The sequence below is a fragment of the Arvicola amphibius genome, chromosome 6 (genome assembly GCF_903992535.2).
Source record: "Arvicola amphibius chromosome 6, mArvAmp1.2, whole genome shotgun sequence".
Taxonomy (NCBI): Eukaryota; Metazoa; Chordata; class Mammalia; order Rodentia; family Cricetidae; genus Arvicola; species Arvicola amphibius.
In genome coordinates, this window is record NC_052052.2 from 95,385,483 (window position 1) to 95,873,069 (window position 487,587).

The window sequence follows — 487,587 nt, forward strand, 5'->3', positions numbered from 1 at the left end:
TTTTTCTGTTGTGTTTTATATGGTAGATGTTTATTACTACCATGTAAAAGAATTTTAGAGCAAAACCATGAGGTGTCCTGTTCATGTCCTGTTGTCTTGGCTTTTGGTTAGCCTGGGCTCACACTGGAGTGGGGTGTTTATGAGCTGACCTCTCCCTTCTGCCCCATCTCTCAGATGTTTGAACTTTCCAACAGAAGATGGTAAGGTTTAGACAATCTTAGGTATCTTATTTTAACTGTTTCAATGAGCCTTCAGAGTCCTTCAGCAATTCTTTGGGACATTTATATCCCCAACATTGGCAAAGCCTGCTGACATTTGAGACATCCAGTCATGGCTTGATTACTCCTTGGTGGGCCTTTTTTCTTAGTATTAACTTATTAACTGCTACTTCAGTCCCAGATCCAATATAAATATTTATGAGCTAGATTTGATTCTAGCCCATCAAGATCCAAGATCAGCCAAGCCACAGCCTAAAGCAATGCTATCCTGAAACCCATTCTGAATGAACAGCACTGCAGTGCCCTGTAGTCCTGTAGACGTTTTACACACCCAGGAGTGAGAGGGAACTTTTCTACTCCATCACTTGGTTTTGAGCATGTGCTAGTCACTTTACTTTCACTGTACCAAGTATTTGAAATGATCACCTTATAAAGGAAAAGGTTTATGTAGGCATACTGTTTTACAGGTTCTGGTATGCTGTGGAACCTGTGACAAGATGGTACGTCTTGTCAGAGAAAACATGGCAGAGTAAATCCACTTACTGCATAAGCAGGGAGAAAAGAAATAAAAGAAAGAAAAGACGAGGAGAGACTGGAACTGGCACTGGGTTCCACAATCTCTGTTGAGGGTCTGATTCTATGTTCTCACAATGATGAAGACTTCTCACAACCTACCTCTTACAGTTTCCAGTATCTCCTATCAGAGCTGGGGTCAGATCTTTAACGCAAATCCACTAGGGGCATTGCAGGTTCAAGTTATAACAGAGGGTGACTCCTCAGAGTTATTGCTAGTCAACACTGAAGCCGTCTCCTGTTGCTCTGTGACTTCCTTCTGAGCAGGTCAGAAGAGAGGGCATTCAATTAACAAGTACTTTGCTTCAAACAAGCTAAAAAAATGCTGTAGTTACGTCATTGAGGAACACTTCTATCACCCTGATGGTTGTACTTAAACTAAAAAGAGATTCATTACAGGCATCAAAGGCTTTGTTCTTCATAAAATATAGACTCAAGATTTTTTTTCAAAGAAATTATTGGATGGAGTAACTAAAACCATACTGAGGATCAGATGCAAACCTAACTTGTGATCAGATTTGTCAGATTTTTGCCCCATTAGAAGAATTTGACCCATTGTCTTGGCAGGTTTTTTCATCTGGATTATTACATTCTGACAACAGTCTGTTCAGATCAGTGCTCTCCACTGTCAGGTGGTAGACGACATAGAGCTTTCCCTGCCATACAAAGGCATCTCGCTATTGAAATGAAAAACGCAGACAATAAGCTGTGAATTAAAAAGAAGAAAGGAATCTCTGGATCGCAATCCACCCCCAACAATTTTCTATATCTGCTGCTTTGGATCAGGCACTCAGTCATGTTCGTGTTCTTGTGATCTCTCAAGGGCGCCGTCTGCTCCATCTGCATTGCAGTGCTGGCATGAGGCTTCTGTGAACAAATGGCATGAAGCAGCAGAGAGCCATACATATGTGACAGTGGAACAGATGTTAGGAGGCAATGCATCATACTGTCCATGACTGTCAACTTGAAGCTATGTGGATCTGGTACTGACTGCGGCTCTGCCATTGCCTTTAACATGCCATCTTGCTACCACTCGGTTTTCCTGAAAAATATAGGTACCAGTTTCTACCTCAGGGGCTTGAGAACTAAAATGAGATAAAGAAAAAATAATTGTGCTTGTGAGGTGGGGAGGTGCACTGGAAGACATGGCTCGTGGATAAAAGACTTCTGGCAATAGTGAGGACTTGAGTTCAGATCCATGTAAAAGCCAGACCTATTAGATAGATCTGTAAACTCTGTGTCAAGGTGCCAAAAGGTGGGAGATAGAGATTGAAGAAAACCCAGTGGTAACAAAAGGAGATGTAGAAAGCTGAGGACCAACATCTAACAAAGCGATCCTCACCAGCACATGTGTGCTAGAGTACATACACACACAGCACACACCACAACACCATACACACACACACACACACAATGCATGCACATACACAAAACACACACACATTTGAGTGAAAAAAATGAAAATAAATGTTTAATTTGGGGGCAGTGTCTAACAAAGTATAAGGGCTCAAAAGCATGTTAGATGGTTTTATCCCCATGCTTTAGTTTTCAGCACTCGCTGATGTAATGGAAATGGTTACAGGCATGGACTCTCATCCTGCTATCTATCCACTGTTCCAAGGAGAGATCACTTACATCTACTGATCTCCCTGACCTTTGCCTGCAGTTAGTGAAAACTGACCTCAGCCTCATTCTCTCTCTTTTGCTATTGTTGATGGATGGTGGCTTCTAAACTAGAGTTTTGACTAGCCACCCTTCTCCTTTGACTGCTCCACCCACTAGCTTCTCCACTATCTCCTTCTCTATGATAGCATCTGGAGTACATGGACTTTAGGACGATCAGTTCTCCACTATCTCCTTCTCTATGATAGCATCTGGAGTACATGGACTTTAGGAAGATCATCACACCTATTTGTCCCACAGTGGGTGTGGGAAAACAGAAAATGCTTCATAAATGTGGGTACTCTATGGGTCACAGTTTTCTTTGTTCTCTATCAATTGAAACACTTAAATCAAGGCTTACGAGATTAAAAAATCAATTAAAAATTCTAGCTGTGTTATGTTTTAGATGTGAAGTTCTCTGTTGTCAAAGATCACACATTATACACTTGGTCACCAGATTGGGGGGGGGGTTAGTCATTGAGAGGTGATTGTATATTGAGATATTTAAATTAAGAAATGGATTGATCCACAAATACAGTTGCAATTTGGAAACTTTTCAGAATTAGAGCCTAATTAGAAATGGCAGATCATTACAGATGAGTCATAGGGAGCTATGTCTTACCCTGAGCCCATCTTTGCCTCTCTCCCTGCTTCTGGACTCCCATGCAGTAAGCACCTAATCCACATGCCCACATCATCATGACATTCCATTTCACCTCAGGCTTAGGACAATGGTTGAGCTAATAAGCTCTGAGACCTCTAGATCCAAATCAGTCTTTTCGCATTTGAAATCCCTCCTCTTGAGTTTGCCACAGTGGCAAATTGGTGTGGGAAGTCCTTCTGTATATGTGCTGGCTTTTATTGGTTAGTGAATAAAGAATCTGCTTTGGCCTATAATAGGGTAGAATACAGCTAGGTGGAGAAAGCTAAACTGAATGCTGGGAAAGAGTAGGCGGAGTCAGGAGACGCCATGGTAGCTGCCGGAGGGGAAAGACGCCAACTATCAGCTGGTAAACCTTGCTGTAGGCCAGGAGCCTCATGGTAAAATATAAAATACTGGAAATGGGTTAATTCTAGATGTAAGAGCTAGCTTGTAATACGCTTAAGTGATTGGCCAAGCAGTGATTCAAATAATAGAGTTTATGAGTGATTATTTCAGGGCTGAGCAGCCGGGAACAAAGAAGCAGCCTCTTACAACAACAAACAACTCCTACCAACAGAAGTCACCTAATAGCAATGTTTGGCTTATAAGTGAGCTGTGTCTTGATTTATGGTAGATTCTGTAGAATTTTATTACAATGACTACAACATTGAAGGTATTTAGTTTCAGGGTTAGAGAGATGGTTAGAAGAGCACTGGTTGTTCTTCCAGAGGACTCAGATTCAATTCCAGCACCCATATGGCAGCCCACAACCATCTGTAACTCCAGTTCCAGGGGAATTCAGTGCCCTCTTCTGACCTCCCACAGCACCAAGCACACATGTGGTACATACATACAAGCATGAAGGCAAAACACTCACATGTAAAATAAATAAATCTAATAAAAATTAAATATTTAGTTTCAGCTCAGTTCAACATCACTAAATGCCCATTTCAGAAATGCCAGGAAAAATGTGCATTGCAAGAACAATCAAATATCAAACATAAGTCTCCTATGGATGGATATGTCCCTTTTCATTCGGATCTATTTCACTCAAAGCATGTATGTTTTTCTTACTGGAGGAAACTTGGTGTATATTCATGGTGGACAGAACAGTGATGTATGTTCAGCTTTCAAAATATCCAACTCAAATTAATGGCTTCACATATTTTTTGTGATGAGAACACTGAAAATCTACTCTCTTAGTAATTTTAAAATATTCAGTCTGCTATTATTAACTTCGATTTCACCATGCTGTGAATTAAATCTCTTAAACTTTATTTGTCTAACTGAAATGAATCTTTTGCCCAATGTTCTTCCAACTTTCCAACTCCATCTAACCTTTGGTAGTCACTATCCTTCAGAGTTAACTTTTTAAATTTCACAAATAATGTCAGATCACTTAACATATGTCTTCCTATGCTTGCTTTGTTTCACTTAACATAATGCCTCAGGTTTGTTCACTTTGCCACAAATAATTAAGGTTGTTCTTTAAGGTAGGATATTATTCCTTTGCATATATGCACCAGACTTCCATTATCTGTTCATTTATAGACACTTAATCTGACTTCCTATCTCGGCTATTATGACTAATACTGCAGTAAACAAGAGAGGTGGGGTGGATATCTTTACCAGCTACTGATTTTATTTTGGGTTTATGCTCCAAACAGGGACTGTTGGATCATAAAGCAGTTTTATCTTATTTTAGCTTTTTATGAAGGACCTCTATAGTATTTTCTACAATAAGGTATAGGGATTTCTAGATGTTTGGGGTGGTAAACAATCTTAACTGGATTTTTTTTCCAAGTGACTAATTTTCTGCTTTTCTCATAGAAGACTGGTTTTCAGGAAAGATATGTGAGTATCACAAGTTGAGGCCACTTTCAACATTTGACAGAACACTGGAACCTTTGGCTTTGGTGTTTTCCAAGCCCACAGTAACTGGGCTGTCCTTCTAAGGCACTGAGAAGGCATGCTTAAAGTACAACACTGACAAACACTCGCTGTCTTAAAAAACAAGTGTCCAAACCTCAGCTATTTAGCTCAAGCTTGAGACAAGTCTCAACAAATTGAATTTGCAGTTATTCTCAGTGCCACCAAGAAGAGAACACACTGCTCATGACAGTAGCCAAAACACCTTATTTGGGTCTGTTTTTCAGAGTGTCTTCCATTTGAGATTTACAAAGTTCACAAGAGCTCTAAAAATGCTACAAATTCCTGCCTATGGCACCCCAAATGGAAAAAGCACCACAGAGAAAGGCATTGACCTAGCTGACAAACTCATATATATTAATCCCATCGCTGTGGTCAAGAGATGGAAAATCATTATTGAATAGACTGTTTCGTCATCCCAATATTTTCTTATGCTTCAAGGTTCAGACTGGTCTTCCTTCTGCTTACACACATCTGCTTCCTCTTTGAACCCTGACATTAATCTGAAGGGTTGAATGCAGCTGCAGAGTTTTAAGTAATTAGCTCTTTCCATTATATATTGCAACTGATAGAGAAGAGTTGAAAAACACACTCAGAACGGGGATTTTGCATAAACTCTGGGCAGTCAAGAGACTTTTCCAAACTTCAGATCAATCCTCTGGAAATGCTTGCACAGTTTCCAGCCCCTTCCTGGAATCCCTCCATTTCATGTCTCGTAGGGAATTTTCCCTTTAGTCTGTTTCCCTGCATTTTTATACTTAATTGCTGGCAGCTTTTTATGATCCTCTGTGGGACATTTCAAAGATGATCAACTGGAAGGAGGTGACCCTCAGCCCTGATGAGCATGCTAGCAAAGCCGTAGCCAGGTTTTCTATATCCGACAATGGGAGTTTTGACTGTATTTCTGTCAGAACCTTAGGTGTTTGAGGATACTCCCACAACCATGTTTTAGACCTTATCTCCAAAAAAAAAAAAAGAGAGATAAAATCCACCACCTTATTTATTTACCCACCAGTCATCCACCCATCATGGCTGGTGGCACTTTGAGTCAGGAATAAAGATTTCCTAACCCAGGAAAACAATCATACCTACAGAGTTCCACAGATCCCAGAAGAAAAGGTCTCCAGGTATTTTTATTTAAGTTCAATGTTTTGTGCCCACTGAGGGATGAAGAGGCCAAGAAAGAGGTGAGGTGAAATCCTCACGGCCAGAGGAAAAAGGAGTTAGGAGTCTAGGACGGGAGAATGTTGTAAGCGAACTGCAGCATTTGTCTCCAGGCAATGCATGCCAGCTAGAATTTGCCCAGAACTACTACCCAGGTGGCCCTCATTTCCCAAGCCCAGCTTCAAGTACACAGTTTGAAAAGGAAGCTTCTATTTGTCAACAGCTTTCCTATTTAATTATTTGTAGGGGTGAAAGATCTTGCATGGTTTGGTTGCTCATTTTTGCTGAAGACTGTCCTTTTAAAAGGTGAATGAAGGAAGAAACCAATAGCAACACATCAGCTGTGGTGCGTGGGATTTTTCAGGTGTACTTCGTGGGGGAGGGTGGCACTGGGCCCCTTCCCTGTCTCCTGCACTCTGTCCTTATTGGGAATAGATTTGGCTCTGTTGATAGCTGCCACGGCTTGGCGATTTTGGTTATATAGCTGTGTATAAATCCACTGTATCTAAACATTTCCTCATTTTACAAAACCAAATTTCACAGGCGTCTAAAAACCCTGCCAGGAATCTTAATTGAGTAGGAAAATATGTTGTTTTTTTATTGTTCTGCTCCGTGCTCCTTGTGGGTGAGCTGGCGGGAGGCCTGAGAGGAAGGGTATGCACGCCATTTGACCAGTGTTGTTTTCTTTGCTTCTCCTCTTTGACTTTCAGTACTCTGCCCAGCTTGCCCGGCACCTCCTGGACCTTGGGTAGCACTGCTGCACTCTTGGACTCCAGAACTGGAAAGTTTCAGGCACTGCTCTTGCGTCTGATTTTATCCCCTGCCTCTTTTCCTGCCACCGTGTGTGTGTGTGTGTGTGTGTGTGTGTGTGTGTGTGTGTGTGTGCGTGTGCATGTGCGTGTCATCCTTTGGAAAGCTTCCACCTTCTTTGTGACAAGGTCTCTTCAATGGCCTGAAATTCACTAATTAGTACAAACTGGCTACCAGCAAGTTCCAAGGATCCTCTTGTGCTCCCCCTCTCAGAGCTGAATTACAGGGAGTCAGGAGCACCAATGTCAAAGCTTTTACTTAAATATTTAAATTCTTGGATCCAGCTCAGGTCCTCACGCCACTTGGTGAATATTTTACAGATTGAGTTATCTTCCCCTCCCCGTGTTCCATGTATTCCACGGGTAGCAGTATTCATTCTCATGGATTCCAGATTCACACTTCAAGATTAGATCTCTATCTTGGATTCAGTATCACATCCAAATGGCATTTTTCATGTTGTATGGGATTGGTTCAAACACAGACCCTGCCACACAGATGCTCCACTGTTGAGTTATAGTCTAGGTGCAGTGGAATTCATAACCTTTCTGTCTTAATTCAGTTTGTTGCCTTGAAGTCTGACTTTCACACCTGCTCCTCTTTCATGCTTCTGCACTACAGTAGATTAAATTACTTGGCTCAGCCTCCGCCTTTCTCCTTGAGTCTGAGCAGGCTTAATCAGGGTGGTACTGTGTAGTTTCTTGCTCTTGCCTTTAAAAGGTTGGCAACTCCCATGTCTCTTTCTTGGATACCTGAAATATGTCTGGAACGGAGTTTTCTGTGGAATTGGAATGATGCCACAACCAAGTGATCAGCTGTAGCATCAGCTTTGGGGTGGGTCAGTTGGGAGCTGACAGGCCTAGGGAAACAGCTGTTGAGACAAGGCAAGGGAGATGCTGAGGAAATGATCACTCGCATTATATGGAAGTTAAAAACTACAGCAAAACTGTTACTTTCAGAAGATAGAAAATAGATAATGATGTTGATGAACCTCTAGCTCTCACCAAGGATACTTCCAGGTAAGTTTCTGATAGACAGCAATTTCCTTTTTAGGTAAACAAGATAAAAGAAGAGCCACACTTAGCTTACAAACATATTCAAACAGCTCATTTTCAACATAAACGTAGAGAACATATAAAGGAATATAGAACTTCCTAACCTCAGAATAAACATTTTGCACTCAGAAAATAAAAAGTTTAGTTAGAAATAGCTTTGAAGCAGAGACCAAATCTGGGGCTCTCCTAGGACAACATGGTGTCAGGTCTCAGCACTGCTTTAAGATTCTTTGTAATGGCTTCAGAGTTTTCCAGGTGTGACTACGTAGGACTCATGAGAATCTAAAGGCCTAGGCTTAAGAACCATAGATCCTTTAAGTAAAAGGAATTTTAGGACTTAAGAGCAGTATTTCTCAGCAAACTTCCCAGATTCCCAAGACACATAAGGGTCCTTCTTGGAAAGAAAAGAGTCTGATTTCTTTTTTAGGAGATCAACTATGTATTGTTGAATGAGAAACCCACAAATTACTCTAAGTAACTATATATTCTAGGTAAGAGAATGAGAGAGAGAGAGAAAGAGAGAGAGGGGAAAGAGAGGGAAAGAGAGAGAGAATGGAGAATAGAGAATAGAAAGAGGTCCTTGGATCCTCTAAATGTGCATAGGAAAGAAAAAAAAAACATAGAAAATTTAAGGGGAAATGGCTTAGAAGACACAATTAAGAACCCATCGAAGAGAGCCAGTGTCCTTGCAGGGTGTTTCTCATAATTTCCTCATTGGCTGGCATAACCAGCTCCATATCTTCCATCTGGAACTTAAGATGCTATCACTTCAGTACCGTAAATCTAGGGTAATTCCACATTCCTAGTTATGAAAGGGACTGAAATATGATTCCACCTTAGATATGGTCCACTCCATTTGGGTAATGACCCTTTAAGCCTCAAATAAGGAAATTTCTCCAGCCAAGTTTTACCAATCACCTACCTGCCCTGATAAGGCAAAAGGTCTTAGAGTTACAGGATACAGCTGTTACTGACCATATATGACTAAAGCTAGTCCTACTGCCAACCCTCTCCAATTTAATATGTGCCTCATACAATGCCCCCCAACTTCCCAATAGAAATCCCCAAACCCCCTTTAAAAGAGCTTGTGTGCTTTTGTTCCGGTTTGTCAGAGCCATTTTGTGTGGCTGATTGACCCTAGCAAGCTTGATATTTCTGCAGAGTAAATAAACTTTGTGCTTGCAGACTATTTGAGTCTGGAGTCTTCCTTCAGCCATCCCCGAATCCTTACAGTTCTGTTTTCTGCTATAATTATGACCTCTCTCTTGGGCTGGCTCCACTGAGTACCACAAATTCTATCAGTGGCTAGCTCTCCTTAGTGACATTCCTAATATCTTGAGGTCTCCATAAAAACCCAGACCTCGCCTTCATTGCGTACCACAGTCTATCAGGAGTTCCATGCAAGGTATATAACTTTTATACACTGCCTAACTTCATGGGGTTTCTGGAACCTTAGTGCAAGCCTCCATTACATTCTCAAGTCCTGAAAGTTGTAGGTCTGTTAATCCTGCACCATGTGCATGATGCATGACAGCAAGCTATGCAAGCAGCTTGCTTTCTTGAACCACAGTCCTAGAGGCCCTTTTGCATCTTCAGAGCTGAAGCTGGGGAAATACTTTCTCAGATGGCTGTTTTCTAGTAGGGTGTACAGAAAGCTCTACTGTTTTGGGCGCTTTCTTTTCACACAAATTCATGCTATACTCCTACAGAGGGCTAGTGATCACTATATGATTCTGCTCTGCCACTTTGAATGAGGTGCTCTGGGTATCGTATGCTTGTTCAACTCTACTGTATGGGCTTCCTGCTGTCATTCCAGGGCAAGCTAAGGATTTGTCTTTAAAATTTTTAATCTAGCTAGTGATTATAGATGCACCCACCTTGTCCACAACTTTAAACTCGTTAGGTCTCCTTTCCTTACTAAACTGAACATTTTTTGTCTTCTACTGACTTTCTCACTGCAAATCTGAGTAGGGATAATTGAAATTTCTTTCACCAAATAATCCAGACTACTTTTGTTTTTGGTTTTTCGAGACAGGGTTTCCCTGTAGTTTCTATAGTCTGTCCTGGAACTAGCTCTTGTAGACCAGGCTGGCCTCGAACTCAGAGATCCACCTGCCTCTGCCTCCCCGAGTGCTGGGATTAAAGGTGTGCGCCACCACCACCGCCCGGCCTCCAGACTACTTTTGAATCAAGCCACACTCAAATATATAGGACCCAGGTTCTTCACCAGAATATAATATACATAGCCTCTAGTCCATTTCCAGTAAGCCATTGTTCACTTTTGAAGTTTCATGACACAGACTTTTCTGTATGTTTTCCTATCTGTATCCTGGTTTCATATCTGTATCCATTCAGCCAGAATGGCAACATTATGGTCTTACACTCCTCTAGGGTTGCAAACTCCTTCAGATTTTTTTCCATAAACTAGTTCCAAAATCTTAGCTAGCTCTTGATCACATTTATCACTGAAGCAAACTTCTGGGGTCAGTTTTTAATATATGTTACTTTCCCCATCACTGTGACTTGACAAAAGCAACCTAAGGGAAGGAAGCTTATTACAACTCACATATTTCTGCTAGCCCCATAATGGCTCCCTCAATCAAGATATCTCTTTCCTTGCTCTCATCTCTGTCCTTCCTCCATCTCAACTATCCTTTAATTCTACCCTCCTCTTCCCCTTTTGCTCTCCCTTCTCTCCCCCCACCCACATGCTCCCAATTTTGTCAGGTAATCTTGTTTATGTATCTTCTCTGGGCAGATCTATATATGTTTTTCTTAGGGTTCACCTTTTTATTTAGCTTCTCTAGAGTCATGGACTATAGGCTCATTATCCTCTGATTTGTAGCTGGTATCCACTTATGAGTGACTGCATACCATGTTCATATTTCTGGATCTGGGTTATCTTACTCAGGATGCTTTTTCTAGTTCCATCCATTTGCATGCAAATTTCAAGATGTCATTTTTTTTTAACACTGAGTAGTAATCCATTGTGCAAATATACCACATTTTCCTTAACCACTCTTCGATGGAGGGGCATCTAGATTTTTTCAAGATTCTGGCTATTACAAATAATGCTGCTATGAACATAATTGAACAAATTTCCTTGTAGTATGATTAAGCATCCTTTGGGTATATGCCCAAGAGTGATATTGCTGTGTTCTGAGATAGGTTGATTCCCAATATTCTGAGAAACCACCATACTGATTTCCAGAGTGGTTGTACAAGTTTGCATTCCCATCAGCAATGGAGAAATGTTCCCCTTACTCCACATCCTCTCCAACATAAATTATCATCGATGTTTTTGATCTTAGTCATTTTGATATCTCAGATTCAGTTTGATTTTCATTTCCATGATGGCTAAGGATGTTGAACAATTCCTTAAGTGTCTTTTGGCCATTTGAAATTCTTCTGTTGAGAAATATCTGTTTAGGTTTGTACCCCATTTTTAATTGGATTATTTGATATTTTTATATCTAATTTAAATGACATCTTGAAATTTGCTTTTGTTTTTGTTTTTTAGAGACCGAGTTTCTCTGTAGCTTTGGAGCCTGTCTTGGACCTAGCTCATGTAGACCAGGAAGGCCCCAAACTCACAGAGATTCACTTGCCTCTGTCTCCCAAGTGCAGGGATTAAGGGTGTGTGCCACCACCCAGCTACATCTTGAAATATCTTGAAATTTGCATGCAAATGTATGGAACTAGAAAAAAACGTCCTGAGTGAGGTAACCAAGACCCAGAAAAATGAACATGGTATGTAATCACATATAAGTGGATACTAGCTGCAAATCAGAAGATAATGAGCCTATAGTTCATGACCCTAGAGAAGCTAAGTAACAAAGTGAACCCTAAGAAAAACATATATAGATCCACTTGGAAAGGGAAAATAGTCAAGATCACCTGACAAAATTGTGAGCATAGGGGTTGGGGGGGGAGTGAAGGCAGATGGGGAAGAAGAGGGGAGAAGGGGAGGGGGAGGGAAACTTGAGGCAACAGGATAGTTGAGATGGAGGAAGGACCGAGATGAGAGCAAGGAAAGATATATTGATTGAGAGAACCATTATGGGGCTAGCAAGAAACCTAGCACTAAAAAATTCCCAGGAATCCACAAGCATGACCCCAGTTAAAACCCTAAGCAATAGAGGAGAGGGGGCCCAAATTGGCCTTGTCCTGTAGTCAGACTGATGAATATCTTAAATGTCACCATAGAGACTTTATCCAGCAACTGATGGAAACAGAGGCAGAGACCCACAACAGAACACTAAGCTAAGCTTCAGCATTCAGTAGAAAGTGGAAGGAGTGAGAATATGAGCAAAGAGGTCAAGACCATAATGGGTACACCCACTGAAACAGTTTATCTGAGCGATTGGAAGCTCACCAATTCCAGCCGGACAGGGAAGGAACCAGCATAGGACCAAACTAGTCTCTCTGAATTTGGGTGACAGTTGTATGGCTAGGGAAGACTACAGTGTCACTGGCAGTGGCACCAGGATTTATCCCTCCTGCTTGCATTTGCTTCTTGGGAACCTATTCTCTTGGGACAAATACCTTGCTCAGCCTAGATATAGTAGGGAGGGCCTTAAACCTTCCCCAAAGCAATGTGCCTCACCCTCTCCAAGTAATGGATGGGGGCTGGAGGGGAAAGGTGAAGGAATGGGAGAAAGGGAGAGAGAGGGAATTGGGATTGGTATGTAAAATGAAAAATATATTTTGTTTTCTTTTTTAAAAAAATACACACAAACACAATAACTCACATATGGAAGGTATCATCTGGCATTATGAAAAGGCATGGTAGATGCTTTGGCTGTGTTTGGTAGAAGCCTGCGGCTCACTAATCACAGAAAGAACATCAGCAAGTGAGGGTGGGCTATTAACAACAAGGCCTACACCACAGTGATAGATCTCCTCCAGCTAATATCCAGTTAACATAATTTAATCAATCCAGTATCTAGACATCCCTTTACCTGAACAAACTTTTAAAAGTTACCACAACTAAAAATGTTTTGATATATTATAGGAACAATTGCTTTTTTTAGTAAATTTTATTTTTAATGAAAATATAGTTGTTTTCATGCAATATGGTCTGATTCCATTTTCACTCCCTTCTCTTCCCTTAGATTCTCCCCACCTCCACACCATTCCAACTCAGCACTTTCTTACTTTCTCTTTTTTCTCTGAAATAGTCATGAAAATAAAAAAATCACAAATAAGAATAAAATTAAACGAACAGACAAACAAACAGAAGAAAGAATACAATAAACACACATAAAAAACAACTCCCCCCCCCAACAAAAACATACAAGCTCAAAATTGGAAACCATAATATACAAGCAAAATATCAATTAAGGGAGGAAAAAGCCCAAACAAAATATATGAATAAAAATTTAGAAATTCTTTTGAGTTCTTGTTGGGTTGGCCATCTACTGCTGGGTGTGGGACCTACCATTCAATGTGGTTTGTATACCCAATAATACTCCCTTAGAGACACCAATTTTTCTTTTGCAAGTGGTTGTTAATTGCAGATAGCTTCTTGACTGGGGATTGGAACTTGCATCTGTTTCCCCATCTCAGTTCTGGAACTCTCTGATTGGACCTGTTTAGGTTCATGCATGTTTCCATAGTCTCTGTGTTTATCAGTTCTCTGTGTCTAGATAACACTATTTCTTTGGTATCATCCATCCTTTTTGGTACTTACAATTTTTCTGACTCCTGTTCTGTTGTATGAGAGGGCCTGCTTTTGGTTCTGCCCGGCTAGCTTACACCCAAAACAACCACACAGAAACTGCCTGGCCCATTATCTCTAGCCTTTTATAGGCTAACTCTCACATATTAGCGTAACCCATATCCATTAATGTGTATCACCACTTGACTGTGGCTTACCAGCATGAGTCAAGCCAGCATCCATATCGGGCAGGAGAACCATGGTGTCTGCCACTCTGCCCTTCTTCCTCCCAGCATTCTGTTCTGTCTACTCCACCTACCTAAGTACTGCCCCATCAAAAGGCCAAGGCAGTTTCTGTATTCAACAAATTAAAGCAACACATAGACAGAAGAATGACCTACACCATTTCCCTTTTTTCTGTTCAAACAAAATGGAAGGCTTTAGCTTTAACATAATAAAATTACATATAACAAAACAGTTATCAAGCAAGAATTACAGTTAGAATATTTATATCTACTTTATCTTTTATATAACTAAGGAAAACTATAACTATAAATTCTTCAACTCCATCAAAGACTCCAGAAGGAGTAAGTAAACGAGAAGTAAGCAACTTTTAAAACTCTAGAAATGACAGAGCCATCTCCGTGCCTGGACAGTCACCCAAAGTTATTCTGTAATTTTAAGTGGTTGAAGAGCACCTATCTATCTAAAATATATCTCTGTATGACTTTGAAAACATCTCTAACATGACTATAAATTTGGTGGTTATATATGATATTAATCTGTATTTGTTATCCTAAGTAGCATTTTAAAGACTAAAATATTATAAAACCTTTTAAAATGAACTACACAGTTACAATGCCTTAAACATATACAGTATAACAAAAATAACCTTAAATTTGTGTCAATATGAAATAATTCATACCAATGTAAAATCTTTGTGACGAGTCATTGTTTAAAAGTAGACTGAGCAATCCACCCTCTTATAACATCACTTCTATACTATACCTCCCATTTCTCTTTTCCCTGACCACAACCAATAAGAACTTGTAACCACTCCTCTAAACAATGACAAACATCTATAACCCACTGAATGATCAAAAGTTATCCACCCCACCTCTTGGGAATGTGAAGTCTTGAAGCTGTTCTGGAGGAAGAATTCTGAAGAAACTCGAACAGAGGAATTCTGAGTGACTGGATCACCCGGGCCATCAATTTTCATTGGTATCTGGTCCTCTTCCTTGCTCTAAAAAACACATAAACCTTCAAAGGTTCACTAACACAAGTATGGAATGTGCAGTGTACACAAGTCAGTTAACGATGATATCTTTCCTATGTTTGAGCAGGTAAAAGGCATCTATCTACTTTATAAGTCCATTTGGACTCTGTTAGCAAACTGGAATATAAAACTCTATCCATGCCATATAAAGGAATAATATATAATAGTAAGTCATGAGGACTCTGCAGTCAATAAGATATATCCTGTCTCACCTCATCTCAGACTTCTTCCCATGTCAAGCATCAGCTTACATTTCTCTTGTCCCATAATCTTTTTTGGCTTTCTCTCCTGTGTCTGTAGTCAAGATACTCATGAGGTTTCCCCCAGGCAAATCTGATCTCTATCAATCTGAAAGAAATCCACAGCCTTTTGTTTCCCATGAAAACAAAAGCAAAACCTCATCCCTAATATAACACATTGTCTGACATTCATTTTAAAATTAAGACATTTCTGAGTTCGAGGCCAGCCTGGTCTACAAGAGCTAGTTCCAGGAAAGGCTCTAGAAACTACAGGGAAACCCTGTCTCGAAAAAAAAAAAAACAAAAAAAAAAATTAAGACATTTTAAAGAATATATCCTCTGGCTTAATGTAGCAGTTTCTATAATCCAAAGTCTTTCAGCAGCTATTGTTTTTTGTTAATTAGCATTAAAAAATCAAAGTTAATAAGACACCATATAGGATCCAGACTCCCTGTGTATTTTCCATCCTCATGTGGATTATTTTTATTGATTTACTCTCTATTTAAAGACTTTATTTATTATTTTTAAACTGTTTATTTTTTCTATGAAGTAGCATGTAAAGTTTTTTGGGCACATGCCCAAGATTGGCATAGCTAGATCTTGAGGTGGTCCTATTCCCAGATTTCCACAGTGGTTGTTCATGTTTCACTCCCACCAGCAATGGATGAGTGTTCTGCTTACTCCATATCCTCACCAGTATGAACTGTCATTTGTTTTATAAATCTTAGCCATTCTGAGTGGTGTAAGGTAAAATCTCAAACTGGCTTTGGTTTATATTTCTCTACTGGCCAAGTATTTATTGGTGAAGAACAAAGGTGTTTCCAATTTGTGGCTATTATGAATAATTCTTTAAGTGTTTCTAAAAGATTTGAATTTCATCTTTTGAAAACTTTCTGTTTAGTTCTGTGCCCTATTTTTTGGTGGTGAGATAAAAGTCCCTGCCTTCATCTTTACCTCAGGCTACCCCCTAATTACAGCCTAACATATACAATTACTGATAATGCAGTCTTGTTCTACATCATCAGTGACCCCAAGCAAATTCATTTCTTTAGACCCTCTTCTACTTTTGTCTTTAATAACTGATATTACTTTCCAGAGAGAAATGAAAAGCAAAAAGGAAATCAGAAAGGTACCAGAAGCATATTATACCTGTGTTGCTTCTGCACAACAGTATCATGAGGGGTTTTCCTGACACTGACTATTTTTATACTTCCTCGCTACTGCATGATAAGCCATTTTTTCCATTATTATCATTCATTGTAACAAACAAACAATACCCTTGCTGATATTCCTGATAAGTATACAGCGTATGTGTGCTTCAAATAAGCTCACAACTTGTATATAATAATATTTTGATGACAATGATCAAGTATTATGGATGTAGTTTAGGCCAGAAACATAAAGCATTTCTACTGCTAAGAATGGTAAGAATTAGAAAGCACTGCAGTGTAAATCCTGTGCCCATGTATCAGAAAACCAGTAGTTATATAAGTTTAAAAATAAAACTATGGAAATATGTCAATATAAATACCAAAGATTCCTGTCTGGTTTTGGTTTTGGCAGTCTTCCCAGATCTTGTCTTGTCATGATTGCTAGATATTGTCAACAAATAACTTTGTTACTGTCCCTTCCATCATTTTCTTCATGACCATCAGCCTCCTAGCACCTGATGGGAAGGTGGACTCTCAGCACCCAGTTGGCACACCTTCAGGTATATGCTTGTGCTATCTACCTTTTCTGGAGGCAGTGCAATAAGAAATAGATTCAGCCAACATCTCTGCTGAGAAACAAAATAAGTTGAGGCAGACAATTGTTATGGGATAATGTTTTTGTACACTGTAAAGATTTATCACTCATATTGGTTTAATAAAATACTGATTGGCCAGTAGCCAGGCAAAAAGTATATGGGCAGGAAAAACAGACTAAGAGAATTCTGAAAAGAAAAAAGGCAGAAATGTAGTCCTTAGTCAGATGCAGAGGAAGCAAGATGAGAATGCCTCACTGATAAAAGGTACCAAGCCATGTGGCTAAACATAGACAAGAATTGTGGGTTAATTTAAATTGTAAGAGCTGGTTAATAATAAGCCTGAGGTAATAGGCCAAACAGTTTATAATTAATATAAACCTCTGTGTGTTTTTGGGGGGGACTGAATGACTGAGGGACTGGGCAGGACAGAAACTTCATCTACAGCCAATATCACATACAACAATGAAGAATGACAATTGGGATAAATTTTCTCTCTCTCTTATGACCTTTTCAACAATCTTTCATTTTCACTGTATTTCTGCTCTTGCTGTTCTTAAGACTGACTACAATCATGACCACATTCACCTTCCAGACTCCTACTAGTTGTGAGCCTTTTATTTAGTATGTACAACTATAAACAACAAACCAGGAAACTATGAGGCTATTTTTTATATTAAAAAGAACCATATAATAGAGGAGGTATGTAGATTGGGTAAAAAAAAAATTCTGTATATTTGGTTTCTTCTCTGTAAATACTATCATCCTTGAAGCAATGTGGATAACTATTATCTGAGCAAATGCTTGCTTAGGGCTAAACAAAGGGGGATAATAAGCATTTGAGATACAGTAGCTAAAACAGAAAGCAGAGTCCAAGCAAATATGAGAAAACCTGCCTAATGCACTACTTTTTCTTTGGAGACCAGAAATATACCTCATCATTCAAGATAGGAACAGAGGAAAGGTTTAATCTTAGCCAAGTTGGGGAATTAATTAATTATTTAATTAAGGTTTTACTTATAGAATAATGGCTGACTCAACATAAGCTGTGTTACCCAAAGTCTTACTCCAGCATTGGTGGTCACTCGTGAAAGGAGTACCACTGAAGCTTTCACCCTCAGTCAAACCCTCACCTTTTAAGAGATCTAACACACCCCAAGACTGTATGTAACTTTGGGGCCAATAGGGTGTAAACACTGGAGTCTTGGTGGTTGTCTTCAGAAGGTCTGATGACCGTCTCTTATCCTTCTATGGAAAAATGTTAACAGCTTTATTGTCTTCTCCAGAAAGACACAGTGTCATACTGCAGGTTGGCATGTTCTGGAAGCCATCCCAGAAATTAAACTTCACGATGGTAAAGGCTATGTCACTCCCAGACACATTGCTCCAAGCCACTTCCTGTATGAGTAGCTATGATTTTACATCTGAAGCCTTTGTTCTTGTCTTAGTCCTGAGTTTGTCTTCAAGATGCCTGAATTCTTTTATCACATGCTATACCCCATCTACCTGGTTATCTTGGTTTCAGCTTCTTGGTTTGCCTGGTATATCTTTTATCTCTGAGTCAAATTAGCTGTTATTTGAGCAATCTCCTGAGCATCTTTCTCCATCTTCTTTCCATGTTCTAACTAAATATATAGTTCAGTTCTTCCAGAATCTGCTCACCACCCTGTATTTAACCATGTGATATCTAGTATGAAGTCAGATCTCATTAATAACCTTGAGGCAAAGACTGAACTTATACTTACAGAGTCTAAAATAAGGACTGTCTATTAAAGAGCTTTTAAAAAGTTGAAAATTTTCTCCATGATGAGTCTTTTAGCTACTTCAAATGGTTCAACAAAGTTTAAGATATTTTAGTAATAACTTCCGAGAAAAATCATAGCATTTCCTAATAGATCTGATGCCAGATGACTCCAAAGATCTGAAAATCAATAAACAAAGTGAAGTGACATTCATCTTAATAAATGAAGCCATGTGTTTGCTATGATGGTAGACATAATTTCACTATGATAATCTTAACAGGAAGCAAACACACTTACCCAAGCCAACACGGTCTCTTCCTTCCTTCTATTTTTTTTCTTCCCTTTTCAGCTAACCTCCATACATTATTTTCACTGTGGCAGCTCCCACCCCTTCTCAATCACCTTTCAATCAGACTCATGTTCACAGTTTTATCAGGACTTCTCCTGTCAAGGTCTCTGGTGGTCTCTGAGTTGTCAGCTCCAAAAGCTAATTCCTCCTGGTCCTCATCATATTTACTCTTTCACAAAAACATCTGTGTCCCTTGACCTCTCATGGCCAGATTCTGTTGGCTCTCCTCTGCCTTTGTTGGCTATAAGCCTGGAACATCCTTTCCTGGTTCTTCTCCACTCCTCACATACTCTATATCAAAGTTCTAGGGCCTGTGCATTAATCCTTTTTTACTTTATTTTCAAATTTCTTCCACTGATACCATGTAGCCTTATATATTTATGTCATACCAACTTTCTAGCAATAATAAAAATCTAAGTTTCCAAAATAATACACATTTCTGTACCAAACACTGAATTGCCTGCTGCTTAATCAACAAAGAAACTGAACACTGATACATCTACCTCTCAGACATCCCTATCTCTAGCTTTTAAGTATGTTTTCCCTCATCTTCCTTATCTCAGTAGATGACAGTTTCATACTCTGGACAATAACCTTGGACAAGTAGTGATGGCTTCTTTTTTATTTTCTCATTTCAGCTCTAGTCTGTTGGAAAATTCTATTTGATGTGCCCTCAAAAAATGGGATCAGAACATGTTTCACTACTGGAAGTACCACCATGGTCTAAGCTATCAACATATCTGTCCATTGTCTATTAGAGCAATATAACATAGAATACAAAAGTAGAATAAGTTAATCACTTGACAAATAATCTTCAAATGACTTCTATGCCCTTAAATCAACACCAAATAGCCATGGCCAAGGATACCCTTGCTTTCTCTATGGCTCCATTCATCTCTCCTCTCTCTTTCCTTCTCATATTAAACCTCTTGGAGCTACTCAAGCAAATTGAGCCCAGAGCTGTTTCCCTTTCCATCTTTCTGAATGTCCCTTTCCCATGAGCTTAAGCTGTTTCCTTCCTTCAGTGAACCATGTTTCTACTTAAATATTATTTTTATTATATTCACTATATGAAATTAAGTAGCAAGTTGACCATGTGGAGTGCTCAAACTTCCTTTCTCTGCTTTATTTTGCTTTATAACACATTTCAGGTAGACTGTGAACTTGCTATTCCTCTCTTTGTGGTATAGAATAATATTTTTCTATGAGAACAGGGGCTTCAATTTGATTTGATGCTGCAGTCTTGGTCTTATATCTGGAATCAGATAACCTACAAAACTTTTTTTAAATGATGGGAGGAAGCAGCGGATGAACATAGACTGAGTGGTGACTTGGGAAGGTTGATTTGATTATGTTATAATGTCCTACTCAAGAACATTCTTTTTATTTCAGAGGATTGTTTCCTTATCTAAAAAAAAAAATGCCCAGAGATGAAACCAAAAGAACCATGTTAAAGGAAATTACACCTGAAGAATAAGAAGCAGGAATGGCCAATCTATTCCTTCCTGAAGGAAGGCACGTGGGTGGGAACGTGGCTGCCAGATGTTCACATCCCAATGATGTAACTGACCGCAAGAGAGGTGACAATAAAATTGGAAAATTTTGCTAGTTATAGTATTCGATCACTATCATCAGTAACAAATTACTTCCTCTATTTTCTGTGTCGATTCAGAAAATGGAAAAATTAATTAAACATGGCCTCTGCTTTCAAAGACACAGTCAGGATTTGATAGAAAAAATGTTTCTAGTGTGTTTTAGGATAATACAATAAAGTACTACTTAGTGTGTAATCTTTAAAGAATAGATTGCTTTCCCACAGATCTGGAGGCTGAAAGCCCAATATGAGAATGGAGGCTACAGGAAGGACAAGTCTTCTGCATTCAGCATGCTCCTCTGGTAGCCAGGTGGTGATGGCACACATCTTTAATCCCAGCACTTGGGAGGCAAAGATGCTACAGCAGGAGGAGTATGTGTCCTCACATGCCAGAAAGTTGCAGGTCAAAAGAGATGCATTGTTCTCCTTTAAGACCCCTTGCCTTTCCACCCAACTCATGACCTTTCTCAGTTGACAAATGCATTCATGTTGAAGGAGTCCATGGCTCATTCAAAAAAATGCTTGCTTTGCAAGCACAAGAACTTGAGGCTGGTCCCCAGAAGTCACATAAAAATGTCTGGTGCTGTGGAGAATGTGTCCTAACCCAGGGGATGCAGAGACAGGAGGATTCCTATAGCTCATCGGCCACAGTCTTTCCTAATTGGTAAATTCCAGTCCAGGGAAAGTTCAAAATAATAACAGTCCATATTCTGCATAAGTTTCCTCTTAGGAGTTCGCCTAGTAGGAGCAAGATAAACACAGCGGTATTATATATAGCTCCTTTAGCTAAAATGCTATGACTCTTCCTTCCCCTGAGCCTGAAGAGCCCTGATGGCTAACTCACAGCAAGATTAAAAGTTGCCATCAGAGCCTTAATTTCGTATCCTTCTCCGCAATTATCTTAAAGCTTTGGGTTGTTTCATCTCCTCCATGTACACAGGCATGTTAGTCATTTAAGGAATGTTCATTTACTGCTGTGAATCCTCACCCTCCAAGACTGAAGGGAAAAAAAGTTGAGTGTAACTTAAAACTCTGAGGTGTTTTAAACAAAATGTCAAATGCCAGTTTTCTCAACATTCTATCATAGACCCCAAGAGCTACAAATCAGCCTTCAGCCCTAGCCTTAAACCGTAAGGAACAAAGGAGACTTTCAGGCAGATGGTCCCTTGATGAGGCTGTCATTTTCAGGGAACCAAATAGTTTACCTCCCCAGGGTCACAGGTCAGATAGTTAAGCATCCGGTGAAATAATGGAGAGTGTTATCTCCCCAGTGTCTATTTCCTTGGTAGAAGTCTGTGTGAGCAGAACTGAGCTAATATGAACCAGACCACCGATGAACCAACAGTCCTTGACGGTGTTCCTTAGTAACTATGTTTCTTTATATAATCTCGGGGGGTCACAACGGTATCGCTGAAGTCAGGGTTGGGGTACATTGATTATGTGCCTGTCATCCAACTCAGTATTATTTCTGTTTGTATTATTTCTTTGGGATTGAGTCCTCCAGACTTGAGCCTCAGGCTTAGGACTCCTTCACGTTAAGAAGCATTGTCCTGCTCTTTGTTGTTGTTGTTGTTGTCAGCGTGACACAACTTAGTGTCGCATGGGAAGAGGGAACTTCAATTGAAGAATCGTCTTGATCAGACTGGTCCATGGCCATGATTGGAAGGGATTGTATTAATTGATGTGTAAATGTGTAATGGCCCAACTTACTGTGGGTTACAACTTACATCTCTAGTCAGGTGGGTCTGGGAAGTGTAGTCTGAGCAAGAGCTAGGCACCAACCTAGCAAGCAGCATTCCTTCATGATTTCTGTTTCACTTCTTGTTTGAGTTCTTACCCTGACTTCCCTAATGATGGGCTGTGAACCAGAAGAATAAACTAAATAAACAATTTCTTCCCCTGAATTTCTTTCAGAAGTGGTTTTTATCCCAGCAACAGAAAGACAATATGACTGGCAAAGCAGAGGAAGAGACAGTGCTATTCATTTGATGAATTAAGTGATAGTGTCTCTTTACACTATTAAATTAGTAAGAGTAAAGTTTTTCATGAGTTATTCTAAGTATCTTTGAAGTGAATATACCTAAAGGAAAAGACTTCAAAATACATTATCTTCAGAGGGAGCAATTGGGACCTGAATAGTTTCTGTCATTTGCAAGTTAATTACTAGCCTTAGGTATGCCCCTTCCCCTGCTCCACACACAGTACATGAGTACAGTCTGAAGAACACCTATATTTTATATGGGATTCTTGAGGCTTCAGGCATATACAAAAGACATATGAGGATATAGTCGATAATGTAGATTTAGTAAATGCCATTCAATATTTAAAAAGAGAAAGATTAAAAATTAAAGCCAAAATCCTTTTCAATACAAACTATATCCACAGGGCCTTGACTTCTATATCTTCCCCAGCATCCTTTGCTGGCCTGTACTGCCATCAGGTTCCCTCACACTGTATGCTCTTACCCCATCTCCCTGGCCCACATTGTGGTGATCCTAACCCATCTCCCTGCCCTACACTGTAATGATCTTACCTTATCAACCTGTCCCACACTGTAATGATCTTAACCCATCTCCCTGGCCCACACTGTAATTATCTTACTCCATCTCCCTGGTTTACATTGTGATGATATTAAGTCATTTCCCTAGTTCCAGTATTCCACATTCTGATCTGTTGTGTGTGACTTCTTTAGACTTATATTTCTAAAGCACAACCTTGGTAAATAATTCAAATAAGTTCTGATTGCTAGTTTTTCTTTCTTGACACTAAAGATACAACAATGAAAAAACATTCTATATTTAAAGATCTCCCTGTATGCAGATAAAAGTGCCAACAATTACAAAAATATGTTATTTAGAGGTAATAATTGATATTATGAAATGTTTGAGTCTACATTGAATGGATAAAGCTTATTTTTATTTAATTTTTCAAAAAATTGAAGTAAATGTCATCACCAGAATAAAATAAAGCATGCTAATAACAAATATTTTAGTATATAGATTAGCAAACTGAATATTAAAGGACTTTTCCATTTACATAACAAACACGTTGAGAACTTGGGATATGATTCTGTCTCATTATAATAGACCCATAAACTGCAGGTCAATTAGTAGCTATTGACTAGTTTAGGGAAGGTAACATACACATCCACACACACTCATACATACTAGAATAGCTGAGGTATTGTTTCCATTGCTGATTTTGAAATTCTGGAGCACTTTTCAGACATTCTAGGCACAGGGAGGATGGGATCCATCTTCCATCTTCTGTACCATTGTTTGGTGCTCAAGCATTTGAGGAGAAAAGCTTCTTAGGACAATGCAGTCTTGAGTAACTATCTCTGAAATCCCCCAAAAATTTAGGCCTCCAGAATCCAAGCCATTCTTCAAGTTAAATTGATTTTGAGTTTATGATAAAATCTGAGAGAAAGCACCTTAAGTGTGGGTTGAGATTTTTCAATGGTCTAGCTTTCACGAATGCTCTGTGTTGTGGTGGAATATGCCCCCGAGTCACTTCTGTTTCTATAAGAAACATTCAGTTATGTTTCTGTAAGCAACACCAATAAGGCTTCTCATCACTGAGGAAGACTTAGTTAATATTGTTCCTATAATCTTCTATTGATGCCCCATAATTATCTACTTTCTTTCCTCTTCTTAGGAAAAGACATACAAGACAATTAATTGGCAACTGAAACAGACAATAGGATCAAGAATCAAATATAATTCTGAAAGGAGTAGTTGGATGTTAATATGGGTAAGTGAAACTGGTTCATTGAGCATAGATGATCCACCAAGGTGAATCTCACTATGGTATGGAACTGTGTGTCTCCCTACTATCATGGGAGTTGTGTGAGCTATGCTATATGTAATCAGACATGTAACAGACTAAATTATTTGAGGGTGGAGAAGAAGAAGAAGGAGAAACACTTTAGTATGATCTTCAATATAATGGAAATGAAAACTCATAGTTCAGAGTGTAGACAGACGCCTACACCCCAGAACAGAAAAACAAAGATAACTAGACTCTGTCTCTAAACTGCTTGATTGTTAATGATTTTAAAACAATAAATGAAAGAGCCCTTCACAGTCTGGCTGATGAGTTTCACGAAGTCATGGGTATGAATCACATCTGCACAAATGCCTTGGAAGGTGAGTGTAACATAAAATACCCACCTCTCCTTGAAATGAAGATTTTATAATCTGAGTCAATATGAGAGAAATCAGCTTCCAGTAGACTGGTTGTTTGAGCCACTGTGAATATTTAGCTCATAAAACAAAGACACCATGAATATCATAAAGAAAGAAAGGGCAGGTATTGCTGAGGAAATTGGGCATGCCAGAGGTGATATTTGATGCCAAGTTCACTGGGCCTTAGAAGATCATGCTTGCAGAGGAGCTAATGAAGAAGTTAATTCAGCAAGGAGCATTAAACTGGCAAGGGATTTGTGTGATGTTAGCGAAGCCCCTTGGTAAAATGTGATCCTTCTGAGGTAGGAGAGGCTCTAGTGTGTCTGAATAGTGTTAGACTGGAATGTATGCCAAGCTTATTGTGTAGTAACACGCTTAGGAAGGAATGAATAAGAGAAAAGCAGATGGTGGGGGTCTGTCTGAGTCACATGAATCTAATGTGGCAAAATTTGCGTGTGTTGAGCTTGAGCCTGTGTTCTTATGAAAAACAACTACAAACATGTATGCTGTACTAGTGAGCCTCTGAAAGTCTTTAACACCTGAGCAACAATTCACCAAGGAGACAAAAGAAGGTATAAATACCAGAGCAGTGAAGATGAAATTATTAAACTTGTGTTAAGAGTGGGCAATCCAATCGTGCATTCTCTGCTTCAAGGAAGAGATTTTTCACCCAGATTGGGGCCCTTTCAGTAGTCACATGTGGGTGATAGAAAGTCACACTTGCAGACTGCCCACAGCTTGTGAGACCCATCACAAACCCATCCAGTTTGATCAGGGATGACCCATGGGACAATGTAGTTTTGCTGTCCCTGGTTCTGGGTTAGGCTAAGTGGTGTAAGCCAATCCCACTGAGACTATTGGGAATAGGATAATATTCAGCAGTCCCACAATAATAACAGCTCCTCAAAATGAAAAAGGCAGATGGAAAATTACTGTGGATTATGGAGGGCTCCATATGTTTGCAATCCACTTCACACTGCTCTTGTAAAGAAATAATTTGTGCAAATGATGGGTGCTTTCCATGTTGTTTTGAACCTTTCTGGTTACTTCAGTATCTTAATCACTGAGAATCTCAGGATCAGTCAGTACTGGCTTGAGAGAAATGGCAGGAGGCCTTCTGAGGTCTTTTCCACCCTCTGTAAAATGACTTCATTGCTGAATGGCAAGCAAGCTTAATTTGGAAAATCATCTGGAAGAATAGTAAAAATAACAATTAAAAAAATTTTCAAAAAATCATTATGCAGCTGGAATAAGGCACTCATTGAATAAAAATCACAGTGTCAAAACAGGGCACCTCCTTTCCCATACCATGTCCTGGTAAGTCAGTACACTGAGGTCTCATAAACTTAAACTTTTTGTTTGTTTGTTGGCTTTGTCTAGATAAAGCATTGGGATTTTGTTGTTCTCTTTCAGGTTCTCTTTTGTTGAGACTTCCTCAAGCTACAATAATACTTTTTCTTCCATGTAAATCTAAAACATAATTAGCAGAACTTAAAAAATCTGCTGAGATTAGTAGCTATAACTGTTTGGTAGAGTTAGATTTGGTTTGGGTATTTTTTTCAGACAGAGTCTTGCTGTGTATGTCAGACTGGCATGAAAAAAAATAATTCTTTAATCTCCTGATGGCTTTAAGATTAACACCTGAAATTCATTGCCTTTCTAGATATATGTCACTGAACCATTGGTTAAAATTTGACTTAAGAGGTTTTATCTATAATCACAGGATAGACTGGCTTATGACTTTCCTTTTTCATATCATATGGAGTTGTTTACTTTGGGGCTAAAGATAATATGGGTATTGTAAAAATAAAGGTGGGATCACTAATTACACTATAAAGGGAACAATTAGTCAAATTAATGCCAAAAAGTTGAAATATCTACACACCAGAAGACACTCTCAGATAATTTTAGAAGCAGAGGTAACATTTTTGGTATAAATAAGCAAATGTGACATAATCATGAGCTGATGCTCAAAGGTCAGGTTGTCACTCAAAGAGTAAGTATGAAGCTAGGACTGGAATGTAATTGACCTGCCAGGCACTAAGTCTCTGGTGCTTCAGCAAGTATGGGGTCATGTGACTAGTTTATGCCAACAGAATGCAGATGAGGTGAAGTGTGAACCTCCAGTGTTGAAATACTTTTGAAAAGGCAATGTTTTTTTCATTATTCACTTCCCCAATTGAAAACGGATGATCCTTCCCCCAACCCACTGGGATACTTGAGCTTCTTCTATTTCAGCTACTAGTGTTACCTAACACAAAGGTTGACAATTATTATCATCTTAGATTCTTTTTTTTAAATAAGAAAAACAACCCAACAGGAAATATGCATAACCTATAAACTGACAAGTGAAAGGAGAAAAATGTTAAAGAAGTAGCAAATATGATTGGTCCCACTGTAACTGGTAATTGAGAACTTATGCAAGAAACCAAAATTTTTCTTCTGTTAGGCATAATTTAAAAATCCATAATGCCAAATGAAAATCATACTGTGGGGAACTGGGGATTCCTACACAGTGGTGAAGAGGATGTTAACATCATTAAATTCGTGTCAGATCAAATTAGGAAATCTGAGCAGAACTGAAATGGACTATGACCCTGGGACCCAGCCGTATACTACAGAGAGACCTTCCTTCATGGCCCAGCAGATCCCTACAAAAGAGAAAATTTAGAACTTAGCTAAGATGTGAAAATGGATGAATGCATGACAGTCTATTGCATAATGAAATATTGCTCAGCAGCTAAACAGATAGATCAAATTTATTCATGTTAATATAGCTAAATCTTAATATTAAGTCAGAACAAACAAAGCTGGAATATAATTTTATATTAAGTGCATTAAGTTGACATTTACTAACATGAATTATTTATTTTTATTGAGATGTATATTTTTTCCACTTCCCTTTCTCCCCCTCCCCTTCTACGCTTTCCCATAATCCCCATGCTCTCAACTTACTTAGGAGATCCTGTCTTTTTCTACTTCAAGAGAAGATTCTTCCATTGCTAGTGGGAGTGCAAACTGATACATCCGCCTTGGAAATCAGTATGGTGATTTCTCAGAATATTAGGAAACAACCTTCCTCATGACCCAGCAATACCACTTTTGGATATAAATCTAAAAAACATTCAATCATATGTCAAGGATGTAAGAGGAGAATGCTCTTTCATTTCCCAGATGCCCAGACCCAAATAATCACATAGGAACTATATTAATTACAACAGTGTTTGGTCTATTAGCTCAGGTTTTTTATTAACTAACACTTACATCTTAAATTAACCCATTTCTATTCATCTGTGTATTACCACAAGGCTGTGGCCTTCTGGTATGGTTCAGATGTCTGTCTCTTTTGGCAGCTACATGGGGTCTTCTCCTAATATCTCTCTCTCTCTCTTTCTCTCTCTCTCTCTCTCTCTCTCTCTCTCTCTCTCTCTCTCTCTCTCTCTTTCTCTCTCTCTTTGGATTTCCCCTGGTTTTACTCTGCTAAGCCATTGGCCAAAACAGCTTTATTATTAACCAATAAAAACAATACATATTCATAAGGACATCCCACATCACAATGACATGTGCTCAACTATGTTCATAGCAGCATTATTTGTAATAGCCAGAACCTGGAAACAACCTAAATGCCCCTTGACTGAAGAATGGATAAAGAAATGTGGTACATTTATGCAATAGAGTACTACACAGCAAAAAAATAATGATATATTGAAAATTGCAGGCAAATAGATGGATCTAGAAAACAGTATACTGAGTTAGGTAACCCAGGAGAACATGAATTATTAAAATTATAAAAGTACTTACTGATTATTTAGAAATCCAAATTAGTAATTACTTCTTAGGAAAGGGTGAATAATGGAATTTAAAGAAATAAATAAACAAGGGGTTTTAAAATACTTGGCCATATATGAGGGCTTAGCCCATTGAAGATAAATGTGTAAAATATCAAGGATGTGTATAATAAGCTCTGATGGGTAAGAGCCTTCATTAAATTAGCCTCTATGTCACTTGCTTATGTGCTTAAAATGTTTTGTGCTTAAAATATTTTAAAAACATTTGAAGTTACTGAATAAATTAACTGTGGTTTTATTTTATTATTTATCTACACAAAAAATTTGAGATACCAAATTATGCTGTCAATAACCATGCAGAAACAAAGTGAAGGTAGCTGGCTCATGTGATTTCTCTTTAAGTGGGTGAGAGGTCTTGGTGTCTTAGTCCCAGTGTGATACTCCAGGTCTGTGATTAGCATTGGATGACCACTTCTAAAAGAATTAGGGGAACATCTGAGTTAAGCTTCTTAATGTCTTTAAACTGATTTGGATTATGTGTTGATAAGGTGGATAATTACTCCTTATTACTCCTGACAGTACCCTGGCACCTTGAATTCTATTTAAGATGCAAAAGTTATGTTCCTCAAACAATTCAACATCTACTTTTGATGATGGCCTTATATGGAATGAAAAGGGTCATGATATTAATTTTTTTAAGTGATTGATCAGAGAAGTCAAAATTTGAAAAACTTTGTTTGTTCTTTTTTTTTTTCTCTTTTACTTTTTTTTTCTCTTTTTTTTCTTTTTTTTTCTCATGGTTTATTTTTTTTTATATTTAAAAATTTCCATCTCCTTCCCTCCTCCTCCCCCCTCCTTCCCCTCCCTCCCCTCCTTCTCCCCCTTCCCTCCCCTCCCCTCCACCCATACCTCCCCTCCCTCCCTCTCAAGGCCAAGGAGCCATCAGGGTTCCCCACTCTATGCTAAGACCAAGGTCCTCCCAACTCCCCCCAGGTCCAGGAAGGTGATCGACCAAGCTGAGAAGGCTCCCACAGAGCCCGTCCATGAAGAACAATCAGAGCCCAGAGCCATTGTCCTTTGCTTCTCAGTCAGCCCCCGCTGTTGGCCACACTCAGAGAGACGGGTTTGGTCGCATGATCCATCAGTCCCATTCCAACTGGAGTTGGTGATCTCCCATTAGTTCTGTCCCACCATCTCCATGAGTGAACGCACCCCTCTCGTTCCTGACTTTCTCCCTCATGTTCTCGCTCCTTCTGCTCCTCATCAGGACCTTGGGAGCTCAGTCCAGTGCTCCAATGTGGGGCTCAGTCACCTTCCCCATCTGTCGCCAGCTGGAGGTTCCCTCACGGTCCTGACTTTCTTTCTCATGTTCTCTCTCCTTCTGCTCCTCATCAGGACCTTGGGAGCTCAGTCCGGTGCTCCAATGTGGGGCTCTGTCATTTTCTTCATCTATCGTCAGGTGGAGGTTCTATGGTGATATGCAAGAAATTCATCAGTATGGCTATAGGAACTGTTCTTATATACCGTCACACTGTAGTGGAAATTCCAGTGATTTATATAACATTCTTTTCACTGATGTAAGGAAAGCTATCTTTATTTTCTAAAAAAACAAGAAGAATCTTTACATTTCTATGCAATGGAAGGCGGGTCTCTCTGTTGAATTTACTTCACCTTCCTACTTTCTAGCTGACTTTTTCATTATCTTTCTGACTCTAACATGCTGATAGCCCATGCACTATGCCGTCTTGTTGGTTATAACCTTAAGCTGCCATTTGTTCAAATAACATCCAGCACTAAATTAGATGTGTTCCCTACAAAAGTATCACTATAATAAATATTACACATCTACTTCAGTTAGTGGGAATACTTTTCTTCCATCTTTTCTTTATCAGTAAAGACATCTCAAGAAATTGGTCTTCACTTTTTCTAGGATAAAATGTATTTATTGTTACTGTTATGGTAGACAAGTTTTTGAAGACCTAATTTTTGAACGCCTGCCACAGGTTAATCACAGAAAACTGTCTCCTTTGTTTACCAAATTACCTGCCAAAACAACTACAGTCAATATTTACTGAATACCTCCGTACTTCAGACATTATATTAATTATTACTTTATACATGCCTTTTAAGTAAATTGCTACATGGGAATTATTGTTTTAATTTGCCAGGTGAGCAAACTGGGATTTGAAAAGTTTAAGCCTTCAACTCTGTCCCACCACTGCCCAGTGTTGGTGATGTATGATATAATCAGTAGTCTTCCTTGTTTGGTAGGGATCCATTATGTGGATGAGTTGCTAAACAGTATTAGTTCACAAAATGGAAATTCATAAACAGGAATTTCATGGCACAACCTGATGTAGGTGTATCTTCTATCTATCTGATGATTTCATTGGTTAATTAATAAAGAAACTGCTTGGCCTGATAGGTTAGAACATAGGTGGGTGAAGTAGACAGAACAGGATGCTAGAAGTGAGGCAGATGCCTCGGGCAATCGCCCATGCCTCTCCTCTCTGGGTCAGATGTGATGGAGCCAGCTGCCAGGTCAGACATGCTGAATCTTCCCCAGTAAGACACCACTCGTGGTGTTACACAGATTATTAGAAATGGGTTAACCAAGATGTAAGAGGCTAGAGCTAATAGACCAAACAGTATTTAAATGAATACAATTAATGTGTTGTTATTTCGGGGCATAAGCTAGCTAGGCAGCCGGGAGCCAGGCAGGAAGCAGCCCACAGCTCCTCACTACAGAATGGTGCTCACGTGGATAACTGAATCCACAGAAAGCTTGAGAAAGCTTGGGAAAGAATAGAGTAAAGCATGGATTCTTGGTGGCAGCAATTTCTCGGGTCTGCTCTGCTTGCTAGAGGCAAGCAAACACTCTCATTTAAGAGAGGCTTTCTGACTCAGCTTTAGCTGAAAAACCCTGCAGCTCTTTTAAGAGGTCCTGCCATGAAACACTCACATAGTGTTGATGAAAAGCCGACTGCATGCTTTTCAGTTTTCAGCTGTAGCAGGAAAAAAGTTGCGTTGTTTTAAAATGCCAGCTTTCTGGGCCATCCTGCCAGGGCAAACTCTTTCAGGCAGACAGTCCAACTGAGTGTGGTTTGTGAGCAGAATGCTGCAGCTTGCTTGCTGGCAAGGACCTTGAAACATTGTAGAGTTGTGGTGATAAACATGGCTACAGCCGGTACCCCCTCCATGAGACAAGAATTGCAGAAAGCTAAGAAATGGGCTGTATCCAGCTGCCAAAGCCACGGCTTTAGTCCTACCAATATTACTTGGTAAATTAAAGACTCATGTGGTCAGAAAAAGAGAGATACAGTAAAAAGAGATTCAAAAACAAAACAAAAAAACCTCTAAATGGTTTACAGTGTGTTAAAAATATATGCAGGCTAACGGTTGAAGTTCTTTTTATTTTTATATTATTAAAAATTTCTGCCTCCTCCCCGCCTCCCATTTACCTCCCCCTTCCCCTTCCACTCCCCCTCCCTCTCATGCCCGAAGAGCAGTAAGGGTTCCCTGCCCTATGGGAAGTCCAATTTCCTCCCCCCTCCATCCAGGTCTAGGAAGGTGAGCATCCAAACAGGCTAGCCCCCCCCCCCAAAGCCAGTATGTGTAGTAGGATCAAAATCTGGTGCCATTGTCCTTGGCTTCTCAGCAGCCCTCATTGTCCACCATGTTCAGGGAGTCCGGTTTTATCCTGTGCTTTTTCAGTCCCAGTCCAGCTGGCCTTGGTGAGCTCCGGTTAGATCAGCTCCACCATCTCGGTGGGTGGGTGCACCCCTCTGGATCCTGACTTCCTTGCTCATGTTCTTAAAAGTAAAAAAGAAAAAAACGGCAGTAGTTGGGTGTGGTGGTACACACCTTAAATCCCAACACTTGGGAGGCAGAAGTAAATTGACCTCTGTTACTTCAAGGTGTGGCAGGACACACCTTTAATCCCAATGCCTGAGAGGCAGATACAGACAGATATCTGTGAGCTCAAGGTGTTGTAACACACACCTTTAATCCCTGCACTGGGGAGGCAGAGGCAGAGGGATCTCTGTGAGTTCAAGGACAGCCTGGTCTACAGAGTTATTCCAGGGCAAAAATATATAGAGAACCAGTCTCAAAAAATAAAAGTAAAAAATAAATGAAATAGAGGTTAAAATAAAGCCACACAAAGATGGAAAATACACAGAGAATCTTGATACTGTATGCTGTTATATTCTCTTTGAATTGTTTGAATGCTGAGGAAGAAGCAACAGCTACTGAAAGATATTTGTTTATAAATGCTGCTGAACTAATCTAACATAGATATTTTGAAAATACCTCGACTTCAGAATTTGGATCTAAGGATATGATACTTTGGAAAAGAGAGTCTTCTTTTGTTTTTACAGAAAATGAGACCCTGTGGATTGCTTCTATCCCAATATGGTATGATAGACTACACCCTCCTTTCAGGTTGCTGTGAAAACCTTCAGAAAATTACTTCACCCAACTGCTGACTGAGATGAACCTGGCACACAGGTTACACCATGAAAGATCTATATAACAGTGCCCCCATTCAGCAGGAAGCAGTTTGGAGAGAAATAACTGTGACAATATTCCCAAATATTGTTTATAATTGTTCTTTTACATTTGAAGGGGGAAATGATATAGATATAAATAATTTACATTGTTATAAATTTTACTCTCTTGATATGAATTTAAGATCAATTTTGTTATATGTATATGTATTTCTGATACTGATTAAGGTATAGTGATCATGCAGTTCATTTAAAAATGTAATGTATATAGGTTGTTAATGGATAGTCATCAATAATAGTCAAACTTGTAGTCATGTTAGTTAGATTTTCTAGATGTGCATAGATATATTTTCGATAGACATTCTTCATATCTTTCAAAGACTACAGAATATGACATTTAATGTTTTAATAACTTAGGGCTTTTCATGACAATGAGACACGTCTGCTCCTAGCAGCACCAGCTACTTCAAGAGGAAGATGGGCATCGAAGAGGCTTCTTATGGAGTTTGATAGCCCAAATGGGCAAGAAACTGCTCTTGCCTGGACTGTTGGCATAAACTGGACACAAAGAACCCGCAGAAAGAGGACTGCTTAACTTGCCTAAAGGTGAGATGGTCTTTTGGGGTTCCTGATTCATGAAAGAGTCTGCAAAACATTCTGCAGGACACAGCAGATAGTGACTGAACTGTCTTTGGAATTCCCGGCTTCATGGAAATGTCTGCTGGAAACTATGGGCCTGTAGGCCAAAGATGGATGCCCCAATGGTACAGAGGAACTTTGAGTGACTGTCCAGGCAGCGCGATGTCTCTGTCATTTCTAGAGTTTGGAAGTTGCTTATTTATTGTTTACTTAGGTAATATTATATCCTTCTGGAGCCTTTGATGGAGTTGAAGAATAGATAGATAGTTATGGTTTTCCTTAGATATGATAAAAGATAAAATAGATATAAATATTGTAACTGTAATTCTTGCTTGATAACTGTTTTGTTATTTGAAATTTTACTATGTTAAAGTTAAATCCTTTCTTTTTTGTTTAAACAGAAAAAGGGGAAATGATGTAGGTGTGTCTTCTATCTATCTGATGATTGATTTCATTGGTTAATTAATAAAGAAACTGCTTGGCCTGATAGGTTAGAACATAGGTGGGTGGAGTAGACAGAACAGGATGCTAGAAGTGAGACAGATGCCTCAGGCAATCGCCATGCCTCTCCTCTCTGGGTCAGACATGATGGAGCCAGCCTCCATGTCAGACATGCTGAATCTTTCCCAGTAAGACACCACTCGTGGTATCATACAGATTATTAGAAATAGGTTAACCAAGATGTAAGAGGCTAGAGCTAATGGGCCAAATAGTATTTAAATGAATACAATTTGTGTGTTGTTATTTCGGGGCATAAGCTAGCCAAGTGGCTTGGAGCCAGACAGGAAGCAGCCAGCAGCTACTCACAACAACAACCCCCTAAGAGTGATAGAAAGCAAGTTAGACAGAGGTGAAGTGGGAACTGTGCTGCCTTTGTGAAGGGGGCTTTGGTCACAGGAGGTGAGAATGTGGAATACTTTCCAGCTATTCTCAGAGCAGACAAGCAACAGGGTTCGTTGGAAAGAATGAGGATACTTCCTAGACAGGGACTCAACTGAGAAATGTCAGTATCTAACATCCACAGCAGCTGGGGATGATTGCTGGGGTCCCGAAGAAGGCCAGACGTAGGTGGCTACCACTCCCCTGACACACAGCATATACATTTCTTTAATAAGTCATTGGATGACAGCAGATGGTTCTCTAGTTGGCATTGCTGTCAACCATGCTCAATGTCTTAGGGGAACTGAAATGAACTTCTGAGCGCACTGAGGAGTGAGCTTGCCTTTCCACCTATAGGGTCACACTGAAGGAAACACTTTTCATTTTCATTATTTCATTTGACACTCAGAATGATGCTTAGAGGCTTTTCAATTACCAGAGAAGACACTAATCCTCAATGACTAAAGAGCTTAAATCATACACAGAAAGATCCTCACATTGTCCAAACAGACAGACACCTGTCTGTTTGGACCATGATACTTTGTATATTTTGGCGTAATGTCTAAAGCCCAAAATGACACATTTCAGTAATGAAATCTCAACTTGGCTTCATCTCTCTTCCCCTTTAAGAGTGATCCCAATACATCTAAAGATTTTAAATGTTGAAAAGTCACAGAAACTGCATCACAGTAGAAATGTCTGCTTTGTTAGTCATTCTTATTAAGGGAGACTGTTAAATTCTCATCTGAGCATAAAATAAACCTATTGGTCATTAAAGGTCCTGCTTCCTACCCACATTAAATGGCAAACAGATGAAATGCCATGTGGACAAATCATGAGAAAGTGTTTGTGTTCCTCATCTGAAAATAAATGTGTAGCAGGTGACTTTAACAACTGTAAAACGCCCAAGGCAAAGGGTATTAAAATATCCTAAAATACATTGGCTATATTTATTGTCCCTCACCCATTCACGTTTTTCCTAAAGTCTGAAGAATGTGCAGTGCTAACCCAGAGAATATTCAGAAAATGATGTTGGGGAACTGCAAACAATCACAGTGTTTAGGAAATTTGTATATTGATTCAATACACCCAGGGTTGTCATTCCAGAGAGAAAAGAAATATGCTGAATTCTTTGCAGACCTGTGGTCATTTCTTTACATAGCAAAAATATTAGTCAAATGATTTTATATTAGGAAGAAATACTGTTTAATACAGCTGTTTTCTGAACTCCATCACGGGGTACAGCTAGCATGTATGGGTACTTGGTCAAAGTACTCAAGGACAATTTGCTTCTCACAGCTGAGCATGGAAAATCTTCAGTTTGTAGGGTTGTTTTTTGTTTTATTTATTTATTCATTAAAATTTTCCACCTTCTCCCATCCTCCCATTTTCCTTCCCCTTCCCCCTCCCCCTCCCCCTTGCTCTCCAGTCGTAAGAGAAGTCAGGGTGCCTTGCCCTGTGGCAAGTCCAAGGTCCTCCTTCCATCCAGGTCCAGGAAGGTGTGCATCCAAACAGACTAGGCTCCCAAAAAGCCAGTACATGACATAGAATCAAAATCCCATGTCATTATCATTGGCTTCTCAGTCCGCCCTCATTGTCACATTCAGAGAGTCCGGTTTGATCATATGCTCGTTCAGTCCTAGTCCAGCTGGCCTTGGTGAGCTCCCATTAGATCAGTCACACCGTCTCTGTGGGTGGACGCACCCCTCATGATCCTGACTTCCTAGCTCATGTTCTCCCTCCTTCTGCTCTTCATCTGGGCCTTGGGAGCTCAGCCCAGTGCTCCAATGTGGGTCTCTGTCTCTATCTTCATCCATCACCAGATGAAGGTTCTATGGTGATACGCAAGATATTCATCAGTGTGGCTATAGGACAAGGGCAGTTCAGGCACCCTTTCCTCAGCTGCCCATGGACCTAGCTGGGGAAATCCCCTTGGACACCTGGGAACAAGAATTGCATATGAAGCTATCTTATCAGAAGATGCCACTTGATTCTGGATGCCACGAAGAAACTTTCTACAACACGATCTTACACAATGAATAAAATCTGGAGGAATTCCAGTTACTGACATCTTCAGTGTTCATTGTACCTTTACATTCACAGGGGGGTGGCGAGGGGGAAACTGAGCATCAGCTGACACTCAAAATTATTTTCAGGTCTCCCTCCCTCCATTCCTTCTTCCTCCTCCCTCCTTTCTTCCCTTCCTTCTTTCCTTCCTTCATTCCTTCCTCCCTCCCCCTCTCTTTCCTCCCTCCTTTCCCTCCTTTCCATTCTTCCTTCATTCCTTTCTTCCTGTCTCCCTCTCTCTTTTCTCCCTGCCTCCCTCTCTCCCTCCCTTCCTTCCTTCCTCATATAAGCTAGGAATGTTCTCTACCACTGACATAAATCCCTGCTTTATGTCAGAATATTCTGATTAAAGGGCTTTACAAATTTTTCTCAGCAGAAATAGTTCTAAACAATGGTTTCCAGTGTGATCTTAAAATAATATAGTTGCTTCATATAGAACTATATGAACTTATAATAGCTCAAGTAAAATAAAATTATAGAGTTGAATAAAGATGTTAGATATCTAGAACTCCCTGCCATTGTAAAGAATTACACAAATTCTTATTATTTCATGGGTAAGTTGGCATTGTTACTGACTATATGCTTTGTAGACATGAAGATATAATTATATTGGGGCACCTTTTAAAAATTTCAGACATACCAATATCAATTTTAAGAGATATGACTTTCCACAACTTTATTATAGAGACTACCACTAACCAAGAAGCTATCTGCAATTGATACCTGCTGGGAAAGAAAAAACTCTGTGTCCCCAGTAGAGTGTCACTGCACATATTAACCACACTTCACTTCCGGGCAGGACCAGCCCAGACTAACACAAAGCAAACTCACTGGTATTTTTGTAGATTTTTTGGGGGGAGGGTGTCTCATTTTGCTTGGTTTGGGAGTATTTTCTCTTGTCTTTTGTTGTTTACTTTGATTTCCATTTTTGTGTTTTGTCATTTTCTGCATGTGTTTGTTTTTCTTTAATTTTTGTTTTTGTTTGTTTTAGAGAGAGAGAGGAGAGCAAGTCACTATGAAATTAGTTGTGCAGGGAACTGGGAGGAGGGATCCTGGAGGAACTGAGGAAGAAAAGAATCATGATCAAAATATATTGTACAAAATTCTTTTCAATTAAAAAATTGGTATGGGGGAAAAGGAAAATGCTGTTTGGAGGATTTTTCAGGGCATAAAGTCTTCATACAGCCAACTAAAGATTGATATTAATTCTATTTTAACTTTATAAGTAGAGAAAATGAAATTTCAAATAGTTAATACTTGAGTGTATGGAACTGGAAGTGACAAACTAAACTCAAAGTCTGACTATAAAGTCTGCACTTCTTCCCATTTCATCCAAGTATTGAGTATGGTTCTGTAAATGGAGCGTATGTGGGTGCATGTGTGTATGCATGTGGAAGGGTTTGTTTGTGTCTGTGTATTCTTCCACCAGGTGTTGATTCAGGTAACAGATATTTTGCAGACAGAAACTCAAAGTTGGGTAAGGTCCAACCCTCAGCTTATGTTTCTACATCATGTTTTAAGAAATAACAGTATTTGGATTATATATTGATACTTTTCATGGTTAATGTCAATTAGAGATGATTTTATTTTCTAGAATATATAATTAATAGCAATACATGAATAGATTTTTCCCATTTTAACTTTTTGGATGATTTTTACACTTGTTATAATTTGAAGGACCAACTTTTAGTGCTGAAATATTTCCCTTGCTTAGGTTCAGAAAATGTTTCCATATATGTGCTTGTGACTTTAAATATGATAATAGATGAAATATAGAAAAAACTGAAGATGAAAGCATAAAACTTTGCACTGGGGGAATCTTGACTTCCGTGTTGCATGGCTTCTCTCCTTGAGGAATTATGACAGTGTCCCTCAGTGTTGGTTTTATTATTCAAAATTATAGCAACTATCCTTTGTCCATTGCTCTTTTTAGTTATATTTTTCACATATGCATGTTTATGTCCATGTTGGAGTGAGCATATGTGTGTATGTGTATGTCAATAATGTCACATGTCTTTCTCAACTACTATCCAGTTTTTCCTTTTGTGATAGGGTCTGTCACTGAACCCTGGGTTTACTGATTTGGCTATCTTAGGTGGCTGATAACCTCCAATAATCTGTTAGTCTACACCTATTCATATCTGGGATTTCTGCTATGTACTTATAAGGGTTCTGAGACCCACTCTCAGGTCCCTGTGCTTAGATAGTGCAGTACCTGCTGAGCCATTCTTCAGTCACCTGTTGATTTTCTGTAGACATTTTAGAGGTAGATTTTAAAGCCTGAGAGAAACTTTGAGACCTTGGTTGGGTTAGTATAAATTTTGTAGTGTAATTTGAGAAAAAAAGTAATGCCTTTTGCATATTTTCTCCAAACAATAAAACCCAGGTTTTATTCTTTATATTTATTTATTTATTTTGGGTTTTTTTTTTTTTGAGACAGGGTTTCTCTGCAGCTTTAGAGCCTGTCCTGGAGCTAGCTCTTGTAGACCAGGCTGGTCTTGAACTCACAGAGATCCGCCTGCCTCTGCTTCCCGAGTGCTGGGATTAAAGGCATGCGCCACCACCGCCCGGCTCTTTATATTTATTTTTATGGTTATTTGTTTTGTTAATTTCCTTCATTTTTATACAATAATTCTGGTTGCTTAATTTTCAGGAAACTTATTGCTTAGGCATTATAAATATTGTCACTTTCTTATTGAAATTGTACTACATTGCTATCTCATAGAATGTTATTCATTTATTACATAAGTATTACGCTTGACATCATTGCTGAATTTTCTTTGAATATTCGGTAGATTTTCTTAGTTGCCTATGTGCTATGTCTGCAACCCTCAAAATATTGTTCCCGAGTCAGAAGCATCAATGTTACCTGACAATAATGAAACAAACAAACAAAAACAATGTTAGTATAGACCTGAGATTGACTTGAGACTGAGCTGGCAAGCAGATTCCTCTCTTCCTCTAAGAGTTAGGCTTTATCTCTTTGGATTCACAAGATGCCAGGACATTCGTTTTCCATTATACTTTATTGATTCTTTGGGAGTTTCACATCATACACTCCAATTTGTTCATTTCCCCAGCCCTCATGATTCTGCCCTTCACCTTTGCAACACACCCCCTCCACCATACCAAAAAAAAAGAGAGAATTTTAAAAGATTAAAACCAACCAACCAACCAGCCAAACAAACAAACAAAAATCACTTTACTTCTCTGTCTTTCCCAGCACTTCAACTCCTCTTCAGTCATCCTGGTGGTACTGGGAACTGCGGGTGTCACACAGTCTACCCTTTTGTCCTTTCAGCTTTACTTGAAAATGTTCATTGCAATGAGTCAGTGGTCTGGTTCAAGGCCTCTGGCTTCTGTTAATCCATCATCACTGAACCCTCCCTGAAACTCCTATGCCACCAGCGCCAGATCATCCACACCCATGTTGAGAGATGGGGCCATTTTTCCGTAGGCCAGTTCTCCTATGAAGAAAGAGCAGGGCCAAATTTCTTGCTGCAATGTCCAGCGAGGGGAACGGCAAGCTTTTCCATGGCCAGAGAAGGGCATGGTCAGCTTTTATGATGCATGGTTCTTAGGCTCCTTATGATAACACGGGCAACAGATATAGACACAGACATCAACTGCTGCAGGACCATGGACCAAGACATGGGTTCAGCTGCAGCTCAGTCCAGACATCACCATGGCCCCGGGGGCATCAGTTCACTCAGAATAGTATGGCCCTAGTGGCAGCATGGTTCTTAGGCACCAACGTGGTCTCAGCTGGATGTCTAGACCCCAGGCATTCGCATGGCCCTTGTTAACAGGGGTCATGGGAATCAACTCAGACCCTGGCTGCTGTGTGGATAAGGACCCAAGCAGGGCCCTAGGCAACAGCTCATGCCTGAATGACACCATGGCCCCAGGTGGCAGCCCAGACTCCTGGCATTGGCATGGCCTTTGATGGTAACAGAAGCTAGGGACATCAACACAGACTCTGGCTGTTACAAAGGGACAGACCCAGACATGACCCTCAGCTGCAGCTCTGGCCCAGAAGTCACCATAGTACTGAGTAGCAGTGTAAACCACTCAGATCTGTATGGCCCTGACTATAGCATGAATTTAAAATTTTAAAATATAGTTTTAGCAATCCCAAAAATATAGCAACACATCACTGTGCTTTTATTTTATTTTAAAGCAGCTAATGATGTTAACCCGCTTTTATGCTTTTACTTTCTGCTTGCATATCTCATTTGATTTAGGTGTCTGTTCAATTTGCCTATTTTTAATTGCATTATTTATCATATTATATTAGAAACAGTTCTCCACATATTCTGGATACTAGCTAATTAGAAGATGTGTTTTGAAAACATCTTAATTTTTTAGTTACTAATGAATGCTGTGTTTTGATAGCTGCTTTTTCCCTTTTTAGCAATTTAAAAAATCACCTTGAAATCCTAGAGTTTTAGTTGACTGTACAATTCTAACCCTTTATGACCTTACCAACACACATGATCCCCTAAGTCTTAACAATGGCACAGATAATGTTCAGTCATAATTATCTTTCCTCATTTGTATGGGTGCATTCTTAATATCAGAACTAGTTCATTCAGATAAGATAAATTAAATGCATTCTCGTTGTAATGATTTTCTCTAATAACTTGCATAAGCGTTGCTACCTCACATACAAACATATCTGAACATATGTTCATTTCTTTCATTATTGTTACTATCATTAATTTTATAACTCTAACAGAACCAAGGTACCTACAAATTTACCTTTTTTGTATTAGATACTCTAGTTAATCTTTATTTCTCTCTCTCTCTCTTCCTTTCTCTTTTACCCCTTTTTCTTTTTCTCTCTCCTTTTCAACCATAATCCCAAAGTCTAAAATAGAATACTTAAAAAATACTGTTTTGTTGCTAATTATTTTTTCTGTTTTTGGAGTTTACATGTCTGAGAAGTCTGCTTGATACTTATATTTGATTTATGACTTGACAGGAAGTAGAATTCTAAGTCATAAACCATTCTATATTCGTTTTGAATTTCATTTTCCATTACATTTTGCTGTTTTGCCTAAATAGTTAAATCATTAAAAAAAGTGTTTCTATTCCAGTCTCTTTGGTATATGAACAAATTCCTGTCTTTTATCACCTCTTCTTATCCCATCCAAATCCCAGAAATACCACAGTGATACTCTTAATATCTCAGTCAGTTCGTTAGACAAAATGTATGTTCTCATTACTTCTTCAAGCCATGGGGAATGCTTACTAGACTCCTTTTACATTCCAAGCAAGAGAACCTGCAAGCACACTAATGTCTTCACCAAGTGGAGAAATCCACACAGTTAAATTAGATTCATTTGTCAAGTAGATGACACCATGCTTCTACTTACTTCATTTATCAAATGAGACAGCTCTTGCTTATGTGTGATTTCACTTCTTATAATCATTGACTTCATGCCAAAGAGACAAGTGGATGGTTTGGGGTAAATGTCAGAAGAAAAATACTTACAGCTAGTATCTGCTGTACTATTCCAAAATACGAGTTTACAGAATAAAAACGAATGATGAAATATTAGAAACTGATGTGGATAACAACAATGATACCGTAAAGGAGTACACATCCCATAAATGGAAATGAAATCTGAAATTTAGAAAATTGTATTGATGTGAAAAGTCATACTCACTTGACTAATTAGTATTAAGTAGGATAAATGCATCAACACAAGAATAAAATTGGTTGAATTAAGATTTTAAGCAGAGCTAACTACATAATGCCCAAGTAAGCTAGAACTGGAAATCCTGCAACCTCTCCAAAATCACCTATGGTTGTTGCTCCGCCCTCACCTCATCTCTGTCCTGTGTATTTTCCAGCCTGGATTCCACTTTCAAGAAGGAATCCCTATGTGGATGTTGACTTTACATACTCTTCAGGTTCTGATTGGTGTGTCTGACAAGGTGCACTGACAAAAAGGGCCAGGGAGTAGAGATGAGTTAGGTTTATTATGTCTCACCCCTCCTCATCTTACTGAGGCTTGCAGCTGGTAATGGTGACAATCCTCCACAATACTGTCCCTGGCTACTATCACAGAGCTATGGGCTCTTTTTAGATTTGTGTATACCTGTCTTCTTCTACCTAGAAGTTTTAATACCTTTTTGCTCTTCATAGACCTTCTTTGATCACTGTATCTTTTTATTGTGTGTTTAATTTTAATATTGATATAAGATGAACAAAAGCAAATATAACTATTAATAAAAATATATATGCCTGTTTATTTTTTTAAAAAAATTAAATCTTAGCTGAATATTTGATATTACAGGACATAGAGCATCTTCAATGTTTTTAAGATTTTGATTAACTTTTTGATTTTGTAATCATCAATGATGACAACTCTATTTCATGTAAGTCCACAGTTCAAAGTGACAGAGAAAACTTTAGGGACATTCCAGAGAGTACTGTAAATTCAGTCCTAATCCTGAGCCAAAATTTATTCAGAGATTGTTATTATGAAACTCAAACTGGCAACTCAATCAGGGATTTTAAAAATAAAACATCCTATGTTTAGTTCAAGGTCCTCCCAGCTCCCCCTAAGTCCAGGAAGGTGAGCAACCAAACTGACAAGGCTCTCAGTGAGCCCGTCCATGCTGTAGAGTTCATGTTCATTGCCATTGTCCTTGGTTTCTCAGTCCTCCTCCACCGTCAGCCACATTCAGAGAAGGGAACCCTGATGGTTCTTTGTCTTTGGAGAGGGGTGGAGTGGGGGTATGGGTGGAAGGGAGTGGAGGGAAGGGGGAGGAGAAGGGGAGGAGATGGAAATCTTGAATAAAAAAATGAGAAAAAAAATAAATAAAACATCCTAACACAATCTAAAGATACACATTGGATACTTACATGCTGATGGATGACAGTGACAAAATATTGTTTTCCACAACAAACCATTAATTATGTTTCTATAAGACCAGGAAACACTGTGTCTATAGCCAAAACACTCCCATTGATGCTATTCTCGAAGAGGACCTGGGTTCAGTTCCCGGTAAAGGATGACAGCTCACATTTTTTTTTTAAACTGGGGGGCTTTCATTTCCACAGTGGAGGCTCCAGATTTAGCGCCCATCTCTCAAGCTGATTGTTAGGTATATGGAATTTTTCTTGGAAGCCTGGGGGTAGAGGTGAGGTGGGGGGAAGGGGAGAGGAGGAGAGAGAAGGCAGAAGGGGACGGTTGGGGAGAGCTTGGGGGAGTGGGATGGTTGAGATGGAGAAAGGGCGGATATGGAAGCAGGGAAGAAGATATCTTAATTAAGGGAGCCATTTTGGGGTTGGCAAGAGGCTTGGCTCTAGAGGGGTTCCCAGGTGTCCACGGGGATGTCTCCAGCTAGGACCCTGGGCAGTGGAGGAGAGGGTGCCTGAATTGGCCTCATCCGGTAGTCAGACTGATGACTATCTTGAATATCACCATAGAAGCTTTTTCCGGCGACAGATGGAGACACAGACAGAGACACATCGGAGCACTGGACTGAGCTCCTTAGGTCCAGTTAAAGAGCAGAAGGAGGGGTCTTATGAGCAAGGAAGTGAGGACCACGAGGGGATGGTCCACTCACTGAGACGGTGTGCCTGAGCTAATAGGAGCTCACCAAGGCCTGCTGGACTGGGACTGAACGAGCATGGGATCAAACTGGACCCTCTGAATGTGGCTGACAATTGGGGCACACTGAGCAGCCAATGATAATGGCACTGGGATTTGTCTCTACTGCATGTACTGGCTTTTTGTGATCCTAGTCTATTTGGATGCATACCTTCCTAAGCCTGGATGGAGGGGGGAGGGCCTTGGACTTCCTACAGGGCAGGGTACCCTGTACTCTCTTAGGGCTGAAGGGGGAGGAGGAAGGGGGAGTGGGGCAGTGGGGGAGTGGGAGGGAAGTGGGAGGAGGGGAGGAAGTGGAAATTTTGAATGGTATTATTTATAAAGCAATAAAAATAAATTTTAAAAGATCACTGTATATATTTTACAATTATTTAGTTCTCTTGTATAATTCCATCCACTTGGGACTTTTTCAGTAGCTACTCTTCCTTCTGGGTCTGGCTCATGCTCTGGTCCAATCTCCCATCTCATCTGATTCACACGTTTAACATGAACAGATACCTAAGCACATTCCAAGGCTTTCAAGCCTTAAAATGAATTTCTCTTAATTTTTCTTTGCATCTTATAGTTGTCAGTTCAAACTTTCTTGATTTTTCCTTTCCTTGGACACACTTACTCTATGGCTAAATGGACCTTTATTGTCTAAAATCTATACATAGTTCCCCAAATCTCTTATTATATCTCACAATTATCTAGCAACTTTAAAATTTGCTTTTGTTGATCCTCTCCTAAATTATATTGACGACTTCTTGAGAACAGATATTATGTTTTGTTTATAGTTTTTCCTACTAAGGGAAGCAGACAAATGAAAGCAGGAAGCTCTAAGCACTGAAGCAAACTCGGTTGTTGGACTATGAATTGAACAGCTTGAATGCAGAAAGAAAATAAGATTTTGGTGAATATAAATCAAGAAGAAAAGGATGACGGCATATTCACAAGACTAGTTTAGTAGAGTGAATGCCACTGCCTTACATAAGATGTGTGAAGAGGATAATGGATGAGAACAAAAAAGAAGTTAAAAGCATCTTCCAGTTGTGTGGATGGAACCCTGAAATGGGTTGAGGATGGAGAAAGGGAACATGGAAACCAATGTGGATCTTGGCTGGTTTTCAGGGGATGAACTCAGTCGATGGGCTGAGCTTCTAAAGGAAAATACTGTGCTGTGAGTTTTTTGAGAGCAAAGATCAGGAAACCAATGAAACAGAAACACCGAGAAGACTCACAAGATGAGTCACAGTCTTGTGTATGATCGGTTGCATAGATGGAATGGTGAATTTTTTCACCACCAAGCTTCTAAATCTCAATTGCATGCTGATAAATAGGTATACTTAGCTGTGTTTCCTCCTGGAATACAAGTCAAAGTGACTTACTAAGACAAACCCTGGAGATGTCTGACTTAAGGGCAAATTTGTGTAAGTTCACTATTCTAGAAGCTCCCTTTCATGATCAGTTGGCTTTTCAGCTTTGAGGCCCGTGTTTAGCAGCACATCTTTGTAGGAATGTGTGGCACAACGAAACATCTCACACCACAGTGAGGACCTAAGAAAGGGAGAAAATGACTGAACTCCCACAATCTTTTTTAAGGACAAGTCCCTAGTAAAACAAACACTGCCCACCTGGCCTGTCTCTTAAAGGTTCCACGAATTTTCAGTAATGTCTCCTGGGACTCCAACACATGGGGAGAAACTAGATCCATACTGCAGCAAATCCTGCTTGCCTAGTCTGACACTGTCCATTGCCCACCCATGGATGGACACCACTGGCTTTTCTCAGCCTGTGGGTATTATTCTGGTCATCCCTTTGTGGAAGTGTTCTGGATGTGTGTGACTTGTGTTTGTGTAGTCTACATGAAGGTAGATGTGTGACAGTTGAACGCCATCAAAAACAAACCCGAAACTTGTATTTATGTCAAGATAACATAGACAAATACAAACTTTCCATTTTAGTACATGGGAAATAAAAAAACCTGATTATATATTTAAGCCTGTAAGCATTACAAATTTTCTTGAAAAGGTACATTTTTTAAAAGTCTAAGTATCTGAGAACATATTTTTTTCTTTGGTCTCTTCTTTTAAAAATCTACCCATCTGTTGTATTCATTGTACAAAAAGAAAAATGTTTCTGGGGTGTTTGAATTTTGGTACTTTGAAGTCATTATACTGAATTGGTTTTCAACAATAACAGCTACAAAATCTGCTTTGTTTCTCACTTGAAGGCCCATTTTGAACCCCTCTTGACTATTGTGGTTCCCAGATGGCATAAAAGTGAAGTGAGACACAAAGTCCTTGGAGCTGGGTCTCCTCACATCTCTCTGCATGCTGGCATGTGTTCAGTTGGCATGACCAGACAGAGACAAAATAGGCACCCATTGCCAGTGTTTGAATGTCTGCATCACATTTCAGCCGTGGGAGACAAACAGAGCAAACCAGCCAGTGGGATTTGTTAAATGTCAGCATTTGGAAAGAGCAACCAACAGATTCCAATGAGTCTTCTGAAGTTTTCCATGTAGCGGTAGATGCACCAGAAAAAAAGCTTTATGTCTTTATTAAATGCTATTTGTTTGTTTGTTCATTCATTTTGTTGGGAGAATGAAAGCAGAATTTTGTACTCAAAACACCAAAATGCTCTTATTTAAAAGGGAGAACACTGAGTTTCAGGTCCCACTCTATTTAGCAGGTGTGTGTGTGTGTGTATGTTTGTGTATGTGTGTGTGTGTGTGTGTGTGTGTGTGTGTGTGTGTGTGTGTGTACATCTGTAAACTCTGCGTCTTAAGTGAGGACACAGTGTGAAGGTGACAACTCGGGGCCCTGAATTTATGAATGGAATCTGTGCCCTTCAGAACAGGATTGAGAAAGTTTGTCCCTTTGCCTCTTTTGTCATTCCTGCATGTGAAGAAAGAACATCTCCTTCTCTCTGGAGGACACAACAAGGCACCATTGCACCAAAGCAGAAAGCAGACTCTAAACCCAACAGTGATTTTCTCTTGGCTTTTGGCCTTTATACCCTTGAGAAGTGAAGCTATATTATTTATAAGTTATCTAGTCTGGGAGATGGTGTGACAGTATGGGGACAAGTTAAAACAATGTGACAAAATGCCTAACTTGGAAGGAAAGAGCAACAAATAAAATTATATTCTTGTTAACTGCCCATTACCTGAGAGTTTTATCTTTAACTGTAAATGGCAATAGCTACTCTTTAACCTTATCCCTATGATGTAAATAAAAGCTATAGAAAGTAACTTACAAAAACTGATCCTAGCTAGATTTGGTGGCATACACCTACAATTTTAGTATACAGGAGATATCAGTTGGTGGATCATGGATTAAAGACCCACCTAGGCCATATAAGACACTGTCTTAAAAACTAGTAAAAAAAATAATTGATGTCAATACTAAACTTCAGGTGAGGATCTGTGAGTTCATCATGTAGAAGAAATATGGGGTATGGGGAAACAAATTTGAATATTGAAGAAGGAAAAGTCAGAAGGGTTGTGGTTTGGTGTATATTCCCAGATCCCCATTTCTAACTGGATGACCTCACTATGTATGAAACGTGGATGAGCCATATTATTTACATCTTGGAACCGTTGTTATCATTCAGAATGGGCTGCATGCAGTCTAGACGTGTATGTAGCAGACATCAGCATTATTGCTAATTATTATTGTGAGGTTCCTCAATGAAATGCAACATGTAAGCCAACAATAATGCAGCACTAGAATTTTTCTATCTCTCCATGTTCTAGAACATTATATTTTGATTAATGAAGTTGTAAGGAATATGATCTAAATATACACATGTCACATAACCACTTTCAACTGCCTATCTTAGCATGGCACCTTGAACCTTGGGTGAATTTTGCAATGCATAGGAAGTATAGAAGTATAGCTCTCTTAGTTGGGGTTTCTATTGCTGTGAAGAGATACCACAACCACAGAAAGTCTTGTAAAGGAAAAGATTTAATTGAAGTAGTGTTTACAGTTTTAGAGGTTCAGTCCGTATCATCATGATGGGGAGCATGACTGCATGCAAGCAGATGTGGTGCTGTAGGTTAGCTGAGAGAAGATGTAACTCTTGCAGAGAACAAGAAATTGACTGAGACATTGGGCAGTATCCTGAACATAGGAAATCTCAAAACCCACCCCCACAATGACAGTCTTCCTCCAAAAATATCACATCCTCTCCAATAAAGCCACATTTCCTAATAGTGCCACTTTCTATGTGATTATGGGGGGTCAATTACATTTAAACTACCATAAGAGCTATACCAGGGTGCTTAGTGTAAGGGAGGAGGAGAGGTTGGTGGGCAAAGAAAGTTTGTCAGACTTTGGGTTAAACATTTTAAAGACTTTCTCAACACAAATGTATTTGATTTTGCTTGTTTGCTTTTGTTTTGTTTTGTTTTTAAGACAGGGGTTCTCTGTGTAGCTCTCTGTGTAGCTAACCTGGAACTCACTCTGTAAACCAGGCTGACTTTGACCTCACAGAAATCCATTTGTGTCTGCCTTCCAAGTTCTCAGATTAAAAACGTGTCACTACTTACAGACTATATATTTGATATTTATGATAGGTTAGCATGCTGTCTACATTTATAAATGTTAAAAATACGATACAGTTAACTACAAGGTGTTATTCTCCATATTTTGCCAAGAGCTATTATGGGATAATTGTACACTGTGTGAAGATACATTGCTGTCATAGGTTTAATAAAGAGCTGAGGTTGGAGGTATAGGCAGGATTTGCAGGTAGAGAGAAGAAGTAGGATGAGATAATCAAGATGTGCAAGAGACACCAATGGAACAAATTGAACATACAGGACAGAAGAAAGGTAACTGTGCCACGTGATAGAACATAAATTAATACAAAGGTTAATTAAGTTATAAGAGCTATTTATTAAAAAAGTCTAAGCTGAAACCAAGCTTTTATAGTCAATAATAACTCTCTGGGTTATTATTTATGAGCTGGCATCCCAAAGAAAACTCTGATTACATATGGTGTCCAATGTAGAGTTTTCAAACATAAGGCCTGAGAAAGCAGAGAAAAGTTCTGGACAATATGCTGGATATGGATTCCTAGTCCTGTAGTCTCTCAGGCAGGCTGGTGCTCAGTGGCATACAGAGACACTGCTCATGCCCATTGCCTGCTGGCTGGAGCCAGATGCCAGCATATGCACCAAAGCCATTTGTGAAATCAGAGACACGCTGCAGCTGACAAGGCTGTTTAAGTCTTGTGTTGTGGTCAGAGAACCCTGCAGACATGCAGAAAGTCAGATGCAGACTGAGAAAACTTCTGAAAAGGTACAGTATGTTTTAAAAAGTGCTTAGATGCTAAAGAAAGTAAAGAAAATGTTTATATACAGTCATAGAAAAGTAGTTTAAAATAATAAAGTAAAACCTTTAAAGAAAGACTAAAGTAATATAAAAAGAGTAAGTCAAGTAAAGATGGAAAATACACAGGGTGTCTGGACCCTGTATGATGCTTTCTTGACTTTGAATGTTTTAAATGCTAATATAAAAAAAGATAGCTGCCGAGAGATCTTGGATTGTGGAAAATAAGTGCAAAATTAAATGAGTATATATACTCTAGAGATGTTTTGGCTTCAAAATGGAAGTTGGAAAATATGTTGTGTGGGGGGAAAGGTTTTGCATTTGTTTCCACAGGATATGAAAACTTATGAATTCCTTCAAAATTAGTAGAGATCAGATTTCACCAGGGGAGACTTCTTGAGGATCTTGGCTACAGACATAAGGGAGGATGTCATGAAAGACTTCAGGATAGGTGACATGTTTGTTGATCTCTAACATGGGTACAGCTCTGAGACTGGATGAGACAAGATAAATTTTGTTGGATACAGAGTTCTCATGACTTATTCTTATATGCCATCCTTTCATATGGCATTGATAGAGTTTTGGTTATACAGTGCAAACAAACTAAATAGATGCCTTTTACCGGATCAAACATAAAACAAAAAAAATCATCTTTAACTGAATTGAGCGCAGTGTACATTCTATACCTGTGGTAATACATATAAGCATGTTACCTTTAAGAGTTTATGTTTTCAGTCTCCTAAAATTCTGCATCCAGAACAATTTGAAAGCTACTAGATGAGATGATCCAGGCCCACAGACTATTTCAACTTTCCTATTACACAGAGACTAAACAAAAATAGTACAGAAGATCTCCAAGCATTGACCATTATTTTAGTTTTCTCAACATCCCCTAAAGATGCTGTCACCTCCATACAACAGAAAGCAGTCTAGAGAACATGATATCACCTTCCCAAGAGATGGGGTGGGTAGTTATTGTTAAGGTTAAGGATATTTCTCATCATTTAGGGTGGTTTGTTACAAGTTGTTATTGATAATGGTCATGGGAAAAGCTAAACAAAAGAGATTAGATTGAAAGATCTCTTTCTGAAAGGAAAAAAAGGGGGGTTATAGTTATATATATATATATACAGTTATATAGTTATATAGGCTAAAAGGGTAGATTGCTGAATCTATTTTTGAACAACCACTAGTCTCAAATATTTTACACTGGTATAGGTTTTGAGCATTGATACAAATTTAAGGTTATTTCTGCTATGCTGTACATGTTTCTACTATTGTTTAAGGTATTGTACCTATGCAGCTAATTTAAAATATAATGCAAACTTTTAGTCCTTGAAAGCTATTAAGAATAATAAAAAAACAGATAAGTAGTTAATCATATATAACAATCAAGCTTATAGTCATGTTAGGTATGTTTTCTAGGTCAGAGATATATTATGATGGTCTTTAAAGAACACTTAAAAGACCTACAGAATATGGAATTTAAAATATTTTAGTAACATAAGGCTTTTCATGATAATTAGGCACATCTGCTCCTGGCAGCACCAATTTATTTCAAAAAGTGATGATGGGCATTGAAAAACATTCATATGGAATTTTCTTTCAATGTGGCAAAACTAGCCATTTGGGCAAGAAACTTCCCTTGCTTTGACAGATGAAAGTATGCTATACATATTGAACAAGTAAAACACACAAAAAAGGTGACTGCCAAACTCTGCCAAAAGAAGGTTAGGACAGCCCTTCAAAATTCCTGCTTCACAGAAAAGTCTTTCAGATATTCTAGGCCTGTAGGCCAAAGATGGATGCCCTAGAATTGTAGGAAACACTTGGGTAACTGCTGAGGTAGCCAGATTTTCTGTCATTAGTTTCAGAAGTTGTTTGCTATGCACTTCCTGTTTACTCAGGTGATATTATATCCTTCTTAGATCTCTGATGGAGTTGAAGATGAGATATTTATAGTTACAGTTTTCTTTGTTACCAAATTCAGAAAGAGACTTGTAAAAGAAATGTAAAGTTTATAAGGTTGAGAGACATAAAAGCTTAATTTTATTATCTAAGAAGATGTTTTAAGGCCTAAAAAGATATTTTATAATGGTAATGCAAGTTATGATAACAAGTATTTAGGTATAATACTTTGAACTTTTTAAGATAGTTGAGATAATGAAGTATTTTCACTGAATTTGCCAAATACAAATGGACTGGATATTGTAAATGCAATTCTACTTGATAATTGTTCTAATTGTATATAGTTTTATTTTATTAGAGTTAAAAACCCTTCCCTTTTATTTAGACAAAGGGGGAAAATGTGTGAAGGTATATTGCTGTTATTGGTGAAATAAAAAGCTGAACAGACAATAGCTAGGCAATATCGGTGGGATTTCTGGGGAGAGAAAGAAAGACAAGAGGTATTTAGGCAGGCAGGACACACCAATGAGGCATGTATGGAGTCATACATACAGAATGAAAGAGAGGTAAAAAGCCACATGGAGAATTGTAGGTTTGTATAAATGGGTTAATTTAAGTTATAAGAGCTAGTTAGGAACAAGTCTAAGCTATAGGCTGAGATTTCATAATAATATGTCTTTGTGTCATTATTTGGGAGCTGACTGGCAGGACAGAACACGACTTGTTATGAAGGAGAAAACAGAGAGCTTAGATGTGCAGCAACAGGTCACACCACTAAGATGAGGAGAGCTGGGGATGATCTGGCTCCCACCCTCTGCTTTAGCCCTCCTAAAGCTTGGAGCACACAGGCCCTCTGACTCAGCAATTCCTTCCACTTACTTAACTACAGAATCTACTTTTTAAAAGAATTAATTTGTTGGGAGAGAACATATGCACATGAGGTCAGAAGAGAACTTTCTGGCTTCATTTCTCTTCAACCACATGAGTCCTGGGAATGGGACTCAGGAGCTTGGGTTTGATGGCAAGTGCCTTTACATTCTGGGCTATCTCACTAGACCCAACATATTTGCACTGTGTCCAAAGAACAAGTTTTCTCCATAATGAACTAATGTAATGGCCTCAATGGTGAAGAAATTTGACTCTTATGTTCCAGGTGTGGTGTAGGATTGGTAGGAAGTGAGTGCACAAACAAAGCATTAAACTACAAATGATTGATTATGAATTTGATGAATTAAACCTGTGATACACTATGGCAGTGTAGCTAATCCCCACCGCTGGATTTTCCTGTCTATGGGACAGTTATTTATGTTATCTGCCAGGATGAAATAAACTGGGTGCTGGGATCATAAACAACAATCTCAAATTAGATCACAAATCACTTCTCAAAGAGCCAGGCCACCCAAGAGCTGAAGGTGTTTGTATGAATATCCATCCAGTCTGGAGGATATTGACCCTGGGGACATTACACCACTCATGATCAGGCCTCATCAAGACACCTCAGCCTCTTTCCCACTCAGTTCTCCTGATACAGTGGTTCTAAAGGCTGTATGTGTCATCAAAGAGATTGTTACTTGAGAATGACAACCCCAAACACAACAGAGTACCTTAAAGGATGTAAGTAAACACATTTCAGTCACTTAATTTTTAGAAAGTTAAAGAACAAGTCACATCCTGTAGAAGTGGAATGAAATAGTCCCTGCTATTCTGGCAGTGATAAAAGCATTTTGTTAACAGTGTGCTTGATTTAAGATAAGTGAGTCTGAACTCAGAAAAACAAAAACAACAACAACAAAAAAAAACAGATAGGTCAGTATCTTTAGACTTCTTATTCCCTAAGCCTAAGTGACAACAAAACTATCTTCCTCCTGGAAGAAAGTAAATTCATTTTTACAACTAGTGTATATTTTGGGTCTTCTGCTTCATTCAAATATGATTGCCAATGACAATTAGTATTTCTAAGTGCACTGAGTAAACATGGTCTTGATGAACTACTTAATTCTTTAAAACTGAAAACTCGAAGAATTTTATGACTTCTTACTTTTGTTCCTTTTGAATTACATTTTCCTTTCTTTATTTTGTGTGCAGTGAAGTGGTATGCTACAGAGTGTGTGTAGAGCTCAGGAGACAACCTGTGGGAGTCAGTTCTTCCACCGTGTGGACTCTGGGGATTAAACTCAGGACAACAGGATGAGAGAAGGGCTGTTACTTTCTGAGCCATCTTTCTGGCTTTGAATTGAGTTTTTATTTCACTTATTTACTTTATTTTAGTAGAGAATATTTTTAATGCGGTTAGATTGGACTAGAATTTTTATTCCATAATAATTGTGGTTATTTGATCAGCTTTTATAAGATTCCTATGAGACAGTATGAACAACAGGGTTGGGTGTGCGGCTCAGTAGAAAAGCACTTGTTTGGCACATATGAAACCTTTGGTTTGAACCACAACACCCTAAAAACAAAAGAAGCATACAAACAATACCAATGACAAAACAATAGAAGCAATAACAAAAAATACCAGAATCAAAATAAAAACCTAGCAAGAAAAAGCATCCATAAACCTTGACAATCCAAGGAAATAAAACAAGTATGGAAAGTATCCCAAATTATATACTTTATTTTAAAATGGTCTTTCTTTTAAATATGCCAAAATGCTAGTAAATTTTCCAAAGATAAGAAGAGGAAGATTTCAAGAATTCTAAGTAACTATAAGAAAATGTTTTGTGGGCCTAGCAGTAGTGGTTCAAGCCTTTAATCCCAGCACTTGAGAATCAGAGTCAGGTGGATATTTGTGAGTTTGAGACAGCCTGGTCTATAAAGTAAGTTCCAGGAGAGCCAGGGCTGTTACACAGAAAAAAAAAACCTTGTCTCGAGAGAGAGGGGGGAGAAATATATAGAGAGAAATAGAGAGAAATAGAGAGAGAGAAATATATAGAGAGAATTAGAGAGAAATAGAGAGAGAGAAATAGAGAGAGAAATAGAGAGAGAGAAATAGAGAGAGAGAAATAGAGAGAGAGAAATAGAGAAATATATATATATATATATATATATATATATATATATATATAGAGAGAGAGAGAGAGAGAGAGAGAGAGAGAGTTGTTATGAAATTTCAATGTTTGGTATCACCTTTTGTGTTTAAACCTTGGAAATCCGGGGGCGAAGGAGTTTTTCCAGCAATAACTCTTAAGGAGAAGGTGACACCTGACCAAGTTAGTCAAGTGTATATTTCCTTCCCAACACTCTGCCTCTTTTTCCTGGAGACACAGAATCTGATCTTTGATCTTCTGTTCTTGCCATGGACATGAAGATAAAAATAAGTTTAAAAAATAACATTTTTGCTTTTCCAATTTCTAGCTTCCAGAATCAGAAGTGTTTTGGGGACATTTAGATGGTTTTTGCAGACAGATAAAAAAGACAGAATTTCTGACTATAGACAGCCAAAGAATCTTTGACCCAAACACTATGAAAGATTTTCACTAATCTATAAAGAGATTTTTTTTTTTGGCTGGGTAGATAGCATGACTATTGAGGATTCAGAGTTTGCCAGAGCCTAGCTGTTCTAAATAAATGACTGTGGGTTACATAGGGGAAAAGGCTGGTCATCTCCAAATGAGCCAGTCTTGGCCACAGACAGTCTAAAGAAACCCAACTTTACTCAGATGTCAAGGAAAAAATACCACCAGAAGGGACCCAGCTGGTTTATTGTAGCTTATACATAGTTGCTTTATGTCTCATGCTTCTATATCAGCTTTTAAGATGACTGCTGCCCAATTATTGTATTGATATCTTCCTCAGAGAACCACTGAATTATCTCAGCTATAATCTTACATATTGTCCAGGGTAGACAAGTAGTTCATCTATCTGTCCATCTGTAAATCCAGTCATACAACCATTCATCCATCCTTCTTTTTTTTTTAATTCAACAAGTGTCAATTGAATATCAACTATTGCTGAACACACTTGCAGAACCTAGGACAGATTAAAATGCTTCTGTTACGTATTGATTATGCAGGTGTGTAAATCATCTGCCTCTATGGGAATGTTTGCTCAAATCTCGTTATATAAAGCACCGTTTACCAGGTAGAGATAAACAATTTAGTGGTATTGGGGTGAAAGTGAATTACAATTGTGGACTTATGGCTAGAAAGGTGCTCATAAACTAAAGTGCAAATATGGAGGTGTTTTGGGCCACTGTATTTATGTACACTGGCAACAAATACTCAGAAAATCATTAATAACTATTTAATATTAAAATGCAGACAACTAGGCAAGTCTGTTTTTGAAGTCTTTAAAACTAGATTGAGGAATTATGATAATTAACATTGCCAGTCAGCCTGACTGGATATTATTTAAAATGGGAAGACTCAAGTTGGCTAATTCATCTACCACGTAAATACCTTTACTGTATTCCTTTGCTGATATTACACTAGAGTTTAAATGTTCCAAGATAGACTGAAAACCAGACACTAAAGGAATCCTACAGTCCTTCAGCACTAGATCTGTACTACTGAGATATCCAGTCCCGTGGAGTGAACACCTATAGTGTTCTAGGCCTCTATGGTGTAAGACAACTATTGTTGGACTACCCATCTGCATTATAAAAGTCAATTTTATGAGTCCTCTGTTCTTTTAGTATACCCTCATCTTATTAGCTAAGTTCTCTAGAAAACCCATACTAACACAGAGTCCTCCTTGTAGATCATGTTAACTAGCTTTCCAGAAAGTTTAAACAAGTTATATTTCTAATTATGAGGTGACTTTTTACACCCCTTCTATTGTGTCTTTGACAACATGATTCAATATTTTGTAAGAATTGCATTGTCATTTTTAAGATGCACATTGATTGCTATTGATTTTGAACACTTCTTTAGCTTTGAAACACTTGGGTTACTAAATTCCTGAGTTGCTTTGCTTGCTGATTTTTCCCACTGTCATCAGCTCAACTTTTTCATGTCCAATTCTCTAAGTTTTCAGTCCTTCATTCATATGTTTTCTCCATCTATGTCTTCTTGGATGATCTCACTGGGTCCAAAGGCTTTAAACTATATTTATGTCAAAAACTCCCAAATTTATTTATCTAGTTCAGACATCTCTTCTAACTTCATAGCTGTAAATTAATGTTTTTATTAAAAAAATTCATTTTGTTGTCTATTTTTTTTTCTTTTTTAAAATGCAGACTTTCACTAGAAAACCCACAACACCATCCTGGAATAACAGTAAATTTTCTTGGCTATCTCCTGTTTTTTTTTTTTTTTTTTTTTTTTTTTTCCTCATGGTTTATTTTTTTTATATTTAAAAATTTCCATCTCCTTCCCTCCTCCTCCCCCCTCCCTCCCCTCCTCCTCCGCCTTCCCTCCCCTCCTTCTCCCCCTTCCCTCCCCTCCTCTCCACCCATACCTCCCCTCCCTCCCTCTCAAGGCCAAGGAGCCATCAGGGTTCCCCACTCTATGCTAAGACCAAGGTCCTCCCAACTCCCCCCAGGTCCAGGAAGGTGATCGACCAAGCTGAGAAGGCTCCCACAGAGCCCGTCCATGCAGAAGAATCAGAGCCCAGAGCCATTGTCCTTTGCTTCTCAGTCAGCCCCCGCTGTTGGCCACATTCAGAGAGACGGGTTTGGTCGCATGATCCATCAGTCCCATTCCAACTGGAGTTGGTGATCTCCCATTAGTTCTGTCCCACCATCTCCATGAGTGAACGCACCCCTCTCGTTCCTGACTTTCTCCCTCATGTTCTCGCTCCTTCTGCTCCTCATCAGGACCTTGGGAGCTCAGTCCAGTGCTCCAATGTGGGGCTCAGTCACCTTCCCCATCTGTCACCAGATGGTTGTTCCCTCACGGTCCTGACTTTCTTTCTCATGTTCTCTCTCCTTCTGCTCCTCATCAGGACCTTGGGAGCTCAGTCCGGTGCTCCAATGTGGGGCTCTGTCATTTTCTTCATCTATCGTCAGGTGGAGGTTCTATGGTGATATGCAAGAAATTCATCAGTATGGCTATAGGAACTGGCCTTTTCAGGCTCCCTCTCCTCAGCTGCCCAAGGAACTAACTGGGGGCGTCTCCCTGGAAACCTGGGAACCCCTCTAGGGTCAAGTCTCTTGACAACCCTCAGGTAGCTCCTTAAATTAAGATATATGCTTCCCTGCTCCCATATCCACCCTTCCTATATCCCAAGCACCCCATTCCTCCGAGCTCCCCCCGTCTATTTTTTTAAATACATCTCTCACACAAAATATCATAAGCAGAGCTTTGGGTGTTTCCTTTGCTACATGGTTTTGTCCATCTTATTAATGGCAACTGCCTTGCTTTAATCCTGGGCTCTCTTGGCCTCCTGCAGACTAGTCTGTAGTAAACTGGGCTGGGTCTTCTTTCAAACACAGCCACAGCCTGCAACTTGAGCAGTTCTCACCTTTGTCACCCCTTCACTTTCACATTGACTGGTTTTTGTTTATTTTTTTGTTTTGTCCAAAATGCTAAGTAGGTCCTGTCCTGAGGCCCTCGATGAAGCTGGCTAGGTACTCTTAATTCTTAAATAGCTGATTCACTTCACTCGCTTCCTTTATTGGGGCCACACTTGATTCTACTATATACTCACTTTAATTACCGTGAAGTCAAATCGTCGGAATACAGATAGCTACCACATTCTAGAGTCCCCCAAAATGCAAACTTTCCAAGTCAGCTAGTCAGATAAATTATTCCCACTCTATTTGCTTTATATAAACTACCCCCTAAAGTGTAGCCTGATGGGTCACCATGGGCTACACTTCTACTCAGTTCTGCTTGACATTCTTCTCCAATTTAGAGATGTAAGTATTGTGATTAGAAAAAGTTGGGACTTTCGTTTGTCACACAACCCCCAGGGAGAAGAGAAACTGATTTAATGACCAGTGACCAGGGATTTAATCAACCATGCCTCAGATTTGATTCCCCTGTACAAATTACCCCATGATGCTTTAGAAAACTTCCAGCATGTGCAGAGTACACAGGAGCTCTTCTTCTCCCATCCATTACTGTATGTAGCTCTTCCATCTGAATGTTCCTGAGTTGTGTAACAACAAACAGTCTTTTTCCTCCTCAGATCTATGAGGTGTTTTAGCAAGTTATTGACTCTGAGGAGGAAGTGTTGGGGTAAATCTTCAGGTTATAGGTGATTTGTTGGAAATAGAGAAAGCCTAAGACTTCCCACTGGTATGTGATATGAGACAATGTTGATTTTTGGCACAAAATGCTGTCTTAGTGCTAGGGAGATAGATCATTTGGTAAAGTGCTCTTTAGGCATGAGGACGTGAGTTAAAAAGTTGGGCATGTGGGAAGACACTTGATCTGGGAAGGCAAAGGTAACCAGATATATGCAGCTTGCTGGGTAGTTACCTAACCTATTGGGCAGGTTTCAGATGAATGGGGGACCCTACCTCAAAACTAAAGATGGACGGTGAATGGAATGAGGGCTTGATCATCCCAAGAATGGTTGAGGGGGAGGTTTTTTTATTGTAGATATGAGGGAGAGTGCAACCAAAGGCATCTGGAAGAGTCCAAAGTAGGGAGAGAAAGTGATACACTGAACAACGCCTGTAGAATGAACCAGGCCATGGGAGATTGGGGGGACAAAAGAAGAGGACCAAGAGAAAGGGATAAGGAGAGAGAGAGAGAGAGAGAGAGAGAGAGAGAGAGAGAGAGAGAGAGAGGGAGAGAGGGAGAGAGAGAGAGAGAGAGAGAGAGAGAGAGAGGGAGAGAGAGAGGGGGAGAGAGAGAGAGGGAGAGAGAGGGGGGGAGAGAGAGGGAGAGAGAGAGAGGGAGAGACAGAGACAGAGAGAGGGGGGAGAGAGAGGGAGAGAGAGACAGACAGAGACAGAGAGAGAGATTGGAGAGATTGGAGAGATTGAGAACTAAAGAGAACCAAAAGACCACATAGCCATGGTCAAAATGGCAGGGTTACATAGGATTAAGAACCTGGAGAAGGGGATCCCATGAGATGGAGATGTTTGGTATAGGGTCACGGTGAAAAGAGATGAGAGAAGTCAGCAGTAAGGAGTAAACTTGGAGGCTAGTAGACACTTTGCTATGCTAATATGAATCACAATTAGATATTTGTCCCTAGTTTCTTTTGGGCCTAACAGATGGAACTCTGTTAGAGGAGGGGCCATTTGTTGGTTTCTGGCTGTTTAGCCCCTAAATAATCACATAGAAACTGTATTCATTAAATCACTGTTTGGTCCATTAGCTCTAGCTTCTTATAGGCTAACTCTTATATATTAATTTAATCCATTTCTATTAATCTGTGTATGGCCACATGGCTGTGACTTACTGGCTAAAGTTGCCAATGTCTGTCTCCAGCAGATCCATGGCTTCTCCTTGATTCTGCCCTCCTTTCTCCCAGAATTCAGCCTAGCTTTCTCTGCCTACCTAAGTTCTGTCTTGCTATAGCTCCAAAACAGTTTCTTTATTAATCAATGGTACAGAGGGAAATCCCACATCACCTCCCCTTTTCTGTTTAAATAAAAAGGCAGGTTTTAATATAACATAGTAAAATTATATATAACAAAACAGGTATCAAGCATTAATTATAGTTCTATTTATATCTCCTTTTCTTTTATCATAACAAAAAAAGTATAACTATAAATTCTTTAACTCCATCAAAGACTACAGAAGGATATAATATTACCTAAGTAAACAGGAAGTACACTGTAAGCAACTTCCCAAGCTCTGGAATTGACAGAGACATCTTGTGACCTGAACAGTCACCCAAAGTTTTTCTGTACCATTGGAGTATCCATCTTCAGCCCACAGGTCCATAGTATCTAGCAGACTCTTTAATGAAGCAGGAATGCTGAAGGATTATCTACCTTTAGGTAAGTTCAGCAGTCATTTCTCTGTGGGACCTACATGTCCCGTTGAGCAGTCCAGGCAAGGGCAATTTCTTACCCAAATGGCTAGTAAACTCCACAAGGAGCATCTTTGATGCCCATCTTCCTCTTCAAGTAGATTGGTGCTGCCAGGAGCAGATGTGTCTCATTGTCATGAAAAGTCCTAAGTTCTTAACCATTTTAAATGCCATATCCTGAAGATCTCTGAAAGATTTAAAGAATATCAATCTAACTGAAATATCTCTCTATATATCTAAAAAACCTAATATGACTACAAGCTTGACTATTATAGATGTTTATCTATTTACCTATATTTCATAATTATACATTATATTTTTAAATAAACTTCACAATCACAATACCTTAATCAAGAGCAGAAATATATATATATATATATATATATATATATATATATATATATATATACAGTATAACAAAATTGACCTTAAATCTGTATCAGTAAAGCAAGATCCATACCAATGCAAAGTATAAATCTCTATAGCATACCTCCCTTTGAATGTAAAGAAACATTTACAAACAATATATGGGAAAATGGGTATAGTTTTTCTCCAAACTGCTTCCTGTTGTTTATTGGGCTAAGTAATTTTTTGAGTGGTGTTCAAGGTGACATATCAGGGGGTCTTGTTCCATCAAACCACACCAGTCTGTAAGGATTCCACAATTTATTACACTCTATGGAAACAAAAGAAGAACCTCTTTTCCATAGCAACATATTCTTAGACCCATAGTTTTAATTTAAGATACATTTAAAGTATATATGCTGGCTTAGCTTAGCAGTCCCCAGAATCAAATATCTCCCTGTAGTTCAAAAATTAAAAGAAAGCACAATAGTATACATGATCCAGACTATCTGTGTATACTCCATCTTCACATGGCTTGTTTAGCTTTCACTCTATTATTTTTACTCCTTTAATCTATGACTCTCTTTACTCTGTCTCCTTAAAGACTTTGTTTTTTTAAAAAAATATTTCTTTTTATAACTCTCTATATTCTTTTTCTTCTCTCTTCAAAGCCTACATACATTTATCCAACACTGTGACCCACTTAGAGGTCTTTTATATCTGAATCTGTCCTATTGTGTAACTGTAATTCTTTACTGTCTTGTAGAGCTTTTAAAATGGTAAGCAGCTTGGTTGCAGCAGCTCTGGATGCTGGCTCTGTCTCTCTCCACTTTCAAAATGGTGAAGGTATCATTACTGCCAGCTTTGGAACTGCCAGTTAGAAGCCACACTCAGCACTTTAACTCTTAGAATAAATGTATAGCACATAAACCCTTTTTATCTGAGTAATAGCTAGATATGTCATGCATGGCCTGGAAATATCTCTGTATATGGCAGCAGAAATCCACTGTGCTCTCCTGCCTGTGCACTCCTAGGAGTCCTGATCCCACCCCCTGCCCAGGTTGGGGGTGCTGAGCTGTGGGCATGGTTTCAGCTACTTTCCCAAGTGGGAAATACAAGCACTGGGGACCACAAACCCCATTCAAGTGCTCTATAGTTGGACCTCCAGAAAGAGTCAGAGTTTACACTGGTAGCATATCCCAGAAAGCTGGCATTTCAAAACTAGTGCTTTTTCCCCGGATACTGCTAAATTAGGAAAACCTCTATTAAAGGAGTCATGCCTCTCCTTGCTTCTAGCAAACAGAGCCCAACCAAGAAAATGCCATTACCAAACCATGCTTAACTCTGTTCTTTTGTGTCTAGGATTCCTTTTTAAGCTATCTCAGGTTTTAAATGGATTTAGTCTACCACATTGGCACACCAAAGTACATGGTATCCAGAAATAGATAAGCAGGATACAAGGAAAAAGACTATCAAATCTTGCCAAAACAGGATTGTAGTGAGGAGCTGCGGGCTGCGTTCCTGCCGCTCTGCTCACGGCCACCGGCTAGCTTATGCCCCAAAATAACAACACACAAACTGTATTCTTTTAAACACTGCCTGGCACATTAGTTTCAGCCTCTTACTCACATCTTGACTAACCCATATCTAATAATCTATGTAACACCACGAGTGGTGTCTTACTGGGAAAGATTGAGCATGTCTGACCTGGTGGCTGGCTTCATGGCATCTGGCTCTCTGAGAAGAGTCATGGTGACTGTCCCAGAGAGGAGAGGCGGGACAATTGTCTGAGCCATCTACCTTACTTCCTTTTGCCTGTTCTGTCTACTCGACCTATCTAAATCTTGTCTTATCAAAAAGCCAAGGCAGTTTGTTTATTAGCCAATGAGAATCCTCCATCACAGGATAAGATGGTTCTGAAAAATTTTCTGCCTCTGAAAAAGGTCTGTCAGTTATGTTAGGCCTTAGGCAAAGTTGGTTGCTGCAACACTGCAAATGAGACTTTGGGTGATTGCTCAGGTAGATAATTGTCTTTGTCATATATTGCTCACTTTGGAAGCTGTTTGATTACACTTCCTGGCAACTCAAGTAATATTATCTCCCTTCTCAGGCCTTTGATGGGTTTGAAGATTAGATAGTCATAGTTACCACCCTATTATGATCGAGCCAAGCCATTTCCAATACAAGACTTAGACTCCTAAGGATAGAATGTTTATTAAAACATTTAGCATATGTTCATGCTTAATATTGTTTAAGCTCATTTTAATTCTAATCATATACTTGATATCTGTTCCTAGTGTATATAGTTTTGTATTGGGTTTGGAACTCTCTTATTTAAACAAAATGGGGAGGTGCTGTGGGAACACATTCTGCTCCTTCAGCCAATAGCATTTAAGAAACCAGTCCACTTGGGTGTGTTCTCTTATATATAAATGCAGATGTAAAGCATGTGTTCTCTCTCTCTCTCTTGCTTCCAGCTCTTGCTTCTGGCTGCTAGACTCTGTTCCTGTTCCCTATTTGTGCAGAGGATTGTAATCTAGGACAGTGTAGACTTACTTAGTCTGTAAGTCTCCCCTAAATAAATAACTTTTTATTATTCATAATTCTGAACTAGTGTGGAACTAGTTGTGACTTCTGCCATCAGAACTCGTGGAATGACATCTGAGGTTGTCCTCTGTCCCCAATATGCATGTGTACACACACATGGATTTTGTTCTTAAGTTCAATTTTAAAAGAGTGATAAATAAATAGATTGTATAATAAGCAGCTAGTTTGTAAGTCCCTCACATTTTTTTCTTATTCTTACAAATATTAATTTTATTCATCCTTTAGGTTATGGTCACCTTATCTGTTTTCTAAGCTACAGAAGAGCAAAATAGAGGGAACTTAAACCTTAAAAGATGAAAAACTAAACAACAAAATGAAGGCTAAATATTTTCATCTTTTGTTTGCCATACTAATACTTGGATATAAGTCTCATTTTTATCCTCATTTCAGAGATAAACAAGCTGGGCTCTGAGAGGTCATCCAGGTGATATCATAGAGCTTGTTCCCTTAATTGTCAAGCAGGTATGCATCAGATGCTGTGATTACTATTGGCAGAGAGAGAAAATTTGTCTCAGGATACTGACCTGTAAACACGAGAACAGCTGCTCCTCCATCAGCTCTTTATGACTCAGGGTCCCTAGATGAGCATTTAGAAGAAGGGCAAAAGCAGCCACCACTGAACTTCCTTCTGGTTTTATTGGGCACTGCATGATTTCGTGCCCCTGAGCAGTGACTGCTAGCCTAGTTATTTGCTGTGATTTTATGCTAAGGAAATCAGATGACTGCAACAATCTGTCTGAAGTAAATGAATGCTCATCTCAGTGCCTCAGTGAAGCTACACACCAAACATAAAATCGAAACAACAGAAAATCCACAAGGAGCCCTTCCCCTCTTTCACACATACACAATCGGAGTTCACCATGGTATCCTTACCTGAGGGGTCTCCTGGGATATCACAGCCCTGGTCGAAACTTTCCTCTCCCATCCCTTGTTTTGCACTGTTGCTGTTTAACCTGCTGGGAACTAGTTATGTTCAAACAGCATAGATCTCCTCAAGATGACATCTAATTAAATTTCAAATGACACCATTTGATGACAGCAAACAGGCTTGCTCACTTTATTTATTTACTTATTTTGAGAGTCACAGTTTTTCTTTCTAGAAGAGAAATTCATTCCTTTCGTATTCCACTTCAAGGCATCCAGACACAGATTTAAAACATTCTAGAAATAAACAGAATTCAAGGTCCTGTAACATATAGAATAATTCGTGCAGCCTGTCCTCTAGGCTTATAGCCAAATGTCAGCAGGAGAACTTTGCTTCACATTTTCCCACATCTTTTATTTACATACCATAGTGAGTCCTCCTGAAAAAACAATATCTAAATTGTAATCACACAGAGAAGTTCGGGAGGAAAGAATAGCCATTTCCACACCCCTAAAATGTTTGTAAAGTTCTCCATAAAGATGTCAGCTTACTGTGCGGTAGAAGTTCAAAGGCTGCCAGTAAAGTTTATTAACGGCTATTAGAGTGGTGTGCATTAGAAAGGGGTCATTTAGCATTTATCCACAGATGCTGGCATTCCAAAACCGTATTTATTCTGTGAGGCCAAGTGTGTCTGCTTGTCTTCAAAATGATGGCAACTCACAGAAAATAATAGGCTTGTAAATAGGTGGAACACGGGGCTTCTAAAATCTCGAAAGTTGAATAGCTTACAGGGGTCTCATTGCGTTATTTTCTTTCTTCCACACATTCTTAAAATTTCCAAAACTACTGTTCCATGTTTATACTTGGCAAAGGAGTTATGTAAATGCATCCCCCACTGGCTGGATCAGGTTTATTAGCATGAATTAAGACAGCATATTTTTATCTGCAGAAGAAGAGATCTGTTCTCTTTCTGTACCCACATCTTCCTCATCTTCCTTTCTTACAGTCATGCCATACCCTGGCAAAGTTGAGTACAGACCTTTTCAATCTGATACCTGTAAGTGGGCTTCCAAAGGGTCCAACCACCTGTTTAGTTTCTGTTCTAAGGGACCTCTGCATCTCCATGGCACAGGCCACTTTGCCTGCCTTTCACTATGGGCAGGTGAATCACAAAACTGTGATCTTTAAGTATTTAAGCAGGGTCATGGGAGCCAGGCCCTATCAATACTGACATCGTTTCCCTGATGACTAAATCAGGTGTTCATCTGAGTTCCTGGAGAGCTCTCAAGAACTTCCACATGCTCTCAAATTATCCAGAAGTATTAGAATCTACCCTTTGAAATCATCTTGCTGTCTGGAATCTTGGAGACTTTGTCTTTGGTTTCTGTTAGTCTTAATGTTTAGATTCCCCCCCCCCCCACCATGTGATGTATTTCTACCCTTCGCAGACCTGCTGAGTTTTGTGATAATGACAGAGACACCTGATAGGGTACTATTTTAGGAGTCTCTGTCACTTAAATACGAATTGTGTCTTTCAAATGTTCTCCCTTACCCCTCCAATACTGTAAGAATATTGGCAGTGGTGGTTAGATGCTGCTTCTGTGATTTCATCATCGTGGCTGAAAGTTACCTTCTTCTTCAGGCAGTGTTTGTTGAGGAGGTCACCTTGGTTTTTCAGGTTTTATAAAATGGAGTTTTTGATACATTTAGACATTAATAAACCTGGGCAGGTCTGCTCAAAATTACTGGAAACTATGTCAACCTGAGTTGTATTGTGAGTGCGGGGCCAAAGAAATACATCATTTGCTAGGGGGGTTATGAGGAAGACAGCCACCAGACTTGAAGAATCACACCAAGAACAGCCAGGGACCTCCCATAAGAGTTTGCATCACTGAGCCTCCTGGCAGGTCATTCTGGGAGAGTTTGGTGATAGTACTCTTCTGCTACAAAGTTTCAGAGTGTGCACATCACCTTGTAAACATCATGAGGTGACTCACTCATTGGCCAGACTCTAGCTCCCATTTATTGATTGTTAAGTCATTGGCGGGAATGACTTCTTCAAAGCCTCGTACGATTTTTTGTTGAAGACCTACTCATTTGTTTAAATACAACCAGTTTAATAAATGTACCTGTCTTTTTCCTTACAGAATTAACTTTTTTCACCTGTGAAATAGTTTTATTCTGTCCTACAATGCCACATTTACCATAACTTTTTGTTATTGATTTATTGAACTATACCTTTTTCTCTGCTCCCCTCCCTATTTCTCCCCTCCCCTTCAATCCTTTCCCATGGTCCCCATGCTCCAAATTTACTCAAGAGTTCTTGTCTTTTTCTACTTCCCATGTAGATTAGATAGATCCATGTTTCTCTCTCTTAAAGTCCTTACTGTTGTCTGGGTTCTCTGGGATTGTGATTTGTAGTCTGGTTTTCTTTGTGTTATGTCTAAAAACCACTTATGTGTGAGTACTAATGATATTTGTCATTCTGGGTCTGGATTACCTCACTCAAAATGACGTTTTCTAGATCTATCCACTTGCCTGCAAATTTCAAGAAGTCATTATTTTTTTTTCTGCTGTGTAGTACTCCATTGTGTAAATGTATCACATTTTCCTGATCCATTCTTCAGTCGAGGGGGCATTTAGGTTGTTTTCAGGTTCTGGCTATGACAAACAATGCTGATGTGAACATAGTTGAGCACATGTCCTTGTGGAATGACTGAGTATCCTTTGGGTATATACCCAAAAGCGGCATTGCTGAGTCATGAAGTTGTTTCCTAATTTTTCAAGGAAACACCTAGCTGACATTCAACGGGGCTGTGCCAGCTTGCATTTCCACCAGAAATGCAGAAGTATGCCCTTTACCCCACAACCTCTCTAGCATAAGTTGTCATCAGTGTTTTTGATCTTGGCAGTTCTTACAGTGTAAGATGGAATCTCAGAGTTGTTTTGATTTGCATTTCTCTGATGGTTAAGGATGTTGAGCATTTCCTTAAGTGTCTTTCAGCCATTTTAGATTCCTCTGTTGAGAGTTATGTTTAGGTCTGTACTCCATTTTTTCTATTGGATTATTTGTTCTTTTGATGACTAATTTCTTGACTTCTTTGTATATTTTGGAGATCACATTCTGTCTGATCTGGGGTTGTGAAGAACTTTTCCCATTCTGTAGGCTGCCGTTTTATCTTGTTGACTTTGCTTTACAGAAGTTTTTCAGTTTCGGGAGGTCCCATTTATTAATTGTTTCTCTCAGCGTCTGTGCTACTGAGGTTATATTTAGGACGTGGTCTCCTATGCCAATGTGTTCAAGTGTACTTTCCACTTTCTCTTTTCAGCATCTAATGAGATAATAATGTGGTTTTTATTTTTCAGTTTGTTTATATGGTGGATTATGTTGACAGATTCTCATATGTTGAACCATCCCTGCATCTCTGAGATGAAGTGGACTTCATCATGGTAGATGATGTTTCTGATGTGTTCTTAGATTCAATTTGCCAATATTTTGTTGAGTATGTTTGCATCAATGTTTATGAGTGAGATTGGTAAGTAATTTTCTTTCTAAGTAATATCTTTAAGTGGTTTGGGTATCAGGGTAATTGTAGCCTCATAAAAAGAGTTTGGCAATGTTCCTTCTGTTTCTATTATGTGGAAAATTTGAGGAGTATTGGTACTAGATCTTCTTTGAAAATCTTCTAGAATTCTGAGCTGAAACCATCTGGTCCTGGGCTTTTTGTTGTTGTTTGAGAGACATTTAATGACTTTCTATTTCTTTAGCAGTTATTGGTCTATTTAATTTGCTTATCTGGTCTTAATTTAATTTGGATAAGAGATATCTATCCAGAAAGTTGTTCATTCCTTTAAGTTTTCCAATTTTGTGGATTATAGGTTTTCGAAATATGACCTGATGATTCTCTGGATTTCCTCTGTGTCTCTTGTTATGTCCCCCCTTTCGTTTCTGATTTTGTTAATTTGGATATTCTCTCTGCCTTTTGATTAGTTTGGATAAAAGTTTGTCTATTTTGTTAATTTTCTTGAAGAACCAATACTTTGTCTCATTGATTCTTTGTATTTTTTTTTGTTTCTATTTTGTTGATTTCAGCTCTCAATTTGCTTATTTTTTTTGCCATCTAGTCCTTCTGGGTGAGTGTGCTTCTTTTTGTTCTAAAGTTTTCAAATGTTCTGTTAATTCATTAATTTTAGATTTTTTTCAGTTTCTTTATGTAGGCATTTTGGGTCATCAACTTTCCTCTTACCACTGTTTCATTGTGTCCCATAAATTTGGGTATGTTGTGTGGTCATTTTCATTGAATTTTAGGAAGTCTTTAATTTTCCCTTTATTTATTCCTTGACCAATTGATGCTTCAGGTGAGCATTGTTTAATTTCCATGTGTTTGTGTTTGTGGGCTTTCTGGAATTAGTGTTGTTATTGAATTCTAATTTTAAGCCATGTTGATACATGGGGTTATTCTAATATTTTTGTATCTGTTGAGGTTTTATTTGGATTCCTAGTATGTGGCTAATTTTTGAGAAGGTTCCATGACGTGCTGAAAAGAAAGTATATTGTGTTATGTTTGGATAAAATGTTCTATAGATGTCTGTTAAGTCCTTTTGAGTTATAATATCTGTTAGGTCCCTTATTTTTCTGTTAATTTTTTGCCTGACTGACCTGTCCAATAGTGAGAGTGGAGTGTTGAAATGTCCCACTATTAGTGTGTGGGGTTTAATGTATGATTTAATCTTTAGAAGTATTTCTTTTACATATGAGGATGCCCTTCTATTCGGGGCATAGATGTTCCGTATTGAGATTACCTCTTGATGAATTTTTCTTGTGAGTAATATGAAATCTCCTTCTTTGTCTCTTTTGATTGGTTTTAGCTTCAAGTCTATTTTGTTAGATATTAGGATAGCTACACCAGCTTGTTCCTTAGGACCATTTGATTGGAAAAATTTTTCCCAACCCTTTACTCTAAGACGATGTCTGTCTTTGAGGTTGAGGTGTGTTTCTTATATGGAACAGAAGAATGGATTCTTTTTTTTTGATCCAATCTGTTAGCCTGTTTCTTAATGTCTGCATAATGCTTGACTAAGACTTTCTGGATTTCATTGTTTCCATTGAGATGTCAGATGTAATTCTGATAGGTCTGTCTTTATATGTTACTTGGCCTTTTTCTTTTGAAGCTCTTAATATTCTTTCTTTACTGTGCATGTTTAGTGTTTTGATTATTATGAGGCGAGGGGACTTTTTTGATCCAGTCTATTTGGTGTTCTGTAAGCTTCTTGTATCTTCATAGGCATATCTCTCTTAAGGTTGCAAAAGTTTTCTTCTAAGATTTTGTTAAATATATTTTCTGTGCTTTTGAGGTGATCTTCTTCTCCTTCTTCTATACCTATTATTCTTACGTTTGGTCTTTTAATGGTGTCCTATATTTCCTGGATATTTTGTGTTAAGCTTCTGCTAGGTTTGATGTTTCCTTTGACTGATGTGTCTACTTCCTCTGTTGTATCTTCAGCGCTTGAGATTCTTCCATCTCTTGTATTCCTCTGTTTATGCTTGAACTTGTGGTTCCTGATCGTTTTCTTATGATTTCTGTTTCTACAGTTCCCTAGGCTTGTGTTTTCTTTAGTGTCTCCGTTTCAGTTTTCAAGTCTTGAATAATTTGTTTTTTCTGTTTGATTGCTTTTTTGTTGGTTTTATTTAAGGGATTTGTTATTTTCCAATTTTTTGTCTGTCTTTACCTCCATTTCTTAGATGAAATTTTTCATTTCCTCTTCAAGGACCTCAAACATTCTCCTAAAGTTATTTTTAGGTCATTTTCTTCTGCTTCACCTGTATTTGGTTGTTCAAGTCTTGCTGTTCTAGGGTCACTCGTTTTTTACTGATGTCGTGTTGCTCTTTGAGGTGTGGCATGTATTCTTACCTTGTTTACCCATCTCTTTCTCTGAACGGTGTCGTTGAGGAAGTCTGTGACTTTGGTGATCAATCTTCCAAGGCTCAGAGAGTTGCTTCTCGTCGTGCAGTCAGGGCCATAGTTCCAGTCATCTCTTTGGTCCCTCGGTATTCCTGGGAGTTACTCGGTGTTCCCGGGGTTTTCTCTGTGATATCAAGTGTTGTTCAGGCCTGCACCCACAGAGACTCCTTGCTTGGGGCTCTGCCGAGGTTGTTGCCTAGGGCCTGCTCTGGTAGAGGTCCTGGCTCAGGCCTACCCCCTCAGAAGTTCCAGATTTGTGCCCCAGACCTGCAGAGGTCTCTGTTCTCTGCCTACTCCCTTGTACTTGTTCCTGTGGATTTCACTGTCTCAGGCCTGCTCTGGCCTAGGTTGCTGGCTTAGTCCTGTCTCCATAAATATCCCTGGTCTGGGTCTACTCTTGCAGAGGTCCCTGGCTTGGATTTGTTCCTGCAAACGCCCGGTCTAATCCCTCGGAGGTCTCAGACTCGGGTGTGCCCAGACCCGCAGAGATCCTTGCTCAGGCCTACTCTTTTGGAGGTACCAGACTCATGCCCTTACCATAATTTTTGTGTGGGGTGTGTGCGTGATCCACATAGATGTGCATATAAAGCTGTGGTTCTCAGCATGTGTGTTATAACTCCTTTGAGGATAGCATATCAGATAACCTGCATATCAGATTTTTATATTATGATTCATAACAGTACAGAATAAGTTATGAAGTAACAATATAAATAATTTTATGGTTGGGGGTCATCATAACATGAGAATAAAGGGTCATAGCATTAGGAAGGTTGAGAACTGGTAACAATTTTCTTCCTGTTATCTGTCTCTAGCTTATTCTTTGAGACATGGCCTTTTACTAAATCTGGATTGGGAAAGACTAATGTTCCTGGGATCCCCCTGTCTTCAGCTCCCTAGTGTTTGAATTGCAGGTGCAGGACATGCTTCCACACTGGACTTTTTATGTGTATTTAAGCACAAGTCTTCATGCTTTCATGTCAGACACTTTACTGATGGATCCACATCCTTTGCCTCAAATTGACCATATTTTCATCAAATGTCTGTATCCTCTGGGATTACTGTAAGCAAAAACCATGTCTTGGGTCCTGCAACACTGTAGAGGCTTCAAAGGAATGAAAATAGGACAGGCACAGAGACACACATACAGTGAAGTTAGAGTCGGGTGAGGTTCTTTAACATCTACCTACCACTGTACCTCCAAATCCTAGGATGTTAGGTACAACAGGGGTAGGTTTGGGGCTTGTCTTAGTAGAAGGTCTTTGTGGGTGAGCTGTCATTCATGCAAGGGTACACTTTTGAGTAATGCAACTGCCTTTGAGTCACCCACCTTCCTGTAAATATCTCCGTCTTACCTAGCATTAACTGTCAACTCAATACAGCCTAGAGTCACCTGGGTCAAAAAAGAGTTTCTATTTAGCTGTCTTTATCAGATAGATCTATGGGCATGCCTCTACTACTGTTCACTGGTAAAGGAGAGTCAAAACCACTGTGGGTGGCACCAGTCCTAGGGCAGGTTATACTGAGCTGTAGAAGAAAGCAAGTTAACCATGAGGGATTGAGGGAGCAAGACAGCAACCAGTGTGGCTCCATGGTTTCTGTTACCAAATGCCTTGAGTTTCTGCTCTAGCTGCTCTCAAAAATGGATTCATTACCTGGAAGAATCAGTGAAATAAATCCTTCCCTCCCCAAGTTGCTTTTAGTTAGTGTTTTATAACAACATCAGTGATTGATATATGGTGTTACTTTTCTATAGTCCTCTATACGTCTTAATGTAATAAACTTATTGGGTTGCCAAGATAGACCAGTTTGTTGAGGATTGTTCAGATTTCCTAGAAAAAGTCATACAATGCTAAGATTTAAAACATCTTGCTTCATTCAACTGTTCATAGCAGCATTATTTGTAATAGCCAGAACCTGCAAACAACTTAGACACCCCTCAACCCGAAGAATGAATAAAGAAAATGTGGCACATCTACACATTAAGTACTACTCAGTGAAAAGAAAAAAAAAGATATCCTGAAATTTTCACGCAAATGAATGGAACTAGAAAAAAAAAACTATACTGAGTGAGGTAACCAAGACCCAGAAAGATGAACATAATATGTACTCAGTCATAAGTGGATACTAGCTGTAAAGCAAAGGATAATGAGCCTATATAGTTCATGATCCTTGAGGAGCTAAGTAACAAAGTGAACCCTAAGAAAAACATACATAGATCCAGCTAGAAAGCAGAAATAGACAAGATGGCCTGACAAAATTTGGAGCATGGGTGTGGGGGAAGAAGGAATAGTGGAAGGGGAATAAGAGGGGGAAAGGGAGGAGAACTTGAGAAAATGGGATGGTTGAGATGGAGGTAGGACAGAGATGAGAGTAAGGAAAGAGATATTTTGATTGAGGGAGCCATTATAGGGCTAGCAAGAAACCTGACACTGGAGAAAGTTTCAGGAATCCACAAGGATGACCCCAGATAAGACTCTAAGCAATAGAGGAGAGGGTGCCCAAACTGGATTTGCACTGTTGTCAGAGTAATGATTATCTTAAATATCACCAAAGAACCTTCATCCAGCAACTGATTGAAACAGAGGCAGAGACCCACATCAGAGCACTGGGCTGAGCTCTCAAAGTCCAGTTGAAGAGTGGGAGGAATGAGAGTATGAGCAAAGAGGTCAAGACCATGATGGATACACCCACTGGAATAGTTTACCTGGACTAATGGGAGCTCACCAACACCAGACAGACTGGGAAGAAACCAGCATAGGACCAAACTAGTACCGCTGAATGTGGGTGACAGCTGTATGGCTGGGGATGTCTGCAGGACTACTGGCTACTGCTTATACTGGCTTTTTGGGAACCTATTCTCTTTGGATGGATACTTTGCTCAGCCTAGATATAGTAGGGAGGCCTTGGACCTTCCCCAAAGAAATGTGCCTTACCCTCTGAGGAGTGGATGGGGGGGGGTGGGATGAGGAGGTAATAGGTGGAGGGAATGAGAGTGAGTGGGAATAGGGATTGTTCTCTTTAAAAAATAAATTAAAAAAGTAAAACATCTTGCTGCATATAAATTTCATGAGGCACACAGCTTACATCTCCTAAAGAAGAGGGAGAAGTTTTCTAGTTTAGAAAGAACAAGTTAAAACAGTAGAGAGAACTCACTTGGAAAATCAGCTACATTTAAAAACAAGACACCGGGGTATGTAAGATCTGCTGTTAGGTGTCTGGATATATTCCTGCTTTAGGATTTAAAGTGGCTACTAAAGTCACACCTGTGTGAGTCAGGATTATGCAATAAGCACTCAGACACAGTGACTGAGAAGGAGTGAGGTTCTTCCCCAGTTGTAAGTTATGACATAATGTATCTTACACACACACACACACACACACACACACACACACACACACACACACACCACACAATTCAGCATTTAAAAAGTTTTTAGTTATTTTTTGTGTGTGTCATATCAGTGAGCAAATGCCACTGCATGCTTGTGTAGGTCCGAGAAAATCTTAGGAACTGGTTCTCTTCTTCCACCATATGACTTTGGAAATTGAACTTTGGTCTTCAGGTTTAGGGGCAAGTAGACTTACCTGCACAGCCATCTCACCTGGGCCGTGCACCCCGTGTTTCCTACAGCTACTTTATCTGGTGTCCAGTTCCTAAGGCAGGAAACGATTAAGAACAAACGAATTGTCTGGCATGACATGACCCGGTTGATCTGTACTCTGTCTGCAAACTGCTCCTTTTACAAAACAGGCAAAAGAGAGGAGAAAGAGATGTGTTGAATGACAGGACAGGGTGAAAGTATTGAAGAAATTAAAACAATGCTCATTTATTGTTTTTAATATGCAGCCAAACATGACAGCAGCGTCACACAGATAACTCCCTTCTTCCCATCTAAAGTTCAAAATTTCTTAACTCCAACCTAAAAGTAGAAGAACACAGTTTAATTCTCAAATTAGCAGCCAATAGCAGGAGTGTAGGTAACATTTGGTCACTGTCAGCTTCCGGTCCTTCGATGTTAGAATGTACACGTGCCAGTCCGTATGCTGGATTGATCACGGAATTACTAGTTACAAAAGGAATTCCTTCCACTGTGTATGCAGAACCAGATGGAAGAAAAACTTGGTATAAGAAACTGTGTAGAAAAACTAAAGAATTATTCCAATCATATGGATTCGCAGGTAGAAGATAGAAAATTAATGGAGTGTAAGAAAATACATTAATAATTAATTTGTCTTCCAGTAAAAATGTTCTGGAAGCTTGTGGTGTTATGCGTCATCTGAATTGTGGAATTTGAACAAGGGCTCGAATAGTGCTCACCCACATTTTGCTCTCATACCATCTGTACAAAATCAGAAGCAATTGTATTTATATTTGTGGGTTCAGGTATGTCCAATGTGACCTCACTGAGAAGCATAGACAAACTTGTAGCACGACAGATGCAGCCTCAAAATGGTTCATGGACCGGGCAGAAGAAACAGCAGTGATGCCTGGAAGACAGGGAGAAAGTTGGAATGCTGCTTTTCAAACCCTGTAATAATGAAAGTTTGGAAAATCCTCTGTAAAATTAGCCATTACCTGAAAGACACACATTAGTTAGCCACAGAAAGCGCTCAGAAAGGTAAGACCCATACTGACGATGGGACGTGCTTGCCCACAAGTTTTCCTTTGTTTGGGCGGACTGCGTTTCTGGGATCAGATGTTTCCTTAGTGTGCTCTTCTCAGCAGCAGATGGGGGAAGCTTTGTGATTTTGACTCAGTCCAGTTATATCCACTTTGAGCCACATCACAGGTATTCTCTGCACAGTGCAACTGGCGGAAAAATGTGGATAGCACCCCCTTTATGCCAGTCGAGTTTTTCTCTTTTTACCCTTCAACATTTCAAATGACCACAAGCAGCAAGACCAGAAACAGTAATACATTCCTGGCATTTGAAGTTCCCATGATCCCAGTTGGCATGCAAGAAAGCTGTCTCTACTTTTTCCTTTAAAAATAATGTACTTGCCAGGTCCCTACCCAGATGCGTAAACTCAGGCAAATGTGAGATTTGTTTTGAGCACTCAATGAAGTCTTCTGTCAGTACTTAGAAAGGGCTCCTAACACTTGTGTTATCCCCATACACAGGACGTTTGTGTCTTAAAATGCTTTGGTTTCTTGAAAACAATTTTTAAGATTCCATTACAAGGAAAGCTCTGATTTCTTTTAATATTATTTTCAGAGGAGCCTATTGGTAATGATTGCAGTTTATTTCCCTGCCATGCTATGCCAATCTGAACATAGCTTTGTTCAATTCACCATTAGACGTTTATAGAATTGTCTTTACAACATCTAAGCAGTGGCGCTGGGGTTCAGGTCCTGAGATGAACAAATTTCTCATAGGTAAATCTTGGAGATCATAGATGAAACTATTCTCACTGAATTCTCAGGAAAATATCTTTTATGATATTTGTTGCTTTTGTGTGTTTGACAGGCATAAAGAAATTGAACATTAAGTTTGTTTATTTTAAATCTAAGGAGATAAATGGAAAGTCAGCTGCTTGATTATTAGTAATTCAAGTTCAGAGCCTCAGTGGTGCCGGGATTGGTACCATCAAAGAAATATGTGTGAGCGATGGCTGAGGGTTAGACTAATTGGGCATGGCCTATATTTTGATTTTATCATACAGTTCCTGGTGTCACTTCCAGAGTCTCTGCTTCTGAGTCTGAGTGACCTAAATTTCAGCTTCTCCTCGTTGAATATTTATTTGAATGTTGCTCTGAAGAGTTGAACCCTCTGCCTGATAGTACACATGGATCTTTAATAGATTATTATTTACTTCACTGGGATTGATGTTTACACAGTACAATTATGTACTAACTTCATCTAGTGTGTCAAACTTCTAAAACTGTTTCCTGCTATGTCTGAGGAGCCCCAAAGGCTTACAACAGCATGATAAATGATTCATGCCTTAATTAAGACAGACACATTTTTTAATGCTAAGGAGAAGCAAGGCTACTGTTAAAAGTCTAAACTCCCTTGAAAGAGATAGAATCATTGAGATTTTTTTGGCTGAGATATAAAATGAGTACATATATCAGTATCTGCCTGCCCAATTTTTTCATTTAATCCCATTAGAACATTTTGAATGATTATCAAATATTAATAAATATTAGAAATTAGATAGGTGAATACCAGCTTGTGATTTGCATTTCTTAGCCTTTTATCATGGATATAAAACAACAGGACCTTTTAGTGTTGACAATGTGTTATAATAAGCCTTGAGCATGCATTCTTTGGGTATTTGCTACTTCAGAATAAACAATATTGAGAAGCCAATGTGTTGTGTTCTGTAAAATTCTTAAAGGAATTCTTTTTAAAGTATCAGGTTTCTTTGCAATTATAATTCTAATGGCACTGGGCACTGACTGTTGTCATAGTTATGCCGTGTAGACTGAAAGGACATTGAGAGTATAAAACTCTACACACCTATGTGGATCCCTGTGATCAGAGATTTCTGATTTTATTCCTCTCCAGTGAGAATGTTTCCAAGTAGTCTTTGTCAATATTCAAAGTCTACAAACTTTTCTCCTTGAATTCTCCATCACTTACATTAATTAATATGTGATAATTCTGAACACTACCATGTCACATTAGTCTTCAACAAAAAGTAAAGGGAAACCAGATACTTCAACGTTTGCTCGCTATATTTCTAAAATATTCATAAAGGACTGTCTTCATGCAACTTTACCAAGTTTTCCAACTGGTACAAAATAAAGACAAGTATAAACTGACTGCATAAACACTTAGACACTGGAGGCTTCTGGTCTTTAGGGAAACTGACATTAGACACATTGAAGGAGTACACACTGGTGTGACATATTTAAGCTTTTCAAGTCCGAGGTTTCCAATTTTAAATTTCTCAGGGCATTTTTAGATTCAGAGAATAATACGATACCCCCAGTATCAACCCTATTGCTTTAAGCACATAGTTGAGTAGGTGGCAGGAGAGAATATTCTGATGATCCTGACAGGAAAACTTGCAGGAATTAAAAATAGGAAGGCCATCCAATTATTCCTAAAATTATATGCAAGGAGCTTCAACTTCCATGTGAAGCTCCAATTTGTAGATGAAGGAAATGACCCAAGTCTCTGAGATACTCAAACTGTGTGATTTCAGGTTTATGGCCCTATGCTGAATACAGAGTGCTGCCTTGGGGATATGGCTATAAGGTGTCATTGCTTGATAACCTGGTGGCTGATGATTCAACAGCCAAATGTCAAGTTTCTTAAGCTAGATAGTCTATCTTCGCATCTGCTCTTAGGAATTGTTAGATGAAGAGATGGAGAACTAGATGAAGGTGATGTTGGGTTGCGATTGAACTGCTAGTTTTATATTTTGAGGTGTGTGATTCCAAGCTTTGTCATGAATGAAAATCCACATATGATAAAGATTAAATAAGCACAAGGAGAATTTGTTTTAAATCTCTCTCTCTCTCTCTTATCTCTCTCTCTCTCCCCCCTTCACCACAGACTTGCTATTCACCCGTCTCACTGTCCCATGGACTTGAACTATAGGTGTCTACTACTGTACCAGTACAGTACCTGAATCCTGACAGAATTTACTTACAAGGAAATACAGCGATTCTACGAGGGGATGCTTTGACCAGCCTCTCCCTTTTCTCCACCCTGGGAACACTAATCATGTCTACAAATATCTTTTGTTTGAAAGGATGTATATGCTGCCGAACAATCAACAAAATTCATGAAGGTAGTCAAATGCCCTATTTGTAGAAAGTAGAATTCACTTTCTGAACCTTCAACGGAGTCTTAGAGATCTCAAATGTCAAAAGAGCAGAGTTAAGGAAAACCATTTGAAAACCAGCAGCAGAAGTATCCATGTAAGAGAAGACTTCCCCTCTGGGTCTGCTCATTCATTATTCAAGTGGATGGGAAACTTTTCTTGGACCAGACACCTTTGTGACTTTTCCTTCATATTTGTAAAATTATCAGCTAATTTGAAAAAGAACAATAAGTCTTTGAATTAAATGTTTATAGAGTAATGCTTTTCCTATTTGCAAAGATGTGTTTGAAGATTTGATTGTATTATAATGCCATATTTATTTCCCTAAACTATTTATTTATAATTGTTAATGTTTATATTGTGTGTGTGTGTGTGTGTGTGAGAGAGAGAGAGAGAGAGAGAGAGAGAGAGAGAGAGAGAGAGAGAGAGAGAGAGAGAGAGAGAGAGAAAAAATGCTCATAGAAAACAGAAAAGGATTCTCACTCGTCTTAGACCTTGAGTATCAGATAGCTGTGAACACCACTCTGGGTACTGTGGACCAAACAACTCTGGTCTTCTGAAAGAGCAGCAAGTATTTTTAACCACTGAGCCATCTTCCATCCACATCAACTGCCCTCTCTCTCTCTCTCTCTCTCTCTCTCTCTCTCTCTCTCTCTCTCTCTCTCTCTCTCTCTCTCTCTCTCTCTCTCACACACACACACACACACACACACTTTGTTTTTCCATACCACAAGATCTGCAGAGTAGCTTCCAGTAGGTATTTAACGAAAAATTAATTGTATGGTTCAGTGTATGAACAAGTAAAAGGATGAATCAAAGTACTCTGTAAAATGTAAAGTGCTTTATAAAAACACGATGATACGAGTATATTGTAGGTAACACCTCTGATGTCAAATCTTCCCATAAGACCATTTTAGGACGCAGTTTCTGAATAGTTTTCATGAACAAGTAAAAACTGATTATCTATGAGGTGTAAATTCGTCAATAAACAGTATTAGTTTTCAAATACAATTGAGTAGGAATGAAACAAAGTCATAAGAACACTTAAATGACAAAGATAAATAGCATTGCTAACCTGAGGACCACAGCAAAGAAGGTGGAGAGAGGACACATAAGGACCCTATGAGAGATGGAACTTAAAACAGAATAACAATATTCTTAAGATAGTAACAGGATACACGAAGGTTGTTTCATGTTTCATACTATTATATAAGATATAGAGATCATCCATACAGGAGATAAAGTTGATTTTGTCATGGATTATGCCTTTAAGCTGTTTGTTTCTCTTAATTGCTTACAAAGAAATGAAAGCAGTAACAATTGAAACCAAAGAGAACAATTGAGAATTTTAAGTTCAAAACCCACTTTTGACAACAGAAAGACTTATTATATTTATTTAAGCCTTGGTTTTCTTATCAATAAAATGTATGAGATACCTTCCCACACCATATATTATCTGGGCGTGATCATACTTTAAAGTGTTTTATTCCTTTTTAAAGTCTTTATTTGCAGAATTTACATTAAAAAACAAGTCTCCAACATATTTATGTTTTCACTTCATAGCTCCTTACATTTGTAATAGAAATGAAATAAATATGAGATAACTAATGTTTGCATTATCATTTGTTTGTTTCCAAACGAGCCTCTGCTAAGATCCTGGAATTCCATTTATTATGAAGAGAAAAATGTAAAAGCAGAAAAACAAAGACACCAAGTGACTCCACATAAGAAAGAGCCCAGGCAAGTGGAAGAGACACAACAAGTGGGCAAATAAGAAAAAGAGTCAGGAAAGAAAAAAAACATAGACAAAAAGAAAAAACAGACAAAAAGAAATTCAAACAGTTTTGTTATGTGCTTTGGCATTTCCTCAAGAATGTATTGCCTCGATTGTCTTTAGTTGCTTTTTGGAATAATGAACTATTCTTCCTTTGTTTGCAATTCAGTCTTCGCCCTACAGATGTGCTTCACAGATTACATTGATGTCAGGTTTTGAAAGTCTTTACAATCTGTATATTTAGTCAGTCTGCAAAACAATCTTGCAAAAAAGATGGGACAACATATTTAAATTTTTTTTCAACTAGAAAATTGAGACTCATGGAAGCTGAAGTGATTTTTTTTTCCAAGAAAACGCTATAAAGACACAAAGCCATGTCAACTGGTCTTCTCTTTATTTCTCTTTGTGGCTTCTCTTAGATTATAAGAAAAAAATGTTTGGGTGTGTTTAAGAGCTATCATATATTCCTTCCTTCCTTCCTTCCTTCCTTCCTTCCTTCCTTCCTTCCTTCCTCCTTCTTTCCTTTCTTCTTTCCTTCATCCTACTATCTTCTTCAATAGCAAATAGTTCAATTGAAATATTAGAGTGCTTTATAGTAAACTTTTCTGCATTGCTAGAATGTTGTGTGTCGCCTACAATGGTAGTCATGAGCCATGTGTGGCTATGGGCCACTTGAAATGTGACCAGAAGATTGAATATAAATTGTATTTAATTTAAAAATCATTAGCCATAATTGGCTAGTAGATTCAATAGTGGACAGCAACTCTCTACCTCATTCATTTGAGAGTCTACCAAATATCCTAGAAACCCTACAGAAAAACATTTGTGCTCAATTGCCATTGATCATTAACCTTTATCTTTCTATTTGTTAGTGCTCTTTAAGGTCCCAATCATTCACAAACAAGCCTGTACCATCTGGTTGGGTAATTTGCAGCTCTGATCACTGATCATTACTCTTGCAGTTAAGGTAAAATAGCTAAGTTCCTTTGCAGGACCACTTCCCTGGCTTCTTCTTATGGTTGTATGCATCCCATTGTTATTCTTCTCAGAAGAACACCACTGACATCCTTTCTTAATACTCACAGAATATTGACTAAGGTACTTGTGCCTATCCTTTGTAATACATAATTCATATATAGTCCACAATACTGGACTCCTTTTTGAAAGTTCTAGAACCTCTATGTGCCCTTCCTCTGAAGTAAACAGAATTCAAGAACAGACCAGAAGTACAAACAGAATTAAAGTTTCATAGAACAAAGAGATTCTACCAGAATTTTTGTGGATTCATACACTGCAGTACTCCTTATTCTCTCTCTCAGCTATCTTAGAAAGTTTCCACATAACTTAGAAACCTTCTTGCTTCCAATTTCTCTATTACTTGGTTCTTTGATACACTGAGTAAGTCAGAGGGTCTTATGTATAATTTAAAAGAATTATCAGTGGTTTTAATTAAAAATGGAAGATGAGCTTTTAAGGGTACAAAGATAACATTACTACTTGTAGGAACTACGTTGAGTGAGATGCAGATGTAAAAGATTTATGTGGCTGCCAGTCCATTGCTGTTGGAAGCCAGGCTTATTGTCAAAGCTTGTGAAAGCATCATCTTATCCTAAAAGGAAAGTCGTCTATGTATACCTTATGTGTCTGTAAAATACCAGTTGCACCAGTTACATTGGCAAGTCATTTGGATACTGCTTTCTCACCAAACTTATACCAACAAGAATAAGCTGAGATATTTCTTATTGCTTGAGCATACCTGGGGCACAGATTGTCATCACATCCTACAAACATGTTGCTCGTCTACCCTTGTTTTCTGATGGTTTTATCTGAGGTTAGGGAAAAGATACTTCAAGGTGTAAAGCAAAATAGATGTGACAGAAAAGAGCCCTCACTTATGCCAGACACTGGGGGATAATAATGTGACACTCTGTTAGGGGGTGGATGCTGTCCAGTGTAGACATCGTACATAGATTGCAAACTATCAGTGATGTGCTACTACTGGGGACTTTTGTTTTGTGTAACTTGAATCTGCAAACATCTGCAAACGTTGAATGAGGTACCTTGTAAGAACTAGGATTTTTTTTTTGTACAGAGTGCCAAAGGTTTACAGGTAGAGTGGTTGGTAGAATTCTACACCACAGAACCTCGGGTTTAGAGATATTGTTTACATTCACAACTTTCCTTTTTGACTGGTACATTTTCTTTCTTCACTTTTGGGAATTTTTCAAAGTTTGGATTGCAATAAGAGAATCAATGAGAACTCCACTCAAGGACCTTTACAACTGCTTCTTTGAATCAAGGAGAGAGGGGGGTGGAATGAATGGAAGAGTGGATCCCATAGGTGGCAAAACGATGCATGCTGTGAGTAAATGAAGCATTTCTGGAAGTGACATAAAAATATGCTAATATTAAGGATTATCTTACAGTGTTGTGGGAGGAATGCCATAATTCATCTTGCATTTGTTTTGTCTTGATGACAAAATACACTCTTTAGAGCCACAAGAGCCTGCCTTGTGTTAGTTATAAACAAAAATATATTTATATATATCTTTATGTGACTACTATGTGCTTTAAAGAAAATTACTGTGTGATTCAGCAGGGTTATTTCATTCTCTTTTTTCCCTTATCACCAGAAATACATTGACTTGAATGATTTCTTAGACAGGAATTGACAATGAAACGGGTTTGTCATACAGACATGGTGAACTTTCAAAATAACAGTGTTCAAATCCCTTAAGATATTTGTCTCAAAAAATGACCACCTAATTCTCCCTGTTATTTCTGTCTGTCTCCATTAGCCAAGATTAAATGAAGCTTCTCAGGAGTCCAGGTGGGAGAGGAGGCAGCACCCCTGACAATAAAACTCATTTTATTCTGAAGTGAGAGAATGGAAACCCTCACTGGCTATGCCCCCCTCTCTAGTCCTCAGCTTAGCATTGGGAAATTGTGTCACAGGCAACAGAAAGGGTGCTCATTACCCAGAAAGAGGCAGGCATAGTGAACTTCCAAACAGATGAAAGGTTCATCCTGAGAAGCAATGAACCTGGTGGAGCATCTGGATTTAGAGCAAAAACTAAAATTCTTTTGCCGAAAGTCTGTTTGGAAAAGATAGAGAAACCTCTGTTTCTGTTTGGTTTTGCTCTCGTGTGAGCCATTGTTTCCAGCAATCTTGAAGCATTCATCATCACTCTTTCCAGTGAAAACATTCAGACTCTAAAACATGGTTATCGTTGAGACATCAGAGAACATTGAACCAAAGGTGTAAATCCCTTGTGAACTAAAGCTTTATTTATCATTATTTTTCCTTGATCCCTTTGCAACCCTGCACCTAAACCAAAACCATTGTCATCTTGTCACACTTCTGGCAAGTCCACAGGAGATGTTCTTCGTGAACCATGGATGTCATTCCAGTAGAGAATGTTATAATAACCAGTGTACATGGTGTCTTGTACAAGTCTGAGTTTTCCTTTCAATGTTCCTGGGCTGGGCTTGTCCAGAAATCTTGTCTCCCTTCTGGCTACAGCAGTTTAGGGCTCCTTTGTGTGTGGCTGTGGTGTGTGTCTGTTTTAAACGTATAAGCAAAGTTTAGTCGTTACACCTGTAAGCCAGTACTGGTGCTGCTCTGTCCTAAAATTTTAGCACTGCTCTGACACAATAAAACCTTCTTTCTCTCCAACGGGCTCAACTTCTGCATAGGCAGGGTGTCCCGATCCTCTTCGAAACTTCATTGCTGGCCATCTGCTTGGGCGTCTCTAAAACAGGAAAATGCAAAAAAAAAAAAAAAAATGAGCATCACAATGAGCTATTATCCTCACAAAATATATATTTACCAGGCTATGGATGCTGCTTAGTTTGTAGAGTGCTTGCCATGTTAGACATCCTAGTTTCAATTCCCAGCATCACGCACATCAAACATAGGTGGCACATTCCTGTAATCCAAGCTCTAGGGAGGTGAAAACAGAAGGATGGGAAGTTCAAGGCCAGCCTGTGATACATGAGCATCTGTCTTTCTCAAAAAGATATTTTCCATCTGTTCTAGGTTATCTTCTCAGGGCATCACATTAAGTGATCTTTTATAACAACCAACACTGGAATTAATATATCCCCTCTGTAAGGTCCCAAAGCCCCGAACTTGAGTCTCCATTCTGACTCTACCAATGTGCAGCTTGTGGCAGGCTACTGGCCACACCTACTCCCAAGTTTCTCAAAAACAAAGTTTAATGCTTGCCTTATAATCATTTGTCTGAAAATTACCACATGCAACAAGATAAACACTAATTTAATATTTATTTATTCACTTAGATTTCTTTTTTGTTATATGACCATTTATTTTATTCATAGAAAAATCTATACATAAGTTATAAGACTTGAACATATTTTCTATTTAAAATAATCTTTGCTTACCTGTATCTGTGTGGTACACATAAGCTCATGGGCACATACATACATTAAGAAATCTAAGTAATAGTAATAAAACATTACCACACAGATGCAGGTGCCCACAGAGGCCAGAAGAGTGCAGCTGATCTCCTGGAAATGGAGTTATAGTTAGTTTTATGAGTCACCTGATGTGGGTACTGGGAATCAAACCTGATTTCCCTGAAAAAAAGAGTGAGTTCTCTTAATAGATAAGTCATCTCTCCACCCCTTAAGATTCATTTTTAAAAAACTTCCACAGTGTTTTTGTGAGACAGAATTTTCCTATGTAGCTCAGGCTAGCCTGGAAGTTATGAAATGGCTACTTCTTTCTTCCCAGTGCTGGGATTAAAGGTGTGAAGATCCACATATAACTCTGATGTATGATTTTTTTTCTAGAAGTCAATACCAATATCACTTTTTTGTCATCAATTTGCTAAAAAAAAAAAAGAAATAAAACGAGGCCATAAAATTCTCTAACCATTCCTTTGAGTATGGTTTCAATTAGCTGTTAGATTTCCTAGCAAATAAGATAGAGGAAATACCATTCAGTCTTAAGAAATTGTTTATCAAACTAAGCACATCTATTTATGACTTTTATGGTCAAACATTAAAGATGTCAAATCTTAAAGATGGGACCCATCATCAAAGGTTGTAAAGAAACCTAAGCCTATGAAGTTAATATTGCAGATAAACACTAATTCTAAAACACGAGCTATCCGTACTGACAAGAGGAGCCTTTCTCACCAGTGTTCTATCAAGTAAACCCACTGTGATTTCTAAATAGATGTGCTGAAATGAATTATTAAGTTACAGTCACAGAAGACACTAAAATGCATTTCATAGCCACAGTGACACTAGAAATGATTACTCCATTTATCAAAGTGCCTGTGATTTTGGCATAAATAAGGCAATAAATATTGAGGGAATTTTATTTCTATGTAAAGACTTTTAATGTGAAAAAGGTTAAATATCAGTGTACATAGAGTGGCACTTGGTATCTTGCTAGATTTGCTAATGACATGCCACCATATATGATTAACGGCTGAGGATGAAGTATTTCACATCAAGCAGAAATGAATATTAGCTTTATGTTCTGGAAAAGCACTGACTGAGGTAATTACATTCTGCTTATTAAAAATACTATGTGGATGACGGTGGAGGAGGACTGAGAAACCAAGAACAATGACGATGAGAATGAACTCTACAGCATGGATGGGCTCACTGTGAGCCTTGTCAGTTGGGTTGCTCACCTTCCTGGACTTAGGAGGAGCTGGGAGGACCTTGGACTTAACATAGTGAAGGGAACCCTGATGGCTCTTTGGCTTGGCGAGGGGCGGAGTGGGGGTATGGGTGGAAGGGAGAGGAGGGAAGGGGGAGGAGGAAGGGAGGAGATGGAAATTTTTAATTAAAAAAATGAGAAAAAAAATATTATGCACTGCCACCATAGCACCATGTGGTCAGGAAGCCTGATGCTTATTAGGTGATTAAATCTCATGAGGTGGTGATTCTGAATGATCCTTGCTACCCAGAAGAAGACATTAACACTACTATGGCGAGTAGCACAAAGCAGAACAACGTGCCGTAGTGGTCTGGAGATCATCTTTGATGGACACATGTGAGTCTCTTTGGAGGTGGGTACTGTGACCAACTCATGGTTCCTACATATTTTAGGGAAAATACTACTACATGCCTTGGGGCCTGTATCTGGTTTTCATGACTTCAGAACTGGACTTCTCTAAAGCCATGGCTTCCCCAAACAAGCAGCATTACTAATTCTGGCTTCATATCTATTTTCTACAACAGACAGAAACATCATGCCCTCTGGGTCTAGCTGGCAAGGGCAGTTCCACACACTAATTCCCATACCTTGCACTTACAGGTGTTATGCTCAGGGACTCTACATTAAAAAGATGTAAAGGTGACAAGCATCTGGATGGTGGCACTCATAATAGTAAACTCTACTAACTATTTTTGATGACTTACACTAGGTGATCATTTGCATTGTCTACAAACTGCAAAACTAGAAAATAGCAGCTGAGATTAACACGAAATCTATCTACTTAAAAGTTAATTTTGTCCACTGTTGAAATTATATCTTAAAATTCAATAGTTTACATTTACCTCAGCCAACAGTTGTGGGCATGATTTTACTTATATATAAATCTTAAAGTACAATATCATTAACACACCAGTATTCTTCATAGGTTGCAAATTTTTAGTTAACTTTTTTATGAAAAGACTAGGATTGTTGGTGGTGCTCATTGTATTAAAAGTTAATCATAGAATCTTAAAATAGGACAAGAATAGGGTAAACACAACACAAACTTATTTTCAGAAGCTTTTTTTATTTTTATTTTCTAGTCCTAGGTAATGGACCCAGGGCCTTGCACATGCTGAGCCAGTGCTCCATCTCAGAGATCCATCCCAGCTTATTTCCAGAAATTTCTACATATTCTTAAAGAGTACTTTCCTTGATTTCTTATCACTCATTTTAGAAACAAAACCAGAAATACCTAAGCAAGACTTGAAATCACATGAGGTCCCATCTCACATGTGATTTATCTAGTTGTGTTCATTTCCCACTTATATTTCATTAGTAAAGATGAACAAAATGAATCCAATACAACTAAAAATTGTTCAAGATGTTTTTCATTTGTACAAAACTAAAATGTTATACTAACTTCTTTTTGTTTAATTAAAAGATATGGCATTTCTCATAATAATATGTTAAAATACAGGTTAAACTTCCTAAAGATAACCCCAGTAGCACAGACACTGAGAGAAACAATTAATAAATGGGACCTCCTGAAACTGAAAAGCTTCTGTAAAGAAAAGGACATGGTCAAAAAAACAAAAACGGCAGCCTACAGAATGGGAAAAGATCTTCATCAACCCCACATCGGACCGAGGTCTGATCTCGAAAATATACAAAGAACTCAAGAAATTGGTCATCAAAAGAACACTTTTAAAAAGAAATGGAGTACAGACCTAAACAGAGAACTCTCAACAGAGGATTCTAAAATGGCTGAAAGACACTTAAGGAAATGTTCAGCATCTTTAGTCATCAGAGAAATGCAAATCAAGACAACTCTGAGATTCCATCTTACACTTGAAAGAATGGCCAGGGTCAAAAACACTGATTCCAACTTATGCTGGAGAGGTTTCGGGGTAAAGGGAACACTCCTGCATTGCTGGTGTGAGTGCAGGCTGGCACAGCCCCTTTGGATGTCAGTATGGTGATTTCTCAGAAAATTAGGAAACAACTTTCCTCAAGATCCAGTAATACCACTTTGGGGTATATTTCAAAAAGTTGCTCAATCATGCCAAAAGGGCATGTGTTCAACTATGTTCATAGCAGCATTGTTTGTCATAGGCAGAACCTGGAAACAACCTAAATGCTCCTCAACAGAGGAATGGAAAAGGAAAATGGAGTACTACACAGCAGAAAAAAATAATGACATCTTGAATTTTGCAGGCAAATGGATGAAGCTAGAGAACATCACATTGAGTGAGGTGACCCAGACACAGAAAGACAATTGTCACATGTATTCACTCGTGGTTTTTAAATGTAAAGCAAAGAAAGTCAGCCTGCAAATCATAATCCCAGAGGACCTAGAAAACAATAAGGACCCCAAGAGAGACATACATAGATCTAATCTACGTGGGAAGTAGAAAAAGACAAGATTTCCTGAGTAAATTGAGAGCATGGGAACCTTGGGAGAAGGTGGAAGGCGAGGGGAGAGGTAGGGAGAAGAGCAGAGAAAAATGTAGAGCACAATAAAAATCAACAAAATTAAAAAATACAGGTTAAATTCTTATAAACTTGAAACCTGAGTATTTGAAGTATTTTTATAGCACTGATGCAATACAAAAGGAAAACTTCACACCATAAAAATCTGCTTCATGAATAAAATGACAAAAATTATGATATTATTTCCAGTATGCTTAAGATATATATGAACCAAGTCAACCTATGTTCGGAATGTAAGTAATTTCTTCTTTTGTATCTTTTCATTCTTGCACAGTTACTTGGTGCCACCATCTGATGAATAAAACTGATAAAGCAGAGCGAAAACTTTGCCAAAATCCTGCTGTTCTTTTAGACACAAAAACATAGACAATGCCATTTCATTCCACAAAGTAACCCCTCTATGGTGAGTAAGTCATGTGATATCTCTGGACCTTTGTTTTGCCATCTTTAAAGTGCTATCTAACGTCTCTGTCAAGAACCTACCAGCTTTATTCATGCTTCCTAATTCACCTTAAAGTCTGAGAAAAAATAATAACAGCAGCAATAACAATAACTCTGTGCTGAGATTATTTAGCTTTCATTCCTCCTGCCATACTTTGTCATAAAAATCCTAAATGTATGAGTGATTTATATTTGTTCTTCTCTATTGAAGGGATTTTTCAGTGGCTCTCTGAAGCTGCTCTTCTGTTTGGAGGCAAGTAATAGTTAACTGTGATGTTAACTGGATGAGAAAACATTCAGATTCCATAGAAAAGTCCTTAGTGTTGCTGCTGTTGCATGAAACATATCCCAAGTGGGCTGGGAAGGCATGGACAGGGGAGTCTGGAATCTGGGCATTATCTCAGTCCTGCTGTGAACTCACAAGTCTCACTAGTAAGAATCAGCAATTTAAAGAAGGCATTTTTGGTGCTTTTTCCTTGAGAATCAGACATTGCCAAATCTACTGTCTTTTAGGAATGGCCAATTCAAAGTGCGAGGGGAACTAGCAGAGACCACAGGGTCACTTGTTAACAAAACAGAGTGTAAGTTGAAACCCCCAAATTCAAACCAGAATGTAGTAAGAATCCAATACAGACACCTAGGGTATGGTACCCACAGACACTATGGCGTGAAATGCGTGGGCGAACTTTAATTTCATTTGTGAGAATTTATGGGATTAATCATACTTAGAAGAAAATGTTCACATTGATATGTGGGCACTGGGGTATGTCAGGCAAGCAGGGATTCTCCTTAATTATTCCTTCAGGAGCATTAATTGAACAGTCATCCAAATTGTCTCAATGGCAAGAAAATTAGTGGAATTATCCACAAAGAAACCTGTAGGGTACACTAAAAGTTAGCAGTGTGCACAAAACTTCTGCTGAAGACATGTCCTCAGGTTCACAGAGAAGATGACAAGGCTTTCTGTATGCTTAAGTAGCACCAGAAAGGAAGCAATCAGCACTTATGTTAAAGTAAAGGTGAATGTAAAGTCATGGGCTAGATAGAAGACACATGTACACAGAACAGTCCTTGATAGCAGCCAGTTGGGATCTCGCCATTTCATATTGCTTTCCTCACTGCACAGGAACTGGACAGTGGTTGGAGTCACCTCCAAACATAAGGCTTGGGCAAAGCCAGGTGGGTCATTTGTTATGTTTCCTCATAGGGAAAATGAAAGAAACTGAAGTGCAGAGATGTTGGTTTCTGCTTACACCCCTCTTAAAAAGTTTTTAAAGCCCTAGTCTCTTTTCATTAATACAACCTCACCTAGTTCTCCCTGGTCCCTGAGGAGCCTATGACTGCTTCCTCCCTCCCTCCCTTCCTTCGTTCTTTGCTTCTCAATTAAAAATATTTTATGATTTCTTTCTTTAAGCATGTTTGGAAGCTTTGTATTTAAATATGCATATCTCAATATGAGTCTAGCAACCTCAAGGGAGCCTGTTTGCAGGTCTGGGAGGCCTAGGAGCCTACATTTCTAACAAGCTCCAAGTGCTGTGACCGCTGCACCATCAGGTACCCCTGAAGAGGAAAGGCCATGATTCTGGAAGGTACCCTCAAAAAGGAACAGCCTCCAAATGCATGGAAGAGTAAAAACTTTAACTTTGTGCATTAGCACACAGATCTACCAGGAATTAACCACACATTTTTCTCAGTCCTATTGCTTTTCTGCATTTAGCTTTGGAACACTTTGGCTGGGGAGAGGAGGGTATACTTTAGTTTTTCATACCTTGAAACCTAGTCATTTGCAATTTCCCTCATTCTGTGCTGAGTGTTTCTTGGCTCAGCAAGTCATAAGGTTGAAGTTTTAAGACTTAACAAATGATTATAAAAGACATCAGTTAAATTTGAATTTCAGATAAACAAGTCACTTTTCAAACTATGTTTAATTTCACAAACTTAAACAAAAAATGACTCATTTTTGTTTGAAATTCAAATATGCTTAAGTGTCCTGTATTTTATTTGGCAAACGAGCTGTATAAAAATACAGGCCTTGAAATCCAGCCAAGGAAACTTGCCATCTAATTAAAATAAAAGACTTCTGTTTGAGGCTATGTTTCTGCCTCATGGATTGTAGGACTTCTTTGCTTGAAAAAGAGCTTACATTAATTTTCTAGAAATGCCCATGAATTGCCAGTAATATCTCAATACCTTTGTGACTTGATTCCTGAACATCTTATGTATTTCCTTTGGTTCTTACTTTAGTTTTCCATCATTGGGAAATTGTCTTCTAGAACTTATCTCTTAGATGACCCAGAAATATTAGCAGTAAGGATCACAGACACAGGTAAAAATAACAGTATTCAAAAATATGTATTAACAACAATAAAATCAAATGATCTCTGTGACTTTTTTCTCCAAAGAAAATAAATATATTGAAAATATGAAGCAAATAAGTTTCTACTGGCTGTTAAATTAAATATAGGCTCATATATATATATGACTCTTTTATATGTATGTATGTATGTATGTATGTACATCTATCTATCATCTATCTATCTATCTATCTATCTATCTATCTATCTATCTATCTATCTATCTATCATCTATCTGCCTATCTATCTATGTATATTTCTCTTCCCACCACCTTCTCATGTATGTGTGGTCTCTTCAGAGGCCAAAAGAGTGTTGTATCCCCTGGAGCTGGAGTTCTAGGGGGTGTGATTTGTCTGACATGTGTGCTAGGGGTGCTGAGAAACCAACTTTGGCCTCTGCAACAGTGCCAAGTACTCTACATGGCTGAGTCAGCTTTCCAGGCCAGAGTTCAGATTCTTCAATGTGAGAAGTAATGTTTTTAACATCTTTATCTCAAACACTCATGCCTTATTTTCTTCCACTGTGAAGTGGTTTTCAAAGCTGAAAATAACATCACTCTGGGAGGTGAAAGTAAGAACATAACTGATGTTGAGAGACCCTAATGAATTCACTTCCATGCTCCCAAGCAGGGCCCAGGCAAGCACATTTGATAAATGTTCCCCAGTGAGTCAGTGGCAAGTGACACTTCCCACTTTCTTCTCCCTCATCCATATCCATCATTTCCTCCTCTGAAACTGTGCGGGCTGATCCTGCAATCAGGAATGCCACTTAATTTATCATCTTTGCTTTCACAAATCATCCATTTCTGTTTATTTCCAGGTCCAGATGCCCCTGTGCAGATTAGAAGTCACTTCTCACCCTGCTGTGCTGTTTTGGATATTTTCTAGTCCTCTCTTGCTGCACTTTGGAAACACAGTGGTAACTTCTGTGGTTGTATTCTTGGAGTGTCTGTCCATCTGTCCTGTTCTCTCTAGATATCCTAAAGGCTAAGGGACACAGCTGTTCAATCCTAAAATGTCTGCAGTAATGGAGTACTAAAGACAGTTGACACCTGGAGTAGATCCTTTTTTGAAACCCTCGTGAACTTACATTCTTTTCGCGAATAATCACAAAAGGATGTGGGCTAAATATGAAAACTGAACACTAAAATAAAAATTTCTGTTTTGGCTTTCTGTTGCTGTAGTGAAAGACTTTATTTAAAGTCAGCTTAAGGGAGGGAAAGTCCATCACTAAAGGAGGGCAGGTTGGAGCAGGAACTCAAGGTAGGAGCTAGAAACAGAAACCACGAAAGGATGCTGCTTTCTCCTTATGCTTAGTTAGCTTTCTTGTGAGGTCCAGGACCACCTTCCTATGGATGATGTCATCTCCAATGGGCTGGTCTCTCCTCTATCAATTAGTAATTAAGAGAGACACATCCAGGTGTCAGTCTGAGCTAGACAATTCCCCAGTCTAGGCTTTCCTCTCAGATAACTCTAGACTGTGTGTGTCACATTGACAATGAAATCAAACTAGAAAAATTATAATATGAAATAAGAAGGCAGAACTGTATGTGTACCCTCTGGCTAAAAAGAGAAAGGGACGTGAAGGAGGTTTGCCAAGTAAGGGAGCTCAGAGGATGCTGTGTCCTATAATAACTAAATCCAAAGCAGTAAGTCCTGTATTCTCATCCATACAACTGTGATGCCAATGAGTTTCTCTGAGTCTACTTTCCAATACGAGTGTACAAAACAGCATCAAGTGCCCTGGAGACAACTCCATGTTTGAAACAAGTGTGCAAGAGTCTAAATGCTCCAAAGCCACTGTCTACACGAATGCTTGTCACAGAGTCTGGGTCAAATGTACAACAGGGTGCTCTAGCATCAGCATCTGTGTAGTAGTCCGTTTTCTGTGGACAAAAATTGAAACTATGCTAAGCTGACATTCATGTCAATGTGTTAGGGAAACCCAACAATAGCAGAATCTACTCTTCACCAATTAGCTTGGAAAACATTTTTTTTTCCAGTAAGAAATATTTCCTTCCTTCAGTTTAGAACTTCTGGTATATAATACTATTTAAAAGTTAACCTAATTTTAATTTTTATCCAGTGATGGAGCTTGTAAACAAACAATTCGGCCTCTTCCCACTTGTATGAGTAGTAGGCAAAACCCTAGGCTAAAATAAAAGCAAAATGGTATAGACAAGGAGACTCACAGTGAGTGTTAGTGTTAATTTGTAGAAAGGTTACTCTGTTGTACAGTGTCTGTATTCTTGAGTGATATGCTATGTTCATGACTCCCTCAATCATTATTAGTCTCTTTGCTGCCCTAAGTAGGCATGATTATAATGACCAAGAAAGAAGGCATTCAGTCAGTCTATTAGAAACACATCTATTAGAAACACACTGTGAAACTTAAGGCATATATATTGTGCTTAGAGAAAATCATTCATTTGCATCTAAATACTTAAAGAAAAGTTAATCAGTGAGTATTACTGCAAACCACACATGTAAGATTTGAAACTGTAGAAGATCAAGTACCCTCTGAAAACATTCATATTATGCTATGCCTTTCAAGGAAATGCCTTTTCCTGCTACTGGAGGGACATATTCCTGGTCTTTAGAAGCGGTCAGTACCTGGTTTTGTGTGATGTGTTTGTCTCTTTCAGGAACTGTAGTACCCTCTTCTAGCTCAATGCTCCTGTTATATCACTTTGAATATATTCAGTCCCACATCTTCTAGCCTGCTTGTTTGACCTCAAAGCCTCATCTCAGAGCATTCACTTCAGAATCTTAGTGTCAAACAGACCTGTACTGCTCCTGTGTTCTTTGACGCGACATGGACTTTCAGTGGCCTGTGCCATGTGCTCAGTCCCCGCCTCACACACCCTGCCAGCCTCAGAGGCTTTTCATTCACTTCCCAAGTTGCTTTCTCATCAACCTGACAAGCAATTCTAGATAAACCTTTATCACCTTAATCAAAAATTATTATCTATTATGTTTCCTGGTTCCATATTCTAAGCCTCTACAGCTAGTGCAGAATAGGCCACATTTCCAGCTTTGCCCAACACAGGAATGCTACTCTAACTTCTGTGAGGAAGACGGTGCTCAGAATATTGCTAGCTTGTGGCATTCTTACAACACGCCCATGACCTACTTCTTCAATTCCCAGAATTTACCCCTGCTATTCTGCAGTTCTGTACAATTCAACCTATTTTTAAGAATTTATTCTTTCTTCTTATCCCGAATTCCCATCTCTATTGCATACTTTTTTCCTGCCCAATATCCTTGTCTCAGTTAGGAAGTGATTTCATTCCTTTCTCATTTGCAAACTCTTTCATTCTCCCCTTCCCTTTTTTCCCTCCTTTTCTTCCCCCTTCCCTTTCTGCAATTTTAACTGAGGCCACACTGATTTCAAATTTGAGACCCTCTGGTCATGCCCTGCTTCCTCTCTTCTCCTGTAACATCCCTAAAACACTCTATACTACTTATGAACTCTTCATATTTCACCTTCCTTTTGCAGACTGATGACATATTCTCCCATTTCTTACATGTTCTTTTCATTTAAGCTAGTCCACCTTACTGATTTGTAAACAATGAATCTTAGTGTTCTCTGTGTCATATTTGAACACACCAATCTTTTCTCTCAGATTTCTCCTTCCACTATTATAATTTTCATATTTCTTTTCTGACTTTTACTTTCATCTCTTCTTTTCCTTTGACTGCTCCTGTGAAGAGGCTCGGCTGTGATTTGGTCATAAAATCAGATCTAGCCTGCCTCTAACCCCACACTTTCCTTCCTAAAATCTTGCCTTCTGTTATTCCCAATTCATGTACTAAAAAAGTTTCATGGATTGCACCTTTGTAGTTATCCCTGGGTCCTTTCTTTCTCATTTCACACATATAAAGCAATGTCAAGTGGTTCCTTCTTTATCACTAAAGAACTGTAGGGGTTTTAGAGATTACAAAACTTCTTGGAAAGTCAGGCCCTCTATCTGTAAGTTACTGGTCTCACTTCCAGAAACAGTGAGCATTCAAAAGAACTGATTGCAAAGACTTCCAGACAGGCGTATGGGAACTTTTACTCTATCTTTAGACTTAGCCCTATTCCACCTCCTCTGTAAAGACCCAAATTCAGCTCAGCAACCGCTGAATCTACAACCTACAGAATCTGTAGCTGTCTTCTGAGGGGTTTCAATTGAAACAGTGGTTTGTTATCAGACAGGCGATTTACTCTAAAGAAAAGTAATTTGCAGTGGGTGTGGAAACAAGCCGGCTCACTACTACCCCATCAGTGGGCCAAGCGACGGGTCATAAACATTCTAGTAAAATCAAATGGGAGTTAGTGCTGCTTACTTCAACAGGAAGAGGGGCCAAGTTCCTCAAGGAACTGATCTCATAAAGTTATTTGTGTTGGGAGCACTGATGTGTTTCTAAGTCAAGAGAAAGAGAGCTGGCAGGTTTGGCTCGCATCAGCGTTGTCTGCAGGGATGGTAAAAGGAGAGCTAGTCTCTACCCTGAGGTAGCTGTGCACATTAATCCTCATTTTAGTCACACAACTGGGCAGCAACCTTATAGGCTAGTTTAGACTACCAAATCTAAGAGAGGACTCTGTTTGAAAATGTAGTGTGATGTCTACCAGCTAGACTAGGCTAAAAATAGACCTTTGTAAATAATCAGTATATTTTGATATTTTTAATTTGTGAAACTTTGAATGAAATTAACATTCTAGTACATGTTTTATCTACTTGAGATTGAATGGTAATTGCACTAATCACATGCAAAAATAAGAAGAAGATTATATGATGCATTGTGCATTCTGTTTGACTACAGTAATCATTTTTTTCTATGTATACATACTCAGTATTATTTTGTTGTTGTTCTTAAGAAAGTACTGGAAGTTGGGAGGGAAAAATGGTGTGGCAGATAGGGGAAGAACTTGAAGCGAGAGAATGGGGGTAGATTTGGTAAAAACACATTACATACATGTTTAATCCTTAATTACATACATGCTTAATCCATAATACATTATGAGTATTGCCTTATGATACTTTATAAATTCATTTGGGTACAAATACTACATATGATAGTTTTATATAATAATAATATAACAATATATAATAATGAAATAATAATATTTTATTATTATACTTACCTTTCACTTCTTTAAAACTATTTTATGGTCTACTGAGATGAGAGACTAAAGGAGTATGTGAACACACACACACACACACACACATACACACACACACATATATTTCTAGGAGTTCAACAAAAGATACTGTATTTCTCTAAGTATCAGGGAGGACAACTAAATAGTTGTAACTTTCTTTAATTTCTTCTTGATCAAATTGATGTAGTTGGATGCAAGTCATCTACATCAGCACATGGAGTTTTTAGTTGAGTGAAGAATGAGTGATCTGTGCTTGTCAAGGGACTGGATGTGAGTGCTTTATGTGATAAGGATAACTGATGCCCACTAAGACCAGGGTGGGGAAAATTATCAGTATTAACTCCTGAAAAAAAATTGTGGTGCAGATATTTAAAAATTCCCATTCCCAGAGACAGCTTGGCAGAGAGTATGAGAGGGAAGGAAGCAGAGGTGGAGGTGAAATTGGAATGACAAGAGTTTACAAGGTGAGGTGACCACAGAGTGGCCAATCCCAAAGCAGCCTAATCTCTAAAGAGACTATTTAAGGAAAACTGAAGAAAAAGCAAGAATTGTAAAGGAAAACACAGTGTGGCTGGTTTGTCAGTATAAAAGGCTTCTCCTTCCTCTTTAAAGAAATCAAAGCTTTTGACTCTTCATTCAGTGTCTGGGTAAAATTTAACAGATGTGTTTGTTTAGAGGATTGTAAGAAACACCAAGGAACAACGTTCTGTGTCACTGGTTCTGTTGCTTTCTCCAGTTTCAAGTAACTCTAGAGGGAATATTTGTTTAAGCACCTCTGAGTAGTTATTATTTTAATAAGTCCCTTGATGGATATGCAGACTTTTCACTAAAGGCAAATCTGAACCTTGCTTGTCTCACTCTGACATGAAGATGAACTCTAAGGTATTACCAGCGCTACAAACGATGATAAAGATGGAAAAAAATATTTCTACAGGAACAGTCCTCTTCTATGCACGGAACTAAAACATTGCTTAGGTATGTATGTTTTATTTTTTCATTTTTGGTGACCTAAAAAATAATATGCCTTCATATATTGCAATTATGCATTTTTGTATTTTTTCTGACGCATATAATTCTTGGAAGAGAGGAGAGCAAAAACATCCTAAATTTAAAAGAAAATATTCCCATTAGACTATTTACATAATATGTTTCCTTCTTTCCCCTTCCCTTTGCTTCTTTTCCCTTCCTTTTCCTTCCCTTCCCTTCTCTTCCTTTCCCGTCCGTTCCCTTCCCTCCCTGCCTCTTCTCTCCCCTTCTGTTATTTCTCTCTTTTAACAGGTTCTCACTTGCTATTTCCACCTTTCCACTGATGACATTACAGGCATGGGCCACCATGGCTAGATTCATATATATGCAGTTATAGAAGTTGAAGATAGGGCTTTGTCTGTTAGGCAAATGCTCTACCAACTAAGCTCTACCCCCAAGAAGCTTGACAAGAGTCTCCATCAAATCTTGAGTTCCTCTGCAGAAACATATCTTATCATTCATGAAGTCCATTACATCTCTGGGTTTTTAGGATTAGTAACTTTTCAAAATGGGCCCAAATTTACACCTTCACAGTTTCTCCTCCCAGATCCTGTGCCTATAACAGCGACCTGTCCTGAATGATTAGCTCCCTAGCTCATGTGACATCCCTTTACAACTAGTGGGAGAGTCACCATGCTCTTCTTTTGTTCATCTCTAGAGTTTCCCCTTCGTCTCATTGATTTGCGGTGTGAATTTAAGTCTTAACCCCCCTCTGTTGAGGCTATGTTCCTATACAATCAGACAGAGAGTGGATTTGACTCCTTTTGTTGAGCACTATCCTGCTCATCAAACTGGACTGCAAGATGAAGAATCATATAATATGATTCTTTTCTCTAACCATTACATACTGGCAATGCTGGGGATTGAACCCAGGCCCTTGCACACGCTGGGTTACAAAGGAACTGCACTTCAGACCTACATGATGTATTTTCAAATGCCAGGCGCATGCCATGAATAATACATACTGTGATTACTTCTGACTAAATTTCAATATTCTTTACATAGGCTCTGGCAACATCAAATTCTCTCCATATTAAGCTTATGGATAGTCAAGATTCTTGTCTAGTTGTAAGCTACTGAACCAGAGTGACATGATCCACGGTCAACACCAAATGAGAAAACTAAGAGAACATAAGATGGGACATGAGCTCAGACACAAAATCAAGAAACATTAGAAATATTAACAAGAAGGAATTATTCTTTACAAATTCCCTGGGACTTCATTTCACCCAGTGATAATGCAGAATTATAACAAGTTTATTTCTTCTGTCAAAGAAAAGATTGAATCATTTTAGCAAAGAACACATCACTTTTACTTCTAATCCTGTGCCAAATATAACCTTGTCACAGAATCAATATTCAAAAATGAATTTTAATACATGATTAGCTTTTATGTCTATTTAAAATTTATTTGAATCACAATGTTGATTAAATTATAAATATATGAATTAGCTGAAATTTGAAACTGTGAACATAGAACTATTGACTGAAAATTCATTTGCCAAAGTTGCTTTGTTTTAAATTATAAATTACTTTGTTTATACTTCAGTTTTATTGCCTAAACATCACAAGAAAAAGTAAACTAACCCACTCATAAGTGTAAGATAACCTATTTGTAAATGTAAAATGCCTTTGATTAATTGCCTCTCATGTGGTAACAAAACCCGCCATTAATATCATTATTGTTAATAAATTCCTTCATAGTTATTAGTCCCTGAATTCTTAATTTTTTTAAATCTCTGAAATTAAAATTTAAAATTCTAGTTTTTGTACACTGAAAGTAATGTAACTGAAGTGTGAATATGTTGAAAATCCACATATTTAAGGAAGCAGTTTTGTGTCTATGCTTAAAATGTTTCACATGTGGACTTGATGAAAAATTAATTTAATAAAGAAATACACTGTCTAGGATATGGAACCATAATTCTTTTTGAAATCAACATTTCTATGTTGTATTTGTATAACTAGGTTTATGTATTTATTTAGTAAAGAAGGATTGCTAAAGCTACAGAAATTACTCAAAAGTTGGTATGCTAAAGACAGTACCTTTTTTCTCCTGACATCCAGAAGAAAGAACTGGAATATCAAAGACAAACCACATACTGTAAAATGCCACTGTTCAGGTGTGCAAAGGCTCAAGGAAACTGGAGTTTTTCATTGATTTATTTATGGCAATCTTATTCGTGAAGACTGTCACTGTAGATCTACTACCTTGTGTGTGTATGTGTGTATGGAGGGTCTGCATGAACATGTGGGCACATGAGCATGCGCATCTGTATGCCTGTGTTATATATATGTATTGAGTTTCACGGTCCTACCTACTATTAAAAAACAGTTAGGAAATAGTGATTAAGAAGGAATTTAGGAGGCTGGAGAGATGGCTCAGTGGTTAAGAGCACTAGTTATTTTTCCAGAGGACTCTGATTCGATTGCCAGCACCTACTTGGCAGGCTACAACTGTCTGTAGCTCCAGTTCCAGGGCATCTGACACCCTCACACAGACATTCATACGGGCAAAACACCAATACTCATAAAATAAATCTTTTACAAAAAAGGAGTTTAGTAGGAAACTCAAGGAAATATAAGATATTTTATTCATTATTTTTAATAATTCTTCCCAATGAAGTGAAAATAAATATTTTATTAATTTATAAACCCTGTTTTAGTTTCAGGAATTTAAACAAAAAATATACCAGCCATCAAAGTAAATGAACGATGACAGCTATTAAATGAATCTCACTTCGATGACTACATATAATAAGCAATCACTATGAACTCTACGTGTTGTCGCAAAATACCTAGTGATGTACATGACAAAATTCTAGCTTGATAGAACAAGAAGTTAAGACAGAAAAAAACAAAGAATCCAAATAGTGTACTCTTTTCTGTTTTATTTTACAGTGTGTGGGAGTAGGGGTTGAGAGGACAGCTGTGGGGACCAAGTTCTCTCCTTCTGTTGTTTGAGATTCTGGAAGAGAACTCAGGTTCTAAAGCTTGGTAGAAAGGACCTTTACCCACTGAGCCATTTTGCTGGCGCTCTCTTTTTGAAGGAGAGCTTTGTAATCTACTTTGCTTTTGTGTTGTTATAGCTCTATAAACTGTCACCCAGTGGTGCAGCTTCTTTAACAAGGGCGTAAGCATTTCTACCGTTTTGCTGTTCTACCCCACTTGCAGGCGCTCCTGACAGCTGAATATCATCTTTTACCGCCCTCTAAGAATAGAAACAAGAAGTAATTTTTCAGTGCATCATGTTTTCCCCTTGTTTTCTTGCAATTGAACTATGAAGTACTTTAAGGGCAAAATGAGTTTGTAAGGAATGTGCCGCATCATAAAGAAAGATTCGTGTTCCTCTGGAATGGTTTCTCTATTGACTATACGGGTTTGCTAATTGTGTCTTCCCAACTCCCCGGTGTTATTCACACAGCGGCTGGAGAGTGAGGTGCAAACTCCCTTAAACAGGCTTTCTTCCCAGGCAGCAGCAGCTGGGCCCTTGCCTGTCTGTCTCTGGCTTCTTTCCCGGTGGCATCGTAGACTGCCAGGAAAAGTTGAGGGCCACAGCTGCCTGTTTTCCTTCAAGTTCTCCATGAGTCCTTGTTATTCACAAATATTTCTTGGGGTAGGGAACCCACAGAGTATCCAGTCGCCCACAGGACTCTTGTGTTGCCCAGACTGCACAGCCCACTGAGGAGTCCTGAGCCGGAGTGATGGCTTTGCAACCAGCTGTCACAGGGCCTGAGCAGGAGGCTTTACCATCTTGTCGCTATTTCTCCACGGGATTGGACTCCGGAATTGAGCCGGAAACACACTGCCCATGCAGCTTTTAGGCACTGAGGCTTCTGTCTGTTAGAATTTATCTGTGTTTGATAGTAACTACATGACAGAATCTGAGCACAGATGAATATCCAGTTAAAAGAAAAAGGAATCGTTCTCTGTGCACGTAACGTTGGTATTCTACAACCCCATTAATGCCGATACTTCAGAGTAAAATGCAAAGTCCTTATAGGTTTTAATCTACAGCTCAGGTGAACACTGGGGAAATCCCCGTGCTTTAGGTGGGGTGCATGCTGAGGTTTCTTTTTGCTTCTCCATTCTGTGATTTTGTTCACCGAAAACACTGGGTACTTTCAGGAAAGGCAGATATTTTTGTTCTCCAGAAATGAAAAGACTTTCACAGCACATGGTAAATGTTTTGATTTTGTATTTTAAGTTCTTTTGTGAAATTATTTTGTATCTTCTAAATCAAGGCAGGGTGCACAGTTTAAGAACGGTGGAGCAGCTTCTCTTGCTAGGGAAGTTTGCTGTGTAGGCCAGCTATATGCTTTCATTTATATATCCTACTTGCTGTTGCTTTATTTTATCAATATATGCCAATAGTTTCATAAAAAGTCTTAAGATAATTGTAATCATACTTACTGAAAGCACTAAACTTAGATACATCTAAAACGAACTCTTCAATGTGAAATCTCTAATTCAAACCGTGCACTATTTCTTCACCCGCTGCCCTATGGGCCGCATGTGGTGGGCAGCTCTTGTTCACTGTTTAGGGTTGGCACACAGCAGGATCTCAACAAGTAATAAATGCATGGACTAGTAAATGATCAGCATATCAGTTGCTTCTTAAGCTTCTTATAATTTATTTTTTCTCCTTTATCAAAACTGGTTGTTTCCTAAAATGAGATATGTAGAAAGAGAACCAACATTTCTTTGCCAATCTTCCTTCCCCTTCCAAGATTACTTTCAAAAACCAATATTTTCCAATAGAAATGAAGGCGAGCTATAGAGATCAATGAAATCTGTCTGGTGGACACAATCAAAAAGAAAAATCAGAGAAAACAATTGAGAGAGCGAGGTCGTGTTCTGCAGCCCAGGCTGGTCTTAAACACACAATCCTGCCTTAGCCTCATTCGTGCTGGAGTGCAGTAAAACGCCTTTTGATAATTTGTAGTTATTTAAGTTGTCAATGAGATACTTTAAATTCATTTTTGTGTGTGCATGTATGCGTCTGTATGTGTGTGTGTGTGTGTGTGTGTGTGTGTGTATGTGAGCACACGCTCACAAATGTGCAGTCATTTTAAAAAGAATAGAAGCTAGTCACACTTCAAGTGATTCAAGTAGTACTTTTGGGACTACTTCATACCCAGAAAGTTCTTCAGTCTTCAGAGGATGCATTGGTATGCTTACCTATAGGCAAAGCCAGGACCAATGCAACATGTGAACTAAAAGTGGCACTGCTTCTATAATCTTTGCCATTACCATTTTTATTTTTTTATATTTACCTTATCCCTTTGTTAGACTCCTTTCTCTCTGGGAATATCTGCAGCATCTTCAGCAGGCTAAGATACTTGTAGGTTGCATTTTCTCATTAAAAACAAAACTCCAGTATTTGGAAGTAGAGAGATGGCTCAATAGTTAAGAGGGCTTGATACTCTTGCAGGAGAACTGATTTCAGTTCCCAGCACCCTACATTAAGCAGCTCACAACTGGCTGTGATTCTAGCTAAGGAGATGTAACCCCCCTTCTAGAATATATACACCTACACACACACACACACACACACACATGTACACACACACTCTCACATACACACACAAGACGAATGCACGTAGGCACTCATACTCATAAAATTCCAATATTTTAATCATATAATCTATTTCTTAGAGTTGTGCTACATATCTTGAGTTTCCATAAATTTCTTTTTAAAGCAAACCTACACAGTGGTGTATTGCTTAAATATGCCAAGAAAATTCAACAGAGTGGCCAGTATGATTTTTTTGAAGATTACTAATTACATTATTTCACTTCAGATATTAATAGATTATTTTTCTCATGTTGGGGGCAAGATTGAGGATGCATCACAGTGGTAGAATCTTTGCCTGGCATATGTAAGGGCCCAGATATAATCCCTCCCAATACAAGAAATCTCTATTTTGTATAATTTTTGTTATATAATGATGTTTTCTTTGTCCAACCTTGGATTTAATTTTATGTATTATTCTTGTCAACTTTGAATTTTCTATTCTTTATTTTTAGTGAAAAATTATCAAAAATCCAAAATTTATGCCTGGAAATATTCAACAATAATTAAATTTAAGGAGGAATCTCGGACAGCTGGCTCATTCCAAAAAGGTATCAGTTTTATCAAAATTTTTGAAAAATTTTAAGGTGCATTTTTATGTATTTGTCTCTGTCGGTTTGTTTGAAAACGATACACTGCATTTAAAATGATGTTAAAGCACATGTAGATATGACAGATTTTGTTCAAAATCGAGATGTTTTAGAAAATAACAAGCCAGACAGACAGATACTCAAAGTATAAGCTAACCAGTATAAAACTCAAAGAAAATGTTCAGTCTTAAATCTGCAGAAGGTGACAGATGATGGTAGGTGAGGTGCTAATGAGAAAGAGGCTATGCTCCAGTCTGAACAGAAGGATGGGGCTCCTTTGTGTGAAGACATAGATGTAAACTCATGGATTTGCTTGTCTGACCACAGTTTATGGAGTGACAGCTTGCTTTATCACCTCATTTCCTTCCTACAAACAAGAAGTTTAAAAACTAATTCCAAGTAAACATCATGTAATGATGTATGTCTGTGCCCACAGATTGTATAAAGGCTGGTACATATTTTCTGCAGAAATAAAACACATAGATAACAGGCTAAGTAAGCCCTTGTTATCATTACTCAAATTGGAAAAATAACAAAAACAAAAACTACATAAATAGACACACATTTGGGCAATGGTTTTGGCATGATTAATTAATTCTTTAAACTGTTTAATTCTTTTTGATTACTTTGAGGAATCTCTTGTATGGACATAGTGTATGTCTTAACATACGCATCACACTACAGTTTTACTTACAGCCAATGAAGAAAAACTGTTAGCAGAGAGGGGCAGTAAGCAGCACCGCCCAGTGGTTAAGGGTTTGACTTCTGAAGTTGGAGCATCTGCACTCAAATTCTTGCTCACAGAGTGAATGAGGGATGTTAAGTAAATTATTTAAGGTTCATGCCTTAGTTTCCTAATGAATATAATCCTAGACCATATTCCTTCATTAGGACTAATAGAGGGAATGGGGGGGGGAAATCTATTCCCTCATCATGTATGTTCATGAAAGGGCTAATTACAAAAGAATGAATGAAAAGAGTGGATTTGGGGAGGGGTATTCTAAAGATTAGTTGGGTGAACTTTGGCTCATGCACCCAGTCAATACATTTAGTCTGTGATACAGGAAGTAAACTATTTACTGAAGTTGAGGTTTTCCTATACAATATACAGCAATATACATTTGGCAATACTTTGGATATCATTGAACTTTGAATAAATTACTAAAAATAAATCTATTTTATTCTAATCACTGACAACAATGTGTCACAGTTTAATTGATAATGTGAAACTTATTTAATGAAATCTCTGGTTGACAGACTAATGGTCCCTAAAGACCATTGGTCCAGTTCCACGTTGTGAACTGGAAATCCCATCAGAGTTACCTTCTATGTATGGCCCAAGGCACACTGGACATCATGGGATGGAGAGGTTGTTCTAGTCAAGTGGGTCAAATGGAATCACCAAGGCTTTAAAGGAGGCAGCAAGGTCAGAGTTAGCTGTGATGGTTGAAACAGACCATGGGATGATAGAAAGAGAGGCCAGGAGCCAAGGAAAACAGACAGGCTCTAGAAGTTAAAAGTAGCTGGGAGAAGATTTTCACTGGAGAATTAGGATGACCTAACCCTGACAATTCCTTGATGTGGTGAGGCTAACTTTGTAGTTCTGACCTTCTGCTCTGTGAGATAATCTCTATACTGCTTTAGGCAACTAGGTTTATGGTCATGAGTTTCAGTGTCTACAGTAGCTACATGTTAGTACATGACATCTTAAATCGTGAAGTGATGCTTTTTTATTTTTTTATTTCTAGGTCTGTATTAGCTTCTTCTGCTTTCTGTGTCTTTTTGGTGCATAACTCAGTCCATATATAGATAGCTACTGAGTGGCTTTAAAAAGGAATAGTTGATAGCTCTCCAAAGAGGGTAATAATAAAATAGAAAGATGGCATTAAACCTGAGAATCAATTTACATTGCAGTAAAGTTACAATGTCATTAAGTGGTTAAATATTAAGTTATATAATGAAGACTTCCAAAAAGATTGATTAAAATAAAAAAAAATATTAATAACATTATTTCTGTATCCTGCTATTATAAATGGTTTTCTTTTTTGTCTTCCCACTGTCCTAACTTTCTGCAAGTAGTATCACTTTCATGATGGCAAAGCGCACCAACACTTTTTTCCATAAAGAGACAGCATTTTACAATGAAACATGAAATATAATATAAGCAGCATCACTATATTCAATCACAGGTGCAAAAATACCAATCTAATGCATAATTAAACATTTTCAGAATCACAGGTCTGTATGTTCCATGTTGTGTGGTCATCATGGGTGGCTTGTTTTAAAAAGCACTGGTTAGCTTTAATAACAATACTGCTACCAACATCCACTGTGAACTGCATGACCAGAACAGCAGGTGATTTGGAGAAAATGGTTTTAGCAGATTCTGGCAATCCGTTCAACAAAAAAGCCTGCAGACTGATTTGTCTTCCATTTTACATGGAAAAATGAGTTATTCCTGAAACTATGGCTGTTTGTTCTTGGAAAAGTCATTCCAGCTTCTTAAGCCTCATTCTTTCTCTGTTAGATATGAGGGTATAGGATTAAATTGACCATAATATTCCCCATTACCCTAATAGTCTATAAATGTGTGACTATAGAACACTGCATACACAATCAGGATTGTAGCCTATGGATATTAACCAAGGAGACTAATTCAAATAGACAAATTAAAAAAAAAAAAAAACTTCTTTTGGGTTTTACTGTCACATTTTGCCATGATACAGGTGTGGACATGAGTGAGCTTCAAACACATCCATCACAGCGACACCATGAAACATGCTGCTAACGCCCTCAGCATCAGTTGCTTCATGGCATCTGCTTTTTCACAACGTCGAAAACTAAACTGCATTGTACTAAAGGATCCAAACACATGTTGGCTTCAGGCTGTGGTAGCCTGATGCCGGGCTGGTCAGCTGAGACTTGCAGTTTGTCACTTGTCAGCTCTTTAAGGAATGTATTCATAACCTCGGGTAAGAGGCCCACATTCTTCTAGGAAAATCAGACATATTAGAGCAACTTAACAGCTTTCCAACTAAACAAAAGACCTGATGCATGCCCAATAACTATGGGGTGAAATGAGGATACCATGTCTGGAGTCTGCCTTAAATGAAATTTCACTCTAACTTTGAAATGCCCATAGATATTTAATATGCATTTTTAAAATTGTTATTTTAGGAAATATTGATAACATGCCTGCTCTTTGCAAAAGACTTCAGTTGCTTAATTTAGATTTTAAGGAATTTATGAGTCTTGTAGGGTACAATAATCACACACAGATTGAGCGCTAATACAAACCAGAAAGATAAATGTCAAAGAAAGACGGGAGTGAGAGAAGAATCAAGTCCACATGTTCTGTCATGGAGATGCATGAAGAAAGATTACATGGTGCATGTCACTGAAGGCTGCTGGACACCCAAAGATAAGAACTAAGGTGGAAGGAGACATATTTGTTGATGGAAGAAACAGAATGAATGCTTTTTTGCAGGGATAGGGTTTGGGACATTCAGGGTGTATCTGGAGAAGATAAGAATAAAATATGGTAATTCCCACTCCAGGCTGGAGAGCCATGGCAGAAAGATGGACACCATGAATAAAATCTGGATCTCAAATGCTTTGAATAGCCACATAAAAAGACCAGACTTTATTCTATAGATAAAAGAGAGCCATTTGGGACTTTGACACAATTATCTAATTGATCTACACTCAGCCATCCCTATTATAGGCACCAATGGTAATTCTCATCCTGTTATTGTAAAAGCATTATAATTTCTCACTTGACAAGAGAATGAGATTCCAGACTGTTTTCCCACATATTGTGCAGTGAATTCAAATTCAGCTCACACATGTCTGAAAATGTGCACAAAGGTTCTCCGTTTCCTTCTAGCACTTCAGTATTGTCCACTGTGGGAAGAGGAACACTCCTGGAAGATCCTACCACGGAAGGTGCAACTACGAGGGACTAATTGTATTTAGTGTTTTTGAGGCTTCCCTGGTCCAGCCTTCTAGACCACCATGTTTGGCCATGGCCCCTGTACATACTCCATGTTTCTTATGGCATTGGAGTTAAGCCTAAATTCTGTATGGGACAGAATAGCATCCAATCAATCTTACTGTGGATATATGGGTGCGCATTTATGCAGAAATGAATAAATACATGTTATACGCAATGGTAGTATCACATTGTAGCTCATTTTTATATCTATCATTTTGCCGTGGAAGTTGTATTTTCTCTGTATTTTACAAGCATTTTGAGAACAGACCTACTTTATTGTGTTGTATACACAGCCAATTTTCAATGAATATTTATTTATCAATTTATTTGAGTCCTCCTGTTTCCAGGATAGGCTGGATTTCCCCCAGGGCAGGAGAACAGCTGGTTAACATATTTGGTATAAGAGGACTGGAAAGTATGGTTTTTATTTTCCCTTAGGTCTCTAAAGGGAAGATGGCTTGTTTGTTTAAGAGCTTCAGAGATAAGAGGTCTGACCTCATCATCTGAAAGTAATCTATCAGTGCAGACGTGAGTGGGTGCAATGCATGTGACATCAGCCAGCCTGACACTGACAAATCATGTGCCAAACATTAAAGCCAGGTGGTGTTTGCTAGTTCACACAAGCCATCCACCAGCACGGCTTTCATGGCCAAATCCGGTACTCACCTCAATGAAGAAGATGCTGGCTGCTGATGTTGGGTGGTGATACATATATACTGTCACCAGAATAGCTGCTGCTATAATGAGGATCAGGATCAGGATTCCAACAATGAGGCCGGCGTGCAGGCTTCCTCCTTTCTTCTCAGCTGCGCTGTCATCTGTAGAGGCTGAAAGAAGAGTCCAGTTGTCAGGTCCGTCGTATGTGTGCCCTTAAACTCAATTTTCTTTTGTGGAAAATTTGTGTATGCAAGCAAGTAACACTGAATATTTATCATGTTAGTTCAGGCTTGTGTGTGTGTCCAAACAACTATGTCTGAAGTTATTTAAGCAACAAAACCCTTAATATTAATGGCTAAAATAAACTTAATGTTTTCAGTGGTGCTGGTAATTGAACCCATAAACTTGTGCGTGTTAGGCAAGTACTCTATTGTTTAGCTACATCAGTAGCCCTTATAGTAGAATATCAATTTCTAGTTTAATAAACACAACTAGTAGCCTTTTAGGTATGCACGTATATGCTTATGTGTGTGCATGTATGTATGTAGCTATATGTAATCTTGTATTCTTATAGATGTGGGGAGGCAGGTAACTTCTTTAATTGCTCTCAGCACAGCTTTCAAGAAAACTTTAACTGAAGCAGGCTAGCTAACTAGACTGTCTGGGTATGTCAGGACTATAAGCACAGGCTTATCTTTACATGTGTGATGGGGATCTGAATATCCTGACTAAACCTTCTCATGAAGCCCTATTTGATTAGTCACTTATACCCACTCAAACTGTGAGAAAAATCTCAGATTCTGTTTAACTTACAGCAATTTAACCCTGGCTCTCTGTCTCTCCAGACTGACACTGCCTGCCTTTCAGAATCTCTCTCATACTCTATGGAATTTTACATGGATGAGCATTACTTTTTTCCAGTTGGCAACTCAGACATTTTCACAAAGTCTATGCGTGTACCTCAAAGCACAATTCTCAAAATCTGTTTTAAATGGAAAAGCTTTTTAGAAGCATAACAGGTGGAGGCAAAATGACACTTGAAGAGTTTTATTACTTCCTAAAGGGAAAACTACAGCACATGAAAAGATTCCAGTATGCCACTGCCTGCTATCATTTTCTGTAAACTCTAATAAGGTATGTGGCTCTGTAATACCAGCTTTCCGAGTTCATGAATAGTGGAATTTAATTTCCAATGTAATGATAATGCAACCAAAAGTCAATCAACCACATAAAATCATCTAGAAAGGGTTTAAGATTCTGCAGTTTTGCTGGCGGCTCAGGCATTTGGAGACCATCCTCCATTACGTGTTGCAGGTAAGTGCATGCTAGTGTATAATGTGATTGGTAGTTTTGAGTCATTAGCTAATTCTCAAGATGGACAGATATTCTAAAACCCTGGCTCATAACCTTTATATTAGCAGTCCTTCTCTGTGTTATTACTACCCCTTGCTGTTATGTTTTAAGTGTCTTCCTATTAAATGACTTAATTGAGGTTTTTAGTTTGCTTGTTTTAACTTTAAGAATTTATTAGTAAAATACAGATATGGTTTTCTATCAGGATAAGTGGGAGATATGAACTTACAGAATTTTAAAATAAAATTCTCATAAAATCCTTCACACTCTCTCTTTAGTTTCCTTCCTTCCTCCACAATTCCTTCGCTCCTCCTGTTATTCCTTCTTCATCCATCTCTCCTTTCCTTATTCTCCTTTTCTCTCTAGCCTTCTCTCTTTCCTTCCTTCTCTTCCTCCCTCCTCCCTCCCTCTTCAGTGGTAGGTCCTAAAATCAGAACTTGACCTTAGCTCTCCCTTTATTTTCCCATCGTCATCATTTGCTCTTTGCTTGACTCTTGGTATCAGTGATCCTCCTCTAAATCCTAATATTGAAAATCTTAGAGGTATTTTTTCCTACAGTTACATAAATTAACTAGAAAAGAATATGAAATTTAAAGAGTAATTCATTATATAAAGTTTCTTTGCAATATACATACATACTTTATATATGTTGTGTTGTATATATCCATTCTTCAACTCTAAGATGTAAGCATTATTATTACCACCTTTTAATGGCTGAGGTGACTGAGACACCAGGAAATTAAGAAATGTGTTAAGGTTGCAAAGAGCTGCACTCAAACAGGGCAGGCTGCTTGTGAACCCCAGCTCTGACCGTCATCCTCAGCTAACACTGAGTTCTTGCCACTTCTTTTCCTTCTTATTTGGCATCATGAGTCTGGCACAAAATTCTGGAAAAAATCTGGTAATTTTAAGTAAAGGAAAAATAATTTAAAAGACAGTTCAAGAAATAGTTTTGTGCCAATAACAAATGTGGTGGTTGTGCCTCTCCGGTGACCTCTCCTAAGCTTAGCCAGTATCTCTCCTGTGACTTCTCCTGGGTCTCAGGCCAGTGTTGCCATCAGAAGCATGTTCTCACGTTTAGGGAAAGAGCAAGTTGAGAGTGACTAAGGAAGAAAAATAAACGCATAATAAAGGCCACTGAAAACAGGTGACAGCCAGTGGAAAGACATTTGCATGAAAGCAGAATGTGACTTTAGTAAGTGAGCTCATCTCCCTTGCCCTCAGTTGCCCAGTCTGCACTATGACATCAATGACAGTATTACTCCACAAAGTTCCTGGAAGAACTCACATCTACATACATAGGTCTTAAGGGGATCATCTGGCACATAGTAAGCACTTATCTAATGCTAAGCTGTAATATTATTACTTTATTTGTTAGATGAGGCAGATTGAGGGAAATTATAGCAACAGATCCCTAGCACCATAAAACTATATCTTTAGCTCCTTTTACTAAGCATGCATTTATGACTGCATCTTATGAGCCAGACACATATTTTTCCAGGATTATGACATGTTACTTTCATAATAAAACAGGATTGATTTAAAATGTTACTTTGAGGCAAAATATAGTAAAATTGGATACTTGAGTCATATAAAAAGTCTTTAATGTTTCTATGAACCCATGTGTAATCCAACTTTTTGTTCCCACCATCACTTGCAGCAGCCCTTCCTTGTTCTTCTCTTGTTCTTGACTCCTCTGTCTCTGCACCCTCCCATTTCTCTCTCCATTCCTCTACTAATGCTTTATCTCTCCCTTTTCTATTGAGCCACCAGCCAGTAAGCACATGTCCCGTTGAATTTCTGTGGGGTTCACATTCTCTTATACACAGCACCAAGCTGAAGCCTTATATGTCTGATGTGTGAAAGGAATCAAAGGGGATATGAAGCACTGAGTGGACCTCAGGGCTATGGCTTCCCGAGGGAACCAGAGGATGGATGGACCTGCTGCAGAGGTAAAGGGCTTCCCTTCAAGGAGGGAGCGAGCAGAGGATATGTTCTATTTAGTAAGATCCTAGTCAGAACTAAAACAATTACTAAATTGCAGGACCTAAATTTCCAATCTTTGGAATATAAAATAAGACCAAATTTGCATATTCAGGATAATAAACCTTATTTAGTCCCCTTCTTAAGGCAAAAGGTCAACTCTCACCATCATTTCTCAGCCGTGTTAGACATAGAGATTGAAGTTATGTTATCACCCTCTGAAGTATATATATATATATATATATATATGTATATATATACATATATATACTTATATATATATTTACATGTTTCTTTAAATGTTAGATTCTTAGTGATGGATAATATTCTTTGTGTAGACCCTGATTTGTTGCTATGTAAATGATAATTTCACAATTTCTCAGATGATGATGATGTTAATAAAATAAGCGGTTTCTATAGTTTCTCAAACACTGGTAACCATAGACAAATATTTACTGACCTATGAATGTCAAGTGACCCTGATGTGTTAAATAGTGTGTTGTCCTAAGAACAAACAATTTAAGGGTATATATAACACTTAATTCTAAAATATTACAAAATATGTTAATGTCAATTCAGAATGATTCCCAGTGATCATCTGTGATGAGAGAACAAAGGCTCTCATCATTTTTTTATAATGTATTTTTCTCCTCCCACATTGTAGGAAGTTAAGACCTACCAGGCCAAAAGAAGCCAAACTGGAGTCTGCCTGGTGCTGTCAGAGGTCTTTACTGTGCCTGTCATATAAGGAGCAACCAAGCAGTGTTACCTGAGTGCCTAGCTACAGACTCTGTCAGGAGTCCTGATCATCCGTAGCCATAGCCAATGAGAGATGAGCATGAAATGTCAACTGTCAATGGATCAGAATGTCTGGGTACTGGAAGGGTATATATATTTTTCCTGTTCTTAAATAAATGAGTCACCTGGTGTCTATGTTCATTGACATCGTGCCTTTTCATCCCCTTCCCTGAGGAAGATATTAGGGTTCAGCAATACCCTGTAATTTATCCAATCTTATTTCTTCTCACATGATCCTACAAATACTGTGAAAAGATCCTTTATTCCAGATGTTTTCAAAGGACTTTACAGATAAGAAAGAAAAATGTTATTGGGATGTTAAAGGTTGCTGAACTGAAACATCTGCATTGATACGAGTGATGTGTTGGATTCTAAATTCTCTATTTCATTTCCAATTTATCATCATTTCTCAAACACTACAATACGATATGTGTGTGGTTATCTCTTTATCTCTGGACCACATACAGGGGTCATGTCTTTCCAAAATTATGAGCATCTCATTTTTAGATTTCTGAATGGAAATGTAAAAAGAAAGAAAGAAAGAAAGAAAGAAAGGAGGGAAGGAAGGAAGAAAGAAAGAAAGAAAGAAAGAAAGAAAGAAAGAAAGAAAGAAAGAAAGAAAGGAAGGAAGGAAGAAAGAAAGAACATTCTGGGCATTACCTGTCATTGGGAATTAATTCATGCACCTTAAAGGAAGACCCTCAAATGAATTGATATCAATACTCCCTCAGAAAAGACAATAAACTAACATATCAACTTTGGAAAACAGTCAGTACTGATCTTTTAAATTGGCAGAGAGAAGCGTGCCAAAGACAACACCTGCAAATGCATTGCTCTACACAGCCTCAGATGTAGACTTCTTAAGCTGCTTCTTAGAGTCTATACAGTGGGATATTCAAACACAGTCACAGGAGTCTGGTCATGAGACAAGAATCTGTATGGTTTTCTTTGAAACATCATAGGCTTTTTTATTCATGTCCCAAACGAAAGAAAACCCAACAACTATCAATTCAATATTATACACCAGATAACTGAAATCTCCATTCGTGTCTTTAGCTTTCATTTGAGTACCAAACTAAAGGGATTGATGATGAAAAGCAGTAAGACATCATAGAAAGAGATCAGACCAAAGTGAGTATTAGAAATAAACACCGAAAAGTCCACACAGGAAAAGTATTTTTGTAATGTGCTTAAGACATGATTTAAAACGTAAGTGGAGCAAAGAAAATCAATGCTGTCAAAGATGACCCACTCTCATCTGGTGCTCTGTGTGACCCCGGAAGGGTTTGTGGCTTTTTAGGGGTTCTTAGAATCCTAGAATGGTAATCAGCACTCAGATGAAGACAGGACTAACAACTGTCACATCTGGCAAAACGATGAGTTCTTGCTGGCTGAGCTTTTATCAGCACAGCAGCGAACACAACAGATTTCCAAATGTAGAAAATTTCCAAGACCTTAATTGAGTTGATTCCTTTGCTCTATTTCATGGAACATTTATGACTAAGTGAGCTGATAGGAGAAAAAGCAGAAGAAATAAAGAGACAGGAAAGAGACAGAAGAGTGAAAGGACAAAATTTTTAAAGTTTCTGCAAAGTAGAGTGGTGGATTTTAAAACTCTGTGTCTCCTAATGCTTTATGATTTCTCTCAGAGTTTATGTGTGCGTGGCGTTGATATTATGCATTTTGAGTTAGGCATCTGTAATATGTTAAAATATTCTAAAACATTGCTAAAGAGACTTGTGTCTTTTCACTAGTCTTAAAGTGTGAGAATAAAGGAAAAGTAAAAATTCTTGGCTGAAATTATATCCTCTTTAGAACTAACTCTTCTGGCCTAAAAGTGAGATACTTCAGCCTATAAATTCCATACCATTGTAATATCTTCTGGGGATTTAAGGCCTGATGGATTGGACAAACTCTTGTACAGATTTCCTCAATAAATCTTACATGAACATTGCTAAAACATTCTTTCTTAATGCTTTGGAATGAAGTTGAACTAAAAATGCCTTAAATATCAGTGTTCCATGTTTTGATTAAAAACACACAGGCTCATGGCTTTCCTTGTGGAATATCCTCTAACCCATTTATATGCTAAAGCAAGTACTGGAAAATCATGTGATGAATTTTTTAAACAAAATTGATTCTCCTTTGGAAGTTTTCTTTGTAACTTCTCTGATTTTGTAGCTTGTTTTTAGTTTACTGATATTTCAAAATGTTTATGGTGTGTGTTCACAAATGTGCTTTCATAGGTGCATGCACTGTGTGTGTGTGTGTGTGTGTGTGTGTGTGTGTGTGTGTGTGTGTGTGATGTTGTACTTGCCAGTCAGAGTCCATCATTATAGATTTGGGTCTCTCTTTTTACCTCTAAGTGGTGGGATCTAGAGATTAAATTCAGGGTATAAGGCTTGTAATGAAGGATCTTTTACTTATTGAGCCATATTGCTAGCCCAAAAGGTTTTCAAGGATGAGGGTGATCTGAATTAGTTTATAACATATATTCAATTTCCACACTCTAATGATGCATATTGTAACATTGTCATTTATGGGGTTTGGTAAGTTCTCTAAAAAGAAATGAAGAGAGGTATACACAGCAAATACATAAAATGTATAGCATACAGTAAAACAGCACTGGCAAAGGCAGCAGGTGAGCCTCACTTTTTCCAACCTTTCCTACAAGGTGGCTTTGAAATTTTATTAGTAGCTGCATTTGAAATGTTTTGAAATGAGTGAGCCTAGAGTATGAAAATCCTATTTTAAGATCAATAATATGTCACTTGTTATCTTTGAAACTGAAGGTAAGTAAAATAACTTGAAAGTATAATATAAGAAATAATTGAATTAATCAAACTGAAGGATTGGGACACACATCTATATAATGAGTTTGTGTGGAGACATACTGAGTTACTAGCACTTTTACTAATAACTAGCAAGTAGAGTGTGTGGAATCTTCTCAGAGGGCATTGATGACATTTATACGTACTACAGGGCACCAAATGCAACTTTGTGGTTATCCAGTTTGGTTTTTCCCTTCTTACGTTTACATGTGCTGCACCATCATTGACAAGCCCTCAAATATTTAATTTTATCATGACCTTTATCTTTAAGTCTTTAATTTTTTCCTGTTAGCTTTTTATATCAAATTATTTTCATTATTTAAGATGTATTTACACATTTCTTATTCTTTTTTTCCTTTTAAAATATTCTTTGGCAATTTCAAACATGGATCTACTAGTCATAGGCATGGTCACACCCCACTCCCTCCTCTCATACTATTCTCTCCCTTTCTTCTTCCTCTAAGTCCCATCTTGCTTTAATGAACTTTCTTTTGACCCACTGAGTTTAATTATGATTATCTGAATGTGCTAGAGTGGCAGCTTTCTTAACTGGAACACAAGCACCTTATTATATGTGATGATACCACTAAATCCCTCTTCCCCAGCATTCATAAATTTGGGGTTGGGAAATCCACATTAGAAAAAAAAAATCTTACAGCTTAAGTTTTCATCTAAGTATAAAATTAAAGGATTTTGTGGAATTTTTCCTCATAGAAATCCCTGCTAAAGATTTGCCTGGTTAAGATATTGGGATTTTTAATTATAGCAAAAGTTAGCAATAATTTGCTAAAGAATGTGCTCATTATGAAACACCAAAAGTGTACTGAACAAAGTAATATCAAGGTTCAGTAAATCAGGAAAATGCAGTTCTTTTCAAACCCATCTTACTGTACTAAAGTCATTAATATTAAAATAGCATTTGTACAATAATCTTTTTATGAAAAATATTTACTGTGCTATTAAATGAATCACCTATTGTGAACACAGACAAGAACTCTCTTCAGTTCTAGGCATATATCTCAGTAGTACAGTGTTCATTAAGAATGTGGAAGGCCCTGCCCTACATCCCCAATGCCAGAAAAAAATCTGATAGGAAAATAGATACATTTCTAAAGCACTAAGCTGATACACAACCTTCAGGCTGTCAAGAATAGAAGGAGCTCACAGTGTCTAACCAAAAGAAGTGTGTCTCTTTCATCCTATGTCATCATCAAATAGTGCTGCCTGTCACATGATGGCTGAGGAGACACTGAATGAGGCTTATAAAGTGGTTGGCATTGGTCTTCACATATGGTGAGCATTTAGGGAAATGTCAGCGGCTTCTACTGCTCAGAATAATTGCCATCCTATACTTTATAATACTCAATCACGTTAATATTACTGTTAAGATTGTTACTGAAATAAGTACACTGTAGAGTTTTACCAGACCTTTAAAGAACTAAACTGAAGTATCTCAAACTGTTCTATACAATAGAAAATGAAAAAATACTTTCAAATTTATGAAACCAGAATTATACAGATAACTCAAGCTAACATTAATAAAGACACAATGAAAAAATTATAGACCCATCTTCTTGTTGAACATAGATGAAAAATTCTCAGCAAAATACACACAAATGTGTGGGATTCCCCTATGTATGCTGTGAATACCATTGGTTAATAAAGAAACTGTCTGGGCCTGTGATAGGGCAAACGAATAGAGCTAGGTGGGGAAAACTATACTGAATGCTGGGAGAAGGAAGGTGGAGTTTAGAAAGGTCATGTAGCCGCTGCCACGGACAGACAGGTAAAAACTTTGCTGGTAAGCCACTGCCATGTGGCAATATACAGATTAATAGAAAGAAGGGTGGAGTCAGAGAAAAGCCATGGGCTGCTGCTAGAGACAGACATGCAGAGCCTCATGGTAAAATATAAAATAATAGAAATGGGTTAAGTTAATATGTAAGAGCTAGCCAATAAGAAGCTGGAGCTAATAGGCCAAGCAGTGATTTAATTAATATAGATTCTGTGTGATTATTTCAGGAGTCTGGACTAGAGGTTAAAAAGCTGTAAACATTTCTATTAACATCAGGAATGGGACAAAGATGATCAATGTCCATCTTTCTTTTCAATATAACACTTGAGCTCTTAGCTAAAGCAATACAACAACCAAAAGGGAAGAAGAGACACAAATATGAAAGGAAGAAGTAAAAATATTCCCTTTTAAATTACTTCCTTAAATTTTTCCTTAATTATTCCCCTTCCTTTCCTCTTTGTTTTCCGTTCCCAGCATCCTTTCTAGGTAACTCTAACTGCCTACAACCCCAGCTCCAGATGAATCCCAAAGCCTCTGGCTTCAGCCTTCAGTGACAGCTGGAGTCATCCACACACACCTCAACACAGACACATAATTAACACATTGTAACAATTAAATGTACTGAATAATTTGGATTCCTCAAAGATTTTCCTTGTCTTTCAGTTTTCATCATTCTTAACCTGCAGGCAAGGGCTAAACTGATATTTATTATATAAATTACCTCTGCTCTTACATGAATTTCATATAAATGAATCATATTTCAAACACTCTGAAGTGTCTGGTTTGGCTGGTCTCTTCACCTCACTGCAAGATATCATTATTTTACTTTATTTCATTATCACTTCTTTGAGTATTATTAAGATTTTGTTATAGTTTCTTCTTTTTATCAGGCATTACTCAGTATCATCAACTTGCTACATATTTGGGATAATACAAATATTATGTTTTCTCCATAACTCCCCTTTAAAAGTTATTTTATTGTTATGCAGGGTTATATAAGGGCACACCTCACACCTCTTCTTACTATTAGTTCCCTTTCTTTCCCAATTTCTCTCCTTTCATGTCATTGCTGCTTATATAATTTTTATGAGACTATAAAGTCTAAGAAACACAAATGAGAGAAAATGTTTTGTCTTTCTCAGACCAGACTAGCCTAATTGTTATCAAAGAGCCTTTATCCAATAACTGATGGAAACAGATGCAGAGGGACAGCCAAGCACTGGGTACCAAGCTCGCTTGGGTACCCTGTTAAGGAAAGGGAAGAAGGATGGTATAGCTAGGGAGGTGAAGGTCATCACAAGTGAACCCACAGAAACAAATACACTGGGTTCATAGGAGCTCACAGAGTCTAGAACAACAGCTAGGGAGCCTGCATGAGACTGATCTTGGCCCTCAACATATGTGACATTTGTGTAGCGTTGTTTATTGTGGGATTCCTACCAGGGGGATCAGGGTCTGTCTCTAACACTTGAGCTGGTTTTTACAAACCTATTCCCAATACTGGGATGTCTCAATATGAAGGAAAAAGCTTAGTTCTATTTCAGCTTGATATGCCATGCTTTGCTGACATACATGTGAGGCCTGTCCCTTTCTGAACAGAAATAGAGGAGAGGTGGATGGTGGGGCAGAGGGGAGGTATGGGATGAGGGAACAGGAAGAAAGGAGGGAGGGGGACTGAGGTCAGGATGTAAAATAAATAAAAAAAATTGATTAATACAAAGTAATTCACATAATGAGACTAATATGTATATATTTGTGCTGATGTTTTATTTCTCATACTAACAGATTTTAACCTATACATGCATAACTTCTTACTGAGAGAATTTAAAATCTTCTGTGTTTGTTAACAGAGTCTCTTTACTGATCCTCATTTGACTTATTTTTACAATTTACATAATTAATTTGTGTGAATATGCCTACATGAGTGTGTGTGTGTGTGTGTGTTTGTGTGTGTGTATGTGTTCAGGTGAACATTCATGTCCAAGCCCTGAGGCCAGAAGTGGGCATAGGATTCCTCAGAGCTGAAGTTATGGCTATTTGCTGGAATGCCTGACTTGTAATATGGGTACTTGAATCCAAACCCCAGTCCTCATGATTGCACAGTGTGTACTCTTACCTAGCAAGTTAAATCTACTCATAGTTGATCAGATCCAAGACGGTTGATAGTTGGGTTCAAATTACAGCATTCTTTTACCCTCTATTTTTTAAACTAATTTCTAAAAATTGAAAATTGTAATGTTTTTCTGATGAACTGCTTCTCTTTCATTCTTATAATTTCTTGCTTACCTCCGTGTATTTAAGTTTAGTTTGACACATCCAGGTTTTACAAGTTGTGCTAATGGTGTACATATTTTCCATGACTTCAGCTTGGAGCTCCTTGTATTCATAAACTTTTGTTTTCCTGGCGCATTAATTACACACTGCACGTAGCTGGTCTTGATTTGTGCTTTCTGTGGTGCCACACATTGAACCCAGGGCCTCACGTGTGCTGGGGAAACACTCTTGTCACTTAGCCTTGCCTCTGATTATGCATCTTGCTGTTGAAAATGTCAATCTGGTAAGCAATGCCTGATTATTATTTTCCGTCAGACAACTATTATTGCTGGCACTCATATGCCCTTTTACTGTTTTGGTTTGTCTGTCTGGTGGGATTTGCCTGCTCTGTGCTTCACCTCTCTTGCTTTCCTGCTTCCTTTAGGCCCAACAAATACATTTTACCCTTCTATTTAGCTGTCTTCAAGATTTTCAGCTTTGTATATTAAATGATTTTTCCTGCATTTTAAATGACTAATGGGTGCAGAACATTAATACTATCATGCAGTAAAAATACTTCTGCCTAAACTTTATGCGGCAAGTTGATAATTAATTGTTGCAGCTGAAATCCTAACATTTGGCCAGAGTTAGCTTACAATACCTAAGAATTAGTGTTAAGTAATTAGCCCTTGTCTTTACTGGCCAAGACACATTTAAATTTTTGCATGGTGTTATTTAAGTACCAAAGAAGAAAACTAAAGTATAAATTAGTATTAATGGAACATCAAGCTATTATAAAAGATTAGTGGTTTTGAAGCATTGTGATTTTTTTAAACGTTAATCACTGTATTATAGGATAACCAAGCACTGTGTGTTCACACAAAAAAGAACAGAATTTGCTGCTTAACTCTACAGCATGGAGGATAGTTTCCTCTCTGTGTGTCCTCTTTCCTTCTCCTTTTCCCTCCTCCTTCCTCCCCACCCAATCCCTATCCCCTCCCCCACCCACACACAGTGTTTTGAGACAGGGTCTCATGTAGCTCAAGCTGATCTTGAACCTACTAAAGTAGCTCAAGATAACCTCCAACTCCTGATCCTCCTACTTTCACCTCCCAGTTGCTGGGATTACAGATGTACCACACCTGCTGTTTCTTACTTTTCCATTGCTGTGAGAGACATCATGCCTAAGACAAATTATAGAAGAAACAGTTAATTGGGGGACTGGCAGTCTCAGAGTGTTAGTGTCCATTACTACCATGGTTGGAAGCATGGAAACTGGCAGCAGGAATGGCACTGGATAGGAGTTGAGAGCTTGCAATCAGATGCACAAGTTGGACACAGAGTAATACCAGAGAATGGTATGTGTTTCTGAAACCTCAAAGCCCATCCCCAGTGACACATCTCCTCCAGCAAGGTCACACCTCCTAATCCTTCCCAAACAGTTCAACCATCCAGAGAGGAAGCATTTAAATGTAGGAGCCCATGGGTTGTGGGGGTGGGATTCTCATTCAAACCAGCCCACCTGGTTATTTTCTAGTCTGAGAATAAGGGAGATAGATACAAAACTGGACACAGAAAAAAAGTAGTTATTAATCAGATGGACATGGTAGGACATTTCAAGCAACTAAAGGGAAATATATTTGCAGTACCTTGAAGGGTGCGTGTACATTTTCCCAGAGACTCTGTAACAGTAATTTGTTTTATGTTCTACTAGCAACAAAAATTCTGATTACAAATCCTATCTACACATTATCATAGATGATAAAGGGATATCACAATATGAGGGTTCTTTTTTCCCTGTGCTGGATAACAATTTTTCAAGCTATTAGGTGAAATAATGAAATTAAAACTTTTAAGGTAAAAATTATTGTAAAACAGCAATTTCATTTCGTTCAGTAAAGCAGAAAGCATAACCATGTTTGCTAAGACAAATAACCTTGCCAATGTCTAAACTGGACTAATTCTTATGCACTATGTTCAGGGGGTTACGAGAGCAGCAGAAATGATGCTTTCAGGTCACCTGCACCTGTGATCATGTGGAAATGGAGTCATTTTCTCATTGCCAACAGTGACAGTGCTTCGGGATAGCCATAGTGTAGAGACCAATGAGTGGATTCAGAGATACGTGAACCACTCTTATTCTAAGGATTGGGCGTGGAGAAATCAAACACTCTCAGCTCTTGATAATCAAGTGTATTCTGAGAAGGGGTGACAATGCCATTAGTCCAGAGTTAGTTAGAAATACAGTGGAATCATTAGGGCATCTGAAGTAGAGTATCTGAATTTGATTGGTTATTTGTAGTAACTTGAACTAAGGTCTTATATTTTCCCAGCAAGCATTATGTCTCTGATCTATAACCTCAGTTTTCTTTCTACTTTTTATGTCCATGCAGGTCATCACTAGTTGGTCCAGGCTATCCTTGAACCCACTCTGTAACCCAGGCAGGTCCTGGTATGGGAGTTATTCTATCTCCCTCTCCTGGTTAGCTGAGGCTCAGTTCTGTTCTTCCAAAGCCTAGCTAAAACACATATATTTAACCAAGATTCCCTAGCCTAATGCTTCTCATGTTCTATAACATTGATGAAGTTTAGATCAAACTACTTTTTACTGATAGGATTATTGACCTAAGCCCAAAGGTTAAAATTGAGTTGGTTTAGGACAGTCACAAGTTAGAATACATTTGTAAGCCAGAATAATAAAATTAGCAAACAACTACACAAGTTCATTATAAAGAAAGGGATGAGAACCACAAACTCTTTAAAATAGTTGAGAAGAGAAATCCTTAATCACAGGGCAGTCCTAAAACATTCCAAGCATAAGAAGACTTCACTGTTATACTAGATATGTGCTGAGAATCCAGTTAGCACTAGCATGAAAAGTAGCCAAAGCCAGAGATAAAACAAAATGCCAAGATATTTTACAGTGTTTCAAACAGAAGGTGATAGATATTCAATAGCCTGTCAAAAGCAAATAACAGCCTCCGTTTGCTCTGAGACTGTGATCTACACAAAGGAAGTAGATGAAAAAACACAACAAGGCTGCACAAACACAGTGGAAGACATGCTGCTTTGATGATTTATGTATGAGAGACAAAAAATAATTTGACTGAAGGATAAATGTAACAGTAGACGCTTGATCTGCCACAACAGACTAAACAAAAAACAGCACCTCAGAAGCAGTTTTGTGAAAGTCAGGATCCTGCTCTAACATTTATTTCCAGACAAAATGTCTTAGGATTAAGTTAGACATAAGAAACTGAACACAGCAGAACCTGAGCTTGAGCCACAGAAACCTCAGAGTTATCTGTGTTGAATGTTCACAATCATCCACTCTCCCGACGCTCACTCGTGAGTTAACCTAACGTGCTGCGATGCAGCAAGTGCAGCATCTCTTAGGGCAGACCCACCCTCTGACTTAGAAAAGCCCGGCCTCTGTGCTCCAGGTTTAGCAGATTTCTATCAATAAGAAGGAACGGCAGTTTTGGCCTTGTATTCTATACCAGGATTGTGTGCAAGGCTGACTTTAAATATTAACAATTAAAAATGTATGCTCAAACATTTAAAAAAGAAACAAATCAATCAAGATGAAAAACCTTTAAGGCAATCAGTAAAGAATACAATTTGGGTACTTTCAGAGATCTGATAATAAATTCAAAATAATGAAATCTGTTCAAGGTTATGGAGCTTGAAATGATTTTCACAATTGCAGAGTAGCTGAAGAGCACAGCTAGGTTAGCTAAATTGAGTTGAATTCTAGTTGAAAATTTTGTTTCATTAAAATGCTTGCTCTTGATTCAGCTAGCAGACCTCTCCTGTGTCCGGGATAACTGTCTTCCGTTTGCATCCTGAAGACACTTACTTTTCTAATTAGGTGGTGAATGACATTTGAAGTTAACCTATTCAAATGTCAGAAAGGCTGTTAGTAGTCATGCCTGCTAATATATACAGTTCAGACATTCTTAAAAGTTATAATTCAGTTCAAGGCCAACCTGGTCTACAAAGTGAGTTCCAGGACAGCCAGGGGTATTATAGAGAGAAAGCCTGTCTCAAAAGAACCAAAAACCAATCCCCATACCCCCCAAAAAGGTTATAATTCTTCTAATAAATCATCCCTGGGACCTGAAAATCCACAAGAGACTTTGTTTCAAGTGCATATAGCAATTATCCACATATTTATGAGTTCCAAGAACACAATCTAGGTTCCCTTTCCAGGTGAGTTAAAGAAGAATTTCTAGAAAAGCCAAGAACTTTAAATTAAATTAGGCTGAAAAAACTTGAAATTAAATTTTGAATGCAAGCTACAGGATATGCCTGGGTTTTGGAAACTGAAGGCCACTGGTTATGACGCAATTGGATTACACAGGAGCATTAAAGCATGCTGCTTTCAGTAGAACAGATGAAATGGAAACCAATGTGTGATTCTATAAAAAATGAAATATTATTAAGTATAATAAATAATTATAGAAATATTTTTATTCTCTAATAAATAATTATAGAAATAAAATGCTGTGGGTATAAGTAAACAGCTTAAGCAGATCCCCTGGAGCTGGCTTTAAAAACAGTTTTGATTCTGCTGAGGTGAGTTCTAGGAACTAAACTTTGATCTTCCTAAGTGCTTTTTGTTGATTTGTTGTGCTAGGGCTCAAACCCAAGGCTTTTAGGAAGTCTATCAAGCTCTGTCTGCAGCCAAGCATTCTTAGAAGTGACACACTTGATTAGGCTTGGATTCATCTATGGTAACTGTACTTGAAACAATCAGAGGCATGGGAAATGTTCATACTTTTGTGATATTTTGGATTCTGATGGCTCCCTGTTTATCAGTTATCTATATACAATCTGAAACTGCAGCAACTCATTGTCAAGTATACTTCAATTTTTTTTAATTATGTGGTTTATTTAAATCCACCCCACCAACATAATCTATTTCTTAATGCATAGCTTAAGAATGTATTTTGGCCGGGCGATGGTGGCACATGCCTTTAATCTCAGCACTCGGGAGGCAGAGGCAGGCGGATCTCTGTGAGTTCGAGACCAGCCTGGTCTACAGAGCTAGTTCCAGGACAGGCTCCAAAGCCACAAAGAAACCCTGTCTCGTAAAACAAAACAAAACAAAACAAAACAAAACAAAAAAAAGATTGTATTTTGTTTTGTCATTCTTCAATGCTTTAAACAAAAACTAAGATGTTGGTAATATATTAGAGATCTCCTTTCAATGTGCACTGTACAAAATATTAATTATGTGAAAGACTATTTGTAAGATAATTTTGTTTTCGAATACTGGAGAAATGCCAGACGAATATATTCCCTCATTTTGAAGATCCCTTTGGAGGGCATATTCACTGTAGTAAAGAAGTTGCTTAACAATCGCCCACTATTGTCAGCTGCAGGCCTGCAGCAAGACTTCACATAGCCATAGCGAGCAGCCAGAAGAAGACTGAATGGATGAGTGAGTGAACCAAGGTTGTAAACAATTCTTCACTGAAGAAACTTTAATAATCGTCCACTCAGAGAATCTTATACTAATTAATGAAAGAGCACAGTAATCCTTTTTTCCTATTAACACTATAGAATCTTCTAAACAAACAAGCAAACAAGCAGAAAAATGAAGGAAGAAAAATAAAATAAACATGAAACTTCTACTTATGTTAAGAATTTTGTTTTCACAAATATAAGAGAAAACCCCAGAAGTTTCTTGGGAATGCCTCCCTCTTTTTATTAAAAATTCTTTTATTTATTTATTCCTTTTTAGAATTCTTTTAATACAATCTTTTCTCATTTTACATAGCATATCCCCATTTCCACTCCCTCCTCTCCTCCTGTTCCTCCCTTCCTTTCTGGTAAACCACCATCCACAGAAAGGGTAAGACATCCTTACTCCTCAGAAAGGATAAGACATCCTTTGGGGAGTTAACAAAGTCTGACTCTTCACTTGGAGGCCAGGCCAAAGCCCTCCCCCGAGCCCAAGAGAGGGAGGAATGATAATATGAGAAAAGGGGTCAAGACTACAATGGTGATACCCACAGAAACAGCTGACCAGAGCTAGTGAGAGCTCACTGACTCTGGACTGATAGAGGGGGAACCTGCATAAAACCAAACTAGACCCACTGAATGTGGGGGACAGTTGTAAGATTTGGGCAGTCTGTGAGGTCACTGGCAGTGGAACCAAAATTTATCCAAAGTGCTTGAACTAGAATCTTGGAATTCCTTCTTTACATAGAGTAGATTTCACTGTGAATGAACACCCTCCTTCATAGAATACAATGTCTCCTCATTGTCAACATTAGGACTTAGGATCAAAAGATACTTATCAGCAACCCTCTCTGGGAAACCTTGTATTAGAGAATTGCTAATATCTTTTGAAACCTATGATTTTAGTTTTTACAACTGTAATTCACAATGGTCATTTGTAAATGTTTCCATTTACTGATTTAGTGCAATAACGTATAAGAAATTATTGTATCAAAACACTAGGCAAATATGAAAGAGTGGACAGCTGGTATAAAGACACTTACAGAAAAATTAACCTAATTTTCTTTTACATGGACTGGTGTAAACTCCAGAGATGTGCACATTAATCTGAGAATGCACAGACTGTTGATTATTTAATGCTGATTGAGTAACAATTATTTTCTACAATTACAAGTGAAAGAGCCTCAAATATATCACCTATCTATCAACTATTTTCCTCCCCACCCCATCACTTTTTGCTGTTGTTATTTTGAGACAAGCTCTTCTTACTTATCAGAGACTGATCTTTAACTCATGATCATACTACTTCAGTCTCATGAGTGAGTCTCAGCTAGTAAACCATATGAAAATACAGAAGTAACCCATGCATTGACCATGACATTGTCAAAGATTTTTCATGTCCTAGACACTACTAGCAAGTAGTAATCCTTTCTTGAACGAAACAAAGAAATTCTCACTAATTTTTTATTAATACCCAGCACAAACATGAGCAAATATAATTTAATAAAATATATTTTAAAACATAATTAATATTTTTCATTGTATTACCTAAAAACACTTTTCTTTAAAATTCCAAGTACCAGTATAGAAAACTTTGTTACTGTTAAGATGTTCTTTTGAATATTTAAATCTTGTCTTTTGCATCATAGAACAGATGAAAAGATCTAGCATAATATAGTTGCATGCTTACTGACCTACTTTTTAATTGTATATGAAAAGCAACCAATCATAAAATTCAGTGAAAAAAAAAAAACCTTGCACAGATAACTACACACACTTCCCTAAGGGCAAGGGCAAGAAAACGCAGCAATACCTGTGGCTGACTGTCTGACCTCATAGAGTGGTGAGGCCATGCACACAGATAGACAAACACAAGGATTAGGATTTCCTTTTATTTGTTTACCCAACCCAATGAATTCTTCACGTGTTAAACAGCAATCAGAATGAAATCTAATCCTCTTCTGTCTTTGGAATCCCACATGCCCTTTATTAAAGTGAATCCAGTGAATGAGGTCTATGAGTATTTACAGAAGAAAGGCGCGCACTCCTACCTCCATTATCTTTAAGATGCAGTGCTATCTTCGTGTCATCTGAAAGAGAAGGCGACCGCTATTACAACAGAGAAAGATCCCAAGGATGCGCAAATCCTTACTTGGCAACTGTCTTAACTCAAACACTTAGATTTTATACTTTAGAGACTAATTTCTAGCTCAGTGGGAAAACAGGATCCAACTTTACATGATATAGCAATAAAATTTATCTCAGAGATGGTTTAGGCTAAAATATTAGTAACATATCTGAGCCTTGATTCTGTGAGAATTGATAAAAAATGTAGTTATAGCATGAAATAGATTTTTAACTTTCTAAAACAACTTATAATAGGACTTCATTTGAAATCAAGACCAAGACTATTACAAAGTAAGAGGAATAATTAGGATTTATCAATAGTTAAAGATTCATCTTAATTTGTATCAGTAATGAATAAATTTATATCTGAATGGCTAAACATGGGGCATAATGTTCCATTTCAAAAGTTATATTTTACTATGGAAGTTAGAGTTTCAATTAAAGCACGTTTTTCACAGTCTTTAGAATAATGACCCCAAATAATTTGAATTTAAGTATATGTTGCTTTTAAGAAAAACACAATGCAGTTGGCATTTGCCCTCCACCTCTCTTTGTTCCACTTACTTTATAATACCAAATTAAATTTCAATCAAGAACTAAGGCTTAAAATTTTACTTATTATTCCAAAGAAGGCAACACTTACGACAATAAGACATGAAACTATGTTCTCCCCTAAAGAAATATTCTGTCCCCTATTCCTTATTATACCATATAGAATAGTAAGTTATCAAATAATGACTATTATATTTTCTCCACACATGAATTTTACCTAGGCATTAGCACTTTAGTAGTTCCTTCTTCTCCATAAAAGGAGGTACCCTTCAAGAACAACTTTGTATTGAGTGTCTCTGTGATTGACTGCATTCAGGAAACACCACTGCATAACTGTATGTGAGTAAAATGATCAGAATTTCATAGAAATAGTCATTTATGTGCAGATTTCTTTTGATTAATGTATCAGGATTGTAGTTTGATGACGACTAAATTTAGCCACATGAAAAGAAATGATTTTTTCCTTTTCTAAGGGGAAAAAAGAAGCCAGATTATGGATACTAGCTAAGGCTTAACAAGAGGAACAGTATATATAAAGAATACCAGCATGTTTTCTGCCCGTGGTAACTCTGAATCTGAAAAATTCTTTGAGAAGTTAATTAGCCAAACAATATTCGTTTTCTCCACTAAGCAGTTGTTACCCAGCAATCTTTTCTTTCCTATAAAAACAAGCAAACAATCTTGTGGGCACCTTCCGTGGGCAGGCTGGTGGGCAGCTGGGATGTCACGGCTCTCCTGGTGGTGGTCAGGACCCTGAATTGCATGGTGGTTGTGTGCAGGGTTGTGGTGGTTTGAGAACTCTCCGCAGGCTCTGTGCTCTCACACATCCTCTCCTTTGACTGGTAGGAGACACAGAAGTGAAAATCAGCAGACTGAACACATTTTGTCTTTAAACTTACATCAAAGAAATCAGACTTACACCACAAAAAACATCTCAAATTCATGGCAAGAGTAAATTATTTTTGTGTCAGACTCTTCCTAGAATTTGCTAATTTACAAAATATATAAGAAGGATGCAACAAATTACAACAAATTACACACGTCTTCAGATATTTGGAGTCACCTTTTTCAGGTGACTAACATTATTATTTCAGGTGTTTAACATTATATATAATTCTTTATCTTGCCTTTTTTATTTGATAGATATATCTATGAAATATGTGATATCAAAAGTTAATAGAATTTAAAGTTAGAAGAAAAGCATGTGCTTGTAGAAAAAATTTCCCACCTCTTTGGATCTATGGAGTGACCTGTTATATCTTAAACATTCCCTCATAGCTCCAGGCATTTTACAACCTCAAAGTTAATCTTTTCCAGATTGAACAGAAATTTTAAATTTTGTTTTCTCTCACGAAATATCAAAAACAACATAGATAAAATTTTTATTTAATCAGTCTAGCAGGGATATACAGAAGATACTAAGGAGAAACACATTTTTTTAAAAAAATTATAACCTACAAAATAAATCCCAGTTTTCACTAGAAGGGACTCTTATTGTAAAGTTATAAGTTGATGTTGTGAACAACCTCTTTGTGCTCCAAAGATTCCTTTGCTCTGATAAAAGGTGGCTGCCCTAACTATGGGCAGTACTCATGACATATTTAAAATTATTGGTAAGTAACTGTCTTGTCATGAATGGAGAATGAAGAATCTTTTCACCAGTGAATGAAGAGTTCTTGTAAAGCTGCTTTATCATTAGTCAGAAATACTTAGGTTTAGGTTTATTCTCTGCTTAGATTACTGCATCTTCTCAGCTTCAAAGATTCCTTTAGCTTTGACTCCTCCCCAGCTATAATTCACAATTTCTGATATTCAGATAGAAATCTCTAGAACTGTTCTCAACTGTTCTCATGTATCTTACTTCTTTCCATATGTACTTTGCATTGAGATTCTTCTCACTTGAACACACAATAATCGTTCTGCTTTAATCTCCTTTCTTCTACCACCTCCGCCTAACTTTTCAATACCTTCAGGTATCTCATATTTTAAGCACTTTCTTGGAAGATGCCTAATTCTGATCAAAGTGGAAGGTCTTCTTTAGCTTTGCCCACTCCAAAGGCAGGCAGGACGGAACAGTCATCCCCAAACTCCACAAACTAATCAGCATTCTCACTCAGAAAATCAACAGTGCCTGGAAATTGTTTCGCATATGGATAATCATATGTTCAAAGGCCGTGGTACCAGTTCACTCTACTTAACAACCACAATCCCAGAGTAATTCTCCCTGCTCTGCCCTGGGTTCACCTTTCATTTCCTTGATGAAAGAGGCCATCAGTAGGATTTCTTTACAAATGAAATGTGTTTCTGCCTGAGAATATCCCCCTTCCTTCTCTTCCAGAAGACAGCTATCATGCCTCATATTTTTTCCAGCTGCATTCAATTCAGTTCACTCCCTTGGGTTTTGTGAACTTGGTATTTGGATATTTTTTTTTCTTTTCAACATCAGTCATGTGTAATTCTCTGATGACTTGTTACTGCTAACAATCTAACATAAGGTAAGTATGTCTAATCTTACACTCTATCTAGACCCCCCCCCCCACTACTCCACAATACATCCTGGCACTGAATTATTCTACTTTTCCAACCAGTCATATTCAGACTTCCTAGGAGTTTGGTTTATCTTGATCATCTGAGACTCTCAGTTTCCCCACTAATTACAATCTTACTATTCCATGTCTAAGTCAAACTTTTTCCTATCATGTTTCCATGTATCTCCATATTTACTAAATCTCCCAAAGGAAACCTATGGCTAATCCACATTAGCGAACACAGATGCCCACTCTCGGTTTCTTTGATGCTCATCTTCTGACTTCTCTCTTACAGCTCCCTTGCTTCCTTCTTATTCTACCTCCCTTTAGCTTTGCAATTTTTATGTATATTTCTTGACCTTCCCTTTCACTCTGTGTTTTCTTATGCACTTCCATCTCTATACCCAGGATTTCATTTAACATCTTGATATTGAATGTTTACAAATCTGCATCTCAAGTTGACCTTCTCTTGAAAGCCAAACTCAAACATTCATCTGTTGAAAAGACATATGCAGGTGGATGTCCCAGACATCTTAAAATAAAGAAGTCTAGGATTGAATTTGCTGTCTATTGCTCTCACTGAGTTAATAAACAATCCTATGTTTAAGGTAAAATCTTGGATTTGGTTTGCTTTTGCATTTACAAAAGAAGAAGGCTGTGTATATAATGTAAATTTCAAAAGAGTATTAGAAATTTCACAAAATAAAGAAAATCTCTAAACATGTTTCTTTTTTACCTTTCCATCATTCCTCCCCAAATAAAACCCTATCTGCTCAAAGGGAACAAAATACATTAAGTAACACTGAAAACTCAAATATAAAAGCAGAGTTGGCTCAGAGAAACAAATGCCAACACCAATGTTGCTTAAAGGAGACCAACCTTGCATCAGCAGTAGACAGGATGAGCTGAATTTGGTGAACTTGTGTACTTACCTATGAGGAAAGGACTGCTTACCACACAAAGCTAGTGGTGTGGATAATTTAATTGTAGAAAAGAGGAACCATGGATTATTACAGAATGCATCGGATTCTGACCTTTAGTATCATCACAGTCTAGAGAGCATGGTAAATTATCCACCACTGTACCCAGGAGACTTTCCTCTGCCTTGTAAGGTTTATAGGGAGAATATTCTGGCGCAAGAGAGCTAAAATATCTGGGTCATATTCTGAACTTTTACACAATTATGAACATTCATTTCAAGTATCTTTTTGAGAAAACTGTGGTTACATGAATGTGTCTTATACCAGCTTGGCACACAAGCTAGAGTTATCAGAAAGAAGGGAACCTCAGTTGAGAAAATGCCTTTATAAGATCTGCTGTAGGGTATTTTCTTATTTATGATTGGTGATAGGTGGGAGAGGGTCCGGACTGTTGTAGGTGATGCCATCCCCGAACTGGGAATCTTGGGTTCTATAAGAAAGTAGGTTGAGCATGCCATAGGGTGAAAGCCAGTAAGCAGCACCCTTCCACAGCCTGTGTATCAGCTCCTGCCTTCAGGTTCCTGCCCTGTTTCTACTATGGAAATGTAAGTCAAATAAAGCCTTTCCTCCCTTCTCAGCTTGCTTTTTGGTCATTGTGTATCACTACAGCACCAAAAACCCTAACAAAGACAATGAGCACAACAAGGATCTGAAAACACAACTGGATTTGTCAGTGTGTTCTATGGAACTGTGTCAGATAACTGAGATAGATGATAGTTCATGTAAAATGCTCTAATTCCCCAAGTGAATAACAAAAACCAGGTAAAGCTTCCATAGTAATTTAAAAGCTCAACAATGTAAGATTTTACACGGGGTTTCACCATGTTTCTTAGGTTAGCCTCAAATTCATATCCTGTGCTTCCTAGATTACATGTATATCCCATGTTGACTTTCAAGAGTGTTACTTTTGTTTATTTATCTTAAATTTTATTTTATAATATTGGGATCTGACTGAGGGCTTCACACACTGAGGTGCATTTTGGGTCCCAGAATGTTCTCAAAGGAGCATTTCTCAAGACCTCTATGAGATATGCAAACTCAAGTGTATTTTCACAAAGCTCCTAGTAACCCACGATATTCCTAGTGGTTCCTGTGTTATCACTGGGGCTTGACTAGAGTCACTAGATGAGAAAACTTGTGTGTCATTGTTAATTGCCATTAAAATTTATATTTTAAAATTCGATGAAAGAGGGATCTGGAGAGATGGCTCAGTGGTGAAGAATGCACACTGTTCTTAAATAAAATTGAAGCTTCAATCCCATCACCCACAGCAGGTTCACTACTTCTTGCAGCTTTCTCCTGATGGAGAGACCTGCTGCCCTCTTCTGGCCACTGTGAGAGTAACATGCATGTAGTGCACATATATTCATACAGATACTCACATTTAATAAGCGACAAGAAATACTTAATGCACATATAAAACTTAGGGAACTTTGAAATGACTGATAGTAAGATTCAGGAAAACTTTAGTCAAGTTAAAATTGCTTTTTCATGTAAAAAAAACTAAAAATCACATTACCCACATCTCGCTTATTACAGCATAGCAAGTTCACTACAATCAATCTTTCCCTCAAACCATTACTTTGCTGTGATATTAAAAGAGGAGTAATGACTACTTAAAAGATAAAAAATAGGAAATATTTAGGAAATCTGCTTTTTGTGCATATATGTTCAATCCTGGATCTCCAGATCCCTATATAGGTACCTAATACTGGGAGCTCTCATGAACACTCCAATCCCCTATTCCTCCACCCTTCTTTTCTTCATGACAATAACAGTATCTCTTGAGAGGAGGGTAAGAATAGATTGTGGTGATACATGCAAGCCATTATCCCTGATGACTGGCATGTATTAAGAATTCACTTTCAATGTTTTGAGTTTTATTAAAGAACTCCATTAGGTACCACTTTAAGTGGCAGTGTCACATGCTATTTAAAACTGATGCCAGTGATTTATGGCAGAGCACACCTGTACTTCTTCCGGACATCCACTGTCCACCCAGTCCTGCCGGTGGCGGTCGAATCCACTGGAGCATCTTCAAAGACCCCATTGTAGTTGGAGAGAGGAAGCATAGCATGTAGGGAGGGGAACAGAAAGAAAAAGACTGGTAAACAGACTGTTCTCAGATTTCCAGCTGAGTATAGCCCCAATGTACCATTCACTGAGTGACTTCACTCACTCAGTCCTTGCTCCACTGCCAGCATCACACAGAGCAAGCCATCACCCCCAAGGCCTGCCACACTACACAACGCTGATGTAACCCTAAGCAAAATTAACAGATCACTATTACATAATGTTGGATTTCTTTCCCTCATTTTCCCAGTTATTCACTAAAATAAATGTATAGAAATAATTTGTAGTCATCGTTTTAAAAATATTTCTTATTCATTTGTTTATGGGAATACTTTTTTGTCTGTTTTATCTGGCCTTTATGGCACATTTGTTATTTTCAGCCCAGAGCATGACCCAAAGAAGCTTTGTAAAGTGCTGTGACCAACTGCTTTACTCTTCTTCTTTCCTCCCTCATAAAACAGTTCATTTACCTTTACCTTTCTAAATAATAATTTGAGTGTGTCTCTGTGGGGTGTGTGTTTGTGTGTGGTATATATGTGTAGTATGTGTCTATGCGTGCTTGTAGGTGTGCAGGCCTGGGGCACACAGGGGCTAGAGGAGGATGACAGGTGTCCTGTCATTCAGTGCTTTATCTCCTTCAAACAAACTTTCTCACTGAACCTGTAATGAGGCTGGTGGCCATCAACCCCAGAAATCTGTAACGGTAGCTCCAACCTCCCAAAGCACTAAGGTTACGGGTGCAGAAGTGACTCCACTCAGTTTTTGTCAAGAATTTGGGGGATTTGAACTTAGAGCCTTAAAAACTGTATAACAGCGTTCTTACCACTGATTCATCAACCCAGTTCCCAGTTACTCATGACTTAATGGCTAAATTTGATTGAGATCACTTCAAATTGAAGTCAGAATATCATACTGATTATATCTAATATATCTGACTCTTAAAATCTTTTTGTATAGAAATTTAATTTAGTTTGTCAGTCTATTGGTATTAAGGATATTTTTACTTCCCTTAATTTTAATAATTGAATATATTTTATAGTTAAGAATGTGGTGATATATTTTAATCTAAACGGAATTTATTTACTTAGCAAAGTAAATGTCATCCAATTCTTACTTAATATTTATTATGGTTTTAATTTGCAACTGTTCTTTTGGTCTTTGTTTTGAAATGAGTTCACATTATGGCTTTTTCTAAGAATCCTCACCAGAGACAATGTTCTGCCTGAGAGAGCATAATTCAATTCAATGGAATGTGAAAACAACCTTCCTGTCAGCAAGACAGACCGTATTTATCATTCTCTCCAGATTGACCCATTGAAAGATCAACCCATTGGGTTCTGTGTTACACCAAACACCTGCATTGAACAAGCTCAAGGGTGGCGTAAATGTCCATGTGAGCTTTGGCATCCTGATGCTGGGGATTTTTATGTAGCTGTAGCTCGTTTTTCCTTTTTTTTTTTTTTTTTTTTTTTTTTTGAGCTCTACCTTTTCCTCTGCTCACCTTCCTACCTTTCCCTTCCTCTTCAACCCTCTCCTAAGGTCCCCATGCTCCTAATTTACTCAGGAGATCTTGTCTTTTTCTACTTCCCATGTAGACTAGATCTATGTATGTCTCTCTTAGGGTCCTCATTGTTGTCTAGGTTCTCTGGGATTGTGATTTGTGGGCTGGTTTCCTTTGCTCTATGTTGCTGTTGCTCAGTGACTCTGTGGGATGTGGTGTTTATTTATTTCTGGGCTAGTGAGATGGCTGCTGTACCTTCTTTTTATCTGTCACCTGTTTAAATATTAAAGAATGTGCTGATACTTACTTTTGGAAGCTGTGAATATAGCAATTTTTTTGAAAAAAGAAAAAGTCCTTAGGAGTTACTTAATCACTAGTAATTAAATGGAACAGATAATTTTAAAATGTAGTTTGTTTTAATATACTCTTACTTAAATGTTTCACTTGGATATACTTATAATAAACTTGTATCAAATAACAATTGTGACACAGGCTAACCTCTTAACTTAGAAAAATTAGTCACTTAATTTGTTAAATTTACCAGGGAAAAATCAGAACACACAGTTTCCTTGATTTATTAAACAATCCTCAAGTCATACTGTGTGAAATTAAGTTCTGTGTGAAGTCAATTAAGTAACTCACTTGTTTATTTATTCACAGTTCATTTCCTAATAATTTTTCTGTAGTTTATGAAAATTGGGAAGGACTGAGGATTTGCTTAGGAAATGGCCAAAACTAGAACCAGGGAGGTTGCTCAATGAGGTAAGGGCTTTCCAATCAAGTGTGAAGATCTGAGTTAAGGTACCCAGCACTTAGGAAATAGTGGGTAAGGTAGGATGGGTCCCTAGTCACAGTGCCAGGAAAGTAGAGATTGGGTTAGACTGGCCCATGGACAGCTGGAAAAAACATGATGAAAATGAAGGATATGAGCTAGAATTCGTCTTAGCAACATTTTTATTGTTTTTTAAATGCTCGATTATTTTATGATAAATTGGAATTCAATTTCCTTCAGTCGTCTGTATTGCTGGGTGTCCACTCAAAAGCGATTACTTCAGTACTAAAAACATTTCCCTTAGGCTTGATGGCTGGCTTGTCTAGCTGAATCTCTTAGGCTATGATTCAGACAGTAAAAGAGTGATTAAGAAAGACATTCAACACTGACCTCTGGTATCTACATTCATGTGTGCAATCAGGTGCAATGTTCCTCTTATGTACAGCATCTATCAAATCAAGTGATCAAGTATAAACCTCATCATACTTCTTGTTTATTTTGCAAAAAAATTAGTTTCAGAAATAGGATTACTTTTGCAAGGGGAGTCCTATTTCCATTGTTGGTGGAAATCAACTATTAATGCACACATTAGGGAAGCTATAGGAGTTTAGATAACTCAAATCACAGCAATTTTGTTTCTAAAAACTCTCACAGACACACGATAAACAGAATGATTTGGTTCATAACTAATAGGAAATATTATTTTTGGAAATCTTAGAGGGGTTAAGCAAAGAAAGTTGATCATAAAGTTTAAAATGTCAATCTTTATCATTAGTACTTTTATTTTTTTTATTTTTTTTGTTTTTCGAGACATGGTTTCCCTGTAGTTTCTAGAGCCTGTCCTGGAACTAGCTCTTGTAGACCAGGCTGGCCTCGAACTCAGAGATCCGCCTGCCTCTGCCTCCCGAGTGCTGGGATTAAAGGCGTGTGCCACCACTGCCCGGCTTCATTAGTACTTTTAATTTAGAAAAATGAATGATATGCCATTTTTACTATTGGGTATTTCTGTTTTCTTAGTTGGCTTAAGTGTGATATTAAAATTTTATCCCCAAAATATCTTAATTCAACAAACATGATGTTTAAAGTTTTCATGGCACACAACTCCTGGAGAGACAGGATTACAGAGGAATCTATCAGGAAGTTAGTTGGCGGGCAATATTGCAAGACAAATTGTGAAATTTTACCTTGATACATAAGAATGTGCAGTATAAGAATGTGACTTATTCTTTAAATGCATTGTTAACTGTATAGAACCAGGTTTGTTACATTCTCATACATGTACTGTGACCATATTCAGCTTCCCTATTGCTCTTTCTTATCCCTTTTTCCATTCTCTTCTCCTCTTCCCTCTCGAAAGCCTTATATATTTTCTTTGAATTAAGTTCTTGATGTTAACTAAAGCTCACAGTCATAATTTAATGTAAATAAGTATAGTTCCCTGCAGAATTCAGGAAAGTTTCTGTAAGTGAGAATTTTAATGGAAAATAGGGATGAAATCACCTGATATTGGATATCAGGTGCCATTCATATATGGAGCACACACACACACACACACACACACACAGAGAGAGAGAGAGAGAGAGAGAGAGAGACATAGACAGAGACAGACAGAGAGAGACAGAGAGAGAGAAAGAGAGAGAGAAAAAGAGAGAGAGAGAGAAAGAGAGAGAGAGGGAGAGAGAGAGAGAGAGAGAGAGAGAGAGAGAGAGAGAGAGAGAGAGAGAGAGAGAGAGAGAGAGAGAGAGAATACATCATATGGTAAAGGCTCAATCTTTTCCAGGTCTTGAATATACAGTAACTGTAACATACATTTGTCAAACATAGCAACATGGGGTGTTCACCCTTCCTATTCTGTTATGTCAGAAATCCACACTATTCGTGTCCACCAAAGAATTGTTAAAGAAACTGCCTCTTGTTAATTTACCATTCACTGTTATGTCTTTTTCCACAAGGAAAGAAAAAAATTTTTCACAGCTGACTTTTCATGCTGGAGTTCTTCTCGCCATGTCTCCTGCTGAGGCATAGACTCCTCTGAGCTTCACAGCAGGCAAGAAGCAACTACCAGGAGTGACCAACACTCAGGCTTATCGGTATTAGCTTAACCCTTTCAGAAACCCTTCTGGTTAAAGGCCACTGCTCATGTTGGCAAAATGATCTCCATTTCAAGTTTTCAGAGCCTTGAGAGAATGATGACCACAGAGAGCTGATTGACATGTGCTTCAAATCGCGACGCAGGGAAACAAAGTCAGTTTTACACACAGCAGTTCACTTAGCCCAGATGAGGGCAATGGACTCAGGAAAGATACGCAGATGCTAACCTCTAGTATGTTTACATCAAAGTAATTGGGACTATTTGATTTAGGATATTTATTAAATTAAATTATTTGATATATGTCATCATTAAAAATGTTTAAGTACTGCTCAGGAAATACACAAGAATAAAATATTTCTTCACTAGGAAATAGTAAAAATCTATTTGAAGAAAATAACCAAAAAAAAAAAGAAAGAAAAGAAAATAACCCGAGAAAAAGACTGCAATTTTTTTTGTTGTTGATGATTTTAATATGCACCTCTGTTCTCCACTGAACTGGGAAGAACTGCTTCTCCCAGTGAAACAGCTGCTTAGTGGGTAAATGACACAAGTTTGACTTTGACTGTGTAATGAGTGCAAGGATCCTTCATGACCAAGCATCCTGTCTTCAATAATTTTATAAGTCCAAGCCTCTTTTTATTTTTCCTTTATTTTTAAACAAGTAGAGAGAGAAATCCAGTGGATTTCAGGCAGGTAGTCAATTGCATAAAGATCTATTACAAATGCAAAGCAAGGACTTTGAGAAATTTTCATTCCTGTCAAAATGGATTACTCCAAGGAGGTTGGGGACAGAGACAGACAGATCTCCTAAGCTCATTGCTCAGTCAGTCTAGCTGAGCGAATTCCAGGCCACTCTAACTGAGACGTGAACTCCAATCTAGTCTAGCTAAGCAGTGAACTCTAGGTTCAGAGAAAATCCTTGTTTCTAAACAGAAGGTGGAAAACCATTGACAAAGATGTCTGATATTAACCTGTGCTATGTACACATAGACTGCCCAACACAGAAGACTCTCAAATGCTTTTTAAAATATTATTAGAGAAATATGCTAAATGCTCTAAATCGTCCTGTTAGTCGCAAAGAATTAGAAACTGTTATCAGAAACCTCCCTACCAAAAAGAGCCCAGGACCAGATGGTTTCAATGCGGAATTCTACCAGAACTTCCAAGAAGACCTAATACCTATACTCCTTAAGGTATTTCATAATATAGAAACACAAGAGTCACTGCCAAATTCCTTCTATGAAGCTACAGTTACCCTGATACCTTAACCACACAAAGACTCAACCAAGAAAGAGAATTACAGGCCAATCTCACTCATGAACATTGACGCAAAAATTCTCAATAAAATACTGGCAAACCGAATCCAAGAACACATTAGAAAAATTATCCATTACGATCAAGTAGGCTTCATCCCAGAGATGCAGGGCTGGTTCAACATACGAAAATCTATCAATGTAATCCATCATATAAACAAACTGAAGGAAAAAAACCATATGGTCATCTCATTAGATGCTGAAAAAGCATTTGACAAAATTCAGCACCCTTTTATGATAAAGGTCTTGGAGAGATTAGGGATACAAGGGTCATTCCTAAATATAATAAAAGCTATTTACAGCAAGCCGACAGCTAACATCAAATTAAACGGAGAGAAACTCAAGGCTATCCCACTAAATTCAGGAACACGACAAGGCTGTCCACTCTCTCCTTATCTCTTCAATATAGTGCTTGAAGTTCTAGCAATAGCAATAAGACAACATAAGGGAATCAAGGGGATTCAATTTGGAAAGGAAGAAGTTAAACTTTCATTATTTGCAGATGATATGATAGTATACATAAGCGACCCCAAAACCTCCACCAAAGAACTTCTACAGCTGATAAACTCCTTCAGTAACATGGCAGGTTACAAGATCAACTCCAAAAAATCAGTCGCCCTCCTATACACGAAGGATAAGGAAGCAGAGAGGGAAATCAGAGAAGTATCACCTTTCACAATAGCCACAAATAGCATAAGATATCTGGGAGTATCTCTAACCAAGGAAGTGAAGGATTTATTTGACAAGAACTTTAAGTCTTTGAAGAAAGAAATTGAAGAGGATACCAGAAAATGGAAGGATCTCTCCTGCTCGTGGATTGGGAGGATCAACATAGTAAAAATGGCAATTCTACCAAAAGCAATCTATAGATTCAATGCAATCCCAATCAAGGTCCCATTAAAATTCTTCACAGAGATTGAGAGGACAATAATCAACTTTATATGGAAAAACAAGAAACCCAGGATAGCCAAAAAAATCTTATACAATAAAGGTACTTCTGGAGGCATTACCATCCCTGACTTCAAACTCTATTACAAAGCTACAGTATTGAAAACGGCTTGGTATTGGCATAAAAACAGAGAGGTTGACCAATGGAATCGTATAGAAGACCCGGATCTTAAAGCACAAACCTATGAACACCTGATTTTTGATAAAGGAGCCAAAAGTACACAATGGAAGAAAGAGGGCATCTTCAACAAATGGTGCTGGCATAACTGGATGTCAACCTGTAGAAGAATGAAAGTAGATCCATATCTATCACCATGCACAAAACTCAAGTCCAAATGGATTAAAGACCTCAATATTAATTTGAACACATTGAGCTTGATAGAGGAGAAAGTGGGAAGTACTCTACAACAAATGGGCACAGGGAACCGTTTCCTACGCATAACCCCAGCTGCACAGACTTTAAGGGCAACATTGAATAAATGGGACCTCCTGAAGTTGAGCAGCTTCTGTAAAGCAAAGGACATTGTCACTAAGACACAAAGGCAGCCTACTGACTGGGAAAAGATCTTCACCAACCCTGCAACTGACAAAGGTCTGATCTCTAAAATATATAAGGAACTCAAGAGACTAGACGGTAAAATGCCAATTAACCCAATTAAAAAATGGGGCGCTGAACTGAACAGAGAATTCTCAACAGAAGAAGTTCGAATGGCCAAAAGACACTTAAGGTCATGCTCAACCTCCCTAGCTATCAGGGAAATGCAAATCAAAACAACTTTGAGATATCATCTTACACCTGTCAGATTGGCTAAAATCCAAAACACCAATAATAACCTTTGCTGGAGAGGTTGTGGGGTAAGGGGTACACTCATCCATTGCTGGTGGGAATGCAAACTTGTGCAACCACTTTGGAAAGCAGTGTGGCGGTTTGTCAGGAAATTCGGGATCAACCTACCCCAGGACCCAGCAATTCCACTACTGGGAATCTAACCAAGAGATGCCCAATCATACAACAAAAGCATATGCTCATCTATGTTCATAGCAGCATTATTTGTAATAGCCAGATCCTGGAAACAACCTAGATGCCCCTCAGTGGAAGAATGGATGAAGAAACTGTGGAATATATACATGCTAGAATACTACTCAGCGGTAAAAAACAATGACATCTTGAATTTTGCAGGCAAATGGATGGAAATAGAAAACACTATTCTGAGTGAGGTAACCCAGACCCATAAAGATGAACATGGGATGTACTCACTCATATTCGTTTTCTAGCCATAATTAAAGGGCATCGAGCCTATAAATTTGGGATCCTTGAGAAGATAATAAGAAGGTGAACTCCCAAAAAAAGATATAGTAATCCTCCTGGATATTGGAAGTAGACACGATCGCCAGGCAAAATTGGGAACTTGAGGGTTGGGCAAGACTGGGCCAAGGGAAGATGGGGAGAGAAAAGTGTGAAGGGGAGAACGGGGGGAGCTCGGAGGAATGGGGTGCTTGGGATATAGGAAGGGTGGATATGGGAGCAGGGAAGCATATATCTTAATTTAAGGAGCTACCTGAGGGTTGTCAAGAGACTTGACCCTAGAGGGGTTCCCAGGTTTCCAGGGAGATGTCCCCAGTTAGTTCCTTGGGCAGCTGAGGAGAGGGAGCCTGAAAAGGCCAGTTCCTATAGCCATACTGATGAATTTCTTGCATATCACCATAGAACCTCCACCTGACGATAGATGAAGAAAATGACAGAGCCCCACATTGGAGCACCGGACTGAGCTCCCAAGGTCCTGATGAGGAGCAGAAGGAGAGAGAACTTGAGCGAGAAAGTCAGGAACATGAGGGGTGCGTTCACTCATGGAGACGGTGGGACAGAACTAATGGGAGATCACCAACTCCAGTTGGAATGGGACTGATGGATCATGCGACCAAACCCGTCTCTCTGAATGTGGCCAACAGCGGGGGCTGACTGAGAAGCAAAGGACAATGGCTCTGGGCTCTGATCTTCTGCATGGACGGGCTCTGTGGGAGCCTTCTCAGCTTGATCCATCACCTTCCTGGACCTGGGGGGAGTTGGGAGGACATTGGTCTTAGCATAGAGTGGGGAACCCTGATGGCTCCTTGGCCTTGAGAAGGAGGGAGGGGAGGTATGGGTGGAGGGGAGGGGAAGGAAGGGGGAGGAGGGGAGGGAAGGGGGAGGAGGAGGGGAGGGAGGGGGAGGAGGAGGGAAGGAGATGGAAATTTTTAAATATAAAAAAAAATAAACCATGAAAAAAAAATTTAAAACTTTTGATAAAAGTAACAAGACTAAAAAAAAAAAAAAAAGAAAATTAAATTTCCTCCGGAAAAAAAAAAAAAAAAAGAGATGAAGATCAAAGTATGTGATATATATGCATTATGATGTCTTAATGAAATTCATTGTTATATTCTGATACAAATTCGGTAACATTATTATGTTAACAAAATTCTGTTTTAACCCAATAAAAGTAAAAAACCTCAAAGACAAAAAAAAAGAAATATGCTTAAAATAATTTTCTGTGTATATTCTGAAACTAAGCTTTTTGTGATCTTTCTGTTTTATTTTATTTGCAAAGATCCACATGAAATATAAACGCGCTTTCTGTTCCATTTTTTTTTTTTCTTTTTAACGTTCTGGTTGCAATCTACTGCATAGTTGACATCATGTTCTCTACCCCCTGATTAAGACTCTCAGCTTTAAAACACTGTCCAATAAGTACTTTAAAATATAAATGAATTTATTTCTTCATAATCATTCCATGAATTCTTTTTGACTAGCCATTTTATTAGAAATTTACAGAAAATGGGGGTTTGTGTGATGATGCATGCCTTTAATCCCAGCACTGTGGAAGCAGAGGCAGAAGGGTCCTTCTGAATTCTATGCTAACCTTATCTATATAGAAAGTTACAGGACAGCCAGAGGTACACAAATTGAGACTCTGTCAATAAACAAACAAACAAAAACAAAATAAACAACATAAATTTGCAGACAACACTGAGCATGTCTGAGTGCTAATGTAGCTATTTTTGTACTCAGTCTTTAAAGAATATTTATTATATCTATGTAGTAATCAAACTGTTATCTCTTTTCTAAATGTAACAATTTAGGCATTGTTTTCATATCTATAATGATCCCTTAAGAAAAAATAGTTAATAACAGGTAAATGTCATTCTATGACTTCATAAAATTATTCCAAGTATATATGAAAATATCTATGTCATTGTTTTTATTTTTGATTTGTTTCCTGTTTGTTTTAACAGTTTTGCAAACTGAGCTAGGTACATGCAAGCTTAACTTAGTACTTAACTGAGTAATATTCCAATCTCTATGGAATTCTGACATTATAAATACATACTGTATTCTTTTTCATTTAGGTTAAATGCTATATGTCATGTGATTGCATACTCATCTACTATTTTCCCCATTTTATTAATCATTTTTGTTTCAATATAAACATGACTTTCAAACTGTTATGTATTTCACCTGTCCATAATTTGCTATTTAATACAAAATACGAATTCCATAGAGCAATATAAAATTTTCTATACTAAATATCTCATTTTTTTAATTCTTTGGCATAGTTTATGTCTCTATACCACTTTTGAGTTTACTTTTGTATGTAACAGGAAATAAGACCTGCATTTTAAAAGTATGTATTTCTTTAAAGAAGATAAGACAGATGCCCAGGGCTACACACAGCGCATGCTTAGTGCTTACATTTCGAATACTGATCTTATTTTCTTGAACAGTCTCATTTCTTCTTCTCTTTGATTTTTATAATCACACTTTGGTGTTCCAAATAATAGACTTTTTGTGCATATGACAGGATTGATGTGGAAATAATTGAAATCTTAATACGTTCCAGCTTTCCAGACATTAGAGTGTTTTCAAGGTCTGGTCTAAGCACCTCATCAAAGTTTCAGCGTTTCCCTTATGTAGATACTATACATTATAAATTAGACAGATTATTTTATCTACTTTTGCTGATATTTAGGCTTTAGTGTTGCATTGTCTCAATGGTTATTTCTAATACAAGGAGCTATTGATTTGTGTAATTGCTTTGTAAATGGGTCCTTTATTTACAAATTACAGTTTGTCCTCTTTCTAATAATCATAGCTCTTGTTTACATGCTTTTTGCCATACATTACTTACAAATGTCATATAATATTGGAACTCACAGTCTTGGTTCATTCTCTGTTTTAATGGCAATGCCACTGGGGCTCCAACAGTGTATTTTATAATGAGCAATAATATTTGTTGGCACATTTAATTAGTATTTTATTTCAGTGGGTAATATTTTTTTAATTTATCATGAAACAAGCTGATTTTTTCCCCAAAACTTCCCCCTGATTTCAAGATATCAAATTATCTTCATTATTAGCACTATGTATTTAATAAAATATTTCCTCTCTTTTCCTCTTTAGAGACAGAGTTTTGCTGCTTCTGTATCCCAAGCTGACCTTCAACTTGTAACCATCCACCATAGCCTTCCTAAGTGCTGCGATTGCAGGCATGAGCCATTGTTCCGATCACATTTATTGATTTGTTATGGTCATGTAGTCATGTGGTAAATATACTGTTTTACTGTGTTTAATTTTAACTTTTAGTTGGATTTGAGTTTTAACCATTGAGGTATGAAAGTTCAATACTAATAGATAAATTAGTGATCTTTGTGCAGCCAGTTGCTAATGCCATATATTATGAGGAAAGCTGAATTTGATGGTCAAAAACAAGTCCAAACAGCAGCTCACTGCTGTCAATCTGTGTAGAATGGCACTGATTTGTAAAGGTAAGTAGAAAACAGAACCCGAGAAAGTCAATATTTTAGAACACTCAAGTCATTGATTGCTTCATGCCCTGTGGTCTTCTTTTATAAGAGTACAAAGTAAAACACATCAACTCTCAGCTTGCTGGTTAAAAACAAACACAAAACACATTGAAATTGCTCTCTACCTTCCATTTGGATATGCACACACAGGCAGCAGCACCCACCACACAGACACAAAGCCCAAGGTCAGGAACAAACTTAAGCAGCCATGAAGGTTAAATGTGCAGAAGTAGGTGGTATACTTTTGAGTAGGATATGAAGTATATGCTATTATGCTGAAAATAAAAGTTGCATGTATTCATAGTCTCAAAACCCAAGAGCTAGTATCTATTACTAAATGAGAGCAAACATTTAAAGGATAACACATTTGTCAATGTAGTTATCTCCAAAAGTAACAAGGTTCAGGGTTTCTAGGAAAGTATTTGTTGGAATTAGATGAGACTTGAAACTTTAAAACACCCTTCACTACAATAAAGAGCATTTGCATGGACCTCTTCCACTGTCTCTTGTAAACTCCCTTCCAAGCAGTTTCCTGTAGGATCTAGACCATTTTGGTTTTTCACCTTCTGCTCTGAGGTACCACCACAGATGACTTTCACCTTCTAGGAGAGCTTACAAGTTGCTCTCCCAGGAAGAAAGTTCCTGGATCATAGAGCACCCTTCACTGCTCTCCAGTTTCTATTTGAGGTCACAGCACACAGCTGGAGGACAGGAAATTAATTATCTAATGAGAGTTTTTAAATTAGAAATAAGAACATAAAGTTTACTAGGATTGATCAACATTTAGAATCAATTGGTTATACCAGTGTTATAAAAAGAAGATTTCTTTGACAATTGATCTAAAATATGGCATTTCAAGTATCAGGGTCAGGCTGGAAATGTGTTTTAACAATTTGAATCTTTATTTATGAATTATTTTAATTTAGGGAAACTACTCTAGCTTTTCATGGGTAAATGATAATCAGAATCTGAAATATGTTTATTGAGAAATATTCTTATGTTATTTAAAAGTTTTATTTCTTTTCTTCAGTTATATATACATAAATAAATTGTTACCTAATATTTGCAAGTGTATGTGAATCCAGATGTGCACACATGTCTATTCATGAGAGTGGAGGGCAGAGGACAACATTTGATATTGTTCCTCTGGAGCTGTCTACTTTGTTTTTTGAGAAAAAGACTCTCACTAGCCTGATGCTTGTCAAGTAGAGTAGGCTGGCTAATTCAGCAAGTCTCAGAGATCAACCTGTGTCTTCCATCCAAGTGCTAGGATTAGAAGTGTACACTACCTTGCGTGGACTTTTATGTGGTTTGGAGGAATGAAACTCAGGTCCTTATGCCTGCGAAAGAGCACTCTATTGACTGAATTATTTCCTCATCACAAATAATACATATTTTACTTTAGAAAAGAATCTATTGATCATTATATCATACTTAAAAGTAAAGCTATCACTTTTGTAGCTCTCAGGACAAATGATTACACAAATTATGATTACAAAATATAAAAATACATAAAATATTTCTTTAAAGAATACTTCTATTTTTCTACTTAACTAAATGTACAGCTTATCAAATCCTGCCTAATAGTGGTATGTTAGGATACCCTGAAGAAGTATAGTGGAAAGTATTCCATCAGAAAAGGTATTCTACCAACTAATCTGGGTTCATAGGGGCTCACAGAGATTGAGCTGACAACCAGAGAGGCAGCATGGCACTGACCTAAGCACTCTGCATGCGTGTTGCAGTTGTGTAGCTTGGTCCTCCTGTGGGACTTCTAGCAGTGGGAATAGGGTCTGTCTCTGACTCTGACTGGCTATTGGGAACCTTCTCCTCATACTGGGTCACCTTGCTCAGTCTTAACACGGGAGGTGCTTTGTCTTTCTGCAGCTTTATATGCCATGTTCTGTTGATGCTCATGGGAAAACTGCACTTTCCTAAACAGAAATGGAGGAGTGGATTGGGATGTGGGAATGGAGAGGAGTGTGGGAGCGAATGGGGGAAGAGGTGGTCAAGATGCAAAATAAATAAAAAATAAATAAATTTATTTATTTGAAAAAGAAAGAGCACCAATATAAAATATCAAAATAAAAATCTTTGATTAACATAGAGTATCAATACAGAAAAATATTCCATATTGCTTAGTTTATTCTTCTTCCAAGATTAAGCAGCCAAAATCTTTGAGTCAATGAGCCATGAGTTAATAATTAGCGATTTGATTAACAGTCTTAACATAATTCCAGGGGAAAAATACTGTCTCATTCCCTGTGACTTTCACAGGGTGAAGAAATGGAAAAGTGGAGGTCTCTGACACCTGTTTGAATGTGTGTTAGAATCCTGGCTTGAACTTTAATCAATGATTGTCCATTGTAGAATTCTCCCCATCAATAGTCTTTACAGTTGGTCTTATTTGACTATTGCAAAAACTCAAGACTACACCACTTAATGGAAAGAGTTGGAGTTTTAAAACTGCATACACGAGGGATTAAATGAATGACTCCATGTTTAAGAGCACTTACTATTTGAGAGATGTCCTGGGTTTGGTTCCTGGAACCCTTGTGGTAGCCAATAACCTTCTGTTACTCAAGTTCTGAGGGATCAAATCCCCTTCTCTGGCAAACACAGCAGCTACTGTACGCTCATGGTCTACAGTCACACATGCAAGACACTCATACACATAAAGTAATAAATTTTAAAATTGCCCTCACAAGTTTGGGATCAGGTTTTGGCTCTGCTAGCTATGGTGATCTCTGAACATTAACATAGTCAACACAGAGATATAGTTTTGTGAAAATGGAGACTCTAAAATCTGTCTTGGCTGGGCTCTTACGAGGAATAAATGAGATGATGTTGGTAAAAAAAACTGGCTTAGCACATCGCATAGTAGGTTTACAATAAATATGCTATTCAATATCTCTACCTTCCTTCAAAAGTGCCTGTTAAATGAGGAAACACAATCCATAAAGAAAACTCCACACAGTGTTACACAAGACCTGACTAAAACTCCAGCTCCCTTCCTCAGTAAAGCCAGAGTGATGGAAGTAAGAGAAGAAATCCTCGCTTTTTGGTGACCAAGTGTTTGTTCTGGAATCAAGCATTTCTTTGCTAGAATCTAACTCTGCTATTTTGGTGTTACACAAAGAAAAACTGAGTTTTAAGAAAGGAAATAGTTCTGAACCCCTTGGCTGAGGGCCACAGAGCCAGACACTGAAGAACAGTCTACTTCTGGAGGTTTCAGGATTCTATTTCTGACATTCCTTCTTAAAAATTCCTGACTTTAATCCAAATGTCCCACAGTTAGTTTTGCATCTCCTTGCATGAGAATGACAGAAAAGAACTCGGGTGGCATTTGCCTTGTCAATAGTTCTGAAAAGGGAATGTAAAATATTGGAAGTGTAAGTTTGCTGTGCCTAATAAAACACTCGCCTCATTTATAAAGTTTGACTCAGCAGCGCTTAGCTTCTCTTGGGCAATCTGTATTCCTCAGAAGCAGCAACAGTGTGTGAGTCAACTCACCATCAGCCTGTCAAGAACAAAGCTGGATGCAAGCAATGTCTGCAAGATTCCTCCTCAAAGAAAAAATAGCTCATCCTATTTTATTATTTTACTATAAGCAAAGTCTCAAAATTTCCCTTGGGAGGTGAAATTGGCAGGAAATGGGTACAGGCTGTATGTCCAGATTCTCGGAACTCTAGCCTGAATTGGAATCCCATTTTTAGCCAACGGGGGAGAGGTCTATTTGGGGATAATAGAAAGTTCCAGATGTCATTGCCTTCTCCCCACTCTCCCATTACTAGTAGAGACAAAGCACTAGGAATCCTGAGTGTCTCAGATCCTCAGAGATCAGAAAGGACTGTGTAGCTTTGGTAAGTGTTTTTACTAGGAAAGCTTGAATTTATCACCAACTTTCTACCACTATCGGAGTTGAGGATTGAATTTATCACCAACTTTTTACCACTATCGGAGTTGAGGATATATTTTCTCAAGGACTTCAGTAGTTGGGAGCTAAAGCAAAAAGGCTTGGCTAATGAGCCCCCATTAGGCTGTACTCAAGAAGGTGTAGTTTTGTCTGCTATGTGTCTGGAATTCCACTTTCAAAGTGTTTCTCCTACTTAAGAAGAGCAAGTTTGAAAACCATGTTAGGGATTCTCTTGCACACTTCACTCATTAATACAGGCTCCTTATCATTATATTTTATAGTGTCATTAAATCTTTCAGACAAGCAATATGAGCTCATCTGATATATGGTAACAATGAGGGAATAAGAAAAAGCAGTGGGTTTTTACTGCTGCTGTATGTAATGCTAGATAATCATAGCTATGCAAATCATAATTGTTAGAAAATACAAACTATGGTGCCTGCATAACCAAATGCACTTGTTTTAAAGTCTGATGATGCACCTAGATTCAATCTCTGAAACCCAGGGTGTAAGGAGAGACTAGACAACCAAACGTTATCCTGTGATGTTTACTCATATCACACACACACACACACACACACACACACACACACACACACACTCTTGTGTGGTGTGTATGAGTGTATGCATGTTTTCATGTATGTTAACTCATATAAGTGTAAGTGCCTATAGAGGTCTGAAGTTCTGAAGTTGATGTTGGGTACTCTGCTCGGTCACCCTCCACTTTATTTTCTGAGAGAGGATCTCTTGCTCACTCCATAGCTCAATTTGACAACTCAGCTAGGGAACTCGCTCCAGACAATCCCTGCTTGTGCCTCCAGGTCCTAGGTCTGCAGGCGTGTTGCCACCCTCGCCAGGTTCTACACAGGTCTGGGATCTGCACTTGGTTCCTCATGCAGCAACAACACACTTAATCCCCCTCTTTCCCAGGACCCTTGATATGTGATTTTAGAACATAGAAAAGTTGGTTTTTCTTTGGAGTCTTTGTTCTGATCTCTTCATTATCAGTCTGTGAACCCATCTAGAACGTTTTGAAGGTTTCTAACAATTCACAAGACTGATTCTTAGCAGATAGATGACCCACAATGCACTGCACATTCCTTCTATATTAAGGAATAATTTTGGTGATAGAGCAGTGTGTTCTTCCATATTTCCTAACTTTATTCTACATCAGTCTGGTTGGGCATATAGAGCATCAAATTATTAAATGCTAATTCTATTTGAGTTTCATGCAACTCATGTTTTCCAATATTCTATGTTTTATTAGAGACAGTAAAAAGAAGAAGATTTTTTTAAGAATTTGAGTGTGAAGCAATTTTCCACTTCATAAAATAGCCAATGTCACCTTGTGTTCACATAAATATTCGTAGCTGGGCAGTTATTCTTCAGCTTTGTTTTTAATACTGTTTTAAGTTAGCATACTAACATACACTGTAATGGCTTTCTTTATGGCTTCACATAATTTTTATTTATTTTTGCTTATTCTCCTCTTTACAGAACTCTTCTCGACCCCTTCTTTCCGCTAAATCATCGCTGTTCTCATTTGTCGCATGTGTTGTATTCTGTTCCTTTGTCTTCCCTGCCCCTCCCACATCCCCTGAAGACCTCATCTTCCCCAATGGCCTGCCTTATCTACCTGACATCTTCATATACTTCAGCAAGCTTATCAAAAGCATATTCAATTTTTCTTTCCAAATTTGGTGTGAACAGACTTTATATGTATCAACCAACATGTTGTATAATATTCTTTATTTATTTTTAAAATTTCTTTCATAAAAAGTCAGAAAGCGATCTGTTTAGCTGTGTAATCTTTCCCACAAGGAAGGTAAATGTGTTGAAACATTTAGTGCTGCCTAAATTCTGAGTGCACCAAACATAGCAAACTCAGACAACAGCAAAGAGTGGAGAAGCCAGCCAGAATGGCGTTTGGTAGGATGACCATACAATTTATTCTAGGCAAATATTCCAAGTCTGGGAAAGAAAGGAGAAAATGGGTGAACAGCAAGAGGGACAAGCTCAGCCTGGCTTGCTCTGGAGAACCCAGCATGTCTCTTTGGAGAGACAGATGGGTGTGATTCTCTCCCTTTATACAGTGCACTTTCCTCTTGCCCGCTGAGGCTGTTTTGTTCTCAATTTCAACAAGCCTAGTCAGCCAAATTTTCTGTAAGAAAACCATCTCTGAATTTACATACATTCTTGGGATCCTTATGACTCTGGGTAGCTCAGCTCACAATTACACAGTAAACTCTGAAGTCTTCGCCATAGGATTTTGTTCCCCCAAAACTGTCACTGTGCACAGACTGCATGCTTCAGTTTGTGAGCAGAGGCTGTGGCAAACTGATGCTCCACATCCTGATAAACGTGAAGAAAATGAAGCATAGTAAAGTGTAATAGGCATAACTCTCCCCACAAAATGAAGTTTCCATACACTGTTTTTGCAGCATAGGGTTTAAATTGATTATTTCCAAGTCCTGTTTTCCCCCATGAGAATAATATGTGCTTGCTATTTTTACTACTTAGCTTCATCTATGATATTTGTTTTTCACTAATACTCCTTTTCCTGTAAATCCTACATTTTTCCCAACTATAGTTGAAACAACTCTGTGCATTTTCAAAATGCTTTACAATGAGCACACATCCCAATATGTTTTGGATGGTGGCTAGTGTCAGTAGGGTAACAACACCTTCTCCTGAGGCCAGGAGGGCACTTAGTCCCTCTGTTTGGGATTTCATGTAGAACCTATGCACATACTTGGGGATGTTGTAGGTGCAAAAATTTTAACCCTTATGTTTATTTGCTTTTCATCTCCCCAAATGTGCACCCTATATTTATTTTTTAAAATCCCTGCTCTATCAAATACTATTTTTGTGACCTAGGTTTCAACTCCTTAATTCTCATTTTCTTAATTTATCAATCAAGGATTCTGAGACCTTTTTGTATAATTGTGAAGACTGAATGGAATGATTAAACTGATAGACATCAGCGACAGGAAGGGTTTCAGAAGGTATGTGATTAAGAATACACATAAAGAAAAAGGAAGTTATTATAATTATTTTAAAATTTTTCTATGTATATGGAATCCCTACTCTTCAACCTCCCTGTCCTCTCTGTAGTTTAGCAGGAATAGCAGCAGCAGAAGAAAATCTGAACAATATACAAATAAACCCATGTGCTACTAGAGTGCAGAAGAGGGCTAGATAAATTCTGATTGGGGCACTGGACAGTACTGAGGTCTTTGCTGCAGCATCACAGGGCACTACATTAGGAATATAAACCTGTGTGCTTCTAAGAGAAGCAATCTTCAGAAACTGTTACAGTCGAGGATATGATTTATGGAGAGAATAAAAAGTTCTCTCTTGGCCATGAATTGTCACAGAAAAGAGAAATCAAGAGCTAGGGCCATAAAAGGAAAAGTAGCTTTCTAGGAAAGAGAGAGAAAAAATGAGCCTCATGAATCTCCAGAGTCTCCCAGTCATTTCTGTAAAACTCTAGAGAGGGTACAGAAGAATGCTAATATTTAGTCAACTATTAAACTTCATGTTTTCCCTAAACTGGATCATAGATTGCTGTGAAATTTCATGAAGATATATACCTTTAAACTAATATCTAGAAGTTTCTAGAAATACCTGAACTACACCCCTCCTCCCCCAAAACAGAAAACAGTGGAATTTTACATGCACTGATGAATTGCTAAATTTCATGAAAGTGGGAAGTACTACTCTCTGGCTTGGATTCTCAAATGAAAGAAAACAAATGCTCCTCACATATGCATTTGTTTGTCTCCGCTCTTCACTACCAAAGTGACATGACCAACTGTCTCAGGTCCCCTGCTTCTGAGCCTTCTGGCGATGGTCCAAAACTGCAACAGTAAGATGAAATAAGCCTACACTCCCCTGTGTTTTTGCCATTACAACAACAAAAATAAAATAAGGGTTTTGTTACTTTCAAGGATTATAAAATTATCATATTTTAGTTTTGCTAGAGGATACATTTTAATGAAATGTAAAAAATAAGAAAATATTATAATTCTTAAATTTTTATATAAATATTGAAATACCATCATGTTCTGTTGTAAATGTCCTTCTACAATGCAACATGAGATTTCTAGAAAAACAAGCACACTGTCAGCAATTCTGGCTACTGTTTCGTTAAGCAACATGGCACCCTTTTCAAGAGAACATTGTCAACCTAAGATTCCTTAGTATTCAATGCTCATGTCTGCTGGTTTAACAGTTGACAACTATGAACTTTTCTTCAAAACAATGTTTGTCTTCCTGTTCTTTAAGGATTACATTCTTATTCTCATAATTGTTTGGCACCTACTGTTTTATAAAAATGGACACACATAATTTCATTCTTAGACAATTAACTTTGAATTATTCCAGGGGAACTTATTATTTTATTAATGCCAACAAGCTAACAGACTAGAATTAAATTTAACACTAAAATGTTCTATTTTATGAAATTCTTTAACTGTTAATTAGGTTGAATTTATTGAAGTATAGCCATCTCAATCATAAACCCATGGAATATAGCTGCCACGGTTGGTTAACATAAGCAAAACTTTCAAATCCTTGGACAGTCTTGAAAAAAAGCTGCTACAAACACACATGATGCTAAATAGCAATACAGAGTAGAGATTTTCTCTGTGGTTAGCCAAATGGTGCTCAGATGCAGAACAAACACAGTGTTTGTCGATTGGAAAATCAAAAACAATTTAAGAGAGTGCCTTGGTATTTTCGGGTGGTACTTGAACATCATCAGATGTCACTCAAGTATCTATTTATTTAAGACCCAGAAAAAAGGAAAATGGTTTTTCTTCTGTATTCAGACCTTTCCTTGCTTCTGACAGAGACGCAGTGATCAGAGGAGACAGAAACCAAAATCTACAATGTATGCTGGGCATAGACAAGCACACATTTTTCAACGTTACTTTTTTTTTTTTTTATTTTAAGGAAGAGAAAACAATCACATACACTATACATCTGAAAGGCTGGCAAATCTAACAGACTCTTTCCAGAAGAAAAAGATGTAGATGTATAGTCAGAATTAACCTTTTACTTAAGAAGTTTAGACCTTTGGAAATAACATCCTAATACATTTGCGTATGCTGTTTTCTCTCAACCTTGGAAAGATTTGCTGTGTTTTCTTTATGGATTCATATGTTACATATACAGTAAAGACTGAAAGTTTGAAAAGAGAAATATTGTGGAATAAATGGTGGTATTTGATGTACTACCACAACCTCTTTCCACAGAGAGAAGTCCTATTACTAGAATGTTAGATATTTTTCTTTTATTTTTCTCTGTTCTCGATGATACTTCAAAATGTTTTCATGGAAAATGCCATCCCCACTGCACTGCTACATCAGCTGATGGTACAGATACCCTCTGGTGAGAGCCTGGTTTAGAAGATATGGAAGACCAGATGAGGCTGTGACTTTCTTGCTTAAAACACAATTCTGTTTAAGACCAATTCACGTCAGAATTTACCTGCTGCTCCCCTTCCTTTGCACACACTGATTAACACACTCCTGAGCCATTGTCCCAATGACAATGATCTCTCACCTGGGAAGTGAGTTTACACACCCTCTTCTCCAGTCCTTTGCCTGCCTTCTGCCCAGAAATCAGAGATTATGGTTGTAGTCTTGAACCAGGAGCCTCGCTTCATCCTTAGATATACAAAAAGTATAAAAAGAGAGGCCATTCTGCCAACTGAGCTTTCATTCCTCTCTTCTGGTAACCCTGTACCCCACCACTCTTGTCTGTTCTTAGTGTTGGAGCCTGGACTCTCCTTGTAGCTCTCACCAAAATGTTGCCTCTCCATCTCTGCCTATAAAATGCATTAATAACCTTAAAATAAACTCCTTACTTCCTAGTAATCCATCTCAGTGTCCCTCTTGAATGCAACGCCCATTGAAACCTTTACTGAGATTCTTTAAAAACAATTTTTATAAAGGTATCTAGGCTAAAATAAAGTAAAAATTCAATTTAGTACCTATAGGTATTGTCACATTTTATTATGGTTGTAATACATTTCTACAAGTACAATGATTCCCTTTTTTAAATAAAATGGATGGCCACTTTAGCAGTAATAATTCCATCACACTTCAGAACTAAATATGTTCCAATGATTTTAAGTGATTTATTTATTATATGCAAGGTTTGTCCAGAAGAGCTTCTTCCTCTGTTTTGAAATCAAGCTCTTCTTCAAGAACTGCTAATATATATGTTAAAAGTATTTGGCTGTTGCGTGATGGTTTTTTGGTGGAGTCCGTGTCCCATTATGGAGCTCAACCTCACCCTCACCCTCCAGCTCTTCTTGTCTGTCTCTCAACAACTGGGAATATTAGTAATTGCTACAGTATTTGTTGTTTTCTTATAAAACATCCTGACAAAAGACAACTTAGGGGTAAAAGGTTATTTTTTGTTCATGATTATAGGTCTGCCCCTGTGAGGAATTTTGAGGTGGCTGTTCCTTGAAGCCACTAGCTGCATCCACAGTCGAGAATATGAATGAGTGAACACAGGCATGCCTCCAGGGTTTAGTTTACCTTTCCTGCTCTTACATAGCTCAGTACCCCAAACCTAGGGAATGGTGTCTCTGGCATGTTCTGGGCTTTCCCATATCAGTCAACACAGTCAAGACAATCCCACACAGACCTGATCTAGAAAATCCATCATGGAGACTTTCTCCCCCGTTGATTATGGATTGTGTCTAGTTGACACCTGGCTAGCAGCAAATAGTCTTGTTTAATTATTTGTTTCTGTAATAGGGTCTCACTTTCAAATCAGGAATCACTGTTTTACACAACTTTGGTAAAGCCATCAAGGTAGAGAGAAACATAATTATATGCCCTGAGAAGATTACTCAGGCCTGTATTAAGAAAACTAGTCAATGGACTAGAACAGCCTACCCATCTCTTCCTAAACTGTATAAACTTTCACTCATGCTAATAGGTTTGATCCCATAAGGTTTTTTTTTTCCTGCAGAGAGCATAAATGACTTCTGATCACAATATCTCACTACATCTTAAGCTATTCCAGTTTTTGTAAAGTAACATAGGTGTATAGGGTTATTATAATATCTCCTTGCTTTATTCTGTTCTTTTGTTTTTCTAGGTTGGTGTCTGCTCTTTTAGTTGTGGCAACAGTAAAAAAACTATGGGGTACTCTGTGAATGACTGAACAATTGATTTGTTTTAAGAAGGATATCTTGGGTAAAAGACATTTGTCTAAGGAAACATCTCAACCATTTCTGGCACTATTAATTAATAAGAGAATGAGAATGATTGTGAAGTACAGCTGAGAAATTGAACTGAACAGATTTGTGACCTTCAACTAGTTGTGCCAGTATTCACTTCTCCTCCTCCAAGTACTCATTGTCTTTTAGGCTAAATGTAGTGAGCTTATCAAAAGGAACTGATGATCAACATCAGCAAATGTTTATTCTCTTGATATCAAAAAGTCCAACTTTCTCAAGGAGAGAAGAAAGAAAAGCTGGACAAACACTATGTTGGGGGAGGCTGCTAGTTCATTTCCCTGCTGCCCAGACTTAGGAAATAATCACACCAGAAATCTGTACTAATTGCAATACTGTTTATCCAATAGCTTAAGCATATTTTTAGCTAGCTCTTAATATCCTAAAATAACCCATCTCCATTAATCTGTGTATTGCCACATGGCTGTTATTATTACTATAGTTTTGTATTATAACTTGAGACCAGGAATGATGATACTTCCCAAGTTCTTAAAATTTCAGGATGCTTTTAGCTGCCTTGGTTGTTTCTTGTGTTTTAATGTGAAGTTCAGAAGAAACTGCCCTTCCGCAATCTGTGAAGAATTGCATTGGAATTTTAATGGGGATTGCACTGAGTATGTAGATTGCTTCCTGCAAAATGGCCATTATTTCAATGTCAATCTTACCAATCAATGAACATGGGAGATTTCTCATCTTCTGATATCTTCATCAATTTCTTTCTTCAAATACTTGAAGTTTTTGTTGTAAAAGTCTTTCACTTGCTTGGTTAGAGTTACCCCAAGATATTTTATATTGTGTGTGTGGGGGGGATATGTAAAAGGTGTTGTTTCACTGATTTCCCTCTTGATTTGTTTCTCATTTGTGTATAGGAGGGTTACTGATTTTTGTGTGTTTAGTTTTTACCCAGCTACATTGCCAATAGTGTTTGTCAGCTGTAGGAGCTCTTCACAGTGAACTTTTAGCATTATCTATGTACTTTTATATCATATGCAAATAAAAATGTTTTCACTTCTTCTTTCATAAAAAAAAAATAAAATAAAATTTGAAAAAACTTACAAGATTCTTAGTGCAAATATATGAAACAAGCATTTCTAACATGGTTTTCTTATACCTCAGAACACCTAAAGATGTTGATTACAAAGCAGAATCCTTGGGTGTGGACACCCAAAAATGTGAGCCTATTTCCACCTTGTCTGAAGGTCAGAGAGTTTGAGGTTGCTCCAAATTGTTGACAACTACCAGGGCTACACATCCTGACCCAGGATGTGGTTACTTGGTTCTTTTGACATTAAGAGGACACTTATAGGTAGATCTCAGGAAGTGCAAGCATACTTTTGCTCCTTCTTTTGTTTCAGGAGGTTTGACTTTGGAACTAACTGCCTTCAGAATATTTGATCTAAGGTAGCTTCACTCCCAAAACAACAGACTGCTAATGACTTGATGTCTCAAAGTGTTGAAGCAGGAACTATTCTAGTTGTCCTTTGTGTCATGTTAAAGAACTCTTTTTACTTTTTATTAATCAGTATCTATTCCATACTTTGCATAAAACAAGTCTCTAGAAATCCCCCCACCCAGTTTTTTTCTTTTTCTTTCTTTCTTTTTTTTAAGAAAACAATCATTTTTTTTCATTCTACCTACCAATTCCAATTCCCACCCCCCCCCCAACCTCCTCATCCACTCCGCAGAGCCCATAAGGCACATTGCTTTGGGGAAGGTCCATGTTGCCTTCTTCCCCTTTTGTACTGGGGTTTAATAGTCTATGGAAAATTAAACATGGGCAATTTCAGTATTCACTGGAACACCCTCCTGATACTATCCTACATTTCTGTTTTGTTACTTTTACTTGCATCTTAGTATTCTTTACTAACATTTCTAATTCCCATGCTCCTACTCCAGTAAGTGCTATTTTTGTCAAAGCTGGTCTCTGACACTTAGTCTGCAGCCTGGATCACTGAATGTGAACCCCTTATTGGGCTGCACATGGGCCTGCATTTTAACAGCTTCCTGTAGCTATGCCTATCTAACACTCAGTTGATAAAGGCTGAAAATTGGGGTCATTTGGATTTAATGCATACTAGTATCAAACATAATCTTGGTGCTACATTAATTTTACCTTTTTGACTGGAGACTAAAAAGCTTTACTTCTTTGTCCAGCATTAATTGTTAATTGTCTGTGTCACTATTCACCCATCCTGACAATCTAACTTCTTAAAGGCCACACTACATGGCCCCATTCCAGCAGAGAGACAGGCATTTTCCACTCTTTCAGAGAACTCTGAAATGCTCCCTTAATTCTGGGCTGCTCCTGAAATTTGCCTGTATTGACAGGTACCTCCTAGTGTACTATAAAGGCCAGTGCACTTCACAGAGAACACACTACAGTTTCTGTCTGTACTGTGTCTCCTGCGGTCTCTAATCGTAGTCGTATGAGGAACTTACACATTATTGTCTACATGTCATTTAAGCTTCATGTGTCTTTGATGCCTTCAATTAAAAAAAAGACATCAGTTCTCTCCTTTCTGTTCATGTTGACCAAGCAAAGCTTACAAAGGACACTGTGACTAGTGTTTCTTTAAATGCTTTGTTGTATGTGATACTCCAGTGAATACATAGCTAAATCGTCTTCATAATTCAGTTTACCCATATGCATGGGCGTCTGCATCAGCCTTGAGTGTGTGCGGCACTGTGGGAGACCCTGCAACAAGTAGGTCGTGCTCCGCAAAGAGGCTCACATTAGCTGAGTTATTCTTTACTGTTTCCTCTTGCCCTCAATTACAAATAACAAGAGTTCAACTCATGAATCCAAATAAAAACATCCATACACGGTAATGGCTCCCCTCTACACAAGAGCCTCTTCAGTGACAGATATTGTTCCTAGACATCGTCTCAGAAGGTTTGCAAGCTCTCTGCCTCTTTCTTTTCAGTGTAACTCACTCTACAAACAACTGAGAAAATATTTTTTGAGCTTCCAGAGGTATATTTATAAACCATAATAAAATCACTCCTCTCCTCTTCCTTAACTTTTAAAACCCAAAGGCTTTTTGTTAGCCTGAGATATAACCACCTTTATACCAAGCCCTCTCTGATATTCTGTGACCACTTTCTCTCCATACCCAGCTCATAATGTTGCCCCTCATTGGGCTTCATTTCCTCAACAATCAGGTTTGAACCCAGTGTAGACCCTTGCAAGGGCTTTCTCTTTGAGGTACACTTGGCCTTGGTGCCACAGCTGACTCCAGTCAAAGTACAAGTACATTACCCATGGGAAGCCTGCACCATTCTGAACAGAAACAGAGGAGAATTGGAATTGGGTAGGGGAGGGAATGGCAGGAAAGGAGGGGAAACTGCAGTCAGAATGTTAAAAAAAAGTAAAAAAAATGGATTAATTCAAGTTCTGTCAATTCACAGAGAGGAAATAAGCAGGAGCTTACCTAGAAAACCATGGACCATGGACTAAATATTTTCATTACATCTTTTCAATAATGGAACTTCTTATGTATACTTGTAATACAAATACTCTCAGACCCTAGGCCATGGTACACATTTTGTCTTCGTTCTTGCTCTTTCAAAATGGGAATTAATGAAAATAAACATTTCAATTAAAATTATCTCTTTTTTAGCAAACTCAATTTGAGAGTTGAGTAATTACTAGTAGCTGTTTAGAGTCTAGGCTAAATGAGCACATGCAAGAAGGAATGGTGGGTTTAAAAAATCAGGGCGATATTTGTGTTACTTAATCTAACATGTCTCTTATTTCGTGATTTTTGTTCATTAAAACACTAATGTCTGGGAAAATAATGCTGGGTAATAAAGCAATGTTTGAAACTTTACAGGTCTAAGGAGAAAATAGGAAAATGTAGTGGGGAGATTAACTCAAATAAAAGTACAATGAACCATAGTTAAACCAATTTATGAAACAAATTTTGTTATGGATTGCCCAAAATTGAAACCGAATCTGATATTTTAAATCTGTGCTCCATAACCAACAGAGCAAAAGATAATAACATGCAAAAACACATGCTTGCCAGCGAAAAATACCCTGAATCACATTTCACATTTACAATGCTGTCATCAATATGTAGGAGTCTTTGGGATATTGTGACTCTCCTCAATGCTTCGGTATACCATTTTGAAAAATCATCTATTTTTCTTGCAGCATCAACTATGCACCTGTTTAAAATTATCTTGTTTAACACACCCACCTGTGATGTACAAAGCAGAGTTGACATATTAGCCAGACCCAAAGATAGAAGTCACACAGATTCAAATTCAGGTTCCAAACTTATCAAAAGGCTAGAAACCCTGAGGAAGTATTTAACTCAAGGACTCTGGCTTCTCTGCTGCAAATATACTCTAAATATAATTTATAAGCTCTTCAGCATACATCCTACCTGGCCGAGAAATCTCTCAATTTATAAACACTAAGAGTAGAAGCACATTTCAACATGTGGGTATGGTTTGACTGAAATATTACTTTTTTTCAAAGTCAGAGCATGCATTTCTGCATTTTTAAAAAGTGGTTAACATTAGGTATGCTTCTAGATGAGTCTTCAAAACCTTCATTTACTTGGACATTGTTTGAGGCAGAAATTCTAATTATCCAGAAATGGTCCGTGCCTGTCATCCTAGTATCTAGAAAGCTGAGGCAGAAGGATGGAGTATTCTAGTCTACCATGGATTACAGAGTGAGACCCTATTTCAAATACCAAATGAAAAAAAAAACCCTATCATACACTGATAAGAGCCATCAACTTGTGCTGGTTTCCATCAGATCTTCTGGCTTCAGCACTTGACAGTCTCTTATCCCGGAACACTCTTTAATCCCAGAAAAGCCTATGCGTGACTTAGTCACCCAGAAACTAATCATAATTTATCAATTAGATGATATAATATCAAGGTATTCCTAGGCAATGAAGGTAAAAGAAAATATTATACATGGTCTTTGCCTTTAACACCCCTGCAAAGAATATGAAAACAATGAAAAAAAAAGCCTTACCCTAATAGTAATGGCTCAGAATGATATTCATCAAACTTGATCTTGTGCTCTGAAGGTGGCTGATCAGTATCTATCACTAAACTGCTTTGAGCACTTTTCATTTTAGAGTTCAGTATCTAAACAGATTTTAATGACTTCTGATATGCATGTGGTTGTTACAAAATCTTATCAAAATATACATATAACCACCATTCCTTGATTTACAGTGGTTCTCCCCACTCTGAATAAGGAACTCACTTAAAATATGCTTTGAAAAATGCTAATAGCCTGCTTGCTTTTTCATTGTTTGAAATTCAATTCCCAAAGGAAGTGGCTGGCACAGCATGTTCAGTTGAGAACAAAACTCTGGTTCTCATAAACAATCTAGTTCCAGCTGCAGTACCGCAGTGGTTACTCCAAAGTTAGCCAGTTCGAAATGTTTCCTAAGATTGTCATGAAAAATTTTGCCTTCTATCTTTACACCTTCAACAACATTGAAGAAGTCCCTTAGCATGCCCTTAGCAAGGCAGAAGTGCTGCAGCAGGGAGACAGGGAGCCGGCATCTGTCCTCTATGGTAAAAAGCCACTGAGGAACACCGCCTGGAGGGAAAAGATGTCTTTCCATAGACATGCTTGAGGCTGTAACTCCACCTGGGTCCAAGAATTCTGCTCATGTTCTTCACTGCAGGGCTGCAGGCACCTTAGGTATACATGATGCGCACAGGGGTTCAGCAAACGACAGTCACTGGCAGAGTGACTTCTTAAGAGTGTTCAACCTTTTACAGCTATGCTCCCTGGGATAGGCACTCTTGATTGCCAGTTTCATTGGATGTAAAACCAACAAACAGACATGCCTCTGGGCTGGTGAGAAAAGAGAGGGGTGATGACTCTTCTCTAGAGTGTGCAGCACAGGGTGATGTTAAAAGCACATTCTGCTTGCCTGCTTGCCTTTGAATTTGTGGTGAGGTATAGATTCCAGTGTTATTTCTGCTGTCACCACCTAATCCAAGCTTCTTTGGCCTTCCATCATAAATAAAGGACAGCTGCTTTCCAGAAACTTTCCAGACCTTCAAAATCACACTGGGATTACTGGGCATTCTGTTTTGGGGTCATGACAGCAACTGGCCTCAGATCTTTCAGCATTTAGACAGCCATAGCTCAGCTACCTAGAGCTATACTGTGTAAGCCAATCTGATTTATTCTTTTTTTATGATATCAAACAATTCAATTCATCCTGTTCTTCTAGAGAAACCTAGCTAATGCATTCTGCTTTTTCCAGAACCAGGAGGTATTCATTGAACTGATTCTTCCTTGAGTCAGCTCAGTGTCAGTAATTCATACAAGGGTTTGATGGAAGTTTGTCCATCCATCACTTCAAGGAACAGCAATCTGCTCGCCAGCATCATGTATCTCTCACCCTGTTCAGTTTCTGTAAAAGTCCTGTGACTGAACAATCTCCTTTACCAGTGGAAAAAACCAGTAAATATTTTTGACACCAGTAAACTTAAGTTTTTAAGTCAATTAGAGCACAAGGGTACCGCCACATACAGGTTCTAATCATAGGAAGGTCAGGTAATGTCAAGTTTAGCCTCCTTCCTTGAGAAAGGACTTTTCAGCTACTGGATAGGAATTATTTCAATAATGTGCATGAGGTTACTGAAATACGTTCCTGCTGTGGAAAACATAGCTCATGCCATGCTTCTGTAAATAAAGGGCTGAAATTATCCATTCATGGCTTCAGCACCTACATTGTGATGTATTTAAGACCCTATAGAGAATTATAAATCTATGTTAGATTTTGCCATTATAGACTATGGAGGTTCTTAGTCATTTCAAGCATTTGACAAAAGAATATATTGAATTTTTTTTCTAAACACAATTGGATTTGCACTTTGGTCTGTCCAACTATGTATATATGTTATACGTTCATATACAACATATACAAACATACATGTACACACATATATTTTCATACCTATACACTCAATACATATATGATCTATACACATGATAAAATTTGTAGCTCGGTGGGTATAGGCAACAAGTCTTTTTAAAAAAATAAAAATCATGTTTATAAATTATTCTTTTACCTTTGAAGTTTACTACACCAACTGCAGTTGAAGCCAATCTGAGAGGATACACAAGGACCACAACCATTGAACTGCAGACATGCTAAGAAACAGGAGAGAATAGACTCATCAAGACTAATTGACACTGTGGAGGGAGAGAGACTACTTATCCAAAAGTAACACCACCCATCTCTGTACACACTCAAGGTCAGGATACTTATGCTTGACAAGCACAATTAGAATTACATACTGAACACAGTAATTACAAGCCAACTTACTGTCAAACTTGATGTTTTCCCACTTCACTATCTTAAAGAACTTACTGGGGAGTGGGGTCATCTCCACAGCTGAAATGTTGGTAATTTTTGACATTTGGAGTTCTACTCGGTGATATTCATAAATTGTTCTTCTTCGAACATCTACAAAAATAACAAGTGAAAGAAAATGAGCTCTGACTACTTCCCCACTTTTCAACAAGAGTATTTTAACAAAACACATAGAAGTGCTACCCATTCCTGAAAGAGTCACTTCAGTTTTAATGTGGGAGAAACTGTCATCTTACCATTGGGATTTCATGTATCAAATCCTTCAAAATATGGAAATCGATCATGAAACCTCTAAGGTTGTGTGTGTGTGTTGCAGTTAGCTGGAGGCTTGCTAACCTCAGGGAAGTATTTTAAATCTCAGCCTACACTTTCCACATCAATGATAACAACATTTCTGGTTCTTTATGTACTTGATATAGGGGTTTAGTTTTGCAATTATCAGTCTCTTCATTGGATGGGCTTTAACTGGAAGCTGTCTTAGGTAGGGAAGCATATAATTTTCTGTTCATTCTGTCATTCACTGGAAAGCTCTTCATGTTAATGAGACTGGAAAATAATCACTAATCAGATTAATTTCTTTTTTATATAATTGAAGGAAGCATGGATATTCTCCTTATCTAGTAACAACTGAGGGAGGCAAGCTTCATCCATTAATAGAAAAACATGATTTCTTGATATGTTTCCTTGATATAAGGCGTCATAGAATCTTCTTTAGTCTTTAAGTTTTGAGAAAAAAAAGATAATGACTGCTCATTATTTTCGTCCACCTAAATTGAATAAGTCCCTAATGTATTTTTTTCCCATGCATTTTGCACAATTTAGTTCATAGAAGTAAAAAGAATAAAGGTTTAAAATACAATTATTAGGATGGAGGTTCTCAGGTTTTTACACCAAAGATTGGGAAGGATCCATCATATCAGCTGATTTCTACCATATCGGTCTATTGTTCACGTCACATTTGAGATTGAAAACCTCAGGTAGTGGAGATGAGTGGGAAGCCCTGGGAGTTAGTTATTGATAGACTGTACGGACTAAAGGGAAGGAGAAACTATTTTCTATCCCGGTTCCCTTGATTGCCTAGTGCCCCAACTACTGAGAGGAGATAAATTTAACAAGACTAAAATGAATGGGAATCATTTTGTTTGGTGACCCGCTGGTCGATGACAACTTCCAAATGGTTGCTTCTGTCATAATTCAGAGACAACTCTCTTAAACACAAGCCATTAGGAATTTATTCACTGGTTGACCCTGCCAAACCTAGAAGCTTTCATATGGTTTCAGACATGTATTTAGCTCATATGTCTTCAAGAAAATAAGCCAAATAATGTTAAAATAAACACTTATCACTTCAATTACTTTCTTATATCTTTTGAAAAACTTAAGATTGACAATAAAACTCATCAGTGAAAGACTGTTATAAATTAGAAAATAAAATCAAATAAACCTTCAGACAGTAGCACCTGGAGAAAAAAGGAGTCTCATGATTAAGATGTCCTGGTGATACAATGTAAAGTGTAAATGTTGAACTGAGGTTCAAGGAAGTCTGATCTCCATCAGGGTGGGTGAAGGGGCTCTGGCCAGCAAGAGCATGATGGCCATGGCTCTGGCAGGCCTTGTCCTTCTCTCCCATTCTCTCTGCGTTGCTAGAAACCATTAGATTATATTCCTAAAGCCAGACGCCAAAGTCTATTCCCTTATTTGACCACTTCCTCCTCCTGAGGCTGACTACCAAGATCGAGCTTTTGAAGTATTGAAGTCAGCAATCAAAAGCCTCAGTTGGCTCACCTAATTAACATGCTCAACTAAAATGAATGACACTCATCCTAACATAGGGTTTCCCCTTTTTCCTTTATAAACTACCATTTTCCTATGGCACAGCTGTCTTCCCTCGATCCAGTGGCAGTCCTTTGTTTTTCTCTGGAAACAAATATCCCTTACCCCTCTCTTTTGTTCCCTTTTCTTCTCCCTAGTCCTCTATCTTCTGCCAATGTCTCTTAGTCTCTGCCTTCCATCCCTCTTGTGCAAATAAATCTTCTTTGTGCCAGGAACTTGGTCTTAGTGTGCCTGAGCCAATACAGGTTCATTTAGTAGGGCCAGTGTGGTCATACAGACCTCTAAGAGTCCTATCCCTCTCCACATCCTCCCTCAGCTGGATACGCTGGATTCTGCTTCTTTGATAGCCAGTCTTAAAAGCAAATATTCATAAAAGAATATAATGGTAATTGCCTTCATTGCCCTATCCCTTGCATTTAATAATATCTTAGTCCACTGAACGGTCAAACATATGCTTTGCTGTCATTTTCTTATTTCTGTTGTCCATGCTTAATGATGGGTTCCAAATGATTATATCTTATTTGTTTTCTAATCCAAATTGGTCCCAGCCCTCAGCACAGGCTACCCAGTACTCTTCAAAGTAAACAGTAGGCCATGCACATCATAAGATTCATTCATTCTCAGCATGAAGATTCAGGGAAAGTAAACAAAAAGTTAAGGCAAAGACCGGATACTATTACAGCAGTAACAAGCTTCCCACTCAAGGATGTAGTAACAGACTTAGCTTGTGTGAGTAGCAAAAAAAGCATAGAGAAGACCATTTTAATGTCTTAGCTACAAACTCTTTCTCTAATTCTATTGTAATTCTATGAAACATCAGTCAAATGTTAGCTAAAACAGCAGAAATCTGGATGACCATGAAGTGTGTTTACTTTATCTTATGTTCTTCTTTCTAGTTCCATCTCTACTTAGCACAAGTTTCAGGACATTGCTCAAGCCTAAGGGTGAGCATAAGGGTCACATTTCAGCCGTTACTTTCCCACATGTGAAGAAAATCAGACCTATGGCTGGTGGGACAGGGGGATATAACACTTTCCCCCTCTTCTTTCTCATCCAGCTTCCTGGTCTCAACTTGCTTCATTTCCTCACACCCTTTAGGAATCATCTGCCCAGAGATTTAGAAGCAAGTGTGTAAAAGGAGTGGAGTCTTCATAGACCTCGGACTAACATGGCTCTCCAGGCCCTAGGGAAGCACATCGCCCTGATTCCAAGACTGTGCAATGCACACTTGATATGCCATTAAATCGAACGTCATGTTATTAACTTTTAAGCAATTAATTATATTTTTTTCTTTTAGAGAAAAGAAAGCAAAGAAAAAGGAAACAAAAGAAAAGAGAAATAATGGCTTCATTAAATGGAAATTGATGGAATGGAGTATTAATTTTTTTCCACCTTTAGAATCAAATGTTGAACAAAACAAGCACAGACAAAAGAGTCGATAGTATTTAGGGATCAGTCATTTAGATATGTGGCTTACACCACAGTGGTGCAAACTATACTGAAAAGGAAGTTTTCAATATCAAAATTCAGTTGGGAGAATTAACATTCTGGCACTATATAAAAACCAGAAAAAATTACAATGCCCCCATAGTAGTAGGTAAGTGTAACAAAAATAAATATTTGTTATGTAGTAGATGAGTTAAGCAAATATTAAATGAAAGTATATATTTGAGGCAAATAAAAAACAGAAAAGCATAAACAATATAGTATCAGGTCTTGATAGCTAAAATAAGTATTAAAAATAATTTAAAAACATAAATTAAAATCAACTCAATTCTAACTGGTTAACAAACTTGTGCCCATGTTTATGGAGTAAGGCAGTAACAGAGAAGGGTCTGCAAAGAGGAGCACATTCATTCACTGACTGGGTGATATAAAAGCATTTTGTGCTGACTCTCACTTGCTTAGATCAATTAATCCCATCCCAGTGGGCATGCTAGCAAGTGTGCATTGACCAAATGAATGCTCAAATGCCATGCATGTTAACCTTGTGTTAAAGTCCTGTCTGTGACTGTTTGAATAAGTAAAATCTTGTATTTTTTGCATATGTGGACTCAGATTAAAAGCCAATGAAATGTGCAAAAAATAAATGAAATAACTTAACCATAGTTTCTGGAGGAGAACTTTCTTATTCATAGAACCCCTACAAAAGTTCTCAAATGTGTTAAAGTTTGTGAATCAGTGGTTGCTAATATCCAAAAAAATCCTTAGTTCTTCTCTCTCCCTTTTTCCTTCTTTCCTTCCTTCCTTCCTTCCTTCCTTCCTTCCTTCCTTCCTTCCTTCCTTCCTTCTTCCTTCTTCCTGTCTCTTTCTTTTTTCCAGTTTGCCTCAGCAGGATATGAGATGGGTTAGTGCATGAGCACTTGCTCGATTCACAAAAGATGAGTTTGAGTCCCCACCACTCAGCAAAAGACTTGGCATTGCTCCTAGGTAGGCTTGGGAGTGCGAGGGGGAGGAAGTGGTACGTGCAGACAGGCAAATCCTCTGAGTTCCGAGTCAACCAGACATTAGAAAATGCAAAGCTTCCAGTTCAGTGTAGACTCTCTCTCAAGGAATTAAATCAGAGAATGACAGAAGACCCTCAAAGTCTTGCACTGTTCTGGTCTCTGTATGTGCACAGAGGGATGTGCCACCAGGACACTCTTTTTTACTACAGACACAGAAACTCACACATATACAACACATATACACAAACATACACACACAGGGACATGCACACACTCACAAGCACAGATACACATTTTCTTACAAACACATACACACAGAAAGACAGATAGAAATGTGCAGACATACACACTCTTATTCATGCACACATATACACATACATAATACTCTCTTGCACACACACACTCACACACCACTATCTACACACATTTCAAAAAATCCAGTCAGGAACAACCAAATAAAGTATGTTAATAATGTATGAATTAAAACTAAATATCATTTTGCACAATGCTCTTTAATAAGTTGGTATTTTACAAAGGAGCAAATGGTTATTTATCCTTTCACTGAGCCATTGGTGAGCTAGTTCAGGCTTGAAAATCAAAGCAGCAGGTAAAATAGTGCCATAAAGGGGAGCAATTTTACATTCTACAGAATGAATAATTTTGAAGGGCTTTGCAGTTAGAGAGAATGGAGATCTGTGTATACCATTCACTGGAGATTTATAGACTGATTTGGCCTAAATGAACGACAGGGCTGATGACTCCGAAATAATAAACTAGGCTCATCTGGAAGCACTTGAAATGAGTTCTATGAAATAATTTTTTAAAAATTTACATGATTATTTGTGTTTTACTCTCACATTAAAAGTTGTAATTGCTAAATTAGAATGTTTATACCCTACCACCAAATAAAAATTTTAAATTGCTATTATTATAGTGGTTATATTTCAAAATTTACTGTTGAACAAGTACACTTATGCTTGAAATTTATTATTAATCATATTTAATTCTAACATTATTTTAAAAGTACTTGACATTCAACATTTTATTTAAATATATATGTATAGTGTCTACTGTTGCCTTGTCTAGTATGGCAGCCAATGGTTGCATGCTGTTCTTGAACTTAAAATTAATTAAATGTAGTTTAAAATTTAAAGTCTAAGGTTAAATTGCCACAATAGAAGTAAATCTCTGCCACACTTGTCTAGCAAACTCATGTTTAAGTGCTGACCTGATGAACAAGACAGGAATGATCTTAGGTTAGTGTGCTGTTCTGTTATAACTTCTTTGAGAATTGAAGTTACAGCTAATTTTAACATTAAAAGAATTTAAGTCCCTTGTGAAAATATATTAAGAAGTCTCACTATTGTGAGTATTTCCTGTGTGGAATATGAATCCTTTGCTTTGGTTACTGCTTTTCTCTCTGAGTGTATTTTGAGAATAAATAATTATTAGACCAAGTAATGGGTAATTTCTTTCCTTTCATAGTTATGTGAATTTTCCCTTTAGTGATTGGTCGTAGATGTTACTTCTCATATTAACATTTGGAATGACATTTGTTTGTTCTCTCTCCTGCAACTACGTAACATAGCTCTGCTATGTTTACCAAGGTTGTTTTAGTCTCACTCTAAGTAATCTCAACTGACTTCTGGGAAAAGTTCTCATGTCTGCAAACTTGTGAAAACATTGCACATGTGGCAAAATATGTCCAAATGGCTTCCAGAGTCAAATAGGAGCTAGAAACTTCTAAAGTAGTTTGCTATACAAATTAATTGAAATTCTTTTTCTGAACATGACAGAGTGTCTCTATTGAGCTGTGACATGTCATAGCTGACAAAGCAAAGGGCAATAAGTGTGACATGAGTTACCATTGAGCAAGGGTTTGACATTATGAAAGTGCCAGATAACATCGCTGGTGAGAAGCACAGATTGAAATATCCTAAGGGATTTGTAAGCTGTCTCTCTCATGACTTGTTCTAGAATACTGCTAGTCAGGTCTGCAGCTATTCTGGCAAGTTCATCTTGCTAGAAATGTTATATGTATGTGCTAAAATAAATGTCTCATTACTAAGTGACACAGTTTTAAGTTCACTTGTTTTTGTTTGGCTTTCCAAAGACCCATAAAGCATTATGATTTTTCTACTTTTATTTGAGGAAATGCCTTCCTTATAAAGTTCAGAAGGCAGAGAAACAGTGAGGCTGAATGAAGAGAGTGGGCAGTCAGAAATTACAATTAAATTTCAAAATACTAAATTGGAGGAGAGAGAAACAAACAAATGTCATTACAAATGTTAATATGAGAAGTAACATCTACGACCAATCACGAAAGGGAAAATTCACATAACTATGAAAGGAAAGAAGTTACCCATTACTTGGTCTAATAATTATTTATTCCCAAAATACAGTCAGAGAGAAATGCAGTAACCGAAGCAAAGGATTCATATTCCACACAGGGATTACTCCCAATAGTGAGACTTCTTCATATAATTTTGCAAGGGACTTAAATATTTACCTACAAACCTAGCACAAGTAACAGTAAATAATGAGTCTCTAGGGAGCGTCTCATTTCCTGGAGTTAGGGAGTTGAGGGAGGAATCATACTTTGTATTACACAAACCTTAGGTTATTCTATTTTCTGTCATTAAAAAGTATGTATTTTTTTTCCTTTTTAGCTGGTTATTAAATGGAGCTATGCTTTCTTACATCGGAACTGATGTGATACACTGGTGCACTCTGTACATCAGAACAAATTCTTAGAGAGATTAACATTTTCCTCTTCCCAGAGTGATTTTAAAGTAGAACTTATCTTTTCCAACTGTCTTCCTTCAGCACGGTCTCACGTAGCACCAGGAGGGAAGCATTAGAGATTGCATTTCTTCTTGGCTGCCTGCAGCTGCATGAGAGCTGGTCGGCTCTAAATTCTGAGCCTGGCTCAGTTCTGTGAAGCGAATACTGAGTCCAAAGAGCATATATAATCTGCTCTCAAGATTCATGTGCATTTATTTATTTATGACCAATTTATTGAATATCATTTATATTTTGGAGAATTCTTTTTCCTAAAGTTATCCCTCCACAGCATGGCTATACTTCCTGAATCTCATTTTAGGACCTTTCTAAGCATAACTGCACAATCAGGGAAAAACCTAACATAATATTGCATATGAAAAGACTTTTATAGAATATGAGAATTATTTTGTATTTTTGTGGGTTTGTTCTCTAGAGTGCCTTCTTAGCAAGCGGCACATAAACCATCTTCCATGGATGGAAAGGAACAACAAATAAACCAAAGGCAGTGTTCCTTTTCTCTCGTTGAATAACTGACTCCAGTCATGCCCGATTTAACTCCCCTGAAAGGAAGAATGTGGGAACACTACTCCTCAAACGGAGGCCAACCGTGACTCTCCCAGGCTCTGACTCTTATTTAAGGGTTCTGTCAGGAAGCCTTTAAATTTCCTAACACACACTAATGTATCTTTGCTTTGTTCTCAGTACAATTAAGTTTCTGAAAAATCTGCCTCGATTTAAAAATTCCCTCGAATGCTACCTATTATAGTCTCCGAGATAACAAGGAGAAACCCAATGGAGGCTACACACGTTCTTCACTGAGTAGAATCGTCACTTGTAACAAATGCCATCCTATGCCAAGAGAATCCTTGAATGTTAGCAGCCACATTGTTTCTTTGGAGAGTCTAGTTTCCACTTCATTTACTTCTTGCAATTGAGAGGTGACATAATTAAACAGAATCATCTCAAGTCTGTCCCAAGCAGTGCATGTACGTGATAAATTAAGTTCACCCCTAATGAAATAAAGGAAGAACTTGAAAACGGGAAAGCACATGACCTACTCTCTAAATGTATTGTATTATTACTCCTTGCTTCAAGTAAATATATTTAAAGGAGCTAACAAGCACTCTCAGGATCAGTGCCCTGAAGGATTCACCAGGATTATTTTGCCAGTAGAAGAGGTTTAAAAGTCAGAATGCTCAGAAGGTGCTCAGAATAACATGAACCACAACCAGCACTTTAACTTTCTCCTTTCTCTTCCTTGCTTAGATGCTGTGATAAATGCAGGGTCTCTGCACATGCGAAGCACATGAACTAGGTCTAAGTACGTCCCCAGCAGCACTGGAATCTGCAAAACTAATTAACAGCTGTGCAAATAATGAATGTTCTCGCACTCTACAAAATATAAACAATACCAACAAAAATAATATAAACGAAAAAGAAGAGACGTGTCTTCTTTGGTAGGTGCAGCTTCACTTTTTTTTTTTCCTGGTTTGATCAAATGTTTCAAATACAAAATGCACAAACTTTATTTCCTCATAAAATTATTTAAAATAAATAAACAAACGTGAAAATTTGTAGGGCTGTCAACTAAATAATTCATCAATGTTTTACATCCATTTTGCTGCTCTTGTTATTGAACTCTCTCTGTAAAACGGAGCAACTATGCCAAAGATGCCCAAAACAGCAACAGTCAAATGTCCTTGGCCTTTTCTCTTCCCCTACGTTTATTAATTCAGGAGTAATGGGGATAAACAAACCCAACAGGAGTTATTAATATAGACAAGTAGTAGAATTAACAAGCAACAGTTAGGCTAGTCTCTCTGTAGTTCCCCTGATTGAAATCACTGTCCTTAGACTTGACCCCAATCAAAGATCAACTTTCAGTTACCCTTCTTCTACCTACTGGGGATTTGCTGGATCCTGTGGACAACGACAAACGCATCAGACAGCCCGACTTTCACTGGATGGTTGGTGGAACTTATCTGTGTGACCAAGACAGGTATCTAGAAAAAGAAAAAGGAGATTTCTGTGTGTTAGACATGAATGGCACTCAGGCATGGGGTGGAGTTATCATGTTTAATGAATAAAATCAGAAAATGGAGATGAGAGAATAGAGAAAAAAATGGAACATCACAGAAAATAAGTAGACGATGCCTTGGAATCACATCAGGTTAGTGTTATATATAAAATAAAGTCACAAGAGCTTCTGGTCATGCATTTGGCAACCCAATACTGACAGACAGAGGGTCTCGCAAATATAGTTGATATTAGGAGCTATGAAATTATCGGACACACAAGTCCACCATGACTAGTGGGAGCTATGATTTCCGTAACAAAAATTCTTTTCTATTATTTGTTTTCATACATGAATTTATTCTGTATTTAATTTTTTGGATTTTTAAAAAACTGCTGTTTATAAACAGTCCTATATACATAAAGACCTATAAAAGGATGCATGTTGCATAACATACATTTAATCACATCATAACCGGTTATTATATCAGTCGCATGATACAAGGCTGGTTAATAATAGAGGTAAGCAATCAGGTGCAATGCTCATTGTTCTATGTGGTTGTTCTAATGGAAGCACCTGGGAAACTTATGAGGCGATATGAGATGTCTCAGGGTATCATGCCACAATAACCTAACAACTTGCCATTAAGTTTTATTCTTCTCAAAATCCTATTACTTCCCAAAATAACCATCCTGGTGACCAGTCTATGACACATAGTATCCCTTTTGGGGGACATGTAGCATCCAAATTCCCATGAAATGCCCATAAAAAATGATCTATTGATGAATACTGAACACTGGTTTTTAAGTTACCAAAAACAATCTATCACCTAATATTGATTCTGAACAGGACATACTCTTATAAAATATGCAACACTGGACCATTATTTAAAGGATAGAAGAATATGACTGAAACAAAGTAAACAGGAGTAATGTTACTTCTGACCATGATTTCAATATGATTTCCCCAAGTTCTAAAACAAGATTATCTCTCAAGTTCAACAAAATAGCCTTTTACAGTTTCTGGTGTCACAAGAAACCAGCTCCCTTTCTTCATATTGCTATTCTGTTTCCTATGGTAAATACAGTAACATAGATAAAATGTATCCTTAAAAAACTAACTTTAGCATGAGTGACTGAGTGTGTATGTGTGAGTGTGTACATGTGCATCACAGCAGAAATGTAAAAGTCAGTTGGCAGATTTTAAAGATACTGTTCTTTCCTTCCATCTTCTTTTGAGGCAAGATCTCTGTTGTTCCCATTAAATTTTGCCATCTTGCTATGGGAGTACTGGGGTTGCAGATATATGTCAGTGTAATCCAGTACGGAGGAGATGGAGGCAGGAGGGTAGGAAGTTAAGGGTCATAAAGGAGTATACTTTGAGTTTGAGGGCATCTTTAACTACATAAAACTATCTTGAAAATATAATTTCTAAAACAGGTAATCAAAATAACCCAGTTTTCCTTGTAGGTTACTTATGTTTGTCATTTTGTTACAGTGACAGAAAGTTAACTAACATACTTATATTATATTCATTATATTATATTATATCATACTAATACATTATACTAACTGTATTACATATAATTTATTGTGTGAGATAATACATAATTTAACATGTTGTATAATATATAATGTAGTATATTTTGTTAGTATACTATAAAAATAATATAATAGAACAATTTTATTATATTAGTACCAAAATTTTATCCTAGGTTGTGAAGTGCTAACATAATGTAAAGAGTATTTTATATGGACTCCCAAGTTAAAGAAGACAAAAAATGGGAAAACATGTAAAAAAAAAACTTGTTGCCAATTACATTTTTATCATTTTTAGAATAAAAATTAAAGTTTCATTACTAACATTGGTCACCTGTTTCCAATATCTAACACTATGAGTTATAGGATTCTCTTCTTCCTCTCCCATTTTCAGGATGAAACTTACATAAACACCAACTGAAAGACCCTGTTATGCCATAAGACATACGTTGTATACACAGCAGACCATGATTTTCAGGTCATGTATCTTAGCTCCTGCATCCTTCTGGCAATTTAATTTCCAGACTATACACCTCAACTTTTCTAACTCTTTCTCATCTTGATCTATTCCCAAGACTCTTTTGTTTTAATTTTGCTTTCTCCATCTCTTTCCTTTCTTCCTTTATAGTTTATCTCTATGCCTACCCCTTTCCTTCAGTGTTTATGTCTGTGGTAGATTAATTATACTCATGGGCTCAATTTAAGTTTTCTCTAGTCTGTATTGATTTCTGACTTTGTAGCAACATCATACTGTGGGGCTGGCAAGATGACAAAAGAAAACACGAAGAAAAAAGTACTAGTGGACTCTTCATTTCCTTTCTTGATCCTTGTCACTGTCTGGAAAATGTATATTGTTCATTTATGATGTAATCAATATGCAAAAACATTTTGTTGTTCTTGTTGTTTGTTTTTCCCCAGAAGAGTTCATTTTTGACTAGTCAACTGCTGGTAAATCTCCCAGATAATAGATGATACACAGGAATTGTGTGTAATGACACATTTGAAAGTAGCATAGCCCAACCCTGATCAGCAGAACCACCAACTAAATCAGTTATCACATGAGTAGTAAGAACGGGATTGATTTTAGCTTTAAATAGGGTAATCTGTTACATAGCCAACCAGACCAATATATTCTCTATTAGATTAAATAGTTGAGACAAAATTTTATGCTTGTGTCCACATAAGATAAAGTTTCTCTGAAATTCTACTAAAAACATTAGAATCTTCTAATAAATCATTAAGGACATTTTCAATCCTCAAATTGTTTTATGGTGTGTTTGTGTGTGTGTGTGTGTGTGTGTGTGTTATGCACACCTGTAGGCATATGCATATGTGAAGAACAGAGTAGTGTTTGAGTGTCCTGTTCTGTCACCTTCCACCTTACTTCTTGGAGACAAGGTCTCTCACGGAACATGGAGCTGGACTGGTGCAAAGCAAGCCTCCACAATCCTCCTGTCTCCTGCTCCCACAGTTCCGTGGCTTCAGGTGTATGAAAAGTCACCCAGAGATTAAGTGAGCATTAGGATTTAAACTAAAGTCTTGTGTTGTTCAGCAACTACTTTTACTATGGAATCATCTCTTCCACAGATGCTTTGACTTTTTCAAGTTTCAATAAGTAAAGTAAGTGTTAACAGTGATTCAAACAAAATTATAAACTAAACAGTCTTCATTTCTGTACAAAGGAAAGTAAAAAAAATCCTCCTTTTCAATCAAAAGACTTATTTTAGCTTGCCACCAGTCTTGAAATATACATATTCTTGAAGCCTTGATTTCAGGACATTCAGTGTGAAAACCCCAACCTCTCTTTTCTGTGCATTATCCCATTATGAGTCTTAATGCAATATGGGAACATAGAGAAGAAAATAAATTTTTAAAAAATCTCCTACCCAAAAAATTGTTTACTTGAAAAATTGTAATGTTCTTGCTATTTGATAAGGTAAGCCTGAATACATTCATTCATTCATCAGATATAAATTAATGTATAGTGTGTAGCAATAGATTAACCAGAATTACTCAAAGAACAAAGCAACGACCTTGTTCTCATGGAGTTTTCAATTCACAAGATATAGACTGATACCAAAGCAGGCTAAAGAGACAACATTACCATAATGAGCTGGGCCTCGGGGAGGTGATAAAATAAGGTAAATAAAAAGAGAGTGGGGGGGGGAATGCTGTGAAATATTTGTTTAACCAGGCAAATATGTGTTACATTTGTTTAGGCTGTATTTGTTTGATAATGAAAAGATGTGTTGCGTTTTTTTTTAGCTTGTCTGCTTAAGGCACCTGATTGGCCTAAGAAAAAACTGAATGACCAGTAGCTAGACAGGAGAGGGATAGGTGGCACTGTGGGGCAGAGAATATAAATAGGAGAAGAAATATAGGCTTGAAAAGAAAAAGGAGAAAAAAATGAGAGGAGGAGAGAAAAAGAGACATGCCTGGAGTAAGAAGCCAGGTAGCCATCAGCCAGCCAGACACAGAGAAAGCAAGAAAGTAGGAAAACGCAAAATACTTTAAGGCAAAAAGGTTGATAAAGAGAAGCAGATTAGTTTAAGTTAAAAGGGCTAGCTAGAAACGTGCCTAAGCTACGCTAAGCATTTAAAACTAATACTAAGTCTCTGAGTCATGATTTTGGAGCTGCTTGGTGGCTTAAAAGAAAAATCCTGGTGCATGAGGAGGAGGTGTCTCTGTAAGAAGGAGAGTTGGGGAAGGAGTTTCTCATATGAGTTTGCATCAGAAATGAAAATAATAGAAAGAGCCTGCCATGTGGAACAATCTTGGTAGAACTCATCGGATGTAAATGGCTTGAGGGAGTTGTTTTCGGTGTTTTTAGGAAGTAAAGTATTACTTTTCCTGCTGTAGCAGAAAAAGGAAGCAAGGGGTGGGAGGCTGAGAGAGGCAAATCACAATAGGATATTTATCCCTTGGAAGTTATGGCTATGGCACTAGGTTATATTTCAAAAAGTTTGGAAAGAGTAGCCTGGACATGGTAATGCCCACCTGTAAATCCTTCAGTTGAGCGGTAAAATCAGTAGAACTGAAAGTTCCAGACTAGCTTGGGTTTCATAAAATGACCTCCAAATAAAGCAAAACAAAAAGCAACAGCAATAAAAGCAACCAAACAAAATCCACCCCCACAAACTAGTCCACGTTTAAAAACAAAAGTACTTAAGAGAAGATTTGGAAGAGAGCTGTATGAAGAAGAAGGGGATTCCTTTACATTCGTACAATGGGAGAGAAGCACAGTGGCTGCCATGAAATCAAGACTGGGCAGGGCAAAGGGAGGAAAAGCTCATCAGGAGGGTATTACAGCTGTCGGGGGGGGCATGATACCTGGTCTTCAGGATGCTAGGGACACCAAAGGATGGATCCTTGATGGACTGGATCCATACCACTGTCAAGAAGGATTTGACAAGGGAGCTGAGAGAAGTGATTGAGATTGAGTTGGCACCATGAGTTTGGTGTCAATGGCAAGAAAATCAGTTCTGTGTGTCGTAAGAGATATTAGGTCGTTCAGCTTCAGGGACGTGGTCATCATGTTTAAGAAGGGTGTCCCCTGGCCATGCAGAGAACACTGAAAACCCTGAAGAACTGGAGGGGTAGGTATGGAGGTTGAGGAGTCAAAGAGGAATGGGAGAGGGACAGTCAGTTTACGACATTGCAACTGACTTCCTATGATCTCCTTTAAGATGTCGTGGGCTCCAAGAGTAAGTTGCTTGCGTTCTGATACTTTGTTCTGATTAAATATTAAAATGAAAAAGTACAAGGAGTTTTCAATTTCTGACATTTTCCTAGAAGTCACCGAAGCCTTTTGATAAAATAATTACTACCCAGGTTTTGAAATGCTGCTTTTGCCAATTGAATTAAATATCTAATATCCTCAGAGATTAATGAAGAAAAGATGAAACTAAGCAGTCTTTCTCAGGTGTTTCATATTGAAATAAATCTGTATCACTGCTTGGTATTCACATAGCCTTTCTTCTCTGCCTTTTTGGGGTGTGGTTTTTTTTACCTATAGATACCAAAGTCTATGATTTTAACTATGGTCAACGAATATGGCTGAGCTCATTGAGGGCAAAAAAGAATAGTGTGTAGTTTCCTTGCTACCTTGGTGAAGGTTAATATCCATCAGAGGGAGGGATTGTTAAAAGCTCCATATAAAATAAACTGCCCTTCCTTAACAACAGTGAAGCGATATCTCTCTCCTTCCCCTTCTCTCTCATGTGTGTATAACCAAATCCCCAAACCTGGGCTTTTATCAAGGTCTCAGTATCGAGGAGGTAACACAGGACTCTAGAATTGGAGGTCATGGATTTTTTTCTCCCTGTTCTTTGTTCTGAAACATTCATTTGTTTTCATTATGGATGCTGCTATCTGTCTAATGGGCTGCGTAGGTCTCAGCCAGAGCTTGACTGAAGAGTGTGTTCGGAAGGGTGACTATCAGAACCGGAAAAGATTACTGGAAACTTCATTTTGCCCATTTGCTAATCAGTAATAAGGCATCTGGTCATTTAGTATTAGAGACAACAAAAAAATGTCCACAAGAAACCAAAGCTTTCCATTTTAATATTTTATGTGTATGAATCTTTTACTTTTTATCTCATTTCCCTGGGATGATACATCAAATTTCTCTGTTATTCAGTAGGAAATCTAATAAACAAGCACGCACACACACACATATGTTCAAACTCTCTTTACTATTAACAGGATAATATGTGAAGTAAAAATATTGATGCCAATTTGCCTATAACTGTATTTGAATAAAAGAGATTTTATTTAAGTTTAACATTAAAATCCTTCTCATTTCCTGAATATTGTTAATGATCCACACAAATATTTTCATTCTTTTTGCCTTACAGTTATTGACATCATCAATAAACTTGACCACATGAAAGCAAAGTGAATTATAATTTAAAGATGAATTTATAGCGTAGTATAGGGTTACATGCTTACATTCAGCACACAGGAGGCTGGGGCAAGAAGGTCATGAATGTGAGCTTGGTCTACATTACATTTATCAAGCCACCAAACAGAGATGAAACAGCCAATCAACAATAATGTAAGAAGCCATAGCCAAATTCTGTTTAAAAATCTGAAAACAAATAGGCAATTAATGCTGATAAATAAAAATTAACCTCTTTAATGAAAGTGCGCTAAAGACTTTATTTCTACTCAAGTTAATGTGGACCTAGGATAAGAAAGAAGAAATTATAAAGGGAAAATGTGATGTGCACATTTTCCTCTATTTTACAATACTTATTTTAACTTGAAATGTTCTAATATTTAAATGTTGGCAACACAGCTCACAAACTGTTGTAAACTCTGATTTAAAGGTTGCTTACTATCAAATTCATTAATCAGAGATTAAACTTCTTGCAAAAGATGCCAATGACGTAAATGCCTTTATGTCAAAGCCTGACCCAGGACACTCACTCCTGAGGTAGGGATTCCATTTGAGAAGAAAGCAAGATAAAGGATCTTACTGAAGCATGCCATGAAAATAAATAGGATAGGAGAGATGAATGAAACTCAATGCCCATCACTTGGAAGAGTGAATTTAAATGACTCAGAGCTTTAACCACAAGGACCCAAGAACTCTTTGATTATGGAACACCAGAGCAAGGAGAAAAGATATGGACTGATAATTGGTAAGAAAAAGTACCCTAGGTAACACCCCCCTTCCCACCATAAAACATTAAAAGGAAGGCAGAAATAAAACAAGCACACACAGGCATGCATACCCACACACACATACAAACACAGGTGTACACACACATACAGTGCACACATAAGCACATGAATGCACACATGCACACATGTGTGACATACAGGTTCTCATAAATGACCTGAGAACAACATATGCAACTAGATGCAGGACCAACACTACAGATTTCTTGGTTCTAAACGATTTTCCCCACAGCATTGATTTTTTTTCCTAAGTTGCTATTTTATTTCATTATTTATTTTACCCACATCATTTGTTATCACAAGACAATTAAAAGTCATTCAGTCTAGAACTTTTTTACATTTGGAGAGGAAATAGAAAGTTAAAACATCAGAGGCTTTTCTATATGGATAATTAAACAAATATATAAATGATGGGATTCTAACAAAGCAAAGGAAATACAATTTGCATACATTAAAATTCAGAGAATCATCTGGGTCAACATCTTCCTTATAAGTATTTCTTAAAGTTTACATCAGCGTTTTTTCCTTCCTAGTTTTCCAAGCATTGATCTATATCTCCTCCATACACAAACAGACCATATATATGTATATGTTTATGTATGTATAGTATATATGCATCTTACAAGAAATATATGCATATATCACTTTTCTACTTACTGATTTCTACTTTCTGGTTATATATATATATATACATATATATATATATATACATATATACATATACATATGTATATAATATGTATTATATTTGCACAGGTCAAACATTCTTATTCATATAGCAACAAACATAGAAGACATTTACTCTATACATAAATGATGATAGTCTCATCATTGAGCTTTTTTGGGGAACTCCTATCTTGTCCTCATAAATTCTATAATTCAACAACTGTTCATCCTTAAAATTTCCAGGCTATAACCATGTAGGAAGCATCAATATAGCTTAACTGAAAGGAATAGTCCTCAAAGAAAAGAATTAACTGAAACCCACGACTGGAGGGTTTTGGCAATTTATTAGCTACGCTCTCCACCAAAGAAGTATTTAACACCATACTGAGGAATATCACTTTTAAATACTTCAGTAGTAGGATAGATCAAAAATGATTTCACTTGACAAATTGCCACATTTCTCTACAGTGACCCTCCTCTAAGATTTGCTGTTGAAGGAAATAAGCTGTGTATCTGTTATCTATGATGCTCCTGTACATGTCTGTGGCTTTTTAATTTCATCACAATAATCCAATGGTCATAATTGTCTCTTAAATGAATTTATCAAACAGAAATAATCAAATCTATAATTCATAACAAAGAGTGACTTCTTTTTCCAATGGATGCCTAGAGTATTCGCAGAACAACTACCTGTTCAAGTATGGAAAGAAGAAGCAGGTGTGAGAAAGTGTACCCCCTAAGCTAAAGTGGTGTACTCGGGGAGGCAGCATCACAGGCTGCGATACCAGACTTTCAAGATACACTTTTGAGATAATCCACCTTTAAGAGGTGTATCCCTTGTTAGATTACCAATAGACTCCAAATTGCAGTCCATTGCAGTTGTAATAAGGTTATTCTCCCCTCTAAGTAGCTATTGAAAATAATATAAAATTTTGGTGATTTGGGATCATAGCTAGTTATTAGCAGAAAAAGAATTAGATATTTGATTTTTCAGCTTTCTGCCACCTATGTATTTTTTTTTTTACATAGAGGTTCTTCTTATTGAAAAATAGAAGTGAATAATAGGAGAAATGCTGTGGAAAGGCAAGCTTCCTTTACCTATTTCTCAATGTGAGTGATAATGCGAAAACAAACAACCAGAAAAGACAGTTGAGAATAATAAGTGAGCCAATAATACTGAAACAAAAGGAAATAAAATTTTTAAAAAAACCCTGCAATTTAAAATAGGATTTCAAACCTTTGGTTGAATAATGCAACCTACCACCTCAGAAGAAGAAACTATCTGAAGGAATCTATGCTGCTACTTCAACTCTCATGAGACAGCTGCAGAGAACAGCGGGGCACTGCTGAAGAAAGTGAGTGCAATCAGCAAATCCATACCCATCCACAGTTTAGGGAGCAGCAGCGATTCCCTAAGTCAGTCCTATCAGAAGCAAGATTATTATGGGAGGTGAAAATGGATTTTCCAATTTATCGATCATTCCTTATCTACTCAGCACTCTGAAAAATTAATGCTGTTGAAGAATATTCTGGAAGCTTGCAGACATGGAGGTCATGTGAGTGGGTGGCATGCATGGCACAATGGTCACTAAAAGAATCATATAATAATGAGAGCAATGGAATTCAATTTTGAATGAAATGCATTATTAGATTTAACTTGCAATGGAACTAAGTTCCATTCAATACTTGTGAATTTATTCAAGGAGGATTTTTTTTCTTCTCCCTTACTCCAAACACAGCACAATCAAGCAAAGCTGTCCTCAGCATGTAAAAAGCAAGTAAGGACAGAGGGAACTGTGCTTACTTTTCTCTTTACAATTTCAGTTCTTGATCCAGGGTACATAGAATTTGATTATTTATAATGCATCTTGTTTCAATCACGGCTTTACAGACTAACAGGAAGAGCTCTATTGATTATGCTTATGTTTGTTGGATGTGGGGGAGAACAAGAGAAAGGATTATTAACAGAAACCATCGATGAGAATTTATTGAAAACACAAATAAGTTGGTTTATGAGATGTTATTCATAGTCTCTTAGTGGGGAGATCAAGAGGCTGGGAGCACCAAATAAAGAGATCTAATGCTAGACTCTATCTAATTGTGTGTCTTAAGCACATTATTTAATTCTTTTTGATTCAGCTTTGTTTGTTATAAATAATGATTTATGACACAGTTTCATAATCAATCCACAAGCATTCATTACATATCTTCTCTGTGTTGATGCTTTGGTGAAACAACAAAGTTATATAGTATTTAGGGATCATTGAACAGCAAGATACTACATGCGTAGATGAACAGCCAGATGCTACATGTGTAGTTGAATAGCCTGATGCTACATGTGTAATTAGTTGAACAGCTGTATAGTGCATAAGCACTTTGTAAAGGGTGATAAGCTTTGCAAAGCACTATTTTTTTTTTTTTGGTGTCATACAATCATGAACATTTTCCTTGAAGTGCAGGGCACATCTAGTTGCTACCCGAAAGGCAGTTTATGTGCATAGGTACACATGTGTGAATGAGTGTGTGAAAGTCAGAGGTCTTCCGCATATGTAATTTTTAGGGGACAACTCACCTCATTTTTCTAAAGAGGGTCTCTCAGTGGCCTGGAGCTTGCCAAATAGACTCGGCTGGTTGGCCAGTGAGACCTAGGACTTTACCTGTTTCCCCTTCCCCAGTCTAGATTCATAAATTTATATCACCACACCTTTTTTTTTTTTGTTTTGTTTTTTTTTTTTGTTTTTGTTTTAACACAGATTCTGGGGAATCAAACTTAGGGCCTCATGTTTGCATGGTAAGAACTTTATCAGCTGAACCATCTCCCTAGCTCTGCAAAGGAACTCTTATTTTGGAAAATTTTACAAAATAAGATTCAGAAACATTTTTTCTTCTGTTTTTGAGGATGGGTCCTAGGACTTTGTTCACGTTAGACAAACATTCCAGCACTAAGCTACATCCCTTTTAACAATACATTTTTACATAGAGAAATGTATGACAATTACCAGAAATAAAAGGAAAGAAACTGTTCTCTGAAAAAAGGGCAAAAGGGCAAATAACAGCCAGCAAAGCACCTCTGTGAACTCAGGACAGAGCAGAGATGTGTTGCCCCAGTCCAGTCCAGAAAGTCAGGCAATATCAAACTGCCTGTCAGTATAAAGTACCCGTAGCAAAGCACGAAAACCACAAAAGAAAGTTTTCTTTGAATAAAATGGACAAAAATGGAAAACATTCTAACATGCCAACTGAGAACAGAGAGGGAACAGAAGAATTAGCTTGAACTCTGCAAAGAGAGACAGACCTCAAGAAGCATGTGAATAAGATGGCAACTTAGATCATGACCACAGAAGACAAGGCCAGGATAAGAACACGAGCGTCTGTCTGACACTGTTGACAGTGGGTAGGATGGAAGGCATCAGACTAACTGACCATGCTCTCTCCAGAAACAGTTTAAACCAACAGTGATAATTAAAACAATTGAAAACTACCATTCCTGGGTGTTACACTGACATACCAGCAAACCCCTTAGGGTACAATAAACCCTGGTATGTATGCGTCCTCTAAGAACTCTTCTCAGAGAACTATTCCTGTCTTCCAGGGAAGGTGACATAAGACTGCAGCGGGCAATGACATCTAGATCAAGCACTGGACAAAGCAATTTAGATGAGGATATATCTCATATCATTCTCCATCTGCAGAGTGCCCCAAGGAAATAAAGCTCAGTGTGGAAAATCTTTTCCAGAGAATGAAAATAGCCAACGTAGTCAGTAACTTTTAACTTTTAAAACTTTTAACTTTTAAAAAATTGTTTTATTTAGTTTGTTTTATAATGCTCACTTTCTGGCATAGATAGATTTCAGAAAAGATGACCACAGTGAATCCTGTCTTTATTATCTATATCCTTTTGACAACGAGGGTTTCTTTTATCGAATGATAAGACAGTTCTCAAATTGAAAGGAAGATATGGATCTGTATTACAACTACCCATTAACTATGGTTTAACCACATCCACTAATAATTTACATTGTCAGAATTACTCTTAGAACCACCAACTGCCTTAAATTTACATCCTCTGCCCTTGTTACTTTATTTGTATATCCCTCATGTAGGAGACCTCCATTAAACTGTCTGGAGGGTTTGGAAGTAAGTGCTTTATTATTGTAGTCTAAACATTCTACGAAGCTTATGGCTACAATTTAGTAAATTCCATTTGTCAGTTTGTTAATATGAAATAAGATACAATTTAACTTCTCTTGTTCCGTTGGTCAGTAAGGTCCTAATAATTTTAAATCTACTCAAATCTAAATCTATCAGATTTTAATGAACATTAGCCAGAAAAATTATAGGGGTTACTTTCCTGGCACTCCTAACGCTAAATCATAATTTTCATGTCAACTAATATTTGGAGATCAGAGTAAAATAAGAAATCAACAGGCCAACCCCAACAAACCTAAAAATATGAATAATTATAGAGAATCAAAAATCCTTAAAAAGTCAGTTTCTTTTCTTAGCTCTTCCTTATAATGCTATAAATATTCAATAATTTCATAAATTTTCGGGCCATAATACCAATAATATCAGAAAATAAAATGAAACAAACCCCCAAATTTCAACCTGTAGCCCTAGGTAAAAAACAATGTTAAAAAAGATATCTTTATTGAGCAAAAGAAACCAAGCAAATTATTTGAAGTTCCTGATGACAATATCTTGACATTTCAAGGATTGGTCATGGTCAACAGAAAGAAACATCTTAAACTTGTCACCTACTTCTTTGTATCCAAAGATGATGCGTCCATCCATGAGGAGTGTTGCCTGGAATGTGAAGCTTCCCAGGTTATAATTATCCTGCAGGTGGACGTGGTCCCACTGGACAACAAGCGCTGTACCTGAAACCCAAAAGAAGAATGAAGTAACTCCAGGAGAAAAATACATGAGCCAATTCTGGAACAACATCCATAGGCACATTTATCTACAGGTCAAATTAGGTCATTATGGCATTTCAATTTTATATGGGCAATTGGGATTCTGTTACACACACACACACACACACACACACACACACACACACACACATATATATATATATATATATATGCTATTTTTTATGTGTATGTGGCTCCTGCCAAGTATGGTAGAAGATAACTTCACTGATGTTAATGGATGCTATCTGCTTAGATTTCCATGAGGAACTTTCTAACAGCATGGTGAATTGAATGAATTTCAAATACTTTCAACAAAATCTAAGAAAGAACACTTTAGAAAAAGCTAAGAACACATATAAAAACATAACAATGCCTTTTGAAACTCACAAGTTTACTCTTCTACTGAAGAGGTCACTTTTACAGATAATGGGATTTCTCTTTTATATGGACTAGGTCTGTGTTTCCTTCCATCTTTGTTGCTTTGCTTCAAGGAGCCTAGAGAGCAACTTACAGGGTCCTAGGCTGATTCCTGAAGCCCCCTTGAAGGACATGGGCTGATATTGCTCTGGTGTACACCTTACTCTCAGGCATTAATCTTCCTGTCTTTATATAAAATTATTGAGGCAAAATGTGAATTTAAGAGTGTCACCAATGAGAATTCATGCTTTGGTTTCATTGACATTTAACATTCTTTAAGAAAACAATGAACAGCTATGACCTTCACTTAGCTCTAAATGTTGGTTTTTAATCTTTGGTTAAACATGTTACATATAATACGTTTATAACACACACACACACACACACACACACACATTCCCACCCAGCATCCCAAGCATGCATGGCATTATAGAAACCCTTTATTTAAACACTGTCAGAGTGATGCTTGACCTACCCATATCAGCACCAATTCGGGCTTAATTTGAAATACAGATAGTTTTTTAAAAATAACATAATCATTTATTGATTCTTTGGGAATTCCCATCTTGCACCCCAATTCAACTCACCTCCCAATCCCTCCATATGTGCCCCTCACAACTGCAACATCCCCCAGTCCCAGGTTAATTAAAAACAAAAAGCCACATCACTCCTCCATCTTTCCAACACCTGTTCATTTATCTTATTGGCATTGGGAGTTATGGTGTATCACACAGTATACACTTTTGTCCAGTTAACCCCACCCACAAAATGTCCTTTGCAATGAGTTATTGGTCTGGTTCAAGCACCCTGTCACCCAACATTACTGGACCCTCACCAAAACTTTTCTTGGATATCATGCTGTTGTCCCAGATGCTATTGTTCTTCAAGACCAGTACTTTCACATTCTCCAACAGGTCATAGATGGGGTAGATGTTAGGGTTGACCAACCCAAGGACCAGGATGTGGGTCTGGGTGGTAGCTAAGCTGGTAGGTTCTAGGCACTGAGACTGCCCCCTTCAGGATGGGTAGAACCAGCTCTCCTAGGCCTGTGCCATCAGGATCAAAGTCAGTCTCCCATGCCTGTGGTGAGAAGTGGGGCCATCTTGCAATGGGATGGGCAGCTCTCCCATTAGGGGAAGAACCAGCTCTCTTGGTGCAGTGTCCAGAAAGAGCCAGGGCCAACTATCCCAGGGCCAGTGAGGGGTAGGGTTGGCTCAGCACAGCCCTCGGATTTCAACACACATGGTTCCTGTGACCCTCTGTGGTACCATGTGCCATGGACATCAACACAGATCTCGGTTGCAGCAGGACCATGGACCCAGACATGGCCCTCAGCAGTGCTTGGGACCAGACCTCACCATGCCCCACTTCTGTAGCTACCCAGATTAAAATGGCTTCCATGACAGCATGGCCCTAGGATACCAAAATGGTCTCAAGTTGCTGACCAGGCCCTGGGCATCTGCACAGCCTCTAGTGGCAACAGGCACCACAGACATCAATTCAGACTGTGGCGGCTGTAGTACCATGGACCCAGACGTGGCTCTGGGCAGCAGCTCTGACCTGAATGACACCATAGTCCCATGTGACAGTACAAGGCACTCAGATCAGCAGGACCCTGTTATCCAGTCTACAGAGTCCTCTGAAGTGAGAAGTTGAAACTGTATCTTTTTTCCAAAATCACCCTAGAGATTCTGAGGCATATGAAAGTTTTGAGTTCTAGGCAAATCCTCATGGGAGGATGGAAACCCATAGAACTGGTTTCATGAGTCTCAGAACACTTGGCCATTCAACTCCAGAGCAGTGTTCTAAATCCACAAGTCTGGTTCTACAGCAGCCCCTGTGCTTTCAATTGCACTGGCCAGCTTCCCACTTAGAGCCAGGTCGTTATCTCTCTGTCAGTGATTCTAAACAATTTGTATGTTTTCTTGCTGTTTTTAAAGTTTGCTGTGCATTGGAATCACCTGGAGATGTTCCTGGACTGGGACCGGCTGGGACATTTGTCTATGGTTTCTGATTCATGGTTTGGACTGGGTCTGACAGTTTGTTTGGGTCATTTGTTTTGCAATACTGGGGATTAAGCTTAGGCCATTGCACAAGTTATGCAACCACTCCACTGAGCTAGGTCACTATTACTTCTTATTTGTGGATAAGGTTTCATTATTTTATTTATGATAGCCTTGATCTCACTCTGTATCCCGGGTAGGTTACTATCTCAGTCTCCCCAATAAGCAGGATTTCAGGCTTGGGTTGCTTGGAAAGTAACTGTACATCTAGCACATCCCCAGAGGATGCTGAAGCCTTTAAGGACTCAGGACCATAACTCTGTGTCTCTGCTACTATCTCAGCCTCCTCTGTCAAACAATCTTATTACTCTGAGTGTCCTGCTAAGCCTCCAACTGTCTACTCAGCAGGCTTCTAGGGCTTTAACTGCCTGGACAATGCTTCTCTCATTTCTCCCACCTAATCCCACAGCCTTGTAGTTCACACAGCCCCTAATATGTCTAGCAAAGCCTACAGGCATGGATGCAAGGGCAGAGATGTGGTAAAGACAGTCATATAGTCAGTCAGCAGACTTAGAATTGATAAGGAAGGCTGCCTAGATACACTGGAGTAGAATAATGAGCAGGAATGGGAACAAGGTGGCAAAGGGACACACAATAAAGGCCACACAAACAATACTTGTCTCTGGGAATGAGGGAAGAAGTGATACTTGAATTAGAGTCTATTTTTAGAGAAATTAATTACAAGAAAATAAGTCCCCAAACAAAATTATATGTCATAGAAACCACAAGCTCAGAGATCTTTAGAACAACTGTCTGGGAACAGAGGGGGGGTGACAAAATAAAGAATGGGCAACAGTATGAGAATAGGAATCACCTAGTATTGTCATTAGCTTTGGGTCCATTTCCCTTCAAACCACCACATTCCACCCACAAAGTCTTATAGCTATATCATACTGCAAAACACAATGCATTCAGGCAACTTCAGAAATCCTAACAGTCTCATATACCAGTCTCAAACTTATTTAAAAGTCTTAAATTCAAAGCCTCTTCTAAGAGTCATGCAATCTCTAAGCTGTAACCCCTACAAAATCAAAATTAAAAGGCAGATTATGATTACATACTTCCAACAAAAAATGGCACAGGATATGCATTACCATTCCAAAACATAGGGAAGGAAGCTTACTGAGGAATACTGAAGCAAGACCAGAAACCAACTGGGCAAACTCCGAACTCTGTATCACCATGTCTGATGTGGAAACACTCTTCAGATCTCCATCTCCTTCCATCTTGTTGACTGCAACATACTTCTTACTATTGTACTGGTTCCTCTCCTTGTGACCAGCTTTCCTCTGCAGGGATCCCATGGTTCTGGCATCTCCAATATCTTGGAGCCTCCAAGACAATCCAGGTTTCAACTCCACAGCTTCACACAATGCCATTTCTAGGCATCCATTCAGGGACAGTCTGACACATGCCTGGCCTCAACATCTTTCCTTAATAGCAGAGGCAAATTGCAGAGTCCCTGTCTTCTATTCTTAATTCTAAAGCCAGAATCTCATGGCCAGAGCTGCCAAGTTCTACTGCTTTCTGAGACTGAAACATGTACCCCTTGTTCAATTACACCCTCACCTACCTTTTGGTTTTGAAGGTAACTTTCACTGCCTAAGCTTGGCTGACCTTCTACTTGCTTTTAGACCAGGATGGCCTCAAACTCAGAGATCCTCTAACCTCTTTTTTCACAGCACTGGGATTAAAGGCACACATCAGCATACCCTGCCGTAGATTTTTCTTTAATTCCTTTTTACAAGTTGGAAATTTATCTGGGTGAGATCTTGCCCTGAATTAACCACTCTCTTTGTTCCATTTCTTACTCTGTTTATCTCCTTGAACACAGTGCTTAGTTCTATTTCACTTTCTGATGCTCCTTTTTTCCCTTGGATTTTACATTTTGTAATTTTCCTTGTTCAGTTTGCTTCTTTTCATTATACATGTTCATTAGAATTACCACTATTAACCACATGACAGAGTTTATACTAAACTGTTTTAAAATTTCTTCTGCCAATGGAATGAATTCAAAACTCTTCACTTCAGTCTCAGAAAGATAAGGGCAAAAAGCAGCCACATTCCTCAAAATACCACAAGACCAATCTTTGGCCACATATTAATACTCTTCTCCTCTGAAACCTCTTGAGCCATCACCCACAATTTAAACCACACTCAGCACCACAGTCTTCCATGCTCCCACTAGTATGGCCCATTAAACACCATGCATTTAAAGAGTTTAACTGCTTTTCTAAGCCATAGTCCTATGGCCCATATTCCTTCAAACAAAAGCATGGTCAGGCCTATCATAGTAATACCCTCTAGGCCTTGGTACCAACTTCTTCTTAGGGTTGCTATTGCTATAAAGAGACACCATGACCAACCCTTATAAAGGAAGAACATTTAACTGGGGTGGCTTATATTTTCAGAGGTTTAGTCTGTTACCATCATGGTGTGACATGGTGACATGCAGGCAGACTTGGTACAGGAGAGACACATGAGTGTCCTACACATTGACTTACAGGCAATTGTCTCACTGGGCATGGATTGAATATATATGAGGCCTCAAAGTCCATTCCACAGTGACACACTTCCTCCAACAAGGCAAAACTTGCTCCAACAAGGCTATACCTCCTAACAGTGCCACTGCATTTGGGGACCATTTTCTTTCAAACCATTACACCTTGCTACCTTTCATTGCCTTGAGGGGCTTCTGCCCTGTTAGTCTAGAAGTTGGATGCCCACTGAAGGGCTGGCCTTTGCTCTGAAGACAAAAAAAAAAAAAGCCAATTTTATACAAAATTCTGGAGCCAAAAGAAGTTGGGTCAAAATGATACAGAACTAAATGAGTAAAATATGCATATTGACAAAATTTATTTGTTATATGATCTTTAAAAATTATTATCATGTGGTAGAATTAATACTCAGTAACTGCTTTGAGTATTAGTAATGATTACAGAGCTACCTGGAATTTTTAAATGGTCTTGTTACTTTAAATATTTTGATTAACTAATTACAAACTTTCTTTTTTATTGATTTCTATTGAGCTCTACATTTTTCTTTGTTCCCCTCCCTGTCTCTCTCTTCCCCTTCAACCTTCTCCCAAGGTCCGCATGCTCCCAATTTACTCAGGAGATCTCAAAAAATGTTAAAATATATTTCTATTGAGATAAAATAGAAATAACACCAAAATATTGTTGAAGTTAAGCCTGGAACTTTTAGCCATAGGAAATGGGTAGAGATGAAGCCTCTTTTGTACAGACATCGCTGTGTCTGTGTTACCATGTCATAAAACTGGAAAAATGGAAACACACTGCTAGTTAAAAATTATTTTTTGTAATTTTATATGTACAAGAGTCTTTTGATCCTGCCCCTATGTCTACCTCACAAGGGTTTTTAATGTGTATCTCCTGCCATCATCTGTGGTACAGGTAAAGATGTATCGTTAACCGTCTCCAAGTCTAACAGAGACAACTCACCTGCGTATAGCTGTTTCTGTTCCTGTAGTGTGGGCAGGATACTTATTTCTTTCAAGGGATTTCTTCATTTGATACCAGAAAATACAATAACTTCCCATTCTTTGTGTAAATGAGAGGTTAACATAAGTTGATAATTGAGTGCAAATTTTGGTGAAGATATTTTTTAAAAAACTGTTATCAATGGGTGAAAACTAGCACTGCATGCCAAAAACTTTACTTTTTGGGGTGACATAGTGGTCCCACATTAGCTATTTCGTGTTTCTCTATAATACAAATGGAACTACTTTTTAGTATATGCTTTCATTGTGTTTCAAATTTTTTTAAATATTTCTATTATTTTGCTTGCTGGAGAACCAAGGTTTTAACGTTCAGATTTTGTTGTATGCGGAGGCTGTACACTAAATGGTTGGCAGGTGAGTGTGGGTGCCTTTCAGAGTGATTTGTCTTCTGCGCGCTGCACTGAACAATGGTGGTACTGGAGTAAAGCAAACTCACCAGGTAAAAAAACACAGTCTATAGTTCAGAGAGCAGAGAGGTCTACCTCCTGTCCTGACCTACCTGACCTGACTCTCTGAAGATAGTTAAGCATGCACAACCATCCATAGGAGTTGCTGTAGCAGCCTAGATAGTATTAGAATTCAGCTTCCTGAAATATACTTAATTACCTGGTCATTAATGGAAGCTTTTGATATTCAAAATATATGCATAACTAGAATAAAATAATGCTACCGACCAATGGGCACTGTCAATTCCTGATTCTATGCTTGATCAGATTTCTGATCACTGTTAAGAATTGTACTATCTGATTTGCTATTTATGAACCATCAAATTATTTTTCTAATAGATGATACTATTTTTATAGATCCCTTTTGCACATTACTATCATGCCTCACATAGCAGTTATCTGGCTAGCTGTAACATTTAGAGGCATCAGCTTGCTTTTAAAATAGTTGCTTTAATTCTAACAATTTAACTTAAGAAGAATCTTTGTGGCCTGCAACTGTCTCCACAGGGGGGCTTATCCCATTCTGCAGTGGATGTCAGTGATCAATTTTGAAGCTACTTCAGCAAGTTTCTATGACATAAAAAGCTGTACAGCATTTCAAGTTGCTTCATTTGCTAATAAATTACATAACAGTAGCAGCTTTCACTATATCTTGGGAATTATATAGCCCCTTGGCCATCATACAGAAGCTACATTACTGAGAGAAAATACTTTATTCTTGAGTGTTAATGATTCTAAAACTCTTAGGAATAAAAATTCATCTTAATTACTTATGTTTTTAATTTATTTAGTCGTTGAATATTTATTGTGACACATCATGTCCTATGTTCCTATGCTAGGTACTGAAGATAGATTTCTTAGTACATAGTTATCATCTTTGTCAAAAATTTAGAGGCCACTTGGAGCAGTTTATATTAATTTTTTAACAATAGTTGTAAGAAAGGGATAGACAACATGAGAGCATATGGGAGGATAGAGTACTCAATATACTCTATGACTTTTTTATGTTGGTAAAATAAAAACCTGGTTCTTAACATCCTCTGTTCCTCCAATTCCATTGGCAGAGGTGCGGGTAAGTCAGTCCCAAAGTTGTGAGTATAGGAGAGCTGTCCCCATTACTTACCTGTCATGTGGTGGCATGGGAGGGAGAGATGACCCTGCCCATAAATCCCTGAGGCAGGTAGGGGAGCAGACTCTGAGGTCATAAGGGAAAAGAGCTACTCCTACCAACTACTAGGTGCAACACTTTGGAGAGCAGGCCCTGCACCTTGAGAGGGCAGCACAATAGAGCCAATCTCAAGGGCAGAGGTGTGGGAGAACCAGACCCGAAATTGTAAGTATGGGGGCTGTCCCTGTTACTGAACTCTCATGTGGTGGCACGGGCTGGGAGAGCTGCCTCTGAGATCATAAGGGTGGGAGAGCTGCTCTTGTCTCCCCTGCCCCTCGCGCTAGCTGAAACACTTGGGAGAGCAGGTCCTGTACCTTGAGTGGGTAGCACAATAGAGCCAACCCCATGGGTGGAGGTGTGGATGACCATGGCCCAGAGTTGTGAGCATGGAAGAGTTGTCCTTATTGTCCATCTATCACGTGGATGCTTAGATGGGGTAGAAATGCTCCACCCGCACCTATCAACACCTTAGGCAGGTGAGAGCTGGCCATGAAGTCATAAGATGGAGAGCTGAGCTAGCCCTGTTGCTCATCAGCTGCATCACTTGCAAGAATGTCCCCTAAACCATGCATTGACAGCACAGTAGAGCTGGCCCTGAAGGTGTAGGTGTGAGAGATCTGATCCTGATAACATGAAAGCAGGAGAACTGGCCCTATCCCTTGCTCCTCACCATAAGGGGTAAACTATGCAGGGAACACACCCTGGTGGTTAGGACAAGGAAGAGTTAGCAGGCTGACTTACTCTTCAGGCCCAGAACCAGGGTTATGTGTTGACCCACTGCAACATCCAACTCCTCTATGATCTGCTGCAGCATGTGAAAGGACTGATCCTGCAGACCCAAAGTTGCATGACCTCCACAATGCAGGGTAGCAGCAGGATAACCAAGAGAAGTTGCAGTGAGGGCCCAACATCAATACTGTAGCAGAAACCAGAGGCCTCGCACCAGACCAAGGACTCGACAATGAAGGGTTTACTGCCTCACTCACTGTCACATTCCAGCTTCCAAGGCAAGACTGATATTTTCCTTATCTTTTTTCTCTCTTAAATTTTATTTTATTTTATTTTGGAGGAGGTGTTGCAGGGGCAGAGGGAGGATATAAAGGAACAGGGAAATGAATGGGATGGAGCCACATGACATAAAAGACACAAAGAATAAATAAAAAGAAGGAAGAAAAACAAAACAAAACAAAAAACATCCTGTGCTCCTGGATCATTAAACTTAACATAATGCACAGGACCTGCATGGTTCTACACCAGAAGGGGTCCTAGAGCTGAACAAAATGGATACACGTCCCTATACCTAACCCAGAAGCTATCTCTATCTCCAATTGACAACTACTTGCAAATGAAATTTTAGGTTTTTTTCTAATGGAGTTTCACTGGGGAAATAAACTACTCTGAACGGTAGGTTTCAGGCTCAGCAATAAATAGCCAAGAGTAGACAAACTGTTGTGTCAGAGCTGTTCTTTTACTTTTTAAAATTCTATCACCTATCTATCTATCTATCTATCTATCTATCTATCTATCTATCTATCTATCTATCTGGGCGTTGGTGGCGCACGCCTTTAAATCCAGCACTCGGGAGGCAGAGGCAGGCGGATCTCTGTGCGTTTGAAACCAGGCTGGTCTACAAGAGCTAGTTCCAGGACAGGCTCCAAAGCTGCAGAGAAACCCTGTCTCGAAAAAAAAAAAAACCAAAAAAAAATTAAAAAAAATAAAATTCAATGTATATATTAAAATTGTAGAGACACATGTTATGGTTTCCAGATTTGTGTTTTAAGGGTATCCTGAGTGTGCAAACAAATAGATCTCTGTATCTATATCTGTTTCTTCTGCTTTTCTATCTAATTTCATTCTGTTTGTATGATTTTTAATATTTTTATGTGTTAGCTTTGTATTATCTTTATATTATATCATATATATGTATATATAATATTGTTATCCCTAAGAATACTGTTTCTTTCCTAATTAGACAGAGAAAAGGAGTGGATCTGGATCAGAAGCAAAGTGGGGAGGAATATGGAGGGTAGAGGGAGAGAAAACTATGATTAGGATACATTACATGAGAAGGCAATTTACTTCACAAAAAGGAAAACCTTGTTATTTGAGAAAACAAATGGTATTTTGTATCTTAAATAGTTCACAAAATCCTATTTTAAATGTATTTCTTCTGATATAAACTATTTTTTGCCTATATGTTTATGTCCTTATTCATAGTTACACTTTTTAATAAGCTATCAAAGTAAATATTCATTTATCGTTCTAAGACCTAGAGTCTTTTATTTGATTTTTAATAATATTTAATGATATATTATATTATTTCCCTTATTACTTTATGTGGTAGCTTGAATAAGGATGAGCCCCATAGGCTCATATATTTGAATGCTTAGTCACCAAGAAATGCTACTATTTGAAAGGATTGGAAGGATTAGAGGCATGACCTTATTAAAGAAATTGTGTCATTGAGAGTAAGCTTTGAGGTTTCAAATGCCTTTATCATTTACATGTCTTTCTCTATGACTACAGATCAGGATATAGTTATCAACTACTTCTCCACCACCATGCCTGCCCTAATGCTCCCACCAAAATGATAATGGACTAAGTCACTGAAACTCTAAGTCCCCAGTTAAATGCTTCATCTTTTAAGAGTTGCTGTGGTCATGGTGTCTCTTCTCAATAGAACAGTGACCAAGGTAGCAGTTGGTACCAGGGAGCAGAATATTGCTGTGATAGACCTAACTGTGCTGTTTGTTGGAGAAATATGGAAGAATTTGGGATTTCTGACAAGAATAGTGGTTAGACACTTAAAGTGGGCTTTAATGGGACATCCTTTTAGGAGCATGGAAGACAGTACTGTGCATGGTTTGTACTGTAAAAGCCATCTCAAGAGGATTCAGAGGGGAAGACTACTTGTAAGTGGCCTAGAGACCAGCTGTTCTTCTGTCATTCTGGCAAAGAATGTGGATACCTTTAGTCCTTGTATCAAAAATTGCCTGAGGCTAAACTGCAGAGTTTTAGACGAATGGCATTGGCAGAGGAGATTCCAAGACAGCCTAGGACTGACTGTGTCATGTGGTTATTCGCAATCATTCTTAGGTTGGTCTATAAGAAAAGCAAGTAAGGTGGATCAAGAGAAATATAAAATGTACAGTTTGAGGTGAAAAGGAGCACTGGGAAGTGTAATGGAGGTATTTGTAGTGCTCAGGGAGACAAAAATTTTAAAGGAAAGCCAAAGGTTATATCCAATAAGGGGACCTCAGGCCAAGACCTCACCCAGCTAGTTTCCAACTTGTAAAAAGGAATTAAAGAAAAGCTTAGTAAGTAATGGAAATCAACAACAAAAAGCTGGTGCTAATGTGATTGAACAAGCTGGTAAGGTTCCAGCCCCATCAAGAAGCAGAACTTAGCATCTTTGGCTATGTGCTTCTCGCTTTTTAGCTAAGTATATAAGAAGGTGGCTAAGAAAAGCCCCTGACACTGAGCCATGTGTCAAAGTTATCACTACAGGGAGGTGTGAAGATGCTATTGAGTAGAACTGTGAAGGTGAAGCCTGCACTGTGTGGGAAATTCCAAAGTGTTGGAGAAACCAGAGTCATGGGATGTTTTCTAAGGAAATATTCAAACTGGGTTTGGGGAGAGAGAGAGAGACAGACAGACAGAGAGAGAGAGAGAGAGAGAATGTTGAAGGCAACAGAGCTGAAAGGAGATGGTGATCTGAAGATCTCATTGTCACAGGACATGGGGATGCAGAATTTGGAGTCTGACCTATCGGGTTTGGGACTTGCTTTAGCACAGTGTTTTTCACTATGCTCCCTCTTCTCTCTTATAGAATAGTGACATACTCTCTGCTATTGTACTCTGGAGTTCTGTGATCTACTTTTGGATCTTGAGTTTACAGGGGTTACATTGAGGCTCAGAAGAGACTTTGGACTTTGAACTTTTAAGCAGTCCTGTGACTATGAAAAGATTATGGGGACTTCTAAAGTCAGACTGAATGCATTTTTGTAATATGATATGGCTATAAATCTATGGGAGCCAGAAAGTGGAATGTAGTGGTTTGAATAAGACTGTCTCCCTAAAACTATCATATATTTGAAAACTTACTCACCATTGAGTGACACTATTTGAAAAGCTTAGAAGGATTAGGAGGTGTGACACTGTTGAAGGAACTGTGTCACTGGGGATTGACTTTGAGATTTCAAAAGCCCATGCCTAGCCCAGTGTCTTTCTCACTGCCCACAGATCAGGATGTAGCTCTCAATTACTTCTCTAGTACCATGGCTGCCATGGCTGCCACCATGCTCCATGCCATGATGATAATGGACTAAGCATCTGAAATTGTAAGCAAGGCCCCATTTAAATGTTTTCTCTTATAAGAGCTCCTGTGGTCTTGGTGTCTCCTCATAAAAACAGAACAGTAACTGAGACATTTTATATGTTCTCAAAAGAAATACAGGCTTTAGGCTGCTGTCAGTATGCCTGGTCACCTTAAAATGGCCTACTCCATACTTCAATGTGAAGAACATTTTATCTTCTTAAATAAATTTTAAATGCCTCTGACATAGTTTATGTGTTCAGCATATTGACGCACAAGTTGCAGAAATTACATTGTAGAAACTGAATTTCAAAAAACAGATTATGCCACTTGCATCTATTTGAGGTTCATCGGTATTACACTTACACATCTTTAGATATTTTAATACAAAGGATTTATTAAAAGTGGCATCAAATACATGTTTGTTTTATGGGAACGTCTGTCTATAGTCACTCATGGATTCTACTGTGCGACAGATGCAAATGAACATTTTCGGAATGATCAAGTGAGCGCGTTAGAGAGTGAGTGAACAGCTCTCTTGTCATGCATTTACTTTGTTTCACTGCTAACCGTTTATCAGGTACCAGAGCAAGGCAGCACCAGGCAAAGGCGGTGTGCTTACAACTCAGGTGTACTAGAAAATGCCAGATACATACAAGCATCAGATTCTTATCACCATTATTTTGTGTACACAATATGTATGGATATATACATATCCATACATATATACATATATACACATATACACACAAACATATAAAATTCGACACAAATCGGGCAGTCAGTACATACCATTATCAAAGTATCTGACGGTTGAATTTCTGGATACACTAGGATCAAAATTTGCCATTAAAGGTGCTATATACTGTGTGGCTGTTAGCATTCGGTGTACAACTTCTCCAGTGTATATGAAACCTATAACAAGAAAAATAGGAAATTTTTAAAGAAAGATTGCCAGATAAAATTATAACCAAAACAGCTGTGATTCTAATGTAGTCATATTTGTAGGAACATTAAAACAGGAAAAAAAACTTAACGTCTTAATGTCTGATTAACAATATGTTTTGTTCTGGATAGAGTAAAAATGCTCATATAATTTGATAGCATCCAGGAGAACTGCTTCTCAGTAATTCCTAATAGGTACACTTTTAATAGTGCAGAGTGACTCTTACCTCAGAGTGAATTTTAGGCTAACGAAGTTCAACACAGTACTACAGAAAGCCAAACCTTCAACTTTTATCTTCTATATTCTTAACACTAGCCTAAACCACTAGAGCTTTTACAGGTAAGTTTCTATTCCTTACATTTATTTGTGGATTTTGTTTTGGGGGCTGTTGGCAGTGATGCGGACCAAACCCAGGACTTCACACATGAGCTTAAGCAAACACTTTAGCACACAGCTACATCCTCAGTCTTGAGTTTTCCTAAAATGCTCTGCCTGCATAAACAACATCAACAACAAAACCCATATTCTAAGTGATAGTGAATATTTTTATCTTTTTGTGTTTGTTTTCTTCAAACAAGTTGAAAGGGAGCTAAGTAACTCCAGGTGTGCCAAGGCCTCAGTCATATCATGAAGATGCAGTCTACATATTTGTAGATAAGATGGTGAAATTCCGAGAACCTACAAGTGCCCCTTCTTTGTGAGTTCTTGGCATTGACTTATCTCAGCAGGTGCTTACTAAGAGGTATTTACTGTGGGGGCCTTGAGCTTTGAACTGACTTTCAGTAGTTTTGTTTTACACCCCTAAGGTGTTTACAGTTTATTCACACTGAGATTATCCACACAGGTCTTATCTATTTTATGAAAGATCCATGACAAATTGCCAATCTCACACTAGCTTTCGGTCTCCTACTGACTCCACCTGAGGGAAGAGTCAGTCCAGGAAATACTTGACAATTTTAAAATTATCTAAAAAAATCAATATAGACAAAAACAAACCTACACACAATATTATAAGATAAAATTCAAAGCAAATGATGCAATTGGAATGTTCACATAATTATGACGTCACTAGAGAACTGACATTACTGTGGACCATTTGTTTTACAAGATTAAAGACGCAAGAGTCTTTGGAAAAAAACTGTAATGTATAAGCCTCAAATGTCAAATATTTTACCTCAATTATGACCCGAATAAAGATTTCCTTAGGATATTGTGGATTACATGGTTTCAAATTGCAAACTGTGATTTCTCTGTAAGTCATTTCTAAATTAAATTAAATCTCTAGTTATTAGTCTATTCAGTAAGATTTTACTGTTAAAATGATAAACGGTTGCTTTCTATTAGAAGAAAGTGTACTGATAGCATCTCTTCTTTTTATCATATTTCTCTCTAGATTTCCACCATTCCCTCAGATGCGCTTACTCATAATTATAAACACAAAGCGCAGCCATTTTTCAGACCTTGTAATTAATTTTTTCTTGCTTTCACCATGATTCATTTATAATTTGATCTTTAGAATAGACACAAAAAAGTCTACAGATGAGACCTTGAAAGCAAATGTTTTAATTAGACCATGAAGGAGTCCTTTCAGAAAGCATGAGCCCTAGGGGTTTGCTTCCATATTTTGACTCCATATTCTCTGTGTGGGGATGAATGGACTGCTTAACTGAGAGGAGTGAAGGGAGAGGATCCTAGATCACTACAGAAGCCATTTTCCAGATGCACTCTGTGCCAGAGCAGGAGCAATTCCTAGAAACACAGTTAGAGATCAATGACACCCGTGATTTCAGATACTTCATTCACTTTTACATCACTGTTGTTTTGACTGACAGGTAGCGTTGGTAGGAAGTGCACAGTAATGCTTCTCATGCATGAATTTATAGTAATCAATGAAAAGGCACTGTGTTATTCATTCCCTTCAACTTTTGCTTTTTGTTTGTAGCACACTGACTACTCTTAATATGTATGTACTTAGCCGGGCGGTGGTGGCGCACGCCTTTAATCCCAGCACTCGGGAGGCAGAGGCAGGCGGATCTCTGTGAGTTCGAGGCCAGCCTGGTCTACAAGAGCTAGTTCCAGGACAGGCTCTAGAAACTACAGGGAAACCCTGTCTCGAAAAACAAAAAAAAAAAAAAAAAAAAAAAAAATATGTATGTACTTCATTATTGTTGGCGACCACTCTGCTGCTGCAGGCCTCGAGGGTTTGTTTCTACATAACTGTGACATCGAGACTCTCCTCTCTTTACTCTCTCCATATCTGTCTCTAGTAACTGCTGTTGGGCTCTCATCATCTTCCAGATCAACCCTTTTAGTCTCTACATATGTAACTATGTTTATTCATATTTGAAACAGGGACAATGTAAGCACATGTCCCTACATATTTCCGCAGAAATTTGGCAAGAACTTATTTTCTTTTTATAGCTATACTTTCTCTGGTCAATATTTTTCCTAGACTTTACAAGTTCACATATTTTAAAGAAGTTTCAAATAATTCCGAAAGAATGAAGCAAACACTCAAAAGAATTTGTTTATTGTAAGAAGCAGAGTTGCAATTTCCTCTTCTACAATTATTGCAACATTGAAACAAATCAGAAGGGCAGGCAAGATGACTCAGTGAGCAAAGGTGCTTATCGTCAAGACACCGAGCCTGAATTCTAACACTCGGAACCAAAAAATGACTCCAGACAGTTGACAGTTGTCCCCTACCAATGACATGACATGTACACATGCTTGCTCACACACACACACACATTCACACACACACACACAAATGAGTAAATAAATCCATTAATTAAATAACAGTTATGAAGTTAATAATAATTTCAGTTTTGGGTGGCACTTGGCTGTTGTTCCCCCAATGAATGGGCCACTGTCACTACTACAATCACCCATAAGATCAGCTCTGCAGCACAAGGGAGGGAACACAATACTCTGGGAGACTGATTGCTTCCTGATCCAGGGAATAATTTTGAACTTTCCTTGACTGTACTAGAAACTCATTTCTGTTAGTAATTCAAGTTGTTTTAAATGATCAAAATGCTCATTTTCAGTAAAAAATATCTACTACTTAGTTCCTTAGCTTATAGATTTTAAAAGTAATATTTTAGCTGTTATATGGAATGGAGAAAACAAACTTCCTGAATGCAGGGTACAGTAACTCGGTGCTGGGTAGGGACTCGCTATGAAAGAAAACACAGCTAGTCCTTTGCAAATACCCATAGCTATGTAGACCACAGTTTTAGGCCTTTGCCTCTCTAACATAATGCCAAAGAAACCAAATACAGCCATATTGTTAATTTTACACATTTTATGCTTTACTTTTCTTTTTTTTGAGACAGATTTTCTTTATAACTTTGGAGCCTTCCTGGAACTTGCTCTGTAGAACAAGCTGGTCTCAAACTCGCAGAGCTCTGCCTGTCTCTGCCTCACAAGTGCTGGGATTAAAGTATTTGCTTTCTTCAAAATCCTTGGTTCAATCTGGGAGGCTTGTATTATATTCTTTTATCTATTATAAGATTTGAGCATAAATAGCAATTATTTATGTGCTTGTAAGATTTATATAAGAATTACTATCCAGGTGACTTAGGACTCAGAAAAATACCTTCATTAAAAGAGGCAGATCTCTGTGAGTTCGAGACCAGCCTGGTCTACAAGAGCTAGTTCCAGGACAGGCTCCAAAGCCACAGAGAAACCCTGTCTCGAAAAACAAAAAAAAAAAAAAAAAAAAAAAAAAAAAAAAAAAAGAAAAGCAAACATGGTTTTTTCTTTGAATTGCAAAGAAGAGCTACTGCATTGTCCTTCCCTTTGGCCTTAACCATTACTATGCCAAGTTCTCAGCTTGAATTCTGCTCTCCTCCTACATGTTAAACTAGAGGCACAGGCTTCTAGCTATGTGAATGATCTGATTTCAAATTAAAAAAATAATCATCTGATTAGGTGAATAATATCAGTCACATTAAGTCTTTTATGAACAAATACTATTCAATTATTATGTATTTTTTAACTTTTAAAAAACATGTGTTGCCCGCACTATGTCTATGTACCATTTGTATGTAATACCTACAAAGGCCAGAAGAGGGTGTCAGATCCACTTGCACTAAGGTTACAAGATTGTAAGCCTACATGTGGGTGCTCAGAATTGAACTTGGATCCTCTGGAAGATCAACCAGCCAATGCTCTTAATTACTGGGTAATCACGCTAGTCCCTTATTTTTTTATTGACGAACAACTTTTATAAAATGTATCATAACCATACTTATTAGCCATAATTACTTTGCACAAATCAATCGATCAATCAATATCTACACAGGCTTTTGATAATTACACTATGTTAAGTATTCAGTTTATCTCTGCAATACCTAGGGAGGAAATGGTGAAGATATTATTTTCATTTATTAAATTCAATAATTAATAAAGCTAGGTTGTTTACCAAAACCCTCATGATCATTACAGGTTTTATGATTCCAAATTCCATGGACTCTAGAACTACTTAGAAATAATGTAAATCTAGGCTTACATCATATCCTGAAGAGGTCAGGGAGTTAAATGACATTCATATTTACTTCTCCTGAGGTCATTTTGAAAACACTACTCTGCAGAAATAGTGGCAGTTCTTATAGGCAAGTTTAAAATGCTACTAAATGGGAGTTGACAGACTACATACTCGCCTTCAGAGGATTTTATGCCAAAAGAAGCAGTTAGAGGAGGAAAGACCTGCGAATGCCAGCATCTGTAGCTTAGAGCAGAAGTGGAGCCACCTCAGCCTCCGCTGTTTTGATTCAGCTCCAGATCTTCTGCATTTTAACTGGATAGTTTCACAAACAAGTGTGATTCTTTTATAGCACTTCATCAAATAAGACTTAATTTAGTGACAGGAGGCATTGCACTCAATTAGAGAAGCTGTTTCATGGCAAACTCAAACTATTGCTTTGTGGTGTGACTAAATGATTTACCCCGCTCTCTGTTCTTTGTTTCCTTATATCTGTTAAATGGGAGAGGGCTGGTGTCAGAACGTGACTGCTGCATGCAGACAATCGAAGCCAGAAGGCAGTTCAGTGACAAAGAATCAACCTAGCGTGGGCAAGGCTTGGCTCAATTGCCTGTAAAACAGGTATGAGCAACAGCCCCCTCCAATACACAGAAACACACATAGAAGGATAGACACAGAGTCAAAGAGACACACATGGGGAGGAGGGAGAAGAGGAGGGAGGGGAGGGACAGAAGAAGAGAGAGACAGAGACAGAGGGAAGCAGACAGACAGACAGACACAAAGACACAGAGGCATACACCATGAGGGGCTATGAGAAAAGGGAAAGGCAGAAGCAGTGCAATGCTGAAAGCCAACCAGTTACTTAAAATTTTCTCTAATATGTTTAAGTTTGTTGCAAAGTTATACTGAGATGTTTATGTGACCTTACAATTGTGACTCAGGACTAAATGTACAACACGTGTTTATAGGCATTAATTCTTTTTGAGATGAGGCGAAACACTGAATTTAACCACAGGGCAAGAGAAAATAAAGCTTAAAGTTCATAGTTCATGCACTCTTTCCTTCCATTCTGATGGAATGAGCTCCTTGTAAAAATCAATCTCCCGTTGGGCAGCAAATGGTGTTGTCTTTAACTGGAGGTGTCGTAGTGATAAAGGAAGCATGAGGGAACTATTACCAATGAAATGTTCTATAAGCCTTTGATGTGCAAAGGCTACAAAAATATTCTAGTTTATCATCTCTTGGTTATTCTCTTTGACTTCTTAGGCAAGATTGGAGTCACCCCATGTGCCTGTAAGGCATCAAACATTTGTGGTTCAATACTGCCTTTAGAGTACAAAAGACAATGGCATAATATAGATGCCTCTGTCATCTTTAGTAAAGCCCACGTATCTGTGATCTTTACTGGTTAATCAAAGAGAACTGAAATTTATGGATAAGAATTAGGACAATGAATTTCTCGTTTAGATTTCTCACTAACTATTCTGGTCATGAGAACCGAAGATGGCTACGTAGGTGTTTGCTGTTCTTTAGACAGTCAGGCACTGCTCATGGTGGACAAGTAGCTTGAAATAAAGCAATAAAGGTTGAGTATATTGTACCTACAGTTTTTCTCCTTCATTTTAAAACTCAATAGATTTCCACATGACATAAACTATTCCCTTTCAGACAAATGCTTGTTTGTACTCACGCAGGCCTCCAATACAGCCACGTATGGCAGCAATTGCTAAATTGGAACATATAAGCTGTGATTAACTATCTGGAAATGTGACTGTCTGCTAAGGGGCACTGCACATGAAGTGTTTCATGTAACAGGCATCCAGCAGGCAGACACTGGTGCACAAGAAGAACATAGATTTTTACATGCAACCTAGACAGGTAATAAACATATTCTGAAATTCAGATGGGATTACTAACCACAGGATTCTCAGAAGGAACCTACAATAATGTAAATCATTAAGCATTTTCCCTTTACAGTTCCAATCAGTTTTCAAGTTAAGGCATAATAATAATATATTATTAATTAAAATACATCCCTGTGCTTCTCCCCAGAAACCTATAATATTGTCAATCACCAAATATTTCACTTTAAATTTCCAATAGCTGTCAAAGCAAAATATATCAAATACATTTCATAAATTTAAAAAGTATATCTTTTAAAACTCGTAGAGTCCATCACTGGATTGACTTAAGACATCTTTGGTATAATAAAGTGCTAAAAATTCATTTCCTTGGTGGGAGAGAGACACGGCTGACAACTTAGTTATGTGTCCTTAACTATATTTATGAAATTGCCATAATCAGGATTATGCTGAAAATATAAAGCAGATCATAGGCACATCAGAAGGATGATCCGAGATGGAGTGAACAGAGGCAGAGTTGAAGACAGACAAAAATCACAATACCTTCATCTGTTTTCATTCTGGACTAATAAGAAAAGGTGACTTCAGTTTTCCTTTGTGCATCTTGTTTCCCAAATAAATAAACGTACTTTGCTTAAAGTGAACACATGCTAACTTCTCACAGTAACTATCAACAGCTTGCTCTCTCCCACCTTCTCCAATATGTCTGGATATCTCGGACTTTTGCACATGTCTTCACTCAGCAAGCAAACTGTGAATGAAGTGCCCTAAACCAGTGCAGTATACAAAGCACACGCTCTTGATAGAGGTGATGAACTGATTTTTGTTGTTGTTTTAGGTATTTTTTAAAATTTTTCTTTAAAAATAAAGCTTGTCTATTTTCTTCAGGAATATGCAGGTAATAAGACAAACACCAAAACCTTAGTCACATAATAGGAACATGATAGCTGCAAAAGCAGTAGGGGCTTCTGGTACTCAGCCATATGGAAAAGCCTTCATAAGAGCAATCAAATCCAGGAGAGACATTACAGTCCATGAGCAAAATGCAGGGGGAAAAAAAGAATAAATAAGCAAGCAAAAACAGGAAAACAACAGGAAGGAAAGAATCATACTATTTGGCCTCTCCTACCTCAGATCCAAGCAACCCTGAATGGACAGATGTACCCTATATGCTGGGGAATGAGAGGAAAGTGAGCACTCTTTCTCGATGGAGACCCAACCATCAGACTCAGCCTATGATAAGCACTCAGCCTGGAGAGGGTCACTGCCAGCAGCATTAAACCGTGATGACCATTCAGCTTTGATACAGACCCTACTATTATTCTTACCCTGTGAATCACCATCAGGGCTGGTCCTGCCAAACCAGATTCTAGGCTGAGTCCTAAGTGTCAGACTCCACTCTATCCCACGTAGTTCCAAGGACTCTTACTTAAGCACCAGTTTAGCTGCTATGGTCTCAGGTTCCAGGATGTTTTTCCCCATGCAAGCATGCTTTAGATCAACTCCAATGAAACTAGTACCCAGTTTCCACTTAGTAAACATTAGAACCAGGCCAAACTGACAAACTCCAGATCCAGCCATTGATTCATATAATGAGATTCCAGGCCTGTGATGATAGAGAGATGTATAATGTGTCCATACTGAGCAGGATTTAGTACTCTGCCCAAGATCTCAAGTACCAGGTCAGCCTATGTATCTAGAATTTGTGGTTTTGCTGAACTAAGAATATTCCAATTTTGTTTTTTGTTTTTTGTTTTAATTCTGTCAACATTGAAAAAAATTACCCATGCCTTCAAGTGCACTGACAATAGAAAAGGTAACAAAGATATTAAAAAAGCAAGTAAGGGTGACAATGACAGAGTAACCACACAAATACCCAGAGTAGATCCAGAAAAGCTAGAGACGACCAAATGTCTAACAAACGCATAAGAAAAATCACCGTAATATAGATACAACAGAACAGGCACATGGCTCACTTAGATGAGAAAAACAATTCCTGAACAAAATGGTGTTTCATACAGAGATAAAATACATTTAAGTAGCCAAATAGAAATTCTATAATTAAAGCTCACCAGTGCTCTAAACAGAAAATTCCATTGTAAGATTCAAGAGCAGACTCAATCAATGTGTTAGAGTCAGCAACTTTAAGACACAGGTCATTTAAATTCAACATCAGAAAATAAAAAGAAAAGAATGAAGGAAAGAAAAGCTAAGGGTTGGTAGGGGTCATCAAGCAAATAAATACCCACATACAGGAGTCTGAAAGGAGCAGAGAAGGGAGGGAATGAAAATGCGATAAAAGATAGGAAAAATAAATAATAGATACCCAAATTTGAAGAGTGAACATTGATACTCAAAAATCCTAAAGTAATGTCAAATATATTGAACATAAGGAAACCATCACCAAGACTCATGAAAAGATTCTCAAAGTGCAAAGGCAAAAAGTTGAAAGCAGTGAGAGAAAAAGCTGGCAGAAAGACGTGTTTATCCAGGATACTATACTCGGGAAATGATCTTCAGAGAAGAATTGGATGTGAATTCTCCAGAGGAAAATACAGCTAGGAAATCTGCTTTATAATGACTTTATAAGAAAAAAGGGAATTCTTAGAGCTGGTGGAGTGCTGATGAGGACACGCATGAAAGGACAAAATAATAAAATAATAAAAATAAGTAATAAAACTCACACAACCTCAGGAATGTTGGTGCACTGACGACTTCTAACCTTAGAATAGTGTGATAGTGTGTGTGTGTGTGTGTGTGTGTGTGTGTGTGTGTGTGTGTGTGTGTGTGTGAGAGAAAGAGAGAGAGAGAGAGAGAGAGAGACAGACAGACAGACAGACAGACAGACAGACAGAGACAGAGAGAGACAGAAGGACTAGGAGGAGGAAAGGGAAGGGTAAACTGATGTAATTATATGTTAATTTCAAAAAAGTAAAGATTAAAAGAATCAAAAATAAATACAACTATAATAATTAAATAATTTTCAGTGATGGACAATTTCAGAAGATGAAGATCCTGACATCAATCACATATAATTTGGAGCACTGGAAGTGCAAGTGCCCAGTCTTTGTTTGCAACTGAATTTATCAGCTCAAAATAGACTGCGGTGACTTCAAGATGTTTGACACAAGCCTCTTGCTGACCATAAATCTACAGTAAATACACAAGTGATAGGCAAAAAATGAGCAAGGCACTGCTACAAACGTCCCAAATTGCACTGGAGAAAGAGCAAAGAAGGAAGGATGCTGTGCCCACAGAGCAGCTAGTGAATATGGAGGAAACAGCGGCTAGTCCTTCCTACTGGTCATCACTTTAAAGGTGCAGATCAAGTTCTCCATTCAGAGGAATCTATAGTAGCTGAATTAATAAAAAGTCCAAACCACCCTCATGCTGCCTACAAAAGATCCAGATTACTTTTAGGGTCAAATGGACACTGAGAATGAAAGTCGGGGCACAGATGCCCCACACAAATGATAACCAAAGAGGAGGGAGCAGAATAATGGACTAAGGAAAGTAAGTATATAATAACAAGGGGTAAGCTAATCAGAAAGCCACAATAAAGCGCCTTGGCACTGGGCACATAAACATGTAAAGAATTAAGTCATTGTGAAAACCAGCACGGATGTTGCCCTAAAAATAAGACCGTAATGCAACCCAGAAAACCGCTTTGGAATATCTGTCCAAAGGAACTGAATTCAAGATGCTGACAGGATCACTACTGTATTCTCTGTAGTACTCTCCACAGTAGCGAATATGGGAATAATAAAATATCTGCAAGTATATGTAAAACATGATTTGTATAAATACTGGAAAACCAGTCAGTCTTAAAAAAAGCAAATCTGTCATCATTTGTGACAACAGAGATGAAGCTGGAAGAAATTATGCTAAGTAAAATTTGTCAGGCTAAGAAAAACAATGACAAATGCTGAAAGATCTCACTCATGTGAATTTTAGAAAAGTCACAAACTCTTATATGAAGAGTGGACTGGTGATTGCCAGGAGCTGGAGAGGGAAGGATGGAGAAGATGTTGTTCAAAGTCTGTAGTGTGATTTTGCAAGGTGAATGGATGCCAGATATTGAATGTACATAGCAAAGGACATTCACTAATTATGCCTCATTTGACACTTGAAAAACTAAAGCCAGTAGATTTAGACAAGACAAACCAAAAAGAAAAATACGGGAACTATGTGAAGTAATACATATAGCCATTAGATCCATAATAATCAGTTCAGAAATCACTATAATATATTATATATATGAGACACCTAGATTATTTGTTAAATAAATCATAGTAAATCTGGAGAAAATGTATCATTCATAGAAAAAAGGAAGCCCCATTCAGTCTTACACGAAAGACAAGGAAATAGGCTTCTTTTAGGCATTCACACTCCCCAACACTGGCTACACACCTGTGTTATCATGTGCTAGACTCCTATAGTTGTAGCTGAATTCCACGTGGGAGTTCACCTTCAGTACCTGGTGTCTGCTTGGTTTTCTCCTGTCCACTATCCACGTTTGCAAAGCCCCTACCATGAATTCACTGCCACTGACTCGGCTTTGACTCGAAAGGCTTTTGCTAGCACTACTTCAAAGATTTCTGTTTTGTGAGCGTTAGTCTCCATAGAGATTCTGTTCATGTTGCATGGGACCTGCATTTTGTTGGGACAGCCTTGAGTTATCAGATATGCTTGAATGTAGGGCCTGTTTTACTTTTGAGAGGGGAACCCACATGTTGCTCTTCCCTTGGTTCATCCTTAGTTCTCTACAGCAGCCACGAAGAGTGAACTATCTCTTTTTTATTTTCATTCTTTATTATTATTATTATTATTATTATTATTATTAACAATTTTCGCCTCCTCCCCGCCTCGCATTTCCTTTCCCCTTCCCCCACTCCCCTCTCCCTCCCTCTCCTGTCTGAAAAGCAGTAAGGGTTCCCTGCCCTGTGGGAAGTCTAAGGTCCTCCCTCCTCCATCCAGGTCTAGGAAGGTGAGCATCCAAACAGGCTAGGCCCCCCCCCCCCAAAGCCAGTACATGCAGTAGGATCAAAATCCAGTGCCATTGTCCTTGGCTTCTCAGCAGCCCTCATTGTCACCATGTTCAGGGAGTCCGGTTTTATCCCATGCTTTTTCAGTCCCAGTGCAGCTGGCCTTGGTGAGCTCCCATTAGATCAGCCCCACCATCTCATTAGGTGGGTGCACCCCTCTGGGTCCTGACTTCCTAGCTCATGTTCTACTGACTGGGAGAAGATCTTCACCAACCCCACAACAGACAAAGGTCTGATCTCCAAAATATATAAAGAACTCAAGAAACTAGACTTTAAAATGCTAATTAACCCAATTAAAAAAATGGGGCACTGAACTGAACAAAGAATTCTCAACAGAAGTTCAAATGGCCAAAAGACACGTAAGGTCATGCTCAACCTCCTTAGCAATCAGGGAAATGCAAATCAAAACAACTTTGAGATACCATCTTACACCTGTCAGAATGGCTAAAATCAAAAACACCAATGATAGCCTTTGCTGGAGAGGTTGTGGAGTAAGGGGTACACTCATCCATGGCTGGTGGGAATGCACACTTGTGCAACCACTTTGGAAAGCAGTATGGCAGTTTCTCAGGAAATTTGGGATCAACCTACCCCAGGACCCAGCAACACCACTCTTGGGAATATACCCAAGAGATGCCCTATCATATTACAAAAGCATTTGTTCAACTATGTTCATAGCAGCATTATTTTCATTCTTTAAGGGCAAGTAAGTGAAGCTTACTGAACTTAAGCAACAGCTCTTGGTAGGCAGAAGGGAACTCAAACAACTGGTTGCTTTCTTTCTCTTTTTAAGTCTTTTATCTTACGAAATCTATACCCAGGAGTAGCCTTTATATAGAATACTCAGAATAATTGATCTTTCTTTGTACATCAGTAAATATTGCTGTGTGTACTTACTGAATATGCTTTGGACTTCATGTTTAAATCAGGTAGTTAAAAAGAAAATGCATCAGAAGAATTATTTATGTCTTTAGATTCTTCCTGGCTTACCCAAAAAAATTGTTGTATGTAATGAATGATGAGAGTGGGAGAAAAGGTCTTCCCCAGGGAAAAGCACACTAATTAGCTACTCTATATCAAGTGGTGAGCCCTAAAAACAGGTATGCAAGTAACAATATATAGGCTGAGCAGGATTGTGTATGCAATCCGGAATATATATATATATATATATATATATATATATATATATATATATGAATGTAACAAGTAATGAAAAAGAGATCATGAATTTTAGTGGGATAAAGGAAAAGTATATAAAAGTATATGGGTAGGTTTGAAGGGGGAAATGAAATAATCTCAAAAAAACTTTAAAAATATAACTGTAGTTCCCCAATTTTATTCTTCATTAAAATTTTTGTTTTCCTTTATTTTTCAGCTATTACATGGAGAAGTTGCAGTCTCATCCATAATATTATCTGAATCCATTCAAGTCAGATCAGGCGTGACCTGTCTAAACAGAGATGATCTACTCTTCATTGTCCTTCTTGGGCTAAAGGGACCATAGATCCAGACAAGATGGGTACTTATAAGAAGGCATGCTCCGCTCTCTTCAGCAGTCTTCTGCATTGTACAGCTAGCTCTGAATCAAACATAGGATCCTTACTTTTTCTCCAAAGTATATGAAACATCTCAAGTATTTCTTCAGATGCTGTCAGTTTTTATTACAATTGCCATTTCAATTCTTTCATATAACCTATTGAACATATATCTGTGCATGTATGTTGATAGTTAAACACATATGGTATCTGGGAAGTAGGAAAGCTTCATTGTACATATAATGAGTATATGCTATATGTGCATTTAAAATATCTGATGAATATATACATAAATATGTCCATATTAATAAATTATCTTTCTATGAGGGGGCAATATATAGTTACAAGGCAAATATTTGAATTGCATTTTTTCTATAAAATTAGAATGAAATTAGTCCCTTTTAACCAGCACTGTTGTTTGCAATAATCAGTATAAAAAGCCAGTAATTCAAATTCAGCTACAATTTCACCATTGAACACAGATTGAACATCTGCACCTTTCTCTGACATCCTTTCAAAAGCACAACTCCAGAGAGGTGCTATCTGTGGCCCCATTGATTGTCTTCATGTTTCCCTGATCTTTACCATCCTAAGGTCAATCCCAAACTTGTGTGATATTTGCAATCACCCCGAGCCACATGCCCTTTACAATCTCAAAGTTATTACCCTGTCTACATTTCCTCAGATATCTTAATTGTCTGATTCTAAGAGATAATGGCATAAGATCTTTGTATTCTGACCTTTATCCAAGACTACACACACGCTGGCATTATCTTCAGATTTCTATTGCTTGTATATCACCAAGCAGTTGTGATTGTGTAGCTAGGACCAGGCCCAAATAAATACTTTCAGTCTTTCCTAGCATAGTGTTGCGTCTTTCATAGTGCTGTTCAGGACAGCTAGAACTGTTACACAAAGAAACCCTGTCTCAAAAAAAAAAAAAATTAAAAAAGAATTATCTTATATTGATTAAGAAATCTAACAAAACTTCATTTCTGGTAGAGGCTAGTTTTCTCACCAAACATAGTTCCTTTTCCCCTTCTGCTTTCTGCTTATTTTATAAATATTCTCTTAAGTTTCTCATCATCTTAGGTATGAGCTGACCATGACCCAGTTTCTCTAAGAGTTTCCCGTGGCTGAAATTAGAAAATGCTACACTGTGGATATAGCAAACTGAGTCATTTCTGACAAACACAGATCATATCTATAGTTTGGGGATATCTTATTATTGGTTCTGTTAAGTGTGTCACATTTATAATTAAGTCTGGTCCTTGAAATGATAACAGAAACCTGAGACTGATTTTTTTATATTTAATATTCATGACAATTTGCCTATATCCATGAATGCATACTATCTGCTTGTTTGGTATTATGGCCGAAGAGAGCAATAGATCCCCTGGAACTGGAGTAACAGATGGTAATGAGCCACTTTATACATGGGTGCTGAGAACTCAGCCTGGGTCATCTGCAAAAAAAGCACGTGTTCTAAATATTGAGCTATCTTGACAGCCCTTGCAACATGATAAAAATAATTATGGGAATATGAAGTAACAGTAATAGGATGGTGGGTGTTCTGATTGCTGTAACAAGATGGAGAAGTAATCCAACATTATAGGGTGAGATTGTTCAAGTGCCTGCTCAGAGACCAGCCTCTACGGCTTACACTTTAGAAGGTCTTACACATGAACAGAAGGGCACATGTTAAAAATTATGGATATCACTGTTTTCAATACAAAATCAAAACCAGAAACAACATGAGTGTCATCAAGTCTAATAGATGAATGAGTAGCCTTGCATCCATCTAATGGAGCGTCATAAGACAGTAAAATTAGATGAAGCATGGCCTCCTGCCAGACAGAGACATATGAATCAATCAAAATGAGCAAAATTGAATCTTTCTAAAGAATGATTACTGAACAAGTTAATTATTTTAAAGTCTTGGCTAATCCTGCTTGGAGATGTGAACATGTGGTATAAAACTGTAAAGTCAGAAAAGAAAACATTTAATTGTTGTCAATTTAATATTTGTGAAGTTATAGCCTCTGTTTGAACAACAATAAAATCAGTACCCCAAAATTAATTCAGTTCTCTAAGGTGACTTTTAAAATTTTTACTTGTTTTGCTATTAATTTTTAGATCTTGTTTATTATGTTTTTCCAAAAAAGTAATAAACCTTGATACACTTCTTTTATCACATATATTTCTTTGCTCCATGGAGTCCCCGGACTCTGGTGGTGCACTAACATTTCCTCTATTCTGATCTGACATTCCTCTCAACTGTCTTCTTAAAATTCTGTAAATTTCTTGACACATTTATATTTTTCTTCCATCTAACATATGTTTGTAAATTGTAATATATGAAACAACTTTATAGTCTTTCCATGTGGATGGCAACTGGTTCAAAATTAGATATTTTTTGGAAATGAAACCCTAGTCTCACTAACCTGTGATAATACACAAATTTATTCATCATAAATATATAATCTTATTTGACTATTGAGCTAATTCTAATAATTTGTCCATTTAGGTCTTTAGCGTGTTAGCCATTATATAATTTACTTAATATCTACACAAAAACATTGACATTTATAAGACATGAGATAAAACAATACAGATCTATTATAACAAGAGCACCTACCACAGTGCTCTTAACACAACTAAATAGTTATCTGTAAAACAGAAGGCATGGCATTGTTCATGGGTAATAACTCCCATGTCTTCTTTCTGTTCCTTATTTTCAGGAATCCAAACAGACTGAAGAGAAATAAACTGTTCAAGGCCCTGGTCTGAAGGTCCCCCAAACCTTACTTCACTAGAGATGCTATTTTCTTCCACTTTTTAAATTTCAACTAAACCATAATCTATGATTATCTAACTGAAGTGAAGGCATAGGAAATAGTCGTCACAAAGTGATTCATTTCCTTTTCAATTTCCCATATCTGTGGCCAGAATAACATTTACGAAGAATGGATAAAGTAGGCATGTGGCAAAATAAGGCAGTTTAGTAGAGGGTAGATGGATGGAAAAGCCACATCTCCTGATCAGCTAACACAGTCAGAGCAGAGAGGCCTGCCCAACCCAGCCACTATCTTTCAATGCAGGGAAAATTAATCAGTTCTTAGATGTGTATTTTTCAGCACCTTTATATTGACATCTACAAAAGATGGTTAAGGGAAACCCTGTCATCTTCAACAAATGAAAGAAAACACTTCTCAAAAGGGACTGTGGGAAGGCATAGGGACTTCTTTGAATTGATAATCTGGTTCCCAAAAGCATTGATTATCTAAAGAATAACATGGGCCTAGGGCCCAGGCCTCTTTTTTTTTCAAACACTTCAGACTAATCAGAATTCCAAGTACGATTTTTTTTTCTCATTTTACTTTTAATATTATCATACTGAGACTATGATAAGCAGAGAATTTAAAGCTCTCCATGCTGTGAGTAATTCTTTCCATAGGCATTCTTCTGTGGCTCCCACTGAATGTGTGAGCAGAGGAATAGGAACTGCTATCAGAATTTGGCTAGGAAAACTCAGTTCTGCACACACACATGAAAACGGGGAAAGGAAATCAATACATTTACAAAACTTCCAATTCACCAGATTCTAGTCACTCAGTGCATGCCTTTATTTGAAGAAAAAGTGGTGAGAACTTTTATCTCATCTTGAAGATGAAAATTGTTAAATCTTCAAATAGGATGACTTGAAGTACAAAGTTCACCCTTGTCTGGTCACCTTCCACTTCATCTCCCACCTCTTCCCCACATACTCTGAGCTCTGACAATTCGAAGAAGAAGAAGAAGAAGAAGAAGAAGAAGAAGAAGAAGAAGAAGAAGAAGAAGAAGAAGAAGAAGAAGAAGAAGAAGAAGAAGACAAAGAAGTAACAGCAGATTTTGTAAATTTTCAGACTTCTTCCTTGAAATATATTAACTTGCTTTTGTGACCTGAATGTTCCTAGTTCCTATTTGGTTTTCAAGTTTCTGTTAACACATCCCCTCTCTTTGATGTCTTTTATTCTTAAGTCTAGATCTGATTATATACTTGCAGCATTTCAACCCTACCTACACCCCATTCAGACCTGCCTTATCATGCCAGATGTAGATTGTTTCTCCTCATGTCTATTCCCTGATATATTACTTTCTCTTATCAACGCTTAATACTCTATAAGAAGGAACCATACAATGTTACCTTTCTCAGTGCTAGACAGATGGCTCCGTGGTTAGGAGTGCCTGCTGCTCTTAGCATACAGGTCAGGTGGCTCACAACTGCCTGTAACTTCAGCTCTAGGGGACCTGCTGCCCTCTTCTGTCCTCTATTATATATACACATAAACACACATGTGCATGCACATGCATAAACATCTAAATAAAAATAAAGCCATGAAAATGTTATGTGTCTCACTCAGCAGTGTTTGACACTGTCACATGTACCCATGCAATCTAGAAACAATTACTGCATGTTTGCTATGAAGTGTGACAACAGGAAGAAAGATATTCTCCATGCTTTCCAGAGAATAATATGCAAATAGACTGAAAGCAATAGCCAGAGGCCAGCTATGATTAAGGTTAAAGACTGTTTCTCAAAATCAAAGATAGATGCCTGAAGAGTTTCAGAACAGGAATAACATGGCTAGATTTCATTTACTGAAGAACACCCTAAGAATTATCACTTTCAGGAGTTTTTACTTTCCTAAAGGAATAGAAAATAAATGGAGGAAGGTATTTAGCTGTGGTGTAAGGGCTCAGCTGTATCTATGGTTTTACTTCTTTTCTTTGAACCATGGTGATATACTCATAGTGACTTCTATACCATGTGTATATGTTCCTACAGTTTAGAAACAAACAGCAGTGCCACTCAGGAGGGATAGGCAGGTGCTAAGTAAGGAGAAATCATAACTGAATGAGAAGGGTGCACTGTTCCAATAATTGACAGATGGACTGAGGTGTAGAGTAGAAAGAATAGAAGGTGAGAGGTTTCTCTGAACATAGAATCAGTGTCCTGATGGCTGATTCAATACAGAGTTTGGAGCTGAGTAGGAGTCAAACAGAAGACGCTGGCATCATTTACTAAGAGGGGTAGTGGTACAGACGAAGCTACCTCTAAGCATGGTGGTTAGTTTTAGAGTTTTTAGAGTAGAAACAAGAAAACAAGGCTAGCTAACTCAGTTTCTGCAGTGCATAGCCAGTCTTGGATTTAATTACAGTAAAATAGGTCACATGGTGATCTTTTGTCATTGACAGTTTGATTGTTAATGAAGCCCTGCAAACTGAAGTACAAACTGTATGCATGTGGGAAAAATCACCATGTAAAGGCCTCCAGAGGGGACAAATTACCAGGTAGGCTAAACACCAAACTGTATTGCACCCTTGCCCTAAGCTAAGTGTGGCTCAAAGGACACTTGCGGATAAATACTATAAGGATCTGAAAAAAAAAAAAATTAGCTCAAATGCCACTTGGTCTAGTTCAACCTATATTCTATGGGTTAAGGAATTCCTTAAACATCAAACCTAATATATTTGATAAGCACATTTAACCACATTTCCTGTTGGTAATGTGATCATCTGTGGTACCACTATTTATAAATACCCTACAAGATGATATAGCCAGTATATCACATAGTTCGGTTTTCCTTTACAACTTTTTCAGGCTTCTCTGTAAAGGTATAAATACTCTCAGAGTAAAGTGTGATTCTGAGGGATGCAGCCAATACAATGAGTAGATATGAAAGCCTAACACAGTCAAAGTGTCCCCACAGATCTGCACTGGACATGACTCAAGAAAGAGCAGGGCACAGCATCAGAAATCTGGGGCAGTATACCTGCTGGGTTTTAGTGTCAGGTTGACACAAACTGGAGCGATGTGATAACAGAGAACCTCATTTGAGGAACTGCCTCTATTAGATTCATGTGTGCATGTCTTTGGGGCATTTTCTTGATTGCTAATTGACATAGCTTTGGATAGTACATCCCTAGGTAGTTGGGCCCTATCCAACTGTATAGAGAGCTAGCTTAGCACGGAGAATAAGCCAGTAAGCAGCATAACTCCATGGTCTTTGCTTCAGTTCTTGCCTCCAGGGCCCTTATTTCCCTCTGTGATCAAACATTAAATGGAAGCATAAGTTGTAATAAACCCTTCACTTTCTGGTTGCTTTTTGGTCAGAATGCTTCATCACAGCCACAGAAAACTAACTAGAAAAGGAAGGTTTCATTTGGGAGAAAAGCTTGGTTAAGACTTAGTGATGTGGACAAGATAACATTTGATACGTGCCTAAAATCATGTGCACATACCCACAGGAACATGTATACACATACACACACACACACACACACACACACAGAGAGAGAAAGAAAGAGAGACAGAGACAGAGACAGAGAGAATGAGTGTGTGTGTGTGGGTCCACACTGAGGCTCCTACAGGTTTTCTAAGAGGGATTTTAAAAGCAAAATCCTTGCACTGTCCTAAGTGAAAGATTTAAGTTCCTATTTTCATATTTTCTATTTACCGAAAAATTTAAATTGACAACTGTCAATACAATTTAAATGTTCTTTTAGCTCCAACCGACATAACTAGACACTGTAGACTATAACACAGATGTATTGTCCTGAGTTCTTAGGAGGCCAACAACCAGATGGCTTCCTTCCTTGATCGCTTCCTTCCTTGCCCATGGCTGCCATCTCCCTACAACTCATGAGACCTCTTGCAAATGCAGTGGCAAGTTCCCTGGTGTCCCTACTTTAAAAAATCCTAGCTTTATCTTGAGTATCCTCCTTTATAACCTCATCCAATTTTAATAACTCCCAAGCACAAATCTAGGAATAGCATCACATAGAGGTTTATGTCTTAAATATACAGATTTTTCTTTGGGGGGGGAGGGAAAAAGCTGTAATAAGTTAGAATCAAAATGTTGCAAACAAATTTTAGAAAATACTTGAAAATCTGCATGAGGCCTGTGAAATTTCGAGATCACAAATACTACTAATGCTTCTAGGGATACTTGTTTGTTAGAGAATTGACTTCCCTTTTTTTTTTTTAAAAAATATCAATTTAGAATAATATTTCACCAAAGACATAGTCCCACCAGGCAGACTTCCATTTCAATAATGTATTTGTCATTTAAACTTTTTTTTCCTATTCTAGTCTCTCAGGTCTTGAGAATGCAATGAAGCAAATGTAGTCATAACAAGCACAAGTCCCATACTCCCAGTTCTATTTAATCCTTAAATACCCATTCTTAGGGCTGCCTCAGAAGGGCTCTGTGGACAACTGGAGACAGTCAGCTTTCAAATGACAAAGAGAAATTGATATCCTGGGATCTCATGCAACATTAACTAAAAAAATTTGTTCATTTTAACTGGGTTTTAAAGATCACAGTGTTTCCCTTTACAGTATTTATTGACAAAGCAAGCATTTCACTTGACATTTTTGTCTTAGTGTTTGAACTAAAGCAAACCAAATGTTAGTTTGCACTTGTGTATATTTTACTAAGGGAAAACCTATCGTCCAAAGGAAGTAAATTTTCAGTTTCAAACCAATTGTTTTTACAAGCCTTAAACTGAGTAATAAGATACTGTTATATTAGAAATTTTAAGGAATCACAACATTCATTGTTAATGTAGGTGAGTTAAGTATTTATTTTTAAATTTCTTCATGAATTCTGCCCTGTGGGAGATACAACTCAGGCACCATGCATAATAGACAGACACTCTAGTAACAACGTACAAACCAGCCCTAAGTTGTTTATTCTTAAATAAATAAGGACATGAATTTGTTTCAAAAATTACTTGAAGAATTTATCACCAAGTTTAAAACTAATGGGCTTCTGTGAAAACTAGAAAATAATATAAATACTTTAAGGTACTTGAGAGAGAATTTGTTCTGTCTTAAATGTTTTGGTTTCAAAGCCCAGTCACATCAAAATGAAAATCCACTCAGAGCATGACATGAATCAGTCATTGTAAGGCCACCTAGCAAGTGTTCTGTGTGGCAATTAAACTTCCCCATAAATCTTTGCTCATTCTTTTTGTGTAAGGATGCCAGGGGGAACCAGGAGACATTGTTCCAGCTTAATTTGATAAATTATAACGACATGGTTGTTCTTATGAGTGGCTAAGCATGGGCAAAGGGTGCTGTGGAAGCTGGAGGAAGTGGGGATCTGCCAAGTGTGAAGGACAGGGAAGCGAATGCTGCAGAAGGAGTGGAAAGGAAGACATGGAGAGGAGAAAAAAATGAAAAGAAGAGAAAAATCCGGTGAAGTTGGCTGAATAGAAAACAAATAAAGCAAAAACTAGCTGTGAACCTTGCAGAACTCAGCACAAAATAGGAAGCAAGGTTTAGGACAGGAGAAGACGATTCTGGATGTGCAAGCTCTCCAGTTCAGCGACCCCAAGTAGTAAGTAGAGGCTCAGTAAGAGGTTGGAAGCACTGTTTTCAGTATGTACAAGCCAGAAGTGAGCAAGGAAGCAGAGGGCAACTTTGGGGATGCATGGGAGGGCACTCAGGAAAAACGTATGCAAACTTTGCAGCAAGAAAAAACAGCCCAAGGGAGAAAGAAAAGCTGAGTTTCAAAACAGAAGGACCTACAGCACTGACATAGCTATGAAGCAAATGAATGAATAAAATGAAATTTCTGTTCAGGACAGCCTCTATTATTGCTTATGAAAAACAAAGCAAAAAAAAAAAAAAACTCACAGCAACTAATGAGAAAAGTTCTAAGAAGGATGCCTGGCATTCTCCACCTCCCTTGGCCAGGGTGAGTTAATTTATTCCTATCTGTCCAGAGGTAGGTGAAGACCAGGCTGCTGCCCTTCCTGGCATCCCTTTGGCTTTCTCCAAGATCTCCCCTCCAACTCTGTCTCCTGCAGAACCTTCATTTGAATAACTGTGCCTGCAAATATCTGCACCTGGTTTCAGTTTAGTATTCCTGTGTGAGTGCTCCCCATTCCTGCCAGGCAGATGTGAGTGCTCCCTGTCAGGCAGATGTCTTACATTCTTTCCAACCTTCACATCAACTTCCAGCTTCCTTCTGGCACTTAGGATATATTTATATTCACACAATGAGCCTGTCTGCTTTCTTTTATTCTCTTGCTAGACATATTCATTCCAAGAGGAAAAAAATGATTTGGTCTTGATTTCCTCCCTCTGAAAGCTTAGGAGAGAGACCCTTTCCTTATAATTTCATCTAGCAATCACGGGTGAATGATCGTGTTGTGTTGGGCTCTGCATCCAGCAATGAAAAGGCAGACATGGCCCTTCTGTTCCATAATGGGGCAAGCATCCAGATTAGAAACAGTATTGACTAATTAAGAAACTTTCCTACTCGGGATTTAATGCTGCAGCAATCGCTTCCTAGTGACAGATTTAAGGACCCTCCAACCAGATGACCTCATAGTTGCTGTCTACCTGGAAGAAGAGATCAGAAACACAACTTCTAAGTAGAAAATTATTAGTTCTAATCATGATTTCAAAAAGAAACACACACACACACACACACACACACACACACAAACACACACAATAATATCTTCTCAAACAAAATAATCCAGTGTTAGTTATCTGGAGCCAAATTTAAAAACATGAAGGCAGGACGTCCTGAAGAAGAAAGCACTGCTCTAGGGAGTGTTAAAAGTTGCAGGGTATTCCTGGAAGTGTCATTTAATATATCAGCATATGAGGGATAGGACTTTTCACTCCTGCAACTGTGGGGACAAGAAAAGCCACAGAATATCCCCACTTTTCCTACAATGTCTCATCCAGGCACACTTCAAGCTGAAAGACTGAAAGTTAGAAAAAAAGCAGCCTATGTACCTGAGGGCCATAGCTGTTGTTTTAGAGACAAAGCTTGAATACATATCTACTCCAAACTGGCTCTGCATCCTGGGATGCCCTTCAACTCACAGCATCTTTGCTGCCGAGATTTCAGGAATGTAGGGCCACACTTGGCTCCTCAACAAATTCCACAGAAAAATTCCTGCACTAAAGCAGGAGCAGTGAATTTTCGGGGACACCAGTCAGTCCTTAATGAGGGGTTTTCCTGAGGGGACTCCTTCCAAGCCTTCCATGCTTTTTATAAGAGAGACAGAAACCCCAGCAAAGTCCAGACCAACTGTGGGTTCTACCTAAGGCAAAGGCCTCATGCCCTGTCATTTGATAAGGTCTTACTCTGTTTTCTATCCCTGCTATGAACAAAGGGAAAACAAAACAAATAACACAAGAGAGTAGCCTGTGGGTGGCAGCAATGACACGTTACACCTGGATACCTCCTGTTTTCTCCTTATTCAACTTATGAATCAGAGTCCTTATGTCTAGGTGTACATAATTCAACTCTTCAATTGAACATTGAATTTTATGAAAAATAAAACTGGAGAATATCTCAATCCCTGTGGGAGTGAATGTGGTCAACAGAGCCGCCATTGGTCATTCGCCTTTCTAGTGTCTATGATTCTGTGAAGGCAGGAACCCTGTTTCCCTCACCTCTAGACCTGATGTCAATATACAATCAAGTATAAGTCAGGCACTTAAAAACAGTCATGGAATTAATAAATATGGGAAAACACTTTTTTCCTTTCATTAAATCAGGTCCTGATTATGTATCAAAGGCTAGTCTAGAAGAAGCTATATAACCCAGATTGGCCTCTGAAGGTCATGCACTACCATGCCTGGATTCTAACACGTGCGGTTAAATAAGCATTGGTTCAGAACTGACCATGTCATGCATTATGTAATTTTATCTCTTAATTTGAAATGACTGCAGTGTGCTACCAGATCACGGCCCCAAAGATCTGCATCATGTCTCATGAATGCCATGATTTCGCAGGACATCAGGTCCCTCGTGTCAGCAGCCAGAGCCCAGTCATGGACGACGCCAAGCCATCTGAACAGAAAAAAAGGTTAAGTCCTCCCGAGACAGTTGTTTGACTTTACCAGTAACTGCACATTACTCCACATTGCTCGAGGTTATTGGAAAGAGAAGGGGAGGACTGGCAAGAGACTGCAGTGTTGGCTTTGTTTGTAGTGATCCCATTCATAAATGATCAACAGATGGACTCCCCCTAGCCACTCAACAAGTCTGCTGTGTGGTTAGAGAACACACGAATTGCATGATGCATTCTTCAGCTAAATGGGAACAAATGCCTGATTATAAATGAGCATATGATTGCTTCTAGCAAATAACATGGATAATCATGTTTATCCAATAGACATTTGACATTGAATGCTATTTATAATTTGCTTGACTCAGAATCCATTTGCTATAAAAAGGACATTATACATTGTGGTTATGTCTGCGGGCCAGTTCAAAAATAGGGTATTGATTTACGTGGCACAAACACTTACTGCTCATGTGGCATGTATGGAACAAAATATAGTATAACAACAGTACTAAAATTAATACTGTGTCACCAAAGCTCACTGGAAAGCAGGTGGTGACCCTCGACAGAGGTGATGGCGGTCTCATTCTCTGATGCCATTCAGTTAGGACATCAGTACGGCCAGCAACAATGAGAAGGTGAAAAGGATTATAGAAATTTAAAGGCATGGCTACTGGGGCTGGTTCATATTCTCCTCATTTCTTCAGGTTCCACTTCTCCAACTCTTACGATCACCTCTGTAACACCGATTCAGTTATTTCCGCAGCCCCAGAATCTTCCTGTGTTTGTTGGAGAGAGAACCACACCACAGGTTCACAGTGATTAAGAAGCCATGAAGTCCCAGAGGCAATGAATGTTCTTTAGCAGGCACTTGAATGGAGACCCCTACTGCTCCCACCATCGTGACCACTGTCACTGACACCATGCTGCCACTATGGAGGCCACTGTTATGAAGCACAGCGAACGAATCACAGAGGCTGTAGCGTTTCCCACCACAGCCTCTAGACACTGCATCTTTCTGCTACTATTCGTCATGACTTCTCGGGAACATTCTTGTCCCAAAAATATAAGAAGTAAGCAGTCATTTTTTTTTTTTTTTTGTTTTTTTGAGACAGGGTTTCTTCTGTAGCTTTTGTAGACTGTCCCGGAACTAGCTCTTGTAGACCAGGTTTGCCTCGAACTCACAGAGATCTGCCTGTCTCTGCCTCCCGAGTGCTGGGATTAAAGGCGTGCGCCACCGCCGCCCGGCTAGTCATTTTATATATTAGCATAAGGACAAGAAATGAACAGTTTGCCTTAAGACTAATCCCTGTCCCTATAACATGAGATTGGACCCCGGGCTAAAGGACTCGCTGTCTTTGTGGTCTCTTTTACCTTAATGCACTGATCTGTTGACAAGAAAGATTAGTTCTGTCGCTGGTCCTTCGCCATGCATTGCTAAAACACTTTACGGGGCACTGTGAGAGAAAAGAGGGTGGTGAGAGCGAGAAGCTGAGACTGGTAAACATATGCTTCTAACCTCTTCCTCACTCTGCCTCTTCAAGTCATGCTCTCCTAGTGCAGAGTCCATGGTATCAACAGAAAGTGTCAGGCATATGGAAGGGAGTGCAGAGAACTTGTTTTTAAAAGAATGAGTATGTGGGATAGCACACAGTCTCAAGAAAGAAAGGAAGCTCCCCCATAGAAAAATGACATGGCAAAAAACTCATTTGCCAGTGAAGACTCATATGCACAACATATGTCCAAACTGATGTATTAAACCCAACAAACATCCTCGAAGAAATAGTTGCTGTTAGGAAGGAGTTGGTCATTTCATTACAAACACAATAGAGCAAAACAAAAGCCAGCTGAAATAACCTATAAAGTATATATGACAGACTACAAGTTGGCCAGGAAAAGAAAATCTGATATGAAAAAGAAAACAGCACCGACATTAGAGACAGGAAATATATTTTTATTTAATAGCTTTTTCATATGAAAAGGTATATCAATATAAAAATTTTAAAACAAAACATTATTTAAAATATAAAAATCTCATTTGAGCTTACTGCCTAGAGATAACTTGCCGCTGTTAACATTTTCAATTTCCCTACACTCTCTCTCCCTCGGAAACCTCATTGCATTGTATTAGATAATCCAATCTCTCAATAGAAAAGTGACTGTGTTGTATTTCATCCCCTTCTTCAAATCTCCCATCTGCCGCAAACTTCCTCACTCTCAGCTGATGATTTAACTTTCAATTTCATTTCCAGAGGAAAAACTATTAAGAGCTTGCCCCTTAAATGCTTCTGAGGGACTCTGATCCTTCAATTTTATCTTTTGAAAGATGTGTTCCCAGTATCCCCAAAGACACAAACATCTCTCCACACCCACAGGATTGCTTTGACTCTACATCACACGAAACAAAACAAAAACTTCCTTTGGTGTAACATCCTTTCTAGCTGTGATTCTCATTCTCTGTAGCCTTTCATAGAATTATTTTCAAGGTTTACTAAAAAATCCTAACTCTGTCTTCACATTCTGTTTCCTCTCTAACCATTTATTAGTTTTCTATAGCCAGGGCTCCTTCAAAGCTCTTCTTATCTATTGAAGAGTGACATTCTTGTTGCTTCTCTGATGCTCAGCAGGGATACAGTGAATTCTGTGTGTACCACTAGACAGCATTTAGGATTGCATGACATTATTCTTATAAAGACAAATATAATCCAGGCAGATTGCTATGTAATAAAGAAGGTTTTTTATTTTAAATTGTTTAAAATTGAAAAATATTTCAAGAGTTCCGACAGGCATCATGGGCATAAACACTGTACTCCTGGACCTTCACGGACGAGCCTTCTCTGAGTTTCAGGACTCCCTACTGAATGAAAATGAGGACAGGACTGTTCCTCCATGTAATCGAGGAGAAGGATTTATCATAGATGTGAGAGAAAGTACAACCAGGGGCATCTGGAAGGGTCTAGGCTGAACTGGGCCACGAGAGGAGAGATGAAGGGGGCAAAGAGAGGAGGTGAGAGAAGAGAGGGGAAGCCAAGAGGACCAAGGGCAAGAAGAGAAAACATAGGAACCAACTAAGAGAACCAGGAGTAGAGCCAAGCAAGTTCTTAGGCAAAAAACATCTGCATTATATAGGAATAAGAAGCTGGGGGAAGGGAAACTAGGCCCAGATTCTGGGTTTGAGTGGTTTTGGATTGGAGACAGCATGAGAAATCCTGGGAAGAACCACAGGTACTGAGTAGTGTTGGGAGTGCTGGGAGGAATCACAGGTACTGAGTGATGCTAGGTGAGCTGGGAGGAGCCCCTGGCACTGAGTGATGCTGGGAGAGCTGGGAGAAGCCCCTGGCACTGAGTGAGGCTTGAGGAGCTGGCCAGTGTCTGCTTTGATATGTTCATAGGCAACTCAGTCATTTGTCACTGGTCTCTTCACCAATCACCTACATTCCAGTCACAGCAGTTGTGACTCCACAGATGTGATTATCTCCTTCTTGACGTCTCTCAAGACTCTTTAATGATACTCTGCCATTGGCTCTCTTTCCTATAAGCACACGGTGCTATTTTTCAGTTCATTTGGAAGGAGGTGCTTTCCCTACTTACCTTATAAATCCTGGAGTACTCTAAGTCTAGGTCCAGGACACTTTCAGTTCTTCCACCAGCCACAAGTTCTTCTCAATCTATGTTATCATGCTTTTAAGAATTTAGACATGTTACATTTATACTAATGCTATCTCCTAATTTTCTTGTTAACTTTAGGTTCATAAAACTTAACTGCACATATACTATCTCAATGACTTGAGAGGATCTCCAGTTTAGAATGTTTAAAATAAAACCCCAACCTGTCCTCCATTCTTGCTTCTCCTTGGAATTCTATATTAAAATGTCACTGCAATTCACTCAGTTTTAACAGGTGAATTCTTAAACCATCCTGACTGGTGTCTTTTTTCTTATGACCGCTTATCTAAATCATAACAAATATCTTCATCAAATGCTTCAAAATATAGGCAGAATCCTCCCCCTGGTGGGATAGATCTGAAAAGCTGTTTAGGCCATAGAGTGAAAAGAAGATGGCGATCTGACAAAAGGATAGCGAGAGTGAGAAAAACAAGGGAGGAAGACTCCTCACTAATCCTCAGACAGGTGGTGAGAATTACCTACAGGCATTGCTTTCAGAAGTTTAGCTATACAAATAAGACTGGTTTAGAAAGTAGATGTAAGATAACAAATAACCAGATAACCAGTTGTGACGTAGATTGGAGAGTTTAGTTTGACATGTGGAAGACAGCGATATGAAATAAAGAAGATAAAAGATAAGATGAGAGTGATGTCGATGTCAGAGGGCATGGTTATATGCCTACAGTGATGAACAGTAGTTAAAGTGCGACAAGGATTCCATAAAGCGTTCAGAACAAAGTCCCAGGCACCACTGGAATCCAAGGGATGAGAGTGGTTCATGAGTAGGTGATTAGCAGAAGTTTCCCTGTTCTGACATGCTAAGGTCAGAGTTAACAAGCCTGGCACTTCAACACTGGCCTTACAAACTTAAAAGGAGAGTTAAAGACATGAAGGCTATTTCAATGGAAGGCGTCCTTCAGAGACATCTGTAGAAGGAGAGAAGTACCCTAGCTGCTCAAGGGGAAATTGAGTGCTTGTAAAATGCAAAGTTGATGAAGTACAAAGTGCAGAAAAGCTGGCAGGAGCGAAACGAGACCCATGAAGAAAACGCAGAGAGATGATGCAAAGAGTGAATTGCCGGGATCTTAATGTGAGGAAATGGTCACTGATGGAGGCTGGTAGGTTTTGTTTTACTTCAACTTAGAATTCAATTCTCCCTTTCTTCACCTGAAATTGATGCACACTCTCTGGCATGCCTTTTTAGCACAGATACCAGGCATTTATGTGCCTTGGAAGAAAGTGGGTATATCAACATTATTCCATTCTCTTTAAACATGTTGTGTGCCCCTTTACAGCACATTTTCAGGAGTCACTGTGTCCCCAAATCAGACACCAACAATACTTTATAGCTTGTGACTTGTGGTCAATCATTTTGTAGCACATAATATTGGGGAAAAGTTATAAATCATTGCTGTTGGCAACAAATGAGCTGAACTCTCAGTTCAAATTGGATTACTAAACTGAACAATGTGGAAAATGCAAAGTTCCAAGTAACTCACAATAGAACTCACATTTTTGCCTCTTAGCATGGGAGGATACAATTTAGGATGCTAAAATATGGTATGTAATTTATATTTTGGTTTATAGGAGTACCAAGTAAAGCTGTGTCCTGGTGATGAATATTTTTTTGAGACCACTCTATTGAACATTGCATCAGAGTGCAAAGGGAACCAAATTATTGGTAAAATTATTTAATTAACATAAAGATTCCCCCTTTCTTTTCTGTTAACTGTGTTGCTAGGCTGTTATCAATTACTCTGCAGGCCAAGGCAATTTCAACTTAAATTGCACACAGAGGCGAGAAGAAGAAGAGTCATGGGAATGACATGGCCCGAGCAACTGAGTTGCAGCCAACAATGAATTAAATTAAGTGTCTACTGAGTTACGCAAGATGTCTGCAGTTGCCTGATAACTACACAGTGTTTATTGTATTCCATCCTATACCTTGGAGGAAAAAAATATTTATTTATATCACATCACTTCCGTGCTATGGGGTTTTCTTTATGTTGCTATGGAAACCTGCCATTTCTTTTCACTACATCATACACACTCACACAAGAGCAAAAATGGAATACACATGAATAAACACCTCATTCCGAAGCCTACATACAAAATAAGCATTTGGTATCTCAGTCCAGTGAGGAAGAACTATATTAGATTCTGTCTGTGTAAATCATTGGTTTTTCCAGAAATTATCCACTTTTCCCTTCCCCCAGAGGCTCGTGGTCCTAGAGGATGGGGATATTTCCCCAGACACTCAGCATTAGTTACAGTTAGATGCTCTTCCTCATTCTTCCCTTTTTGTCCTACTTGTTTTCAGTGGCAAGAGAGAAACACTTTTTTGTGTTTGTTTTCTTGAAGCCACTGGCCCAGATCTCTACTACAAATTTTGTGACAGACAATTAATTATTAGACTCATGTTTTCAATTAGTTCATTTTCAAAACAGGTGATATGTGAAATGTTTTCTTTCTACAGCATTAATATAACATATTGGTATGTGTCAGAAGACACCTTATATAACAACTAGCCAGGGTTATTATTGAGAGAGAAGCCTTAGTTTGATTAAAAGACACATTCCACTCTGAGCTGAAATATTAAAATACACTAAAAATTAAAAGAGAGTTATCAAAGATAATTATGCAATCCCTCTAGCTTATTTATCTCTTAGCTAATCCTAGTTTTAATACTTCTGGAATCTTCCATTTAGTTTTTTCTTGTTGCCCTGACTTATTTCTCAATATTTTGGTCCTTCAAATATAAAAAGACTATGTATGTTATGTGTATCATGACACTCTGCTGAAAGTGTTCTTCAGCTGTGGGGCTTTCTTGGTGAGGTCTTTGGCTTCCTTTATGCATGTATTCTTACCATCTCTAAATAAGGGTACAAGGACTTCATTCATGTCTATTTGTATTCATTTTCTCCCCTTTTTTGTCTTATTGTACTAGCTATTATTTTTTCTTTTTTTAATTGATTTTTATCAATTTACATTTTTCTCTTCTCCCTTACCCCATTCAACCCTCCCCCAAGGTCCCCATGCTCCCAATTTACTCAGGAGATCTTGTCTTTTTCTACTTTCTACTTCCCATGTAGATTAGATCTATGTAAGTCTCTCTTAGCTATAATTTTTTGAATAGGAAATAGTGAGTAGAATCTTTGTCTTCTTCCTGATTTTAGTGAAATGCTTCAGGTCTTTTAATGTTAGTAGGATGTATGCTGAAGAATTCTAAATTGTCTTCATTGTGTTGAAATGTTTCTTGTATCCTTAGTTTATGTAGGACTTTTATCTTGAAAAAATATTTAATTTTGTCAAAGATCTTTTCTGCATATAATGAGATGAACATGTAGTATGTTTTTATTATTTGGTAGATGACACTTACTGGTTTTTTGAACACTGCACCATCCAATGATGAAGAGTTAGAAAATGCTGACTTTATCAGAGTAGATGATCTGTTTTGATGTACTCTTTAATTAAATTAGCAAGTTTTTAATTAATAATTTGTGTCTATGTTCCCCTGGGAGATTGGTTTATAGTATTCTTTCCCCCCTATATCTTTAGCTGGCTGACATTTCAGTGTTTGTATGAGGTACCCCTAACCCAGAAAGACAAATCCTCCATTTTAGATTTGAATTTCAAATTGGATCCAGGAGACTAGACATGGTGCCATTGGGGGATAGTAGCACAGTATGAACAGGAAGGGAAATGGAATGAGAAAACTTCAAGTCATGAGGGGAATGGGATGACAGGGCAAAGGAAAATGGACATAACTAACACAAACAATGTTCAAAAAAGACACATGGAAATACATTATTTAGAATTTTCCATATATAGATATACAGGTAGAGATGTATGTGAAGTGTGTATATCTGAGTATAAACAGAAGTATACTATATTACAGGATTGTGCCTCTTTCAGATGTCATAGGTTATCAAACAAAAACCACAGCACGAGTATGGCGTCCCTTCCTTCCAGTTCTTCCTCAGTCATTCATCTACTGTTGGTCTGAGACAATGTCTCACTGGCCCTGCAATTCATGTATCAGTTGGCTGGCTATCTAGTGAGCTTCGGGGTTCTGTCTTTCTCTGCCTTATCAATGCTGAGATTAAAAGTTTGCAACAGACCCCTAAATCATAGTTGGCTTCCAGACACTGCAACAGAAGTACCACACAGGCCTTAGGACCCAACATGCAGGTAGCAACACCTGCCAAAATGAGAACAAATATCTAATCCTTCAAAGTCTATCGTTCTTGAAAAGTTCCGACATGTGCTAACCTTGCTTTTGGGCTTCTTTCGTTCTACAGTTCAGGATAACTGTACTCAGTAACTGAAAAATGTCAACCCAGAATGGGGTTTCTGTGTTTAAAAGCCTACCTTAAGAAAGGCTTGGGACTGCTCTCAATTACCAAAATATCCAGCATCATCAACAACCAGCAAATAAAGACTTCCTATTGGTTTGATCCCCATGTCTGAGTGGTCTTCACTGGTGGATATTTACAACAGAATTGAACCAACACGCCTGGCCTTTAAAGTGGGTTCCAGGGATCACAACTCTAGACCTCAAGCTTACATGATAGTCACTGTTCTCAGTGTTACCATTCTTATGTGCTCCATCTCTTTCTCTAAGGTTCTAGCCTCACTAAGAGATTCATGCCTGACTTTAAGGTGGAAAACATGGGCAAAGGGGATGTTACTCCAATCTTCTGTGTTTATCAAAGTCCCATTCTGAGCATTAACTCTCACGATGATGCTTTCCTCTCCCTTATTTGTCAGAATTGGGTAGTGGAGACATTAATAGCTATATGGACTCTAGAATGCATAGACTCTCACAATTGGTCATTGCTTTTATATTGCAGGAATAATGTTATCTTAAACAAAATCATTATTCCATAACAGGAATGCAAATGACCGTGTTTATCAAATAATGTATTGTGTGTAATGTCTCATCATTGTTTCCACCAACCAGATCCATGTTGTTACCTATAAAAACTATAAGCATTCTTTATGTGGACACGAAAAGAAATGTGTGAAAATGTGATTAGTCTTTAAACTTTGAGATGAAAAGAAAATCCTGGATTATTTAGGGGGGACCTAAAAATCCATGTAATAAGGACTACTCTTTCCCTCCTCCCCTCTCTTTTTCTCTCCCCCACCTCTCTCTGTGTTGTTCTATTTCTGTCTCTAAAACACACACACACACACACACACACACACACACACACACACACCAAGAAAATAAAACATAGCGAAAAGAAGTCAGATGACAGTGGCCTCAAAGATCAGATGACAATAAACCAAGGAACTTCCAGCTAGAAGAGATAAGAAATTGCTTTCAACATTCTACCCAAGGAGTGGATATCCCTTCCAACAAAGACTTCAGCCTATTCATAATAATACTTTATAAGGTTTATAGATTACTAAATCCAGAATTATAAAACTAATTTCTGTTGTTTTAAAACAGTGGTTTTTGAAAAAATTATAGCAGTCAAATAACATACTACTGAGAGACAATTGTTTTATTTTATCCACATGCCCTTTCTCTTTTTTAAAGGCTACTAGTGTGTAAATATATGTGCATGTATGTCTATGAGAAGTTTTAATATCATGAGTTCTAGAATATTGCTGTAGTCATTTTGCTAAGCAAAAAAAATCTATTTTATTTCACTAAATATTATATTAAGAGGGTACTCTCACAAATTTGGGAAGATCTTCATATAATCCACAGACAAATATCTACTCAGTAGAAATTGCCTGTGGGTTTTTAAAGTAAAGTTGGCTATGTTGAATACGTTGCTGGTACTTTTTGGTAACTTTTGATTTAACACCTTTTAAAAAAACATTCAATTATGGCATTAAAATTAAGAAATGGAATTTGAAGTAAAATTGAAATATAGTCATGCTAAGTCCAGAATGTATAACTGGGCAAATATTTAAAGAATCAATTAAGGAAATGAGAAAAGGATCCTGATTTCCCATTTTTTTCTGCAGAAGACAAGTTAAAATAGTTACAGTATGTCTAATCTGCCATAGAAAATAAATGAGGGATGCTAGAATATTAGTTGTCACTTTAAAATTAATGATTTCTTTATTGCAAGACATGGCATGACCCAGACTGTTTTGAAGCTATGATCTCTCTTTCAACAAAAAAGTTGACAGGGGGGAACACCTATAGCCTGTCCCCATCTTTAGCCCACTCTTGGTGACTCCTGGCAAAATAACACTTCTAAAGGAAATGAGACACTATTAAGTTAGACTGTCTGGAAAATTCTCTCATCCTTAAATTACTCATTCACAAGAGATGAAAGCTCCAAGATCAATTCCAAACACTGCTCTGTCTTTGAGGCCTGAAGTCTATTCCCGAGGTACTACAAGAAAACAATCTTGAGACTGCCAAACAGAAATGACTAGAAAGAACTGGAAATCAGCCAAATCGAATGCTTCAGTATTATTTACCCGAAGTTCTCATTCAGATGCTCCCAGGAAGACAAATGGTTGTGGCTGAATTCATGTCTAAAACAGGCATTCAGACGTAGCCTTTACACCAGTGGCCTCTATTCTCTGTGCTTTGCGATGCTTTTGTATCCATTATCCCCACCTTAACATTGTTTTCCTTTCTCCCAACACATAAACCCAGAAATTTTCTTTTACCTTCAAATTCCAGACTTTCTGTATCTGCCAGTGTTTGAATGTGAAATGTCCCCCAGACGCTTGTGTATTTGAACATTTGGTCCACAATTGGTGGTACCACCATTCCCTCGTATATAGGAGCATAAATTCAAGCATGACAAGAACCCAGAAGCAGGAACTGGAGCAGAAGCTGTGGAAAATGCTGCCTACTGGCTTGCTCATCATGATTTGTTCAACTTTATATTATATAGAGCTCAGAACCACCTGCCCAGGGATGGTACCACCAACAATGGGCTGGGCTTTCTCACACTAGTCATTAATTTAATAAATAAATTCACCAGCCTTATCTACAGGTCAGTCAGTTGGGAACAGTTTTTTTAATCTAGGTTTCTCTTCCCAAATGACTGTGTGCCAAGGTGAAATAAAATTAACAAGCATATATGCAGACTAAACCACTATTAGAATTAGTTAATAAAAACATTGCTCAAAACTCATAATCCCTCTGCCTAAAATCACTAGTGACATTAGAATGTAGGCCCAAATCCTTCATATTCTTCATTTTATCGCTTATCAGTTAACATCTCTACAGCTTTTATGAATGCATCTTCTTTGTCCCACTGTTCTCCCATGCACATAGAGTTTTGTACCACAACAATATTTCAAAATATCTGTGAAGTTAATCATCTTTTTATTACTGTAATCATTTAACTGAGACACAGATTTAAAAGGAGGAAATAGATTTTTGTTTGTTTTGTTTTTGCTTTTCTGACTTATGTCTTCAGAAATCTTAGTGCATAAGTCTTCTCTCCATTATCTATGCGGCTACGGTCAGACAAACATACCATGGTGAGGAGCGGGTGGTGGAGAAAGCTGCTCAGCTCATGGTATCCAGAAGGCTCAGAGAAAGAGAAGGACTGGGTGTAGGCGGAGACTGCTTGTTCATTTTCCAGATGCCCAGATCCAAAATAATCACAAGGAAACTATGTTAATCACAACGTGGTTTGGTCCACAACTTATACATATTTCTAGCTAACTCTTACATTAAATTAACCCATAATTCCTTCTGTGGTAGTCACGTACCTTGGTACCTTTCATCAGTGAGGCATTTTCATTCTGTTTCCTCTGCCTCTAGGTGACAAGTGCAAACTGAACCTTTCTCTTCCCAGAATTCTCCCATTCTAGTTGCTCTGTCTATACTTCCTGCCTGCCTACTAGTCAATCAGTGTTTTATTAAGCCAATACAAGTGACAAATCTTTACAGGGTCCCACAGTAACTGGGAGTACAAATGTTACCATGTTACTTTCAAGAGTACATCCTCAATGATTTCATTCCTCTTATTAGGTCTTACTGCCTAAAAGACCTATTTCAATACTAGTGATATCACAAGTTGGACATGAAGCCTTTACTACACGGAGGTATCCAAAATATAAGAAATAATTTCTACTTGTAATTTACCTTTCCCTCTCTATGAGTGGTTTGCTTTTATATTGCTTTTCTTCTTTCTTTCTTTTTCTTTGATGGCATATATTCATAAAAATACTTTTGACTACCTTCCCTTATATCAAATTGAATTAATTACCCCTTGTGTTATATCTTCATATAATCTTATAAATAACTCTACAAATGCTCACTCAAAAATTGTGAGTCTGTAGACCTATTTTATCTAACATTGTAAGAAAAGCTTAAATTCTTTGAATATGAGAATAACATATACACTCATCTTGAAGACTGGGGAAAATGTTTTTAAGTGTATGTTCAAATGCCAATATATTAGATGTATTTACTTAAACATAATAAATACTTTTTATGATTTATTTAATTATTCTTAACTTGTATATGTGTCCGCATGTGGGTGTAAGCAGACCATGTGCCACCAAAGGTCAGAGGTGTCAAGATTTCCTCTGATTTCCCTGTTGGAGTTACAGGCAGTTTTCAGTTGGCTGGTGTAGTTACTGGGAATTGAACTTAGGTCCTCTGGAAGAACAGCAAACACTCTTAACTGTTATTCCATCTCTCCAGGCTCCATCATGCAGTTTTTTTGCACAGTTCTAGAAAGAGGAAAATTTCACACCTAGTCCTTGGGCTGATACTCAGGTCTAGGCAAGACTATGCTGTTTTCTGCAAGCTCCGGACTGATGATTTGTCTTCAGCTCCTCCATCTTCAGCATCTGTGACCTGCTGCTCTTCTCTGACATCTACTGCAGTCTTACTGTTTAAACATCTTCTTCATAGAAGCACTTTCTTCTTTCTTCTGGTAGGATTCCTGTGATGCATTTTGGCCTTACCTGATAATCTGCTGTAATTCTCCCATCAGACTCTTCAAGTGAATCACACATGGGAAATCCCTTTTTTCTTACCATAAAGGAACATTTGCAAGTTTCTGAGAGTCTGAATTTTGCTAGTAACTCTAAGACTGATGTTAGTTTTGTGTTTTACTTCATTTTCTGAGAAGTAGTAGCTGTCAGTTTTCTTGGGTGCAAATTACATCTGAGCTTTAAGAAGCAACATGGCATTCCAGGCTATATACGTACATGCTTTCGGTCCATTATTTAATTCTACTTCTGTCTTCCCAAACATGGCACAGGATTGGAATCTGAATGGTTATTGAATGTCTGTGGGCACAGTGTACCCAGTACTTAGGAAAACTGGTTTACCAAGTGTGGAAGTTTTGTGGTGAGCCAACTTCCCTGACATTCCATGTGCCCCTGGCAGTCTTTAACCCAGTCCCAAGGTTTAGTCCTAGACAGGGAAACCATAAACAGTAAATAATCTTTAAAATACATGTCAAACCCAAACCCCCACTTTATATTCCCAGGTTAGGACAGATTACATGTTAAAATAAAGTTAGGGTCCCAGCAACTACATGAGAGTGCTATTCAGTATGTGTTTCTTCTATCAGCTGAGACTTTATTTTATCTCAGTTTAGCTTCACGCAGTAAAAATGTGTCAGTTATCTCCTCCTCCAGTCTCCTTCTCTTTAGCTTTCATCTGGGCCTGATTCCGGAGCGACTCTAACTAGGGTCATGATGTCAGAACTCCGCTTCCCATCTATTTCCTCAATGTGAATAAAGGAACACCCACAACAGTTTTCTCCAGTGTTGTTAATGACTCAGCTAGAGTCCCCAGCTTAACATTAGGAATACAGAAGGCTCTTGAATAAGGACCTTGACTTGCTGCTTGACTCAGTCACTCTCAGTCACTCTCCCTATGATCTGTGGACCAGTGATGGGAATCCACGCCATTCTCCCAGTTGCTGTATACTGTCTACCTGTGCTCATTTAGCCTTGGATTCCCTTTGCCAGTGCTTCGACCTACAAACATCATACGTGTGATTCAAGTTTCAAGTCAAGCACTCTTTATTATTCTTTATTTCTAAAAGTAATTCTTGTTTCTGTTTTTAAATTGATTTTATTCGGCACCATCATTATTACTATGTTTATGTATATGTATAACATGACTACATGTGAATGTGGGCACATGTGTGGCAAGGCAATCATATATGGATGTCAGAGGACTTCTTCTGAGATCTTATTTTCTCCTTCAAGTATAGATTTCAGGATTGTGGGACAAATACCTTACCCACTGAGCTATCTTGCTCTGGCTTCCAAAACTCATATTTGACTCCTCTAATATATCCAATCTTTATGACTGAGTCTATATTACTTTTCTGCTCCGCATCCCTTTCCTCCTCTATCTTGACCTGTCTTTTTTTTAACATGTACAGAGAACCAACATATTTTAACTTAATAGGAAACAGTTTGGCCCTCCCTACTTGGACTAACTGAGTGCTTGTGAAGCTTCAGGATATGCATTGTCTACATTTCCTCAAGCACTGACAGGGTCATGCACCACAGAAAGATCACACTAGACTAGGTTTTGCAACTAATTGTGAGCCCTTTTGTTGCCTCGAAGTCCTAGAAGCTCTGTGCTCCACACAAGATTAAGGGCATTGAGGGTGATGAGGGCTGTTCTATGCTAGAATGGTATCTCAATAAGGCAGAGCTGCTATCCTCCTTAGCCAGTGTAAAAGCTGGCTACAGAAATTTTAATGATTTAGCATTTACCAGGGACTGCTTTGTTAGTTTCTTAGATATTATTTAATCTTCATAATATTTTATAAAGTAAGCACTCAGACACACTCAGCTTACAGAGAAGAAGATGTAAGCAAAGGAAGCACACAGCTGGTGCAAGCCGAGGAAGATTTGAACCATGCCTCTATTCTTCATAGCTCACATCTTTAGCCAGTAGGTTTGTGACTTGCCAGACAAGAAGCATCAGTACTTATGAGACATGCTGTTTACAACTAAATTCCACTTTTCTTGGAGATGGAGATCACACATTTTGGTTTGTTTAATCCACAGTGTTCAGTATTGTCCTTGGAAATAGAAGATTCTGGTACTGACAGAGTCAATATTTGCTCTCTAAAATGCTAGCACTTGATGCTTCTTTTCTACCTAGAAAAAAAAAATCTATTCTTCACTCAACAGTCTGCCTCCATTTAGATGTAAGGCTACACATTTTCATCTGCCTTGGGAATCTCAACTGAAAATAATTTAATACATATTGAAAATGTTTATCCCGTCCACCACAGCTATGTCAAACAAGCATTGGCAGAGAAATTGCAGCATTCAGAGCAATCCTGGGACCACACGTCAGGGACCTCTCGTCATGTCGGGCACCTCTCGTCAGAAGCAACTTCAAGCAGATTTGAAACACCTCCAGGCCCCTGAGGACATCATCTAGGAAGTATTTGAATCTTTGCCCTCTGACTCATCTCTATTTAAATAATTTTGACTTAGAAGAAACAAAGAATGATTTACAAAGCCCATTCTCTTGAATTTAATGTCCACATTTCTCCAGTTCTGTGCCGGCCCAAATGAACTTAATTAGTTTTGAAGCTGAGGCAGCAGGTGTAAGTGCCAAGTGCCCTGGTCAAAGTGCTTTGACAGAAACACGGGGAAGGTTCAAGGTTATATCAGAAGTAGTAGAGAAACCATTACTGGAAAGCTTCTAATGAAATTAACCTGGGACATGGAAACCGCAATCCAATCACAGAAATGCCAACTTATTTTTCCTTTAAAACCAACTGCAAATATATTGCCCCTGCTTTTAAATTATCTACTTCATTAGGTTAAGAAATTACTTTTTCATTGCTAGCAAGTGGCTCTTTGTCAGGGGTAGTGCATCCAAATGCCAAAATGCCAAGGCCTAAATATTTAAACTGCATCTATTGAAGGAAGAAAAATCACTGGATGTTAGAAGCTGGTGGTAACTCTAGGTTAACACAGGATTTGACACGTGATTTAACAACATGGATATTTACAGGCTTGAAGTGATTTTCTGTCCAAAAAAAGGACTGAAAATGATAAATAATACTTTGCTTCATAGAAATGGATAACTTGTTATTTAAAAAATATTGTTGAACCAGCCAAATATTTTTTGGTTCATTCCCTGAGTTACCTGCAATTCCTCAGCAATTTGGACTAAAGATTATGATAAATTTGCAAAATTAATATGTGAAACCTGGATAAAATTTTAGGTATGGTTGGACTTGCTTAGTTCTGCCACTAAAAAGAGCAGAATGACTTCCCATCAGTAAGATGCTCTATGATCATTATATGTAACAACTAAAACAAATATCAAAATTAAGGCTTTTCTAATGATATCTGCAGTATCTTTTTGTTCTTATTTTTGCCTGTTTGTAGTCAGATCCTGATCATTCATTTCCCTGCAGCCCATACCCAAAATAATCACACAGAAACTATTTTAATTGCAATACTGTGGGCCAATAGCTTAAACATCTTTCTAGCTAGCTCTTACATCTTAAATTAACCCATTTCCATTATTTTACCACAAGGCTTGTGGTTTACCGGGCCTGACAGGCAACAGGCAGGCATCTTCTCGTTGACTCTGCCTACTCTCCCCTCCTCTACTTGCTTGGAATTCCCACCTTGCCCTATTCAGCATTGCAATAGGCCCAAAGCAGATTCTTTATTAACCTACGGTATTCAGAGCATACAGAAGGGAATCCTACAGTACCTGTATAATATTAAAGGATCACAGGAGCTCTTTTTTGGTTACTAATTTAGACTTTATCTTTTAATTTTTAGAGGAAATTTCTGATATGTTCTCTTTGCCTTACTTTGTGATTCATGAGGCTCAACATAGAGTGTTTTACCTTAACATAAGACATTTGAATGTCATGGTCAAGTTCTTTAGATCAATGTGCACAGTACTTCCCTGGAATACTGGAAGCACCATGCTTGGAGAAACTCCTTCAAATGATTATGGAAGAACAGGAGACCCAAACAATACAGTTTGGAGCATGCTGTATTAAAAGGGTAGGTTATGGCTGCTAGGGGAGAGGTATTTTCTTTATGGAGCAAGAAATGGTAAGTTGACTGTTCTCCAGGGAATAGCCCCCTACTCAAGCTCATGCAAGAACCATAAGTAACTAACTCAGCGGTGAGCCACACACTGAAGATGTGAAAGTGGGGAAGGTACTATGGGAAGAAACAGGTCAACAGGAGTGGGAGGTACTGAGGGAGTAGGCGGGGATGTACATGATCATTATACACTGCATTCACATGCGGACTTGTCAAAGATAAACATTTCAGAAGGAGAAATTTTTGTTTTGCCCCATTCTTATCATATACAAATAGCATATAACTATAATGTTACAATAAAGAAGCCACCAAAACATTTCTTTGTACTGTGTGTAATGTTCCCACCTTTAAAGTGGGTTTATTAAAAAAAAAAACCCAGCATGACAGAGAGAGACAGAAACAGAGACACAGACAGAGAGAAAGAGAAGCATTTATAAACATCTTAGAATTGGGAGTTCAGATAAGGGTCAAGTCCATGAAAGACACACCAGGCACTAGCTATCTTAAAATACTTTCAGAATGTAAAACCATGAAACAAGTATATATCCCCAGTGGAAAACTCTGGGAAGAATGACACAAAACAGAGGTAACCTTCAACTTTGTAAGAACAGTTTCGTGCTCTGTGGTCTAAATGTTGATCTCCCAGAAAACAGTAAGAAGAGTCATCTGGTTCTCCATGGAGGATGGGTAGCAACTGTTTCCATTGCTAATTTATAAACAGCTTGGCTGAATTGATGTAGAAAACTAATTGCTTTCTGTAAGGTGTTAGCGAGAATATTATTCTAAGTGTTCTTTCACAACACAGTCCTCACTGACCAGATGCCACATAAAAGCTCTCTGCTTCTGAGAGTGTGTTTTGTCCCCCAAGGCATGCACAGTAAAGAAGAGCCTCTTGCAGGGGGTGTTGCAACTACATTATGGGGTCCTTCTGCCAGAATCTAATTGAGGAGGAGTGACAGAATCGGGAGGTAGCTCAGAGGGGACATTTAACCCTTCCCCGTTCTTCACAGCAGCTTTCTTTTCAAATAAAGTTCCAAACATTAATTAAAATTGTAAATCTTACACATTTTGTGACGGGAAACAGCAGAAACATGGCTCTTTTGTTGAAACAAAGCAGTGTCTCCACAGCCACGGTGGACATGCTAGAGAAACACTTGTCTGCACAAATATTTTCTGGGTTCATCCCTCTGTACCCCAACCTTCTAACCGGATGACTGACCCCTTGGCCCTCCTCCATGGAAACTTGCCAGCAGCTGCTAGTAGCAGGGCCCAGACAGGCACATCTTAAAATTGCAGCCCTAGCAAAATTCAGGCAGGTCTGTTCTTCACGCAAACATCTCATCTATTCTGTGCCAGCCACTTCCTTAGCTGGAAATGCTGAAAAGCAGGCTTGCTGTTTAGTCTACAAAAATAAGATGGAAAGAAATGAGTCTGAACTGAATAGTAGCTGCTCCCTTTAGAGCAACAGAAGAGAGTCTGGGAGTAACACGGCAGAGTCCACCTCTGCACAAACAACCCATGATCTCTGCAGAGTCAGAAATGCTTGCTGTGAACTTGACCTTGAGTAGATGGTCCTGCAATACCTCATCCTATGCATCCTTGAGAATATGGAAAGCAGAGGTAGTTGTGGCCAGCTTGTCAAGCCAGCTTTCCCGCTGTACAATAGTTATTTACTGAGGACAGTTAAAAGGTACCTATAGCTGTCCCATCTGAAGAATCTGTTGTTCTGAATTTTATTCTTCCTTTGCTGCATTATCACCTGGCTCTGTGCCTTTATTGGGAAGTGGCCTATCCACCTTCTGTAGGAAGCCTCGGTTACTCAAAATACCTCTGCAAGGTGGGTGATATTTTTCTGTCACAGCCTTGGGACCAGGCTAACTCTGGATTGGTGCCATACTTCTGCTTCTTAGAGTTTGATTCCTGCTTGACAAAAGCCCATGCCGAAGATCAAATACTCAGGACCAAGGCACTGCCATAGATGAAGGATCACTTTGATCCAGGACATCTTTCTGTCTAGAGTTTAATCCTTGTCCTAAGCTTCTTGTACATCCTAACTGGAGCCTCTCCAAATCACAGGGAAAGAAGCTCCTCGAGTTTGTACTCATCATTTATGATTCACTTAATTCCCCTCTGAAGTCCATTTGTGAAGCTCCCAAAATTTGGTGCTTGTTCTGGAAAATGTGTGGCTACACATACAAACCTGTTCAGACATGTTCAAGCACAGACATGTTCCCATGTCTCTTAGGATAATTCTCAGAAATACAGATTAAGTTTATAATGGTTATCTTTATAACTGCATAGTGACTGATAGCATCAGATTGTGCATTAATTAATTATCATCTACTGGTGATAGGACTGATGTGTAAAGCATGAATTGAAAGCATAATTTTTCTACTTTTTATTAACACTTTTAGCAATTTGATAAGATTCCACTTAGCATCAGATTACTTACATTCATTAAATACAGTTGTAAGTTCTATGCTGTAACATGGCATTGCGATTCCATGCTTTCTTACTGTATTGCTGATCTCCTGTGGCACTGTTTTAGTGGATTGTGGAGAAGGTATATATAGATGGGATCACTGCTGCAGGAAGTATGTCACTGGGATATGACTTGGGAGTTAAGAAATGATCTACAATAACATTCTTGCTCTCTGCTTCGTGACGGCTGTGGGAGGAGCAATCTCCTCTACCACAGACTCCTGCTCAGATATGTGGCTCAAATTCATGGGGCTCAGCAAGCACTAACTGGACCTTCTTAAAACATGGTCCAAAATAGGGATTTCTTCTCTTAAACTCAGCCAAATATTTGGTCACAGAAAACAAGAAAACAAATTAACAGAATAGCTTCATAAATCTCTCACATATATGGATATCTAAGTAACATTGTCTGCATTATCCTAAATACAGACAAAGTGCTTTCATTTCATTTAATAACTACATGGTATTCCATTCTAGGGCTGTACTATAATGCATTTAACCTAAATAGCCTTACTGACAGGCATGCTGGCACTTTTCAGAATTTTGCACTGTTCATCCTTATTTGTATCATTCTAACATATGCTGTGTAAAACAGCCACTGGATATATTTTATAAGCAGAAATTACATTTTCTATATGTGTTTATAATTTGTGCACATTTCCCTGTTTATTATGTAATTTATTTTTCTTTTCTAGGGCCTCATGTGGCCTATTACCCTGCTCTTTATTCTCTTGCATCTCTGGTGTGTTTTGTGCTCTTGGATGGAGTGTGTTTTTTTCTTTTTAACTCCACTTCTTACTTGAGGGACTTGACAGTTTTCAGGAATCCTTATTGTACATTTTATTTACTTATTTATTTATTTATTTATTTATTGCTGGAGCATTAGGTCTTCCTCTGGTTTATTTTATGGCCTCTCTCCTTGCCTCACTTATAAGTTAATGTACCAAAGCCTGGGAGCTGGTATTCATTTCTTGACAGAGTTCACTAAGGTTTTAGTTTGGTGTCTATAATGTTGGAAGTTCTTTATTATTCTATTTCTCACTATTTTCATGTTTGGTTCTTTTTTTCTTCACTTTAGTTACTCTATTTATGAGTATATTTTTTATTATTGTATTCTTACAGTTCTTAGATATTATGTGTGTCTTGCCTCATTTGGTTCATTATTTTTCTCCTTTATATTTTTAATATTTCTTTTATTTTGAGATTATAAGATAAAGAAATTATTTCCCCATGTCCACTCCTCCTTCCAAATGCTCCAATGGCCCCGCCCTCTTGTTTCATTGTTGTTTCACGGATCTTCCTATTTTAATGCGTCTGAATCTGTAGTGGACCCATGTCTTTAGTGGACCTGTGTCTTGATATTGTGACCCACTTGGATGTTCTTCACTGAAATACATCCCCAAGCTGGACAGCGTCTCCCCAGTTCCCTGGATATAACATTCTTAAGTTCTTTCCTAAAGTCTCGACTCCTGTTGTATTATTATTCTTAGCAAATGTGAGCAAAAAATTACAAGGTGGTATTTTCACAGCATAAACATCTCTGATAGATGGAGGATGTAGCAAATGTCTTTAATCTGGCAGTCATCCTTTACTTTAGAGAAGGCTGTGGCTATACTTCACATTGAGTATAATCCCCTACTCTTGAACAGCACAGAGGAGTACTTCCTGAGACCAAAAGTGGGAGAATCTGGTGGGTTCCAGGATGTCATGTCCCCAGGACTAAACTTCCCCTCTAAGCCTCAAGAATGTACCACTCTTTGCCTCAAGCACAATCAAACTCTCCCTTCATTGAAGTAATCCTTTAAGAGTCCTTAAAATTGTGGGTTCCAATGGCTTCTGTTCCAGGTAAACAGATCTCCCAAATCCCTTTGATACATATGTTACCTGAAATTTATTGAAGGTGTTTTTCTCTAAAAATCTAGCTTTTAGGTTGGATTTTTTTTTTAAAATGAGTTTTAGTTTGGAGAGCTATGTCCTGTTTATGGAAGAGAAATGGAAGCTTCCATACTCTTTCTAATGAAGACCTCAAATCAGACACTCTTCTAGTTATTTATAATAAATCATCTTTGTCATCTACCCATTGTTTAGCTGCCACATTTATCTAGAAACTACTTTGTTGATAAAAGTCTGTAATGGTCACCCAGGCTGTTAGAAAAATGGCCCAAATGGATTTGATTAGGGCTAGGCTATAAATAAAACTTTTGTCTGTAAAACCTGTAAGTTTCAAAAAGTATGTGGACATTAAGTCCAATGTTTTAAGAAGACATGTCTACATCAGCTTGGGTAGGGAAATTTTACAGTCTCCACTTGATGAAGAGCTAGAGGGAGTAATAGCTGTTAAGAGATAGAATATTTTTCTCCAGGGATGAGAGCCCTCCATCCCCTTAATAGGCTATCAATCCCAAACGAGCAACCCTAATACATAAACATAGGAGCAAGACTGAAGGTGCTCATGAGTCTGTATTTATGTATTTATATGCATATGTACACACATATAAATGCATATATATGTAAGAATAATAAACAATAAGAGGCCAAGAATTGACAAAGAGTGGGAAAGACATATTGAGGTTAGAACGAGGACAAAAAGGTGATTACTGACATACATACAGTACTCATGTAAAATTTTCCAAATAAATATTAAAGCTACTTAGTAGCAACAAAAATATGTAAGAAAAGAAGATATTTTTAAATGTAATTTTCATTTTTCAAATAATTTTTGATCCTTAAGTCACTCAGAAAAATCTTCCCTGGTTCATAATTATGAAACATTTCTTTGATAATGTTCTGATTAAATAATTTTAAATCTGTGTTTCTAAAAAAACTGTTAATTTAAATAATATCTTTAAAATCTATTAGGAAATTAGAAGATGTTAAAATTTAACTAGCATTTTATGTTGGTTGGAGGAAGGAAAATGCTTATTCTTGTAAGTAGCTATGGACACTGATAATAAAACAGCTATTGGAGCTGGGCTGTTCCCTCCCCTAAGTTACTCCATATGTGAAACTGTGGTTCTTTATGCTGTGCTGTGTCCAGACACACTTGATTTCACAAGGAAACGCAATGCCAGTTTGATGCTGGAGGGTGACTGTGTGTTGAGCGGACATATAAATAGTGTTATCTCTTTGGCACCCTCCCCAAGCATGCTAATAAATAACTTATTCCTTTTAATAGAAGGAATGTGACCCCATAAATTTTCAGTGTGAGGAAATGGTGATATTAAAATCATGTCAGCAAAAGAGGGCAGAAGAAGAAAACAAATATTTGTTTGGACATAGCAAGCAAATATGCGGTTGTAACATTCTCACCTCTACCATATAAGCTTGTGTGCTAGTACTGCAGTACTAATGGCTCAAGTTTGTCATTTGATTGTCTGGCATGCGCATAAAGAGACTGGAGGGCAGAGATAATGCTCACTCACTCAGGCTTTAGTCTCATCCTACTGAGTACCCAGTGGAATTGGCCAAACATTACTTTGCCCATTATTTGTCTGGATCTGGTCCTGCCCTTTAACTTCTGGAGCTGGCTTGATCCCGGCTCTATAGTCATCTAAGTCTAACAGCTACAGCAGCTTCCCTGGCTTCCTTCGGTCTGTTATCTCCCTCCTATAGATTTTATCTGCATTTCTGTGAGCTTCTCTGAAGGTCAGGCCTTATTCTGTAACCTACTGTTACACACACACACACACACACACACACACAAACACCACACATTCTCACACTCACATGAACAGTCAGTAATGTTAGGGGAAGGGTCGCTTGTTTGTCCCGGCTGCCCATCCATGAAATAACCGCTCGGAAAACTATATTATTTGCAGTACTGTTTGGCCAATAGCTTAAGCGTTTAATAGTTTAAGTTTCTGGCTAAACTCATATCCTAAACTAACCCATCTCTATTATTCTGTATATCGCTATGTGGCTGTGGCTTACCAGCTAAAATACCCAGTGTCTGTTTCAGACGGCAGATCCATGGCTTTTCTCTGACTCCACCCTTCTTCCTCCCAGCATTCAGCTTAGTTTTTCCTGCCTAGTTCTGTTCTGCCCTTGCCATAGGTCCAAAGCAGTTTCTACAAAGAGGGGACTCCCACACAGTCATGTATGTATATATATATACATTATGTATGTATATATAATCAAAAACAGCCATACACAATCACACATGCACAATCTTACACATGCTGTACATAAACAGTTACATACATACAATCATACATACATATATATATATATATATATATATATATATATATATATATATATACTGTCTCTCACACACAAAATCATATACACAGAGAGATGCAGGGAAAGGTAGGATATGTATTTATTATAAACATGTAGTGTATGATCTTAAAGAGTTAGTGTCAATAATTAAGGTTTATGTTTATAATTAAAATAACCCATGTTTGCCTCAGCCAGGGCTAATAAGTAAAGTGAAACCTAACAAATTCTGCCAGTGAAACCAGCACACCGGGTAAATTTATCGTTATTCAATAAATTCTGACACTGTGGAAAGACACAAATGTGTTTGTTTAGGTTTCTGACATGGTGCTCCCAGGACACCAATTATAAGACATTTCTTCCATTATTTTTTGCCTTCAGTAGAAGCTTACACTTCAACACTTCCTCTAGTTTAACTGAAAGTTTCTCTGTAGCCCTCAGGCAAGGCACAGCAGCAATGTAATGAGAGGCTACCACAATGATTCTACTAGTGTAGAAAACACAGTTATTAGACCTATTATTTTTAGATGTCTGAGTTCTTGGACTATAGAAGTTGATATAAGAGCTGAATTTTAAATACCATCTAAGTTGTATCTACTAGTCAGAAAAGGTATTAAAAGTAAAGATAGCATTGGAATAATGGATATATACAGAAATCTAACTCCTAGCCCAAAGCCAAAGCCTCACATGCAAAGTATTTCAAAGTTTTGTACTGAGGGTTCAGTCTTCCATACATCTTTGAGTCATATTGTGAAGAAGAAAATGAATCTCAAGTATAATAAAGGTATTTCACATGTGACCAAGGTAGAACCAATCCCATGTCTTTACAAATGCTTGCTGTGACTGGCGACTTGTCTGTAAAGTCTACGTTCTCTTATTAAAAAAGTTTGGAGGGGTAGGAGGAGGGAAGGAGATGGAAATTTTTAAATAAAAAAAATAAAAAATAAAAGATCACATAAACAAAAAAAAGTTTGGTTAAACTTGGATTATTACAGAAGCAAAATGTTTCTGATGAAAGAAAACGGAAGGAAATACTTTATAATTTGTTTATTATCAATTTCCATAGAAAGCAAGGATTTGTAGTCAAATAGAAAATTTAGAGCAAATGCATAATATTTACCTCAAAAATAAAAATTGTTGTATCCCAAATACCATGTTTCGGTATGGTATCAAGTTCATAAAATTGACAGGTACAAAACAAATGAAGTTATAAATCAAGAGAATTTTCAAATGTATTGATAGAAATGTCAAGTAAGTGATTATAGCAAATCTGAGAAACCTCTGCTATAGGCATGAGTTGGTATGTGATAGTATCCTCACCTTTGGGATCTAAGGTTTGCTCATATACTTTAAAATGATTTGCCTAATTACTACAAGATTTTAGGTCACACACAAGGGTGGAAAATTGATGGCTATTTAGAGCCAAAGTTGGCCTCAGATAAATTGAATACCCAACATTGTCAATTAACCCCATAGAATCTTTAACACCAGTATTCTTTTTCTCCCCTGGGAAATGTGGGTCACAGAACAAAGAATAGCATAAGAAGTAGAATGATGTGTGTGACTACCTGCTATACTAATTCCTATCACACACTGGTGACCTAGGACACAAGAGTTAAAAATGTCAAGATTTTACTGCAGGGACTACTACAACACTGCTACAATTTTGTGTTTTCTAGACATAATCCTAGTGTTGCAGAATGTCTTCACAGGTAGTTGTTAGAAGTAATTTTTGATCTGCACACAAAAATAGCACAAATAATTGTGATAATGGATATCCTAATTTAGCCACATAACCATATGCTTTTCTGTCACGAAAGCCCTTATAAATCAGCCTTTTAAAAAGTTCAACATTTCCATAAGTTAAATTCCTGACTTCTTGAGTTCCCTTGTGTGCACTGTGGAGGGAAAGCCAATAAACAATGGTACTGTAGAAAACAGTAGTAAACCTTGCAGAAAAAATATAAAAAAGGAAAATTTGCAAGTAAAATGTATTAATTGTACTATTTGCTTTGTGTTTTCTATGAAACATTAAGTTTTTACAAAAATAGTTACTAGCAGATGGCTCCATTGTGTTCTTTTACATACAAGGAGACTAAACTAAGAGAGCAGGGAATTGACTGAGAACCATACAGACACAGCTGCTTTGCCTATGACCCTAACCACCCTGGAGCAAAGGACTATCTTAGCCAAGATGCCAGACTGGCTTCTTCAAGAAAAGGAGTTCATTTTCTGGCTTGGATAGGGAGTGAATGAATTCTTTCTTATTCACTGGACGTGGGCAGGATCGGTCAGCCTTATTCTATTAAAAAATCCTTTATTTTCTAGCATTAGACAGGGTTACTTATGCCTAGCACCTTGTCACTTTACTGATTAAATGCAGTTATTTGACTCCCTTTGCAACTGGGTGAAGCATGTATGAATTTGTGTGATAGCATTATTTAACTGGCTTGTGGCTGCCTTGGCAAAGAAGGAATGCATGAGAATATTGCTGCCAGTATTTCTCATAAATCCCAGATCACAGGACATAGAGATACTTTCCAGAGATGAAAGTACCCAAATGCACTTAAACTCTGAAGACAGGCAGAGGTTGTTGGGGTAATGGTTGACAATGTGTATCCTGTTTTTTATCTTAGGGGATCACCCCCACCCCTGCCTGCCTTCCATTCATGACTTGTCCACCAGATGCTCATAATTCCTCTCTGTGGTGGTTGTTATTACTAATTTTCATTCCACCCATATCTCTGTCTTTATTTTGTTTTCTTGCTTACTGTCCTACTGATTTAGCTCGAGCTCCTGCGGGAATCAACTTCCTAGACCTTTCACTGCTCTAAATACCTTACTTTCCCTACCTCAAGAATCCAGAGCTAATGAAACACATGTGTTCAGAGCAGAAACAAAGGTGCTTGAGAATATGTGATCCAAACCGCCACAGGGAAAAGAAGTGTGGTAACGTTGCTGAATCTGCTGCTGCAGATACTGCTGCTGACACTAGATGGTTTAGCGGAAGAGTAAATTACCCAAGAGGGCTGATAAAATGAGTTGCTGGATGTTTGTGGGTATATCTTGAAGAATCACTCAGATTCAACTCTTTGGCCTGGTCTTATCTGTCTGTCTGTCTGAACAACCATGAGACTTAAGCTTCTTACTTTAAATTGTCAATCCAGAAAGGAAGGATTTGTTTCTGCTAAAATTCTGTGATGGACAGTCTTCCACCAATGCACAGATGACTGGGTGCCTGTGACCTTTTCTCTTTGTTAATAATTATTCTGTTAATAATTACATAATAACTCTGTTCTACTTCACTAGTTTGGGGTGGTTTATGGATGCATCACATTCTGGTTTTTGAGGCTTTACCTTCGAAACAAGAAGGCGTAGTGTTTATAAGTCATCTGGAGTCAAAAATAATCCTCTATCTTCCCTAAAAGTCTTTTTTATGCCTGTTACTAACCTAGTGTATTGAAAAACCATGAAATATTATTTGGAACTAAATTTAAAATACTACCATTTGAAAGCCAGAAAGGAAAACTATGGAAAAGTTAGTAATATACTCATGAAAATCCAATGAGAAAAATGGATATTACATAAGTCTAAAATATTTCTTATGGAGGCCCTCAAATATGCAAAAATGATTATTGGCCTGACATAGAAGAAAACTAATCTGAATTTAATACTCTGTAACTTAAAGACTAAGAGTTGTAGCTTGATTGACAGGGGCATACATAGTCTATGAAGTAAGGGTAGAAGGGAGATTTGAATTTCACATTTTTTTGCCTGGTTAACATTCACATATACGCTTTTCATATATAAAAATCCATTATATAACTGTAATTTTATATTTAATAGTTATCATATGGCAACTGAAGAAAAGATAAGCAAAATTTTTAAGTCGCTTTCAAAATGCAATGGCAATCAGAAATTGATATAGAAACAGAACAGGGCAAATACTTCATGCATTCAAAGCAGTTTAGTTTCTTGACTTCATTTTTGATCACTAATTGCATATGTAAATGCTCACAGATACATGCACATTGTCACCTGCCCACATAGTTAAATTTTGTTTCTGAATCATGCCAGTCTCTTCTTTACTCCCTCACTCACGTTGCCATCCTCAACTTTTCATAGTTACATGTACCCATGTGACATTCTGGTTAAAATGTCCTTGCTATTGATTACTGCAAAAAGTAACTATGAAAGCTTCAGACAGCACTGTACTTTGAAGCATGTAAAATATCAGATTAGCGTCCCTGTAGGAAGTGTAGGTATTTGTATGAAATAAAGTAAGTGATGAGATGCAAGCAACAGGACTAACTAGAACTATTAACGGACATGTTTGATGCTGAACTGCACAAAGGACTAACTTTGAGATATGTGAGATATTTGCATACTAAAGTATGGTATAAATAGAAAGATAAATAAATGCTTTTGGCTTGTGCTGTCAGTGAACCAGAAAATAAGATGGTATTTTAAATTCATTTTCTGCATTATTTGTATGAATGATTGAGCTTTTGAATATTAAAGTGTTCAATAGCTAAAGACTATTTTATAGTTATAAATGAAAGCCAGGTATTTAGTTTAATTTTAAAATTTAAAGTAGAAATGAAGTTTATTCGTGACACATAAATATATACAAATACATAACAAAGATTTGCCACAGTAAATGATGTATTTGTCTGTGTTTAAATTAATTTCTGAGTTGAAATTGCATTGATCTTAACAGCGATATGGGGTATTATCATGGAATTAATTTTAGCTCTCAATCTTAAATTTTGTGCGTGTGTGTCTGTGTGTGTGTGTGTGTGTGTGTGTGTGTAGAAGGTGGTTAAGAAAGCAAGGGAAAAACAAATACTGAGGTAATGAGATAGGAAGTATGTTCATAGCATTTGCTTTGTTTGTTTACACAGCTTGTATTTACCATGAAAACATTCTACGTTGTTTTTTCCTATATTGTTATAGAAACGGGATCCAGCAGAACTCAGAGACACAATCAAGGATAATTGACAGTCAATAGAATAGAAGCTGATGTCCCTACCTCAAAATCACTGGCCCTCACCTAAGTAACGTCCTGAAATCAACATTTTAAGTCTGACTTGCAGTTTTTATTCTCTTTTGAGCTCTCTACGGTGTATAGCCTGCTTAAGATGTGCGATGACACAGGATGTTTGTCAAATTGCCTTGTAGTTTGTAATACCTCGTCATCGACAAAGGTCTACAAGAGTTCAAATCTCAAAACTCTTACCTTTTTTTTCTAAAATGCGTTTTCATGGAGTCTTTTGACTGGAAGCTTTTTGAACTATAATCATTAAACAATTTAAATGATAAATGTTGCATTTGCCTCTTCTGCTTTCCACTTCACCTAGCTCAGGAATTATACCTTCAAAAAGAATTGAAACTGCCATCCTGGGCTAACCAGATGGCTCAGGGAGTAAATGTGCTTGGTGCTGTGCTTGATGCCAGAGCTTTGTCCTGGAGCCTCACAGAGCAGAAGGACAATCTACCCCTTCAGATTTTCTTGGAGACCCCTACACACTCTGAGGTACATATAAATCCATACACGCATGTGTACATATATACACTCCCACATATTTAATTTAAGACTAATACCAAGACTATTACAATTATTATATTATAATATAATAATAATATAATTATTTTTTTTTTTTGGTTTTTTCGAGACAGGGTTTCTCTGCAGCTTTTTTAGAGCCTGGCCTGGAACTAGCTCTTGTAGACCAGGCTGGCCTCGAACTCACAGAGATCCACCTGCCTCTGCGTCCCGAGTGCTGGGATTAAAGGCGTGCGCCACCACCGCCCGGCCTAATAATATAATTATTACAATTATATTATTATTTATAAATCACGTTATACAACATATATATATGTTATATAACATTGTGCTGTTATACCGTCTATTATATAATACTCTATTATACTATATATATTATACATATTATACATATTATATTATATGGTTTTATAATATGTAATAAAATAAAATAAAATTTTAAAGATATAAAGCTATCCTCTCTAGTTTCTCTACCATCACTCATCCTCCCCTTTCCCCCACTCTCAAGTCAGACTAGATCTACCCTGAACAACCTTAGGCTGGCAAGATCTCATTCAGGCTCCTACTCCTAGCATTTGAAGTACCCACATCACTTTTTTAAACACACCCAACATAGGCCTCAGACTGACTTCACTCAGCACTCCATTTTCTGGACTATCTTTTCTCTCTTCACTATTTTACCCATTGCTTCTTCGCTTTATAAAATCCAACCCTCTTAGAGGCTGGCTCCAAAGGTCGGTTCTTTCATAACATGCCTTGCATTGCTCCACAGAAATCATTCCTTTTTGAGTAACTTCCCTCTTCTTTCACATTTCTGATTATCCTCTTATTGTTTATCCATATCATTTCCCCTTCTTTGCCTTATATGAGATGATAACCTCATCCAAGAACCATAGTCGATCCTTCCTGGTACAGCTTGGAGTTTCTTCTCCAGAGCCTATTATGGGGTTTGGTTCAGAGCTGCTTGGGTAAACAAGCAATGGAAGAGCCTTCAAGTCAGGTGTTTATGAAGCATCACTAATGAAAGCTCAGATAGAGAAACTGGGGTTCAACCTGAAGGTCAGAAAAGTAAACAGCCAGCAACTGGCTCTTATTTCAACCTCAGTTCAAAACAACAATCCTGCCTTCAGAAATCTCAGAATGCGACTGTTTTTGAGAGCTGTTTCCTCATATTTTACCACCACCTCTAGGGTTGGGATTAAAGGCATGCACCGCCCCGTTTCTCTGGCAAACTAGTGTGGCAACGGGGATTAAACGTGTGTGTTACTATTACCTGGTCTGAGAGGCTGACCAGTGGGACTGTTTACTCTAAGATCTTCAGGCAGGTGTTATTTATTAGAATACAATTGAAATGCCTCTATATCTTTATTTGAAACCTTTTAATGAGAATCTGTTTTCATTGTGAAGCTATGAATCAACATCTGAATTATCTTGGTGAGACCTCTGATTTACGTTTGATTACTGTGACCCTCCAGGAGATATTCTTTCTTTAAAACCACAAGGATTTTGACACTCTCCAAGAAATATCTTAAATAATTTCATCATACCAATGCTGTCTATAGGTGACATTTCACTTGTGTTTATCTTTACAGTTCTATTGGTTTTTTTCTTTGTTTTTATTCATTCTCCACCCTTTCTCCACCATCTGTGGCTTACAGAGGTGGTCTCAGGTATGGACTCTTTCAGCAGCACATCACGGTGAACACATTTCTAGCCTTTGGGACATACAGTGAAATGTGGCTCATTTCTTCCTCAGAAAGTACTAGTCTCAAACAGTAGAATTTGCTTTTATAAAGGAAAGCAGTACTTTGAAAAGTCAAACTGGATGTCAGTGTTTAAGATTCTCAAGCTTTTCTGTTAATACAGATGACATTAATTGACAAGATAAAATAATCCAAGGGAAAGTACAGGTTGTTGTATTGTGTATACCCATGCATAGTAACTAAATAGAGTAAAAGAAAATTTAAGAGTTGCCAACAACTCTATTTCAGACCTTTTTATGCTACCTCTATTCTATTTTTTCCATATCAAAAATATGTAGTCTTGCTATATTACCAAGAGGTGAATTAACACAGAGAAAAGTCCAGAGGTGATTCTAACCTGAAAATTATAATTATACTTTATTATTTCTGCTGAAAACTTTTCCCAATAGCTCAACTCTTTATTAAGTTTATTTCATCTCATGTATTTTTGTCATAAGACAATCATTTTCTTAATAAATTTCATCTATCTTGTAAGATGAGATATTTGAAAAATAAAAACTGTAGGTGTGATTTTAGGTAAATGCATTGAAAAAAACTTACCCCCAGTAGCCACAGTGATTTCACGTAGAAAATGACCATAAAATGGAAAATCGAAGGACAGATTCACTCTCTGCAAGGAACAACATCACAAAAAGAAATAAATCAATACTGTGCAGAATGGTAAATGTAAAATAGAGAGCATTTCCATTAAAGCTAAATGATGTTTCTCCTTTACTCAGTTGGTACTGTAGTTGACCTTAAAAATGAAGTGTTAGATGGTAATAAAGAAAATTTTTTTTGCAATTAAGCATCTGAAAAAAATAGAGTTAGATTTTTGTGGCCTATTGACATCTTTCTGTTTTTACAAAGATTAACTGGAAATTTAAATTCCAAGTCATGCTATATTCTGTCCGCCCTTACCCCGTTGCTTCATTATTTTTAAGGATCTCTCTGCCATTTGATGAGTAAGTTATCTGGGGTAGTTTGACATTTTACCAGTTGATTAAAAAACAGTAGAATAAAAACCAAAGATAGTGCTTTTCGCACTATTTTAGCTTTGCATTTTGTTTTTCTATATATCCTATAATAAAAAATGATTGATGGAAGATGATGTCATGAATCTGAGGATGCAGACCTGAAGACATCCTCATGTTTGTTTATTGTAGTAAACTATCCAGACATAGCATATTGTGTCCGTTTTAAAAGCACATAGCTGCATTCTGACCAGTAGCTACTGGAGAACTATTTCGATTAGGTATAGGAAAAATTGGATAGATGTAGTTAGAAAATTTAAAAGCCTTGTTCTTTTACCATCCTAAAGGAGCCTAGAGTATCAATTCTTATTATATAAAAGATTTGCTTTTGTATATTTAGTTTAATGCTAATGTACACAAAAATAGTAAAATACAAATGAATAGCTTTTTGTATGCATGCCTAAAGCATTATGAGGCAAGACATAAGAACATGCTATACATAACAACGACTAGGACCTGAAAATAATAGATTTATCTTTCTACCTGTCTGCTGTCTATCTATCTATCATCTATCTATCTATCTATCTATCTATCTATCTATCTATCTATCATCTATCCATCCATCTATCTATATATCTTTATCTATCTATCATCTACCTATGTACACATACATATATGTAAATATGTGTATTCAAAGGTAATTAATTAGCCTGGTTAAACCTCAACAGCATTACAGACTTCCTATAGTAAGGGCTCTTATTCTAACATTCCCACCATTTTGACATTCATTTCTCAGAATCTACAAATTAAAATGTAGAAGAGTATGTCTATTGGAATTTACTTCTCTCCAATTTTGCAAATGATTGCCTTTTCATATCCTTCAGAGATTTCTAATGACTTATTTGGCACAGAGTTAATCATTCAGAATCTACAGTGACTTTCAATTAGTTTTTCTTTCTTTTTTCTTGAAACCCACATCTTCCTAAAAAGTTTTTCATCACATTTATTTTATGCTAACAGTAAAATAAAAAACGTTTGTGCTGTGCCACTTGAAATGAGAAGTCACTGATAATACTAAAATGAAAGCCACAATATTAACTGATGTGTCTGAAAGATGTCAAAAATAATTTGAAAACAGCAATTACCATTGTGGACAGAATTTTACCATTCTAAACTCTTCCTCTGCTTATTTGTAAAGTTCTCACTAATATGTTGTTTTAAATATTTGTCAGTAACAAACTCAGTTTTCACCAAGGATGAATGAGAATCACATGGTAAATGTTTTCTCAGATACTGTAGATATTTAAATATGTCTTGAGTTAGACTACAGTGCACAAAGAACACACAAGGTAAAGAGAATGAAATAAGCATTGAAATAAAAGCTAAGAGTCCATCACCCACAAGAATTACACCTGTGATTGAACTTCTTTCCCATGAAAATGACCAATTTATCTATCTCTCACAATGACATTCTCTTCCCGTACAATAGCACTTAGCAGGTCCTGCCATCCAAAAGGCTGCTAAATGCATACATACCTCTTGAGTCACTGATAATAGCTCCCCACAACACACACACACACACACACACACACACACAAATTTCTTCACAGACTCTTGGCTCCAGTACCCCTTGAAGATACTGTCTAGCATTACTTTATTGCCTTGTTTCCAAATCCTTTAGTCCATTGTTTTTTTTCCCCTGGAAATAAAAGGACTACACTAAAACTCATGTTTAAGACTAAGCCATAACTAGAACTATTAGCAGACAACTCTGTATCTTGTGGTCCTTCACATGTCAGCCAAAGACTGCAGCTTCTGGTTTTTAAAAACCAATACTCTTAAATTTTGGTACCTGTTCTCCATGACACATGAGCCTTCATTAATCATGGTTTCTATACTTTTTCAAGTATTGCTCTGATTTAAGTTGGTTCCTCAACTAAGATCTAATGACTGAGGAAAATTCTTAACAACAACAACAACAACAAAAAAAAAACTTTGTGTGCAGAAGAGTGTATATACGTGCCCATATGTATATGTGGTATGTGTGACAGAGTATGGGGCACTCATGTGTGATCCTTGGGCATGTCCATGTGAGAAGGCTGGAATACACAGGAAGGTCAGAGAGGTGTGTGCAGAAGGTTCTCATTTTCTACTTTGTTCTCTTGTTGCTCAGTTTCATACATGACAGACTAGATGGCCCACAAGTTTTCAGGAATTCTCCAGACGCTGACTTTTATTTTGTAATAGGATTGAAGATTACAGTGACTTCGTGTGGCCTTGGGGATTTGAATTCACATTCTCATGCCACTGCAGCAAGAACTACATGCACTATGCTATTTCCCCAGCCTAGACAGAATCTTTCTTTGGAGGCTGATCGTGGAAGACACATGCTAAGATATGCATAAATATTGTGGAAAAAATAGTATAAGACAGAAGGCCTGTGATGTGTCACTGGACCAAGTGCCTGCTGCAAAGGCATTAAGAACTGAGTTTGGATGATGAGTATCCCATAGCAGTCTGGGCACGGTGGACATAATGGCCACAGTCCCAGAGCTAGGGGCTGGAAGTGAATATTCTGGAAGACTTATGAGCCAGACAGTCTGCTCCCAAACAGTGAGTTCCAGGATCAGTGAGAAATCTTGTCTCAGAAGATAAAGTAGAGAAGCAATCGAGGGAAACAGACTGATGTTAGCACCTGGCATTTATACGCACCTGCACAGGTGAATACACCTATACATATACATATGCCCACGTGCATGTGCAATTATATGTAACAAACACTATATACACATACACACCGGAAAGACAAAAAAACAAGAATGAATGGGTACCACACTGAATATTCTACCACAGTCCAAAAGTACAAAGAACAGGTAACCCAATTCCTAAGGTTCAGGCTATCTGAACAGTTCCTGTCAGGAAGCTCTTTGAAACACTGGGGAAGGTGACTGATTATCATGGGAGGGCAGGAAGCGGGGCATTTGTCCAGCTAGCTACTCATTCTCTGTATTGACTCAGGTTACTCAACTGCTCAACTCTCCTCCAACTTGAGCCATGCCTCAGGCAGGAAGAAGAGATATGACTTGAGCTGGGAAGTTACTCATATGTCAGAAACACCTTCCTATCGGTGACCAGTGAAGAATCAACAGGGGCCAATAAGGGGGGGTCTTCAGAGTTCAGTCATCGCTTCTTAACTCAGGTTTGTCTTCCCAGAATGACTCACTCATCTGTCTCAATATCTACGTGTACAAACTGAATGGCTTTATAGTCTTATTTTACAATCCTTGAGTGTGAAAACTACTCAGAGTCAGAGTGTTTAGTGTGGCTCAAGGAGAAACCTAGGATTTGAACCTAGGTTTGATTACAAAGGCAGTGATCTCAAATACTGAAATAGTAAACACAAAGTACTAGACAAAATTAGGGAAATCATAAGTTTCCCACCTAAACGTGTGTTATAATAAAATATCAATATAAACAAGCTCTAGAATTTTATTAAGTGCCTTCGAGTCAAATGATTATATATTCAATGTAATGACCCATAACTAATTAGATTATTATTTTTCCCCAGATGATACATGCAAGAGAGGTGTCAGTCAAGGATAAGGGGAAGTTTTATTTTTTCACGTTTTCATTCTTCATTCATCACTGTGTGTGAAACAGAGAGGTAGACAATGAATAAGATTCACAGTCTCCTTAGTGATGGGGAGAACATGACTGAAGGATACATAATAGAGCCATGTGGAGACAGAGTAGTATGAAGAAGTGGCATTTGAGTTCAAGTTCAGGTATTCCAAATTGATTGTTTAAACAGGAAGCACTGTAAGCTCTTCACAAAGACCTTAAAGTGAGACCAACAACTTTGCAACTGCAAGAGGAAGACATGAGAAACCTTTGAAGAAAGGCAATAACTTTCTGAATAGAACTTTCACTGGCCCAAATCTAATAACAAGAACCAACTAACAGGATTGCACCATACTAAAACTCTCGGTACAGCAAAGAAACCAAAGACCACAGTGAAGAAGAGGTGGCCTACAGAGTAGACAAGAAAATCAACAATGATTCTTCCTTCAGATATTTACTATCTGGAATGTATAAAGACCTCAAAACACTAAAAATCTAAAGAACAAGTAATCCATTTAATAAATGGGAAACTGAACTGAAAAGATACTTTTCATATAAAGAATATATATGGTTAATAAATGCATAAAACACATGCAACATTTTAAATAAATGCAACTAAAACCCACTGATTTTCCATTTCACCCCAGTCAAAATGGCTCTCATTGAGAAACATAAGTAATAAAAAAAACCAAATGTTAGTGAGGATGTGATAGAAAAAGAAATATATGGTCTAGCTAAACTCCTGGGTGTACACCCAAAAGGAATCTAATATATCACAGAGTTCTTCATATTTTTCTGTTTATCACTGTATCATTCTGATAAGCCAAATTCCAGAATCAGCCTAGGTAGCTGTCAGTAAATAAATGGACAAAGAAAATGTTGCATCCATACACAACTTAGGGTTATTGATCTGTTAAAAGAATTCAATCATATTATTTTTAGGAAAATGGGTAGAACTAGAGATCATTATGAAAGTAAAAAGCTAGACTAATAAAGGCAGATACCATGTTTTCCTTCATATGTGGAATCAAAGAAAATAAGAATAAGGGAAAATAAGAGAAAACAAACAAATAAACAAAAACAGCAGGACCCAAGGGGGAGTAGTATTAATTGTTAGTAATAAGGGGAATAAATGCAGTCTGAAACACTTTAAATACATCCAGTTTTGGGAGTGTGAGAGATGGCTTAGTAGTTAAGATCACTTGTTGTCCTTCCAGAAGACTTGGGTTGATTTGCAGCACACATACGGCAACTGATAAGCACCTGTAACTCTAATCTGAGAGGCTCCAACATTTTCTGGACCAGGTGCATGACAAGCATGCAAATGGTGCACAGATATACATGCTGACAAAGCAGCCATACACAGAAAATAAATAAGAGTTTTAGTAACAGGCATTGCACAGTTAATATATTCTAACTGACAAGAGTCTCCGTGCATGGAATACAGGACACAGACTGCAGCATATGCAGTTAAACAGAAGGACTCTCACTAGGGATCATGAAAACTGGAGATACAGAATAGGTGACAGTGCAGATTTCCAGCTGGGAGAATGCTAAGCCTTGGGGACACCAACTAAGCTGATCAAAGTAGGAAGAAAGGTCACTTTTGTTAGCTGTAAGAGCATCTGCTGTCACTAATTAGTTATGCATCCTTTAACTATGCAACAGACATTAATTAAAAGTGGCCCCAAACTGTCTAGGAACTATTCTGTATCTCAAAGGTTAAGGGAACCCTGAGCCTCACTAAAAATTGTAAACCGTAGCAACAACAACTAAAAAAATATATCACACAGAAACTGGCACAGTAAATCTTACCTTAGACATCATACTTTCCCAGGAAATATTTACTGTTAAAGGGATAAAGTGATTAATGAAAATGACTATATGATATGAAGGCTCAATTAATGGATTAGTAGTCTGAGGAAAACACAAATAATCATATCAAAATATAGCATATAGTCCTCAGTTTGACCTGCAGCATTGACCAGAAACTTTAAAACTCAGAACTAAAAAAATTAAGTAACATAAAAGTAACATAAGAAAAGCAATTACATGTGGAAACTGTCTTAGTTTTGTGAAAAGGTGGGGCAGGAAGAATGTTCTAGACAAGCAAATGAATCATTGGTCTCGTGGAAGAAGACAAATCAGGAAGCATGCCCAGAAGAGCCAGTAGAACTATGAGGCCAGATAATTTGATGTGAATTGAAGGCAGCTATAGCGATCTGTGATTATGGCTTTTAAAATCACAAAGCATCTTCTCAACACATGCTCTCTCAATGTGTCCTTTTTAAACTGTTATTTTAAATGTTATCATTTTTAGTTATATGTACATGTGTGGGTCTCAGAATGGGTATATGCACATGAGTGCTACTGCCTGCCCATGACAGAGGAATATGATCTGCTGGAAATTGGAGTTACTGATATTTGTGAGCCACTTCATGGGGTTGATGGTAACAAAACTCTGTGAATGAAACACCTCTCCAACGTCATCTTTTGAAGTTCCTGGTAGCAGTTGAGTCAGACATGTTCAGAACCATGAATCCAGACTGACGCCTGACATTTCACATATAGTTTCTTGATTCTTTTGCACATTTTAGACTATTTATTATGATCTGCTGTAGTTCTTGTAGTGATGTAACATTACAACTAGTTACAAACAGTTATAACTAAAACATTTCTCCTCCTCATTTATCTTGTCTATTTCTCAGTATTATCGTGACAGAAAGTTCAGTAGTCAATGCTGTGTATGCAAAATCTTGCAGACAGAAGCCTGTGCATTAGTGTGTGGGCACATCACAGGCACAGATTTTATGACCTTTTTATGGTGAAACTTTCCTTTTAAACCTTGTATCATTCTTTTCTAACTTTTGAGCACAGTAAGTTGGGAATCTCACTGTGGGTACCATTTATCATTCCCAGAACCATGTTTTACAGAAACAGCATCAACACAAGCTACTGTTTGTTTTAGGATAGCTCCTCCTTTTGGTGATAAATCTATGCATGTCTAGTCCCCTGAGTCTTTTTATTTTCCATTTACTGGGTACAAAACTGCTGAAAGTAGCTTAAAGGAGGAAAATTAGTAATAACTAAAGTATTAATAATTGCTGATCACATAAGACCATAACAAGGTGTCTGAAAAGAATATGCTCAAGAATGAACTGAATTTTCATCAAGTTTTATATATACATTTTCAAATTCTATCTTTAATCATTCAAATAACTTTTATTTAAGGGAGACATTAATCTACTGAACATGTCAGCAGGAGGAATATCATTAATATGATTATTTGTATGGGAGAATTTATCTTAATTTCACGTTATCAAATAAAATATTGATCATACTGTTTCAGGTGAGTGGTAAATACTTAAGTGTGAACCTTGTATAATAACCAAATTTAGTACGTTGTTTTATCTACTCAGCTGTTCCTAGCAAAAGTTGCCTATTTTTAGTAAATGTTTTTCTAGTAAGTAAACATAATTTAATAAGCATTGGATAAACATGATTGATTTGATTTGGTGTGGTCTGTCGCGGCAAGATGCACTTAGCAAGGGAACAGTTTTGTTGATATTCAACAAGGGACATAAAGTGCTTTTCCTGGTAGATGACAGTAGCATTGATCCCCGACGAATCAGAAGGCATGCCTTTTACAGTCTTTATTCAGTGAGCTTCATGTTCGAACTTTGTATCATTTTTTTCTAGTTATTGAACATTCTAGCAGGATTTTGTTAAGGTTGACACCTGGAGTGACGTGCCATCTAGTTAGTGGCTGTCTTAGATAGGGTTTCTAAGGCTGTAATGAAACAACAGTACCAAGAGCAAGTTGGTGAGGAAAGGGTTTATTTGGCTTTATTTGACATGCCATCATCTTGGTTTGGTGGCTGTGTTAGGATGATTGTTGCTGCAATGAAATAACTTCACCAAGAGCAAGTTGAGAAGGAAAGGGTGTGTTTGGCTTATATTTCCACATTACATTCTACCATTAAAGGAAGTCAAGAGAGAAACTCAAACAGTGCAGGAACCTGGAGGCAGGAGCTGATGCACAGGCTATGGAGGGGTGTTATTGGCTTGTTCAGCCTGCTTCCTTATAGAACCTAGGACCTCCAGCCCAGAGATGCACTACTCACAATGGGCTGGATCTTTCCACATCAATCACTAGTAAGAAAATTCCATACAGTCAGATCCTCTGGAGAAATTTTTTTAAGTTGAAGTTCCCTCTTTTCACGTATTCCAACTTGTGTCAAATAGACATAAAACTAGCCAGCACAGTGGCTTTATGACTTCATGAACATTTAGCCGCAATGTTAAGACTATCCTGGAAAAGTTGATTTATAGGATCAAATGACTAAAGGTTGTCTAAATCTCTTTAAGTACTATGTCAATAATGGTTAACAATGAATTATGTTCATGAATGTGTCTAGCCCATCAATAGTTCCTTAAGATTAGTTTCCTAAATAAAAATTGTACTCATTTAGTTCTTGATAAACTGCAGAAAATTATTAAATTGTGTATTCCCTCAATATTTGAACATGCTATCAGGTGCTTTCATAAAAAAAGAATTAAGTGAATTAAGGGAAGTCGTTTTTTAGTAGAGTTGATATCAGAACTACAGGTAATATTTCTGAGCAATATCACAATGTTCACATTAAGATGCTTGAAATAATCATAGTACCATGTTTACAAGGGTTAGGGGAATGGAATTATCATTTAATGTGCCAGACATTGCTAAGTATTTTATCTATACTTAAAAAGGATGAATATGAAACTTCATAATTAAAAGTATGATGATCAACAAAATAATTATTACATATAAAAAGCTAATAGTAATTATTGCAATGAAGAAAGATAAATAAATTATCAGGAGCCTCCTTCAGCAGACATTGTTGTTACATCCAATGAAACACACTGTGTTCATGCATGGCATTATCTGTTTTGTTCCACAGAAACAGAATGCATGAGTCTATGTAATTACAAATAGCAGAACTTTATCTCTTATAGAACTAGAATCTGGGCAGTCTCAGGTCGAGCTTAGGTGTGGTAGGCAGCTTCTTGATGAAGCAAGTCATGGATAAGGCACATGAATGAAGGAACATATAAGAGAAGCAGCAAGGGTTGGGGCAAACTTAGTTTCAGAGCAAACTTTTTCTCACAACTAAGTGTGAGATGATAACATTGGCCAGTCCCTGAGGACCTGATTGGCTCTTGCTGGGCTCCCTCTTCAGTTTTCTTGCTTTAGGGGGTTAAGATTCGAGCCTACTAAATTGAGCCATGTCAACATCTACCAATATGATGAACACAGAAAAGCAAGGTTATAATCTTATTGTTCTAGCTAAAGGAAGGCATCTTCACCTAAACAAGAGGAAAATTCAAGCTCATAAAAGAAAAATTTAAAAAGTTACAAGAAGAAAAGATATGGGAAATAAATATAATGTAAATCCTATATGGGGCCTGTATGGGAACAAGGATAATAGCTAGATAATGATGTACAAAGAGTAAAATTAGGATAAGGCATATAAATAAACTAGGAGTATTGAACAAACACAATTAACTATCATGCTATTATTTTAAAGGCAGTTTTATAGGATGAGAAGACAGCTATGTGGAAACTCTCAGAAGTATTTGCAGGTTTTTAAAAGACTGAAATTATCTCTGCACAGAACTCCGCAAAGAAGTCCTGAGTTGAAAGCATTACACTGTAGCAGGACTCATTTCAAAGCAAAATGTTTAACTCAAAACTGTCTTGAGAATTACATTTTTATCTATATTAGTGATTGCATCCTTCAAAAACTAGTTATAATCATGAAGTCTAAACATAGTCAGACCTTCATGTCTTTTCAGGTATAAAAATTTCATTTTGTCTAATGGGACTTGCTATCTGTGGGTCTGCCAGAGACCAGGGTAGACATTTCTAGATGTTTGCTAAACAAGAGAATAGAAACTGAGTATAGAGTTCAGGATTCTCTGGGGCCAAGTGACATGTCCAAATTAATACTATCTATTTTTTCCTATTTTGTTCAAAATGTAGGAATAAATATGATTAGAGAAAATACATATTCACAACACCAAGACAAAGCAAAGCAAATTTGAAACTCTGAATGTGACAGAGACCGCTCTTCTCAGGACAAAATTATTTGCCTACTGAAGTACCATGTGCAGAAGGCAATGGCAAGATGAGTGGGAAAGCAGTGAACTTCTGTCTTCATACTAAATGTCTTTCCTGGCCTGCTTAGTTATTCCTTTCTCCCCACCCTTTACTGAGAAATACCATGCTGCTATTTCTTGTCATTCCAGATATATCCAGAGATTGTGTCTCCAAACTTTCGTTCAATTTTTATAATTTCTTTATATTATCTTCCTTTCACATGAGAAGTTACAGAAATACATTTATCTACCAAATAGACATTAAAGAAAATGAAATGTTATAGATTTAAGCATGTCCTTATGTTGTGCAAGCATGGTCCAGCCATCTACAGCCACAGACAAAACAGTGGTCCCCTACTTAACTCATCTATACACTCAATTCAACTTTCTCCACAGTCTTCACACAGTAACTGATTGACCCAAGGACACATTTCTAAGAATGTGTTCCCTTTACTCAGTGATTCATGACTGCACAGCTGCATGAGTAGGATAAGATCAAATGATGGGTTTGTACAACAGGGAAATATTAAAGAGACAATAGAATATGGAGAGGAATGTATGAATAGATACCAGCAATGCAAATGTCTTTTGATTTAATGCAGATTCTGTTTCCTGGCAACAAACGATCCTCACAAAATCCCAAATGAAATAATATAACAGGAAGAATAGTTAGTAAGACATTTCCTATGTAGGATTTGTGAAAATGGGATCTTATAACCAATTCTCACATTATGGGACAGGTCAACAGGACATGGATTGTGAATCCAGTAACCGAGATCATTAGAACGTAAAAATGTAAGGGAGCTTGTCAATATTCAGACACAGAGACCTGGGAACTGGCTAGTCTTTTGAGAAGTACACTCTATCAATCCAATTGATTTTCGGAGTTAGACATTCTAACCTCTCCAGAATTTTTGTTCATAGCAAATTAATGTTTAATTAACTCTGCATATGGAGTGACACTCATCAAGGGAGTATTCATAAACTTGAAAATGCAATGTAAACACGAGCAAATGTACTGGCTCCTCAGAATTGGAGATTAAGGAAACTATCACCACATCTTCTTCTCCCTAATTCAACAAATACTCTTTGGTTTGTCCAAAAGGCACTAAGTTGGGGAGGGGTTTTCAAGCAAGTCTCTACAAGTATTATACTTTATTTAGATGGATACATTTTGGTCTCCACAGAATATGTTCTCCGAACTTCAATTTAATACCATGTCTCCATCTCTAAACAACAACAAACATGAGAAATCCAGTTTCTCACAAGCCGTAAGAAGTTCCTGAAATCCACAAGCTACCCAGGGTTACCCAAGCATTAAACAACTGCTGGGGTGGTGTGGCCTCGGCAGAAGAAACTCATCAAATTGGACTTTCATCAAATTCTTAAAGAAACATCACATTCAAGGTCATAGTAGTTCCTGGCAGAGTGATTAGGCAGATCCTAAGTCCCTAAATCATCATTTTAACAAGCTGTTTCTTGGTTCATATGTGAAGGTTTGTAATGCTGTAGTTGAAGCTCATCAGAAGGTTTAAAGATTTCAAAACTTGATTCTGTGTTGAAGTTTAGGCTAAGTGGAAATTTAATTCGTAATGTTCTCTGCTGTAGAATAACTTTATTTCTATCTATAAACAGTGGTAAATTAAATTTACAAAATAATACAATGAAAGTCTCTCTGATTTCCTGAAGATTTTTAAATTTAAAATTTTATACTCATACTACATTTGCTAATTTATTGACTTTTCAGAAGCTAAGGTATTTGATTCCTGTCAACAGTGTAAAGAGCATCCTCAACCTGAGGCGTCAAGAAGGCTCTATGAGTAAAGGTACTTGATATCAGCCTGACGACCCGAATTAGATCTTAGGGACCAACATGATAAAAGGAAAAGATAAACTTATGCAACATATCTTCTTATCTCTGTATGCATGCCCTGGCATGTGCACGTATGCGTGCGCACTCATGCGCGCGCGCGCACACACAGACACACACACACACACACACACACACACACACACTTAAAGAGATACAATAAAAAAGAATGACCCCCCTCCTGAAAACAATACCCAACACATACCTAAAGTTCAGCCCATGATGAAGAAAAACTTATATACGTTTTTTCTGGTATTTACTCCTAATGAACATTATATTCCATTTATATTTTGCTAAACTTTTCCCTATAACATATGTTTTTTTTTCTGCATGATACATATAAAATCGTTGTCATCTAATAACCCCAGGAAGAGTAGGAAGAGTATATACTTTATACTCTACTATCTAAAATTAAACCATGAATGTCTGCAAAGGCTCATGAAAACATCTCAGAAAAGATGACCAAAAGTATGTAGAGGAAGATGATCTCTGATGAAAGATAAGAGAGGTGTGAGATGTATTGATCAAGCCTGAGACGTGATTGAGGGGTATCCCCTTTAGCAGCACTCATGAATGTGAACGATCAGTGGGACTGAATAAAAATGTAGAGTGATTATCTCATTCAGGACTTTCAAAAGGTGAATATGTTTGTATCTAGAATTAGTTACTTTATACCCAGCATAGCTACCCCAGGATATATTAGACTGTCTTCAATGATTACCTTTTGTTTTATAAATAGTGTCCCTCCCTGCTCAAAAACCTCAATGTAGAAAACTTATTTAACTGAATTGAAATGTAAACTCAAGCACTAATTTAAAAAAAAAATTTCTATGTTTATGCCTGAGCATAGATGTGTAAACCTCTTATGTGTAGATGCCCATGGAAGCCAGAAGGCCTCTGAGGCCCTGGAAACAAGAGTTATAGTTGGTTATGAGCTATGGGGTGTAGGGGCTGAGAACAGCACTTAGACTCTGTGAAAGAAAGAGCAGCAAGGGTTCGTAAGTGCTGAACTATCTCATCAGGTCACCAAGCACATTTTTAAAGACAAACTCTTACATTTTATTTTTAAATCTATAAAACTGGTCATAGTGGATTTCACTGGGATCCTATCTTACGCCTTTCTATCTATGGTTGCTTGTAGTCTAGTTTGATTCCTATAGTCAGAAAAAGCAACATGAGTAACTGAATGACTACCAATATACATTTCCTTACTTATTGCCAAAGTTTACTAACTTCAGGGACTATGGTGGGCCAGCACTACTCTAATTATATTACCTTTGTGGAAAGGAAGGATTCCAGGTCATTCTTTTCTATTAAATATCATCGAGTTGTCACAGAAATCATGGAGGAAATTTTTAAAAAAAAAAATTGAAACAATCATCAGATAAAAGCCCATCTAGATTCCTTCCAAACCTTACCACATTGAAATCGAGGGAAATGAACAAAGAACAGTGCTCCAAGCGGTTCATTCTGCTGTCTTGCTCATTCAAAGAATCAAGGCAGTGTGTGTGTTTATCTGTGACAAGCGTACATTACAATTGCCCAGTAGAAGGAAGCACAGGGAGATAATGGTGGAGATGGGAGGCAATTTCTTTAGCAAATATAGCTATCCATTTTTCGACCTGAGCTTTTTCACTCCCTCCCATCTACCCATTCATCCACTATTAAATCTGTCAGTCTGCTGACCTGTCTATCTTTGCATCTGGTCCCCTGAAAAAGGGACTTGGATACCTCTAAGCTGCCGTTTGATTTAAGTCATAACCCTGGACTTTTATGTCTTTGCACCACACAATTGTATCCAAAGACCCTGAACGATTGTAGTATAAGTTACCTCGTGGATTCTGATGTCCCCTGCTCCAATTCCTTGAACAGATCTAGCCTTTAGTTATGCTTTTGAATATTTTGCTAGACCCACTTAGGCACTTCCACAGCCACTTTAACAAAAATAAGAAAGTTTGTGGTATTAGTTCAAGCTGAACCCGTCCTCAATATCTTAGCAGGTTGCTTATCTCCTATCAGATCCCCATGTCGTCTGCTCATCCTATCCTGCATCCTGCCATATCCCTGTGAGTTCTGCTCACCCTCCTTTGCCTTCTATCATATCCCCTTGACTTCTGTTCACCCTGTCCCACCTCCTATCAGATCACTGTGTGTTGTTAGAGGAAGCTTGTTGGTTCCAGGCTGCTCGGCAGCTCAGACCCAAAATAATCACACAGAAACTATATTATTTAAATCACTGCTTGACCCATTAGCTCTGGGTTCTCATTGGCTAACTCTTACTTCTTCATTTAATCCATCTGCATTAATCTGTGCATCACCACAAGGTCGTGGCCTACCAGCAAAGTTTCAGCACATCTGTCTCCGGCGGCAGTTCCCTGGCTTCTCCCTCAACTCTGCCTCCTTTCTCCTAGCATTCAGTTTAGTTTTCTCTGCCTACCTAAGTTCTGCCCTATCAACAGGCCAAGGCAGTTTCTTTATTAACCAATGGTATTCACAGCATACAGAGGGGAATCCCACATCACCTGTGACTTCTGAGCACCCTGTCCTGACTCCTATCTTGTCCCCGTGTCTTCTGCTCAGCCTGCCCCACTGCCTATCATATCTACATGACTTCCAGTCACCCTGTTCTACCTCCTGAAAGAGTGGCATTTAGTAAATTTAACTAGAAACCCTCTCGGTCCCAAGGTATCATTTTGATAAGAAACAGGATTGAATTAAAGTCCTCAACGATGTTTTTTTCACCCCTTTGCACTCTGCATCTTGGCCATAAGCTCCTTTTTCTAACTGTACCCAGAACTGAGACCAGTCCTTTCATATACCTTCTTGCATATTCCAATAGTCAATAACTTATTTTCATGATTCAACTGTTGTGGTCCTCCTTTTTATGAAAAATATTTATTTTGCTTTCAATTATGTATGTGTGTATTCATGTATGTTGTGAATGTCTGTGTGCGAGTATGCTCATGCGTACATATAAGTGTCTGAAAAGACCAGAAGAAGGCATCAGATTTCCTGACATTGGGGTTATAAATGGTTATGAACCACCTGATGTGGGAGCTAGGAAATGAACTCAGCAAGCTCCACACATGCTCCTAATTGTGGGGTCATTTTTCCAGCCCCCTTTAGTTTAGTTTTTTATTTTAACATTTTTTTAATTTTATTTTTGACATACCATCTGGTGTGGCCCGGACTGCCCTTAGAATCATTACATCACAGGTGATGACCTTCACTTTTTGAGCCTCTTGTTTCTACCTCCCTGTTTTAGGATGCAGCCATATTCACCTTTCCAGTTGTTGCAGTGCGGGGGCACAAGTCTAGTGCTTTCTGTAAGCTAGATAAGCACACTATAATGAGCTTCATTCCCAGGCAGATTATTATTATTATTATAATAAAGAATTGAAATATTCAAAAAACAAAATTCTGCAATCCCATTAATCTTTTAAGGTCCTTAGCATCCATCACTTCGTGATGATTTCTGTTTTAATTGCACAGTAACTCTGGATAAGTAGGCGGGCATTTTTATCTCTTTCTTTCAAGTTATAAAATTGAGGTACGGAGAGGTCAGAATCCAAGAAAATGAGGAAAATGAGAGGGAAAGCCAAGGTCTCCTAATTTCCAACCCCAGGGCCTTGCATAAAGATGAGGGCAATTCTCTGAGAGTTTCGAATGAGAATGTTATTGATGGCTTCAGGATAGAAGGGTTCTGATATATTTGGCTATTGAATTGAACAGTGCATCCAGCACCATGCTAAGTAATGTGAATTCAAGAATATAGAAGAAAGCCGCAGAGTTTCGAGTATGAAACGTTAACACAGAAGAGAAGAAACAAGCTCAGGCTGGCTTCATATTTGCAATCAGAAATGGCTAGAACAGCCACCTCGTCACTGTGTGACTTTGAATAAAAGACAAAAATATCCAAATAACTGTAAGATTTTTTTTTGTGTAGAATGTTAATCTCATTGCTTGCTATGTGATATGGGTTTGTATAAAAATTTTAGCATTTAAGAAGGCAGGCTCCTTGCTTTAATCTGTCTACTGCAAAGTTAATCTTTAGCATCTGCCTTATACAGATCTTAAACGATGATTGAAGAAAATGTAGCATAAACAGATGTATAATGGAAACATTGAAGACACACAAAATTAGATTCTATCATAAATACGTGTTACATAAATGTGTAGACTATGACTTTAAAAAAAGAGCAGGAAGAAAGGAAATGGAGCATTTTTTTTTTTTCAGAGTGGAAAGGGAACTTTATTTGATGTGAATCAATTTTGACTTGTCAAATACAAACAAAATATTTCTAAGTTTTACTTTGTTCTGAAATATTGTAAGAGAACAGGAAAACATCTACTTTATGTCTCTCTTTCTTTTCTCTCTAGAACAAACACCCAAGATTCCAAACTATTATGGACATTGTAGGTAATGGTGCTAGAAGGGCAATTTTTCATTCAGTTGCATTCCCAGGTAAGACATTGCCATGTCCCTCCTTTCATTCACTCTGGGGGATCCGGAAGAGGAAGACGGTAGGCAGTGCTTCTTCAGGGGAGCTCAGGCATCTGGCTTTCTCTTTCTATCTCCTGTTTATGCAGTATTAGTTAGTTACCCCTGGGTCTTTCCCCAGCAAAATCATTCTTTGCTTTTTCTCTGGTCTAATTTGTTGACAGAATGTGAACCCATGATTGCAAATTGTATAAATTGGTGATAAGATTGGAGAAATCCGCAGGTCTCCCCTTAGGGCTTAAAATTAAATTCTGCTTCTACGCATATTACTAGAGAATTTTCCACCCAAAACTGTCCATGAGATATGGGGAAATCTTGCCTTAAGTGCAGCCCTGCTATCCATTTCCTGTTTCCTCCTGTAAGTTAGTAAAGCTTTGGGTACCACCTAAAGGAAGAGAGCAATGTGTGTGCCTACATCAGTGTCTGTATGTGCCTGTGTGTGTTCATGTGTGCTTTATGTGTACGCCTGTGGTGTATGTTCATGTATGCCTTTTGTTCCTCTTTGTGTGTGTGTGTGTGTGTGTGTGTGCCAGTAGGTGTCCATGTGGGCCTGTGTGTGCACTCCTGTGTGCGTGCCCATGCCTGTGTGTGTATATGTGTGTTCTTGTGTGTCTTTGTGTAGCTGTGTGTGTGTTCATGTATGCTTTTGTGTGTACGTTTGTGTCTATTCAGTCGTGTGTGCTCATGTGCTTGAGTTTGTGTGTCTGTATGTACATGTGTTTTTTTATGTGTTCACATGCCTGTGTGTTCATGTATACCTTTGTACGTTTGTGTGTGTATATATATAAAAGTGTGCATTATGTGTGTGTGTGTTTATGCTTAGAGGTGAAAACTGTGGGGCCTTACTGATGCACCCTGGCCAACGGAACTTTGACATTACAGTTCTTACAATGTCTGATACAATTTGTGTTTCTTTCCTTTTCCTTTTTTTTCCTTCATCCTTCTCCATCTTCTGCTTTTCTTCTTTGAGGGAAGACACCACTCCCATGCTACCTGACAGGTGCCAAAACAGTGCCTCAGAATAAATCGTTTGCTCACTGAGAGGCTACTGGTAAACAATGAGCCCAGACTTATATACACACTGGGTTCCTTCTCTATTATTTCTCTCCTTTATACGCAGTTTCTTCTCCCAAGCCTCTAACTTGGCCAGCACTATTGTCCTAGTAACAAAAGTACTTTGTTAATTTTCCTGACATGAGAAACAATAAGCGCAAGTATGAGATTTGTTTCAAGATCAAGCAAGTTTTAAAGAGCTACATAAACTGAAAATAATCCAATATGAATTATGTCTTGGAAGAAAATATGTAACCCATCAGAAACACTATGGCAAATAGATGAGTTTATCCAAACAGTTCTCTCTTTTTAAACTATGTTATATGTAGTTGTGCATGACTGTCACAGAACCGAGTTTTTGGAAAACAACCACGTATTAATTAGACACTTTTCTCACGTTGAAGAGAAGAAACATTGCATATCAAAGCACTTACCGCTGCCTGCCGATGAGTGTTGGACAGTATCCCATGAATCTTCACTTTGTCTTTCTCCATTTGGTCTATGTTCACCCACAGATCTCGGCTGGCAGAGTCTGTTGGGCCATATATCCGAGATATGTAGTAATTGTGATCTGTGTCCTCCTGCATTGGTGGAGAATGACGAACATTAAGAACTGTTTCTGTTAATTTTATTTTTAAGAGCTCTTCTGTAATTAAAGGTTTCAGTGATCCCTAATCTAACAAATGGTTTAAGTAGAGTCATAGAGAAGTGAATTGAAATGAAAATTAAATACGTAAAATAAGTTATTTTCTTTTGAAGAAACAGTTAAATACAAAAAACTTACAATCAAATTTATATTCTGTGCACTATGTAAATCTTTTTTGTGATAGTAATAGTAGACACTTAACTGCTGACAAGACAAAACCATCTGACTTAGAAATAGTGAAGATCTGAGCTATCATTACATTGAGCAACAACAAAATTAATTTATTCTTTAAAAACATTATATTTGGGGCTGAATTTAGTTAATAATACTAGTTATTCAGATAACTGCTTAATTTGCGTTATTAAAACCTACTTTTATTTGAATTCTCATTATGGGTCTCATTACAGTGCATTGTACAGGGATTTTATTTCTCATGCTTCCACCTCAGTGGGGAAAGTGAGTGTTTTAAAAGCATATGACACTTGGATAATACAAAGCATATACATGTGTTAGCCACAAAATGCAACGATGTCTATGAGGGGCTTGAGGACGGCTCCTTTATGGATAAGTAAGCATTTGCCAGGAAGCATGGCACTCTCTGCTTGGGTCTCAATTACCCAATAAAAGCCAGACATGTCACATGCATCATTTTAAGAGATATCTAATTTCATGTTTAATTATATGCTTTTATATTCATTTTTTACATGTATTTTGTCTGACATTTTGGTAACTATGTGCAAAGTGAATAGAGAAGATTTTTTTTTGATTTGGGCAATAATGTTTTGGAAGTGAATTCTGTCTATTACATTTATTATCAAAGTGTTTGTAGAATAAAACTGAGGTACCAAGCCATTCAGTCAAAACCAGAATATCAAGTATGTCTTCACAGATCACTAGGTCAATGTATACAGAAACTAATTATAGAAAGTATAAGAAGGCTCACATCTAACCAATATTCAAAGGGATTTTGCATCATTCCTAAAAGATACAATACAATTCAACACAAAAATATTGAAGGGAATGGATGTAAATCAGAAATTGAGTTTTTATTTAATAAAATTTGTAAGAAAAATTTTATTTAAGTTTTGGATGCAAGAAATCTCTGCAGAGATAGAAGAATAGAAGAGACTACATGACATGGGAATGAGATGTTCTAAAGCTGGGATGATGCGCAGCTTTGTGAATTTCCAGGTCCTTCTTTTACAGCATCATGACAAAATGTATGAGGACTAAAACATTGTGATGTGTCTCCTAGTGTCTGCTGCTCTCCAGCTGAGACCTCTTCATTAGAAGGAGAATGAGCCATGCTATTTTATCAGCCACAAAAATTAACGGACATGTGTGAGCATCAGTGAAAGATGGGCCACTGGCAAGGCGTTTAGGAGCTCAGAGTATGTAAGGTCCCTTATTCTGCTTATAGGATAGCTATATGAGATTTGATACAGTTGCCATTTTGGCATCATGGGGAGACTGCTGAAAATGAAAGTAACATCCAGATAGGCCAAAATGGTAAACACTAACAGAGAAGCTATCTCTCTGGTTATGTTTATCTGCAGGTGATTATCTGAATGCACTTGTTCAACTGCTTTTTTCGTACCTGACTTTAATAGAGGAATACTGATATAAAAAGCATGGCTCTTATTCATAATAAAACTTAAACAAGACAGAAAAAAAGATTTTAAAGACCTTTTAGGTCTTGGTAACAAACACATACTCAATTCTTGCATTCTACGGAGTCACCAAGCAAAAATGGAGCCTTACGCAACTTGTCAAAAGGCATCAGGTCTGAACAGCAAATAATGCTAACTTATTTAGTTTTAGTGAATATTAGAAAAAATGACTTTGGAGAAAATGCTCAATGAATGATAATTTGTTATGAGTTTTTTTATAAACTGTAATAAGCTGAGTAAAAGTAACGTGTACAATACAATAGGCATACTGTGTAACTGATTATATGATGTTTTAAAATTCATATGAAATTAGTAATTCATAAAGTTTCACCAATTAACAATAGAGTTCAGTATAAAGATAGAAGTCAATGTTTAAAAGAATTGGTTTTCTCCTTATATCTGTAATTATTTAAACAAATACTTTTTTGTTATCACGATTAATAACAGTGTAACAAGATAATGAATTATCTGAAAAATTATACACAACTTTGGCTGCAATATATATTGCTGATGGGGCTATGTGAGACCATTCTTTAATTTTTCAGCTAAGTTGGAATTTTTCAAAACAATATCAGGTCTTGAAAACACTGAAGTTAAGCTAAAGACTTGGTACTGACTTCTATAGCTCAATTTTGCCAAGTTGTCATGGCAACTTTTATTCAAAGATAAAAGCAATTTATTGTTTACCTAGGAAAGTAGACACACAAATTGTTAAACCCCAGAGAAGCATTTGTCTCAGGCACTCAGGAAAGCTATAAAATAGATGTCTCAAAAATGTGAGATTTTAGCATCAATAAATTATTCAAACTACTTTCTGTCATTTTTAGGCATAATGACTCTTTGAGAGTTATTGAAAGTCACTTTGGGCACAAAGATTTTTATTTTCTCCTCCAAAGCAAAACTATTTCTAATACCAGAGACAATAAAGCAAAGCACTACTGTGCTGTGACTACTTGCCAATTCATTTAGGAAACCAACTGTTACTGAAAGTAGATGGCTCAGTGGGTGACTCCAAATGCTATAAACTCAGGTTGTCAACAACTGCCTGCAAATCTGCAGCTGTAGGGCAACATAGGGCATCCTCCAAAACATGCAGAGGATGGCTCGCCATAGCAACAGGCATCCTACAAGAATCAGTCTACACCAACCAACCCCAGTGTTCTCTTCTGCCATGGCTGTTAAGCAATATCACTACACACAGTATTTATGGATTATGCATATTTCTAGATGCAGCAATGACATCTGGATACCGGGTATATTTCGTTAAGAACTGCAGGAAATTGAGAACTTATTGTATAGCCATCCATGTGCTAAGAACCTCTTCTCATCCCTCAATCTTTTCTCTTCCCCTTTCCCTCATTCTCTCTCTTTCCTTGGGAAAAGTCCTCAGAATTTGCAACAAAGCTGTATACTGTGAATTTTCCTGTGATAATTCCTCCCCTCTTCTCTTTTTTGGCACACATTTGCTGGAATCCACTAAATAGCTTAAGATAGCCTAGACCTCATGGCAATGTCCTAAGTGCTAGCTCTATCATTATAGGTGTGAATCACGGCATTTGGCTCAAAGAGCAATTGTATAGGTATTCAAAACAGACAAAGCAGATTATAAAACAGTAAGAAAACATTGGATAATCTAACACTATCATAACATTCCATGGAAACAGCATCTGTAAAAGATTGGAAAATGAACTTGTGACTCAATTTTTTTCTTCTACCAAGTTATATTTTAAATACAAGGTAGTATCTTTCTAATAGATGTAGATATAGAGAAAATATATCACCAATGTGAAATTCTGGAACATATAATACCTACTTTCATATCAAATGGGTAATTAAACTGCCCATCCCAGCGATTCCAGTGAGTAATTAGCTGTGTGTAGGCATGCAGAAGCTATGGCCAAAGGTCTGACTGACTCTGTGACAAGAAGACTTCAAAAAAAGTCACATGAGGTCACTACAATTATAAGCAGGCATATAATTTCTTTCCAACATGAATATATAATAATAATATTCAAATTGTTATGTACTGACTGTTAAATGCCCCTCACAGGCTCATGTCTAGAATGCGTGTTCTCCAGCTGATTGCACTATTTGGTAAGCTTGTGGAGCCTTTAGGAGATGAAGCTTAGATGAAGGAGGTAAGTCGCTATGAGCAGCCCTGTGTCCTGCCTTGTCTGCTGCTTCCTGAGCCACTAAGATGGAACGGTCTCTTCCACATGACCCTGCCCCATGAAGTGAGATACCCTACCATTCCTTCACTGTTAAAATGAATTCATGTCCTAAAAAACAATGACCCAAATAAGCCTTTCCATGGGTTGTTTCTGTTTCTGTTAGGTATTGTGATCAAACAATAATTAATATACTGGCATGATTAGCCTGTGATTCATAGCTGTTAATTAATAGATGAACCTGAAATCATAGAAACACTTGGAAAAAAATTTAATTTTTGTAAGGTCACCATTGGAGGCGGAAATCTGAAACTGAATATTTATTGTTGCATGCATGTCACCAAAGGCCAGTAGAAAAATATTAAACTCATTACTTTCCTCACTATAATGCTTATGGACAGCTACATTTTATAAAATAACATTTACTTAAGTGCGAATGTGTATTTTTAGTTACTTCCTTCTTGATCCTGTCTGATTATACACGTTCATTTATGTATGTATATAGATACATCTATAATTAATATATGTTATGTCTGTAGAATATATTAAACATATATTAACTGGGTTATTTTTGAGTAATGGAATCTAGAGGAAATAGCCTTTTCAAAAATTATTAGCTGAAATTTTCATCCTTAACACATTACATAAAATTGGAAATTTTTCTTTGTATTTACACAAAACACTAGAAAATTCTAGATTTCCCATAAAAAAATCTCAGTCTTTGAAAATTTACATGCATTTTGATCAATGAATGTAATTTTAAAAGTAAATTTTTGAATTAAAATGTGAACATATAAATAGTAACAAGGCTGTTTACTGTGAACAGCAACTATATCTACTGAATTTTTTTAATGTTTCCTGTTTTAAATTGATTTTTTATTGAGCTCTACATTTTTCTCTGCTTCCCTCCTTGCCTCTCCTCTCCTCTTCAACCCTCTCCCAAGTTCTCCATGCTCCCAATTTACTCAGGATATCATGCCTTTCTACTTCCCCTGTAGATTAGATCTATGTATGTTTCTCTTAGGGTTCTCATTGTTGTCTAGGTTCTCTGGGATTGTGATTTGTGGGCTGGTTTTCTTTGCTTTATGTTTAAAAACCACTTATGAGTGAGTACATGTGATAATTGTCTTTCTGGGTATGGGTTACCTCACTCAAAATGATGTTCTCTAGCTCCATTCATTTGCCTGCAAAATTCAAAATATATATATATATATATATATATATATATATATATATATATATATATTAGATGCTTTGAAAACTTCCTAAAGAAAAATTCTTAACACACTAAGGTACTCAACAACAGAATTGCAAGGTCAATAACATGAATTATTTTAGGGTAAAGTTGTTTTATAGATTTGAATTAAATATTTTCTTTAAGATATTAGCTTCTTTGATTATATAAAATTCAATATTTTGTACTATGAATAGAAAATTAAATTTAACATTAAGAGAAATGTAAGAAAATATCTATTTTATCAAATATTAAAAGGCTGCCTTTTGAACTTTCATAATCACTAATGTCACCACCATTTATATGTTTCTTGTTTTCTACTTATTTATCTAGAAATTGCTTCATGTTACTAAGGTAGGTCACACTGTTAAATGAGACATGTTGAAAGCAAGTGTGGAAGTGAATTGTTGGGAGCTGTGAACCTCCAGATCCTGAATTTCTTGTAAACAACTTGTTTTCCTCTGCTCTGAGACAGCTTGTAGCTGCTCTGCGCATGAGACCCTCGGGAGTTCCTGATGGCAGGAGAGTGATGTCTGGTGGGTTTCGCTGGGGCGTGGCTATCCCTATATAAGCTTCTCCTGGAAACAACAAAGGGGGCATTCTTGGGGCATTCTGGCATCAAGGATGACCTGTGTCTCTGTCTGTGAGTCTTTGTGTGTTTTAGTCTCCAGTCCCTTGCTCGGTTCATGAACTGTATGGTGGCGCATAGAGCGCAGATGGGCGTGGTGTTACGCAGTGAATATATAAGAATTACTAAAGGGCAGTCAGATCTTATAATTTTTGTTTTTTTACAATTTTACAATTCAACAAGTGTTATACTTTAAGAAAGTATTCATGATTCTATAAGTAATCATGTAGTATACCCTGCTTCTTTATTTCCAAGATATGTTTCAAGGTTTTCAGAGAGGGTCTGGTCTACCGGCTGAAAAATGTCAGCTACATTCTGACATCCACGGGCAGGGGTTTGGTGGGTAGCTAAAAACTTGAAGAAAACAAAGCATGAGGGGTGCCCAAAGGCATCAAACTAGCAGGCTGCCATCAAAACTCTATTTCTCCTGGGTTTAATCCTTAATGAACACCAACAGAGTACTATGGTCACTTATCCATTCCGTTCACATTAATGTTACCTTTCTTGTACACTGAGTTTACCACACAGCCACATCCTTCAGGTAGGGTCAAACATAGGATGAAAAGAGTTAGAGCCTACAGTAGCTGTCACTACATGGTATATGACAGCGTTGACCGCACAGAAAGAGATGCAGATAAAGACCACACCACACTCCTTTTCCAATCTCGTCATAAGAAAAGGATATGTAAGAACAGGTTTGAGAAGATGAATTTGTCTCTAAGTATCATTACAACTTCTAGAGTCAAATTAGAGTGCTCTTCAGCAAAGTTCCTAAAATTGTTTGGCCATGAGAAATACAGGAAGTGAGAGGTAGATGTAGGGTAGAACACTCAGTCTGATTTACGTCATTCTTTTGGAAAGAAAGGAAAGTGTGAGTTTGCATGACCAGGGAATTAGCCAGCTATAATTAGTACCACCTCCATTTCAGCAGCTGAATAATCATCCTTCTTAATAAGCTGTAATTGGCCTCAGAACTGGCACAAACTCACGGAATTCTTGTACTGAATCTTATGGTATGTTATTCATCATTTGTGAGAACTCAATACATTATGGGTCCCAACGTATGAATGCACAACCATTTTCAAATGTGCTGCGTAATTGTCATTAGTAAAATGGGTATTCATTTCAGAGTACATTGTATTTCTCTGTAATTCATGGTACAGTGTATTTTTTTCAGGAAAATTACAAATAAACAATAAGTACATAAAGGGATTCAAAATGTTACAATAAAAATATCATATTTTTTTTTTAAAAAGGATTGTGGGCTAGGTTTAGGGTTTGTACTGTCTTTATCCTGCTTTAGCTAGGGATACCATAATAAAATACCATAGAATAGAAAATTCTCAACTTAATGTGAATGTGATGTAAATACATCACCAAAGAAATAATAACACAAAGTCCATGTTTCTTCCCATGTAATATCCTCTCCCCTGCCCTGCCTACACCTTCCCTTCCCTGCCCCTGCACCCATGTAGTCTCCTTTCTCCTTCCTGTCTGCCACCCTCCTCACTCCGCTTCTTAAAACATTTTGTCCCTTCTCACAGACCCCTTTCCAGCTTCCTGGCTTCTACCCATACCTGTCCTATGTGGATAAGCATATTTAACGTTTAGAAGCCAAGATCTGCGCAGGAGAGAAAAGATGTTGTTTGTCTTTGTTAAGTTTCCTCAGTTAATATGATATTTCCTGATCCTATCCATTACCCTGTGAATTGGATTTTATTTTGTTTTGTGGCTAAAGCCTCCATGCTGATTGCCATAGCAACAACACAGTTTACACCACAAACAGGAATGAAATCTTCCTGTCACCTCATCAGCATTTGTTGCAAGATGTTCTCGAGAATAAACATTCTGAGAATCAAAGTAGTTTCTAGTTTGCATTTTTCCCCTGATATCTAAGGGTGTCGAACACCTTTGAGATTCTGTGATTTGCTCAGGACCATGGGAGGCCTGCCTCTTTGTGAAGGGAGATGGAGGAGGAGTGGATGGGGAGGGGGGTAGATGAGAGTCAGGGGCAGGGAACAGGAGGAGAGGAGGGAGGGGAAACTGTGGCTGTATGTAAAATAAATAAAACCAATGTTAATTAAATAAAATAATTTTTAAAAAAATTGTTAGCCATTTGTGCTTTTATGCGATGTGCCCATTCAATTCATTGGCCCATTAATTGATAGGCAGTGGGGTGTGTGTGTGTGTGTGTGTGTGTGTGTTTAGTTTTGCAGTTCTTTATCCTTGAAGTCTCCCATTTTGGGAACCTCTTTTTACTCTGTTGATAGTCTCTTTTGTAGAACAGAAACTTCAGAATTCCATATAGTCAAATTTGTCCATTCTTTGAACAATTCTAGTACTATTAGATTCTATTGAGATATTCCCCGCCTATCTGCGCAGCTTGAAGTATTCTACCATTGTGCTCCCTTAGCAGTTTTGGCATTTTGGGTAATAAGTTGAGGTTTTTGAAATAATTTTGATTGAGTTACTTTGTTCTGTTTTGTTTTGAATAATGAGAGACATGGAACAATTCTTATCTTTGTGCAGGCAGACACACAGTTTTGCCGCCACCACTTACTGAACAGTTGCCCTTTCCTTCTAGTATATGCTTTTTATCACCTTTGTCTACAGTTATGTGTTCATAGCTCCGGGAGGTCATCTCCTAGTGCCCTGTTATGTTTCATTTTCTACCTACGCACTTTGGGACAACTACTATTCTTTCTTGCCACTGTGGTTCGGTGCTATAATTTTAGGTGGCATGATACTTCTAGCTGTGTCCACTCTTAGAAATACACTGATTGTCTGAGTACTTTTGTGTTACGGTGCTAATGTTAGGGTTACTTTTTGTAGTTCTGATTTCTCATATCTCTTCAGGCTTAGAAATCCAAAGAAATCTGACTAGCTTGGTGTCTCCCACGGCCTTCTTCCTGGGTGGTAAAGCATCATTCTCTCCCTCACAAAATGAAGGAAAAGTTGGGCGTGTCCTCCTTCTCCCTTGTGAAAAGAATATAGAAATAGGATCAACCACCTCTATAACCCCATTGAACCATAATTATTCCTTAAATGCTTTAGGTCCAAATATAGTCACATAGAATGTGAGGACTATAATATATGAGCTTGAAACATGATTCAATCTGTAAAATATCTATATGGTTCCATTATTAAATTTGGATTTATAAAAAAGCTTCAGATGTATCACCTTTAAAAGAAATCATGTTATTTTCTACATCTAATGAAAATTATCACTTAAGCCTTCTGATTCAGGAGGGACTTTAGAAAGACCACAGTTGCCTGTCTTGATATAATTATTTCATGAAGGAGGGAGGGAGAAAGGGAGATTGAAATGAGTATCATTTGTAATTTTAAAAGAATGATGGAGAAAATGTACTGAAAGCCACTACCAAAATTATAACCCAGTTAAGACCTTCACATGAGCATTACCCATGGAAAAGCTGTATTCTTTCTTCCAGCTGCTCAGAACTCAACTAACATTCTGATTCTAAGGTAACTATTACAGTTCCCAGACTTTCCAGTTTGGAATTTCAGATGGCAGATGTATTAATATACTTTTAAGTGGTCAGATTTCCCGTGTGCTATTCTGTACTTACTGACAGAAATACTTCTTTTCCCTCCATTTCTTACTGTCTCTGTACCTTCAAAAGCTTAGCCTGGTATGTTCATGCAGTGGCTAAGCAAGTGTAGATCAATAGTGAATATGGCTGTAGGAGGAAGCTTGACACCCCTCTCCAATTTTAGAGTCAGAGCCGACCCTTTCTTTATGTTTCATTCCATGTCATTTTGCAAATAGCTTTCTGAGCCTCAATTTTCAGTCCCATAAAATGGAAAATAGTTTAAAAGTAGTCAAAGATGCAGTGCTAGCTTGAGACTACTTAGCATAAACATGAGAATGCATGCTGGAAATCAAGCACTGTTATATAGTGCCACTGTTCAACTAAGCAGTCTCATATGCTCCCATTGTCAAATAGCCCAAGGCAATGGAAAACTGTGGCACCTACATCATTATTCAGGAACATTTACTGAAGCACACAGTCTCAACTATCAAGTTACAGTTCACACTAAACAAGGAAGCAGGTACTCATCTCTGTCATCCACCACTGTGGGCTCTTGCTGATTGATTCAGTCCTGATGCTTTGTTGAAAAACTAAGAATGCAGGTAAATCACAATTTATGACACCTGATCAGTAAGAGCAGCTAACGCCTATGGGTCCCTGATATTCAAAGCCTCTGGTTTGACATATAATAAACATTACATATTTAGTAGTTGTTATAATTCTGTGAATTACAGCCGCTTTTTACAAAAGAAGAATTTGAAGCTAAGACACATGAGCTAGCTCACATGGTGTCCCATCAAGGTAGGGGCGGGAGCACTCCTGTGGGGACCTGAAGCTCATGTTCTTTCCATTTCCATCATACCTTTCAGATATCAAGCATTTGTCACTACTTCGAAAATTAATTGCCCTTGTTTCAGTGGCCTCTGTGAGCCTATTCGTCAGCTCTGTTTGCCTGTTTTTCTGTTGATTAATTCCACTCTAGCCTCTGCAGGTAAGCTACTGCCTTATCAAAGGAAACCCTTAGAAGAGAACTTTAATCCCACCACTCCTCTTTTCTAATGAGAGTTTCTTTCCCACCACTCCTCTGGTCTAATGAGCATTTCCCATCACTCTTAGAATAGAACCCAAGTCCTTCTCACAAATGAGACTGGAAGAACATCATCCTTCTTACCCTTGCCTCCTAGTCACATTTTTCCCTGCCCAAACCCTCCTATCTGTTCATGAAAATTGGGTATTTTCCAACATCACACAGATGCTACTGTTCAATTGACTGGATGCAATAGGAATGATAATCCCCCATTTTTTGCTCTTTCTTTCTTTCTTTCTTTCTTTCTTTCTTTCCTTTTCTTTTTACTGTGTTTCTTTTCTTTCCTTTGTTTTTTCTTTGAGAGAGCGTCTCCACTTCTGTCTCCCAAATGCTGGGAATAAGGGCATGTGGCACCTTTAGTTTTCATTACTTAATCTTCATTAATTCTCTTATATTTTGCTTTAAAGCACATTATTAAAACACTTATTTTTAAACCTATATATCATTTACTCTCAAATCTTAAAATCTTTCTTAATCAGCTTCAAGTCATTTGCCTTGTTTTAGTGATCAAACATTATAAGGATAATGATGAATACATTTTATCAACCATTCAGTTTGATATACTTGAAGTGTCCAAGTTTTAAATCTCCTGGGCCATCTGTGCATGCCTGAGCAAGGGCAACAAATATACCTTATATTTGCTGACTTAAGAAGGTGCCTCATTAATTCAGGACTCTGATACTGTGGAATAGGCTCAGCCCAACAGGCCACTGGGCTGGGTTCAGCAGGACCTCATTTGTGCTCACAATGAACACACCATTTCTCTGCAGCCAGCCAGAACAGGGGCTGAGGCTAGTGGGTTTCAAATGGCTTTGGTCACTTGTCTAGTGTACCTTTGTCTCCATTTGTACCCTCATTCTTAAATAGAATAGGCTGGTTTACTCTAAGGTTACCAAAAAAAATACAAGAGACTAGATAAGTAATCCTTAAGCCTCTTGAAGCATTGCTTAAAGATATACATTATTTTGTTTCACTTAATTTATATCACATTGCCTGCTTAGAGCTGACTGCTTCCACAGATGGGACCATAACTTGACATAGAAAGAGCTTCAAAAATTTATGGTTATTTTGACACATTATTCATTTTCCTGGTCCTGAGCAGTTTGGTAATTGTACATATTAAACCACTCTGCCCCCTAGGTGGAGGCTGTATTCTCACTTGGAGAGGAGACCATTCTGTTAATATGCAGGGTAAAATCAATAGATTTTAGATAATCTCTTAAAGTGCTTCCCTTTGCCACAGAGGCACTTTTAGCAATGCAAATCATCACACTGATTTCTAAATAAAAGTTTCAAAGCCAAGGTCAAGTGATCATTTGGTGTGGAATCCCATCTCAGAGGAACAAAACCTTGGCAACTTAGTTAAATTCAGGTAGCTAATGCAGAGGTTAAATAAGGGCAGAGCCTGAGGAGAGGATTTGGTCACTGCGAGTCATTAAAAGTTAGAAATCAAAGAAAGCAATAAGCAAAGCCACAATCTTTGGTCATTTTATTTATAAATTACCAGTGCTAGATTCAAATGAGCGTTTTGTAAGATGGTCTTGCTGACTTTGCAGAACTACTCGCAAGTCTATAAACTGACATTTACATCTTGCAACAAAATTACCAGATAGCTAGACAAGCTCTTTCGTTTCAGTGAAGCCCAAGAAGCCAGCTTTACTTTTTGGTTCTGTCTTGCAAAATTGCATGAAGGAAAGACCACTGTCCTTGGCTCTCTCTCTCCTAGCTACTAGTGAGAAGACCTCCCTGCCAAATGTATGCAAGAAAATATTCAAATTAAGATGGTCTGGTTGAGGAGAATTTGTCAAGAGACCCATTTACTTACAAGCATTTCTTTGAGGTGTCATTTCAATGAACAAGTGTTCTGGATGTGATGAATATGTATGTGCGAGGTATTCAGTTAAGGAGCATAAAAAACAGATACTTATGATATATAGGCACTACTTTCCTGAACCCAAGAGTATACAATAGCATATGCTCTCAAATATTTCTCTTCCTAATAACTATACACAATGTACCAATGACAAACTAAGTATGTAACCCAAGGAGAAGAAATTCTTATTTTATTTTAGTGATTAGATAAACAAGAATCAAGCTAACTATGGAATTTATTCTTAAAGACTGAATTGGAATTTAAAGTAGTCATCCTGGACACAGAGACTGGTCTGAACATAGGAGAATATACAGAGGAAAATAGGCATGATCTCAGAACTAAATAGAACAATATTGTATCGAGGGTAGTAGTGTGACAAGAGTACATTTGCAGAAATTACTCCGAATAATGCCTTGAGTGTCATTTCAGAAAGTCTGCACTTAACCCTATGGGGTAGGGAAAAAAAGGAAAAAATGGAGGAAGGAAGGAAGAAAAGAAGGAAGGAAGGAAGGAAAGAAGGGAGGGAGGGATGAAGGGAGAGAGGGAGGGAGGAAAAAAGGGAGAAAGCCTTTAGGGGTAAAAGATAAAGTCAATATTCCAAGGAACAATCTAGAAAATAGGATGGAACTGCAAAGGGTAGGGGGTGGAGGGAGATCAGACATTGGTCTGGAAGCTATTTCAATAGGTCAAGAATAAAGCCAAAATAGCTCAAACTAGGTCGCTTTATAAGAAAGGGAAAGAGGCCATTGTGGGAAAGACTGTGGAAAATTCAAAAGGTTTTGCAGTCATGAAAGAAGAGTAGCACTCAAAACTGACCTTGAAAAGGTTTATTTAGTCAGTATAAACTGGGGCAATCCAGAAAGTTCTGAGTAACTGATACCAGTGAACATATTAAAGGAGAAATTGCTATATCTATATATAATATTAAATGCTATAAAAATCCAAGAATATATGAACCATTGTCTCTCCAGCTCAGTACATACATAAATCACAGATAAAAGAGCTTAGTCTCTACCAGACTTGTTGAAGAAGCTACTCCCGTCCCTCTCCAAATAACACCTGCACTGCTATTTTCCTCTCCCTGCACACTTGAACAGATGTTCCAGGTGGGACAATGCCAAGAGCCGACAAATGCCTTTGAACTACAGCCACGGTTTGCAAATTTGTACACACAGAGAATCACCTAGAGACCTTTTAAAAATTCCAAAATGCATGCCATTTCACCAGATGGATTAAATAATCATCTGGGATAGGGCACACTGCTGTGATCTAACATGCAGACAAGTCTTGGAATCTCTGAGCAAGAACACGAACAAATACCACCAGTTAGCTGAAATTTCCAAGCTGGGACTCAGAATGCTTTGTATGAAGCTGATCATTCCTATACCTACAGTTTTAGCAATCTTGATACAACTTCAGCTTGTTTTTATAGAATAATCAAAACTGTAGATTTTTCACTAGTGCCAGTATCAAGCAAGTGCTGTGGTCTTTTATCCTTTCACTTATATTATTTTTAATAAAAAACTGATTTGCCAGTTGCCAGGCAGGAAGTATAGGTAGGACAACCATGTAGGAAGTAGAGATGGGGCAACGAGAATTCTGGGAAGAGGAAAGTATCAGTCTGCAGTTGTGACCCAGCTGCAGAGGAAGCAAGATGTGACTGCCTCACCAAAAAAAGGTACCAAGCAACATGGCTAACACAGACAAGAATTATGGGCTAATATAAGTTATGAGTTAATAAGAAGTCTGAAGTACTAGCCCAACCAGTTTATAATTAATGTAGACCTCTGTATGTTTCTTTGGGACTGAATGACTGCAGGACCAGGTGTGACAGAAACCTCTGTCAACAGAATGGTGCTCTGTCAACAAGCCCAGGCTTTTTCATACTACAGGCAACACATTCCCTCCACTGCCCCCAGAATTCCACAGAAATCACAAAATATCCTAAAAAATGATTATCCTCCTTTATTGAAAACAACCTTATTAAAGGAGGCTGTGAACAGATTTTCTTCTAGAATATTTGCTAAATATTTCATACATTTTATCTATATGTTTCCGAAGTGGTATAAACATAGAATGATCCTATAAATTCTACTACATATATCAGACATAGTATCCAAATTATATCTGTGTTTTACCACTTTAATGATGTGTTGCATTGTTTTGAGCTAGTTAAACACATATAAGATCCCATCCATGTACAAATGTCTTAGACCATTTCTGCTAGAATAACAGAACAGCACAAATTTGGTGCTTTATACGCTTAAGAAATTTATTTTCTCATAATTCTGTAGTCTGGGAGACTGAAGGTCAAGATGTGAGAGTCTTCCTTCTGTGTTTTCATGTAGCGCCAGGCAGATAGTCAAGAGATCTTCTCCTACCACCATTCATTCATCTTGGAAAATAGTTTCCAAGAATTGTATACCTATTCAGGGAAAAATCTCAGTGGCTAAATGACTATTATTGCCCTCCCCAACAAGCCACACTATTAATAAATGACATCCAGTGAAACTAATATCAGACCATGTAGGCACCTCATTAGCCTACATTAGTATTAGGTTATATCAATACCTTTGCTGATTTGGAAATGTTAGCTGTTGATGACTTCTGCTCTTGTTCAATAGCAACTAAACTTGTCTCTGTGTTAGCATTAGCATCCATTTGAAATTTTGTTTTCACTGAACCATTACGACTCAAGTTTTGGAATTTTTAAATAATTTCTCAGTGATAATGCCATACTTTGTCAATTACAAAACTTAAAATGGAACCATTTTTATGAAAGGATGCCATTTCCTTTGCAGATAAAATGTGTAACCAAACTGAACCATTCAGTCTTATTTCAGGATTTGATGGCCTCTGGCAGGCATATGCAGAAGAACAGGATTGTTCCTGGATGTTTGGGACTCAATTACCAACTAAACAAAATGCATTTTTCTTGTTCTAACAGAAAATATTCATTCAAGAAAATTTTATTTGAAAATTATATTGTAAATAGGCAGGGGCATGGTGAAATGTATCTGCAATGTAAGCATTTGGGAAGAGGAAGAGTAAAAGGCCAGTATCTACTACATAGGGAATTTAATGTCCACCTGTGCTACATGTTACCTGACTCAAAAAAAGGAAAGAAAAGAAAAATAATACACACACACACGCACACACACACACACACACACACACACACACACACACACTCAGCCCCACTACAGCCACTAGAGTTTTGCATGAATGTTGCTTCTGTCTTTGTCAAAAAAGTATAGAATAAATTATGTACTTTATAACCACTCAAGATCACTGGAGTTGCTTGTGGATATCAAATAATAGGTCAAAAACAAAAATAAATTTAAAAAGTGGGAACTATTAATTGAATGTTCTAGTACTGTAATTTGTGATATATTTAAAAGCCTGTGAAGTCATGGAATTTAGAGGTAAATCTACTATCGCTGCTTTTCTAAGCAGGCAATTTGCTAAGAGAAGGAGAATTAGTCTTTCCCAGAGAGGAGCCTTTAATTTGTTATTCAATACCAAGTGGTCAGACCTAAAAATCATATACAAAAAAAGCATCATTAAACAAACTTAGTAGGTTTTACTTTATTTATTCAAGTGTGTGTGTGTGTGTGTGTGTGTGTAAATGCATGTATGTGTGCAAAATAACAATTTATGAAAAATAACCCACAAGTTTGGAAGAAAACAGGGAGACATGAGAGGGTTAAAGGTAGACAGGAAATGGAAAGACTAATGTGATTGTGCTTTTAAAAATAAGATAAATTTAAATAAGCTTTCTGTAAAATCTGTCGGTCCCCATTTGTTCAGGGATTTCTTTCTCAGTGTTAGTTTCTTCTCATTAATTTACAGTGTAAATAAAAGTTGCTTAGAATTGTCCAATTAATGAACTTCATCAATTGGTAGCTAAAGTTCGAAATATTGTTTAATAGTGAAACATCAATAACAACCTAGAGAAAAAAATGTGAAAATAGTTGTATCAAAATTATGAGGGGATTTTTTTCAGAGAATGAGAATGAGGAGAATGTGGATATGAATTAGAAGAAAAATACAAATGCTCAATTAAAGGACCAACAATGGAATAAACCTTGTTCATAGCCAGAAAAAAGAGGACAGACATGGACAAACATCACACATGTGTTCTGGTATAACTGTATAAAATGCAAAGATGAATCCAGCTCTTTGCACTGGCCATTTTGACTTGTGGGTTTTTAAGTAATTAGTCCAATATGTTGGACATAGTTTCTTCTTAAATGTAGTCCACATTTGGACATGTTGTGTTGCCGAGATTTTATAAAACTGGAAATGGCGTAAAACTTTTACTGCAAGAATAATGCCAAAAAAAGTGTAGAAATAACAAGAATGAATTCTGCAGCCAAGAATGGAGAAAAAAATTACAGATTGTTTTGCAAGCTATAGGTAGAAATTATCTCTAGAATATTTTATTATTAAGAGTTACTAGCAATTACTTGTAGGTAAACATTTAAAGATATTCTTTTGGTAATTGCCTACCTATAATAAACTTTATATCTTCAGGAAGGTTTGTCCTTCTCTAGCATCATATCACAGACTAACTGATTTATATTGAGTAAATCTCTCTTGGTTCATATTTCTGTAGGTTGTTGAGTACAAAAGTGAGGGGCAGCATTTGGCTATGGCCTTCTTGGCAGAAGAGTAGTAGAAAGCAAGAGTGCAAAGGACAGAAAGAGATGGGGCCAAGTTCATCCTTTTGTAAGCAACTTACACCTGTGAACATGGTTGTGTGAGCATCATGTTCACAAAATCCCATATGTTCCCCAGTCCCAGGCTCCCAACACTGTTCCATTTGGGGCTTGTCTCCATCAAAGTTTAGCCCATAGTTTGCCATGTATATTATTTGAATGTTAAATGCCCTCATCTTCATTTCATCTCATGTTTCAATAATAAAACTTCCTTGCAAAAGCAATATCAGAGAGAGCTTGTTTGGAATCATAGTTCAAGGCACAGTCCATCACAGTGGGGAAACCAAGGCAGTGGGAGCTTGAAACAGGAAGTTTTAGCACTTCCTCAGTAATAAAATACAATAAATACTCAAATTCCCTTAATACTGTTTACTAATGTTTTCATTAAAAGGGGTTTGTTATAAATGGTTAATGGTCATAGTCAATCTCTTTCTAAAGATAAAAAGGAGATATAACATAAAAATGATAAAAAAATGGTTGTTTACTGAATCTATTTTAATCTATAAAAACCAACTGTTAATCTCAAAATACTTTACATTGGTATGGATTTTGGTTTACTGATACAAATTTAAGGTCAATTTTGTTTTACTATATGTATATTTCTACTCTTATTTAAGGTATTATATTTCTACAGCTCATTTTAAAATGTAATATGTCACTAAAATTATAAATTAATAGTCATCTATAATAGTCAAAATTAGTTAGGTTTTTTAAATATACACAGATATATTTCAGATGGCCAGGTAATCTTCAAACACTTCAAAGACCTACAGAATATGGCATTTAAAATAATAACAAACTTTTCTTGACATGAGACATGATTGCTGCCGGCAGTACCAATTACTTCAAGAGGATGATGAGCACTGAAGAAAGTTCTTATGGACTTTGCTTTCAATGTGGCAAGGCTAGGTATTTGGGCAAGAAATTGATCTTGCCTGGACTGCTAACTGTATGCTAAATAAATTTTAAATGTAAGACCCATAGGAAAATGACTGCTAAACTTTGTCAAAACAAGGTGATGTGGTTCTTCAGGGCTCTTACTTCACAGAAAAAAATGGCCAGACATTCTGCAGGACACAGAGGAAAATGTCCAACAAACTACCAGTATAAGTGGGACAGGCTTTGAAACTTCTTGCTTCATTGAAAATTCTGCCAGATACTATGAGCCTGTAGGCTGAAGATGGATGCCCCAATGGTTACAGAAGAACTTTGGGTGACTGTCCAGGCAGCCAGGAGTCTCCACCATTTCTAGTTGGAAGTTGCTTGCAATGCACTTCTTGTTTACTCAGAAGTAAACTCAGATATGAAACTTTAGACTCACAAAGATAAGATAGATGATAGAGTATTTCCTTTAATTTTGCCAAATGTGAATAGACTAAATATTGTAGGTATAATTTTTACTTCATAACCATTTTACAACATTAAATATAAACTTTTCTTTTTAATTAGACAGAAAAGGGTAGATGATGTCAAATACCTCTCTGTATGCTGTGAATATGTTTTATTACTATTGGCTAATAAAGAAGCTACTTTGGCCTATGGCAGGGCAGAATATAGCTAGGCAAGAAATCCAAGCCGAGAGAGAGAGAGAGAGAGAGAGAGAGAGAGAGAGAGGGGGGGGGGGGGGAGTCAGAGAGCTGTTATTAGACACCAGAGAAGAAAGATGTGAGAAAACAAGCCACAAGCCTCATGGTAAAATATAAACTAAAAGAAATGGGTTGATTTAAATGTAAGAGCTAGCCAGAAATAAGCCTAACAATTATAATTACTATTAAGCCTCTGAGTATTTATTTGAGAACTGGTAGGCAGGAAAGAAATGTCTGGTTATACCTTGTCACAATGAACTCTATCACCTGTCCCTGAAAACATAAGTTTCACCATGCTGTCACTATGATGGGCTAAACTTTCTCTGAAACTCTTACCCTGATAAACCTTTTCTCATTTAATAAATTACTTTAGATTGATTGATCATGGTAATGAGAAAGGTTAACTGTCTTAGTTAGTCACCATGACTTAGGTCATGGTGAAGATACACCATGACCATAGCAACTCTTATAAAGTAAAAACATTGAATTGGTATGGCTTACATTTCAGAAGTGTAGTCCATTATCATCATGGTGCAACAGAGTGGTGTTTAGGTAGACATGTTGCTAGAGAAGGAGCTGAAGTTTCTACATCTTTATTTACAGGCAACAAGAGTTAGACTGAGATACTGGGCGTGGCTTGAGCAAAGGCAACCTCAAAGGCTGCCTCTACAATGACACACTTTCTCCAACAAGGTCATACCTACTTCAAAAAAGGCATAGTTTCCAATAGTGCCACTTTGGGTGACATTTTCTTTCAAACCGCCACGTTAATTAATGCAGGAGGCATTACTGAATTAGTAACAGAGCCTAGCTCCACAGTAAATAATTCATAAATCTGTATTTCCAAAAGATTAAAGGGGGAAAGACATGTATGGATACCTTGATGAGTATTTTATAAGATTCATGTGGTTACTTCCAAATTGTGCTTAATTTTTTAATAGTTTTTCAAAAACAATTAGTATGTAACACATAGTTTTTACTTTAATAACAGATGCTATTACCTTCGAAATGAAATATTAAAAGTCTAGGTTTGTTGATAATGGTATCTAAGCCCTAGAGACCATTGCCATGATGATAGACTAGAAGGTGTTTAAATAATTAAAATCACTGACATAAATATACTAAATAAGATAGAAAACTTCTCATGCTCTACAATTATTAGATTTCAAGATTTACATCTTCAAGGTTCAAACTTCTCAGCTCTGTTTATATTAACAATGAGTCTACTTAATTGTCTCCATGTTGTTGTAGTACCACTGTGTGTCACCTTATCACACGCCATCAAGATCAGATCATCCAGGGTCACCCTCATCTCCAAACTGTGAGCCAATAGAAACATTTCCTCCCTATAAGTTAACTGTCACAGTCACTTTGTTAGTGTGTCAGAAAGGTGAATGACATATATGTAATTCAGATTTCTTCTTTTAGGTCTAGTAATCTAAAGCACTAATACCATTTTGATTACGCAGCTGACTGACAAGTTATAGTACAGGTAGAAAGATTCACAAAGAAGTGGTCAAAGTATGTGTCTGGGAAAAATGGTTAGAAATGCTCATATAGCCTACTGCAATCTCTACTCTAGTAAGTGTCTTTGAAGATTCTCTGAGGATTTAATTATTTACAAGAAAAATGAGGGCCAGAGATTTTCTAATATGCAAATCCCTACATATGACTTTCAGTGAACTCTGAACTCAGGCTTCAGCATTTAGAAGGGTCTTCTAACACATGCTTTAGCTCCAACCTCTGTGAAGGTATCACGTTCTTTTGTATTTATAATTATATATTAATTTGTATTTTATTCTTATATTCCACTATATCATAAGCTCCAAAGAGACATGGTTTACATACCCCTTTTATACTTTAATGTCCTTAATTCAGTATTGATTAAATAAAAAAATGCAAAATGGATGAATGAAATCTAAGGTACTACTGTGTTATCTTTAAAAATATACCATGATCTCTGTTACCAAAAGATTAATTTTGATTTTTAATTTTATGTATATGTGGGGGGATATTATGGGCATAAGATGAATGTAGGTGCCCATAATGTCAAGAAGACAGCATTGGATCCCCAGGAGATAGAGTTACAGGTGCTTGTGGGACAGCTGCCATCACCACCCATCCCTATCTCTCCATTCTCACTCTGACTTCATAAAGTTCAGTTAATAAATAGGCTTATGCAAGATATCACAAGAATGAGCAAAGGAATAGTTGATAAGCCATTGCTAGGTGCATAAGAAGTCCAAAGTGATTAGGCCGGGCGGTGGTGGGGCACGCCTTTAATCCCAGCACTCCGGAGGCAGGGGCAGGTGGATCTTTGTGAGTTCGAGGCCAGCCTGGTCTACAAGAGCTAGTTCCAGGACAGACTCCAAAGCTACAGAGGAAACCCTGTCTTGAAAAAAACAAAAAAAAGAAGTCCAAAGTGAGTTTTGCTGAATACAATTTTTACTAGATGTTCACAGTAACCTGTGACCCAAAGAAAGGTTCAAAATGATATCTGTGGGTTAAACCACATGATCAATAAAATGGGGGTAAAGATACTAGGTAAATGTGCAGAGGTAGGATGGCAAATAAGGACAAATGTTTTGGGAATGTAAGTTTCTTTAAAAATGATAAAATATCTTATGAATATTGAAAACAGTGTTTTCTTTCCTAAGAAGAAAAACCTCACATTAGAATTATACTAAAAGTTTTTGAGCAAAGACTATTGGGTACATTGTAAATGTTTACTATCTGAAGATAAAAATGGATTTGATAATATCTGTTATTATTTTGACTATTATTAATATACTCAAGCCATATTCAGTTTAGTTGTGTTTAAAAATACTTTCCAAGTTAATTTGTGACTGCTATTCAATAAACAAACAAACAAAGTCGAGAGAAATAAAGTCTGATTTTTTTCCAAGAGCCCTAAAGGATGGCCTCACCTTTCTAGGTTCATGTCTGGCTCACTCTCATCCATTTGGGTTGGATACTGTTAACTGTCCAATAACTCATTCTAAATGCAGGTTATTGGGGTACAAAAGAAAGCATGGCCAAGAGTACCAGTTTCTCACTGTACCTTAACATGTACTGCAGCAAGCCTTTATATCGCCATGAGTGGTTCTGCTCACGCATGTAAACTGTGGTAAAGACATGAATGACCCAGTCCCCTAATTCAGTTTCCATTGCACTATAGCCTAGAAATTTCAAAGCAATAAAGGATGCATGGCTTATAAGTTCTAGACCATGAACTTCTACAAAGTTAAATGTATGCTAACACTTGAAGACTCTCCCCAGCATAGTAACAGCAGTGATTTTACATTAGAAGAGAAGGATATTAGTCTAGCATGTTAAGTGATATATTTCTTTCAGAGATAACTGTTGTGAACTCCCTGGTAAGTCAGCCATGAGTAAACAGGTATGAAGGCTAAAGGAACTGTCTTTCACTTTACAGAGTCATGTAGGTAATCATGAGGTCATGTGATTAAAAAGTAGTACTCTTTAATAAAGAATGACATCATCCCAGTCATGTGGGATATTCTTCTGTATATGTGTTGCTTTTATCGGTTGATAAATAAAGCTGTTTTGGCCAAAGGTTTAGCAGAGCAAAGCCAGGCGCAAAATCTGAGCAGAAATATATAGAGAGTAGGCAGAGTCAGAGAAATGTCTTGTAGCTGCCGAAGGAGAAGGGCACGCTGGAACCTCAGGAACCTTCCCTAAAGACCACAGTCTCATGGCAATATACATAAAAGTGTTAATTTTAAGATGTAGGAGCTTGCTAGGAATATGCTAGAGTTATCAGCCAAACAGTGTTGTAATTAATACAGTTTCTAGGTGATTTTTCGGAATGGGCGATCGGGAAATAAACAGGCGGACTCCTTATACTTCTCAGAAATTAGGAGTCTGAGGCAGGAAGATCATGAGTTCAGTCTCACTCTGAGTTCCATAGTAGGTTTGAGGTCATCTTGCATACTTCAGAAGTCAAATTTAAATTAGCAGATATGTATTCAAGGTTAGAATATACTAAGGCCATTTTGGAAAAAATATAATATGGGTGCAAAGTATCTGAATCTGTTTGAACTCTCATAATAAAATCCGTTCACCAGATGGCTATGGACCAGAAATATAGTTCTCTAAGTTGCAGTAGCTGAGTAGAAGTAAGCTTACTATCTAGAATTGTTAGCTTCTGATAAGGCCCTTCCTCTTCTTGGTTTGCAGGTATCAATCTTCTAGTCATGCCTTCATGTGGTCTTTTTCAATGTGTGTTCATGAAATAAGGACACAGACAGAAAAATCTCCCCCTTCTACATGACCACAAACCCGATTTCAGCTACCTTAATTACTTCCTAAAACTTTTATTTCACAAATAGTCAAATTAGGGTTAGGGATTCAACATATAGACATAGGGAAATTCAGTTCAACATTTAGATCATACTAAGTTGTCAGGATCCAATGAAGAGTACTATATGTGGCTGAGCAGTAAAAGGCTGGCTGGAAGCAGGAGCCAGAAATACAAGGCTTAGGAACCAATAATAAATGTGCCAGTGTAACATCAACCCCCAGTGACTTAATTATAATCAAATTAGTAGCTTTATCCCAGGCCTACATGGGGTATGCCCACCATCTTGGCACCTTGAAGACTAGAGGAAGTAATGACCAACATTAGATAGAAAGTGAGACCCTATTTCAAAAATCCAAAGGGTCTCCAAGTAAGTTACCACTTAAAGTGGCATACAAATTGAAAGGAAATGGAATTTGTTTAACAAGTTTACTCCAACCTCGCTAATTATGTGGTTGATCCCTGTTCATTTTTTCCTTCAGATCTGTATATATGCTAGAAATCCTGGTAACTACATTTATTCTAGTAACAACTTTATATGTAATTTTATCATTTTACACATGGCGCCCACATAATTTAATGCATTTATTTGTTTTAGTTAGCAAATGGATGCATTGGTCTTGATTTTCAATTTGACGGGATGCAGAAAGGTCTGTAATTGGGAAAGCATACCGCGTGTCTCTGGGGGCATTTTCAGAGATTAAGGACACCAGTAGATGGAGATGCACACACTGAGTGTGAGTGATGCCTTTCAGTTTACCGAGGACCTAGTGAATTAAAGTTCTGTGGATGACTCCATGCAAACCCTTTTCTGCCTGCATGTGTTTATCACTAGTGTCGTTTTCTACTGACAGCAGACCCTGACACAGTGAACTAATTGTCAGTCATCTCTGGGAGCCTCCAAGCCTTCAATAATGGATAGATATTACTGTGTTGTTGCGGGGAGACAGCCTGTTAGTTCGTGGATGCTCAGTCAGAAATAATCACTCAAAACTATATTATTTAAAACACTGCTTGGCCCATTAGCTCTAGCTTCTTATTGACTAATTCATACATATTAATTTAACCCATTTCTCTTAATCTGTGTATCACTACGTGGCTGTGGCTTACCAGCTGAGGTTCTGGCATCTGTCTCTGGTAGGGCTACATGGCTTCTCTCTCTCCCTGTCTCCTTTCTCCCAGCATTCACTTTAGTTTTCCCTAGCTAGTTCTGTTCCCCTATAGCTCTGGAATAGGCCCACAGTAGTTACTTTATATTTACAGCATACAAAGGGGAATCCCACATCACCTCTCCTTTTATATTTAAATAAAAAAGGTTATTAACTTTAACTTAGTAAAATTACATATATAAAATAGGTTATCATAACTAAGAAAAACTATAACTATAAATTGTTTAACTCCATCAAAGACTCCAGAAGGACATAATATTACCTAAGTAAACATTAATTTTTACTTCATTAATTCATTGTCTTAAATGAATAATTAATTCATTGTCTTAAAACACTTTAAAAGCCATATTCTGTAGTCTTTGAAAGGTTTAAAGAATGCCTATCCACGTGAAATATATCTCTGTACATGTAGAAAATCTAACTAACATGAGTAGAAGCTTGATTATTATAGGTGACTATTAAACTATATTTCTTAATTATATATTACATTTGTAAATGAGCTACACAAACACAATACTATCTCATAGACCCCATTTAAATGCTTAGTCTCCTAAAAGCCAGGAGGTCATGTAGTAATTAGCTGTGGGCTGGCTTCCCGCTGCCCTATGCCCCAAAATAATTACACGGAAGCTGTATTCTTTTAAACACTGCCTGGCCTGTTAATCACATCTTGACTAACCCATATCTAATAATCTGCGTAGCACCACAAAGTGGTGCCTTACCAGGTAGATTCTAGTGTGCGTCCATCTTGGGCTGGAGCTTCATCGCATCTGTCTCCTTGAGCAGGGGCACAGCAGTCTGGCTAACTTAGGAGAGGTGTGGCATCTTACTGATCCTTCTACCTCACTTCCTCTTCCTGTTCTGTCTACTCCACCCACCTAAGGGGAGGTCTATCAAATGGGCCAGGCAGTTTCTTTATTAGCCAATGAAATCAACTCAAACAGAAGACTCTCCCACATCAAGGTCACATTGGAAGCACCCCAGAAAACTTGCATTTCAAAACGGCATGGCATTTTTCCTGCTACTGCTAAATCAGGAAAACCTCTCTTAAAGAAGGCATGTCTCTGCTTTCTTCTAGCAAACAGAGCCCACCCAAAAAAATACTGCTACCAAACCATGCTTCACTCTGTTCTTTTGTGTCTAGGATTCCAGTTTAAGCTTTCTCAGGTTTTACATGGATTTAGTCCACCATGTTGGTGCCAATTTGTTGCAAGGAAGGCTGATTTCCCAGCATTCAGTATATTTTTCTTTGCCTAGCTCTGTTCCCCTATAGTTCTGTTACAGGCCTAAAGCAGTTCCTTTATTAACCAATAATATTATCAGCATACAGAGGGGAATACCACATCACTGTATGTCATGCTTTCTGGATTGAGTAACTAATTTGTTCCCTGACTTTTAAATATGGCAACAATCATTGTCAGATTGTCCAGTTCTTTCATGTAAGTCAGTTTCATAAATTATCCCCACCTGTTCCTCTAGTGAAATCAGACTAGTTTAGTAAAAATATCCATAGACTTGGTTTTGCTTTATTAAAAGTTTGACTGTTTTGTCAATGTTCAAATATATATAATACACATATACATGTATATATATATATGTATGCACAGACACACAGAGACACCACACACACATGTACACAACTGAATAGCTCAGAAGAGAAAGAATTGCAGTCAAAATAAGCACATCTGGAATACGTCAATCATTTTAGACTAGCAGGTCTTATATAGTGTGTGGAATTCTGTTGCTAAGAAATCTGTGTGACAAGAAAAAGAATAATCAATCCAAAACTGATTATACATATCTATTTTTAACATAATAATTTTATTTATTTTCTGAGAATTTTATAGAATATATTTTGACCATGTTAACCCCAACTTATCTCAGTCCCAGTTTCACCTCTAGCTTCCTTTCCACTCCCTCCTCCTCCCACACTCCCTGTGTATCTCCTAAAGCTGTGATGGCTCTGCTCATCACAGTTGGAGAGTGGTCCAACTACCAGAGGTCACATTTTTAAAGAAAACTAGAGAGATGACTCAGCCTTTGATTAGGACTCAGAACCCAAACACAGTTACTTTAAAAATGATAAAAGAAAGAAAGACTATGAGGTTGGGTGAATACAGAGGGACTGGGAGTGGGGAAAGAATATAATTAAAATGTATTGTATGAAGTTCTCAAAAATATATTATATAAAACTAGAACCTGGCTGACTCTGCCTCCTGCTATTTTCACTATCCTTCCCTATTCTCTATCCCATGCTTCTCCTGCCTCTTTCACAGATAGCCCTGGCCATGTCCAATCTAATGGCCAGGTTGGGTTAACTTCTTTCTCTGCTTTGGAATCTTTCAGAAGCAGCTGGTTGTTTTCTCTCTCTCATACCTTCAATAAAAATCTTCACTTAACTATTAAAAAAGAACTTGATATTTTTCAATTTCAGAATTATGTAAGTACATACTCCATTAAAAAAATGGAAAAAGAAATTCCAGATTGATCTCTCTGCAAGGATTTAGTAGGCAGGTATTTCTTGGCTCCCTAAAAGGAGAGTAAGAAATCCTTCACTCTCTTCAGGAAGTCTGGGAGGCATGGCTGAGTCTCTAATTAAGTGGCTATACAGTCCTAGCAGGACCCAGCCTTTTCAGGAGACTTGCACTTTCCCTTCTCTTAGGATCTTCAAGCATCCTCCTGCCCATCAACAAGCACTGGGATGCTAACTGGTAACCAGGGAAGCTCAGTTAGCACCCAGGTCAGGTAGCTTAAGAGTCACTGTGGTGGCGCCTAGTTTCCAGTCCCCACTGACATGGAGATTCAGTGAAGTGCTCCTCTGCTTTCTCCCAGTCTTCCATTACTGTGCTCACGTCCTCTTTCTTTGAGCATTGTACTATTTCAGTCTGTGGTTTCCCAAGAGTCAAACAGTTACAAAGCAATATGGAAGTAAAAGCAGTCACTTACAGACAAAAGGAGTAAAGCAGAGAGGATGCCAAGGCTTCTGCTAAAGACAGGAGATGATGTATTTTCAGGGTTTTTATAAAAATAGTTTTGTGTACAAAATGTACCATATATTTTTTTGTAAAGCAAATAAAAATATATGTTAATTTTTTCTAAATTTTTGCATGCCGCTTTCCTGTCTCCTGCTCCCCCCACTGTCTTTCCCTTTCTCTCTCTCTCTCTCTCCCTCTCTCTCCCTCTCTGTCTCTCTCTCTGTCTCTGTCTCTCTCTCTCTCTCTCTCTCTCTCTCTCTCTCTCTCTCTGAAATAGAGATTGTACACAAAGCCTTGCACATGTAAGGTACAGACCATGCACTAAGAACTTTTAAAAGTGACAACTGATGAGCAACAAAGAGGAACAGCACCTACCCAGCACATGGTAAACTGGCTCCTGTAATTCCAATGCCACTAAATGAGGCAAAATGTTTTGTAAATGAGGCAAAATGTTTTGTCCGTTGTAGCCAACTAATTTTAATCTCTAGTTAAATTCTCAGAGAGTCTTGAGCAAACAATTAGTGCTCTGTGAAGCTTTCCAACACAAATTTCTTTGAAGGCAACTGTCAGGGACAGCGGGGCAGCTTTTCAATGCAGAGTTCTTTTGCCTTAGGCTTGTGATGGAAACTAGCACATTTCAAAGAGCTTTAAGAGCCAGTGACTGTACAAGGACCTGTTGGAAAGGCTTTCTTACTTTTAGGAGGTTTCTATCTAATCCTTCTCACTTATTTTGCACTGATTTTGACCTGATATATTTTTAAAATTTATTCTGTAAGTTGGTTCTAAATGTTTACTCGTAGTTTTCTGATTCATATGTGATCTGCTGCTAATATTGATAAAAAATAAATAAATTCAGTCTAAAAATAAAAGGGCATCTGATTAGCTGTCAGACACAGAATGATGACAAATCTTTCTTTATTAAAATGACATTTAAGAAGAAGAGAAATAATTCTGGGTCTGTCTTTTAACCAGGATCATTATTTTCAAGAGACAAATGAATTGTTTTCATCTCTCGGGAGGGCTTGCAAATGTTCTTTATAAATATTTTCACCAGATAAAGCTTTAAATCATCTACATCTATGCTATTTTTAAATAACAAAAGCAAATATTTAAACTTAAATATTAAATGTTCTATGAAACACTTTAGTCTAAGAATAAAGAGATTATAACTTAAATTTATACAATAAAAATATGAGAACATAGTCATTAAAGTAATCTCTTAAATTTATAAAATTTTCTATATTGTAACTCATTAAAATCCAAAAGTGAGATCCATCATTTTTAAGTGAAAAATCATTGTGTAAGATATAGTCATCTTAAATTTGAAAGTACCTTTTGTTTTCTGCAAAGATATAATCAAGTGAAATTTTAAAACTTAAATTTAAAAAATAACTTATTGTAAGGTTTTCATGTTCTTTTGACTGCATAAAAATCTTTATTGTGAATCCAAAATAATAAAGATGGGTGATAGGTTGTATGCAAAGTGGAGAAAAATCATCTAAAAGATGAATATTGGTAGTTTCTGGCACTTGGCTCCTTAAGTTTGTGATTCCATGAAGACAGATTGCAGAAGGGTTAGGAAGAACTTCTCAAAAGCTAAATCCCTTCAGCCATGTTTAATCCATTCATTCAGTTCAGGACAATGGATTTCAAATTATTTCTTCAATTTAGCAGCTCAGGCGTGAAATACCATATGGAATAAAAATAATCTAAGGTCCCCAAAAGGAGGGAGGTTTAATTATTCTAGTGTTCGGATAGGTTCAGATCCCATGCATCCTTAGGGCATGGGTAGCAAAGTTTTCTTTAAGGGAAATATAAAAAGAGAACTAGTAGAACATTTTCCTTCTCAATGTTACCGACCCATCATGGACTTTGGGACATGCGATCCCTTTCTTACCTAGCACAAAGTGACACATGAACAAGTTATTGCATGAAATATTCAAAACAATGACTATTACTAGATATATTCCTATTGCTTTTGTAGAAACCAGACCGTAGGCAGTCATCTGTACATTGGAAAGAACAGATGATGAAGACCCCACTGAATACTTAGAAAAATATATTCTATATCATTTCTTAACAGGTAGAAATCAAAAATTCATTAATATAAATTTATAATTAGAGATCTTTAATTACACATATATGATAAATGTATGTCTTCCTATATTATGTATTTACTTATTTACTTTTAAGGCACTATCACCATGTAGCTCTAGTTGGCCCGGAATACAAAAGATCTGCCTGACTAAGTCTCCTGAATGCTTGGATTAAAGCTACGTGGCATCACTCTTAGTGCCCCTATGTATGTGAGTGAGTGTGTAAATTATTTATGTGTATTAATGTTTGCCTGTATGTATATGTGTGTACCATGTGTGCAATGTACATGGAGCCCAGAAGAAGGCACTAGGTCTCCTAGAAATGGAGTTAAAGATGGTTTGTTTGCTGTCATACGTGGTGCGGGAGAATTGTCTGTAATCTGTCAATCATGTTATAAACAAACACTGATTGGCTAGACAGAAAATGTAGGTGGGAAAACCAGACAGGAAGTAAAAATGATATAATGAAAACAGGAGAATTCTGGGAAGGAGGAAGTTGATTCCTCCCACTCCTGTCCAGGCCACCAAAGCAGCAGGATGTGATCTGCCCCACTGAAAAAAGGTACTGAGTCACATGGCTAACATAGATCGGAAAAATGGGTTAATCAAGTTGTGAGAGTTAGCCAATGAGAGACTAGAACTAATGGCCAATCAGCTTTATAACTTAAAGAGATCTCTGTGTTATTTCTTTGGGGCTTGCTGGCTGTGGGGTACCGGGCGGTACAGAAACCCCAACAAACAAGCAGACCTGGCCCCCTCATATTACAATGTGGATTCTGGGAGCCAAATCTCAATCCTGTGGAAGAGCAGCAAGTGCTCATAACAACTAAGCTATCTCCCCTGCTCCCTCCTCCTATGTTTTTAATGACCCATATGTGGGCAGACTCAATAGAGCAGCAGTTCTTAGCCTGTGTGTCACAACCTCTTTGGGGGCAAACAACCCTTTCACAGGGGTTACCAAAGACCATCAGAAACCACAGATACTTATATTTTATATTTTGTGTTCGCAATAGAAACAAATTACAGTTAGAAAGCAGCAATGAAAATAATTTTATATTTGGGAGTCACTATAACATGAGGAGCTGTATTAAAGGGTTGCAGCATTAATAAGTTGGGAACCACTGTAATTGAGCTTACAATTCATTTACAGTGTTTGGTAGACACCAGGTTATTGGTATAGCACCCCACTCTTCACCAGACATTGGTATCATACCTTTTATTTTTCAATGAGTTGTTAAAAAATCATTCAGTGCCAATAAAGGCTATCAATGGCCATAAGAGTTTCAAAACCAGATTTTCAGTCATATATTTACATGAATCTGCTGCAGTGAAAACTTTGTCCAACCTTCTGTGCCTGACTTGACATTGAAGGTTAACCTTTAGACTTGTCATTCTTTCCTGGGTTAGTTGCTTGTTCCAGGTTGAATTTTGCTTGTCTATTGTGGGGTGGAAATTAGTCTCATTTCTTCTATTGCATATTTCCAGAGATCATACATTAAGGGACAATAAGATTTGATTCAGTTTCTGCTGCATTGGTGATGGGAAGAAACATGTAAACTTCTGATTGGATTCTATTCATTTTCTTTTTAGAGAATATTGATAACAGCTTTTACTTTGCAAAGAATAAATATACTGAAAATAGTAAATCAGTCAGAGATGATATCTTCAATTATTGCTCATCCTCTAAAAGGATAATGAGGATTAAAATAGGATATCATATATCTTGCTCAATTATGGATTATTCTTAGTTTGACATGTCAGCTCCTTATTGCAACAAAAATGGAAAAATATCCATAAATGTCCTTCAAAGTGTTTAATGGAATATAAATTAATTATCCACATGGTGCTTCACTGCTAATAATACCATATTTGCTTCTTGTAATACCATAGAAGTAGTCTTTGGAGCAATACTATAAGTTGTAAAGTTATTATGAATGTTATTCCTATCATTTATTTTTAAAACCAGAATTAGATTTCAGTGTAGAGAAGATTCTTGCATTCTACAAGAACAGAGAAAAATATATTTAATCTCAGCTTCTCCATTCTGAGATTGGTCATAATAATATTGCACTGAGTGTTCCCATGCCAATCTCTTACCATTCATGAAGATTCTACCAAGTTCTTTTACCATCCTAAGTGATGATACCAATTGGGAATTTCTAGTACAGGTTACTATCAGATCACTATTAACAAGTAAACTCTAATCTCAGGTTTTTGATTTTGGTCCTATGTTTTAAAATGTCTTCATGTATCAGTCCCTTTGAAATGCTACAGTAAACATAATCTTCACCAACCTTTTCCTCTCAAAAAAATCTAGAGCAGAAACATTTGATATCAACTGATTCTTCTCTTTATAAAAGTATAAATAACCACATATCTATTATTGAATATAAATATTGTCCTGTTTGATTTCTATAAGCATTAAAATGGCTGGAAGTTTGAAGTAGTTAAGATCGTAAACATTCTGATGCTCTATTTTATCATTTCTTCAGAGAAACTATGCATCGTAGGCTTGCCATTGATTTCACAACCCCCCTGACAGACTCCCAGTTGCTGGGCTTGCAGATGCGTGCCCTCAGACCCAGCACCTTTCATAATGTTGCTGTCGAGTAGGATTACATGTCCAAAAACTACCTCATATTTGCATTCATTATTCTTATAATCAGGCTACTAAAATAAAGAAAGTGTATTTAGACTTAAAAGGTAGAGGAAGAGTAGGGTTTTTGATTAGCTTAGTGTAAGTTGATACATGCTTCATATTACAAATGTCATGCCGATTTTTACTAGATCAAAATGGTACACAATGGAATTAAGGGTTAAAGTAGGACATTTTCAAAATCTGGATTGATCTAGAAATTATTACAGGAGATAATGCAGACTTATAAAGATAAACAAATGTGTATAGGCATCACTATATTGCAGGTATAGGTTATGGACCCACAAAGAAAAACATGAGAGACAAAATAGAGGTTTGAAGGAAGGTGAAAAAGGAAATAGAACAATGTAACATGAAAGTTAGAGGACAGGAAGGTCTGAGCTAGAATGACAGGAGTAGGGAGAGAAGAGTTTTGATGTGGGATTCTCCTCTGAATGCTATGAATATGTTTTATTACCATTGGTTAATAAAGAAGCTGCTGTGGCCTATAGCAGGGCAGAATATAAACAGGCTGAAAGAGATATAGAGGGAAAGTAGGCAGATTAAGGGAGATGCCATATAGTTGCCAAAGGAGCAAGATGCCAGTCAGGACCATACCTGTAGGCCACAGCCTTGTGGTATTCACAGATTAATAGGAATGTGTTAATTCAAAATGTAAATGCTAGCTAGAAATATGCCTGAGTTGAGGCTGGAGAGACGGCTCAAAGGTTGAGAGTACTGGATAGTCTTCCAGAGGTCCTGGGTTCAGTTCCCAGCAACCACATGGTGGCTTACAACAATCTATAATGGGATCTTCTGCACCCTTCTGCCCTGCAGGCATATGTGCAGGTAGAACACTGTATACATAATAAATGAATGAATAAATAAATAAATAAGATATTTTTAAAAATACTCTAAGAACTGTCCCACCGTCTCAATGGGTGAACGCACCCTTCAGGGTCCTGACTTCCTTGCTCATGATCTCCCTCCTTTTGCTCCTCATCAGGACCTTGGGAGCTCAGTCTGGTGCTCCTATGTGGGGCTCTGTCATTTCTCACCAAGTCCAGTTGGAATGGGACTGATAGAACAGGGGACCAAACTGGACTCTCTGAATGTGGCTGACGGTGGAGAAGAACTGAGAAACCAAGGACAATGGCGATGGGCTTGGACTCTACAGCATGGACGGGCTCACTGTTACCCTTGTCAGTTTGGTTGCTCACCTTCCTGTACTTAGGGGAAGTGGGAAGGACCTTGGACTTAACATAGTAAAGGGAACCCTGATGGCTCTTTGGCTTGGAGAGTGGCGGAGTGGGGGTATGGGTGGAAGGGAGGGGAGGGAAGGGGGAGGAGGAGGGGAGGAGATGGAAATTTTTAATAAAAAAAGAAAAAAAAATGCCTGAGTCATCGGTCAAATAGAGTTATAATTAATATAGTTTCTGTGTGATTATTTGGGTCTGAGGGACTGGGAAATGAACAAGCAGTCTTTGTTTACAGAGTTTTTAAACACTATGTGTAAAAATACTGAACCAAAATTTATTACTTTGTATGCCAAAATAAAAGATAAAAATTTTAAATGACAAAAGTAGCCCTTTTTCCCATAAAAATCATTATCAAAGAAATCATCTCAATTTTCAGCTTAAGCTTTTGCAAGTAACTCCTTTTATATCAAAGAAATTATTTAGCTGTAGAAAGTAAAATATATAACAGTCCGAACAATAACCATGTACATAAATTACTAATAAGTAACCATGCTCGTTAATCTTTGGTTAATTTGACAGAAGGTAGAATCATTTGGGAATAAGAACCCTCTACTGAGAAAATGCTACCACCAGATTTACCTGTACACAAGTCTTTAGGGAATTTTCTTGATTAATGATTGATGTGGGAGGGCCCAACAGTGTCAACCTTGAGCAAGTGATTAATTGGCACTAGGTTGTACAGGAGAACAGGTTGAACAGGCCCTAGGAAATAAGCCTGGTCAGTAGGCTGTAGTTCCTACTTGCAGGTTCCTTCCCTCCGTGCCTCTCTGCACTGACTTCCCTTAGATTTTTATCTAGAAATGCAAGATAAAATTAACCATTTCTCCCTCAATTTATTCTGTGTCCTGGTGCTTTATCATAGGAGCAGAAACCTTAGCTAAGAAAGTAATATTTACATAACGACAGAGACAGTTTGTGATAGGATTACGACACACCTGGGAATGTGCTATGGCAGAAGACCTCTTGATTTCCACCCCTACATGAACATATCACAGACTTACTGACCACCAGGCACCGTGCTTTGCTCAGTCATGGAGTCTGAGCTCACATGCGTGGTATAACTGCTGCCGCTGCCTCTGCCACTGTTACCATTATCCCACGATTTTACCGTTATCCCGAGAGGAACTCCTTGTTGGTAAGCAATGGAACACAGCACAGTCCAGAGCTCTTCTATCTTTAACACTAACATCTAGCTTTATTTTGCAACTCAAAGGCCTGTATCCTGGCCTTAGCTGAACCACTTATGGACTTGTTTGAAATGCAGATGATTAGGTCCAACCTACTACAGAGAAATCAGAATGGGCATTGAACCCGATACCAAAGTGATCTCTCCATATGTTGAAATTTCAAACACTGGCCTACCTCACAATTGATTTCTCAGTCACCTTAGGTCCTGAAACTGCACCTATCCGATTCTGAGGCCTTATTAGCTTTATTTATTGCTGTGTGGATATACTACTGCCTGGCATTAGAAGGTCTATAAGGGCAGCCAGGGGAAAACATACCTGCTTTGGCCACAGAGAAGCCATTTGGCCATGTTTGAGCCTCTCACATATATATCTCTGAAAGTCTGTATTTTAAAGAACTTCCCTGACTTTTCGGCAACAAAAGATTCCTCAGTCTACTTGCTGAATTGTGTAGCATCTGCTTCATGAAACCGAGTTATCTCCTAAGTAATGAGTATACTAGGAATAGCAAAGGACACTGCTCAGTTCGAAATTATAACCCTAACATCGTGGAGAAAATAGCACCTAAAATATAAAATTGAGATAGGATATGCAAACAGACAATGGCTGGACCACATATGCTAGCCAAAGTCTCATACAAAATCTTAGAAAAATCAGTCCAAAAAGGAAAAACCTTGCCTTGACCCCAGCCAAACTAGCATGCATGGTCAGAAACAGAAATAGAACTAAGAGTTTCTCTACCTTTTTGCCCCTGCCTTCAATAAAGCACCAACCATGGAAATGCAAATTATTCAACTATTCATTTAAGATGCTCTTTGTAATTAATCCAATGATCTCTCAGCCATCAGCCTCCACTCTCTGAGTACTCATCTCAGTTTTTCCAAAAATGTACCATTATTAGCAATGAAAGTCCTATAACCCATGAAACTCTCTAGTCATAGGCAAAGCTGAAGAGTTAACCCCTCAAGAATCTACTTTGCTATGCAATTCCAACACCCTGTATATGTGAATCCTTCTAGCAGAAATACTTGTCTCACTTCTCACTGACAGCTTATAAATCAAGTGACTTCCTAATTTACCAAAACCTTGTCCAAAGAGCCATTCCTGGGCAAAGCTGCTTTGTTAGCTTTCTGGTCTGTTATCCCAGAAGAATTCAGCACACCCTACTGCAAACCCCACTGAAATGTTCTTTTTCATAGATGTCACTTAGTATAGACATGATCTGGTCACGGTGGTTTGACCCTCCAGACAGTGGATTCCCTGAGAGACAGTTCTGTGTTCTTCTATTGCTGTAACTAGTGCTCCCAGCCCATGTTTGTCTATCTCTTGAATAAACAGACTGATGACTTAGCCAGTATATTTATCAGCCAATTAAACTTTTCTTTTAAATTTCTTTAAAATCTTTTTAGGAAAAAGGTATACAGTAAGAAGATGAGACAGGATATGTACAGTAGATTTTAGGCATCTTTTTGTGTGTGTTTGTTTGTTTTGAGACAGGGTTTCTCTGTGTTGCATTGGAGCCTGTCCTGGAACTATTTCCTGTAGACCAGGATGGCCTCGAACTCACAGAGGTCTGCCTACCTCTGCCTCCTGAGTGCTGGGCTTAAAGGCGGGAGCCACCCCCGCCCAGCTGAGTTTAGCCATCTTACAACGAAATAATGCACAATTAATTAAAATTGATTATCCAGAATATTTACTTACCTCGATCTGGGTGTTGTTGTCCTGGTCATCCAGTAGCAGGTCAGTGAAGCCCCTGGGCTCTGGCGAGTCTTGGCCCATGCTGGCTCTGTTTGTGTCTACTGCCTTAAAAGGGTCAGAGTTTCTTTTCCATCTGTGGCTGTATGCTTGTGAGTCCACATCCACCCCATCGTCTCTTTGAGGAAAGGCTTTTGAAACATCATACTTCCAATCTGAAAGAGAAACAGGCATGTTACCTCTAGGTGTGACTTAAATACATAATACCTATTAGAGTAGAAAATATTCTTCTGTTGGTCATTAGAATCAGAAATGATTATCATAATGAAACCAAAGTACTTGCCAGATTAGGCTCAGTGTGGAAATCTGAGTGTTACAGTTTAAACATGAAATGTGCCCCCAGATTCATATATAGGATGCTTGGTCCACAGACAGTTGGTACTAGAGAAGAGTCTTACTAGAGGAAGGAGGGGACTTAGGGTGTGTCTTTGAAGGTTGCACTTTATCCTCAGTTCCCTTCTTCCTTTCTGCTTCCTGACTATTATGGGATGAACAGCCTCTTAGCACACATTCCCCCATCACCATGATGTTATATTCAAAGCCATGGGGAACCTCTGAACTAGGACTCAAATAAGCTACTCTTCCTTTTTTGTTATTTTTTATCGTTTTTATTGTTTTGTTTTCCCAGTTATTTGATTTCAAGTAACGTAAGCATAACTGATATGCTGGGTACTGTGCAACTTCAGTGTATATTATAAAATGAACCAATGACTTCTGTGGTGATCTCTAAGGGGCTCTCAAACATACTCCTCTACACAATTGCATATATCTTTCCTCTACATGTACACACATAAACACACACACACACACACACACACACAGAGAGAGAGAGAGAGAGAGAGAGAGAGAGAGAGAGAGAGAGAGAGAGAGCTTTAGCTTATTTGAAAATAAATAGCATGATGAATGTGTGAGCTGATTTTACACAAGCTATACCAGGCTGCAAAGGCGCAAAGATGTGCTTGAATGGGTCAAACATACTGGAGTTTTCTTCTTGTAAATGTGCTAACCTATCTTGTAGTTTAGAAGCCAGACTTGCTTCATTGCTTGACTCATTTGATATGCAACCCTCTCAGAGGCATCACAAACATGCTCGTTCATTTGCACTGTCCTCACCTTGGGAACTTGTCAGGGTGGTAAAGGAAGACATTGACAGGCACTTACAGAAATGGATGGGACAGCAAGGAGATCAAATCACAAAGGTATTTTAAAGCCATCTGCAAGGACTGGTCTTCCTGACCCAGCTCCTCCTGTTACTACATGAGGGAAAATTAGATTTAATCATGGCTCCTACTCTTTCATTTCAGTAGGTCAGTAGGGGATAGAATAAAGCAAGGGTTGAAAATTCAGTTTCCAAGCAAGAGACAGCCTTCTGCGCAAGCATTACCAAAAGATAGGAATTGGCACCCTTTATAACTGGTCTGATATGGGTTCACAAAGGGCCAAGAGAACACTGATTTAATCATGGATGTGATGTTCCTCTCAGTACAAGAACGTTTTGTGGAAGGCTATTTTTTTTTTTTTTTTTTTTTTTTTTTTTTTTTGGTTTTTCGAGACAGGGTTTCTCTGTGGCTTTGGAGCCTGTCCTGGAACTAGCTTAGCTCTGTAGACCAGGCTGGTCTCGAACTCACAGAGATCTGCCTGCCTCTGCCTCCTGAGTGCTGGGATTAAAGGCGTGCGCCACCACCGCCCGGCATGGAAGGCTATTCTTGAGCTTAATACAGAATCAGCAACTCATAACTTCAGAACCTATGGGCCACCATCACCACCATTTTTCAGCAACCACAATGGCTAGACATACCTTGGTTTCAACTCAGAAAGTTTCTGATAATCCTTCCAAACAAGACAGGGTAGTTTAGTTTCACTAAGATCTAAAAGATATTTTAAAGTCTGATGTGTTGGGGGCTGGAGAGATAGCTCAGAGGTTAAGAGCACTGATTGCTCTACCAAAGGTCCTGAGTTCAATTCCCAGCAACCATATGGTGGCTCAAAACCGTCTGTAATAAGACCTGGTGCCTACTTCTGGCCTGCAGGCAGAATATAGGCATAATACTGCATACATAATAAATAATAAATCTTTAAAAAAGACAACTTAAAAAAATATATAAATAAAGTCTGATGTGTTGATGGATGGAGTCTTAAGAGAAACCCTGCCTTGCAATAATAACATGTCCATTGAGCCCTATGAAGAATCATGGGTACCAAATTCACCAAATTTCTACCAGGAGAAATCTTGGAGCCAGAAAGTCCTTTGACTGTGCTCTTATCAGTGAACTGCACACCAAAAGGGAGCCGTATGCTTTGTAAATGGCTGCACAGCATTCCCCAGTGACTCTGCATGTACTGAGTGTTCAAGAAGAACAACTAATTAGTGCTGTCAATTACACTGTGGAAAATAACTGTTTGTAACACTCTGCCTCTGCCTAACATTTGACAATATTTCAGTGCTCACTGACTGAGGGAGTGAAGGAACATACTACAGACATTCTCTTTGGCATAGGAGTTATAGGCTCAGGCAGAAATAAGTAAGATACCAGGGCTGAAATGTTTTCTTATTTGTTTGTGGTTATGGGTTCATGGCAATTTATAAAATTCTCAAGGATTTTGTTACCCTTTATTTTAAGTCACATTGGACATAGCTTATCTGGAAAGGCAAACATCTTTTCTTAAGGATGTATCTAGCTCTAAGAACTTTGGTACTAGGCAAAATTACACGAAGCAATTTGTTTGCCCCAACTGTATATCCAGCCTCATTATTGAAGATATATGAGGCAGCTTACAACAAAGTTAAGCAATAAAATTTCCTAACAACCACAGACCTTCTGGCACAAAGCTTAGGTTAACCCCAGAGACGTCAATCTGTCTCCCAGGTAGGGTGGTGGGTCTCGGTGAGTTATGACAGTGGCAAGCTGTGCCAAGTCTGTCCTGGCCCTGCCCTCCTTTCTCTTTCCTTCCCTTCTCCTTCCCTTCACCTCTTTTCTTCTTCTCCTTCTTTCTTTTCATATCTTTTCACTTTTATTTTTGGTGATAAAGGTTTGTCAGGATGTACGGTCTGATCTGGGGTCTGCCACCCTACTGCCTCAGCTTTCCTGGTGTCTGGGAATACAGTTGCATGCCATTAAGCTCAGCTTCTTAGTTAAACAGGTTGAGTTCACTTCTCTGACATTAAGGTTACCAGTTCTCTTCTGGTATATCAGCATAAAATAACTTTCCCATCTGAGGACCACTAGCCTTGTTCTGAGAGCCAGAATCCAGGCATGGAGAAGCAGGCAGAATGACTATCAGTCTGAAGGCTCTTTTATTGATTCTATTTCTCAACCCCTCTCAAACCCCCTTAATTATTCCCTTCAGTCATTTTACTCTAAAAATCAATTCAAAGGAGCTTCAGAACCTAGGAAAGATAATATCTATATTTCTCATTTAATCTGAAAACTTAATATGTTAAGCATTTGTTTAGTACTCAAATTCACTCCTTTTCAGGATTTGAGGGCAGTAAAAAGATCAGACAGGTTCTTTGGAAAAACATTCTTATACGACCACATGACTTCCGATGTCAGGGCTCTTCACAGTCTTGGCTTCATTTTTTGTCATTATTTGGTAATATTTTCTGATTAAAAATAATCTGATATTCATACTTTAAAATAGTTAATTTATTCATTGTGTGTGTTAGTTAGGTTCAATGTGATATGTCATCCTTTGCTTCAGGATGCAGAGGCTCCATCATACAAACACAGTGATTGATCTATAGCCACACAGCACTGTGCTGGTAAACGCTTGCTCCTAATAGAATCCATTTCTGCAAACTGGTCAATTCTTTGCTCACTCTAATTGTACTTAGAAGAAGTAAACAGACCCTCAGGAAGGCCTGAGAAGTTTCCTAATGGGAAATTTGTGAGTTTGGGGTCTGGGCTTGCAAAAACCTGTTGGGTTGCCATTTTATACTGAATTCTATTTTCTCTGACAATATTATAAATAAGCAGACATACTCAACAATGCATATAGAATGTATCACTCTAGGCCCATAATTCAGCTAGTAGATGACTCAAGATGGAAGTGTGACATGGGCTTAGATGCTGATCCTGTTTCAGAATGTATTTTAGAGCAAATAACATAAATCAAAATTGATGTTTTATAGAAATGAAGGAAGGAAAATTGGAAAAGTTACAGTTGGGTTATCTATATTATAATTACTTATCTGAATTTCATGGGCTTTCAAAATGCATACAAATATCTTAAATTATTCTTTAAATTGACAACCAAACAAGTCATTGGGAGACAAAGCAGAGAGAACTATGGGACACAATGTTTTCTTGCCCAGCTTCGTTGAAAGCATGCACAATGGGACAGACCTCTCAACACTATGTTCAGCAGTCTGTCTGTGTCCTGGCTACTACATGCTACTTAAATCCTCTTTTAAGGAAAACCTTAAAAGAGAATTCTCCAACATTCCTCGCTACTGTAATTACTCAGTTCATGGAAACATTAATTCTGTTTAAAAACTTCCATTTGGATGTAAGGGGAGAAATGTTTACAAACACATTTTTCTAAGCTGTTACATCCAATAAGCAAACTGATATTAGTACATCATTAGATAGTTGGATAGATTGAAGTAGTAGATATAGTGTTATTATTTGCTAAGGTATTTCATTATATTTTCAATAAGTCAACATCAAAACACCTCACAATGACTAGTTAACCTGAAAAGACCAAAATAATCCTAAAGCATCCTCATAGTGTTCTATATAATCTCTATAGTTCTTTCTATGCCCTTGGGATGGCTCATCTTTATTGCCAAATTGATGGCACTTGCAATCACTTAGGAAACAAATCTTTTAGCATGATTCTAAGGGATTATCTAGACTTAATTGATAAGTCTGGAAGACTTCATTAATGTAGGTAGGACCACCCTATGGGCTGGAATCTCAGACTGATTAAAAAGGGGAAAGCAAGCTGAACACCAGGATTCATCACCCTCAGTTTCACCACAGTGGGCACAATGTGACCAACCATCCCCTGCTCCTGCCACCATAAGTTCCCCCATCATGATAGACTGTATCCCTGGAAACACAAAGGAAGATACACTTTTCTTTCTTCCTTAAGTTGCATCTGTTGTGTACCTTTTTTCCAATAAGACAAGTATTCAATGAAACTGTCTTATACCAGGAAGTAAATAAAGCAAAAGTGAAAAATGTGGTACTGGAATGGATATATCTATTTTATGTCACATCCTAATTAATTCATTTCAGTGTCTTACAAGTAAATGACAATGGTGTATTGAAAGCATCTTAATCCCTTCCTTGACTACTTTACATAAATAATACTCATAAAACATAAAAGCCAAACCAACAGAAAGTAATTGTATGCAAGGACATGAATTGCACAAAATTAGAATTCATCACAACTGCATCTATTAACATGTTCTCTAGTCTGCATTTTATGTGTTTAAATGTATACACATGCTTGTGTGTATGTATGATGGTGGGAAGTTGTGTGTGCTTTTGTGGGGTGTGTGAGTAGAGGTCAGAGGCTGAAGTTATCTTCATCAATTACTCTTTGACTTATTTTCAAGGAAGATTCATTTGGCTGCACTGATTGGCCAGCAAGCCCTAGAGATCCTCCTGGCCACAACTTCATGATACTGGGATTACAGATGTGAGCCACTGCATGCACGCTTCTTACGCAGGTGCTGGGGACTGAAATCAGGTGTCATACTCATTACTGACTGACTTGGCTATCTCTGCAATTCAGTTCTGTACTTTACAAGTGGACCAAGCCATCACTGTGAATTCTCTGAAGAAACACTCAGACTTTTTTCCAGGAAGAATATTTACTGGCTGGAATCACCTGAGAAAGAATAAAAATATTTGGCTATGGCAGACTGTCATGTTACTTTGATTCTCAGAAGTGAATAGGAAAACTGTATTAAAATAATTATATCCTTGGTTATGTCAATAATGAACTCATTGCTGCAGCTAATTTTGAGGTTTTGCATTATTCATCAAGGTAACTACAGAAGATATTGTTCACAGCATGTTTTATCTAGGTGGATTAAGAGTTTTGAATAGGATCTAGCAGTCATATTTTATTTGAAGTCCTCAGGAGAGATGTTCTGCCTCTGGATGTGCTGATGGCTCCTTACTATCTACCCAAGTGTAAAATACAAGCCTCTTGTCCCAGGTATTCCTCGTTCAATTCTTTCAATAACAATGTGTTCTGTTCACACTATTGAGAAGTTCTCAATGGCCTCTTTGCCAAAATACATACCTTCCATTAATGACAGCTAAATCCAACCCCAAATCTTCAGAAAACCTTGTATGTCTCCCCCAAATTTTAGCTCAAAAATGGCTCTTATAAATGGAATGAATTTTATTCTGTAATATCGTCACTCTTCAAAGGTGAGTCCTTAAATACTCCTATTATACCTCTACCTAAGAATGGCATTGTATAGGAAGGGGTTAGTACAGCCAGCCTGACACTCTACAGAAAAGATCTTGATCATTCTAAGCACTTGGCTGTCCTCTGAAAACTTCCAGTCCCTGAAAGAGTATATTGATGTGCCTAAATAACTTAGGTAAAATATTTATACTCAACACCTGCCTTCCTGTTGGACATACCAGATTTGGGTATATGCTAGACAAATAGTAGTTACAAGAGCCATTTTTAAAGAATCTTAAGAATTTTTATTGTCATAATTTGTCTATACAACATTTCCAGATGCTATTGTATTAAAGACTTAGTCAAAAATGTCAGCAATGTTCAGGGGTGACAACTTCAGCAGATGCTGACCTCAGTGGTGAATTAGACTATCAATGGAGTCATAGTTGAATTGAGTTTTAAGAAGTGGTAGAAATAATAGGGGATATAATCTAAATGGATGAAATAAGTCACTATGAGTGTACCCTGGAGGACATAACTTGCCTATGAATGTTTGTGGTGCCCCTCTTCATCCCCCCTCTCATGTTGCTCTTGTACTCTCACTCTCCTTCCCTCCCTTCCTCATTCTTCCCTTCCTTTCTCAAATATTTTTCTTCCTCCTTTCTCCTCTTTCTGATTCTAGGCAGCATGAGGTGAACAGCTTTGCTCTGCTATACTTTCTTCTTCTTTTGAATCCCTGAAGGGTCAGAAACATTGGAGCCATACAGCAATAGACTATGCAACTTTTAAGGCCATGAATCAACATAAATGCTTCTCCCTTTATTATGTCTTTCTCTGTGTTTTTGTCATTCAGGTGGAAAAGAGACTAACTCAGGGGAACTATGAGTGGCCTCTCTTGGTAGAGAACATTTTTTTTAAGAGGAAATGAATTTTATTTGCATGTTAGTGATACAAATGTACAAACTCATTGGGAAAATGTAACATTTTACCACATTTTGAGATAGAAAGGACAGTAGAAAGGATATCCTTGTTCATGTTCTTTCCCATTATTTAAGTGATAATTTTGGTTAAGGGTAGGAGAATGTAACTACAATCTTTTGAGAAATTTATGCATATATACAGTCAATTAATTAAGAATAAACTGATCACTTTATAATTCTATTCAGATTAATGGTTGATAATATAATTTAATGCAGAATCATCATTTTACAGGAAATAAGTTGCAAGAGTTTTTTATTAGAAACTTTGAAGTAATCTTTATAAATTAAAAAAATTAAAAATATGTTCAACTTAACATCTTAGCTTTCCTTTGAGACATATAGGAGTTACTTTGCTCCAAAACCACTAAGGGGTTCTCGAAAGTTGCTTTTCAGTTTAGCAAATTTTCACTGTTTCTTTTATTTTGATGTAACTCAGTTTAATAGATTGATAATGATTTCAATAAATCAGAATACTTGTGAATACATTAAGTAAGCTATGACAGCCATGTTAATTTTTAATATTCTAAAGCTTTAGATAGTATGCATAACCTAGTATATATTAAATGCTTTCACAGTGTGTTAGTAGAGAAAAGAAGCAGCACTTGCTAACCCTGGTTTTCCCAGACGTTAACCTATGTCCTTTTCCTTTGGCTGATTTTGCTTTGTATCTTTCAATTGTAAGAAGAAATGAACTGAGTATGGATAAATATTTTATTTCAATTCCCAAACCTGGCAGGGTCTCAGGAACACATGACACAGATGGTGTCAGAATAGTGACTCCAATTTATACATGGTGTGTTTTGGGTGTGTGCAAGCGTACACATGCGTATGTGTATGTTTTGTGACTGTATTGTAAGGACAAGCATGAACACTGGCATATACTAACCATTTATGCTTATAAACAACAAATCCATGAATACATTTTTGTTCAGGTTATTTATCACCTGGGAGAGTGTTCTTAAAATTCATGTGTTTCACCTTTGACAAAATTCTTTAGACTTTTATCTATGTTTGTGCAGCATAAAGGAAAGGGCAGAAGAAGAATAAATGATGGCAAAAATAATCTGTAAAAGCTTCCCTTCTAAATGATATGAACTTGAGACAAAGCCTGCTTATTTTGAAGTTATGGAAGTTTCACAACTCAATGTGTACAGATCAAACGTCTTTGGTCAAGAGACATGGTAAACACAAGGAAGGTGCACAGGACTTCTTGAGATTAAGAAACAACGAAGCACAGAAAAAGAGATCAGGTTTAAGGTAGAGGTAGAACGTAAATAGAGGAATGAGCCAGGTACTGAGTTCAGTCTGAGGGAAGAGTGAATGGGGGCCCTAAAATCCTGGGGCCAGGAGCCCAGTCTCTATGTTCTACCTCCTCCTTTCTCTTACTGAAGCCCATTGTTGGATACCTTTTGAATGAAGAAACTTGGTAACTTAAGACCACTTTAAAAAAGTCAATTGGAGTGGAACAATGTAATTAGCATGAAACTCATCCAAAATATACCCTGAATAATTTGGATATTTTATTTTCCTGGGAAATAAAATGATTAATAGACATGATAATTTCATAGATACAGAAAATAAATTATGCTATGGGCAATAAACCTTCTATAGTAAAATTGAAATCAACTTTATGTTTGGGTGAGGTGGTCCACAGTGTAATCCCAACCCTTGGGAGGATAAGGTAAGAGGATTGCGAGTTTGTAGGTGACTTGAAACACACGGTGAATTTCAAGCTAGCCTAGGCTACAAGAACTTTTCAAACAAACAAACCAACAAACAAAAAACCCTCACAACTTTAGAATACTTTATTGATGTGTAAAAGATAAATAGAGTAAGTCTACACTCGTGGTTATAAACTAAGAAATTTTGCCACTGCTCCCCAAAACTTACAATTAGTAATATAATGGATAAGAAAAATGTGGTACATTTACCCAATGGAGTACTACACAGCAGAAAAAAATAATGGCATCTTGAATTTTGCAAAGAAAAAAATGGATGGAGCTAGAAAACATCATTTTGAGTGAAATAACCCAGACACAGAAAGATAATTATCATGTGTATGAACTCATAAGTAGCTTTTAAACATAAAGCAAAGAAAAGCAGCCTACAAATCACAATCCCAGAGAACCTAGACAACAATGAGGACCCCAAGAGAGACATACATAGATCTAATCTACATGAGAAGTAGAAAAAGACAAGATCTCCCGAGTAAATTAGGAGCATGGGGACCACTGGGGAGGGTTGGAGGGGAGGGACGAGAAGGGAGAGGAGCAGAGAAAAAGGTAGAGATCAATAGAAAGCAATAAAAAATAATAGTAATGTACTGACATTCCATTTTGCATATGAACACACAGATGATTTGTTGTACTGGAGAAATCACCGGAGATGGGTCTAGAGTCTCTGTTTAGTTAATATCTAATCTGCCTTTAAGTAATCTTTCTTAAGGTCAAGATATCATTCTTTATCACAGCTTAGTTATAGAACACCATAAAATAATCTAAAAGGAAAACACAATATAGGAAACAAACGCTATTGAAATCAACTAAACAAGGCAAACAACCCTTCATATGTAGATGGGGAAGAGAGTCTTCTATCTTGCCTGTTATGTTAATACAGGAAGATGAGTCACTGCTAGTTCAAATGCAAGGCAGAAATAGTGTATGCAATCGTTAGTAGGCATAATAGATGTTTAATGTACAGGAAGAACTTGAAAGATAATCTTCTCCTTGAGGATTTCTTAGTAACTAACTAATAATGTTGACTCCTCATTCAGATTAATAAATTTCAGCATTGACTTTACAGTGAAGACAGTTTTTCATCATATAGCCAAAATATACTTATTCACTCAGAGCATTTGCTAGTCTTTCAAATGCATTAATAGGACTAGGAAAATAGGCTCAGTTCAACGTTGGATACATTCTATACATAATCTATAGGCAGGTAAAGATTATCTAATTAAATAAGAGATGCCATGTTTCCACAAGACCCTCATGTTTTTCCAGGACACATTAATCATAATCCTCAGGATAAGAAAGCCGTTTTTGGTCTGTAACCTCAGTCATCAGTGGTAAGAGAAGGTGTGCTCTTACAGCCTTCTTCACTCCTCCCACTACAAAAGCCGATCACACTACTATTACCTAAATATCTTGCTAACATGTTTTATTAAATTTGGAGCCCTCTAATTTTTAAGGGCCATATATTTGTTTTTATGCTTTCAATTTTATTTATGAAAAGTATGTATGTTTGTACATATGCATGCATATCACGTTCAGTGGCTTCATAGCACATTAAAAAATGAAAACCATGTGTTACAGTACCTTTCTGTCGATCATTAGGCATAAACCCACGTGTTTCCCGTGCTATGACTGACTGATCAAATTAAGGCCAGGCACTAGAACCAAATCCAGGCATGAAAGGAATGACTGCCAGTGAGGGAAACAAAAGATTCTGTAAACAAGGATCAGTCACGGGCAAGAACACCTCCTGGGAAAATGTTAACTTCTGAACCAGTATAAGCCAGGTGGAATCTATTGATACAATAGTACCCAGGCTCAGAGATGATGTCTAAATGTCCTGGGCCCAAGACATAGAGGGACTTCTAATAAATTTGGTCTGCCAGATGTCTGATCAACTCAATCTCATCCCAAATTGTTATCATATCATACTCCGTGGGTCAAGTTAGAATCCATAATGACCCAGAGTGGAGCTCAGGGTTGCTCAGTCATTGACTATAGATGTTATCAAACACATGCCTTTCACTACATCTGATTAAATCAGGTAAATTATACAAGTATCACCCCAAATCTCTACAGGCTAAATATGCTGACAGATTAGAGTGGATTTGAACATTGGTCAATAAAACTTAGTTTTATCACCACAAAGTTGATCTTTGGCATTGACTTTTAAAATACTGTACCTCGAAGTTTAAAACTACATGGTTTTAGGAAAGTTTGTCTACTTGAATTATGATTTAAAAATAGTTTAAGGAGGCAGAACATAACATATGTTCTTAGACTCAAATTTGATGCTATTTTTCTGAAATTTGATTACATGAATCTGCATCAAACCTGAACAACTTTACTCATCTCTTTCTAAAAGGAAAACAATATTTTATGCTATTGGAGAACTAAATTATGGGGTACTCGCTGCATGACCATGGAGAATACACATTAAGATCTCAAAGAATTACGTGAATTCATCAACATTACAGAACTTAAGATCAACTGCCTTTTCTGTCTTTAACACTGTTTATCAAACACCATAACCCTAAATTTTGAAATTCTTAGATTCAATATTAGCTATATTGAATCTTTCCTTATAATGTCTAGAACTTTTCAGCTTCTCTTAGATGTATCTAACCTGTCAACATCATTATTCTTGTAGTCTGGTACCATTACAAAATTTAATAAGGGCTTACTCTGTTAAGCTGAACTAATCACAGGAGCTAATCAGTGATTAATGGAGAAGTAATGAATACTGCATAGATATCCTGAACAATAACAAAAAGTTGATTTCTATTTTGGCCATGACGGAAGTGGTTGGTGTGAGACTTTATAATACAGAACAAAACAGGAAACAATTTGAAATACAACTAACTTGATTTTGGAATTTTCCATTTAATGGTTTAAAGATACAGATGATAATTTAAAAAAGAAAGCAAAACAAAACCCATTATAATGTTTCACAGCAAAGTTATCAGAGCTAAGGCCGTGCTTCTGCCCAGCTTTCTTGTCAGATGATGTTACAGTTGAGGTGACCTATGCTAGTATCCCCTAGAGCACCATCACCTTGTTATTTAGACAATTTTATAGCTTTACTTTAAATTCTTAGCCTTGACTACTTGGATAAGTTAAATCATTTCTCAAGAAAATTAGAAACTGCCCTGCAAATTTTGTGCAATTTCCTATACTTTTCTCACCTCTTTTTTTTTTTATAGATGAGTTCCATTAACTAAACGATCAGAATTATAGTGGTATAATTTTAAAGTCCTTTGAAAGGTTCAGAGAGATTAGTGCAGCAAGAGAAAGCAATTTTCCCCAAGTTATTCTACTTCTCACATTTGATTCATATATTTAATGAAATAAATCTTCACACAGCCTTAGAACCATAAAGCAATGGACAAAGGCACTTAACTTTGATTTTTTTCCCCAAATAACTTTACAAAGAAGCTTTATGAAAAAAGAAATCAAAGGAAAAATGTGTGATTCTGCATGACAAAGACAACTGAGAAATGAAGGACCCAGAATGATTTAGTAGTTACAGTAAACAGCATGTAATTATGTAAGTTATACTCATACACTGATTTTACATATAAATGGAAATATTTTACATAAAACTGCATTCAATTCATGAAGCAGTTTTTAAATATTTAAGATAACTTGAATCAAAGTAATCCAATTACTTGATAACATTTATTAGCTGAGGATAATATATAGATGAAATATTTAATATGAAAAGAACGTTTCTTTATATAAACTGTGATTTTTATTTAAAAGCAAATCATCTTTCAATTTGTCCCATTCCTAAGACTTGTGAAAGGCCCATAAAAAAATTAAGGGCATGTTGAGGAGCAGAAGCTTGAAGATCTGCGGAGATGTAGTTAAGAATTTTTGGAGTTAACAAGTTCTACCATACACTTAATATTTCAGTTTATGTTACTGGGTTTCTTGAGTTCCCCACTGTTTGTGAAAAGTAAAATACTTACATTTTCATTTCAACTAACAGTCACCCAAGAGGCAGTTTTAAAATAAAGTTTTTAGAATGCCTAAAATGCTAAGCATGCCTAGATTTTGCCATTGCTCTCCAGAATAAGAACTCCTAATTAAATGGCACGAGTGCCTATGTTTAGAATGATTACATGATTTTAGTAACAGTGTAAATAAGCCACAATCAACAAAATCACATTAAGGAAATAAAAAAGAATCAAGACAGTAGAACCTCTAATAAAATTAAATTTAGATTTTGTGATCTATTTTAGAAATATGCTAATGCCTGCCAGAGTACAAAATATTAGAGATAACATCGTATATTACATTTTCTGTTTATCATATTGATATGGTTGGGAATGCATTAATTCTAATATCTTTGAGTTTAACTTTTTTTCTGATACTCCAGACATCATCCTACATATTTACCTTGAGCCAATATTCACGAATAGTAAGCAGCAGTAGGTTATTGTTTGATTTTGAGAGCAAATTTTATAACATAGAAATGGACAAAAAGAATTAATGCTAGTGAAAAATACAGTAGGAAACTATTGGTAAATCTTAGAGAGAACTCAAATTCTTATACAATATTGGAATTTATGCATGTTTCCAGGAAGATAAATATAGCAGGTAGTTTTGCATTCAGTACTTTTTCGATATCAGTAAGCCCAATGAACCCCCTAAAATTCTAAGAAATAATACTCAGTTCCCATGGTAGACAAACACAAGGATTACAGTTATGAAAACAGTGAATATGGCTTAAAAGCAAGCATAAGAGCACTAAATTCATTGACCACAGGCGACATAAAGAGCATGTACAAGTATCTCATAAAAGAATCTAAATTTTTAAGACAGAAAGTGGAAAAATAGGATAGAAAATGAATTGAAGATTCAACTCTTCTATCTATGTTCTCTTAGCAGTAATATAAAATAAATGGAAATAAATAACCAGACAAAATGCAGACAACCAGTCTGATGACGAATGTCAATATTTAAATTTTACCTTAGTTATCATCTACAGATGGGTGCATAGCACTCCAGACTAAAGCCAGAATACTAAGTTAATGCCTGGTCTACCAGAGCTAGCTTGGAGACAGGCTCCATACACAGCTCCAGAGAAACCCTGTCTCCAAAAACCAAAAAATAAAAAAATAAAATAAAATAAAAACAAAGAAAGCAGTGTTTTGTGTATGTTTACAGTGGTCACAAATGTGCATAAAATAATTTGGGGAATTATTTAAGCTAGTGACAAGAATTTTTGAGACAGTCGGTAACCTGAAATGTACTCAGTCTATGAAAGCCCAATAACCTGTAGGCACTTAGATATTTCTCTCTCTCTCTCTCTCTCTCTCTCTCTCTCTCTCTCTCTCTCTCTCTCTCTCTCTCTCTCTCTCTCTCTCTCCATTCTTGCCATGTGAAAATAAGTCCTTCCATTTAACACTGTATCCTGGTTGATGGTTTCAGTTATATTAATCTGAGATGAAAAATTATTATCATCTCGAAAGAAAGCTGAAAAATAATCATGCACATGCATACACACACACACACACACACTCAACTTCCCACTTCGGCTACCATGATAGCTAACTATGAATAGTCCCAACAATCAATATACAGAAATTTCTATTTATCCTGAAAGCCAGTTCCACTTCAAAGGGACACTCCTGCCTCTCTGCTAGAATAAATGAGTACAAATTAAAGTATTTTATTTTGAGAAATAATTTTCTTTCACATTACCCCCGAGGAAAGGAAAAATGCATGGAGACAAACTTTGAAGTGCCTTGCTTATAGAGGATGGCATGTGAATAAAGAGTAGAAAGCAGAGCACTATGTTCTTGAAATTATTTACATAACATCTCACATCTAAAACACACAGCTCGGGTGAAGTGTTTTGACGTGCCTTTTGTTGGGAATTACTTGGCTAGGTATTACTGGTCTGACTAACAGGCAGGTGGATTATATAATTTTTTAGGTCATCAACATCTTTCAATGTTATTTGGAATGCTTAGACAATTCTTTCTTTTTTTTCTTACTTATGGGTCAAATATTTCATGAAGTTTAATTAAAATTAAATCAAATTTTTTTCTTTCAGTTTGTATAAACCTTAAATATGTTAACCTAAACTGAGTTAGTTTTCTATTTATTTGTAAATTTCAGCTTCCAACTTTGGATTCAAGTCTACTCTGAGAATGTTAAGCCTCACTCCATCACATTCAAATTTATGGTATATGTATCATGAAAGACCTCTCACCAGTGCCAGGTTCCTGTGCCAATATCAAAGGCTTGAAACACTTCAAAGTACTCTGCAAAATGTGTATCAAATTTCCCACTGAACTGCAGCATGGTTCTCCCTTCAGTCCACTGGAAAATCATTCATTCACCAACTTATGAACCAAGGTACTTTACTTGCCTGCTTCACAGACCCTAAGAATATATATAATGCCACAGATGCTGCCATCTTACTGCATAGGCAAGAGTGACCAACCTACTAGAGCCTGAGATGGGAGAAGGGACAGGAGTCAAGAAGGACCATTATAAGCAAGGAAAGCAAGCTGAAACTGCATCACCAGGGTGTGGTATAACACACACACACTGAGCAGGGTGTTTTTCTCTCTGAGGGAGTTTGAAAGCCATCAAGAAGATTTAGGGAGGAAAAGGCTTGATCCATGTGGTTACCGCTTTAAAAAGATTGCCTCATTAATCACTTCAGAATGGACTGTAAGAATATATGTTTCTAGAACCTTAGGCTTGGCTGATAAAAATGAAAATGCAAAACGGTTTCTCTTCTGTACATGCTCAGCAATCGCACTAAAGTACCAACAAGTTTACTCAATGAGGTGACCGATTCCCATATGAAAAAAACCATGTCCACAATCATCCATCATGACAGCAGAAGATACAACTCATAGCAAAATGTGGAAGAGAGGGGCAAAGGACTTTAATGTATTCCAGACTAATTATTCTGCTTTGTAGTTCAAGAGGAATATTACAATAATTATGAGGGGAAGCAAAATAATTCTTCATTAAAACTGAAGACAATAGCTAAAATATTTAGAAAGGCATGATGGTTAAATGATCATTAATGAAGACCATGTCTAAGGTTGACTTCTCTACCAGAAGTTTGACCTAATATTCTACTTATCGATGGATACATTTCTCTATGTTTATCAAAGACAAGAGTAAATGAAGGGTATTTCCTGGTCAATAACAAGACTTCACAGTTGTAATAGATGTTAAAGAAATTTCTATTGAGTGAATAAGGAAACACCATCATTTCAGAAAAAAAGCAGATATATGATTGACTTTCATAAGCATGGAAGATAAAGATTACAAAGCCGAAAAACCAAATATCTACAAATTGAAATTTATTTATTTTTAATTTTTTCTTCACATAAACAATAAAAGTATACTTAGATTAGTGACTCCAATTTTGGGATGCATTAAAATCAAAGCATTCCTAAATATTCTTCAAACTCAGCCCTTCTTAGATTCAGAGGACACTTAGGCAGATCTGTTAGCAATACTTGAGAAACATTAAAGTTCATAAAACACAGAATATATTTCCTGGCCCTGTAGACAAAGAGGACTCTTTCCAAAAACACGTGGGATACAAGAAAACAGAAAATGGCATGTGGATATTGAATTTGATCCTGTTCTCAAAATGCAAAGCACTAATGTAGTCTTTGGAAACATATTAACTCCTTGCTTGCATATAGCCCTTTGAAAAAGGTTTTATCATGTGCTACTGAACTTGTTTATCACAATATCCCTTGAGTTATTTAGGGCAGTCTTATTGTTCCAATTTTCCAATAACAGAGACCCAACTGCAAGTGGATAAAGTCCTTCTGTGACCCCACCTGGCCCGCCCCAGCCATGGGTAGGTTGATCCTTGAAACAAGAGCTTCTAAAGTCAGGTTCCCTTTCAGTGCCCACAGGAAGGCTGAGATGTTATTCAGTTTCATTATCCTTGTATTATAAAATTGATATTTTTTAATACCTCTGTTCTAATCCATGATCATCCTCTGTGGCTTGCAATGTTCACTTGGAGATAGATCCATAGTGGAGATTAGGAATAATTAGAAACTGTAATCTCTTTGTAATGTGAATCTAACCAACATCGGGGGTACACATGGGAAGCTCAAGGAAGGCTTTCCTTGCCTGATTAAAATTGACAACCCATGGGAATACATTGGTTTTTGGTAAATTGCTAGTCCCTGTTACAACAGCAAACTTATTACCTGATAGTTGAGTCTTGGCTTTTATATTTTAAATGTTGGTGTTAATTGGAATGATGGTCTAGGTAGGTAAAGACCTCAAGAAATCTAGGGTACATTTCTCAAACAGGCATCAAATTCACCCATTGGAAGGAACTTGGTTGTTAAAATACAGATCTGACTCAGCATGTCCAAGACTGACTTAAAATTTGGCATCTGGCAAACCTTTGGGGAATGCTTCTGGCAATCGAATCAACAGGTCACATTTTGAGCATCTAGACTAGAGATAGATTAAACCCAAGACTGTTGAAAATAATGAGAATCAAAGGATAATTCTGAAAGGAGTCAGAGGTAGTAGCAACTAGAATTGCATTAATCTTCTCCTCTCCACATGACATTAGGTTTCTTGTATTACCTAAACTAACTGGAGAAAGATAACTATCACAACGCCTAAAATCTTACCCTCTCAGAGTACACTGGTCTAGTCCAGTGGCTAGTTTGCCTACTTGACCCTTACTCTCAAATATCAAATGGCCTATTAGTCTAAATACCAATACAAATAATAGATGGTAGAAAACTGTGCCTATTCCTTTAGGCATACTCAGTAGAATGAAGAACACTACTTTCTTCCAGTTTGTTTTACACAAGATAAATAGTATGCCCTTTTCTTGCCTTGGCTAGGTTAATCAGAAAAATGAATTCGATTTCAGCCTGTTCCCGAGCTGATTGCTATCATATATACTATGGTTCCTTATTAATATCAAGTGATTCACTCAATTCAGGATAATGATTTAGAACTTTCCCTTTTTGATTAAACGTGGATATAAGGATATAAGCTACCTAGGAGAGATTTTTATTATTGTTATCACATTAAAATATTCCTAAGTACAAGCCAATAGCACAAGACTATGCTAATATTGGAAAATCAATGGTTCCTTAGAGACTTTCTAAAAGTACTGAAGTGGACTTCTTATGCTAATATATATTTATAAATTTTAGCAGATTTGCTAATTATATAGATAAGTTTCTTGGCAGATCTGGTATTCTTTGTTGAATAAAAAGGCAACTTTGTAACAGTTAAATATTTTCCAGCCATATGAATGATCACATGTATTGAATGTAGGCTACAAGATTTATTTCCTTATAATATTGTGTCTTGTATTTACCAAATGTATAAAAATGTTGTCTTTTATAGCAGATAGTGTTATTCTTTTATAATGTGAAAATCTGCCTTCTAGATTTTAATAATAGGTAACCACGATGGTTTGAAATAATATGGTCCTCATAGAATGTGGCTTTGTTAGAGTAGGTGTGGCCTTGTTGGAGGAAGTGCTTTACTATGGGGGTAGACTTTGAGGTCTCCTATGTTCAATCTATGCCCAGTGTGGTATAGAATTCATGTTATGTTGCCTGAGAATAAAAATGTAGAACTCTCAGCTCCTTCTCCAGCACTGTGTCTGTTTGCATGCCACGCACCATGACAATAATGGACTAAATCTATGAAACTGTAAGCCAGTCTCAATTAAATGTTTTCCTTTATAAGAAAGAGTTGCTATGTTCATGCCTCTTCACAGCAACAGAAAACCTAAAACAGCAACAAACAAATAAACAAAACACTCCAACCTGTTATTGAGCATCAAAACATTAGCTGGTGAGCATGATTTCTATTTCTTAATGACTCAACAAACATATTACCAATCCTTCTTAAAACTGTAAGAATTACTGTCACTCTAAGCATGTTACTCTACCCAGCAACTGTACTGCTGGTATGATTTTGATTCAGTGTTAATTTGAAATAATCATTTATTTTATTGATTATATTATTTTAAATATTTGTTGTTAGATTGGTAGGTAGCATTATTATTTGGGTTATAAACTAACAAAAAGACCCATGTTTAATTAACTACCACTGAGAAATACAGTGAAAATCCAGTAGTTTTGGCTGTCATTCAACAAAACCCACTTCAACCTGCCATGCTCTACAGACATTCTGTCTAGGATGGGAGAAACGTTTAATGGGAGGATAGAGGTAAGAAGTGATTAAAATTCCAAGAGAGTTCTTTGGATTTCAGTTCTCGGTTATCAAGAGCTTGAGTAAACTCAATCACAAAATCATGTCCAACTAAATGAAGTTCAAGAGTGTAATTCAAACTTTGTAAATTTATACAAGAATAAAACAAATTGCAGATGAAGGTATCAATGTTTATTTATTGCTCTCTGAGCCTCCGTTTCTTCATTTGTAAAAAATGTATGTGAACTGTATTATCTTAAATGTCTAAGATATCAAGTAGGAATTGAGAGCAGAAACTCCAATATTGTTCAAAGAGCATTGCCCCTTCAATAAACCAAAATGAATTTTAATATAACTTAAAACAGAAAACATATAGCACCACTGAAAAATGCACAACTCAAACACAGCTAAGAAACAAAGAGCACAGCCTCTGTTCTTAACACTTTCTAATACTTTCTCCAAAATACTCATCACATACCATCATCCCTATGAAATCAGTAAGACTGGTTTATATTTTTAGACATTTAGTCTTAATGAACTAATTAAAATCCAGTCAAGTCAAAATGATAGATGTAACAAATTTTATAAAGCCAAATCAATGAGTTGAATGTTTGGTTGTATTTGGAAATAGAAAATCTAAGGAAATGATTAATGTAAAACAAAAAAAGCCATAAGGTTGAGACCAATCCCATTGGATTATTGGTATTCTTATAAAAAAAGAATCATCAGAAAGTTACCCTTCTATACATCTCTGTCTCTTTTTCTCCTCATCTAAATATACGTCAAAGAAAGGCCATATAAAGGTAGAAGAACATCAGGAAACAAACTGGCTACATCCAAAAAATATATCCCTGCAATTAAGTTTATTTGCTGACATACTGTCTGTGGACTTGTAGCCTCAGAATTATGGGTAACTAAATGTCTACTTTGTGAGGCACTGAATTCTATATGTATTGTTAGCACAAAACAAGCATACTAACACACTAGACAACACTAAAGTAACTGATCCTTTGCTATGTATTTAACGTTTGATTAATTTTAATGAATAGTATTCAAGAGTTTAATACTTCCTCTTAGAGACAGCTTCCTACAATCTGTCTGTATGCCAGAGTCTTCAACTAGAATAAACATACTATAAAGACCAATTGATTTAGTGTGAAAGAGATGAAAATAAAATTATCTTGCTATTAAAAATAAGAAGCCATGTCAACAAATTGGTATTTATGTTCTTCTTTTGTATGTCCCATGTGTCCACAATTTAACAACATATAATTGAAATAAGTGGCTTGAGGCACTATTAGCATCATCAAAGAAAATTTGAATGGCTCTTAAGATACTTTGATATTACTTCAAATGACACTCAGGATATGATACTTTACAAGAAATAGAAACATGTTTTCTGAAGGAGAGAATTTTTTTCATGATAAACATTCAATTGGAGAATAAAACAACCAAGCGTCAGGATCCCAAATAAGTATGCATTATCAAGGTTTAGAAATTTTTTTGTGATGAACATTCTGAGTACATTTATTTTAGGAAGTGGGGACCGGGTGAACACATTGCCACAAAGCAAAGAACTTAACAATCGCCTGTTTAAAAACTGGTTATATGGTATCTTCAGATTATACAAGTAGGGATAATAAATCATGTTTTACCTCAAGGCAAGCTTCGATAACAAAGCATCTAAGACTTAGAAACTTATAAATAATAGAAATTTATTTTTCACACTTCTGGACTACACAGGCCTAACTGCTAAGAGATTCTATGTCTTCAAACAGCTCATTTCTTTTTTCATAAATAGAGGGTCTCACTGCATCCTCAGGTGACAGAGTGACAGAGTTACTCCCTCAATATCTTATTCCATCTTTACTCTCATGAGATGTCCACCATGGCTTACTTCTCTTAATATCTTATGTGTAAATTTCTGCATAGGCATCGAAGAGTGGTGTCCCAACATTCAAACCATAGCAAGCTCTAAGCAATTCAGCCAATAATTGAAAGAACTTTTGAAAATGCATTGTTGAAGGAAGAAGCCCTAGCCATGTACACCAGGTTAGACTCTTCTAAAATGATTTATGGAGTCCACGCCTGATGAGCGGGGTCCTTCTGTCTATGTGTTGCTTTTATTGGTTAATGAATAAAGAAGCTTCTTTTGGCCATTGTCTTAGCAGAGTATATCCAGGTATAACTGTATGTATGTATGTATATACATACATACATACAGTGAGAGAGAGAGAGAGAGAGAGAGAGAGAGAGAGAGAGAGAGAGAGAGAGAGAGAAGGCTGAGTTGAGGAGCCTCCAGAGGGGAAAGACATGAGACATGAGCTGCCAACTCGATCGAACCTTGCTGGTAGGCCACGAGCCTCATGGTAAAATATAAAATAATGGAAATGGGTTAACCAAAGATATACGAGCTAGCTAGAAATGCGCTTAAATAATTGGCTGAGCAGTGATTCAAATAATATAGTTTCTGTGTGATTATTTTGGGTCTGTGTGGCCGGGAATAAACAGTTTCTCCCAACACATGCCAAGGACAGAACTAAGCTTAAGAGAGAGCAAATTGCCATCACACATGGGTACCACATAGGCTTTTGTGTACACCTTTTTAGTTTCCAAGTAAGCATTTTGAAAATGTTAAGGAATAAAGAGTGTTCCCATAGCGAACAAAGTTCAAGAAAAGTTTTTTGTTTGTTTGTTCTTCTAACATGAATGTATTTTATATGGAGAAACTGTGTTCTCTGAAAATCCACAGCCTAGAGAGTAGTGCTGGTGTTACTTTCTACCCACAAGCATACAAACATTTATGATGTATACATACATGTAAACAAACAAATGAAGGGAAAGGCAGTCAGTGTTGCTATGTACATCCCCCTCATTTGCACAAAGGGAAGAGGTAAAACAATTATCCTGTGAATTTATCCACAACTTAACAATTTCCACAATCAGTGGTCAATAATGTGCCAACACAATTTCTCTACTCTCTCCCTATTCTATCCACAGATTCCTTCACTATTTACCAAATACCAGATCCAATTACAATGTTTTAAAATTCTTCTGCTGTGCTTTATGTGGAATTGTTATTGTCCACTACTTTTAAGATCTTACGGAAAGTCCCCTCGTCACATCCCCTTCAGTTCCTGGCTTCCACTTCTTGTGGAGGTTTTCCTCACCACATACAGATTTGCTATGCCATTACTTCCTGAGACAGTGAGCATCTTTTTCCTTTGACTCAGAGTCAGGGAAGGTGCAGCCATGGACTTGTGAAACACGGCCTTTCTGTGACTTCATATTTCCGAGCTGATACTACTTTCTGCCAACATTTGAGCCCACAGACTGGCTGACAGCCCTGACCTAGCCACACAAACCACGAGCTGGTTGAGGAACTAACAATTTACATCTCGTGGTGCAACGAGAAGCTTGTACTCAGTTGATTTTGTTGGGGGTTGTGGAGCTCCATGTAACATCAGCCATTTACCTACTTCTCCTTGGAAATGGGACGTGCCTTCTACTTAAAAGAGCACTCCGACAGTGTAGGTAATTTGCCTTCTTTTCTGACTTTCAAAAAAATCAGCTCTTGATATTCCCCATCCTTTTTACTTTCCTGGGCTTAAAGTTTTCAAAAGTCTGATATTAAAACTTTGGGCACTTAAAATATAAAATATCCGGACTTTTACATTTAGCAAGTTCATCAAAGTTAACCAATGGTTCTAGTTTTACACGGAGAGTTTTTTGAGAAAAAAAATGTTCTAATTTTAGTTCTCTTTTGCTTTTTATAGACTGTCTCTGCCAGCTTGTGCGTTTCATTCATTCATTCTCTTGCTGGCTCTTCTGAGTGACGATGGAGACCGTGTGGGGCTCTCCCAGGGAGCTCAAGCCTCATAATGACAGGGTTTCCACTAGATGGTACTTATTAATGGTTATTCTCCTTCTCTATGGCTGAAGGACTACCATTCCTGAACCACTTCCTCTCTGACTGGTAATTCTTCAGCATAGGGAAATTCCACTATTCTACTTTTTGTTTTTGCTTTCCTGGTCCGACAGCTATTTTCCTAAAGGCAAATGTGAGCCCTTTGCCTCTGACTCCACGGGATAACCCAAAGGGATTTTGTCAAGTGCTTTTGCTTACTAACTGCAGGTGGTAACAGCAATTAGAAATTTCTATTTAGAAATGAAGAGGCTATGAACTTGAAAACAGGGTCTTCTTTTTCTACCAAAAACTACCACGGCAAAGAGAACAATAGCATAATTCTGGTGCTGGCAGTAAGTACAGGAGCAATGACATCGATTCGCTCTGAAGATGTAAATTCTCAGTTCTTAGAGGATGTCAAACAACAGAACATCTCCATCAACTGCATATATGATATACACAATGACACCTTAGCATGACTGGTGGAAAAAAATTAAAACTAATATTAAGACCTATTAACTATTTATGGTAATAACTAGAATTCTAAATTTTAAATTATGGACTGAAAGAATCCATGCATTGCTCATCACATAAAGGTAATAAACCTTTGGCATATTAATAATACCACTTCATACAATTTTAATATTTTTTCTTAGTTTTGGTAAGTCTCTTTATGTAGACAGTGTTTTAAAATCTAATGCTTCATGGATGGTAGAAAAAAACACCTGGAGGACATTAATTAACTCAGGTTCTTTAATAGATCAGTTAAATGCTACTTCCTTTCTCTTTCTTGCAACATTATATAATAGTCAGGCCTGGGTGATGTCTCTGTTCCAGTGTAAGAGTTTAATCTGCCCTTGAATCTCTTCTTTCCTTACTAACTTCATTTCTGTTCACGTTGCTAGACACACCTTGGTAATGCTCAGGGGCCTGACCAGAGTCTTCCAGAGAATAACTGCTGAGACTGAATCTGATAATCAAGGCCATAATAATTTGTCTCAGTGCAGCATTCAAACCTTGTAGCTAGAAAGAACTGCTTCCCAATACTCCATGCAATTATTGAAGAGTCTTTCCTCAATGCCTCCTTCACATCACTCCCTATACCTAGTGTGTCTCCCCAATGGTTCTGCTTCTTAGGCCTCAGCTCAGGATGCCTGGTTTGATTATACATTCACAAGAAGTTTTCACTCCATACCTTGGCAATTAACATGCTGACTTACACCAACGTAATCAGATCTTCCCTGACTTTTTGGATGGGTTGAGTCAATTAGTTATGATCTCAGTATAAGACACGTTACTCCATAAAATTTGGATAATGTTTGTCAGGACACGCATAAGTGGGAAAGACATGTGAGAAGCAAAGTTCCAGGACAGCATAGCGTTTCCTAACAAACCCAAGACTGTGGACACTCCCAATGCATCCCCTTTACATAGGTACTCATTTTTTTCTTTATCCTAAACGTTCTACATTGTGAGACTTGACCTCCAGGCCCTATAAAAGCTGCCTAGAAATATTCACCTGCTCGTTTCTGCCTAGGAGACTATAGAACTCTCATTCCGGACCTGCACTTTACTTTAAAACTTCATTATGTTTAGTTATTTTTCTATTTAATTGGGTAGTTGTGTGTTTCAAGGCATGTGACTATGAAGGTCAGAAGACAACTTTCAGGATTTGGTTCTTTCCTTTCATCTCAGTAAGACTTTATCCAGATGGGAGGAAAGAATCAGAGGGTCTTCCTGCTGGAGGACAAGACCCCTTACCTGCTAAACTATTTACTGGCCTTTTTATTCACTTATTATGTCTCTGAGTGCATAACGACTTGCTGGCCAAAGATGAAACGTTGACTGACCCAGGGTTGTTACAACTTATCCCTAATCACAGGTACCTGAGATCAGTGACTAGAACCTCATGTATACTTAATTGTGAAGCTTAGATTTAGCTAATGATTTTCATCTCTTGGAAATTCACTCCTCATTAATGATTAGTATATAAAAACATAGCTCATGATTCCTCACACTCTACCACAGTTTAATGAAAAACAGCTAATAGGTGAGTAGTGCAATGTATGAAAGAATGATGGATTGTTATAATTCAACATTTTTTTCATTTAAATAAAATAATCACAACTTATTATATTACACATAAACCACACACTTTAAAATATAATGTAAATTTAATGGGGAAATTTCACTACTCTCTTCGAGAAAGAATAAGTCAAAGTAATTTCTTAATTGGCAGAAGGGGGAGGGTATTTACTACAGGTGCTCCACAGTTAGTGATGGCTAAGAAGTCTACCAGATTAGGAGGGAGACAAAGAGTCCCTTACAAACAAAAGGCTCAAATTCACTTCAAGAAGCTAAAGTTTCCAAGCATGAGAACCTGACTTCAATTCCCAGAAACTACATAAAAAAATCCTGTCATTGTGGTCTGCACTTGCAATGCCATCATGAAAAGATAGAGACAACAGAAGTCACAGGCACAGTAGCCAAAAGGGCCTAGCCTAATCAGTGAACTGCCAAGGCAGTGAGCCACTCTTTGAGGATGGGTGGCTGGGAAGGGAGGTCAGCGATAAGAGTGCTGGCTGTGTACCGTGAAGACTACTGTTCAGAACCCACACACAAGCCAGGATGGCACAAGGCACTTCTAACCCCAGCAGTGGAGTTAACAGAGGCAGGAGGATTGCTGGGGCTTGATGGAGCTCACTGGCTATCCAATTTAGTAAAAACACAAAATAAAACAAAACAAAAACTGACAAGTTATCCAGATCAGCAAGAGACCCTGTCTCAAGTAAGATCTGGCGTCCTCTTCTGGCTCCTACACACAAGTCCATGAACATGCACACAGTTTTGCACATACACTCATGCAAACACATGCATATAGCTATGCACACATGTATACACAGACATGCACACATACATATGTGTATACACACACACAAACACACACACACACACACACACACACACACACACCAGCACAGATGGCACCTAAGTAATAAAACCTAAGGTTTTCTTCTGACCTTTACACACATGTGGACACATATGCATCTGAACATACACACAATCACATATACACTCAAAAACCCAAAATAATGTTGATACTACAGCTAAAAATCACACAAAGGTATCCATTGGCTATTGCTTGCTTTTCTTTATCTTAAGTTAACTGACCTGTAAATGTTACTGTCATCTGTCAACATACTCACTGTTCCTAAACTTTAAGTAGAACCTGGCTTATGATTATTTTGATTAGACAGCTGATGCATAAAATTTATGCGGACTATCATGACCAGAAAGCCACTCTCAACATTAGCCATTTCTTACCCGAGAAAGCTAACGGACACAAACCAAAGGCTTGACAAACCTGGAGTGAAAATGCTTTTGGCATTTTAGATGACAGATTAATACCTAGTAGTAAATGGTGGAGCATGAGTAGATAAAGTTTACCCTGGACTGGAGGCGATGGTGGGAGGCAGAGGCCGTCTAATGTACAACAATGGGAACAAAATATAAATGCTACCAACTCCACTTACTGCTTCTTTGTTTAGATGACAGCTTTAGCCTCTTTCTTCAGCAAACTCGCACTTCCTGTATGAGCTGCCATAGTCACCAATGGTGTACAAGAATCCCCAACAATTTCTCCAGGGTGTGCTGGAAGACTCTAACCTATTCATTTTTTCCCTAGAAAATAGTAGTACAGATATCTCACTAAATTCTCACCCTCTGGCATATGTTCTAAGAAAGCTTTAAAACAAAAGACTTGAGGTTTGGAAGGTATTACTTTTGAACAATGTCAGCAATACATATCTATCCATCAGCTCTCTAATGAATCACCAAAGTTGACTTCCATATCCATTAGGGAGAAAGAGGACAGTGCTGCACCAAGATGTCAGGAAGGCTAGTAACATACTTTGAAAATGAACATTTTCAATTCAAACCACAGTTTGGTTTTTGTGGGATTCAAATTCCGATGAGCAGAAACCAAAACATAAGTATTTGATTTCTTCTTAAGGGTTGGTTATGGATGAATGGAAAAATCAGAGGAAACACTGGCACAAATATTGACAAATAAATATTTTTTTCAATCATGTTCAAACGCTTTTGTTGTCTTACAGAAATACAGGTATGTCACTGCCTCTTAGATTAACAAAACAGAAGAGAACCAAAAGGTTGTCAAAGATGACCAGCTATGTGTACATTGAATACTGTGATCTTAATTGAATAAAGCTGCGAGGTTCTTGGGCTATTAAAAATGTCATCGGCAATAAGGCTAATTTGTGTCTGACCAGGACTTTTACAGTAACTGATTACTTACAGATGTCAAGGCCTCCAGGGAAGTTTTGCCAGCTGTTGCCAATTTGTAGATTGGCAGTCTCATCCTGAGTATGCTCGCTTGATTGGGTCTGGATTCTCCTGTCCATTGCATTAATGCAAGTATTTAATCAATAGGTTTCTAGGACACCATGTCTATCACTGAAAGATGTTGTCTTGTAGTCTTTTCTACATATAATGCCAAAATACAAAATACAGGAAAGAAAATGACTCACACAAAGGACTAGCATCCTGTAAATGCTGACAGTCCTTTGTAGTTTATTGAGTAAGACCTAAGTGATAGCTGCTCTACCCAGAAAGACACTTAACTTTAAAAACAATAGATCTATGATGTCACCATCTTTAATCATTTGTTTAAGGATTCCTTCCATCATGAATTGGCTTTACCTTCCATTAGAACAAGAATGATCACAATGAAGTTGATTTCTTCTTTAATCTCTAGCAATGTAACAAATACCTGCCTAAGATTTCTAGAGTCCTGTTAAAAGCTCTCTTCAACTTGCTAGTTCTTCTATCCATTACAGTTGCAAAAACAAAGCCTAAAGTACCATCTATTTGGCAGCTTATCAAATATCCACTATGACTGCATTCCTCCTTTTTGGGCTAAGTATTTTGGGCAAAATATTTCAAGTTCTTTAAGTATGTAATAGTTTTCCCCTTTTTGCATCATTTTAATTGTTATAAACAATTGATTCTAGGGTAGACTGTATCTTCTGAAAACACATTGACAGATAATAGCTGCAACTGGAATAGAATCTTGGACTTTTCCAGAAGTTTAACCACCAACATAACATGATACTTTAAGGTAGGCATGATGGCATATGCACATGGGAGACAGAGGCACAAATCATTGCAAGTTCTAGGTGAGTCTAAATTATATAGTGAGTTACAGGCTATCCACTGAACTTAGTGAAATCATATATTAAATTGAAAGTTTACCCTGTTGACTTGCAATGCAATATGATGCATTTTTCCAAATGCTGAAATTTTTATTGAAGAAAACAGATTTAATATACAGAGAGAGAGAGAGAGAGAGAGAGAGAGAGAGAGAGAGAGGAATCAAAAGGACATTTTTGAATGCTTAAATTTTTTCTTTTAAAAAGGTCTCAGTTATACTACTAGTATGTTACTTGCAATATCCTTTTTTGGCTTTTTTTTAACTTCATTCATTGGTGGTATACTTGAGCTAATCTTAATTGGACAGTTATTACTTTAATGTATATCATGCTTTCTTAGTATGCTTACAGCAATTATCAATACTTATGCTGTTCTCTCTTAATATGCTTATTTTTCCTATTTTGAAAATTGTCTTGCCTAAAAATAAGGAATGAAGTAATAAATTTGAGGACTTTTATGTGTTTGAGATTAAATAATTGAATAAAATATGTTATTCATTTATTAAGTGTTTCAACCATTCATATTTTGGAACCCACTAGAAATGATTTATTCACATCTTTCCCCTCCCACTTATACCTTCCAATCTTCTGAGCATAGCCTTTGAAAATCTTTTCTCACCTGATAGTCTCAGTTAACTCATTCTAATCACTATGATTTTGTGACCTAATAAATATGCAGAATGAAGGCACTAATACACTGTAGAAAAATGTGTATTAAAAAATAAAGAACAGCAAAAAGCAGACAGAAAGTATGACAGTATTTTTTTAATGGTCGCATTTTCCAGAAGGGCAGCTGCTCCAGTTGACTGTAAAAGCTAGGCCATAAAACAAGTCTTTCCACGAGGTAGCCATCTGTCAGTACAGATGAAGACAAGCTGGGATTGATGCTGGGATGGAGCTCTCTGACCTCCGGAGTTTGGCTGGGCATGGACTAGCTGCCAGCATCCCACTGCTGGGGCCTTAGAACCACATTCCCAGTGTCTTCCTTTTCTTCTGCATTGTTGGCTGGGTCATGTAAGGGATGCTCAGATGATCTTGGGGAAAATGCCAATACAGACCATTTCCTTCTCAGGGATGTCCTTTAATCCACTGAGGCTTAACCTGGCTTGAAGTCAAATCCAGCATGTCTGACTTCCGTGCCATGATTTCTTGACAATGCTTTTATTAAAACCATAACTATTTTATATGACATATATCTATCTCCATATATGTATATATACATACATATCTATAGATATACAGATAAATTGAGAGAAATTACCTTGCTTAGTGGCATTTAGTGCCAGCATTCTATAACCTTTGATGTGTAATTGTGATGACCACAATGTGACTATAATCCTACTTTTGCCTTATTCAAGAATATTATTATATGCTCAATCATGCCACAAGGACATATGCTCAACTATGTTCATAGCAACATTGTTTGTCATAGCCAGAACCTAGAAACAATATAAATGCCCCTCAACCAAAGAATCGATAAGGTAAATGTGGAGTACTACACAGCAGACAAATAATGGCATCTTGAATTTTGAAGGAAAATGGATGGAGCTAGAAAACTATTTTGAGTGAGGTAACCCAGACCCAGAAAGACAATTATCACATGTACTCACTCATAGGTGGTTTTTAAACACAAAGCAAAGAAAACCAGCCTACAAGTAACAATCCTAGAGAACTTAAACAATGAGGACTCTAAGAGAGACCTACATAGATCTAATCTACATGGGAAGTAGAAAAAGAAAAGATCTCTTGAGTAAATTGAGAGTCTGGGGATCTTGGGGGAGGGTTGAAATGTGGAGGGAAGAGGCAAGGAGGGGAAAAGAAAAAAAAATGTAGAGTTCAATAAAAATCAATAAAGAAAAAAGAATATTATTGAAGTTCTTCTTGTCCCATTTTACTAAGAGCTATAAGAAACATCCTTCAGAATAGATAGCAGGATCATATTAATAAGAAGGGCATAGTATATCCATCTGAGGGCTACTGGGATATAATTAAATTAGGAAATTCATTCAAAAACTAGGGCAAGTAAGCACAGAGTTAATGATGGTTGTTCTAGGGCATGATTTTTACCATCCTGATTTAGGAGAGTCACAAGTTTGGATGCAGTTACTTAATCATGTAGCGAAAGGGGAAAAAACCAGTGCGTGTTAAGGAAATGTGTTGCACTGTCCAGCAACTGCGCAGTCTCAGCACATCTAGCCCTCAGCCTCCTGTCTCACCTAAGCCAGTGTGTTTGCTGGTCTCACAGCTATGATTTTGTTATTTCTGATGTAGGCGTTATATTGGAATTGTCTGTTCTGAGGATGCTCTTACGACACACTGAAGATTCCAGCCAGCAATTTCAATCCAAAAGTGTAATAGCAAAGCATTTTGGTGGATGTCTGGGAAAAACAAAAAAAAATGCACCTCTACTTGTCTCTAGAAAGTCTGCACAGGTCCTCTGTGGATATTTTATGACTGTTAGCTTGGTGTTTCTGTGGAACTCCTAACAATGATAGAGCAGGTGTATCTAACTCTTTTGCCTGCTCTTGGGACACTATTACTCCTATTGGGCTACCTTATCCAGCCTCAGTTTGATGGCATTTGCTTTGTCTTGCTTCTTTCTATTTGGCTGTTGTCTCTTAGAAGGCTGCTCTTTTCTGAAAAGGAAATGGAGAGGGAATGGATATGAGGGAGAGGGCAGGTGTGGGTAGCTGGGAGGATTGGATGGAGTGGAAATTGTGATTGGGGTATAATATATGAGAGAAGAATATTTTCAATAATAAAGAAAGATAAGTAAAATTAAAACCATCCAATAATCTCTCCAATTATTCAGGTCAGTCTGGAAGATGGCCTGGCATCTGTGATGTACAGTTCCTTCTCAAAAGCACTTGCACTCTGGCTTGTCTTGGAGTTCTGCAATTTGAATCACAGCCAGGTCAGGAGTTTGGCTGTAGAGTGGTAAAAAGATTGTGAATAAGTCCAGCAATCTCAGGGCTTATCTAGTTAAAAAGTGCCTTCAACAAAAGGCCATTGGATGATGCAACGTTTATTGTTCTGAACAATTCAAATTAGTTAATGTTGTTCTGCAACTTTTTAAAACCCATACATTAAACATTGTCTCAAAAAGGGAGAATTGTAAGCAGGATGTCTGTTGTTCTCTGCTTTCAGACATGACTTCTGTGAAGAAATGAGGGGAGCAGAGGGCACAGTTAACTGAAGAGCAGGAACTATGACGTCCAGGTTTCATTACAGAGAGCGTGTGGGAGCTAGGAGGTCCCTTCCTTAGATGTCCCCCAGGAAGGCAAAGAATTCACCAAAGATGCCAGCTGTTAACCAGTTTGCAAAGTCTTAGAGATAAAGAAAAATATGGATTGCATTCAAAACGGACAGAGTCTAGTGGACCGTGGTGGCACGCAACAAATTATGAAGCAGTGGGGTTACGGGTGTTTATGATAATGGTGTATAGCGCCATGCCAGAAGAACTGCAATCAGAAGATCAGAGACCACAGTGAGGACAGCACTCAGTTGTTGTGCACTCATTGCTTTCCCGGTAGCAATTGGCTTTTAGCTCCTTTTAGTGGGCTGCTCCTTTGGAGTAGGAGTTAGTTCTACAGTGATGAAGGATGGGAAGCTGTTTAAAGAACTATGTGGGAGTTGGGAAAAAATCCAGGCCTGCAGTTTTGTTTGTGCTCATATAAAGTATGAATAGTAAAAACCTGGGCATCCTTTCTTCCCCTGTATTCCTGTGCTTATCCACCTGGAAACCAAGCAATTGACATCAACAGAATTGCAGCCCATGGATCGCTGGTTCTGATCCCAGGAGTCCACTGTTTGCGCCTCTGTTGTCAACACTATTCCCAGAGAGGACTAGGTGGTAGCTTGACATCAGACATTGTGGGAGTGGCCAGGAAAATTTGAACACCTTCAAATTTTGGCCTTTTCATTCTCTTGGGGAGCCAATAATTAAATGTTTTCTCTACACCATTTTTTTTTCTTTTTTTTTTTTTTTTTTTTTTTGGTTTTTTGAGACAGGGTTTCCCTGTAGTTTCTAGAGCCTGTCCTGGAGCTAGCTCTTGTAGACCAGGCTGGCCTCGAACTCAGAGATCCGCCTGCCTCTGCCTCCCGAGTGCTGGGATTAAAGGCGTGCGCCACCACCGCCAGGCCTCTACACCATTTTTTTAAAACAATTGATGATATTATTTTAGCAGGAAAAAGCTTTTATTGTCCTATTTTTTTTCATCCAATAATGACTCGACTGTTTTGGCATGTATACATTTTAGCATATATATGTAGGCAAAGATACAACACATCTGCCTTCCCAATAGGCAATAATCCATTTCACTTTCTGACATTAGCATGACTTACTTAACTTCAACAAATTAAAACTCTGCTCTCACCTAAATTATCCCTAGGTCTCTTCAGATATTTTGGAAAATATCCTCCCAGAATCTGTTTTAGATGGTCATATATCTCAAATGCCAGGGAATGGCTATAACAAAGCATTCTGGAACTTTTGATGTCTGACAGAGTGATCTATGTCTCATTTCAATATAAATTACACACACTTTCTGTCATGTCTGCCTCTGAAATACTGTCAAATTTAATGCATAAAGTTAGCTACCCACACAGCAGGCCAAGAAGAAGGCATCCCTCAACTTGGGGGAGGCACACTGAGCCATAGACTACCATACTTCAGGAGTAGGAGTGAAGGAAATTAAAGAATACAAATAGGAAAGAGGAAGTTAAATTATCCTGGCTTGCAGTCAATATAATATTATGCATAAGATGTCCCAGAAACCCTATAGAACCCTTCCAGAAATAATCAAAATTTCAGCAAAATAGCAGGATGCAAAATCAACTTACAAAAACAAACACTATGGTTGCCTAAAGAAACAGCCCTGCATGATAACACCAGTTAACTGGCCTGGGTGGAGTCATAAGATCTCACAAGGCCCAACCTATAGATGAAGGCAGATAGGGAATGAGTGGAACTAAAGAAACACATATACATTTAAGCAGCACAGAGGGAACAAATCAGGACATGCACACTTCAATAATAATTAAGAGGCCATGAATTTGAGAGAAAGTTGATTCACTGGAAGAGGGAGAGGTAGAAGTAATGTAAATACAGTATGGAATTATTAAAATTAACAAATAACAAACACATAGAAGGTTCAGAAGTGACAAATATTTTCAGATGGATTCCATTCCAAGTCAGAATACATGAAGTGCTGTTGAATGTCTTTTTAACAGCCCTCTTTGGGGTAGGTGGCTCCCAGGGTTCTGAGTCATAGAGAAGTGCCTCTCACCCTAAAGTACTGTTGGGAGCTGGTGAAGATTCTAGAAGGTGGAGGTAGTTGGAGTGAGTGTCCCTTAACAAGATATGGGGATCCTGCTCTCTCTGTCTCTCTGTGTCTCTCTCTGTGTCTGTCTCTGTCTCTGTCTCTGTCTCTCTCTCTCTCTCTGTGTGTGTGTGTGTGTGTGTGTGTGTGTGTTTCTGTCCCTCCCTCCAAAACCCACACAACCTCTGTTTCACATTTCCCTGGATTTCTTAAGTTCAGCAAGTCTACCACACTCCTAATACGATATATTGTCTTACTATAAGACCAAAACTAAAGGCACCAATTGTCCACAACTGCAACCTTAAAACTATGAAACAAATAAACTTTTCCTCTTTTGCGGATAATGGTCTAAAGTGCTTTGCTAGAGTAATGGTAGCCTAACATAACAATCACTAGCAAACATAACTTAGATGCCGTAGCTCTAAATATTTTAATCTGGGAGTCTTCCTCCATGGCTTTCATTCCTTTAGTTCATACACATACACAAAGAGATGTTTGAATGCCTAACTTAAAAAAAAATCCATCAGTATAGTGATTTTCCCACAACAGCATTTTCTCAGTGATTCAAGCGAATTGGTTGGATTCCTTGGATGCTCATTATCATTCCTGTTTAAGGGCAGAAACAGTGAAATCACTACCATTAGGACACCTGAGAAAAATGCTAGTTCTTGCCCTACTGAGTCAGAGCTCCTAGTGAGTGGTCCAGGGAGCTAAAGTTTAACAAGGAACCAACATGAATCTTATCCCTAACAGAACATGAGAACCATTAGATTCGTTGTGAAAATTCAACTTGGGTAAAATTGAATTCACAAGAAAATGTGCTGATACTTCATCTCTAACATGGCTTAATTAACATGGAATATATGTTAGCTAGATAGACACATAGAATATGGAAGTTCATGGGTTATATTCTTCCACCTACACTTGGGCTAGCAAGATGGTAAACAATTTCTACACCAAAGTCAGGGTGAGTTAACATTCCCTGGCTGTAAAGCCTTTCTGAAGAGCTTCAAGTGATTATGTAAAAAAAAAAAGGCTTAAGTTTTGTTACCTCAAAGACAGCTTAGTTTTAGCCCTGTCTCAATATGCATTTTGACCATGTCTTAACATACACCTATTAGAGACTGAATTCTGGCTTCAGTTGTCTCCTTCACTGCTAAGTTTCTTGGGAATAATAAGACATCCAAGCACTATAAATGCAAAATTTCACAGATAGCCTTCATTTCCACTTTTCATTAATTTTTTAATCATTTTACAAGTTTGCGTATTTTGCCTGCATATAGGTATTGTACCATATGTGTGCCTGCTACTTATAGATATGCTGAATCCCCTACAACTGAAGTTACAGGTGAATATGAGCTTCCATGTGTTTGTTTGGAATGAAACCCTGGTCCACTAGAAGAGTAGCCAATGCTCTTAATAACTGAGCCATTTTGCAACCTCATCCTTTGATTATGAGCAAAGTATTTATAATACAAAAATGCAAAAATATTTCCTAAATGTCATCTTTCTAGCAAGACCCAAAACAAGCAAATAAAAACCTGATTTATATCTTTCTGAAGCAAATAAATAAATAATTTTGATTTAATTAATATTTCATTTTCTTTAGCTAATAAAGTTAACTTAATTTTATTTAATTTTTCTTTATTTAATTAATAATAAGTCATACAAAGGACTATTTATAGCAGAATAAAACCATGCTTTCTGTATCAATTGCTTTGAGAAAAGGTACAGGAGATGTAGCAATTACAGATGATTCCGTTCAAATATACAATCTTTATAATAAGAAAGGGAGCCCTCAAACTGCTTCTCTAAAAGTTCATAATCCAAGAAAACATGTGCCATCATTTGAGGAGATTCCCAGTGTGGTGAAGACATTCTGTATACAATGTCATCAAGCTTCTACTATGAAGTCAGGAAATATTGGGAAAGACTTATCAAATCACTCTGTCCCTGGGTCACTACAACGTTCCTAAAGCAAACCTTCCTTCAAAATCACCGTGTTTCATGTGTCACCCAAACATCAAATGTAGAATACAAGTAGCTGCACCATTTGACTTGTTAAGAGGAACGCAAATGTCATTGATGAAATTGCCTCTGATATTTACCATTACTGTTGGATGTTAACCTGATTCATCTCACTAATTCTAGAACTGACCACGTCATGTTAAAAAAAAAAAAAAAAACCCTGTAATTCCTAATAATTTGTCTTTGGTGCTTCAGTTCCCAATGCAATTTTCCTCAGTTTGGCTGTATAAGATTTTACTAATGCTTTTTCTCTTATAATAGAGTCATCAAAAATGTAAGAGAATGGTGACAACATGCAATGTTCAAGCAACATACTGCCATATATGCAAACAGCTCTACAACAGCCCAGCTGTGGTCAACACTGAATCATCATGAGGCCGGTTAATGCATGCATACAAAAACTACTGGTTGTATTTAAATTTGCTCAACAACCCAGCAATAAAATTTAAGACAATATGCCACAGCTCCAAAACAATGACTTTCAACTTTACAAGGGGTTAAAATAACTTGTGCACCTAAATCATCATTAATATTCGTTCCCCTGTCTATAGAGACAGAAAGCTGTGCTCATGAAACATTTGTAAATCAACTGATTGTGGAAAATATGACAGTTGAGAATGAAGCTATCACGAGGTTTAGCATGACACTTTCATTAAAAGGAAGGACAAAGGAGCTATAAATGGAAAACAAACAACAAAACAAAACAACAACAACAAAAACCGCTACCACTTTCATTTAATTGCTTGGTCAAGGTTTGGAAAGAAACTGCCTTTACTTGGAAAATTTTGCTGCCTCAGTAGATGTGAGACAATATTAATTGAATGTCATTAGACTTGAGACTATCAGGAGGAAAGTGTTGAAACTTCACAAGGAATAGAATACAAGCAGGAAAATGGAGGGGACTGAAGGGAAGGCAGAGAGAGAGAGAGGAGCCACCATCATGATGAGACTCCCTGTCCTAAGGCTATCGAGTAGAAACCCATAAGAGAAAGCAAATCCTCCTCCCACTTCTCTCCAGAATTCCCCTTCCTTAGTAATGCTCATGAGGCTCTAGGCTGCTGGGCACTTTTGAGTAGCCTTAGGGGAGACTTAAGAGTCTCAGGCCTCTGCCATCTTACAGCACAGAGAGAATATGCAGGAACTTTCATTTTAAAAAGCAGAAAGAGCAAATAACAGGAGTATTTTCATAAATTCTTTTTTGACAATGATTCTATAAATCTATGGGTCACAAAAGGACAACGGCAATGAATGTGAACTCTACAGCATGGACGGGCTCACTGTGAGCCTTAACCTTCACCTGGCGATGGATGGAGATAGAGACAGAGCCCCACATTGGAGCACCGGACTGAGCACCCAAAGTTCTGATGAGGAGCAGAAGGAGAGAGATCATGAGAAAGAAAGTCAGAACCATGAGGGTTGCGTTCACCCACTGAGACGGCAGGACAGAACTAATGGGAGACCACCAAGTCCACTTGGAATGGGACTGATGGAACATGCGACCAATTCGGACTCTCTGAAAGTGGCTGATGGTGGAGGCTGACCGAGGAGCCAAGGACAATGGCGATGGGCTTGGTCTCTACGACATGGACGGGCTCTGTGAGAGCCTTGTCGGTTTGGTTGCTCACCTTCCTGGACCTGGAGGGAGTTGGGAGGACCTTGGACTCAACATAGTGTAGAGAACCCTGATGGCTCTTTGGCCTGGAGAGGGAGGGAGTGGGGGTATGGGTGGAGGGGAGGGGAGGGAAGGGGGAGGAGGAGGGGAGGAGATGGCAATTTTTAATAAAAAATAAATAAACTGGAAACAAAAAAAAAGAAAAAAATTTGAGATGAAATACAGACTACATTCTAATTTCCAGATTCTATTCTTGTTTCTTGGTGTTTCTGTATTCTGGTGTCCCACCCCACAGAGAACTCAATAACTGATACGTAGACCTTACATTTCAAATGAATGACTTGAATAAATTCTTTTGCTCTTTACTCTACACTGAGATAGATTTCAGATATTTATTTTTCTAAATTTAATTTAAGTAAGTACCAAGGAGACAGAACATTTCAAAACTCTTAAATTAAATATGAATCCTTAAGTCACTTCAACCACAAATTTAATGAAAACCTGGGCAATGCATTTTTGCTAAGAATATTAACAAATAAACTCATTGCTATATCATTATTCTATTGCTGTTTTCCTTTCCATGATGAATTATTTTTCAGTAATTTTTTATCAAACAAAAAAGTAGACTTTTGCTTTGATTCAATTTGTTCCAGTAGCAAGGTATTTGATTTTTGCCATCTGGTTTTAATTATGGAAAAATCCACGTGTTGCCATTGAAAGAAGATATTTATATCATAATATTGAGTCAAAATTTGCATAATTGATGGAGTTTTGAAAAATTGCATACATATAATCTAATTTCAACTACAATAGATACATTAGTTCAAATACTGTGAAATAAAATACTCCATGAGGCTTCCCCTGGGTTTTGAAATCTTAGATATTTTTCCTTTAAAGATTTAACATCCCTGATTCACAAAAGTTTAAATCCAAATGTTTCAAAATTGTCAAGATGCTGCAATGAATTCAACATTCCATATCTGATCTTTTTGTGATAAGCTACAGTTAAAATTTTGGTACTCTCAAATTGTTATTTAAAAGTCAATGTATACAAAGTCATGCATATAGTATAAATTAAAAAAAAAACAGAAGAATTCTGAGTTTAGATTGAGGTCTTAGCCTTGAGGTATCTTGTTATAATTAAATGAATATTCCAGAGTCTGAGAGAAATCCACAATTCAAAACACTTTAGTCCTAAGCATTTCACACAGGCTTCGCTAATACTGTATTTAAAATGTGAAACCTGTTGCCCACACGGTAGGATGATGACAGGAATGAGGTGAGCCTGGGCAGCACAGCAAGTTGAAAGCTAGTCTGTGGCAAGAGCCTGTCTCAAAAAACAAAACGGTCTGAGTATTTTTCAGGTCTTTACAATACAGCGGCAACAAATACTTTCTAGTCACAAAAGAAAACCCTATAAGGAACCCAGTGTCCTTCTAAAGTGTGACGTGAATCCGTTGTATACGTCCTCCGATCAGAACATTCATTACGATGCACTTGTACGTTAGTGACTGAGAGTGGAAATGTAGCTTGGTCATAGTTTCCCTGCAGACTTCCAAGTTCTCCATACTTAAATAAATTATACAAACCTTTCTCGTGCTGCTGAATTTTCAGATTGATTAATTTAACCAGTAGAGTTGTCATCTTTGAAGACCAAGACATAAATGCTGACACTTCACCCATCACTCAAATGACCAGAGGATCATTTTCAAAAGTTGCTCTTTTAATTAAAAAGAGTTGTTCTTAGTTGCGCTTCATCACTAACTAATATTTTCACTTTCTGAACTGAAACGGATAATTACATAATCCTAGGGCAATGACATGGTTAATAGTAAGTCTACACATCAGTCTAGTTACACTCAAAAAATTCTTCATGATTCAAAAGTTTCCAGATCCTACAAAACAAGGCCACATGTAACCCGAGCACACCTTAAGGCTGTTTCCGTTCACCATCTGATTATAATTATTTTTACCATGTTCGTAACTATATATCCCTGGACCCTAAGAACTTTCCGACTGCTCTTTTCCCTAGTGTTTAACAGGTGTCATGCCTTGAAGTCTTTATAGAATAAAATCTAGGCATAGCAGGAAACCCAAAAGATATCCATACTCCATTTCTTTTGAAAGTGCAGTGGAAAGAAAGAGATAACTTTTTACCATGTACAGCCGTGTGGCTTGACTTCCTTAGGGGCTAGACATTTTTACAGCAGCAGGGAGTTCATTACTGATGACTGAAAATAAGAATGCCAAAAGGAAAAGTCTGAAGTCATCTCAGCACAAAGCTAAGCAAGCCTAATAACGTATGAGGCAAAGAAGAGGTAGGGACTTGGCGGAGTAAAATTTGTACTACTCCCGAGAAGACAGGAGTTACATAGCACCAGGTCTTTTCAAAAAGAAGGGACACAGAATTTGCTGATCAGTCAACTTAAGTGATTTCAGAAATCCCTCAGTTTAACACATCTTGACAAGAACAAATGGCCATCATCAATCCTATTAAGAAGAGCCAGATAGTCATTTGGTATTGATACAGAGCATGATGCAAGTCTTTGCCCTTTTTCTTATTCTGAGCCCAGGTCTTGCTTGGTCGTCCACACCTCAATCACACACTGTTACAGTGAATCGAGATTTAATATGGTTATTGTTCAAAAGGTCACAAACTAGTAGCATTCTAGAGACATCTGAATTAAAATTATTTTTGTGTGTCTAGAAAAATACTCTAACCTTCTCTTTTAAAAGACTTTGGAGGGTTAAGGCATATCATTTTCATTCTCTCATACTTTAACACACAGAACATCGAGTATCTTCTGCCTCATTAAAACTCAAAGGTTTTTAACAATCATAATGTTGAAAGCAGTAGTCCTACTTTGGTCATTTCAGTATGATAAGCATTTGTCAGTGACTAAATCATACCAAAATTTAATACACTTTTTGAATGCTTATGACACAGAAAATAGCTAAAAAGTAGGTTTCCAAGACTCAAAACATATATGGGGCTGGCAAGATTGTTCAGTGAGTGATATAAACTGCCGCCAAGCCTAAGAACTCAAGTCTGACCCCGGGAACACGCGTGATGGGACATAAAGAGAACAAAATCTTCTGCAGGTAGTCCTCCGACTCGCACTTGTGCTCCGCGGTATGCACACACTCACACAGACAAAAAGGTAACAATGACAGGAAAGATGGCTGCAAGATCAAAAAGACCAGGGAAAGCAGAAGATCTAAAGTGAATGCTTCTAATGAAAGAAGAAGCTAATTATCAGGCTGATTGCTAAGTCATAATGGAAAGCAAATATTTCTCTGGAATTAAATCCAAGTAAAAATAAACTTTAGAAATTAGAGAGAGAAGCTCAATCATACTTCAAAAGCATTTGTTCAACTATGTTCATAGCAGCACTATTTGTAATAGCTATAACTTGGAAACAACCTCGGTGCCTCTCAGCGGAAGAATGGATAAAGAAAGTATGGCACATCTACATGTTAGAGTACTACTCAGCGGTAAAAAACAATGACATCTTGAATTTTGCATGCAAATGGATGAAATTAGAAAACACTGTCCTGAGTGAGGTACCCAGAGTGAGGTAAAATGAATAAGGTATGTACTCACTCATAAGTGGATTCTAGGCATAAACAAAAAAAGGCAGAGATACAGATAGGATTTCAAAAGCAGAATCAACTGTGTGATGCTCATGGGGCTCACCTTAGAAGTAAAATTTGGATAGGTTAAAAGACAGAGAAGGAGGAAAACTATAGAGCATAGCGCTAATGCGGTACCACTGGTTAGCATTAGAACTCAACACATAGTTGGGGATAAATACAGCCATTGCATTACGGATAAATAGGCGTTTCATTTAAAAGGTAAAATATGATCAAATGTCTATATCTCTGTAAGGAAACAAAGTAAAAATTAGAAGGGGAAGTTCTTGAACCATACGGGGATATACTGGTATTTGTTTTCAACTAGTAAAACTAGCAATGCTGTTAAACAAGTTAATTTAGTTAGTACTTCAAGAATTTTACAATCACTCTCTACAGAATATATACATCCTTTTCAAGTGTATGTGAGGCTGTTCAGTAGAACATACTATATGCTGGTTATGAACTATGTCAAGTATTTGGTAAGTACATCATGAGGCCTATTTTTTGAACATATGGAAATACTTTAGAAACAAAAATTCATGAGGGTCTATGAAGAAATAAGAAAAAATGGAAATGTTAGACATAAAAATGTAGTTAATGTAGTCTTCAGATGGAAATTTATTACTTTAAATACTTATTTATATAAAAAAGAAACACTGAAAGTTAGCAATGTATGTTTCCAAGGATAGTGGAAAAGAGAAGCCAAATTAAAAATAATAATAATAATAACACATAAAGGGACTAAAAGAACTCTTTTCTTGGAAAAGCACCCTATTTCAACAGTGACACTTGATACAACCATTTTATGGTACAAATTTTGTAAACACAAACAGTAAGCAGGCCTCTTCGTGCACCTACTTACACTCTGGGCCTACTTTAATAAGTGGGCATAAATCTAAATTACTTACAAGCAAATTCTATTAGAAAAAATCCTTGCATGGTCTTTGGCTGCCTTGGAAATACAGCAAAACATACAATGAATGCTCTGATTCAGGGTTTATTTGAATGAAGGACTATTACAGAGAAAACAGTGGTGGGTTAGTGGAATACCTGAGACCCACTGAAGTGAGGCCAGGGAGTTTTAGTTTATGCAACTACATCAGTGTCTAATTCAGTATCACACAGATATTCTTCTAAAAGAATGAAAATTAACTAGAATTTGTGAGAGTAAAACCATTCATAAGACAAGATAAAACATGAATAACTGTCCCTTTAAGTAACTGTTTCAAATACAAGTCTAAGGCATACCAGGAAAAGCTGAGTTGAGAGAAAAATCTTTGACATACACTAATTGGATAGTTTTTTTTTTTTCAAATATATGAAAGAGAAATAAATAAGATGCAGGTGTAAGGCATGATGTCAATAACAGATCTTATGGAACGGAGGTAGTTTAAGATACAAAAATGCACCACTAAAATGTTTAGAAAATACTCTAGTGGAGGCTGTATTATCTTACAGTTTCATGCATAACATTTTACTTTGATGGTGCTCTGTCCTTCATCCTTTCCTCTCCCCACCCCATCAACCCTCTTTTTCTTCCCAACAGAGCCCCCTCCTACTTTCATATCTTGTTTTCCTCTTCATTTAATTAGGGTTGCCCATATAGCACAGATAGAGCCTTATTTATCCAGTGGCTACACCACTGAGGAACAGGACTGCCTCCATAGCAGCCTTTAAGTTTCTGGAAACCACACAAGGAGGGCTAGGGTCTTAGAGCTCCTTCCAAGGATAGAATCTAGGGTTTTCACATGCTGAGCAAGCACTCTTCATCTGAGTCACAATAACAGAGAAACTGCAAGATGGTGGGAACCAAAAAGTCTGCCACAAGCACAGTTGTGTGCTTATTGGTCGTTTGTAGTCTATCATTTTTGTCTCTCACTCTGTACAACTGTCAGTCATGTAGCTAGTCATGCAGACTAACTAATGTCTATTATTAATCAGAAAAGATCAAATCCCCAATTAGGACATTTGAGAGCTAGTATCTTATGAATGGTGCTAACACTAAAATTCCTAAACACTAATGTTCACTCAAGGCAAAATGAGAGTCAGACATGGAACTGTTATTTTTATAACAGATATTTTCAGAGATAAAAAGAAATGGCAAGTTATTTTCATTATTTGAGCTTTCACCCTTACTGACTAGTGTTCATGGTTTTAGAAGATACTCTGCGTGCTACAAGAGAAGAAGGGTAAACATCAACCAAATTATAAGCCCTGTAAGCCACAATGGTGCCCTGCCAATAACCTGAGATTAAATAGGTCAGAGACATCGGGAAAAAACAAATTCTATTGTTCTGCTAAAGGAACATAGCAATATGTCTTCTACTTCTGATGTGTGTTTGTATCTACATATCTAGATCTAGATATAGATCTAGATATGTATAGATGTATAGATGTATAAATGGATAGATGAACTCAATGATAGTTTTTGAGATTTTTGTTTGTTTGTTTTTTATTTTATCTTCTATTGCTTTGGGCTTTGTTTTAAACTTTTGCTTGTATATTATGGTTTCTAATTTTGTGTTTATATAGATTTTGCTAGTGTATGGTTATATGTGGTTTGTGCAGATATGTGTGTGTTTCTCTTGCTTTTCTATTCTGTTTTTTGTTTGTTTTCTTTTTTCTTTTTTGCCTCTTTGTTTTCTAAAGAGAAAGAGAAAGAAAGAAGGCTTGTAATTGAATAGGTAAGGAGGTGGGGAAGACCTAGGAGAAGAAGAAGCAGAGGAAACCGATCAGAATATAGCATATAAAAATTTTTAGTAAATAAAAAAAATAGTGTAATTTAACATGTAATCAATATAGAAATTGTATGATTAGTGAAGTATTTTTATATTTTTTAAGAAAACTATCTATCTACTCCAATGATGAGAAGACCTGTGCAGAGATTGTCAACCATGTACTGCCCTTCCCAGTTAAAAGGCCTTGTCATTAAGAAGCCATTGTTGGTTTTTATTTTTGTTTTGTGTTTGAGATTTTGTACTATGAAACTGAAAACATAAGTAAAATATTTAGTTTCAAAGAATTTGTAGTTTAATATAGGGTGGCAAAACATAGAGAATTTTTATTAGCAAACCAAGAAAACATATCTTTATTCATTAACATAATACAGGAACACCTAGTGATTAGCAGACCTGGTGTACATGTATTATACATAGTGTCACATTTACCATCCAAGTAATCTTATCAGTACCGTGTTGCCTTTATCAATGAGTAAACAAAAGATTAAAATGCTGATGTTTTACTCCAGCTGAAGGCTGCCTGTAAACTGGGTTTGTTTACAAACCTGCTTTGCCTCTTTTGCTAGATACCACCAGCAACAGAAGAATGGCATTTAGTGAGAGATGGGCATGGAAGGACAATACAGAGTGAAGTGCCAGGTCTGCTGGCACAGACATGTAATCTCAGCTCTCAGGAGGCTAGGGCAAGAAGATTGCAAAACCAATACAGGAAATTTAGTAAGATCTATTGCTTCTGGAAATCAAAAATGAGTTATGATATATCTCAGTAGTATGATGCTTGCTTAGAATGTTTGAAGTCGTGTATTTGATCATCAGTAGAATGCTGGATAGATAGACGATATATATAGATAGATAGATAGATAGATAGATAGATAGATAGATAGATAGATAGATAGATAGATAGATGGATGGATGGATGGACAGAAAGATAGATAGATAGATAGATAGATAGATAGATAGATAGATAGATAGATAGATAGATAGATAGATAGATAGATCAAAGAGAGGAGACAGAGAGGGAGAGAGACAGACCAGTGATGCCAACTTTTATCTTCAGGAAATAAAGTGGAATGGGATGATAGAGAAAAAAACTATTTTGCAATACAGTATGTTTTATTAATTACTTTCAAAGCAATTGCTTTAAAAGATAAGACTACATATTTACTCCAAATGAATCAAGTGCTCTGTCTTAATTGTTCTCTTAATTTCTGCCTGTTCCTACGTCTCCCCATCCATTCTATCAGACTTGGTTGGCTTTATTTCACTTGCTATAATCTGACAAATTCCCAAGTTTCAAGTCACTTTTTGCAATGATTTAAAAGCAACTCTATCCCCTGCCACTCTGCTAAAAGCTCTCAGCTGTCATTTTCCTTTCTGAACCCCTTGAAATTAAAAGACAATAACAAAGACAGGGGAGAGCACCATTTTATCAACCAAACAGTACGTTCACTGTCGTACCAGTTTTTTTCAATATGGAGGAAAATGAGAGCCAAGAGCTTTAAACTGATCCAAAGACCACCTAAAGCACGATAATCATGAATCCCTTTATGAAAAATAATTTCAGTGTTCAAAAAGGAAAAAGATTGACAGCTTTGACATTGAAAAGTTAAATAATTTTTTCTTTTCTAATCATTCCAGGTTAAGCAAAATGCAGAAAATCTATTTGAATACTAATATTCACAGAATGACTTCAAGCTGGAACTTTTCATCAGACTGTAAACAAAATTGGTATTTTGACATACCTATTCTTTTGCCTTACTGTTAGAAAACCAACAGAATTTAGCATTGATTTTTCCTCCTGTCTCATCTTCAATTGCTCTACACACTCTCCCTTAACCAGCAAGGGCATACACAATCACATATACACACTTACACTAACATACTCTTGAAAGCATCTCATATCTGGATATGATCTGCTGGTTCTGCCCCCAGTGTTAGCCACGAAGGCACCAACTTCTCGCCTGTCCATCCCACCATTCCAGTTAGGTCACCACCATCCCAGTCTAAGTCTCCACATAGTCCCAAAGCTGTGCCATTTTGTTTGTTCTCTCCTCCAGCTATTTCCTAGGCAGCAGTCTCAACTCTAGGTCACATAAATATCTGAAAATGATTACTATAATACCTAGAAGTGTTTATCAGAAAAATATAGAGAAATTACAGAACTCTGAATTGCATATATACATGTTATAAAGTCAAGTATAAAAATACAAAATTTATATATAAATTTTCTTTTACTGACTCCCATTCATCTCCTACAGGAACAAGCTAAACTGTTTGGTATTTACTCTGTATGATTCAGTCTTGTTTCTCCCTTGGAAAATATGATACGGGTAGCAACTGGTGAATTCTACAGATTTCACTTACAGCTAAATACATCTCCAATACCCAGTTTTAATAAGTGCACATTGCAGCAGTTCTTTCACCAAAGCAAGCAGATCAGATGTTTATGCATTCAGCATGCCTTTGTTTATTCTCTGAACAAAACATGCAGGCAGTGCTCTGATTGAGCGTGGTTTCCTCTGGGGTCGAGTGCTAAATGCAATTTCCTGCATTTCGCCTCCGATTAGTTTTATGCAGCCAATGGTTGTTTAGTTTTAGCTGTTTTGGTTTGGTTTTACGATCTTGTGGGAGGAATGCCATATACTATTTATTCAGTTACAGCTGAATGAATTTAGGCAGTTGACGATCATCACTTCTGTGGGGTTCTTAGGAAACCAGCATTTCCCAGAAAGGTCAACCTAATGAATAACTCGCCCCACCGCCTACACAGTAGCAGCTCATAAGAACCCACACAGACCAGGGGACATTTCTTGGCCACTCAATATTTTGACATATCTGTTTGTAACTATGAAATAACTATGTAACTATCTTCTGTCTGGATCAGAGTCTGGTGTTGATGAGAACATCACATAAAATCAGGTTCCTGCCTGGTAGAGACATGACTATGAGCCACAGGGAAAACATAGTTAATAACTTTCATCAAAGGCAGAAACGACGATTTAAATACTCATATTTGAGTACTCATACAGTAACATCACGTGCATATGACTGACATATGACCCTATCATCCTTTACTGTGTGTGTGTGTGTGTGTGTGTGTGTGTGTGTATGCGTGTGTGTGTGATTTTCACTAATAGTAAAATTCTCTGTATTTGAGAATGTCAAGAGAGACTTCATTCTGCTTTCCAGGTTCATACTAAAAATGCCAAAGTAATATTTCATCCACTATTCTAATTTGGAATTTTCAAAATCAGTAAAACTTGAAAACACCAAAATAATTTTTGTAAGTTCATACCAAGATTTCTAATGCGGGTAGTGGACTTTAAGTGTCCCCTCAAGACACATCGGTAGAATCCTAGATCACAGCATGGTGTTGGTAGAAGGACCTGAGGCAGGTAAAGGCTCATGAAAAAGGAGTGTCTGTGAGTGGTACTGGGGCTTCTGTTAAAATTTCCCAGAGAGCTCTGTGTCTACTTCTACCATGTAAGGATACAACAGAATTCCACTGTCTCCACACAGGTAGATGGTCCTCCAAAGCCCTGGACTTTGCTGGCAATCACAGGTCAGACTTGGAAATATGCTGTGCTCTCTATGATCTTTAGTCCAACGTGGTGTCCCTTGGTTATCTACAGGCATATACTTGACGCCACTACAGTAAATCTCCTACCAGGTTTCCACAATTTTGATTTTGCACCTTTCTAGGTACAGCACCTAAATATACTGCCAAGAGATTCCTGTGAAGAATTGTGATGTCGTTCTTCCACTCAGAGGCCACTCAGGTTCTGGACTCATTCAAACTCCTTACCATAAAGCCCTCACTCTGAACTCTCGGTGATCTAGGACCATCCTGCCTAGGTTCTTTATGTCCCCTCTCTGCCTGGCTACTCTGAATTCCTGCTATTTTGTGACAAGGTTGAGCCCACCTCACATACTGAGCTTTTAGGTTTATTTCCTTTTCCTACAATTCTCAGAGCCGGAGAATCTGAGCTACCTTCACATTTTCTTTAAAATTGCTTTCCCTGAGCCGGGCGGTGGTGGCGCACGCCTTTAATCCCAGCACTCGGGAGGCAGAGGCAGGCGGATCTCTGTGAGTTCGAGGCCAGCCTGGTCTACAAGAGCTAGTTCCAGGACAGGCTCTAAAAAAACTGCAGAGAAACCCTGTCTCGAAAAACCAGAAAAAGAAAAAAGAAAAAAAAAATTGCTTTCCCTGGGCAATTATGCTAGGCAGCTGTCAGTGTGATAAGACGCACAAGACTACCAACTTCATAAATAAAAAGGGTTTGTCTTAGACACCCAGAGGTTTCTGACAATGATACTCAACTTTCTTGTTCTGGGTGTAGTAGGTTAACCTTATACTTTGGTCTACAGAATTTGAAAGTAACAGTGTATCTTTTGTGACTCAGGGTACCCCATCGTATGTATGTCCATGTGTGTGCACATGTGTGGGTGTGTGTGGATACCAGGGTCAAGCTCTTCCTCTATCTCTTGCCATATTAATTGATGATGCAAAGTCACTCAAAGAACCCAGAAATAAGTAATTTGGCTAGACTGGCTGTCCAGCAAGCCTTAACAAGTTGCCTAATTTTGAACCTGCTCCAATACTGGAATTAGTGACACACCCCAAGCTTTTCTGTGAGTGATAAGTCATTCAAACTCAGCTTTCAGAGAGCACTTTACCCTCAGAGACATCTCCTCAGCCTACTAATTAGTGTACTTTAAAATATACCATTAGATACTGAAAACAGCGTGCTTTCCTTCTATATTTTTCATGAAGAAAGTAAAATTTCTCTGTTAACACATCTCGAAGTGCATACACATACTTAAAGGAACCTATTCACTATCAAATTGAATTGCCATTTTCATTCACACAGTGTTTCCACATATATTGGGCAATGAATATTCTTATGTCCTAACACACGCATCATCCTTGACATTTTATCCCCTAACATTACTCTGAACTTTTAATCTCATTTACCACATTTCAATTGAGGTGAAGGGTGCCTCTCTGATTTACCTCCTACTGTGGGCATTAATTGTTTTAGGTTTTCCATATGGTAACCCCTTTTAGCTCTAGAAGATATGCAGATCCCTCTGCTCTGACAAGTCCTGGAACTGCTCATGTCAGACCAGATGTTAATTCTTTCATCTCTGAATATCAGGATTTTTTCCTCACGAGACAATGAAAGGTCAAGTTTTCCACTAGCCTAGCCCTCAAACACTCAAAGATCACTGTTTTGACAAGGAGAGGGCTGGAGTAAAAAGCCAGAGTCTTCAACAATCTTATAGAACACATATATGCTGCAGGTATATTGTGAACGATTAAACAAGAATGGGATGCTTTGTAATATTTAAATATAAATTATCTAAGAACCAGAGCTTTTGAGATAATGGCTCCACGATTACAACTAAATCTGTGTTAAAAGGGAGAGCTGGGGTGTTAGCACGGCTCCAAAACACAGAGAATTCCAAAAGTACAGCTTCTCCCATCGGAGCAGAGAGGTTAAAATAACTACTCACACAGGAGAGCATTTTCTTCTAGTCTTAACTATAGCTTTACAGCAAAACCATCCAGAAATATATGTGGAGAGAAATCTGGTCCTAAAAAGAAATGTGAGGTTAGCAAGTATTGACCCTTCGAATGTGAAATAAAACAGGGTAGAGAAGTCACTGTTGGACTTTAGGTTGGGCTCAGGAATAGGTGATCCTAAGACAGAAAAACATCCCGCAAATCATTGCTTTATATGCTCACTTAAAAAAACTTATTTCTCCATCTTTTTCTTCTTTGATATGTGATAAATAGTATCAGATGAGAGCTTGGGTATTAGAAAAGAACACATGTCACTTAATTTTGGGCATAATCTCAGGGTCTCATCATGATATGCTGAGTATCTGGACTCCTTACTACAGTGCAAATACTCAAAGATACCTTGGAGTATTGATTTAATAAAGAATTATTACATTAAAAACAGTTATTTTAAAGTTCATGTCTGATGAAGACTAGGTTTATTTTGCCATTTCATCCCTCAACACTTTGTAAGTACCTACTGGGTACATAGTCTTGTCTCCTTTAGTCATTAAACTGAACAGCATTCTCTTTGACATGAAATACCATCATGTCAAGAGCTAAGTTCCATTCTACAGACAATGAGGGACTTCTATAATGTGCCTGTGGGATTTTCAGTCCTTGAGTGGTGCAGCACTAAAATATGAATAAAATTTATCCATTTTGTCAGTGAATTTTAAAATCAACAGTGATATTAAGCTAAATAAAACTGTATTCAAAGTTATAACTACATAAAAAGCAAAAAAAATAGTTATAACAAGAAGCATGCATGTGTGGGAGTGGAGACACACAGAGAGAGAAAGAGAGAGACAGAGACAGAGACAAAGAGAGAGACAGAGAGAGAGACAGAGAGAGAGAGAGAGAGAGAGAGAGAGAGAGAGAGAGAGAAAGGTAGATACACAGACTAATCCTGAGGGGGACAAAGAAAGATTCTACAAAAGAGGCATTATTAATGTTGGATTCAATAATACATGTGTTTCTCCCAAGAATTATGGTTATATCATAAATCACAAGTGTTTTTTAATGTAAGAAATGTTGAGCTATCTTAATTATCAATGAGTAGAGGAAGCAGGTTGCCTCACAGAAAACACTAAATGACTTGTCTAAGGACAGAGAGTGTGGGTCAAGTTAGTCTGGGCTCTCAGCCTGTTTACAGAACTAGTGCACCATATAATAGCTAACTAGTTTCCCATTGCTACTCTAACTAATGACTGAGATCTAGCAGAATGTCAAAAAAAAAATCCCTGCTTTACTAGCAATTAGCTGTAGAGGAGAGAAGAGAAATCTGTGTCTCACTGACTTAAAACCAAGGTTTCCTTAGGGCTGTTTTCCTTTCCCTTTCCAGCTCCTAGGATATCTGCATTCCTCACTGTAACCCCTTCCTCTGTCTCTAAAGCCAGAAATCTAGTCTTTTCAAATGCTTTTGATTCTTGCTTTCTTCCCTCTTTTAATTGTAAAGGTCCTTCAGATTATTCTGGGCCCAACAGATTAGTCAGGGCTAATCCTTGCATCTCAAAAATTCTGATTAACAAACCAAATATCTTCTGCAAACGCACATATCACAACACAGGCAAGGATCTGAATGGGGCCTTAAGGTGAGAAAGGGGCAGTAGCATTATTCTCCCCACAGGAATGTAAATGTCTATGTGTCAAAAGATTACATACTAGTTAGTACATACAAATCTTTACACTTTAAACAACAAGAAACTTCCCTTCACCCATCGTCATTCAAAAGACATTTTAGGGCATTCCGAAAGCAGCAATTAATTGGGGTGCAAGGTTGAGGCAGGGGATTCAGCTAGACATAAGCGGATTCAACTGAACTGCCAGGAAAAAATTCTCTAATATGCCACAACCAATTCATGATGATGCTGACAGTCTTTGCAAAATGGAAAGCATTTTGTCTCGTCCATTCTTATCGTTAATGGGCAGGGAGAATTGGAGAAGGGCACAGTATCAGATCCAATTTGAATGCATGTTTTCTCGCATGGTCTTGTCCCAAATTATAACAAGGGATTTGGAAGCTGGTGTGAAAATACATTTTCAGTCCTCTGGAAACATTTTCCAGCACAAAAGAGAACAGCATAATATAAATCCCTTCTATCTGATTGGAGTGAATTGGAGGCCTGGTCTCACATTGCCTGAATGAAGTTTGTTGAAACTAGAAACAGGCATTTTTTTTTTCATTCCCCGCGGCTCTGTTAATTCATGATTATCAAGAGGCAACTGATATACTCTAAGCACATGAACGTCCTTGTGAAGCACAGACAAGATGACAGGGACATATGGTGATGTCTACAGCAGGTCCGGTGACCTGAAGGCAATATTGACCACATCTCAAACTGCTTACAGTCACAGCCTTTACCAGTACAGCTGGACTAAAGTCATCCTGCATGCCATTTAGATCACAGGGGTGAAAATTAAAAAACCAAGACAGAAAACTGAATGCAGACTTCATTTGTGACCTCATCAAGGTTGGCCACTGAAGAGGGAGGACAACCTGGTTCCCACTTCCGGATGAGTGACAGTTGTCCAAATGGGGCGTCTTTCTCACCAGAACCGCTACATGACTTCAGGATGTTACGAACATGTCAGGAATTTTAACTAGTTCATCAGACTTCCTTATTCACTACAAGGGATATTGACAGAAGGAAAGGCTGCCATGAAATGAACTCTACAATGCAGATTCGAAGGTATCAACAGAATCCAAACAAGAAAATGAGCATAGTGTCCATGGGACGAGGATGGATAGCTTTACTAAAAACGCCATGACAGCATAAAGCAATCTCATGGTCGTTGTCATTTTTATTTACTTATTTTTATTGAAAATAGATTATTTTCATAAAACATACTCTGATTTTTTGTTTCCTTTCACCCAGCTCCCCCCAGATCCTCCCTTTTCCCAACCCACCCATATCCACACCCATCCTTTCTCTCATTAGGATACAAACAGGCATATTTCAAAATAGAATAATAAAATACAACTAGATAAACAAGCAGGGTACAAGAAAAAAAAGACTGAAAACCTTGCCAAGACAAGGTAAGACCATCATCATAAAATATACACAAAATATCTGTAAGGCTAAAAAAGAAAAAGAAAGAAAGGTAAAAATACCTCAAAAATCAGTATGAGACAAAGAACATCCTTATATTTGGGCAATCTACTGCTGGCCATTGTCATTTTTAAATGAAAAGTTAACTGATTGCAGGAGTTAAGAGACACTGAAATACATATCTAAAACATATAATACCTGGCATTTCCATGTGAATTATTTCATATTCTGAGGTTTTTCTACTTCAACATGGAGGAAAAGCAGACTCTTTCACTTGGATGTGATCTCCATCTCTCTAAATTATGGACACCAATGGCAAGTGATGGTTTTTTGGGCTCAGACCAGGGATCTCTCTGTTCTCCATCATAATAAAATCTCTGCAGAAAAATTCTGCATCCACTGGAAAATGTATCAACCCCATGCAGATTTATGAAAACACTCCAGGACAGTATTCATCTTGTGTTTTTACATCCCTGTGAAATTTACTGTGCAGTAATCTCTGCATGGATGCTATGAGACACTAATGCACAGACACAGACTACACTTCTCAGAGGAGGGTGGTAAGAATCCACAACTAACCCTTTTCATTGCACAAAAAAGGGTCATTTTAATAATTTTTGGAAGATGAGGCTTCTGATACTAGGCATAAAGGATCTCCTCCAAACAGAGCTAGAGACTTTGGAGCTCTGTCTGGTCTAACAAATTACAAAGCACAGTGGTTTGTGGTTGATAGGATCTGACCAGCAAACTAAAGCTACATCCATGGTATGTGGCAATGCTGTGGTCTAAGGCACAGCATGAAGTGAAACTAGCTTGGGGGCTACTTCCTAATACAACTTTTCGTTCTGATAAAGACATTGCCTCATTTCCAAGAGAAAAAAAAAATGACAAAGACAAAGAATTCTAAATTAGAAGTTGAGGCTAATCCCCTAGGATCTGATGAGGTTGCAGTGAATGTCAGAGCAAAGCTCCAATTTGGCAGCTGTAGGTGTGAAGCTGCCTGCTTATAGTGAAAAGAGCCTAATGTTACACGGCTTCTGTAAATACGGAAAATGCTCCGTTAATAAAACAAGCAGCAAAGAAAGACTAGGAGTTGCATATTCCACATCAAAAATATCAACGTGATTTAATAAAAGGGAAAAGAAGTTAAACTCAAAATCACTATAACCTATATAAACAATTGAGTGGGAAACAGGCTTTTGCAAAGTAGAGATAAAGTGGCCAAAAAAATGACTATTTAACCAGAGGTGTGATTATTCACAATAGCTATCGATTATTATTATAACTATCTTTTACATGTCCCTATATAAAATTAAAAGTGTTTTAGTGTTTTAAGACTTACTCCTTTAATTCTATGTGTATAAAGGTTTGCCTACATGTATGCATGTTCTCCATGGACATGCCTGGTTCCTGTGGAGGTCATAAGAGAGCATCCTATCCCCTGGCATTGGAGTTACAGGTAGCTATCAGCCACCATGTAGGCACTGGGAACTAAAATAGGTCCTATGTAAGAGCACAAATGCCCTCAACTGCTGAGCCTTCTAAAGAGGCCCCCTTTCTCTAAATTTTTAAATTAACACCTAGTCAACCAAAGGTAAAACTTATGATGTACATTGAATTAGAAGAGAAAGAACTGGTTCCAGCAATTTTTGGTAATACTTTTGGAAAGCCTAATTAGGTTTAATGAAAAGAGTTTTGAGTTATTAAAAACAGTGAAGTGAAATTATAGAATTTGCCATTCATGCAGAGAAATTTTGTAATTGCATAAAAGGATGACACAACAGCATTCGGGGAATTATTAGGGAAAAACAAACACAAATAGAGGCAGGTGAACACCTTGCTTTTTAAGGAATGGTTCACATGATGCTTCCAGGCACAACATGGTTTTCAACAGGGTTTACAAGCTGGGCATTCTTTATAATGTATATCTTTTCAGAGGCGTCTTCTAACATTTCAGTTTGAATCCATTCCTTCTTTTTGTCTGGGCTCTGGAAAATGGCTGTAAAATTACTACTATCCTTACAAAATGGTAACTGTGTATAGTTATTAAATCTTCCGCAGAGTTCAAGATGAATAGCACCAGGCCCCTGCCTTTGTGCCAAACTCTTTCCTTACTTAGGAAGTTGTAAACCAAAAGCCAAAGATGCTTTGTTTGTCAATTTGTTTGTCTGTCTTTTTCTTCTATATATTTCACAGGGATGCAGAATAAAGCACAAAAGCTTGCATATAAAATCAGTGAACATAATTTAATAAATGCAAAAATATCAATTCTTGGTGAGAATGACTGTGGGCAGAGCTTTTGCAGGAGTGTAACAGATGAAGAAAAAGGTAAGAGAAGGAGGAATGAATTCTGGCTTGCTTGGTGCACTTCTTTGATTAAAATGTTCAGTGTTTGTGAGGTTAATGGTCACAAAAGGAGGCCATCTTTCTTTTCTAAAGATGCTATACAAGTAAATATGGGCATATTAGTTCACTTTAAGTTGTTATATTAAAATATCTATGACTGACTTCCTCATTACAATTCTTTGGCTTCTAATTCTGGAGACTGAAGGCTTCTAAAGCAGGGCTGAGGTGAAGGCAACCTGCAGACATGAGAGCGTGGAAGAGTAACAGAAAGACGACTTGCTACACACCGAAGAGGAAATGAGTGATGCTGGCTCTGTCAACAACGTGCTCTCTCTAGAACTGACTTGGTCCTCCGAGAAATGCACAAATACTATTGAAGGGCAGAGCACCCTGAACTAATTAGCATCTACCACACTGCACTTCTTTGCACCTCTTTAAATAAGACTCTACCACTTGGATCTCATGACACTGGAGACCTCGATTCCACAGCATGAACCTTTGAAGAACACGCAAGCCACAGCCAAACATCAAACTGAGTGCGCTATTTTTTCATTTCACAGGCTAGACTCCAAGGGAGTACAAGAGAAATTTCTAATACTACTTGATGGATTGTTCTACACCAATCCAGCTAGCTCGCTGGAATGCTGGGCCCAGTACATGCATGAAAGCTAACAAATATCCAGAAAGTTCCTGTGGTCTTTATTAACTTGGAGTTCAGAGATTTACCTCTCTGGATTCAAGAGCTACATATCGTTGGGCATGATGAGATATCCCTGTAACCCAACACTTAGAGTGTAAAGGTTTGGGGGTCAAGGCAAGAGAGTTAGAGGATCCTGGAGAGCAGGAGCACAGCAACGCTTAATCCAATGGAGCTTGTTTCTTCAAGTTCTTCAGGTAGTGATTATCAGAGCAAAGTTGGAAAAAAAAAAAGTTAAAGAGGAAAAAGCATGTTCTTCTAGACAAACCTGTGAAGAAAGAGAAGTCTGGTGGGCTTGGGCTTCTTCCAAGCTGAGTAGTTGCAGCAGACATAATAGCATGTTTCAGATTGAGAAAACAAGGTACATCACTCTTCAGGACTTTACAGGAAAAATCCTAAGGAGCCAGCTGAAGGCATAGATCTCTCAAAGAGATGGTAGCATGAGGAAACCGTGAAATCTGAGACATATCAAACCTTAATTTTAGTCATTTTAATACCTTTCCAAATGTTTTCTGAGCTGTTATATATTTAGATTGCAGAACAATTTGTAAGATGAATGTCCTTTTGAATGCATTGTTTAATGTTCTGAGTAAAAAAATAAAAAATAAAAATAAAAAATAAAGAATTTTATTTATTTATTTATTTATTTATTTATTTATTTATTTATTATGTATACAACATTCCTTCCATGTATGCTTGCATGCCAGAAGAGGGCATCAGATCTCATAATAGATTTGGCTGTGAGCCACCATGTGGTTGCTGGGAATTGAACTCAGGACCTCTGGAAGAACAGTCAGTGCTCTTAACCTCTGAGCCATCTCTCCAGCCCCCAAAATAAAGAATTTTTAAAAATAACTTGAGTCTAGCCACACACATGTATCATAAAACATCAGCAAGAAAATAAACAGTGCAACCAAAGGCACACAGAATAACTGGAAAGCCTAGCAATCTAACAGTAATTCGCCACCACAGCCCTCAGATTATAGCAGTAAGGACTGTGTGCTGCTCAGTTACTTGGCCATGTGTGGTGTGGGTACAGCGGTGAGGTGGGGCCTCACCAAGAAAAAATGATCACGTTTCTGTACAATCGAACAAATTTTATACATAAAGAAAACGTTTTACATACCTAAGTAAAATATGCAATTAAAGAAACACTTGTCTTAGGATTTCAAATAAGACAATATTTGTTACATTATTATTTGGTGATTTTGACCCAAATGCAGATATATTTAAAAGATAAAATAAATATTGTGAACATTAATGTGTATTTAAAGCATAATTGGTTTCCAAGCAGTTACTACATGTTTTCCTAAAACACAGACTTCTAGAAATCTTAATATATATGATATAGAATGTTCCAAGTTCCTCTATATCCTTAAATGAAGTAAAATATTCCCAGCCTGTATGATTAGTATGCCATTATATATCAGTTTCTTATTTTCCATTTTCAATATATGGAGTATTTAGTAATAAGATCTTCTGCTTGTGAAATTTTTATAAGACTATTTTAACTCACCCAAATTAACTTCAATCGCTAAAAATCACTAAAATTAGAATTTGTTAAGTCTTGAAGATAGATATAAATATATACATTATATGTCAGCAATGCCAGAAGATACAGTCCCTTCAATCATAACCACATATGTTTGTCACTTCTTGCCACGTTGGCCCATTAGAAGACTAGAGAAGAACCTGGCAAACATTAGATCTTCCTCAGCTACTGTGTTGACTTTTCCCATCAGCTTGTGACCTTTTCCCAAAGGGAGAGGAAAGTGGAGAAAAATCTCAGCCCTCCAGAACTCTTTTATGTTTTGTTAGTTTTCAGATATAAAATATCACTATAACTCTGACACAGTTTTAAAGTTCTGCTACATAAAAATGTAAAATTATAAGACCTTTGTTTTCCTTTGTTATCTGGAGACGTGTGTCCCTAAACGCTAATCTGATGAAATGTAGTCATCTGTGAGAAAATTCTAATCGGAGTTTCCAATCCTTGGTGGATATGACGCCTTAAGATCCCTTCTTTTATAAAACTGCTTTCTCCAGGTTTTATTACATTTTTGAAGAGAGAGAATAACCGCTTACCTGACTCCAACAAGTATTAAAGTCGCTGTCAAAGTCCTCTTTAAGAAGTCATCTGAGAAATGGATACTTCATTTCATTCAGAAGGACAGTTCCTGACCGAGCTACGACAGCAAAGGCACCGGAATCCACTAATTAGCTAGCTGTGCCATTCATCAGTTGTGCACGAGTTTATCTTGTACTTAGCTTCCTATCGCTTAAACATTTTACTCGCTCGTCTATGAATCCTTGTAATCCTTTATAATTCTACTCCTGGATTCCAGGAGAATTGCTTTCTTGTTACTGTACGTCACTGAATGGTGTGTTCAGAGGATGATTGTCAGAGCTACTTCCCATAGCCACTCTCTCCTCCCTGTCAAGGCTCACCACCGCTGCACATCTGAGGGCCCTCATTACGCCATTTCCAAACTATTACAACAGTTTTTTTTTTACAGGATGTCTAGTTCTCTTTCTTCCTGTCCATTCTATTCTACTCACAACTGCCAGTTTAATCCTCTCTGACCAAGCTCTGATTACAACCCTCCCCTGATAATCAAATTTCATTAACTTCTGATTGCTTATCCAGAACAGAACCATGACTGAAGTTTTACTTCAAGGCCGCGCAAAACTCCCTACTTTTCCAAATGTCTCTTCCTATGTATCGAGTAACTGAGATGCTTGCTAGTGCTAAATCTGGCCCCTGCTCCCTGGGACTCTAATTCTTTTTGCTTTAGTTACAGCTGCCAGCCTTCCTACTGTGCTATATAACAAAAGATAAGCAAGAGTTATTACGCATAATGCATTGCGATGTTCCAAATACAGGCATGGGGTTTTCACATCAGGAAGTGCAGCACTGCTATTATGCAAAATGGAATGTTGGGTTTTAATAAACAAAGGCTTGGAGAACAGACAGATGTGTTAGTGGTTATCACTCTCTTCCTAAAGTCACAATGGCAATGGATGGCATCCAAAGACAACATGACACCACATAAGTTCACGGAAAACCAAATTGTGCTGGAGATTGTTAGTTACCAATGGTGGCCATTGCTTCCTTCACTGTCTCTTTCTCTCTCATAAGTCAATTTAACCAACAATTTTTCCTCAACCAAAGAAAAAGTCTTGTTAAGGGAGCACACATATAGATGGCAGGTTTTCTCAAGAAGTTGGGGCAATAAATCTGCATTATTATGTATTTATTTACCCTTGTTTTTCTGACTTCTGTAAGTCTATGAATATGTCACAAAACTTAGTAAAAGAGGGATGATATCAAGACATAACATGTCCTAATGGAACTGAAAGATTCAAGGAAAGACAGACTCATAAAAATACTTACTAAAAAGTGGTAGTTGTTATAATATCACACTTTGACACCAATGGGAAAATAAAGGGAGATGAGAGTGTATTGGGGGAATAAAAGGCATGAAGAATTATGGAGATATCCTATGAATTGGTCCTAAAATCCAATGTAAAGATAATCTGAGAAGATGCCCAACCCAAGATTCACGAAGACCAAAGCTGTGACATGTTCTGAGAGCAAAATGGGAGCAATCTGAAAACAATGTTGATGTCAGATTATGACATGACACAGACATAGCTCCAAACTGCCACCCTTAGCAGCCTTGGGAACATCCTCAAAATTTTAGAGATCTTGCCTCAGACTAAGCCAGGATTAGTAATTTTAACTGACCCTGAAAAGAATTTAAGGATTAGCTAGAACGATGAAACAGAGCTGATGGCTTCAATAAAGACATTTTAGAATAGATATAAGCATGAGGGTTAAGAGACAAAGAGAAGCACTCAAGGAGAAGGCAGGACACACCCAAGAACACGAGTGTGGGTTTCACAGAGATGGAGATGCACTTAAGCACAAGGTTTGGGCTCCTCCAGCAAGAGTTACAGTCAATTATTCTTGCATAACTTTATAAACTTTTGATGTATCTCAAGTTGCAAGGAAACATTCTTTTTCATTTTCTTTTTGCTAAGAAAGATGAGTGATATTCTGATATCAGGAGATATTATGCAGGGGATCATATCCAACATAGTAAATTCAGATGCCACTAGAATTGCAAAGTGATTTTAGTAGACACCCTTTCCTTAAAAATGGCGATCCTGGTAAGATACCAGAAAATGGAAGGCTAATGCCAAGAAGGGAAGGGACCTTAGATAGTCATTACGTTGGGATTCTTGTTCCTCTGAGGAGAGCTTTCAAACAGATCGCAGGGAAAGAGGCCTCTCTTGTGTCCCCCCCCCCCAAGTTTTCCCTCTCTTGTGTCCTGCCTCAATTAGTTATCACCTATGATTTGTTAAAGAGGGTGGAACCTCGTTTGTGAACGTGGTGAGTATTTCACTTGCCCCTCAAACAGAGAAATCGCCTTCTTTGTAAAAAACAAACCCGATGACAGCTGTAGATGGACTAAAGGCCCAGAAGATGAAAAGATGACTTCATGGGAACATTGCCAATCAGATCCAAAGTGAGAACATTGAGGACCTCCAGTAAAATGGTGAAAACTGCTACAAGGGGACTGCATGAGACCCTGAACTCATCACTGTGGACTGTATAAGAATGTATGATGCCGCTGTGTGGAGCCGGAGATGTAATGTGTGCTGGAGAGACAAAACCAAGATGATCTCTGGTGCTTGAGGCCAGTCAGTCTATCCGAATCAATGAGTTTCAGTTTTAATGATAGGCACTATTCCAGAAATAAAATGGAGAGAAATTGAATATGATGCAGCACACTAACCTCCTTCCACCTTCCATATAAGCAGACACTCATGTGTATGCATAGCCATGCATACATGAGAATACACATAAAATGCTACGATGGACTGTTAATATTTAGCATATATTGAATATTCTCCAATGCCATCAATGTGATTGAAATTAGCCATATTTATTTATTTATTTATTTATTTGGTTTTTCGAGACAGGGTTTCCCTGTAGTTTCTAGAGCCTGTCTTGGAACTAGCTCTTGTAGACCAGACTGGCCTTGAACTCAGAGATCTGCCTGTCTCTGCCTGGGATTAAAGGCATGCGCCACCACCGCCCGGCAATTAGCCATATTTCTAAGGACCTTTTAATTACCTTCAAATAGTTCTGTATCTCCTTTATAGAAGAACAAATAGTTCCATAAACATTGAATCCATTTCTACTTTGACCTATTCTGTCATATTTCATAGCAAATAAATGGAGAAGTTGAAGAAGAGGAGGTGAATAATATAGTCCACAGCAGGTACTCATAATAGGGATAATACACCTTGGACAACTTTCAATTACCCTCAAGATAGTACTGTAAAGAGAATTGGGAATCTATGTCCACATGCTGGGGATAAGCCAATCTGATCTAGCCTTAGTATACCAGTATATGGATCTCAGAAACATATTGTTAAGAATTTTATAAAGCAGACATTAACAAACTGTGACACATGACAACCAACTCATTTTTTTGTCATCAAAGCTTTATTGGAACCCACTCATACCCATTTGTTTTTATACTGCTTGGTACTATTTCTCACAGCAAAGGCAGGGCTGAATAGTCACAACGAGACTGTCTTGTCTCCAAAGCCCAATATCTTTACCATCTGGCCTTTATAGACAACATTTGTCAACCCATGCTGGAAAGTATGAAATGGGCAAAATCCATTTTTGCTCTTAGAATTGAGGATGATGGGGTCTTTGAAGGGGAAGAGATGCTGTAGTAATCAGAGAAGAGCAGAAAACACACCAGTTCTTGGGTACCAGAGCTGTTCTGCTACTTTTACTAACCTTACAACTAAGGTTTGTGCTTGTCTATACAGGAAAACAATACCAAATTTTAGTAAATTTAGTAAAAAAAATGCTGCTTAAAACAATTTTAAATCAGTAAGATGGCTCAGGGGGTAAAGGCCCCTGCTGCCAAGCCTGACAACAAAGTTTGATCCCAGGATCCCAAATGGTGTAAGAAACAGACCTGATTCCCACAATAAGTCCTCTGCCCTCTACAGCCGTGCATCACACACAAATATCCCCCCATTACTCCACATAAATGAGTGCATAAGGAGTAAAATGAAACAATACTGAGATGATCCAAAAACAAACATAAAATCAACTAAATGCTTTCAATTTTCTCCTTTTGAGCATCCAAAGAAGACCATGTTATGGCTGTCTGATTTAGAGCAGATACTGATAAATTCTACAGATATCAATAGGTAGAAGCAGCATGCAAGAGGACCTGTTTATTGAATGTGATTCTTGCCAAAACCTTCCTTGTTTTGTACTAGTATTTCCCATATCTTTTCTGCCCTGGTAGAGAGATCTCAGTGGTTACTTCACTCTTCTTAAATGTGCTTTTAGAAACCCAATTTCTTTGAATGTCATATATGACTCAATCTGCCTATAAGCTCTGTCTCCTTAGTGAGTTGATTCTTCAGTGACATCATTATGTACTCCACTTGAAAATATGGTAGGCAGGTCTATCACACCATCGCATCATGTCTAGCATTCCTGTAGGTGCTAAGCAAAGCCGAAACTCCTCTTGCTAAGATCTGTAACAATGACTAGATATGCACACTGAATCAAGGAAAAATAAAGGTGGCCATCTGCCATGTTCCCAAGAGTGCTTCCTTGATGGGGAAACCTTGTTAGCCAATTATGTTTAAGAGGTGGATCCAAGTGGCTTTCTGGGACCGGGAGAGAAAAGCAGGCACAGGACCCAGGTGCTCTCTGTGTGGTTCCCCTGTGGCACAGCTGAGCTTGGACTTCCCATTCCTGTTGCATGAGTGTTCCCCTTATAATAAATAAAAATACAATTATTTTATTTTTTTAGCTGACCTGGTTATTTCCCGAATTGAGCTAATTTCTACACTCCCTCAAGACTTTCTCTCCTCTGGCTGTGTCTTGCCATCCATATTTCTCTCTAAGATAAAATAGGAGAAGCTGGCACTCCTAAGTCTTGAAATATTTTATGTGCTGTACTCCAGCATGGCAACTTTCCAAACTGGAGATACATTCCTTTAGGTCACCACCTGTGAGCTGCCAGGACAGTGCAGGACTCCAGTTCTAGCTGTCAGTCAGCTGGTTAACAGGTTGAGATGCACAGGAGCACCTAGAAGCTGGGCAAGTGTCTGAGGAAGCTTTTAGTCTTCCCAAAGAGCACTGGCTTCCAACAGCAGTTTCTACCACCAGTAGAGGACTAGACTAGATCAAGCAATTCATGTGCCCAACCCAAGAGGAGGTTAATGTCTCACTTATAAACAGCCAATCATTTGTGGAACATTAACATGAACTTTCTAATTTTCTAATCCAACTACAGTGGGAAATACGTACACACACACACACACACACACACACACACACACACACACACATATATATAAATTGGCAAGGGGCAGGTATAGAACATTAATTAGCAAGAACAGGTTTGATTTGGAAATACTGTGGGGCATGGGAGTCAGCAAATTTGACAAGCATATAAATCATTTTCTTTGACTTTTTAATTCAAAGTTTATGATAAAGAACTTTCCAATTTAAAAACATCATTTATGAACTTTAAGAAAATTAAATGCTCAGAGTAAGAGAAATATTCTTTCCAAAAGAAGAGCAGACCAACTGGTTGCCACTATTACCAAGTGGTATGTTTCTAAAACATGCATACAATTAATATTATACATACTGAACAGGTTATATTTAGAAATACATATATATGTATGTATATACACTAATATATATTAGCATGTAAAAACAGTCACTTTACAAAAGACCATTACTTGAAGAAGAGTAAGGAAAGATGTATGGGAAGATTTGAAGGGAGGACAAGGAAAGAGAAAATGTTATTACATTATAGTTTAAAAAATCATGGGGAAAAAGGAAATAAAAACAAATGAAGTTTTGTTCATTTGTTGGAGCACAAAAGAAGCAAGACCATTATTTGTCTCAGGATATAGACTCCATAATTAAAGAACAGGCAGGACTGTTATGAAGCATGGGAGCTTATGGAGGAACATTCTAGAAAATGAACTAGCTGTATACTACCTTGAATGGGAAGCATATCTAAGCTAAATTAATGCATTACTTTGTTTACCATCAACTATCTCATACTTAAATAAAAAGTTCAGGTGCCTTGAGAGGGCATGGAAGCACACCCATCCCATAGCAATGACCAAGGACTACTTTGCTTTCCATTTTAATGACCAGAATCATTATCACCACAGGTAAGTTTACATCATGAGCATTTGCCTTGGTCAAGAAAGAACCTTATCAACTACATATTGAAGGTGCCTTCTCTACATGCTTAAAGAAGAACCTTAGCCATATTTGACCTAAATAAGTTGCTACAATCTCACTAACACAAGTGGCTCCACCAGAAGCTCAATCAATGCCTAACCAAATACACTAACAATTTGCCACCTCTGTCTATTCTTGTTTATGTTCCAAAGAGTTTCTTCTTCAAATCTATTATCAAACATTAGCTGGTTTATCTTTGACAGAGAGAAGTCATATATGTGGCCCTGTTGATATCTAAAAAGGACAATCACAAAAGAGAGTCAAACATGATAAAATTCTTCTCCAGCTTTTTACCATCACTAGCTCCTTGACCTAATGTCATGTCCCTGATTTAACATGTCTCAGATGTGATGCATTACCTAAGCTGTGCCCAGTGAGTTCAGAATATTTGGTTTGGAGCGTTTACTACTGAAGCATGATTGCAAAGAATGTGTGTTTTTTTATTCCAATAATAACTTAACTTTGGGTTTTGCAATACTGTACAAGGTCCAATACAAGATATGATGGTAATGTATCAAGGACTGCATTTGACCTTTAGCCAGCACACAGAAAAAGCTGTCTTTCGTTCTCTACCTTGATCAACACATATAGTGTGTATCTCATTGTGCAGAAGCAAACTGAATCTAAAAGCAAAAAAAAAAAAAAAAAAATGAAAACTGAAAGAGAACTTACACAATGCCAAATTATATGCTAAACAAACCGGAATTCAGCGAAGGGTGTGGAAACAAGCCTGTGAGAGTTGATGTTTAATGTTTGCTGAAAGAGCTTTGGAACCCTGTCAGAAATGTCTCACTGATAACTCCAGCTGGCTGACTTAACGTTTTTTGTATATGAGAGCAGAAAACTGGAAGGTAACAGAAGTTCAAGATCAGAAATGACAAATGATGCCAAACAAAAAGACAAAGGAGCGTGAGGAAGGGCAGAAGGAACTAGACGGAGGACTGAAAAACACAAGGGCCCTGTGGAAGAACCTGGAATAGACATTAACCCAGAGCAAAATAACAGCCCGAATTGAGCCGGTGCTTTGCCAAAGCTCTTTGTTCACAAAATAATGGTCACTATTTTGGCAAAAGTAATGAATACTCTGTCACCATGATGAAATGAAGAAGGATGTTGACCTGAACCTGCCATGATGGATAAGATATTTGAAAATCATTCAGTCTGCAATATCAATCTTTGTTTGTTCAGCCAGGAAAGTTCTTCAGGTCAGAATTTTTTGTAAGCTATATTATTATTTACCTTAAAACAAGCTCTCTCTCTTTCTCTCTCTCTCTCTCTCTCAGGATTTTTTAATTCTACAGAAGTTTATTGGTGTCACTATATTCACAGAATTTGGAAACCCCCGAAGGTGCTTGTCAAGGCAGAAGAGTCCAACAGAGGGACCAAAGAACCTGACTTTTCTTCAGGCCAGATCAACTGGTCTTCCTGAAGGGTGAGTGATAAACTAAAAAGTGGATTGGTGACACCCAGTGAGGACATTCATCGAGCATACCGGCCTGAAACTCTCTCTGAAGCTCTCATACATAGAAGGGCAAGTCTAAGGGTGGATATAGATCCTGACACAATAAAGCAATTATTCTGCTTTCAAACTACATTTGCTGTAGACGTCTTTCAAGCACCAAGCCCCAATGACACACTAAAAACATGTTTCACAATGAATACGTACAGCTTTAAAAATCCCTATTAATAGTGAAGTGCAGAATGGCATGCCCCTGTAAAACCGCTGCTGAGCTGAAGCGAAAGGACAGTTACGGCATCCTCTTTAGTCCACAGCTAGTCTTGGTACCAGGAAAATCAGCACGAACAAAAGAGAGAGGCATAGAAAGTAGGAATGCAGGGGGTGGAAAGGAAGGGTTGAGGGAAGCTGGTACGTCCTTAGGACTTACGAGGAGCTCGGGGTGAAGCACAGGGGACCCCGGTCACCTCAGAACCCTGTGTCAAATGTCGCAGTCACACTCACCACCAACACAGGTGGCCCCTGGGTCTTTTCACCTGAGAAAGGAAGTTTCCGCTCCTTCATTCAGCAAACACAGGGCCATCTCTGACTTTGCTTTCTAAGATATCTCTATTTTATCTTCTTTAGCAATTTCTCCAAGCACAGCCAACACATTTTGCAAAACTCAGTACACACCTCTGCTTCTCACAAAGTAACTATTCCTCCCTCTCACTGTGTATTTGGAACAGGCCCAGTAGGCCAGAAGTAAAAATTCAGGCTACATACCAGCTTCTTTGCATTTCATTGATAAGAGTCAACATATCCTCTAAGTCAGCAAATATTCCTCTTGACAACCATGAATTACACTAAGATCACAGAGCTAAAGACCTTATTAGTGGTTTGCAGAGAGCTCAAGTGGAAAAGAATCCCAGCTGCTCTTTAAACAGAAAGATACTATCCTTTTACAGATGAGCGAATGCTTGCTACTGAAGTTCTGCTATTGCGACTAAAATATATTGTCCTCGTTGTAAAGCTGATTTTGGTACACTTTATAATGAAATAATCTTTCAAATTTGAATTTTCGAACTTGGGTCCAGGGAAAGTACTATTTTCCACATTTTTACATGGCATTAAGGGAATTTTATAAACACAATTTATTTTTTAAAAAATGGTGAAAATTGAAATTCTAAAGGGGAAGAAGAAATGAAGAGTGGATGCAAAGATTCCAGATGTCACATCTTCCTGGACAAAGGAGACATTTTCCTGGATATTCCAGAAGATCAGCAACCTAGGAAAATTTCCTCTCTTAGAAGTTTCAGAATCACAGTTTCTAAACACAGATCCATCTACAAAACACTGTCTAGTAACTGAATATGGAAAAGCCACTAATGTGAATCTAACACAGGAGGGTGGTAGTGTAAGGTGTTCATGTCTCCTATCTCAGAGCAGTCACCTACGAAAATCCTTTGATATCTGAAGGAAGCACAGAAGTGTCATTATGGCTTCCTAACTCATTTTTCATGCTGGCCATTACTTAGACTCTGCTGTACTTGTACATCCCCAGGGGATCAGAGGTATCCACAGTCATCCTACTGTACAGTGCTGAAGACTTTAAGACTAGAACCTACTGGAAGGTTCTAATGTCATTAGAGGTGGTGCCTTTAACTCTTTAGGACCCTTTATAATTCCTGACTGAAACCAATCCTGGGCTAGAGTTTTCAGTACTGAGAATGATGTGAACCTTTCCCCATTACTAGTTAACTTGGGTATTTGGTTTTTAGCAGTGGAAAGCGAGCATAGGTTCTGATTCTCCACAAAAGGGGAAATCTATCTTAATTATTTTTCTGTGTGTATAGAGACAGTTTCAAAATCAGAAGAAAAAAATAGGTTAAAAGCAATGTGCTTTGGTTTTTAAATTACAGTTACAATTTTGTCAACTACTTATACAAAGGAGAAAATGAATTTTAACAAAGAATTAAAGTCTCTGGAGAATCTATTTAGACATTCCCATAGCTGAAACAGAATGTGACCACCCTGTGTACAGAAAGCGATTCTAAAACCTTTTCACTTTGGATAACTCAAGATAGAAACTTGAGGTTTGTATATAAACTAGGATGACTCTAATTGTCCTTTAGTTATCTGGCTAATGTTGATATCCACTGGAGAATGGGCCGTTTGTTGTTCATTTGGGTTTGTCTTTTAGATGGCATTCTGAAATGTGGCCCAGGCTGGCCTCAAAGTCTAAACTCTCCTACTGGTATATACCACCAAATCATGCAGAATGGTCTTCGAAAATGGCAAGAAGCACCACTATCTACCTCTATAATGCCCTCTGTTCTCTATGAGTAAGAAAATGGACTTACCAATACTGTACTACTTGTTTCTTGCTAAATGTATCAAGATCCTGCCCCACTCAAGCCTGCAGCCGTGACTCCCACCACAAGCACGTCTATCTCTGTGGTAGCCCAACTTATAAATATGGTATAGTGCTCCAAAATTCTTCTGTTGTTGCCTCCCTTCCCCCCACATTTTGTGATGAATATTGATTATTTGCATGGTGAAAGTTAACATTTATAAGAGTGTAATCACATTCCAATATTCATTTCTAGTTCAGTATGCAAAGCTAAAGCCATAAAATAGCATGCACTGCCTGACATAAATCTGCCCTGGCTTCTTTCCCCAGAGTTAAAAGCCCTTCACTCTGGACCATGAGTTAAGACCCAGTGACTTTGAATGTCTCATTTTCCATGAAGATATTTTACCTTTTCCTAACTCCTTACTACTGAGAACAGCCAGATGGAGCATAGCTCTGCACCGCTCTATTTCCCCATTTTAGAATCTTGAGAAAGTTATTCAATCAGTTTTTTTTCCAGCAATGGCTTATTCCAGTTTTCAGTCAAGATGAGCCCAGCAAAGCAGTCACAGAGACTTTTCCTTGCTGATGAGCCTGGTAAACAGACACCTCTTTCTCCTTCACTTTTTTAGGTGATTTTCTAAACACATAATATCATGAACAAACAAAAAATCTACTGCCTGCTCATAATTGATGATAATTCATGCCGAACTAAGCTGGGGTGGGGGCTTTCTCATGTGGATCCAGGCTACACGTGAACGTAGATGGTTACTTTCAAGTTCTCCTTTGTTTGATGATAGGGTGTCACCTGCTCCTAACTTGCAGGTCTGTTGTGGCAGTAGTGTTATCTTCTACCCAGCATTCTATTAACCAGGTATAATTGCATTTAGCTTCAGCTTTTTCATTCTCCAAAATTTGATTTTTTGTTTGCATTTGTCCTCTATAGAAAAACAGAGAAAATGCCGAGTTGCTTTCTGTGACGCTGTTGCTATTGCATGCAGGTGGATACCCTCCTTACTGCTGCAGGGGCACCTTGTAATCACATCAGGCGGGTCTGATGGGCTTTCTGTTTAGCTAATAAACTCTACCATAAAACAGCCACTCGATAGCCTTTGAAGGCTGCATCCTTTCTCAGGTCATGTGTGATAAAGAACAGGCCATCCCAATTGGATGAGCATTATTTCCTCAACTAAGTACCACTCTGCAGAGGCTGACGAAAGACTGTTTTGGAATGGAAGGACACCCCCTATGGCAATCTTTCATTCAAGAGTGGGGGATGTCTATTCAGGTTGTTGACTCATTAATTAAAATATATCTGGACATGAAGTTCAGTGAGAAAACACTCGCATATGCTTTATTTGCAGTGGTAGGGAGGTAAATACATCTACCAGCATCATAATCAAATAGCAAAAAAAGTGCAGATCCAACACCTATCACCGAATCCACTGAAATGAGCCATTGCTCACCAGTTCCGTTACTCTGAGCAGGTCTGACAGTATGTCCCTCAGAGTGTCCACCCAAAGCCCACTTAGCACAGACTGTGTGACTTCTACAATGCCCCAGCTGCTCATAAACTCACTGGCGTGCAGTCTTCCTAGCCTTCAGCCATCTGACCGTTCCCACTGAGCTGCAATAAGCCTGACAGGCTTCCCTGCAAGACCGGCGACTCTCTCTGGTGCTTTGATGTTAAATACAGCTCGCTGGTGTCACCGCCGGAGCTTAAGTGGGTTAGCTGTGCTGCTGCCAGCAGGACCACAGATTTAGATTCTACACAGCCACAGTTTGCAGACCTCCAACTCTGCCCTGCCTTTAATCCATGTTCTGTCAACTTCTCAAAAAGCATGGGAAGGTAGGTGAGACATACAAATGCACTGTCATAGAACAAATCCGTACTGCTATCATATCCATAAGATGATAATAAAGGGGGCTCCAGAATATGTCACTGGCTCCTAAGGAGTAAAGCAATAATGAAATCGTGAGCTCGGACTCCTCATTGTGTCACAGGTAAGCGCATGAGCATCAACATCACTTAAGAAATCAACAAATAAAGAAACCAGGGCCTGGGGAGGTGACTCAGCTGTTAAGAGCACTCACTGTTCTTCCAGAAGACCTGAGTACATTCCCAGCACCCACACAGTAGCTCACAACCCTCTGGACCTCTAGTTCCAGGGGACTGGATGCATACTTTTGGCCACTTTTAAAAATACGGAACCCAAATCAAATCGAGCAATTGAATTTTCTTTCCAAAATCTATTACTTAGTAGGGAGGAAGAAAGATGGACACAGTTTTCTATTATTTTGTCAGATTTCCAAATGACTTCCAGAAACTGTCAGAGGTTAACTGGATCTTGACTTCATATTTTCTTTTAAAGGACTGTTCTTGTCACAGACCATAGAAATGATCTTTGAAAGTATAGGCTTTTAAATGGCTGGTTCTATGTATTGACACTCACATTGCTGCTTAGCCAGATCGTTGCCAATTTCATTGCTAAGATTTTCATCTACAAATCAATAAAGAAATTGTTAGCTAATGCAGTATCTTGCTAAGGATCTGGTAATCTGAAATCCCCATGTATGACAAAATAAGGACTAGTTTATATGTGAAACATAAACGAAATGGAAAACAATGTGTGGATAAACGACTGAGGAAATCATGTATATTTATCTTGTACACACACACACACACACACACACCCAGGGGTGGAGGGTGGGGGGCAGAGATCACACTTAGTGAGATTTACTCGGTTGTTTTTTCACATCTTCTGATTGTCATGCGTTCTCAAAGATACCTTACCCTGCCTTACTGTGACTAACCAAATGAAGTGGGACTCCAGATCACTTACTACAGAGCCAAGTCAAGCACCCAAGGACACAAAAGGCTCGAGACAGTTTTCTGAGGTACACAGATTAGGTTGCAGTGCTTTGGCTATTTCCAAAGCAGTGTCCTCAGGAAGCAAGGGAATTTTCTTCAGGGAGCCTTTACACATTCCTTTATGAAAGCAAACGTGTCCCTGAGCAGGCTTGAATCAGCAGTACATTCCTGAGCATGCTCAGCTTAGGGCCATAGTGTCAAAAGGAAAGACAGTAGACACATTTAAAGACCTGCTTAATACAAAGTCATTAAACACAGATTTTAGAAATTCCCTAGGTGAACAAGAATATCTCTGGGTTGAATCAGCTTGCATGATGATATATTATATGAAAATTATAAATGGACACTTCACAGATGTGCACATTTGGAATAACATGTACACAAAGAAACATTATATAAATACTTTAAATTTGTATTTATTATTCTTATACAACACAGCTGAAAACATTGGGTGCTATATAAATGCATTTATGTTACAAAAAATAATCTAAACAGGGACTGGAGAGATGACACAAAAGTCAAAACACCAGTTGCTCTTCCAGAGGACCCAGGTTCAATACCTTGCACCCACATGAAGACTTAGAACCAGCTGTAATGCCAGTCCCAGGACATCTGATACCCTCTTCTGGCCTCTGTGGGAACTGCATGCACATGATGTGTTGACAAAGCAGGCAAAAATGCCCATGCCCCCTAAAATAAACCAAAATGTTATTAAGGCAGTTAGGACAGATATTGATTCATGTGAGTCTTTCGTGGCAGTGCATTTAAGAGGAATTCCAAGTCTTATGTGACATTTGGGGGCAGACTTTTACTGACAGGAATCTGTTCAGAAATAACACAAAATTGTGCAACTCCTCCACGAAGCTAGCACACAGCACCAAACTTTCCAGTGATCGCTGACAATCTGCAGCTTCTTGCTCACAGAAAATAAAAGACTGAACAAGTTATAAGATGACTCCAGAGATTTCTTAGACATAAGCCAGACTTGGCCAAAGAATTTTGGGGATAAGTTGAGAATAAACAATATAAACAGACTAGTTTTTCTTTGAAATCATTCATGTCTCAAAAAAAAAATGTTGAAAAGAGCTTTGCATTGGAGAGGCTCAAGTTCAGTTATTTTTTTTTTTAAGCCTCAAATATGTGAAGTACTATGTCTGTTAATAAGGAAATGGTTCCATGAGTCAGAGTCTGAGCTCTCATGGCCTTGAAGCCAGTCCAAACAGGGAAACTCTGGCACTTTAGAGCAAGTTTAGGAGCCTTAAAAACATCTTTTAGTTTTTATGTCACGGAGTTGTGTTTTGTTACCAAAATCCCTGAATGAGATGTGCTACATGCTTACTCATCCCTGAGTGAGGTGTCAGTTGTTTATTCTCTGTTCTTGGCGGTGCCCACCCCACACAATTAAGGCATCAAGTACGCGTGGCAGGAGCCATTCTATGCTTTATTAGTAGAAAACACAGACAGTGGTGGGACAAGAGGGGCCTCCTCTGACCACTCTACACAAGTGTGGTCCAGGAAGCTCAAATCTGCATGAGGGCTCCCAAAGGGACTTTTCTTGGAATCAAGGCTTCTCCCTCAGATGTCCAAACAGCAAGTAAATAAAGCTCTCACTGAAGGGTGTCTAATTGCCTCTATCCCAGCATACACATAACTCAGCCCGACTGGAACAGCACCATAAAGGATAAGTTATGACAAGCTTTTAAACACACTGGCAAACTGTCCCTCAATTCACAGTGAGGCGGCATTAGTCTAGCCCTGGGGACTCTGCTAGCCTGCAGAGTGTCTTTGTGTAAATTAGAATCAGATGTCCTCTGGGTGGGACTTGTAGCATTGTCTGGACTGCTCCTAGGGTACTGTGCTTGGCATATGGAAAGTTGGCTAGATTTTAGTCCCTTTCCTTCCTTGGCTGACTGCGACATTTTACTGGATGTAGACCGCATCAGCAGCCGCGAGTCATTCCACTGGTCATTTGAATGCTAGAACACAATCTCAAGAAAGAAGAAACCCATGGGTATAATGGAGGCTCTAATGGGAGAAAATACAGCTAAGAGTAAAGTCCACATGGCATGCTTTGTTTCGTGACATAATAACACATAGTCAATAATGCCCTCAGACTGTACACTATGTGAAAGGAAGAACTATGTGCTCCTGGGATGCTTTTCAGATCTGTAAGTCTGTATTTTCACTTTCCAGAAGTTGAGAAGAACTCATTCTTTTTAGTGATAGGGAATGGGGCCAACAGAGATGAAACAGACCCTCTGAAATATCAATACACAGTCTATACATTGTCAAACGTTTCATTGGTGTCTTATGACCACATTTTCAAATTAACATGTAAGAATCATGATTTTCATAAAATATATCTTAAGTGATATTTTTCAGATGAATATCAAAAGGTAAAACTCATACATATGGAGGTAAGGCAAATATTCACTACAGCAAGAAAAAACGTTAATACAAGACAGCTAGGTACTTTGAACCATTAAGCATCATAAACTTGCATTCTAGAAGAGATTTCAAAGGTCAGAACATAGCACAAATGCCTACAGGGACTTGTCAAATGTCATTAATAAGCACAGAGTGCTGATTTTAAGGAAATCCAGAAGTAAGACAGCCATGGATAACCACTGAAGTTAGAGTTCAGTGTTGGCAAAGAGCAGAGGGTGGATGCAGCCAGATATTGTCTCATTTAAAAGTGCCAAAATCAGGAATGAGGATGTAATCCTCAGTTCATCCCTCAGCAATGAAAAAGGCAGTGCAGATGCCAGTATAGACTCAAAGCACTAATTGTTACATGGAAATATCATAAAATGTATTTGAGTGTGGCCATGTGTAAAAGATATCATAAATTAATCCCAAAAGAGTGCCTGGACTTATAGGATTTAATTTACCTCTGACTTCAAACAAAGCCTTGCAAATATTAGGATGTAGCAAACATGCCTTTATCTACCATTCTAAAGCCTAAACGTGACGACTTAGGCAATCATCCCATCCGTGTGGTAATCAGAATGAAGCTCTTGAGAGTTTTAATATGCAGTAACCATACTGCAAATTTTAATAATAGCAAGAAGGAGAGAAAGGCAAAACAAACCAAGTTTTATGATGCAAAAAACTGTTATCAGACTACAGGTATATGTCAAACAGACAATGTGTGAGTCCAACCATCCTTTTAAAAATAAAACTCATGGAGACAGTGAATACTACTTCCTTTTTCTGAATTCTTTTTGTTTATTGTTTATCAATTGAGTAGATTAAATATCAGCTCAATTTGTTGTGTTTTTCTTAAGACAATTATTAGTTTTAGTCACTGTTATTAGCCAGTTCCAATTCTCCCAACTACAGATGTTTTTATAACAGACTCACAGTGACATCTGGCAGGTTGGAATATTCGTCAGCAAGCTGCATTATTTTAGGAAGTACCTACATGTAAGGAAATGTCCTTCCTTAATAAGGGTTTTGTATAAATGAAAATGAGAACACTGTAAATGTACAAGCAATGTCAATTAAAGCCTAAGTGTCTGTTATATGGACTTGTATTTTCACTATTTTGGAAAAGAATCATACACATTAAATTGATCAAAAGGGAGTTTTCAAAAGGCACTGTTACAAGTAATTGGGGATCATTTATACAGATATGCCATGTTTTATTTCCCTTTTGTTTGTAACCACACTGCATGGTTCAATAACATTATATTTAATAATGGGCCAGTTTACTATTTTAAGATTAACGTTAGCAACACGGCACATCTCACTTGCTGCCCCAGTGCAGCAAATGTGTTTGGTAACTGACCAGATTGTCTCCTGGGAAAAGCATTTCACAGAATGTCCAGATACTGCAATGCACATTCAGCTGGATACAATGATACTTCTGTGTCCCCAAACTCCACTGCATCCTGTGTACATGGATTTTTTTTTTAACTATTTAAAAGTGCTTATTAGCATGTTTCCTGCCACTAAAAGTGGCGCCCACCTTATATATGCCCCTTTAGGAAACATTATTTTTAAAGAAAATGTTGTAATACTCTGCTTACTCCATTCCTACACCATCTTTCAGGAACTTGGCTGTAGCATTAGAGTACAGGAAAGCATGAACTATATTTACAAATTCTCTGACATGTCCTCTCACAGGATTTTTGTTCCCAACCATGCTGTTTTCAAATAGCTGGTAGCTCAAATTTTTAAATAAAAAAATAATGTACACTAATGTCCTTAGTTCATATTCGATTTCTTTCATGGCAGGAAAAAAATAGTCTACTCAATATCCCTTGTGCTCATTCCTGCTTCCCCTCATTTTGGCGGCCTTCTATCCACAGACCACAGGAGATGCAGTGACCTTGAACTCTACCTGCTCATGAGCTTTTCATCACCTACCTCAGTTCTTTCTCAACTACTGCAAAAGATGTTACTCGAATTCTTTGTAAGATATCAGTGTGGACTTCCTGGCTCTGCCACAAGCCAGCTGTGTATCTTAAAACACACATCTCTTGATCTCTCACAGTCTGATCTCCTGCCTTGAAAAACGAAGGATAAAATAAAAGCAACATTGCCTCAGGCTGCTCATCTAAACCCAGTAAATAAATTATGTCACCCTTCTGAAAACAATAGCAACAACCACAAAGACAATGACGACTACGACAACAACGACAATGATGATGATGATGATGATGATGACAATGATAATATCTATCTTAGGTTCATGTACAACTTAACCAGTGGCTGAACTAGAGTATGAAAATTTCTCTCCCTATCTAACGGAGCTGACTTCATCACCGTGTCAGACATCTTTGTGGAATAGGGGAAACACTTCATTGTTTCATCTGTGCCCAGATAGAAGCACAGCGTTCCTTCCATCAGTCACCAGGAGCACACGGTCTAGGAATTGCACAAAACTAGCTCACTGTCCCTATGGAGGTCAGGAGCAGGGTTGTGCTTCCCCTCTGCTATTCCCATTCCCATTCCACGAGCTGTTCAGGAGAAGCTGAAGAAGGATATGAGCATTCAATTTATTTCATTGTAAGCTGTTCAGATGAGGTTTTGAATACCCATTTAAAAGGTTGACTTGGCTGCTGACGCAGACCAAGAGCTTTGGAGAACTAAGTCTCTAACAGGCTCGCATTTTATCTGAATCCCTTCCTTACTTGTGAGAAAACACAGACAGTAGAAATTTGAAGACAGCCATTGAGCCCCAGACTATGTGCGCTTAACCAAGACAAACCACATTGCCTTTTCATCACCAGGAGTAGACTAGATATTTTAAAGAGCTGCAACATCATTGGGGGGATCTATGTCCATATTTCAAAAGAAATGTGTAAGGATTATTAGAGTTTGCTCTAGGTAACAAGGAGGACCCTAAGAAGGACACCTGGATCACCCTGGGAAGGATGATATATGAGATCTCCTAGGTTAATTGGGGGCAGGGGTGGTAGAGAGGAGGGGATAGGGGAAGAGAATATGAAAGGACAGGATGGTCGAGTTTTAGGAGGGATGGAGTGGGAGAGCAATGAAAGAGATATCTTTTTTTAATTTATTTATTTATTCTGTATACAATATTCTGTCTGTGTGTATGCTTGCAGGCCAGAAGAGAGCAACAGACCCCATTACAGATGGTTGTGAGCCACCATGTGGTTGCTGGGAATTGAACTCAGGACCTTTGGAAGAGCAGGCAATGCTCTTAACCTCTGAGCCATCTCTCCAGCCCCCTGAAAGAGATATCTTGGTAGAGGAGGCCATTATGGAGTTAGGGAAAAATCTGGTGCTAGGGACATTCCTAGGATTCTACAAGGATGACCCAGCTAAGATTCCTAGCAATAGGGGAGAACATGCAACAACTGGCCTTCTCCTGTAATGAGATTCACGACTATCACAATTGTTATCATAGACCCTTCATCCAGTAACTGATAGAAGCAGATTCAGAGATCCACGGCAAAGCACTAGGCTAAGCTCCAGGAGTCCAGTCGAAGAGAGGGAGGAGGGATTATATGAGCAAGGGTGGTCAAGATCATGATGGGGAAATCCACAGAGACAGCTCACTCAAGCTTGTGGGACTTCATAGACTCTAGACTAACCTCCCGGAGCCTGCGTGGAACTGAACTAGGCTCTCTGCATGTGAATGACAGTTGTGTGGCTTTGTCTGTTTGTGGGGTCTCTGGCAGTGGGACCAGGATCTATCCCTGGTGCGTGAGCTGGTGCTTTGGAGCCCATTCCCTATGGTAGGATGCCTTTCTTAGCCTTGATGAGGAGGGCATGAGCTTGGTCCTGCCTCAACTTGATATTCTAGGCGTTCTTGATTCCCCATAGCAGACCTTACCCTTTTTGAGGAGTAGATGGAGTGTGGGGAGGGGGGAAAGTAGAGGAGTGGGAGGTGGGAGGGAGGGGTAACTGTTGTTGGTAAATATAATTTTAAAAAACATTTAAAAATTGTAGCACAGAGTAAATAATATAATGTGAGTTGGGGTGATCTTTTCAAAGATTTTGACAGTACTGGTGATGAAACCACATCTCTGAGCATTCTAGGCAAGTGTACAAGAGTAAGTTTCATCCCCAGCTCTGAGTAAAATCTTCTGGAAAAATCTTCTTTTGTTGGTTAGGAGGTCTGACTGTGCTTCAAACACTCTGGAGCCCATAGACAATACAAGAATGCCTTAACTATTTTCAGTAGTTCATGAACCCCATTTTTAATTTTGGTGGCTAGGCTCTCGGAACATGATCTGTCTCATACAGCACTATTGCAATCAAAGCTCTGTGCTTCTTTTCATAATAGAGAACAGGAGGCCAAATGAAGAACATCTTTATTGAGTACATCCTATGATTTCTAACAGAAGCTGAAGCATTGTAGCCTAGATGATAAAACTGGTTATAATGACTAACACACATCATCTCAATATTGGCAGACTTTGGCAGGAAGGTTGCCATGAGTTCAAAGCCAGCATAGACTACTTAGTAAATACCAATTGAGCCTAGGTCACAGAGCAAAAGCCTGTGTCAAAAAAAAAAAAAAACTAATTAAGCTAAACTACCTAGTTTAAATGATGAAAAACGATGAATAGTCACTCCTACATAGGAGCAAATTATAAAGAAGTCTTCAAATGATACTTTTGGTAATACTTTATTACAAAGCATCACCTTTTTAAATGCTTGAAGGATAAAATTAAAGAATTGTTAGAAAATTTTGTCTTGTATCTACAAACAAAATTGTGAGATACAGTCTCATCATATGGTCCAAACTAGCTTGGAGTATGCTGTGTAGCACAAGCTGACTTCAAACTCACTCTAGTGCCTCAGCGTGTTTGATATTGGATTTCAGGTGCGCACCACATGCTGCTTCTCCTCAGTGTAATTTCTCCTCAGATATCATCATGAACATGCTAAAAAAAATCTACATTTGTAGACAAAGGACAAAACAAGATATTTTGTAGATTTTACTGCTATATGTCATGAAAATGAGCTGTCTTTCAGAAGAACAGGCAAAGTACGGAGAATCTCAGACAAAGAATGGAGAATCTCAGCTGTCCTGGCTCTGCACACACAATTGGAATCCTAGCAGAATACCAAACAAGTAAAATGCTGCAGGGCTGAGCATTCAAGGACTAAGAGCCTGTGGTTGAAAGAAACACGTGGAATCAGTTTGAGAAAGATAAACTAAGTTGGAGAGAAAAATGACACAAGTAATAAACTAAGATAGGCTCAAAGGAGATAGACTTAAAAAAGAAGGAAAGAGAAAGAAACAGCTCCAGGGAAATATTTTGAAATGTAGCAGGCACAAGTCTCAAAGTCAGAGAACTTACTTACATGGAACAGACCCTTAATATCATGGCTCTATCTCTTAATAATTATAACTTTATAAGTTCATCCAATTATTAATTCCTGATCATGGTCCAAAACATGCTGAAATATGCATACATGATGAATGTTCTTTCATGAACTGAGAGTAAGAAAGACTGTATGTTTTCAGCATTGCTAAGCAAAGCTCTCCACTATCAATCACAGAATTGGGTTTTATCTTCCTCCTCTTTCCAAAATCTTGGTTTCAGTGGGGGATATCATTTTTCCATCCTGGGTCTCTAATTTTCTTATCTATAAGATGAAATAAGATGATTTCAAAAGCCCCCCAACTTCTATTTATAAATCTGTAAGTCTAATATCTCCCAACACCTCAGATAAAGGTTTTATTGAAGCTGCCAGTCTACTTTTTCATTATCACAGAAAAAGGCATCGTAAGGGATGTGGAAAATTTGGAAGAAGTATAGGAAGTTGATGTAGAATATTATTACATAGTCAAAGCAGGCCTTTGACTAATACTATAGCCCATATAGACACCATATAGACACCATATAGACACCATATAGACACCATATAGTTGGCATCAGCTTCACTGTGATCCCCTTGTCTCAGGCTCCAGAGTGACAGGATTACAGGCATGGGTCACAAGTCCAGATCAAAATACACAAGAAGCTTTATGGAACACAATAATAACTTCAGAGAACAATAAAGGTTTTATTTACACTTGTGCCAAAGCAAATTGGAAACTGTTTAGAGTTAAGCTAGGCATCAAATATTAAAATTAGGGGACAATGGTATTGACTATAGACATTTAAAACTGTATCAGATCATCTTTGATGTTTTAAATTTTTCTATATGGTAAACACATTTCAGGTTTTACCATTATGAGTCAAAGATCGGAAATGTCACTGATTTCTTTCATGTTTTGTTTTTTGCCTTCCAGCTGAATTCAATATCCACACTTTACACTTCCATATTGGCGAGTGATGACACTGGCCTTATCTGTAGCTGAATGTCTGCCCAGAGGAAGGTCAAGCTCTGAAAGATGGATAAGAACCAACTAAAATATCACTGACAATGGCAGCAGGAAATATGGAAACCAGAATGTGGTATGAAGTCTTCATGCCTCTCCCAACACCAGTCCCTACTTTACCCATTAAGAAATGATGCCTCTCAGGTTTCAATTGACTGAAGATAAAAAGGAGTTAACACTTTTATGCTCAACAACAGACTTCTCTTGGTATCCCATTTTCCTTTTTTGGATAGTGGGCATAAAAATATCTACTCCATTAGATTGTTATAAAGGCTGAATGAAACAATACATTTCAAATAGTAGATATACATATTGTAGGCTCAGTACATCCACAATATCTTAGTACTTAGGTAATTACAGACTGTGCCTAAGGCCTAATATGCTGTCTCCAAACACATCATGGCCCTCTGTAGGCATTATTTTTCTTGTCATTATTCCCTAAACAGTACATTATGAAAATGATTTGTATTGTTTGGTATATTAGTTATTGCAAGTAATGTAGGGATGACTTAAAACACATGAGATGCTGTTTACAGGAAACATGAAAACACTATGGCATTTTGTATATGAAAAGGAAGTAGCCATGGATTTCAGTGTTTGCAGGAAACACTATAACGTACTGCATCAGGATACCATAGGATAACTTTACCACATCAAATAATGTTGTGTTCTGATTATTATAATATGAAAAACAACACTACTCCCTTGGCATTAAAGAATTAACATGCAAATATAAGAGAAACTGATATTAAAGCAATAAATCTATTGAACACACACACATACACACGCACACACGCGTGCGTGCCCTCACACATGTATATACAGTTTTACTAAGCATCATTGCATGTCTTCATCTCTGATTTCTGCTTTCACAGATATTGGTACTACACAATAATACCCAAGAACTGAAGTCAACCTTGATAGTATGCAGGTACTGAACGTATGTGATTAATGAACAGATAGAACATTGATTTCATGCTTTTCCTTAAATGTTTCCTAAAGGAGGTGGCATCAGAACTAGCAACTACAATTAGTTCTATCCTATACAACACCAATGACTCTTCTAAAAAAAAACTTGACACATTCACTGGATAGCACTTGGGGATGGAAGATCACACTTGCAAAACCACTCCTTGTTTATGAGAATTGTCACGGAAGAGCCTGCCATCATCGGCATCATTCTTATGATTTATGTATCTTATTCAAAGGAAGTCTCTCTAAAGCAGAAATAGTGGTTTATTTTTCTTGATATCCCAAGTATGTTGAATATTTCTTGGCCTTGGAACTATTTATTAATAATTAATAACTGTTCACAAATGCAAAAATGAATAATAAACTATCATAAGGCAGTGAGTCACATGTAGATTTGCTGGTCATAGTGTTTTCCGGCCTGGCCATCTGGCTATTCCCCTGATCCATTGCCAAGATGTTGTCAAGTTTGATTTGTGACTTCAGTAAAATATTTGCTGGCTTCTAAAACCCTTATTAATCTCCTTTTTAACTTGTGTTTGGATCACACATGCTGAGGTGAAAGATACTTGAATGAGTTGTGGTATTTTATAGAATTTAAGATCAGCTTGGACTAGATGTACAAGAATCTGATGAGAGAAGGAAGTTTTCTTCTCTGCCTTCGTGTTTTAGTGTGTTACCTGGGAATGTGTGTGGAAATGTCTGTAAACTGTCACATGATAGTCATAAGCATCTTTGAGATAGTGACTCACACTCTCTGCTCTTTTACTCTAGCTAAGTCCTTTACATCTCGAGTGTTTCACCTCTGCATCCCCCTCCTTCCCCTCCTCTTCTTCATTTTCTTCTACTCCTTTGTTAATGTGTATGGGTATTTAGCTGCACACCTCTCTACGGATAATGTGTGTGTGTGTGGTGCTGTGAGGCCAGAACCTCTCTGAACAGGAGTTACAGACAGTTGTGAGCCACCCTGTGGGTGCTAGTAATCAAACCCAGTTCCTATGGGACAACAATAAGCACTCTTAGCTAAAAGCAAGCCATTCCTGAATTTCCTACACTTCACTTCCTATCCAGAGAAACTGAACTGTGAAGTAGTCACTTCAGCTACAACTTTATTCAAACTGACATATAAATCAGTGCACCAATGGATTTACTATGCACACCATGGGGACAGTTCCAAACAGCACTCTGCTAGTTCATTTATTTGCTTGATGAGAACTTTAAAATTATGGTAAAATAATCAGAACATCTCATGGTTATCAAAAGATCAAAACTATGGAAGGTTGATGGCTTTAGTTAAACACTGTCCAGCAAAAGAAGAGTGGAAATGTCTATTTTTTTGTAGGAACACAGCTCACTGCCCTCTCTTTAGAACAACCCTTCCCTGGAAATGGAGATAGGCTAACAGACAGTATCCTAGTTATATTGTATTAGCTTTCCATAGCTATGATAAAATACCTGAGACAATCAACTTGTAAGAAGAAAGATTTACTTTGGTTCTCAGTTTCAGAAGGTACACGTGATGGCTACCTGGTCCTGATGCTTTGGCTTGTGGCAGTAAATTATAACATGGGAAAAGTGCATGATGGGCCAGGGTGACCTGTTCACCTCATTGAAGTCAAGAGTAAACTAGAGGAGCAAAAGGAGGGAGATCATGAGCAAGGAAGTCAGGACTGTGAGGAGTGCGTTTACCCATTGAGACGGTGGGACAGATCTAACGGGAGACCACCAAGTACAGTTGGAATGGGACGGATGGAACAGGGGACCAAACCGGACTCTCTGAATGTGGCTGATGGTGGAGGAGGACTGAGAAACCAAGGACAACGGCAATGAACATGAACTCTACAGCATGGACGGGCTCACTGTGAGCCTTGTCAGTGTGGTTGCTCACCTTCCTGGACTTAGGGGGAGCTGGGAGGACCTTGGACTTAACATAGTGAAGGGAACCCTGATGGCTCTTTGTCTTGGAGAGGGGTGGAGTGGAGGTATGGGTGGAAGGGAGGGGAGGGAAGGGGGAGGAGATGGAAATCTTTAATAAAGAAAATGAGAAAAAAAAAGAGTTAGCCAGAAATACACTTAACGCTATTGACCAAACAGTATTGCAAATAAAAAAAAAAAGAGTAAACTAGAGAATAGAAGGCATTATAATGGCCTTCCCCAACGCCCTTCCCTAGACCATGTCTCCTAAAGGTTCCATTATTTTTCACAGCCTGAAGACCAAGACTTCAACAAATGGAGCTTTGAAAGATCCTCAAGGTCTCAGTTATATCAGGAGCCTTGATTGAGGAGAACTGGGAAGAATAAATAAGCTAACATTTATAAGACGCCTTACCAAGTAATCAGTCCCTATAACTCTTTGCTTTACACTGAGTTCTGAGCATTCTTAAAGGAACACAGACACCTGCTGCCCTGATTCTAAAGTTCCAAGTTTACTGTCTCATAAGTGGTCTACCTAGAAGAAATTTCCCCATCAGTATCTTAGTATGAAGCTTTTCTGATGCGTGTTGAAACTTCCCCAGTGACAAGCAAAAGGTAAATCAGGCTACCTGTGTTAGAACATCCCTGGCTGAGCCCTTCATTTCCATATCATCCTTCCCCTTCAGAAATGAATTGTCAGTCGTATTTTACATTTGTGATAATAGCTGCCTTTCACAATATAAAATGCATTGTTGATATTTTGAACTATTAAGTTGCTTCCGGTAATTATGTAAACTATCTCAGTAGGGAGAAACAATTCAACATATTGGAGAATACTGTCACAGTAATCATAATGTTTGATTATGATTTATATAAAATTTAATACCAAGAATTATTGTAAATTAATCAGTCAAAAATTTTCATGCTTAGAATGATCATACAGGGTTGAATGTTATGAGGAAATATTACTTAAAATTTGACTTGAAGTACAAATTTAACCATTTAAAATGTTGATTTTAAAATATATAAATTAAAAGTAAATGCATATGAAAATATAAACAATACATTTAAATTTTTACATAGTTTATATTAAAGAGGATATCAAACTTTTTATAACCAACACATATCTTTTGAAGCAGAAACTAAATCTTATAGTGGAATATTTTGCATATTAACTTTGATGAGTAGAAATAATTGATTTTCAAAATCTTTTTATGGATATACAAACGAGAATAGAGAACATGACATAATCTGATTAAATCTTTCCCAATGAAATATTCTACTAAAATGTCACTGTGTCTGGTTAAGCATATCCTTATATTCAGGAAAGCTAAAAAAATGAAGTGTGCTATATACGTCTAAAGAATGATTTAATACTCTTTCATCTACTCTTTCTTCATGTTTATATTTTCTTGCTAAGATTTGGTTAGTTGAGTTGTTCTGTTTTGTTTGGAAGACCATAGATCACCAATCTTATTCATATTTCTGGTTTCCTTTCTCTAATAATATCCAGAGAACTTAATTTGTCTCCATGTTGGTAAATCACTCTACTGATTGTCCAGAGTGCCAAGGAAATAGAGATAGCGTAAGGACAGAATTAGCAAGTATTTGAAATAGCTGGCAGAAAACAAAAGCCTGGTCAAAGATGAATTACGGGAGACAGATAGATTTAAGCTCAAGTTTTTAAAAATAGTTACTGTAAGTAGAAGCATTTAGATTCTGAATAGAAAGACTAATGTAGATTTCCCGCTGGCACTTAAGCCCAGATTTTAGCCTCCTAGCTCTCTGGACAAAAAACCTCTCACTCCTTTAATAAAAAAAGATAATTTAATAAGCAGATGTCTAAATTAAAGCAAAATATCTTTACTAATTTTGACGCTGATTATCTTCAATAGTTGATTGACTGGATAAAACATTCCTAATAAGAAAAGAACAGAAAAGATATAAAACCTCCCATCAGGTGACAGACAGCCCACACATGGCTGTTTTCTTTGTTCACTGCCAAGTGTACTTGGCTAAGAAGCTCAAGTGAGGGCTTGAAATCCAAATTCTGTGCCTCCCATCAGAATCTCATCTCCCAGAGAGTGGGGTAAAGGAGAGGGCATTCACGCTTTGTTAGTGAAAACAATACGAGCAAGCTGATAGCTCTGTGTTTCTCTCAGAGCTCACTCACATCTAACCTTCACAAAATGATGTAGTCTGTGTCGTGACAACAGACATGCAATCCAGCCGGGATTCGCAACCTTCCCAGGCACCACTTGGGCCCCAGCTACTGTGTCTCACGCCTGACATGTTGCAAGAGGCTCTTAACTAAGTCCCCTGCCACTACTACTTATGGTTAACACTCAGCACAGCCAGAATAATGCTGTGAAAGTGGCAGCCAGATCTGGTCATTCAGCTGCTCAAATCCCTCAGTGGCTTCCATCCCACTCTAGCAATAGCCAAAGCCCATACAGTGTTCTAGAAGCCCGCCATCTCACATTCCTACACTTAAATTCATCCCTCTCCCGTACTGATCATGTTCCTGTAATACTGGCTTCCCTTCTTCCCCAACATGCAAAGTGTACTCGGGATGAGGATGGGGATGTTTGCACTGACCACTGAGGCTTCATCTGCCTGTATTCTGGATATCTGTGGGTATCATTCACTCCTCTTTTGGTGGGTGTCTTCAGCTAAATATTACTATATATATGCAACTTACTCTGACACCCCCCAAGCATTACTATTACTGTATTTTTTTTCTGCCTTTTTCTTTCAGTATTAATGATAAAACCAATTGGAATAGACAAGTGATCTACCACTGAGCTTCATCTTCAATCATTTTCTTTATTTTTTTCCTGGAGTCTTTCTTTCCCTGGGGGAATGTACGCAGTCATTGCCTAGGGTATAAACTTTTAGCTTATGTACATCTCTTTAATATGCACATTCCAGAGCCTATATCCACAACTCTTATCCTGCCAGATCAGGTGCCAGACAACCAGTGTCAGCCCATGTCTCACTCACTGAAATATCAAAGCTGCTAATCAGTTGACTCATTCATTTCTTTCTGAAAACAATACAGCTCATACTGAGGTTTCCTCTCAGCTGCCTCTGGCTCTTGACTCAGCATGATGCTTTGCTTATGGGCATGCATAGTGCTGTGTCCCACGTTTCCTTGGAATTATAAAATATAATAATACTTATTTTATGTCAGTTGTTTAGTACGTTGGCTTTGCCATTCATGAATCATTATAAAATCTACATTTTCAAATAAACACACGCATATGCACATATGTATTATTACACACAGGCAGACAGACAGGGACACACACACTTTACTGTTTCTGTTTTATTTTGCTTTGTCTCTTTCTAGTATGGCCTATCATTTGCTTTGGAATTTGTCTGTACACTTTCACTAGAATCTAAGTAGTGTGAAGGCATGAATTTGAGGATAATTTTTTTTCACAGTTGTATCCTTTGGTAATACACAATTAGTACTTGTTGGACAAATGAACCATCTCGGAATGAGTTCAGAAAATAATCGTTCCTGTTTGGTAGTAATTGACAGAAAGACTGTTTTAAAAGAACCTACTTAAAAATCAGAATTGTGATATTTAGAAGATATGCACCAAATTAACTTGGTTCTGATCAAAAAAGAAAACATGAAAAAATCTATGCCATTGTTGTCCCTTCAGATCATGCTGGAGGCTAAGGCAGTAGATCAGATGGGAAAATGCTTGAGTTGCTCAGCTTTCAGGAAAGACCTAGACTTTGTTTCCAGCACTGACTCCAACCAGGTGGTGAGTCCAACTCTTGAGACACAAAGCAGGAGGGGGACCCTCATGTGTGTAGCAAGTGTGAAAGCATTCATGGATACATAAACCCTGTCTCAAACAACAAGTCCATCTTGGAGTCTTCACAAGAGCTTCTGACTCTAAACCAGCAGTTCATGGGAGGGATAACTGAGAATTTTATACAGCTGTTTGGTGGTGTTGATCTAAAATCAAGCATTATTAGTACCATAAGATCTGGCCAAATATCACCAATCTACAACCTTACTGCACACTATATGAATGTCTATGGATGTGATTTTCCCTGTTTAAATTATCCAGGATGTTGTTTTGGTCATTTAGGCAGAGATACTTTAGCCTCTTCTTTTACAATATCAATCAAAAAACTCAGCAAGGCCTGGGTTACCTCGCTCAGGATGGTGTTTTCTATTTCCATCCATTTGCATGCAAAATTCAAGATGTCATTGTTTTTTACCGCTGTGTAGTACTCTAATATGTATATATTCCACACTTTCTTCATCCATTCTTCCACTGAAAGGCATCTAGGTTGTTTCCAGGTTCTGGCTATTACAAATAATGCTGCTTCCTGGACTTAGGGGGAGCTGGGAGGACCTTGGACTTAACATAGTGAAGGGAACCCTGATGGCTCTTTGTCTTTAGAGAGGGGTGGAGTGGGGGTATGGGTGGAAGGGAGGGGAGGGAAGGGGGAGGAGATGGAAATCTTGAATAAAAAAACGAAATAAAAAAAAAAAACTCAGCAAGGAAAAGCAATATTTACAAAGATTTGTTCCAAATGGCAGTTTATCCAAAGGCTTAATATCTCAATAAACTCAAAGCAGCAGATGGCTAGATGCTTAAATCATGTTTATTTTGGCATTTAATTGATTATTTCCATTGACTGACCTCTTTGATTCATAACTGTGGCTAAACTGAAAATCCAAGGACCTGTCCACACACTAATTAGAATAAACAGAGGAAAGGAAATTAGATTTTACTATCAACAAGACAAAAAGAAAAACACAATGACACATTAGGTTGTTTGGGGTAAAATTTGTAATGGCGTTTGTTTCTTTTAGCCAGGCAGAACGTTGTACAAACCACAGGCTACATCATGGTCTGAGCTCAATCAAATATGATCACACAAGAATGATGCTGGAATACACTAGTCGATTCTGCGAGGGAGATTATCCTGGGGCTTCCACTCATTAGTACACTACATGAATGCTACTGAGGACATTATTAACCTCACTTGGACATGAAGACATGCTGCAGAATACTTTTTTAAGATTAGGAAACCTTTTTTTTTTTTTTATTAAAGATTTCCATCTCCTTCCCTCCTCCTCCCCCTTCCCTCCCCTCCCTTCCACCCATACCCCCACTCCACCCCTCTCCAAGACAAAGAGCCATCAGGGTTCCCTTCACTATGTTAAGTCCAAGGTCCTCCCAGCTCCCTCTAAGTCCAGGAAGGTGAGCAACCAAACTGACAAGGCTCACAGTGAGCTCGTCCATGCTGTAGAGTTCACGTTCATTATTAGGAAAACTTTTATTTCTTTCAAAGGGATGGCATGATCCTTCTGAATGGAAACTGAGTTATATATTCGCTTGTTTCTGTTTTTATATTTAGCATCTGGAACAGTTGTTTTCAACCTTGTTAATGTGGTCCTTTAATGCAGTTCATTATGGTGTGGTGACCCCCCAAGGATAAAATTATTTTTGTTGCTAATTCATAACTGTAATAAAGCTACTGCAATGAATAATAATGCAAATAAATATCTGTTTTCTGCTTGTCTTAGGTGTCAAAAAGGTCATTCAATTCCCAAAGTTTCAAGACTCAGAGGCTGAGAACCATAACACAATCCCAGATCCTAAACAGTTACTTAGAAATGTGTAACTCAAATACATAATGATAAAATATTATTTCTCCCACACCAAATAGTCACACTGCATTTATGTGTTGTCCCTCTAGCCTTACTTGCATCTATTAACACTTTAGTCTTATCATTAGCTTTTAAATTTTTTTGGAAAAATATATACTTATATATGTAATAATTGAGCATACAGATGAAATGACACATGCCTTGCAATAGAATTAGTGAAGCTCTTTCTGGTGGACCTTAGAAAACAATAAGTTAATTTGGCTAATTTGAAATCCACAAAAATTGCATATTTCACAGTTTATAAATGTTTCCATGTCATGATATACTCATATATCTAGATGATACTGTAAGAGACTTTTACTACAATCGTGCTCTAATCACCAAAGGAAACAAAGCTGACAGGAACTGAAATAGTCAGTTATTGGTCTAAGATATATAAAGTTGAAAAACATAACCTGGAACTGGTAATCCAGACATTGTACTAAAATACTAGAATGTTTTTAAAGTATTTATATAGTTCACACATAATTTTTTAAAAAATATAAACTGAAAAACGGTATTGATACATAGTGCAAATTAAGAATACTGCTATTTTTTATATTTGGCAACAATATGAAAATTGCCTCTAGGTTTAAAACGTCCTACCTCTTCCTCAATAATGAGAATTTAATTATGCTTTCAAATTGTGTGCATATACATATATTTACATGCATATATATTTAAATATATAGTTATAGAAAAATATTACTGCTCTCTACTATTTGTGTTGACCTGGCCTTCAGAGGTCACTTCTGAGGCTATTTAGTGAAAGTCCATGAGGATTTGTTCCCATATCATATGTTCAATCAAAACGAAACCGTGCACTCATTTTATAGAGTCTGTGTCTTGATTAAGCAGCAGTTGGTACATTAAAGGCCAGAGTATTTAACTAGCAGAACATTAGCAGCTCCAGCAGCAGATGGAGGGCAAGGAGATTGCTTGATCTACATAAACACCTGATTAGAAAGAAAATTGGACAGTCTGCTAACTTATTTTAAGCCCCTTAAGTATTTAGTGTATCAATGAAGTATGCAAATTTGAATAAGCACAATGCACTAATGATGAGCCAACTTTTAAGACAAAACTTCGGAGAGATAAAGTCTCCTGAAAGAACTCAAAGGAGTCTGGGTTGATCGCAGGGGGTGATGTTACATGAGCGTCTACAGATAGTCCCAGAGAAAGTTCTTCCACACAAATCCCAAATGGATTCATGTGGGCGGAGAGGGTCAGCTTTTGAGTTCTTTCTTCCCTATCTCTTTTCTTTGTGTTCTACATTAGATACAAAAATTTTATAAAGGCAGGAAAAGACTCAAGGGCCAAAACCTTATAAAGAGATCCATGTCCAGTGCTATATTATTGGAGTTGCCTAAGTGTTTATTTAATTCATTCATATACATTAACTTAGTCTGTGGTACACGAATGTCTGCCACATGTCATCAATTGTTTTAGGTCATCCATGGCTGAGAACAAAGAAAAATATGGCTCAATCATAGCAAAAACTAAACTTTACAACAAGTAAAACTGTTGCAGACACATCTATTTTCCTACAGTAACTACTGTGTTAGAGGGAGAAGTAATTAAATAACATGTGTAACTTCACAGCGTTAGTGAAGCACGTACATATACTAACAAGCAACCCAGCTCTGTCACTATTTAAACTCTGAGTTGCAGTTTCCTGGCAGTCTCTGATTCTTCACCACCTTTTAGTGCAAATTAATATATTTTATTGAAATAGAAATTTAAAATTTCCTCCATCCTCTTTCCTTCTTCCAGCTCCTCCCATTTTCCTCTCCAGACCCCATCTGAAACTACTAGTCTCCTCCCTTATTGTTATCTTTACATGTATGTGGGCATACAGGTATACAAACACACACACACACACACACACACACACACACACACACACACACACACCGCTGTATCCAATACGAAGTGGCCAACCCTGAGATCAAAGTCCAAAACTGGTAATTTCCAATCTCATTTCCACTAGTAGTTCATGATAAAAATATGAAGGATCCTAGATCCTTCCTGCCCCTTAGTATCTCTAGAAGATTTCTAATCCTATTTTTCATGCTCAAGTTTGTTCCCTACAGTGATCCCTGTGACATCAGTAGATCCACCATCATCAGACAATATACAAATTTTATTGAATCAGTTCAGTAATTTTCCCACTTTTGCTAGGGATGTATTTCAGTGGTAGAGAGATTGTCTAGCAAGTGAAAGTCCTTGCCTTTAATTCCTAGTGTCACACGTGCGTGCGCACGCACACACACACACACACACACACACACACACAAATCTCCCCTTATTTTATGAGAAAAGCAAATGCAATAAAATAGTTTACAAAGAAATTTGAACAAATGAATGCCCTCTTCCCCTACCTTAGCCCCGAAAAGCACGTGAATCTCTTGATTCCCAGATTGTGTTTTTTTAGTATTACACCACACTGTCTTATATGAAAGTGTAGAGAGGAGACTAACTGCCTTAAGATTGAATGAAAAACAATGTATTATGAAAGAAATGATAACCTTGGTTTTCCCTGGAACTCCTGGAATAATGGAGACATAAAAAACCATCATTTTTTCCCCACATTATAGAGAACTATCCGTTCCCCTGGGTGTTTTACATGGTTTCTCACACGTCTGTCTCCTGTGTTTCTACAGTCAGTGAGGCTGTGCCCAATCTCGGTTTCCTCTAAATCTTCCTATGGCATTTCTCTAAACTCATTACAACTGTAGGCAGGACATTTCTGCCAGGTCCAACTTGTGGGTGCTGAAGGGACTTCAGAGGAACTCAGCTGTCTGCATGATCAGCTCCTAACTGTTCAAGTCATTGACCAATACAAATATTCAAGGTTTCTTCTTCAAAGGTTGCTTGGGGACATCTGCAAAGGACCATTTCTAGGAAGACCTGTCATTTTAGCTTCTGACAAGCTGCTACTTAGAATATTTTTAAACTGACTGTAGAATATCACTTAAAGCAATTCTGCCACCAATATCCGTTCTATTTTTATTTTTATTATTTTTTTAAAGATTTATTTATTTATTATGTACACAGTGTTCAGCCTCCATGCCTGCAGGCCAGAAGAAGGCACCAGATCTCATTACAGATGTTTGTGAGCCATCATGTGGTTACTGGGAGTTGAACTCAGGACCCCTGGAAGAGCAGTCAGTGCTCTTAACCTCTGAGCCATCTCTCCAGCCACCCCCCATTCTATTTTTATTACTCACGTGCCTAAATAGTACCCCTAACCTCAGTAGGGTTGCTTATTTTCAGAGGGAACCATTATTGCTTTGGTCACAGATAAATCTTTTTGTACAGAATTTCTACTTGACTTAAAATAAGCCTCAATTGGTTGCTTTCTAAAAATACTTAGGACGTTGAGAATGAGCATTACAAAAATGAGCATATAGGAACACTGTGTAAGAGTTAAACCACAACTCACTTTATTGTTCTATCTTCTTTCTAAGTCAAGAATAACTAATGTTTCTTATAGCAAACACCAAGCACACTAGACAATGTGATAAATCATAACTTCTGGATAAATCATTACTCACTATTAACAATGTGTGCCCAACAACCATAAACAATGTTGGATTTGCATCCAAACAGTTCCCATAGCCAGAAATATATGTGTGTATATAAATATATGTGGATTTCTCCAATATCATTTATATACACATACATACAACACACACATGTATACATATATGTAATATATGTATCTTTATGTATAGAAGCTCCATTTCTTTACATCAATTTTCATCATGGGATTTTATGTCCCAATGCAATAGAAATTGCCTGAATTAAAAATCCAGCAATGAAAGGGCTGGAAAGATATTTCAGAGATTAAAGTCCCTGCCCCACAACATAAGCCCTTGAGTTTGAGCTCCAGTAACTAAATACATTACGATCAGTGCCATGTCTCTACTTGGAATTCTTTGTGAGTGGGAGACAGAAAGAAAAGGATTCCTGGAGCTTGGTGTTAATCAGTTGTGTCAGATGGATGAACTCCAGACCCAGTGAATACCACTATTATGGAAAATGAAGGGAAAATACTAAGGAAGATACATAAAATCACTTTTTGGTCAGCACACATAGGTACACACATGTACATGGACATATACATATAACACACACATACAGACAAGATTTCAGAGGAACCAATAGTCCTATTCTTGACTCATGATTCAGAAGTGTCCCCAGCAGTGCCCTTCTAAGAGGGATGGACCAGTGGAAGAAAGTTGGGGTAAATAGGGGCATACATTTGAAGGGGATATAGAGACTCTCACACCTTTCAGTCTCTCTCTGCTTCCTGGCCATCTCCTGAATTAGTCATGTGCTTCCAACATGATCTATGGTACTGCCACAGGCCCAAAGCTGCAGGAGCAAGCAATTCTATAGGGCACTCCTTAAATCATGAACCCAAGGAAACCTTTCCTCTTTTTAAATCTAGTATCTCAGTGTTTTGTTATCTGCACCACATTGAGTAATTTTAGTTAGAGTCAGAGGTCTAATGTTACAAGAAAAGGCTTCATGCTTAGACTTCAAGTACCATTGGGATGTGGAACCATGGGCAATTTTTATTTATCTGTAATGGGATGGCAGAGTCTCATAGTGGTCAAGAGCAAAGCTTGGGAACTAGGTTGCATGAGCTTGAATCCAGCTCAGTGTCTACCCACCTAAATGATTTTAACCAAACTGAATGACTCAAGTTCCTTTATTAATAGCTTTACCACTGACATGGAAACAAGAAGAGCACTCATGCTTTAAGGGGCTGTGAGGTTGAACTAAGAGCCCTTAAGCACACTTTAGAAGAAATATCTACATATTAGCTCTTATCATGATTTACTAGTATTTATCAAGTACTTTTTAGATATCAGGAACATAGGACTTTCCTGTGAGGTACTTCCTTCCATAAATAAATGAATTCATTAAAAGAACATTATAACATGAGAATAAAGATGTGCTACTTTTGTTTCGTAAAAGATCTCTTAACTTATTCTATGAAAATGGATATCAATTTTTTTAAAAAAAAATCAAAGAAGCAATTTCACATGAAGCATCATTTGGCCATTTGCTTTGTTGAACACTTCAAGGCAAAAACACACTTTTTGGTTATTAAACTTCAGTTTTAGTTCTGACATGAGTTAAAATAGCTAAGTAGAATTTATCTGGAAGCAAAAGAGAATTTCTTTAATCATGTCTAGCTTTGTGATGACTCCCGCAGTTGCCAATCCTGAAGGCAGCAGGTCTAAATATACTTAATATCTGTAGGTAGGATAGACGCGCTGGGAACATTTAAGTATGAGGCAGTGCTGGGGACACATGGCTTTTATCTTTTAACACCAGCAGGAGGTACTTGAGAAATAGGGAACACAGTTCAGAAAATGACATTTTGTGTGTTAGCCTCTAAGAGAGAGAGAGAGAGAGAGAGAGAGAGAGAGAGAGAGAGAGAGAGAGAGGAGAGAGAGGAGAGTGAGGGAGGGAGGTGAGGGAGGTAGTGAGGGAGGGAGTGGAAGTGAGAGAGAGAGAGAGAGAGAGAGAGAGAGAGAGAGAGAGAGAGAGAGATGAATCAACCACACAGACAAAACCAATCAAAGGGTAAACAACTGAAGATGGATGTGATAGATGGATTGGAACAGAAGCACATGGCAAGTGGTGAGGAAAATACAAAAGCAGGAGAACAGGGACTGGTGTTTTGGTCAGTGGATGAGAGTTTTCCTAGCATGATATTCTATATTTGACCCCACAAGTGAAGATTAAAACAAAAGCAAACCAAAGCCAAGAACCAAGCACAGAAGAGGATCCAGCATGAAAAAGTCTGAAGTATGGCTCCAAATGAAGCCAAGAGAAACACATAGGCCATATTCATATGCACACATATCTAAATAATCAAGCAAGCACCCAAAACACAGTTAAATGTACTACAAACTTTTATGATTGTATTCATATACACATTTGAGTTTAAAAGTGGGAATTAGGTGCCCAACAAGAATACCTGTGTAGCAAAGTGCTTGTCATGAAAACATGAGCAATGGAATTTGAGCTACACAACACACACAAAGACATGGTGAAGTACATCTGTAACCCCAGTACTACAGAGAGACATAGACACAATCAGATCCTTGAAGTTCATTGACTAGCTACCCTATCTGAACCAATGAATTTCCAGTTCATTCAGTGAGACAACTTATCTCAAAAACACAAAGGTGGGGCACAATCAAAGATAGATGCCTGATGTTGACCTTGGGCAACATATGATACACCGTGTACACATGTACACATATGTACACTATAAAGTACATATACTATGCACATAAGACATACTACACACATATTTAACATGCCACACATACAGCCACATATAGACATGCAATATACCACACACAAAGAATATTTTAAGTGGCAATTTTAAATGCTTGATTCAAATAATAGTGAGTACTGTATAATAAAATTATACATAATTAAACTAATATATATTACATGTGCACATATAATATATGCATATATAATTTTAAATTATGTATACATATATTTTTGATCAGAAGAAGTCCTGAACTATCCTACAATTTGAAACCATTGGAATGGTAGATTCCTTCACTGCTTTCTCTCCCACTATGCTATCATGCTGTTCATGGCTCATAGACACTAAAATTGAAGGCAGAATGAATAAAATGGGCTAATGAATAAATAAGGAGAGATTTGAAGTGTGATCAGTTTATTAAAAAGTTACAATAAAGCATCCTGGAGTGACTGCACCATCTTGGACCCAACTCTGTCACCTATTCTTCTAGCCACTCTTCTAAGCCTTGATCATTCCCTCATTAAATCTAGCCAAAGGGTGACCTCTGATACTGTCGTGGAGTTTACAGTACAAGATGCTTGGGCTATTCATTTTCTCCCTGTAGATGTCCAAACTGAAGCCTGAGGATCAATTATGTCTTGAACTTGAAATATTCTGAAGCTGTTATATCCCTATCACTGGTATATAGTTAGTTGTGACCAATAATGAAAAAGTTGCACACAGGGAATGGAAAAGAATGCAAATCAGAAAAATAACTCACTTCACTTCCTAACATTGGCATAGCGGTGGCCACTTAATAAATTCCCTTCTCAAGTCTGAGCCATTAAATGAGGATACATTTTGAGGGCACTAGGACACAATTTAATTACATGGCTGCGGCAAGTCATTAAATGAGACCCTTGTGGTTTGGAAACAATTAATGAGTCATTTAATGAATTGGATACTAGTATATTTCAAGGGGCCCAAGTGGCTTGAATGAGTTAACACATGTCCCCTAGTGCATGATTAATGACAGAAGGGACACAACCATTTAGAGAAATCAAAACAGCTGGTAATGAGGAGAAACAACAGGGGTTGTCACAGAATATATGTAAAGAACATACTTAATCAAAAAGGGGTGTGCCACTCTTAAAATCACCCTTGTGTGTTTTATAATGGTGCTCAATTCACAAAGGAAAGGCTTAACATTAGTCCTAAATACTTTTCAATAAGTGAGTCAAAATCTGCCCTCCATTAGATTATCATGTGATTTCCTTAGGGTATAGGGTATTTTTTTTACAGACTTCTGAAAATCAAGCTGAGGGACAACCTTTTAAATCCCAGGACCCATAATGTGCTTCAGAATAATCTATAACTTGAGTTCCAGAGGATCTGATACCCCCCGTCGGCCCTTCAACAGCACCAAGCAAACACATGGTGCACATACGAGCATGCTAACCAAACATTAATAAACATAATGAAGAATAAATGCCAAAAATGTTTACAAGGCATTTCATTCAGTTTATAAGATTTAACTAATGTTTATAAGAGTTAAAAATCTGGGGCTGGAGAGATTGTTTGCATTTATCAGCACTTGTTGCTCTTCCAAAGGACCAGTGTTTGGTATTTAGCACCTATGTTAGGTGCTCACAACTGCCTATAATGCCAGCTTTAAGAGATATGATGCATTCATCTGGCCTGTCAGAGTATCTGTGTACAAATTAAATACACACAGGGACACATAGCATCAGTGCTGTGAGACTTCTGTACTATATAAAGCTGAACATTGTCCGTCATCTGGTCACCTGGATCTGTATATGTCGGTTTGATTGGGCATGAGCTTCCCAGATGGCTTTGCCCCATTGCATACTGAAGAACAGTACTAGCCACACACCCGCCTGCTCTAATCGCAACCTCCCTGATGAGCCTCACTATCAATATCCCTCAGATGTCTACCTCCTTATCATTTTACCTCACTCCAGTCCGCTGTAGCTACCATAGGCAATGCACATACCTGCTTCATTTTTAATCAGTTAGAAAGGTTGCCAATAGTTTCTTAGAAACGTCGAAAGAAAGAAAGAAGAAGGAATGAAGAAGGAAGGAAGGAAGGAAGGAAGGAGGGAGGGAGTGAAGGGAGGTAGTGACTCTTGGTTGATGCCTGTCCTTGCCCTTCCTGACGACATCAGTCACATCACCTCACAACCATCCCCGCACGCCTTCACTGCCTGTCTTCCTTCAGCCAAACTCAACGACAAAGAGAACACAGCCTTAAAATTAAAATTTGTAATTAACACCAAGTCTTAAATACAGGGGAATGATTCTTTTATCATTCTTACACCCCAGAATTTCCAGAAAATAAAATTCTTATTACTTTAACATGAATCAGCTCAATAACATTTGTTAAGTATACTTCCTTACAATTGTCTTAGACAAGCTGGAGTTCAGTCTGGTAGTTTAGTTATCAAAATTAATGTAATATATGCCAGTGTCATAAAGAAACCCCTTACTTCATATTTCTAATATATATTGAAATTTATAATCTGTCTCGCTCAAACTTCCAAACAATAATATAAATTTAAAACAAGGGCAAGCAAAAGAAGCTCTGTGAATATAATGAAGTCTGAATATAATGAAGGCACATACTTCACATAATGAAGTATTATAGTAAGCCCATTCATAACTTCTCACTGGTAGACACCAAAGCCCTTTCACAGTCACAAGCAAAATGATCTGTGTTATCTTCCAAGACTACACAAGATACAAAGTTAAGATTTTGCTTGAGTAAATATGGGCTGTGCAGAAGTAATTCAAAATATTGTTTCCTTTTTTCTCTTGATTGACTGAGTACTGACTCATCTGAAAAAAGACATATACTGGCTTGTCCAGTTAATTATAAGAAGCCGCCTACCCTATTTCAAGAAATATCATATTTACTTTCACTTTTGTGATAGGAGACCGCAGTGAACTATAGCCCATTTATATGTACAACAAAAGAAAATGTTTGCTTTGATATCATGGATATTCTGAATGATTTCTCTTAACTACCATCTCTATTGTTTAGTAGAGAATGTATATATACAGATGATTTATACACACGCACCATTTATAATTTTATATCAGACATTTGTGAGCTTGTGTACGAAAGAGATAGAAGAAAAGAAAGAGACGTTTTATTTGTCTGTGGTATTCTTGAACTTGTCTTTCATTCCCCTAAGTTGTTCTCCAAGCTTTGATCAGCAGCTTCTCTGGTAGGAAGAGCTCTGCTGAATATCAATGGCTATAATACACGGAACATCCCACCAGTGGCTAAGAAAGAACATAATGAAAAGACGAAAACATACACCAACAATTTGGAGTTGTTCTGTGTTAAGCATTGTTTTCTGGAGGCCTGAATGCTTTATGGAGCACTTTCACCAGGGCTGTAGGATCAGTACTACTCACATAGTAATACTGACCTAGTCTTTGCTCTGGAAAGTCATCATCTTGCTAACATTCTGAATAACACAACTGAATCACGTGAGTGCATAAAGATCAGATGAATGAGTCTAGGCATCTTCTAATCTTCTAAATTCTTAAGCCATTTGCAGACACAGAAATACATAGTGCCTTCCTTCTAAGTTATTTTGCTTTAAGAAATGTATGCAGTATTTTAGTAAAAGTGTCATATACTCAAATATATGAGAAGTTTGTTATTGTTATATTTAAATATATTGATAAGTTAATATTCTTCATTACTCATTTTTTATTTCCAATATGCAAATATTGAGAAATGTATTTTACAATAGAGATGCTGTGATGATCTCAAGTTTAAAGGGATGCCAAGGCAGAAGTACTTCATTACCACTGACACAAGCAAGGCTACCTTTCACCACAGTGAAGAGTCAGGGACTGAAGGTCAAAATGGCTGAGCTGCTGAGGTTTGCTTTCCACTATTCTATTCTTCTATATTTAGTTTTGAATTTAGAATGAACATACCCACTCCCAACACACACACAGTTGTAAAGGAGAAGCCACAATAATGATCCAAGTCTTCCCTACTCACACTACTGCAGTACAAAAAAAAAAAAAAAGAAAGAAAGAAATTAGAAAGAAGAGGAAGAGGGGATGGAAGAAGGGGGGAAGGCAAAAAGGAGGAAGATGAGAAGGAGGATCAGGAAAAGAATGAGGAAAGGATTTGCTCCTTTCCTGCTCATTTTGATTGTCAAAACACATAGGATAATCCCAGCACACGGGAGGCAGAGGCAGGTGGATCTGAGTTTGAGGCCAGCCTCTTCTACAAGAGCTAGTTCCAGGACAGGCTCTAGAAACTACAGGGAAACCCTGTCTCGAAAAAACAAAAAATAAAACCCACATAGGATAGACTGATATATGCAAATGTAGCAGGAGAGGTAGTCTAAGGAGACAAAAAATATAGAACCAATAACTTTCAGTATTGAATATCGTGCTGTGGATTTTTAAGTTGGAACAAAACACATCTATCAACTGAGGATGTAGAGTTTTCGCAATGTGTGTTGTCAGGCTCGTCTGTGTTATCTCACAGTTCACTATGTCCCTGCTACTCTTCGTCGTTTCTGATAAGCCAAGCACTTCTTTATTAGTCACTTTCCTGCTGCTTATGACAGAACACCATGACCAAGACAAATTATACTCAAAGAGTTTATTGGAATTTACAGTTCCAGTGGGGAAGAGCGTATCATGATGATGAAGCAAGGCAGCAGGCAGGCCCAGTGCTGAGATCCCACATCTTCAAAAGCAACAAGACAAACTGCCTCAAGGACATACTTCTTGCACAAGGCAGAAGCATCTAACACAACTGAAACAGCACCACCTGTCAGGGTCCAAGTGTTCAAACATCCTTATCTATGAGGGTCAATTATTCAAACTATTACAATTTCCCACTACTTATTTTAATATTTAAATTAGATTAAACAAAATTGTTTAGAATATACTACTGTTTATTAATATCACAACACGTTCTTCAGGATCTGCTTCTTTCAATCCAAGTGTAGAAATTAAATTTCTTCCTTATAAGCCCTTCAGACTAGTATACCAGTATACTACTAGGTTCTGAGACTGGGAAGTGGAAAACTTCTGACCACCAAGTGGATTGCACTCAGGTGAGCCCAAATAGCTCGAGATGTTCTTATTTATATTTCGACAGAGATTTTCTTACCAGGGTTACATCAACAATTTTATTATTGGCTCCTGTTTTTTACTTTCAAGAAATACATCATAGTTTAAGGAATACATTGTAATCATTATGAAAGTCCCATTGTTTCTCTTTATGTTTCCCCCAATACACTTCCCACCTCATACATAACCTTATCCTAGACATAGAGCTCAGCATTTCTTGCAGGCTTACCCACATATCGAGCCAGACACATTCTGCACATGCAGCACTTATGTCCCTTGGCAGCTACTTGCTACTTGCCATTACAAAGTTAAAGAGTAATAGGCATGGTACAATGCTTTTAGACAATAATATGCAAACAAAGACAATTCTTTCATGTCTGCAAGATATGTTTTTATACAGTTCCCCTTTCTCTAAGAGGGTCCCATGTCTCACTCTTTCTGTAGAAGGCAGACTATGATAAGGTTCTCTTTTCCCATCTCACTATACCATATTTCTCCCACCAATATAAGCTCTTGTGTACAGTAAAGATGGGTCTATCCATCCTGCATTGGGCATTCCAGGTTTTTTATCTTGGAACATACCAGATCCTTCCAAGGATTCTGTGCATGATATCCAGGGAGCATACTCTAAACAGTTGGCAACGTGTGTATTCCTGAGACTTTCCCTCTATTCTGTGTATACATGCCTTACTCTCCTTTCCAGAACTGCAAGATATGTTACATTCCAAGTGTTGTTTTCTCATATGTATCTATTTCTATTAACTCATAAAAGTTCCCAGGATTGAGAGTTGTAGCTAGTAATCCTCGATAAGAGAATTGAGAACAATTAACCCCATGATGAATCTTAGGGGAAAATATTTGAGAAAGAGCAGAATTGCCCCTATTGCATGTGTGACTGATAAAGTAAAAGTTAAAAGTTCCCAAAGAATCATCAATATAATGAGAGAGAAAAGAGCCTGCAAGCTGCATGAACTTTGCAAATTCCTGTGCTGTCCCCTGGACCCACAGATCCATTTTACTAGTCTGTACTATTCTCAGTTAGGATTAGGTTGGAGAAATGTCATCTCCATCCTCTGTTCAGGAGAGGGATATTAGTGGGGGTAGAAGTTGTCTACTTTCTCTTGCTATGACTTGTGTGATACTAATTCCTTAACCAAATGCCTTGGGAGGAACATTTTAAACTAGGGTGACACCCAGAAATAGCTAGAACTCATGCTGCATATCATTTCTAACATGAGGAAAGACAGGGTAATATGATGTGAAAAAAATATTGGTGGAGAAAACAACCACAAAATAATTTGTTCCACAATAAAAACAAATAGAGCTGTGGGATATGTGAATAACCAGCTTAGAAAGGAATTACCAGCTTAGAAAGACTGTAAAGCATTTTGACTTCCATTAACTAGAAGGGAGGATAGCTAACTGAAATATTAAATAAGTGTCAATGACAGGACATATGTAGTAAGGTTATCCTATAATTGAGTACCTTGAGTTTCCTAGGGCATTCTCTGAGGATCATTGACCGAAAATTATCCCACATGAATGTAGCACAAAATATTTTATTAATCTTTTCAATGTTATATCTTTTGGGGGGGCAAAGAAAATATGAGCTTAGATATCTAATAATTGTGAGAGTTTTATAAAATCTAGCATTCTAAGGGGTTTCTTCTAAATTTTTTAAAACACAAGATTAGTTTTAAATGAAAGTTCTAAGTTTCTGTTTTGATTTTAGAAGACAGCATAAGCAGTAAGATGTCAAGAGACTGATGAAAATATATGATACACAAGCTATTGCCAATATAGTCACATTATTCATGCCATATAAAATCTATCATGTATAAAGCAATATTTCTTAAGTTTAACCATTTGAAAAATCACTTTACAATCCCACTCAGCGTCTTCACTACCACATTGTCCAACTCATCTCCACAGAGAGGAAAAAAAAATTGATTCTGATGACACAGGTTACAGCGCTGCTGTTGAAAGCTTCAGCCTGAGTGAGGGAATAATGTTAGAGAGAATGGACGATGCCCAGGATGATAATCTATGATAAAGACCTAAGAAGAGCAGAAGGAAAATTGTAAGCAGACTGTTACAACAATGCAAGAAATGGTGGCTCAGTGAAGATATGTCTATTCTTCTTTCTAGGAGCAGGCAGCAGGCCCAGGTGAGGATGTGCTTTTGCTCCATGCGTGGAACCAGGGAACGTTTCCATTTTCTCATGGTCCCATGAGAATGGAAGCTATCTTCTAATAGATGATAAGGATGCAGACTTTATCAGTTTAGTTCCGGTTTATTATTGGCAACATCCTTGGGTCATTGCCATGTCTAGATACATGGGTAACTAGGAATGATGGCCTGATTGGTTCCCATTGAGAGGATCTGAGGGTAGTTCCCATCCAGAGCACACATGCCAGTGACTGTAAATAGCCTTTGGAACTGGGGGAGGTGGTACTTGCTTTTAACAGTTTGCTAAATGGACATGTTGGTCAAACTATTATCTACATATTTTTGCTTATACTTATAAGCTACTGATGTTGTTAGACTTGGTCTTAGAATTGTCCTCTTGCAGTGGGCAAGGTTAACACAGAAACTCATGTGGGCCAGAGTACTGGGAATGGCAACTGTTAAGTGCTCAACTCTGAAGAAGCCATCGGTATCACCACTGTGAACCTGTCCATGAAGAGGAAAGTGGTCAGCAGGTGTAGACGTTCACAGGGAACAAGAAAGGGGAGTGAGGGTAAATACTACAACACATTATACACATATAGAAAACTGTCCAAACTTACAAAGGGGGCAAAAAAATCAACATTGAGTCCTGTACTTGATTGTCAATTATATTTCTAAAGAAGAAAAGAAGATGGAATTGAGGAAGTAAAGGGAAACCAACAAGGGTAGATATGACTATAACAGAAATGCTGGTTGTCAAGACATCTGGTTGTCACTGTTTCTCCCTTTCCCCCTCCCTCCACTTCTCTCCCTTCCTCCCCCATTTTGCTTTTTCTCATCTATAAGATATTTTACCACTGAATACTAACTTCATTCCGTGACCACACAATTCAATGATCAATTAATATGCAGTGGGACTCAACCACCTTGCAAGCTCATCTTTGAGCTCTTGATTGAATTTGCATTTTAAATAGGATCATCTTTTTTTTAGATTTTTTTCTATTTAGTCTATCTATGGTAATATTAATTTAGTTATTCAAGGATCAGATATGTTTTGGAATTAGGTTTTAAAGACTTGCAAAGCAATGGAAAAAAGTACTGATTGAAAAAAATCAGAGTTTAACACCTTTAAGTTCAGTAGGAGACAATGTTGAACCTGATAGTGGTTGAACCTTATAGGGGCAGGATTTTTTTTAAGCTCTGTAACCTTGTCATACTTGAGAGTTTTAGTGTGTCAAGGTTTGAGAAATAGCGTGAAATTATACTGGATGACAGTGGTTTTGTGGATCCTGAGTTGATATAATCAGAAAAGTCAGCTATCCATAATTAGTCCTAAAGAATTACCTTTGAAAACATGTCACTGGTGAAGGGAGCACTATGATGTTGGTTACAAAGCTCCCGCCGCCCCCGTCAAAAAGAAATCACAGCTTTGGGTAACTTTCTTTCATGGAGGCCCTAAACAAACCAAGAACATTAATGCAAATGTTTTCTATTAATATCAAATCATCTTCAAGATCAGCAAAAACAAAAAGAACAACCTCTTCCTCCACAATACCAGGTTTTCTCAGTTGCAGGTTTCCCTTCTGGTTGCCATACTCTTATTTCAGAGACACTATGCAAATCTGACTTCACAATAAGCACTGGAGTGGGGTAAACAATGGAGCGGTGTTGACACTGACAGCGCAGCCTGATGGTGCTCTCATGGAGTCTATGTAAAGAAAATGTGACTAACAAATGCTGAGTTTCTCTTTTTCCCAATTCAAGCAGTTGTCACAATTTGAAGAGTGATACTGTTCTGTTTTCTGTGCTATGGACGGAACTCATAGCATTAACAAATGCTGTGTGTATGCTCTACCACTGAGTTCCACCCCCAAGCCCCTCCTTATTCTTCTGAATAAGAACCATATCACTCTTTGACTATTAATTACCACTTACAGTTACTTGTTTGGGAGGACACAAAACATAAGTAAAATAAGAAAGTGTTATAAAATGTATGCAATATTTCTTTAAGATTTGTTTAATATCATGTCACATTTTTGAAAGCTAATTTGAAAGCTAAACACATATAATTTTTGCAATCTGCATTCAGTTCTAGATCAAAGCTCAAACAAGCATCAGCAAGGCTAGTCATTTCCCATGAGGGAGATGGGGATTGTTTCGGTTTTATTATTTAATGTTCAGACTTTCATTCTTAGAATGGCATAATTGTCTCAAGGTACATTTAGGAAATATCAAAGACTCTGTGAGAAGATTCCACTCACAGATATGCTTCTTCCAGATAATAAGCACTTAAATTCCTGCTTGGTGCAAGAATCTTCCAGAAGAGTTGCCACTGAATACTCTCTACCTTGTCTCTGAAAACAGTCCCCAAACTTGACTTCCATCTAAGCCTGATCTCCCTCAGGTTCCACAGACAAGCACTCAGCTTTTATGGTTCGTTCACACAAAATGTATTCTGCCTTCTACTCTACTTTTCTGGTATCATAGCAACCCTTTGAAGTTCAATCTATGTATTATGAATTTCATTTTCTCAAGAAGCATCATTGTTTTTTCCTCTAGCTCCCCAAAGGGAAATTCTCTTTCCTGCACGTGGCAATCTTAGTCCTTCAGCAGCATGGACCACAGACCTTTGCTCCAGCACATCACACCATGGTCCTCAGTGATTGCATGAATTCTGCATTGACTGTACTGTGAGCAGAATTTTGCCACCGTGCATCCATGCTATGGTCTTCACCAAAAACTGCCTTTATACTCACTGATCTGTCAGTGATTCCTAGACACATACGGAACACAGTAAGACTTCTTCTGCTTCTAAAAGACAGAGCTGCTTCCCACATTATCTATTTGTCCTATTGCTCTGTTTGTTTTGGTTCAGGGTTTCAGAAGGTTTATTACATAACATCAGTGGATGAATGGTAGAAAAGCCCTGACAGTACAGTGTGACCTGTAGGGGCTCTGTCTTAGCTGCTGTAAGAAAAAACAGAGCTATGCCAAACTCTTTAGCCTGCCCCAGGCCTGCCCCATGTGAACCAATACCAATGCCAAACTGAAGGTTCTACACACACACACACACACACACACACACACACACACACACATACACACACACACACACACACACACACACACACACACATACACACACACGCAAACAAAAAAACCCTGCATTCCTGCATTCATCCAAACAGGACCATGTGGAAATCAATGCACACAGACATAAATCATTACAACTTCCTTCCACACTAAACCTGTTAAACCTGTATTGCTTAATAAAACTTGTTTCACATTTGCCTGATGTAAACTATTTCAAACAGAAGTGAACACTTTCTGTCAAATGTTCTGCACGTTTTCCAGTACATTCCAATAGCCTGTCTCTAGGAATGCACTCATCGTTGAGCCTGTCAGCAACCCCACTCTCTAAGCACACATTGTTAGCTAAGCAGCCCAGCGCTGAATGTGTTAGAACATGACTGGATGGAACCATTGCAGCTCTGTACACTCCCATTACCACCGCTGGCGTGACTCCTCTGTCAGCCTCAGCCACTCAGTGCACGTCTGAAATTAAGAATATAAAAACCTTTAAGAGTTCCATTATCAAGAACAAAAGACTTGCTGACCATTTATGATATGTCCCGGTAAGAACTGGTAAACATCTCCAAGAACTTATGCCCAAGTCCTTTTTCTCTCTGGACTTTTCCAGGAGTGCCAGATATTTCATAGTCTTGGTACAGTAACTAAACCTTACTTTATGGTGCATGCCTTTGTGATATAAAAAAACAAATTAGATTTTTGGCCATATGTTTTCTTTTAGTTTGTATCTCTGTTGCTGTGATAAAACATTAAGCGATGGCAACTTGGGGAAGAGAAAGTTTATTTTTAGCTTACAGGTGACCGTCTATCATTGAAGGACGCCAAGGCAGGAACCCAAGGCAGGAGCTTAAAGCAGAAACCACAGAAGAACACTTTACCAAGTCATTTCCCACCTCACGTTCATCTTACAGTCTTGTACAGCCCAGACGCATCTGCCCAGAGCTGGCGCAGCCCACAGCACACCAGTTTGGCCCACATCAGTTTACCATCAAGAAGACGATCACAGACATGAGCACCAAATGAGGAAATCCTCAGCTGAAGTCGCATCTTCCCAAGGGTGGCAAGTTAACATCAAAACTAAGCCAGACTTGCTTCATATTTATGAATGAGTGAGTGATTGAGTGAGAGAGAAAGAGAGAGAGAGAGAGAGAGAGAGACAGAGATAGAGACAGAGACAGAGACAGAGAGACAGAGAGTAGGAGGGGGACGTTTTTGAGACATGGACCCTCATCTAGTAGTTCAAGAAGGCCTCAAACTTGCAGTAATCCTACTTCCTCAGCTTCCCAAGTGCTGTGGCTACAGGCATGAGCTACCACATCTAACTTATTATGCATTATTCAGTGAGAAGGCAAGTTGTATACAATCTATTGAAAATACATTGATGGCTTGTGAGGAGGAAAATCACATATGGAATGGCATTCAGCTGAGGAAGAAACCCTTCATGAGTGTGAAGAAATATTAGATTCACACACATTATTCCCACACCGAGAGCCATCATCTACAGACAATGCTGATACAACACAGTACTCTGCTGACAGGGTCGCACAATGAACATCCCACACTGGTCTCCTTCACTGCTTCCAGCCGGTCTTGAGATGCTATCACCCTAAATCACCGTAAGACGAACTCTGGGAGTTCCACAAACATTAGCATTGACCTATGGTTCACTTTGGCATATGTGGTAAAAACACAGCGCGGACACCCTTGTTTTGAAGCAGTATGGACCCTCTTGCTTGTCTTAGGAGGTTTTCTGTCAAAACAACTCATCAGCCTCCTATAAACAGTCAAAATGTTTTGTTAGGAGTTTGTGCAATCATTTGCATGGGCATAAAGATTGGACATGTGGAAAGGGGAAGAAAACAAAACAATCCCAGACTCTTTCCCAAATACTGGTGACCTTCAAGTAGACCCCGGGAAACATTAAAAGGAACTCACAGGCTGCAACAAAGGAAATTCTCTGCATTTCACTTGACGTATTTCATGAAAATAAATTTATGTCCCATGACCAATGACCTTTATTTCTGGAGCACAACACCCTGGACAAAGACCATGGACACTTACACAACCCCTCCTCCACCCATGCAGCTTCAAACAACTCTCCTGCACCCCGCCCAGTGTCTCAGCTCAAAGTCTGACATCCCCTTTCCCTCTGGAGCATCTCAAGGCTCCAAAGCGCATTTGTCTAGGTGTGGTTAAAGCACTTTTGTCCTTATGTCATGAGCAAATTATTCAGGAATTTCTTTTAGCTATATAGAAGCAAAAACACAAAAATCAGTACATGAAGTTCTTAGGACAAAAGAAAGAACCAATGACTGACTTCTGTCTCTATTAGCCTGGTTCTCTCTCTCTCTCTCTCTCTCTCTCTCTCCCTCTCCTCTCCCTCTCTCCTCTCTCTCCTCTCCCTCTCCCTCTCCCTCTCCCTCTCCCTCTCCCTCTCTCTCTCTCTCTCTGAAGCCATTGACCTTGGGCAAGTCAGGACACTAGGCTGACCTATGACATCCTATAACAAGGCTGTTACCCCAGAGGTAGAAAGTGAGATTCCACTGCTGCAGACAGCTGTGTCTGCTTTCCATCTGGGTGCTCACTGTCACAGTATAGTCAGTTTTACATTGGGGAAAAGGATTATGTGTGGTGTGTTCTGAAAATACTCCTCTACTTGAGCTAGGTTACCCCTGTAAAAATATCCCATTTATGTCCCAGACTCTTTTAAGGCTAATGTCCCAAAATATTTCTCCTCTATCATGGTGGATATTCTGAAAAATAATTCATTATTCTAGCAGTCAGATTAATTATGGGTAAGTGTCTCCCAGTCAATTGAGAACTATTAATTAAATGACTCGGGTACACTTTGGAGATAAGAAGTCAATGAGACACATAGAAATTCCTATCTTCCTGGGGCTTCTATTAAATAAAGAACAAACAGTAAGCAACACAGATGCCAGTTTCATGATAAGAGAACATAAATCAAGTGTTGCTGGGAGAAAACAAAACATGAGAAAGGTACTGATGATGTAGAATCCACAATGAAATGAAAAATAGCCAAGTTTCTCATTGGTAGGCTTGCATTTGAAACAATGGTTACTTCAAAGTCTTAAAAATTCATAAAATTCACCACTTGGATACATATTGACATTGACACAATGATGTAATCTATTTTTTTACTTAGTAATCTTCATTAAAATGTTTATCCTGTAATACTATACATTCTCAATTATAAAATAACGTTGTGACCACATATTTGGTTAAAAGGATGACTATTCCCTGTGAATGTGTTGATATATAACTCAACATCTCAGGAGGTCCTACTTCCTCAAGAATGGAAAAAGACATTATCCTTCTTCTAGCTTTGCTGTCCTTCATTTTGGGAGACACTAACTATGATGATATCTCAACTTCAGAAGGAATCTCCACCTTACTTTTCTCTTCATTCCAGCTATCCCATGGCACTGTCACTTCTTAATGGAGAGTCGTAGTAGGCTGATCAAGATCTTGGGCCTCCTACGCAATCCTTGGTTTGTACATCTGTTTACACAGAATAATAATAGAGCCTACATCACAGGGTGACTGTGTATATTACAGGACATAGTGCACACAAAGCATTTAGCATAGAATCTAGCACACAGTCACCATTAAATTATATGTAATAGAGTTATCTCTCTTTATAACAACTAACAACTGACAGCACCCTAAACAAATAAATTCAGCATAACTTCAATTAGTAGAAACAGCAATTTTTATTATACCATATCTTTATGGAGTTACTCAAGTCAAGAAATTACATGAGCATTTTATACATGACTTTTTCAGTTAATTTCTCATTCTTAACACTATGTATAGGTAAATAACAAATGCATTGCTTTCCAATTTCAACATTGCTGAATTATTCTAGAACTGTCTGCCTTTTATCCTATGAAAGCCACTTCTGCTCCTTATCTTTTCTTAAGAGAAATCACATGCCACGCATTATCTACAATTCTAATCATTAATATCAGCCATCTGAATTTGATGTTAGGATTGTTTCTTTGTCTAGTTTGTGCCAGACCTTGGCATTAATCTTCACTCTGCACAAAGGAATCCTGCCCACTTCCTTCTCGATTATGGTGTTGTATATAATTTCTCAGCAGAAATTACCTTCAAAAATCATGTGTTTAATTTATCTTTGATCTCATGTTGCTTTTGTAAATGACTGTAAGAGTATTGTTATAAAAATAAGTCAAACTATGTTCATGATTGCATACTAAAAGGTTGTAACCCTTAATTGCATATTTCTCCACAATGAATCTTAATTAAGACAATTCGTTTTCATCTTTTTATCAGTGAAATAAATGTATATCTAACATGACTAGAAACATACTATACCATTCTGTTAAATAAAATCCAAATTAAATACTGTTGATAATTAAATTCAAATAGCTATTATCCAATAAAATATTAAATATTAATGAAATGTTTTAACTTAATATAAAAGTGACATGAAACTAAATATATTGTTTTTTCTCTATTTTAACTCTCACAAAAATCAAATACATAGCTATTAACATATTATGTAAATGAGACTACATTTTATCAAAACTGAATGAACTTGTTCACAGAAGAAAAGGGCTTGGCCTAACTATGAATTATAAGTTATCTGACTCAAAATCCTTTGCAAAGTTATCCTAGTTTGTGTGTAATAACCTACAGAATAAAAAATTTACTATCATATATTTAACCAAAATTAGTGAAGATTTAAAATGTTGAATATTTTTAATAATAATTTAGTGAGGATAATTTTTTTTTGTTTTTTTGAGACAGGGTCTCTCAGTACCTATGGAGCCAGTCCTGGATCTCATTCTGTAGACCAGGCTGGCCTCGAACTCACAGAGATCTGCCTGCCTCTGCCTTCCTAGTGTGAGCCACCACCACCTGACTATGTCACACTTTTTAAAGTTTTTATTGTTTCTAGAGATCCTGACATAGACAAGAATGAAGTGAAAGGCAACAACCTACCATTAGAAGCTTCACAAATTCTTTGGTGTACAAGGTGTCCTGCCTGCCTGCCTGCATGATTTGCTAATCTATTGGTTGCACAAAACTTGTAGGACTAACCAGCCAATATCTGATTTGACATCAAGCTCACTCCATGAGATGGAGCCCAAACCCAACACTGCATGGGTAGCCGAAAACCTGAGACTAGATAGCTCAGAAAGTGGGGAAAAAGCAAATACCACATAAAGGAATATGGCAATAAAATGGCTCCTAATGACACGCTGCTGTACTCATAGATCAATGACTTGCTCAGCCATCATCAGAAAAGCTTCCTTCTGCAGTGGATGAGAATGAATACAGAGACCCACTACCAGAAATTATGCAGAGAGTGAAAGACCTTGGAACACACATCAAATGTCCCCCATCAAATCTCTCCCCTCAGAGCTCAGGAAACCCTGCAGGACAGGAGGCTGAAAGACTGTAGTGTCAAAAGGGACGGAGGACACAAGAAAATAAGGCCTCTAAACTGACATCATGAACTCACAGAGACTGACGCAGCACATACAGGGCCCGAATAGGCCTGCATCAGGACCTTTGTGTCTATATTATGGCTTCCATTTTAGTGTTTTTATGGGATTCTTGACTATGTGCATGAGTAGGTCTATGTTTATTGTGCCTTCTATTGGGCTATTTTTCTTCTACTTGTTTGTTTTGTCTAATTCTGATGGGTTAGGATTTATTTTATCACATTTTATTTTAAAACATTTAAAAGGGAAAGGCAAACACTGGAGCTCTCTTACCTAAAAGTCACAGTGTATCAAGAGATTTTCAGGGCCAAAGGGCTGGAAAAGACACTGCTCCTCATGGTCCCTGAAAATCCCAAGGAACTTCTTTGTTTCTTGGTAAGATAAATTCTTCCCTTCTATGGCAGTGTTAACAAGTGACTTTCCATTGGAGGAAGCACATCTGACGTTACTCACATTTCTCCACTGACTAACTATGAAACAAGGCCGTTCTTAAGAAGTGTATCATGGGGCAGTAAGACGGCTGGGCAGGTCAAGGTACTTGCTGCCAAGTCTAACCGTCTAAGTTTGACCCCTGGAACCCACATGATGAAAGGAGAAAATCTACTTCCTCAAGTTGTCTTCAGACATCCTCAAATGTGGTACCTGTATACCCCCATGCCCCCCAAAATAAAATATAATAAAAGAGAAAAAGAAAGTATATTAAAATATAACTGGTTGAGGCTGATTTTATTAATAAAAATTGAACCTTCTCTAGTGTGGCTAGAATATCATTTGCAAATGTTAGTATATTATCAGTAATGTTATTTTGTTGTTGTTGTTGTTGCTTTGCTTTTTGAAACAAGATTTCTCTGTAGCTTTGGAGCCTGTCCTGGAACTAGCTCTTATAGACCAGGCTGATCAGGCTGAGCTCAAAATCATAAAGATCTGCCTGCCTCTGCCTCCTGAGTGCTGGGATTAAAGATGTGTGCCACTACTGCCTGGCAATAATGCTATTTAAAGAAGAAGAAGAAGGAGAAAGGAGGAGGACGAGGAGGAGGAGGAGGAGGAGGAGGAGGAGAAGGAGAAGGAGAAGAAGAAGAAGAAGAAGAAGAAGAAGAAGAAGAAGAAGAAGAAGAAGAAGAAGAAGAAGAAGAAGAAGAAGAAGAAGAAGTTGTTTCATAAGATGTTGAATAACTTGAGGGTACTTTGCGTGTAGTGAGGAGTAGCAGCAGCGGGCTGCATTCCCGCCCCCGGCTCTCGGCTGCCTGGCTAGCTTAGTCCCAGAAATAACAATACACAAACTGTATTCATTTAAACCGTGCCTGGCCCATTAGTTTCAGCTTCTTACTCACATCATGATTAACCCATATCTAATAATCTGTGTAGCACCACAAAGTGGTGCCTTACTTGGAAGATTCTAGCATAAGTCCATCTTGTGCCGGAGCTTCATCACATCTGGCTCAGAGAGGAGAGGCATGGCATCTGACTAACTTCCCAGCATTCGGTTCTGTCTACTCCACCCACCTAAGGGCCGGCATATCAAATGAGACAGGCAGTTTATTTATTAACCAATGAAATCAACTCAAACAGAAAACCCTCCCACATCATTTGTGGGACTTTTGATTCCTTACTGTTTTCCAGGACTCCAAATGACCAGGACATTGCAGAGTAAATGTTAAGTATATAAAGGAAACACAAACCAAGGAGGTTACCTTCTTGTTCATTCTTTCCACTAATGAATGAAAGGGCAGGGCCATCATAGCAAACAAAGTTGTTGTTTGTTGCAGTATAAAAAGTGAAGCCCAGCCCTGCTTACTTCTGTTGAGTAAGAAGGTGCACATCTCAAGAACAAGGAATCTGCTTGATGAATTCTTTACTCTGAACAAAGTGAAAGAGTTTCCCCTAAAATGTAACCAAGTGTTTTACTGGACAGAGTGTGTCCAACTAAGGGGCATTTGACGGTGCAGATTTGATGAGGACCACAGGTCCTGGTCTCCAGAGCTGTCCCAGCTTGCAGGGACTCCACACAGACGCAGCTACTCCCTCCCTTGTTTCCATTGTTAACTGTGTTTGAGCAGAGTACAGTACCAAGAGTAATCTGCAGACAGTAGGACTCCGGTTTGCTAGAATCAACCAAGATCCAAACTTACTGAATAAAAATGCCCCAAATCAAATAACAGTTTTAAATCACATGTTCTTCCAATAACATGATAGAATCTCATGTTGTCACACTTTATCACACCCAGAAAATGGATCATCCCTTTGCCTAATATTCCATGAGTATGAAACCCCAGCCTGTCTGAGCTGTGAGACAGCATTCACATTATATTCATAAAGGATATTGTTATAACCTTCCCATTTTACTGAGACATTGTGATTTGTCTGTTTCTGCGCCTAACCTACAAGTTGAACTTTGTCATGAGCATATATTTATAGGAAATCAGAGAGAGAATATGGCGCGTTCTTCCATCTCAAGCACCCAGATGATGTTTGGAGAATATATATCTTGCACTGAAGAGAGATGACTGTGTACCTGCACATAACAAACTTATAATGAGTCATATCACCAGAAAGTACACCTGATGCTTTTTACTTGAATACTCTTTAATAACATGTCCTCAAGCTGTGGACCAGATCAAGTAAAAACCAGAGGAGCAAATGGCTTTTAAAATGCTATTTTCAACTTTTTTTCTAAGACTCTGTACCAGATAGTAACAAATCTTAACACACAAGCACCAGAAATACAAGAAATGATCACAAAAACAACAAACAAAAATATCTTCCCACAAAACAAATTGGACTTTTCTCCAACTCATACATTTTGCTCCTTTATTTTAAAGTAGTTTGTCACATTATTTATGAATAATTGGTTTAAACTGTCCAGAGTCTGACACATTTCATGAATTTTTACATTTGATTCAGATGTGGTAAATTCATTTTTTTACCTTAAAGACACACACACACACACACACAACAAAAATACATATAAAAAACACTATATCTACTGATCCCTGACCAATAAAACAGAAAATTTCCCTTTCTCTGCCATTCAACATTTAACTTATTTACTGTCTTTAGTTGAATATTTTTAAATGCCTGATTATTTTTAATGTGAATGAACTAGAGAAAGTATCAGATTTTGTTCTAAAAAAAAAAAAAAAAAAAAAAAAACAGAAGAGAGCCATCCTTTGCACAGAGAACTAACATATGTTAACAGTGAAGTTGGATTAAACTAAAGCCTTATTTCTTTAGGATCTTGATTCATTAACTTAAACAAAAACCAGTTAACTACAAAAGAGCACCCATACTCAATCTGCTGTACTGTACTTCTGCAAGGCTGCTCAGGGGGAAAGCAATGCTTGTCTGTATCCTGGGATGCCCTGTGGATGCGCTGCTCCCCATAGCCTTACAGATCACTTCTTAGCAGCCCCGCTGTCAGTTCCTAAGAAGCAAATGTAAACTGTCCCTGTCATGGACTAGTCCAGCGAGTGATTCTATACTGTAGCATCAGCCACCAGCTGCTTCACAACTATTCACAGAACTGAAGGCTGTTTTGAACTGAGATCTACACAGAAGTCTTTGTCCATATAATTTTTCTGCAAACAACAAAAAATACCCACTATTTATCAAAAGAAAGTCTAACTGTCAAAAGAGTCAACACAACAGCACATTTACATCTGCAGCATCTCAGATGTCATGAGAAATTGAACTATGATATAAAGACTCAAGTATGCCAGAGCTAGGTTCCTTTTTATATCTAAAATAACAAAATCACCTCTTCTTTTCCTCAAAAAATAAAAGGAGCAGAACGGAGCTTCTGTTCATTGCTTTGTTCATGTTTGATAAAAAGGGAATGAGTTTGTACATTATTTAGATTTTGAGAGGTGGCTTAGCAGTTACAAACACTTGTTCTTACAAAGAACCTGGGTCCAGTTCCCAGAACACATTCTTTCTCACAGCCACTATAACTTCAGTTCCTGGAGATTCAATGCCCTCTTCTGGATGTTGTCAGCACCAGGCACATACATGATGCACGTGCATACATCCAGGCAAAATATTTATAGGCATAAACATGGAGAGAAAGCTAGAAGGTTGACACAAAATAGAAACCACTCTCGTAGAGTGTGGGAAGCTCCTCTCAGCCTATTTCTATCATTTCTCAAGGCAGAATTAAATAGAGTTGGAACCACATATAGTTCATGGCCTCACTTTAGATTTGCAAGAATAAAGGACTCAAAGATGGATGGCAATTTTTTTAAAAAAAGTGCAGCCCCATAGTGAGTCTAAGGAACTTGGTTGACTCTTGGCAGGATGTAAATAGAGCCTACAACCTTTGCTTTCCTTTGCCTGATTAGGGAGTTTCTTAAGACAAAAAGAAAAATGAATTTGTATTGTGCAATGTGGGCATTGTAAGTGCTTTTTAACAGCAGTGTGTAAAGCCCACAAGCTTTCTTATTCACAATTAATGAGCCAGTTCAAATTCGCAAGCTCACAGTAAACACCACGAGGAAAATAAAGAACAAAAGGAGACTGCACTCTCCAACCCCACAATTCTGCATTTTTCATTAGTTTTCTGTTACTGTAACAAATACATCTGATGATAAACTTACTAAGAGGAAGGGTTTCACTTGGCTCATGGTTTTAGAAGTTCCAGACTGTGACTGGGCAGACACATTTCTATTATGTCTTCAACAAGAAAGCAAACTTCATGAGGGAGGATGTAGCAGAATAAAAATCACTTTCCTCATGGTTAGGACGCCAAAATTAGAGAAAGAGAATGTTTCTGAGTGCTCATTCACCCTTCTAGGGCAGAGTCTTCAGTGACCAGGAAGCCTCTTATTGGGTTCCACTTCTTAAATGATTCCTTCCATCTCCAGAGACACCAGGGTAGGACTAAACTGTTAAGATATTGGCCCTAGTCTCTTGAGTTCCTTATATATTTTAGAGATCAGACCTTTGTCAGTTGCAGGGTTGGTGAAGATCTTTTCCCAGTCAGTAGGCTGCCTTTGTGTCTTAGTGACAATGTCCTTTGCTTTACAGAAGCTGCTCAACTTCAGGAGGTCCCATTTATTCAATGTTGCCCTTAAAGTCTGTGCAGCTGGGGTTATGCATAGGAAACGGTTCCCTGTGCCCATTTGTTGTAGAGTACTTCCCACTTTCTCCTCTATCAAGCTCAATGTGTTCAAATTAATATTGAGGTCTTTAATCCATTTGGACTTGAGTTTTGTGCATGGTGATAGATATGGATCTACTTTCATTCTTCTACAGGTTGACATCCAGTTATGCCAGCACCATTTGTTGAAGATGCCCTCTTTCTTCCATTGTGTACTTTTGGCTCCTTTATCAAAAATCAGGTGTTCATAGGTTTGTGGTTTAAGATCCGGGTCTTCTATACGATTCCATTGGTCAACTTCTCTGTTTTTATGCCAATACCAAGCCGTTTTCAATACTGTAGCTTTGTAATAGAGTTTGAAGTCAGGGATGGTAATGCCTCCAGAAGTACCTTTATTGTATAAGATTTTTTTTGGCTATCCTGGGTTTCTTGTTTTTCCATATAAAGTTGATTATTGTCCTCTCAATCTCTGTGAAGAATTTTAATGGGACCTTGATTGGGATTGCATTGAATCTATAGATTGCTTTTGGTAGAATTGCCATTTTTACTATGTTGATCCTCCCAATCCACGAGCAGGGGAGATCCTTCCATTTTCTGGTATCCTCTTCAATTTCTTTCTTCAAAGACTTAAAGTTCTTGTCAAATAAATCCTTCACTTCCTTGGTTAGCGATACTCCCAGATATCTTATGCTATTTGTGGCTATTGTGAAAGGTGATACTTCTCTGATTTCCCTCTCTGCTTCCTTATCCTTTGTGTATAGGAGGGCAACTGATTTTTTGGAGTTGATCTTGTATCCTGCCACATCGGTAAAATGCCAATTAACCCAATTAAAAAATGGGGCGCTGAACTGAACAGAGAATTCTCAACAGAAGAAGTTCGAATGGCCAAAAGACACTTAAGGTCATGCTCAACCTCCCTAGCTATCAGGGAAATGCAAATCAAAACAACTTTGAAATATCATCTTACACCTGTCAGATTGGCTAAAATCCAAAACACCAATAATAACCTTTGCTGGAGAGGTTGTGGGGTAAGGGGCACACTCATCCATTGCTGGTGGGAATGCACACTTGTGCAACCACTTTGGAAAGCAGTGTGGCGGTTTCTCAGGAAATTCGGGATCAACCTACCCCAGGACCCAGCAATTCCACTATTGGGAATCTACCCAAGAGATGCCCAATCATACAACAAAAGCATATGCTCATCTATGTTCATAGCAGCATTATTTGTAATAGCCAGATCCTGGAGACAGCCTAGATGCCCTTCAGTGGAAGAATGGATGAAGAAACTGTGGAATATATACATGCTAGAATACTACTCAGCGGTAAAAAACAATGACATCTTGAATTTTGCAGGCAAATGGATGGAAATAGAAAACACTATTCTGAGTGAGGTAACCCAGACCCATAAAGATGAACATGGGATGTACTCACTCATATTCGGTTTCTAGCCATGATTAAAGGACATCGAGCCTATAAGTTTGGGATCCTTGAGAAGATAATAAGAAGGTGAACTCCCAAAAAAGATATAGTAATCCTCCTGGATATTGGAAGTAGACATGATCGCCAGGCAAATTTGGGAACTTGAGGGTTGGGCAAGACTGGGCCAAGGGAAGATGGGGAGAGAAAAGTGTGAAGGGGAGAGCGGGGGGAGCTCGGAGGAATGGGGTGCTTGGGATATAGGAAGGGTGGATATGAGAGCAGGGAAGCATATATCTTAATTTAAGGAGCTACCTGAGGGTTGTCAAGAGACTTGACCCTAGAGGGGTTCCCAGGTTTCCAGGGAGACGCCCCCAGTTAGTTCCTTGGGCAGCTGAGGAGAGGGAGCCTGAAAAGGCCAGTTCCTATAGCCATACTGATGAATTTCTTGCATATCACCATAGAACCTCCACCTGACGATAGATGAAGAAACTGACAGAGCCCCACCTTGGAGCACCGGACTGAGCTCCCAAGGTCCTGATGAGGAGCAGAAGGAGAGAGAACATGAGAAAGAAAGTCAGGACCGTGAGGGAACCTCCAGCTGGCGACAGATGGGGAAGGTGACTGAGCCCCACATTGGAGCACTGGACTGAGCTCCCAAGGTCCCGATGAGGAGCAGAAGGAGCAAGAACATGAGGGAGAAAGTCAGGAACGAGAGGGGTGCGTTCACTCATGGAAACGGTGGGACAGAACTAATGGGAGATCACCAACTCCAGTTGGAATGGGACTGATGGATCATGCGACCAAACCCGTCTCTCTGAGTGTGGCCAACAGCGGGGGCTGACTGAGAAGCAAAGGACAATGGCTCTGGGCTCTGATTGTTCTTCATGGACGGGCTCTGTGGGAGCCTTCTCAGCTTGGTCGATCACCTTCCTGGACCTGGGGGGAGTTGGGAGGACCTTGGTCTTAGCATAGAGTGGGGAACCCTGATGGCTCCTTGGCCTTGAGAGGGAGGGAGGGGAGGTATGGGTGGAGGGGAGGGGAGGGAAGGGGGAGAAGGAGGGGAGGGAAGGGGGAGGAGGAGGGGAGGGAGGGGGGAGGAGGAGGGAAGGAGATGGAAATTTTTAAATATAAAAAAATAAACCATGAGAAAAAAAAAAAAAGATATTGGCCCTACTACTTTGCTAAATGGGCACAATAGCAAACTGCCTTCTAAGTACATATCTCCACGCCCATAGACGAGTGTTCCTGACAGTTCTGAACAGAGGGGCATTTCTATTCATTGGTAGAGATTATTACAAAATCTTACAGCTGATCAAAATGAATAGGACAATTGTCTGTGCAGTGCTCAGGCTCAGGCTCAAATGGGACATCTATATCTTACTCTCTCCCCCCAAACCAGGGAATATCTCAGAAGAGAAGGCACAAGTTTTCTTGAGTGGGGAGAACTGGAACTAAACAATGTGATATATATATATATATATATATATATATATATATATATATATATAGTCCCTAAAAGGTTAACCATGGGCTATCGCAAGAATCCACCCCCAAGAGTATGGGCAGTGGTAACTGGACTCAGTGTTTAATTATTTTAAAAAAAGAGATGTGAGGGTGAAAGGGGATGTAGGGTGGGGGAGTTCTGGGAGGACTTGGAGTGGAGGAGTGGTGGGTGAATATGATCAAGATACACTGTTATATACTGACGATATTCTCAAAGACTAAATAAAGAATATTATATTTTAAACCAGAAATAGACCTTGGAGGAGCATTTAAAATATAAACTGTGTCATTACTGTGGAAATTATTGCAGGTCTTAAAGACTTACTGAACTGATGTCTGAAAAATAGAAACCATCTAGGAGAGTGGGTGGGGAAAGACAGAGAGAGAGAGAGAGAGAGAGAGAGAGAGAGAACATATGTGCATATGGGGACCAGAGACTGCCATTAGGTGTCTTTTCTATTTCTGTCTATCTTGTTGTATGAGTCAGGGTCTCTTACTGAACCTGGACCTCTCTGTTTTATTATACTGACTGTCCAATGAACTTTGATTATCCACAACGTTCCCAACACCATTATTAATAGATGCATGCATGTGTGACTTCAAAATTTACTCTCACTGAACCTGAGCCTTTCTGTTTGATTAGAATGGCTGGCCAATGAACTCTGAGTAGGCTAGTTGGCCAACAAGCTCCACAGTTGTATTGTGGAGATCAGAGAACATCTTCGGGAATCAGAGCAGATCAAAGCCAGGTTGTCAGGTTTGGCAGCAAACATCCTTACTAGCTAAGCCACCTGATTCATTTTTGCCAGCCCACAGCTGGCTTTTCAGGCAGGTATTGACAATGAAATTCAGGTACTCATGCTTTTTTAACAAACACGTTACCAACACCTATTTCTCCATCTCCGAATACATATTTTTAGATGACTAAATAAATACTGGTTGCATGAAAATCTGTTTCTTGATTAAAGAGATCTATGTAGCAAATTCACATTTGCACTAAATACATCCAAAGGTGTACATTGTGATAACTATGCACAAATCACAGGAATATTTATAAATGTTCTGATTGCTGCGGGGGCCAAAGCCTGTGATCTCAGCACTTGAGGGACCAATGCAAGAGGATTGTGAGTTCAGGTTCACCTACAGAGCAAGGTGGGATCTGACTTTGAATTACCCTGTCACATTATGATAACATGAGTGGTTATATTCATTATCAATATTTGTCATTGTAAGTTATGTAAAGCTAGATATTTTGTAAAGATGTTATCATCTTCTTTATATAAAGTATAACCATTCAATATATATCTTGTCTTGAAAGTTGAAGAAAATGGAGTAGTATTTCCCTAGGAGTCTGAAATCAATACTGCCTGCTATTTAATGTGAGTAACCTATAAGTAACATCTTTTCTGTATGAAGGAGCAGAGTCCATGTGTAACAAAGGGAGAAACAGCCTCTATTGAGTTTGGAGGGCAATGAATCTATTAGTGTGAGGCCAATTATCTTAGAAGCCTGAAGAGTATAAATGATGAGCTCCCTCTCTACTGCTGGGAGTCACAGGAGCTGCAGAAAAGGCCAAAAGCATTGGGCATTTGAACTGAGGTTTAAAAGATGTCAAAAATCACAAAGCAAAAAGACAAGGCAGAAGGGCATCATAGACCAAAATAACCGGAATAGATATTAGAGAAGACAGTACATGAGCAAACTCAGGGTATTTCAGCGAAGCAAAGAGCAGAGTACATGAAATGAGGCTGAAAAGGTTACTTGATCCCTGGGCTAATTAAGAAGTTCAGACACATCACAGTGACTAGGGAGACAAAGTTTATTCAAGGAGGGGGAGTGCTGCAAAGTGAGATTTTGTTTGAAATGCCAAGAAGGGGAAAGAAACCAATAGACACTACTGAAAGAAGCAAACTGTTCAGGGGCCACTACAATAGATAAGCCATTATCAATGAGAACACAAAGCCCCAGGCCCTATAAGAACAGAGAAAAGACATATGTGGAGAACAAGCTCCTACCGTCATTGTTCTCTGTTTAAAGAAGATCATGCTGTGGGGCAGCATGTTTCTTCAAAGTCTCTCCCTATGATCAGTGTGCGGATAAACCTTTCCAAGGCACAAAAAACAGTGATCTGAAAATGAACCATCTACCCAGCAACTAGAGAAGGCTTCTAATAAATACTGAAGAAACCCAAGCGTCCATCACTTCCACTTCCAAATGCTAGCTGAAAAGTTAGGAATATGCAAATGAATGAGTGGTGTTTGGTGTAAACATAAGTGATGAGCTCCTGTATGCCCACTTTGCAATATTACATTGAAAAGGCTTTCAAGAATCAGTACATTATTGATATAGAGGGAAGGGGGAAAGACAAATATTTGATATGATTTAATTTGGTTTTAGCTCACTTTGTTTGTTTGTATGATTAAAACATAAGACCTGGATGTTCTTAACTATTCTAGGGAAAGTTGATGTGTGAGGTAAAATAGCTATGACTCTAGTAAGGGTCTGCCTTGCTGTGTGCCCTCTTCCTGTGGGCTTTAGGATAACCCATTGTAAATTAAGTGATTGACAGATTTACAGTTTAATTCAAAGTTTACTGAAACAACCCATGTGAAGATCATGGGATAACACTTGACATATATAGCAGTGTTTGATAAATTACAACTATTGTTGTTTGTTCCTTTGATAATAAAAAAATTAATCATTGTAGAAACCATGACAAACGGCCCTAGCTATTTTGTACATAGCTATTTTTTCCTGGGAATTTTCAATTGAAAAGTAAACACAAGAATTATTTTGTCCTTTGTATTTATCATCAGAGTGTAATGTACCTTGAAAAATGAATTAAATAAGATACTTTACTACAGAAATGTTTAATAGAAAAGCGACTAACAATTCTTAAGAACTATAAAAATTTCAGTACAAGTTTTGATTTCTCTCTTTTGTCATTCATGCCAGAAAACTTCATCCTTCCTTGAATTTTTGTTTTCTCGTATTAATTTTTGGTTATCACACAAAGGAGAATCATCATATGCCTGCATCATTGTACACATGCACTCTGTAGTGATATTTTGTTTGTGTTTTAACAAATAAAGCTTGCATGAAGGTCTGAGTGCAGAGCTAAACCACTGTAGGCCAAGTAATGGTGGCACACACCTTTAATCCCAGAGACAGAGGCAGAGGGATCTATGTTAGTCTAAGGCCATCCTGGGTTACACGAAATTGATCCAGTCTAAAAGAGAAACAGAGTTCACACAAAGGTGATCCCAGCACTTGGGACCATGCCCTTAATCTCAGGTCTAGGGAGGTGGAGACAGGAGAGATATGGCTGGGTGGAGAGGAGAATACAAGGCAGGAGGAGCTCATTGCTGTCTGAGGATGCCGTCTGAGGACAGGATCACCCTTTTGGTCTCAGGATTCGGTATAAGTAAAAGGTCTCTTTAGTGGCTGGCTGCGCTGATTCTCTGATCTCTCAACTTCCACACTCTAATTCCTAATTTTCACTCTGTGTTTTTATTAAGAACAATTAGAATTTGTGCTACACATTCCCCTCTCCTGTTGTCCGGCTGATTCTCGTTCTCTCCCCACTTCTGCTATCAGGTCACATGCATGTCACTGCCCTCTCCTATCTCCCTCTATCCTTCATCCTTACATGATCTCCTTCCTAATCACATGAACTCTTCCAGACACATGTTCTTAGTATGAGGGAAGCCAGTAAAGCATTTGAAATGCTAGACCTGAGACAGAAGAAGACAGATTGTGGCCTTAAAGAAAGCTGCATCCTGGTAGTATTTATAGTGACTGATGGTACTCGAATTTCATGCCAGCCCCCATGTCTAAACCCATCATAGGTCACCGGGCTGGCAAATGGTACTTAGCAAGCTATGTTCAATAAGAAGATGCTAACATATAGTCTGTGTATCTACATGTCTGTTCCTGTGTGTGTATATATACATATCTGTGTGGCCTCAGGGATTAAGAATAACATCCCTACGTCCCTACAGAAACAAACTTTTTAGTATAATGGTATCGTGCTGAAATGTAATAATACGAGAGAGTGGTTGTAGTTTCAAGGAGTTGGAAAACAACGTTGTTCTGAAGGAAAGCATGTCAATAAGTCTGGTGGCAAAGCTCAGCTGTGAAGGTATGCTCATGTCTGGGGGTCTATCCCTAGCACTATGGTGTGGAGGAGGGCATCTAGAAGAGAAAGAAAGAAAAAGAGAGAGGAAGGGAAGGAAAAGAACAAATAAAACACGTAAAACACACATGAAACGCATGTAGCTCCCAGAAAACTGTCCTACTAATAAATAAAGTAAACTGACAGAAGTTTTTAAGTTATAAGGCTCAGTATAACTAATTTTTAAATAACATGCAATAACATCAGTCAGCAATAGTGCTGAATACGTATTTCTTAGAGACACTACCTTAAGATGATTATATTATTTAATGTACTCTTTTTTTACAATTAGAACATTTGATGAATGTTCTTGAAGGCACACAGCTATGAGAAGTGAGAAGCAGAACTGGGATTCACATCCAGTTTGCTGGGCTTGGTTTGTAGCTATGACATTAACTTTGCTCCTCCAGACTCCACCCCCCAGTGCTGGGATTAAAGCACTTGTTCTTAGGAGAAGCCTGGGGTCCCACCCAGGGTTCCACGCATAGAAGGCAGAATCATACTGCCTGATCTACATCCCTATACCCTAAAATATAAATATGAAAGAAAAAAGAGTAGAATCATTTCAGGAACTTCAAAGGCTAATGGTTGCTGATAAGTTAAAATGAAACTGGATATTAAATGGTTCCAGTACTTCTGCCAAATTAACTAAATCTGATCCCCAACAAAAGAGGTGTAGCATTTGAGTTTTACTAATTTGTGCAGTGAGATATCACTCTCTCACAAAATGGCCATTTTCACTTTTACATATCCAAAATGGTGTTTACATACTGATGCCTGTGTCCTCCATAAGCGTCTTACTAATACAGACTCCAGGATTCTGGCCTGAATTCTTGATTTTTGAACTCAGGCACTAGAAAAAGGTAGAACAAAGCAAGAGGAATGAAAGATCAAAGTCTAACCTCTCTGGGCTGCACAGTGAGTTAAGAACAGTTTTACAAAGTGGAATTTGCCCAGGGCTCTCTGCACTTTCTCTTCTTGGAACTGCTGAGGCCCCACTTGTCCTAAGGCAGTGACTGTCCGCAAAGGTGTTTTTCAAAGGGCAGACTAGACTGGAATGCACAACCAAGGTTGAAGGGGCAGAGGCTTGAGATTTTATTGAAACTGTTTAATAAAAACAAATTAACCTTCCAATAATAACTTTTAAAAAAATCTACATTCTTTGCCTACATCAACACTTCTGAGCCACAGCATTTGGAAGTAAATAATACTTCATTATTGAAGAATGTCATATCTACTCTGGGATGTTTAGGCAAGGTTCTGTTTCACTAGATGTCAGAAGAACCCCGCACATGGTGACCACCCACGTGTTTTCCACAGATTGCCATCGGTCTACTGGGTGGCAAAATGACCCTGAGTTGATAGCCAGGGACTTATCACCACAGCATGTGTGGGGCTTTGCTGCACTTTGAGCTCCTTTCATTGCTGTGAAAAGTCAAATGGTGTTCTAAGGTGCGTGCATTTTAGACAGTTATATGGAAACTCTACTGGAGGCACCTATGTGATGTCACAGAACTGTGCAGCATGCTGCTCTCCCAGCTCTGAGGTAAGCCAGTGATGGCCCCAAGTAGTATTACTATTGGTTGGTGGCTGATGCTAGACTGGACTTCACTCCTGTATAACAAACTCACCATCCCATGAACATGGCCCAGTCTGTCGTGTAGATTCTCCTACACTTCAAATACCTGCATTGCGCAGACTTCACACAAACCACAGAGATAGTAGTCCGCTGTACCTGCTAAGGGGACAGTAAGGAAAAAAAGAAGCCCTATGGGGCAAATTAGCACCACAGAGAGACAAAAGGAAGGAAGGGCAGGAAATAAATTGATGCAGACAGAAATCTCTTCTAAGACGTGGTTTTTCGGCTGCCATGAGGCAGCTTGTGGGACCACGGGCTCACTCACCTACTATCCGTTTTTATCAAATTGAGGCCAGCTCGGCAGCGCCCTTATTCTCCAGGTTACTCTTGCTGTCTAGGGTGGCTTGAGTCTGCAATGTTCCCAACAGACTCATTATTTGCACCCTTGTTCTTGAGCTGGCAGCTATTTGGGGGAGGCAATGGGACCCTTAGACAATGAGCATTGCCTGGCAGAGTAGGTCAGTAGGGCCCGGCCTTTGGAGGTTATTCCTGCTTGTGGTCCCAGCAGAACTCTGCCTCCTGCTGCCTTGGAACGTGAATGCATCTGTTCTGACACACACTCACAACCACGATGCACTAAACGTTTTAAACTGTGAACCAAATAAATCTTCCCTCTCTTGAGTTGTTTCTGTTGGGTATGTTGTTCATTCGAGGGAACGAAGGTTCTGTTGTTTTCCAGGTTTGATCCAGTCTCCACTGCATTTTTAATAGCCTCAAGTTCATTGTTCCAGGGATCCCAAACTAAAGTAAATTGGAAGAAAGGGGAAGAGACCAAAGAAAAGGAGAGGAACAGAGGAGGAGGGAAATCCACCAAGGCAAAGCAGTGAAACCTAACTGTACACATACATTTGAGAAAGAAACATGCACACTTTGAAAGTTTCTGTTATGTAAACAATATAGGAAAACAACAGAATCACTTCTAATACTAACTGTGACATACAAGCTAAGAACAGCAAAGTGTTACTCATGTTAAGGCCCCACAGTGTCTTATAACACATGCTTTTACATTATATATCTCATGAACTTTTAAACTGCAACCTTGCTTTTTTATATATATATATTTTCTCTATCTCTGGGCTTTACTGAACAATTGAAAGAACAAATTTCAGAGCAGTTACATAAATGGCTTTCTTGAAGTGAGTCCAAGGTTCAAATTACTTTGAGTAGCTCAAGTCTATAAAATTAGTGAAAGATATCTTCACTGTCAGCTTGCTGATAGTTGCATTACTTATTTGATTGTGTGAACCTAAGAACATGATTAAAAACCTACTGAAGAAAATGACTGAGCCCCACATTGGAGCACCGGACTGAGCGCCCAAGGTCCTGATGAGGAGCAGAAGGAGGGAGAACATGAGAAAGAAAGTCAGGACGTGAGGGGTGCGTTCACCCATGGAGACAGTGGGACAGAACTGACGGGAGATCACCAACTCCAGTTGGATTGGGACTGATGGAACATGCGACCAAACCGGACTCTCTGAATGTGGCCGACGGCGGGGGCTGACTGAGAAGCCAAGGACAATGGCACTGGACTTTGATTCTTCTGCATGGATGGGCTCTGTGGGAGCCTTCTCAGCTTGGTTGATCACCTTCCTGGACCTGGGGGTATTTGGGAGGACCTTGGTCTTAACATAGAGTAGGGAACCCTGATGGCTCCTTGGCCTGGAGAGGGAGGGAGGGGGGGTATGGGTGGAGGGGAGGAGGAGGGAAGGAGATGGAAATTTTTAAATATAAAAAAATAACCATGAAAAAAACCTACTGAAATATAAAGAGATCAAGAAATATTGTAACAGGCAGATTCTTTTGGTTAGCAATTGACTACTAGTTATCTCCCTCTCCCAGAAGGACCATGCAGAGTGTGTTATTCTGTATACCAAAGTAACAAACTGCTACCTCAAATGTTGTTTTTGTAATCTCACCACTCCTGAGGCTAAAGCAGGAGGATTGCATAAATTATAGGCTTAGACCAAGCTACAAAGTAAAGTTCAGGCCATCCTGGGCTGGACTACAAGTAAAAAACTGTATACCCACAGGACACACACACACACACACACACACACACACACACACTATAAGAAAATTTACTCATTTTTAATTGTACTGCAAAAATACTGCATACTGATCCCCGTCCCATCTCTTTGCATGTGAGTGTTGATGTTTTCAGTATCCATCATATGTTTTGATTTCTTGAATATCTGCCATATGTTTATTATTGGCACCTTGTATCATCTATATTTAGCAATTCATGAAGTGAGATACATCACCAGCCCTTTGTTTCCAACATCGCTTTGCATTCTTCACCACCCAATGGCTTTCCTTGTTTTTTTCATTGTTTATTGTGCACCCAAATCACTCGCAATGATTTTTACTGTGCAGACTGGTTTACTGGGCTTAAGGGGGATTTTTTTTCAGCCCTCAAAAGCTTCAAAGCGAACTTGAAGTTCCTGGTTCAGGTAAAACACATTAAGGAACCAGAATGTTAGGTGATTAACATTCCATAGCCTGACTCATACCCTTTTTCTAATTTTAAATATCTGGGCTATTTCTTGAGTAAAATCAATCATCATTACCATCTGCTAGTGTCCAGTCTCAGACTGGCTATCAGCCTGCTTAGGAATAGTGGGGAGGAGCTGCGGAAGCTCTGGGTTTGTCTCCTTGTTTGGGTCTTCCACTTCCTCTGGGACTATTCTGTCTGATCATTGTCATATGTCCCTATGAGGACACAAGATGTACAAGTGACAACTGAAGAATGTTCAGAGGGCATGATTGCAAGAAGTGGAAGCTTAGTCAACAAATACAAATTTTAAGAGTGACTGATTTTAGAAACATTGGAAATTCAACAGCTAGACATTCTTTAATTCAAGTCAAATGAACATATGTGTATTAAATGGCAGCCATAGGCTGTTTTGCCTTATTACTGTGGGTGATAACAATGAAGCCAGAGAATACAGCATAGACAATTTGATCATCATTGGAAATAATCATCATTTCTCATCTACACCCTCAGACACAGTATGAGAATACCACTACTTATAACCCTGATCAACAGCATGAAATATTTTGTTTATATATGCCTTAGCCCTGTGTATATGGATAAGTATATGTCTGTGTGTGTTGAGCCAATTACTATACAATCTTTTATTTTTAATATTTTAGTAGTAATAAATGGGGTTTACTTTTCTCTGAATGTTCTAGAGTTTTGTATTTGAATGTTTCCTATATTGTAGACACTCAATAGATGCTTGTGAACCAAGTTCATTGATAAGGAAGGTCTGCTTCATTTGAATATCCTGTTTCTATGATTCAACAGGAAGGGACTGTGAACTTCCAGACAGAGTTCAACTTTCTCAAAACTCTAGGTCCAGGGACTATAGTTTGAGAAATCTGCATAAGCCACAATTTACTTCCTTGTGTTCAACTTGAAAATGCATTAAAATTCATGTCTTTCCTAAAGTGCAGAATACAGCATATTTATTTAAAATGCATACTTTGGTTCCTCTTATAAAGAATTTAACAGATAGTAATGCAAATGCTGATTATCTGCTTCAGAGTCTCCCAATATGCGGTAAGCAGTGGTCACGCTGGTATCAATTAGCTGGCCTGTCGTGATTAAACGCCTATGAGATATTAATCTTCTTAGCAGATTTGCTTTGTATTTTGCCTGCTAATTACACTACTCCAAGAGAAAAGACCAGTGAATCCCAAGTTTAAAAACAATCATCAATAAACAATGCAGCCAAATTCATCCTGAATATGTTGAAGAAGGAGAACTTCTAATAAAGAACTCATCTTAGTTACTGAAAATTACTTCCAGGTAAAATGCATAATTAATTTCCTTATTCAAACTGTGTGAGCATGCACATGTGAAAGCCTACCAACTAGGCAGGTATATATTTCCCCTGGCTAAGATAAGGAGTGTTTCTAACTTAACCCTGAAGAACAAAATTTAAAAAAAAGGAAAAAGCCGAGGAATTATGTCAGTGAAGTAGGGCAGTGGGGTTAGCACTAAATGCCACAATCTCCCTGCCCTTTACTCTTATTTAGAAGCTGCATAATATATTGATGAAAACTACTACTAATAAATTGATGCCAATTACTTATTCCTATGCTAGGTCTATTGAATTACTCTAATATAATTTAGGGATCAAGAAAATGTGGCTTTGAAAATTGCATTTAATTCTGTTGAGAAATGAAGCATCTGGACTGCTCCCAACACCAGCATCCCAGGAAAAACACACAGTCTTTTGAGAGAAAAGGCAGAAAATGGATTCTGCTATTTTTTTCTCTTGAGCATTCTATCATCAAATGTACATTTTCCCTCATGTTCCTTTAATTTCACACAGCACATCCATCCAATGGAGTAGAATAACATATAACATACTATATTGGAATGGATTGTTTAGAATTAGTCTTATTTTAAAACCTTGACAATCATATTTGTGTGAGAGGACAGACAGGCACACGCACATACAGAATCCATGCTCATACAAATGAATGCTGTTTAATAACTCATAGCAATAAATTCATCACATTGAAAGGAAAGATGCACAGGGCTGAACAGATGGGTCAGAGGTTGAGAGCACATGCTATTGAGGGCTTAAATATGGTTCCCAGCACCGGCATCTGGTGACTCACATACCTGTAACTCCAGCTCCAAGAAAGCCAACATGCGCTTCTGGATTGCATAAATACTGCACACATCTATACAGGTAACACAGAGTGGCAACACAGAAACATGAACAAGACTAAGTCTTTCGAAAAAGAAAGGAAACATGCATTAGGATTCTTTCCATTTTTATTATGTGCATGGGAGTTTTGCCTGCATGTAGGTCTTTACACCAAACTTGAGAGACAGTAACAGGAGAATTGCCATGAGATCAAGGTCAGATTGAGCTATATAATGAGACTTTCCAAAAGAAAAATTAATTCTACAAACTCTTATGGGTAAAAAAATACATGGGTCCTTGAAGGACATTGAGAATTAAATTTTCTAGCAATAAATATGTATAATATTAAATCAATAAGGATTCATTTTTTACACAACAAATCTTAGTTAATATTTAGAGCCATTTCACATCATTGCCTCCTTTCCTAGCAACAAAGTCAAGTTGTCTCATTGGAAAGCTTCTGTGCAGTAAGATGTGGGCTCATATAAACCAAACAGATCCCCTGCTACCTGTCACTAAAACACCTAAAACACCTAAAAGCAAACAATATCACCTGGGGAAATTCAAGTGCAGCCAGAAGAATGGCCTGTAGGTGTGAAAATAACAGCAAAGAGGAAAGAAATCCCAGTGCGCATCTTTATCAGCACATCTGAAATTCTTCTTAATCCACGATGATGCTTACAGATTGCAGTTAACAGCAGCAGACGTTTCAACACAGAATGCTTTCACTGTGTTGTTTTTAGGCATTTCCTCCCAATGATTCAAGGACTACACCCTCACACACATCCTTGAATCTCATTCACATAGGAGATATCTATTGAATATTGAATATTGAATATTGAATATTGAATATTGCTTGTCAACAGGCCTTCATGAAGGTCCCCCATGCAGAGAGTCCCCAGAGCAGTTCCTAGTGGTCTACTTCTCTCTTGAAAATGTACACAGTTCACTTGATGCATTAGACATGAGGGGCATATACACAGTGCAAACCTTCCGAATAGGGGAGCAAAGGATGTCAATCAAGACAGATGAGGAAAGACTAAAGAAACAGTCCACCCCACACAGAAAAATCAAGAGAAACCTTTAGATCCATCCTGCCTCTGGCTTGCTAGCACCCACAACACCTAACTAACAATATTAACACATGTGAAGGATTTGGCATATTCCATAATGCCATTTAGAGCATGGGGCACTCTCTATATGGCTAGGGTTTGGTTGGAATAAATTGAACTTCAGTTTGGAAGCAATAATAGGAGTGGTAATGGGTAGTACAGGTTCCTGGAGGGCTGCCCATTAAGACACAGAGCGCCAGGTCCTGAGATCCCAGTTTGTGACCTAGTCGATGTTAGTGCACTCTGGATAAGTTCCAGCGTGATACTAACCCTGGACACTTGAAGAAGCACCGAGTTAGCGCTTTCCTCCAAACATCAGCCCCACACAGGGGGCTTTCAAAATGAGCTCTATAGGCCTGCCAAAACCAGTGTTTACAGTTCACTTCCCAAGGTTGGTAAACTATGTTTTTATAACAGTTGGCCCTCTTGAAAATGAATTGTTTGAAATAGTTAAGACTTCACTAAACACCAAATATAGAAAGTGAATGTTTGGCACAATACGCTAAAAAATTCTTCATTATTTTCAATGAGGATATTATATAAAATATAAAAAAAAACAAGTCCTTTTTTAAAAATCTTTTTTAAATTATCTAAAAACAGTACATTCCTTCTGAGATGGCTTATCACTCCTCTCATAGTCCTACCTGACATAGGGTTGAAGAAGTGACATGGGGTGGGATCTCTGCCTATGAGATTTTCCTGTCATCCTATTCTTTCTAGGTTATGACTCTTGAAACTGGATTCCTGAGAAGTAAATAATTTTAAGCTACCCCCTGCCCTGCAAAAAATAAAAATATAAAAAAGAGTTTGGTGAGATGTATAAAGTTTGCCATTCAGGAATTAATATGAACACATCCAAAATCAAATATATTGTGTGGACAGGAATTTGCAGATGGGTTTAATCCTGTGAAAAGAAGCATTATCTGTGAAGATGATTAGAATGTATGATTCTAGCAACCCTGTCCTTTGGAAAGGCTAAAGACTCCAGGAGCAGCTGATGCACCCCTTAGACTTTATTCTCTGGTACTATCTCTCTAGCGCTAATGGCGTTAGAGAGAGGCCTGTGCCTGCCGTACAAAGGGCTAAGAGTGAAAAAGCTTGCCACCGTGGTGCCACTCTTGGGAGACAAAAGAAACCAACCAAACACGCAAAAACCAACCTTAAAATCGTGGGCCCTGGTGGCAAGTCTCTATCACTGGAACTGAGATACATAGAGGCTTGTAGGCCTGTGATCACTTCCTTACTTCTTACTTCTTGGACTCAACGTGAGCGTTTTATTCCAGCACAAGCTCCCACCATGATACCTGTCTCACCCGGGGCCCAAAGTAAGGAACCCAGCAATCAGGGGCTGGAAACTTCCAAACTGTGGACATAAAGAAACCTTCCTCTTTTCCCAGTTAATCCTCTCATTCTGGTATCTGCTGTAACGGCGCGAAGCTGATTGAAACATTCATATTCTACTCTAGTCTTATCTTCTATATTGAAAAGACCAGGGCAAGGGGAACAAAAAGACAGGACCAATGCTATCTTCCCCACAACTGCCAGATCAGAATGACTCACCTTTCAGCCCAAGAATCTGGCGGATATTTACATTTTAGAGTGGTTGCCATGACTATACCAAGCAAGAAATGAGAGATTGGACTCATGAAATCTGGTTGTAGTTGTGAATTTTTGTCATGGGCAGAATACTTTGAAACAAAACAAAACCAACCAAGCAAGCAAACCAACAAACAACCCACCTGACTTGAAAGCTTTCCCAATAGTCTCCCTTAGGTTGGCTGACACTTGGACAAAGACCATCTCCCTCAAGTCCTAGTGAACACCTGGTTTTCTCTGTGCTATTGTTCTTCTTTTTGTCTTCAGAATCCTATAAATTCTGAGTATAATTTTGTTTATTTGAGATAGTGTCTAGGTGGGTAGCTTAGGCTGACCTTGATCTAATGATCCTCTGGCAACTCTAGAGATGAGATTACAGACATGCTTGGCCTATGAATGATTTTCTCTAGGGCCTCAAATCAAAATCAAAAGGACTCCTATTTTTATATATCCTCTGGAAACAAATTCTTCTCTAGTATGTCTGTCAGCTAATAGTCCTTCTGACCAAGGTGGACAATGGCAGAAGCTATTACATCATTTTAAACAGCCATTCTCAGACATAAGCAGCCCCGCGAAGCACACAGCTTTCATTCAGTATTTTTTATAGTAATTTTGAATAAATTTGTTAGGAACTATCTACCCACAGGGAAAGTAGACATCAATTCCAAACAAATTTACAAGATAAATTATGGCATTAACTATTTTCACCAGAGTCAAAATTTGCTCTCAACAAATCTCTATTTCTTCAGCTATGACAGAAAAGTTTCTAGAGCAGAGATACCAAAATAAAAAAGAGCATAATAAAACTTAAAAATTGTCAATTTCCTGGAACTTTTTCATTAACATTTTCCAGCCATGATTAAATGCAGATATGAGATTAAATGAGACATAATGAGTAAAAACAAAATATAAAGGAACTAGCATGTATTAATAAAAATGAATGGAAGTCTATGAAGAAAAGTCTAGCAACATGTTTTTTTGAAATGGAGTTAGCCAACTCCAAATTCACTTTGGACAGACAAGATAAGAGCTCTGATGGATTAGGATTGGTAGACGATCCCCAGGCCATTGGTTTACATTAATCTGGTTTGAAGTCAGTTCTCTCCTTTCACCATAAGTTCCCTGGATCCAACTCAGGTCATTCGGTTTGTGCCATGACAGCTTTTACCGGGTGAGCCATCTTGCCTGCCCTACAATGTCTTTCCAGTTGCAGTGGGTAAAGGTTACTCATCAGTGCCTTTCCTCTAGTCCTTAAAGAAAACTATGTGCTGCATAAAGATTCTGGGAGGCTTCTAGCACTGTGTTGATGGTAGTAATCATGTTGTTATTAGTTAAAGTGCTCTCTGACACATCTTCCTGTCATAATCAATTCTTTAATGATAGCGATGACGTGAAGCATTCATATCTAATCAGCAATGCTCAATTCTCCACAATAAAATACTACATATCGCTTATATACACACCTCACCCAATTCTTTCTAACCATGCAATGCTATATATACATAAAATATAGTACAGTTAAAACTCCCTGCTCTCCTCTTGTAGCAATTAATTTTTTAATAGTTTTATGATTTCATATAATTTAGAAGGTCTGCTATAGAGTAGAAGTTTCCATGGATTAGGAATAAAATGCTATGGTATTGCTCAAGGCATAAGGCATAATGATGGACAGTGAAGAAATCATATCTCTACTGCATTTTTTATTATCAAAGTTGCTATTTGAGGGCATCTGTCATGGAACTGTGAACTTGTTTAGAAATCTTATAAATTGAACTAAGTAAGAGCGTGACAACGAGCACTTTAGTGCTGATCAAGCTTTCACCACAGGCAACATCTGTCCCAAAAGCCCCATAAATGTCTTAGGTTGACTATGCAAACTGAACTGAATATCGTCTAAATCTTTCAACTCTGAAAACTTAATGCTTTAATTGGTTACCCACATATTGACCTATAGAGTAAACTCCTGAGTTTTCAATCCATGATAATTACTTCTTTTTCTGCAACCAAATAAATCATTTATTTTTAATATTAATGCAATCATTTTGTGTGAATATTTCTTAGCATTTCACAATAACAACCTGAAACCTATTGCTTCCCTGCTTTTTTTCAAGACAGATTTGAAGATGACGAATACGGAAGGAAAGGAGAGTCAAGGGCCACATCATTTAAGTTCAGAACAAGCATAAACAGCAATGGAGCTCAGGTTTCATTTTAAGATTGTGTGTGTGTGTGTGTGTGTGTGTGTGTGTGTATGTGTGTGACTTAGTGACTTAAAGAATTCTACCACCTTGACTATTCAAACTCCATGAAATTTTTGTGTTTTTTAATACATAAATAGCTATTTTTAAATAAAGGAAGTAGATGAATATTAGATTCAGCTCTTAGTATCTCTAAAAGGAGAGTTAATACATAGTAAACATTAACACATGACAAAATAAAGTAATAATATATATGTATACATATATGTGTGTATATATACTTGCATAAAATGACCTACTCTGTGTGTATATATAAATGTGTGTATTTATACATACACATAAATACTATGTGTGTATACATATACATACATACATACTATGTACTGTGTATATAATATGTACGCATATGTATATACAGAGTACACTTTCTCAAGAGCTCATCATTGCACTGGAGAACCTGATAACTAACTGGAATATCTGTTTAACAACCAACTGTAGCTACCACCACTCAGTTTGTCCTATGTTATAAGCCAGGTTCTTCTGTATTTCTAACTTCAGAACTCGCAACAATCTTGTGAGCTGCACATTATCATTGTAATTTAAGAGAATCAGGAAAGTGAGCAGGAGCAATCTTTCTAAGACCACCGAAGTGGTAACTCACAGCGCTAGAAAGCAATCACAGTCCCGTCACTTAAGACTTCCATGAGTTGACACCAATCCTTCTCCTTTGAATGTCATGTTACAGCTGGAGCTTGTGCCGTCAAGAGTCATCAGAATCCACTGGTCATCTCCACGATCTAATTTACATTGACTGTTCCTTTCCTAAACAGCCAACAGATTGTTTGAACTCAGCAATTACTTTGGGCTTATTTTTCTTCAGTTCCCAATTATGAAAATGATCATGAAAATAAATTCAGTTAGGCACACACTGAATAGAACTTTTTGAGAAAACTTGGATTGTACACATCTTTATATGCAATTTCCGAAACAAAATGACAACTTGTGAAAGTTGTTACTAGTGTTAAATGCAACATACTCACGGTGTGAATTACAATTTAAGAGTGATTTGACTCCCTAGAGTAACTGAGGCTTTTGATGATTTTTTAGAGCCTTCTGGGTTTGTTTGATTTTTTTTAAATTTGTTTTTTTTTAAATTATCTTTTCTTATTTTGTATACCAAATCCATTTCCCATTCCCTCAGAGTTTTTGTTTTTGTTTTGTTTTTGTTTTGTTTTCTGTATGTCCTAACCTCAGAGCAATTGCAAAGGAAGCAACTAAATTTACATACTACTATGGTTTGGATCTTAAATCCCCCAGATACCATTTGCTGAAGAGTTAGGTCCAAGTCCATACATGGCATTACATGGGGGTTGCAGAAACTTTAGAACTTGGAGACTTATCCAGTCAGCTTACCCATGACAGTCTCTTAATGAAGGCAATACCCTTCCTGCTCTCTTTGTCTTCCCAACCACCATGAGAATATCTGTGTGAATTTTGAATTAAAAAAATCTCCTCTCTCTCTCCCCGTGTCTCTCTCTCTCTCTCTCTCTCTCTCTCTCTCTCTCTCTCTCTCTCTCTCTCTCTCTCTCTCTCTCTCTCTCTCTCTCTCTCTCTCTCTCTCTCTCTCTCTCTCTCTCTCTCTCTCTCTCTCTCTCTCTCTTTGTCTGTGTGTGTATCCATGCTCATGAATAAAATGTTTGAAAAGCTAATGGTAGCATTACATATATACACATGCTATTGAACATCAACTAAAAATCCATAAGTATAATTTTGTGTTGCAGAATATTGACTTAAAATTATTCTGAAAAAGTAATAAGGACAAAAACATTAAAAAGTCAATGGTAAAAGCTACTGGTATTATAATAGTAACAAGATATAAGTTAAAGTTCAACTAACATATACCAAAACATAAAAATGAACTAACTTACTTAAGAATATGCATTTATATAAATAAATAGAAATGATTAGAAAGTTCTCAATGTTACTGCCTACAACACAGCAAAAAGAAGATTCACATATTTCAATTATTTCTTAGAGGTCAATGCCCTTCCTCTTGTTCTGCATAATCTTGGACAAATCAATCAAATCCCTAGAACTCATATGGCCCAATTATTAAGTCTGTGGATTCACGTGAAGCGTAATGTTTGACATATAAGATGACATTTCGAATGCAAAAATAAAAAATCTGATATTCTGTAAATCTGAAACTTCCTGAGTGATACAAAACAAGTGGGAAATTCTACACAACAAAACTGTATTTCATAAAAGAAATCACTCAAATTTTGTCTAAAATGATCCTCAGTCATAATAAACCTCATATATTATATATGCAACTATTAAACAACAACAAAAAGATAAAATGCCCAAACATTCCAACCCCAAGTATTTCTGGTGAATGAATTTCAAAACTATTTGACTCTAGTTCATCTTGGATTATGCTTTTGAAATTGCAATGCTCCTATAAAGTTTAGAAGACTAAAACTTTCTTTTGTTTTTACTGGTGTTTAAATATACAAAGCACAAATTAAATATACAGAATATAAATTTCAAATATACTTAGTCATTTAGGTGGAAACAATGAAGTATTGAAGTTAACAATATAGAAACATTACAAATGTATGACATTCTTATTCATTTTTGCAAAAATACAAATAAATAAACAAAGCATTAAACAATTGATTTTAGAAGATAAATTAGGGTTTAGATCCTGGATATTTAATGAGAAAAAAATCTCATATCAATTAACCAAATTAGAAGTTAATGTTTTAACCATGATGTAATGATAGAGTAAATGATGTTATGCTAGTGAGCGTTTCCTACCAGGTTAAAGGGTAAGAGTCTCCAATGAATAAGAAATGAGTGAAACGGAAAGAAGGCCATCATTCTGACTTACATGGAAGCATGTGACAAGACAGCTCAGATAGACGAACAATGACAAATGACACGAAAGTTCAGCCACAAGCTGAAGGACCACTCTAGACCATGGCACGTTTACCTTCTGTGCTAACATTTTTACATGTGCTATAAAACAACATTTGTTAATATTGCATTGTGTTGATTTGATCTTTGCAAAGGTTTATGCAACCAAAATACTACCAATAATTTATGGAAACAGATGTAACTGCCTTATGGCATAGCCATAAATACTATGGAATCACAACTTGTTCTGCACCTTGTCATTTTTTTCTTTACTTTCTTTTCAGCTCATTTTTTCATATCTGTCCCAACACACACAAACACACACACACACACAGAGGGAGGGAGGGAGGGAGAGAGAGAGAGAGAGAGAGAGTACATACAAGAGAGAGAACACACAACACAGGCACACAGGCACATACACAGTTACACACATACAGAGGTACATAGACAAGGACACACAGGTACATACACACACAGAGGCACAAAGGCACACACACAGGTACACAAACACACAGGCACAATCACACACATTCATTCACTGAGGACACAGAGTGATGACCCATTATTAAACAAACTATCTTATAACACATCCTGACAAACACCTTGACATGAAAAACATTTGTGGTTTTAACTTTTACTTTGGCTTTTAATCTGAACCTTGAATAATCTTGAGTCTTCTCTTGTTTCTAAACTTCAAGCTGCTGTGGAATGTTTTACAGGGTAGTGCATTACAGAGGTGACAATCTGTCCTTTGAGTCCTCAGACAACTTCATAAAATGACTGTTGACAAAAACTGCAACTCACCTCGATGGGAACAGTAACTCCTTTGTAAAGTTATAGTTTCTTAGTGAGACAGCCTTCCAAATATTCATAAAAGATCAACTTCTTAGTTCCTAGATTCCCTAAATATTAGAATGTTAAAAATGATTTTTTTCTGCATTATCTGTTCTCCTATTATATGCCAGCCAATGCTTTGTTCATTATAAAATTCATCTTCACAACAGTCATAAAATAATTACAATGTGATAAAAGAGTAAGACTAAAAAAAATTAACCAGTGAAGAACAGCACCCCCTCATATTATTATTTGAATTTTTACGGCTGTTACCGCATTTCTTTCTAGGTACTATGTTGTTTTTTTAAAAAAGTCTGGGAGTAAACAAATCATCTTCTACATCCTTTTCAAACCATCTAAAGATTCTTCATCAGGTCACATGCATGTTTGGGGTCAGAGTTAAATGATAAAACACCACTTAGCTATTTTTCGCACAGACGCTTCTGGAGACACCCTTTCCAACAAACTTTGCTTGTACTCGAGAGACTTTCTGTACCAAATGTCTTCGGGTGACATCAGACATAACACTGTCTAAGTCTTAGTCACATTTTTTATTAGCTCTCACACAATAACCACAATGTCTCAAACACAATTAAGAAGATGTTCGTGAAGTCAAGCTGTACTTGGAGAGAGCTGTGGCTTTGTTCTTGGAGCCATTGGTCAAACCCTGTTTCCTGTGCTTGGAGCACAGTTGTATGCCCAGCCTGAAAGTCCCGCCAGGCTGCTTCCCCAGAACCCTTCCTCCATGACCTCTCCACTCACTGCTCCATAATAATTTTCCCAGAGATGTTTCCAAAAAGCTTAGCAAATTCTTGCTCTCATGTTCATGTTCTCTCCCATGCCCTGGCACTGGCTGCCCACTTCCATCCACTATAGCACCATCTTTGCCAAACGAAGAACAGTTTTGTTTTGTTTTTCTGCCCAGGAACTCTGAGTTTCCTTCTACAAATCTGAGTCCATCTCCAGGCCACTGTCCTGTTCCCCCTGGGCTCCTTTCTCAGTTTACCTCTCTCAGATCATCTTTCTTGGACTTCAACCTCTCCACTGATTGTTGTCTATTCCCGTTCACGGCTGCCCAGAGTGCATTGCTGACTCTGATTCTTGATTTCATTGAGACCTCACAGACCTGCCAGTCCTGGGAGATTGGGTAGCTTCAGTGCAATGTCTGCACCATGAGGGCGCCAATTCTTAAGTCTGAAGTGGAGCCATTGCCTAGTCCCTAAACCACCTTTCTTTTCTGAGCCTCTGTCACCATGCTCCACCTTCACAACCCAGTAGTCTGCCGTACACTCTGTCTTCAAGTTTTCTTGTCCCACTGCATGCATGCCATACCTAGAGACCTTTACAAATGGTGCAATAGAGTTGGTCACTCAGCCGTAAGAATAAGCTTTCACATTCCGGACAGCCTTCAACTTAGGGCAAGTATATCATGCCTCTTACCTGCTGAGGCCTTTCCTTGACCCTACCCTAAAGCAATGGCAACTTACTACACACCATACCAGGTGTCCTCCTCTGTCCTTAAGGTCCTTCCGTTATTCCTTCACCATGCCTCATCCACTATGGGTATTTTGTCTGCATGTGTATTTGTGCACTACAGGTGTTCCTGGTGCCCAGAAAAGCCAGCATCAGATCCCCTGAGACTAGAGTTACAGACAGTTGTGAGTTACTATGTGAGTACTGGGAATCAAATGTGGGTCATCTAACTGAGCCATTTCTCCAGCCACAACATCTATGTTTTTAATATTACAATATTGCAAACAAACCACTCTCTCAGGTTAAGGACTGTGACAAACTGGCATAGGAGACATCCTCATGGTTGTTGAAGAGGTTGCAATGGTGTTGCTCTGCTGCTCTCAACTCCATGGATGCGCCTCACTCTGCTATTTCTACATGTGAGGGGATTGACTCACCTTAAACACAAAATATTCTGCACAGTTCTGGAAAGTAAGAAAATGGGAAACTGTACTATTAGACTTGGATTCATTTATATTTTGACATGTCTTGACTTCTCTTCCTGGATGGTATCTTAGGATTTCTGGCATTGTTTTTCAGGTAAATTCATTAAGATGTAGGTAGCATGTAAGATCTCTGTATAGTCATAGCATTATCCAAAAAAAAAAAAAAAAAAAAGTTCACGTGTCATCCAAAGGAATTTCACAATCTCTAAGGCAGTACATTATCCCAGAGACAAGTTTATGAATACAGTCAAAACATCATTCTCTTGCTTCATAGTAGATGACACAGCAGAATTTTGTTTTGTCCTCAGCCTATGCCAAGAGAAGGAGACAGTTTCCAGGAGCTTTGTATAAGTTATATAACACGAATTTGTTTAAGAAAAAACAGTAACAAGTTATTTGATTGTTATATTAGTAGATATTTTATAGGAACAATGTTCTTCAAACTCAGATCTTATCCTAGGCTCACTGGTTTGAGCAGGGTTGTGGGAGATGGCTGCGAACAAGAGAAATGCCCTGCATTCCAGAGCTCACAAGCCTCCCAGAATCCTGGAGTACTTGTTGCAGGGAATTCAGTGCGTACCTGGCCATGAACACCTATGATTGGTCTGAGGTTTTCCTCAGCCTCCACCAGTGTCACTGTTCATGATAAAGCTAAAGTCAACGTGGCATGGCTTTATCTCTGGCAGTACTAACCACGGAGAGACTGATGATTAATATTGAGTCATTAACAATGAAATTCTCTTCACTGCTCATCATTCTCACAACAGTAGAAAAGGAACCAAGATGCCAACCAAACCTTCAGACAAGGAAATGTTCCACAGCAGCTTTCGTTAAACACAAACTGGTGATTGTGTTTTTATTTTAGCTGTGAAGAAATTGAGGTTTGAGGTTTTGTATTTCTGCTCATAGTCACAAAGCCAGTTAAATGACAAAGCAAAGTTGTTGAGAAAAATCTACCTGGAATCCAACAATCATTTAAAAACCAAAACAATTGAATGTTTCTCTCTCTAATGGTTTTTCTTGCCATGTAAGCTCTTGTAACACATCTCCTTGACTTTGTCACTCCACTGACTAAATGGTCTGGCCTCTAAACTCATATGCAGCCAGGCTCCTGGAACTATATTCATCTTTTAGAGAGTGTTATGATTTTGATTTGAGATACTCCCCAAGAGTTCATGGGCTGAAAACTAGTCTCTAATGAAGTCAGAAGTGTGGGAGGTGATTCAATCATGACCACTCTGACTACATTACATATCATATTTGTTACATACTTTATATAATACATATTTTTCATGCATTGAAAATATGAAATTACTCTGAATTAATAGGAACACTTTAAACTGTAGTTTCCATATGGAGAAAGTTTACACTAAAGTATACATATGGAGAAAAGATGAACTAGTAAGAAAATTAGGCAAACTGAACTTTATGAAAGAATCATATCATACCATGAAAATGTCATACTGTGGTTATATGGCTCCTGTAAATTCTAGCATATGGATGTCCCTGAAATATTTCTAAAGGATATAATATAAATGTTCAAGTTTCTGTGTTAGTAAGCTTCCTTTTAGCACAAAAAGGATGTGAGATATTGAACTTATAAAGGCAAAAGGCTTTTTATTGGCTCATTGTATGTCTATTTTAAGCCTCTGGTAGTAATGTTGGAAATGCATGGGAAAGCAATAACACTTACCTGACTGGACCGTGATAACACAGAAAAAGAAGAGCTCACTTCCAGTGATTTCAAATTCTACACTAAAGTACACCTTAACTCTCCTAACATATCCTAATAGCACCACCTTGACAGCCAATTCCTTAACAAACAGTCTTTGAGCAGCAAACAGTTAGGAGCTGCTAGTAGACCTACAACAGTATTCTAAGAAACACATTAACATATTCCTCTGTTTAGTTTTTAAAACTATTGGTTAATTTTGAATAGATAGGGTAACTGGAGTAATGAGTCAATGAATCTATACAAAGCAAAATTTTATAATTAAAGCGATGAGTTTGTATTGAAAAGCTATTGTTTCTAGGTATTATGTCTGAAATGCAATTATATGTTTTTCATTCTATGAAAATATCAGTGATCTGAGAAATCCAAACCATGCTATAAAATAAGCAAAACAAATGAGTACCAGATATGGAGCAATGATTGCCTGCTCCCCTCCCCCCCCGCCATTTTGTATACAAATATAGACTGAGATACTACCAAAAATAATGCTACATCTTTCATTAAAAAGTTGAATGTTTTCTCCCCTCATTAGTTTTTAGTGCTTACAAAGTTTACACTTTAGGGAAAAGAATATAGTGGTACAAACTTCAGAGCAAAATAGAGGAGAATGTTAAGCACAATGAATGATTAAAATACTGAGTTTTGTCAGATAGTTTAATATATAAATCAAGAAGACAGTTTCTTATGTATGTCACCTGATATTTGAGATTTGAATTATGTTAATAGTCACTGAGATCACACTCTAACTAAAAAACTAAAACAATTAATTTAACAAATATATTTACTTTTATATATCCAGCTCTACACAAAGTGTCAATAATACAAATTAAGTTTTAAATAATAAAGCAAACATAATTTCTATACACAAAAACTTGTAAATTAATGGAAGGGGAAGTCTATAACATTCAGTCAATTATATTAAAATGATGGAACTAAAAACTTTGATATATTTAACAGGATTTGTCCTGGGGGGGAGGGATAAAACCTCAAAATTGGAATCTTCTGATTTAAAATACTAGGAAGTCTAAGATTGTCTGTAAATGGATTTGGAACTCCATATTCCCAGTGTAGTAATCCCAAATGAAAAAAGACACAGAGCTCATTCTCTCAGACTATCTGTATATAGCATTCTTCCCATTGGTGTGATGAAATATCTGAAAAATTAACTGCAAGGAGAAAACCTTTATGCTGACTCATGGCTCAGAGGTTTCGTTGTCCGTTTGCCTGTCCCCACTTTTATGGGTCAATACAAAACAAAACATCACTGTAGGAAGGTTTACTATGAGGTAGTCAGGAAACAAGAACAACAACAACAGAAAGAAAGCAAGGGACCAAGGAACCAATGGACATACCCTTAGCTATCTTCATCTCCTAACTAGAAGGACCAAGGCTTCAACCATAAGCTTTTTGAAGACAGTAATGATCCTAACCATCACACATAACAATCAAGGACTGGTTAGCTGATCAGTGGTCCAATACAGTAAGGTTTAGTAAATGCTGAAGATGAGGACAAAAGATGCTCACTCTGGGGAAGTAGGACAGTACAGGCAGAGTTCAGAAGAGGCTCGGCTGGAGGACATTCACATACAATGGGAGGGTCCTGTGTCCAGAACAGAGAAGAGATAGCAAGCAGATAAAAACATCAGAATCTGCAGCACACAATTAGTGTGGAGGATGGGACGAACTTTGAAGAACACTCCAAGAAAAACAAAGGCGAGGATGAAAGGGTGCAGTCTGAGAACAGGAAAACCAGGAGGCTGAGTGCATGGGAGATGCTCACCCCAGCTGATGTAATGTGGGCAAGTGCTTCCCACTGAAGAACCTTGAAGGAGTCAGTATCACTTATTGAGTGCAGGTCTAGAGAGCTCCACAGCTGCTGAAAGCAGGTATGCTTGAAAGGCAGCCAATAGCATGGATCTAAAAATGTCTAGAGGTCTAGTCACAGGGAATATTTCCTAACATTTATCTTTCAAACTCCTAGGAAGCTGATTATACAAATTCCATATGGTTCAGATGTAAATCATTACAGGAAATTAAAATATCATCATTTTGTGGCCTTTGAAATGTTATTCAAATTTATACAGCTCAGAAATTGAAAACTACATTTTAAAAATAGTCACATTAAACATCTTGTCCTTCCTGACTTCTGCGACCATATCATTCCTAAACCCATCTTTATTTATAAAAGTTCTAAACCCACCTTTAAAAATGATGTCTTCCTGTCCAGGTCCCAACCAGGCCCGATCCTGCTGAGCTTCCAAAATTAAAAGACATCAGGTACAAAATTAAAAGACATCAGCAAAGTACTAAATTTTTTTTACAAATATATTTTCCAATTTTACGTGCCCAAACGCTGATCTGTATTTTGTATTTTGGGTATTGACATTTAAACCCAAGTTATCATGTTATAGTAATTGTGACTAAGAAAGTTGCCTAAGATATGAAGTAAAAGCAAGATAAACAAAAATATGCCTAACAGATAAATCTAAACAATCCATTTCTATTACACAAGAGGCACACTAGCCAGATCCTCGCATTCACCAAGGTTGCAAGGAATGCTTCCTGTCTCTGAAGTCAGTGATTCAGTGGAGGTCAATCCCAGATGCTATCGAACAGCTGCAGTTCAGATTCACGCACAAGCTTAGGAATTACAGTTTGGATGAGACCTGATACAACGATGTGTAAAGTACTTTCTGGTGAAGTTTCCATCTTAGTTAGACTTGGTGCTGATAGAGAAACACGCACGCATGCACGCGCGCGCACGCGCACACACACACACACACACACACACACACACACACAAATTTACTGTGCCAGAACTCAGTTATCTGAAGAGCAAAAAAAAAAAAAAAAAAAAAAGAATGAATGAATGGAAGAAAGAACGAGAGCGAAAGAAGGCACAAAAGTCAAAAAAAAAAAAACTGCATGGAAGATTACTCTCCAAGGAAGCAAATTTTTAGGAGACCTTGTAGAAATCTTGAGGAGGAAGAGGACGAAGTGAAGTTTGGACCTGGTAATAAAAACCAGTATAGACTGTCAAATGTCTTAATCATTACTTTAAATGCAAGAAATATACATGAAAGCATTTCCAACAGCCAGCCAGATGTGCACTTTAGAAAGACCTTTCCAGCTGTGAAATGAGTCTGGCATGTGTGTTAATCTTGATTGCTAACTTATTTGGATTTAGAATTGCCTAGGAAATTGGTGAGACACTCCTCGGGGTATATCTGGAGGGCATTTTCAGAGAAGATTAATTGAGTGGTTATGACTCTACCTGAATGTGGGCTGCACCAATCCATGGGTGAGGAAGCATAGTGGAATAAAAGGGGACAAAAAGAAGAGTCATCATTCTCCTTTCTCTGCTTCCACCCTGAAATAACAGGAACTGCTCCACTCCACCACACTCTCTCCACCATAAATGACCAAATCCTATGAAATAATTGGACCAAATAACCTCTCCTTTTTGAAGTTTTTATGTCAGGTAGGTACTGTGGTCACAATGACAGGAAAGACAGCTGCTACTAATGGATTACAGCAAGACAGTTTTGGAGGCAAGATATAGTTTGGAAGCAAGCAAATAAGGATAGTGGCTGACTCTGAGAATGGAGACAAGCCATCGGAAGTCATATGCTAGCACATGATTCAAAACAATCAGCTCCTTAGCGGCTGGGTCTGCAGGACAAATGTCTATTCTAAAGCAACTCGGCAAAACTGGGATTTCAGAAATCTGGCTCCCTGGGAGGAGCTGTGTTGCAATGTCCACGCAATGAGACCATCATCTGCAGAATGACTTTGAATCATGCTTGTTTTTAAAAATATCTGAAATGAACAACAGATGTTAAAAAGATAAGGAAGGAAGTCAAAACAACAAAGACAGAAATCCAGCTGCCTGACTTGACCATTTACCCCTGATTACAGCACACTCCGTACATTGTGTGTGGAGGACACACATAATATGGAGGAGGTAGAGTTTAGGCCATGGTACCGATGTGAAGGAGAAATTTGAGCCTCTAACTGGAAATATTTACCATTTACATAGAATCACAAATGCACTGTCTTTAGAAGGTAGCAATGTGTCATGTCTACTTTCTTTCAATGTAAATTTCCTACTGAAATGAAATTAACTAATGAGTGAAAAATAAGAAGAACACAAATCTGAGGTATTTATTATTTCACCGGATCGATTGATTATCTGTGTTATGTTGTATGTATGTGTGCATGTGTTGTATGCATTCATGAGTGTATTGTATGTGCATATGTGCATCTGTGGGAATATATGTTGTGCAGATATACATGCTTATGCATAGATGTGTATGTATCGCATATACTCATGGGTTAGTATGAAGATGCCAGAGGACAACCTAACTGTCAACCTTAGTTTTTTCACTGATCCTATAGCTTGCCTGAGTATTTACTAGACAGCAAACCAACCCTCCAGCACTGAGGTTATAGATGTGCACCATCGCTTTTACATGGATACTGTTTATCTCTGGTCTTACTTTATCTTCTGAGTCACCTTTCCAGTCCTTAGATGAAGTTTTCCCTATTAATGAGAAAATATTTTTATTGGTGTCTACTTGTTTCACTGGGTTCACAAGGAATATTTGTACGCAAGTATGTTCACTACCACCTACACAGACTGTACTCTGATTTTCCTCCTCTTCCTTTTTCTGTTAGGTACCTTCTTCCCCTAGACAACTTCATTTTTATTTTCATGTCATATATCCATACAAAATTTATATATCAATAAAACACCTATTATCAACAAACATGATATCCCACATTAATTTGTCTACAATGATAATATCCAATAAGATGAAGTAATATTTTCTGTGGAACTGATAGGTTTCTTCAAGGGGCACAGTATAAATATCATCATTTTCTCCTCCTACTTACCTGTAGTTTGCTCTCCTTTGGGGTAATTCCTGAGTCAGACAAATATGACTTCCTTGATCGTGCTGTGCATCTGAACTAACCTGTGATTCCCTATGTATTTCCTAAGAACCACTCAGAGCTATGGTGAGTTTGATGATGTTATCAGGAAGGAGCACCAGTCCTCCATTTTGGGACATTCTTTAACACAAAGTGGTCACTGCCTAGTGGCCACTATTAACAATTTCTTATGTACCGTAGTAGAACTTGTTTTGTCTGTTAGTTGTTATAGAAAAGAAACTGAATAATTTCCCAGATATTTAAAGCTTGAATTTTTAGGAAATGACCCCAAATTTGACTTGACCTCAATTAAAATCCCAAGAGTTTTTATTTAACAAAACCTAAAACACTGATGATATTATATATTATAAATGGCTATGGGAAAGAAAGGAAGGGAGGGAGGGAGGGAGGGAGGGAGGGAGGAAGGAAGGAAGAAAGGAAGGAAGAAACTAAGAGCCTATGAACATAGCCAAATATCTGAAGAGCCAGAAAGAAGAATGGGCTTGCCCCATCAGATACAAAGACTTATTCTAAAGCTTAGTAATTAAGACTGTGTGATATCAACACAGGGATAATTATGAGTTTCCTCCATTTATCTTTGAAGTTTATTACCTTAGTAGGGATTACCCAAGGAATTATCTTTTATAGCAAACATTGCCTGGCCCAGGAATCTGGAAATTCTAGCTCTAAATGAAAGATAAGTAACTCTTGCCTGTAACAATAATAGATATAAGTAAAGACACACAGGCCACCCTGCTCATAACAGATCTAATTATATAAATAATCGCATAAATGAATTAGGAAAGAATTAGCACAAGAAAAGTTACAAATAATTTCCAAAATAAGGAAAAATCAGAAGGCATTTATTGTCCAACTCAACCTCAACCAAAATGGCTGTATAATATATCCATCAAACCTTGCCATATGAACAAATGTAGCCATTGATATGATGTTAAAAGCCTTCAAATGTTTTCTAATCTGAATGAAATAAATCATGAAATCTATGTAAAAATTTTAACCATATGCTATAAATCAAATCAGTCACAAATATACAATCTGAAAAACATATTCTATAATGTCAAATTATAATGTGAAAACAAAAAGTTAGGCAACAAGAATGATTTGGAACAAAAATGTAAAGGATATTTATTTCATTTTATTAGTCAACTTTATTTTTACAGGTTTTCAGGTGTTTGCAGAACACTTAATATTTTCATTAAGCCTCCTGTGTTATAAAACTCTTGAGGGTTCCTCCCTACTCCTACTCCAAACAAGAGCAAAAGAACAAACGTCAAAGACACTGTGGCAAGTGTCTTAGTCAAACTTTGGGTTCTTGAAATTATTGAGTTAAAATACTAAATTATAAAACAAAAAACAAGAGTGCACATTCTCAAGACCTAAGTAGTAAATAGTCAGAATTTAAGAGCAGAATTAGAAGGTAGAACTACTAAAATAATTGTTCATGTTTAGCATGCATTAGCTCATATTAATAAGTGACAGACAAGGAGTAATTAATATGTTAAAATTAATTATAATAAAAAATTCAGGATATTTCCCCATCTCATTACCGCATATGTACTGAGAATATGATTCAAAATGCCACAAAATTATTTTGCATACATGTGTAGTGAGTGCTTCGTCAGTGTACATTACATTCAAAGATCTGTATAGAGATCTTTCTCAGTTTATTAGAGGAAAAAGCAGAAATGGAGAAGTAACATTCAAAAGAAGGCACATGTAACACTGGTCTCATGTCCAGTATGCTTACTATGCCTTCAAGTGGGTTAGGAGATCAGCAAACAAACACACATACTATTAAGTTACTGGTTTATGGGAATGATGGTAGTTTTAACCTTGAGGAGAATGAGGCACAACATACCAAGGTTTCAGCATAAGCTTCAGCCACAATAGACCTAAAAGGCTGGAACATGCTGGAAATTTTATATTCAAAGACAAATTCTCCCCACCTTACGGCTACTTCAGGAGAATAAATATTTTATTAGTTGTTTATTTGTTCAAATCATAACTTTAAACAAAGTTGGGTACTTCTACAGACATACAGACATACAGAAACACACCATTTCCACCCCCAAACTGTCATTGCTTACTGAGAGTACCACATTCCAAAGAAAGAATATTCTATCCTTTCCTAAATAATCTATGCACCATACTCATAAAACTATATCAGATTACTTTAGATTTTTCCTACCACACAATACTCAAGGAATATGCAGAAAATTCACCTTTAAAGATCAGGATACTTACTCTATTTATCCACAAAGCAACTATACTCTAGTATTATTTATGAAATGAGCCCTGAGCTATAAAGATTTTTAAGGATTTTTTTTTTCATTTGACAGGTTAAAAAAATAGGTGAGAAAGAAATGAGTAACAAGATTTTAAACCACTCTTAAGAAAGCCTGTGTCTCTGCTTTTGTTCTTTTCTTGACAAGATTAAGAGACACTTGCTATGGTAACAGATACAGAAAGACTGACAAGAGCAGAGCGATTGTTGCTAGATCTGCTTGGAGATCCACTGGAAGAAGATTTAAATCTGGACTTTAAGCATGCCTACAACATGCTTTGCTAATTTCAAACAAATTTTCAGAATTTGTTAAAATGCACAAATCTGGATAATCATTCCAGATCATACTGACTTTTTCGTTAAAGAGCGAAAAATACAAATTACTCAAAGAAAAAATGGGAAATAACTTCACTGTCTTCTAGAAACAGAAAGAGGTACTTTACTGCATTTACATCTTTTGTCTGTTGGTTAATTTGGCCTGACCATACACGACTTGTCACTATGCATGGTGGAAGAACCGTGCTAACAAAAGCACCCTTGCTAGACTTGTATTCTGTAGTGGTTTCCTCAGTGAATCAGACTCATTTCATGGGGGTCAGGATGAACGCACTCTACAGGAACCTCAGTGGAGAAAGACCTTCCAAAATGGAAAGCGCTAGAGATAATTAATGCTGTGGGGGGGGTGGTATGCTCAGAACAAAAGGACACTTTGGAATTCATCAGGTTAAGACTAAACTGAAAAGTAGCTTACTGGTGAATAACTGAATGTACTGTGGAAATTTGATAAGATTTGCTTCTTTCCAATTTTCCAAAAAATTTACAAGATGGTATTTTAAGTGAAGAAAGATATCTTAGTCAATTTTCTGTTTCTGTAACAGAATACCTGATATTAGCTAATTTAGAAAGGAAAAAAGTTCATTTCAGTTATGATTCTAGAGACTGAAACTCCCAAGAGAGCAACATAAGCATCTGCAAGCAGCTCTTGCAGTGCATGTCTTATGGTGTCACAACATAGAGGAGAAACAGAAAGCTAAGAGAAAGAGGTAAAGACTCAGGGACTGGGGGCACCTTACAACACCCTGTTCTTGAATTAATCCTTCCCTGGGAAACTACCTGAATCCTCGGAAATGCCTAAGTATTCTTAAAGGCGCTACCACTTTTCAATGTTGTTTACTTAGGGACCAAATTTTATTGTATAGTTTGACAGGAACAAACCACAGGGACAAACACAACATAAAGACAAGGTAAGTTCCTACACAAGGTCCAGATGAGAAAATCTGTATATGTTGAAGGCTAAACATAAATTGAACTTTGAATTCTTTTTGGAGCCTCACATTTGACTGGTAAAGATTTGAACAGAGGATATAGCTCAGTGGGGAGATTACTTGGCTAGCATGTGGAAGTCCCTGAGTTTGATCCACAATACCAAATATAACCAAGAAGTAACAAGTCATATATCTACAAGAGATGAGCAAACCAGTTTCAAAAAAGTACCGTTAATGATTATTGTGCCAGGCAGTGGAGACAAATGCCTTTAATTCCAGCACTTAAGAGGCAGAGGCAGGAAGATCTGAGTTAGAGGCCAGCCTTGTCTACAAAGTGATTTCCAGGACAGCTAGGACTGTGCAGAGAAATCCCATCTCTTAAAAAAAAAATAGCACAAAAAATAAGCACAAAGAGAATTTTTGAAGTGCAGTCTTTAACTGACTTGTACACCCCACATATTCCATTCCATATTGTGTTAATACAGATAAGTATATTACCTTTGAAATTTTGTGTATTTGGAGAGCAAGGAGACCAAACACTCTAATGTTTCCTACACAGGTCACAGATGGTGTGAGGAAACACTGTTAGTGACCTCCTCCCGAAGGAAGCTACCATACCAAGTTTTATAGTTAGGTCTCCAAAACCTGTGAGGTCAGTGGCTAGAGGCCTTTGTTGTGGAATAAGCTTTTTGTACACTGTGAAGGCTTGTCACTCAGATCGGTTAAATAAAAAGCTGAATGACCAGCAGCTAGGCAGGATTTTCGGGGCAGAGAGGATGCTGAGAAGAAGGGTAGACTTGGAGAGTTGCCAGTCAGATAGAGAGGAAACAACATGGGCAGTACAGAATAAATATAATAAAGCCACAAGACAGAAAGTAAATTAATAGATATGGGGTTAGTTTAAGTTATAAGAGCTAGTTAGAAACATGGCTAATCTATTGGCCAAGCTTTCATAATTAATAATAAGTCTCCACGTATTATTTGAGAGCTGGCTTATAGGACAGAAAAATATGTCTACAAATGGCACCCAATATACAGATACATATATCCACAAAAGACCTGAGAAAGATTTCAAAAGGGTCCAAAAACACAATAACAGAGTCAAACGCTGTTCCCTAGTTTTGTGTCTCTCTTGTAGGCTGCAGAGAAGAGCCATGTCTCTCTGCAGCTTCATGTGTCCTTGAGGTGTCAGTGTGCCATGAGCTGAACCTTGTAGCAGGTTTAAGGTTTTGGTACTGCAGACAGAAATGGTTACAGATACATAGTAAAGCAGGTTCAGGCAGAAAATAAACTCCAAACAAGTTACAATGTGTTTTTAATATGATGTGCCTAGGCTTAAAAAATTAGTATAGACAAAGAAAAATTAAATGGTTTAAAAATAATAAAGTCTTTAAAGAGAAAGTGGGGTAATAACAAAATAAGCTGTATAAAGGTGGAAAATACACAGGGTATCTGGATCCTATATGATGTCTTGTTAACTTTGAATTTTTAAATGCAAATGTACAATAGGTGCTGAGAGACATTCGATTATGGAAACTGCTACATTAAACCAACCTATATATTTTCAAAATGTCTTAACTTCAAAATGGAAGTTAGACAATGTGCTACATTGGGAGAGAGGTTGAGCTCTTGTTTCCACAGGAAAAGGATATGGATTCCTTCGAAATTAATAGAGATCAGATTTGACCATGGTAGACCTCCTGCGTATCTTGGCTATAGACATGGGAGAGGAAGCCAAAAATGACTACAGGAAAAGAGACATGTAAGCTGACCCCTTGACATGAGAACAGCTCTGAGATGAGACACGGCATGAATAGGGAGTTATATTACAGTTTGATTACACAGTCCAAAAGACTTATAAAGTTGAAAGATGCCTTTTACCTGCTCAAACATAGAACCAAAAAAAAAAATGTTATCTTTAACTGATTTGTACACCTCACATATTCCTTTTCATATTGTGTTAATACAGATATGTAGATTATTTTTGGAATCTAGTATCTTTAAAATTTGTAGTTTGTGTATTTGGAGAGCAAAGAGACCAAATACCCATCAAAATGGGTGGCCCAGGTGATCTAGCATCTCAGAGTACCTCTGTTGCAGTTTCCTCAAAGTTCTGTATCCAGAACAGCTACAAGGCTGCTGAGATGGTCCAGACTCACAGACTACTACAGCCAAGACCTCAGATAAGCATTGCATTTTTGCATTGCACAGAGACTGGACAACAAATAATGCAGCTAACCCTATCAAGACTTGACCATTATCCCAAATTTCCCAGGACTGTAAAGATTCCAGCACCCCCAGACAATAGGAAGCTGTCTAGAGAACACAATGCCCACATTCCCAAATGGTGGCGTAGATGACTTTTGATCATATGATGAGTTATAGATAGTTTGGGGGGCTTGGTTACAAGTTGTTATTCATCATGGTCAAGGAAAAGCTAAACAACCAAGTTAGGTTCAAAGATCTTTTTCTAAAGGAAAAAAAGATACAATATAAAAGTGATGAGATAAAGGGGTAAATTGTTGATTCTGCTTTTAAACAACCACTAGTCTCAAATATTTTACATTGGTATGGACTTTTGTATATTGATACAAATTTAAGGTTATTTTTGTTATACTGTATACATCTTTCTATTCTTGTTTAAGGAATTGTACCTATGTCCTATGTAGCTTCTTTAATTATGTAATGTAAAGTTTTAGTTTTTAAAAACTATTTAGGATAATAATTATAGGTTAATAGTTAGTCATCTATAACTATCAAACTTATATTAAGTATGTTTTCAAGATTATACAGATATATAATTTAGGTAGATATGTAATCTTCAAATGCTACAAAGACCTACAGAATACAGCATTTAAAATGTTTTAATAACTTAAGGCTTTTCTTGACAATAAGACACATTTGCTTCTGGAGACACCAATCTACTTCAATAAAGAATAACGGGCATCAAAGAATCTCCATATGGAGTTTACTTTCTTTATTGTAAAAACTGCCCTTCCCTTGACTGCTGACAGTCTGTGTCCAAACTAGACCAGTAGAACACAAAGAAAACTTATTGCAAAACTTTGCCAAGACAGAGTAAGACAGTCCTTTAAAAATTACTGGATCACATAAAGTTTGCCAGTTACTCTAGGCCTGTAGGCTTAAGATGAATGCCCTAACATTGCAAAGGAACCTTGGGTGACGGCCACCCAGTCAGCTGTTTCTGTAGTTTATTTTACTTTTGAAAGTTGCTTGCTTGCACCCAGGCCGGTGGGAGGTCCCCTCCTACATTGGCCTGCCTGGGGCAAGGTAGGCCTTTGTCAGAGAGCTGCTTGGCCTGCAAGGTGACCTGACAGTCTGCCAGAGAATCCATCATTCTTTGGGGTGAGTGAGGAGTGAGTGCCCGAACTGCGGCAGCTGCCCAGAGAGGGACCACCGACATTCCACACCCCCCCCCCACCACCGGCACACTTCCTGCTCTTCCTGCAGGGGTTATTCTCCCCAGATACTGCCTCTCTCTTCCTGTCCCTTCCCAGCTTGCACCCAGAATCCTCCCCCCCTCCCCCTGCCTCATCCTCCCGTCTTTGGGACCACAAAATCCCACAGCTCACCCTGTTTGGGTGCTGGGGACCTGGAATTGAGTGCACCCAGGCCGGTGGGAGGTCCCCTCCTTCATTTGACTGCCTGGGGCAAGGTAGGCCTTTGTCAGAGAGCTGCTTGGCCTGCAAGGGGACCTGACAGTCTGCCAGAGGATGCATCATTTTTTGGTGTGAGTGAGGAGTGAGTGCCCGAACCGCAGCAGCTGCCCGGAGAGGGAACAACGACATTCCACAACCCCCCCCCCCCCCCCCCCCCCCCCCGCCACCGGCACACTTCCTGCTCTTCCTGCAGGGGTTATTCTCCCCAGATACTGCCTCTCTCTTCCTGTCCCTTCCCAGCTTGCACCCAGAATCCTCCCCCCTCCCCCCGCCTCATCCTCCCATCTTTGGGGCCACAAAATCCCACAGCTCACCCTGTTTGGGTGCTGGGGACCTGGAATTGAGTGCACCCAGGCCGGTGGGAGGTCCCCTCCTTCATTTGACTGCCTGGGGCAAGGTAGGCCTTTGTCAGAGAGCTGCTTGGCCTGCAAGGGGACCTGACAGTCTGCCAGAGGATGCATCATTCTTTGGTGTGAGTGAGGAGTGAGTGCCCGAACCGCAGCAGCTGCCCGGAGAGGGACCACCGACATTCCACAACCCCCCCCCCACCACCGGCACACTTCCTGCTCTTCCTGCAGGGGTTATTCTCCCCAGATACTGCCTCTCTCTTCCTGCCCTTTCCCAGCTTGCACCCAGAATCCTCCCCAGATACTGCCTCTCTCTTCCTGCCCTTTCCCAGCTTGCACCCAGAATCCTCACCCCCCCCCCCCCGCCTCATCCTCCCGTCTTTGGGGCCACAAAATCCCACAGCTCACCCTGTTTGGGTGCTGGGGACCTGGAATTGAGTGCACCCAGGCCGGTGGGAGGTCCCCTCCTTCATTTGACTGCCTGGGGCAAGGTAGGCCTTTGTCAGAGAGCTGCTTGGCCTGCAAGGGGACCTGACAGTCTGCCAGAGGATGCATCATTCTTTGGTGTGAGTGAGGAGTGAGTGCCCGAACCGCAGCAGCTGCCCGGAGAGGGACCACCGACATTCCACAACCCCCCCCCCCCACCACCGGCACACTTCCTGCTCTTCCTGCAGGGGTTATTCTCCCCAGATACTGCCTCTCTCTTCCTGCCCTTTCCCAGCTTGCACCCAGAATCCTCACCCCCTCCCCCCCCCCCCCCCCCCCCCCGCCTCATCCTCCCGTCTTTGGGGCCACAAAATCCCACAGCTCAGCCTGTTTGGGCTCTGGGGACCTGGAAGTGAGTGCACCCAGGCCAGTGGGAGGTCTCCTCCTTCATTAAACTGCCTGCAGCAAGGTAGGCCCTTTGTCAGTGAGCTGTTTGGCCTGCAAGGAGACCTGACAGTCTGCCAGAGGATCCATCATTCATTGGGGTGAGTGAATTTAATTCATTGGGGTGAATTGAACTTCTAAAAGAAGACCCAAAGGGGATTATTCAGAGTAACAAATGGGCAGGTGCCAATGCAAGAATTCCTCCAACAATTTGAAAAACAACATGAAAGCACCAGAACCCAGCGAACTTATAACAGGAGGACTTGAACACACTAATCAAGAAGAAGTAGAAAAAATTGACTTTATGAAAGTAATAGAGTCCCTTAAACAGGAGGTGAAAAACTCCCTTAAGGAAATGGACGAGAAGAATAACAAAAAGTTTGAAGAATTGAGTAAATCCGTAAACGATATCCTAGGAAACCAAGAAAAAACAATCAAACAGATAATGGAAACGGTGCAAGACTTGAAAACTGAAATGGAGGCAAGGAAGAAAACACAACCCGAGGGCCAACTGGATTTGGAAAATCTATGTAAACGAACAGAGACTACAGAAACAAGCATAACCAACAGAATACAAGAGATAGAAGAAAGAATCTCAGATTCTGAAGATACCATAGAGAAAATAAATGCACTGATCAAAGAAAACAGCAAATCCAACAAATCCTCATCACAAAACATTCAGGAAATCTAGGACACAATAAAAAGACCAAACCTAAGAATAATAGGCATAGAAGAAGGAGAAGAAATACAGCTCAATGGTTCAGAAAATATATTTAATAAAATTATAGAAGAAAACTTCCCAAACCTAAAAAAAGATATTCCTATTAAGGTTCAAGAAGCTTACAGAACACCAAATAGACTGGATCAAAAAAAAATCCCCTCGTCATATTATAATCAAAACACAAAACATACAGAATAAAGAAAGAATATTAAGAGCTGCAAAGGAAAAAGGTCAAGTAACATATAAAGGTAAACCTATCAGACTAACACCTGACTTCTCTATGGAAACCATGAAAGCCAGAAGGTCCTGGATAGATGTTTTGCAGAAACTAAGAGACCATGGATGCAAGCCCAGATTACTATACCCAGCCAAGCTTTCATTCACTATAAATGGAGAAAACAAAATATTCCAGGATAAAAACAAATTTAAACAATACATAGCCACAAATACAGCCTTACAGAAAGTAATAGAAGGGAATTCACAAACAAAGGAGTCCAGCATTGCCCAAAATAACTCAGACATCTAGCGACCCTTCACCAGCACATCGCAAAGAAAGGAAACATACAATCTCTACTACCAAATAAAAAATGACAACCGGAGTTAACATCCACTGGTCATTAATATCACTTAATATCAATGGACTCAATTCATCTATAAAAAGGCACAGGCTAAGAGATTGGATACGAAAACAGGATCCAACATTCTGCTGTTTACAAGAAACACACCTCAACCACAAAGACAGAGTAAATCTACTCAGAGTAAAGGGTTGGGAAAAGGTTTATCAAGCAAATGGACCTAAGAAACAAGCCGGTGTGGCCATACTAATTTCTAACAAAGTTGACTTCAAACTAAAATCAATCAGAAGAGATGGAAAGGGACACTTTATACTCATCACAGGAAAAATCTATCAGAATGAAGTCTCAATCCTGAATATCTATGCCCCTAATACAAAAGCACCCACTTATGTAAAAGAAATATTACTAGAACTCAAGACAGCCATCAAACCAAACAGACTGATAGTGGGAGACTTCAACACTCCTCTTTCACCAATGGACAGGTCAATTCGACAGAAACCTAACAGAGAATTAAGAGACTTAATAGAGGTAATGAACCAAATGGACTTAACAGACATCTATAGAACGTTCCACCCAAACAGGAAAGAATATACCTTCTTCTCTGCGGCTCATGGAACCTTTTCGAAAATTGACCACATACTGGGTAACAAAGCAAACTTCCACAGTTACAAAAACATGTTAATAACCACCTGCATCTTATCGGATCACCATGCATTAAAATTAGAATTCAACAACAATGCTACCCCCAGAAAGCCTACAAACTCATGGAAACTGAACAGTCAACTACTGACCCACACCTGGGTCAAGGAAGAAATAAAGAAAGAAATTAAAGTCTTTCTTGAATTTAATGAAAATAAAGACACAACATACTCAAACTTATGGGACACTATGAAAGCAGTGCTAAGAGGAAAATTCATAGCACAAAGTGCCCACTTAAAAAAAAACGGAGAAAACACACATTGGAAACTTAACAGCACACCTGAAAGCTTTAGAAAAGGAAGAAGCAGACTCACCTAGGAGGAGTAGAAGACTGGAAATTATCAAACTGAGGGCAGAAATCAATAAAATAGAAACACAGAAAACAATCCAAAGAATCAATGAAACAAAAAGCTGGTTCTTGGAGAAAATCAACAAGATTGACAAACCCCTAGCCAAACTAATCAAACGGCAGAGAGAGAACACACAAATTAATAAGATCAGAAATGAAAAAGGGGACATAACCACAGACACAGAGGAAATCCAAAGAATCATTAGATCTTACTACAAAAGCCTGTATGCCACAAAATTGGAAAATGTAAAAGAAATGGACACTTTTTTATATAAGTACCATGTACCAAAGTTAAACCAGGACCAGGTAAATGCTCTAAATAGTCCTGTTAGTCGCGAAGAATTGGAAACTGTTATCAGAAACCTCCCTACCAAAAAGAGCCCAGGACCTGATGGGTTCAATGCAGAATTCTACCAGAACTTCCAAGAAGACCTAATACCTATACTCCTTAAGGTATTTCATAATATAGAAACAGAACAGTCATTGCCAAATTCCTTTTATGAAGCTACAATTACCCTGATACCTAAACCACACAAAGACTTAACCAAGAAAGAGAATTACAGGCCAATCTCACTCATGAACATCGATGCAAAAATTCTCAATAAAATACTGGCAAACAGAATCCAAGAACACATTAGAAAAATTATCCACTATGATCAAGTAGGCTTCATCCCAGTGATGCAGGGCTGGTTCAACATACGAAAATCTATCAATGTAATCCATCATATAAATAAACTGAAGGATAAAAACCATATGATCATCTCATTAGATGCAGAAAAAGCATTTGACTAAATTCAGCACCCCTTTATGATAAAGGTCTTGGAGAGATTAGGGATACAGGGGTCATTCCTAAATATAATAAAGGCTATTTACAGCAAGCCGACAGCTAACATCAAATTAAATGGAGAGAAACTCAAGGCCATCCCACTAAATTCAGGAACGCGACAAGGCTGTCCACTCTCTCCTTATCTCTTCAATGTAGTACTTGAAGTTCTAGCAATAGCAATAAGACAAAACAAGGGGATCAAGGGGATTTGAATTGGAAAGGAAAAAGTTAAACTTTCATTATTTGCAGATGATATGATAGTGTACATAAGCGACCCGAAAAACTCCACCAAAGAACTCCTACAGCTGATAAACTCCTTTAGTATCGTGGCAGGTTACAAGATCAACTCCAAAAAATCAGTCGCCCTCCTATATACAAAGGATAAGGAAGCAGAGAAAGAAATCAGAGAAGCTTCACCTTTCACGATAGCCACAAATAGCATAAAATATCTTGGGGTAACTCTAACCAAGGAAGTGAAAGACCTATTTGACAAGAACTTTAAGTCTTTGAAGAAAGAAATTGAAGAGGATAACAGAAAATGGAAGGATCTCCCTTGCTCTTGGATTGTGAGGATCAACATAGTAAAAATGGCAATACTACCAAAGGCAATCTATAGATTTAATGCAATCCCCTTAAAGATCCCATCAAAATTCTTCACAGATCTTGAGAGGACAATAATCAACTTTATATGGAAGAACAAGAAACCCAGGATAGCCAAAACAATCTTATACAATAAAGGAACTTCTGGAGGCATTACCATCCCTGACTTCAAACTCTATTACAGAGCTACAGTATTGAAAACAGCTTGGTATTGGCATAAAAATAGAGAAGTCGACCAATGGAATCGAATAGAAGACCCAGATCTTAACCCACAAACCTATGAACACCTGATTTTTGATAAAGGAGCTAAAAGCACACAATGGAAGAAAGAAAGCATCTTCAACAAATGGTGCTGGCATAACTGGATGTCAACCTGTAGAAGAATGAAAGTAGATCCGTGTCTATCACCATGCATAAAACTCAAGTCCAAATGGATTAAAGACCTCAATATCAATCTGAACACACTGAACCTGTTAGAGGAGAAAGTGGGAAGTACTCTACAACATTTGGGCACAGGAGACCGCTTCCTACGTATAGCCCCAGCAGCACAGACATTAAGGGCAACATTGAATAAATGGGACCTCCTGAAGCTGAGCAGCTTCTGTAAAGCAAAGGACACTGTCACTAAGACAAAAAGGCAGCCTACTGACTGGGAAAAGATCTTCACCAACCCCACAACAGACAAAGGTCTGATCTCCAAAATATATGAGGAACTCAAGAGACTAGACTTTAAAATGCTAATGAACCCAATTAAAAAATGGGGCACTGAACTGAACAGAGAATTCTCAACAGAAGAAGTTCGAATGGCCAAAAGACACTTAAGGGCATGTTCAGCCTCCTTAGCAATCAGGGAAATGCAAATCAAAACAACGTTAAGATACCATCTTACACCTGTCAGAATGGCTAAAATCAAAAACACCAATGATAGCCTTTGCTGGAGAGGATGTGGAGTAAGGGGTACACTCATCCATTGCTGGTGGGAATGCAAACTTGTGCAACTGCTTTGGAAAGCAGTGTGGAGGTTTCTCAGGAAATTTGGGATCCACCTACCCCAGGACCCAGCAATCCCACTCTTGGGAATTTACCCAAGAGATGCCCAATCATATTACAAAAGCATCTGTTCAACTATGTTTATAGCAGCATTATTTGTAATAGCCAGAACCTGGAAACAACCTAGATGCCCTTCAGTGGAAGAATGGTTGAAGAAAGTGTGGAATATATACATGCTAGAATACTACTCAGCGGTAAAAAACAATGACATCTTGAATTTTGCATGCAAATGGAGGGAAATAGAAAACACCATCCTGAGTGAGGTAACCCAGGCCCAAAAAGATGAACATGGGATGTACTCACTCATAATTGGGTTCTAGCCATAAATAAAGGACATCGAGCCTATAATTCGTAAAAATCCTAGAGAAGCTATATAAGAAGGTGAACCCAAAGAAAAACATATAGTTATCCTCCTGGATACTGGAAGTAGACAAGATTGCCAGACAAAAAATGGAAACATAGGGGTGGGGTGGGATGGGGGGAGGGGGGATGGGGCAAGAAAAGTGTGAAGTGGAGGATGGGAAGAGCTTGGGGGAATAGGATGGTTTGGATATAGGAAGGGTGGATATGGGAACAAGGAATTATATATCTTAGTTAAGGGAGCCATTCTAGGGTTGGCAGAGGCTTGACTCTAGAGGGGTTCCCAGGTGTCCAGGAAGACGCCCCCAGCTAGGTCCTTGGGCAGCTGAGGAGAGGGTGCCAGAAATGTCCAGATCCTATTGCCATACTTATGAATATCTTGCATATCACCATGGAACCTTCACCTGGCATTGGATGGAGAAAATGACAGAGCCCCACATAGGAGCACCGGACTGAGCTCCCAAGGTCCCGATGAGGAGCAAAAGGAGGGAGATCATGAGCAAGGAGGTCAGGACCGTGAGGAGTGCGTTTACCCATTGAGACGGTGGGACAGATCTAACGGAAGACCACCAAGTCCAGTTGGAATGGAACTGATGGAACAGGGGACCAAGCCGGGCTCTCTGAATGTGGCTGACGGTGGAGGAGGACTGACAAACCAAGGACAACGGCAATGAATGTGAACTCTACAGCATGGACGGGCTCACTGTGAGCCTTAACCTTCACCTGGCGATGGATGGAGATAGAGACAGAGCCCCACATTGGAGCACCGGACTGAGCTCCCAAAGTTCTGATGAGGAGCGGATGGAGAGAGATCATGAGAAAGAAAGTCAGAACCATGAGGGATGCGTTCACCCACTGAGACGGCAGAACAGAACTAATGGGAGACCACCAAGTCCACTTGGAATGGGACTGATGGAACATGCGACCAAATCGGACTCTCTGAGGGTGGCTGATGGTGGAGGCTGACCGAGGAGCCAAGGACAATGGCGATGGGCTTGGTCTCTACGACATGGATGGGCTCTGTGTGAGCCTTGTCAGTTTGGTTCCTCACCTTCCTGGACCTGGGGGGAGTTGGGAGGACCTTGGACTCGGCATAGTGTGGAGAGCCCTGATGGCTGTTTGGCCTCAAGAGGGAGGGAGTGGGGGTGTGGGTGGAGGGTAGGGGTGGGAGGGGGGAGGAGGAGGGGAGGAGATAGCAATTTTTAATAAAAAATAAATAAACTGGAAAAAAAAAGAAAGTTGCTTGCTCTGCATTCCCTGTTTACTGAGGTAATGGTATATCCTTCTGAGGTCTTTGATAGAATAGAAAGCTAGACAGTCACAGTTATAGTTTTCCTTAGTTATGATAAAAAGGTAAATTTGGTATAGAGCTTTGGACTCATCACGACAGAATAAGAAATGGAGCATTTCCCCCAAATATGCCAAATGCAGATGGACTGGACATTGCAAATGTAATTATTCCTGATAATTGTTTTTTTATTTATATTTTTGTCATATTATAGTTAAAACCTTTGCTTTTTATTTGGACAAAAAGAGAGAAATGTGGAATATACTGTGAAGATTTGTCACTCAGATTGGTTTAATAAAAAGATGATCAGCAGCCAGGCAGGATCTTCAGGCCAAAGAGGATGCTAGGAAGAAGATGACAAAGACATAGAGAGTTGCCAGTCAGACAGAGAGGGGTCAACATTGGCAGTATAGTATAAAGGCAATAAAGCCACACAGAAGAAAGTAAATAATAGAAATTGGTTAAAATAAGTTATAAGAGCTGGTTAGAAACAAGCCTAAGTGTTGTTAGAAGCCGCTTTTTTCATTCATGGCTATCCAGACCATGAAATAATCGCTCAGGAACTATATTATTTGCAATACTATTTTACCAATAGCTTAAGCATATTGCTAGCTAGCTCTTATATCTTAAATTAACCAATTTCCATTAACCTGTATATCACCAAGTGGCTGTGGCTTACCGGCAAGGTTCCAGGATGTCTGTCTCTGACAACAGCTGCTACATTACTTCTCCCTGAATCTGCCTACTCTCTCTTTACATCTTTTCCAGCCTGGCGATGTTCTGTTAAGCCATTAGCCAAAATCAGTTTTTTTATTCATTAACCAATAAAAGCAACACATGTACAGAAGGACTTCCCACACCACTTAGGGTATCATTGGAGCTATCAAAATTAATAAGAATTCTCTGTGTTGCTATTTGGGAGCTGGGTGGTGGGACCATGAAACTCCATCTATAAACCTTAGCACAGCTCAGTTCAAAAACAATTTTCCAAATAACCAAAGCTATCTGGTAGTTTTAATTACCACTAAGAATACAACAATATATTTTTATACATGTCTGTATAGTTTATGCATATGAGTACATGTGTATATACAGCAATGTCTACATGGACTGTATTTAAAGACAGAAAGTTAAAAATATGAATGAATATGCAATCAGAAACCAGCAATACAGGAGAATAGTGAATGAACTTCAAAGTTTTACTAGTAAATAAGAAGGCATAAGGAAGCTGATCCCAGCATTCAGGAGGTAGAGACAGGTAGAGCTCTGAATTAGAGTCCAACCTGCTCTACAGGGTGAGTTCCAGGACAGCCAGGACTACACAGAAAAAGAAAAACCTGTCTCAAAGGACACACAGACTAAGATAAAATTTTTAAATAGTTAAAAAGAAGCAGAAGACTTTAGGCAAGTAGCAATCTGCCAGCGCACTGAGGAAGTTTGGTAGACCTAGATCATATAATCTGCTTTTAAACTATTATTCCATGCAGCTAGCTTTTAATATCCATTTCCACTTTTCTGATTGAAAGCATTTTATTTTAAGAATTCTTAAAATCTCGCAGGGCTGTATTCACATCAGTAATCTGTCTTGAACTACAGCTCTATGCTGTTATATTCAGTTCTGCAGGTATTTATTGCATGCCTGTATGTTATATGCTGCAGTAGAACCTAAGATTTTGACAATGAACCCTGACTGCAGGGACTAGTGGGCTGGTCTAATGGGGTATATGATGGAGATGCAGCAGTACAAACAAAGAAAAACCAAAATAACCAAGAGACAGGCAAAGTCCTTCAAGTGCTTCCAAAGAGGCAGCAAGAAGCCAGTGCATTTGCTTCTAGGGAAGTGTTATTAGAAACAAGCTAGCAAGAGAAAGTAGAATGTGTTTGGAGGGAGATGGGATAGTGAAAAAAGAACAGGAGGGATGACAAGATGGTGGAACATGTGGTACTCACTCAGGGAACATTTGCTGAGAATTCAAGAGTACAGAAGGTGACAGGGTGGGGCAGTGGCTCAGGCCTTAAGGTCATGGTCTTCAGAACAAGTGGAAAACAAACTGAAATCTTTAAATCTCAAGATCACAGCTGTAGGTCAATCCATTTATCTTTAAAGAGAGTGTTTCTGTAACCGGAGATAACATTTAGAAAGAAAAAAATGTACGTGTTTGCTCCATTTCTACAGGAGCCTGTTTGATTCTTGCAGAGAAGAAACTTGTAACATCTTGCATTTCTAAGTTCATTCAAGCACATTCTCAAGGATGCGAAATAGGCTTTGGTAACATCCGTTTCTTAATACATGGTATGACTAGAATGGCTAAAGCCATGTTTGTTATAGAATACTAGCTTTGCCTCCATGTAGATATCCATGAATGAAAAGCCTACTCTAAACCACCCTTCTGTGGCAGTCCAAACTTATGCAAAGTCAAGCTATGGAAATCTTTCTCAATTTCGTATGTTAAACATTTTATGGAGAGTTATGAGTAATTGCTGGAGATTAGCATGTTTGGCCAATAATCTGAATACCAATGCTAACAGAAACTCTAGCCCCAGTAAGTTGACAGGAAAACTTACAACAAATGATACAAATCAGGAATATCACCAGCTAAATTGGATGAATCCACTGGAAATGAAACACAAAAATACCCAAGCAGAGAAAGAACAGCTAACATACAAGAAAATGACAGATTAAACATGAACTACATGTACCTAGAACACAGAAATATTAGAAACAGGAATAAGAGAAATTAGTGGTTTCTCTGCCCTCTGGTGGCAGTAAAATCAACCACAGTGTTAGAGAACTAAAAAGTGCAATACAAGTCCTGTTATGAAATCAGATGTTTTTCCTTTGCCAAAATGTCTGTAACAAAAACCCTGAGTGGTGCATGCCAACTTTTAACTTCTGAATTATTGTCTGGATATTTAACTCTCAGATCAGTCACCTTACAATGGAAAGTAGATTGTTTTTCTTCTGTGACACCACCTTTCCCTGTTTTATTCAGTAAGCTAAAATCACTTCAAGGTGATTTTATAAAACCCCATTAGAACATTGTTTGGTTATTTCAGCTTATAGAAAAATCTCTATAGAATTGACAAAATAGTTCATTCCTCCACCCCAATCCTATGAGCACAATAGGAGTTCCACCAGAAACAGTGAATTCCTTTAAAAATGCTGGCATATTTATCTTGTAAACGTAGATATTTCATACTCCCCAAAGCAAAAGCTTTCCATAAGCTGGTCAGTTTTAAAGTGCAGTGAATTTCACTCTCCAGTTGAAGCCTTAGAAAAGCAAATTTAACATGGATGTCAGTAATTTCTGCCCTCAGTAATACAAAAAAAGAAGCGTTAGTCTTTCTTTTATTTGTTTTTGCTGTAAATGCATTATTTACTCCCAGAGCCAAAGAAGTTTTTAAACAAACAACCCGGGATGTATTTTGGCACACATACACCCATTTTGCAAAATTATTTTACATATATTTATTCCAGATATGCTCATAAAGATGACTACTGCATCTTTTAAAGTGCTGCTTTCTGAAGAAGCAAAAGTATTATTAATTTTTCAACTATTGAAATGCACCAAGAAAATAAATGGAAGTACAGTGCGCTGATATGTTATAAATGGCTAAGAACTTATGTCCATTGATGAGGACCATCCTAGGCGATCAAGAATAATCCAGGAAGTCTTCATTTTAATCTCAGCTTTTATCTTGTCCTCATGGCTCCTCCTCTGCTCCCCAATACACACATCTTTCCAATCTCAAACCGGAGGAGGGAAAAAGTATTCACTTTCTCTTTTGAAATTTACAAGCAGTAGACACACTGCTTGGGCCATCTGATATGTTTCAAGGTGGTAAAATTGTATTCAGAGTTTTTGTAAATCCTTATCCTCACCTGGAATCCCCAGGTGTCCCTCCCTGACTTCTTTCATGACTCATCCGAGGTTGACAGCTGGGTACCTATGCACACTTTCCTAGGAACCGTTTGCCACTCTCTCAAATTAAACACAGACATGCAAAGCAAAATAGAACAAAAATGATAGCTCTAACCACGAGGTTTTCTTTTCTTTTTCTGTTCAAGTGTTCCTGGCTCTCACCCGCTCTGGGAGTCTACAGGACTTCACAGATTCCTGACCTGGTGTTTCACTGCCTGTTGGTTTCTTTACCAATGGGCAGAAATAGGGAACAAGCTATAGAGTCGCATTGGGCAAGTAGTCTGGGGAGACAAGCAGCTTAGCCAGCCCCAATTCACTCTGAAACACCTTTCCCTGCCATACACCTAGCCAGAAAGGCCACCAGGGCAAGGGTTGTGGCCAATTGTGAGGAATTGGAGGCCCTGACTCCTCCCATGGCAGTGTAAAGGAACGCTAAGGAACCGCTGACACGTTTGGGCCTGTCGGTGGAACTGAGAGGCAGAGGACAATGGGGCCAGGGCTAATCCTCAGAGACAAGCCCGCCCCCATCTTTTCCACCTCCTCTCTGTCCCTGAACCCTGTCGCACCTAAGGCACCCCACGTCGTAACCCTACACCGAGGTAGCGAGTGGGGATAGCTAGAAGGAGGGATCAGAGGCAGCAAGGCATTTTCTATTGGCAGGGGGAAACCTGCCTTCCCCGGCTGTCATCACATCCCCCATCTCCCCTTCCGCGGTCGGTGCGGTGCAGAGGCTCAGTTTCTCCAAGCTACAAGGAAAGAGAAACCAGAAGGGAGACAACCTGACTTGAACAAGCTCCAGGGCGAGGTATCCACCACAGCTGGCTCTTACACTGGCGCTTCCTCGGGCTACTTGGGGCAGACAGGACCACCCCCTGGCGCCCAGGTGGAGTAAGCACCAGAGCCTCAGGGAAGTCCTGGCCTCCTACACCTTCTGGTCAACCCTCTTCCCCGTTTGGGGAAACGCATTTCCCGGAAAAACAACTAGGATAAGTTTCCAAAGGGCAATGCAATTGGTGGGTGTTGGCTGGGAATAGGGGTACTGGGACATCGGAAAGACCTTCATCTGCACAAAAAGAATCGAGCAAAGTGCTTCTTACCAGTGATTTGATTTCCAGGCTCCCCTTGGGCGAACTGGAATCTGTCGATTAAAAAGTGACAAAGTAGCATAACTCCTGCTGCCGCCAGGTCGGCCCTCAGGAACCTCGCCATGCTGCTGCCTCGACCTCCCTCCCCTGCCCCGCGAGTCTTTCCTTGCAGCCCTAGGCTCTGGGCTCTCCGTGGGAATGGGGCTAGCGGTCGAGCTCTGCGGTGGGTCTCGGATGGGATCCGAAGGTCCGGGTCAGTTTCGATAGGCTTTCTCTCACAGTAGCAGAAAACAGCGACGAGAGGAGGGGCAGCCTAGTCCTCTCCGGACTTGGGGGCTCTCTCCTCAACTTGCCACCCTCGCAGCCCTCAGGCGACACAGGACCACCAAGCTCAGGGAGGAAAGGTCACTTGCAGCCGGGCCGGCAAACTCCCGGGTCCTCACAAGCAGCGCCACCCGGACTCCCTAGGACGGTGACTTCCGAGCGCTCGCGACGCGCTCCACTGGGTTCAAAACAGATCTAATTCCACAGCCAGCACCCGTGCCATGCAGATCCAAGAGGGCGCTGAGCACCGGAGGAACTTTCCCAGACTTAGGACTGGCTCCGGAGGATGGTTGGGGTTCGCGGGAGAGGGCGGGTTAGTGGAGGCTGGAGAAACCCCTCCGACAAGTTTTTCTTCTTTGCTTCGCCCAACGTTGGGCGCGCGTCGTCACGGGCAGCGGGGAGATGGGCAGCTCCGGAAAGATGAGCCCGGGAATGTCTGGGCTGCGGTGATCAGAAGGCGGGGGTGGAGAGGGGTGTGCTTTTTAAAGAAAAAGAAAAACGAGGAAAAAGTGAAGCTGCAGCCTGGGGAGGCTTCCGCGGGCTAGGGAAGAGATGGATCCGAACACCGCGGAGCCCCAGGAGTTTGGTGGCAGAGGCGCCGCCGCGCTCCCCCGCGCGCTCCAGCTCTACACTTTGGGGAGGGTAGGAGGCTTGCCATTTGCCAGATCCGCCGCGGAACCCTCCTCCCTCCGCCCTCCTCCCTCCCCCCTGGCTCCTCCAGGCTTCTCCCACCTTCCTCCTCCCGAAACCAGCAGCCCGCACCGACCTGTCCAATGGCTGAGCTTTTCTCGGGGGCGCCAGAAAAGTCTCCCACAAATGAAGCCCAGGAAGACTGGCTTGGGGGAGTCCGAGGGCCACTGCGGCCCCACGAGCCTCCCGGATCCCGGGGACGGGGACGCTGGGCTGTGGCAGATCCTGATCGCCTGGACACCATCGACCCGCCTAGGTCGCTCTGTCCGTAGCGGAGTAAAAGCCGCCTGCACCCACCAGGCTCCTCGGGCTTCTGGGTGCCAACCTTCAATTGGGAGATGAGACCCCAACGGGTGCCCACAATCTCCTGGGTTCGACCTGGGCGCTAAAGGGTTAATAGCATTTCATCCCTAACAGAGGGCTGGTCTGGCAACCGTTAGGGTGTGAAGAAAAAAAAAAAAAATCAAACCTGAGTCGCTTTGGTTACTAACATTCATCCCCATCCACCCCCATCGCAGCAAAAATCACTCCTACCCGAGACCCTCGCAGAGGGTGGTGTGGAAGGTGGCTCTGGACTGCGGGGGTCCAGCCGCCGCCACTGCAGTTTGGTAAAAGTGTCAGCGGGAGCGAAAGCGAGAGTTTAAAGGAACAGGAGGCCCATTGAATTTCCTTCGGGGGCTTTAAAGGGCTTTCACTCGCTACTTTGTTTTTGTTTTTTCATCTTGCTGATCTGCTTCGGTATTAACCCCTTCCGGCCCTCTCCTCAGTTTACTTTTTTTTTTTTTTTTTTTTTTTTTGCATGCAGCTAGCCATCTTTTAATGGGGGATAAACAGAAAGTAAAGAGACAAGGCGCGTCGTTGATGAAAAGAACATGCTGTAGAACACTCCCTGGGCTAGGACTTCGATTTTCCCACAAGGAGCAATTTGCTTAAGCTTTAAGCCTCTGGTCTCTGGGCATCAAATCAGGAGGATTCTATACTGAAGCTCATAGAAGGTCAGAATTAGCCAAGGGAAGTAATTTTTGTTTAATCATTTCCTAGCTTGAAGAACAGAGGTGTTTTCTGAACACAAAAGGAGAACTAAATTAACACACTTGAAACTGTTCTTGGTTCAAATGAGCCCTGTAGCATGTTCTTGTCTCTGCTTTTTCAGGCTCTGAAGACTTCGCGGATGGCACAAAAACCTCCTGGGAGATGGCCGAGATAATTGTAAAATTTAATACAGAAAGTTTGCCTTTCCCCTGAGAAACATTTAAAAATATGCCTTTTTCCTAAAATAAGACTAATTTGTCTATTACAGAATAAAACATGCTTGTGAACTTTTAAGTATGCCTACACCTTTTGTTATCCCAAGATGCTTAACAAACCCTGAGCTTTCTTCTCAGGTTGATCTCGCCCCTGTCAACCACACTTAAAGTGGAACTAAAATTCTCTTATTTCTGCTCTACCAAGAGTGTTTGAGTTCTAGATTACATCTCAATCCAAGAACCGAGAATATTTACATGAGTTTTTAAAGTGTAATCTAATGGAAACTTCATTGGACATTAATTGATGTTGTTTTGCTTCCTGCACTTTAAACAGCTGACATTTTCCGCCTTCACCACCACCCCTGGAAAAACAAAAAACCAGGTAAAAGGCTAGGATGGAAACCCAGGCAGAAATCTTTCTCAACTCTGGTTCTCATAATGTCCATGCCTGTAGGGAACCCAGCAAGACCAGAAAGAGTTAGGTCTTGTGTCCTCTGCTTTCACGGTATGAAAAACAAAACCAAACAAAAATGGTTTTTTTACTTCTCTGAAAAAAAAAAAAAACAAGCAAGTTTCCATCTCTATCTTTTTCATTTTTTTTTCTCTTATTGTTTCTGCAGATTGGTAGTATTTATTTTTATTGTTTGTGGTCCTTGGCCGTACTTTGCCCTCTTGATAGCAGCTCTAAATATACATTTACCAATAAGAATTGTTTGCTACAAACTGAAAGGAAACAAATGTCGATTTAAAGGTAATTTGATCAGTTTGTATCTGTTGGTCTCTATCAGGGGTGCTCTTTGCTTTCAATGCCTTATTCCTGTATGAATCTTACTTTGCAAAATTGCACATGTCTATGTCCACTTCCCCTAGGTTGTGACAAATCGAATCTATTAAGACAGCATCCATGAACTCTTTAGGGCAGTGAATGACTTGAGCAAGAACCAGCTGGTGGACCTAGAATGCAATAAAAAATGTTATTCAGTTTAGCTCTCCCTTTAAGAAACAGCTATAGAAGAATTTCAAAATGAGTAAGAGAGTAGCATCTTTGATGACATACTGCCCATAACTAAATCAAAAGGGAGAACACTGTAATATATCTAGGCTGTGGTACTTTAAATTTCTCTCAAAACATATTTGTCAAAATGTATTTTGCCTTCACATCATAGCAATACCAAATAAAGAAAATATATGTCATACAATATTTTGGAAGTGGAATGGCAAGAGTTGACTAAACATATGACTCTGGCTAATTGAAAGAGCTAAACTGCTGTCCTCAGTTGTTGGGCCTGTCCTAAATATTTCACCACAGTACAAGTGTGAGTTTCACTTTCATGGTGACAAACTAAGAAACCAACTTTTCCTCTGTCGGAAAAGTTTCATCATCTTCAACAGACAAGAGAGAGGTGTTGTAATCCTGGCGTCTTTTGCTAACTGTCAAACAGAGAAGACACAGCCATCTCTCTTCCCTACTGGCTAACTTTCAGCTGGTTTCCTAAGGTACAAATGAGTTACAAAGGGCAATTTTTTTTGTTCAAGGCTAAGACCTAGAATCCTCAGGTCACTTTCTCTTTGAAGGTGGTACATGAGAATCATTAACCCATAGACCTTTGAGGAGTCACTAGATAGACCTGAGGTGCCATCTCTCCAGATTTCAAACTTTTGAAAACACCTTATCTCCATTAACCTTCAAGGATTGTTCCAATTTGTTTTTGTTTTTAGAAAGGTTTTCTTGTGGCTGGCCATGAGCTCCCCCTGTAGCTGAGCATGGCCTTGAATTTCTGATCCAGCTGCTTCTGTCTAGCATCCAGAGTCCTGGTACTTCAGGCTTATGGGGTTGCATAGATCAAGTCCAGGGCTTTATGCACACAGCACAAAGCATCCCATCAACTGGGCTATATCCCTAGCCCTGTTTGCAATATATATAATATATATACATATATATGTGTATATATATATATATATATATTCAGACTCTATCTGAATAAGGACACTTTCAGTCAATCTCTCATCCTTCCCCCAATTCTAGCATTTTCCTAAGTGCTGTCCTACGTTGAAACTTGACTGAAAGAATTCCTAAGAAAGCATCAGAAACATATGGATTAAAAACAAAACAAAACTTGAGATGCATTGTAGGCTAAGGATTATCTGCATTTATTATGCTCTTTAAAATCATTCTCAGGAAATAATCAATGTCTACTTAACATCATTTCTTGAAACATTCTACAGCTGCTATCTGATGAAGCGACACAGCTAGCGGGCATTTATGCAGTCTTATCCTATGACCTCTCCTTAGGGTCAGCGGCATTTCCTCTTCCTCCTTATTTGATAGGGCCAATTTTTTGACCTCTGCTCTGCAATTACAAGACTCATTTGTTCATCTTGGCTGACCTGCTCTCAAAGTCAACGTGACTTATTGTGCAGTTGGTGATATTTCAGCTTTCTGTTTTTTATAGTTTTAAGCTGTAAATTTTATGAATGGAGCATTTTAAATTCAACAAGCATCTAAAAAATTAACCCAGAAGCTGAAAATTACTCACTGCCTGCTAAAGCTTACATACACATTACCTTTACTATTTAGATGAAATTAACAGCATGATTATGTTTGGCATAATTTTTGTGAAATAATATATTAACATAGCATACATTTATAGCTTTCTTAATCTTAACAATTTAAAGAGAGTTTGGCCAATAAATATCAGTACAAAATGAGTAATTGAATAGCAAGAAGGAAATGATCAAAATGGATTAGTCAACACTGTTTAAAGCATAGGGTAAGAAACAGTGCAAAATAGAAACATGCATCTTATTTAAAATTATTAGAATCAAAGATGAACTAGTGGTTACATTTTGGGGAAATGCCTGGCAAATACTTTAGTGAGTTATAATATGAAATAAGCCCCAGAGAACCTAGGCAACCAAGAAAACATTAAGAGAGACATACATGGAACTACATAAAAAGGAGAAAAAGACAAGATCTCCCGAGTAGATTGGAAGTGTGGGGATCACAGAAGAGGGTAGAAGGGGAGAGGAAAGAAAAACAGGGGAGTGGACAAGATTGTATAGCTCAATAAAAACAATAAAAAGTAAAAAATAAAATGAAATAGCCATGTTGAAGATTTATTTATCGTGCATAAATAGCAACAAGGTGAAAGGGGGCAGCAAGCTCACTGTTGATTCAGTTATCTGAATTCTACTGAACCAATGGCAAAAATATCTGCAGTAGAGGAAACTTGTTTCTTGAGCGTTGACCTCAGGGGAAGCTGCACTCCTACAGAATCCCTGATGGAAGTTTCAACTGCCAGGCCATGTCACAAGGCTTTGCACACTTGCTGCTAGTGTGCCCTGAGTCACACCAGTACAGACTCTACCAGAACCCAGTTCCGAGACTTACCCTAGATTTCTTTTCTCAACTTTATTTCCTTTGCTTCAAGTTTTTTTTTTCTCATGGTTTATTTTTTTATATTTAAAAAATTTCCATCTCCTCCCCTCCTCCTCCCCGCTCCCTCCCCTCCTCCTCCCCCTTTCCTCCTCTCCTTCTCCCCCTTCCCTCCCCTCCCCTCCACCCATACCTCCCCTCCCTCCCTCTCAAGGCCAAGGAGCCATCAGGGTTCCCTACTCTATGCTAAGACCAAGGTCCTCCCAATTCCCCCCAGGTCCAGGAAGGTGATCGACCAAGCTGAGAAGGCTCCCACAGAGCCCGTCCATGCAGAAGAATCAGAGTTTTCCTTTTACTTTCGTATCTATGAAGTTTTGAGGCCTTATTCACGCAGCTTAAGAGTTATCCTCTTAAAATACACAAATCAGTGGGTTTTAATTTACTCCAAGGTGGTAGAACCAAAGCCATAATTGAATTCTAGATGGTTTTCAGCACCCAGTGCCCATTAATAGTCAATCATATTCTCTGCCCAACCTCAGTCCTAGAGAACACTGATCTACTGTCTGTGTGGCATTGTGGACAGATGTCTGGGGCCAGTTCTGTGAACAGAACCATCCATGAACTTTTGTGTATGAATTTTTCCACTTAGCATAATGTTTTCATGGTCTAGCTACCTGGGGCATGCATGTATCCGATTTTTGCTTTTGATTTCAAAATAGTGTTCCACAGAATGGAGACTGGATACCATTTACATACATCCACTATTTGGATCACAGTTCTCAGAATTATACAATTTATGTGGGTCTAGGGGCACTATGGCTAGTTCCTATTTAATTTAGTAAGTGAATGACAAACTCTTCTCCAAGTAGGGACAACTTTTCACATTCTAATTATCAAGGGAAAACTTTAATTTCTCTGTGTTATATCCCATTATTTATTTATTTATTTTTGTGCATTGTGTATGAAGATTGTGAGGAGGTATGAATTTGTGTGGATCAGAGGAAGATTTAATGGATTCTGTTCTTTGCTTTACTTGAGTTACAGGGACTGACCTCAAGTTGCCAGGCTTGCATGGTAGATGCAACGTTAGGTAATGAGCCATCTTGCCTTTCTTCAATTCTTTTTATTTAATTGTGGCATCCCAGATGGTGTGAAGTGGAATTTACTGTTGTTTTGGTTGGCATCTCTCTTATGACTAATGATGCTGTGCATATTTTCCTCCACATCCTAGGCATGGGTTTATTCTTTGTGGAGAGTACTCCATGTCTGTCTTTCCCTTTTAAATTGGACTATCTTTCCCTTGTTGTTACAAGTTTAGTATGTGTTCAAGAAGATAGGCCTTTTTCATTTATATGATTTACATCAACACACACACATACACATACACATATGTGTTCATGCACCAATACATGTCATATACACACACCACACACACATAATCATGAGAGATAGAACACACACACACACACACAAAGAAACTCATGCTCATTCAGATTTACATCCATGTTTTGCTATTTCCTAAATTTATCTTTTACATTTATAGAAGTGTGTAGTTTTCAATGAGTTTTAAAGGAAGAGGTCAAAATTCCTTTTTGCATAGGATCATGAGAAGTTTTATCCTGTGTTGGAGAAAATAGATGTCCCACCGCATGATCTGGGCATGAACGGCAATGAACTGACATGAGACAGACTTACTGCCGGCCTCTCAGTTCTAGCCCCTTCGTATCCAGGGCCACAGTGTTCCAATTACTGCAGCATGTTAATAAGTGCATGAAGAAGGAAGTGTGGGTAGTCTGACTTCGGACAGTCTTCAGCAGTTACTTTTTCTTTCTCACTCCCATCCACTTTCACATGAACCTTGTTTGTGCCTACAGTAAAGGCAATGAGCATCTTCATGGGGACAGACAGCTCTGCATCTGTAGGCAGTTTGAAGCTGACTGCCTCCTCCTGACAATATTGGTTCTCCCAGGACATGAATATGAGGTGTTTCTCTCTTCCTTCAAGACCTCCTTCAAGGTTTTATTCGGGGTTATTTTATTTTTTGTTATAGATGTAGGAAACATATTGATCTGTTACTATTTCTTCTGGAGTATTTTATTGGTTTCCATGCTGTTAAAAATGAGCTTTTCTGTCGGGCAGTGGTGGCACACGCCTTTAATCCCAGCACTCGGGAGGCAGAGGCAGGCAGATCTCTGAGTTTGAGGCCAGCCTGGTCTACAAGAGCTAGTTCCAGGACAGGCTCTAGAAACTACAGGGAAACCCTGCCTCGAGAAAAAAAAAAAAAGAAGAAGAAAAAAAAATGAGCTTTTCTTAATTTCCTCTCTGGACGTCTAATGACTAGTGGGTAAGTTTGCTGAGTCCACCCGAATGAAACACCACAGACTGGGGTGACTAAAACACGGGGTGAGGCCTTTAGACTTGGCCTGTGGGGTTTATCTCCTCATTGTCGCCTCACATGGCCTTTCCTTTGTGCACAGATGTCTCAATTTGTCTAAATTTCCTCTCTTACACTTACTGTTTGCTTCTTTTGATTATATTCACGTTTATTCCTGGATTTTTTTTTTAATAAACTATGAAAAGCTAGTGCACGGCTTTAGAACTTTTTTGTGTTTAGTATTCGTATTGGGATAATTTACTCTTAGTACTGCTTACTTTGAGCCTCATAAGTTTTGATATCTTGGGTTTTCATTTTTCTTAATCTCCAAATATGCTAAAAATCTTTCTATTTTCCCTCCTGAGTTTCTTTTTGGTCCACATCTTAGTAAATTTCCTGTATTTTTTTTTTCTGCTATTGACATCTATTTTCCCTGCATTGTGCCCAGAAGAAACTCTGTGGGTTGTCCTTTATGCTGTATGCAGACTTGCTTCATTGCCTACTGTATGTCTATCCTGGAGACTGCTCAGTGTGCACTCCAGATAAGCCTTCTCCACTGTCCTTTAACAGACGTACAGAACTTTCTGTGGCTGCTTATCTCACTGGCTTATGCCTCTGAGGATGATTGGCTCGTGTTTTTGTTGCTTTTCTTGGTGTTGAAACTAGGATCTTGTGCATGTGAGGCAAGTGATCAACCACTGAGATATATTCCCATTCCTCTTTTTTTGCTATATTTCTGTATTTTATCTTTTATCTACTTCTTCTATCTACTCCTGCATGTTTGTCTCTTTAAAGCTATCAGATTTGGGCTCATCTATTTTGTAAACAACAGCTCTCCAGGACTCCCATGCTTTCCTTTACAAGGCTCATCCTCCCCATCCTTAACCTTCACTATGTGTATCTTGAATCCAACTTTTGTCTCTTCTTCCTTGTAAAAGGTTGGTATGTAATTGTTTATAAAGGAGGACTCAACATTTATCGCTTTGAAATTGTGTTCAATATGTCTTCTTGTTCCTATATCAGTTTTATTTTGCTTTAATGAATAATGTTCCAAAGTATCAATTTAGTCTTCATTGATTCTTTTACTTTACAAGGAAAGTTGCTTTTCTTGTGGTTGTTCTAGTCATTTTATAACTAATCTTAATTTATAATGATGCAATTTGAACTAAACCAAATTAAATCTAACGTTGTAAAAATTATTCTCCTATATAACCACATAGTGCTCCTTTTAACAGTAATCATATATTTCCACATTGTATAGCCTGTAAAAATTTTTAGAGGTTTTGCTATACATAACTGTCTTTTAAATATCATAGATAAAAAACAGGACATGCCTCTACTGAATTGATGTTTATTTATGCAAGCATCTTAATTCATGCTTTTTATTCATGTGGGTTAGTGTTAATATCTTCTCTTTCTTCACTTCATTCTGAAGAGACCCCTGTCATTTATCTTGCTGAACAGAAATTTGAGCAGCACTGTTTATTGTAAGTATGGAAATGCCTAAGTTTCTCCATCATCTTATAGATAATTATTTTATATAATTATATTTAATTATATTATTCACATCATATATTCTTTTTTATATAAATGCCATATTTATATAATAATTATATGCAATCAATATATTGCAATATTAATCATACATTTTATATATTTTATACTCTTTATATAGAGATTTTTATATATTCTTAAACTGTATATATAGAATATATAATATAATAATATATAAGTAGAAGAATTACATATATTCATATATGTGTATGTATATGTATGGAATATAGAATTACTGCATGCTTTTCTGTACCTACAGGTTGGAGTGAGAGATTATGATGATCTCACCTTCAGGCAGCAATGAATTTTTTAAGAAGTCAAAATTAAATATGTGGCCCTCTGCGATAAATATTTTGAAGATTTTAAAATACCATATAGGCATCTTATTTCTCATTTCTTCAGTTTTAAGAGGTCCAATTTATTAATTGTTTCTCTCAGTGTCTGCACTGCTGGGGTTATATTTAGGAAGTAGTCTCCTGTGCCAATGCATTCAAGTGTACTTCCCACTTTCTCTTCGATAAGGTTCAGTGTGGATGGCTTTATATTGAGGTCTTTGATCCATTTGAACTTGAAAATTGTGTATGGTAATAGATATAGGTCTGTTTTTATTCTTCGACATGTTAATATCCAGTTATGTCAACACCATTGTTAAATATGCTTTCTTTTTTTCCATTTGATGTGTTTTGCTTCTTTGTCAAAAATCAGGTACTAGAGAGTATGCGGATTAATATTCGGGATTTCAATTCGGTTCCATTGGTTCTCCTGTCTGTTCTTGTGCCAATACAAGGCTGTTTTCAGTACTGTAGCTCCGTAGTAGAGTTTGAAGTCAGGGATTGTGATGCCTCCAGAAGTTTTTTTTATTGTACAGGGTTGTTTTGGCTATCCTGGGATTTTTGCTTTTCCGTATGAAGTTGAGCACTGTTCTTTTGAGGTCTGTGAAGAATTTTGCTGGGATTTTGATGGGCATTGCATTGAATCTGTAGATTTGTTTTGTAAGATTGCCATTTTTACTATGTTAATTCTGCCTACTCAAGAACATGAGAGATCTTTCTACTTTCTGGTGTTTTCTTCAGTTTCCTCCTTTAAAGATTTAAAGTTTTTGTCATACAAGTCTTTCACTTGTTTGGTTAGAGTTATTCTGAGATATTTTATGCTATTTGTGGCTATTGTGAAGGGTGTTGTTTCTCTGATTTCTTCCCCAGCCCTTTTATCATCTGTGTACAGGAGGGCTACTGATTTTTTTTAATTAATCTTGTATCCTGCTACATTACTGAAAGTGTTTATGAGTTGTAGAAGCTCCTTGGTAGAATTTTTGGGATGACTTATGTAAACTATCATATCATCAGCAAACAGTGAGAGTTTGACTTCTTCTTTTCCTATTCGTATCCTCTTGATCTCCTTTTGGTGTCTTATTGCTCTAGCTAGGATCTCAAGGACTATATTGAATCGATATGGAGAGAGTGGACAACCTTGTCTTGTTACGGATTTCAGTTGAATCACTGGGAGTTTCTCTCCATTTAGTTTGATGTTGGCTGTTGATTTGCTGTATATTGCCTTTATTATGTTTAGGTATGTTCCTGTATCTCTGCTCTCTCCTCCTGAACCTGAAAAGCATCTGTAAGGCAAAGAATGCAGTCAACAAAACAAAACAACAGAATATTGAGTGGGAAAAGATCTTCACTAACCCCACATCAGACAGAGGGCTGATCTCCAAAATATACAAAGAACTCAAAAAATTGGTCATCAAAAGAACACATAATCCAATTTAAAAACTGGAGTACAGACCTAAGCAGAAAATCTCAACAGAAAAACCTAAAATGGCTGAAAGACACTTAAGGAATTATTCAACATCCCTAGTCATCAGAGAAATGCAAACCAAAACAACTCTAAGATTCCATCTTACACCTGTAAGAATGGCCAAGATCAAAAACACTGATGACAACTTATGCTGGTGAGGATGTGGGAAAAACAGGAACACTCCTGCATTTTTGGTGGGAATGTAAACTGGTACAGCCCCTTTGGATATCAGTGTGGCAATTTCTCAGAAAATTAGGAAACAACCTTCCTCAAGGCCCAGCAATACCCCTTTTGAGTATATATCCAAAGGATGCTCAATTGTGCCACAAGGACATGTGCTCAACTATGTTCAAAGCAGCATTGTTTGTCATAGCCAGAACCTGGAAACAACTGATATGTCCCTCGGCCAAAGAATGGAAAAGGAAAATGTGGTATATTTACACAATGGAATACTACACAGCAGAAAAAAATAACATCTTGAATTTTGCAGGAAAATGGATGGAGGTAGAAAACATTATTTTGAGTGAGGTAACCCAGACCCAGAAAGACAAGTATCACATGTACTCACTCATAGGTGGTTTTTAAGCATAAAGCAAAGAAAACCAGCCTACAAATCACAATCCCAGAGAACCTAGACAACAATGAGGACACTACATGGATCTAATCTACATGGGAAGTAGGAAAAGACAAAATCTCCTGAGTAAATTGGGAGCATGGGGACCTTGGGGGATGCTTGACGGGGAGAGGAGAGGCAGGGAGGGGAGCAGAGAAAAATGTAGAGTTCAATAAAAATCAATTAAAAACCCAATCATTTCTTAGTTGGAGGGTTGTCCATGCCACCGTATGTACATAAAAGATAGAGGACAACTGTGAGAGTCGGTTGTCTCCTTCTTCCTTTACATGAGTTCTGGATAAAATTCAGTTTCCAGGGAAGGCTGGAAATACCTTTACTGGATGAACACAGAGCTAGACTTGTTCTGGGCTTTTTACTGTGGGAATTTTGAAGCTTAGTGGTCAACAATTTCCCTAGGCAGTCACAAGGTTAAATACTTAACTGTAATTATTTCTAACAAAGACCACTACAAACACCTCCCTCACATGCTACGAAAGGAAGAATGCTTCCGGTTCTGGCAGCTATAATGCAACCAGCAATAAACTCACAGTGCAATCCAACAGGTCAGACAAGGACAAGATATTGGGAAGAAATCTTTGAGAGAATGCTAGATTACTCTGCTACCTCCAGTGTCTATCAACCTGTACCAGGGCTTCATTGTTATTCTTTAAGGCTACTGATAGAGAATAGGACTATCAGACAAAGCGGCAAAACTCTCGTTTTTCCTATTTATTGAGATTTGACTATATTTTTCTCTGTCTGGAAGTGCCTTTCTTCATTTTCCTTAAGCCTTTGACTGATCTCCAAAATTCTGCAAAATATGAATGTGATAAGTTTTGCTGGACGTTTTTACAAGAGATAATTTTTAGATGTTCTTATTCCTTTGGTTTTGGTGAAATCATCTGTGCACCTTGTTTATCATCATGAAACACATTTGGGATTTATAAATAAATCTCAAAGAATTTTCTTCACAAGGTTATATATATTTTGTAAATATCTAAATATCTTGTTTTAGAAGATGGGAAAAGAAAATTCTGTTATGTGGGTATAATATTTGCATTTAAGAAAATTTGTTGTGATTTAAAAAGAAATGTTGGCTTTCTTCTAGCTCTTGTGTAGTTTGGTTTATGTTTTAATATATGTGACAGCAAAATGTATACCATTTTTGATCTGATTAATCTCATGTGTACCCTGCTCTCATACAACTGTCAGAATGCTACCTGCTACTCAGCCCCCTCTGCATTATTTTAAGTAGGTAATTGCTACTTTTTCATTTTTTAAATAAAAATAAGCTATGTAATAGATGTTGATTTTAGGTTCTTAGATATCTTAGCAAATAAGTTAACTTTAATTTAATAACTTTATATTATAACTTGACTTTTGAAGAAAGTATCTTTGTAAAACATCAAAATGTTATGTATTAGCATTTTTCAGTAAGTAAATAGAGGGCATATCTGGTCATTCCGAACATTTAAAATAAATAACCACCTTAAAGAACTTTTACACATGCATTCACATACATTCATAAAAATGATTGGTTAACATGATTAATCAAATTAGATAAAAGATATGATAATGCTGACTTCACATTGACCTTAGCTTGTTCTTCTGTGGTTCTTCATAATCCTTTTTAGTTTAATTTCACAACATTCCTGAGTGCCCCCGAGGTCCTTGGTTAATTATCTGTGTTCAACTTTACCTGGTATTTTTCAGTCATGGGAAGGCAGAATGATATTATACCAAATATGGCTAGTGTAAAGTAACTGTTATCACAGCAACAGGAATAAGAGTGAACTAACACGATGTCTCATGGCCTAACTTTCTCCAAGTAGCCTCTATCTTAAAGTCTCTCATACCTCCAGAAATACCACCACTAACTGTAAAGGCTCCTCACCATATGAGCCGTTAAGGGGCGTTTTATAACCAAACTACTACAGAAAACTACTACAGATCCCATAGGGACAGCAGTGTTGGGGTTCTCTACCTACTTCTTGCTTCTTTGTGGTCATAAAATTTATCAACCTAGCCAATTTTAGGAATGTTGTGTAGTGACTATTAGAACATTGATTTCAGTTGCGTGGTAGTGGTGCACGCCTTTGATCCTAACACTCAGTAGGCAGAGGCAGAGGCTCTCTGTGAGTCCGAGGCCAGCCTGGTCTTCAGAGTGAGTACACAGAGAACCCCTGTTTCAAAAAAAAAAAAAAAAACAGAAAAAAGAGCATTGATTTTATAGATGGCCCTGTCATCCATACCCACAATCCAGAGTAAAGCTCTATACATTACACAGCCTTCATTCCCTCAGGGTTCCAGGTAGCAACTCTTCTGTTTCCATGTAATACTTGTCATTTGGAATCTGGATTCTTAGTTCTTAGTGTCTACTCTTGCTGTAGCATATAGCAGAATTTCATTCATTTGTGTATATATGTATGTATGTATATGTGTATATATGTATATGCCTCCCCAGCCCTGGGATAGAAAGCACATGCCACATGAGATCTTTACATGTAACTTAGGATCCCAACTTAGGTCCACATGCTTGTAAGGTTAGCAGTTTACTGAGTGATCCATCTTCCAAATTCTTAACTTCATACTGAGTAATGCTTCAGTATATAAATTTTATATATTGTTTTATAGAATACATTGTTTATCATTCAGCCATAGACACTTGTCTAATATCCTTTCCTGCGACCACTTCAACCAAGTCGATGACAGATTTTTGGTACATTAAGAATTGAAGTGGGAAAATAGAAATTTATACCAGCATAAGAAAACATTCAATATACATCTCAGAATACATGGTTATATTATAATACAACATTAGCATTTTTATATAGTTAAGACTCTGGTTTTGTCCTTTTTAGCAGATATTGATACACTACTAATTATAGTTTAAAACTCATTACTTTGCTTTTTTTCTTCAATACAAACACACACACATACACCTCCTACCTACAAATTTCTAGTGACTGTCAACATTAAGATTCATATAAATATTAAAAGTGTTAATAAGCAATATTTGGTGACATGTCCTTTATTGCTCAAATTTTGCATTCAGTTAATCTTAAATTGAAAGAGAATTCGGTGTTTTCTAATTCTTGGTAATTTGGTTTCACTATTTGATTTAAGTTAGGCTTTCATTGTCACTTTTAAAATTCAAATTAGCTGTGCCTAAAATTTGTCTTTTGTTGCTTAAGTATTGTTATTTTAAAAACAAAACAAAAACAGCAACAAAATTAAAACCTAATATTAGTCCATTCTCATTTTATTTTTGATTGATAATGATATAAGAAGATATCACATAGTTAATTTAATATCAAAATTTTAATGCTAAGGAGGAAATTTTAATATCAATGTAATTACAACTGTGCATCATTTAGATTTATAAAACGCTACTGAATTATCACAACTGCAGCAAGCTCTATTAAGAATTGCAGGACAAACCTCCCTGGGGATGGAGACAATTAAAATAAATGTGTGGGAGGGACAGGATTGTTTGCCC

General features: G+C 38.1%; 1 protein-coding gene across 1 annotated transcript; it reads right to left on the reverse strand.

Annotated features, from left to right (window-relative positions):
* Positions 1 to 83,112: 83,112 nt before the first annotated feature.
* Plxdc2 (plexin domain containing 2) lies at positions 83,113 to 472,461 on the reverse strand. Its single transcript, XM_038334190.1, has 14 exons — positions 472,126 to 472,461; positions 306,400 to 306,608; positions 270,324 to 270,470; positions 252,294 to 252,363; positions 197,104 to 197,226; positions 184,228 to 184,346; positions 171,467 to 171,566; positions 162,497 to 162,592; positions 162,195 to 162,276; positions 132,383 to 132,449; positions 127,598 to 127,745; positions 126,279 to 126,317; positions 107,755 to 107,915; positions 83,113 to 83,541 (listed from the first exon to the last, which is right to left on the reverse strand). The coding sequence occupies exons 1-14, from the start codon at positions 472,235 to 472,237 to the stop codon at positions 83,425 to 83,427; spliced, it is 1,590 nt and encodes a 529-aa protein (XP_038190118.1). The 5' UTR covers positions 472,238 to 472,461; the 3' UTR covers positions 83,113 to 83,424.
* Positions 472,462 to 487,587: the final 15,126 nt, after the last annotated feature.

Coding starts and splice junctions, on each gene's coding strand:
- Plxdc2 (XM_038334190.1), bottom strand. CDS start 472,237: ATGGCGAGGTTCCTGAGGGCCGACCTGGCGGCAGCAGGAGTTATGCTA. Junction 270,471..306,399: donor ACAACAACACCCAGATCGAG/GTAAGTAAATAT, acceptor CCACCAATGCAG/GAGGACACAGATCACAATTA. Junction 197,227..252,293: donor AATCACTGTGGCTACTGGGG/GTAAGTTTTTTT, acceptor TTCTTGTTATAG/GTTTCATATACACTGGAGAA.